The 560,470-nt window shown below is 37.5% G+C and overlaps 6 protein-coding genes and 1 pseudogene across 9 annotated transcripts in view; 5 read left to right on the top strand and 2 right to left on the bottom strand.

Annotated features, from left to right (window-relative positions):
- LOC306877434 (protein mab-21-like 3) overlaps positions 1 to 3,505 on the top strand; it is a gene marked incomplete at both ends in the record, with an annotated part of 3,808 nt that extends 303 nt beyond the window's left edge. The window contains 6 exons of the mRNA XM_079429210.1: positions 1 to 105; positions 214 to 285; positions 598 to 889; positions 1,397 to 1,578; positions 2,988 to 3,182; positions 3,272 to 3,505. The exon at positions 1 to 105 is cut by the window's left edge and continues 36 nt beyond it. Coding sequence (XP_079285336.1) covers positions 1 to 105; positions 214 to 285; positions 598 to 889; positions 1,397 to 1,578; positions 2,988 to 3,182; positions 3,272 to 3,505 — 1,080 coding nt within the window. The remainder of the gene's footprint in view (positions 106 to 213; positions 286 to 597; positions 890 to 1,396; positions 1,579 to 2,987; positions 3,183 to 3,271) is intronic.
- Positions 3,506 to 10,705: 7,200 nt separating this feature from the next.
- LOC306876972 (sodium/potassium-transporting ATPase subunit alpha-1-like) lies at positions 10,706 to 21,009 on the top strand (annotated as a pseudogene). Its single transcript has 22 exons — positions 10,706 to 10,814; positions 12,590 to 12,715; positions 12,801 to 12,860; positions 12,957 to 13,160; positions 13,251 to 13,364; positions 13,468 to 13,602; positions 13,717 to 13,834; positions 15,246 to 15,514; positions 15,597 to 15,905; positions 16,845 to 16,979; positions 17,128 to 17,363; positions 17,418 to 17,586; positions 17,667 to 17,803; positions 17,894 to 18,044; positions 18,855 to 19,018; positions 19,102 to 19,256; positions 19,359 to 19,482; positions 19,757 to 19,902; positions 20,334 to 20,464; positions 20,556 to 20,657; positions 20,730 to 20,821; positions 20,981 to 21,009. The product of its transcript is annotated as a sodium/potassium-transporting ATPase subunit alpha-1-like (transcript).
- Positions 21,010 to 125,631: 104,622 nt separating this feature from the next.
- LOC306876901 (low-density lipoprotein receptor-related protein 1B-like) lies at positions 125,632 to 423,581 on the top strand (the record flags this gene model as incomplete). Its single annotated transcript, XM_079428350.1, has 91 exons — positions 125,632 to 125,725; positions 214,420 to 214,557; positions 245,282 to 245,401; positions 249,943 to 250,071; positions 254,221 to 254,478; positions 255,965 to 256,127; positions 262,302 to 262,524; positions 266,398 to 266,584; positions 266,798 to 266,941; positions 270,017 to 270,253; positions 270,416 to 270,596; positions 277,147 to 277,366; positions 278,183 to 278,372; positions 280,284 to 280,406; positions 281,651 to 281,791; positions 282,970 to 283,095; positions 284,771 to 284,887; positions 289,191 to 289,271; positions 290,569 to 290,739; positions 295,297 to 295,476; positions 297,707 to 297,907; positions 304,956 to 305,201; positions 307,231 to 307,428; positions 309,680 to 309,884; positions 313,023 to 313,187; positions 313,586 to 313,830; positions 321,319 to 321,450; positions 321,575 to 321,802; positions 326,823 to 326,997; positions 327,283 to 327,377; positions 328,582 to 328,731; positions 342,619 to 342,759; positions 345,630 to 345,755; positions 345,947 to 346,078; positions 348,684 to 348,818; positions 349,155 to 349,284; positions 350,846 to 350,972; positions 351,091 to 351,242; positions 351,544 to 351,668; positions 351,802 to 352,173; positions 359,490 to 359,679; positions 360,750 to 360,954; positions 364,484 to 364,676; positions 366,904 to 367,029; positions 367,582 to 367,710; positions 367,964 to 368,083; positions 368,440 to 368,553; positions 370,615 to 370,764; positions 371,351 to 371,473; positions 373,261 to 373,380; positions 373,813 to 373,941; positions 374,281 to 374,403; positions 375,489 to 375,629; positions 376,052 to 376,239; positions 378,520 to 378,703; positions 378,826 to 378,911; positions 383,146 to 383,268; positions 387,090 to 387,271; positions 387,461 to 387,660; positions 387,974 to 388,162; positions 388,508 to 388,656; positions 388,771 to 388,864; positions 390,946 to 391,062; positions 391,577 to 391,696; positions 394,106 to 394,225; positions 396,419 to 396,535; positions 398,053 to 398,159; positions 398,473 to 398,605; positions 399,569 to 399,675; positions 400,607 to 400,739; positions 400,966 to 401,088; positions 405,441 to 405,563; positions 405,866 to 406,006; positions 406,323 to 406,457; positions 406,905 to 407,030; positions 407,395 to 407,636; positions 408,143 to 408,366; positions 408,595 to 408,701; positions 409,590 to 409,706; positions 409,847 to 410,020; positions 411,180 to 411,305; positions 411,429 to 411,593; positions 413,089 to 413,250; positions 413,945 to 414,119; positions 414,730 to 414,834; positions 419,143 to 419,256; positions 420,130 to 420,206; positions 420,508 to 420,598; positions 420,911 to 421,061; positions 421,605 to 421,679; positions 422,217 to 423,581. 91 exons carry the CDS (start codon positions 125,632 to 125,634, stop codon positions 422,355 to 422,357), a joined length of 13,809 nt encoding a protein of 4,602 aa, XP_079284476.1. The 3' UTR covers positions 422,358 to 423,581.
- Positions 423,582 to 438,492: 14,911 nt separating this feature from the next.
- On the bottom strand, positions 438,493 to 444,685 carry LOC306876689 (uncharacterized protein). The gene is made up of 9 exons (XM_079428034.1): positions 444,629 to 444,685; positions 443,361 to 443,867; positions 443,092 to 443,228; positions 442,801 to 442,937; positions 442,623 to 442,716; positions 442,205 to 442,540; positions 441,950 to 442,130; positions 441,550 to 441,674; positions 438,493 to 441,370 (listed from the first exon to the last, which is right to left on the bottom strand). Exons 2-9 carry the CDS (start codon positions 443,650 to 443,652, stop codon positions 441,038 to 441,040), a joined length of 1,635 nt encoding a protein of 544 aa, XP_079284160.1. The 5' UTR covers positions 443,653 to 443,867; positions 444,629 to 444,685; the 3' UTR covers positions 438,493 to 441,037.
- A 58,217-nt stretch (positions 444,686 to 502,902) lies between these two features.
- LOC306876753 (ras-related protein Ral-B-like) lies at positions 502,903 to 520,339 on the bottom strand. Its single transcript, XM_079428149.1, has 5 exons — positions 520,189 to 520,339; positions 505,937 to 506,106; positions 505,558 to 505,766; positions 505,245 to 505,422; positions 502,903 to 504,625 (listed from the first exon to the last, which is right to left on the bottom strand). The coding sequence occupies exons 2-5, from the start codon at positions 506,048 to 506,050 to the stop codon at positions 504,503 to 504,505; spliced, it is 624 nt and encodes a 207-aa protein (XP_079284275.1). The 5' UTR covers positions 506,051 to 506,106; positions 520,189 to 520,339; the 3' UTR covers positions 502,903 to 504,502.
- Positions 520,340 to 523,249: 2,910 nt separating this feature from the next.
- LOC306876605 (uncharacterized protein) lies at positions 523,250 to 529,467 on the top strand. Of its 2 annotated transcripts, none has more exons than XM_079427904.1 (8): positions 523,250 to 523,352; positions 525,070 to 525,264; positions 525,379 to 525,461; positions 526,537 to 526,615; positions 526,901 to 526,947; positions 527,020 to 527,140; positions 527,319 to 527,499; positions 528,584 to 529,461. In XM_079427904.1, exons 2-8 carry the CDS (start codon positions 525,102 to 525,104, stop codon positions 529,176 to 529,178), a joined length of 1,269 nt encoding a protein of 422 aa, XP_079284030.1. In that variant the 5' UTR covers positions 523,250 to 523,352; positions 525,070 to 525,101; the 3' UTR covers positions 529,179 to 529,461. The 2 variants fall into 2 exon arrangements, with proteins under 2 accessions (XP_079284030.1, XP_079284031.1); XM_079427905.1 differs by lacking the exon at positions 523,250 to 523,352 and adding an exon at positions 523,447 to 523,577 and having other exon boundaries at positions 528,584 to 529,467.
- A 10,383-nt stretch (positions 529,468 to 539,850) lies between these two features.
- On the top strand, positions 539,851 to 547,377 carry LOC306876769 (inhibin beta B chain-like; the record flags this gene model as incomplete). Of its 2 annotated transcripts, XM_079428172.1 has the most annotated exons (4): positions 539,851 to 540,068; positions 540,193 to 540,314; positions 540,419 to 540,742; positions 545,105 to 547,377. In XM_079428172.1, the coding sequence occupies 3 exons, from the start codon at positions 540,254 to 540,256 to the stop codon at positions 545,884 to 545,886; spliced, it is 1,167 nt and encodes a 388-aa protein (XP_079284298.1). In that variant the 3' UTR covers positions 545,887 to 547,377. The 2 variants fall into 2 exon arrangements, with proteins under 2 accessions (XP_079284298.1, XP_079284297.1); XM_079428171.1 differs by lacking the exons at positions 539,851 to 540,068; positions 540,193 to 540,314 and having other exon boundaries at positions 540,346 to 540,742.
- Positions 547,378 to 560,470: the final 13,093 nt, after the last annotated feature.

The following is a 560,470-nucleotide window of genomic DNA, read 5'->3' on the forward strand; positions in this document are numbered from 1 at the left end:
GAAGTTGTGCAGAAAATCATAAAAGATCTTACAGCTGAAGTCAGCTCAAAGGATGCTTGTTTCCAGTCCATTGCAAACTCTGGAGTTCATAATGCCAGTCTCAAAGTAATACTTCATGTAGGCCTCTTGTCTATTAAACAATGAATAACTGCATTTTAATTATGGCTACTTTTGTAACATCATAATTCCTTTGGTGTCCACAATCCAATTTAGGACCAGCCAGCTTTAGTGTCAAAATGGTCTGCATTACTCAGAGGAAGATGTGCATACAACCCTGCCATCCAAGTAAGCAACAGAACTGTCAGCTGTATCGCTTACAAAGCAAAATTATTTTTCAGTGTACTGCAATATATATGCATGGACCATGTATGGCTATATATGGATGCATATTAAAAAATACATAAAGCTAAATGCATAGTTAAACTTATATCTTCATTGTTTGCATAATCAAAATTTAAAATATGAAATTTAGTCTTGTTGGCAATTCATGACATATAATTTATTTATCATATAAATGTGAATGTATATGGTAAAACTGTACAGCAGTTTTTTTGTGTATTAACTGATCGTTTTTTTTTTTTTTGTTCATTTCGGCAGGTGCTCACTCCAACTCTGTTCCTGATTTCGGTGCCCCTACAGGGTCTGATGGGCTATAAGGAGAGGGGTACGCGTCAGTGGCGTTACTACACGCTGAGCGGGTCTCATCTCCTCTCACCGGTCCGTGAGCCAGAGAAGCTCCACCAGTGGCTGGAGCTGGATAGTTTCGTCAATCCGAGTCAGGAGTGGCATGATACCCGCATGAACATTGAGGGTGATATTGTGCCTGCCAAGGTGGTGAACGTCTTCAAAGAGCACATGGAGGCATCCATTAAGACCTGCGGACTAACAAGTTAGAGTTTTTATAGTGTCCACTTGTTTGCTCAAACAGAATGAGAGAAAAGATGTTTCTAAATTAGATTTCTATCTGTTTTCTATTTTAGTTTTTACATTGTCTGGTGAATAATCAAAAATCTCCAACAATCGAACTCTACTGATATGCAACTACAGATTGATTGATTGATTGATTGATTGATTGATTGATTGATTGATTGATTGATTGATTGATTTCTTTCTTTCTTTCTTTCTTTCTTTCTTTCTTTCTTTCTTTCTTTCTTTCTTTCTTTCTTTCTTTCTTTCCATAACTAGTAAGACGCACCTATAATAACAAAAGACAATACTTTATTTAACCTTTTCTGATAAGAAGTGTATGCCTTAAAATTTCAAATTGAAGCCTCTACAACATCGATTCGAGCACTCAACATCACAACAAGATGATATTTTAAGCTCCTTATGTAGCAGAATCTGCACTGGTTTGAATGGTTTAACGTTTTTTTTTTTTTTTGCCTTTCTTTGACAGGTAAGGTGAGTATGCTGGAATCAGTTGGGTCAGTGGTGCGTGTTGCTGTGGAAACATCAGAGGCGCAAATTGAGGTGGAATTGGTTCCTACACTGGAGCTTATGAACTACTGGCCAAAGAGAGCTAGGTGGCCTCGGCTTTTTCGAAGATGGCCCTCCACAGAGCGTGCTCGCTGTATTAAGGTCAGTGGGTATGTATACAAAGGAATTTGCACATATAATTTATAAAATCATTTTTAAATATATATTTTTTATTATTTCTATAATTATTATTTTTTTAAATACAGTAATATTTTGAAATTTTATTTAAAAGAACTGTTGTCTGTTTTATTTTAAAATGTAATTTATTCATGTGATGGGAAAGCTGAATATTCATTCTGAATACTTTATTCTTCAGTGTCACATGATCCTTCAGAAATCATTCTAATTTGCTGATATGGTGCTCAAGAAACATTTCTTAACTATTATCAAAGTAAAAAAGGTGTGCTGCTTAATATTTTTGTGGAAACCATAATACATACCATTCAAAAGTTTGGAGTAACGTAAAAAAAAGAAAGAAGGAAAAGAAAAGAAAAGAACAAAAAATACTTTTATTCAGCAAGAACACATTAATATTATCAAAAGTAACGATAAAGACATTTATAATGATGCAAAAGATTTCTATTTCAAATAAATACATTTCTATTTCAAATACATGTTCTTTTGAGATTTCTAGTCATCAAATAATACTGAAGAAATTACGTTATTCACATAAATATTAAGCAGCAAAGAAATGTTCAACATTGATAATAATAAGAACCATTATTAATAATAATTGTGCACCAATAATAATTGATAACAACTGAGCTCCAGATAAGCATATTAGAATGATTTCTGAAGGATCATGTGACACTGAAGACTGGAGTGACGGCTTCTGAAGATTCAGCTTTGCTATCACAGGAACAATTTCATTTTACAATACACTAAACTAGAAAATAGCTATTTTAAATTGCAATCATATTTCACAGTATTACGGTTTTTAACTGTAATTTTCATTAAATAAATGCATTAAATAATTATTATATAAAGGTTTTAATATGTGACCCTAGACCACAAAACCAGTCATAAGGGTCATTTATACATCATCTGAAAGCTGAATACATAAGCTTTCCTTAGATGTATGGTTTGTTAGGATAGGTCAATATCTGGCTGAGATGCAACTATTTGAAAAACTGGAACCTGAGGGCGCAAAAAAATCTAAATATTGAGAAAATTGCCTTAAAAAGTCCTTAGCAGTGCATATTATCAAAAATTAAGTTTTAATATATTTACGGTAGAAATTTACAAAATATCTTCACGGAACATGATCTTTACTTATATCCTAATGATTTTTGGCATAAAAGAAAAATCAATAATTTTGACCCATACAATGCATTGTTGGCTATTGCTACAAATATACCCCAGCGACTTGAGACTGGTTTTGTGGTCCAGGGTCACATATTATTATTATTATTATTATTAGCTATATTTCAATTATTAACTTAAAAAAGGAAATGCCCTGAGTACTGTTTACATACAATACAATGATGATTAATCTAATAAATCCCCTATAGTCGTTTGGATTCAATCTAATGGCCACATCAAACTACCACTGGCTGCTGTCATTCTCACGGGCAGAGCAGGTGCTCTTGAGCAATATAGATGACGACGGCGGCTACCGCAGCAAGTGTTATCGGGTGGTCAGACAGCTCATGGAGGACGTCTGGTGTCCTGGAAGCAAACCCGTCATCACTGCCTACCACCTACAGGTACCAGTTTTCTTTTTTTGTTTTAGAGACATTATGCTTATACAAAAATTCAGGTTTACACACTTCCCCACTGTCTTTATATCATCTAGACACTGCTTTTCTGGACATGTGAGAAGTACCCCTGCACCAGGGACTGGAGAGACTTCAGAGGATGTGTATTACGGCTGGTGCAAAAGCTACATAAGTGTGTTAGCCAGCATTATCTCCGGCATTACTTTGTACGATCCCACAATCTCCTGAAATACAGCAATACTAATGAGCTTGATGACGTGGCAAAGATGATCAACAATTTCCTGGACAACCCCAGAACATACATTCATTAGAAGCTTCCTCTGTGGGTTAGATGGCATAGATCTATATTAGCTGTGCTCTGTTCTGACTGCATCATATTGATGAGATGATCATGGTAATAGGCTGTGGTTGGCTGAAGTAAGTATGCATGTATTTCCTTCTTATGTCTGTCTGATCCTGAAATTTTCACCAGAATTATGATGTCCATTTTTATTTTATTTTTTACAGTAGGTCAACTTTGTTGAATTATTGACATGAACAATGATGACTTAATTAAATATTTTCTCATCAGAAATGCACCATTTTTATTTTATATGATGTTTTTGTTTTGTTTATTTTCAAATGATCAATGCCTTTTTGGACAAGGATGGTCTTTTCAGATAAGATGTACTTTACATGCAGAACTCTCATACAGTACTACAGGAATGTTATTCTATTCCAGCAGAGGGCACTGTGATTACAGCAACACTTGTTACAAGAGTTCTAATATCCATAGTAAACATGACTAAGTAATAGCACAGGTCAGTAACAAAGAACTATTATTACTATTTTTACCTAGTGATATGTTTTGCTACAAAACAAGAACAAGCTAGTTTCACTGAGTAGTAGTAAGTGAATCAGGAGACATCCAGGGAGTAGTTTACCCAAAGGTGAATTCAGAAATGTTTTACTCACCCTTATATCGTTCCAAACCCATATTGACTTTCATCCATTAAACAGAAAAGGAGTTATGTTCACACTGCTTTTTTGTTTTTTTCTGGACAAAAATAGCATATAGTTCCCAGAAGTTCTTACACATTGTGACACTGCCAGTTTGAATACGTAGAAGTTTAAATGAGACATAATTTTAAATTTTGGGTGAATTATTCCTTTAATGCTCATAAAAATGTTAACCATCAATGTCACTGGAATCAGATTTATTAGTGTCTTGTACTCTTTAGCGCAGCGTTCGGGATCCCCTGGTTTGAGAGCCACACTAGCTCTTTGACAGAAATGATGTGGTCTCTCACCTTTTGCCAAGAAATGATCGATGATTAAAAACAGACACTTTATTAGAGTTCAGCTTTCTGCAGACTAAAAAACAGCCAATTAATACCCATTTGCTGTTCAGCCGTCCGAAGTTAATGAAAAGCTTAGAATAATAATATAATATAATTTAACGTTGTGCCAGCCAAGTGCACAGTGCTGTTGGTGACAGCAATCAACTGCAAACCACTTAGGCTTATGATAACCTAGAGCCCCTGCGCTCAGATTCAAGCAGTTTGTTTGTGGCAATGACGAAAAGAAAGATCTTCAGAACCGAAGACAAATTGTAAAGTATACAAAAGTGACTGGACTGAAATACTGTACATTTAATTGCATTAACATTTCACCTCGTACTTTCGCTTTTACCACACAGACCGTTTATGTCCTACAAATGTGTTGTATTTAATCCACACAGCTTTCAGTGGGCGGGACAGTTTGAAATTATTAACAAAGAAACATGGATGAATAAGAAAGTAAAGAGTTTTATGTGCTTGATATTAAAATGTATGATTAAAAGTGCAATAAGCTGTGAAAGAGAACTGAATCTGCTGCTGAGAGAATGCTTTCTGTGCGCACACTCCGAGCAGAAGATGGACAAGGACAGTAGCCTTTGTCTTCTGACCGCCTAAATGGTCAAATCATACAGCCAGTCTCAGTGACGTTACGCGTTCTAAAGATATGCGCCTTAACCAAATTCTTTCTCGAGCTCAGTGAGTCAGTAACTGCAGGACAGAAAGGTAAGTTCAATACCGACTGTCGAGTAAAGCTTAGGACTTGGAGGGTTAAGTACACTAAACACAATTCCAGCGAAAGACTTGACGTGTCTGCTGATTCAGTTGTGCCGTGAAGCAGCATCAGGTTACTGGCACCCAGATTACATGCACACCCTGGGATGAGGCGCTAGCGCACGCTTAGACAGGGTGTAAGGCTGGCGCTGAGGACCCCCAGGCAAACACGTGAAGCCCCCTTCACAACATATAGAATTTGGTGGAGGGAGGGAGTATTTAGTTTTTGTAGTGGGCCATACTTTTTATAATCTGAGACTGAGAAACAGACATTCACCAAAACAATAACAACTCGCATAACCGAAATAGACCAAGTTCTGTTTTAAAACAGGTCACCAATGCAAGATAGTTCAACATAGAACAATTTAGATAAATATACTAACTACACAGAAACCTATTTGCATTATGCCTGCACACTGATAACTTTAGCTTAATGTTGAAAAATGAGGTATACATAGACACTGGAAAGTTTTTTTTTTTTTTTGATTTTGGGGATTTTTAATTAATAATAAATGTTGCATGTTCATGACAAGCTTTCTTGAGTTTGTTCATTTCACATTGTCTACACAAGTTTGTATTTACAGTTTGAAGAGACAAACCACTTTAGGAGCTACTACTCAACCTGACAATAACAGTCCAACATATCCATCAATATATCCAACAGCCACCCAGAACATTTCATGAAGTATTGAGTAATATCCAACATCCAGCTTGAAGCATTGTTTTCTGTGTCTCTTCAGTACAGAAATCCATCATTGGAGTGGAAATGCAGGGTAAGTATGCGGAAGACTGAGGCTGGGAGCCTTTATAACTATAGTCTAGCTTTTCTCAGCACAAAATGAATATGCTTTATCTCCCTGAGGTGACAGAATTATAAGGTGTCAGATTTGTGAGTTTTGCATCTTCTAAACATGAAGTTTTTCCTATCATATTCCTACATCAAACAGCTTTATCATATGTCTGTTAGTTCATATTTTTCATATGTCTCCATCTGTGCTGTTTTATTTCATTGAAGGACATTTTTGTTATAGAGGTGTTCAAGCTGTGACTGAGTGAGTAGCAAATTGACACCGTCTTGTTTTAGCTACTGACTAAAACCAAAATAGCTAGCAGCATTTTACATGGTCAGTGTTTAGCTTGTTATCTTCAGCCGTTAGCTCGTGCTGTTAGATGCCATAATTATAGAATTATGCCGGCTAAAAACATGTTTTTGTTCTTTATTAGGCTTCGTAAGCAGAACTGAGCACCAGTAAGTCCCTCACTAGCTGTAAGATATCTACCATAATTAAAAAACAAAACAAACAAAAGAATAGTTCACCCAAAAATAAATATTCTGTCATTATTTAATCACTATTATTAATATTTCAAACTAGTATGCTGTCATTTTCTTCTTCATATAGATCCATTCAATAACCATTTATAATGACTGTTCTAAAAAGCAATACAGAAAGATCATAAAATTAGTCTATACACCTTATAGCTGGCTATATTGCATGTCTCTTGAATGTCTTATAATGTCTTTGTTTTATGAATTTAAGTCATTGTTCACAGATGTAAATACATATATTAAATGTATATGCTACATAAATGTTGTAAACAGCATTGCTAAAGGAATGTGTTTTTTATTTAAAATTTTCTCTTGTAATTTGCATAAGGTAAAAAACGAAGGACTTTAAAATAACACATTTATTATATATAGTGAATATATATATATATAACTGATCAAAAAAATAAAAAATTAATTAAACTTCTTTTTAGAATCTCTACAACTAAAGAAAAATATGTATATAAACATAATAATATTGTCAGACCTCTGTTGTGTGTGTCTTGTGTTTCCACGTGCTCCCTGTGTGTTCATGCCCATATTTGGTTTCTTTCCTGTCCTTGTCTGATGTAATTAGTAGTTTATTCTGTTCCAGGTGTGTTTCGTTAATTATCCCTGGTATTTAAGTCCTGTCTGTGTTGTGAGATGTGGTCTGGTCTACTCGTTACTCCCCGGTGTTCCTGGCTGTGCCGTGCCCATTAAAGACATATTATTTGAGTTGCATCCTCGTCTCTGTGTTCTTTGTTCCTCCCTGCTGTGTGCACCGTGACAAATATTTGGTTAATGTATTAAACCCCTCTAGTCTTAAAAAATGGGTAAATACTTTTTTTTTTTTTTTTTTTTGGACATTAAACATTAATATGTTTATATTTAACATATTGGGCAAAAATATATGAGTGGATATGTATGTTTATAAGTTTAATTAGAAGTAAATTAAATAATATATCCAAAGTTTTTGTCATATGGAGAGGATTTGAAATATAGTGCGCTATTCACATGGACTGCTTTTAATAAAAAAGTGAGACATATTACAATACTATTAAAAGCACAGTAAAAGTATTACATACTGTAAGTAATCCATTAGTGATTCCTACTACACATATATGACTTTTTAAAGCTTGACAGCTTGTGGTTGCAATAATCTGTCATTATATGAAAAATATCTATGTGAATATTCTTGAATCTTGAGATTTCTTTGGGGGAAAAAAGCAAAGGGGTTTGGAAAGATGTACGAGTAAATAAATCAGACAGAATTCTCAGTTTTGCGGGAACTATTAATTTCATGTGAAAAATGTGGACCATCTGTTACATTCAGTGTTTGAGATACTTCCGCATCTATTGCATTTTTCAGAGCTGGAGACAGAGCTAACATCAGAGGGCTTTGATCGAAGATGTTCAGCATCAAGACAAGATTGAGTGGCACAGTCTGAGAGACAGACAGACAGCTGTGACAGGTGCACTGATAGAGAGAAACGCATGCAGTTTGGTTGTGGGCAGAGGAAAGGATAGAGAAGGGCTGGCGTGACACCGGGACTGACGTGAAGATGAAGTGTCTCCCATTGATACAGATATAGACTGACAATTACAAATACGCAAAGACAGACAGAAACTAAGGGAGTAAGGACAGAGTATGATAATGACAGTAAAGTTAGTGCTTTGGGAAACCCAGCCAATGTTGAAAGAGACAAAGAGACTTTTTTGTTTATGTCTTATTTTTGAGCAGAAGAACTCTTTTCATGAATTTTAGATGCCAATATGTCAAAGTCTGAATTAAAAAGTCTGAGCTTTCCATATACATAATTTCTAATCAGATTCTTCCAAGACCAAATTATGAGAGCAATTGTAATAATTGTGTAGCAACTGTGTCAACGACAGTCTTAAGTGGTCAAACATCTAAAGTTAATACTGTACTTAATAGTTAATAATAAGGTGTAATTTACCCAAAAATGTATATTCTGTCATCATAAAATTCTAAATTAAATGTAACATCTCATAATGTAAAATATTGTTGTTTTACCGAAAAGCATAAATTACTATATAATTTACAGTTGTAAAATATACATGTATCCTGCAATACCTAAAACATTGTCACCATATTTGTTTATTTCTTACAGTGTATTTTCATTTATTTATTGGCAACTACAACTGCTGGTTATCTACAGTAAATTTAACAGGATATTTTCACAATGAACCTATGAGCAATGAAATTCATTTTGTATCCAGCCATTAAACATATTTATACCTTCGATGCAACTTTGTCTATTTCCCATTGTATATTAAATGCAAAACCAATAGCTGTTCCACTATATGCACAAACAAGCATCTGATCTAAAGATGTGTTATGTCAAACCTGCTGTTTGATATGCCATGTTAATATGAAGTATCATTCTGTTTGCTGTCATGGCTCAGGTCATATCCCCAATAATTCATTTTCTCATTGTCTGACAGGTTTCGATACTTCATTACAAACAGGCATCAGTAAAGTGAGGTCATACGATCTCAGACAGAATACCCAGCAGCACCGGTGCTCTTCTTGGAAACAAGAAATGGCTTGTCCATCACCCGACAGAACCGTGGCCATTGTATCTCAGTGCAGGTATAGCTGGTGTTATCTGAAGCCTCTTCTATAGTGTGACACGTTTGTGTTTATTTACAATAGGATCCATTATAAGAAAGAGTACCTGAGCTGTTTAAAACGGTGCATGTGGTCTATATTTGGACTTCTATGGACATCTGAAATGCGGAGAGGGTGAATGCAATCTGGACGGAGATCAAGAGAAAACAGAGTGGGTCTTTGATATGGTCCACCGAGAGAAATACCTTTAATGGATTTGTATCAGATCAAAGGGATTGAAAGGGGAGAATTACAATGTATTTGTCTAAGGTAGCATCTGTGTCCTTATGGCATAAACAGATAAAACACCAACAATGAAATTTACTGTAATATAACCATTTGTAATCACAGGCTTACACACAAAATAAAAGCAATGTATCATATTGGAAATTGGAAAACCCATTGAAATGGCCTGGCTTCACACCATCCGCAGCTCTTTCTCTTGTGTGTGACTAATATTTCTCATCAGGCGTTTAAGAATGTTTGGTGTCAGAAAAGCTCGGCTTAGCTATATACACAGATTACCGCCAAAGCTCTTGCATAATAGGTTCTAAGACCCCATGTTAAGCGTTTAGATTTACAGAGCAACGGCTTTAAAATGCTATAGTATTTAGACATAAGCTAACAATTCTGATATTGCATAATATAATGTTATAGGACAAGTCGAGACTACGCAGCAACCCCTCTTTGGCTCCACATTAAAGCTCAACAACTGGATTGTATTATCTTTTAGCCACTTGAGGTTTCCTGGGGCTGTTCTTGGTTTCCCACATTGTCATGGTTTCCTCATAAGCAGTGTAAAACATGCAAGGGAGGAAAAAGCAAAAGATGATGAAAAAATATATTTGATTTTCTTCACTCTTTTTTAAAATTAATGATTCATTTTTTCCATGTGTTTGTGGTTTTGCTTTTGTTTTTTCTGTAATATTTGTTCATCACAGTATTTTTGTTTTTATTATTGTTTTATTTTATTTTTTATCAGATTTTTCCAGATTTGTTAATAGGCTATTCATTAAAGTGAAAAAGTGAAGTGACATTCAGCCAATGTTTTAGACATTCAGCTAATATTTTAATTCAACAATTCCTTAAAATCGTAATAATACTTCACAATGCTACTGTGTTTACTATATTTTTGATCAAATAAATGCAGCCTTTGTAAGCAGAAGATATTTCTTTCAAAAATAAAGATGAATTATTTCAAACTTTTAACTGGCACTGTATAGATATATGGCTATACAGTAATATAAAAAAGATGAAATACACAGTTTCTTATATAGACTATATTGTGTATCTTATACTAAGCAAACTATTGCTGTGAATTTTGCCACATTGTTAATTATTAAGAGTAATATAAGTGCATAGGCAAAAAGAACGCTCAGTCTCAGGAGATTGACACTTTTCTTGTGCACACACAGGCTACACAAAGCGCTTGCTCTCTTCCTATTGGTTGTTCAGTTTCTACACAAACGTGTGATTGAGACTCATATAAATTGAGCTTCAGCAGCCGCTGATGATCTGATCCTCTGAAAAAGCCTTTGAAAGTGAACGTAAAGTAGCACAGCCGCCGTCCAAAAGCGAAAATGGGAGTTGGGGTAAGTCAAATATGTTTCAATAACTAGGCTTGTTTAATTTGAAGCATATTAATATTAATGGAGATGCGCTTAGTTATGACGATTTTGAGAAAGATAAAGAGTGTGAAAATCGCTGGTGAAAAATACCAGCTGTGAACTAAATAACTAGACGTTACCACATTAGTATTTTGTATAACATAAACGAAAATATTAATAAACTTAATATCTACATAATATATTATATCTAAAATGTATCAGTTATATAAATTTCATTTAAATGTATATAGGCTATGTATTCAATTTTGTGTAATCATGTTGTTGGGCATATGGATTAGTTTATTGTTTCTTATTCTATGATTGCACTTTATATTCAGTTTGACTGAGAAATGGGAGTGTAGTGGGCTGTAGTATGACCTGTGCACTACAGTATTCATTACTATTCATCACTATTTACGGCCTTATTTGCATACTTAGTGTGGAATCAGGATTTATAATTGTGCTTATACTGTTTTGCTAATAACGTTCTACTTTATTACACTTGTTTTTACTTTATTGTTGCTCATAGTCCTTACTTTCTAACGCTAGTTCTAGAGCCACAGGTTGTTGTTTCAGAGTGGAGTTTTCTCTCCTCCCCTTAAGAACATGGTGTGCTTTATCTAGGTCAGTTCACCTGAATTACCACAAAACTTTCCGAATCCTTTGCAATAAGAATGGAGGAAAGATGTCAACATGCAGTTACTTTTTGCCTCCTAATGTACTGCAGCTATTTTCACAATGTAGACTCAAAGGTTCTTTCACTGTAAAACCAAACAACTGTGTTAACCTGGACTGTTTACAACTGCTGTGAATTTGTTTGAGGTAGTACAATGAAAGTAGATGTAATTTGGAAAAAAACATCCTCAAATCCATTTTTCATTCTCATAAACAGTTGCTCTGTCACACTCCTGTGTCGCCACAAAGGTGGCATAACATGTTTGCCTGAGGCAACAATTGCACTGAACTCAGGTTGACTGGACAGTTGAATAAAACATGAACTCTAGTGTTTGTGTGGGAGTGTTGCAAGTTTGCGGATGTGTGACCCTCATAGAAATTCTGAGATAAATAATACTCCCACCTCTGCCTACTCGTGTTCTCTTTGGAAAATTAAATGTTCTGAGGGAAAAGTCTTTGTTGCTTCTGCTTATTTTTTTTTTTTTCACTGGATAGAGGCCAAGATGACTTGGTTGCTTCCATGTCCCTATAGTTGAGACTGGCCCTTTGCCACAGAACATTATTATTCTTGTTTGTTCCATGTAGCAGATTGTGTCAAGAGAAAGCTGATCCCTTGGAAATACATCAAAGACCCTTAACAACTCAGGAGGTTGGCAGTAATTTGAATATGTTTTGGTAATTAGATAGTTGGGCTTGCCCTCATCTTCACCACATGAGGTAATAAGTGACTGGAAACATGGGAAAAAAAACATTTAATGCATATGTTGCATTTTATACAGCTTTCTTTCTTTTTAAAAAAGAGGAACTTTACAGACTTTAAGGTATCATAAAAGTGATAACTTGAAAAGTGTAGTGCACAAACCACATGGACAACATAGGCTATATAGTTTTTTTAGAAGCTTGAAAACTTAGTAATTGTATGAGAAAAAGTGAGCAGCATAGTCTTTATAATTTCTTGTTTTATGTTCTGTAGAAGAAAAAGTCATATGGGTTTGAAACAACAACTTTTTCCACAAAATGACTCAATTGTCACAGCTTTGTTATTTGACAGAGATGTTATTTGATGTTTCAAACATCTATTTCAGGATGGACGGGACCAATATGAGCTGGCGGCAACGTCAGAGCAAGGAGGAAAGAAAAAGAACAAGAACAAGAACAAGAACAAGAAGAAGGAAAAAGATATGGATGAGCTGAAAAAGGAAGTGGATTTGGTGAGACTTTACTTAGCTTTGTTCAATAAAGTATACTCTGATAAGTTTTCCAAGACTGAAGCATTCTGTACAAAATCTATTTCAGGATGATCACAAACTGACATTGGAAGAGCTCCACCGTAAATATGGTACAGACTTGAGCAGAGTAAGCTCATGAAGTAAAGAGTCTCTTTTATAAAATGACTCTTAATAAATCTCTAGTGATCAATAATTAACATAGTCCTCTCTTTGACTTCATCAGGGTCTCACAAGCGCTTGTGCAGCAGAGATTCTGGCCCGTGATGGACCTAATGCCCTCACTCCACCTCCAACCACCCCAGAGTGGGTGAAGTTCTGTAGGCAGATGTTTGGAGGTTTCTCCATGCTGTTGTGGACTGGTGCCGTTCTCTGCTTTCTTGTGTATGGCATTCAGGCGGCAATGGAAGATGAGCCAGCTAATGACAATGTGAGAGGGAATGCTGAAAAATATGTAAATGTGTGTTCTGCTTCTTAGATGTTTTATATCTAGTCTTGTTTATTGCTTTGTGCAATGCAGCTGTATTTGGGAGTTGTGCTATCAGCTGTGGTGATCATCACTGGATGTTTCTCATACTATCAAGAGGCTAAGAGCTCAAAAATTATGGACTCTTTCAAGAATTTGGTTCCCCAGGTAGATTATTATTTTTTTGCCATTCAATTTGTCTAATAAACTAATCTATAAGCTTAAATGTTTTTTTGTTTTGTTCAGATTATAAACGTTTTTTCCTTTCTAGAAAGCATTGGTTGTCCGTGATGGGGAGAAGAAACATATCAATGCTGAAGATGCGGTGGTTGGTGATCTGGTGGAGGTAAAAGGTGGTGACAGGATCCCTGCTGAGCTGAGAATCATAGCCTCACATGGCTGTAAGGTTATTATGAGCCGCTATTTATTATCTGAGCTGATCAGTGTAGTGTGAACATCACATTTCCTTTCTGTGGCAGTGACATTATGTAAAAATAGCTTTTAAATTGTGTGTTTTAAGGTGGATAACTCCTCTCTGACTGGAGAATCAGAGCCTCAGACACGGTCCCCGGATTTCTCAAATGATAATCCTCTAGAGACCAGGAATATTGCTTTCTTGTCCACCAACTGTGTAGAAGGTATTTTATATTCTCATTCACTACAGATTTTCAGTAAAGTGTTTCACTTATATTCTCATAATTCTCAAGATTACATTATAATTAAATTAATCTCATTTTATTTTTATATTTACATTTTTACTTTTAATATTACTCATAATGCCGTTAGGTGGCGACAAATGTTTGTCTTTATGAGCGAATCATTGAGTCATCGACTTAACCGATTCATTAAAAAAACACTGATTTGTTCAGAAATTAAACAAATGATAGACTTAATGTGGCTCCATTGAATCATTTTCAGCATCTGTGATGTATTCTGCTGTGTTAGTAATTCTAATTTAATTGCAACTACTTTTGTTGTCAAAGCAAAAATATCACATTACCAGATTTTTTTTTTATGTTTTTGAAATAAGTCTCTTATGCTCACCAAGGCTGCATTTATTTGATCGAAAATACAGCAAGACATTTACAATTTAAAATAACTGTTTTCTATTTTATTTATTATATTTTAAAATGTAATGTATTCCTGTGAAGAAAAAGCTGAATATTCAGCAGCCATTATTTCAGTCTTCAGTACCACACTCATGATCCTTCAGAAATCATTCTAATATGATATTTTGGCGGTCGAAAAACATTTATTTTTATCAATATTGAAAACAGTTGTGCTACTTAATATTTGTTGTGGAAACTGAAACAGTTTTTTTAGGATTCGTTGACAGGGGAAGTCGTGGCCTAATGGTTAGAGAGTCGGACTCGTAATCCAAAGGTTGCGGGTTCGAGTCTCAGGCCAGCAGGGATTGTAGGTGGGGGGCGTGAATGTCCAGCGCTCTCTCCACCCTCAATACCACGACTGAGGTGCCCTTGAGCAAGGCACCGAACCCCCAACTGCTCCCCGGGCGAAGGCACCGAACCCCCAACTGCTCCCCGGGCGCCGCAGCATAAATGGCTGCCCACTGCTCCGGGTGTGTGTTCACGGTGTGTGTGTGTGTGTGTTCACTGCTGTGTGTGTGCACGTTGGATGGGTTAAATGTGGGTGGTGATGGCGCAGTGGATAAGACACATGCCTTTGGTGTGAGAGACCCGGGTTCGAATCCACTGTGTGACACCAATGTGTCCCTGAGCAAGACACTTAACTCCCTAGTTGCTCCAGAGGCGTGCGACCTCTGACATGTATAGCAATTGTAAGTCGCTTTGGATAAAAGCGTCAGCTAAATGAATAAATGTAAATGTAATGCAGAGCACGAATTCCGAGTATGGGTCACCATACTTGGCAGTATGTATGTCACTCAAGTCACTCACTCAATAATACACAGTTCAACAGCTGTTTTAAATATAAATCGTTTGTAATATTATAATTGATCAATAACTTCAGTCAAATTAAATTTAAATGTAATTTACATTTAAATGTTTCTCATGCAATATTTGCACATAGGTACTGCACGTGGCATCGTCATCAGCACCGGAGACCATACAGTCATGGGCCGAATCGCAACACTTGCATCTGGACTAGAGGTTGGGCGCACCCCCATCTCCATTGAGATTGAGCACTTCATCCACATCATCACAGGCGTGGCTGTCTTCCTGGGCGTCTCTTTCTTTATTCTGTCTCTCGTTCTTGGTTACTCCTGGTTGGAAGCTGTTATCTTTCTTATTGGCAACATTGTGGCCAACGTGCCTGAAGGTCTTCTTGCTACAGTCACGGTTAGTTAGTTTAAACTTCCTTTGTCTGAAGATTAGGCCCTAATATGTGCTTGAAACCTGCTCTCTGCTTCTCATTCTTTAGATTTGTCTCACCCTCACAGCGAAACGCATGGCTAAGAAAAACTGTTTGGTTAAGAACCTTGAGGCTGTTGAAACGCTGGGTTCAACCTCAACCATCTGTTCTGATAAAACTGGCACATTAACACAGAATCACATGACCGTAGCCCACATGTGGTTTGATAACCAGATCCATGAGGCTGACACCACAGAGAATCAGAGCGGGACCTCCTTTGACCACAGCTCGGCCACCTGGGCATCGTTGGCTCGTATTGCAGGGCGCTGCAACAGGGCTGTTTTCCTGGCAGAACAGACATATGTGCCAATTCTAAAGGTTAGTTTTTGATTTGATGTACAGCAATTATACTTACAGGGTGTGACACTGTAGGTAAGTGCTCAAGTTATACAATGACTTTTGGTGGAGGTCTGCTTTTTTTTAAAAAAAAGCAGGGGAGTTTGTGTTATATGTTTGTAAAAAAATAAAAGTAAAATAAAGTATTGATTTCTTTCTGTAAGAAATAAATTTTGTTCAGCAAGGATACAATGCTTAAATTGCTTTAGTCAGAGGTGACAAATAGATTTAAAATGTTACATAAGATTTATAATAAAAATAATTGTTTTGAACTTGCTTTGAAAATGTTTGAAAATGGTTTTGAACTTTCCATTCAGCAAAGAATCCCCCCAAAACGTTTGCAACATTGATAATAATATGAAATGTTTCCTTAGCATTAAATCAGACAATGTTATTATAAATAATATTAGAATGATTCCTGAAGGATCATGTGATACTGGAGACTGGAGAATTGGCTGCTGAAAATTCAGCTTTGCATCACAGAAATAAATTAGATTTTAAAATAAATCAAAATAGAAATTAATGCTTTTAATTTGTTGTAATATTTCACAATGTAAGTTTTTTTTGCTGTATTGTTGATCAAATGTATGCAGCATTTGTAAACATAGGAGGCTTCTTTCAAAAATTAATAATCTTACTAACACAAACATTTGTTAAATACATCTAAAATATGTATAAATACATGTATACACATGAATAAATACAAACATCTGTATAAATACACACACAAACATATATACTGTATATATATATATATATATATATATATATATATATATATATATATAAATTTGTCAGTGCACCATCTAAGAATGCTTCTAATGGAAATTTAAAAGCAAAAACATGCTGTCACATCTTCATTGTGGATATCATTTGTAAGATTTTCTAATAAATATCTCATTTGTGTGTTTAAATATTTAGAGAGATGTTGCTGGGGATGCGTCTGAATCTGCTCTGTTGAAATGCATTGAGCTTTGCTGTGGATCAATGAAAGAAATAAGAGACAACTACCCCAAAGTGGCAGAAATCCCTTTCAACTCGACAAACAAATATCAGGTATTTGGGATCTTGGGTCTCTACTTACTAGTAGATTTCCAAGAATGTAAAATATTGCACAAATTAATGTGTTACTTTGACAGCCCTTACACTAATAATAAAATACATCTCAACATTATCTGAAATTATCTGATGCTTGCATTGGTAGCTGTCAGTGCACAAGAACCCAAATGGTGGCACAGAGTCTAAACACCTGCTGGTGATGAAAGGAGCTCCAGAGAGAATCCTGGACTGCTGTGCTACTATATTGATCCAAGGCAAGGAGCAACCTTTGGATGATGAATTGAAAGAAGCCTTTCAGAATGCTTATCTGGAGCTCAGGGGGCTTGGAGAAAGAGTTTTAGATAAAATAGAAAAAGCTGCTTCTTCAAATAAATGTTGTGAGTTCACCTGAGCAGACTGTGGACTGGTCATTAACAGTTTTTTCATTTGATTTAGTCATTTCTACCTCCCTGATGAACAGTTTCCAGAAGGCTTCCAGTTTGATACTGAGGATGTAAATTTCCCTACTGAGAATCTGTGCTTTGTGGGTCTGATGTCAATGATCGACCCTCCACGTGCTGCTGTACCTGATGCTGTGGGCAAATGCAGAAGTGCAGGAATCAAGGTAAAGCAGAGATGCAATTCCTTTACAATGTGCAGAAATGATTATGTAATTATAGTTTACACATATTTCTCAACTATTAGGTTATCATGGTAACCAGTGACCATCCAATCACTGCCAAAGCCATAGCAAAGGGTGTTGGGATTATTTCTGAGGGTAATGAGACTGTGGAAGACATTGCTGCTCGCTTTAATATCCCTGTCAATGAGGTCAATCCCAGGTATTGTACTTTTACTAAATACTTTTACTAAAACGTCACTCTAAATTTCCTTGACATGAATCTAATAAGTCAATAAATATCTCTTTTCAGAGATGCAAAGGCATGTGTGGTTCACGGTGGAGACCTGAAGGATCTCACAGCTGAACAGCTAGATGACATTCTGAAGTACCACACAGAAATTGTGTTCGCCAGAACATCACCACAGCAGAAACTGATTATTGTTGAGGGGTGTCAGCGACAGGTAATCATTCAACTTCTGAATATATCCAAGTATTTTTTATGCACATTACAGAAGTTTTTGAAATAAATTTATAATTTTATTCAATCTTTAATAAAATGATCAGTTTTCACAAAAATATTAAGCAGCACAACTGTTTCCAACATTGAAAAAAATAAGAAATGTTTCTTTAATTCTGAGGGATCATGTGACATTGAAGACTGTAATGGCTGTAACGGTGGCTGAAAATTCAGCTTTGCAATCATAAAATATTTTAAAATAGAAAAAAGTTATTTTAAATTGTTGAAATTATCTGCATTTAAGATGATTGTTTAACTTGTTTTATATTGTTCATGTACTGAAGCCAAAGCAAATTTGTATTAATTAAAAATAATAACATTTACTTAAAATAAAAATTGTGTATACGCCTGAACAAAATGTAACAATTTATTTGTATACAAACTGTATATCATTTATATATGAAAGCTTTTATAAAGGCTGTTAAATAATAAAAGCTGTTGAATAAAATGAATTTATTTTAGGATTTCTAACCATTTCATGTTTTGTGATTATTCTTTAGACAACTGAATGAAAAATTAATAATAATTCTGTAAAAAATTAAATGGGCATTAAACATATTTAATCGATGCATTAATATACAATTTTTTTTTTTTCTCATTTAGCTTAATGTATAAATAAAAGTTTTCCACAGACCACCTAGGACCCTTTGCAGCCTCTGGTCCCCATTTGGAAAACCTCCGGTTTAGAGAGCATTTAGAAATTGCAATATTTAATTTAATGTTTACAAAAAAAAATAAAAAATCCGTTCCAAAGGGAGCCATAGTGGCTGTAATATGGTGTGAATGATTCTCCAGCGCTGAAGAAGGCTGATATTGGTGTTGCTATGGGCATTGCTGGCTCAGATGTGTCCAAACAGGCTGCTGACATGATCCTCCTGGATGACAACTTTGCCTCAATTGTCACAGGAGTAGAGGAAGGTACGGGAGACCTTTTTTCATATCATTTTTAACATATTTCATATGTTTTGGGGTCCTTTGTTAGCGTTTTCTCTCCACTCTAGGCCGTCTGATCTTTGACAACTTGAAGAAGTCAATTGCTTACACCCTGACCAGTAACATCCCTGAGATCACACCCTTCCTGTTCTTCATTATCGCCAACATCCCCTTGCCTCTAGGAACTGTTACCATTCTGTGTATTGACCTGGGAACAGACATGGTCAGTGCACAACACACTGGCTTATTTCCTTTTTCACACTTTCATATTTGACATTTTATCTCTACAAGAGATGACAGTTAATAATTTTGTTTTGTTTTCAAGGCCCCTGTTATTTCTCTGGCATACGAGGCTGCTGAGAGTGATATCATGAAGAGACAGCCCAGAAACCCTAAAACAGACAAGCTGGTGAATGAAATACTTATTAGCATTGCATATGGACAGATAGGTAGGTGGACATTTAGTTGCTTTGTTCCAGTAGCTTAAATGGTTGAGCATGGCACTAGAAATGCTAAAATTGTCCAGATTTCCTGGAGAACACAGAAGATTCTAAGACGACTGTCATTTTTAATAGTGTTTGTCGATCAGGTGCTAAATTATGTGAATGTGAATCACATTTCAAGTTTTTTTCTGACTAACATGCTATCATATAAAAGCTTCTCCTGTCAAAATGTGACACAATTTAAAAGAGTTCAAATAGAAGATTTTGTCTCGTTCTGCAGGTATGATTCAGGCTCTGGCTGGATTTTTCACATACTTTGTCATTCTTGCTGAAAATGGCTTTTTACCATCAACACTACTAGGAATTTGTGTATATTGGGATTACAAGCATATTAATGATCTGGAGGACAGTTATGGGCAACAGTGGGTAGGTATTAAGGATTACGTCACAGCTGTGAACCATAAATTTGCTACATGCTAGTCAGGTGGAGGGACATTCTCATTCTTGAGAGCATAGTTTTGGATAAAATTATTTTTAGCAACATAAGTCAACAGTATTACTGTATTTTCCCAAAAGAGAAAGTCCTTTTAAAATGCACACAAAACAGTAATATTGTTTACATTTTATTACAATTTAAAATAGCTGTTTTCAATTTTACTATATTTAAAAATGTAATTTATTCCAATGATGAAAAAGCTGAAATTTGTGTATATCGGCTAAAATTTAATTTAGGTGTGCTTCAGCATTTAGACTTGCCTCAAAGCTAACAGGCATCTACTAAAAGCTTCAAAACCCTAATTTTAATGAAGTCTTCATAAGTGATATTATTGTACCAAAGCAATGTTTCGTTTTCTCAGACATACGAACAGAGAAAGATTGTGGAGTTCACGTGCCACACAGCGTTCTTCGCCAGCGTTGTGGTCGTGCAGTGGGCCGATCTGATTATCTGCAAGACCAGGCGTAATTCTGTCTTCCAGCAGGGAATGAAGTGAGTCTGGGAGAACAAATGAGCTTAAGCCATGCTCTTGAGGAGATTTTCTTATATTCATTGTCTGTTTACTACATTTTTGTCCTACAAGGAACAAAATGCAGATTTTTGGATTGTTTGAGGAAACAGCACTGGCGGCTTTCTTGTCTTATTGCCCTGGCATGGATGTGGCTCTCAGAATGTACCCACTCAAGTAGGCTAAAATTGATTTGTATAAAATAAATATGCAGTTTTTTTTGGTAAATATTCTGTGCTCTATCTACAGGCCCACCTGGTGGTTCTGTGCCTTCCCATACTCCCTTCTCATCTTTATTTATGATGAAATCAGAAAGCTCATCCTTAGACAGAACCCCGGAGGTAATCAGGAAACTGCAACCTTGTTCTAACCAATTGTACGGTATTGTAGGATTTAAATGAATAGTATAGAAATGTATGTCTAAGTAGTGTATGAGTGCATCATTCTTTATTTTTCAACTGTAAAAGTAAAAATAACTTTTATTTTTTCTTCCTTTGCAGGTTGGGTGGAAAGAGAGACGTACTACTAGACGTCTATAGTGTTAGCACTAATTCAGTGTGTTATCTTTGTGGCGTTACAGTAGTTTTGCCATTCTGAATTTAACCTGTAAATTTTTAAATATTTTTATATAGAATAATTGTTGTACTAAAATCCTGCTGCCATGCTTAAGATAGACTTGAAAAAAAGGGAATTGTGTAACTTGAAATAACGGTCAACTTGACTAAAATGTGGTCTCATTCAATAACTTGATGTTGCTGATCTGTACTATAAATGTATCCTTAGTATTTCTAAATTTGAATGTTTTAAGAAACACAGAGAATATACTTGACAGAAGCTGTGTAAAAGATAATGGAGGGGGGGCTGGATGTTCACACTTTATGGGGACACAATCCCTACAAAGATAGTAATACCAGTAAATTTCGTCCTTGTGGGGACATTTGTGTTGGTCCCCATGAGTAAACAAGTTTCTAAATAATACAGAATAATCTTTTTTGAAAATCTAAAAATGCATAAAGCCTTGTGTGATCGGTAGGGATAGGGTTAGGGATTAGTAAATGCAGTTTGTACAGGTTAAAAGGCATTATTTTATGGAATGTCCCCAAAAAACATGGAAACTCAAAGTGTGTGTGTGTGCGCGTGTTTTTGTGACATACGAGGACACAAATTTGGGTAACACTTTAGAATAAGGTTCCATTTATTAACATTAGTTAACAACATTAGTAAACATGAACTAAGAATGAACAATACTTCTACAGCATTTATTAATCTTAGTTAATGTTAATTTCAGCATTTACTGATGCATTATTAAATTCACAAGTTGTGTTTGTTAACATTAGTTAATGCACTGTGAACTAACATGACTAAACAACAACTGTATTTTCATTAACATTAACCAAGATTAATAAATAGTGTAATAAATGCATTGCTAATTGTTTGTTCATGTTAGTTAATACATTAACTAATGTTAATAAATGGAAACTTATTCTAAATTGTTACCCAAATTTGTATAATGACATAAGTATTACAAGAAGAAGGTGATTTATGAGGACATTTCCCCATGTCCCCATTTTCAAAAGGCTTATAAATCATACAGAATGAGTTTTTTTGAGAAAGTAAAAATGCACAAAGTTTCCTGTAAGGGGTAGGTTTAGGTGTAGGGCGGTTTGTGCGGTTATGTACAGTATAAAAACCATTACGCCTATGGAATGTCCCCACAATTCACGAAAACAAACGTGTGTGTGTCTGAGAGAGAGACACTATATGGCACAATTTCTCTTTATTTAATTAAAACTCCTCACGTGTTTATGCCAAACCCAACACCTGACCCTAATCCAACTGATCCTGATCCAGATCCTGACAGATGTGTCCACAGTCAATATTACTCTCATTCATGTCAATTCTGCCTTGTTTAATTGTCTTTTTTTTTTTACTTGCATTTATCCCCTTGTCAACCTTCTTGTTCCACACCTTTGCCTATAGTTAACCTATTGAGTGTTTTTATAAACCCACGGCTAATCCCTTTTCAGGTCAATGTGAGTGGGAAACCGCAAATGTCTCAAATGCTACATGTACCCCCCGTTTCACAAACAAATCTGAAGCCTAGTCCTAGTCTGAGCTATTTCAACTGAAAGAAACTTGCACTGACTGATCTTAAAATATATCAGTGTGTTTGTTTTGTCTTTAGATGCACACCAGTAATGTTTTTTTCTAAGGCATGTTTATAAAAATTACTTGTCCTAATTGAACAATGGCCTAATCCTGGCTTAGTCTAAGACCTGTCTGTGAAACTGGGCCTTGGGGTTAAAGTTTTATGTTGCATTCTCAAAGTGTTAGAGGCCTGCAGAGATATTGAGGCATGTGAGTGTCAAGCATGGATGCAATACAAATAGCATTTGTTCGTTCTTTCTTTTGAGAAACATATTGTGAGATGTACATGAAATGATCTGGTCAAAAACAGAAAAGATGTATCATCATATAGATACAAACAAGCAGCAATTTTTAAATTGATGTGGGAAAATACGGTGGCTGAGAGAGCTCAACTCTGCAAATAGAAAAAAAAACACAAACAAATAAAGAAATGCACTGCAAATACTCACAACACAAACAAAACAAAGAAATGCGCTGCAAATAAAATTCTTTATTTGGTTGCATTGTGAGCATTTGCAGTGCGTTTCTTTATTTGTTTGTGTTGTGAGCATTTTCAGCACCTGCTGTCAAATTGATGAAGAGGTTTTTCTTGATTTGCTGGTGCTTTTTCTATTTGCATGCATTTTCTGAAGTTGCAGCGCATTGAGCTCTCTCGGCCACCGTAGGAAAACAATCTTCACTACAGTAGTTGTAGTGGAATATGTAAATATACAAAATAAAGAACAATTTAATAGTATTGGTTTCAGTAGGCCTATTAAAAATATATATATTTCAATAAATGTGATGCCTAGAAAGCATGGAGGGGAGCCGAAACTCCTGTATGCCTGACCCAAGTCACTTTTTAAAATTAATTTTCTTTCTTTCAATATAAAATGTTTGATACGTACAAACCTTCCACAGAACTTTTTTTTTTGTTTTGGCTTTAAAGCTTACAAGTTTATATTGATTGTATCCACCATATTTACAATTAAGTAAAACCAATAATTCTTAAAGATATTTTTGAGATCCATGTTCTCAGATCTTTCTCATTTTCATACACTTATATCTACCGCGATGAGATATACACCAAAGCCAATTCTGCTCCGCCTTCTGCTCCTTATATGAGGTTGAGCGCATTTACAGAGAAGCACGTGTCAACAAACAAACGCTTTCGAGCTGGCCAGATTCAAATGGAAGAAGGGCAATGTTTTGAGTAAATAACGACTTAATTATCAGCCTGTGTTTGATACAAAGCTATATAATACCTCCAGACTTCATGCTTTTGGGACAATCATCTTCATCTCATCCGCAAAAATATGGTAGGCCTAATGGCAGAGAGGTCATCTGATGAAAACTGTAGTAGCAAATATGACTGATATGAGGCTATGCATAGTGTATGACTATGCCTGTCAAAATTATTCTGCTTTTTCTTGAAAAAAAAAATGCAAATAATGTTAACTGAATATTATTACTAACTATACAGCACATGATTCATATGTACTGCTGTTATGGTATTTTTCATCCCTTTTTGGCGCTTGACAGCTGTGGTCACTCTGAAGTGTTGTTGTATGGAAAAGAGCTACATGGACATTCTTTAAACATTCTTCTTTTGTGTTCCCTTAAATTTGAGAAGGACAGTGCAGTTAAAACCTAAAAGGCCTCAAGAGCTTTTTTCCATTGTGCAGGTCAATACCTTTATTAACCTGAAGTACTGAGTCTAAGTCCTAGCTTTTGTCTTAATCAGAATATCGTATATTGTTTTCCACTAAATGTGACTTGGCAGTAACAGCATCACTCCGCTAGCCTAGAGAGAATAGAGCTTTTGTTGGATTGAAAATGGGACTTGACTCAGGGGCCCATCGCTCCGTGACAAGAATGAAGTGCAGCTCTGAACAAAAAGCTCAGTGGTGAAATTGTAATATATTTCTCTGCTCTGAGACAACCACATAATCATGGGGCAGGAAAGCACAGTTTTGAAGTTCATGTAATCAGTAGCTGACTTATTGACAATACTATTATAATAATGCTGTTTATTCTTTGAAGGATTGCCACTGGAGAGATCAATTCAAATGTTGTGCTTCTGTAGCAAGAGTTCTTGGCAGTATGTTTGGTTGTTTCATTATTTATATGGCTTTTTGTGTTATAAATGTTAAAATATGATCTACTGAATAGTTCGCAGTGAAGGATGAGGCAATGATCTAAGCTACATGTAACAGGTTTCGTGGTCAGGTTCAGGTCAGGATATATTTAGAACTTGAGCAGTTTTTCTGTCTCATGCTGGGTTGTGCAAGAGAAAGATGAACTATTCTGGATACCGAGAGAAGAGTTTCTAATTAAACCTGAGGGAAAATGCTAGTCTGACAGAGATTTGAAGAGACCTGACCCTCTCCTGTCATGGTAAGAATTCACAGGTTAACTGGTGCGTCAGGATTGTCTTTAGAGTCCACCTGCATTTGGTCTGACAGCTACATCGCTGACTGACGTATGAGCTTTTAACTAATCATTTTCTGCTAACCTATAATGTGTTTGAGTAAAATAGTTGGGTCAAGATGTAAGCAGAGGGTCAAATATACATTTGTTAGCTTTCAGCCCCTGCTGGTAGATAATGGTACAAAGCATTTTTAGTATTCTTGAATAAAGTAACACTAAAATAGTATTAAATAATATTCAGATTGTAAATATCTGTTTTCTATTTTTGTTATCTTTTAAATGTAATTTATTCTTGGGATGTCAAATTAGATTTTTTTTTTTAGCAGCCATTACTTCAGTCTTCAGTGTCACGTGATGTGATCCTTCAGAAATCATTCCAATGTTTTCTTAGCATTATGAATAAAAATTGTTTTTTTTGTGTGTGTAAACTGTGATACTTTTTTTTCAGGATTCTCTGATGAATAGAAAGTTCAAAAGAACAATAAATAAATATATATACAATGTAAAGATAGTAAATTTAAAGCATCCTTGCTGAATTTAGGCCTATTTTCCAAAAATAAAAAATACCGGCCCCAAATTTAGCCATAGTGTAGATTAGAATTCTTTTAGGTCACTTTATTTACTGCAATTATTAATACTGAAAGTACATAATGGAAATTGAACTTTAATTGAAACAGGAATTATGGAATTATGGCTAATTCACTGGTTGCATTATTTTTATATGAAGGGTGTAAGAATAATGAAATTTTGCCCCTTTTTCAATGATGGATTCATTGTGTCCATGGAATTTGTACTGTTTATTCAACAGAGTTCAAACTGTACTATTACAGACTGTCCTATTATTTTAATATAGTTTGACTGGGTACATTAAACTTTCACTAAGTTACGTAACGGATGAGAGATAGAAGCAGAATGTGGTTTCCATTCTTTCTTTGCTTTGGACCTGTTGCTTTGAGAAATAAATCCTGCTGTTAAAGCAATAGTTCACACAAAAGAGTATATTTTGAAGTGTTTGGACAGCTATTTTTGCCCAAAAATGAAAGTCAATGGGATCCAAAACTATCCCTTTTAGTTGTGTGGTTGAAGCTAAATGTTTTCTTGTTGTACAGTGGCAGTGTGGCACTATATGTGAAAATGTTGGTTTGAATTCTTCATAAAATATTTTCAAATATTTCAAATTATATTAAATCATGGTGACATCTTCATAATTGTCTGCTGGTAGTTTTGAAAAAATCCCTACCCTATTCAGCATTTCTTTACACTCTATTGCCCTCTGCTGGCAATGGTATATTATTTATTCCCTGTTCATAAAATAAAAATAAGATAATGTCCAGATGAAATCTAATACATTTACATTCATACATTCACCGTCCAGTCTAACATACACTTGCTTTCTCATAGCTTTCAGTTTCACAGATATTTGAATGATTTGCAGTTCACAAATAGACATTTTATTGTGTCCGCAGATGCTATGAATCATTGACAACCTCCTTGAATAAACTCTCAGGAACAGAATGAGGTATCCGAACCCTTCAGATCCCAATTACTTTGAATTCCACACCCCTGGCTGAACTGAAGAGCCTGACACATCTGCAATGCAGTTATCTTCTGACATGATACTTCCAGAGAAGTCATTTTGTGTTTGTTAGAGAACAGACGCTAAGGAATTGCTGGTGGATGTCACACTGTAAACAAACACTTATCACCTAAACACACAGTCATTAACCTGTCATGCATTAACATGTGCTTGTTAGCAGAGAGAATTATCATAAACTCAGAGAACAGCTGAGGCACAGAGATATTACAGTATACATTACAGCTTAAAATCATGACTAATAGAGTTGCTTATAGTAAATACAACCCAAATGCTTAATCTAACTGCTAAAAATTCTTTATTCAAATGAAGGTGATGTATGTTTTTCAGAGTAGGGAAGTTTTTCAAACATGACTAGCCTGTATAATAACATGCCCAAGCTGCACCCTCAAAACAAAGCATTTTTGTATGTAAAATACACATTTTCTGGCTGTGACACTTTGATATTATATATATTTTATATTTACATATTTGACCTAATGTAATGCACACAACTGCTCAACTGTAATCAACACGATAACTAGTTAAATATTATATCCTAACAGTCTGAATGAACATTGCTTGCACATTACTGTTCATTTATTCAATTTCATTTATCTGTGGAAGTAGCTCAAGGGAAATTCACAATTTAACAAAAAGACTGAGAAATGTTTGGTGATGATATCAGTTTACAGTATATTAGTTGGATAAAAGGATTTTAAATTGTGATACTTGGCTGTCCTACATTTATACAAAGATATGTTGTACAGGGATATACTTGATAAACATTATTTGAAAACTATGAAATCATCCAAGTGGATGCTGCACACTGGCGGTGGTTGAGGAGAGACCCCCCCACATGATTGTAAAGCGCTTTGGGTGTACAGCAATACACAATAAAGCGCTATATAAATGCATCATTCATTCATTCATTATTTGATAATCTTTTATCAGAGGAGACTATTTTCTTTCTACCAGAAAAAGGTCTTTATGCTTTTCTGAAAAAAATGACAAGGGTTTTCATTGAATTTATTAATATAAGCTGTAAAGCTCACAGATTTTACAACACTTTCATAATGAATTTACATTTAACATTATAACACAATAAAAATTCTAACAGATTTATTGATATTGTATATTATCCAGATCCCTTGGACTGGGGAAGTGGACAAATTCAGCGGGAAGCCATTAGTGTTGTGATTGCCTACCAGGAGCTGGATAAAATTATCCATAGTTTAATTAAGTTATGTCTCTTCATTCTTGTAGTGTCCATTATGCATATGGAAAACTCAGCAGATGTGAAGAAGGTTATTACGACCACCTGAGGCTACTAACCATTACTGCTTTATTGTAATTTTAATTTTATGATATTGCCTAGGCTTTCCTGACATTAAAAAATGAAACGGAAATTTGAATGAAATAAAATGTATACAGCCCTGTTGTAGAAAAAAAAAAAAAAAAAAAAAAGTTTCTAATTTTTTGTACCCTCTACTGGTGATATTTAGTGACAGCTCTGACAATTTGACTGCTTTATAAAACCCATTTATCATACAGACAAATGGGTGAGGTAGGCTACAATTCTCATCTTCCTGGAACATAATTTAAAATAATTGAAAAGTTCACACCAACATATTCAAGATCGTGGGGTATGGAAATACAAGAGTGATGCTGATGATAATACTTGCTGCAATCTATCAATATCAGACATTAGTTAGTAGATGAAATTATTTCTGAGATGAAGGAGAGCTAGTTTGTTAGGGTTGAGTGTAATGAGAGAAGAGGCAGAGAGTTCGGCAGTAAAATGTAGAGGACACATTATGTGTAATAAGATGCATTTGGATGAGCAAAATGAGCCAAAGGCAGTTCACCACCCTCACAACAAGCTTTGATTGATCTCCTTTACGCTGCCAGGAGACAGAGCGACTGAAGCATAGAGAATGTATACAATAAAACATGGCAAGTGTGAACCCACCAAAAATCCTCTCCACTGTAGAGAGAGGAGAGCCAGTAAACCAGTCTCAAAAAGTGTACTTTAGCATTTAAGGTCTAATCCATTAGCACATATTCAGAAAGCACAAAGCTGTATCAGGGATCGTGAAGAACGCAAAAAGAAAGCTGTCAGGTGAACAACAATATTCTTTTTAGCTCTGAGCCCTTCAATGGGGACAGAGAAAAGAATTGTGTCAAAATCAGAACCCCCTTGATTACATGGAGCAGGCTTTCAGAAAAAGTGTCATGCCAAATAAAGAGGGTAGACCGTGACTATGGCCTTGCTGTGAATTAGAGGTCTTTCATGGATTTGCGTAATGCCTTTGATTATGTTTAAGTGGTGGAATGGGAATAGGGCTCATCTGGAAAGCTGGAGGTCGTGTGGGATGAATGTGATTGAAAGGGAGAACTGAACAGCACACCAGAGGAAAAGCACACATAAAAGCAGAGGAACATGTGCCATTGTGGATTTCGGTAATTTCTGTGAGACAATGAGGAGGCCTATTCTTTAGAAACACACTGCTTTTCAAAGCATGAAAACTATGAAATGCATGACGTGTATTGGTGATTAGCGAGGCAGGCCTGCAAGTGAATATTCGGACACTGATCGTTTGAACGGAGGTCAAAGCTCTAATGGCAGACTGTTTACTCAGATTTATTGACGATTTTGTAATGCATGCTAGATTCTGGTCTACATTTCGCAGTGGATGCATATGCATTTTAGTGTATAATGTGTACACATATACAAGGTTTTTCAGAGGCATACAGTAAGCTTAAAGGAAGAGTTCAAAAATGAGTTTGATGAGTTTGTTTCTTCATCAGAACAGATTTGTAGAAATAGTATTACAACACTTGCTTACCAGTGGATTGTCTGCAGTGAATGAGTCCAAACAGCTGATAAAAGCATCACAATAATCCACACAGCTTCAGCCCATTAATTAATGTTTTGTGAAGCTGTATGTTTGTTGTAAACAAATCCATCATTAAGGTGTATTCACTTTAAACCATTGCTTTTATCCAAAATTTGAATTCATAATAACATTTTCTCCAAAATATCTCCAAATCTGTTTTGATGAAGAAACAAAGTAATCTACATCTTGGTGATGTACATCTTGGCCGAGGGTGAGTTAATTTTCAATTTTCAGCTCTGAGCAAAACACTGCACAAGAAATATATAGATGGACAATTTCTGGTTTCTTTTATGCCTTAATGTTTTGAAATGCATAAAATATCTATTATAAAATAGACACAATTTTTGGTCAGAACTAGCATTCTGTCATATAAGAACAAGAGTTAATATATTTTATGAAATTTCCATTAATATAATATAAAAGTATTATAAATAACTTTTCTTTTAAACATCTATCTTGTTTTAATGGTATCTTGTTTTATCATAGGGAACTAGGGTGATTGCTTGTTACTAATAATATATTTACAGTGGAAGAAAAACTGTGAAATATTTTCCGATATTTTCAGCACTAGCAATAATTCATAGTCTTGCAGCGCACAGTGTACCAGAGAAATGGCATTTTATAATGTCAAATAGAAGATTTTGCATTATCTCTCCAGTCAGGTAAGTAGCTAGTCTTACAAGCTTCATTGTTCATCTGCCAAGGTTGAAAGATTATGTGTGTATGCATGAGTGTGCTTTCTCTTAAAACTCCATTGAGTCATAACGAGAGTTACGAATGTAACTGCAGTTCTATGAGTTCTGGATGACCGCCAGAGGCAGTGCTTCACACTGAATGTTATCTCATCGCAGATGCACAGGTCGAGTCTAATACAAACAAAGTCCCTCATGACCAGGATGACAAGGGTCCTCCCCTATTTAACCCCGTGACTTCCTGCAGACTGTCCCTACGGAATCTTCTCACCTTGACCCTGAGTGACAGAAATCTCTGACGGTCATCCAGAACTCAGAGAACCGCAGTTACATTCGTAACTCTTGTTCTATTTCGTTCTTACTGACCGCCAGAGGCAGTGCTTCACACTGGATGACTTATAACCACAAGGTCACGAGGAGGTCCTGTTTACCTCTAAAAAGTTGAGGGTCCCAACAGGACAGCTGTTTCAAAAGTATCCGATGCAGCCACATTAATCCTGTAGTATTGGGAAAATGTGTTTGTAGATGACCATGTAGCTGCCGCACAGATGTCGCTTAAAGGGACACCTTTTAATGCCACCCAAGACGTTGAGATGCTTCTTGTTGAATGACATCTCACTCCCGATGGCAATGGACATCCACTAGACTTGTAAGCATGGGTGATAGCCTCTACTACCCAATGCGACAATCTTTGCTTTGAGAGGGGTGACCTCTTTTCACCCCCCCAAATCTGGGTCTGATTGCCAAAAATCTTTTGTGGCCCTGATGTAGCCACGGAGAGCCCTTACTGGGCACAAAAGTCTGCATTCACTTCCTCCTTGTGTATCCAACCCTGGAGGATTAAATACTGCCAGCTCAATAGCCTGATTTCTAAACAGGGCAGAGAGACTCTTGGGGAGAAATGCTGGTTTGGCCACAACGTCACTACTGAATCATCAGCATTCCAACGCATGCAAGTTGTGTTAACTGATAACGCATGTAACTCACTCACTCGTTTAGCCAAAGTAATGGCCAAGAGAAAAGCTGTCTTAAATGAGAGCCACTTCAAGTCACTGTGCTCCAGAGGTTCGAACGTAGGTAATGTAAGAGAGTTCAGGACAAGGCTCAGGTCCCATGAGGGTACCCGAATGGACTGAGGGGGGCGCAGTCGATGTGCACCTCTAAGGAATTGAGTAACCAAGGCATGAGATCCCAATGGCTGACATGTACATGATGTGCTGAAATTGCTGCCACATAGACCCTTAAGGTAGAAGCTGCTCGATTCTCTTCCAGCAAAGATTGCAAAAAACGTAACACCAAGGGGACAGGACATACCTCAGGGGACACTCTTTGCTCCCTACACCAATTAGAGAAGAACTTCCACCTATATGCATAAGCACTCCTGGTGGAAGACGCTCTAGAGTTCATTATGGTGTTCTGTACATCTTGATCACAGATTCTCAAAAGTGGTTCTGGCCCTTCAGAGGCCAAACACAGAGCTGTAGGCGTTCTGGATTTGGGTGCCAAATCTGACCTCCCAACTGGTGGAGGAGATCACTCCTCCTGGGAAGGCTCCAGCGCTCCCCTTCTAAGAGCCTGTACATCACTGGAAACCAGGGTCTCCCTGGCCAGTTTGGCGCTACTAGCAGTAACCTGTGGTGTCCCTGAAGGACTCTGTGAACAGTTGCCAAGATCAATGGTATAGGGGGAAAGGCATACAGTAACTGACCTGGCCAGTTGTGGGCTAGAGCATCCTGCCCCAGAGGACTGGATTCCTCTGCTAGTGAAAACCAGAGGGGGCACTGAGTTGATTCTGCCGAGGCAAAGAAGTCCACTTTTGCTCTGCCAAAGCGCTGCCATATCATCTCCCCCACCTCTGGGCTGAGTCTCGACTCCCCCGACGGAGGTCTGTGGCGTGACAAGAAGTCCGCCACCACATTTGTCACTCCTGGGATGTGCATTGCTCTGATACTCGCCAACCGAGGGAAGGCCCAGGTCAACAGCTCCTGTGATACTTGAAGAGACTGGCTGAATCTTGTTCCCCCTTGATGGTTGATGAAATAAATTACTGATGTATTGTCTGACCTGACAAGAACATGCCTGCCTTCCAAATTCAGCGCAAAGTGCTTCAGTGCCAGTAGCACTGCTCATAGTTCCAGGGTATTTATATTCTCCCCTTTTTGTCAGGAATCCCATTGCCCTCTGACAGCTCTGTGTTGCCAGACTGCTCCCCAGCCTCCCGACTAGAGGGAATCCTGCCCAGAGCAACCCCTTTGGTCAGATATGACCTCCTCCTCCATGGTTTCAGTGTGAGAAGGCCTTGCTGTGTAATTCTGATCAACTTGTTCCTGTGCCCACTGGGATTCAGATGAAAACTGTTCACCCATCTCTGGAAAAGACGAAGCGAAAGGAGGCCCAACGGTATGACCACAGCTGCTGCTGCCAGCATACCATGAGTCTGAGGAAATACCTGAATGGTAACCTGGCCTGCGTTTGAAACCGCTGGAGGAGCAGCAGAATACTGTCCACCCGCTGTTCTGATGGCGAAGCTATCATCAATTGTGAGTCCAGGATAACACCTATGAACTTCACTGACTGAGTTGGGGTTAACTGGCTCTTTCTGAAATTCACAGCCAGGCCCAGCCGGGCAATATGGGAGAGCAGCTGTGTGATTTCCACCACTGCTTGCTCCTGAGAGTGAGAGCAAAGAAGCCAGTCGTCCAGGTATGGAAGTACCTGAAGCCCCTTGGCCTGTATTGGAGCCAACGCCACTGCAATACACCTGGTGAAGACTCGTGGGGATAGAGAAAGACTGAACGGAAGCACTCGGAACTGATAGACTTGATCCTGAAACGCAAAGCGGAGGAATTGCCTGTGCTGTGGAGTAATTGGAACATGGAAGTAAGCATCCTTTAAGTCTATTGTGGTAAACCAGTGCTGTTGCCTGACCGTCTGGAGAACATCGGTCATGCACAACATGCGAAATGGTAATCTCTTCAGAAACTTGTTGAGGGAGCAAAGGTCCAGTATAGGCCTTACCCCTCCGTCTTTTTTTGGAATTATGAAGTATATTGAGTAGAACCCACCGAGACGTTCTGACCTCTTTATTGGTTCGATAGCCCCCTGCTCTAGGAGAACTGTTATTTCTTGCCTTAAGGAATTTGCGTTGTTGGAATCTGAAACTGTGGTCATCTTGACCCCATTGAAAGTGGGAGGCCACCGTCGGAACTGCAGCTTGTACCCTTGAGTTAAAGTTGCTATAACCCATGGGTCTGAGGTTGTTGTTTCCCAGTAACTTAGCTGCTGATGAGAAAAACATACGACGGCTGGCCGCAGACCTTCAGGTCCTGCATCCCTGGCCTTTTGCATTCCTTGGGGCCTGAAATGATTGCTGGCCCCCGTCCTCATGGCCACTGAACAGATCGTTCTACTCTATGAGACTGCTCCATATGCTGAGGCTGGCTCCTACAAATATCAGCTGGGCCTGTTGAAAACTGAGAGTGCGGCATTTCACGGCCCATAGGGGGCTGTCTACACTATAAGCGAGATTGTATTAGCCGCTAGATACACACGGACACCGCAAGTAACAGCGCGCACCCACTCTTAATGCGGTCTTGTACAGCTGTGAGATACTACAATACCCTCCGGCAGCGCCACAGAGCGAAAACACTCTATCTAGCTACCAAACAATGGCAGGAAAAACGAAAACGAACCCCGAGCATAAATGTAACAACTCACCACACTGTATCCTCAAGGAAATCGGCTGAATCCGATGCAGCCTCTGGAGGACGCGCAGTCGCGAATCACCAACAGCTGATCTGTTGCGAAGCTGAAAAACGGATTCCAAGTGTCTTCCTTTAATATTCTCCGACCTGTAATACATGCACGCGAGAAGATTATAGGGACAGTCTGCAGGAAGTCACGGGGTTAAATAGGGGAGGACCCTTGTCATCCTGGTCACGAGGGACTTTGTTTGTATTAGACTCGACCTGTGCATCTGCGATGAGATAACATTCAGTGTGAAGCACTGCCTCTGGTGGTCAGTAAGAACGAAATAGAACAAGTGGATAGGAGTTTTTGTTCTCTTCGTGTATAGTGTCTGTTCTTTTTCTCTGCTCTGACACATTGTGCACGGTAATCACTCATCATGCAATCCAGTAATTCATGCTTTTATGACAGATGAAACTCTTTGGAGACACCAACTCATCAGCAATCAAGCATGGTCTGCAGACCACGCTCATGCTGATCAGATAGCTGATCATTATTTTCGGCATGGGACATGTTAGGGAGTAATCTGTCAATTTAATGAGTACCTCATTTAAATGGGCACGCCCTATTAATCACACAATATTCATAACTCTGTTCTTGTCTTGCTTTATGTTGTCTTGAATGAGGTGCATGTTGGATGTCCTGATCAATGCTCACTGCTAGTAATATGTTTACATGGATTGCAGCACTACTGACACAATTATGATTATTAAGACCAGTTAATGCATTGAAGATGACGGAGATACACTTAAAAATGATGCCACTGCTGCTAATTGCTAGGTGATTTTAATTAAACTACAGGCACTTTAAATGACTAATCAAACCACTTTACAGGCCCATTCCTACAAGGGACGAGGCTTGCAAGCTTGCTCGCTCATGCAAGGATGCTTAAATGGGCACAGCTTAATTAGAAAAGGACCAATGGTGAGTAGAGGAGAAAGAAGTGCGTTGACTTGTGCTCCTGCTAGAGGAGTGCTAGGTCAGCATTTCCCCAGCCAGCAAGGGACAAAATGCAAAATGCACATTTAATATGTGGGAAATAGACATTTTAGCCTCCCTTACGACATTAGCAAACCCCTGAACACTCTTCAGTGGGATGTTCATCCATATGAAATGTTTCCGGCTCTGAAAAAAAGTATTGTAAAAGTATTCTGTTTGATTTTTATATATATATTTAAATCAGTTTAGTTCAAATTGGAATATTAATTTTTTTAGACTGATCAGAACAGAATGAGATTATTGTGAATATTTTATTCTATTGACATTAACTAAACTGTACGCACAACTGTTCAAAAGGTTTTTTTATGACCAATATTATTGCAATTTACATAACATTACTATTTTAATATGCTTTAAAATGTCATTTAATTATGTGATGACAAAGCCGAATTTTCAGCAGCCATTCAAATGTATTATTTATTCAATTCTTTTAAAAAAATCTTACTGACTCTAAACATGAATGTACAGTATGAATGGATGTAAAATATTGTATAATATAACAAAAAGCTGTATTAGAATAATAATACTATCTAATAAAATGCTGCATAAATCAGAATCTTAGGGCATCTACTGTAAAAGCAACAGTTCATGTTTCACAGTGTATATATTCCCTGCTTTGAGCTATGTGCCTGCTCGGACTCCATCCTTTGTTTTTTCTTTGCTTTTTTTTCCGCCTGCATTGCTCGTGGCTGTGAATTAATGGAGGAATAGAACTGCATTCAGAGGCAGGTTGAATAGTAAATGAACTGAAAAGGTGTCATATGCAGAGTGCAGTCTGGCCACCTGGTGGCAGACACGGCATTCTCAAATGCAGCATCGTTACTCATTACAGGTGTTTTTTAAATTTTATTTTTAAGGCTGACAAGAATTCATGTGTCAAAAACAATACAAACCCCTTTCTACTCAAACTGGTGGTAATTGGGATACATTTTGGTACTTTCATGCAGATTTTATATTCCTTTTCTTCAAAGAGAAATTATTTTGTGTGATGCTCATGTTGTCATATATAACTCTACAGGTCTACAGGTACCATTAAACATGTTATGAGTAGAGCTACGCTAATTAAATTGTAATTAAATGTGCACACGAGAGTGTGTGTCATGCCTGAATATCACATGTGTTTATATTTAGCCTAGTCTATCCTGCTAAGAATGACTACTGTCATTGGCACTCTTCTTTTGTAGAGAACATTTATGTAAGAAGTAGGGCTGCTTTCATTTCCTTGTTCCTTTGAGCACTCAAGAAAACTCTTTGAATTGAATGCCAGGTGTGTGAATTGAATGCTCTTGCAGTGAATCCATAGGATTTTCCTGAAGTCAAGCGTGAAAGAGTGAGCGTGGTGCTCTGGAGAACAAAGAGACACAACAGGATGAACGCTGAGCCAAATGTACCTAACACCTATTTATTCTTTTCTAATGAATCCCATGAAAATACCTATCGACTTGAATTATTGGTGTTTTTTTTGTGCTTTACACCCTTTCTCACCACCCACAGTGAGCACAAAAATGACAAACTTGCAAGCTCTAATTTGATTGGCAGGCTGCTATGAAATTTGGCGCCCAAGTCTTATGTCATCTATCTATCCATCTGTCTGTCGCTCTCTCTCTCTATATACTGTATATATATATATATATATATATATATATGTCAAAATATAATAGATATATATGCATCCTTGTCATGAAAAAAAAAAATATCTGAAACTCAAAAGTCATTAAGATGTTTTTAAAATGCTTTTGAAAGAAATTCTTATGCTCACCAAGGCTGCATTATAAATAAAGAAAATACAGTAAAACAATAACATTGTGAAATATTATTCACATTTTATATAATGGTTTTCTGTTTTAATTTATTTTAAATTGTAATTTATTCAAAGACAGATTTTCAGAACCACTTATCAGCTGATCTTTCAGAAATCATATTACTTATGACTGGATTGACCACATTTTAAGAAAATTGTAAATTAATCTAAATTAACGTGTATTATGTGTTGGCTTGCTTTTTTTATTTATTTTTTTTACTCATCAGAACAGCTCCATTTCAATTGCCTTCTTTGGAGAAATCTAACACATAATGGTACAGTATAGTATAAAATAGTTTATTAAAAAAGCTCCTGCATTTATCAGCAGGGGCAAACAGCTGCAGATAAACATCTGAACTATTGCCTTGTTAATTGGCGAAAAAATAAGTAAAATAAAAACTGACTTTGTTTGGTCAGATTACATGTCAGTCAGATGGTCTCTTTGGTGGTTCTTGGCCAGAGGCTGCAAATGGGGACTAAAAAGTTTGTGAAATGCAGTCAAAAGCCTGAAAGAAAGAAAAATGACATGATGAAACTGGAATGCCCCTGTTCTAATTCACAAGCCAATCAGACTGTCAAGACTGTAGTCTTTTGCGGTGTAGGTGTTTAATCTGATTCAAGTTCATTTTGACATTCACAAAGAATAAGATTCCCGTAAAGTACCAAGAGGACTGTAAACTTTGAAAACAAAAAGACGAAATGAATTTCCTTCAAGGCCATGCTTTTCTCCCCCACAATGTCAGTCACTAGGTGCTAAGAATGCATAAATTATTCATGATACTGCGGTATCCTTACACATGTTGTAGGGACAAATGGAGTGTTAAAAAATAGCCTTAAACCCAGTTAGAGAGTTTCCGTGCTTGTGGAGAACAGCCCTCTGTTCTGAGCAGCCGTCCATCAAGCTCCTGACGGACGGCGTGGGTTATTGATTTTACAGGAAATGCTCGACAGGGATTCTAGGACTGGCATGGAGGAGATCGAAAAAGGGTCCGATTGCTCCACACCTACATGCAGCATCATGCTTCACTTTCCTGTCAGGTTGAGATATACTTGAGTGCGGTGGAGGATGCCAGAATAGAGCCAAAGGTTTTTCACATAATTTCACGTGGTTTGAAAGCTCATTCCGAGTCAGAGCATGCCAGCGCAAGCCAAATCATTCTTGATAGAATATACATGTTACAGTAGGCTGTATAAAATTACCTCATGATATTACTTGCATTCAATGCATCTAATCCCTCATATATTTCCTGTCACTGAATCAAAAAAATTACATATAGCAGCATGTTATTGCCAGGGTCACTTAGTGTATGACGTCAGTCTCTGTTTCTCTTCTTGCTCTTGTTCTTGCTGTTTAACAGATTAATTAAATGCACTTTGTATTCCCCAGGGCCTCATCTCCAGATTTCGCTCTTTAAAATATATGTGTTTAATCATTCTATTGTCCTGATTATGGCCTTAATGCAGCCATTTGCACTAACTGAGCAGGGCAAAGCTCCCCAGGAGAGAATAACTGTAGTATCAATTGTGGGCAGCACTGTTGCAAAATTTTAACTCAGAAGCTTACTATGCATGCGCTCTGCATTTGTTCCATTTACTCTTCTATTTTGCAACTTTTAGTTCAGATAAACTTTAATATGACTTTAATCTTATAGTCCTGAGCAAGCATCTTGCTGGTTGCTTTGTTCATATTTCTGTTATTTGCAGTCAAATGTCATTTTGATTTGTCAAGGAATTTGTTTTCTTGTATGTAAAAATTTACATTTTAGAGGAATATCAAAAGGAATTGATTATAGATTATATCATGTCATTAGTAATCAGCAACTTTTAATGCTAGAATGATTTTTAAAATATTTTCATTAAGCAGATGCTTTCATCTAGGGCTGTATGATTAATCAAAATAAAACTGAATTTACGATATGGCTTAGAGTGATAATCAAATCTGCATTTTTAATGTATATGCATATACGCTGTTTGTTTCAAAGTGAATAATCGCACATTTTTAGCACAGATAAATGTGAAGCTTTTTTAAATCGCATTTTAAAACATAATTTTTTATCAGAAAAATCACAATTATACTTTGCCCCCAAATCACGCACCTCTGCTTTCATTCAGTGTTACTGACAAATTAGGAAAATAAAGGCGCATTAACATCAACAATATTGTTAACTGTATTATTGAATCTTATGTCATTGTTGTTAAAGTTATCTTGTGAATTGGCCTTTAGATTACAAAGTTGATTCATCCTAAAGAGACAGTAATAAAAATGCTGATAAGTGGATACAAGTTTGAGACAGTAAAGCAATAGTATAAGAACAATTTATCATTCTTTGAGATAATCATTTAAGATTTTTTTTAGAAATAGTTGTGTGTTTTGAAAATGCATTAACCTGAAATTGCAACAACTTTCTTTCTTGCACATTTGCCGGAACTTTCCCTTAATTTCAGTGCAGTTTCAGCCATTTCAGATGATCAAAACAAGCAATCCAACTACTGATAAGCACATCACTTAAATGCCCACTCCACTTTTTTGTCTCTGTCTTTTTAATGGTGTTGTGTCTGAACTCATCAAAGTCAAGTGCAATAGCAACGTAATCCCCACTCTGAGGCACGGAACAGCAATGGAATGTCAGTACCATTTGTGTCATTAAAACAAAGAAGAGGATGTTCTTAAACCTGTATTAGCATGTGGGCAGAAATTTAAAACCACTGTGCAGATAACAGGCTGCTTTACATGGCTTAGGAGAGTTGCATTTACCTGAGGGAAGATTAGAGGGCAGAAGGACAAGGTTTGGACAACCTCCTGAAAGCCACACTAAGCCATATGAGGAGATGCCTTCATCTTTATGTAAACACACGGGGAGACGGGATTAAGAGTGGTTTAAGCCACGCTACTCTAATACCAAGGTTAAACGAGAATCTGGTGTGACCCCAAGTATTGCTCTACAAATAGAAGTGGCTTGTATATTGAAGGTGGTGAGAATCTCTTGAGTGGCACTGTAGTGCAGTTTTAGTAGCCAGCCTGAACTTGTTAGTATTCATATTATTCAATTTGTTTATTTTTAATAAAAAAAATGCAATATGGATGCACTGACGGCATCTAAAATGTGCATTTTTGTGTACAAAAAATAAAATAGAGAAAATAGAGCTGTTAAGATGTCTTGGGTTATTGCTAGGTGATACTGAAAGTCATGTTTCATACATCATGCTCACACATCACTTCCATTTACTAACCTTTTAATCGTTTCAGGATATTTGTTAGACACTCTCATTTATTTCCAAGCCAAGATATTCATCTTCTGATAAACCTTTTACACAACATGATACAAGATGTTCACACATAGTAAACAAGCTTCTCAAAGACATGCCATGAAATAGCCAGTGATATTCGTGGTTTACACCAAGCACTCAAAAGGCTTCATTCATCCCTTAAAGCAAAAAACCAAAACCTCAGCACTGTGGCATTTGAAGCTGCGAATGTGATAGGGCTCTGAGCCCAGCTAGACGGCCAAACCTTTGACAAGAGCAGTTAATCTGTGGGGGAGAGTGAGCTGGAGTAAAACAGGTCCATCTTATTCAGCAGAGATCGTGGATTTGCTCTCGAAGTCATGACGTGTGGTTATGCTCTCTCTAGCTATGCATTAACCAGCTGCCCGTGAATAACCAGCGTGCGTTGGACTCGGCCCACTCCAGCGCACATTCACACACATCAGGCACATTCACCCTGGCTTTCCACATCCTGTTTTTCAAATGCACCATAACCTGAGCCATCTAAATGGAAATTACTTTTAACACCGCTCCAATCAGAATGCAGGACAGGCAAAATCATTTGAGGTGGGAATTTAGTCAATGTTTTGAGGTGATTGTGAGTGAACTCATGTTACTCTCCCTTAAACTTTCTCCTCCGTGTCCATAATAGTTGATAACCTGTGTCATTAATAATGGCCAGCTTTGTCTGAAAGCTGGTTTGGGCGACATGGGTGCACTGGGGTCTGAAAGGCTGGTTCTACTGGAGTGTGTTTGAATGTTTGACGGAAGAGACTGGAGGCTAAGAGTCAATCATTGTCTGAGCACAGATGGTGTTGTGCCCTGTGATGTTAATTAAATATGGCTTCTCTTTCCTGTCTTCCATTGAGAGGAAAAAGCTACGCTACCAGTTGTAGAAGTGATAAATGGTGCAGTAGTGTTTTCTTAGCATTTTCTCCAACTGGAAGATTATGTAACTACACTATCTAGCTGCAAATAGCTTTCTGCTTTGACATACATACATAAAGTAATTGAGAATTCTCTATGAATAATTAAAATAATTGTCTACTAAACCGTATTTATATGCTTAGTTAGGAACAATTGTGGAGAATTTTGAATTGTTTATGGGCCTATGGCGTATATGTATAATTGGCGGTTTTGCTCTATATGTCAAAAGAAGCATTGTGCAATAACTTCTAGGCAGTCTGAAGTCACCAGTATGCTGAGAATTATTGTATTTTCTGTAGCTTTACTGAATGACAATAAAACTGCTCAATAGCAGAACTAAATCCAGCCTCATGATCCGTGACAAACATATAGCATCTGTCCCCTCAGTATGGCCCAATAGTCTACAGCTATTTACAAGAACTATGGGCAAATGAAGCTCCACTGGATTTGAGTCTATGATCTCAATGAAAGTGATTTAGCAATTTGATTAAATATAAGGAAAGCTTGCATGTGTAAAATGTTTTACAGCCTGCATTGTCTCTTCTCCTACAAGGTAGAAAATGTAGGTGTTCTATCTTGCAAGTAATCCTTGAGAATATACAAAACACTGCTATATAATCAATATGAAAGTATAAATTAAAGGCAAATGATATTGTATATATAAAAGCAATATGAAAGTATATATTTCATTATAGTGTTTACTTTTCCATTCATTATCCTGGCTCGGAAAGAATGTACAGTATAGTCCGAGGGCATGGTTGAATAATGCAGTCTATGGAGGTATAGTCATTCCATTTTTAATTGAATTGACACTACACAAAGCTTTTTCCGCTGGTATAATAGTATAAAACCAATTGGGCCCATCTTGTGACGTTTTATACTGTAATCCACTTGAAATGTCAAGAATCCTCAAATGTTTTCAACAGAGCATTTGGACACACAGGGGTCCAATATTTTGTCCAGAAGATCTTCATAATGAGCAAAAAGGACATTTTCTGCAATTGGGAAGTTTTACATAAATATAAGGCAGGGAAGCCATTCATTGATGTGGTCTCTCTGGTATTTCTATGCCTTTTTGAATTTGATTTTACTGGACAGTTTGGAAATTACTGTGGGTTTTCAGTGCTGCATTTTATTAAGATTGGAGCCAATCACAGGAGCTCTGTCTGGCATCTACTCAGCACTGAGTAGCCTGTGCAGCATGCAATTTGTCTGTTTCACATTTTCATAAATTCAGTCAACCTGCTGTTTACAAAGAAGTGTAAACAAATGTTGGCAGTGGACACATGCATAATTAAAAGGGCAGTCTCTAGTGAGTGCTATAGAGATGATGTTTCCCAGGATCTAGGATGTAAATGCACATTATGACTTTAAGCACTTCCACAGGCATGTACAGATGGCTCTACATGCACGCACTCCAAATTTTCTGATGCCTTGCGTTGGTAGATATAGGGACGCATATGCCACTGTTGCACTGTAGTATTTGCAGTCCTTTTTTTCCAGTTTCTCTTTTCAGAATGAGGCCAAATAAATCATGTTATTCTTTATATGTAAATGGTATAAAAATAAAACAACTTTTTTCATTTAAGCGTATTCGTCAAAACAGTGTTATAATGTACATATTGTATATATGTATGTATAATTTGATTTGATTTAGTCTGTAAATTAGTGGTCTGGGTTTTTATAGTGATTCTTTCTGCACATTACATCATAAAGGGACCAATTGATTGAATAAATCATTAACTCAATCGATTTGTTCCAAACACTGATACATTCAGGAACTTTAAAGGATAGGTTACTCCAAAATGAAAATTGTATTATCATTTAGTCTGCCCATGCCATCCCAATTCCATAAGACTTTTGAGCATCTTGGAAACACAAATGAAGATATTTTTAACAAAATTGGAAAGGGTGCCCCTCCATTTCAGTGACGGGATGAAAATCTTAAACAAGAGTCTGGGTGCTTCTCAAATGGAAGGCTGCATCCTAGTGATGACACATTCTTCCTAGACTAGTTCTTCTGAGGCTTAAAGGCTAGACTAAACCTGTACCCAGCATTAAACTCTATAATGAGATGGTCTAGTGAGTGCGCTATGTCATAAATGTTTTCTTAAATCATCTTAAAATGATAATTTCAAGGATACTTTTTATTGGAAATCTTTATACTAAGTGATTTTCTATTTTCCCAGTGGTTTACATTATGCACAGATTAGCATTATGTGATTCATTTACATCTAAACAAAGAAAAACACAATGCCTACACCTCAAAAATCATTTTATTTATTTATTTTTTGCATTATTTAATTAAATTGAAATCGAACAAGCTTGGTGCTTATTCTTTTTCAACCTTTTTTTGTAAATTGAAATGAGTGCAAAGATTGTAGGCAACTGAAGGATGTGAATGGAACACCTGATGCATCCTTCAAAACAGGCTGAAGAAGGACACAAAATGAAGACTGCCTTCCAAGTATCCTTCAAATTGAGATGTCCTTCAACAGATTTTGATGACATGGAGATATGCAGCACTGCTAGGACACAGCCTTCGGTTTGAGAAGCACCAGTGAGTCTTTTTTGAACAAGTCATTAATTCAACCAATTCATTCAAGACCAAAAAAAAAAAAAAACGCTCCATATATGATACACTATATTGCCAAAAGTATTGGCACCCCCCTTCTAATGAACACGTTTGACTACTTTAGTAATTTCCATGAGTACAAATCTTAATGTTTAAGCATATAATGATATTTTAGGGAATTGTGTGCTTCTAATTTTATAGCAACAGTTTGAACAGAACCCTTTTCTAGTCTAACATGCCTCTGTGTATAAGGCAAGGTTAAAAAAGAAATGATTGATTCAGTCAACGTGGAAGAACTTGACTTGTCTGCATAAAGCAAAGTCCTAATCCCAGCTGAGCACCTCTGGTGTGACTTTAAATGCAGACCTTGAGCCAAAAACTCATCACCAAACACCAATGACTTGTATATGGGTACAGTAATTTTAGACACTTTCAAAACTGTTGCAACAGAGATGGAAATACAGTTTTTAAATATGTGAATTATGCTTCAATCTTTGTTGCCACAGTTTTGGAAGTACCTTCTTCTGTTCTAAAGAGGGGGGTGTCCCAATACTTTTGTCCATATAGTGTATGTACAAATCATTGGTGTTTGGTGATGAGTTTTCGGCTCAAGGTCTGCATTTAAAGTCACACCAGAGGTGTTCAGCTGAGATAAGGACTTTGCTTTATGCAGACCAGTCAAGTTATTCCACACTGACTGAATCAATTTCTTTTTAAACCTTGCCTTATACACAGAGGCACTGTCATGTTAGAATAGAAAAGGGCCCTGTCCAAACTGTTGCTATAAAAATAAAAGCACACAATTCCCTAGAATATCATTATATGCTTAAACATTAAGATTTGTACTCATGGAAATTACTGAAGTAGTCAAACCTGTTCATTAGAAGGGGGTGACCCAATACTTTTGGCAATATAGTGTATATGATGTATGCTTTCATTCAAAAACAGTCAATAAATAATTGGACATTTCAATCATGGATTATCATGATTATTAGAAGCACATGTCATCACAATCCTACAGCACTGATCTTTTAGAAAATATAATTTCTGAGAATTTGTTTGGGTTGAGATTTGAAATGCTACACTATGTATAATCTTTTTATGCAGAAGTGGAAAGCATGACATCCCATTAAATCATGCACCGCTACACATTTTTGACATGGAGTGGTGATATTAAAAATGCATGTTCTCTTTTTCATTTTAATAACAGATGTTATATTAAGTGAACATTTTTGCAAGCAGTTGTTTTGAATGTGACCCTGTATCGGGGTCCATCACCAAGTGTTTATAAAACAGCTGACTAGTCAAAGATAACCAGTGTTCTTCTCATCACAAGCGTTAATGATGGAGCAAGTCCTGAAGGCATGGAGAGCACGAAACCAAGGTAGCCATGACAAGAAGAGGAAAGGTTTTTCCCCCTGCAGACCACTCTCACCTGCAGCTCATCACAATTATACAAGGTCTGACAGGGTCTGGGAAAGAACTTTTTTATTTTTAGCCCTCCAGCACTCATTTTTCCTCTCTTTCCTCCATTCCAATAAGGTTGAGGGGAAATAAAATCTGGAACCTTTTGACCTGTATCTTTGCTAAGGTGAGAAAACTGGTCAAGACTGGGGTCGCTGATTGTCCCAAAGGCCTGTGGGTTGTATTGTGCTACGATTTAAAGAGAACAGTTGACTTTGGTGTCACTTGGTGGCGTGTCAGAATGTTCATTTGAAACAGATACACTCAGAGAACACATTTTTACTTGCAGAGGTTAGTTTAGTTTTACATGCAAAAAATAAATTCTAGGTTGTATTTGTCACTGTTGGGTAGTCATTTAATTTAAATGCCAACATCCAAAAATATCAACATATTGAAATTAATAAACTGTTAATATTTTAAACATTTAAAACAATGTTTAAAATGCCCAACCGGACATTTATATAAAAAAAAAATACCCTCAGCTCCAGTCTCCTCTAAATTGAGAATATATTGTAATGTTTAATGTTTATGTAATATTTATTTATGATCAAGACATTTCAAATTCTAACATCTCATCCCGGCATTCACAGGTCTAATTGTAACTGTGAAGCAAGACTTGTGTTCTGCGGAAAAGGAACCAAGAATAAGCGAGAATGAAAGCTGCTGAGAGAAAGTGTAAAGACTTCTGAAGTACATACTACAAACTGTACCTGCAAGATAGAAGAGATTTTCTTTTCTTTTTTTTAAATCTACCACACAAAGTTAAGAGTGCTCAACACAGAAATAATGAGTAGAACTCCCATTTCCATCCACCCTGGAATGAAATGAGAGATGTTAAAAATGTCATGAATATGAAGATCACAGAAAATTCCCTCTCCCACAGCCGTGAGGTTTCACATTTTCTAGTTTCAGAGCTGAAGAGGATGCAAAAAAAATACAGGACATTCCAATACTTTGCAAATGGAAGCCTGTTTGCCATCTGAAAAGGCCACAAAAAAAAAAAAAAAAATGTATTGACATAATCTACTTGAACAGGCACGATGCCTGCGCTACGATTTATCTTTCTAGAATAACATCTCTACATTTCTAGCACTTCTACTCCTACTCCTCTTCTAACTCTCCCACTTCTCTTTTCTCTTTCTATCTCACTTGCTCTCCCTTTCTCTGTAAAATGCAATCTGCAATCAGAACTACATGGTTCACCTCAGGATAGCACCTCTGCCAATCTCATTTATACGCTGCTTGATTGAAATGAATATTTAAGTGGCTACATATAAATGCATAAAGCTTCAGCTCTCTCCTACGGAATGTGACCTCTTGCATGAGGAACTTCCTAGTCTCTCTCAAACAGTCTATTAAATATGTAAAATAATGTAAATGTAGGTCTCTAGATGCCAAATATTTGTTTAAACAATAGCGCAGAGTTCCTCAAACATAATATCCTGAAAGGAACATATTCAAAAGGACTTAATGTATTCTGAATTATTGAAGGAATCTGACCGACTAAACCTTTGCTGTTGCTCAACATTTCAGGCATAGCAAGTACAGCTGTATTAATTGCGAGCAAGATAACCTAGCCGTGTAAGTGAACACATTGCCCAGGGACAGCAGATTAAATTTAGCTCTGTAGCTAGTACTGGGGCAGGTTTCTGACTGTCTATTGTCCCTGTCAAATAATGAATTAAATAAATAAAAAATAAACTGAGCAAAAATGTTTAATGAAAATTATGAATAAAAGATCATCCTGTCTATATTCATGCTGTTCTAGCATAGTAGCATAATAAAGAGATACATAACCAATTGCTTCTATCATATTATTCAGATATTGTGGTGCTTTGACATGCTGATGTTTTAATTTGAACCCTTCATAGTGGCAAATGTGGTGTTAAATGTTTATTCATCCAAATGAACTGAAAGCATTGAAACTATTAGCTTCACTACATTTCTCAGTAGCATGAATATAGTATTGCTATTAAATTGCATAGCTTTTTAGGAGCAAAGCTGTTTAGTGATTATGTAGCTGGGTAGTGTACAACATTCCATTTTCTCTGACAGTATATCAGAATCAAGTTGTGTGTTTGCTATTTACTGGCTGTTTAGAATCAGAACTATGTCTGATTTGTAGCCTTTTAATAATAAAGTCATTCATTTAACTACATTTCTCAGTAGTGAGGTGGTAGCTTGGTGGTAGCTATTTTCTTGCAATTGATTAAGTACAATGGTATTTTTTTTATTTCTGAAAAATAATTATCTAAGTCATGCATTCAGAATTTCCCATCAACTGTTTAAAATGCAAAACTAACTTTATATTTATAAAATTTATGAATCAAATTAAATATTGAAAGCTTCTTTAAAACCAGTATCAACCTTTTTGACTCTAAGGAGCACACCATAACTTATAACTTTTTCATTTGTTTGTGAGATAAGGATTATGATTTTTTTTTTTTTTACCTCACAAATATGATATAAAACATTTTAGAGTTTGGCATAACTACAAAAATATATAATAAGAAAAAATGTATAATAGAAAAGTCAATAAAATGAATCACACTTTTATCATTCTTAATAAAGGGGGAAAAAACAGGTGTTGCTGTTGCAGTTTTGTGCTTTATTCAATACAGATTGTGTCAAAGCAGCTTTGCTAGATTAAACAGGAAAATAGTGCGTCGATAATGCAGGAAGACGACAGTAAACACTCAATTTTCCAATTAATGCTTGTTTTGTCTTTATTTGAAATCATTTTAAGTCATTCTGAGGCGCTTTAGAAGTTTTCTGAGGCCCGGCTTCCTGTTGAGGACTGCTTCTCTAAATGGTGGGTTTAATTTAGTTTATTTGTAGATTAGTTGTTAGCTGAACTAGCTATATATTTTATCTTGCCCAACACTGCTGGATTGTCTTTTTCTCATTAGCATATGTTTCATCCTGAACCCACAAAAAAGTAAGAAAAAAGCCAAAACCAACACTGAAACATATTACTTTCTTTACAGAACTTTGTTCTTCAAGGCAGTGGGAATTAGCTGAAATTCAGACTGCTTGGAGAGATACCATCAAAGTTTTTCATATGTTTAATAAAGCAGTCAATTCACAAGCGAATTGTTTTTTCAGTTCCAGTAAATCCTTTTTGTTGCAGATGATTGCGCGCTGAACATAATGCTGTGCTTGATGAGTGACATTATTTGATACAGGGCTGATCTTGGCTGATTTCTGCTCTACCGGTGATTTTGTATTCAGCACTACATAAAAATTCCATTCTGAAGTTTATTACTCATTTAGGTTGGATGAGGGGACTTAGGACTTTGCTTGTGAGATGCTTAGTGCGCATTAAGAGATTAACAGAACAGAAGGGAGAATTTGTGTGGAGGAAGCTTGGTGCTTCACTTATACAGTGGAATTAAGTTGAATTTTACTGCAGAATTTACTTCCATATCCTTAACCATTACAGGCACACCCACAGTCCTGTGGGATTTGATCTGGCATTTACATTTGGTGAACGCACAAAAGCATTTTGTGTGTTTGAAGTGTAATGACTCCGGTTTCGCACAATTCATTTTTTGCTCTGTGAGTATGGAAGGTCTCTGTGGAGTTGCATAGGCTATGTGAAGCAGGATATAAACTAGGCGCTCTGTCTTCACTTAAAAAAGGTTTTGCTTTCCCTAATACTTGACTTAAATCGAGAAACCTTGAAAGACATATATTTGAATGAGAAACAGGCTTAATTTGCATTAGGCGGTGACATAGCTCCCCGTCTCTGGCCTGATTGCTTCAACAGCTTTTCCCCGGGACAGAATAACTGTCGGCATTTTATAGCATCATGTCATCACGTCCAGCACCAATTAATGGTCTGCAGACTGTTCATAAGGAAATGCAAATCTCATCATTTGCAACTGACAAGTGGGGCATCTTATTAAAATCAAAGCATTCCAAAGCCATTTCCTGCAACTCAATAGCACTGAGTTTCTGAAAGAGTTTCCTCTTCATAATGGGCCTCAAGAATCGTGGAGAGAAGTGAAAAGGAAGCATATCTAAAGAGTTTCTCATTGATGCTAGTCGTCCAACATGCCTTGTAGACATAGATCTCACTCCGTCGGTCAAAGTTTGATAACAGCCCTTAATACTATTAGGAAACCTCTTTTAAATAAATGCAAAGTCATTTAGCTCCTGAATTTACATGGTTGGAAAAGAGTTAGCATTTGTTCAGTGTTTCAAATAATTTAAATGATATTTATATGATATCACACCACTGTTAGGAATACTTTACAAACTGTTTATGTGTGTATGAACACTTTTGTTTATGCACATGGTGTTTAGGGAAGATGAGATGTCTACAAATACATAATTTTGAGCATTACTGATTTTTTCCTCACTCCCAGGTGATGATGAAATCTTTCTGACACAAGATTAATTATCGCATCTAGAAATGAAGAAAATAATTACTGTTCCTTCGATTGCCTCAGTATCCGTCAAATAAACTGGAGAGGAAACAAGTGGACAAAGTAAAGAGTCAAAAATGAGTTTCTCTGAAAATTAGTTTTGACTCACTGTCCCATGTTTAAAAATCTCATGAAAATGGAAGAAATTATTTACTCTGCATTCATGTCAAGAAAAGGGACATCACTAAATTGCCTCAAGGATATTACACCATATCTGCTCTGGTCTACTTTAAGGTAATATGCCAAAGTAAAATTTGACTGCAAAAGTTATGCTTGTTGATGTAATAAGTTGGGCAAGAATTAACTTTGTCTCCTCAATGATTTAGATACTAAATGCATTTCCCAGGCTTACATTTTTCATCATAATATTGAAAAGGGGTGGTGGGGTGGTGATGGCGCAGTGGATAAGACACATGCCGTTGGTGTGAGAGACCCGGGTTCGAATCCACTGTGAGACACCAATGTGTCCCTGAGCAAGACACTTAACCCCTAGTTGCTCCAGAGGCGTGCGACCTCTGACATATATAGCAATTGTAAGTCGCTTTGGATAAAAGTGTCAGCTAAATGAATAAATGTAAATGTGTAAATGTAAATGTAAAAGACAAATTTTATTATTTTATTTTTAAACTATAAAACTCTTTTTATGTTTTCATTTCTCCAACAAAATGTTGGTTTCTTCAACTACAGATACAAGGGGTTTATTCTTATTACAACTTATTTTATTTTACTGGTGTAACAATGAGACAACAGTGTCAGTGAAGACTGAAAAGAAAATCAAGATAAATATTACATGATATCAGAATATTTACTTTTTTTAATCAAGCAACATATTGCAAAAGTGTGATATGCGTATTATAAATTACCTAAAAAACATAAAATGCTAAAACTCGTTTTATTTGTTTCAAATAGTTTAGCTCTTTATTAAATTATTTGCCGCCTTCTCTTTTTAGACATTTTACAAACTTATTGTCTGTCAGATGTATTTCTCCTCTGTCGGTGACCTAATGGATCAGCGATTATGCCAAGCTGTGTGAGTTTTTTCCCCATCATTAGGTGTGCTCCATGCCCTTTTAGCTCAAGGTCATCGATATTGAGGCAATCAGGAAGCTGACACATTGTTTTCATAGGTGACTGAGTTCTCAATGAAGACTGTAATGTGAATTTGGGACACTACAACAACACGGGTCACTAAACAATCACACATTTAGGTGATAAATGTTACATGTAACTCAAAAGTACACAAAAAGTACAATATTTGCTTTATTTGATTTTAGCTTTTTCTTCAGAGATTAGCTTGATCGAAGCTGTGTTGTCAAAATGAGACAAGCCTCACTGAATTACTCCATTTCCTTGACCTGTTAAATGTCTGGTGACACAAAAACACCTTTCAAACCTTGTTAAAAAGAGTTCATACAGCATGAGCTTTTTAAATGACCTCACTATGATGTAAATCAAGATGAGCTGTTCATATTCATGTCATTGTTATTACATTTAATTTATATTTGACATTTTTCACTCTCCAATTTTCTTTCACAGATGATATTTTAATGAAGTTCCTAAACGTAAGTTAGGGAGGAGCGAGCCCATCTAATCTTTCAATCAACAGCCAGAGTATATAAGCAGCTGCTTTCCTCTCTCCAGTCTCAACTCGTTCCCTAATTTTATCAGGTGCAGATCATTGATCTTCCTTCTCTGCTAACTTCTGTTCCCACCAATGAATCCCACTGCTCTTTTAACTGTGGCCCTTTAACCATCAATCTAAAAAATGTCAGACCTCAAACCAAACGTGTTCTCACACTAGCAGAATTCTGCATAGCTTTTGGTAGATACACAGAAGTTATTTGCACCTCATTTCCTAACAGACGCAGAGAACTTAATGACTACCTCTCCATCATAGCAGAGCTCAGTCTCTCGTTTGGAGGCAGTCATTTCTATGCCTACCATAAGCTTTTTGCAGCCAAATGCTCAGCCCGTGTCACCCACTGGAACCAATGTCCTTATTGGAGAGCTCTAGACCTCGAATTGTACAACCGAGTTTTTCTAGGAGTGAGAAGCCTCTCTTGCACCATCTGCAGGTCCATTGTTCATTCAACCTCAGAATGTCCCCTAACCAACCCCGATCCTTCAACCAATCTAGTGACTTCTCAAGCTCCAAAATCCACTTCATACACCCCTCGCTCTAGAAGTGATCGTGACCAGATTTTCACTTCAGTGTCAGGCAGACAAGTGTGTAAAAGTTTTAACACATCAGGCTGCATCAGACAACGATCTCGCTTCCTCCACGTCTGTAATTTCTGTGGTGGAGCTCATGCACGATCTATTTGCCCTGTTCGCTGCTCGTCTGCTAACCTTAATAAAAAGTTACAAAAGTATCTTTCTTCTCCTATCATTATTTCTTCACTAGCTAGTGAACTGAGAAATCATCCAGACAAAAAAAAAATCACTCAATTCCTTCTTTCTGGTTTGAAAGAAGGTTTTGACCCCGGTTTGGAAAGCATACCCAATTCTAGCATGATCTGCAATAACTTGCAATCTGCAACAGCCGAACCCAACATAGTCGAAGCCCTCATAAAAAAAGAATTAGATTCAGGATTCATGATTGGCCCTTTCAATTCTCCTCCCTTTGAATTATTTCGCATAAGTCCTATCGGAGTAGGCACCAGAAAATTTTCAGGCAAAAAACGACTCATCATTGACTTCTCCTCTCCTCACGGAAATTCCCATCCCAGTACCAACAGTCTAATTCCTCTAGACAAATTCTCCCTACACTATCACGACATTGACCAAGCAATCATTCTCATTAAAAATGCCAGTCACATAGCGTGGCTAGCAAAGTTCAACATATCATCTGCTTTTAAAGTCAAGCCCATCCACCCAAATTTCTGGCATCTGTTTGGCATTCGTTGGAATTAGAAATTCTACTTCACAGTTCATCTTACCTTCGGCTGTAAAAGCAGTCCAAAGATATTTGATATGCTTTCCGAGGCACTCTGCTGGATTTTACAAAACAATCATGCCATCCCATACCTCATCCATCTCCTTGACGATTTCCTTGTCATTTTCCCACAGCCAAACACCTAACTGTCATCCAATCAATGTTTTCAAAACTAGGAGTTCTCCTCTCTCCCGAAAAAACCGAGGGCACCTTCTACATCCTTGGAATTTCTCTGTATCCTCCTCGACTGTCAAATTCCAGGCCTCTCTCCCCAAAGAAAAAATCGATTGAATAATCACAATAGCATCAAACTTGTTAGATTCTAACCATTGCAGCAAGCGTGATTTGCTTTAGCTTCTAGGCCATCTAAATTACGCCATGCGCATAATCCCCCAATTCCGGCCTTTCATTTCCAGCTAACTCTTGCTACATCAGCCTCCGGTCTAGAACAAATAATTTCTCTAAATCAATCATGTTGGGCAGACTTGAAATTGTGGATAACGTTTTTAAGGAATTCGAATGGGATAACCTTCTTTTATGATGATTTTTTGTCCCAACCTTGTGACATCTCCTTAGTCACTGGCGCTGCCCCCTCCACAGGTTTTGGAGGTTTCTACAGAGGACGTTGTTTCGCCTCAACCTGGCCACCTGAGCTCTAACTCTAGTCAAACTGTTGAATCAACTGCCCTTTTCGAGCTATACCCCATAGTAGTAGCAGCCTATCTTTGGGGCTCCGAATGGTCAACCAAGAACATCCTCTTTCACTGTGATAATTCTGCCATCGTCCACTGTATCAACAAAGGCCATTCTAACGCTCCAAAAATCATGCCCTTTCTAAAACGTCTAATTTGGATCTTCGCCTGTCACCAATTTGGCATTAAAGCTGAACATATTCCTGGTCATCAAAATGAAATCACTGACGCTTTATCTTGTTTTCTTCTTCAGAAATTCAGAATATTGGCCCTGGATGCAGACTCCAACCCAACTCCAGTTTCTCCTTATTCAGAACTCTTATTTCTCTAGATCAGGGCTGTCCAAACTCGGTCCTGGAGGGCCGGTGTCCTGCAGAGTTTAGCTCCAACCCTAATTAAACACACCTGAAGCAGCTAATCAAGCTCTTACTAGGCATACTAGACACTTCCATGCAGGTGTGTTGAGGCAAGACACTGGCCCTCCAGGACCGAGTTTGGACAGCCCTGCTCTAGACCACCCCCTCAGTCACCTCCGACCTTCAACCATGACATCATTAATTTCAACATCAAAACAAGCAAAACCAATCAGCTGAAACGCGACCATTCAATCTTCATTTTCAATTTGCCAACCTCCATCTAACCTTATCAGTCCATAGCCCTTTTTCTTCACCAGAGGAAATCACAAATTACCTCTCTTCTCAACCCTCTGTTTATCGATGATAAAAACCTTCCTGCCTCCAGATATTGGTTCCAAAAAAATCTCAAAATCATCCTCAACAGATCCGGCATCCCAACCAAACATTTTTCTTCCCATTTCTTCCGCATAGGGGCAGCCACCACAGCGGCCCACAGAGGTCTTTCCGAACACCAAATTAAAATGCTGGGACGATGGACATCACATCATATGTTCGAGCTGATCTTCATCACATTAGACAAGCTCACCAATCACTAGCATCCTTCTGAGTCTGGACCGCTTCCCCCTAATATTCCGCATTTTCCCGCTTACCTAGCCCTAGTCTCAGCCTCAGACGTCACGCCCACGGAACGTTGGCTAAACGTCTGATGCATATGGCACACTTTTCTGGAAACACTTCAAGAATGTCAAAGTCGTCATCTGACTGGTTGAATTAAACCGGATTTCCGGGTGATGCGAGTGTTAGATTTATTTTCGGTCCACCGGGAAACAAAGATGCCGTGGCGCCAAATCCCCTCACGAAAGAAGAAAGGCGTCTTGTTTACAAATGTGACGACGAATGCTTATCAGGGTAAACTAAAAGCTAGATTTTCAAACGTATGTGAAATATTCTTCTTTCGTGATGGGATTTGGCGCCGCGGCATCTTTGTTTGCTGGTTTCCCAGGCTCCTATTTCATCTGGATGCAGTGAGAGCTCTCCCTTTTCGGATTGGTGGGAGCTACCACCCCTGGAGTGGGCTCTCCTATTCGAATCGCTGTGTGGGCTCCCCAGTCCAGATACTGTCCAGGCTCTCTCGTTTAAGTTGCAGTGTGGGCTCTCGCGTTTTGATGGCAGAATGAGATCTCCCTTGATTCTTATAAGGAGCTCTCTCCTTCAAAACACGTGGGAGCTCTCCCGGTCGAATCGCAGTGTGAGCCCTCCCATCCGAACAAGCAGACTGGAGGTACCAGGTTCATCTGTCCCTCGGGCACAGTGGGCCCTCATGTCCTTAAGTGATCTAAAACCCTCGCTTCGTAAGGATGGCAACCCTACGTTTATCTGTACACCGTGGGCTCCCTCTTTCTGCGGCGGGGAGGGTGGTTTGCTTTGGACGTCAGTGGCCCGTTTTCCCTTCCGGACCGAGGACACACTGCCCTATCCGTGACATCTGGGGGTCCCTTGTGGCGCAGATGTGCGTCAAGGCGTTCTCCAGCCCCACACACAATCCTCCAGTCCTGAGATACTCCCGCAGGAGTAACTCCAGAAAGTCACTGCAGTGCAGTGCAGCGGCAAGATGCACCCTAATCAAACTTCCAAGCGCAGCTCTCTAACCGCCATCTTTTTTTATGGCTTAATTTCACATCTTTTGGGGGGTATCACCATTAGTCTTCAAATATTTGGGTATCCCAAATACTTAAATCTTCAAATATCTCGTTCACCCTATGTCTAACTTGCTGTCCCAAATTTATTCTGCTCTTTTGGGGGGTATATCAGAGCTCGAGTTGAAGCTGCTTCATCGAGCCCCTCATCAGTGGACAGCAAGCCAAATAAGTTTACTCTATTTCCTAATGATTATATGGGCAAATGAACTCATTAAATGAGAATAAATTCAGCAGTCCGTCACCGCTCATTACATTTCCAGCAAGCACGCAAAACCACATTTAACTTTTTGAACTTTTGTAAAATGTTATAATAATGCAATTTTTAAGCAATAATAATATGAAACAAATTGTGTAATTTTCAAAAGCAGTGAAACCTGCTCATGTTGATTCTAAGGTCACAGCTGCCATGTGAATGTCATAAAATATTTGACAGTGTCTCTCAAAAGTCAGGAAATTTGGTAGGTTCGACAGCTCCTGTCCTCAGAGATTTACTTTTTTGTCATCTCAGCTCATTGGAAAAATATTTCAAAGTACGTTTTTCACTTGCTGCTCTAGGTGTATTGAGAGCGAATTGTGAATTCTCAATGCATATACCTGCTCCTCAGCTCTTTAAATTACAGCAACTGTTGAAATGCCATTTGTGCTCAAATGTTTTCTCTTTGCTTTAAAAATGGCCTCTTGGCAGCTATCTTAATAGTCTTGCTGGAAGAGACACCTCTAAATAATAAGCATTCCATTAAAGATGGACTATAGAGCAAAGATCACTGATCTCGTCTAAGTGCGATACTTCTACGTGAAGTGACATGACATGTCCCTCTGTAATTATGCAAGATATCACACACGCACTGTGGGCTAATTAGGAGCTTACTTAGAAAGAGTAGACACTGCCAGTCTGAGCTGGGAATATTGTAGCAATTAATTCAGTGTTATTCGACTTCATAATTTGGAGATAACAGCTCTTGCTCATTTGAGTTTCAATGTCACCTTCACAGGTACTGAATCTTAAAGTGGAGATTCAAAGAAATGCAAGGAGAAAAGCGGCGATGCAGGAAATCACATCTCATTCGCATCAGGTTTGAATACGCAACATTTGCTAATATACCAACGTGTCCCTCCGGCCACAAAATGTTATTCTGCAGCATAACTACATCAACCCTGAGATGATTTGAGGTAATTTATAATTGGTGGAATGTTCTAGCTGAGTCCCACGCTCTAGTTGAAAACATGAAGCACTGGTGGAGGTCCATGGGAGAATTGTCACATTTGATTTGTTGTTGCGGAGCTGATAATGGCCTGCCCAATCCAATTAAAGTATAGACATTTACTACGGCGGTTTTAATATGACAAAATTCTCCGCCTCGTGACTCACTTTCCTATTCTGTAGTGCTCTGTCTCAAATGTCTCTTTGAATTATCACAGGAGCACTTTAAAGTTTTCATATGTCATTTATGAAAGTGGAAACTTGCCTGTCCCAATCAGCCCTGGCCGTTGGAATTCAGTATCTGTTTGGCAGGTGTACCAGCTGCTGACTTCATAGGGCCTTGTTTTACTTCCTAATTTCGCCGCCATTGACACGACTCATTTTCTGCATCGGTTGCAGACACAGACTTTGACAAATGAGGCCATAGGGATGAGTTACAGCCCGGCCACTGTCGTGTTCCCAAAGCCCTGTACTCGGCAGGATGTCCAGCAGATTCTCTGCTTCACATCGTAATCCCATTACCTCACCACCTGTACTAGCACACCAAGGCTGCGGTGCCATGGATATATTGCAAAGTGAGTGAATGACATCAGTCAGAGTAGCTGATTCCAGTGAAAAGCATTACTTTGTGTTTCTCTGGCGCTCTGTGGAGAATCCTGACCAGTCTAAATGATAGGTTGAGGTTTGTCAGTGAACCTGTTTGTTGAAAATACTTTTACCATTTGAATCATTCACTGAACGAACTAATTAAATTAGCCAGAATGGTAACTGAATCAACATCAGTATTATTAGTGATATATTTTAATTTATACAACAATTAGTTGTGGTCCTCGAATGTTATTGTCTGATTAGTTGGTAGGTTTTTTTTTTTTTTTTTAGTTTGTTTGTATAATACAAGTTGTGCTGGAAACAGTTGTGCTTCTTTTTTTTGTTGTTGTGAAAATAGTGATCCATTCTCCCAAAATCATTGGTGCTATCAAAGATGTGCTGCAGCAGTTAGCAAATTGTTTGTGGCCATATAGGAGATAGAGGTTTGAATTCAACCTGTGTCATCTCCTCCCTTACCAAAAGGTAGTATACTTCAAGTTTATTTTATTAAGTATGCTTAAGTAAAGTTCAAGTTTATTTTTAAGTATATTTTATGTAGTAAGTATACAAATATCAGTGTACTAGTAGTATACTTGTAAGTGTACTAATTCAATACTCATTGAGACTAAATATGCCCACTTTCTAGTATATAAAAGTATACTTTTAAGTTTACTTTAAGTACAACGGTAGTAAACTTTGAGTACACAACTAGTTTACATCAGTGTTGTTTTTTAGCTTGTACTGCAACTATACTAAAAGTGAACTTATAGCTATACTGATAGTTAACTAATTAAATACTTAAAGTAGCATTTTTAGTACACTTTGAAGTATAGTCTCAGTAAACTACTAGTTAAGTAGTTTTATACTGCAATACTCGGAAGTTTTCTTCAAGTGAACTTTACATCAGTGGTTTTCAAACTTGTTACTGGGGACCCACAGCTCTGCACATTTTGCATGTCTCCCTAATTTACACACCTGTTTCAGATCGTCAGCTCATTAGGAAAGAGCTCCATGAACTCAAAGGAGTGTGTCAGATAAGGGAGACATGCAAAATGTGCAGAGCAGTGGGTCCCGAGGAACAGGATTGAAAACCACTGCTTTAAATCATACTTTAAGGATACTACTATGTCCCTGTAGAATATCAGAAACTGAATCAGACTAATTTAAGATGCATCAGAATATTGAAACCTGAGGAGCTGGAATTCAGAGAGGCCCCAAGGAAACAGGACAATGTCATAAATTAGATTCTGGCACCACTAGTCTGAAGCAAGCAAACTAACCAACTTTTTCACAGAACAGCTTACAACAAAAGAACACCTATTGATAATTCCAATTCACGAAGGAGAGCGTCAAATTTGGGGCAAGTAATCAGGACTTATGGTCAAAGAGATGGCTATCACATGGGTTCCATGCTGAATTCACGAGCTTCCTTAGACTGACTACCCCCACACATAGAAGACAAAGAACCTGACTGAAATTCCTTGGTTCACAAAGACTGTCTGCTTCCATATGCACCTAAAATCATCTTAAAAGACTTTCATTTTAAATTTTTAATGAAACTAATAATTTATATGCATAACTGCATATTATGTATGTAACCCACACATTTGACTATCCTTGTTTTAATAACTCATTGTGTATGTCTTGCTTTTAATAAGTATTGAATAGCTTAAGCCTTAAAGGGTAATATTCATGTTTGGTATGTATGAGTCTGAAAATTCATGCTTTAAATGTTTCTTCCAATCAATTCTTTGCCAACTGCATCATAGTCTTGTTATAGAAATCATGTTCACAAGTATACTTTGCAAGAGCCTGTAAAGTTCGGACCTCTGACTGAACAGATAACATGTTGATTTATTAGTGGGGTGGAGAAACAAAGCAATACCCCGAGCAAGGACAGTATCTAATTGGTCAAGACGTCCAGATGGGACAGTCTGAAAGCCGAGTTTAAAAACTCAGGACACCACCAAACTCCCTCTTCTTCTTAAAAATGCTCTTTTACAACCTCTTGGTCCTCTCCCTTCTCCTCTTCTTCTCTTTTGCCACCGCGTTTGATGCTGCTCTTTGAGCGTGCTCTGGCCCACGTGCCAGCTGCTACCACAATGAGAAGAAAACCACCTAGTCTCGTTACATCCTTTATTCTTATTCTTTTACTTTAGTTTCTTTTCTTTCCGTGGAGTTTCGTGTTCTAATGTAAGTTTGCTGCAAAGTCCAGCTCCGACTGCACTCGCGTCAAACTTCAACCAGACCAACTCCGCATCCTCAGCCAACGCCCAAGACGTCACTTCAAAGACTACTGAACTCTCAACCAATCAGACACTTCGGGGAACCCCCCTGTCTGCAACGACAACGAGACACAAAGGAAACCCCTTAACACAGGCAAAGCAAGCAAGTAACACCTCCAGGTTCTAACTGAACCGGTGTATTTAATATAAATTTTATCCTCATTGAGAAACTCAAAGCGAGGGTTAAATAAGTGATTGATGGTTGTTAAGGTCTATGCAATTGAACATATTGCTGTACACTTGGGATTTCACATTTTCATTCTCTTAAACTCATCCTTTCCTTACTTTCTCTCTTTCTGCAACCTGTGAATGCTTGTGTTTATGTCTTAGGTTTATATAAATAAAATCTTATTTATATTGAAAAGAGTAGTATCTTGTGTTTTGTGCTCACAAGTTAATGTCTTAAACTGCTGATCTTGTTACTGTGCTATTAAATAGTGTTTTCACTAGGGCTGTGTATTGGCAAAAATCTGGCGATACGATACGTATCACGATACATGGGTTGCGATACGATATATTGCGATACTGTAAGCAAGGCGATATATTGGGATATTTCTTATTTTAGGAATAGGATATATATTTTTTAGGAACGCTGTCATTAAGAACACACCACCATATGCAAACCTTAGCAAAAAATAAATAAATAAAAATAGTTTAACCAGAACACACTGGGATCTGCATTTGCAATAATCAGTCCCTATAACATTCAACATTATTGAACCACTTTTTGTGCAGTACTCAAATATTCAAGTGCTTGCATGATTCTTTAGTTAAATGTATGTATAAAATGTATTTTATAAAAAGATACAAATATATATTTATAGACTCTACTTTAAAGTTTCACAGTTCAAGTTTACAATTGTGACATACAATGTCGTAACATTTTATCTGAACAAAAAATGGCATCTGCTTAATATCAATGAAAAATAAAGTGCTTGCAGGATTCCTAAAGAAAACAAAACAATTGTAAAACAATCAAATAAATACAAATGTTAAACATTCTCAGAACTTTTCAACTTGGATTTCACAGGTTTTTCAGTTTGTATTTATGTTCAGCGTGGAATCTCCGAGACCGCGACGCGAGCACCGCCCCAACTTGGATGCTTTTGACATTACCACAAAAGCATCCTCCATTACTGGCAGCGAACTATATTAACGCTAACATTAGTGGAGTGCCCTGATGCTAGTATTTCCTGTCACTGTTTAAGTTAAGAGATGAAGACTAGCGGTCGGGATATGAACTCAAAACGAAACAACCGCCATGAATCTTGTATGATTTTTTTTTTTTTTTCGTTTTGGAGAATCGATACAGTATCGCCAAACAAAATATCACAATACTCACGTGTATCAATATTTTCTTACACCCCTAGTTTTCACTTTATTTTGGATTTTAATATCCAGTGCAGAGTTGATGTTATATGGCTAGGTCAATTAATCGCTGCCGCCTCAGTGATCAGCTGTAAAACTGATTCTGTTCAAATTCCTTATAAAATCATAAATGATTCCCTTTGAGCTAAATGAAACTATTTCTTTAAATTACATATTAATATTATGTTTTTATTACGTTACATCCCTGTTTAGGTATTAATTTGTATATATTTTGTTATATGAATATCTGAACATACAAAACATCGAAAGGAAGAACAGTTTATCTGCTTGTAAACAAAAACATTTTATTCTAGCTTCATGCATTCTTTTTTAAACACTTGAATGTGGGTACATTTCATAAAAAAAATAAAGTATTAAACAACATTTTGAACAAAAAGCTGAAAAAAGACTATGAATTGGATTCAGAATGATAATCAAAACATAGATGGAGTCGATCAGCACTCCAAGCTTAACAGTCATTATTACGTCTTCAACGGTTGACATTTTATTCCATAACGTTACACAGTTTTGATGCTATTTTATGTCTGATGATCATGTTAGATTACATGGAAGCATCTGTTGTAGTGATGGGTCGTTCTTGAACGATTCGTTCATTTTGAACAAATCTTTAATGTGACTCGGGAAGAACGAGTCGTCTCCGGGAGTGATTCGTTCAGTCGCGCATGCGCATTGCACAGCATTCTCGGGTTTGAGTTGTTCGTTCATCACGTGACAGCCCCATACGCTTAACCAATGCAACCTGAGCCGGAAAGAGAATTGATTAGTTCTTGATCGAGTCTCGGGTTTGAGTTGTTCGTTCATCACGTGACAGCCCCATACGCTTAACCAATGCAACCTGAGCCGGAAAGAGAATTGATTAGTTCGTCTATTCGAGTCTCGGGTTTGAGTTGTTCGTTCATCACGTGACAGCCCCATACGCTTAACCAATGCAACCTGAGCCGGAAAGAGAATTGATTAGTTCTTGATCGAGTCTCGGGTTTGAGTTGTTCGTTCATCACGTGACAGCCCCATACGCTTAACCAATGCAACCTGAGCCGGAAAGAGAATTGATTAGTTCGTCTATTCGTGTCTCGGGTTTGAGTTGTTCGTTCATCACGTGACAGCCCCATACGCTTAACCAATGCAACCTGAGCCGGAAAGAGAATTGATTAGTTCTTGATCGAGTCTCGGGTTTGAGTCGTTCATTCATCACGTGACAGCCCCATACGCTTAACCAATGCAGCCTGAGCCGGAAAGAGAATTGATTAGTTCTTGATCGAGTCTCGGGTTTGAGTCGTTCATTCATCACGTGACAGCCCCATACGCTTAACCAATGCAGCCTGAGCCGGAAAGAGAATTGATTAGTTCTTGATCGAGTCTCGGGTTTGAGTCGTTCGTTCATCACGTGACAGTCCCATACGCTTAACCAATGCAGCCTGAGCCGGAAAGAGAATGGATTAGTTGTTCAATTGAGTCTCGGGTTTGAGTCGTTCGTTCTTTTGTCACGTGACGTGACAGTTTTGGACAGAGAAATTAGTTAATTTACAACCTTACTTACAAACGGGTGCATAGTCATTATTATTATTAGAATTATTAGTATTATTATTTACTCTTACAGTTATGTGATGCTTTTCTGGTCTCAAATTATTGCTTTTAATTTCTGTCACATGGTTCTTTTCCATAACACCATGTGGTAAAAAAAGATAATAATGAGTTGGTTAACCTCTTCTTGCACTACACATATATCTGCACAGTTTTGTTTTATTTAACTGGTTTGCGCATCTATTCTGCCATGTGACTTACGCCACTTTATCTCTTTTTTTATTTTTCTACAAATGTCCTCATTTGTATATCTGTATAGTTGTATGTACATATGTTTAAACTGTATTTATCTGTATTTGAACGTCTACTGTCAGTGTTTAACGTTAACTGTATGCACCAAGGGTCTGAGAGTAACGCAATTTCAGTTCTCTGTATGTATGTACTGTACATGTGGAAGAATTGACAATAAAGCAGACTTGACTTGTTATGCTTTGTTTTTATTTATTTATTTATTTTTTGTCTAATCTTCATAAAATACAATACCTTGTTGTATTTATGTCTTTTGAGTGAACCCTTTAGATTGGACTATAGTGTTACTTACTATACTTTTGTAACATATGACACTTTAGACATTAACACTCTGTACACACTCCTGAATTGTTTTTTATTGTTTATTTTTGTGCCAGAAAAAGCTATAGCAAAGAAGATAACTATTCTAAAATGAATTTAAACTATTTAAATAAAAAATACAAGAAAATTAAAATATACTAAAGCCACAGAGCCATAAAAAACTCAAACAAAATACTGCACAACAAGCTAGGCTTTTTTTAAAATAATAAACAAAATAAATAAACTTTAAAATAAATAACACTTTTGTGCCAAAAAAAAGCTTTCTAGCTAAGAGAATAACTAATCCCAAATGAATTTAAACAATGAAAAAAAAATAAAAAAAAAATTGATTTATATATATATATATATATATATATATATATATATATATATATTAGCACAACAAGCTAGGCCTTTTTTAAATAAATAAAAAATAAATAAGCTTTAAAATAACACTGTGGCTATATTTTAGAACATGCTTTAAGGCATGTTTGCATGCATGTTGCATGTTTGCATTATTTCTAGAAAAATGCTTATTACACATTTTGATAATTTTATGATAATTCTTAAATATGATCCAACATACAAAAAATACAGTTTTACTTTATGGTAGCCTATTTGATATGTACTGATCCGGCAAGTGGTCACGTGACAAAAGAACGAATGACTCAAACGACTCAAACCCGAGACTCGATCAAGAACTAATCAATTCTCTTTCCGGCTCATGCTGCATTGGTTAAGCGTATGGGGCTGTCACGTGATGAATGAACGACTCAAACCCGAGACTCGAATAGACGAACTAATCAATTCTCTTTCCGGCTCAGGCTGCATTGGTTAAGTGTATGGGGCTGTCACGTGATGAACGAACAACTCAAACCCGAGACTCGATCAAGAACTAATCAATTCTCTTTCCGGCTCACGCTGCATTGGTTAAGCGTATGGGGCTGTCACGTGATGAACGAAAGACTCAAACCCGAGACTCGAATAGACGAACTAATCAATTCTCTTTCCGGCTCAGGCTGCATTGGTTAAGTGTATGGGGCTGTCACGTGATGAACGAACGACTCAAACCCGAGACTCGAATAGACGAACTAATCAATTCTCTTTCCGGCTCAGGCTGCATTGGTTAAGCGTATGGGGCTGTCACGTGATGAACGAAAGACTCAAACCCGAGACTCGAATAGACGAACTAATCAATTCTCTTTCCGGCTCAGGCTGCATTGGTTAAGTGTATGGGGCTGTCACGTGATGAACGAACGACTCAAACCCGAGACTCGAATAGACGAACTAATCAATTCTCTTTCCGGCTCAGGCTGCATTGGTTAAGTGTATGGGGCTGTCACGTGATGAACGAACGACTCAAACCCGAGACTCGAATAGACGAACTAATCAATTCTCTTTCCGGCTCAGGCTGCATTGGTTAAGTGTATGGGAATGTCACGTGATGAACGAACGACTCAAACCCGAACACTTGTCAGATAAGAGGTGGTGTGCTAATCATAGACTAAAGACCCAGGTAAACAATTAAGTAATATTTTCTGTTTCTTATAGCATAGTTTTGTATTGTTTGTAGTGTGATAAACGTTTGCATAAGTAGTAGATGTGTTTGGAAAGTAACAGATAACATTTGAATTATATTTTGCTAAAATTAACGAAATGAACGAAATGACTCGAAAAAAGATTTGTTCATTTTGCTGAACGAGACTCAAAGGTCCGAGTCGGTAAAATGATCCGAACTTCCCATCACTAATCTGTTGTTTCGGTTTCTTCTTCACTTGTGTTTTTTGTGGAAATTCTGTACAGAAGATGTGTACTAGCACCCCCTACCATATAACATCGAAAACACGGATTCTAGGAGCACAAGTATTGCTCAAATATATTTAGACTTTTTCTAAGTATAAGTCAAGTATTCTTAAATGCCAATTTAGATATATTTCTGAGAAGTACATAAAGCCCATTTCTGAGAAGTACATAAAAAGTAAACTAAAGTATACTTTACCATTTTAGTTTAAAAGAAGTATAGCACACTTGAATAAACTTCTTTTTGTAAGGGCCTATTGCCTATTATTTCCTGTCTACTGTATCTATATAAAAAAATAAAAATAAATTCTGTCTGATAGTTACTTAAGTGTGGAAAAACATAATTTCATACATTTCTTTACCTCAGTAGGCGAGCATTCTTTGCATGTACAAATCAGCACTATTATTCTGTACAATGTGCATTTGATGAATATGAATGAGCGGTGAAGTAGTGCTTCAGTAATACAATTTGACTGGATAAGATTCTGGTTTCCAGGCATTTTCTAAAGCAGATATAGGTATTCTTTGTGCCATTTCATTATCATCAACATCACTGACCCTCTCAGAGCTCTTTTTCCAGACTTTTGACTGCAACTTTCCTTCCTTTTTTTCCATCTTCAACAAGAAGAAAAGCAGAGACAGCTTGGTTTCCGTGCATGATATTTTTGATTTATGAATATGCAAATTAGCTTTAAATACCATCTTGCCCATGACAGTCTCACAATGAATAATGGTTATGCAAGTGTGGCATTCATAAACAAAAGACTTCAACTGCACATTGTTGAGTGTGCAAATGAACAAAACTCACTTTGAACAATGACAACAAATGGAAGCTGAAAAAACTAAGCTTTTGAAAGCATTTTTCATCAGTATTTGTCTTTAAAGCAACATTCTTTTGTCTTGTGCCATGTTGTACAACTCATTTACAGAGAGATTCTCTGACGATCATAGAAAACTCTTTACAGTACATAAAATACATTTATTTCCTCAATTTCTTAATCCAATACCTCAAATTGTCTCTAAATTATAACCAATTAAACCATTTGTTACCTCTTTTTAAAAATCCATAACTTTGTATGAAGAGTTTATGCACTTAATTTAGGTGATTTGTATTTTTTTGGATAAATAGAGAGTAAAGATGTGGAGCCATTGTACCTGCAGGAGGTAGATGTTGTTGATTAGTTCAAGCCAGTTTTCAAGATAAATGACAAAATATTCCAATGGACATTATCTGCTAAAAATGTTTGTGCTTCAGTTTTTAAACGAGGTTCAGGAAAAGAAAGAAAAAGAAATGTGAGCATATTATCTGCAATGGTATCTGGTCTGGTTGATTTGCACAAATCGATCTGACAGTTTGTAGATCCCTAATATGTTGTTTAAAAGTTTATTCTGGCCCCAAAAGCATATTTTGTTTTTAACCTTCTTTTTTGTTTGAGTTGAGCTATAGCTTTACTTAGAAAGTTTTAACACATACAAAACAACCCCACAAAATCAACTGCTCTTGTCATATTCCCTATCGGCTTCTCACAAAGAGTACTCTCGTGTTTATGTTGTCAACCCCTGTGGTGATGCGTTCCTATAATAAACTACAGAAATACATAGATGTGCTTTTGTGAGACAAATGTAGGCACGCTTCTCTTCGGGCATTGCATCTTTTCTTCTCTCCCATGATTCCTCCACATAGTGAGGGAGCACAAAGCGCTGCTGCTCATGGGGCTTCTTTGAAAGTGTATGTTTGTTTGGGGGGGGGGATCAGCAATCGATTTCTCAACTCGCTCAGTGAATGCACTAATCAGGTTCGCTGGAGCTCCCTTGAGCAGTGGAGCTCTGCATGTGTCTTTGTCTTAGTCATCTCAGCCTGGAGTTTAGCTGCATGGGAGACTTCATACAAGATAAAGACATTTTTATGGAATTGTATACTATGTTTAGGAAAGCTATGAAAGCTCAGCCCAGCTCACACTGGGCCGTATTCATTAACCATGCATACACATGTTCAAAACCTATTTGTTTAGATGGAATAGTGAAGTGAGAAATAAAGGTGAGAGTGGGAGAAGGTTTTATTGGATTTTAAAATATAATTTTTAAAGAAAAAAAAAAAAGATTTTTGAAAATGTTATTTTAATCTCTTCTGATTAACAATAATCGTGCATTATAGCTTGATCTGAAATTTTCTTTTCTAAGGATATAATTTACATCTATCTATTGAGCTATCTATCATTAATTATTATGGTTGTTAAAATGAATAAAATGAATAATAAAATGCACACACACACACATAATTTTATATCTATATATATCTATGTATATATCTATGAATATATTGTATATATATATATATATATACACATATATTGTATATATTTATATATTATTTTTATATTATTATAATTTGTATATATTAATGATTGATATACTTTTTAACAATAATAAATCTAAACATATTTATAAGAATAAAAATATCTAAATTACAATAATAGAATGTGGATAAAAGCCATATGTGTTTGAATTGCAGCTGAAATTTGATGAGAACTTTTCTCTACTCTTAAATGTAATTTATTAGTGAATGAGACCCACTTAGATTCACGAGTAGCACTGTGTGAGAGCCCAAGTATAATTAATGCAAATTTAAAAGTAACTCAGTTATGGTTGTTTCATAATGATCAAATGTTTCCCATTTAAAGTAGTATGTTAAAAATTTGACACGTTATATGAACTGACACGAGCGCATCCGGGATTAAAAACTTAACTTGTCCCGATGGGATCATGGCAGTCATCAACCGTCCATCACATGATGGCTGAATACATTGGGGATGTGACCAGAGCAAGACAGTATTTTAATGACTATTGTTGGGCCGATCAGAATGAAAATGATACTGACTTCCAATAATTCTGAAAGCCTGCTTCCATTGTTCCTGTTCTTTCTTCCTGTCAGGGAAAACTGATGGAGTGCACTGCGGTCTAGAAACGGGAGGAAGAACTGCAGATAAGGGAATAATGCCATAGCACTGAAGTGAGGAGGATCCACTCTCTAGGGAACACATCTCAAAAGACTCAGACACATGGGAGAAATTGCAGCTTGGTCTTTGACCACAAAATTACATTTGAGGTCTGCTGGGACATCAGCCGATGGGTGGTAGGAACAATCAATTGTTTTTTGTTTTCCGGTCACATGGCTGCAAATGAAAACCGGGGTTTATTATCACAGAAGGCAAAAGATCCAACAGTTATCATCACTAAAGTTAATTTATGCCTTATTTTTTCAATGTCTCTGAAATGCTAATGTACTATGAACAATACCTGATGTTTCCAGCTCGGCGGGACGCAATGAATTCTGAGAATTTGTTGCTGCTAATTAGTATGGCCTAATTTACATTGAAGCAGGAAGTGAACTCCACTTCTATTTTTAGGTGTTGTGCAGGTATGCATCATCATCAGCATGACTGCGTCCTGCATTTCTGTAATTTGCTTCTAATTAGATGAGGAAATCAGAAGGAAAGTAGGTTGAAATTCATTTTTAACAAGATAGCATGTTGGTTCAGGCAGTTTAATAGGTTGCACAGAGGTTGCAGTGCGGCGCTCCCTGAGGCATACCCAAGTGTTTCTTGCCCACAGCGTACAGGTGGTACGGGCAAACAGAAATAGGGAACTTTTTCAAATTATGGTGAGCTGTGGCGAGGCAGGTCATGTCGACAGAACACCAGGCTTGTCTCATTACGCCCACTCAATCCCTCATTAGAAAAGCCCAGTCACTCTGAGTGGGGCGAGACAGAGACCAAATGCATCTCGGCATTTTTTCATTACCTGCCAAGGCCGTCAGGACCACATAAACACTGACGGCTCATAATGAGATAGTGATGGAGAGAAATGACCAAACAGTGGAGTGATTGCCATGACAGGCAGGCCAATGTGGAGGATGAGACCCACGGATGGCAGGTGGTGCTCTGAAAAACATGGTGAGGAATTCTGATTGAAGGCAAGTGGTTGAAATTCTTTTTCTTTTTCGTCTGTCTCAACAAAACTGTCAGGGCTGCCTCTGTCTTTCTAAACGTGTCTCCCATATCCGGTTGACTGCTCCATCCTAAATATTTACACCTATGAATCTGGTCTGCTGGTAAAGGTTTGGAAATGCTCATGTAATCTCATTTGGTATTAATGCAAACAAAAATGGGATTGCAGGAGCTTCGGTTCAACAGCTGTCTGGACGCCTCCTCCATTGCTCAGCCGTCAGGTAAAAAAAATAGGAACGGTCAGAAAGTTTTAAGTACCAGCAAAAAGGACCCTCAAGCCTGTAAAGCGTTACCCAGCAAATTGCTTTGAGCGGTGTCCGAGTATAATCTAGTTATTTCTGGCTGTGTTGAAAAAGAGGTCACGTCACATAGTGGTGTAGGGCTACTTTACTAGACAGGCAGTTCTGAGTTCCTGTTTTATAAAAGAACTGAAATTCGATCAGAGGCTCTACCCGTGAGCTAATCATCAAGGTAACATAAGCGACTGTACCTGGAATTTCTACAAGTGGATTGCGCTCAAGGCTGATGATTGAATCTCTGTCCGTGGTGCTGAAGATCCCTGCACAGTCATCCAGATTGATTCTGCAGTGCTCCAAAGGTGCAGAACCACAGTCTGGGCCTAATTAACTGATAGTGGCTGATATAGAAATATCAGCGGGGAAAAAGTGAATCAGAAAGAGAGCTTAGACGGGGACTGTCTCACAGGGGCTGGCAGGGTGCTGACAGGATCTCAACAAGAATGCAGAAGTTAAACTTTCTTTGGAAGTTTGCTCTATTTTTTTGCAATCTGAATGTGAAAACTACCACAATATAAAAATAATTAGCCTACTGTTCAGGGTGTTTGATATTTTATTTACAGTGGGAGGTTTAAAATGACACAATGAAGTAAAAGAAATAGAAATAAAATAATTGAATTGTTGACAGCTTCATGGTGTTATCTGTTATGTATTTTGAATTTAGTTCGAGATTGAGTTAAACGTGTGATGTGTAATTTTTTTTTTTTAAACAGGTTTACTAAACGTTTCACCTGTCTACCTTTCGTCAAACAAATAGTCCCATGCCCAAATTCATACCTTTTGATAAGCCATGCATATTAATCAGCGGTGTTGAAAGATATTAAACTAAAAATTGCACACATCATCTTTAAAGCTGGCTTGGTGGCAGTAGCTTTACAAATGTTTAACATTTGGCTTGATGAATTGGAATTGTGCTGGGAATCCCAAACTTTTTTTGAGCTAAAATAATTGATATAATATAATATAAAATAATAATATAATACGATACAATAAATAGTTCCCATGATATTTTTAGCTACAATTTTAGTAATTTAACACATTTGCATGTTCACTTTAATACAATGTTCTGATATTGTATTTATTATTATTATTTTTTTAACGTTTTTAGTATATTTTATTTCGATTTATTTTTAAATTATTTATTAAAATTTTACATTCCTATTCTTATTTAATAAGAATTTTGGAAACCCCTGGAATAGTGCATAAAAAAATTATGTTGTTGAATTACAGTGATTACATTTTTTTCTTTAAACTATGTAATAACTATATATGTAACAGACATAGGCAAGTAAGTGCTGGTGCGTATAAAACCTCACTCCTCCTTGTTAGAGCGCCCGCCTCCCGCGCCGGAGACCGCGGTTCAAATCCCACTCGGAGCAGGTGGAGTAGAACCGGTTACATTTGGTGCCGTGACCCGGATGGGAGTGAGGTTTAGGGGGGTGAGTGTAACAGATGTAGGCAAGTAAGTGCTGGTGCGTATAAAACCTCACTCCCCTGATCTCAAAAAGAGGCGCTCTGGCGACTGTCGCTAGAGGCCGTGGCCTTTAGCCTCCTTGTTAGAGCGCCCGCCTCCCGCGCCGGAGACTGTGGTTTGAATCCCGCTCGGGTGGAGTAGAACCGGTTACATATAATCATAATAACTATGATATTAATAGACCAACACATTAATAGATAACAGGTTTACAACTTGCAAACCTGTTATATTAAAAAAAGGTAATGGGTATTAACCAGAAGAGCTTATAAATAAGCTGAAGACTGACAGTAATAGCAAACAGTAATAGGCTGGGAGAAATAGGCATCTAAGCCTATTATTACTAATTTGAACAACATTTAAATGAATAACAGCAATTAATAAGGACAGTGTTTCAGTATAATAATGAGGTGCTAATGGTATTGTGTAATGCTGAATATCGCTTTAATAATGCTGGTCTTGATGAAAAATAATTACTTTATGTTACTTCCATGTAATCACTCAAATCCACCTACTGAAGAAAACATCTCCAGTGTTAGTGTGTTTGATTCACTTTATTTGGTGGCAGAAAGTGAAAACAAAAGCTGTCACTTTGCCACCCACAAAACATTATGGAGTTGGCTGAGAGTTTGAAGGGTGAGTCATTACATCAATCCATCTCTGTGAAAGGAGCTATTTAACTATTAGTGCTGCTGGACTTTAATTGAGAGAATAATAACCCTCTTGTGATGACCAATTAAATCTGATGAAGTTTTTAAACTTTTTAATGGAAAAGGAAGAACTCAAGACCAAACATTCAGGAAACAAATAACAGGGATATAACATTTACATAACAGGGATATAAAATTTTTAACATTTGGCAAATTTCCTATGGTATGATATTGTTAGCATGCTAAGTTTGTCACAGTCAAATACACTCTAGGGTTTGAATGGGTTATTTGCTTTTGATTTTGACATTTGAGGTGATGTTCTCTCACATAATCAACTTATTTTAGCATGTAAAAAAATGCATTTGGTCACCATTAATTTGTTAAAACAATTTCCATGCCATATTATTGTACTGGGTAGGTATGCTACTATTTTGGATGCAGTAAGCTCTTTTAGAAAAAGATTCATGTTCATGAAGTTCATGACTCTTTTTTAAAGATTCATTAAAATGTAAATGTAAATGTAAAAGAGTTGATTTATGAGTTGTAAATCATAGTTTATGTGCAGGCTATGAGGAACACATTTTTCATACTAAATGATTATGTCTGAGGCTTAAGAGTTTAAGAATGGACTTTTTCCATTTTTCTTAATAAAAAGAATTAAAGGTATTTGTACAACTCAAATCATGAGAATTCAAATGTAAAATATTCCTGTTTTCTAATGTGATCGGGTTGGTACTTTTTGACCCACAATAAAGAACCACTCATAAGAGTCATTTGTTTAAATTGGACTACACCAGTTGCATTGTAAAGTATGTTTTTGCGTGTAGCCTGTGAGAATGTAAAGATTATGAAAACATAGTGGTATATAATAACAAAGTAAATTTCCTAAAGAAACTTGTGGTCAAATCCTGACAGCAATTACTGGTGTACCGCAATCCTTAGAAGGCATGTGGACCTTGAGTTTGAAACCAGTTCATTTATTCCTTGAGTTAACACATCTAAATGAACTAGGCAGAGAACATGAAACAACAGGGCTAAGATTAGAAGATCGTTCTTTTCACTCTCTAGCATGAGGCAGAAAACATTCGAGCAGTGAACTGAATCAAAGATAGTGCCTATCATGAATGTGAAGAAAGAATTTCAAAATCCAAGTTTCAAAACACTGGGATTTATGTTGTACCCTATTTCACCGAGCACCAAGCTCATGAGTTTGAATTCATTAAAGCTCATTAAAGTTTAAAAGATCATAGTTTGCTATATCTGACTCTTAGATTTCCGAAATGCTTTGTTCACTTGTTAGAGTAGAAAAGTGTATGAAATTCCAATTATAGAGCCTTATTGCATATGAGAGAGATGATTTTATATTCCTGTAAATGACCTGACCTCATCCCACTCATTTCAGGGCATGTGCTCTGTATTTCGTCAAAGTGTCTTCTGTCCTTTTGCCGCTACTTATCATTTTAACATGTTTAAAGCCTTATAATGTTTCTTTTTCTTTTTAAAAATATAATTATTGTTATTAATAATAACCAGAGAACTGATTATGTGCATTAATGTTTGAAAAGGTAATTTAGCCAATGTCCTCTTTAATTTTGTAAAGAAATTAAGATGTAATCGCAAATATGATAAGCTGACAGTGTAGTGTAATGTCACAGTGCTGTAATAATGTTATCCAAACGAGAAGATCGTATTAGCATAATTTAAAATATACCAGTCTGCGTAGACATCAGTGGGGGATGCCAAATAGTTGACAGGCAGACATGATTGTAATAGATTCCAATGACTTTGTTAGATTTGTTTTTAATCAAGGGAGAAGTGAACAGAGATCAGTAAGAGGGCGCTGGATTTCATCAGGAGTGACTGTAATGACTCCATGTGAGCTTGAATTAATGATCAGGTATGTGCTCCCAAGGCACAGTGAGTCACACTGAGTTTTATAAAAGCATCTCATTCATTTCTGACCTTTGAAAGCTTAAGACCAACCTCACATTTGCATTTTAAGCAAACTCTCAGATCATTATAAGTCGCTCCAGGATAAAAAGTTGAGTTGGCCTTTTTCTTCCCGAGACCTTAGCGTATGTATTTATTTATTTTATTTATTTTTTTTCTGCATGCATGCATGCTCTGAGTTTGGCAATAAGAAAAATCTGTCAGGCCAGAGGCACAACAGAAGTTGAATGAAGTTAAATATACAAATCTGTTGACGCCACTGAGAATCCCATTTTCTTATGTTACACTGTCGAGAAAGCATTCATAGATCAAGTGTTCTAAAGTTCTAGCTTTCAGGCCACTCTATGCACCTTTCCCTCTAAACTTAAGTTAAACTTAATAGCAAGTTATTTGGATTGATGCAATTCTTTTTTTTTTAATAGGCCTGAGTTTTGTGGTTCAGTCCCAGTTGCCCTTTCCCCAGCATGCACTAGGTCGTGAATAATATATGTGGTTGCACTGTTTTAATGTTTACACTGTTGTTGTTTGTGTCATGTTTTAGTATCTTTTTGACTTGTGATGTTTTGTGTTTTTTTTTTTTTGGCAGGCGGGGTGGGGGGGTCCTGTTAAAAAGAGCACTTGATTGAGTGTAACCCTTGTTGTTTTGTGGATCAAGTTTTGTGTGTGTGTGTGTGTGTGTGTGTTCCATTTTCAACTTTTTTTTTTGTCAAGTGAGTGTTCAAATGATGCATATTCATGTGAAGCTGTCAAAAGTTTAAACGAGTAGTTCACCAAACAACAATTTTGTCACTATTTACTCATCCTCATGTCATTCCAAAACACTTTCTTCTGCAGACCACAAAAGATGATATTTTGAAGAATTTCCCATATTAAGAAAGTCAGCGGGCTCAACACTGAACCCAGATGACTTTTATTTTATGGATCAATTAATCTTCAATTGTGTTGATGACAAAATTGTTAACACTTTAGTACAAGGACAAATTCACTATTAACTAGCTGCTTGTTAGCATGCTTATTATTAACATATTGGCTGTTTATTATTACTTATAAAACACATATTCTGCTTGACCATATTCTATATCCCTAATCCTACCAATACCTAAACTTAACAACTACCTTAATTACTATTAATAAGCAGTAAATTAGAAGTTTATTGAAGCAAAAGTTGTAGTTAATGGTTTGTTAATAGCGAGAATTAGACCTTAAAATAAAGTGCAACCACTAAATTTATCATCACTTTAAGACAAACACTGTGCTCATGTACATTTCCTCTAAACTACATGATATTAAATGCATAATATTTAATATTTAGCAGAATCATTAAAATATGTAATTAATGGGGAAATACATTATCTGCATACAAAGCTTAGTTACTTCATCTAAATGGACAATTGTTATAATGATGCCAGATTTTAAGTAATTGCATCTTGCTAATTTGAATTCAGTCAAAATATTTTCTTTATTTAATAAATAAATTCAACAGGAAAAGAAAAACATCCAAACTGCTGCCTTCATTTTTTATTTTTTTTGTTAAATGTTCAACAAGCATCTATTTTTTTCTGTACTGTAGGTATTGTACAGCATTGCTTCATGAGTTTTCTGAGAACCCTTGCTTTGTGATCCAGCTCTGCCTTTGGCAGCAGGGATGTCAGAAACGGTCTCTGCTAGCCATCCATTTTGAAGAGGGCTCTAATGGAACAAGATTGCACATAATGATCTCTCTCCATCTGAATCCTCCAGCCGCTGTGGTGGCATGACTGGGATTTTACACAGGCAAGGCAGCACTCTCCACAAGTCAAGTGTTTTTTTTCTGTTACACATGATAAGGTGGGTCCCTATTAAAGGCTAACAGATAGACATTATGGACAGATTTCAAAATCCCAAAGGAGGTCATTATGCGTGTCTCAGCACAACCTTTGTAGAAGGTCCACTGAGGACAACGCAAGAGACCATGCAGCCATAGCCAGAGCGAGAGAGATTCAACACAGCAGTGACAAAATGGCAGAGATGGAGTAAATCAGTCAGAAGACTTTGAGAGAGAGAAAAAAAATGATGCTGTCAGCAAGTTGGTCCTCTGTCAAATTTTGCAATATCACAGTTTAGTCTAACAATCAGCCCTGTAGCTCCATATTAAAAGAAAACGTATTCTCCATGACAGCCCAGGATGAGAGTTAGTGCACTTCCTGCCATAGTTTGTCACTCATCATCTGAGAAGACAGATCAAATTTTGAAAGTCCAGATGTCTTCCTTAGCACACTTTTAGAGATTTTGACTTGAGGCAAAATATGATGTCCAGTTCTGCAACTTAACTTAAGTGAACTTCCTGTTTCAGTGAAGGATGATACTGTCAAAACGGTTTATTAAATGTGCACTATGAACGTTTTTGGATGTAAATTAACAAAATTTAATTATTGAGCAAAAATCTGCTCTTGTTCCGTGTTTTTTTTTTTTAGAGAAAAAAAAAGAGAAGCCAAAGATCTGTAATGCAGCTTCAATTGTATTGAGACTATGAAACCAGTGCAGGTTCTCCTACCTAGTAAATTACAAAATGTTCCACCATCAGTGAATACTATCTTGTAATGTGAAATTTTATCTATTTAACCTTAAATACTCCTGACTCTGCACAAAACAAGCATATCAAAGTCTCAAAGCTGGTCTTTGTCAAATATACATAAAAGCAGTTTTTACGAGTGCACTTCTTTGCTCATTAGTTTGAGCAGTGACTATAATATAGCATTAAACAATAGCACTAAACATACACCAAAGGCTTAGTGGATGTGTTTCAGTCAAGACAGGATAGGGCTGTGGAAAGGAGAGTCTGATATTTGACAGAGATATTGGTGAGCTATGAAGAATGGTTTAGTTCGGTAGTCCTCAGCATGCTGTCCCCACCTCAGAGAGACATTTCCTCTGATATATGAAAGCTTTTCCTGGTTCTCATATGTCATATCCCCTGCCACACAAAGGTCTACTATGAGAGTAATGGTCTAATGTTGTACAGTATTTGCTACTGTGTTCTTTCATTTTGTCTCATCCATCTGCAATAGTTAGAGTTTGCTATCAAAAGCTACTCGCGATGCTGCGTATCAAACGCTAATGAAACATTCTTTGTTCAACCGGTTGCGAAGCACCTGTGTCAAACACACCAAGAATGGGCTTAAATAACCTTGGTGAGTGACGTAACCTTACGTGCACCTGCATGTTATAATTAGACGTGAAACGGACATACCTTCAGGTTTCTTTGTCTTCGAGACCGCTTTGTGTGTTGTCTCCTCTGTGTAGCAGTAGGCACTCGCCCCGCCTATTAACGCTCGGCTGGATGGTGATTTAGTGTTCGTTATGAGGACTATAAATGTGGTTGGTGTACGTTACCTGTGAGGGCATTACACGTGACGTCATGTCATTGTTGTTCCGGCGCGGTGTGCCAGAGCTAGAGAGGTAAGAGCTGCCGGTTAGCGACTCTGTTGCAAATGATTCCTGTGGCACCGGGTGATATGGACTTCTTTTGTTGTAGTGGACAGGGGAACTAATCGGCGTACACTTGGCGGCGCTCGCTGTTGCGTGAACTTCCGGAAAAGCAGATGAGTTTCATGGTTCTTTAATGACGGGCTGTTCAGGTATGTTTTCAACCTTTTATAGTTAATGCCTCAGTCCGACTCAAGTCCGCTTGGTGAGTTTTCTTTTTGTTTTAATCCAGGTGTGTTTCATATGCCTGTTTAAGGTTATGGTGGGTTGTTTCGTCATCATTGTCGTCCACTGGACGCTTTAATCAGAAGTCCGGTTCAACATAAACTGCTGAGCGACTACGAAATTACTACGCGCTGCTGTTTGGCTTGATTTCACGAATATATGGCTGTTGAGCGACCCCAATTACCACGTGCTGCGCTGCTGTGTAGCCTTACTGACTAGCGTCACTGCGACATCTCTGACTTTAACGGCACCATTAATGTTAATTCTTCTGTCATTCTATGAGAACTGGTGTGGATGTTTTCATTGCCGGGATTTGATATTGGGTACTCAGAATATAAGGAGCTGTATTTAAAGTGGCTTTTGATGCTCATTATTCTTGGTCATCACTGTTTATTGTTTTGATTTAAGTTTTCTTTTTGTTTTTGGTTTATTTATTATTATTATTATTATTATTATGTGACTGTTTGTTTTGCTTAATTCTGTCTTTTTTGGCTCAAGTGCGGTCTGTGTGGCCCGGTACGAGGTAAACAACCACCTGGTCTGTATTTTCTTGATGCTGTCTAGAATACCCGGTTATCCAATTGTTCTCATAAGAGTACCCTGGATTTAAGTGGTGAATGTGTACTATTCAACAATGTTGTGAGGTGACGATCATCTGGAATGTATCTTTCTGGGATGAGAGCGCGTATCATATTGGTTTGAGATGAACATTGTGCATTTGGGTCAAATAATTGTTTTTGTGTATTTCTTGTTTCCTCTTTTTGTTTTTTTATTTTTGTAGTGTATGAGTCTGTGTGTTCTTTATTGTAGGCCTGGGCGGCAAGGAAACTAAGGGCGGCAGCCCTCCTCATCTTGGTGGTGGTATTTTGGAGTGATTGCTGTGCCACTTGGAGGTGTTTGACGGAGTGCAGTGTGAGTGCACGTGTGTTTGTGGTTTTCTTTGTTTCTTTTCTTTTAGGAGAATAGGGAGGCCCCTTAGGTGGAGTAATACGGCTGCCGTTCCCAATTTCCGTTGCCAGGATTGTCCAATTTTGAACATCCTTTTTCTGATGACTTTTCTTGTTGGTATCATTTTAATCAATAAAGTGATTTTATTGTTTGTATTCTTCACCCATGTCTCATGCCTGACTCCAACCAATATGAGCCTGTGAGCCTTGTGTGCTCCTAATTTGCTTAGGGCGATTCCCTGGTAATAAGCCCCCAGGGTGGCGTAGTTGGTTTATTTATTTGGTGTCCCTGTTCCTGAGCCCGAACGCCACAATCTGGCGTAGTCGGCAGGGTTTGGTTGTGTGGTCAAAGGTTGAGACAAGGGTGCAAAGTTGTTGTTTTTTTCTTTTTTTTTTATTAGAACAGTGGTGACTGGTTTGTGAGTATTTTTTTTTTGGGCCCTCATGGTAAGTAAATCCTCTGTTAAATTATGGAGGATGAGTTACAAGTAATGAGGGATTTAATAGCCCAATTGAAGGCCGATAATGAGAGACTGTTGCGGGAGCGGCAACCAGTTGGGTCGCCTGATCCTGGGGCAGCCTCTTCTAGCATGGTACCACCAGTTGTACCACAGTCAGTCGGGGTTGGTGCTGCAGTGACGGAGAGATTGGTGTTTATACCACGAGACAGACGCTGTCCTAAATTTAGTGGTACCGGTGTCGTCCGTATTAATGAGTGGGTAGAAGAAGCTCAAGCATGTATGCGCGTACGTAATCTTTCTCTTGCAGATCAGGCTTTCTTTCTGTTCGACCATCTTGAAGGTGAAGCGCGTGAAGAGATAAAGTATCGGCCAGAAATTGAGAGAAATGATCCTCTTAAAATAATTTCAGCTTTGCGTGAGGTGTACGGATGTTCTGAGTCGTACGTTGCTTTACAGGAAGCTTTTTTTTCTCGGAGGCAGCAGGCGGGTGAGACTCTGTTAGAATTTTCCCTAGTCCTGATGAGCCTACTAGAGAAAGTGAAAGATCGGGCGCCACACGCTATTACAAATGCTGATGTTGTTGTACGGGATCAATTTATCGAGTATGTGTCTGATAATGCTCTTCGCAGGGAGCTCAAGCAGCTTATTCGACGACAGCCCACCATGACATTGTTGGAGGTTCGGGGGGAGGCAATTCGATGGGAACGAGAGGGAATGCCAGGCGGTGCGCGGGGTCGAAGTCATTCAGTTCCCTCATTGGGTGGAATTCAGTATGGGGTACAAGGGGGGGCTAGTTCAGGTCCGAGTTATGGGAACCAATCGGCTGAGCTGAGGGAGTTACGGGAATTGTTGCAGCATCAACAACAGCAGATAAATCAGCTCACGCAAGCCCTTGCCCATAATCAATCACCCCGTGTTCACCGTCAATACCCTCGTTCAGATCGGTTGATTTGCAGGCGTTGTCAGCAACCGGGCCATTTTGCTAGGGAGTGCAATGGGGAATGGCGTCCCCCTTGCCCTCCACAGAGGTCTTCTGCTGTCCCCTCGGCTTCTGAGTCGAGGCCGTCGCATGTACTACCACCTTCGGGAAACTAGTACCCACCGGGCTGCAGAGCCACAGCTCGGTTGGGGGTGCGTTTGGCTCTCAATTTCCAGGTGGTAACGAGTCGGTATCCCGTTTGGTTTCCGCATGTCCACATTCTGTTGTTAAGATTGGGGGAGTCCCGGTGCCCTGTTTAATTGATACTGGCTCCATGGTGTCGACAATTACAGAGCGTTGCTTTCAGCAACAGTTTGCACCACGGGGCCAGGATCACTTGCAATCGTGTCGTTGGCTGCAGCTCCGAGCGGCTAATGGGCTTGAAATTCCATATATTGGTTATATGGAATTAGATATTGAGTTTTGCGGTAAGGTACTCTCTAATTGTGGGGTGCTGGTGGTCCGGAATCCTACTAGCGGCTGGAGTGCTGATGTTCCTGGTATTTTGGGGATGAATGTACTCAGTCGCTGTTATAGGGAGCTTTTCGGGCAACATGGATCCGCCTTGTTTGAATTACCGGTTGTGACACGTGACCCTAGTATTGTACAGGCATTTCAGGACTGCCAAAGGGCAATTCGAGTTTCTAACCGGGGGGGTGACGTAAGGGTACGGGGGCGCAAGGTGTGTCGCGTTCCAGGGGGCACCATGAAGTTAGTGGCAGCAACATGTTCGGCGTTGTATATGGGTAGCACTGTGTTGTTCGAGCCCCCAGAGACTGGTCTTCCGGCGGGCCTATTAGCCTCTCCCGCACTCGTACCGGTGGTCAGAGGTACGGTTTATGTGCCTTTGGTCAATGTAGGCACTGCGGATGTGGTGCTCTACCCCACCACAGTCATAGGTGAGTTGAGAGAAGTATATCTGACAGACTTGCCTGTTGGAGTGGCTGAGGTTCCATCCGTGGTCGCACAGGTTGCTGCTGGTGGTGTTTCAGGTACTCCCGTACTCGACCAAATTGAATCAGTTGATTTAGGGGGGTTATTGGTTGAGGAACAGTCACAGGTTAAGGCCCTACTTCTAGAATATCAGAGTGTGTTTTCAATGCATGAGGGAGATCTGGGTTGTACTAGATTGTTGTCCCATGAGATCCCACTAACTGATGACGTTCCCGTCCGACAGCGCTATAGGCGAATTCCACCTTCGGAGTATGAGTTGGTAAAAACCCATATTAACCAGTTGCTGGACTCCCAAATTATCCGAGAGAGTTGTAGTCCTTACGCGTCACCTATCGTGTTAGTTAAGAAGAAGGATGGCAGCCTCCGCATGTGTGTCGATTACCGACAACTTAACTCCAAGACACGTAAGGACGCTTTTCCATTACCAAGGATCGAAGAAACGTTGGATTCATTGACAGGGGCTCGCTGGTTTTCCACATTGGACTTAGCCAGCGGGTACAATCAGGTCCCTGTCTCTGAATCCGACCGACCAAAGACCGCTTTTTGTACTCCATTCGGGCTTTTTGAGTGGAATCGCATGCCATTTGGCCTTTGTAACGCCCCGAGTACGTTTCAGCGATTGATGGAGCGACTTTTTGGGGATCAAAGACATCAAACCGTTTTATTGTACCTTGATGATATAATTGTATTTTCTTCATCAGTGCAGCAACATCTGCAGCGGTTGAGAGTAGTGCTGAGTCGCCTACGGGCTGAGAATTTGAAGGCCAAATTGGACAAGTGTGCGTTCTTTCGGGAAGAAGTTAAATATCTGGGGCATGTCATTTCTGCTCAGGGGATAGCGACGGATCCGGGTAAGATTGAGGCTGTAGCTCAATGGCCTCGTCCGTCCACTGTGTCAGAGCTACGGACCTTTTTGGGCTTCGTGAGCTATTATAGGCGCTTCGTAGAAGGGTTTGCGACGCTAGCTGCACCATTGCACAAATTGGTAGCCGAGGCGACTGGCGGGAAGTCAGGTAAGAAAAGTAAGCAAGGGATTATCGAGGTTTGGTCTGCGCAGTGTGAGGAGGCGTTCGGGACCCTTAAGCACCGGCTTACGACGGCACCCGTTCTGGCTTATGCTGATTTTGCAAGACCATTTATCGTGGAGGTAGATGCCAGCTATGTGGGATTGGGCGCTATTCTCTCGCAAGAAATCGATGGCAAAGTTCGCCCAGTTGCCTATGCGAGCCGTACTCTTAGGCCTGCGGAGCGTAATACAGCCACGTATAGCTCAATGCGATTAGAATTCTTGGCCCTTAAATGGGCTATGACTGAGAAGTTTCGCGAGTACCTTCTAGGTAATAAATGTGTCGTACGAACCGATAATAACCCGTTGAGCCACTTGGCCACTGCTAAGCTTGGTGCTACTGAGCAGCGATGGGCAGCAGAAATAGCGGTATTCGATTTTGAGGTCCAATATCGATCCGGCAGAACCAATCAGAACGCGGATGCATTGTCTCGCCAGAATGCCGCTGCCCGGGAGGAAGGAAATAGTGGGTCTCCAGGCTTGGTAGTACCGGAGCTGTTGAGGCGAGCTGCACAGTCGGAACCTATAGGGATGATCCAGTCAGGTGCTGTTCAGGCCTTGCCTAGTCGTTCCGGTGCAGATATAAGTGCACTGCAGGAGGCTGACCCCGACATCGAGCAGGTGTGGAGTCTGTGGAGACAGCAACGACGTCCGGGGCCTATGGAGCGGCGACGTTTGTCTAAGTTTGCGTTGACTTTTCTCCAGCAATGGGACCGGTTGGTGGAGGAAAGGGGTCTGTTGTATCGAAGAGTGTTCCGTCCGGATGGCGGAGAGGAGGTACTACAGCTAGCGTTGCCAAGAGTTTTGAGATCAGAGGTACTGACACAGCTCCATCAACAGCATGGGCACCAGGGCATTGAACGCACTCTGGAATTAGTGCGACAGCGATGCTACTGGCCGGGCATGGCCGCTGATGTTGCTCACTGGGTTCAGGGATGTGAGCGCTGTCAGTTGGCCAAGGCGGCTCCCCCTATTGCTCGAAGTTTCATGGGGCACCTTTTGGCGTCCAGGCCCAATGAAATCGTGGCTATGGACTTCACAGTTTTAGAGCCGTCACTTTCAGGGCAGGAGAACGTATTGGTATTAACGGATGTATTTAGTAAGTTCACGGTGGCTATTCCGACTTCCGACCAGAGGGCAGAGACTGTTGCCCGGGTCCTGGTGGAAGAGTGGTTCTTCAAGTTTGGGGTTCCTGGGCGGATTCATTCCGACCAGGGCCGCAACTTTGAAGCCGTCTTGATCCAACAATTGTGCAGTCTTTATCAAGTGACCAAGTCTCGCAGCACTCCGTACCATCCGGCAGGTAATGGCCAGTGTGAACGATTTAATCGTACTTTACACAATCTGCTACGAACTTTGCATACTGGGAGGAAGAGAGACTGGGCGTCCTGCTTATCACAGGTACTGTTTTGCTATAATACAACCCCTCATCAAGCTACTGGTGAGAGTCCTTATTTTTTAATGTTTGGGCAGGAGCCAAGGCTGCCGGTAGATTTCTTGCTGGGGCGTGTGCATGAGCCAGCTGCGGGTGGGGTGCATCATTGGGTCGAGGAGCATCAGGCTCGGTTACAGGTGGCCTTTGAGAGTGCTCGTGAACGTCTGAAGGTCGCGGCCACTCGGCGTAAAGTGACACATGATCAGCGGGTAAGGGAGTTACCGTTGCAGGAGGGGCGACGGGTGTACCTTCGTGATCATTCAGTACGGGGTCGTCATAAGATTCAGGATTTATGGAGTTCGACTATCTATCAGGTCATAAGGGCACCCCGAGAAGCTGGGGGCGCTGTGTATACAGTAGCTCCTGTGGAGGATCTGAGTAAGATCCGTCACGTCCATCGGTCATTGTTGAAGCCCCAAATCGGTGATGAGGTGGCTGAGGAAGTACTCGACATTGTGATCGAGTCGCCAGTTCAATCAGTGGCGGAGGAAGAGTTAGATGTCGATTTGGGTTATTTGGTGCCTGGAGCTCCCACAGTGGCCCGTGGAAGGACTACCGCGGGTACCCCAGGGTTGGGAGTGGTGACTGCTGGTACCCCACCCGACAACACCGCCAGTATGCCGCTGGAGGAAGATAGTGATGGCCGAGATACGAGTCGACTATCTGTGCTACCGGCTATATCCCCGAGGTCATCCGATTTGACTGTGGGTTCACGTCGAACAAGACGTCGGGGGGCTGGGGAACATTCCAATATGCACCACCTTCCACGAGCAGTTGGAAGGGTAGACCCTGGAGTGGCTAATTCTCCAGTGCAAGGGTCTCATTCTGTTGTGGCTTTGTTTAGACCGTGGCATTAAGTCACCCGAGCTTAGGAACTTCAGGTATTTGTTTCACCGTCGGGACGACGATGAGAAGTTGGGGGGGTAGACTGTAGCAGTAGGCACTCGCCCCGCCTATTAACGCTCGGCTGGATGGTGATTTAGTGTTCGTTATGAGGACTATAAATGTGGTTGGTGTACGTTACCTGTGAGGGCATTACACGTGACGTCATGTCATTGTTGTTCCGGCGCGGTGTGCCAGAGCTAGAGAGGTAAGAGCTGCCGGTTAGCGACTCTGTTGCAAATGATTCCTGTGGCACCGGGTGATATGGACTTCTTTTGTTGTAGTGGACAGGGGAACTAATCGGCGTACACTTGGCGGCGCTCGCTGTTGCGTGAACTTCCGGAAAAGCAGATGAGTTTCATGGTTCTTTAATGACGGGCTGTTCAGGTATGTTTTCAACCTTTTATAGTTAATGCCTCAGTCCGACTCAAGTCCGCTTGGTGAGTTTTCTTTTTGTTTTAATCCAGGTGTGTTTCATATGCCTGTTTAAGGTTATGGTGGGTTGTTTCGTCATCATTGTCGTCCACTGGACGCTTTAATCAGAAGTCCGGTTCAACATAAACTGCTGAGCGACTACGAAATTACTACGCGCTGCTGTTTGGCTTGATTTCACGAATATATGGCTGTTGAGCGACCCCAATTACCACGTGCTGCGCTGCTGTGTAGCCTTACTGACTAGCGTCACTGCGACATCTCTGACTTTAACGGCACCATTAATGTTAATTCTTCTGTCATTCTATGAGAACTGGTGTGGATGTTTTCATTGCCGGGATTTGATATTGGGTACTCAGAATATAAGGAGCTGTATTTAAAGTGGCTTTTGATGCTCATTATTCTTAGTCATCACTGTTTATTGTTTTGATTTAAGTTTTCTTTTTGTTTTTGGTTTATTTATTATTATTATTATTATTATTATGTGACTGTTTGTTTTGCTTAATTCTGTCTTTTTTGGCTCAAGTGCGGTCTGTGTGGCCCGGTACGAGGTAAACAACCACCTGGTCTGTATTTTCTTGATGCTGTCTAGAATACCCGGTTATCCAATTGTTCTCATAAGAGTACCCTGGATTTAAGTGGTGAATGTGTACTATTCAACAATGTTGTGAGGTGACGATCATCTGGAATGTATCTTTCTGGGATGAGAGCGCGTATCATATTGGTTTGAGATGAACATTGTGCATTTGGGTCAAATAATTGTTTTTGTGTATTTCTTGTTTCCTCTTTTTGTTTTTTTATTTTTGTAGTGTATGAGTCTGTGTGTTCTTTATTGTAGGCCTGGGCGGCAAGGAAACTAAGGGCGGCAGCCCTCCTCATCTTGGTGGTGGTATTTTGGAGTGATTGCTGTGCCACTTGGAGGTGTTTGACGGAGTGCAGTGTGAGTGCACGTGTGTTTGTGGTTTTCTTTGTTTCTTTTCTTTTAGGAGAATAGGGAGGCCCCTTAGGTGGAGTAATACGGCTGCCGTTCCCAATTTCCGTTGCCAGGATTGTCCAATTTTGAACATCCTTTTTCTGATGACTTTTCTTGTTGGTATCATTTTAATCAATAAAGTGATTTTATTGTTTGTATTCTTCACCCATGTCTCATGCCTGACTCCAACCAATATGAGCCTGTGAGCCTTGTGTGCTCCTAATTTGCTTAGGGCGATTCCCTGGTAATAAGCCCCCAGGGTGGCGTAGTTGGTTTATTTATTTGGTGTCCCTGTTCCTGAGCCCGAACGCCACATCTGTCCTGTTGTGAAAAAAAGAGAAAGAAAAAAATAATAATAATATTATATATATATATATATATATATATATATATATATATATACACATACATATATATACATACACACAAACAGGTACATCTAAAAAAAAAAAAATAGAATATCGTAAAAGTAAATTTTTTTGTCACTCATTTCAGAAAGTGAAATCCATATAATATATAGATTCATTACTCAGAGTGAAATATTTCAAGCCTTTATTTCTTGAAATTTTGATGATTATGGCTTACAGATAATGAAAACCCCAAATTCAGTGTCTCAAAATATTTTAATATTACATAAGTTCAATAAATAAAAGGATATTTTAAACAGAAATGTCAGGCGTCTGAAAAGTATGTTCATTTCAGTGCACTCTTCCCCATTATTGTGGTTTCAAAGAACAAGAGATACCCGGAATTTATACTATAGGGGTCATTAATTGAAACTCAAATGTAAATATTCTAATATTTTGAGATACAAATTTTTGACATTCATGAGCTGTAAGCGCTTTAATCATCAAAATTTAAACAAAACAACTTTTGAAATGTTTTACTGTACAGGTAATGAATCTAAAATATATGAAAGTTTCACTTTTTGAAATATTCAAATTTTTTGAGATGTACCTGTATATAAAAAATAGATCATGTCTAGTTCATCAGTTAGGAGATGCTTGCCACCGTGTGTACAAGTTATCCCTGATGATGATCCACATGATTACTGTTTGGAGTGCCTTGGGGAAGAGCATGCTATGGCTGCTCTTGAGGACGCTGAGTGTGAGCACTGCGAGTCATTCCCTATCGGAGTGCTCTGCTCGAGGCTCGCTTTCTTTCGAGAGGCGCGAGCCTCTGCGTCCTCATTAAGATCGTGGGGCTCGTGCGTCGAGCTGGCTGAGAGATGAGGAGCATGCGAGCCTCCTCTCTTTCTCGCGCTCTCCCCAGATCGCGAAGTCCCCACCCCCGCTGCAGAAGCGCGCCCCGGCGCTTCTTCAGAGCAAGACGAGGACGCGGATTATCTTGCCTCCAGCGATATGGAGACCGAGAGCGCCGCCTCTGAGCACTCCTCGCGCGACGACAAAGCATTTGGGGAGTTACTCGAGGTGGTGACTAACGCAGTGGCCAGGCTTAAGCTAGACTGGTCACAGGAGCAAGAGAACCCCAGGCACTCCAAATTAGACGACAGATTTTTGTCGGGTGGCCAGTGGGAGAGATACCAACATCGATCTCTCCCCTTTTTCCCAGATCTCTATGACGACTTGTCTCGTTAATGGAGTAAGCCTTAATCCTCACGCATCTTTGTACCCACAACGTCGATTTATTCGACTTTCGTGGGTGCTAAGGCGCAGAGGTATGTGACGATGCCTCAAGTGGAAGAGACGCTCGGGGGCTATCTCTCCCCTGGGAGTTCGTCGTCACTCAAAAAGCAAGCCCTCCCCACCAAGCCTTGCAGAGTAACATCCTCACTGGTGGGGAAGGCATTTCAAGCAGTGGGTCAGGCTGGTGCTTCCTTGCACACCATAGCGGTTCTGCAGACATACCAGGCTGACCTGCTGAAAGACCTGAGCACGGGCGGGAGTATTAGTGAGGAGGCGTTTTCAAAGCTGCGCCGAGCCACAGATTTGTCTCTTCGTGCGACCCAGCAGAAGGCCCGTGCCATTGGCCGTTCTATGGGTTCGCCGCCGCCACTGGTGTTTCGGGGAGCAGCGGTCTCCAGCTAAATATTAGGTGTTCGGTTGCCTCCTGCCACGTTTCAGGACGCCGGACATCTAACAACCCCCCCCCCCCCCCCCCCCCCATCAGAACATACGTGCCCCAGACGGGGTCTTTACACATTTCCCCCGATCGCTCTGCTCCCGGGAGTCCTGGCCAAGGTCCGTCAACAGGGGTCTCGCCTCTTATTGATAGCGTCCTGTTGGCCAACCAGAGTATGGTTTTCAGATCTAATATCCCTCCTCGACGGCTTGCCGTTGGCGATTCCGGTCAGGGACAGTATTTCATCCCCGGCCCGACATAGTAGAAACTATTCTAAGCGCTAGGGCTCCCTACACTAGAAGGAGTTATACGTTCAAATGGCACATTTTTGAAAATTGGTGTATGGCACACCATGTAGACCCAGTTCACTGCCAAGTTGTTTCAGTGCTGGAGTTCCTGCAAGATAAATTGTCCTCAGGCACATGTCCTGGTACTCTCAGAGTCTATGTGGCTGCCTTTTCGGCTTGCCATGTTCTGATTGATGGGGTTTCTGTGGGAAAGCACCCTCTAGTTGCCCGCTTCATTCGGGGAGATAAACGGTTAAGGCCACCCACCAGAGCAACAGTCCCTTCGTGGGACTTAGCTATTGTGCCTGAGGGTCTGGTCACGACCCCTTTCGAAATACTGGAGTCAGCGCCTGTCAGGTTTCTGACTCTAAAGATGTTTTTTTTTAATGGCCATTACTTCTCTTAACAGCATTGGGGATTTGCAGGCTCTGTCAGTCTTGCCATCCTGACTAGACTTTGCCCCTTGGCTCACCCGAATTATCTTCCGAAAGTTCCTTTCTCGACCATGAATCCAGTTGTTCTTGAAGCTTTCTGCCCTCCGCTGTTAACGACGCCGGAGCAGGAAAGATTTCACTTACTGTGCCCAGTACGTGCTCTTCAGATCTACGTCCACTGCACTAGCCAGTGGCGTAAGTCGGAGCAGCTTTTCATATGCTTTGGAGGCCGAAACCAGGGGGGGTCTGCCACGAAGCATACTGTATCGCATTGGGTGAGGGATGCTATTGCCCTAGCCTATGAGGCGCGTGGTCAAGCTTTGCCTCAAGGAGTTAGGGTCCATTCAAGCAGGGGAGTTGCATCTTCTACGGCTTTGGCAAGACGTGTCCCCTTGCAGCAAGTCTGGTCCTCTTCGCACACATTTTTCAGATTCTATAGTTTGGATGTCCATGCTACTCCGGGCTCGCATGTCCTTGAGTCAACATCCCATAGGCATGTCTGAGACCTTTTTCAATGTTTGTGCGCACACACTACACAAACTTGACAGGTCCAGACACTTCCAGTGCGGCGGCGTTGGTATTCTCGTTCCCATTAGCATACGCAGAGTAGCTTTAGATAGGGAATGTCTCGGGTTACTTGACTGTAACTCTGTTCCCTGAAAAAGCGGGAACGAGATGCTGCGCCTCAATGGCGCGCTGTAGACGTGCCTGGGTGTCTCTTCAGACAAAGTGTAACCTGAAGGTATGTCCATTTCATGCCTATTTATAACCTGCAGGTGCATGTAATCAGTTACGTCACTCATCGAGGTTATTTAAGCCAATTCTTGTCGTGTTTGACACATGTGCTTCTCAACCGGTCGAACAAAGAATGTTCTCATTAGCATTTGATACACAGCATTTCGTTCCCACTTTTTCAGGGAACAGGGTTACAGTGACGTAACCAGAGACGTTTTCAATCATTGTACACCATTGTTACATCCTACACTTATTTTTTACTTAGAACATTATTTGAACACTATTTGTATTGTTATGTATTGTTTATTGTTAATATTTTATGTAAACAGCCCACTTTAACACTTTAAATTGAAATTGAGTTTATGGTTACCAAATATCAATAATATTTGATCAGTTTACCCAAAATTTTTAATTCGGTCATCATTTATTTATCCTCCTGTTGTTTCCGCAGGACTCTCTTAAAGTGGCTCCCAAAAGATGTTAAGCTGGTTTAGGAATGACATGATGTGGGTGAGTAAATAATAGCAAAATGTTCAAAGGAGCAAGAGTGCCACTATTCAATCAACTGCAAGTGTGATATTGCTTTATTAAAATACAACAGTAACTAGCAAAGCAACTTAGAAGCAATTTACATTTCAGAAGAATTTCGGTCCTGAATGAGTAATTTAATAAACAAATCTGATTCAAATTATTTACTGATTAAGACAACAGCTTGTTTCATTACTTAAGTGAATCAGTGTTTTTTTAGTCAATTAATAAATAAATGAATAGTGTAGTGACTCACTCATAAAGACTTGCCACTTGTCGTTACCTACTGGTGATGTAACCTGCAGAAAGAGTCGCTGAAAAATACCACTGTGCCCCAGTTAAAAATGACTGACAAATCCTTGTCTCACGGTGGAGATTACCATATACAGACCTGAGAATCATTTCCCTTGTAACATTTCAACAATCATTTCATGTGGATTTTCTTATAACAATTTACAATCTAATTAGCAATTTGCAGATTAGTCACTCTTTTGATCTAATTGGTGAAATGGGTTTGCATAAAGGTCTGTGATTAATTTTGATTAATTGAAAAGCTCAGTTGTTTGCAGTGGTTTCTCACACAGAAATAGTAACAGGATATGATACAGAAAACAAAAAGAGCATGAATGAGATATTTACATACAACCTATTGTAAGAAACAAAATTGCTAATGTTTTTTATCATTTGTTAGTAATGAAGCAGCTCCACTCAGTACTGCAAAGCCAGTATATAAAAATATCCATATCTATTAAATATTGGGATAATTTTTGACAGAGGCCTGTGCTCCAGTTTGGATGAAAGTCTATTAATGTCCCTGTCTATCACCATTATTGCATTTTATACAAGAACTGTACCAAAGGATGCAGTTATGGAAGCCTGTTCCTCCTCCATTCTCTCTTTCTTTATTTTATCCCTCTCTTTTAATAATGACTTTTAATGATCTGGAGTTGGTGGACACAGAACTTGATGGACGAGCCCCCGAGTTTGGGCTCATCAATTTGAAGTTAAACTCATGACATGAGCATAATAAAGCATGTAGGCAGATGAATGCAGAAAGCCCTCAATCTCTTATTTTTAACAGCACAAAATCAGAGTCTTAATGTTTTAAGCATGAATACGCAGTTGTCAAACAAGTCCCAGCCCTATAATTACTACCATCACCAACTCAATTATGTCTTTAAATCTGAAAAGATCTGCCCACATAATCAAGTTTGTTAGTGATTCATTAGTCATGTTGTGTGATGCATAAGTAATTTGCCAAACTGCCGAGCAATGCTGGATGTCGAAGAGTAGTTTGCCTTTAAATGAGTAAATGTCACAGCGACATGATGAGGGATCAATGTGTGCCGTCCATGATTTTCATCAGACAGACTCAATATAATGAGATATAGATGTGCTTTCAAGGATCTGCATATTTTAAGACTGTCTGTTTGGAATGAGAGCTTCACACTAGTCCACAATTATATTGCAGTTTTTTACTACTTGTTCTTGTTAATTCATAATAATCATTTGTTCTTTCTAACAGTACATACAGATGCCTATGTTTGCTGGCTATGTAATTTAGGATGTTTTATTCCCCAGAAAATACTTTACTCATTTGGATAAATTGCTAAGTAAATTTATTTAGACATTTGGGTTGAAAGCCTCCAAACTGCAGATTATAAAACAAAAACAAAAAAACAACAACAAATAAACCGTGTGAAGGGTTATCTCTACCGAAACTTAAAACAATTACTGTGTGGCTGCAAACATAATAAACATTATATGTAAGATGAATGATATCTCTATAAAGACAGATACATACTTTTAACAACACATAAGATATTACTTTTACATTTTTGGAAAACAGTTGATTCTGTATTATGAGTCTTACAGATCAATTTTTGAAAAATGTATGTAACAAAAATCTTCAGAGTTTAAATTTTTATAAATGGTTTTAACTTAAATATTATTTTAGGACTGCAAAGTAAGACAGTTGTGTATCTTCGTTCATCAAACAGAGTATAGTTGGATAATTATATAAATATGATGAGTGTTTAGGAGATGAATTTAAAAAGTAACACATTGTGAAATTAATTTTATTTAGTTAAATAATTTAAAAAGCCTGTCAGATCTATGTAGTCATAGTAACCGAATGCATATTATATAAATCATACACTGAATTATTGTTCAATATTAGACTCTAATAAAATAAAGCGGTTGCAGGATAAATTAAAAATATATTTTAAGGATTACAAATACGTTACAAAAATGGTTCAAAACATTACCACCACAGGGAATAAACAATAGATGAAGTGCATAAACGTATAAAGAATAAGATGTGTTGAATAACACAAAAGGAAGTTATTTTTTGCTGGTATCTAACTCTAATTTTAATTTTTATCAAGCATGTCATCAAAATATTTTCACAACCTCATATGATCGGTGCATAATATTGGATGAAGAACCACATCTGGCCACCCCTAGATTCTTAATTGACTACTATTTTAATTAATTGGCTGCTCATCAGTAACTGATTGATTAAAAAGGTGTTCATAACAGTTTAGAACAAAGCTCATAAGAGTTTAGAACATCATAATATGGATACTGACATATTCTTCTGCTATTTCGACAAACTTGTGAGGGGAGGATTAAATCATCTTAGACACATTTTGATAACCTGTCAGGCAGCTCATGGCGCCTTGGAGAATGTGTCAGCTTTGAAAAGCTTTGAGCAGGTCTGCTGTCTGAATTCAGCCTTCGTTTGAAGAAGAAAACTCGACGTCATGAACCTGACTCGACGTCATGTTAGTGTCAGGAAAGGTTGATACTTACTTAAGGTCACTTTACAGAGCGAAGATGAAGGTTGAAGCAAAAGAAGGTATTGTGTCGAGGAAATGGCATGTTCGTCTGTTGAACACACTCTAGGGGGTTTAAAGCTTGTCCATACATATCTAAAAATGTGTGACTGGAATGCAATCAATGAGACTAATATCTGCTCAATGAATTATGCAGCAACTCACGAAAGTAAACAGAAAGAGTAAAAATGGATCAGTGGTTTTATGTGCCCTAAATAGATATTCCTACTTTAGCTTTTCAAAGGCAATCCTCCTGAGGTGCAGGACTTAGTGAGCAAGGCTTCACCGACAGATCGGAGAGTGTTAGCCTTTCAGAAAATACTCCTTCAAAATCTCTCAAGTATGTGATGGAACTAATCTACTCCTCTCCATGGGGTTTGAACGGTAAACATCAGTGGACTGACATGAATAATAATTTTCAATGCTGTTTTGACTCTTTTAGCTTTTTTTTTTTAGGTTTAGACTAAGTGGTCTGGCAAATTAACAATAGTTCAATCAATATGAACCAGTTATCCCTACCCGATCTCACAGGAAAACAAATGTTTTCCTGTTTTATGATGTGGCATTTCCATATGTATTTTTATGATGTGAATTACACAAGTTTTTTTTTTTTTTTTTTGTAAGCATGAAAGTGCACCCCTAACCATAACCATCACTGTGCATAAGTAACCAAAACTTAGAAAACGTTACGAACTGCCATGACATTGTGTTTGTTAACCTGACAAGACCAGTCCAGTCCAATACTCCCTTTTTTAGAATTGATCTAAATATATTTGGTTTTTAACTTTGGAATAATCCCCCAGAAATATGCACAGATCAAGCACAATTTACAAGCAAAACCAAATATGTTGGTGGATTTTGATGTGAAAGGACAACTTTTTCACTGGAGAAAGTGTTATTATGCACTGTCAGAATTTTTTTTTACCTTTAGGGTTACAACAGCTTGTCACTGGGGCCGTACCCTCAAAGGGACACCTTTGTAGTTTCTTTACCCCTAAAGGGTGCATATAGTACTTTTGAATAGTAATATTTGCTCTTAAAGGGGTCATTGGATTCCCATTTTCCACAAGTTGATATGAATCTTTAGGGTCTTAATGAAAAGTCTATAACATACTTTGGTTAAAATTTCTCAATGGTAGTGTAAAACAACATCCTTTGTACCCTGTCAACAACAGCTCTGCACATAGCAAGCCGTTTTAGTGCATGTTTCTTTAAATGCTAATGAGCTCTGCTCACCCTGCCCCTCTCTTCCATGGGGTGACGAGCCGTTCTCATGAGACTGCTTACTTTAGCTGCGGAACTTCCAAGCACATTAGAAAGGCGATTTGTAAAGATTCAAAAAATAACTTTATACTCAATTCTTCTGTAGGTGAGGCTGGATCATGAATGATTTGCGCGAACATAAATGCATTTAGGTAGATCAGGAGCACATTCCCTTCAAAAACCAAAGTAATCCACTGCGTCTTCAGCGGCTCAGATGTCAGGAGTAAATGACAACTGCTATGTTCATTATTACATCCAACAAGAAAACACCTCAGTTGCTTGGGAGACATTCTTGTCTACTCCTGCTCGGGCGTCGAAACAATAGAGGACTGATGACAGCTCACTCAGGGTGGGTCTAAGGTAAAACGCTAGTGTCAATCAACAATCGTGGGAGGGGCCTGGGTCTGTGTGACGTCACACAGCCAAGAAGCTGAGAACGGCTTTATTTGAGAAAGGGGATATTATTATTAGGGATAAAAAAAAATTAAAAATAAACACTGAGTGGATTTTTATCATTATAGGGTGGATGTGTACAAACACTGCCAACACACATTTATGTTCAAACAACACGTAAAAGTGAATTTTGCATCCGATGACCCCTTTAAAATAGTAATATGTAGTCTTATGGTAGTAATATGGTTACCTTTAGGGGTAAAGAAGGTACAAAAGTGTTCCAGTGACAATCTGTTATACTCCTAAAAGTAACATGTGTATAGATTATGGAGTGATATGTTGTCAGGAAGTGATGGTTTAAAGTCAAAACACCATATTGATGGACTTGTTTCTTGCAAACATCCAGATTTTCACCTAGCAAGATGGACTTTTGGACTGTCATTCTGACGGCACCCATTCATTGCAGAGGATCCATTAGGGGTCATTCACACAGAACGCATTTTTCCCTTCCAATGTGCTACTTTTCCATAGTTTTTCCATGTAAACATGCACTTGACGGACGTGCATAACAGTTACGTTCGCGTCTCGCGTCTTTTGCAGCACCTCGCACATGAGTGCCGTGTTTTTAAGATGCTGTGTCAAGTTAAAAGAATTTAAACTTTTACACGCAGCGCCGCTCATCAATGTCAGTTCCAAAGCAGTGGACCAATCAGAAGAACTCGGAGGCGGGGCATGCGTTGCCAGCTTCTGTTTACAATAGCAAGTTGGCATGACAACTGTTTAATTTGACGGCAACATGGCAGAGGAGGCGCTCATAGTGGCTGTGTCTGGATACCCTGAATATAACTTCAAGCGATTATCACAACTTGTTAAGTTCTGCTGTTTGCCTATTTTTTTTTATTATTTCCGTTACTGTTGTTATTGTATCACGTCTCAAAAGCACGCCTCGGGACCCTCGCGTTCTACACTGCTGCACTTTTTTAAAAACCATTCCTGAGCACTGCATCTGGCGTTTTTAGACGCAAAGACACATTCTGTGTGAATGGCCCCTTAGTCAGCAAGTGACGTAATGCTAAATTTCTACATCTTGGATTGCCTAATGGCAAGTAAATTTTAAGCAGATTTTCATTTTTAAGTGCACTATTCCTTTAAATTCTGAATAATATATTGATCTTTGGTAAGCACGTTATTAAACCAGAGCAAGGGTGGAAAACATGGGAAAATAGAAGATGCATGGGATTCTAAAAATAAGACAAGACAATTAAATGAGATTGACATACACAAACACACATTTTACACAAATGAATGACTGAAGCACTTAACTTGAGGAAAATAGATGGTGAAGAGCTTCACAGGCATGCAATTCATTAACACAAATAATTTTTCTCCAAACGGTTTTCTGAGAAATTGTTTGTGGCCATGATGCTGTTGAGGGAATAATGAACACGATGATAAATGCGTTGACTCGCCATCATGGTGGTGACTTGGGAAGCGAAGGCTGACCCACTTTAGACGCATGTGAAGTTGATGTATGTAAGGTGTTTTGAATGCAAAGAATGTAAAAAAACACGAAGAAAGGCTTGATTAAAACCTTGCGGGATTCGACAGGCACATTTAATCGCTCTACTTGAGTCTAAGTGGATGATTAACATGTGTAACATCAAAGCTTTCTCTTCTCCCCAGTTTCGAGGCCAACATTTCCTAGTTTCAGCTCCAGTTTTGAGTTGCTTAAGTTGTAATGTTATAACACTTATGTAGAACTGCAAGAAAGCTCTTCTTGTAGCATTTTGCCTTTATTTAGACAAGATCCAAAAGAACCATGTACCAAGATTCGAACTCTGTTTGCACTTTACATCAGAGCACAGCACACGCGTCAGGCCTGACTGTTCATTCAAAAGATTACATGAGAATCTGCTTGTAACATGTTATCTGTTTAAGTGCATTATAATAAGGAATAAGCTTTTATCTAGAAGTATAAATTGAAGCCAATGTAATGACAGAGTGTTTAGGAGATGTCTTTTGTTGGTTGGAATGTTGAAGGTAATTTTTGGTTAAACCACAATGGCCTGAACTTGCATTTACATTAGGCAAAAAAAGATTAATAGTATTTTTCTAATATTGTTTGAAAATGCTTTATTGAGATTCTGCAACCTGCAGGCCAATAGTTGTGAGATAACAAAGGCCAGCTTTCTGCAAACATGACCCTTCCAATCTTTCTGTTGGTTATTTCTTCATATTTGAGCTGCACGCAAGTGGGAAGAGTCACAGGGGTGAGAAAATCACTTGGAAAACCATGTTTGCTGTCCATATTTCTTCACGGTTTACAGCTACAGTCTCCTGCCATTCAAAACCCACCATTAATGGTAGCAGTAAACCAAATGCCCTCAAATGCTTACCTGCAAACATGACCTAAAGTGATGAGCAGTGTGATGCTGCTATGCTTGCAGGTTTGGTAAATGGAATTAGAAAGACCAAAGACTGAAATAATGCAATAATGCATTTAGTTTAAAAAAAACTGCTTGCTCAGTCGTGCAGATTCTGGGAGCATTTCCACAAAGAAGAGTCAGCTTTATGCCATAAGATATATATCTTGCATTACGTGATTAAATATTTAAAATGATAGGAGTGTACTACATATTAGTGCTTATTAGGAGAATACATTGTTTAAAAATATTAAAATGTCTCATTTTTGGCATATATTTTTTAACCATATTGACCAGACATATTGTTTATATTCTAGACCTGTTATAAGTCCAAATTTTAATTTGATTTTCTATGATGTTTTACTGCTCTCTGATGACTCTTACATCTGAACTGATCAAATAATGTAAGGAAACAACCTTGTGCAAAAGACTGAATCTCACACACATACAAAAGCACCTCCACACAATCAATGAAATATCTCTGCAGGTCTTTGATCTCATCATGCATATAGAATATCCAGAGTTACATTGGGATGGAGACAGGATTAGTGTCATAGTAGTTTGATCCTGCGGTAGACATAAATTTCTACCACAATCTCAGTCTCAGGTGACCTGCCATTGACTTGACTGTAATTTCAATGCATGATAGATGAGCTAGAGCTTTAAGTATTCTGTTATCTGTTTTATTCCTGCTCTACATGAGTGACGGCACTGTATCTACTAGTAGTACATTGTCTTGCAGTTTGCAGTCAGGTTTAAAATGTTGGCCAGAGTCTCGAGTGGTGACTTGCTGGCCTGGACTGAACACAAGCACAAACACACACAGTCCACACCACTAGTTATTTTTTTTAATAAAGCAAATTTCATAAAGCAAAAGAAAAATAAATAAATAAATAACCTGAAGCCTCTCACAGGAAGGAAACTGTGGCCATGTCTTTACACAAAGGTCTGTTTGTTATGGTTTGAACTGGGTAAACTGAATGATGTGATGTTTTAAGCAAAACTAATGAACCCAATGAAACCCAATAGCTCTTGGGTTTCAGCTACTTAAATTAATATTTCATCTGTCCATGTGAAATTGGCTTTGGATCTCAAAGCACACATATTTCAGAATATGAATTGTTTCCTCACATTAACAGATAATATGTAGAGATGCACCGATTGCAATTTTCTTGGCTGATTCCGATTTTTTGGAAGTGTGACCTGTCGATACCGATTTTTGCCGGTTCCGATTTTCTTTCTAATAACTATAATTGACAGCATATACAAACAACAATCTATGCAAATTTCAATTTACATAATAAAATAAATTATTAAACATTACAATTCCCCCAATCTGGACTAAGTTACAGATTTTCTCTCACTTAAACAACTCTCAAAAGAAAGTGCTCTGTGACTGGAAAGAGGAAGAAATGGCTAACGTAAAATGAGTTGCTGTATGTAACAAAAAAGATGTAATTGTTTATAAATGGTAATTTTTTCCCCCTAACCTTATTAAAGGTTATCTTTCACATCAAATTCTTACTTTGTTTCAATTAATTCAGTTAGCATAATAAGAAACTGTCGAGTTGTTACTATTCAAATTAAATTAGTATTAACAAACTTTATCTTTCCACTGCTGAGGAAACAGAAGTTGCATCTGAAGTGGCATTAGATGCATTTACACAGACAGTTTGGTGAAACTGAGGTGCCATAAATGCATTTACACTGCAACATTTCAAATGCATAAATAATTGTATGACTGTTTATAAAAAAAAAAAAAAAAAATTCAAATAAATGTTGAAAAAAATGCAATGATACTTTTAAATATGACTAAACCGCCATTATTTTCGGTGATCGGCCGGTAATGCGAAACAATCGGACGATTCCGATCACTGGCAGGTCAATTAGTGCATCTCTAATAATATGTATTAGAAAGGCTATAAGTCTGTCTGAAACAATAATACATTTCTGCCATGAATCCTTTGAAGGAATAGTTCACTCTTTTTTCAGCAAAGTTAGCCACTTTGTTCCGCCAGTAGGTTGTGACAAGTGATCATCTTTATGAGCGAGTTGTTAAAACATTAATTCGACTGATTCGTTCAAAACAAGCAAATCATTTAGGAACTAAACTTTGAATCATCCACTGAACTGATTCGTATATAAACGCTGATTCATTCAAGAATTAAAAAAAGTGATGACTGTCTTAGGGTCCTATCATATACCCAGCGCAACACGGCACTGCAAGTGTTTTTTTGCTAGTTTCAGCCTGACGCAGTTATCATTTTCACGCCCTGTGCCACGTTGTTTAAAAAGCAAATACATTTGCACCCATGTGTGCGCTCATAGGCGTGCTGGTGTGTTCTGAAGTGTGTTCTGGCGCATTGTTGGCGTGTTGCTATTTTGAGGCAAATGAAATAGACTGAGCCATTGACCAACTAAAACCTGGTCTGAAGTCAATTGCGCAGTATTTTTTTATTATTTAAAGAGTGCGTTAGTAATATGCGCCTATAGGTGGGTCCACAACATGCTAACACTCTATTACACACACAGGTGCATCAGCGCACAAACATGACAAACATTAAAAACGAAAGGATTACAATTTAAAATATTATTATTGTGTAGGCTACATAAATATCAAAATGCCTACATGTCATAATGGATAGTCATTACATTTATCAGAATTAGGCTACCTTGTGCACGAGCAGCTCCATTTCCTCTCTGGAGACACGTTCAGTGTTTGCTGTTGCAAATTTCACCATTTAAATAGCTAATCCTCCATGGTGCGAGCGCAACTTGCTCTTAAAGGGAATGGGAGATGAGACTCTGATTGGTTTAATGCTCATTATGCCCAAAACACACCCATTACTCGTTAAGAGAATAGGGACAACCCTTTTAGACCATGCGCTGGGTGCGCCGACCGTTTTTCCTGTCATTAAGCTAGCAAAAGTGGATTCGAACATGCCTTCGGACAGTGTACCTGTGCCTTGCGCTTTAGACCATACGCTTAAATCGTTAAAATAGGGCCCTTAATGAGTGAGTCATTAAACCATTCACTCAGTGGATTTGTTCAAAAATACTGATTCACTTATTTAAATATTATGTCTAAAATCTAATTTACTCAATTTTAACTTCCTGGTTATTGAACTAAAGCAATATCACATTGATTAGAATATAGTGCGTGAGTCGTAGTTATTATTATGGTAATTTCATGGTACTTTTTGTTGTTTTTGGAACTTGTCAGCCCCTGATCTCCAATCAGTATTCATTATTGCTGTGTTTTCATTGTCGTATCCCTTATTCCTTGCTTTAATAGCAAAATAGATTATATTTTGTGATCCACATGGTCGGTGTTTAAAAACAAGCACCGGTATATACCAGTTCAGGATTTACAGGTCTAAACCATGTTTCATTTCAGGCTCCAGTGAATGTTAAACAACAGCTGAAAAATTCCACACTTTTTTCCTTCCTCTTTTTCGCCACACAGAGTTTGATGAAATCCTTTGGGTGGGAGAAACAATTATTCAGGAGGATTCTGTGAAGTTGCATGCTTATAGAGGTGCTAATTACCTCTGAGAGTTCAGCAGAAGCTTTAGGTTTTCTCTAGTGTCTTTATTAGCTTATTAATTATGAAACAATGCATAGGTGGTTCACCTGGAAGCAGGAAACTTTTTTCCCCGCATTAAAAACCCACAACCCAACTCTAAATCACACTGCCCAGTAGGTTGCTTTTTATTAGATGTGAAGAAAAAAAAGTGTTTAAATTACAGAGTGCATAACATACTGGGATTGAATTTTAAACAATGTAGTTCAGTTCAAGTGTGTGGAACAAGGTACCAAAATGATTTAAATAAATAAATACCTCCTCGCAATTTGGAGGACATGCATAGATGCATCATTTCTTTGCCATAAACCCGTCCCAGAATAAATAAATGCAGTCAGCTCATGAGGGGATGCTTTTTGTCATTTTCGAGAGACGAGAAGCCTGGAAAGCATCAGTAAGATGAAAAGTCTCTGGAGACTAGCTCACCTGGGGAAGCATACATATCTTAATCATGAGGGACCCAGTTCCCTCAGTACTACCAGGCGCTCCAGCATTCCAGATAATGTATTTGCATGTTTGTAAATCTTTAAAAATGGCATCGTACCACTGCTATGGGTCAAAAGCAACCTCATTTAAATCTTTTGAATATGAAACCAGTAATATATCTTTGTACTTGCTTCCAAAATTGCTCTCTTTTATGTGCTGTCAGTAACTCCAGCACACCAATAGTGCTTCCATCCTGCACGGCTGATTTTAATCTTTTGTAATTGGGAGGTACGGATGACTCACTTTATGGGATTGATCTGCACAGTAATTTCCTTAAAAGATAATGTGCAAATTAAGTTGCCTATGCACAAGCGTACTTCAGAAGTCACTGCAAGTGTAAAGAGCCTTTAAGCCATTAAAACCTTTGCAATGTTTCATCATGTCAATCACAGCGATAACTATAGGAAGACATGTTCAGTATCATCTGTTCATTACCAATTAGCTTTCTACTAAGCTCAAAGTGTGTATCGGCCTACTTGTGTAATCTATACTGATACCTTATTTCAAGAGCAATTAAATAAAAATTGACCCTATTTACTTAAGACGGTGCTCTAAAATTAAGCCAAGAACTTTTTTTTTTTACTCGGTTGGTTGCTTCCCCTCTGGATTGACCACATGTTCCTTATCTAATGACGTCAGTTTGACGGCTAGGGTTGAACATCCTTAACCACTTTCTTTTAGCCATCAGGTGAGTAAGAGATGGCGAGTAGGACCCCTCAAATCAAGCCAGGTATATTTAGTTTCCCTTGGAAATATGTCACAATACTGAAGTTGGTTGCAACTGCTGGTTCACATGGAATTTATTATTATTATTAATTGAAAGTGGAATCAAAAACGCTCTCTGATTTGCACATCTCTATAGATCTCCAGCCATGAAGACATATTCTCTGTAATAGAGTCAATGAACCTTAAAAAAAAAAAATAAAAAAATATATATATATATATATATATATATATATATATATATATATGTATGTTCAGTTCCTCGCACATGCACATCTTCTGCTGATGTGGATGGAACACTGTACTAAAATAAGAAATCCATGACATTTTTGTGCCCTTGAAAAAACCCTTCACATTCTAAGTTCCCTTCCCAGATAGTCGTTAATGGACAATACATGTGCTCTCTCTCGTTTCGAAGGCTGCATTTTCCAGAGGTCGCATTTGACAGACAAAAACGTCATTGTGGTGGTCTCATTTTAGAAAAACAACTGTTTTAAAAAAGTAAAAAATAAATTACTGTAATTTATGCCTCGAGGAATAGCAGTCAATTATATAATGGTTGCTTTTTTTAAATAATAATGGTAGACATCTTCAATGATGTATGCAGCCGAAAATGTGACATCTGGAGGGCAAAGTCTTTGAAATGAGACACAGCTGTATGACTATCTATCTATCTATCTATCTATCTATCTATCTATCTATCTATCTATCTATCTATCTATCTATCTATCTATCCATCTAAATCTAGTTGCATTCAACAATTTCTGCTGCTAGCTGTTTCCAGTTGTACTCAACTGTGCAGTTTGGGAAAAAAACTAATTTGTAATATGTCAGTCAGGGGGCAGAGAACATCCTAGGCACTGAGAATGTGTAAAAAACAAAGGAAAGCTTCTTCCACAAAGAGGGAGGAGAATATCCCATGGTTGAGTGGTCAAATCTGCTGGTGCTGTTTTTCTCTAAAGGTTGAACGTAAATCTTACAGTAAAGCGAGATAATGGACTTCTGTGTGAGTTTATAGGAAGAACAATTGCACTCAGCGCTAATGCCCACTGGTGTGAGCATTCACAAATAGAAACATTCATTATTTAGGATCATGTGGCACATGAAACAGTGCTCTTTATTATGTGGTTTGAGCTAAAGTATAAATTCCACTTGACACAGTTCAGCCTCACTCAATCAATCATACAGGCAAATGCAAGAGGTGGCATTCTTTGACCACAAAGTGTCAGCTTTGATAAATCTTGATTATGAATTACAAACTGTGGCTTTCTGTTGACAGTGCGGTTTAGAAATGGCCTGCTGAGGCCTAATGAGAATGACTGATTTGACACATACACACATACACTGTGAAATCACTGTCCTAACAAAAGTAAAAAAAGTTTAATTGGACATTTTCCGTATATGTGTAATCTCAAAATTTTGCAAATAAATTAATTGATATTAATTAGAAACTCAGTCTGGCAGCAATTGACAACTGCTTATGTAGTTCTCACTGGAAAGCAAGGCAGAGATCAACATCCCTCACATTTACTAGGGAATATGAAGTATTTACAGTTAAAACACATTATAAACTATTCCAACCGATGTTGTTCTAACCATCCTAACTGGGACTATAGATAAAATATATTTATATTTACCAGTGGCTTTTTGAAATATGCCATACGGCTGTTACTGTTACTGCTGTATGCAGGATGTCTACAGCAAGTTTTCTCTTACATGGAATACAATACATTAATATTTTAAGATATACTAAGCATACTTATTCAGTAGAGGACATTGTTACAGAACGGAGGACACAAAACGGTTAGCAGGTTCAGGTGAGTTTATTGAATGACTGAATGGCTGAGAGGTAAGCAGTGGTGATGAACCCGGGGTTGATATCCAGGAATTGACAGCGGTTCTCTTGATCTGTTACTTGCAGGTTCTCACGGGGAATCCAGGAGTGAACGTTGGCCACACATCCACACCGCAGCCGTTGAGACAGGAACACGGAGATCTTGGAGCAGACTTGGAACAGGATCCTGGGAACAGGTAATATTCACAATGACAGGTAAGTAGTATCACAGCAATAGTGCAAAGGCTTGTGAGCGCTCTGGAAGTCGACTTCTCATGAACGAGATCGGACATCTAGTGCTGGGTGGTGTGGCTTTATGCTAGGCGGTAATGAGGGACGTGATGCGGGACAGGTGAGTGTGATTAGAACTCAGGTGAATGTGATCGTTGTGATTGGGAGGTGGCAGAGCCTGGCATGTCTGTAACATTACCCCCCTCTCCACGGCCCGCTCCCGAGGGCCGAGGACCCCGACGCCGTGGCGGTCTGCCTCTACCTCTGGGTGCGGGGCGATCAGGATGGTTGAAGTGGAACTCCTCAAGGAGGATCGGGTCCAGTACATCATCTCGGGTTACCCACGATCTCTCCTCTGGGCCATATCCCTCCCAGTCGATGAGGTATTCTAGATGACCGCCTCGGCGTCGGGAGTCCAATATCTCCTTGATCTGGTAGATGGTTCCTTCCTCTAGGATCAATGGGAGAGGGGGCTCTGCCGGAGGGCCAGGCTCTGTGGAGAGAGGAACAGAGGGGTGATAAGGCTTCAATAATGAGACGTGAAAGGTAGGGTGGATCTTGTACCGGGGAGGGAGCTGAAGTTGATAGGTGACAGGGTTAAGTTGTTTGACAATGGGGAAGGGACCAACAAATCTGGGACTTAGTTTCTTGCAGGGTAGGCGCATCCTGATGTCCCTCGTAGATAGCCAGACCTTCTGACCCGGATGGTAAACGGGGGCTTCTGATCTACGAAGGTCCGCGGTCATTCTGCGCCTACGCACTGCCCGCTGAAGGTGGTGGTGAGCGGCGTCCCAGACCCTCTCGCTCTCCCGGAACCAGAAATCCACAGAAGGCACATCCGAGGGGTCACCTGACCAGGGGAACATTGGTGGCTGATAACCGAGTATGCACTGAAATGGGGTTAAACCAGTGGTAGGCTGGCGAAGGGAGTTCTGGGCATACTCGGCCCAGCCAATGAACTGGTTCCAGGAGTTCTGGTGGCCATGGCAGAAGGTTCGGAGGAAACGGGCCACCTCCTGGATCTTCCGTTCCGTTTGCCCGTTAGTTTGGGGATGGTAGCCCGATGAGAGACTGACGGCCACACCTAGGAGTTTGAAAAAGGATCTCCACACTCGAGAAATAAACTGGGGTCCACGATCTGAGACAATGTCTTCCGGGATCCCAAAGTAACGGAAGACGTGGTTGAACAATAATTCTGCTGTAGTTAAGGCGGTGGGCAGATTTCTGAGCGGGAGTAGCCGGCAGGCCTTGGAGAATCTGTCGACAACGACTAGAATACAGGTGTTGCCGTCGGATGGAGGCAGATCCGTGACGAAGTCTACTCCTAGGTGTGACCAGGGGCGATTCGGAACGGGTAAAGGGAGGAGCTTGCCTGCTGGCAGTCGGCGAGGGTTCTTAGCCATGGCACAATCTGCACAACCTTGAACGAACCTCCGAATATCCCTGGCCATGTTGGGCCACCAGAAGCGGTCTCGAAGCAGCGAGAGGGTGTTGTTGGCCCCTGGGTGGCCAGTGCCCAGAGATGTGTGAGCAGAGTGAATTAGCTGGGTGCGTTGGGACCTGGGGATGTATTGTAGCTCTGGGGGACAGCCCGGTGGCGGATTCGTGGGAACATTGGTGGAGGGAGCTGAGTCGGTATCCCATTGGATGGGGCAAACGAACATCTGCTTAGGGAGCACGGGTTCAGGGTTTTCAAGGCTATCCTCCTGGGTGTCAAATTGGCGTGAAAGGGCGTCAGCCTTTACGTTCTTGGATCCAGGGCGGTATGAGATGGAGAAGTCGAACCGCGTGAAGAAGAGTGCCCACCGGGCCTGACGGGGGTTTAGTCGTTTTGCTTCCCTGAGATATTGAAGGTTTTTGTGGTCGGTATAGACGGTGAATGGATGTTGGGCACCCTCCAACCAATGTCTCCACTCCTCTAGGGCTAGCTTGATGGCCAGAAGCTCCCTGTTGCCGATGTCATAGTTGCGCTCCGCCGGGCTGAGCTTACGGGAGAAGAAGGCACATGGATGGAGTCTAGATGGTGTCCCCTGCCGTTGGGATAGGACGGCGCCCACTCCTGACGTGGAGGCATCGACTTCTACAACGAACGGTTCCCTGGGGTCTGGGTGAATCAGGACTGGGGCCTTGGTGAATGCATCCTTTAATTCTCGGAAGGCTTGGGTGGCTGCTGGGGTCCAGATAAGGGCTTTAGGCTTTCCTTGGAGCAGGTTGGTGAGAGGGCTGGAGATGGTGCTGTAGTTCTGAATGAACCGGCGGTAGAAGTTTGCAAACCCCAGGAAACGTTGGAGTCCCTTGATGGTATCAGGAGTGGGCCAATCCCAAATCGCCCTCACCTTCCCCTCGTCCATCTGGATACCACTGTTGCTGATGTTGTAGCCCAGAAACTGCACTGAGGGAAGATGAAAGGAGCATTTTTCTGCCTTGAGGAACAGATTATACTCCCTCAGGCGTTGGAGGACCTCCGCAACGTGGCGACGATGTTCGGCCATACTCCGGGAGTAGATAAGGATGTCGTCGATATACACCAATACAAACTTGTGGAGAAACTCCCGGAGCACCTCGTGCATAAAGTCCTGGAATACGGAGGGGGCGTTAGCTAGTCCATATGGCATGACGAGGTACTCATAGTGGCCAGTGGGTGTCACAAACGCGGTCTTCCATTCGTCCCCCTCACGTATTCGGATCAGGTTGTAGGCGCTGCGGAGGTCCAGCTTGGTAAAGACAGTGGCACCTCGGAGATGTTCTAAAGCCGCAGGAACGAGGGGAAGTGGGTACCGGAACTTAACGGTAATTTGGTTAAGGGCTCGATAGTCAATGCAGGGCCGTAGCCCGCCGTCCTTCTTGGCTACGAAGAAGAAGCTCAATGAGGCAGGGGACGTGGAAGGGCGAATATAGCCTTGCTTGAGAGCCTCTTCAATGTACTCCTCCATGGCCTTCTGCTCAGGAATTGAAAGGGGATAGATGCGGCCGCGGGGCACTGACTCACCCGGATGGAGGTCTATGGCGCAATCCCAGGGACGGTGAGGAGGTAATTGTGAGGCTTTCTTGGGGCAAAAGACATCGTGGAAACTGCGGTAACAGGCAGGTATGTCTACCGATTGCCTTTCAGGGGGACTTTCAATAGATGTGGAATTCACTGCTAATCGGCCTGGTAGTGCAGAGGTTGGTCTGGGGACTTCCGGGAAGCATTGATCAAAGCAGAGAGTTCCCCATTTGAGTACCTCCCCACTTTGCCAGGAGATGGTGGGTTCATGCTGGAGGAACCATGGCCTGCCTAGAATGATGTCTACGGTGGAGCCCTCTAGGACTAATAGGCGGATGTGTTCCGTATGCAAGGCTCCCACTTGCAGTCGTATGTGCACGGACCTTCGGTTGACATACCTGCGGCTTACGGGTGTTCCAGTGACCGATTGGATCTGGTAACTCTGCGGTGTGGCGGTGGTGGCGATGTGGAGCTGGCGGCAGAGGTTGCCCGAGATGAAGTTTCCTGCGGACCCAGTGTCGAGTAAGGCAGTGGCTGGAAGAGAGCATTTAGGGCCGGTGATGAGAACCTTTATAGTCAGGGGTTTGGCGTTTAAAATGTCTGAAGAGATCGCACTCACCCCCAGACGAGGTGGTCTTGTGGGACAGGTGGAGCGAAGATGTCCCCTTTCTCCGCAGTACAAACAAAGGCCCTGGGCGAATCGGCGGGAACGTTCTTGGGCAGAGAGGCGGTAAGTATCGACCTACATGGGTTCGTGGGTTACCTCCAGAGGGCGCTGTTCGGCCAGGCGAAAGGGAAACGAGCTGCGGCGGCAAGAGTCGGAGGATAATTCAGCCAGACAAGCGGTCATTCGAGAGGCACAGCGGATGGAATGTTGGATGAGACTCTCCAAGCCGAGAGAGTCATCGAAAGCAGCCAATTGCAGGCGAAGATGGGGTTCCAAACCTTATCGATAGGCGGCGAGGAGAGCACACTCGTTCCATCCACTGGCTGCCGCGAGAGTTCTGAACTGCAGGGCATACTCCTTGATGGGTAATGAGCTCTGGCGTAAGCTATAGAGCTGATCGCTGATCGAGGAGTCATAGACGGGCTTCCCAAAGACCTCCCGGAAATGTTGTATGAACGCCTGGGATGACTGAGTGACGTTACCGCCTTGTGCCCAGATGGTCTCCGCCCAACGAAGCGCCTGACCTCGGAGATGGGTGATAATGAAGGCGATCTTGGACTTCTCGGTAGGGTACAGGTGAGGCTGAAGTTCAAACGAAAGGGAACATTGCAAAAGGAACCCATTGCACTCCTCCGCCGAGCCTGAGTAGGGCGCTGGTTCGGCCATGGGGGTGGCAACCGTCGACGGAGCGCTGATGCCGGAAGCGATCGCTGGAGCAGATGATGCGGCGGAGGTGAGGGTTTGTTTTAATAACTCCACCAATTCCTGGAAGGGGTCTGAAGAACTCATGGTGGAGAAGTCTGTTAAGGTCCGATCTTCTGTTACAGAACGGAGGACACAAAACGGTTAGCAGGTTCAGGTGAGTTTATTGAATGACTGAATGGCTGAGAGGTAAGCAGTGGTGATGAACCCGGGGTTGATATCCAGGAATTGACAGCGGTTCTCTTGATCTGTTACTTGCAGGTTCTCACGGGGAATCCAGGAGTGAACGTTGGCCACACACCCACACCGCAGCCGTTGAGACAGGAACACGGAGATCTTGGAGCAGACTTGGAACAGGATCCTGGGAACAGGTAATATTCACAATGACAGGTAAGTAGTATCACAGCAATAGTGCAAAGGCTTGTGAGCGCTCTGGAAGTCCTCTTCTCATGAACGAGATCGGACATCTAGTGCTGGGTGGTGTGTGGCTTTATGCTAGGCGGTAATGAGGGACGTGATGCGGGACAGGTGAGTGTGATTAGAACTCAGGTGAATGTGATCGTTGTGATTGGGAGGTGGCAGAGCCTGGCATGTCTGTAACAGACATACAGTATGGGATACTGCATGCCGTAATGCAGTGTGCTTGATCTGACATACCATTTCCACTGGGGATCTATCTCTTGCCTCATTATTTGATCAGACTGCCAGAAGATAAAACAATACCAAGACAAAATGGCATTTTGTGTTGTCAATGTACTAAAAATAATTATCTTATTATGAGAAAACTTTTTCTGCATTTGTCATATAACAATGTGTTTAGTTAAAGATTAAATATATAATGGTACTGCTTTGATTACTGTTCTTGTTTAATTTATAGTTATGGCCATGTTATTAGATTGCATTTATGGCAAATTTAAAAACACTGTGAAATAAGAGGTTAAATAGTCTATCTAAACATGCCATTTGCAATGATTGTTTTGAATTCATTTATTATAGAAATTATTACAATTATTATTAAAATGGTTAAACTGAAATGATAAAAAAAATAGAATAATTTTCATTTGAACAGATTTGAACTGCCATTCCACTTGAACAAAACCCATTGTTGCATCATTGTTTGGTTATTCCCAGCATGCATGTGGCATATGAATGATACAGATAGTGTTATAGGATTATTATTTTATTGTTTACCGGCTTTATTTATGCTGCTGCTGCTGCTGTTGTTTTATCATCACTGTTGGTTATTTATTGTGTGGTGATGGTGTTCAGAGCTCATCTTTTTCCTTAATGATGTTTGTTGAGGTTTGTGTATTAAGCTCTGAAGTTTGTCTGCCGTCTATAAGAAACTATTGAAATGATAGTTGTCTGCAGAGCTGTGCTAACTTTATTGATTTAACCCATGTATACAATTTTAATTATGATAAAGTTGTATTTATAGTCACATTTATTGACTGACGATTTATTGAACAAGCAAGTTCAAATAGGATGGTTTTGGTTTCTGAATTAATTTAGCTTTAAATATTGAGTTGACTATCTTTATAATTCAAGACGTTAACTTGTATTCACAAAGTAATATAATTGTGTCCCACAACTCATTAAAAAATTGGTTAGATTTCCTGCCTTAGCTGTATAATTTCAGTTGGACAGACTTTAATTGAGTATACTCAAAAAGGGCTTGCAATATTGCCTTATTTCTTAAAGCAAGGTTCACATTTTGTAGAGGTTTTTACTGTGCAGGTGAAAAGTTAATGTTGAAAGCCCATCAGAAAGTATTGACCCACCTTCATTGACAGCCACAGTTGTCATAGATGCACACAAAATGTTAAAGCTATTCGACTTTATTGATTCACATTTTCAATTCTATCAGAAGTCTGAGAAGGTTATTTCAGTCCTTGACTCAAGATAAATGTTAATTTTCTATAGACAGTATATAGCATATATATTATCAAAAGTGGATAGTGTTTTTTAGTGAACACTAGTTTTTTAGTGTTAGTAAAATAAACAGACTCAAATGCTCTCCCATGAAAATGGTTTATTCTCTGTGTCAGTACATCAAAATATTAAGGTGAGAAAGTATGTTTTCATTGATCTGTTTTGCTCACACTAACTATACTCAGGTATGACATTCTCAACTGTGAGCTTCCAAAAAAAAAGAAAAAAAAAAGCCCACCATCAACAGTATTTGGAAGTTTAGTTCCCTTTTTTCACACAGTCTCTATCTGCTTTTCCCCCCATGCAGACACTTGCTGGCTCGCACAAATATATTTGATATCACGGAGTTTCATCATAAATTACAAATTGATTCCAGCCTGGCAACAGGCCTCTTACACAATTAATACCCCAGTTGCATATTAATAAAGCAGCCATCAAATCAATATACACTGAGGCAAATAAACATTATCACCCTTGGATATAAGCAGCAGCAAGGCAGCCTGCTCAGTTTAGTTAAAAATATACTGTGCTATGGCCAAAAAAAAAAAAAAAAAGTGCACACACACACACACAAGTTTTTTTAGTTGGAAATATATTTTTCGACTGTAAACAATTCCCTGTAATTTCATAAAATTATAAGAAATCTAATTAATTATATAAAGTATGAGTTATATGAAAACAAAAAACTAATTTTCTGAGTCTTTTGAATGGGTGGTCTTCTTTTCATTCCTATTCTTGCTCGTCCTCATACCAGATGGCACAATGCCGACCTGAGGTGAAGGGAGTATTTAGCAACAGCAAACATAATAATTCCAGTCCTGCAAATGGAATGGAATGAATTTCCTTCCCTGTCAGGCAATATTGACCAAGCCAGCAGTAAAAGAGCCTTAAATAAAATGAGTTTCTAATCCTGACCGCCAGAACCTATGAAAGGACAGAACACGTAGAGCAGAATTCACAGGCTGGTCAAATGTCAAGTTTTTGAAATGGCCATTGACTTGAATTGGCCAATCATATTCTTGTGTGGAGTCAAAGGTTAGGATAGAGGTTTATCACATGTGACTCACCGCCGCCGTCGCTCCGCACAGGCAGGATGATGCTGTTATGGAATGACACAACGTCATTGCCTGTGTGTGTATATCCAAGTAAGTGTTAGAGCAATGGCTCTCCGCCAATGCAACTTAAAAGACTCACTTTGGCACAGCCCTGTCAGTTGAAGAAAACATGGTGTGTTTCGATTTGGGGGGTTAGTGGACCATGAAAGCACTGAGTAACCATTGAGCAGTTAGAGTTCAGCATTGGTATTCTCAGACGGCACACCCACAGATCGCTCACTTACCGTCTGATGGATACTGCTCACAATGACAAGCACAATACAGAAAACAGAAGATTTTAATTTGACTTACTTCTGTGTATTTTCCACAAATGCTAAAAAATGCAGGGTAAAAACAATTATTTTTGGGTTATTTGACAACCCAGCGCTGGTTAAATATTAGACAGAACACTGGATACCTATCATTCAACTCAAAAATTACTATATTGCTGGCTTAAAATGGTTTGGAAACAGTGGCATAGCAAGTCAACCCCTCGCCCATATGCAAATAAATTTGTAAGGGGCCCCCAAACATTCCGAAGGTTAAAGTGGGCTCCAACTTGGTTAACTTGAGCTATATTGTTTTCTTTTCTGAGGTGTTTTATTGATGGTATAAATGCTTGGAAAAAATATTTAACATTTTCAAATCCATTGATTATTTGTAGTGCGCCAGCCACCCAATAATTGCTATAAGCTTTGTGCCTTGTTACTTTTAATATAAGTCTCAGCTTTCAAATTCATTTTTTAAAATGACAACTCTCAAATGTGGCGCGAGATCGCTGTACTCGCCTCAGTTCAAGCGGCATGTGAATTAATCATCTTTTCCTCTTTACTAGTTACAGCACGAAATAATCCAGTTAACCGAATTAGAGTGTTGTTATTGTTAACTAAAACAATTAATAAAATGTGTTAAATTAAAGCTGAAATAAAATATAAATATTAGATGAAAAACTTAAATGAAAATTACAATGAGCACTTTAAGGAAGAGCCACTGGAATCGCTGGATCTGTTTGCAAGGTTAGGGAAATATATTGAGTTCTGAGTTGTAATTTAACTAGATATCTACTAGCATTAAGTCTTCAGACCTGTACGTCTCTGCCGATTCCTTCTTTTTATTCACAGACTGACACTGCTGTGTAATTATTAAAAAAAAAAATAATAATTCCACACTGATGCAATATACTATATATCAACTATTTCAGATAACCTGCCTCTAAATGGCAGGAAAAAGCAAAACAAACTCTCAATGTTTGTAATACATGTAATTCAGAAAGACTTCCTGATTAAGCAGGTAGTTATTTTACATTTAAATTAGCTTGTATGCATTTGACAGTAGCTTTTATTCAAAATGACTAACAAGGTATCCATTGAAGACTGTGGTGTTGCTAGTGTCATACTCTACTATTTGAACTACCAGAATAGAATTCTTGAACAGAATAGTCAACATTGTGGGCCAGATGTTAGTCACAAGTCTGTATATGTGTGACTATTAAAGGAGTGACTTGTTGCATTTTCGTGTATTAGTAATGACTAAGTGCCATATGCTTGTATTGGCACCAGTATTAACAGGTTACAGAATTCACAGTGCTTGTATATGTGATGTGGAACTGAGCCTATTTTTGCAGTGTTCAGCAGAAAACATGTTGAAAATGCACTATGAACATATTTATCTTTTGCAATATACGTAGGCTTTTATGAGGCAGCATAAAATAGAGCAAACTACTAACATTGAAAAAATGTCTTGACTTGATTTAAGTTTCGTAGTGGCAAACACTTTTTATTCAGTAAACCTGACTAAATCTCAATATTTTAACAAATAATATTTGTTATTTATAACAAATTTTAGGTCTGGATTATGTTTACCTATTGTTTAAATGCAAATGTAATTCTCCTTCTCATTTAAATTAGACTGCAAGATTATCAGGTTTTTAATAATTAATAATGTCCCACAATAGCCAAGTTACAGGCTTTAGTAAATTATTGGGTGGATTGTCTGTACAAAAATACTGCATTTCAGTATTTATATTTTATTATTGCATTTGTTAATATTTTGAATTAGTTTTTAATTTTATATTTGCATTTTTTGTTTGTTTTGTTATGTAGTTTTTCTATTTAGCTTTAATTTATTTTTATTTCAGTTTTAGGTTTGATAAATTTAGTACTTCAAAATACTACTTTTCTAATTGGAAATTGTAGAAGTTAAGATGTTTATGAAAATGCCCCAAAATATCTGCTTTACATCCTTACATCCCACAGAAGAAAGTCAGTCATACAAGTTTGGAATGTCATGAGGGTGAGTAAATTATGACAGAATTTTCATTTTTGGCTGAACTGTCCCTTTAACATAAAAACACTTTATTTTCAGTAAGCAGCAGAAACGCTGCCAGCGTGAACTTTGGCCTGCTGTCGCAGTTAATGTGCTGATTCACTTACATACTGCTTAAGCATGCAATGCGAATCAGGCATAAGTTTCAGGATCTCGTGGTGTGTGCCTCTGGAGAGTTTAGACTGTTAAGTGATTCACTGAAAGAGAAGAGGGCCACTGGGAGAGCAAGTAAGACGATGAGATGGATGGTTGTAGAGAGGTCGTAAGAGGTAAAGGGACCTAACTCATTGCTGACCCCTGCAGGCTTGCTGTCCAGTGCCTCTTAATCTCAATCAGCGAGGAACGAGGGTTCATCAGTCATTAGCGAGGTATCTAACGGCATCATCGTCCCATGGCTCCACACTCATCTTCTGCTCCTTCCCTCTGAGGCTTCTTTCTCTCTCATATGCGCTTTTTCCATCTGTCTCTCTCTCTTTCCTTGCCCGCCAGGATGATGACCAACCGTGATTGTGCTTTGGAAACCTGTCTCAGCCACCAGCTAAACTGCTCATCCATGACCAATCGAAGGTAGTGGGGCCCATGAAGGAAGATGCGGAGTGTGTGTGAGCGCGCGCCTGGTCACCCGTGAGTGCATAAGTGCAGATCAGAGAAAATACCTTTAGGTTAAATTTCAATTCCATTGAGCATCATCTGTCCATCCCCTCAGCATCCCAGGTCCCCTCTGGAGCTCAGCCAACCTTTATTACTGAGCAAAAGAGGGAAACAGGCCTGTCACAGGCAAAGTGATAAAGCATCATTACCACACTGCAGAGGAGGAATGAGGGCAGCCTGCTCTGACACAACTCCTTTCATAAAGAGCTTCACTCCGGCAGTCAAAAGAGCTCCAGCAAAGAGTAAAATGACTAGTCCGGCCAAATCCTATGCTGGTATTGACATACCCTCTTTCATTACACCCCACTGCGCTGTAATGCACCACAGGCAGGGCTCAGGCTCAGGCTGGTGTGACTTTACGGACGTTGTCATCAAATCTTTCTAATGACAGATGGAATATTTAATTTCACAAAGCAAGTGCTTTGTACCGTAACATGATGAATCTGAAAAATCTGGGCATAAGTGAAAGTATCAACAATCATTTAAGGCGGTTGAGCCATTTAGGACGTTTGACTGGCTATATATACATTTATATATATATATATATATATATATACTCTATAAGATACTGGCACTATACATTAACATTATATTGTATTAATAGTATTATAGTATATTATTATATATCATTATTATTTGTTATGTGTAGTAATAATTACTTATTATTATATTATTACCCTGGATTTCTGGAAAACTATAGTTCTAAACTAATACTAATTTGATAAAGTGGTAAACACTGTATAAATAAAAACAGTAAACCATTAAAAAATTATAATCATATAAAAATTATAATATTAAAATTATTTAATATATAAATATAATAATATAATATAAACTATATCCATCCATCCATCTATCCTTCTGACATCTAGTAATGTTTTTTTGTACCATGAATTGAAAAAGTGTGATTTTTCCTTTAGATCATGTCTTATCTGACTTTGATGCACCTGAAAAAATATATATTATAAAAATAAAAAAAAAACATAAAAAAGCTTCTAGTCCTAAATGGTCTTGGAAAATTTCAGGAGAAAGCACTCAGGCACAATAAGCAGAGTCAAGTGCCGAAAGACTGAAATCTACCAGAAAACATTCAGCTGATTTATACAGCAATACTTCTGTCTGTGATATTAGAATGCAGCAAGTAATGTCTTACATACTGCTGCCATGGTTTGCTTCAGCCTCATAGTTTAACTACAGTGTGCAACTGAAATATAGTCTTTATTTCCTCGTCCATATTTGTCTTCTCATCGTTTCAAGGCCATGAAGTAATGCACATTACTTTCCTCATTCAGTTCCGAGTAATAAATGTGAAGAATTGTGGGGAGATTTTATGACTAAGATCCATCGTTTTCTGTAGATGGCAGTATTAAGTCAAGCATTTTTTCAGTACATTGTGCACTTCCCCGTGTCTGCCTGGAAAGAGAGTGTGACTGCATGTGAGGACAGAAAGTAACCTCAGAGACAAATTCATGCATGTCTCTGTATTTGTGTGTCCACACAGCAAGGGAATTTTTTAACTTATACTGTAAACAAACAGTTTGAATGTCATGGCTTGTTAAAGTGTTTAAACAAAATAACTATAGAATGAATCGCCCTTTTTTGGGTAATTTATTTTATCCTAATTTATTTTCATAAGAGCTTGAATTATATTCTATCTCCAAAGCCTTTGATACAGATGTTTAAAGAGATAATCACGTAGGCTATCGTGACGGGATGACAAAAAAGCTCTCCATCTATGCTTTCTGAATTTTAAGTTCAACATTTTTATGTCTCTAGAGCCAGCTTGTAAATATGACAGATAGCCCTCCTGGTGTGAAGAGGTGGCAAATGTCATATTTTAATTTCATAAAGGGCTGTTATTAAATTTGAGCTATTAAATCATCCTTAGTTTATCCCAAGTGTGAACGCGCACACATGTTGGGCAGCATTTTGCACGGACATGCTGTGTGCTGACAATCCCGGGTCCCAATCCCTGCTGTTATGGGGCTTGCAGGTTAAATCAATTGTTTATTCATTTTTTTCAACTGAAGCAATTAATTTAACAAATAGCTGTCATCGCACCCGTGATTAACAATCCCTTCAAGACCTCGGGATGCATCATTTAAACCATTTCACTTAGCGAGACAGTAAGAAATCCCACTAAAGCTCCCTATTCATTCTAATTCTGCTTTCCAGCTTCTTTCCATTTCATTATAACTCAAAACAAGTCTTAATTTAAGAAGCTCCAGCACTGTCTGTGTGCAGACTTTGAAACGCTCATGTCACAACGTTGCCTTCACCTCACAGTGATTGGCTGGCGCCAGGATGTTTTTGCCATTCATTTGCATAAAGTTGAACAGTATATTACTTCATGACTGCATCACCACTTGAATGTTTAATATATATGTACAGTATGCATGTATTTAAAATGACAAATAACAATTAAAAATTAACAAATGCAAAAATGTTAACAAAGCTGAATAATGAAAAGCTGATTTGGTGGTTTTCAAGAAATATTTCTTGTTATTATCAGTGTTGAAACAGTTATGTTGTTTAATATGCTTGTTGAAACTGTGATACATTTTCTTCAGGATTCTTTGATGAATAGAAAGTTCGACGGAACATTTATTTGAAATGCATTATTTTAAAAAAAGGTTTTTGCTCATATATATATATATATATATATATATATATTCTGCAATTTATACCAAGATAAAGGTGCAAAAACTTTAAAGGCACTTTCACCAAAGACAGTTCTCGTTCGTGGAATGTCATATATGATTTGCCCATATGATCGAAGATTACATTTCCTGGAAGTGACTTTAAGAGTCAGAAGAGAACATAGGTAAGTAGGCAGTTTATACAGTATGGCCTTAAAAAGAAAAGTATACCAGTGTTCCAGCCTGCGATTGTGCAAAGATAGCCAACCAACACTCTCGTACAGGCTACAGTGATGAGTACGAAAACTAGAATTAGTTACAAATCTTAGTGCTGCATGATATACTGAATCCAGCATTTTCAATGAAGATTGATTTGCATGCATATACAAAATATCAAATTATATATAATTTATATTATATATAAATATATTTAATATATAAACATAACATTTTTCTTAAATATATACATGCATGTGTGTGTATTTATATATACATAATAAATATACACAATACACACATATTATGTAAACAAAAACTTTTGACAGCACTAGTATTTAGTATTTTTGGCTTATTATCTATATACTTTTTGCATTATTTTTCAAACTCTAGTTTTAAAAACAACTTCAGATCATAAAAAACAAGGTGCACTCTGTATCAGCGTGTATGTTGTATTACTGCACATTGCCCCCACAAATGTGTGCGTGTGCTAAAATTCACAGAGGGTCCTGATTAAATATGGGTGTGATGTCAGCGGGGCACTGAGGTGTCATGTTCACACATGTGCCAGTGGGCTTGTGGAACTTCAGCAGGACCAGGAGGTTCGCTGTGAGCATCACAGCTATTGACAGGGCCAAAACCCTCCACGACGTCGCTAGAATAATTATTAGTACAAGGGCTTTGCATTTTTGCATTCACCATTCTCTCTGTGTTCCTGTCTTGCTAATTAAGGTTAAAGGTGAGAAGATAGACTGAGAGAGTGCATGGAATGGTGATGCAAATCCCAACATGACAGAATATTCATTGATGCTAAACAGTGGCGTCAGAACGTCATGGTATGGAGAATGCAGATGACGTAATTTAATCTTGCAATATTGTAATCAAGAAATTTTGATTTTATCATGACACACAAGAGTAGCTCTATAACTAATAGTCAAGTATACCCTTAAAGACATCAGAAAATCAAAATGAAAGTGTATGTGTGTCGGCTTTAATATTAAGTGCAAGTGTACTCCTAATTGTTGACAAAATAACTAAATAAACACTACTGTTCATTGATTTAGAGTTGCTCACCAAGGCTGCATTTATTAAGTCACTTAATATTACTTGTATAGCACTTTTAACAATGCAAATTGTGTCAAAGCAGCTTTACATCGGCTTGATATAAAGCTAGGTGGCTTTATATCAGCTTTACAGTATTTAGACGGGGAAATAGTTTGTAGAAATAGTGTCATTCTCATCTGGCCAGACAAAATCAGCAGTTTAAATCTAGGCTAAAACAGAATCAGATTGTGCAAAGGACTCATCAGGTTCCTGTGGTCTTGCGCCGATGGCCGTCTTGGAGACAGGGTCTTCACTGGGGATCAGTCTCTGGGGATCATCTAGGTGTCCTGGCTGTAGAGGTCATCTCTAGGTGCTGATCCACCATCTGATCTGGATACAGTCTTGATCTGGGTGCGCTACGGTGACTTCGGAATAAGAAAGAAACAGACTAATATTAGCGTAGATGCCATTCTTCTAACAATGTAACAAGTACATCAGGTGTTTTGGGAAGTGTTCCCGGTTCTGGTTGACCTAATTAATGCAGCCTAACAATCCTTTAATGGATTTGAATTATAGAAATGCGATAGTGTATGTGTAAGCCAGGTTAAAGTGATGGGTCTTTAATATATATTTAAACTGACAGAGTGTGTCTGCTTCCCGAACAGTGTTTGGATTGTTCCAGAGTTTGGGCGCTAAATAGGAAAACCATCTCCCGCCCGCAGTTGATTTTGATATTCTAGGTATTATCAAATGGCCAGAGTGTTGAGATCGCAGCGGACGTGAAGGACTATAATGCGATAAGAGCTCACTCAAATACTGATGTGCCAAACCATTCAGGGCTTTATAGGTAATTAGCAAGATCTTAAAATGTATACAATGTTTAATTGGGAGCCAGTGCAGTGTTGACAGAACCGGGCTAATGTGGTCGTACTTCCTGGTTCTAGTAAAAACTCTAGCTGCTGTATTTTGAACCAGCTGGAGTTTGTTTATTAAACATGCAGAGCAACCACCCAATAAAGCATTACAATAATCTAGCCTCGAGTTCATGAATGCATGAATTAATGTTTCTGCATTTGACATAGAGAGCATAGGTCGTAATTTAGATATATTTTTAAGATGGAAAAATGCAGTTTTACAAATGCTAGAAACATGTTTTTCGAAGGAAAGATTGCTATCAAAAAGTACGCCTAGGTTCCTAACCGATGACGAAGAATTTACAGAGCCGCCACCAAGTATTAGACAGTGATCTAGGTTATTACATGCAAAAGTTTTTGGTCCAATAATTAACACCTCTGTTTTTTTTCTGAATTTAGCTGTAAGAAATTGCTAGTTATCCAGTTTTTGATATCAACTATACATTCCGTTAGTTTTGCATATTGGTAAGTTTCATCAGGTTGCGAAGAAATATAGAGCTGGGTATCATCAGCATAACAGTGAAAGCTAACACCATGTTTCCTAATGATATCTCCCAAGGGTAACATATAAACTGTGATAAGTAAAGGGCCAAGTACTGAGCCTTGAGGTACTCCATACTGCACTCGTGATTGGTATGATACCTCTTCATTTACTGCCACAAATTGATGGCAGTCAGAAAAGTAAGATTTGAACATGATTTTTGACATGCCAGTGCATTTCCTCTAATGCCAACATAATTTTCTAGTCTATTTAAAAGAATGTTGTGGTCGATAATGTCAAACGCGGCACTAAGATCCAGTAGCACTAATAGTGATAAAAGCAGGACGTTTGTAACTAGTGAGAGCAGATTTAGTGATCTCTGACTGGCGATGTCGAACATTATTAGCGCCGACGTGAATAACAATCTTACTGAATTTACGTTTAGCATTAGCCAGCACTTTTAAATTTGCAAAGATATCAGGAGCTCTGGCTCCCAGTAAATATTGGACTATGGTGGCTGATGTCTCTATTTTCACGTTCCGTACAATAGAAATGCCAATAACTTGAGCATTTTCATCAGGTTTCTCAGTGGGTGCATCACTGAGTAAGGAGAACCTGTTTGATGTTTTGATCGGAATGGAAGAGTGGTGTTTTGACCTCACCGCCTCACAGTCACCCAGTTGCCCTGCTGCACGGGCTCTACCGGAACTGAACAATGTACAGGATTCCCTGAGATAGTCGCATCCAAAGCAGTATCTACAGCCCTCACATTCTTACTGTCTTCAACTAAAGTTTGTCTCTAATTCTGAAATCTTATCTGTCAGCCTAACTACACTGAACAAAATTATAAACGCAACACTTTTGTTTTTGCCCCCATTTTTCACAAGCTGAACTCAAAGATCTAATACTTTTCTCTCAAATATTGTTCACAAATCTGTCTAAATCTGTGTTAGTGAGTACTTCTCTTTTGCCGAGATAATCCATCCACCTCACAGGTGTGGCATATCAACATGCTGATTAGACAGCATGATTATTGCACAGGTGTTCCTTAGGCTGGCCACAATAAAAGGCCACTCTAAAATGTGCAGTTTTACTGTATTGGGGGGGTCCAGGGGGTCCGAAAAACAAGTCAGTATCTGGTGTGACCACCATTTTCCTCACATAGTGCAACGCATCTCCTTCGCATAGAGTTGATCGGGTTGTCCACTCCTCTTCAATGGCTGTGCGAAGTTGCTAGATATTGGCAGGAACTGGAACACGCTGTCGTATACGCCAATCCAGAGCATCCCAAACATGCTCAATGGGTGATATGTCTGGTGAGTGTGCTGGCCATGCAAGAACTGGGATGTTTTCAGCTTCCAGGAATTGTGTACAGATCCTTGCAACATGGGGCCGTGCATTATCATGTTGCAACATGAGGTGATGGTCGTGGATGAATGGCACAACAATGGGCCTCAGGATCTCATCACGGTATCTCTGTGCATTCAAAATGCCATCAATAAAATGCACCTGTGTTCGTTGTCCATAACATATGCCTGCCCATACCATAATCCCACCGCCACCACGGGCCACTTTATCCACAACGTTGACATCAGCAAACCGCTCACCCACACAACGCCATACACGATGTCTGCCATCTGCCCTGTACAGTGAAAACCGGGATTCATCCATGAAGAGAACACCTCTCCAAAGTGCCAGATGCCATCGAATGTGAGCATTTGCCTACTCAAATCGGTTACGACGAACTGCAGTCAGGTCGAGACCCCGATGAGGATGACGAGCATGCAGATGAGCTTCCCTGAGACGGTTTCTGACAGTTTGTGTAGAAATTCTTTGGTTATGCAAACCGATTGTTGCAGCAGCTGTCCGGGTGGCTGGTCTCAGACGATCTTGGAGGTGAAGATGCTGGATGTGGAGGTCCTGGGCTGGTGTGGTTACACGTGGTCTGCGGTTGTGAGGCCGGTTGGATGTACTGCTAAATTATCTGAAACGCCTTTGGAGACGGCTTATGGTAGAGAAATGAACATTCAATTAACAGGCAACAGCTCTAGTGGACATTCCTGCAGTTAGCATGCCAATTGCACGCTCCCTCAAAACTTGCGACATCTGTGCCATTGTACTGTGTGATAAAACTGCACATTTTAGAGTGGCCTTTTATTGTGGCCAGCCTAAGGCACACCTGTGCAATAATCATGCTGTCTAATCAGCATGTTGATATGCCACACCTATGAGGTGGATGGATTATCTCGGCAAAGGAGAAGTGCTCACTAACACAGATTTAGACAGATTTGTGAACAATATTTGAGAGAAATAGGCCTTTTGTGTACATAGAAAAAGTCTTAGATCTTTGAGTTCAGCTCATGAAAAATGGGGGCAAAAACAAAAGTGTTGCATTTATAATTTTGTTCAGTGTATTTCCCTGCATTTATCACATGTGAATCCCTCGTCGCCGACAGAGAGAGATAAACTCTACATGTGGCAAACAGTGCAAACAACAATAGCAGGAGAAGAAGCCATTACTCACCGTGACTGAAGAATGATTCGCTTATCACTGTTGTTTGATGAACTCGAGAAAAACACGAATGGAACCACGAGTGACAAGCTAACCGGCTAATGAATGCTAACGCGCTGCATGCGCGATTTTAAAAAGTGAACGATCAAATTAGTTTGATAGATAATACCAGAAATATGGTGGGAATTAAGTTATATGTTATCACTTTAAACAACAGAGAGTGCTACACGGAGCTACAATCGCAAACCTCTCAGCAGCATGATAGACAGGGACAGACAGAAGCGTTTATTAGATCAGAAATACAGTCAAACAGTAATATAGGTAAATATTATTACAATTTAAAATAACTGTTTCCATTTAATATATTTTAAAATGTAATTTATTCCTGTGATGACATTTTTAGAAGCCATTACTCCAGTCTTCAGTGATCATTCAGAAATCATTCTAATATACTGATTTGCTGTTCAAGAAAAAAAAAAAATCTTAATATTATCAATGTTAAACCACTTGTGTTGCTTAATGTTTAAAGAAACCATGATGCTTTTTTGTAGAATTCTTTGACAAATAGAGAGCAGGATGTATATTTAAAATAAAATATTTTGCAACATGTCTTTACTGCCACTTTTACTGTTGGTCAATTTAATGCCACCCTGCCAAATAAATGTTACATTTCTTTAAAACAAAATACAAAAAAACCTTACTAACACCAAACTATGGAATGGTACAAAATAAATATAATAAACACAAAAATATACTCTTAAATTTAGTCAACAGAGCAGAAACATTGATCAATGCACAGATTTAGGCTCCCATTGTTATGCTTAAGACCAGTTATAGCTGTCGATTTAGTTCAGTTGTAGTATGCCATACCAATTAGTGCATTTTTCAGATTTGTGTGTCAAAAGTATGCAACGTTCATAATGGAGCCAGAGCAACATTTTTAATGAGGTTTGAATCACTGACATGCAATTATTTAATTACTGATGGTAAGATTTTGATACCTTCTCTCCCTGGAGTCTTAACAATACAGCTGCTTAACACTGGGCCTTGTTTAACTTGGAGAAACTGCAATCCTTTTAATTGCTGACCTTTAAGAAAGGGCTGACCATTTTGAGAAGAAGCTCAATTACTCCACACTGGAGCTCAGCACTTTATTATGGCAACAGAAAAACAAAAGACACACAACTGAAAGCTCCACAGATAAAAACAGCAACTTATGTGAGACTCCACTATAAGAAATAATTATTAGATCCAGTAAATGATGCTGAAAAATAACCAAAGATAGACTCCATTATTGCATTTTTTGGTTTGGTTAAAGGAATAGTTCACCCAAAATGACAATTTGCAGATTTACTCAACCTTAGGTTTGTTTGGTTGCTCATTGAAACAGATGTGGAGAAATTTAGCATTACATCACTTGCTCACCAATGAATCCTCATGGGTGCCGTCAGAATGAGAGTTCAAACAGCTGATAAAAAAAACAACACAACAATCTAAAAGTCATCCACACAACTCCAGTCCATCAGTTAATGTCTTGTGAAGTGAAAAGCTGCACAAATCCATCATCTAAGACGTTTTAACTCCAAACCATTGCTTCCAGCTGAAAGAGTCCTCTATCCATAATATTGTTTTCTCCAGTGGAAGAACCACCTCATTTGAATCAAGAGAGAAATATGCAACTGTTTACAAGGGAAAACAGTCCATAAGAGTTATGCAACATATAAACAAATATGTTGGTGGATTTTGTATTTTGACCAGAAGCGATGCTTTAAAGTTAAAACATTTAAATTATGAATTTGTTTCTTATAAGCACAGCTTTTTTGAATCAACAGGTGTAGCAGGCAAGTTGGAATTATAATGAGATCAAAGAGGTATAACAGAACAAAAATTGGTTTTGTGGTTCAATCCCATTTTCTTTGCTTGTCTTCCCAGCTTGCACTGGGCCATGAATACAAAAAAAAAAAAAAAAAAAACGGTTGCATTGTTCAACAGTTTGCTTATTCTGTCTATACTGTAGTTTTTTGTTGTCACATTAGTTGTGTTTCCTCTACAAAGTGTTTTTTTTTTTGTGTGTATGTGTGTGTCTTCACATAGAAAACAAGCTCTTTGTTCTCCATGATGTGCATAAGACTCATAGAAAACAAGGTTCAGTACATAAAATTGCAAAGGGAACAATTTGCTCTGCTTAGTTTATAATATCCCTGGTCTTCAATTAAATATGAAATTGTTACAGTGATGGAATATTTTAATTAATGGTGAATTGACATATTACGTTTAATCAGCACACTTGAAGTAAATTAATTTAAAGAAAGGCCTGTTGCCTTATTTCAATACCAAAATTGTCAGTGGTGCAACAACGTCTTAACTTTTACCCATCTGGCAACAGTTTGAGAAGCAGATATTCAGAATATGACATGTTTACTTGGTATCTCAGTTATTCATCTTCACGTGGTTGCATAGGAATAAAGGTAGAGTGTAGCGGAGAAGAAACTGAATTCAGTGTAAGTGAATATGAAAGGTTTTTGCCAAACACAGCTGTGACTATGCTCAAGAAAACAAAAGAGTGCTGTGCATAAAGGAAGTTTCATCCTGAAAGCCTCCGAACTGCTTGTGCTTTGGAGGGGGTCACTGCTACGCAGGCACAAGTGCTTTCCCTGGAGTGAGCCATTGGATGTGAATGTGTGGGCAGTCTACAGCAGACCTTGCATTCTGTGTACTGAAAACACAATCTTCAATAGATATCTGCAGCATCTTCACATGTAGCCATGACCACTGGAGCACAGACAGACACACTAAACACTGATTTATCATTCAGAAAGACACAGCATGTTGGGGTGTCTTCAAAGTAAGCAATACAATTTCCTAGCAATACATGTTTGTTTTTTTCCTCTACTGTTTCTACTATAAATATAATAAAATAATTTCAATTCAATATTTAATGTTTATTTAATCAGTTGTTAAGTGAGATAACACACAGTCAGATGGATATATTTTTTTTAGTTAAACACGGACAGGTCGATCATGACCCTGCGGTCTCTTTCTTCTTACATAACAAAAAAAGAAGAAGAAGAAAAATTAAATTAAACTCAAATGATATTATTTCATATCAGTTTATTTGGTAAATTGTGTAATAGACGATCAAGTGGTCATTATCACAATACAGTATCCTGATCACCCTGTCAGGTTTTATTTTGTGTTAAAGGGAGTATAAATTTTGTCATCAGTTACTCACCCTCATGTTGTTCCAATCTTGTATACATTTCTTTCTTCCCTTGAACACACATACACAAAATATATTTTAAAGGATGTTGGTGACCAAACAGTTGGTGGTAGTCATTGACTTTCCTACTATTTTTTCCTTATGGAAGTCAGTGGTTACCACCATCTGTTTGGTTACCAACATTCTTCAAATGATCTTCTTTTATGTTTTCACACAAGACAGAAACTCATACAAGTTTGGAAAAATCTTGAGTCAATGATGACAGAATTTTCATCATTTTCAGTAATTACCTATACATTATCCCTTAAATAAATACTCTGTGACTGTTATATCCTTATTACAAACTGCAAATATTCTCCTATCATATTATCTGATTGTTGTGAATATGTATTTGATGAATATATAGCCTAAATGTATGAAGGTAATGCATGATTTAAAATGTTCCATTGACAGATATAGATTTTTATTTTATTTATTTTTTTACAGGGAATGTTTATCCTTACAACTGACCAGTTTGGCTCACTTTTTTGACTATATTTTATCTACATTGCCATCTATCAAAATAGTACAGGGATCCGGTGTAAAATCGAATTTGCCTTGGGCTGTTATTGCTTATTATAAGCCTACAAGGAAAAGCTTGTGAATATGTCAGTAGTGTTAAAGGTCAGCCTTTTAATATGCAGTTTCACTGACCTTAAACAATTTATGGGTTTCTCTGATCAGTCATGTGTTTTTTTTTTTTTTTTTTGTGGCTGGACTATTAATTTAATAACCAGGGTTATTTTTTTTTAATACTATTCAGCATTTTATGTTTCTATAGTTTCATGTCTACAAAATCTTATAAATGCAGCTTCTGAACCGCCTTTTGCAGTTTGACGAAGGCATTTAACACTCCTTATCAGCAGGGGGCGAGCAGATGCCACCCTCAAATAAAACCAATAAAACCTAGCCTAAAACAAACAGGTTTAGCCTTAGTGGGTTTACACATTATTTTAGTGGGATGTTCAAACCTGACAATAACTACAAAACTTAGAGCGCATATTTTCACCCAGATGATGCTCGAGAACGGAAATTGGTAACGCTTATCGGACGACGAAACAAACACTGCTATTATTTATCTGGCTATTTTGGATCTATATGACAGAAAACTTTGTAGCCTACTTTGTTTAAAGCATCTTTAAGATATTTAACAAATGAATGTGCTATCGGCGCCAAACCACAAATTGGCTTTGCGCGAGAGTCTCGGTAAATTGCGCAGCGAAAGTAGACTCCCTTTAAAGTTATCGAACAGCTCGCGCATTGCTCACCACTATTGTGTTCCTTGAGCTACCTCACCAAACCAGTACATCTGACACAAAAGCTAAAAAAAAAATGTATTTATTTTTTCCTTAATTAGCGCATTCCCCATGTTACGAACTCCTGCTTTCCTTGCGCTACGTCAGGTGCCTGGAAACCGATCAAAGTCAAGCTCACAGTGCGTTATTGTACCCATCTATCCCAACACCCTCCGTCTCTCTCCTTCTCTCTCTCTCTCTCTTCGCTCACACTGTCGCCTGCAAGCTCATATGTGTGCGCGCCTAGAAATCCATCTGAATGCGAGGAGTGAAGGAGGGTCGGTGCGCTCTGCAGACAAATTTCACTTGTCATTCCTGAATAACGGTTCTCTACCGGAGGGCTGGAATCGGACTTCAGCAAAAGAAGTGCGGTGGCCTTCGCCCTCACTCAGCAACGATGTCCGAATATATCCTCACCTTGCTCGTCATACTGGGATTCGGGGATATATTCTCAAATGTTCAGACACTGAGGGACACTGATTCAGAGCAAGGTAAGACAGACACAGCAGCAGCAATCAAACTTGCGCTCGCGGAGCATCCTATAATCTGTCAGCGCATCTCGCCACGCGCCTGATGTCGCTACACGTTTTGATGCGACACGAGCATTTTTTTTTCTCCCGAAATGTTGCATTGAATTGAGTAGTAGTCAGGTTGAGGTTGGAATGTTGTAGTAGTCGATGGTGTAATTCAATTCCCTGTAGGTAGTGTCTACTGGTGTGGTGTACTAGTGGTGTGCTTGGATAGAACCAAAAGAGTACGAATAGGCTCAAGCCATCACAATCATATTGTGAATTTTGAGACGGAAATATTAAGGATGATATAGAGTCATCATATATTGTGGAAATGAAACAAGAGTATAAGAATTTGTTCGATAAGAATGACTTTTTAAAAACATATTTTTTAATATTCGTCACAAGTCTTAAAACAAATTAATTGGCTTATTTACTGAGAAATGTAATCTACATTTAGCAGTGCAGTGCATATATTTAAACTGTAAAATGACGATTGAATTGTTATTAGTATGAGTCCTCTTGTAATTTAGGCTACCAAATTTCCAGAATTCCTTGCATTAAGTCAGTTTGCTCTTATTTTTGTTATCACTTATCCTCATTGGCATGAATTATGTTGCACTGTGTTATTAACATTACTTTATTGCCATATGTTACCCTAATGGTGTTTCGTGTTTGAAGGGGTGTCAGTGCTCTGTCTATTTTATCATTAGTCAATAGTTGCTGAAAAAGACAATTTTGAGCTGAACTCAAATGAAATCATCATGCGACCTACTGTTGGGCCATCTTTGTTATTTTCAGTAACAATTTTTTTTTTATTAGCCATACTGTAATGCTTGAAATATAGCCAGTGTATTGTTATATCATAAACTTCTGGCAACTTCTAACCACTAGTTGTGAATGTTACAAGTTTCTCGAATATCACAATGTATTCCTTGTATGGCTTGCATAGCGTAACCTTTTGGCTGCAAAGTAGCATAGAAAAATCTAAATCAATAAGGGCAGATATTTAATGAATCTTGATGTGGGGATCAATGAGTCTTGAGCTAGTTGCAGGGGTTTTGTTCACTTGCTGCAATTCCCTGTTCACTGTCGGATTGAGATAAAGCAAAGATTGTCAGCTTGTAGCACAGACAAATCTGTCAAGATTGTTTTCCCCTTGTGCTCTCAATTCTAGATGCGAGATGAAAAAGAGATTCTGGTTTCAAGTATCATATCTAAATGCATAGACAATATAAAGTACAACTAAGCAGTTATTGCAAGGTTGTTTTTGTAACCAAAAACAGCATTTGTAAACAAAGAAGGTCTCTGCAGAGTTTAGCATTTCTGTTGCTTTTCGCAGAACAAGATTTATGATTAAAAAAAACCCAGCAGCTAATAGTGTATCATAATTTGATTAATTATTTAAAAAGTATATATATTTTAACATCCATATTTCATGTAACTTGACCCTACGATTCATGACATTCACTATCGACAGTTCTTTAAAAGACATTTTAAACCGTTCAGGGTGTTTTGGTACATCTAAACCATCATCAATAATTTATCTTTGACCCTTAAACATTATTCAACATGACTACCCACTTTATATGTCATGGTGTGTTTTTTATTTACGACAACATAAATTCAACATGGCTGCAAGTCTTGAAGCGCCTAGTTCCCCTTGAATATCTTCGTTTAATATTATTTATTGCGTTGGACAAATGATCACCTCCCTTGTGATTTTTTTCCCCCTCGTTATTTAATGAATACTTCATGCATCAAAGGGTTAAGTCGAAAGAACTTCTTAGCACACGTGCACTGGATCTTAGTGTTTCTTCATCCAGGTGTGTTCACAGAGAAAAAGTGCCATTTTCAAAAGCTGCATATTCATCATCAGATGAATGTAAATGTCACGGTTCCCTGCAAAGAGATTATCTGAATAGTGTTACTCTGAGGCTTGTGTTCTCCTGCTAAGTGCTTGCATTCATATCTCCATCATACTGTGTCCTAATTCTCAGCACTGCTCATTCACTTATCACATATTGTAAAAAAATAAGGACAATCGCTGCAGTCATCAGTGCAGTTGTGTCATATATGCTCTCTTAGGGTGCTTGGTAAAACCTCTTTCCACAGTCTGTTTAGTGAACCTTTAATCATTGTTTGCCATCTAATCCAGTGTATCGCAGCAAAGAGTTTACAGCAGCGGTGCAGGCAGATGGAAAGGCATCATTGAAAAGTAGTTTACTCAAACCACACTTCATTATATCAAACCCTTTTTTATCTTACCCTTGACTCTCGCTTCAGATATTTATCGGCTATTATAAACAGTTCAAGGTTGCTGGAAATGTTTCCCCCTTTAAGAGAGCATGCCCCAAAAAGCAGGTTAAGCACTATCCTTTCATAATAAAATTGGGAGGTCGCCCCCAGAGCCTAATTAAATGAGATTATATCTAGGCATGCTGTGCTGGCTTATTGTCCAACTGTGATTTTTACCTGCTATTGGAGGAAAGTCAATAAAGGCACAAACAGTGATTGTTCAAATGACCTCATTCATGCAAAGGCAATGCTGATTTGTTACACTACACATTTATTCATTTAGCTGACGCTTTTATCCAAAGCGACTTACAATTGCTATATATGTCAGAGGTCGCACGCCTCTGGAGCAACTAGGGGGTTAAGTGTTTTGCTCAGGGACACATTGGTGTCTCACAGTGGATTTGAACCCGGGTCTCTCACACCAAAGGCATGTGTCTTATCCACTGCGCCATCACCACCCACTACAAGGAAAAAGACTCAAGGAAAGAGCAGATATCACTGGTCTGTTACAAAACCTAGAGAGCTTCTTACATAGGCAGTATTGTAGGGCATGATTGTAGCATTACAGATGTGGAGGCTGTTTTAAATGGTAAGCAACTTAATTATGATAGCTTATTTGACTAGTTTTCACTAAGTTTTTCATTGCTGCTTCAAATGCTAGGGTTAATTCAGTATAATTGGGACCTTTTTTCCTTTCACCTCAATGGCAAAAAGTATCCTAATTTACCTGAATTCACACAAACAAATATTGAAATTAAGTGACCCATGCAGAGCAGGATTTGTGTTGCTGCCTTTATAGAATATTCCAAATCGATAATGGATCAGTGATGGTTTGGATGCTTGGGAGTCACATTGTCACCATTTTGGAGAGTATCACATACGTAAACAAAATATGCAACGTATGAACGCGGATGCATTGTTTACTCTCCAAAATGGTGCCAGGGTGACGTGGAGGAGACGAATTGGTGAATAAAGTTGTTATTTTTGTTTTCTTTGCGCACAAAAAGTATTCTCATACCTTTGTAAAATTACGTTTGAACCTCTGATGTCACATGGATTATTTTAATGATTTTATTTTACTAAGTTTCTGGACCTTGATATTGTTAGGATCCTTGCTGTCTATGGGAGTGTCAGAAAGCTCTTGGAATTCATCAGAAATATCTTAATTTGTGTTCCGAAGATGAACGAAGGTCTTACAGATTTGGAACAACATGAGGGTAAGTAATTAATGACAAAATTTTCATTTTTGGGTGAACTATCCCTTTAAAGTTAATTCACACTGCATAGACAGACACCAACCAACACCAACAGACATATTCATCTGGTTTTGTCGGATCTGTGTGTTACGCTGTCAGCATCTGTTTCTGTTGGTCAGTGTTTGTTGGGTTGTAGAGTGTCTGAGAAATGACGTACTGTAATCTGGTGATTATTGACATTGGATGGCGTCTGTTGGTTGAGTGTGAATTACGTTTTAGAACAGGGTTGTGGTTGCACACCACTTCCATCCCACCTAAAAGACTGACTTTCTCAGGTTGGTCTGCATTTATTTTCATAGGTGGTTTGTGTCAATGTCTGGAAAGTTTTACTTCAAAAAGTGTGTTTTTTATATATACAGTATATCTGCCATATGGAACTCATTTACAGTTTTTTTTCTGGGTATAAATCCATGCCTCAGCTTCAGGTGTTTCCTCCTTCCCAACCAGGTAATTAGTCCAGTGGTCTCAGTAAAACAGCCCCTGCTTGGTGGATGACCTTACAGTTATCCATGTGATACTCTACTTATAAAACGGGAAGCGATAATGCATGCTTATTCCGAGCCAAAGCACTTGCTGAAAAGGGGTTTAAAATGACAAGGGAGATGACAAAGCAAAGCACTTGGGTTCTGGTAAGAGCAGTGTCCTTGCTTCTGGAGGTGATTCATCTAGCACCTGTGTGACAGGCTTCATTGTTTTTGTTGGCGTTCTATTGCATGCCCCATTTGGTCCGATTGAAGTTCAGTTGAAGTTGGCCACACATTCAGCTGAGTCATTAAGTGTTCTGACCTTTGACGGATTGAGTGGTTGTGGCTGAGCATTGCTGTTGGAGCTAATCCTGCAACGCACAGGTAATCTGCTGGCCTATGACATCATGTGCATCTATATTTTATGTTGACATGCTGGAACCAGTTCTGTGCAAGCTAATGGAGACGGTCAAGATGTTTTATTGTACCACAGGGTTTTCCATCTGGTTTTCCATCTGGTCTTTTTTCCTCTCTTGGCAGTTAGAATTGAGAATTTTCCAGCCTTACATATATCTTACATTAAACTGTTATGCTTTTTTAAGAAAATAAATATTTTTGTTAGCCCTGTGATGGACTGGCCATCCATTGTGTTTCCCTGCATAGTCCAAACAGTTTGGAGGATGGATGGATTGATGGGTACATAAATGGAGTTATTTTTGTCTCTATTTTAAAAGGAAAATTATGATTTCTTTCTCTTTGCAACCCGTTTTAATTGGATCTGGATGTCTTTGCACTGTTTTTTTAGAGAACAGTCTGTCAGCTGTTAGATCTGGTAAAACACATGGTGGCCTGTTATCGTAGGCAAGTGCTTGGTGAATTACTTTCGGGCTGGGGAGGAGACCCATGTTCAGACCGGTGTGTGTGTGTTTGTGCATTCTATCTGTTGAATTAATTATTGAGAAGTTCAAGATTAAGCTTTTTGTGAAATATGTAGCATAAGTAATGTTATTAATGAAGCAGTGAATCTTCTTCTCTCGCTTCTCGCTTTCGCTGTGTCTCCTTTTCCCTTTCCACATTTTGTGTTTAGTGGAGGACCAGTCATTTTAAAACAGAATACTTGGAAAGGATTAAATTCAAATATGGCAAATAAGAGACAATGAATTATGAGTAAATTATTAGTGCTTTTATACTGAAGACTGAAAGATTCGCAAATATTCTTAATGAGCAAAACAGTGTGCTTTTTGAAAAGCAGAGGAAATTAGGAGTTTATCTGTTAATAACTACAAATGCATAGACGAGTGCCTTCAGTAAGAAACAAAGTTTTCAAAAACAGATATTTGCTATTCATATGAAGAATTGTACATTTTTATGTAAAAATAAATGACACCGCAACAGGTATTGAATCAGAAATAAAATAAATTATTTGGCTCAAATGATTTGCATGAATTGTGACAAACGGTCCAAAATGTGCTTCTCAGAGGTCTGGTCTGAGTACATTTGGCTTTAGGACTGCTGTGCGGTTCATTTGTAATATTGTGAACCGTATAGAGGTAATGATGACACACAGAGAAGAAGATGAGCCGCTTATTTTATTTCTGTGGAGACAACAATAAGGATCATATTATATATAAACTACTCAGAGACTCTCAGAGGTCTTCAGTGTTCTGCACAAATGAAGGCTCGAGGGTTTAACTGGACCACCTTGTAATGCTGCGTGAAAGTCATGAAATTACATTAGAAATATAACACTTTTGTGTGAATGGATGTAGCCTGAGGCTTTCAGTAGATTAAAAATGTATTTTAATTAACCGATTTTTTTGTTTGATTAATCAAACATGATTCAATTTGCTGAAATTGACCTCTAAACATGTATATTCATATCAAATTCATATATACGGTACAGTTCAAAAGATTAGGGTAAGTTTAAAATAAATAAATGAATCCTTTTATTAAGCAAGGACACATTAAATTGATCTAAAGTAAAAAAGTAAAGGCAGTTATAATGTTACAAAAGAGGTCTATTTCAAATAAATGCTGTTCTTTGAACTTTTTGTTCAAAGAATGTTCATTTTTATTTTTTTTGACATGGTTTACACAAAAATATTAAGCGACACACAAAGGTTTTCGTCACAAAATGTTTCTTCAGAATAGTAGTATGATTTGTGAAGGATTATGTGACCTTTAAGACTGGAGTAATGGCTGATGAAAATGCAGCTTAACCATCACAGGAATAAATTACATTTTAAAATATATTAAATTAAATAATGGTTATTTTTTAAATTGTAATACTATTTTACAATATTACTGTTTCTACTGTATTTTTGATCAAATAAATGCAGCCTTGGTGAGCTTACAAAATGTATTGCAAAATCTTACTTTTGAACAGTTGTGTATATATATCAAGATATAGATTTATATTAAACTTGTGGAATGCATTAATTTTCTCAAAACTAAAAATAATGCAAAAATATGATATTTTGAGCAAAGTAAAAATAGCTAAACCAAAACCAAATGTTCTGTTGTTAGTTGCTTTTGATAAAAGCATCTGCTAAATGCATGAATGGTAATGTGAAACGAGACCTGAGACTGTGTGAATACTAAAAGAACTGGGTACTTTTTAACTCTGTTCACTTTTTGGTCCACTTAGAGGGATTTGGCTATCATTCTATTAAAGAGGACTCAACACCCTTAGAAATGGCATAAGGGTTTAGACGGGTTAAAACTAATGCTTGATTCTGAGCAATGTATGCAGACAGCAGAGATTCAACAGTCTGTGAGACAGATTTATCCTGGGGCTACAGTCTGACAGCCTGTCCAGAACAAGTAGTTGGGTACCCTCATAGGTGCCTCATAGTTAGCATGTAGCTTTGGTACACTGTTGAATCTTTAAAAAGCCGCATAATAACACTCATGACTAAAGACTGAAGACACACCATGACTCAAGCATGAAGTACGATCAAAGGTTCTTTCCGGCTATGTGACAGACTATGGTTTTCAATGTCAAACCACATAAATAAAAACTTGTTTTGGGGCAGGCTCCTGTTGGTGCCCTGTGGATATTAGTGGTTCACTCGCTTGACATATGGCAAACAAGGCCACACACCTGGGGAAAGAGAGAGAGAGAGAGAGAGAGAGAGAGACAGAACCCAACCTATGGCCAGAGGAGCGTCTGAGTGAATGTCTCTTCCAAACTCCCCTACATCATGCCTGCTGTTGTGGCAGTGATTTAGGACTGCCAAACCAGATTAAAAGGCAACTGTCCCAGCTGCCACCTGGCATGCAGCTATAGGGCTGAGAGGCTGATGCTGGAATTTTTAAAAAACCCATACAGGAGCCTAATTCATCTAATTCATCTGTGCCTCTTTCAGGAGAAATGCATTCAAAAGGATTTAACGTGGTTTGATTTCATTTGAATTGCTTTTATCTTAATGTACTTTGATAGAACAAATTATTTGATTTCAGTTAATTACCACCAACTTTGGTTTGCAACCCCATTCGGCGGGACTCATGCTGTGATCTACTCTCTATGCGTTCTCTTTGCATTTTGTAACCGAATATTGGGCATCAATTTGAATACCAGCAAACCAGGTTTCGGAAGTAAAAATCCTGTTCATTTTCTCCATGGCCTACATTATTTCAGCTTTTTATTAACTTACTTTTTTAAATAATTGTATTTGACAGTGGAATTCCTGGTTAAAACTATATTACTACATTTTTATTAATTATTAAATGTTAATTAATTATTACATTTTATTTAATTAAATAATTAGACGGGGGGGGGGGGGGGGGGGGTATATATGGGGTATTGGAAAAAAAACTACCAGAGCCAAGGCAGCTGAAAATGTGTTGCACTATTTGGTTTGGTCTAGTTAAAGGAATAGTTCTATCAAAGATGATAATTTACTCACCCTTAGGCCATCCACAATGTAGATTAATTTTTTTTATTCATCTGAACTGATTTGGAAAAATTTAGCATTACATCACTTGCTCACCAGCAGATCCTCTGAAGTGAATGGGTGCCATCAGAATTCACAAGTCGTTAATTCGTGAACTGGAGTTTGGATTATTGAGAGTTCAAACAGCTGATAAAACATCACATTCTGACGGCACCCATTCACTTAAGAGGATCTATTGTTGTGCAAGTTCTGTAATACTAAATTTCTCCAAATTTGTTCCAATGAGGAAACAAACTCATCATGGATGGCTTGAGGGTGAGTACATTTTCAGTAAATTTTCATTTTTGGGTGAACTGTTCCTCTTAAAATAATGTGTACCCATCCAGATCCCAATCTACTGAATATGTTCATGTTTAGTGCCGCACATAACCATAACACAGCTCATTAAACTATAAAAATACACGATTATCAAAAAAATCTGTATCATCTATATGACCTCACTAATCAGGCAGTCAGTTGTTACATTAGTCCTTTTAACTATTGTGACCCATCCCTTATTTTAAATGCATTATGTGTTAATCGTATGCAATTTAATGCATATTGTTTCGTTCTGAAGTTCTTTCGGTAACAGCATCTCCTATCTGATTGTTTAGGTTCACCACCTGCTCTGGTCTGTCACAGCTCACTTCTTTCTGTTTCTGACTCTTTTTGTTCTAATTAGATACATGCCTGCTTGTTTTTGTTTCTTTTCTTTCTGTGCTGGAGAAGTGCATTCACCCTTTCTGCATCTCTGATGCGCCTCAGCGCTCTGTGAAAGCACAGGAGATAAAGCACTCAGTCTCCCAATCCCTGACTGTCTTTCACTTCTAGTGCTTGCTGCTGGATAAATAACAGTCATCTGAAATGTTCTTCAGCACTCAGTCTTATAATGTATGTAGCAGAATGGAGGGGAAGATAAAAGAGAAGATGAAAAGCAACAAGCCTCTATAGTTTCTTTTTAGCAGTTTTTAGTAAGTGAACATGACAGAGTATTTTTGGGGCACAGTTTTGGATTCGGTCAAGTTTTGCTGATTTTAGAACTTGTACAGTTGTGAAAGCCGTTAGGTAAAGGTATTCAAAAGACAGGTGGCACCTTGATTTTGACCTATACGCTTTTTGGAGAGAGGTGGGGCGATTCAGCTTAGACTATAAGGGCTTCTATGAAATTATATTTTTTCTTTAATTTATTCTCTAAAAAAAATAAGTCTTTTTTAATGAGGCTTTTTTCTGAGTTATCATTTAATTGATATGGTAAAGTTATCATGTTTCTTTCTTATATCATTTGTATGTGATGTTTGGGTAAATTTACACTACAAATATACAAAGAATATTTATAGTTTTTTGAAAAAATGGTGGTTATCAGTACATTTTAAGGTAAAAGACTTGATAGTTCAAGTCGAATTGGTAAATTAACATTACATCAAATAATGAAATATACAACAGAAACAGACACTAATCCAGTAATACTTGAAATACTGTCACAGTATTTTTACAGTGAATTTCTGGCAGCCACAGCTGTTTATTTTTGTGCTGTAATTTAACATATGTTTATTTGTTTATTTCATTTTTTAACAATGTTGTGTGTATACAGTGCAAATTCTTGTATTATTTACTTTTCGACTTCACTCAAATTCTTAGGTTGATCATTTTATTTTAACAAACATATTAAATTATTAAAATTACTAGTGATAATTTACAATTTACTAGTGGTGGTGGTAATTTTAGATTACAGTTTACTAGCGGTCTTAGATTTTTCCATCTGACAGTGCTGTAATACAGTTTAGGCGCACTGACTGTAACATTAAAGCAATAGTTCACCCCAAAAATGTAAATACTGTCATCATTTACACACCCTCAAGTTGTTTTAAACCTGTATGAGTTTCTTCTTCTGCTGAACACAAAAGAAAACATTTTGAAGAATATGGGTGACCAAACTGTTCATGGACCCTACTGACTTCCATAGTATAGAAACAAAAATACTATTCATAAATAAATGCTATGCACAATACAGAATACTATATAGAATTTACATTTTTGGTTGAACAATCTATTTATGTCTGGACTCCCTATTCTCACCATATATACATATTTAAGGTAATATGTAATGTAATGTAAGGGAAACCGGTCAATTTAGCTCAAAGGGAATCATTTATAATTTTATAGGGAATTTGAACAGACTCACTATTTCACGGCTGATCGCTGAGTCGGCCAGCGATTCTTCTGAACGAGCCGTGTAACATCAACTCTGCACTGAATATTAAAATCCAAAATATAGTGAAAACACTATTAAATAGCACAGTAACTAGATCGGCAGTTTAAGACATTAACTTGTAAGCACAAAACACAAGATACTTCTCTTATCAATATAAATAAAGCTTTATTTGATAAATTTAAGACATGTAAACTAATCTAACACATGAACACACGCATTCACACATTCACACGTTGCAGAAAGAGAGAAAATGAGGAAAGGATGAGTTTAAGAGAATGAAAATGTGAAATCCCAAGTTTACAGAAATATGTGCTATTGCATAGACCTGAACAACCATCAATCACTTAATTAACCCTCGCATTGAGTTTCTTAATGAGGCTAAAATTTATATTAAATGCACCAGCTCAGTTAGAATCTGGAGTTGTTTTACTTGCGTTGCCTTTGTGCTAAGGGATTCCCTTTTGTTGTAGTCGCTGCAGGAAAGGGGGTTTCCCGAGGTTGCTGATTGGCTGACAGTTCAGTGGTCGTTCTTAGTGATGTCTTGGGCATTGGCTGAAGATGGTTTCAGAGTCAGTTGCTAGTTGAAGTTTGAAGCAGGTGCAGTCGAACTGGACTTTGCGGCAAACTTAACTTTTGAACACGAAACTCAACGGAAAGAAAAGAAACCAAAGTAAAAGAGTAAAAGGATGTAACGAGACTAGGTGGTTTTTCTTCTCATCGTGGTGTTAAGTAGCAGCTGGCATGTAGGCCAGAGCACACTCAAAGAGCTCTAAAAAGCAACGTCAAAATGCGTCTCCTCATGTTTCGATGTTCTGATCGAATCTTAAATTTCTATTTAAATGTCTGATTTGTTCTGATCCTACACACACACACACACACACACACACACATATATATATATATATATATATATATATATATATATATATATATATATGAAAATCAATGAAAAAATCCAAATGGATGTGAGCAGCGATTGCAGCCGAGTTGATTCTGGCCATTTTCTGTAGGCCTGTTGATGCATCATAAGTCACCTGTAATGTTTCCCCCACTGTAACTAGGGAACAGAAAAACAAGAGGCTAAGAGAGTTTAATACATCCAGCCCGTCGTTTCACACTGAGCCACGGTGGCTATGCCACAATGTGAAAGTGGTCTTTCTTTATGTAGCTTTTTCATTCCACTGGGATCCCTGCTTTTGGCATCAGTGCTTGTCACTTGCTATTTATCTCCCCTAAAGGCAATTAATTCTTTGAAACAAAGAAGTCAAAGCCTTCTGGCTTAACAAGCCAACACAGGTGAAGGAAACCAGCTTAGCAAAAATGCTTCAGCGGGGCATCTTGTGGTTGTACTTGGTTTCTAAGGAAACAAAAACTCTTCAGCAGGGGATTGATTATTATCAAGTAGCCCTTAAAATCAATTGTAAAGCCTGAATGTTGAGGTTGATTAGTAAATGCAGTCTATTGGAAACAACAGATTGCTCTAAAAAAAAAAAAAGCCTGGTGGGTGAGTTGTTGGCATCCCATGGCTTTGAAAAACCACTTTGTAGTGCAACTCTTTCAAAATGGGCTGTTATGGATACCGCATACAGATTATGTTACATTTTAGTGTTTTCATTTAGCAAATCGTTTTGGGAGTTTCTATGGGTTTAAAAACAACTGCTTTGTGAAATATTTGATGTATAGACCACAAATAGCCTATCAGATTTTATTCATTACAAATGATTGTCCCTTTTTTGCAACATTGTCTAAAAGCCTAGAGGGAGTAGCAGACTCAGAAATTGAGAGCTGAGAGAATCTCAAGGTAAGCAGACGTCTCAACATGGCAGTTTCAGAAATGATTTGCCTTGGATGAAGGAACGTGGATAATGCTGTCATGCTCCCCGCTGATTGACAGGACAGGAGGGACCTGAACTTCATCAAATGAAGTGTGCCGCAGCGGCTGGAGTCTGTGCGGTGTTGAAGTCATGGGTCGACTGCTGTTTTTGATTGCTCAGCTGTCATGCTGACTTGTCTGACACCGGGTGGAGAGGTCAGGCTTTGACTTTTCCTCACTACGTGATCTGGATCCAAGAGTTGAGCCCTTATTTTAGCTGGTTAACAATGAGTTTGCTGGTGTATCTGGACAGAGATGTCTGGGAGAAACAAATGAGTAACACCATGTCCTTAATGGGCCGCATGGTGCGATTCTGTGCAAATGCACAATAAGTTCTCTTTCTTTGTGCGTGCTCTGTTGCACTACTATTTTGAAACTGCTTATTGAACTCTTTATTTTTTTCTTGAAATTTTTCATTTAGGGTCATGATTGTGCATTCAAAGTTTCAAACTGCCCCCTCTCCCCCCTGTTGTTTTCCATGCAATTTGCCAAAAAGCAACACTTTGAAAAACACCAAGAGTCAGATAAAAACAAAGTTCTTTATTGTCAAATCTTGTTAAACATTGAAATTTGAAATACATGAAAACTTGTGAAACTAAAGACTCAAAGTGTACATGAATCTGAAACTTGCCTTCTGAATCACCCTAGGACAATTTGCTGTTTCTTAATTTTTTTTTTTTGAGTTTCACAGCCAAAAAATCTGTTAAGAGGTTTCTTCATCTTTTTTTGAGTTTCACAGTCAAGGTTGTTAGGTTTTTGGATCTCAATTACTAAACTACTGAAGCACTAAAAAGTGTGAGAAACCCATTTGTGACCCGTTCTGGCGAAATGAGTCGGAAGTCGCACAGGCTAATTTTGAGGTACAGGCAAAAGAAGTGAAATATGTCAGTAAATGCCAAATAGTAATTAAACATCTAAAATGATCTTTATCTGTACGTTTTCTAAGAGGAGTACCTTTTTCTCTACGCACTTCTGGACGACGGCTACTGCTTCTCACCACAAGTTGTAAGTCTATTGTTGCAAAGTGCAGCATTCCAGCTTTGTTAATATTCATATCGAATTCTCGATGACATGAGTACAAACCAGTGCAATATGATTTTCAAACCCATGCTGATGACGATCGTGCTGACTGACTGATCTTATGCACTTATGCTGACTGATCTTATGCACTTATGCAAAGCATTCCGCGAGCGCCCGATCTTCCTTATAAAGTACAATTATTGCGAAATATGTATTGGCGAGATTCACATCATAATCTGTTATGACTGACATGAACGTTTAGTTAATAGTTGGAGGAAAAATCTGATGTGTAACATTATATTTGATCCATGCATTACAGTAGGTCTTAATATAGATCTGTCTCAATGTTACATTAAAAGAAAATACGGAATCACTCGCTGCTCTTGATTAAATACTGTTTATTTGCATCTTTGTTCTTGTTTTTAATAACAAAGATAAAATAAAAATAGCTATATTGTGATTAATAATATAGTAATTATTATCAAGAAAAGAATTGGAGGAAAATATGCAATGTTGCTTGGTGATTCTGCTTTGGAATCTTTAATTCGATTCTTCTCAAAATCAGATCGGCTGATTCTATTGTATTCAAACGGCTGTAGCTCCGTCATTTTTTATCCGATTCCAACAAGTCATATATCATTTTGAAGGTATTTTTTTTAAAAATAAAAGTAACTCATTTTTGAACATTTGCGCATTCCGACTCAATTTGCCTGCACTGGTCACATTTTAACCTCACACAGGTATGTATGTGTATATAATATAAAATATATAAACTTTTTTTTTTTTTTTTAACATGACTGCAATACACACAATAGAGGGTTTCTATTTTTACATGATTTTTTTTGTATTTTTCATAGATTTATACCTATTACACAGATGTTTTATCCAGTGTTTGAACACTACAGGATGGTTAAAAGAATAGTTCAGTACTTAAAATAACCTGTATCTCTCACCAAAAAAAAAGAGTGTGTGTTGTGTTTTTTTGGACAAAATTGACTTTCATTGTTCTCTGTGTGTTTCAATCCTTTGAGTGTTTTTGTGTTTACATTAACATGAGGGTGAGTAGGCCTAAATGATAACAGGTAACAGATGAGTTTTTGGGTGAACTGTCCTTTTGAGAATTTAAACACCAAGATCTTTGAAAGTATGCACCAGAGTAATTCAGTAATTTGAAGGAAATAAGACTATTTTTACTAGAATGAGCTTACAGGGTGTTGTGCATTAATCATTTCTACCTAGTTTATTTACTTAAAAAATCTGCAGCAGAAACATGTTTGAATCGGCCATTTTGATTGCCTGTAATTAAATTCAGCATTAGTGCACCGTAATTTTTCTGAAGGTCTTCTGGTTTTGTCTCCTGCCAAGGAGTCTAATGCATCCTGCAGGGATGTTTTCTTGTTCAGAAGGCATCTTGCAGCGTAGGGAAAAAATATTTTTTCCTGTGAATATGCTGTTGTCCGTGGTAAATGTCTGTGTCTCTGGGAAGTGTACTGAAGTGGATAATTTGCAGTAACTGTCAAAGCACAGTCTCACTGTGGATACTTACAAGCTAAGGGCCAAGAAACAATCCTCTCCTTTTTAAGGATGCAGTTTGTCGAGCAGTAGCACTGTTCAAGTTAACTTTTCGAGAACAGGAACTTCTCTTATTCTGTGATGTTCCACTTAAACAATCTTTCAAGTGGCTCATGTGACATTCAAAGCCGGGCTCTCTCCTTTCCCACCGGATCGCCCTAAACAGGCCTTGTCACAATAGCTTGTCACTAGGTGCCAAAATCTGACTGAATGATTTAGCACATCCTGCCTGTCAGGTCCATTATATCAAATAGAGAAGCTGATGCATAGATTCCGTCTGACAGTGTGGCTGTAATCAAAATGCCTTTGTATGATTTGGGCACCTCTTTGCTCCTGGATACGGCAGCCAGCGGATGCCCTGGGGGACCCTTTGCAGATAGCGGCGCAAAACATTAATTTTCAGATCTGCCGAACGCAAGCGGCGGCCCCCTGCGTTGTTTCCCCCAGGAGCCCAGGCGCTTCATTATAAAAAAAAAGGTCCTCTCTCACCATCCTCCACAGTATTTTGACCTAATGACTTTTCTGAAGATTCAGTGAGGGATTAAAGCTCATCCTTATTTCTCCCTTTCAGCAGACTTTCACAGCCCACGACTATTACATTTATTTTGGCTGGCGAACAGCATCACTACCATTTGCAATGTTCCTCATTGATTAGACCTCTACGGCAGTGGCAACACTTTTCGCAGGAGCTTAAGAAAATGAAAAGAACATGTAATCCTTTCTGGTTTTAGTGTCTGAACTGGTGCGGAATAGAAATGAATGTTAAAATCAGTAGAGGCAGATTGCTAATAAACATTCGAGTAGCAGAAGCGATGTTCAACATGAGGATGCATTAATATGTATTAAGTGTGCTCCCAGTCAAATATTCTCTTATAAGAAAAATTTTGTGATAGAATGTCATGGTATCATTAGTATTATTTGAATCATTTATCAAAGTGAATAACATATTGAGGTTGCTATTTGTTCAATGCTTGTTGAGTGTGAATGCCAGAACGGGGAGCCATTAATAAAGCCCTGTCATATTGTTGCTACAAATGATTTGCAATAGCCTAGTAGAGCGGGTTGGGGCGGGTGGAGAGGTAATTTTTGAGACATTGTGGAAATAGAAGAATAATTGAAATCTGGAATGCGATATGAACAAGTTACCCTCGCTCTATATAACCATTACAACATGGTTCAGTGAATGTATTCACAACTGTAATACCCTTGCTAAGTCATGCGTGCTAACCTGCTGACAAGCCCAAAAAATGTCCTCATAGTAGCTGTGATTGATATGGCCTGAATTGAGATGCCTCTATCGCTCATTAAGAACATAGAAGAATAATCACATTAACTGACTGATAAAACAACAGCATGTGTGGTGTTTGTACTGTAGGGGCCGTGAAAGTGAGATGATATCCTCGTGGCCATTGATTGGCTGATGTCATAGGAAGGATTTCAACTGGGGACCGCTAAATCTCTCAGGCACTATGGAGAGTCAAATTTCCAAGCCGACATGCAATAGTTCCCTTGGGTTGATTTAAATGTATTGCGTTAAATGGATGTATGTTACGGCTGCACAATGATGACAAAAAGGCATTATGTTTAATTATTTCACTTGATAATGATTGTTTATTCCAAATAATACAATTTACATTATACATTATAATTTATGCTATTTTTAAGTGGCAAGTCTTACTCATTTGCTTTTATTGAAAGGTGATGTAACACCAACATGTCATTTTTGTCAGACCCCTCTGTCTATAAAACATATTGTGTTGGAATTGTCTGCTTTAAATGCCAGTAGGCAATGTTTTTACTCTTAAAGTTCTCTAATGGATGTTTTTAAAAATCTCTTACTTAAAAAAAATAATAATAATCATTGAACAATCGAATGAAATGTTTGTTGATATTAAAATGGCCATAGATTCTGGTATGGTAATAAAGATAACCGAATAAATAAATATTTTGCGTTGGTAGCTGCATGCAATATTCTTTTTTTTTTTTTTTTTTTTTTTTTTTTTGTAGGTTGTACATCAAAAACAATCTGAGAACTGTTCCTTGATTACTTCATTGCTTTTCCTCAGTATATCAAATGTAACAGTATACTTAGACCCTCTTAGAAGCTTAAAAATCAAAACTGCTATTCAAATTTTTTAATAAATTATTCACAGAAAATGAGAAACAAGACAATGATGTTATAATTAATGAAGCTGCCACTGTAACTTTACACTGTTTCATGTGACTGTTTGAGGCCGACTGTTTAAGGCCTGCTGTTCAAATGCTCCCATCATAATCAACAAAGTTGTACTGTACAATAATCTTGTTAAAAAAAGGCTAACGTGACATGCTTCAGTTTAAACCATTAAAGAGTCTGATGTAAGATACAAGTAGCTAAACTTTTAGTATATGACAAATGTGTTATGAAAGAACTTTAAGAAATTTACAGTAATATTCAGTGATTTGAATATTACTCATTTGTCATTTTGTCAAATATTAATTTTGAATTGAAAATAGTCTATATCATTTACATAATTCATGATTATGTAAATGATACTTTTTAAACAGAACTTTAACAGAGCCATTTACAGAGCCCCCTCCCCCTCAAACATCTAGTTTTTTGTTGTTGCTTTTTTCACTACTATGTTCAAGACATGGTTACGGCCTTAAGAGAACGATGCAACATCTAGAAAAGTCATTTTAAAATAACACTCTTGTGGTTCCTTGGCTGTCAGGTGTAATTTCTTCAGCATTAATTTTTTTTTGTGGATCAACACTAACAGAAGTGAAACACACTTTGCCTGTTCGGAGCAGTCACCATTACTGATGCGCATTAAAATTATTCTGTAAGCTTCTGATTGGATGCACAAAATACAGTAGCCTACATGTTGGTGATTGGTTACTACGCTTAACTTCTGCTGCAAAAAAAAGCACCCTGTAGAGAGCCTACAGGGACCTGGCAATGCTATATTATATTGATATCGGGTTCACTCTGCAATAATATTGCAATTTCTTGTTTAGAGTTATAGTTATTTAAAACTGTGATAAATTGTGATCTTTTACTTATTTATTGAACTTTCATCAGCGTTGGACTTCTGGGCTTTTCCCCCCTGAAATATTCTTGTGAAAAACTGAGTATAAATATTGACTGGGGTAAGAATATCAATACAGTATCATGATGCAATACTTGGTCATAGATATTTTTTTCAGCAGCTGTAATCATAATTTATATTATATTTTTGATTATTTGTGCAGTCCTTTTTTTAAGTAGTGAAATACACCACACCTGAATACCAAACCACTACTAGAAAATAACAAGGATACACATGGCAGAGAAAATTCATGTTTTTGGATTAGTAAAATTCTTGGATGGAGGAAAGGCGTAAAGAATCATACGTTGTTCATTTTAAAACCAGTGCGTTCATATTCATTGACATCATTTCAAAAACAGACCATGTGCCATTTTCCTCTGGCAGTTTGGTGTAGCGCCATAAAGCACTAGATGTTCCTGGGGTTTAGTATTTTCTTGTGGCATGAGATAAATGGTTTATATTTAGCTAAGGGTAGCAATGATAGACAGCCATCTGATTTATGCTGCGTCCTTCCTTTTCGACTCTTGGCAACACACAGGTTCACTCACTTCTTCTGCTGGAGGTCATTTTCTTGAGGAAATGTGAGATTTTCAATGCAAACCTGTTTTGAATATGTGCATAAGTCTGCGCAATGATATATAGGGTTCAGCTGATGTAATTGGAGACCTGGAACATGGCCAATTTATACCGAATACCAAGTATGCTTTTATTATGCATAGGCTACGATAAAGTTCAATGCTTAAGTAGAACAGTGGACCTTAAAGGACTGGTGAGGAGACTGACCGCTGTCACTGATTTTGATTATGAGGAAAAGCTGTAATACACGTAATCCATCTCTGACCACCAACACGCAGAGGAAAGCAATTTAGAAATGTATAGATGACATTAAAATCTCCTGCCAATCACAGAACTCAAACACCTTTAATTAAACGAGGAATCTGAGTTATAATAAGTCAGTGCCCTTCGGGAAATGCAGCAGCTCAGATTTCATTTTACAGACCGTTTTATTTGGCAACGGCACTTCAGCCGCCCTCTCTTTTGCTACCTGATCACAGACACTGATCATTTCTCTCGGTACGAAAATTGAATTTTCACCTTTTTATATTAGCCCAGCTTTAGTATGATTACAAAAAAAGAAGCTTCCTTTATATGCCACTCTGGATTAATTTGATTTGCCTGCTTTTCTGTAGCACACGTAACATTCAAGATCCTTTGCAGTTGTCACCTAATTGAAATTTCCCCTCCGCTCTGATCAACTGATTTATTCCATTTACATCAAATTCTGCAATAGTCATTTGATCAGAGAGGCATGAACTGAACTGCAGTTTATAAGATTTTAAATCAGAGATTTTATTTCAGTGCCTGGAATTCTTGTACATATCCTACAAGGGCTCTCAATAAGAATATTATGAGGGCCTTTTATAGATTTTTACGTGCTTTTCTACTGTAGTGCATTGAATTGAAAGTTTTGTCATTGCATGCACTGTGACAGGATTAAAAGCGCATTAAAATGGCACAATTGTGGAATTTGCAAGTCTGATGGGTTCTAGACAGCCCTCGCTTTATGAATGTATCTGCCCAGTTAATGATTTAACACCTTGACACCCCTAATGGTCTCTTAAAAATGTTACCGGCATCAGCAGGGTTCTGTGTTTTCCCGTAATATTTCAAAGGCAACTAGAATTGCACTGTTTGATAAGCACCAGCCTAATGATTTTGTTTACTTCCAAGCAGCAATTAGTCCATACTAGAAATCATAATTGTTTGTTGAGGCTGTTCATCCATCTTTGTCCATTCAGCAAAAGAACAAGATGTTACAGAGTGACTTCATAAAAGCACAGGATTCGAGACAGGAGAATTGAAATTGTGCATTTGTATGCTCTGACACAGCAAGCGAGACGATGCATAATATGTGGGCTTTGTTAATGTGATTTTGTGAGGCAGAGCATATTGTGCTTAACGTGTCTATCGTAGGGATGTGCAAAACTGCACATCTTCAAAATCAGCTAGTTGGTGGGTTGCCTGAATGACTGGTTGGCTAAATATTTTTAAGGAGGCCTGTTTCCTAGGTGGCCTTTAAGTAAGATGCAGTCTTGTGCTTTAAAACAGTCAGACATAGTGCAACGCAATGGAGCGCAGGGATTTCGAGATGCATTTTTAAAATGCATTTAAATTGCAATTTCATTATGTTACAGTAGATGATTTACTAATGCCTGATTCCTTTTTTGGCTGGAAATGTCAACTCGAATTTCCCCCAAATTGTGCGGCCCCAACGCAGACCTAGGCTGCTGGTTTCACTGGTTTACATTTGGGAAATTACTATTGGCGAGCTTAAACTAGAGGCAAAAAAATCTCCCTTAAGACAGAAGCGCTGAAGCTTAGTGGCACATTTCAATCAGAAAGAAACAGCAGGGGATACGTCTTCCACGGGTGGAATCTTTAGTTCTGCTCAATATGGCCAAAAGCGATAGAAACGAGACTGAAAACAACAAGAAGAAACATTACCATTCTGACTGTATTTTGTCTGGGCACAGGTTCAGACGTTTCATGTAACTGATGTCATTTTTTGCGTGCTGCTAGTGCTTCAAATGGATATGATGAGTCTGGATATGAGGATATTTTTCGCCTGCTCTCCATGTTTTTAACTCATTCAGCATCAGGGCTTATTTTACAGCATTCATACCTGTCCAAGACATGTTGGCTTCTCTTTGATTCTCTCTGGAACAGGCCACCTGTTGGACGTGTCGGCGGTAGATATGTCATGTATTTTAGTTGTTAAAATGCTGGAGTGAAATTACACGCACTACTTTGACTTTAAAGGCTCTTTCACAAGCCCCAGACCAGAGCAGTCATTGCCTAAAGGCAGCCCTTGGAGCAGACCCATACAACCTAGGTATAGATGTTTCCAGGGAGGGACTTTGTACCTCTTTGACCATTTAGCTTTTGGAGAAAGCCACTGGAAAATATTTAACTTGATACAATGATGTTCTCAGGCTGACATTTGATTTAGGATCTCTACTTAATGTGAACGCCCCTCGGCAAAGGTTTGAGTTATAGTAACATTGAAACCTACACAGGGCTGGTGTTTGGCCAGCAGTGTTGGGGGTAACGCATTACAAGTATGCGAGTTATGTAATAATATTACTTTTTTCATGTAACTAGTAAAGTAACACATTACTTTTTAATTTACAAGAAAATATCTGAGTTACTTTTTAAACACTAGTTACTTTTTCCCATTTATTGACTGACAGTGCTCTGTGTGAACATGCTGTTACTGTAGTTCTAGACTAAATGTGAATGTGCATTAATTCATCCCACTCGCAAAAAACAGATTTAGTATTTATCAAAATGAATTAAATCAGTGAAATGCAAACTCAGAATATGACACAAACCTGCAATAATTAAATATGTTAAATTAAACAAATGTATCTAATTCCATTTTATTAATCAATGTCTTTGCTGCTGACCTTTGATGATCCAGTTCAACCATACTAATAAGCAAAAATGACTTTAGATAAACTAACAATTGTGCTTCATTGTGTTTTATTGCTGAAGAGTGTTGAACCCTCTTCTCCTGCGTTCTACTTTACAGACGTCAATTTACTCTTCCTTCAGCCTGAGGTCTATTCATTACACTTTTTGGTGTGAAAGGGCTTTTACATTTGCTATGATTAGAACTTCTTGTATTAAAAACAATCAAGCCCTGCTCATATTTAAAAAGTAACGCAAAAGTAACGTAACGCATTACTCTCCATAAAAAGTAGCTAAGTAACGTAATTAGTTACTTTTTTAGGGAGCAACACAATATTGTATTGCATTACTTTTAAAGGTAACTTTCCCCAATACTGTTGGCCAGTGGAAAAAATGATTTGCAATGGTTACCTTAATGTACCTTTGTTTATTATGTCCTGTACACCTGTTTTATTCTAACATTTATTCGATTTTTTGGTTGATTTGTTGTTGAAAGCAAAACTTTTATTAAGAAAAGATACAGAAAATTGATAGAGAAAAAAGTGACAGTAAAGTAAAATTATTTATTCTGTAGAAAAAATATAAACAAAAATGCATATTTCAAACAATACAGTGCTTTTAAACTTTTCTATTTATCAAAGTTTCTTGAAAAAAAAAATCATCTTTGCCATCACAGGATTAAATAACTATTTTAAAAAATGTTATGCAATGTTATATTTAATTTTATATAATAATATTTCACAAAATTCTAGTTTTTACTGGTTTCTTATTTAAATAAATCCAGCCTTGGTGAGCATACAAAAGTCACTGTTTTTTAAATAAGAATTATTAGGATGTATTATATATTTAAATTTACATTTAGACATTTAGCACACTCTTTTATCCAACTTACAAATGAGGACAATAGAAGCAATAAAAACCAACAAAAGAGCAATAATATGTAGCCTAAGTGCTGTGACAAGTCTCGGTATGCGTATAAAAAATGCTGGGTTGTATTTAATCCAGCATTTTTTAGAGTGTATTTAGTTTTTTTTTTAGTAAATAAAAATAAAAAGAGTAGATAGAATAAAAAAAGAATAGGGTACACTTGTGTTAGAGGGTCTTTTTCTAATAAAAGTAAAACAAGGCAAAAGTATAGAAAAAGAATAGAGAATGCTAGTGTTAGAGGGTCATTATTTATTATAAATGAAAGGAAAATAAGTAGATATTACATACAAAGTATAGAGAATGCTAGTATTAAAGGCACTTTTTTTCTTTTTAAATAAAACAAGTAGTTAGAATAGAAAATTATAGGTAGGCATAATTTATAATATATATATATATATATATATATATATATATATATATATATATATATATATATATATATATATATATATATATGGGTACATAATTTTTTTGTATTAGTCATGAAAAAATCGTATTCACTTAATAAAGAAACAGTTCAAAACAGTCCAAAAAAAGTTGGAATCTTTAAGCAGTTGTTTTTGTTTCCATGCAATGACAGTCAAGTTGCTGTCAAGTTTCCAGAAAAGAGCCAAACAAATATCATTAGGTCATCATAACATTAGTATGTGCGCTATATTCCAAGTCTCCTGAAGCCTTACTATAGCTTAATTTGAATGAATTAATTTGTGACCAAAATGATGTAATAAGATTTAGGCAATGCTATCTCACGGCCAATTCGTACATATTTTACGAGGTGGCTAATTCGTACGACCGCACTCGTACAATTTAGTACGATTTGTCTAAACCCCAGTGATGGGTAGGTTTAGGGGCGGGGTTAGGTGTAGGTCATTTGTACAAATTCATACAAATTGGCAACTCATAAAATACGTACAATTTAGCAAAAATCATATGAATTTGTACGAGTGAGGTCGTACGAATTAGTACGAATTAGCCACCTCGTAAAATATGTACGTATTGCCGTGAGATCGGGCTGGTTTTAGGCTATATTTAGTCACTTATAATACAGCGCGCAAGTCATATACTGTTTTCATGGTTATTTTAATGTTGTTTTCAGTCCTATGGGGAGTTTTGCAATCCATGGTCACTGTGAACTGTTCAACACTATTTTGTGTTCCACAGTAAAAATAACAGCATAGTGATTTAGCATGACATTTTTGGGTGAACTATTCTTTTAACATTGTTACAAGACAACATATTGCTTCCTTTCTGTTCCTTCTCACTAATTCAATCAAATCATACTTTGGCATCAGGATGTGTTTTTCAGGATGCCGGCCACCGTGGCAGGCGTGTTTGGCTGAGGATGCTCCTTTGTGATCAGATTTCCAGATACTTGGGTAATATAGTCCAAACTCCTCTAATGAGAGAGCAGCTCTGGGCTCAACATTACATGCCAACGCACCGAGCCAAATCACAGGGTGTGAAACAGGATGTTTGCAATTGCACAATGCCAATTTACTGCTTTAGTGTGGCAGTTATCAATGGCACTACAGCAGTTGTCAAAGGCACTTTCCAGATATAAAAATCACCATGGAATTGTCCAGTCGATGTGTGCTCATGTCAGTTTGTTGCAGGTCAGGCATGTCAAATAGGTATTGTGTTGTGCAATGGCGGGTTCTAGATTATTGGCATGTGTACAGTATTTAATGTATGCTTCTCTCCTGAGCACACTTTGATCAGTGAGGTTGATATTTTTTCTCTCTTTTCTTTTTTTAGTTTTAATTGGTGTACCAACAACATGGTGTGCATTAGCTGTTAGACAGCTGGCACAGTAAAAACCTCTTTGGAGATGTTTGGTCTTTAAATTCATCCCTTTTAAAGCACCAATGCTACAGGCAAATAAAATGCAGATTTGATTTGTTTTCTGTATATTGTGTTTCAAGATCGCATTCTAGCAACTCTCTGACTAGTAGTTTTTTTTTTCTAGATATATGTCGCCTACTTTTGCATATCCCTAATTTTTAGTATTAGAATTTAGCATGACTTGGACCTCCTGGAGATAAAAGTGCTTTCAACTGTTTACAAAAATTAGCCCCTTAGCTTTGCTGTTTGTGTAAATAATAGTGATGGTATTGCTATTGACAAAGCCATTAGCCATTACAGTATTTTAATGTGCTAAAGTCAATGTTATATGTAATTACAGTCTACAGTCAGCTGTGAAAAAAGCTTATGTAAAAGCTTTTATGGAGCTCTATGTATTCACAGTAGGGTTCAAAATTCTGAGACCACTGATAATGCTTTTTTATTTTAATAATTTATTAAAAATGGTTTCATTCCACATTATGTTGTTAGTATAACAAATATTTTTTTTTTTAGTTTATCCTCTTTTTTCTCAACAAGATCAACAACATGCATTTAGAAAATATTTTGAGCTTCTGTTTCATGCTTAAAAATCATCCATTTATTTTATTTTATTTTACTTTGTTTATTTTATTTTATTTTATTTTATTTTATTTTTAAATCCCAATGTCATACCTCCCCAAAAATTCTTGATCGATTAATTAATAATGCAAATAATGCTCATTTGTCTTAATTTCTTTCTTTTAAATGTTTCATAATCCTAAAATGTACTGTTTAAGTTTGTGAATCCTAGATTTTCAGTACTCCCTGATCTCACTATGTATATATTTATTTAGAGAGAAAGCAGAGCAGGGAACAAAACAGTTGTTGAGGTTGGTGCTGTTTTAAAGGAAGTGATATATGACACAAATTCAATTTAAGTTTTTATGCTGAGCATGGTATTAAATATCTATACGCATTAAGCACCAGCGTTGTATGGGAGGAATCACAGGTGATTTTTCTAGTCTTTACTCATTTATTTATGGTGCTGTATTGCAGCATAAGCAGTATGCATCTCTGGGATCATCAGTCAGTTGGGTTTGGCTCATTGTAATCGTGGGAATCAGCAGACTGTTCCAGGCTCAACGTGAAACTCTGCCGCTCGACATTAACACAACAGCACAAACCTTACAAGCTCCCATCAATCATTGCAGGGATAAAATATTATTTTGAGCATCTGACATGTACGAGTGTCTCCAGATTTATTTTATTTTATTTTTTATTAATAAAATTAAATTTAAATTAAAGTTTTTATTAATTAATATTTAAAAATAAGTTTTTGAAAATATTATTAATATTTCACAATATTACCCAGATGTTTAATCAAATAAATGCAACATTGGTGAGCCTAAGGGACTTCTTACACAAAATTTTAATGACCCAAAACCTTTAAACAGTATATTTATTATATTTATTAGAGTTTTTAATGGTAGATTATGAAATTTAATTGATTGCAATTTATTGATTTTATTTTATATTCACTGCATTTATTTAAAAGCATTTACAGTCATTTAAATTGTGTTCTGTGTAGACATTTGGATAGAAATCATTCTATATTATTCTATTCTTTAATCCTTTTTCAATTTTTACTTCTTTTACTGTATATTTTATTTATAAAAATTCTTACTTTTTTTCTGTGAATCAATTTAAATTGCCACTGAGTATAAAATGTGCTATATAAAAAAAAACTTGCCTTAGAAAGTAATAAAGCCGAAACTTGAACACAAATCTGTACCTGTCTCTCTTACTCCGTGACCCGAGAAGGTTGTGATTGCTACGATTTATGGGCCTGAGAGATTCAGCTAATCACAGTCGTCTCTTCTTCACCACCTACTCCCCCCAAAAAAATCTCCTACACACACACACATTCTCATATGATTATATTAAAAGAAAATCCGTTCCTGCACTTTTGAAAGACAAATTCATTATGTGGAACAGACAAATAATTGAGGGCGGCTGTAATGAGCATGTTTGAGTCCATTGTTGTAGATCTTCACAGTGTCCACAAATGGAAGCTCAGTGTGGTGAGTCTAATGGCATATTGCTTTTTGATGGAACCACTAAGCATATTAATGAGGTTCAGATGCCATGCTCTACATGCAGTGTACGGTTCTGCTCAAGGTAACATATTGTCACCCTCTTGTGACCAAACTCATTCATTTAGAGCTTCGAACAATGTCTAACCATAGGGCTGAAACGCTGAAAAATGGCACAGTTACCTATTAGCACTCTGCTGTACATGCTGTGTGGTTCTGACAACCGGTAATTGAATGATTTGATTGCACAGATTTGGGTATGAACTCGTTGCTACCACTAGGCCGCTTTTGGAGCTACGATGAGCTGGAAAGCAGACTGCAGACATGGCGGTGGCCTCCCTAACGCCAGGTCTCTCAGTGCATGACCTTATTCCCTGTGACATTCTCCACCATTAATCTTTCGACATGGAGTGATGGAGTACCCTTCCAAGTCACAATGTAGCTGTGTCACACTGTTTTATGTGTTTCTGATGGGTCGCTCGACCTAGTTGCGAGTCACTTTGCTCAGCCATGAGGTGGCTGTAATTTAATCAGCTCTACCTGAAGGATCACTGCCTCAGGAGTTTGTTTTTTGTTGAAAGCCATTCATGTTGTACGTGTGACATTGTACTTTTTTTTTGATCATATCAAACCGAGAGTCAATTTGCATGCAAATTGCCTTTGGCTAAGTATGACTCATTGACTTTTCTTTCAGTGACACATGAAGCAGCCCTGATCGGTTTTAGAATTTGTAACACTTTTCATATATTGTAATTCAGTTGTGCTTGATCACTCTGTGACAAGGGATGATGAAGAACAGCTACAAAGTAAATAATTAGTAAGCAATCATTCATTGAAATGAAATCAAATGTTTATTCTTCATGGTGGAATGCTGTTAAAAGGATAGTTCTTTTTTTTCTTATTTATCTTCATGTCATACTAAACTTGAATGATTTTCTTTCTTCCATGGAACATACAAACTTGAAAGCATAATCCTGATGTTTTTTTTCCCACAAATCAGATATTACTTCTTTGCAATTAAAATATGATCAATTGAAAACAGCAATTTTAAATTGTAATTATTCACAAAATTTAGATCAAATAAATATAACCTTGGTTAATATAATAGACCCCAAACATTTGAACTGTATCGTATATATAATGGATAAGTATGGATTAAATTTATACTTTTGTTGTCCATGGAAGAAATTAAGTCATATATGTTTGAAACAACATGAGTAAATTATGATACAAAATTGTATTTTTCTGGGAGCTAATCCTTTAACAATTTATTGTGTTGTCTGTGTGCCATTTAACAAGGAGCACAAAACCCTTAAGCAGGCCTTTTATCAGCCTCTCTGTAGCATAGCCTTTCATAAGACTTTATAGATCGTAGTGATGGGCAGGTGTGTGGATGGAGTTTATGGATCCGCTGATGAACAATATCGCCCTACTCTCATCCTCTTATCACTGTGGGCCCATAAATTAATGCTTTTCTCTCTGTTCAGTAGGCATTATAGCCCGAGGCTTCTCACAAACACTGCTGTGATTCTTGGTGATATGTTTTCATGATGAATTGTAGAGCGGCCGCATCTAGGAGAACGCTGTTTGTCCCAATGTCAAAGATGTGCCTCTGCTTGGAACATTTATTTTTGTGAGGACAGCTGTTGCAGCGGGTCCCCTGCAGCACTCTGCGGTGCCAACCACCTTGGCATCCCTTAAAAAATGATGTAGATAAAAGGGCTGCATTTGAGGCCATGTCTCAGAGCACACAACATATTGTCAGCCCTGAATAAACAAAAAAGAGCTTCACGGCTCAGAATAGGTCACAACAAGCTGTGCTTTTACTGCTGCCCGTCTGCTGTCAGTTTTAGTGATGCACTCAACTAATCCTTCTGTAAACATTATTATGTTTAGTTTTAAATTCAATTGCTTTAAGACATCAAGAGAGTGAGTCGTATTTGAACTTGTGGTCACATTTGTTTTTTTCCTAGTTAAATTTCAAAGATGATGAAAGTCTATGAACTCCATGTCAATGTAAATAAGAACCATTTTGGCCAGACTTTTAACATTGGCCTAGGCATTTCCATTTATGACCAGTCATCTCCATCACATAAGAATTAGCAAATGAACCCTCTGTGTATGCAGAATTTCTTTTGACATTAGCTTCTTATTAACCTCATTTCAGATTTCTCTCTGAGCCACCAAGGTTTCTGTACCCAAAGGCATTTGCTGTCAGAGCGCAGGAAGGGCTTGCTGGTGACCCTCATCATTTGAGTGACTATATTGACAGGCAGAAGGGAGGTTAGAAAGCAAAGCTGCAGTATTTCTCCCCTTGCTCTTCAATTTCTCATCTCGGCCTTTGAAATGATACTGTGGCACCCATGAGCCAGAGACTGAATTAATAATGAACAGTCAAGAGACACCCAATGTCCAATTCAGCCAGATATCACCTTGGAGTGACTTTGCTCAGGTATTGAATCCCGATGGGGGGGAAGATATTTGCAGCAAGGTTTCCTCCTTTAACCCTGCAAAGAGATGAATATGCTTTTTCTCTCCGCCGTTGGCCTTGGCACCCAGATTTGGAGCTCTCACATCATTGTCACAGGGCATAAGCTTCAGTGCAGGGAGTGCTGTGTGATTTTCAGGGTAATTAAACCCATGTCCACCTGCAGTGTCGTTTCCTTTACTTGTGAAAAGGGAAGCGCTCGCTGTGCCTCAGAGTGGCTTGTTTTTCTTTCCTTTGTTTCACCACTGTAATCTCCACTGAGAGCAGCTCCAATTTTACTGGGCTGGCATCAAGAAATGAGATTGTTCTGCATTTCCTATTGTGCAAACTGATAAATTATGCATCAGTCAAACAGTATTTAGAGCCGTTGATCAATACATGCCACTGTTTCTATATGACAAATCTCGGGAACGACGCCTTGTCATTCTGTCAAACATCTTTAGCCTGATTCAAAGCACGATGGATTTTGACCCTGAGAGGAACGTGGAAGAAAGTTAAAGCAGGCGGACATACATTTCATTACAGGTTTCAATTGCTTTGCTCACGATTCCACAGAGCTGAGAAGCCATTTCCATTTGCGGTCTCATTTTTTATGCATGGCATAAAAAATATTTATAAAGTGTAAGTGATGACTTTTTGAGGACTTTTATTTTTTGCCATGTCACTGGTTTTAATTATGCTCCAACAGCAAAATACAGGATGGTAACTTGAACTTCAAACACGTCCAAATATTTTGGAATTGCAGCTTGGATACCTGTTTGAATTGGATACCTGTTTTAAACATCTGTGGTTTTCCTTAATATCATTTATCCACTATGTTCAGCACTTTGTTCTTTGATTCCAGCTGAGTCTATAGTGGATGAGGAATTAAATACCACAGAGAACGTCTGCGGTCTCAAGGTGGTCACTGGCAGAGAACTGAAGCGGTCCTAATCAAGGAGGTCTAATACCTGAAGAAAACTCTCCGCATTCTCATTCATCTCAGTGGCAGTGGCTTGGCTTGTAAAAGCCCCTACAGAAGTTTGAAATTTGAACCGTTTTATTTTAGTATCCTTTTACGTAATATTGTATTAGTCATTAATATTTTGAATTAGCTGTTTTTTATCTTACGTATTTTAAAGTTAATTCAAGACACATTTGTTTTCAGTTTTTAATTTTATTTTACGTTTCAGTAATTTTAGACACTTTTTATGGTTTTTTTAAATAATTTCTGTTTAACTTTTATTTTTATTTCAGTTTTAGTAATTTTACACTTTTAACCTAATAAAAATGTTAAAATATTACAAATCTTTTCAACTAGCAACTGAAATAATATAAGCTTTTCATCTAATATTATATTATCTCTTTTATTAGATTTTTCTTCTATGTAAATTCTGGATGGGAAATCCATCCATAATCAGTACCAGTGTTCATTTTTATTCTTTTTAGTCTTTTATTTCTCTTCTTTTTTTCTCTCGATACTTTGTCAAGTACTTTTCCATTTTAGTTTACGAACTATCCAAAATTAAACCAAATTTTAAAACATTGTATATTAAGTTAAACATGTTTCAACATGACATGTTTTAGTGTGCAAACCAGTGTTCATTCATCATTCAACTTTACCTCATGCAGCTCAAGTGGTTAAATCCCCATCACTGATTATAATTGGATTATTTAATCATATTTTTCTTCAAAACTTTAATGCGTGGATAATTTATTGTACAATTTTTTATACACATATTTTTTGAATAAAATTTTTTTAAATATCATAATAAGGCCCATTTTTCATCTCATAGACCTTATGATTGATAGAAAAACTTTAAAGAACATTTTTGTCAGTAATTGCATTGACAAGGTTAACATCGACTTAGACCTGACTTTTCCTTTTGTTCGTTAATTATGTCCATAACAGGTCTGACTCAATAACGTAGCCTTTCTTACTGATGTGACCTTTTCTTACTGGAGCTACAAATTGAGCATGTTGCTGACAGAGTGTGAAGACACAATGTTATTTGTCAGAGCACTTTTGAGCCCATTGCAGTCAAATAGTCCCAGCGGTGTAATAGTCATCCCCTCTCCCTTCTGTAAAAATAATCTACAATACAATCTACAATAACCTCTATACTGCATAAATTCTCAAAGAATTGCTCATCAAAGATGAAGACAGAGACTCTGAGAGGTGCCACTCCAGCCTGATGAATCTTTGTGCTTCACGCTGATATTCCACCTCCGCACTTCAGATACGGTCCTCATATGCTCGCAGTGAAAACTGTAGCCACGGCGCACAATAGCCATTTTTTGTCCCCTGTTGTGAAATGGGAATCAGCTTGTGTGTAGGGGTCAAAGATAGCAAATGGTCAGCAGGTCAGTTCAATTACACAGTGGGTGATTGTCTTCTCACTCTTGGAGGTGGGAGAAGTCTTCATGGCAACTCCCACATCATTCTATTGCTCTCCATTATCTCGCAACATAAACCTCTGTGCATGAGGTGTCGGGGCTCTGGAAACACATGGGACCAGTGAGCTAAATAAAAATCTTTACTGGAGCAAAGAGCAGTGCACTTTGGCATCACAAGACACTCTGAATTCTCTCCTCTAATGAGCTTGTTAAACAGATGATAGGATATGTGCAAAATGGATGATTGGCGAATAGAGCAAAAGTTCATGTTTACAGTTATATGGACCTTCTTGGCATTAAACATAAAGGATTCACTTTTCTCTCTGAACTGTGTGGGAAGTGCTGTCCCACCCGGCAAATCATTTGGCTTGGAGCCGAAAGGAAATGAGAGAAAGAATGAAAAAGAAGATTGTTAAAGTCCGAATTGTTCTTTATTTGAATAGTCTTTTTTGAAGACATCTTTAGCCTTGATTTGAGTACTCGGTTTTAAAAGTGGATTAAATATGGTCGCATTATTAAGTGCTTGATGAATGTCAATCATAGAAAGAATTAAATGAAGCAAGAATTTAATGAAGAAATTCTTGACATTGTTAGATCTGAGATCGCCTTTTTAAATCTGTCTAAATTGCCGGAATTCATCACCTGGGATGGAGCACTATTTAAATGAATAAATGTAGCTTTGAAGGACATACCTTTTTATGCTCGAGAAGGAAACCGAATTAGACCTTGCTAAATGTGTCAGCAGATGCATTTGCATGTCTGGAACTGAATCTGTAATGATAAGGAAGGAAGTGCTAAATGATACATTTTCAAAATCTACTTGTCAGTGGGTTACCTTGAAGGACTAGTTGATTAATCATGGCTTTCCAGAAAAAGCCGGTGGTGGGAATAGCAACATTAAACAGGGATTTTACATCCATGACAGTAGAATTGTCACTTTCCTGCTCATTAATAACTAGTAAGGTAGTTTTTAGGTGTGGGGTCAGGTTAAGGGATGCAGGATATGAATGGCTTGAGGGTAAGTAAATCATGGAGTAATTTTCATTTTTGGGTGAACTATCCCTTTAAAAAAAAACTAAATAAATATAAAAATTCTGTTGCTACTTTCATTTCATCATGGCTTTAAACATTTGATGGAATAAAGCGATTTCTTTCCTCGGTTTTACTAAGCCTAGTTTCATAACTAGAATTTTAAACATAAATACAATTTTTCCCCATTATTTGAACTTGGAAATACTGCACAAACATGTCATTTATTGATATTTCACTTGATCTTTCATTGTTTTCTTTAGCTCCTCTTGAAAGTAACCAATGCAACTTGAAGTTGAGGTTGATCAATCTGCCCCTACTTTACAAGCTGAATATCTGACCTTGAGTGTTGTTCCAGTGCTCATTTTCAAGTAGGAGATGGCAAAATTTGTTTGGAAAGTATGTCTGCAAATACACAGAATGTTGTCTTCAGCTTTTAAAAAACTGAGCTATTATCAACTTGACTTAAAATGCAGTGCACAAGGTGCTTTAAAAACAGTACGAGTAAAACCCTCAGAAAATATCTGTAACTCATCGACCTTTTCTTCCATTACATGTTGATTGTTGTGACCTATTCCTAACAATAAGGTTTGTTTTAGCTTGTGTATTATTGAGACATCTTCCTGTTTTTTGGCACCAGCATTAGCACTGGAAAAGGCGGTAGGGAGGGGAGTTGATGGTCATCGGAGATAGGTGGAATGAGGCGTGCAACAGCCAGGCACAGGGGCGGACAAGCAGACCTTTTTGATGGAGAGCACTGCCGGTTAATGATGACTTATTAAAACGGGAGACCGCGGCTGAGTGACTGCCCAGTAGAACAAGCTTTGTCCCTAGAGATCCTATCCTGGAGAGGACAAATTCCAAGCACTTAGCTTGGAATTCATCTCACTAATCGCGGTCGAAGAAACGGGAGAAAGGGGCTATATCGAGTCCCTGAGAGTGATGGAGATGAATCGGTGCTTCCATCTCTCACAGATTGGATCTGGAGCGACTACTGATGCCATTGGATAGCTCAGACATGTAGTCATGTGATTCAGATTTCCAGAGCGGGGACCTCCATCAGTAATTAGAGCTAAGTTATTATGACAAGCTTTTAAATGAGAGCAGCGTAATGTATCGACAGACGGATGTTCCATTTGCTATTTCCATGTTACAAAAAACTCATTTTTTTATATCCTAATGAAATACCCTGCCAATATAAGTTAGTGAAACTGCAGCTCTTGAGTTTTTAGACGTCTTAAGATGGGTATGACTGAAGTGCCATCTTCATACAAACGAGTAGCTGTGCTGTCAGGCACACACAATTTCAGTTAATAGATTAAATTGAATTGTAAAGCTGGCAGGAAAGTTTAGAAATTCCTGGCAGTTATTGAATTTGTTCAAGTTTGGTATTTCCACCCAGGTTTTGTAGTATTGGATATTATATTTACAGTATTCATGACTTTAAATTTGATGTATTTGGTTAATAATAATAATAATTGAATATATATTTTATCTTCTCATTTCATTCTCTCATGTGCATGGAGTTGAATGAACAAATTAATTACAATGAATATATATATTTTTTTCTTTTGTTAGCACATTTTCCTGAAAGAGCATGAACAAATATCTTAATTAAAACATATTTATTATTTTTTTAAATTAAGAAATATAATACAGTGTATTTTGCAGAATTTGACAAAATGATTTATTAGAAATGAAACTTAATGAAAATAATCTCTTCAAAACTGATGGAGCTGACATTATTTTGGCAAAAAGAAAAAAATTAATACAATAAATATAAAAATGTGTCAGTGTTTTAAACAAATACTGTCGTGGTTAAGATCTTAAGATTTAAAGAAGCACATTACACAAACGTAAAACAAAAGCATATACATTAGCAAAAATAATTGAAGGCTTGATCACAATTTTTCAAGAAATTTGAAAACTGTTAGTTATAATAATTATAACATGTAAAATAATGATAGTAAAAAAATAAAAAATAAAATAAAAACATTTTTATGTGCAGGAACGTTATGAACGATGTATGTATAATTTTTCCACTTGATTTTCTCCATCCAGAACACATTCTGGACCTCATAGCAGTATGTCATGAAAGCAGTGTTCCTGTGCGGTCAGCGTACCTTCAGCCGTGTCTTTTAATTGAAGGAACTGAGAGCCATTTCATACGGAATGAGGAGAATAGATGTTTCACCTGCCTTTAGCACGCCAAGAATAGAAACAGAATGAAAGAGAATCTCCTGGTGCTCAGTAATGTAATATTACCCCCGGCCACATATTTTAATAGTCAGGGGTAGGTTTTCTTGTGAGGTTGTATTCATTTGCAAAGCTATATCTTGTCTTTTTGCTGCACCACCACTGGGATGTAAGGATTTGCAGGACCCTGCCATTAATTGTGGGATTTTTAATTGGCTCGATCCCCAGATAAGTGTCAGGTTTTCAATTTAACATTTCTTTAAACGTAATATCCCAGTCGACCTTATTGTGCGATAGATCTCCTCTTATATTTTAAGCAATAATGAAGGAAATGAAGGATGATGTATGAACAGGAAATGTGAGAACCTGGGAAAAAAGAGCTGCCTGCTAGATGAAAATACCCACACCTGAGCGCAGATCACACTGCATTTGATTCCACTGCCAAATTACTTTTTAAATTATGCATTACTTTTTAATTTGTTGGGCTTGCAGTGGACATAGACTTGCTGTGCAGATGTTATATTGAACGTAAATTAAAAAAGAGGCATACAGCACTGCCACACATACTGGAGGATAAAACCTCACCAGAAGAGGGTGTCTAATTTTCTGCACTTTATTTTATTTTATTTTATTTTCAGTATATAACCAGGTATATCATTTAAGTGTTTTTGAGCATTACACTCAAAGATTGTATTTGTATTTTACCCACTTTTAAATGATGGTTGTTTGCAAGTTATGTATGTGAAGTTGTGTAAAACAAATATATATGTTATCTTTTTTTCCCCAGTTCTGATTATTTCATTCAAAATGATAGGGTCATTATGGCACATTACATTCTATGTTTAATTAGATCCCATTAGTATTTTCCTTGAGAATGTTAGACCTACTGGAATACTTTGTCGAACCAGGCTTTAAAATTTGTGCTCTGTAATATGCGTAAATATGTAAAAATCACCGTTTGTATGTTAAAATATTCCACCAAGAGCTCACAATTTTCCCATGCAGATAGGAAATGGAAATTTTAAGCTCAGTTACTTCAAATGCTCTCAGGGTAAAAATGTACCCTAGGTTTTATCACGTTCCTCCAAAGTGTACAGCACCCCGTGTCCTTAGCCCCCATTGACCTTGGTGACAGAAGTGATTACGACCTCCCTCTAAACCCACAGGATTAAAACTAGTAGCCTGCTTGTGTAGTAAATCACTTCACCCAGGGTCCATAAAGCTCTCCGTGTGCTTTTTTTAGTGCACCGAGTGCCTTGCTAATGCCAACTGCATCGCATAGCACTTACTATCCATACGAAAAATGACCCAGCCTCCCGCTAATGCGTCATTAACATTCCTGGATACATAAATTGCAGTGTGTGAAGAGGGACAGGATATTGATGTTGCACAGATAAAGCGATTGCGAATGTTTCACAAATATGACGGTTCGGTATGTACCTTGGTTTTAACTTCACGGTTCGGTATGATTTCGGTACAGCAGGGGGAAAAACTAAACTTTTTTTTTATAAAAGTGGCTGACTGAACAACTTGCTCTTTCTTTAAATACATTCAGTTATAGTTTAAATTTTCTTAGTGATAAAAATATACCTCAGCTTATGCTTAAAACTATAGGGAGCCCTTTTACATTATAAGGTTACCATTAGGCCTAACAAATTAACCCATACTTAAAGGGGTCATATGATGCTTTTTTAAAGATCATTATTTAGTGTATTTGGTGTAACAAAATATGTTAGGTCCTCTATGCCCCGCCTCTCTCAAAAGCTTTGTTTTCTACAAAGTTCCTCCTTCCGACAAGCACAGTCTGCTCTGATTGGCCAACTGGCTCAGTGCATTGTGATTGGCCGAACACCACAAGCCGCGTCGGAAATGACCTCCCTCTAAACCCACAGGATTAAAACTAGTAGCCTGCTTGTGTAGTAAATCACTTCACCCAGGGTCCATAAAGCTCTCCGTGTGATTTTTCAGTACACCGAGTGCCTTGCTAATGCCAACTGCATCGCATAGCACTTACTATCCATACGAAAAATGACCCAGCCTCCCGCTAATGCGTCATTAACATTCCTGGATGCATAAATTGTGAAAGGTTCACGATTTATGCGCTTGCACTGTGTGAAGAGGGACAGGATATTTGATGTTGCACAGATACAGCGATTGTGCATGTTTCACAAAGAGAATGATTATTGAATGTCCTCAAACTGTTAACATGCCATTAATGAGAGTGCTGCAGTTTTGGATGTGTTTAAAGTTGTTTTCGTTTCATTTGATTTTATCGTTTATATATTTGACCCACAGAAATTGGCTGCTGACCAACGTTTGTCAATTATGCATATGCAATATAAATTTGCATGTGCTGTGATTGATAATCAGATAGACTTCATTATGTTTTCTCTTGAATGACATTGTACATGAATAATTACTGAAAATATGAAACCATTTGCAACTGAATGTTTTGAAAATACCCTCAAATGTCAGTAACTTCTAGTGCCATTTCTTCTACATGTTGTTTTTTGTAGAATCAATCGTTTACCAGAATTGTGTCCAAGTGACTGGTTTGTACAGTAAATCGTCATGACCTCTCTGAAGACTCAACCTTTGATTATCATAATGAAACCTTGTGCGGTCTGCCCTCTTTACTAGACCAGAACGTCAATGAGTAGATGCCAGCAAGCTGGCATGGTAGCCGTCCCACCTGTATACATTGCCAGCCTCTGGCGAGGCTCAGTGAGCTGGCATCTGACAGGCCTGGCACTACCCCTCTCCCCTCTCAAACCCAGTTAAACCATGTAGCGTGTGTGTCATCACAACACAGTCCTCATAGTGTACAGCCATCTGGGCCTGTATAACCGCCTCAGGGGTGAAACATCAATTTCCATGTCTGCCTCTGAACTTGGGCATTTTCCCAACAGCTCAGTTTCCACCTTTGAATGGATGTAATCAGACAGTCCTTAATGTATTTCTGCCCTTCTTTTGAATTCAAGCACAAATGCATCTATCTATCTATCTATTAAGGGTGTAACGGTACCCAAATATGACGGTTCGGTACGTACCTCGGTACGTACACACACACGCAAACAGCGATTAAGATAACTGATGTGCTGTGATGTGACCCTGTCTCTCTCTCTCACATGCGCGCACACGCACACACACACGACGCGCAAAACTCCGCATTTGAACAGTCAATAGCAAATACTTAAACTAATAACAAAACATAGCCTACTTACAGTCGCTGATTCAGAAGCGCCAGATTGTCATCGCAAAGTCAGAATTATCTCCTCTCCTAGGTTCACAAAACTGTTGTCCATAAAATGCGTTGCTGGTCTGTTGTAAGTAATCTTAAAGATTCCTAAATGCATCTACTTTGGGAAGGTCAATGCTTTTGCTTTGACCTAGAAACACACAGCTTCTCCCTGACACGGCTGCATCAATACTACTGCAGTTACTGAAACCACGCCTTTCGCAAATATTTCCACAACGTGATGTAGACATGTGGAGGTGTGTTTGAATGAGCCGTTTTGGGGGGTGGCGGCAGTCTTAACTTTTATAAAGAATATCTCTTTGGTTTTGAGACTTTAGTCTTTGCAACTTCAGGGATCTTATCTATGCACAATCAGCTTGTAACACTCCAAAGAGAAAGGAAAACTTGAAATCTCATCATATGACCCCTTTAAATTTAATTACTATTTAAATAGATGATCAACACTCAACTTAAAAAAAAAATGTATGCAAACATGTAAATTGCACATAATGCAGTTTTTAAATTAACTTAAAACAATTTCTAGGCTATTTGTTAAAATATCACGGCTCAGACACGGGAATCGGAGTTAATCGCGACCGCTCAAGTCAATGCTTGTGTTGGGTTTATACCAGCACGTTTCTGAACCATACCAGCCACATCAAAGACTGTCAAAACGCCATTTATTATTTGAATTTCCTGGAAAAAAATAAAATTGAAATACTGTATTCGTTCGGTACGCTATTGTTCACTTCTATTTTTATTACCACAATAAAAATAATAATAATTATAATTATTGAATAATTATATATTTTTTTTTTGCCATTTTCATTTTTCTATACTCTGTTTTAATGGTTAAATAAAAATTTTATTAATCAAAAAGCCTGTCTAATTAAAACCTGTTAACTGTCACGGGCCCACCGGTGGGCCCACTTGCCATTACATGTTTTAAACAGTAATATCTTAGTCTGAACCTAAAGCAATCTTGACAAACTATATATCGTTTGAAAGCTTAAAGACTCTAGTTTTCATATTATTTTACAGAGCAACCGTAATTTATTAATTTGTAAGAAGAGTACTCATCAGACTCAGAGCGAGAACTGACCTTTACTTTGAAATAGTGATACATATATAAAATCATGAAAAATCAGCCATTCATGTTCATGTCAAGTGTTCAAAAGATAAAATTCATTCTATTTTTTGAAAAAAAAAGGTCTAAAAGTGTTTCGAATATAAAGAAAAAACTATAGGTTCTCAATTTTTGATGCAGCATGAACTATATCATACGTCCAGGGTTCTTGTTGCATGTCTTTTATGTGTTTTTTAGAGGTTGAATTGAAATCAAATACTGCCATACTACCCTTAATACTTCTGAATGTGATGTCTACGTCATAAATATTGAGAAAAGTAAGGAAAAACATGTTTCAGATCACTCGAACCATATATGGAAATGGAGCCTTGGAAAATGGAAAAGCTTGGTACTACGCCCAAACAAAATATCACTGAAAGCTCATTTTTTGAGATATCAACCTCAAATTTGGAAAACACCTTATTCGGATTTTATTTTTATTTATTAGCAGTTTTAGAGTAAAACATGTTTTGTAAAATATATATTTTATATAAAATATAAATATTAAAATTTTTACATTTTATATTTCCATAAACTAAAACTTCCAGCTGAGTGTCTTCTTTAAAAAGAGACCAACCTTAAGTATCTGCTCCAAACCATTCAAAATGTATAACAATTTAAGTTGGAAATGTCATTTTCAGGCCTGTACTCAAAAAGTGGAACCGACAGTTAACAGGTTAATTGAGTTTTACAGTTTTATCTGTACCAAATTCTGTTTTCCATTATTTTCTGGATTCCATTTTAATGGTTCCATTAAATTTTAATAATCAAAAGCATCTCCAATTAATTGATTTTATATAATATCATATATATATTATTTTTTATTATTCTTTCTTTTTTTTCAGAAATACTGCACATTTACATTTTTCACCTAAATAAATTCTGGTAAATAATATTTCTGGTAAATACTCCTTTAAAAAGTGTTTTTTTTATTATAATTTTAGTATTAGTAGACTAGAACATGTGGATATGTTGTCATTCTTACACTATAATACTGAACTTTGATTTCAGTGATTTGGACTATAAGATGGACACTTGCTTCTTGCACTCTATGTTGCACTTTACTTTTGCTTTAAAAAAAGGATTTCATAGAAATTTGGATTTCATTTGGTTTAATAAAATATTCTTAAGTAAAATTGTTGATTTTTTTGTGTGGGAAATTAATCATTTAGATTAATAGATTAATCAATAAATTAGTTGATAGATTAATCAAAATAAAAATAGTGGTTAGTGGCAGCCCTAAAATGCACTGAGCAGCACTGTCATCGGAAATCACCCTTAACAGATGAAAGGATGGTATGACAAAATTCCTCAGTGAACATTCCAACTAATATTTTATTGTGAATATGAGATTGAGCTGAAGAATGAATGCTGTATCTGATGCAGGTGATTACACTCACTCAGTCCATCTCTCTCTCATAATACTTTTAATAGAGTAATACAATAAGCTTTCAATGAAGCAATTCAATGTTGCTTCGTTACTAGCTCTAAAGTGATATGTTCACTTTTGTGCGGATAGTAATTCTGCACAAAAGAGGGATTGTAAAGACACTCTGTAGATGTTTGTTTTTATATACACACTTGTGCCATCAAAGTGTTGTATAAATGCAACATCTCAGTTGTATCCGTGTGATATACTAAATACTATCACTGTTGGAGTTATGTTATCACTACAATTTTGCATGTCTAGAAAAGGCTCTCAGCCAATCAGATTCAAGCACCAGAAAGAACTGTTATATAAATAAAACAATAAAGCAATAGATTGAACAAAATAACAATAGCTATATAGATAGAACCATAGATACGCAGAGCAAACAAGCCAGCGAACAAACGAATGAATGATATCTAGTTAGCTAGTAGCTGGTGTGCTAGCTTGTGTGGAAGAGAGAGCGGGAGAAAGACTGCATGCTTTCCGTTGATAATAAAACATAATTTTGTGGGAAAAACTTGCAAATAGATTATAATTTTTACCCTATTGTTTGTTATATTTTTTGGCTTGTTAAGTCTTTGTGGGTTTTAGTTATTTTGCTTTTGTAGGCTGTAAGGACCTTAGAAACAACTGAAATCATTTGGCAAAGTGATATGGATGAGCAATGTGATCAAGACCTGGAACTACAGTACTTTAGCCATGTGTTTCCTGAAGAATAATTGCAAACATTGGAGCTTTCGACAACCAATCAGATATAAGCATTCAACTACCCTGTAATACAAAATTATAATAATAAATAAACAAAAACCTAAACCTAAAAAATAATAAACCTACAAATAAATGCAATACCTACTTTTCACAATCCAATCAATCAGATTCTGCCATATACTTATTTAGTAATTGACATTTCATGTTTCAGTCTGAAATATGTCATTATATGGTGGTGAAATGGGTTGCAAACGGTGTTACATGCTGACTTTAAGCTGTACCAGAGCATTGTTCACCACAAAAAGCCCTTTTTAAGGCTGCGGAAAAGAGGAAAATATGACACATTAATGGCATCATTAAAGTTAATACAGGGAAAAGTCTAATCTATGATTGGTAAACACACCACTGCCAGGCTCTGTGTACTATAATTGAAATGAGAGAGAATCATTCATAACAGCAGCAATTTACTTCTATTTCTCAGCACACTGATAAGATCAGAGGAAGGGGTGGATTTCTGTCAGGGAAAAAACCTGTTTGTTTCATCCTCCTTTATCAATTTCATGTTTTACAGAACTGACATGTAGCAAACAATGTGTTTATATTAATACTTTGATGCCTTTACTACACGTTAAGCTACTTACAGATATCATGTATATGATATGATATAGCCTATATATGATTTAAGAATGCACTGTGACTGATGGTGATTGAAAAGCTATAGCTTGATTTAACCCATTTTTGACATAAAAACTGCTTTAGGATATAACGGTTAATTATGTTTTTGAAGGACATTCTGAAATATTATAGTTCGTCATGAAACTTTTGATGGAATTAAAGGTCAATGTTGATAATAATCTGAAGTTACACCTTTATATGATTTCAAAAAGAGAATTAACAAAGTTGAATGCCACGCTGTCTTTGTGTCTATATGTGTCATTGTGTAATGATGGGATCTTTCACCCAAATGGCAACACTTTTCACAGATTATTTGGTAGTATCAGAAATTTAATTGAGTTGATTTTAGACAAGATATACGTAGCTATATTTAGTTGACATTTACTGACATTATTCACAGCTTCTATATATTTTATTGCATAGCATATATTGTTTTCCCCTTGTTGAAGCTGTAACTAAATTCACAAATATTCAGAATTGCTCTTCTGCATTATTTAGTTTTTTTTTAATGGTGTCACGTTCATGAAAAGTGAAGTGTTCAGTTACTGACAAGTCAGATTTCATCCATTAGCTTTTCACATTGAGCTGATCCATTTATTCCCAGTCGTTGAAAGTCATGCAAGCCAATCTTAAAATCATTCTGTTTTATGATTATCCTACCACTGATAGCTCATATCAGATTAAACGTAGGTGTCTGCGTCTTTCAGTGGATGTCTTGTTTGGCGCCATCAGTGTGAGACTTACACTAAGAGGTCTATTAAGAGTGTCAGGAAGCTTTGAATATGTGTAGATGATTGCTACATGAAATTTTATACCGCCATTAAGATTCTTCTAAGTGCATTGATACTCTATGATGGCTTTTGAGACTTGTCAAATGACAGAAATCCTTTCAGTATTCCAGCGAGATACTTGTTTTGCATTTACTGACTCGACCTATTATGGATTTCCATTTTTTCAGATGTGTCTGTATATCACACTTTAATGTCTTATTTTTTATGTATTTATTTTATTTGAAGTAGGGGTGGGTAATAAACCAGTAGACACGATTTTAAGCTGTTGAAATGCAATCAACAGCAAAAGAAAACTTTTGCTATATGCGTGCGCTGTCTGAGAGACTTACTGTAACGGGGCGAACGAGACGTGAGATGTGCGGATCCATGTGCAAGCTTTTATTAATAAACATTGTCAAAAAACAGGCAGGGTCAAAAAAACGGCAAACAGGTATGGCACGGTCAAGACACAGAGCAATCCTAGGGCTAGCGAGATTTGACGATCAATATCCAACAGGGCAAGACAAAGGGTAAATCCAGGAAACACGGGCAAGAATCAAAACACTAAAAAAACACAAGGCAAGGCAAGACTAAGACAACAAAGAGGGTTCCGTATCGCAGCTAAAACTAGGAGAGTTATAAATGCAGAACAATACTGGAACTAAACAGAAAAACACAGAATGGCTCGGTAAGGCAGCTAACACTAGGGGAGTGCTATACGCAGAACAATACTCAGCAGTCAGGGAGAGAAAGTCCAAGGCTTATAAAGAGTGTGAGATAGTGTGTGATAATTTTCAGGTGTGAGCGTGATTAGTAGAATCAGCTGTGTGTGTCGTCAGTGCAATGGATGATGGGAAATGCAGTCCAGTGTGATGTGTGGTGTGAGAGTCAATATGATGGTGAGGCGACCTCTTTTGGCAGTCGGACGGAAGGCCACGAACCGGATTCGTGACAGTTACTGAGCTCTGCCAGAGAGGCACGTGCACGTGAAAACGGTGCTCATAGAGCACAGAAGTTATTTTTGCCACTTTATAGACCTTGAATAGTTAAATACATACACTTGCATGTCTCAGAATGCCTGTATATTTTTATTTTATCGATTGACAGCATTCGTTTTTTGTGATAATGACACTGGTGACAAGAATTGTGAAATGTCTATCGTATCACAAATTTTGATATCATAAAACCTTATTTAAAGTAAAAATAGCTACATCATGATATACATGTGAAATAAAATTACTCATATAGTGATATAAGATTTGGGTCGTATCGCCCACCCCTAATTTGAAGACAAAAGTATTTTGTAATATATTCTGTACATCCATCCATCCATCAATGATCATTATCTTCTGAAGGTTAAGAACCTATTTTCAATAAACATTTGTTGAAAAATATGGTTTAAAGAATTTCAGACCCTCTTTGTAACAATTTCATCTGCATTTGACCCACTGTTTGTGCCCTCTGCACCTCTACATGGAACCAACAGCTGCCTCAAGCTCAGCATTGGCATTTTCTTTATTGGCTCATGATGGATTTGGTAGGGATGTTGGGAATAGGCCTGGCAGACCTCAGTAAACACGCCGGGGTCAGCTGCACGATTTCGCAGTGATAAGAGCATTGGGAATGGCTGGATTATTGAACAAGGAGGACGCCAATGAGACCAAGAACACCAGTCTGCTGAGATTTCTGCCTCAACTTCACAAGTATAAATCTCTGGACTGCTCTGATATATTGCCTCCAGGCCTGTATTGTTTACAACATGCTGGCTGTCCAAATGAGTTGTTTATGCCAAGGAAAGGAGGCAACCGCTATAAATCTGATGCACAAGATGCGATGTTTGGGTTGGGCAGCACAAGGTTGCTACATGTTGCACACCTCTTGTGTTAAACCGCGCCGATAGCCTGAAGTAGAAAAACGGCGGCGTCCCACGGACATTCTATCATCTGCAGATGCTGATGAGCGCAAACAGGATCACATTAGCGAGTTGTTTTCATTATCATTAGCAGGCGTCGCCTTCACGCAAACACATTTACTTGCATTGGTCGACCGCTGTAAAGTTACTCGCAGTAGCATTTGTCACCTTCGTACAAATCGAGCCTCCGATAGTTTAATTACACTGTCGCCTCCACCTGCGTAAATACTGTCTGAACCGTCAAAGTAAAGACACTAACGATTGCTCACGGGTAGATAATTTCAGTAGGACGGCTAATAGGAAACGAGGCCTGACACATTTATTTACAATAGGGACGCACAGTCTGGGGTGCCCATTAACAATGTAAATATTTTTAGAGGACGTATTTAAATCAAAAGTAATTTCCTCAAGGAAATCTGAGCAGCATGTGCTAATTGGTTTGACTTTGAATGAGACAAAATGTTAAAGTTCCTGAGTGTGCAGTGAAGTGTGTGCGTGCATCAGAAGTTACATGCAAATGCAGCTTTCGAGTGCTTGTATAATCTCTCAGTTCTCCAGCTTTTCAGATCTAGCCTCCTGTAGTTGCTTTTTTAAAACTTCTCCCAAAGAACAAATTTTATTACCAGATCTTGAAATGGCTTGGTACACTGTACAGAGGAAGATGTTCAATTTCAAAGACTTCCTCCACCATCTATCTATCTATCTATCTATCTATCTATCTATCTATCTATCTATCTATCTATCTATCTATCTATCTATCTATCTATCTATCTATCTATCTATCTATCTATCTATCTATCTATCTATCCATCTATCTATCTATCTATAACTGTCTGTCTATCTATCTATCTATCTATCTGTCTATCGTTCTATCATTCTAGTGTTCTATCTATTGTGCTTTCATTCTGTCTGTCATTCTAGCTGTCTGTCGTTTTATTGTTCTTGTAGGTAGCAATTTTTATTTTTATTTTTTCTGAAAGGTATCTTGACTGTAGTTTAATTTCTTTTTAATTATGTGAGATTTGCCCCAAATTAGAGTTTCATATTAACTATCATGTTATACTCTGGTCATTTAGCTGTTACACAGTGAAAGCAGTAATATAACATCAGTTTTACATAATTAATCTTTACCTTGATTGCGTTGTGTATATGCATAGTGACTTTTTGTGCATATTGGTGTTGTTTTCCAGCTGAATATCCACTTGAGGGTCAATAAAGTATTTCAGTCTTTCTGTCCAAGCTTGGCAGATGGAGTTTCATTTATCCAGATGGAGAGAGAGAAGGGTGGGCCCAGCAGATGGTGGACTTAAGTGGTGGGGAACGGATGGGTCAGTGTTATAATAGTCAGGTGAAGGAGAGAGAATACTCAGAATTCACTTCACTCTTTAAGTCTGGTGCAATGGTGCAATGTACTGTGCTAATATTAATTTTGTTTTTCCAAGTGTTAAACATATTTTTCTACGGATTTTATTACAGTTAAAGGAGATGGTTAAGGAGATGGCAGTGCTGTGGAATTACATGGTTATGCCATATGCAAGTTATATGTGCATGTGTATTTATAACACTGCTGTAATTATTTATAATATCAGAGGCTAGGGTCAAGTGACATGATGGGATAATATAAAAATACCAGTCCCAGTGGAAAAAAAGATAAATCATTTAATGAGGTTTACTTTTTATTATCGTCTTATTATTATTTTATTTTCTATTTTTGGTTAATCCAGTGAATTAAATTTTTGTAATACAAAAAGTACTTTAATAAAGAAACTATTGTGTTTTGAACTAGCACCAACTGTTTATATACTATAATTCTACTATAGACTGTTACCACTGTTACCGTGGTGTAAACTTAGTCGTACCATTTTATATGAACTTATCATTTCTCCCCCTCAATTGAGACAATACAAGGTAAATCAAGTAGGCATTATTGTGATTATGATGTAGTTCAGCCAATTTAAGTTATGTTGCTGAATAAAACCAGTTTTGAAATGAGTCTCACAGACCTTAACCTTTAAGATAAATACCATTTTAATCTAATCTGAATCTCCAGAGCATTTTTAACATTAGTGATGTCCTACTTACCAGAATACGTGTCTTACACTGGCCGTCGAATCAGTTGCGAATCACTGGGCTTTCATTCGGGCCCTTGCAATTAAGGGTCGTAATTGCTAAATTAACATGTATTATTAATATTTCAACCGAGGTTTGATTAATGGACTGCAGTTTAAATATGTGCCCTTCCATCACTGAACTCAGTAATTAGTTGCCTGGAAGGAGTATGAGTGAGCGATGTTGAGTTTAAAATGTATGAGTGAACATTAGTGATATTTCTAAGGAGAGAGAAGAGTGACCAGCCAAATGCGTCATGGGCAGATTCATTTTTCAAAGTTTCTGTGAAATTGCCCCCGACGTTTGTTAAATTGATTAATATGGTCTTTATCCTCAGACACTGAAAAACAATGTGAGGCCCAGGGATGCATTAAAGAAGTGTTGTGTGCTGAAAAATCTGAAATAGGATCAATAATTTGAGATACCATAAGGTCAGTATTTCCTCAGGTCATCTTGGTAAATGATTCTAATTTTACACTGCATCGCTTCGAAATTGTTCCTTGATGTTTTTTTATACATATTATTTTAGCCAAAATTGGGATTAGTTTGGATGAATATTATAATAAGGGTGCAGCCGAATACTGTTTGTGTAATTTTTCAGACTAAAGTGTTCAAGTGCTCTTCTGAACACCAGACATTTATGATAAAGGCCTCTATTTTTTAGAGCCCTTGAAAACCAGCATTTTATATCTGCTAATTTTATTCCTTTGTTGAAATATTCAAATTAAAGCAAGGTGAACTTGAATGACATCATCCTTGTGTCCAAATATGCATTTAGTGGACAAGGCAGGAATTTAGCATTAGATCACACAGGTCTTTTACTGCCCTCACAGTAACCCATGTGGTAAAATTTTACAGCAGCCCTCAATTAAATGTGATTAAAAAGACCATTTGAAACTCACAGGAAGACAGTTGTGAGTGTTCAGTAGTAAAACTAACAAATTTGTTACGGTTATTTATTTTTCTTCCATCGTCAGTGGCAAGTGGGCACCAGTGGCAGCTTGGAAGATTTTGTATCCTCTAGGAGGTGAAAAGACAAATAAATAAATAAACTTTAAATAAAAGTAATTTAGGCACTGTGTACTTCAGTGAATAGTACGAATACTATTGTCGCGATATAGCTTTTGTTAAGCATAAAGTGTACCCATGTTCAAATCCCAATACATGATTTTTAAACTTTTTGTTTTTCTTTAACTGAACTAGGGATGCACAATACAGTATATCAGTGTCACAATGGTAACTGACCTATATTAGAACATTTTATTTATTGTTATTTGTCTAGATGCATTCCCAATTCCCCGTTTTTACACACAAATTCCCTTATCATCAATCGCTCAATTAATAGTAATCTTTACAAACAGTAATTTAATAACACTGTTGCAATCTTTTACAGATCTCTGACTGTGCACGGTAATGCTGTGATGCTTAAATTCACTAGTTGCATTTCAAATTATGATTTTGTATTTGTATATATGTGTCATGGCTTCCACAAAAAATATAAAGCAGCACAACTGTTTTTAACATTGATAATAATAAGAAATGTTTCTTGAGAACCAAATCAGCATATTAGAATAATTTCTTAAGTGTGAAAATATGGACTTGAGTAATGGCTTTGTAATTAAACGGATTACGATTTGAAAAATATTTAAAATGGGTAGCTAAAATTGTAACAGTATTTCACAATATTACTGTTTTACTGTATTTTTGATGAAGTAAATGCAGCCTTGTTGAGCATAAGAGGCTTCTTTCAAAAGCTTTTGTACATCAGTGCAGTATTACCAATAAGATTTGCTTACTGTCGTCTCTAAACAGAACTTGACAGTCAGCGATTTACCAAGGGTTTTTGTCTCATAGAAAAGAGCATGTTGTTTCTCGGGTAGTGTAATTCAAAGTTATATGACAGCTCTACTTCTCTATACAGCTCTACAATATTGACAATCTTTAGAAATTCACTTAATGTCTTGTCCATTCCTTTATGGCTTTAGCATGACATACGCTCAACACACAACAGAGCCCATGAATGAGTACCCCCACTTCATAAAGCATTCGTTATGATTTGGGCTTGTTTGTTGTGCACGATGTAATTAGTTAGGGCCATGAAGGGCACAGGCATACGGAGGGACATCACTTGATTACGCCCATTAATCATGTCTCAGCGAGACGACCGTAGGAGGATTTGGGAGCTGAAATGGACTGTGTTATTTTCTTAATGCTCCATTTCAGCTTCGGCTTTCATCTTCAAACCTCCGCTTACCAAAAACTCCTTTCTTATGTACCACAAAACCATCTGCTGAGTCATATCTGTCACAGAAGTGGCCCTTTACCTAATACTTGTCACATAAATACTATAGTGCACTTCTCCAGCACCCCATATCTTTAAAGCGTATGCCTGCAATTTGGTGTATAATTTGGAGTTGATGGGGCATTTTTGTGCAGCAAAATAATGTACCACTTCCATTGTGAGAAAAAAGGCATAAGCCCACATCCCTCAAACTTGCCCTGAGAGAATGCTGAAAGCCATTTGGCACTGTGAGGCGTGTTTCTCGTCTAAAGGGTTCAAGGCGTTTTTTCTCACTTCTTCCATCAGTCTACATTCAAATTGAATGGGAAAGCAATACCTGACCTGCATAACAGAGCTAAAGAGCTGTGATGCCAGAGGTTTCAACCAGAGTGTAGAAAACAAAAATCATTTCTTGCATGAGCAACACATTGTGTTAAAAATCAACATCTGTCTCTTTAATGGTGAAAATTGGTATCAGGTTTGGGTCTTTTCCCTCTGTCCTTTCCAGTCAATTCTACACTATGTTGTCACATTAAAGTAACATTTTTTTAAATAATTTTTTTCCATTGCAGAGACCATGATAAGAAATCAATTCGTAAAAAAGCAAGTATTTGGGAAATAATTAAATGAAAGGATTTATTTCAGTTCTCTTTCTCATTCATTAACCCTGTAAAAACCAACCTGGTCTCATGGCATAAACGTACCTGGGTGCATTTTTAACAAGACCTTACGTACCAGTTTCAAAGATAAATGTCCACTGAGTAGTGCTAAAACACGGGTTAAATATGTAAACCCTGGCACGTTTTTATTACGTTGATATAGGTACGTCTTGCTTTGTTTTTATTACGTTGCTTCAGGTACATATTGCGGCGGTTCAGAATTCAAATATCCGGAGACCGTCGCTAAAAATTCATGCTCTATCATGTTGGAAAATACCCTATACCAAACCCAACCCTAAACCTACACGATAGCGTTGACAAATGCAAAACTGATATAAAAACGGATTTGTTGATCCAACCATGCTATTTGAACTTCCTTATAATCAGATTTGAACTGTTTTGTCTAACCGTAGTTACACAGGATTCGAACCGGAGCTCCTCGCCTCTCAAGTACGTCTCTGTACTCCGTGAGCTACCAAACAAACCTATTGTCCATGAAAACCCATAGATATGAAGCTGGATATGTGTGATGCTAACGTTCAAAAGCATCAGTTTTCAAATTTCCCAGCATATTAATATTGTTTTGAAGTCATAACATAATATTCTTCAAGTAATTGTGCGAAAATTATGCTTTATTAATCAAAACTAAATGTGTGTGAAAAGGAATAAAAGGCGTCTGAGTTTTACTGCCTCTAGTGTTCATTTCTTTTGGAAACTGCAGTGATATGTACTTATTGGTATGTATTTCGTGTCTGATAGTGTGTTAAAGAAGAAGATAGAGCTCATACTCAGGGAGAAAAAAACAACAACATTGTTTTATTCAGTCTCAAACGGAGAAAATATATGCACAGTTGCTGATATTTGTCCAAAAATTTAAGATGAGATTCTGATAGCTTGTAATATTAATCAGTGAAATATTTATAACAGTATCACAGGCATAAAATGCATATAAATAATAACTGTCACTCTAAACATCCCTATAATATGTCGTAGTAGGTAATGTTTGCTTACTAAGCGTTGTAGTTTATATTATGTGGGACAAAAATAATGCAGTGCAGTGATGCTTGAAGTTGCTTCTGTCTGTAAGTCTTTTAAAATTATACTAGAAGGGCTTTTAGTATAAAAAGGCTCCAGGTGTGTGTTCACGATGTGTGTGTGTGTTCACTGCTGTGGTGTGCACTTTGGATGGGTTAAATGCAGAGCACAAATTCCGAGTATGGGTCGCCATTTTTATTATACTCATTATTTAGAGGCCTCAGAAATTTGTGTTTCAAATAGTTTAGGGTTTGTTGTCATGAACAACAGGACAGTTGGCAAAGTTGTTTGTGTTTGATTCACTCAAAAGAATCGACTCATCAGAGTCAGTTGTTTGGGAATCAGACTATATTGCACTACACGTTTTAATTGACTAAAAAAAAAACAGTTCATTTCGGTTGCGTATTATGTACAGAACTTAACATGAATTCCATTGTTTTACATTTACATTTAGTCATTTGGCAGACACTTTTATACAATTGGGGAATACAAAAAGCGATTAATCTTGAAGAGGCAATCAGACAGAGGAAGTGCTCGTAACACCAAGTCTCAGTCATTGTTCAAATAAGTACAAGCTAGTAAGCGGAGAGAAAGATAGAGGGAAAGAGGTTTTTTTTTTTTCATTATTTTTTTATATTTTGTCTTATATAGAACAGTTCCTTAGTTTCCAAGGCTACACTTCACCTTTAAAGAACTAGCTTCGACTTTAGGAACACAGTTAAGACAGTTAGAAATGTTTGACTATATGAAACTATATAGTCTATACTATACTATACCGTATATAGTATAGTATATTTGACTATGTGACTCCATGTTAAAGATATGAATTTTCTCAGACCTTTTGTAACTAAATATATGGTCACCTTGAATGTAGGTAGGCAGTCATGTGTTTTTCTTTTCTCAGCAGGCTTTTGACACGTCGGAGCCAGACCCAATGACTCAACATGGCCGTGAGCCTCACGAGTGAATTACTCCTTGTATATTAATCAGTAACACTCACACAAAACGTTTGCCAGCATACCTCTAAACATTTCTTACACGTGATATTTCAACAGAGCATGTCAGAAGTGCTGTCAGTTATCTTTTTAATTAGGCTTCTAATTGTTCAGCGTGTCTTATCTCTATGGTCCATACTATATCACGGCGCAGGTGGGGGCAGCGGTGGACACTCATCGCGTGAATCCAGCGGCAGGTCTGAGATTATTAATTGAGAGCATCAATAACGGCGAGCTTTGTTCTTCTTTGCCCCGAAGAGCACATTCATCATATGAGGTCAGTGCAGTCAGGCCGGGGAAAATGGGACAGCTTTGGCCACTAGGAGCCCAGATTCACTCCACAGTAAATCTCGCTGGCCTCACGGCACTGACAAGTGCCATAGCAGCTGAGACGCTTGGTGTGAGATTACTAAAGCATGTTCCTGCCTGTGGTCGTGTGCTGGGGATGATAAATCTAACCTGGTATTTGGCTCACTTGAATGAAGATCTGATGCTAGATACATAGAATCATAGAAAATAATAGGGTTACTGGTTGTTCATGTTTTTGAGGGACAGTTCTTGCTTCTGGTGCCTGCTCTAGGAAAGACTTTTTTTTTTTTTTGGTTCTAAACAGCCTCAATAAAATGTGTTGGTTTGAAGTAGAATGTTAGCTGTATGCATAAGAATAAATAAAAATAAACTGATCATGGAAGTGGTGAGTTGTAACTATGGGATTAGATTGAAAATATTTGTATTACAATATAGTTATCAGTTTTGGTTTCATACAAACCACTTGTGTTCAAACATTCAAAAAACTATTTTATTAAGGCTGTTAACTAAGCTTAAGATAGATAGATCTTATTTATTTATTTTAGTGTTGTCAAATGATTAATCGCAATCCAAAATTAAAAGTTTTTGTTTACATAATAAATGAGTGTGTACTGTGTATATTTATTATATATATTTAAATACAAACACATGCATGCATATATTTAAGAAAAATATGTTACGTTTAAATATTAAATATATACATGTATATACATGGATATATTTACAAAATATATACTGTATGTGTGTATTTATATACACATAATAAATAAACACAGTACACGTACATATTATATAAACAAAAACTTTTATTTTGTATATGATTAATCGTGATAAATCATTTGACAGCACTAATTTATTTATTTGTTTGTTTGTTTACTACTATTACTACTACTACTAATAATAATAATATATAAAATATATATTTGAGAGACAAGCTTTGTATGCGCCGTTAACATCATATGTAACCATATAAATTAGGTAAGCTTTTGAGTTTGAACTGGATTGTGCCAGAAGTTTATTTTTATTATTGAATAAATACATTTTATTATGATCTTACGATGATGATTTTATTATTTGGTCAAATATGTTTTATTATGATGATGATTTTATGATCTGGTCAAAGACGTTTTATGTACTCTGTGGTGAGACAAGAGTTTGGAGTTCAGGTCGTTTTGGCTAGGCTTAGATAAATTATGTAATATATTTAGTCTTAGAGTTTGATAGATAGTTCCTCTAAAGACTGGAATACACTCAAAGCATTCTGATAAACTTTAGTCAAATGGAATTGACAAGTAACCAGAACAAATATGTGAGGTTTTTTTTTGTTTTGTTTTTTAACTATAAGTACATGAAAATGCAGAATGAGCATGTATTTTGTTTGTAACTTGTTCAAATTAAGTATATTTGAAAAAGTGAAGACGTAAAGGTAATTAAAACCTGTGAATAACTCAGAAAAAAATTGGCAAGTCACCTTTAATAGATGCCTTCCTCATGCCTTCCATTCATAGAAACTTTAACCTTTTTGTGTTGATTCTAACACTCATGGACATGTTATGTATCAAGTACCCACATACCTCATACAAATCAGAAGGTCTTTCTCTTTTGCTTTGCTTTCATCTGTAGATACATCTACCTTTGCTTCTTTTTCTGTTTTATTTTTATCTGTTGTGTTTTCAGCCTTGGAAGAGGAGTTTTACTTTGAATAGCATCAACATTAAGCAAGTTTTTTTTTTTTAAGGAGGTTTAAAAAATAAATAAAACAAAGTTAGTTTGTGTACATTCACAACTTATTTCCACATTGCTTGCTTGATCTGGGTGCCTTCTAGAGCATTCTTTTAGTATCCAAAATATGGATTTTTAGAACACTTTTAGAACAGCATTTACATCGAGTGCACCTAAAAATGCCCCTGTTACTATCTACTGGATTTTGATTTTGGAACATAATATGAATGGTTATGGGATTTTTTTTCTTGAGACTTTTCTTTTCCAACTGATCCAAGCACTTAGAGGCTGTCCAGATTTATCTTGACTTTGAAAGTTATACCAAATAGCAGACAAACCAACTCTATTTCATTGAATTTCAAGGACATGAAATGTTATGTCTAGACAGTGCAGATGCACTTTATGCACTAATACTAGTAGATAGGCTGGTCATCATTAGCTAATTGAATAAACTCATTAGAAACATACAGCTAAGGAGAATTTCATTGAATGGGCTCTTTCCATGCAAAGAAAATGGATTTTAATGTTGAATGGATCTGAATGAGTTAGGGGGTATATCTGTTTCTAAGAGAGATAACATGTTTAGATACCTCTCCTGAGCATTACACAGCTTCAGGGTGAAAAAAAAGTGGAAGTGAAAAAATCTAAGTAAAATCTGACAAATAAATGTCCTAGCACTATAACGCCTGGGGTGTCAACATGAGGGAGGGGGGGACTCCACCATGTGGAACATTCGTCTCTATCTGAACTCTAATGTGATTTTAAAGAACTAAAAGGATTAAGAAGACCATTGCATAATCCAGATTTCAAGTGGGGTGATTTGTGATGTTTTGCATCTAGTTTCTGTGCTTGTGTGCAGGTTTTAATCCTTTGCAGTGAGTGATTCCCAACCAGGGGTATGTGTACACTTGGAATGATTTTGGTTTTGCTTTGATAAAGCTATAAAACAATATTATATATAAAAATGATTAAAATAGCAAAATTAGCAAGATCATTGCAGAACGTTTATAAGGGGGCCACTCATAGGCAAATAAAAGAACCAATAACCTGTTAAACAGTTTGTTTACTGAAGAGTCTAGACCATCAATGTGAAACTGAATCAGCCTAAATACAGCCCAATACAACTTCAAATGTCCGTTTTTGTTTTGTTTTGTTTTTTGTTGTTGTTGTTTTTTTACATCATTTAACAAGCAGTTGTAGATAACTAAACACATTAAACTAAAAAAATAAAAAATAAAATCATTACCTGAAATAAAATAAATGTTATCTGAAAAAAAAGGAAATATAAAAATCTTATTTTATTTCAGCTACTGTAGTTGCCAAGGCATCATTTGTCATTTTATTTTAGTTTAACTTGAAGTACTAAAATGACTGACTGAAATAAGAACAATATAGACATGTTAAAAAATGAAGAGTAATAGATATAAAATTTTAATACAGTTTAAAATGAAATTTACGTACATTTAAAATGGAATATATACAAATAAAACCTAATTTAAAATATATAAAAATTATAGTAGTTTATCATTGAAAAATAATACTAGTACAAGCCTTGCCTTTTGCACAGAGAGAAAATAGCTATCCAGGAGTATTTTAAGAATGCAGCATAGCGAGCTGACTTGCCTTAAAGGGCATTTGATTAATTTATTTTCCCCCTTTTGAGTTCATTTTTCAAGTAAAGAAAGCTAATTTATGTGAATGTTTCTATTAATATTATATGCAGATTAAAAATATATGCAGTAGGTACTGTATGTGTTTCAAGTCCTGTTACATTTACCCACAATACTGTAGGCCAGTGCATTTTTTAAAGCCTGTCCAGATAATTTCTCAAATATATAATGTGGCTGATTCATTGTTACAGTCTGAGTCATACAGAATTGTCTACATTGTAAAGAGGCCTGCCATCTATCTGTGGCTCAGTTGCCAAGCCAACAATTTCTGTTTTTCTACAGGAGTGTGTTGGGATGCATGATGTCTGTGTACAATATCTGCCTTGAAGTGAACTGGAACAGAAGCAGCCCGATTGCTGTGTCAGTTATAAAGACATTCTCTCAGGCTTCTATGAAACAGAATGCACAAGTAAGGGAGAAATCCAGTTTCTTTGTGAGGAGAAATGTCAGCTCATCAGTTTTATTGATGATCGAGCGGACATTAAAAAGGTATGAAGACATCACTGTCTAAACCACGAAATTGATCCAACCTCGACCTTCTCCTGATAGTGATATAATGATTCAGTTCATGAACACTGTCGCCTATACAGGCAATTTATTACTATTATTTTTTTAAATACTGACTTGGTTTATTGTCGATTTGTAATCATAGCTTTTTTATTTCCTTTCTTCAAATAAGACCAATATTTCTGAGTATTCCTCATACTTATTTAGATGATTTTTACAATGACTGTATGCCAGAAGTTCCTTTTAAGGCAAGTTGGTTCATTCGGTGACCGTTGGGAACGTACACAGGCAGCTGTTTTCTGTCATGCAAATATAACTTCTACCTTAATGAATGGGGAATTACCAAAATGTGTACGTAAAACTCACACTTCAGTGGCATATTTTGGTCACATTTTAGTTTGGTGTCCAATTTGCACTATTAAGTATCTATTAATTACGAATTTTGCCTCAATAAATGCCTAATTTGCTGCTTATTAATAGTTAGTAATGTACACTGAAAACATATAGCAAAGTTTTTTAAGGTAAGTGTTTGCAAACAATTCATTTTAGCTACATTTAAAGTTAGTGAACTAAATTTGTTTATTTAAATATTTCAAATCGACAATGAAATGAATGCTATCATAAATGTTGTTTCTTACTCTCAAATAACAACAACAACAACAAAAAATCAGATTGGTCCAGCTGATGCATATGTGCTGTGTAGCGCAAAGGCTGAGTTAAATTTTCATATAAAAGTGATTTTGTCAATTGGCAGTTTACTTTTTTAATCTGAAGGCACTTTGTTGTGTAGAGCCATAATATTGGCTATTCCAGTTTCTCTCATTCGTTGTAATGCCATGGTTCCATCTCAGCCTCGAATATAGTTATAGCTATTATAATTCACTTGACTTTGCAAATGAGGTCAGAAATGGCACCATTGGGTGATGTTTTTGATTTATAGTAATTGCTGTTAATCTTACTGCTCTGAATTATAGGAGTATGGTCACATGTAACAAGAAAAGACTGGGAAAGGTAGAGTTAAATGGCATCATTAGCTCTAGTACACATCTCAGCCTGACAATCAACCACCATTGTTCTTCCATTGTTCACTTTCCTTAGGCCACCATTTTAGCCGCAGCTTTGACCCCATGACATTGCTTTCTCTACAGCAAGAGTGGCCATTATTGAGCTTGCCCTCTACACAAACCCACTCAAACAGACCCTCATATCACACAGTCATTGGATGTCTGTTTCTGCTGTTCACATGGAGGGTGAGGAGGGGTATAATTCAGGTTTTACCTGTCAGGAAGGGGAAAAAAAATGAAGGCTCTCTGAGCCTTTTAGGGTGGAAAAAGTGAACGGTATTATTTGTGTCTGGTATAGCTGAAGTGACATGAGTCTTTTTTGGTGACAGGCTTCGTCACGGGTCTTTTTGGCTTCTATTTTAGATCCACTTTGGAAGCTAGAAGCATTTGTGCAGTATATTTTCTATTAAGTCTTATTTTGCTTGTAGTGGAATCCAACTTTTGCAGAAATGAGCAAGCCGAATATGAATAGACTGAAATGGTTTTATTAAATTTAGTGTTGAATTGTTTGAGGTTAGCCAGCATCTCTGATGATGTGCAGTCAAGATACTTATTAACCTTAACAGAAATGTACTAACCTTTTTAAATTATCCCATAAAACAATTACAAGGACGTGAAACACCAAATTTATGTTGTGATTTTGAGGCACAAGACATTTAATGAAGAACATTGGTGTTGGAGGGATCTAATTAGCATAAATATGTTAGCGATTAGATAATATAGAGTTGAGGAAAGTTGTTCTTAAAATACAAAGCAATTTTAATATTCCCATGACAACTTCATATCTCTTTTTTTTTCTAGAGATCCAAGACTTGTATTTTTATTCTTCAAGCATTTCATAGTTAATAATGAATGTTGGAATGGACTTTATGTCAGACAGGATACCACAAAATTAATCTTTTTCTGTAACTGTTCTTTTAAATATTATAAACGGAAGTTTGGAAGCGATCCCAAATGTCACATTCGTAAATACAGGTGCATCTCAATTTTTTTTTTAAATATAATAATATTTATTTTTTTTTAGAAAAATTAAAAGAAGTTAATTTTTTTCTGTAACTTATTTCAAAAAGTGAAACTTTCATATATTCTAGATTCATTACATGTAAAGTAAAACATTTCAAAAGTTTTTTTGTTTTAATTTTGATGTAATACATGTAAACTTAGAAAGCAAATATGCTCAGAATGAGAGGGTGGGAATCAGACAAAACTGGCACAATGGGAACAAAATGGAAAACACTGGTGAAGCAAATGTGTGCTGAATGAAAAGACAAGTTGACTACTGACACTAGTTGAAAAGGACGTATATTTCCTTTCCCGTGTACATCCTCATCCACACATCTAAGGGTTTCCCAGGAGATTTCAAAACCACTTTCCTTGGCCTTTAATGAGTACACCATCACTGTAGCACCCGGGCTGTCACCAATTCTTGCACAGTTTGAATACAGATGCATTCAAAGGCACAAAAAGGCATATTGCAGCTACTGAATAATATGAATTGGAAGTTTGGGAGGTTCAGCATTGTCTAACTAATGTCTATTAAATGCATGTATTATATATTATATATATATGCTGCAGTTTCAGTATTGGTATTCAGTTCATTACTCTCCCCATCTATCAAATAATATATAAGCCAGCAATACATCTTGTACCTCTAATTTATACACCATGATTTATTGCATTTCATAATACACTCATATTTCAAAAACAGTGATGCTTTGTGTCTGACTGTGTTTTGTTCTGTATTAATGTGATCTTCCGTGGTGTGAATGCATTGCGATTAACAGATTTATTTGCCAACACAATTAATTAATTAAATTTCAGAGCTCTTTATGTCATTCAGTTGTGATTCATTTTTCAGTGTAGCTCTACCTCTCTTACAATGGAACTAGATTTCTTCACATGTATTTGTTGTTTAAGATGCTGGAATTACATGCTATAATTATGATGAACCGGGAATGTCTGGAAAATATAAATTTTAACAATGTGCTGCTTACAAACTTGTTAACTAACTGCATGAATAAGGTCAAATGTCAAGCAATGAGGCCAGCCACTAAGATGCACGGTAATTAGATACCATTTATTGCAAATAGCCATTTTTCAATTTAAACCTCATCATTGTTTTTTTTTTTATTATTATTACTTTTCTAGTTTGACTGACTTAATCTTTGTTTGCATGCATTTGAATCTTTAAAAACTCGAGTAGCAGTTGTCCTAAAATATTTGAGTTCAGTTTTGTCTTACCTAAGGCTGTTAAAGATTGATAATTTGAAATGGGCTGTTGTGCCAATGTTCATGGTGTGTGAAAATCAAAAGCTAGCGGGATCAATACTGAGCCCTGAGGTTCAAGATTGTGTGAAATCAATTCAGCCAATTGCCATTCAGCATGACAGAGCCTTTATGACCCCTAACCTTCACATGCTCCATACGTGCACTGTTTCGACATATCACGGTTGTGCATATGGTCACCTTATCTTAATGCAACTTCCTATCTCACATTATTTCACCTATATTTGATGCCAGGTCAAACTTTACTGCTCTCCAGATGTCTTTCGCAGCAGATATTTTTATGTTCTCCACTCTTCTACCTGCAGAAGCAGATGGAGCTAATTGATTGAATCATTTGCGGCATCAGATGTGCCATACCCTCCTTCCGCACTCACGGTTTATAAAGCTTTTAAAAAGCAGCGATTGACTCGCATGATGGATTCAAATGAAGCATTCAGGCCACGTTTTGTCTAACCGAACCCATATAACAGTAAAGCTAACATTGATTTTGTTGAAAAACACTCATTGGTTTCGTTGTCACACTTAATTTTTGTGTCAAAACATTTCAGACTTCCTGATAGCATACTTTTCCTTTTGAATCAGACCTCGGGGCTCAAAAACATATCTTTTAAGAAGTCTTTAAATGGTTTTAATATTTTGTCAATGGTTCTAAGCTGTTATCATATCTAAAACGGATGATATTATATTAAAAACAGTGTCAATAAGCTTTGGAGCAATGATTTATTTTTATTTTTTTGCTGCTTTTTGTAACCTTCACACTCACATGTAGCTGTTTCTGGAGGTTGTATGGATTTTTTTTCCCCTTTCAGACTACAAAACAAACTTGGGTTTCCTTTTCACTTTGTCTTTTTCTTTTGCACAAAGCATGTCAATGAGATCCTAAAAAGCACTTTAGGTAATTACAAATAGAAGCCAAGCTTCAGGCCCATGGGAAGAAAACTTCTCACACTCAGCCCTGTTTAATGATTCTTTAGTTCGTTCATCATTTTCTTATCTCATTGAGCTTCTAGACCTGCGGCAACGACTGTACCAGCCCAGCCCTTGCTAGGAAATCAAGGGCTTCATAATTCAAAAACGATGTGCTTTTTTTTCTAGTTTAGCTAATCATTTATGGATTTAATAGTGACTGAATTTGCTCTAGTTTTCATATGGTCTTGTAAAAGGTGGGGAAAAGCCTTAGTTTAAATACATGCCGATAGACAACGCATTTATGTTAATTGTCCCCGCGGTAAGAGCGGACAGCTCTAAAGTCCCTGGAGAACGGTGGGGCCTGTTGATAATTGCGGTATCCTGGGTTTATGCAGATTAGCTAAGTGACTTTTTCTCCATTAGGACTGTGAATCCAAATAATGACATAAATATGGAAAGATGCAAATAGACAAACTGAATTGTCAGAGTTTTAACCTCCTGCATGGCCCTTGGGGATAAACCCCTTCAGTACTGTACACCTGAGAGTGCCAAAAGCAGTTTAATTCAGCATTTCGCAACCACCCACATTATACTGTAGCATTTCAAATGATCTCAGCATATGGAGCAACACTTTATAAGATTAGCCCATTCAACCGTACTTATCACCACCCACATGCATGGTAATGATTACATACATATTAACTTCACCCAAAACATCAGTTATAGCCCATTATTTTTGACCTCACATACAGGATCATTAGCAGCTGAAGGCTCTAACTTAATATTGTTATGCTAACTTTACATTTAGATCTGACGTGCGCATCCCTGATTTTAGTGGAATGAAACTAATCAGATCTTCTGGAGGAGATTTCCTGCTGCGTGAACCCGCTGATTTCATCGGCAGATAAACTGCAGAAGCTGTAATATCAGAAGAGTTTGGGCATCTTAATCACAGCCCCCCTCTGCTGCTTCCCACACAGCGGGAAACTCCTACTGGAAATAGCGGTCCAAAGTGGATAAAGTATTTGTTAAGTGCTCATTTGAGAAAAAGACTCTTATCTTTTTCTTAAAAATGGTAATATGGATTTCAAGGAACTCGAAAAAACATCTTTTAATTGTGCAAATTAAAATGAGACGCATTTAACTTGAAGTGTATTGTTCAAGTGCTCTTTTCTGTTATCAGGGCTACAGAGGCAATCTTTCTCAGCTGTAATGAAACAAGGATATTGAGAGAATAGAACCCTTCACGTCTTCCTCAGGAAGACTTGTTGTTTAGGGAACCTTGACTGGTGGTTCACCTCATGGAGTGACTGAGATACTGCCTGCTTCAGTGCCTATTATCTTCCCTGATTGATAATCATGGCATGAGGAGGGATATAAACCCATAAATGAGGCTTAGCACTGTTAAGAATGTCAGCTCTCGACGTGACCTTGAGCGGAGGAAGGAGGTTTCGCACAATTTTGATGTTTGATGAATACGGTATAGCAGAGGTCGCCAGAGATGCAAATGGGGTCTTGAGCGATTTATATGAAGTGTGACAGAATTTATGGTATATGCTAATTTATTTTTAAGCAGAATTTTTACATCTGTACAAAAACAATTGTTTAAAAAATTTATTGAAATGTTTTCTTCTTTGGATTCATCTCTGTTCACAGCTTAAAATACATTTCCTGTGAAGACGCACTATAGTTTTTGCAGTGAATGCAGAAATTCGTTGAGATTAATTTAATGGTGTACTTATGAGAGACATTATCTATATTTGAAAAAAAGATTGATTGATTGATTGATTGATTGATTAATTGATTGATTGACTGTAGGTTAAAAGTTTCCCGAAAAATACAGGAAAGACACTAATATTGTAAAATATTATGTAATGTAAAATAACTGTTTTATATTTTCATACTCTTTAAAATATAATTATTCCCATTCTTCAGAAATCATTCTAATATGCTGATTTGCTTCTCAAATAAATATATATATATATATATATATAATTTATTTATTTTTATTTAAAAAATTTTCAGTGTTGTAAAAGGTTGTGGTATGTAATGGCGTTTTGTGATTTTATTTTTATTTAAAAAAAATTCTGAATAGGAGGATTTTAATTAGGAAATTTTTTTTTACCGTGTTTTTACTGTTACTTTTGATTAATTTAATGCATACTTGCTGGATAAATTAATTAATTTCTTTCAGCTAGCGCTGACATTTTGAATGGGAATATATATATACAGTGCCCTCCATAAGTATTGGAACAGTAAAGACAAAATTGCTCTGTTGCCTGTGAGGTCAAGACATTTGCAAATATGATTAAAAGATGAATATGAGACAAAACTACAGAATGTCACATTTTATTATTAGTTGTTTCAACACATACATGTTTTACCAAATAAAAAACCCCAGCACTTTTAGAGTTCATCCCACTCATTGATGTGAGCATAAGTATTGGGACAGTTGAACATAAGGCAGATATAAAAGATTAAAAGCTATTATTTAGTTGCAGATCCCTTGCGCACAATCACAGCAGTGAGTCTGTGACCCATAGACATCACCAGACTGATATATATACAGGTGCTGGTCATAAAATTAAAATATCATGAAAAAGTTGATTTATTTCAGTAATACCATTCAAAAAGTGAAACTTGTATATTAGATTCATTCATTACACACAGACTGATATATTTCAAATGTTTATTTCCTTTAATTTTGATGATTATAACTGACAACTAATGAAAGTCCCAAATTCAGTATCTCAGAAAATTAGAATATTGTGAAAATGTTCAATATTGAAGACACCTGGTGCCACACTCTAATCAGCTAATTAACTCAAAACACCTGCAAAAGCCTTTAAATGGTCTCTCAGTCTAGTTCTGTAGGCTACACAATCATGGGGAAGACTGCTAACTTGACAGTTGTCCAAAAGATGACCATTGACACCTTGCACAAGGAGGGCAAGACACAAAAGGTCATTGCTAAAGAGGTTGGCTGTTCACAGAGCTCTGTGTCCAAGCACATTAATAGAGAGGCGAAGGGAAGGACAAGATGTGGTAGAAAAAAGTGTACAAGCAATAGGGATAACCGCACCCTGGAGAGGATTGTGAAACAAAACCCATTCAAAAATGTGGGGGAGATTCACAAAGAGTGGACTGCAGCTGGAGTCAGTTCTTCAGGAACCACCACGCACAGACGTATACAAGTTCCTTGTGTCAAGCCACTCTTGAACAAGAGACAGCGTCAGAAGCGTCTTGCCTGGGCTAAAGACAAAAAGGACTGGACTGCTGCTGAGTGGTCCAAAGTTATGTTCTCTGATGAAAGTAAATTTTGCATTTCCTTTGGAAATCAAGGTCCCAGAGTCTGGAGGAAGAGAGGAGAGGCACATAATTCACGTTGCTTGAGGTCCAGTGTAAAGTTTCCACAGTCATTGATGGTTTGGGGTGCCATATCATCTGCTGGTGTTGGTCCATTGTGTTTTCTGAGGTCCAAGGTCAACGCAGCCGTCTACCAGGAAGTTTTAGAGCACTTCATGCTGACCAACTTTATGGAGATGCAGATTTCATTTTCCAACAGGACTTGGCACCTGCACACACTGCCAAAGCTACCAGTACCTGGTTTAAGGACCATGGTATCCCTGTTCTTGATTGGCCAGCAAACTCGAAAACCTATGGGGTATTGTGAAGAGGAAGATGCAATACCCCAGACCCAACAATTCAGAAGAGCTGAAGGCCACTATCAGAGCAACATGGGCTCTCATAACATCTCATAACACACTTTTCAGTTGGCCAACATTTCTAAAAATCTTTTTTTTTTGCATTGGTCTTAATTGATATTCTAATTTTCTGAGATACTGAATTTGGGACTTTCATTTGTTGTCAGTTATAATCATCAAAATTAAAGGAAACAAACATTTGAAATATATCAGTCTGTGTGTAATGAATGAATCTAATATAAAAGTTTCACTTTTTGAATGGTATTACTGAAAGAAATAAACTTTTTCATGATATTCTAATTTTATGACCAGCACCTGTGTGTGTGTGTATATATATATATATATATATATGTATATATGGTGCTTAAAATATTATGTTAAATGTAGGTTATAATGGATACAAAGTTGACCTGGATGCAAAGATGAACTCCATGTGTCAAACCCACAGCCTCAAAAGATGAATATGCAAGTGTCACTGACTGAGAGCCCTTAAACTACTGGAACTTTCTGCATCTATTTAAACACTTATTTTAAGCGCTCTTGTTCAATCAGTAATAATGAAAAAAAACTAAATAGCAAAATGTGTTGTTTTTCTCAAAACTGCCACCACTTAGAAGTGTGAAGCTTAATTATTTTAGACAGATGCAGTGTTAAGTCAAAAAATGTTAAATGTTAAAAACCCTCGCAGTATAGCTTTTGACACATCCACTTTTACATTTGCACTGTATATATAACCCTGAAACTGCATACAATCACGTAGTCGCCTATTATGCTTTGTGAGTTCAAATCTATCTGATGTGTACAGAGATTCAGATTATGCCTTTATTTGTCTTGCATCGAGCAACATCATGAAACGAAGAATATCTTTTGAGGACTGTACATTTAAACTAACGCTCATGAATAATTCATTGTTTACCAGGTAGATTATACCAAGCAGTCGGCTTCTGACTGCGTTCCCTTTGATAATTTGTTGACATGCCCCCGCTGTTGTTTCGAAAATAAAAATGACCTCACTGGAAAAGTGAAGGTCAGGCAGAGCTTAATGAAGGCCCTGTTGTCCTTTCCCATTGATTTCTCTGCTAGCCTGGCTACACACAGTCCGACTGGCTCAGAGTTGCCATGGTAAAGGTCTTTTGGCAGAGGATGTGTTTCCTGGATGGAGTGCCTTGTGGAATTTGTAAATGCGCGCCACCTTCGAGCATCATTATTACCCCCCACCCCCCAAACTCAGCTGGCCGGCCGCACATTGGCACAAATCGGAGCCTCAAGCGTGGTCTCCACGAACCCCATTTGATGTGCTTTTTCAGTGGATACGCAGATCAATATGAATGAAAAGTGAAGCAGAACAAATAGTTTGGCTCTCGCACTGACATTCTCTGGTGTTATATGGGTGAATCTTACTGCCGAATGACATTCTCAAGACATTTATGTAATAGGTGTCAGGTGATATTAATGTTAATCACGGTTTTCTGATCAAAACTGAGGCAGCTGACATTTAGATCAAAATACCATGTAGTATATGTCAAGGTGAGAATTAAACAGTTCACTGGCCGACTTGGGTTGGAAAGCTCAAAAACAGGAGCTCACAACGGTTGCATGTGTTTGTGTTAGACGCAAGGTTTAGCATGCGTGAGTTTTTATCCTTTCACAAGTGTCAGAGAAGCATTATATGGATCATATCTAATCTCAAAGGATTTTCACAGCCTTAGAGTGACTTATAACAAGATTTCCTATGAAATCCAACTAGGAGAATGTCACATTACTGCGCACATTGACCTCAACATAAAAATGTCACTTTACTTACGTGGCCTAATAACTTTTTGGTGCAAATTAGGTGGATCATTCTATGCTGTTGACGTAGTTCTTTTCTCTTAGCTCGGTTTTAATTGACAGTAATGATCTCGGTGGAAATTGTAGTTTGGAAATTGTTAGGTTGTCTTTTCTATTATGCCATGGTAGGGTTGTCAAGGTAAAGAAACAGTCTTGGGTGCATTGTGTGACAGCGAACAGTTGGAAAGATAATGAGACTGAAGCGGCTTGAACAGCTGTTGAGCATCCGGTTAAAGCTTAAATTAAATGCAAGGTGATTCATTTTTGAGGGTTATACTGGAGCATCATTGATTCAGGCTCATTAATGGGGCTCACAATTGTAGATGAGTAAATTCAAACAGTAGTTTTGTTCTCTTTAGTATTTTAGGAATGTTTATATATTAGGGATGCAACAATATGGTTAGGCCAGGTTTGTTTTTTTGTTTTTTTTAATTTCTTGGTTGTTTTTGTTTTTGTTTTACCACAGTTTTCAGTTCTGTTCAGTTTGACTTGGCACATCACAGTTTTTATTTTTTATTTTTATTTTTTTGCAATTTGCGCAAAAAAAGTGATTTAAAATATGATTGAAAAATAAATTAATAACTCTTGTACACTGAAAAAAATATGGATTATCATATGTGTACTTCAAATGTCTTTTGCGAGAAGTATAATTCTCCTTATTTTTGAATGGCTTGTGCTTGAATATTTGCACTGAACAACATCATGTAGAGGAATTGAGCTTACTCAGTGGCGTAGGCCCCTAACGTCAAACAACCATTCTCCTTGACAGATTGATCAAACAAGATTGGCAGAGCCTCCATCTAGAGTTCTGTAGACCATCGCTTCTATTCACCAGCTCACTGTCATAGTTTTACGCATCGAAACTGGCAGAATCACAAAGGCTGAGGAGCTTTAATGAGCCAAAGTTCTCTGCTCATCGAGGTGGCAGCTTGTGTCAGAAATGAAGCTCATAATAGCATGCCAGTCCAAGCTCCACTGAACATTTCCTACTGTTATGGTAATGGGTTACCGCTACCTCATCAAAGAGTTGGGGCCATTTTGCTCCATTGTTATTTTTATCTTCCTTCCCTGTGCCTGTTTGAAATTATCTCTGAATGACCACAGCATTTAGCAGTTCAGTGTAGCATTCCCTCCTTTCAGATGTAAATTCCGTTTTTGCCTCAGAAAACAAATGATGCAAGATTTTATTCCTTGACAGGCTTGAAGTGTTTTGTACGTTTTTGTTTTTTTTTCTTAGCATTTAGAACTTTCTGTGGAGAATCTATTGAAACACAGAGCTGGGGAAGCATCAAACACTCGAGTCAAGAAGTGAAGGCCTCTTGAGGTAAGAGGGAAGATAAAGTGGCATCACTGGTCATTCCAATAATTCAAATTGGGCTATGCTTTAAAGGGCATCCCGACATGAAAGCAGGTACACATCAGTGGACAGATGCCGCTCCTGGGTTCTGAAGTTGTCTCTTTTATGGGTTCTGCAGCTTGCGAAAGAAACCATCCTCAGGTAAAAATAATGTTTTTTAAATGGTAACCAATTCAGCTGCAAAGATAAAGATGCCTTCAGACTGGACTCTGGAGATCTTCTATCAAGAGACCTGACCATACCTTTCCTCTCCTTGGCTATTTTTCCTCCAGTTGAATTTGATTCAGGTGAACTTTTTTTGTTTTAACTGTCAGTCAGCATTTTCCTGCAAAACATGAGGCCAGTCTCACTCTGTTACGGAGCCGACGAGACGAGAGGCGAGCGGATCCATTTGCAGGCTTTTATTCAGGGACGTGGTCACAAAACAAGGGGGAAGGGGAAGTTGTGTGTGGCCAGGTATGATGACCCATACTCAGAATTTGTGCTCTGCATTTAACCCATCCAAGTGTACACACAGTAGTGAACATACACCCGGAGCAGTGGGCAGCCAATGCTGAAGCACCCGGGAGGCAGTTGGGGGTTCGATGCCTTGCTCAGGGGTCTCATCTCAGTCGTGGTATTGAGGGTGGAGAGAGTGTTGGTTATTCACTCCCCCACCTACAATCCCTGCTGAACCCGAGACTCGAACCCAGGACCTTCGGGTTACAAGTCCAACTCTCTATCCATTAGGCCACGACTGCCCCATTAGGCAGTCCTCCATTAGGCCACGACTGCCAAGCAAGGTTCATGCAATGGCAAACAGGTACAACACAGGCAAGACAAAGAGTAATACTAGGGCAAGTGTGGGTCTACGATCGGCGAACAATATCCAACAGGGCAAGGCAGAGAGATAATCCAGGTACACGAGCAATAGTCCAAGCAAGGTGCAAACAGAGTCCGAACGGTAAGGCAAAGGGTTAATCCAGGAAACACAGGCAAGAATCAAAACACTAGAAAACAGGCAAAGCAAGACTATGACAACTAAGTGGGCTCCGTAGTGTAGCTATTGCTAGGAAAGTGATATATGCTATACAATACTCGGCGATCTGACTGAGGGAGTCCATGGTTTAAGTAAGGCTTGTGATGGGAATCAGCTGTGTGTGTGTGTCTTCAGTGCAATGGATTATGGGAATTGTAGTCTGGGGGTGACGTGCAACAGTTAGTGTAGTGCAAGAGTCAATGTGGTGAGCGAGTGACCTCTGTTGGTGAGTGAACGGAAGTTCATAGACTGGATTCGTGACACAATAAGTAAAAAAGTTTGGCTTGAAATCCGTTTCAATAACCACTCATCCAAAAATATAGATACGTCTTTTTAAAGTCACTACAACAATCAAATCACCGTCACTATTCATTCAGGGCAGCAGAATTGCTGTTGTTTTTGTTAGTAAGAATGAAGGACAGAGGGCAGCCATCATCATATTCCGTGTAATTGCTTTTTGACTGATGTGCTGCTGCCATTGAATTGAATCAGGCCAGATTACCAGCCGAGTTTCAGAGCCACTGTGGCTCTAAAGAAAGTGAATCAATTGTAGAAGAACCCAGCCCTCGAACAATTTGCTAGATCCATTCTTTCCCATAGAACTAATCTTCAGTCATGCTGGAGAGAAATGCAGCGGTTCCTCTTGTAAGATGTGCAATAATATTTTTGGATCTTCAAATTAATGTAGGATGAACTTGTGAAATCAGTAGTCTTGTGCTGAATTCCCATGTTGCTGCATCTGAAGATGTGTATCTGTGTATTTCTAACCTAACAAAACACCAGTTTAAAACCTCACAACATGTTCAATAGTACAAACGCTTTGTTCAGTTCCTATTTGTAAGTGAGATATTAAAGGGGGGAAATTTATGTGATTTACTCGTGCTTATGCCATTTCAAACCTGTATGACTTTATTTCTTCTGTGGAAGACAAAGATATTTTGAAGAACGCCTTTTGCGTTCCACCATAGAAAGAAAGTCATACAGGTTTGGAATGAAACTGAAGGTGAGTAAGTGATACATTTTTCAAATTTACTTCATCCAAAAATTTGTCAGCTTCTTTAAAAGCAAAGCATTGCAATACAGTTTATAGATTTCATGTGATCAGAACCAGAACAAAGAGGTATTCCTTGGCATGTAGCTGCGAGCTTCAGTCGTTGTATGTGAAATTGGGAATTGTTCTATATACAAGTTCCAAAGTAGATCACTATCAAAGCATTAAACGTATAGGTGTAGTGAGAAACGCTGTTTATATACAGTTTGTTGTGGCCTAATTTTGAGGCCTGTAGCTTGAAAGAGATTGAGAAAGACCGAGAGGGAGAGACCGGGAGCAAGATGAAACCATTTGACATTTATAATTCTGTCCCTTGATAGTGAATTTGCTTGGTGGGGATTGTGTGTGTATTTATCGTGTGTGTGTGTGTGTGGTGAGTGTGTAGTAATGTGGTGGTGGGGCATAGCAAGGACAGAGACCAGTGGTGCATAGTGTTGTGGCAGGAATGCAAGTGATAATTCTATGGAATTGGAGCATTTTGGATCATAATCATTTTAATATGTTCATAAATCATGTAGCTTCAGGAATTTAGCAGGAAAATGTGTGGCCAATTCCTTAGTAATACCTGAAGGATTCTCACAGCTGCTTGATATTCTGATAGTCTTGTAGTTGTGTTTTTCTTGTAAATATCATTGGACGTCACTGCAGGGCTATTGTACTAACAAAAGAGAATGGAAAAATTATCTTGTGATGTTTCTGAAACTGAATTTGCCCTAAATACTGATTATTCTTGCCTGGCTGTTCAGTAAAATTAATTGTCATCATATTCATGTCACTATAATGAATCATTGTGAGTTCACGCATTTCACGTATACTTACTAATCATTATATTTATTAGACAATCATGTAATTTAGACATTTAGTAACTGAACTGCACCTCATTCCATACTCCATCTCTGTCTCCACCCCCCCCTTTCTCATTAGAGCCCATTTTGTGTGACGTTGGAGAGTTTCTGTGCGGTGACCAGCTGACCTGTGTGTCCGAGAGCTGGCTTTGTGATGGGGAACCAGACTGTCCAGATGGTTCTGATGAGGTTCTAGACAAATGTGAGTAACCATTACACCAACCCACAATGCCACAAAACAGATCATTATGTCAACATCTCTGCATTCCCATATCTCTATGCGCCAAATAATCAGCATCAACCTGCACATGATTGTTCCTCGCTTTATTTAATTCCAGGTTGCACTCCACATGCAAAGTGTGGGGACTGATAGTTGGGAATTTTAAGGAGATAAAAGTGTCCTGTTTTTAATATTCCATCGTATTCATGAAAAGATCGATCAGTTTATGCTAAAACCTGGTACCCAATTGCTTCATGTAGATGCAGGGCATTTCTAGAAGAGCTTAATTTATTACAGATTCTAGGCACAGTGGGTCAACTATTCTCACCACTGGTATTCTATTATCATTTAGATTAATCATGTTCCCTCTGTTTTATTTATAATGCCTTAGAATGGATTCCAGGCGTATTTATCATGGGAATTTTGAGGAGCTCATTACCATAGATTATGTATCGATAGGAAATGCATTTCAATCAGCTTTTCGCAACAAAATGTGCAGTGCAATTTAATGTGTTTGTAAGCCAACACAGACTGCTATCGCATGAGTGTACTAACAGCACTCCACTGGCATGAGTAATTTTATTCATGTGTTTGTGCATATTGGGCACCTTGAGGTTACCGTGTTGCTTACGATAGTGGAGCAAAATCAGTGAGTAAGCTTTGCTGCTCCTTTAATCTAGAAAGCTGTGTGTGTGTGTGTGTGTGCATATATATATATTTTCATGTAATGCATTTATCTATGTATTTAGACAGTCCTAATCATAAAGAGCTGCCAAGGACTGAAGGATGCACATAAAAAAAAAAAAAAAACAATGTCAATGTACATTTTCTACATAGCAAGTAAAATCTAAATGATCCAGATCCTGAAATATATTTTTGCCAATCTTAAAACCATGTAAATTGTTTGGCTAAATATTATCCATTAAATTATTAAACAAAACATTTTCCAAAAATGGTAGCTGTGGGGTAAAGTGTGCCATCTGCTTCAGGGTAAGCAGTGCCAATAATTCAACTGATGTTGATAATAAGCTTTGCATTTAAATGCAGAAAATACTTTGGAAATACATTGCTCTTGTTAAAGTGGTAGCCAATTTCTTTTCCAAAACTCTGAGGAGTGCTGGCAAAGAAAAATCCACCTTTCAAAGAAAACAATCAAGAGTTTGGTTCCCACATTGAAGAAGCTACCTCAGCCACAAAAAGTCTGGACAACTGGATGTATTTCATATTTCCCTGCGGCTTTGGTGGTTGGAATGTGATGTAAGAAAATATATGTTTATTCAGTCTAATAATAGATCTTTTATATACTTTTTTGTCAATTCTTTTTTTCCCCTGTGAATTAAATAAAAACTTTATGAAGTATTTATTTTATATCTCATTATGGTCTCATTTGATTCAATTTAACCCCCTCAATCCCCCCTATTTAATTATTATTAAGTCCTTTTTCTATGGTTCTGCGTTCTGGACACTTTCTTCTAATTTCACTTGATAGCAGACATTGAGATTTAATTAGATGCATTAATTTCACCTCTATCTTCTTTCTCCTTGACTAGAGGTTAACTTAAGTAAAAAGTGGCACAGCTTACCCCACTCTGTGCTCTAACTGCTTTAATTTATCTTCACCTTTTTTAGGCTCAGACACTTCATTAATTTTGACTCTTCATAGAAAGGACTACATTTATTTAAAGTCATCGTTCTGAGACAATGAGCTGGCATTCTTATTTATTAGTTAATACTCAGACCAATCTTCAAAGTAATTGAAATTGTGAAGCATCTTATTGCTTCAAAGTTGATGAAAACTGTTGTAATTGGCAAGTACATCCCTAACTAATGTATCAATCACAGTGGGACTGTTTATATTATAATATGTCGCTTCTGATATTCCTCAAGTAAGACTTGCTAGAAAACACAATAAACGACTGTCTACTTGTTCTCATGTAACTGAATCTAATAATAAAGTGAAACTGTAGAAGCTCTCGGCTCGTATACATGTCTCCAGTAACTTCATATTATGATGTTCAACTCTTAATCCTCTTAGTTTTATAATACGATTCACCTGGAGTGTTTTTAATTTCTGAGCCTAGCTGTTACTTGATATTAAGTCCTTGGTTTTCATCGTATAGTTATTGTTTTTGCTGTTCTAGTTTCTGGACTGTGCATTGGTGTGCCCAAGTTCTGCCACCACAGAGAAATGTAATCACCGCATTCCCAGGGTCTCCAGGGATGGGCAGCTGCACATTTTCAGTGCCACATGGCCAGCGGGGACCTGGATAGGCTGCCCATCCAGCTTCCCTATGGGACCAGCCTGACAACTTGGGTTATCAGGGGAGCTGGGAGACAGCCCACTTTCCAGTAATGAAGAAAAACTTCTTGGAGCTTTCCAAGCACATCGTGCTGTTTCTTATATTGGTCAGTAGAGTATGAACCCTGTGAATGTTTTGACATGAGTTATGAGTAGAATGACCATATAGCCAAAATAATCCCTGTAACGCTGAAGAGGTTTGCGGGGCTCACTGTGGAACAGCTTCTTAGGGCCTTCTTCTGCCTCTTGTCTTGAGCGCAGTGTTCTTTATCAGGAAATACAAAGACATGCTTCAGTGACAAATTGCTCGACTCTTTTTCTTTTTTTTTCCCCTCCCTTGAAGTTTGAATTGAACAGAGAGGGTGAGAGAGATTGATTTTTGTTTTGTTCTCATTTTTGTTCTGGGCAAAGCATTAACTCACAACACTCAGAAGGCGATGCAGGCGGTGAGCCACAAGGCGAGCACATGATGTTCTTGTTTTTGAAGAGATGACAGCTGTTTTATTTTGACATCTGTCAAGTTAATTGTACATTACTGGCCCTTAAACCCTTCTTTGATCAACTATATGATATAATACCTGGATTAAACTTTTACAAGAAGCTCTACATGGAATTTATTATATTTTTGTTTTCATTTTGCATTTTTAGAGAGCCTCATGAAATTCAGACAAATATATTATGGCCACAAATTTAAAGGTTGTTTCTTCATTTTATTAATTCCTTAACTTGTTTTAGTTAAATCATGACATGTGTAGGGCTCTGTACATTTTTTTCATATTTATTTTTACATTCCGATTACTGGTTCTCTCTTTTTATATACAAAATTAGGTATGCAGTATGCAATTTATATTTAAAGAAGTTAAAGTTCAGCTAAATGCACTGTAAAAAAAAAAAGAAAAGTTGAGCCAATTTAAATTGTAAGGCAACCAGCTTCAGCAGATTTCTGAGTTCTCTCAATTTATTTTTGTAGGATATTCTCAACATTTTGTTGTATAAACTTAAAACAAGTTGAGAAAACTCAAAAAATATATTTTTTTTAATAGTGTGCTACATTAATGTACTGTAAACCTATTCTGTAAAATTGCGTGATAAAGTACAGGTACGTAAATTTTTATAGTCATTATAAGCATCATAAAAAATATATGCATAATATTGTACAATATGCATGTTATTTTATGGTTTGATTAAACTGTAATGTTTAATTTTGTAAAATATAATGCCATCTGCTCCGTCTTTCTGTCCACTGAGGGTCCTTGGCTTAAAAACTGTTGACCCCAAAACAACAGAGCATATCACAGTATAATAACATTGGACTTAGGTTGTGTAGAATTAAGGGATGTTCTCGCAAAAATAGCTTGGTTGTCGCTTTCCATCTAAGATGCATAGAAATGTGTATGATTTTATGAGCACTCCTCTCAGGGCAGTTTCCTATGGCCCCTCTCATACTGAAATAAATGGAGAGTAAATGTGCCTATTTCCCAAGAGAACTGACACCAGCAGAAAGGAGGTTTGAGAGGTAATGTAGCATAGCATCTTGTTATTGAGCCGAAGGCATTCTGCATTCTGCAATATTTACCTCAATGGCCGCCTCTGAGCGCAGAATGAAATGCTAACAAAACAGACTGTGCGGGGGACATTTATGAGATCATCAGGTGACATTTAACTTCATTAACATATTTTGAGCTCTGTGTTTCACACGTACAGTACAGCACATGTTGGAGGTGAAACTACACTGGGTAGCTTTGTATTGAAATATGAATTTGTAGATCTATACTCTTTCTAACAAACACTGCACTCTCAAAAAAAAATAAGGTGCAAAACTATGATGGTACTTTTTCAAAAGGTAGTAATACCTTTTAAGGTACCTTAGGTTACTGTCCCAGTTACAGCTTTGTACCCTTTTTGTCTGAGAGCGATGGGCTTTGTTTTTAGAAAAGAGTGTTGTACAATTATTTGAGGAAAATTTGTCATCTGGAAATGAGCAGAATGCTAAGTTCAGAGCACAAGCTGCTGTCTTTTTTTTTTTTCTTATGATTTCTGTATTGTCTCACAACATCAAGACGAACCAAATCAAAGCAGCTTATTAGAATGACAGTTTTTTTAAAATGGGAATTTCATTATGCTGGTAGGCTACTTTCTCATTTCTTTCGTTTCTTTCTCAGTTGTTAGATACAGTTGCAGCCCACATATATAGACATCAAATGGTGAAATTTCTGTTTATTTGCACTTATACATCTGTACAGTTTGGCTGATTAAAAAGAAATCCCTACCAATTAAAAAAAAAAAAAAACCGAGTCTGTGCCTTAAAAATCATAACAAATTGCCCATAGGGAACAGAATTCTAAAAGGAGGAAGTGGTGTGTTCCTTACTAGGATTTAAATATAGTTAAAATGGCAAGTACTTAATCAGATTAAATGTGATTAAATAGTAAAATGTGTTTTCTTTACCTTATTGTGGCCGTCAACATATATTAAATAAATGCATGTGAGTGTGTATAGCATATACAGTGGTGTGAAAAAGTGTTGGCCTTCCTGATTTTTGATTTTTTTGCATGCTTGTCACACTTTAAAGTTTCAGATCATCAAACAAATTTAAATATTAATCAAAGATAACACAAGTAAACACAACGTGCAGTTTTTAAAGTAAGGGTTTTTATGAAGGGAAAACAAAATCCAAACCCACATGGCCCTGTGTGAAAGGGTGTCCCCCCATCCAACAAGCTAATACTCATCCAAGAGGTCACAAAAGACCCCACAACAATATCTAAAGAACTGCAGGCCTCACTTGCCTCAGTTAAGGTCAGTGTTCATGACTCCACCATAAGAAAGAGACTGGGCAAAAAGGGCCTGCATGGCAGAGTTCCAAGACGAAAACCGCTGCTGAGCAAAAAGAACATAAAGGCTCATCTCAGTTTTGCCAGAAAACATCTTGATGATCCCCAAGACTTTTGGGAAAATACTCTGTGGACTGACAAGACAAAAGTTGAACTTTTTGGAAGGTGTGTTTCCCATTACATCTAAAAGTAAAAGTAACACACCATTTCAGAAAAAGAACATCATACCAACAGTAAAATATGGTGGTGGTTGTGTGATGGTCTGGGGCTGTTTTGCTGCTTCAGGACCTGGACGACTTGCTGTGATAAATGGAACCATGAATTCAGCTGTCTACCAAAAAATCCTGAAGGACAATGTCCGGCTATCTGTTCGTGACCTCAAGCTGAAGCGAACTTGGGTTCTGCAGCAGCACAATGATCCAAAACACACCAGCAAATTGAAAAACAAAATGAAGACTTTGGAGTGGCCTAGTCAAAGTCCTGACCTGAATGCTATTGAGATGCTGTGGTATGACCTTAAAAAGGTGGTTCATGCTCAAACCCTCCAATGGGGCTGAATTACATCAATTCTGCCAAGATGAGTGGGCCAAAATTCCTCCACAGCGCTGTAACACACTCATTGCAAGTTATCGCAAATGCTTGATTGCAGTTGTTGCTGCTAAGGGTGGCCCAACCAGTTATTAGGTTTAGGGGGCAAGCACTTTTTCACACAGGGCCATGTGGGTTTGTATTTTGTTTTCCCTTCATAATAAAAAACTTTATTCAAAAACTGCATGTTGTGTTTACTTGTGTTATCTTTGATTTAATATTTAAATTAGTTTAATGATCTGAAATATTAAAGTGTGACAAACATGCAAAAAAAAAAAAAAAAAAACATCAGGAAGGGGGCCAACACTTTTTCACACCACTGTATATCATAACTCCAGACATCCAGGGGGTTTGACATATAAGCAGGGAGCTTTGGAGATGAACCTTTTAATTTAGTGGGAGCCTCTGTGAACCAAGCTGATTCACTTGCTGTGGATGATGCCATCTGCTTGGGGGCAGCAAACAAACAGACAGACCAAACAAAGGCAAAGCTTTCTTCACTGTCTGTGTGTGAAGCATGCAGAGTTGGGTGCAGCTTAAATAAGATTGAGACTTGATTTTATTTTCTAAATTAAGAGGTAGTCAGATGTGAAGGTTTTACCCAGTGCGTATGATATTTTAGCTCAAAAATCATAGCTGGGTCATACTATACAGTATTTCATTATATGTTTTTGATGTAAATTAATTAATGTAAAAAATATGAGTTGTCTTTCACCAGTATGCAACTATTTTTATTTGATTTTTTTCAAAGGGGGCTAAATTGAAAAATGAATTAATTGCAATTAATTAAGATGTATACCAGGTTTTTCTTATTTCTGTCGCTGTAGTATTTTCTTGAGACTATTATTTTACTTGGCAATTCATTTATAGTTTTACTTTCCATCTTGTTATTCATTTGTAATTAACAAAAGCCAATTCTTGAATGACCTCATCCTATAGGAAGTAAAATATTTTTTATAGCACACAGTAGCACATACAGAAGTGTTTTTTTTAAATAATGCCTGAAATTATATAAATACTATTTAAGTTAGTTTGTTTGTTCATTTGTTTGATCAATTGATCAAAAGTTGCTGCTTAACCTTATATGTAATGATGATGCTAACTGTTCATTGTGTTTATTCACTCGTCTCGATAGTATTAATGCTACATCAGGTGTGGTTACTTTCAGTTTGTAAAGATTTTGTCATACTATATTTTGGAATGCACAATGTTTCTTGGCAGATATGGTGCCTCTATAGTTAGAGATTATTTTTCTTTTCTTGACAGATCTTTGAGTTTCACTGCCATCTTCTCTCTTTTACTCCTCCGCTCCTTTTGTTAGGGACAAAATCACTAGCTTGTCACCAGCAGCCCTGTGAAAAGAGCATATTTCAACACCTTGACAGCTTCGCCGTCACGATACCTCTGGATGACATCAAGCTACTAAAGCCTACATTAGCCCCCTGCTGTTGTCGAAGAGAGCTCTGTTGGTATACGCTAAGCTTAGAGGCAGGAGAGCAAACAGATGGTTTTCATTCAGTGGGGAAATTGTCTACTGTGAGGCATAATATCACAGGGACCTTCACCTTTTGCAATAATGATGAAACTAATACCTCGTCTTTGTGAATAATTTGTGCCTGTATGTTATGTGGCAGCGTAATCCCTTTCAAACAGGGATCCTCAGTTAAACAAACAGAAAAGTCTAGATGTATTATAAGATCATTCTAGACATGTTTTAACCAATCATCTGTTATGACTAGAGTATTTCCTACAAAATGTTGCCTTTGCCAGAACTACTTTATGCATATTTCAGATAGATCTCCAGTTCAGTATGTTAATTAAGCTGCCTTTGTCATCATAGGACGATCTGATCTCATTAATATTTGTAGGTATTCATACGTAATGTTTACTTGTGCATTTTCTCTTCATTTGGATACAGTATACAATGCTTAATTTAGTATGTTCATAATGCATTCAAGGAATACCTTACTAATAAAATCACATTGCAAATAGTCATATGAGATAGAGGAAATGTCATCATTTACTTATCAGACCTACAGTATATGAATTTATTTCTTCTGCAGAACGCAAATTTGATGCTTTGAAGAATGTTGTGGTCATGACAACATTGGACCCCATTGACTTTCATTGTATGGGCATTTTAACTTTGAAATAAGTACAAACAGCATCTTTAGATGGCAGGAAATGGTAGACGGTTCAATTGGACAACAGTCATATTGTATTCAGTGACAGTCACCAAAGAACATGCATTTCATCATTCATTCAGTGGTTTGGGTGACCAACATCCCTTGAAGGCAAGTCAGCATATCAGCGTGCTGGAAAGTACAAACAGTAGTCTATTTTCTCTGAAGGACAGGATGTGAATCTTTACAATTATTAATATCACAGAATCATTTTATCTATGTGGATCCTGTATTCTATGTCTGTGGATCTCTTTCCCCCGAAATTGCATTCTCCTGTGATTTATTTTTTATTTTTTTTTTTTTTTATAGAGTTGGGACCAAGCCAAGGGTTATTCTGTCTTCATGAGTACAGTACATTTATTCCCATAGTAATGGACTGGCAGACTCGAAAACAATGCAGTAAAATATGTCCTTTGCAAATAATTGTTTGCAGAGAAGTTGTTTTTTGGCTCTGTTTCTCCAAAGAAGCTATGCATTATTTATATGAATGACATTAATACTAAGGTGTTTTCCCTGGAATGGAGCCCGTACGGCGATCTACATAACAACAGACATCAAAAGATCGGGGTATATAAATTCTATCGGCTATGGATCCAAACACAAAGCCTTCTGAATGCATCGGGTCTTTGAAAGGGACTGAATAGCAGTGTTTAAAAATGCATGGAAGTGTGAATGTGCCGATTCTCCTGCAGGGGCTTGGGTGTGATGTATGGACACTTTATTGAGCAATGAGTGGTTTTGAATGTGATGTATTAACAGACGGTGCATTGGAAGGCATAGCCCGGTGGAGGAAGTGATGGCTCCATTTCATAGGATGTTGATTACATTACTCGGTCATGATGAATTAGTTTAATTAAATCCAACCAATGATTTACAGAGGATACATGCCAATATTCGGCGGGAAACAATGGGCTCTATGCATGTTACTGCCCCGTGGACTTTCTTATTGAAGTTTCTGTTCCTTTTAGGGAGGGGAGGGAAGCTGTGGTGTAGTGGTTAAGGTCCAGGTGCTGGTAACTGGAAGGTTGCAAGTTTGATCTCCCACATGCAGCCATTATCTTGTTTGTGGTGCCATTCTATGTCATTCATTATACAATTGTTACTATTAGTTGAAATCATGTGTAAGTACAAGTTATATATACATATATAATTTATACACAAATTATATATACAGTATATATAATTTGCTTTTGCTCAAGACAAAATGTACTCTGTTTAAAAGATTAGGATCAATTAAAAAAGAAAGCAAATTTATCAGTAAAGACTTCTACATTGTTACATTTAAAATAAATATTGTTCTTTTTAACTTTTTATTCAGAAAATATTCCTTGAAAAAACATTTTAATAATTTGTATAACAAATAATATTTTTTATTTATTTATTTTTAATTGGAGTTTACGAATGAATATATTTGGAATTGATGATTTAAGGAATTAAGATAAGTGACAATCAATTAAAAAACATTGTACATTGTAGTCACAAGTAAACAGAAAATTATACCTGGGCAAAAATCTGAACTGTGAGCATTTTACTAGGCAAATGCCTCAAAATAATCATCATCATCCATAAGCCTTAATTAGTCTGTCAAATGTGCCATTAAAAATCAAACACGTCCTCATCTGAAATTACCGCCGAGTCTTTAAAATCCAATTAATCAAAGTGTTTTCTTCTGAGCCCCACATAGTATATGGACATGGGAGGGGGCATGTGAAATTGTCCTTGCGTTGAGATAACAGATGTGGACAGTGTGCCTGAAGCTAATCTCTTTGACATTTGAAGATGATGAACCCAGGTGGACATTGGAACGAATGCCACTGCCTCTCAGAACCAACTTTAAGAACACAAACGTACAACTCTGCACCCCATGTAAATGGCAGATATAGCTGAGAGTAAAGGAAGGAGGGAAATTGAAATGCTTCTCTCTTAGGATAGTGAAAAATACACAATGCCACAACACCTACGCCACCTTGACAGATTGCTGTACTGTTGCCAAGAGCATCAACAAGAGGCCGATAGCTAAAAGAGCTAATAAACAGCACGAAACAAGGAATTCAAGTGACATGTTTGTACATAACCACAAGGGTTGTGGCTGCGCAGTCAAAGGTGTTACATTTTCAGAGTAATTCAATCCTTGTTTATATGAGTGAATTTAAACTAGTTTTGTGTATCCTGAAGGAAATAACCACTGTTTACAAAGCAAAAAAATAATATTGTTACGGTTTTCAGAAAGTTGTAGATTTTCAGCTTTGCTTCTGTGTAAATGAAAGCCAAAGGTTATGACACTAAGCACACGTCATGTTTTCTTATTCTGAGAAATGCCTTTGAGACTCAATGGAAACAAGCTGCAACACAATGGAAAGCAGGCACAACACAACGGAAACAAGCCGCAACACAATGGAAACAAGCTGCAACACAACGAAATTAGCACAACACAATGAAATTAGTCCTATACGTTGTGTTGTGGAGTTCCCTGTCGATACTTCACTCGTACTGCGTCGCTAGACGCTATGGGGAAAACTCCTTTTTCTCCGAGGACTGAAGACTTTTTCAACCACGCAGTGTGACTGCACAGCCATTGGTTCGTGCAGTAATAAAAAAACGAACCAATGGCTCGTCAGTGGTACTGCACGAGCCTATGGCGGCAAAGCCCTCCAGAGCCCGCCAAAAGGGGCGGGCTCATCTGGCTATATAAGCGGGCGCTTCACCATAGGAAAACAATTCTCCTTCAGCGACGACTTCTTCGCTGATCCAGGACTCCAGACACTCGCCGTTGAAACGCCTTGCTTGGAAGGTTGCCTTTTTTCCTGCTCTTCGCTGATCCAGCCCGCTTCATTGAACCGCTCCAGCGATCAAAGCAGACGCCAGCTCGTCCCCTTCTGCCATCCAGCGAGCCTTCAAGAAGAGCAAATTTCTTCTAAAAGAGCAATCGCGGCGTTGTTGCAAATGCCGCGCCGTCAGTGCGTCTCGTGCAGACTTTCTCTGCACGATGCCGACGGCCACTCAGAGTATGTTTCTTGCTTGGGTAAATCCCACGCAGAAGCCGCTCTGAGCGAGATGGAATGTTCATATTGCATGAACATGAGTCTCGTGACTCTGCGCGCTTGGATCGCTTTCTTTTCAGAGAGCGACTCCGCCCCTCGCGCCCTCCCGTTTTCTTCCCCCCAGGGACCTGTGAGGAAAAACGGCGGCAGCGTCCCTCGGTTGGTGCGAGTTACGTGATCTTGTTCGGTGCTGTTGAGGACAAGCTATTAGATGATAGCATGTCTCTAATAGCGTCAGACGCGGAGGATATATTGGGCTCGTCTGCCGAACCCAGCGAAGCAAAGCCAGGGATGGATGCCGAGCTCTTCCGCATCATCTCTAAGGCCGTTGACGATCTGAGTTTGGAGTGGTCTATGCCGGAGGAGCCCACTCGTAGTCGTCTGGACGAATGGACGTCAGCGAACTTCTCTGTTTTTTTCCGGAGGTCCACAACGAGCTTACGAAGTCGTGGCATGCTCCGTATTCGGCCCGACTCCTCTCTAACTCTTCTTCTGCTCTCTCCTCAGTGGACGGCGCTGAAGAGAAGGACTACGAGAGGTTACCCCCTCTTGACGAAGCTGTGGCTGCGCACCTTTGCCCACCCTCCGTCATCGGATGGAAAGCAAAGGCTGCTCATCCCTCCAAGCCTTGCAGGATGACTTCCGCCCTCGCCGGACAAGCATACTCCGCAGGCCGCCTCAGCGCTTCACTCCATGGCTGTGCTCCAGGTCTTTCAAGCCAAACTCCTCCGGACCATGGACGAGTTCGGGCCTGATCCCGCAGTTTTCAAGGAACTGCGCAGCGCCACCGGCCTGGCTTTAAGAGCTACCAAAGCTACAGCGCAGTCCATTGTGAGGTCAATGGCCAACTTAGTGGTGTTGGAACGCCACTTCTGGCTAAACCTCACTGAAATTAAGGAGGCTGACAAGGTCCCCTTCCTCGACACACCGGTCTCCCCTGCGGGGTTCTTTGGACCTGCCATCGAGGGCTTTGCGGAGAGATTGACCGCGGCTCAGAAGTCGTCCCAGGCTATGCGACACTTCCTGCCTAAGCGGTCCAGCTCTGCAACGGCCGCCAGTCGCCCCAAGCCTGCTCCAGCGCAACAGCCAGCTAAACCTGCGCCGTCGCCTGCTCAGCCTACAAAGAAGCCTGAGCCTCGGCAGCACTCCCGCTCGGCCAAACGCTACCCCTATCCAAAACATCAGGTACCCCGGCCCAAGCTGACCTTGGACCCTGCGCCTCTGGCGTCGTCCTGATCCGATAGGAAAGAAGAGGAGGGGGCAAGGTCTCGCAGAGGCTGGACCAACCCCAAAACGCCCTCTGTTATGCCTTCAAGCACCCCGTTCTGTTCTGGGTGCCAAGTCAAAACTGTTTGTTTCAAAACCTGTTGTGAATCACAGGTCCTTTCCAAAAGTGCCTCCACATACAGCCGCTGTTATAGCGAGAAAAATAAAAAACAAACATTTTCAAAAAGAGAGCAAAATGCGTGGCGTCATGGACGCATTCGCGTCAGGGTGAACCGGGCCTGTGTGTCAGCCCTGGCCCCCTGGAAGAACCTGCGATGGTTCGAACAAGGCGTGACAATGGGTTTGGTTTACAGAAGGAAGGTTGTTACAACAGACGCCTCCAACACAGGTTGGTGGGCTCTGTGCAATGGCAAACCGAACTTCGGCACCTGGACGAACCCAGAAGGACAGATGCACATCAACTGCCTCGAAATGACGGCAGTATGTCGAGCTCTTCAGTTCTTCCTGCCAGTCCTGAAGGGACACCACGTACTAGTCCGCTCGGACAACATGACGGTGGTGTCATACATAAATCGCCAGGGCGGGCTCACCTCGAAACGCCTTTTCGAGATGGCAGAGCGCCTCTTAGTATGGGCACATCTCAACCTGCGTTCACTGAGAGCAGCTCATGTGCCCGGCGTGCTGAACCAAGGAGCAGACATGCCCCTGAAGGGCCCTCCTTTTGAGCCACTACAATCTGCAAGCTTAAAAACACTGTCGCTCAAGACCGCTCTGCTACTAGCGCTAGCATCGGTGAAGCGAGTAGGTGACTTGCAGGCTCTCTCTGTGAACCCTGCCTGTCTTGAGTTTGGGCCTAACGACTCTAAAGTCGTCCTAAAACCAAAACACGGCTATATCCCTAAGGCGCTCTACACTCTGTTTAGAGCCCAGGTTATTATGCTCTCTGCGCTCCCCTCTTCTGAGGAGGACCGAGAGTTCAACCTTCTCTGCCCGGTCAGGGCATTGAGAATGTACATCGAGCGTTCCGCGCCCCTTAGGCAGACAGAACAACTCTTTGTCTGCTTTGGCGGCCGCACCAAGGGGTCTCCGGTCACAAAGCACAGAATATCTCGATGGTTAGTTGACGCTATCACACTAGCATACTCCTCCCTGGGCCTCCAGAGCCCCATTGGAGTGAGAGCTCATTCCACTAGAGGCGTGGCCTCTTCTTGGGCATGGTCTAGTGGTGTGTCCAAGGCAGACATTTGTGCGGCGGCCGGCTGGGCCTCGCCGTCCACATTTGCCAGGTTTTATAACTTCTATAACAAAATAGCTTGTTTGCAATCAGGGTTAGATGCTTAGCCTGTATCCACCTCGATGGAAGGAAAGTATTTCAGTTTAGTTGAAAAATTGCTTCTCTTCATAACATAAGGATCATGTCCAACATATATTGTAATTTTTTTTGTTTATACCTTTCTCTTGTAATAATGTCTAAAGCAGTACAGTACGGACTTTCCTCCATCTCATCCATTCTGCTTTTCACTTCCTGCCCTCCATCTGAATTTTGTGCATCATCAGAATCACGTGATCGCAAACAAGCTGTTTGCTCAACAGTCATTGCTCACCACCTACATGAGTACTACATGAAGTGTGTCTAAAATAAACAGTGAAAAAGAGTTGAGGGTCAGAGTGTGTAATAAAGCCAGCTAAATACAGTATATATTATGTGACATATACAATATATTCATCTACGATTTCTTGCCAGGCAAGAAAAGGCTTTTATTGTGCTCTGTTTCTTTTCATAGCTGTTAAGGTGACCAGCAAGTTTGTGTTTGATTTTCTCATTTTCATTCAAGCTTTGAGGAGATATATGTTCTTTTAAATCACTTTAAAGTGTTGCAACAAAAATATTAGCCTTATTTGCATATATATGAACAATGCATCTAGGGTCTTGTGCTCTTGTGCTGTATTATGATTAAATAACCATACTGAGGCCTCCAACTCTGAGAACCCCATATGGAGGCCCATATGATCTCTCTCTTGTGAAAAATAGACAGCACATAAACCGCGGATGGAGCCATAGGGTTGTCTTTGAGGAATAACCATTGTGGAGTTGTCTTTTGGCTTGTGTTTTTATTGGACCTGAGGCTTTTCTTTGGTTCTGAGAGATATTGGTGAAAGTGGAGCTCAAAAGGCATGCCCAGGGACCTCATGTACTGCGAACAGTTAGCTTTCCTGTCCAAGCTCAGTTTTAAACGGGCTTTTCTTTCTCGAATGCCAGTGCACTGAACATTTCAAATGTCACTGACCTAAAGCAAGGGAGGGAAAATAAATACCGTGTCTGAGTGATTCTGTGTGTTGGAGAGAAAAAAAATGTGTTTGCAGAAATGATGATAGAGGAAAACACTCTTACCGTAAACAAGAAATTACTTTAGGAGCGTTTAATGTGGGAGTTTAATATGCAATGTTATGCAATGTTATAGAAATATATATACATTGGTGGAGCCATACACATAATCATGAAAGGATAACTGGTTTACATAGGGGATTCAGAATCAGGGAGAGTCAGTATTTTCGGTAAGAGGTAAGATGTAGCACTCTTAATCTATTAATTTGTGCATCATTTAAATTGACTGCCCATTTTCCATCCACTGTTGCCATATAGAAATGCATGGGTTAAAATAAGGTTATTTCAATGTGTTCAGATATTCCGATTTTTTTTTTTTAATTTTTAATTTTTTTTTTTTTTTTTTTTTTTTCTTTGGACATAAATTACTATTATTTTCAGGTGTACTAATCACATTATTTTTTTTGTTGTGATTTCAAAATTGCCATTGAGAATGACATTTTACAGATTTTGGTATTGACTACTGAAATATTGGCATTGTCAACCCTTGAGCTTGCCATGACATTTTTTTTTAATCATTTTCCTCAAAGAATTCATTATTTTAGATTCCTTGATTAAAGAGGCAGAATGGATGATTTCATATGAAATCCTTTCGTTACACATTAAGTAGATGGATTAGCAACTCCCAGCTGATCTCTCTTCTTTCACATTGAGAAAAGTGGGTAAATATCACCATGGTTTTTTTAATTAAAAGCAATATGTGAAGGAAAGGGGAATGGTTTATTTTGACGGGACTATCTTTAAAGTGACACTACAGCCATTCCAGCAAGTTAATGAAAAGGACAAAATGCTGGTCACTTGTGGAGGCCCTACTTTGTATGGAGCAGGAGTGCAGTCTCCATCTGTATGCTTATTGTTCAGCCCAAATCATTTGATATCCTGAGACTCCTGGTTTCTTTGGGCAACTAATTGAGGCTCGTATTTACATTTCATCCCGAAGGCCTTTTACCACCAGAGCTAGACAGCTGGCATAGCAGAAGACCTTGAACTGTAATGAATTCTAGTGAGATAATGTGTGCATTTGTAAGAGAAATTAAAATGCTTTTTAGATATAGGAAAAAGGTATCAGTGCAATTACGCCAACTTTAGACTAGCTCTTCTTTACCACCAGAGGTTGAATAGCAGTTTAGAACTTCAGCCTTCTTCAGCCTTACTTTATAATGCATTATTCAGTATGCACAGTCCTGAAATGGAGTTGTCTATTTGTTTTATTTGTTTCGTAGAGTGAAACCATTAACAAATCTCTTGCCAATTAAACAAATAGCTGGGAAAAAGTGCACATTTTTGTCTGTTTGAATTAGACATACAGAACATTGGGTTATGTACACTTTTAAAGTAATAGTTCACCCAAACATGACAATTTGCATACTCACCTTCAAACCATCAAGATGTAGATGAGTTTGTTTCCTCATAAGAACAGATTTGGAGAAATTTAGCATTACATTATTTGCTCTTCAATGGATCCTCTGCAGTGAATGGGTGCCGTCAAAATGGGAGTTCAAACAGCTGATAAAAACATCACCGTAATCCACAAGTTCATTAGTTCATCAGTTGACATTGTGTAAAGTGAAACGTCTTCTATCCATAATATTGATTTCTCCGTCTTGAGTGAATGAGGTGAGAAATGTGCACAGATCCAACACTCTTCTAAAAACAGCTCTAAACAGTGAAAACTGTTCTAAACAAATATGTTGGTGGATTTTGATGTGAGAGGACAACAGGAGATGACGTTTTCACTGGAGGATGAGTTATTATGAATTATAGACTGGTGTTTTGGCTTAAAGCGATGGTTTAAAGTTAATGCTGGATTTGTTTCTTAAAAACACAAAGCTTTTCACTTTACAAGACATGCAAGTTAAAATGCCAAAGGCATAAATGTACACAACATATTCACTATAGACTGTTATCCAAACTCTAATGCTTTTTTTTTTCTTTTTCTTTTTTTGACAGTTCTCCTACATGCTAGTACGATAAGCATGTGTTTTCCGCCTCCACTTTCATGAGTTTTCTCATGATGGAGGATGTTTCACCACGAGTGCTATCTGGCTTCTAATTCGGTACAGGGTGAAGATAAATTATTTCCTATCATCTCTCAACTGCACAGACGCCATCTGTGTTATCCAGCATGGTGTATCTGAAACTCCTGAATATTCATCTCTCCCTCTCATCTGATTAGATTAGTCCCCAATCAGTTTGTGAGTGGAATGATTCTGTATTTGACAATGCAGTTTTATTAGGATAATCACAGTTTGTCACAGCCCCTCACTCCACTGCGTTAACAGAGCAATGCATGTGACATGATTGTTTTGCTGCTGTATTTACTCATGAATAATGGAAAAGTGCTTCATGAATGCATAATTAGAGAGATGTTTGCCAGTATATCTGTACAGTTTTAATTGAAAATTAGCATGGCTATTAATCAACATATTTGGGCCCCAAACTCCCTCTGATACTGTTAAATCTGTTGAGTTGTGTGTGTGTATGAATGGCCAAGGATTGAAACAAATGACGTTTTAATTGAAAAGCCCGTCTTGAATTTTCTCCTCCAGCTCTCTGAAGAAAAGCCACGAGGTTGATTAGCCTGCCTTTTGTACTCACGTTTGAAATATGAGTATGCAAAGTTGAGGTCACTTACATTTGACTTTCCCTAATTTAGAATATCCTTGGGGTTCGGAAAGAGGTGGTCTAGAAAGAAGAAAAAAAAGTTTCAGCACATTTCCATGACCGAGAAAGAGGAAAACGTCTGTGAGACAAAGAGATTCTTTCGTGAAATGTGAAAAGCGTAAATGTGCATCGGCGGATAAATCAAATGTTTGTTATACGTTAAGGGATGACAATCCCTCATTAAACGACCCCCTTAATTACAGCGTCATTTTATCTTATGAAGTCTAAATGAAAGCTGATGAATAACCTCGACTCTTCCGGAGGATGTTTTCAGTGGTGTAGGATCAGAGCTCAGAGGAAACTGGGACTCCGGAGATTTGTAAGAGGTCCTGTCACACGAGCTATAAATCTCACGCTAAGTGGCTGTGTTGCAGTTATGGTAATTGATACCAGTGTAGTTAAGGTGCAATGTGACATATTCACAGTGTGCGAGATGGAAGTCGATGTTTCACTTAGACGTGTTTTATGTGTTCTTGTGGCTGCTCAAGCAGATGAGGGTCACCTACGTGCCTCATGAATCTTTAAACAGCTGCTTGGTGCAGCCGTGTCAATAGATATCTCTGAGGCTTTGGCTCCATCTCTCTCTTTCGTTCTCTCTTTCTCGTGCTCTCTTTCTCTCACGCACAGAGTGATCCAGAATAGCTTAGCAGCATAGCCTACATGTGAGCGTCTATTTACTGTACAGAGTAATGCCTTCAAGTAAACACATTTGCATTTGTGGCTGCGATTACAGACTGTTGATGTATTCTTTAAAATTATTTTATGAAGAAAAGGGCTATTTACAGCAATGCTATTATTTATTGTATGCAACCTGTTTTAGTGAACTTCATTATTTATCTGGAGTGCTATCTTTGTAAATGTAAATGTCTGAATCATGTTGTTTCTGGAGGGTTTTTACATGCTTATTGCTACATATTGATTGTAATTATTGTGTAATATTTACTTATATAATTTAATTTTAAATTTTTTGGTTTTATATTCAGAAACTAGTTTATAGAAAGTATGTGGAAACTGCATTGCATTGTGTGTGTGTGTGTGTGTGTGTGTGTGCACTGCATATAGTAAATAACAGTAGTATTGAGAAACATTATATTTACAATATCTAACTGTTTTCTACTTTCATTTATTTTACATTGTAATTTACTTCTGTGATGGCTTTACTTCAGTCTTCAGTATCACATTGATCCTTCAGAAGTCATTCTAATATGCTTATTTGGTGCTCAAGAAACATTTATTATTTTTATCATCAAAGTTGTGAACGTTTTTGCTGCGGGATTCTTTGTGAATAGAAAGTTCAAGAGACATTCAAGAGAAATGTCAACATTTATTTGAAATATAAATCTTTTGTAACAGTGCATATTTACTGTTACTTTTGATCAATTTAATCCGTCCTTGCAGATTCGTAATAAATCGGTAATAATTAGTCATTTCTACTTTGTTAGTATTTCTACTTCTACTTAGTATTTCTGCAACCTCATTGCATTGCAGAACTTTACTTTTACAGTAAGAGAGTTATTGGCTTTAAGTTGTTAATTAAATTAGCATGCATTAGGATAGGAAAGAGGAAGGTTGAATTGTAAATGAGAAACCTGTAACCATTCTATTAGCTTTTCTCTAAAGAACCACCGACAGGAAATGCTGCTGAAGGAAAGTTTTTGCCACAAAACGAAATCACTCTGAGGCTGGCAGTACATTTTAAGCTGAATTCAATCAACTGGATTGTTTCCCATTTTCATTTGCATCCCCCAAAGCTTAGCAAATTAAAGCAATCGACATTTGTCTGAACCACGTAGATTTGCATAAAACTGTCTTAGTAGTTATTAAAGTAATTACTGACAATACAGTCAAACTGTGTGGATGATATGTTTTAGCTATAATCACACCAGACGTGTAGGCAAACCATCATTCTTTTCTGTTCTTTAGGTAAGGTGGAGGTGATAGTCAGATGTCCTCTAAATCACATACAGTGTATCGGGACGAGAAAATGCATTCACTTCAACAAGCTCTGCAATGGGGCGAAAGACTGTGAGGACGGTTTTGATGAAGGAGTCCACTGTCGAGGTGAGTACACTAGATTATAATGTCTTTGCTAGACAGATATTTATTTTGATCTGTCAATATCAGTAAGCTCGCTGTTTGGACACAAACAGCCTTTCTATTGACAGCCTAATGCTGCATATCTTTACATAAATTGGTTTTATGCTAATGGAAGGCGAACAGGTGAATGACGCCGCAGGTGCGATGTTGGACACAATCAACTCTTGTTCACAATCATCCAAGCCACAATAGCAAGCAGGTGGAGCCACCTGGACTCTGTGATTTGACAATAACGACTCAGCAGTTAGCATTGGGTGGATGCCCATTAGTAGAAGCGGCACACCTCAGGCTGGCCAAGAGTGTGACCTTTGGTGAACTGGAAGAGTGTGGCACCCAGCTGGGCAGTGCCAGGAGCAGCTGATCCTGCCCTTTGATCCAAAGCCTGGCTGAAAACTGGCCAGCGACCCATATAAACAACACCAGATTATAATGTCAGGTGGATTGCAGGGGTTTCCTGCAGGGTTGAATCAACATGTTTCTCTAGACTTGAGCGACTGGTGGAAGAATAATAATTACTTTTGTATTGCTGGAGAAATGAGACTTATGTACATGCTGTAAGATTAGATTATTGAGTTGTATCCAAAAGTTTTGTTTCTTTCTTTGTTTGTTCTTGTTCTTTTTCTTTCTTTCTTTCTTTCTTTCTTTCTTTCTTTCTTTCTTTCTTTCTTTCTTTCTTTCTTTCTTTCTTTCTTTCTTTCTTTCTGTTGGAAGCGTGTTTCCACCATAGAAAAGATAATTGTGACTTTTTTTATCTCACGGTATGTGACTTTTTTCTCGCAATTCTGTTACCTCACAATTCTGAAATTATATTATATTGTATTATAATTTCAAGAAAAAAGTCAGAATTGTGAAAAAAAGTCACCATTTCCTTTATTTTTTTTATCCCATAGAAACCAGCTTTTGTCATTTATTTATAGCAAAGTAATTAAAAAATGTACACTAGGCCCAAAAGTCAGGTTATTTTTCATTTATTTTTTTTACATTGTATTTCTCATTTTATTTTATTGTAGAATCATGTTGTTTCTGGAGGGTTTTTACATGCTTATTGCTACACAGCTACACAGATACAAGGTTCCATCAATTTTTAAGTAATTTTTTAAATTTTATTTAATTTTATTTTTAACAATGTATTTCTCTTTTTATTTTATTTTATTTGCAGAAACTTCCATAATTTATTTATAATAAATATTAACAAATTTAAAATGACCATACTCTCAAAAGACCAGTAATTTTCTTTTCTTTTCTTTTCTTTTCTTTTCTTTTCTTTTCTTTTCTTTTTTTCTTTTCTTTTCTTTTCCCTTCTTTTCTTTTTCTGTCTTTTTTCTTTTGAAATAAATGAGAAATATGCCAAGTTACTGCAACTAACAACTGAGCTAACTGTAAAATATGCACATATTTAAGATGAATTATTTCTGGGTTTTGGAAATTTTGTTAAAAAATTCGAAATATAATTATTTTCACTAGGGATCTCTTACTTTTGGGTCCCACTTTAAATTGACTTCAAATGATATTTCCTCACAAGCAGTGGAAAGCTGCCTGTCATTTAGTATTTTCTACATTGATCTATAAACATGACATTATTAGTTGTGTTACCCTTCACCACCATATAGTATTAGCTCATTCCTTGTGAGCCAAACCTCAGTTTTCAGGTTTATCTGCCCTAAAGGAATGGCTGACCTCAAAATATCTTTCTCTGGCAGAAGAACCAATCGCCTTGCAGCGCAAGGAAAGAGACGGGTCTAGTTCAGTGGGCAGAAAGATTAAGGTTTTGACTTGATGTATTGCAGATAAAGAGAGAGGTGCTCAGAGCCTGAAGTGATGTATCACAGAAAGTTTTCCTTGGGTGTTAGGAAGCATTAAGAGACATTATGTTCATTGTTCTCCTCCTCCATTTATTTGTTTTTAGATACAGCTAATTAAGCAACGAGTGCCTGGGGCAATAAATCCTTTTTTCATTCCACTCTTGCTCAGTTTGCAGACTTCTGGGTTGCCGTTTACTTCACTGCAGTCCTAGCGCAAATGTTCCCTTACTCAAGCATCTTCGTTCTGTTTCGTTTTTTCACCTCTAAACTGATGTTTTTGCAGCTTATGTGCAAGGAAAATTACATTAGCTTTTAAACCGCATGCAGATGTTAGTAATGATACATAAGACAGATTTAGAGGTGGCACAGAAGTGGAAAGTCTGGACGTGTTTTTGTTGGTGATTTAACCGTCTGCTGAACTAAGCAACATAGTATACTTCATCAAAGGGGCTAATTTAATGAGTAAGCACTGGCCACTGAGGAGTTCGGGCCAGGACATTTGACATGTGTTTCCAGCCATACACCTGCAGATGGGAGGAAATGAGGTCACCGCGGAGAAGTTGGAGCATGGCAGCTGGGTCTCCGATGAAACTTTCCCTCCCCCTCTCGTAATGAATATACATAATGAATCCCAGGAGGGCATTAAACAAAAATTGTGCCCATATGGAAGACAGCATTCCATTTCACCTTCACACACTTCTGCAATTCTTTATTTTAATGATTGTCCTTCAGTGGAGTGGAGATTTTCAGAGATGGCTTGAAAAACTTTTTTTCTCCTTTCTTGTTTTTCTTTTCCACCACCTGGCTGCTTCTTTTTCACTGTTCAAAATCTCGCTCCTCTCAGCCAGCACTGGTGCTTGACAGGTGGAGATGAGAAGAGGGCACATTTGAATTTATGAGCTCTTTAGGTGGAATTTTCAGAAGTTCCTCACAAGCTGTGAGCATACAAGTGGCAAGACAATGTCTGTGGTGACAGCATTTGGTCATAGTTACAGGTGGTTATGTACATAAGGTCTTTCAAAGGGGCTTTCAGAGACTTTTTTGACTGTTTATGCTGCAACTCAACATCAAATTATTATTATTATATATCTCTATGGACTAGTTAAGAGCTATGATTTTTAACTTATTTGTAATTTGTTGCATTTGATTGACCCTTGTGCTGTTCTGAAAATACTTCACCAAATTTGGTAAAAAAAAAAAATCAAATTAAATTAAATCTCTCATTATGCTGTGTTATCATCACCAAATCTTGGATTCATTGGTTTTATATTTCTTTTTGGAACTGAGTGGTCCTAGGCTTTCTTGAGTAGATTTACATGCACGTTCTTAAACCAGCTATGCCTAATAATCCGCATGCTCATGTAAACATGTTAAACTGCTTTTCCTTATTGATGTAAGGTCACAAATGGCTTAAGAATAAACTGATCGATGGATTTTTGTGCATTATCACGTTTTTTCCTGTATATAAACACCTTCAGCTACGTTCTGTCGGCTTATTGAAGTGTGCATATGTGATATGTGACAGGAAAATGTCCTTACTTACCTTAATGTCCTTAAGGTGCAACCAACCACAGCGAGTGATTTGCAGAGGAAGAAGAAATATATCTAATATATAGAACTTTTTTTGACCCAAGAAATTATTTTTAATTACATTTAAAGTAATTACAAAAGTAGAAAATAAAAAAGAAGAAAGCTTAAAGTCTCTTTCAGTACAAAGGAAGTCTCTTCACAGCCCTGAAATGTGATTACAGAAATAATTCTCCATATGTGATGCACATTAAAACTCCCTGCTTACTGTTGTATTGTTTTGATCCATTGAGATGCTTCTCTCCCGTTTAAAGCAGGAACAAATCTATCTATCAATGCTTAAAGACACGCAAAGCAATTAAGCAAAATTCAAAGTTTGTTTTAATGATGTCTAGTTTAATTTGATAAAACGTTTGGGGTCAGCAACATTTTAAAATGGTTTTTGAAAGTCTTATGCTCCACAAACTGTGCCTTTATTTAATCAAGAATACAGTAAGATTATGAATTGTTAGTACAATTTGAAATAACTGTACTATATATACAACATATGTGTGTGTGTGTGCGTGTGTGACCCTGGATTACAAAATCAGTCTTAAAGGGGACCTATTATGCCCCTTTTTACAAGATGTAAAATTAGTCTCTTATGTCCCCAGTGTGTATATGTGAAGTTTTAGCTCAATATACCCCACAGATCAATTTTTACAGCTTGTTAAAATTGCCACTTTTAGGGTACGAGCCAAAACTCGCTGTTTTGAGTATGTTGCTTAAATGCGACTGAGCTGTTGCTCCCGGAGAAGAGGGCGGAGCTTCAAGAGCTCAAGCTCCGCATTAGCAGTGCTAGCCTTTGCAAATAAACATTCCACTATTACTATAAGCCTGTTATCTACTTGGTTTCAAAGTCAGTCATCTGATTATACTGTGCATAATAAATTTGCGTTTATGAATTACAAAGACGGGGAGCACGGCAGGATAAAAATAACAACATAGCTGGTCTCATGCTATCACAAACTTTATAAGTCCCACTTCTGATTATGAGCTCGACAACTTCAAGTGATTGGCTCACATTGCTTTCATACGCAGCTTTTAACTACCACATTCCTATTCACGATCATTCTGGCAGCACTTGAAGGCAGCATCAGTGAAAACACACAAGAGACAATGATAGCTTTAGCAATTAGCCTTACAGAGTGACAAGAAGCTCTTTCAGAAAGGCCATTTGGAAAACAAACGCATGATACTTACTTTGTCTGGAGCTAATGTTCATGCACAAAGCGTTGGTATTAATTCCTAAACATATAGGGGACGTTACCAATTTTTTCTGGGATATTTCCTTTGGAAATGAAATTTAATCACAGTGTCCTTGGCTCAGATGAGGGGAGATTATAGCGACTCCTATGTTCATTAGTGCATCCCAAAACACAACACTTGTAAAGCCTCTTTGGCACTGACATTATATATATCTCCAGTAATGGCGGACCGCAGCTTCTCACTCAGGGCTGTGTTTTATGCTAATACAGCAGAGGGTGTCAAAAATGGGCGGGACTTTTTCCCCTCGGTGACGTGCACAGAGGGAGAATCTGAAACAGCTCGTTTGGAGAGACTGTTCATGATTTATTGGTTTTATAAAAAAAATAGTTGGTGGATTTTTAACATTATAGGCTTGTTGTTTTCACACACTGTGACCACACAACTGTGTTCAAACATCTTATAAAAGTGATTTTTGCATAATAGGTCTCCTTTAAGTCCCTGGGGTATATTTGTAGCAATAGCCAACCATGCATTGTATATAGGTAAAAATTATCGATTTTTATTTTATGCCAAAAATCATTTGGATATTAAGTAAAGATCGTGTTCTGTGAAGATATTTTGTAAATTTCCTACCGTAAATATATGAAAACTTCATTTTTGATTAGTAATATGCATTGCTAAAGACTTAATTTGGACAACTTTAAAGCTAATTTACTCAATATTTAGATTTTTTTGCACCCTCAGATTCCAGATTTTCAAATAGTTGTAACTCGGCCAAATATTTTCCTATCCTAACAACCCATACATCAATGGAAAACTTATTTATTCTGCTTTCAGATGATGTAGATATATATTCCTGTGAAGATTAAGGTGGAAACAAGTGATAATTTTTTTTGTAAGTTTATTTGATGAATAGAACATCATTCATTTGAAGTTAAATAAATTATTTGATTAATTATTTGATTTGATTAAATTATGATTGATTAAATTAAAAATTATTTGATAAATACTATGTATTTAGTTATGTAATAATTATTGTTATTATTAATCTTACTGACTTCAAAATTTAGAACAGTAGTGTATGTATGGTATAAATTCTATTCATCACCATGCGTATGCTACCCTACAAAGACAACTTTGTTAATTAATTCTATTATTCAACAAAAACCTGGCTGAAAGTAAATGAATCAATGTGCACATCAGCAGGCATTAACTTGTCGTAAGTGAAACAAGCATTTGCATAGTTGTATAAATGGGGGATGCCATTGTTAATAGAGAATGGTGCTTTTGCGAAATAATGAAAAACCATGTCACAGATGTACCTTCCCTCCCTCGCTTTGCTTCTCAACAGCATTCAATTATTTCACTTGATTAACTTTTAATTTCCAACAATTCATACAAACAAACAAAGAGTATCCCCTAGGGTCAGGACGGCAGGGGTAACAACGGTGCAAATGTAAATATCCACAAATGCAGTGCAAGCCATTTCCTGTTTTCTCTTCAGTTTAAAGAGAAGTGGAGTGCACTCACCTACACATTAGCTATTAGCATATTTATTGAATTTGTTTTGTGCAATGATATGGAATATCATCCAGAACGTATTAAGCGTTCCCCTCGCTAGCTGCTGGTCATTTTCAGATGAAACCGATGATTTTCAGTGCACTGTTGTTTGAAGATGGCTCATATTGTTAGTCTCAGTGGGTCACGCACCTTTCATTATCAGACTACCATAAATGTGAAAGTCAAGTACCTCATTTAAATAGTATAATGACAGGGTTGCGCTTAATGTGCAGTTGACTATGCCTCCTTTGGGGATAGTCCTAAACTGTAATGTGGGGTCAAATTTGTGCAATAACAAGCAATCACCATTGACATTTTGACCCGTTTGAGTTCATAAAGGCATAGGCTAACTCTAGAGGATTAACCCGGGAACCAATGCTTCTTAATCCAGGATCCTACGGTCGTTTTTAGTCTCATTGTCTGATTATATTCACTAATAGGATTATCTTGAGGAGGAGGAGCAGTCGTGTTGGTAATGATTGCGGCATAGCTGTCTTATGGTTTTTATGCATGACTTTTGTGGTGTTTTAAACTGAAGGTTGTGTGATATCCCATGATGCAACTGAAATCCAGTACACACCAGTACACATGCCAACACTGAAGAAAATAAAAGAAGTAGAAACAATTTTCACTCAGAAATTGGTAATTGCTAATTTCAAGGAAATTATACGTATACATTAAAATAGACATGAAATATTGAAGTACGAAAACTAACATAGTATTTTCTTGAAAAAAGAATATACTCCAACAATCTTTGTTTTATTTACAACTTTTTAAAAGTAAACGCTTGAGCATTTAACAAGTTAAACTCATCTGTGATTGACTTAAAGCTTGGCTTCTTCACTGCTATTTTTGACTTCTTAAAATGCCAGTCTTCTTGCATCAGTGTTTGATGTGCTTCTCTGTTTATACTGTATCGTCTGAATCATCTGTCAAATCATTACCTTTTGTAATGTTTTGAAATAACCCAATACAATCTGGTGATATCAAATCCAATTACAGCGTCATTCTTTCTTTGCAGGAAGGGAGGTTTAAAAATGTATTGAGATGCTAAATGATTTACACTGATGCTTTTGTCTTGCATATGGGAATTTCCATCACATGATTGAATACAGAAGATAATTCGTAATGCTTATTGTATCAGGGATTGACATTTAAGTATCAGTGCGAGAATATTCACAGCTTGGACATTATTCAAAATAATAATAATAATAAAATAACAAACAAACAAACAAACAAATAAATAAATAAATAAATAAAAGCAGTTATTTTAAATTGTAACAATTTTCCACAGTAATACTGTTTTTGACTGTATTTTTCATCAAATAATTGCAGCCTTGGTGAACATAGTGTTCTTTCCAAACATTGTATTGCATGTTATATCAAATTTATTGCAATGTAATTATGGAAATGTTTTGTGTATTTTCCATACACAAACAGCTCTTGATAAATATGACATTTCGTTTTCATCAGGAATGCATGATTTGGATACATACTGTGTGAACTTTAATTTGTCGAGAGTGCCATTTTTAACAAATCGAATTCCTCTCAGAGAGGCGGGCCTATGGCATGCTTATTAAACACTATTGCTTCTCCAATGACCACGGCTTGTGCAAAGATCAGCATCTTAATTTGGTCCCAGATTAATTAGGGGGCCCTGAAAACCAGGCAAATGATTGGATTAAGACAGACCTTGGAGAAACAAAGGCCATGAAGGTCTCCAGAGCTGGCCTGTAATTAATCCATATGGGGAAGTAAAATTACAGACTTCTGCTGCTCTTTCTTTTCACTCATGTTGTGTGGGTGGGGTACTAAGTAGTTTTCAGGCCATATGTGTATCTTCAATAGAAGAAAGAATCTTCTCTAAGTTATTGATAAGAATAACAACTTTATATGTTTTGTGCCCACACATAGTTTTAATTCTATTATTCATTTGCCACAGGTTTACTTCGTTGTTCTCTGAGTTCTGTTGAGCCGCTCACTGAAATGAGTAATAGTTGGAGATGCGATCTGGTGGGCAATGCATGAACATGTATAAAAATTCAATGAAAATGCTGATATTAATGATTCACCCCCCTGTCATTCCAAACCCGTAAGACCTTTGTTCATCTTCAGAACACAAATAAAGATATTTAATTGATCTCATGAACACGCGCCGAAGACTGACACGGAAAAAAAAGTTGTATAAAGTCATTATTTTTATTTTCTTTGTGCACAAAAAGTATGCTCGTAGCTTCATAAAATAATGGTTGAACCACTGATGTCACATTTGACTATTTTAACGAAGTCCTAACTACCTTTTTGGGCCTTGAACGTGTAAGTTGCGTTGCTGTCTATGGAGGGTCAGAAAGCTCTCGGATTTCTTAAAAAAAAATCTTAACTTGTGTTCCGAAGATAAACAAAGGTCTTACAGGGTTGGAACAACATGAGGGTGAGCAATTAATGACAGAATCTAAATTTTTGGGTGAACTATCCCCTGAAAATTATATACTTTTTATGATTAATTTATGGATAGAAATAGTTGTATAAATACAGTATAATTGCTGTCACTTTTGATCTATTTAACTTCAAAAAATCTGATTGGTTGTGTTCTTGTGGCTTATAATATACACAGATGCCTCTTTAGAATGGCTAGAAACATAGAGGTGCAGAAAAATATATCGGCTTTCTTGAGAGTGAGTAAATAAAGCAAGTCACTATTATTTGTATAGCGCTTTTAACAATACAAATTGTGTCAAAGCAACTTTACATCAGCTTGATATAAAGCTGGGTGGTTTTATATCAGCTTTACGGTATTTAGACGGGGAAATAGTGTGTCGAAATAGTGTCATTCTCCTCTGGCCAGACAAAATCAGCAGTTTAAATCTAGGCTAAAGCAGAGTCAGATTGTGCAAAGGACTCATCTAGTTCCTGTGGTCTTGTCCCGATGGCCGTCTAGGAGACAGGGTCTTCACTGGGGATCAGTCTCTGGGGCTCATCTAGTTGTCCTGGTCTCCGCTGACATTCAAGGCTGTAGAGGTCATCTCTAGGTGCTCATTGACCATCTGATCTGGATACGGACTGGATCTGGGTGGCTGCAGTGACCATCTGATCTGGATACACTCTGGATCTGGGTGGCTACGGTGACCTAGGAATAAGAAAGAAACAGACTAATATTAGCATAGATGCCATTCTTCTAACGATGTAACAAATACATTGGGTGTTTTGGGAAGTGTTCCCGGTTCCGGTTGACTTAATTAATGCAGCCTAACAATCCTTTTATGGATTGGAATTATAGGAATGTGATAGTGTATTATGTGTAAGCCAGGTTAAAGAGATGGGTCTTTAATCTAGATTTAAACTGACAGAGTGTGTCTGCTTCCCGAAAAGTGTTAGGTAGATTGTTCCAGAGTTTGGGGCGCTAAATAGGAAAACGATCTCCCGCCCGCAGTTGATTTTGATATTCTAGGTATTATCAAATGGCCAGAGTTTTGAGATTGCAGCAGACATGAAGGACTACAGTGTGATAAGAGCTCACTCAAATACTGAGGTAGAGCCCTGCATTTTGGCCCGGGCCCGACGGGCCCCGACTTTTTTACGCCTCTAGGGCCGGGCTTCGGGCCAATTTCCACGTCATAGTTCAGAGGCAGGCCGGGCATCGGGCCTGTTTTGGGTTTCTCCTTATTTTATATTGTAGACGTCTATTGATTAGTGATGAAAAAAATTGCCGCACTGGTGGAAACAACAGGAGACCGTTCCGTGACTGAGAGCAGCTCGATGGTGTTTAGTGTCCCGCAGCAGCAGCAAGTGACTTCAGCGCAGCGGAATAGTTCTGTACTATAACTGTACTGTACTGTTATATACTTGAACTGTTTTAGTATAGCTATAGATTTTATTTTAGGCAAGTCGTGATTATATGAGAAGGCTAAATTTATCAAACATTGGCTATGATCAGCTAATGCAGCTGACCGCTTGGTCGTTACTTTAAAAAATAAAAACTTAATGAACAAAAATGCTCCAAACGTTTTTCTAAATTAACTTAATAAAAACCAAAATGAAATATAATAATTTTCCCATTACACACTAAACTGAACTATTTTAATAGCCTAAACAGTAGTATAAACTCTTTTAGGAGAAGGGGGGAAAAAAAAGACGGGCTCGGGTCGGACTCGGGCCGGTAATTCTGATAAGATGTCGGACGTGGGCCGGGTTAGGGCCTGAGCGTCTCGGGCCAGGGCCGGGCTAGGGCCTAAATTTGAGGCCCGTGCAGGGCTCTATACTGAGGTGCCTAACCACTCAGGGCCTTATAGGTAATTAGCAAGATCTTAAAATGTATACGATAATGTCAAATGCGGCGCTAAGATCCAGTAGCACTAATAGAGAGATACAACCACGATCAGATGATATGAGCAGGTCATTTGTAATTCTAATGAGAGCAGTCTAAGTACTATGACTGGAAATCCTTGCATATATAATTTTTCTCTAAGAAGGAACATAGTTGTGATGATACTACCTTTTGTAATATATTTTACAGAAAAGGGAAATTCGAGATCGGTCTGTAATTAATTAATTATTTGGGGTCAAGTTGTGATTTTTTTAATGAGAGGCTTAATAACAGCCAGTTTGAAGGTTTTTGTGACATATCCTAATGACAATAATGAGCTAATAATATTCAGAAGAGGATCTATTACTTCTGGAAGCACCTCTTTTAGGATCTTAGATGGAACAGGGTCTAACATACAGGTTGTTCATTTAGATGATTTAACAAGTTTATACAATTCTTAATTTACAATAGAAGAGAATGGGTGGAATTGTCTCTCAGGGGATCTATAGCATACTATCTGATGCGATACTGTAGCTGACGGCTGCATGGTTACAATTTTATCTCTAATAGTTTCAATCTTGGAAGTAAAGTAGTTCATAAAGTCATTACTACTGTGCTGCTGGGTAATGTCTGCACCTGCTGATGTTATATTTTGTTAATTTAGCCACTGTTGAATAAATATTTGGGGTTGTGTTTGTTTTCTTCTAAAAGAGACGTAAAGTAAGCAGATCTAGCAGTTTTTAAGGCTTTCCTGTAGGTGAGTGTATTTTCCCACCAAGCAATACAAAATACCTCTAATTTTGTTTTTCTCCAGCTGCGCTCCATTTTCCGGGCTGCTCTCTTTAGGGCCCGAGTGTGCTCATTATACCACGGTGTTGGACTCTTTTCCTTAATCTTCCTTAAGCGTAAAGGAGCAACCGTATCTAAAGTGCTAGAAAAGAGAGAGTCCATAGTTTCTGTTACATCGTCAAGTTGTTCTGAACTATTGGATATGCTGAGGAACTGAGATAAGTCAGGAATATTATTTATAATGCAGTCCTTTGTGGTAGAAGTGATGGTTCTACCATATTTGTAACAAGGAGTTGGCTTTACAGCTTTAGCTATATGGAATAAACACGAAACTAGACAATGATCTGAGATATCATCGCTCTGCTGCAAAATTTCAACACCACTGACATCAATTCCATGTGACAGTATTAAATCTAGAGTATGATTTCGATAATGAATAGGTCCTGACACGTGTTGTTTAACACCAATAGAGTTTAGAATGTCTATAAATGCTGATCCCAATGAATCTTTATCAATATGGATATTAAAATCACCAGCAATTAGGATTTTATCTGCAGCCAGCACTAACTCAGATAGAAAATCAGCAAATTATTTAATAAAGTCTGTATGGTGCCCTGATGGCCTGTATACAATAGCCAGTACAAACATCACAGGGGATTTATCATTAACACTTGTTTCTTTGGATAAGGTTATATGAAGCATCATTACTTTGAACGAATTATACTTGAAACCCAACCGCTGAGAAATACTGAAAAAATTGCTATAAATTGTAGCAACACCTCCCCCTTTACCTTTTGTACGCGGCTCGTGTTTGCAACAGTAATCTTGGGGGGTAGACTTGTTCAAAGTAATGTATTCATCTGGTTTTAGCCAGGTTTCTGTCAAACAAAGCACACCTAGTTTATGGTCAGCGATCATATCATTTACAAAAAGTGCTTTTGTAGAAAGGGATCTAATATTCAATAAGCCAAGCTTTATCATTTGTTTATCTGTATTATATCTGTTTTTTATTTGTTGAGCATCAATTAAATTGTTACTCTTACTTTGGTTTGGATGTTTTCTGTATTTTCTAGTTCGGGGAACAGACACAGTCGCTATAGATATCTAGGTGAAAGAGTCTCTATGTGCTGAGAAGTAACTGACTTCTGTGACGTGAGGCGGCTAGCAGACGGTCGGTTTAGCCGGTCTGTCTGCTTCCTGACCTGATCCCCAGTTAGTCAAGTACAAACTCTAAGACTATGTGCCATATTTCTAGAGAGAAGAGCGGCACCACCCCAGGAGGGATGAAGACAATCTATTTTCAACAGGTCAGGTCTGTCCCAAAAATTCTTCTAATAGTCTATGAAACCTATGTTATTCTGCGGGCACCACTTAGACATCCAGCCATTGAGTGACGACAGTTTGCTATGAATCTCATCACCGTGGTAAGCAGGGAGTGGACCAGAGCATATTACAGTGTCTGACATCGTACTTGCAAGTTCACACACCTCTTTAACATTATTTTTAGTGATCTCCGACTAGCGAAGCTGAACATCATTAGCGCCGACGTGAATAACAATCTAACTGAATTTACGTTTAGCATTAGCCAGCACTTTTAAATTAACCAAGATGTCAGGCGCTCTGGCTCCCGGTAAACATTGGACTATGGTGGCTGGTGTCTCTATTTTCACGTTCCGTACAATAGAATCGCCAATAACTAGAGCACTTTCATCAGGTTTCTCAGTGGGTACGTCACAGAGTGGGGAGAACCTGTTTGATGTTTTGATCGGAACGGAAGAGCGGTGACGACTATGCCGCCTCACTGTCACCCAGTTGCCCTGTTGCACGGGCTCTAATACTGGAGCCGAACAATGTACAGTACTCCCTGACTTAGTCGCATCCAAAGCAGTATCTACAGCCCTCACATTCTTACTGTCCTCAACTAAAGTTTGGATGCGTGTCTCTAATTCTGAAATCTTCTCTGTCAGCCTAACTATTTCCCTGCATTTATCTCATGTGAATCCCTCGCTGCTGACAGTGACAGATAAACTGTACATATGGCAAGCGGTGCAAGTGACGATACAAGAAGAAGCCATTACTCACTGTGATTGAAGAATGATTCACTTACCACTGTTGTTTGATGAACTCGTGAAAAATGGAGCGAGAGAGAAATGAAACGGAGCGAGAAAAAATAAAATAATAATAGGCGCGAATAGAAACGGGAATGGAACCTCGAGTGGCAAGCTAACCGGCTAATGAATGCTAACGTGCTGCATGCACGGTTTTAAAAAGCGAACAATCAAATTAGTTAGATTAGTTTGATAGATAATACCAGAAATATGGTGGGAATTAAGTTATATATTATCACTTTAAACAACAGAGATGAAAGTACGATAGAGATTCAACAGAAATTCAAGCTACATGGAGCTACAATCGCAAACCTCTCAGCAGCACGACAGACAGGAACAGACAGAAGCAATCAATAAAGACAGAAATTTCCCTTTAAAGGGGTCCTATTATGCTTTTTCACTTTTTGAATTTTAGTCAGTGTGTAGTGTGTATGTTTGGGCATAAAAAGATCTACAAAGTTACAAATCTCAAAGTCCACTCCAAAGTGAGATATTTCGATTTTAAAAAAATCCCTTTTCAAGAACTACAACGAACGGCTCTTATGGATGTCATTTTCATTTCATCTTGCATGTAATGTCTGATAAAGCAAGCATTTGTGAGAGGAGTGCTGCTTTGTGTACAGCATTACCGGGGAAACCTTGATCTCTCCCACTCCAACAGCACCTTCTGCTGGCAGATAATTAATTTGCATATACTGTATATGCCGCCACAAATAGCGTAAGTCTGTGGGACTATGGTATAAATAATTGACTGTATAACAGTTTCACTGCAATTCATGTTATAATGTTAGAATTAAAGAACAATAAACATAATACATATTACCGTTGCACTTATCTGTACATAGTAATGGGGGAAGTCGTGGCCTAATGGTTAGAGAGTCGGACTCGTAATCGAAAGGTTGCGAGTTCGAGCCCCCGGCCGGCAGGAATTGTAGGTGGGGGGAGGGAATGTCCAGCGCTCTCTCCACCCTCAATACCACGACTGAGGTGCCCTTGAGCAAGGCACCGAACCCCCAATTGCTCCCCGGGCGCTGCAGCATGGCTGCCCACTGCTCCGGGTGTGTGTTCACTGTGTGTGTGTGTGTGTGGATTTGTTCACTACTCACTGCTGTGTGTGTGCACTTGGATGGGTTAAACGCAGAGCACCAATTTCGAGTATGGGTCACCATACTTGACAATACGTCACGACTTTACTTTTTACTTTACTAAATACAGTTATTTTCAAACTGTTGTTGACATCCTATCTAAAACGTGATATAGCCAAAAAAACTACAGTAACGTTACCACTTTTATATGTCTTGCAATATCCATCCGTGCAAAGGTTCTGCGCGATCCTCTTGTTCAATATTCTCGGGGTCTGAATTGATATGGCTATATTGACGAACTTGCTGCTTTGGCAAAGTATTGTATTATTTGTTGTATTTTTGAAAGTCACAGGATGTTGTTACCTAGGGCAGCAAGTGAGCCAGGACTCCCACTGATCTCTTGCTATTATTTTCAAGGCTTCTAAAGTTAGTATCTGTCCTTGACATTTTTCTGTAGGAATTTTAAAGAAAGGGTCCCTTAAAAGGGGCTGGGCCAGGCAGTCAACTGCTTACTGGTGGCCCCTCATGTGGCAGTGTACCTTGACCTCGAGGACGGTTTGTGATGCACAAGGGGAGGCTGGTTCAGCACAGGAGAGATGTGATGCTGGATTTATTGCAGCGGTGACAGGGCACAATAAGCGTCAAGTGAGGCTCGTCACGCGCTGCCAGCAGCATTCCGTTATCACGCCCCTCCTGTGGTGAGGCTTCACGTGGGCCGGGGCGACAGTGATCGGAGGGGAGGCAGACTCTCTGTCACAAGAAACATAAGTGCTTTGCCATGAAGAAAAAAAAAAAAGGTTTACTGCTTCTGGCCACAAATTCATGAAACATTTTAAATTAAAATTCTTAAAGTAAAACTGCTATTTTCATCTAATTTTTCTAACTTGAGAATAAGTTAAGAGTATTTTGCATTAAAAACAAAACTTTTGAATAATTCTTGGAAAGAATGTGTCTCATTCCCTAATAATTCTGTGTATTATTTGTATTTATAAGCGGAAGAGAACTTAGTTTCTGCCAAATTCCTAAAGTGCATACACACATGAATTGTCCTTAACTTAATTTCAATTATAATGAATTTGGAAATTTTAACTAAGCAACTGCGTTCCAGTGGTTAGTCATTTGCATAAAAAGCACCCAAACTAGCGGCATATAAGGGCTTTCCATAAAACTCTCCATTATGGACTTTCTTAATTCTCAGCAAGCATATTACACTTTCTAAAAAGACAAATTTTCACCTGAGAGGTGCATTGAAAAATCTTTGAGCAATGCTGCTGTTCTCAAAACCAGCTCGAACTCAATAAACACCTTTAAAAACAGACCATGATTACAGGCCTCTTTTTAGTCAGCTGCAAATATGCATATTTGCATGTATTTTTTAAATATTTTGAATTAATTTTAGTATTAATGTAATTGGTGCATCATGTTTTGCCCCTGAAAACATTTGTAGGTACAGTATATACATTTGTGTGTAGGCACCGTTACTGAATTAGATCATAAATAACTTCTTAAAGTTAGGATAACTTGACTTAAATACCTAAAGTTAAGATGTTTACTGAAAGTTTTAGTTTATTTACTGTATTTAAGCATGCAATATAAAACTAGTGTAAGGGAAACAGGCCAATTTAGCTCAAATGGAATTATTTCTTTATTTGATTGGGAATTTGGACAGAATCACTATTTTACGGCTGATCACTGAGTCGGCCAGCGATTCGTTGAATTAGCCGAACAACATCAACTCTGCAGTGGATATTAAAATCAAAAATATAGTGAAAATACATTAATTGACACAGTAACAAGATTGGCAGTTTAAGACATTAACTTGTAAGCACAAAACACAAGATACTTTTCAATATAAATAAGACTTTATTTGGATAAATCTAAGACAAATAAACTAATCTAACAAAAACACATGCACTCACACATTCACCCAAGTTGCAGGAAGAGAGAAAGTGAGGAAAGAATGAGTTTAAGAGAACGAAAATGTGAAATCCCAAGTTTATAGAAATATGTGCAATTGCATAGACCTGAACAAGTCACTGAGTTCCTCAGTGAGGTTAAAATTTATATTAAATGCACCAGTTCAGCTAGGATATGGAGGTACTTGCGTTGCTTGTTTAGGGTGTTCCCTTGTTGTCATTGTTACAGAAAGGGGTTTCCAAAGTTTGTTGGTTTGATTGGTTAAAAGTCCAGTTGCCCGAAGTGACATCTTGGGAAGCTAATGGTTGGGCATTGGCTGAAGATGCGGAGTTTTGGGCTGGTCGAAGTTTTGATGCCAGCACAGTCGGAGTTGGACTCAGAGACACGGCTTTGTGGCAAAACTTAACTCAAAAAGCGAAATTCTCAACGGAAAGAAAATAAACCAAAGTAAAAGAATAAAAGGATGTAACGAGACTAGATGGGTTTTCTTCTCATTGTGGTTAAGTAGCAGCGGGCGTGCAAGCTGAAGCATGCTGGAACAGCTCTCGAAGAACGCAAAAGTGATGGCAAAAAGCATGGCTAAGAGCAAAAAGAGGCGGCTAAAAGCATAAAGCTAAAAGCCTAATTTGATGGTGTCCTGAGTTTTTAAACCGGGCTGTTGGACACATCCCAAATGGTGTCTTGACCAATTAGACATTGTCTTAGCTCTGGGTTTTGCTATGTTTCTCCTCCCAATACATAAATCAACATGTTATCTTATCAGTCACATGGCCAGAATTTTCCCGCTCTTGCGGAATATAGTGTTGGACATGATTTCTATAACAAGAATAAAATACATTTTACAAAGTATTGATACATTCCCTCATGCACTCATACATACCCAACATGAATATAAACCTACAAACTATTCAATAGTTATTCAAAAGACATACACAATGAGAGATTAGGATGTGGTGTCAAATGTGTGGGTTACATAATATGGAGTTATGCATATAAATGATTAGTTGCTCATAAGTCATTGTAGCATCAATTAGGTGCATATATACTCGTAAAGACAGTTTATGTGCCATTCTGTGAATGTGACGACATGTTCTGCGAAGACCAAAGGTCAAAATGGTTTAAAAGGAATCTCAGTCTGGTCTTTGTCTGCTAGTTGGAGGAAGTCAATCTGAGGAAGTCTTTAGCTCATGATTTCTATCATGGATTTACATGTGATGGTCATGCTGTGCATCTCTTTGACCATTAATATTGGTTACTTGCGCCAAATCTGACAAACTCATTCCTGAGTTGGAATTATAAATAAGTGTTCTTTTGTTTTAATGCTGTGAGAATGCTCAAAGCTGCTAGTTGGTGGCGCCAGGGTATCATGGACAGATTTATGACGTTGTCTGGTTATCCTGGGCCTCTTTGTGGAATTTGGCTCTTTGGGTGGTTCCAACCATGTTCTGATCGAATCTTAAATTGTCTGATTCGCTCTGATAGCTTACACTAGCTACATAAAATACACATTACTAGGGATATGCAAACAAATGTACAAAAAAAAACTCCAATAGGGACCTCATTTTTAATTTAAGAAATAATTTTCAGCAGCATCCAGGGCATATGAGCACACCCATAAGCAGAACACATTCTCTCTAGCAACACAAACTGTGATACAGGACACATTCAATCTAAAGCACAAGACAGACAAAGAATAAATGAAACAGAATGCAACATTTGCAGAATGCAAATGAATGCAACAGACTGCTCTACCTTAAGATGTCTCTTTAAAAATAACTATTTATAATAAATGCTGCATTAAAAAAACACAACAACAAGTGCTGAACTCACAGCAAGCCAGTCATAACAAAAATAGTATGCATTCTTATGATGATTATTACGGTATTCAGGCAGTGAAACAGACAAACTTTCAGGTGATTTCATTAAATTAATACCAAAAAACTGGCCTACAATCAGATAATACCAAAGCCTTTATTGTTCTTCTTAAGAAAAAAAGAAAGATGTTTTTAAGAAAATATTCTCACAAACCTTTCAAAAATAGATTTTTGGGTGGACTGTCCCTTTGAAGATGTGTTGTACTTGTGTCACATGATTCTGTTTTAAAGTTTATCATTCTCTGATTTGACTTCTGTAAACTTTTCTGTAACTTTTCCTAGTAAAGCATTTTAAGCATCTGTAGAAGACATTGTTGTGAATATCCATCTGTCTGGCTACGTGTTGGGTCATGAGAGCGTGCCGATGTTTGAAAGCAGATATAAGGATTACTTCTGGGTATCTGTCAGCCTACATCTCATTCCTTTGCTTGGCCTTTTGTCTCCGCAAAGCAGGTTGCATCTAATAAAAAGTTCATGAATGCAGCTGTTCAGATTTATGGCGTAAGAATAGCAAGATCAGAGCTTAAACTAGTGTTCCTTTTTTCTCAATATCAAAACACAACAGTTCCTAATGTGCTATAGGTGATTTTAGTTCAACCAAATGCTCTTTCTACAAAACCCCAACCTCCAATCAGTCCGCCAACCCCATGTCAGTAACCTGAATGTCCAAAATTACAGACAGAGAGCATTTCTGATTGGCTAAAAATGCATCTGCCTCTGTCCTGACAATTTTGTTGTTTACAGAGCTGAGGACTCTCACATTTCAGTGATATCTGTCAGGTACAGGAACATTTTATAAAAAAAAAAAAATTTTTTTTAAAAGTTTACAGCACTTTTGCAATCTATGCTTTGCATTCTAAGAATTGTTAACTTGTTACGTGCTAGCATTTGCTGTGAATGGTGTTGCTAATCATTTCTCTTGATGCTGAGAAACGGTCCTCAGTTTGGGTTGTTGGAATGTTACTTGTAATGTTTTCTATATAAAAATTATATTTATCCTTTTATGTTTTTATACTACCATTATGTTCCTGTATTTGTAATATCTGTAGGATACGCCTGCAGGATTTCTTCCGAGGGTACGCAAAGAGTTGTTGTTGTTTTAAAAAAAATAGTTTTTATTGTTTTTTTGTTGTTGTTTTTTTGCGTTTTATAAAAACATTTGGAGCACTTTTTGTTCGTTAAATGTACGTTTTTTTTTTGTTTTTTTTTAAGTAACGACCAAGCGGCCAGCGGCAAACAGTGAGCTGATCAGCTGATCATAGCCTATGTTTGATCAATTTAGCCTTCTGAAATCATCACAACTTGCCTAAAATAAAATCTATAGATATAAAAAGTTCAAACATATCACAATGTTAGTTTAAATGTTTGAACTATATAAATGTGCGCTAGGCGCATATCTAATCGTTTGTGTGAAGTGGAAGCTGAAGTGCACTTTGCAGGGCATGGAGGTGCCAGAGTGGATTTGTTTTCTTGATAGTGGGAACAACTTAAAATACGCCATAATTTTTGCTCATAAAGGTAAGAGTACTACATAATTCGGAACTGTAAAGGGTCTACTTTTATTTGTTTGCATTCACAATATCAACAAAACGTTGTAGTTTTATAAAATAAATAGGAAAACAGAGGATGCGCTTGCCGTTTCGTCTTGAACAGGAGCGCTTCACAATGATGAACGAACTGAGTCACAAATATGATAAATCTATCTATAGAAAGCTTTAAATTACTACTTTAAAATGAAATAATTCAAATCGAAAACAAAAACTCTTTCATTATGTAATCCGTAAAGATGCATTTCTCTCTAAAGGCACGTCCAATGAGGGGATGGCAAGTCATCACCGTCTAAAATATAAAAATAAAGAAAAGCTGATTATATTTTTTCAGATTTTTATGTTGCTCTGCTCTGAATACCTTACAATTCAAAGGATTTTCTGCAACGCAATTTTGTATGATATGTGAATTATTTATTAACCTATTTTTTAATCCATGCAGCAAATGCTTTAAAAACAGCAACTTATGTCTAAGAACATCTTGAGGCATCATTAATACTTTCACTGTCAATAGCTAAACAGTATGAACTATTAGCTTTAACTCTTTCTGTGTCTAAGACCCTTCAGCTCACTTTAGCTGGTTGTTATAGACCTCCTTCAGCTTCTAGCTGTTTTACATTCTATAATGGATTCATTGGCCTCTTTGAATTACAAGGAACTGATCGTAATGGGTGATTTTAATTTGAATTGAACTCATTCAATATCTGATTATTTTAAATTGCTTTGTGATAGTCGTAATCTTTTTCAATTGGTAGATACACCCACTAGGCCTAATTTGAAATTCCCAGAAAAAAATCTACATTAAAAGATCTTTTCTTTACAAACGTTCTGTATAAATATTCTTCAGTTTCTGTATTCGCAAACAATGTCACTGATTTCTGTGTTGTGGCAGTAGCCAGAGATACCCAAGCAGAACTTGAGAATCATAACTAGGCGTTTTATGAAATATTTTAATGAGCAAGCTTTCTTATATGATCTCGCTCAGATCGATTGGGATACAGTTACTTTAATTCCAGATGTGGATTGTGCTTGGGACTATTTTTATAATAGTTTTATATCAATTATTGATTAATAAGCATGCACCTTTGAGAAAACATATAATTAAACACCGGGACAATCCTTGGTTTTCAAATGCCCTATATGACCTTATCCAAGAGTGTGATGTAGCATGGGCTAAGGCCAGACAAACACATTTAAATTATGACTGGCTACATTTTAGGCAGCTTTGTAACAAGTGTACAGTAGCGATTAGAAAGTCTAAATGCAATTACTTTCTTGATACAACTAAAGTAAATCTGACAAATCCTAGGAAGTTGTGGAAGAATATTAAATTCCTAACCGGTACCAAAACATTTACAGAGCTTCCCCCTTGTATATTGACAGACTCTACTAAAATTACAGATAAAAAGCAAATGCTTAATAGTTTTAACAGTCACTTTCTTGCATCAGGATCTTTATTTGAAATAAGTAATGATGTGATTTCTGATTTAGAATTTCTTGAAGCTGAACGTCTCGGTTACGTACGCAACCCTCATTCCCTGATGGAGGGAACGGAGACGTTATGTCGTGATGACATAAGGGGATTCTCTTGGGAGCCCCAATCCCCTCTGATATTAAGAGAAAACGCCAATGAATATGGGCTAGTGGATTTTGCATACCTGAGCCACTTCCCATGCATACGGGTATAATTAGGCGACAAGTGCATCCACTCATCAAGTTTTCCGCTGAGGAGCCGAGAACATGTCCCTGGGAACCAGTGATGGTTCAAGTTGTGGCATGGGGACATAATGTCTCCGTTCCCTCCATCAGGGAACGAGGGTTACGTACGTAACCGAGACTCCCGTGAGTGGACCCAAAATCAGGCCGTTTAAATGGTCACAGAAGCTTTGCTTGTTGCTGCTTGCTCACGCGCTGACCTGCTTGAAACTTCGGCTCCTCATCTGATCACGTTGTTAAGTGCTCTCAGCCATATACCATCTGGCAAGGATCCGCACATGCCTTCAAAGTTCTGACCAAATAAACTTTAACACCTGAAGCCGAAAGAACTCTAAACCAGTGTTAATTTCGTCGACGAAGACGACGACGAAAAATATTCGTCAACGAACCTTTTTTCTGTGACTAAGATGAGACGGTGACGAGCTAAAACTAATATCTGATGATAAAAACTATGACAAAATGTATGCGCGTCTTCATTAACAAGACGAGACGGGACTAAAATGTGCGTCTCTGTCATTGGAAAAGGGGCATTTGCATGGCAGCCGCAGTGGACGGATAGGCTACCAAAACGCGAACTAGCGATCTGAAACAATGGCCTCAGCACCCGAAGGGTTAGTGATAGGGTGACTAGACGTCCCGTTTTTCCCAGGAGTCACAATTCATTGTCGGTTAACTTAAAGTTAGTGAAGGTGTGATAGGTGGAAACGCGCTGATAGAAGTGCTCTCACTCATGCACACTCCACTTCTTCAGTTCTCATACAGCGCGCGATCAGTTCTCAGTGCTCAAATACACACAGCAGTCCAAATGTCTCTCATGTAGAGTATCTCACGGAAATACAGTCCGTTATGGTTTAAGTGAGCTTAAACAGGTGGGTGAAAACTGAATGTATGTCAGTAGGCTATTACATACATACCTTCAGTCTTAAATGGACAGCATTCCTTATTATCTGTCATAAATGTTAACCAACAAAAGATGTTAAATAAATGTATACTTGTTAAGTAAGCCTACTGTATCTGAAAAATGAGTTTAATTTATATCTCTAAAAATGAAAATTTATTCCAGTTTTTCCAAATTCAGTCCTTGATTCAAATTTCTCATAACTAAGCTTAATTGATTTGGTCTAAAGAGAGAAGAATTAATGACTATTTTTTTTTAATACTACATATAAAATAGCTACCAAAATAAATGTTGGTAACTGCAGTTTGACTAGAAGTAATGGCTAAAAGTTGACAAAAATGCAATGACTTTTCGTCGACTAAAACTAGACTAAAACTATGAAAGACTCAAATGACTAAAATGTGACTAAGACTATTAAGCATTTTCGTCTCAAGATAAAGACTAAGACTAAATCAAAAATGCCTGCCAAAATTAACACTGCTCTAAACAGACTTCCTAAGAGCGTCATCACGTCACAGAGAAACCAACCAATTCCAAGAGGGCATCCCCATTGACATCACGCAACGACGACTTCAGCAGCCAATCCGCACCCGGGATTCCCTCAACCAGGAAAGGAACGAAACAACTCAGAGCAAGTAATCAAATAATTCTCCATAATTCTGCTGGAAACTGGTTCCATTCATCTTTAAGAGTAAAGATAGTAAAGTTCCTTGCTTTTGACTCCCTCGGGTTGAAGTTACAGCATTCTTGAAAACGAGCATTAGAACCTTAAACTCTCTTCAAATAAAAACAATTCATTGCCTGCAGCGTGTATGTGTGTTTGTGTGTGTACGTATTCTGTTTTGTGTTACTTAGCTTAGTAGTTTTGTAGAGTAGCAAATAAACTTTGACTTATAAAGAAATCTTTTGTCTGGTGCTATGTGATTTTCAAGTCTGAAACTATTTGCCAAAGATTTGCGTTTCCTATGCTCAAAATTACCTAATCAATTCTCTATTACTGTGGCCACGGAATAAACTGAATTGTTAAGAAATACTGGTTTTAATGCTTGCTGGACAAGTCATTAATGAGGTATCGTTAATAAGGTATAAGTTGGATGTTTTGATTAATATCAATTAATCATACAAATATCAAATCCATACTCGATTTCCAAAAGATAAAATTAAAATAATAGCTCTAAAATTATTACACAGGTATACAAAATCCACTAGCCAATATTCATTGGCATTTTCTCTTAATATCAGAGGTGATTGGGGCTTTTCCAAGAAATTACTCTCTCTGATGTTTGTTCTGCTTTAAAATAATTAAATGGGAATAAATCGCCAGGTCCTGATCATACTGCCCCTCTGTTTTTAAAACTAGCGGCTGATTTTATTTCTCCTCCGTTGACATATCTTTTTAATCTCTCATTAATAACTAATACAATTCCTAAGATTTGGAAATCAGCATTTGTTGTTCCTCTGTCAAAAGGTGGTGATCTTTCTTCAATGGATAAATACAGACCTATATCGAAGCTCTGTATTCTTTCAAAACTTTTGGAAAATGTAGTTAGTAAACAGTTGACACAGTATTTAAATGATCATAACATCTTGTCTAGTAATCAGTCTGGTTTTCGTAAAGGACACAGTACTACTACAGCCACCTTAAAAGTTTCAAATTATATTGTGGAGTCCTTAGATAATAAACAACATTGTGCATGTCTTTTTATTGACTTATCAAAAGCCTTCGATACTGTGGATCACAACATATTATTAGATAGGTTTAGATGGGTAGGACTATCAGAACATGTTATTTTATGGTTCACTGCTTACTTAAAGGGTAGAACCCAATGTGTCCAGGTGGAAGGTGTTCAGTTAGATCTTTTGGAGGTTGTCAAGTGAGTTCCACAAGGATCTGTGTTGGGACCATTATTATTCAGTATATATATATATATATATATATATATATATATATATATATATATATATATATATATATATAAATTGCCTTGATTTTAATATTGATAAAGCAAGGTTCTATTTCTAAGCAGATGATACTATTGTATACTGTTCAGCTCCCTCTAAGCAACAATCAGTGACTGCATTACAGTCTGTGATATTATCCAAAATGATATTATCCAAAACAGGTTTCGTGCTTTGAAGTTGGTTTTAAATGTTGAAAAAACTAAATGTATACTATTTTCAAATTCTAGAACTTCTTTAGAGAATTCTACTGTCCTTCAGTCTTCTCAGGGGAGCCAAGTTACCTCAGTGTCAGAGTACAAATATCTGGGTATTATCATTGATAACAAATTACGTTTTGGTTCACATATTAAGTACCTGAGTAAAAAAAATAAAGAAGAAGTTAGGCTTTTACTTCAGAAATAATTCATGTTTCCCATTTAAGGTGAGGAAAAAATGAGTGTCTGCTACATTTCTACCGATTCTCGATTATGGGGATGTGGTTTATCTTCTTTCTTCCTTGGATGCATTGTACCACGGTGCTCTGAGATTTATAACTGATTGTAAATTTTTAACCCATCACTGTGAATTATATGAAAGAGGTGTATGGCCTTCTTTGAGAATTCGGAGAAAAATGCAGTGGCACTTGTTGATTTACAGTATAAGGCAATTTTGGGTCATTTGTCAAATTATATCTGTTGTTTTATACAAAGGACTTTGTTTGGAAATCATTCATTACGTTCTCAAGCAAATTATAATCTCTATATGCCCTTTGTCAGAACTGAGCTTGGTAAAACCTCTTTTAAATATGTTGCCGCCTCAGATTGGAAGGAACCTTCTCCAAAAGGAGATGAAGTTACAAAACGTGGTGTCTTATAATTATTTTAAGTCCTTATTATGTAATCTATAGAGCAACTTAATAGTGTGTAATTGTTTTTAACTGGTTATATGTTGGTTTGTAATGTTTGCCGTAACTATGTTGTTTATTTGTATATGCAAACTCGGCTGCCTATCTTGGCCAGGACACTCCTGGAAAAGAGATTTTAATCTCAGTGAGTATTTTCCTTATATATATATATATATATATATATATATATATATAGAGCTGATAAAATGTAAAAACTGTAACTTGAATGCAATGTAATTCGCTTTGGATAAAAGTGCCTGCTAAATGCATAAATGTAAATGTAAATATTTATTTGACAGTGTTGCTGTTGTAAAGTTATACAGGTACAGTTGTGTTGCTGGGTTTTAAAGCAGGTTTTATTTTTTTTCTTACTTATCACTCTGTGTTTACAGCAATTTCACTGTCCACTCTGTTCAAATGGGGATGAATGGTTACACATATGTGTGCACACACTGTCAAAGCTGTGTGAGATCACTACCATCCTGCTGTAACAATTTGTGAAGTGAAGTGACATACTGCCAAGTATGGTGACCCATACTCGGAATTCGTGCTCTGCATTTAACCCATCCAATGTGTACACACACAGCAGTGAACACACACACACCGTGAACACACACCCGGAGCAGTGGGCAGCCATTTATGCTGCGGCGCCCGGGGAGCAGTTGGGGGTTCGGTGCCTTGCTCAAGGGCACCTCAGTCGTGGTATTGAGGGTGGAGAGAGCGCTGGACATTCACTCCCCCCACCTACAATCCCTGCCGGCCCGAGACGCGAACCCGCAACCTTTGGATTACGAGTCTGACTCTCTAACCATTAGGCCACGACTTCCCGTTTATAAGCTCAAAAGGGAATTGTATATAAATAATTATATTTAATTATGATTAATTACAATTATTTATATTGGCTGACATTAATAACTGTAGCAGAATTAAATTGCCATCAACTGATATGTCCGTCCAGTGAACATTCAGTGCAAGTTCGTATCAACCCTAAGAAAGGATATTTCCTTGGCCACAGGAAATACTTTCCTATTAATGCATTAGAGCATGTAGCGAGGGTCAAAATCGTAAAGAGACATTTAATTTGCAAGGTAGAATCAGAAACTCATGTAATTTGTGCACACAACTTTTATTAACTAAACACTAACGCAAACTAGTCTAACAAACAAACATGCATACAATCACTCATACATGGGGAAAGGGCTAATGAGAGTTGATGGATGAAACTATCAGGAAAACCAGAGAATGCAGTTATGGAAAAAGTAATTTAACCACCTGAGTAAAACCATCAAAGCGCCGTTTATAACGGGGTCTATAACTTGTACTAATAACCTCTGTTTTGTTTAATTAAATGTACAATACTTGCAATGCATTTGGTCGTGATGAGTGTCCGGAATGCAGTCTCAGATGAAAGTCTTAATGGTTTCAAAGCTTTGGATTCCCAATCACATTCTTCCGGGTTGAAGAGTGATGAATTCCAAAGATGTTCTGAGGTAGAAATGTTCTTTCCAGGTAGAAAGTGGAAAAGAGCGAAGAAAGAGATCTGCTGAGGTCCGAGGATCCTTTGCTGAATGGAAAGTCAAGGCTGCAAGGCCTGGCACAAAACTTAGACTGTTCAGAAGAGTTCTAGCTCACATCCTCATCTTCTCAGAATCTAACAGAGGCACAGACTGCAGGGGCGTCACTTACGTGAGAGCTTTATCTGCTATAGAGGTCACACCTCTGGGGAGTCAAAGAGCCTATGGTGACTTGAGCTTTTGGAGGGAAAGTTTACGACACTGTCTCCATGCATGACAATTTGCATATGAATCGGATTGGAAGTTGATATACAAACTATTAAAGATTCTTAGAACACTTATATGTTGCATAGGTATCGACATATACATTCTAAATTAGATCATCCGAAGACGAACTGATAGAGACCAAACATAGTATAAGTGAGTTAATATTAACTAGTGTTCTATCATAATCATGCATAAAACAGGATACAATACACAAGAACATATACAAGAACAGTAATAATATACACAATGACCTAAATATATGTGTGTTCATTCAAAGAAAGGCTTTTCTATGAATTAATTAGAGAAGAGTCCATTTTTATGGCATAATGTCTCTTTTTCCTAAGGGGACATGAAGTGAGTGTTGCTCTGCCCGCATTCCTTTGTGCAATAAAACAAGTGTTGTCAGATCGGTTCCCATGGAACCGGGGGCCTGAATTCATTGACAGACAGACTTGCACCTAGTATGTGTATTGGGTTGGGTCTCTGTGACTATTTGTTAATCTAATAACTATTTGATTTGTTAAATCAAATGCAAAATTGTGTGTCTGATCGGTCCAAATGCTACACTGCTTTTGTGGGGGTGGGTAGGGGTGCTAAATAATTAATTTTTGTTTTGTTTTGTTTTTTTTCCCACATAGGTTTTTAACATTCTAAAAGCTCTTTATTCCAAAGATAATACAAGCTAGTCAGTGTATTCAGTGGGTGTAATGTATTTTAAGTTGGTTCAGAGGTATTGCAAGTATTAAGGTACATACAACAATAATAGACATAAAAAAGGAAATTTACTTTTGGTACTTAAGTACTTTTAAAAGCAAGTACTTCTGTTCTTGTACTTAAGTAAAAATATGTCTTTACAACTTTTACTTGTAATGGAGTAATATTTGATTAGCAAGTATCTGTACTTTCACTCAAGTATTGGAGTTGTGTACTTTATCCGCCTCTACGCAGGTGCCACTGTCTGTAGCAAAAGTAGTTCCATCTAAGCATGGCACTGGTGTTGCTGCTAAGACATGTCATGGAACATATGAATCCATAAATCCTTCATACCTGCTTTAGCATGCCAGCTACGAGTCTCAGCTTTAGATGGCATTCACACAGACCATCTGCAGTTTGTTCAGAGTGCCAGATTTATATTGCTCACATAACGGGAAAGCACTATGGCTATTTTATTTTATTTTATTTTTTAAAATGAAGAATTGTATTTTATAAATATTGTATTAGTATTATTATTAGTAGTAGTCGTATTTTTACTGATTAATAATACCTTTTATTTTTTATTTTGTTTTGTAATGAACTCAAGAGTCAATTGTGTCAATGTATGTTAATTTTATACATATTTTGTTACTAGTAGTAATAGTAATAATAGTAGTAGTATCTTAATGTATGCAGATTATATGTATAAAATCAGTATTAGGTTGCACATGCTGGGCAGAAAAAGAAAATGTACAGAAATGGATTTGGTTTGATGCAATGAATAATATATAACCAGATATATGGCGTGATTCTATGAATTAATGCTCTAATAATGATGGTAATCAGATACGAGATGTAAGAAATCAAAGAACAGATTTACACACATTCCTTTGACAGTAATGAATGTTTAGCAGTTGCATGTCTTGAAATAGCTCAAGGAAAGCTCCTCTTTGTGAGAGCTCATCATTTCAGATCGAATTAGTGTCTTATTCACATGTGGTTTTGTGAAGCTGTTAAATCAGTTGTCTTTGTAGTAATTGTAATTATGTAGCTGAATCCACACCCACAAACGTCTGAAGAGTGCAGTGAACAATAGCCGGTTGGGTCTGTTGCCTTTCTCAGGAACTGCCAGATGATTTAATATGTGACAGGCAGACAGAGGGATTCAGAGACGTGCTGATGTGGCCTTTGTTGCTTGCACTGTATGAAAATAATTTTAGGTTGTTGCACTAGTATTCCACTGAGACCTTCCAGAGAGAATGACAGGCGGCACAGCACGCAAGGCAGACAAAAAACAACTCGAAAGTGAATTTTAGGGTCGTCTTAGTAGAAAATTGTCATGTTATGTTCATTTTGTCAGATATTCCACACACAAAATACAATGCATTTTTGCTGTTTGCCTTGCGGGATATATTTTAGAGCTCAGATCAGATAAATAAAGTTTAATGTACACTTAATTAATGAATTTGGGTCTCTATTTTCAATCAAAATGATAAAAATTATGTTTTGTGATGTTTCGGTTTTTATAGCTTACAGTTTTGAAATATGACTGTATATTCAGTTGTAGATCTGTTTTCGTTACAGTTCTGTATTTTTATCTTTATGAAGACATCTGCCGCTTGGCTTTCAGAGATGCACTAATTGCATGAATGCAATTGAATGTTTAAAGCAATTAAATAATACAATGTTTCACTAATTATGGGTTAAAACTTCAGATTTATTTTCTGATTTTCACAGTTCTCTTGTTTAGTGATAGAAAAATGGAAATATTCAAAAATATGAACTTGGCTTTTTTTTTTACTGAAGCTTGCTGGAATGTTCACTGGGTCTCATTGGTCTACTAATTTTGCACAGTAGAGCCAACGCAGTAAATCATGGATAAACTATTCCAAATTATGCATTTATTTTTTTTGTTTGTTTTTACAGAATACATAATAAAACTTAATAGCGTATAAGAGTATTGTTCTGTTCTGTCTTCTAGCTTACTCGGGAGGCTTTTTTGAGATCAGTGTAGCTTCACGCAGAGGTCAGTGAGGTGTAGGAATATTTGAGGACCATGAGACTGTCCTGAGATTAATATGTCCAAATGTCTTCCTCCTAGCTTCTAGTGAAGGCTACTTAATTTCAACAAACTATTTATTTATTTATGTTATTTCCTACTTGTAAAGATTTCCCAAACTTTTCAAATTCACCCTAAAATACCAAATGCAAAAATATCATTACATTTAAGGAGAAAACAAGAAATCAATATCAGTGTTTGGGTCTTTGTGTCATTATTTAGAGACCGTGTTTTGCATTCATTTTCTGTACTTATTGCAACTAGACAATAAAATAGCCTTCAGACTATTTTTTTCTTCCCCTAAGAGATGTAGTTCGTCGGGATCATGAACCTTTCTGCATGTGGTATGTTATGCAACCATAACTGTATTTTTGTTCATCAATAGTGCTTGTGCCAATAGCAATGGGAGATCCATATTCAGTTATAAGAAAAAGGCAATGGATACCAATCAGAATGTTTCATACAGGATGCCAAACAATCAGGACACAAGCAGCCACTTCCATTTTTACGCTTGCTAAATATGGTGTTCAGCAAAGGTTCACTGTGGAAACTATTAATGAAAAACCTAATAGCAGTTGTGCACAACTCTTTTGTGGCAGGCTGATTGAATTTTGAGGACCGAAGACCAGGAAGAATTGTTAAAAGCTTTTGCAGGTCTCCAAACAAAACCTTTTTCTTTCCTCAGAATTTTCAGCAGAAAGGTTAGGTTAGAAAGGTTCTAATTTCATCTCTTTTTCCCTGTGTGGAGCACCTCTCTGACTCCACCCTCACGGAGTGCTATTGATCCCCGCCTCTGGCTCACAACTGTCAGTACTCGGTGGCACATCCTTGCGCTGATGGCAAGGAAGGGCTTTTAGAGGGAGTGAAATCAAAAAGCAATTTACATGTTTTTCCCTCCCTCTCAAACTCTTTCACGCACTCTCTCTCCTCCCACAGAACTCCTGTCAGCCTGTCACGAGCTGCATTGCCGCTACGGATGCATCATGACCAGAAACGGCACATTCTGCTTCTGTGCGGATGGATTTGAGGTGGGAGAGGATGGGCGTAGCTGCAGAGGTAGGTGCTCTCAGGGTCACACCAGGCATCTCAGACGAATGATTGGCTTTGGGGGAGAGGGGTGGCTGTCAGTCCCCAAGGTGTCTTTTCACACCTCTGTCCTGCTTTATTTGACACATGGCATTGACTCCAGAGAGGTCAAAGTGACTTCTCGGCCTGGTTTGGCCTAAATGAGACCCTCTGAGTATGATATCGAGGCTGGTTGTTGTACATGATGGTGAAATATAGCTGATCCATTGCCATGTTATGACTAATTGTCTCAGTAGCACAAATCAGGCTCAAACAGGAAGTTGGAAACAGGGGATAGATTTGTCTCTTTACAGTGATGAATCTGTTCCAGTCAGGGAATACAGTGCACAATGAGGTCTCTTGCCTTTTTAAGCATTAACAGCACAAACCCTATATTTTTGTTGTTGTTGTGAGTACATTAGATATGGTAGATGAACTACTTATCATAGCTAACATAAAACAATATCTATCATCAAATCATGAAAATACATAAAACTGATGAAATTGTGATTTTTATTTTATTTTATTTTTTAATGTTTTTAAAAAATACTTGATTTATTTAGTTAGTTCTTGTCACAGATCGGCCAGGCTCCCCATCCAGCCAATCACAATGAGCACCCTCACCGGAATACTAATCAGCACACCTGCACGTCATCTGCACCTCATCAAGACACCCCATATAACCACACACCTCACAACAGCCAAATGTCCGGTCTCGTTCGTACGTAGTGGACTACGAAGTGTTATCTCTGTGATTTACCTGTGATATACCTACCTGTGAACTTACCTCTTGTGTCTCCTCCGAGTGTTGTCTCCATCCGTGTCCTGGACCCCAGTCTGTCCTTCCTGGAAGCCTCCCCCGAAGCATTGAGGTGTTCCCATCTGTCCTCGAGGTCCTGTCGGAATACACCACGGTTCTGTGAGAAATCGCATCATACTCCATCCTTGCATCTGCCTTCAACAGTACATTCTTCTGTCTCTGCTCATCTGCCTTAAAATAAACCTTACCTGTTTTTGTATACCGTGTGTGGAGTCTGCTTCTGTAACAGAAGACCGGACCAACACCGACGGTCACGATGAGCAGCCCGGATCCGTTTCAGGAGCTTGTGGACCACCTCCGAGTTCTTGCCCCAGGATCTCTGCCAGCATCACCAAGCACCCCTGTCACCGGAACCACGACTTCTTCTCTGCCTATGATGTACAGTCCCATGGCCAGACCAGCGCCCTTCTCAGGTGTGGCGGAGGAGTGCAACGGGTTCCTATTACAATGCTCACTGAATCTGAGTATGCAACCGCATCTGTATCCATCTGAAAGTTCTAAGATCGTCTTTATTGTGTCACTTCTCTCTGGCAAGGCCTTACAGTGGGCTGAAACACTCTTCTTTCAGTCGAGTCCAGTAACCCAGTCCTATCAGAGTTTCACTACCCACATTCGAGAAGTATTTGGGAGAGTCGAAGGAGATCCATCCATTAGCGATAAACTCTATCATCTCCGCCAGGGTACCGATTCCATCCATAGTTATGCTCTGCAGTTTCGGACCCTGGCAGCCACTAGTGGATGGCATGAGAGAGCCCTTCTAACTGCCTTCCGTCAAGGTCTAGATCCCAGATTGCAGGTTGCAGCTGGCAAATGTGGATGATTCCTGTGAGATAGAGAAATTCATTCAGCAAGCCATTCATGTTTCCACCCGTATGCAGTCCTGCTTCACCGATCAACCATCGTCAGCCCGTTGTACTCCTCCCTTGGCCCAACCAGGGGTCAGTCTCTCTCCAGAACCCAACCCTGAACCAATGCAAATGGATCGTACTCGCCTTACCCACCACGAGCGGCAGAAGCGACTGCAAGAAGGGCTTTGCTTGTACTGTGGAAAAGGTGGGCATATTCGCGCAACCTGCCCCGTTCGCCCACCGCAGCTCTTGGTGAGTGCCATTCAAACTATCTCTCAGAATGAAGCCATTCACAGCTGAAGTATTGCTTACTGCCTCCGATGTATCCCTTCCAGTGCAAGCCCTTCTTGACTCCGGTTCCGCCGGTAACTTCATCTCCGATAACCTCTGCCGCCAACTCAAGCTCCCGACAGTCACCAACCAAACCGTTTACCAAGTCCATGCGATAACCGGAAAAGCCCATTGGGCGAACCACCGTCCGATTCAGTGCTGGGCCGGTTCATATCAAGATGGGTCAATTACATGAAGACATCACCCTGTTGGTTCTGGAGGGAGCGCACACTGACATCGTCCTCGGACGCCCCTGGTTTGTACAACATGAGCCCCACATCTATTGGCGCACTGGGGAGGTCATGAAGTGGGGCATCCACTGTTTCCCTAACTGCTTCCCAAACCACTCAACCAAGTCTGTTCCAAGATCCCCGTGAATTCCACCACCGTAGAAAGTCCAGTCGAGAAACAATCTGTTGAAATTCCAACCTGCTATGCCCTCTTCAGTGACGTATTTAGCCTGAAGAAAGCCTCCAATCTACCTCCTCATCGGCCATGGGACTGTGCGATCGATCGGTTGCCAGGTGAGCCAGTGCCCAAGGGTAAAATTTACCCACTCTCGCTTCCAGAGCAGAAGGTCATGGAGGAGTATATCGATGAGGCTTTAAAGCAAGGATACATCTGTCCGTCCACATCCCCTGCTGCTTCGAGCTTTTCCTTTGTGGCCAAGAAGGACGGAGGCTTGCGGCCTTGCATAGACTACCGGGCTCTTAACCAGATCACAGTCAAATTCCGTTATCCCCTTCCTCTCGTCCCAGCTGCATTAGAACATCTCCGAAGTGTCTTTTCGCTGCAGCCACCACTATTCCCCTGGTCTGGAGAACCTTCTGAAGTGCTTCTGCAGTGGATTACTGGTTCCGGGAGAGCGAGAGGGTCTGGGACGATGCTCACCATCAGCTCCAGCGAGCAGTATGCAGGCGCAAGATGTCAGCAGACCAACCAGGACAGAAGGTCTGGCTGTCAACCAGGGACATCAAGCTGCGCCTGCCCTGCAGAAAGCTAAGTCCCAGATATGTTGGCCCCTTCACCATCAGTAAGCTAGTCAACCCAGTCACATTTCAGTTGCAGTTGCCCCCACACTACCGTATTAACCCTACCTTTCAAGTATCCCTCCTGAAACCTTACCACCCACCTGTTTCTCCCGTTAATCCTGGAAGACGGAGCGTTGTATAAGGTTAAGGAGATCTTGGATTCCCAGCGCCGTGGTGGCCGCTTGGAATACCTCGTAGATTGGGAGGACTACGGCCCAGAGGAGAGATCATGGATCCCCAGAGATGACATCCTGGACCCAACGCTACTGGAGGAATTCCATGCGACCCATCCTGACTGTCCAGATCCCAGAGGAAGGGGTAGGCCACCACGACGTCGGGGCGTTCAGCCCTCTGGAGCGGGCCGTGGAGAGGGGGGTAATGTCACAGATCGGCCAGGCTCCCCATCCAGCCAATCACAACGAGCACCCTCACCGGAATACTAATCAGCACACCTGCACGTCATCTGCACCTCATCAAGACACCCCATATAACCACACACCTCACAACAGCCAAATGTCCGGTCTCGTTCATACGTAGTGGACTTCGAAGTGTTATCTCTGTGATTTACCTGTGATATACATACCTGTGAACTTACCTCTTGTGTCTCCTCCGAGTGTTGTCTCCATCCGTGTCCTGGACCCCAGTCTGTCCTTCCTGGAAGCTTCCCCCGAAGCATTGAGGTGTGTGGTTCCCATCTGTCCTCGAGCTCCTGTCGGAATACACCACGGTTCTGTGAGAAATTCCATCGCATCATACTCCATCCTTGCATCTGCCTTCAACAGTACATTCTTCTGTCTCTGCTCAGCTGCCTTAAAATAAACCTTACCTGTTTTTGTATCCCGTGTGTGGAGTCTGCTTCTGTAACAGTTCTGTTTGTTTGTTTGCTTTTTTTGTTGTAAGATATGCAATAAAGTAAAAAAAAAAAAGTACAATTCATTGAAGTATTGTTATTTAGTCTAATTTAATATTATTCTTGAGTTTTCAATGTGGCCTTACATTTGGATATGGCATACAATTTTATTTACTCACTTACTTGCTTGCTTAATTATTTTAAGGTGTTTCAACCCTGATACTGCTCCAAACTGTTAAACAATGTATTAGAATTATATTAGATATGTTTTAATAAATATTTGATATAGTGTATGCATACTTATTTTCTTATAGTTTTGTTTGAAATAGTTTTTTTTTTTTTTTTTTTTTTTTTTTTTTGAAGGTTAAGTTGTTGGAGGAAGAAAAAACCTTTTAGGCTCTATTTTGTACCCTAATCGTAGAAGGTTCCTCCGGACATTCTAAGACAAATCAGTAAATCACCAGTGGAACATTACACTTTAGTACAGCTTAAACAGGCAAAGCTCTAGAGACTGGTGCAAGGCAGGACTTGCCCGAAGATACGAGGTGGCATGGGGAAAAGCCACCGAGAGGCCACATTAAGTGGATTTTATGTATTTGGGTCATGTTTGAGCACACCTAATTTGTCATAAATGACTCTTCCTCTGTGTACAGATCATGATGAATGCGGCATGTACGGGACATGCAGCCAGACCTGCATGAACACCTATGGGTCATATCGCTGCAGCTGTACAGATGGGTACAACCTGCAGCCGAACAGACGCTCCTGCATAACCAAACACGGTAAGAGCATGATAAATTAATGACCGGGGATCTGCATAAGCCGCCTGAAATGTTGTCACGTCCTGATATTGTTCTTTTACAAGAGTGCACCGAGTTGAAACAAGGTGGATTATTCTGTGTGATATGAATTAAATTAATTTACAGCGGCTACAGCACTGCCTTAAGCCGCCTTTGGCGCTGGTAATTTTTTGACCTTGAAAAACATGTTCTGTATGCTTGAGAAATATTCAATGCTTATTAGATGTTGCATGTATCTGAAATTATTTATATCTGAAACAACTTAGTTCTGCTCTATGGTTGCCATGCAAATAGGAGAGATTGGGGCTAGTTGTCACAGAGGGCAGTCGTCACGAAAGATTTCACAAACTTATACGATTTTGAGTCAGAAATTTTCTGTTGATTTCAGACACCTGGTTCAACAACACTTTTAAATGTCAATCCTTTCTGTGATTATAATTGTATTTATTTCTTCCACAAAATTCAAATTCAAAAGCTTAATTTCAATATATAAAATATGTCAGGGAAAAGTGATAGCATTTGTTATATGTTGTCATTTTGGACAGTTTATAATTTTTTGTTTAATCTAATATTAATTTATTACTAATTTATTATATATAATATGCATATGATATAATTTTCTTATATACAGTATAATATAATTGTATTCATTTAAATAACAAATAATTGTATTTTATAATGTATATTATATTAATTATTTTTCTTCTATATACCTCACAAAGTGACAACATGCCCCTCTACTAAGTCAATGCTTGTTTAAAATTCATTTAACTTAATTTTTTCTCCTTCAAGTCATTAGTAATTCTACGTATGCATAGACATTTTTCTCAGTTGTCAGGTTTGCCTTTTCCAAGTAAGCTTTCAGGGATCACGTATGAATCCAGACTAAACCAGTTCAACCTCTCATTCCCATAAGGACCTTAAAATTGAGGCAGTTTGCTTTGGATATTCTGCTACAGTCCTTATATCAGTGTTGCTGTGCCAAGGGACAGAAATAATGGAGCTATTGGTGGAAGATAAGCCAGACATTGAGGATTAAGTGGAGGCTGAGTTTTATGAAGAGCAGGGCCTGAAGGACAGCTATTCTCTGTCTTTATCAGCCCATGCCAATGATTACTTGCCTAATGGCACCTGCCTGTGAGAGTGTCTCCCCACCAGCTACAAATCCAATCATGTTTATCATTAAATCGGCTGGTTTTGTAATAAGGGGTTTTTGTAGGGAAAACACTCACTACAATTCGAAATGGATTCTAATCCCTTTTGTAGATTGGTCATTTGTTTTGGCTCAGGTAATTGAAGTCGTTTTAATAAAAAGGTGTTATTGAGTGCCAAATGTTCAATAACTAGCTTTTCTACAGCTGTGAGAATTATTATAAAATAAGGAGAAAATGTGCTGCATATATTTGAATGGCTTACAGTGTTAGCAGTGGGAAACTATATAGATTAGAGCAAACATAGTGTGCATGTATATGAGTGGATCGTTTATAAAGCATTGCTTTTTTTCGCTGCCTGTGAACAATTTTTGGTAACACTTTAGAATACTGATCCTTTGTTAATAAATAACTACATAGGAACAAGTCACTAATGCACTATTAACATTGTAGTAACTACTATTACCTAACAAGAAACTTTGATTATTAATTTAGTAAGTAATAGCGCTCAGTTGAAACTGGTAGTTCACTATTAGCTAATCAATAACTACTATTTTTTTTTATATATATCCTGGAGAAATAACAAAGAACTACTGAATACAGGTTCATAAGTAATGTGAATTATGCATAATGTATAATTAATTCTAAAATGAAGATCATGGTAACCCACTAGTAATGACTCAAGAATTCTCAAATTCTTTTAAAGGAACTACTAGTTATTCCTTTAATTATTCCAAAATAAAAAAAAAAAGACTTTATTCAACAATTTGCCTTCTCCGCGTCACCCTAGCGCCATTTTGCAGAGTATCCGCTGGACATAAACAACATATGCTTTTCTGTGTCAGCTGCGTCATGCCGGATACGTTGTAACGTAGGAAACATATCCGGTGTTACACAGCTGGCACAGAACAGCATACATTGTTTATGTCCAGTGGATACTCTCCAAAATTAATTAATTAATTAAGATCTCGTGAAGTAAAAATCTGCCTCTTTGTAATAAACAAATCCTTCATTAAGATGTATTTTGGATAAAATATGTGTCTTCTATCCATGATATTGAGGACACTGCAGAGGATCCTTTTAAGCATCATATTTGTGTTCAAACATATGATTAATATTTTAAAAAGATTGACATCCATTTTTAATCATAAACGTTGTGGAAAATATCAGCTAAATGTTGTTAAAACTGACTGGAACTATCTGGGAAATTATACACACCAAGCAATTTGAAATTGTACAGGTTTTTTAGGTCCTATAGTGTCATTTGCAGTCCTATGAATTTTGGCGTTACAAACCATCTGTTATGAGTTGCTGAGGATGACGAGGGATGAAAAATAAACAGGTTCTTTTAATCATGCAGATGAATTAACAACAGAAATAGCAGCATAGACATAACTTTACTTTGAGACTCGACGAAGTTAGAACAAAACTGAATGCTTAGAAAGGAAGAGGAACAAAGGAGTAAACAAGATAATTAACACAAAACAGGTGATTAGGATGAATTATTAAATAAACTAGGAGAGGAACTACCAAATAAGGGCAAAACAGAACTGAAAGGAAACCAACACGTGACACCGTCCCTGCTTAAATTTATTATATTGAGTACACAATTCACGAACGTCTGTTACAGTGTGTGCTTGGTGTGATGGCCTCAAAAGATGCCTTGTGCAAAGCATTTTGTGACCTAAAAAAATGACGCGTCCTAGTATTTCTGTTGGTGTGGTGCACTGCAACCAGTTTGCATATGTGTTTTAAATTAAATGGAGATTACGCCACTGTACGCTCGGTGGGAAATAGCTAGCAGGTAGCGGCGCACCTTGCTGCTGGATGCAGAATCTGTCCCACGTTTAATCAATGTGACTGCTTTCCTATGAGGAATAAACTGAATATCATTACCCATAAACTTAACTGAACTCAGTGCTCACCCACATTAATATTAATTTAGCAGAAAGAGGTTGTTGCACTGGGATAACTATGGGGTTTCCATTAGATGTAAAAGCTCATGCATATAAATTTCAATGCATCATCTTTTCCCGGCTGGGGCCAGCGGGGGATGACATAGCCATTAGAAAGTTGAATGTTTAATAAGACTCTTAAAAATAAATACACTGCAAAATAATTTAAAGGAAAGATCGTTGTTGCTTTATTTTACTCTTTTATATTACCTGTGTTTATATTACCTTTATATATATACATATACATATATACTTTACAATAATATTCATTAGTTAACATTAGTTAACATGAACTAAGAATGAACAATACTTCTACAGCATTTATTAATCTTAGTTAAAGTTAATTTCAGCATTTACTAATTCATTATTAAAATCACAAGTTTTGTTTATTAACATTAGTTAATACACTGTGAACTAACATGAACAAACAATGAACGACTGTAGTTTTATTAACTAACATTAAGAAAGATTAATAAAGAGTGTAATAAATGTAGTACATTGTTCGTTCATGCTAATTAATAAATTAACTAATGTTAACAAATGACACCTTATTGTAAAGTGTTCCCTATATCTTTATGTATGTGTGTAGCGCATACTATATATTCATGCTATATATATATATATATATATATATATATATGTGTGTGTGTGTGTGTATGTATGTGTGTGTATATACATGTATACACACACACACAAACCTGAAAAAAGTGTTTGCAGGCAGAGAAATATACACACACACACACACACACACACATGCGCATATATATACACAAACAAATTGTATTATACAATGTGAATATAATACCCACTTTCAATTTTGAAATACATTGCAAAACGGAAGAAGAGAAATGTCCAGCTGACTGCTGTGTTCTGAAAATGGGTTTCTCTCCTAAGAGACATGCTTCTCAATTACCCATGCCCTCTGTGGAAGCCTATATTATCATATTCTACTGAAAGCATGGAATGCCCAGGAAATGCTTGGCCTCAAGCTGTCTTGTCACTATTTTCCTATCCATCTATTCCAGAGACCGGTGAAAATCCTGCAGCACTGCTGATTGGAGGCTCAGATAATATTATAATCACAGCTCTAAATGGATCCCGCCTGCAAACCCTCAAACAACTGGACTCAAATGGAACTCATGGCTTGGATTTCAACCATAAAGAGGAATCAGTATGCTGGGTCACATCCTTAGAGTCCTCCGGACAACTTCGGTGTGCCAGGATGCGGAAAGCAAGTGGTTTCACTAAAGAACAGGAAGTAAAGACAGTCCAGAATCTCCACGGTATGATTCCTGTTAAACTCTCCTGCTACATTGAAAATACAATTTGTTGAAAGAAAACTGATGCATTGATTCTGATGGGTGATGAGACAAAGGGAGATGACCAAATTTACGGTTGTGCACAATTCTGAATTGAATCTGCCTTAGACATTCCAATTCAGTTAAAACAGGATGCAGAATTTGAATTCCATGGAATTTAAATATAATAAAATTCAAAGAAATGTAGTTTTTAATGTTTTTTTATTATCTTATTGTAGTTAAAATATACACAACATATGTGATATTTCCAGTAAATATAGATGGTATTAATAGTTATTTTTTTAAATTCCACCTATAGAAATTTGGATTTAAGTTGCACATTCATCAAGAACCATGATGGAAAAACAACATTTTCCATAATTCTCTAAATAACCCCAAAATTAAAGAAATGTTTTGACCATGTTAAACTGGAGAAATATGTCTATAAAGTCAAAAGCAATTTGGTAATTAAACATATTTGTTGTTTGAATTTAATAGACATCTGATCATTTCCATTCATAACTTCCTAGTATTTAAAAACTGAGTTTCATGTAAAGTACTAATGCAAGGTAAAACAAATCTGGTTTAAAGTTGATGTTAAAAGTTCAGTACATTTTGTCCTTTGCTTGTGGGACCTTTTCTCATGCTGAACAAAACATTTAGTGTATCACTGAGTTCTGCTTGACTGCATAGTGCTTATCAATGCAAGCTGTATGGAAGCTAACAGAGCTTATAATTTATTTACCACTACATGAAATGGTTTATGCACATTTGTGTAGTTCATCCTACAGTATGTATCCATTAAGTATTCATTAAAAGATCTCAAATGGAAAATGATTTATTACTCTTTTAATAATTAGCCTATTAGTTTTCAGTGTTGAATCATAGAATAAGAACATGCTCTCATTTCAGGATATTGATCCAAACAATAGCCTCTAAACCAAAAATTTCTTTATGACTTAAGGCAAAGCATTTCAGCTATAGCATATTCAAGTCTGGTGCAGTGCATTAAGAGCCTCTAATAGACCCCAAGTTTATGATCTTCAAAAAGTAAATAAATTGTACTAATATGAGCACTTTTTGTTTTTGTTCAATTGTAGGCATTTTCTTTTTAGTTTATAAAGTCCTCTGTTTGTTTTACTTATTTGTTCTATTTTATCATGCTTGTTAATGCATTTCATTACGTAATTTTTATATTTGATCTAAAATCCAATTAAAAATGGATGAATATTCTATATGGTACATCATAAAAACTGGCACTAACAACATTGAAAAATGAAATATTAATTTAAAAAAGAAAAGTAGCAATTTGTTTTCATGAATAAGGTCTTTCATGAATATGATTAATTGATTACTACTTAATGGCAAGAATTCTCAATGACTTGTGCATGAACATATGCCAATTAATGATGTGTCACATCAATATATCATCTTGTTTTGTGTAAATTGACCATGTTTTCCTTTGTTTCAGACGTTGATCAATTAGCCTTTGACTGGCTCACGGGAAACTTTTACTTCGTGGATCAAGCAAGTGATAGGATATTTGTTTGCAACCAGTACGGAGACACCTGTGTTACAGTGATAGACCTTGACCTGTTGAACCCTAAAGCAATCGCTCTGGATCCTCTAATGGGGTGAGTTGAAAATGCATGATGCGAGATTTCATCTTTGACAAGCCTTTTGTTGATCTAAATCCTCTCACATATATTGCAATAATATTTTAGTCAAATATTTCTCTGAATGTGTCTTGCCTGTACTGTTCCCAGAGCTCAATATTTACTCTTCTTTTCGACACTGTCTGGTTGCATGATTGTGCTACGTCTCCCACAGTCAGGAGTGTCATTAGTATTCCATGATTTATCCAGCACAGTCTCGAACGCCCTTGCAGAAATCTGCTTTACACGAGTTTTGTTTTGCTTTGACACCACAAAGCCGCAATTGAAACAAGGGGGTGGCGGATCCCTCACGTCAGCATGGTGATTGTGGAAATGTTTCGGGAGAAATTAGTAAAAGAACACAAAGAGTCCTCAAAGGAGAGAAGGGCAGCATGATTATTCTAGTTATTAGCTGCTAAAAGGAGCGCTGTGGTAATATTCCCGGCGAGCTTAGAATAGGAATTCAGGAGAGAGTTTGTCCCATTTATTCATGAGAGTGCAAGGACAGGCAGAGCACTCTGTTTCGGGTTTTTTAATGAGACTCCTTGTGCCCAGTGAGCCTAAATTTTTCAGCAGACTAAAGACTGCAAGGAGAGCCCAGGCCATCAATTTCGCTTCCGTTCTTCGGTGGTTGTCATCCTTTTGTTTTCATGCTGTGACTCTGACAAAAACGAAATCCTGACTGCCCTGAATGAAGGCATATTTAAAGGAAATGACAGCCGTTTATCTCTTTGAGTCTAAATGCTGTGTTCTTTCTCCCGTGATCATCAACATCCTCGCAGATCTTTCAAAAACTTTCAAGAGATTTTGAAAGGAATGCACAGAGGACTGAATTCTCTAGTTGCATCACTTTAGTGTTTAGCATTTCAGTGCTAAAGTATGTTTTATTGCCAACTGTATAAGGCAGAGGTGGTCCATTCGTACATATGAATGACAGAAAATGTAACACTCAATATGGTGGATGTCTTTTTGCTTTAAGGTAAAAAGAGACTAAAGTATTTTTTGCAAAGGCATCTCGATGCTCAATATGGTGTATGTTGGAATAAAAGTCAATTTTACCACTGAAGAAAAAAAAAAAAAACGTCACCAGTTTTTTTCACTCTAAATCAAATTATTCACTCTAAACCAGTTTTTAATATTACCTGATTTACATGTTGTATCAGGTGATTCAGGGATACATTTTGTCATAAAAAAAAAAAAAAAATTTAAATAAATAAATAAATGTTCAAAATTATGTACATATTTGCCTATGTGTATGCATTACACATAGGCAAATTAGTGATATTAAAAATATATTTTGTTTGCTATATAATATAGCATATATATATATATATATATATATATATATATATAATATAGTATATACGTATATTTTACTTTGTTTACATTTAAGATCTTTAAATTAGTTTAATGAATTTATTTTTTATTAATTTATTAATTAATTTAAAGCAAATGTATAAAAATATTTCAATGTATCGTATGTACTAAATAATATTTAATATTATATTTATATATTTATATATTATATTATATGCATTATATGCAAAGCAAAATATATATAATAAAATTATCTACGATTTGAAAGCAGAAGTTGTACAAAGTGCACAAGTAAAGTGAAAGCAAATGCTTCAGTCTTTTTGGCCAAATAAAACGCTTGGCTAGATACAGGATTGCTTTGTTTTTCTAGCTTTCAACTCTGCAAAGCTTTTGGTGTGCAGTACATATGCTGTAGGATATGGCTTTAGAAACATATGCTTCTGGTTTTGAGCTTTTCTCTTGGGCTCCCATATGTTTTTGAAAGATCCTCTTATTCACCTCACAGAGCCGGCCTTAAGCAGAAAATCCGGTTTAGGAAAAATCTTGAAGTTGGCCCTTTTTACCCTTATCAAACAAGCTCAACACTGTTCCTGCTCCATTCACTGTGAATGTGTCTTTTTGTGTCCTTTTATGGTCCATGATGAGCATGTAATTGTACCAACTTAAACGCTTATTTATTTATTTTTTTAAACACGATGTTGGTGCGTTTACATGAGCATAACCCACGGGAATGGCTCTCTCACATTTGTACATGGCCTTCAGTGCATCCAGCCAGTTTCCTCCTGGGAATGTGGGAGAGGAGTGCAGTGGTTAAACCTCCAGGCTTCAGCAAAGTGCAGTTTACTACATTACACAGCCAGCCGTTCTGCTTTTCCTGGTCCTCCTCCTGTAATTGGCTAGATGAGGTTGGAGCTGCTTGTGTATGAGGGAGGCTGAGGGAACCCAGGAGGTCTGTCAGCCTGGAGCGCTTGAGTGAAAACAAAAGAAATTGAGGCGGTTTGTGATAGTGGCTCAGCATGAGGCGTAGTAGTTATGGAAAGAGTTAACGAAACATTAAGTGTTTCGGTTGTGGTTCTGATATATTTTTCCTTCCCTATTTTTTTGTCCAATTTCTCGCCTGCTTTCCTGAAGGAGCCTCGGTCCTCTTGTACATTTCTGGAGAGGCTTTATGTAAAATGTAGCTTTCTAATTTGAAACAAAAATCCCAGAGAGGGAATAAGACTGAACTTGGTTTAACCTCGCTTTTCAAAGTCTAATTTATATTCCCAAAATCAATTCGAAAAGCAGGGTGAGAGATTTTTTTAGTCAGTGGAGAGTGTGAAACTTGAATTTGATTTAGAGCAAAATGAAAACAGAGCTGTGCACAAATCTTTATACATCTGCTTTTCACCCCCCACCCCCCAACCTCCCACCCCCTTGTTTGGTAATCTGTGTTGGTGAAAGAAAGGGTTGGCATTTTCTGCTCTGTATTCTCTACAGTAATGAAATATCTCTGCGGTCTGGGTTTGGGTTGGACCATTGTGTCACCTTGCAGTGATTTACTTAAAGTCAGGGTCGAAAGGTCTAAAGAAGCAGATGAGATGTATGACTGGGTCAGATTGGTTCCCATTGTGTTTTGTGGTTTGTCTGGGCTTATTGAGTTTATCTAACCACCAAACAAATAAATAAAGTATTGTTGATTTATCATTCTGTGGTTATTGTTATGCGGTATTAGAATGCAGCATTCACTGCAAGAATATTGTCTGCATCCATGTCTCATCTGTTTGCATTATTAGAATCAGATGTAGAAAGTATATACACAGTACAGTGAACAATATATATATTTTTTTGCCTCAAACACACAAACTCAGTGCTAGAGCGCAGATCAATGTACGGCATATAGACAAGTTATGGATTTATTTATAATTCATTTTACTTTATTGCCTTCATTGTCCTCTTATTATGCATGTATTATGCATATTATGCATCTGTTTGTTGGCGTGTTTCACTTGTTGGAGATAGAATGCCACTGATAATAATTAACAAGTATATATTATTTATTTTAACAATTCTAATTCTAGATTCTGATTAGGATTATATATTCTCTAAATGTAGCAAGTTGCTACATTGCTTGGCAACAATGTCTACAGTCAGCCTAACGGACATGTATTACTTGGTGGGAGAATATTTTGTTTTGATTATTAATAAAAGTAGCTATTGTTTTATTAAATGATGATAATTTATTAAATTATAATTTTTTGCTGAACTTTGCCATACAAACACTGAAAAATATTATACTATTGGTAAAAATCTCATCTGTATTTGAAATAACATTATTAGTTTACCAATGAAATTAAACACTGTATATAAATATAACGGCAACATACTTTTAAAAATATACTTAACTCACTTTAACATGTGAAATGGGTTTTATGCAGATTAAACTGTTTTATCAGTCAGAATGACCCAACCATCTCAGAGATTAAATGTGGATGTGAATACTACACTGTAAAAAAAAAAAAGTTGAGCCAACTTAAAATTTTAAGGCAACCAGCTTCAGCAGATTTTTGAGTTTATACAACAAAAAGTTGAGAATCTCCTACAAAAATAAGTTGAGAACACAAAAATCTGCAAAGAGCTGGTTGCCTATAAAACTTTAAGTTGGCTTCTTTTTTTTGTTACAGTGCATCATGGATTGCTGTATGAAAGCTTTTCTTCCATATAATAGCAGGGACAAGACACTGAACTTGCAGATACCTTATCAGCTGTATCCTTCTGTATGTCATTTATTTTGGTGTTAAAAATCACATTCAGAAGCACTTGAATCTAATATATGGCAGTGACTTGCTCAGAAAGAGATGGATCCTCTTGCTGCCAATATATAATATAATCATTTATTTAAACAAAATATATATTATTACAATTTAAAACTATCTATTTCAATGTTTCAATATGTAATGTATTTGTTAGCACTTTAATTTAGGGACCAACTCTCACTATTTGCTGTTTGCTTATTAGCATGATTATTACTAGCATATTGGCTGTTTATTAGTATTTACAAAGAACATGTTGATGCCTTATTCTGCATGTCCATATTTTAGATCCCTTAACTTTTAATAAGCAGCAAATTAAGAGTTTCTTGAGCTAAAGGTTGTAGTTAATAGTTAATTTGTTATAGTTTAGAATTGTCCCCAAACTTAAAATGTGACCATTTATTTCTGTAATGGTAGCCACATTTTTCAGCATCATTACTCCAGTCTTCAGTGTCACATGATCCTTCAGAAATCACTCTAATATGCTGATTTAGTGCTCAGCAAACATCTTTTCATCTTTTTCTTTCATCTTTTGTAACATTATAAATGCCTTTGATGCATCCTTGCTGAAAAAGAGTAATAATTTCTTAAAGAACACCAAACTTTTGAACAGTAGTGTATATTATTTATATTATGTAATGTATTTATTCCTTTTAAGCGACTTGTTGAATTTTTAAGATGGTAAGTCAAGTTGAAAACAGTGAAGCTTGCCAAATCGAAAATGTGCTTTCCAGTTTTTTTGTACAATATGCATTAGACTGTGGTCGGTCTGAAGATGTGGCTGAGAGTATGTCTGATTTTTAATCCTGTTTGAACGGCTTTGAACACAACGGAACAATGCTGTTAGTGTTTTTTTTTTTCCTTCTAGTATGAATTGTTCTTTTCTTTAAGAAACAATGTAGTATCAATTTCTGTATTGAGAGCTGAACTGTTCCAAATCTGAAAAAAAAAAAAAAAAGAATCTGGCTGAGGAACACAGAGCAAGTCAAACACACCACAGTGTACTGGAACTTTGTACGTGTTACAGGAGCCAATTAGTTTTTATTGTTGGCAGGCGGGAAAAGCATCACTGATACAAGGTTCAGTTATTGCTAGTATTCAGAAAACAAAAGATTTGAAGGAGGGTCAAGAAGCAGGAGCCTTAGAGAGACATGCTTTTTACATCTTTTACTAATATTCTAATCAGCTAAAAGTCTGACTTTGAAACATTTAATGAGTTCTGCGACTTCAGTCCCCAAGGGACAAATAAAACGACTTACAAGAAAAGGTTGATACTGCGCTGCAAAGAATTCTGGATAACAACAGACTACGAGATGGATCTGCCATGATAAAAAGCTCCTTACGGTGAAGTTTTTTGAATTTTCTTTATGTTTTATGTTTGCTTCTCTGGAGCAATTAAGCACTTGGGGACCGCTGGCTGCGTATGAACTCTTTCCTTGTTAGATTCCTAATTAAATTATGTGTTTGCGGTATCAGCCACTAGGTATCTGATGTTGTTAGAGCTTGAACACTCAGTCGAACACACTTTGCATTCTCTGGTAGACGTTTTGTAGCTGTTTGTAGCCTGGTCATCTATTTGCAAACACAAAGGGCAAAAAAGGAAGCTTTTTTGTGCAGGGCTGTAATTGAAATACTTCAAAGGAGGACGGCGTCATTTTATAAATGCATTTATGCATGTCACTAATGAGGTCTTGCTTTAATTGGCAACATATTTTATGAGTGGAAATAAAAAGAAAGTCTTACAGGAACAGCCAGTGATGAAAAATTGTACTCATGAGATCTTTTTGTTTTATGTGTCATAGTAATGTGTACTTTTAAGGGGATAAAAAAGAATGTGTCATTATTTACTCAACCGAAAGTTGTTTCAAACCTGTATAGCATACAGAATGCTTTCTTGGTGACTTCTAGCTATTGTCTTATGGAAAGACTTACAGGTTTGGATTGACATGAAGATGAGTTAATAAGGATAGAAGTTTCAGTTTTGGGTGACCTCGATTTTTTTTTTTTAATAAAACATGGCACTTTCTTTCTCGATCACACGCAGGATGCTCTTCTTCACTGACTATGGGAATCAAGCCAAACTGGAGCGCTGCAACATGGATGGCACCAACAGAACTCGACTTGTGGATTATAAGGTTGAGCGGCCGACTGCCGTGTCATTGGATCTGGTAAAAAAGTTGGTGTACTGGGCAGACGCATATCTGGATTACATTGAAATGGTGGATTACAATGGCAAAAACAGACACACTATAATCCAGGGATATCAAGTGAGTTCTTGTTCTTTTTTTGGCATTGTAGTTTGTCATTTTACAGCTTTATACTTTACTGTTTAAAGATTTGGGGTTGAAGATTTTTTTTTTTTTTTTATGTTTTGGAAAGAAGTCTCGGTAACACTTTATTTCAGGGTCTCTTAACTAGTTGCTAATTAGCATGCATATTAATAGAATATTATCCATTTATTAGTAGTAATTAAGCACATATTAATGCCTTATTCTACATGACATTATTCTACATCCCTAATCCTACCCAATACCTAAACTTAACAACTACCTTACTAACTATTGATAAGCAGCAAATTAGGAATTTATTGAGGGAAAAGTCGTAGTTAATAAATGTTCCCTATTCTAAAGTGTTACCGAAATCTCTTATTTTCTCCAAGGCTTCATTTAGGCCTATTTGATCAAGAATACAGTATAAACAGTAATGTTGTGAAATGTTGTTACAATTGAAAAATACTCTTTTCTATTATATTTTAAAATTACATTTATTTATGCAATGGCAGAGGTGAATATTCAGCAGCCATTATGCCAGTCTTAAGTGTCACATGATCCTTCAGAAATCATCCTAATATGACCCTGAAGGATCATGTGAAAATTTAGTACTCAAGAAACATTAATTGATATCAATGTTAAAAACATTTGTGCTGCATAATATTTTTGTGGAAACTTCTGTCACATTTGATCAATTGAGTGTTTATATTTTTTAAACAAATAAACAATAAATAAACAAATAGATAAATATTTATTCTTATTATTAAAATTAAAATTTCTTAAAATTATAGTAATAATTATACTGACCCCAAACTTTTGAACAGAATAGTATGTGGGTGGAATAAAAAATGTAGTAGCTTAGCAGCAGATCATAAAAGAGAGTTCTTCTTAAGGTTATCCTAGCCTAAATATGCAGTCACATTTACTGATGCTTGGAAAAGTTTTGTATGCAAAAATCTCGTCATGTCATTTTGAATCCGTGTGACTGGGCAAAAAAGTTATCCATGTTGATTTCGCTCATGTTCACATTGGTCATGCGAATTTGGAGGGAAAAAAACAGCTTGAATTGAAAGTGACTTGTGTGTGAGCTGCATCACTACACTATTGACAATGGACTTTTTGGTCTGCGAAATCTTGCCGAAATGTTGCTAATGTTACTATACTTTAATATAACAAAAAAGATGATGTTTAGATAATTGAGCTCTTAATAGTAAAATTAATACAATATGCATACTTACCAATGGTGAAGGGAAGTAAAGGATTGTTTGTCTGATGCAAGATTTAAATCATTACTGATAGGGGAAGAAAGAAACCAACACAGTTGTACACAGATTGATTTCTAGTATTAATTGGTTATGGCATTTATACCCAGCAGCAACTGTACTGTGTGGCTTCATCTGCGTTTTAATTTCTCAAGCTAGTTCTTGCATTAATTAGTTTAAATGAACACGGGCTACAGAAACAGATTCACCATTTGAATATTTTACCTGAAGTGCACTTAAGAGGACGGTAATTATGGATTATATTATTCATAAGTAGACCTCAGCTAAGCAACCCAACGATCTTCTCGTTGTTAGAAAGTGTAGAAGGCCACGTACATTGAGCAATGGATGACTGTATGCAGGCAGGTGCGGGTGCGCTTGGTTTAATCGAGTTCTTAAATGTGAGCTGCAATGTGTTGGTGAGAGGTTGCTAACACATTTAATTTCCATCGCAAATTAAGGTGAGTTTCTGCGAGTCCTTAAAACGGTATCTACCCTTTTCGACTTCATTGTTTTTTTAACGGGTTTCTTATTGTGATGACACCCTTTCTAATTAGGCACCCTTAGAGGGTTTTTTTTTTTTTTTAAAGCATGCTTTGTTCTTTGCTCACTTACACTCCAATGCACTCAACTGTATATATATATATATATATATATATATATATATATATATATATATATATATATATATATATATATATATATATAATACAGTGGCCATCAGAGTGTTTGGATGCTTAAGCTTCACTTAAAAATTAATTAATGCAATTCCATTAGATGACACAATATCAAATCAAGTGCTTATTTTAAAAGAAGCGTAGCTCTAACAAAAAGTTGCAAAAATGTACTTTAAATGATTTAATTATAGGTAAAAAGTTTTCATTGTAATTTTCTCTTATTTGAGATTTTATTTTCAATTTCAATTTTATATCAGATTTATGACTGTCTATTATATGTACATACACTACGATTAAAAAGTTTGGGGTCAGTAAGATTGATTGATTTATTTAGAAAGAAATTGATCGTTTTATTTAGCATTTAGCACATTAAATTGATATTTACTTTAAATAAATACAAACTTCACATGATGGTTTCCATACAAAAAATTTGAAGGATCATGTGACACTGAAGACTGGAGTAATAGCTGCTGAAAATTCAGCTTTACCATCACAAGAATAAATTACATTTTAAAGCATATTCAGACAGAAAGAAGTTATTGTAAATTGTAATAGTATTTCACAATATTACTGTTTTCCTGTGTTTTTAGTCAAATAAATGCAGCCTTGGTGAGCATAAGATACTTCTTTCAATCACACTTTATTTTACGGTCCAATTCTCACTATTAACAAACCATTAACTATGACTTTTGCCTCAGTAAACTATTAATTTGCTTATTAATAATTAGTAGTAGTTGTTAAGTTTAGGTATTGAGTAGAATTAAGGATGTAGAATATGGTCGTGCAGCATATGTGCATTATAAGTACTAATAAACAACCAATATGTTATTAATAGGCATGTTAATAAGTAACTAGTTAATAGTGAGAATTGGCCCCTATACTAAAGTGTTAGCCTTCTTTCAGAAACTGTACCGTCCTAAAAAAGGTTCAGGTGGAAAGGTGCAAACTGGCTTTCATATAGTATGAAATGACCCTGTGTGAACTCACTTTATGCATCCACTAAAATGGATCTCAAGGCCAGTTGATTAAAAGTAATTGCTAGAATGGCAAAAATATAATTTAAATTGTGAATTAAGTGTCCAAATACTTTTTGGGGACACTGGAATAACCACTCTTGCCCTGGAAGAATGGTTGAGTATCTGACTATAAATTTAAACGAGAAAAGCATTATGAGCCATACTATTTTGCCACTATTTCTAACCTCTTGCAGTAAGGGAAAGAGAGGATGAATTATCTCCCTGTGGGTTTAGGTGAAGCACAATGCATATTTTAATGTGTGTATATTTGCAGGCAGGGTTCAGCACTCCCAGTCTGCTCGCGTCACATGTTGCTTGCAGAGATAGCATGTAGGCTAGAATCACTGCACAGAATCGAGGTGTCCCCAGAGAAACACATACATTTATACATTTATTAATTTAGCTGACGCTTTTATCCAAAGCGACTTACAATTGCTATATATGTCAGAGGTCACACGCCTCTGGAGCAACTAGGGGGTTAAGTGTCTTGCTCAGGGACACATTGGTGTCTCACAGTGGATTCGAACCCGGGTCTCTCACACCAAAGGCATGTGTCTTATCCACTGCGCCATCACCACCCCGTACACATGCACTCTGGCTGACCCTGCTGAATGTCCTGAACTGCCTGAATTTATATCAACACGATTCTGTTACCTTCAGCCTGTCTGCAAATCTGCACCTCTTTATTCAGATAGTGGGTTGTTGCCAGGTCAAATTAAGTCTAATAACAGCTTTAGCTAATGGCTAATTCGATGTTGAATGTTGTTGTTGAACCAAAGGGAAATACCAAGGACTGTATCTGTGCTTTTCTGCTTTCTGTTGAGTTTACAAGGTGATGTTTACGTAGTTGCTAGCTTCATAAGTAGCTTCTGGGTATTCTAATCAGCCTGAAGTAGTCAATGCTCCTTTTTCTAGGTGGCCCACCTGCATGGATTAGTTGTCTTTGAGGACTACTTGTATGCAACTCGTTCTGAACCCTCCAGTGGAGCAGTGGTAGACATCTTACGGATAAATCGTTTTAATGTCACAGATCCGGAGACGCTAACCAGCATAGGAAATGCAAAAACAATACGGGTTTACCACAAGCTCAGTCAACCGAAAGGTAAAGTATGTGTTTGGTTTGCATTGCTTGTTTTGAAGGAACAGCATGCATGTCTATGCATCTGTTTGTTTTTGTTTTTCTGCATCAAATGCATCACTTTTTGGCTTTTGTTTCAGGTTTTGTATTATATATTTTAAAACAACGCATTCTTCAAGATTATATGTATATATGAATATGCTAATTGCAAATGTGACACCAGTGTCCTCTCTTCAGTCAAGGGCCATGCGTGTGAAGTTGACCCTTATGGAAAACCAGGAGGATGCTCGCACATCTGCCTTCTCAGCGGGAGCTACAAATCCCGGAGCTGCCGCTGTCGTCCCGGATTCAGCCTGGGAAGTGATGGGCTGTCCTGCAAAAGTCAGTCCACCATAGTTCACAGCCTTACTTTTGTGCACTGTAGCTGTATATATGTGTAGTTCTGAAACAATATAATTGATGGTAATGATGATTATAATAATAATTATGTCTGTCAGTGTTTTAACCCTGTAAGCCTTTATTATGAAGTAATAGTATGAAAAATCTTTTTTTTTAACCTTTACTAAAAGACAAAACCTAAAAAAGGTTTATGATCAAAGCTCTTTAGTTTTTACTGTGGAGGCAAAACATATAATGCAATGTAATACAATGGTGATTGAGAAATGTACAAATAATCATTCCATAAGAGCCTGATATATCATATTTGAAAAAAAATTAACATGCTTTTTCAAAAAAATATAATATAACAAAGGATAACAAAGTAAATTTAAGTACTGTAGCTTCATTCCATTGAGTATTTGTCTTGAAATCTTAAAGGGGTAGTTCACCCAAAAATTCTGTCATTAATTGCTCACCCTCATGTTGTTCTAAACTCGTAAGATCTTTGTTCATTTTAGCAACACAAATTAAGATATTTTTGATGAAATCCGAGAGCTTTCTGACCCTCCATAGACAGCAACACAACTACCATATTCAAGGCCCAGAAAGGAAAGGACATTGTTAACATAGTCCATGTGACAACCTTTTTCTGAAGTTATGAGAATACATTCTGTGCATAAATAAACCAGAATAGTGACTTTATTCAATGCTTTTTTTTCTCTTTTGGGTCAGTCTCCACTGTGCATTCACGAGATTACCACAGCACATTCTTTGCGCACAAAAAGTATTCTCGTCGCTTCATAAAAGAACCACTGATGTCACATGGACTATTTTAACGTGGTAATTCCATTGCTGTCTATGCAGGGTAAGAAAGCTATCGGATTTCACCAAAAATATCTTAATTTGTGTTCTGAAGATGAACCAAGGTCTTATGGGTTTGGAATTACATGAGGGTGAGTAATTAATGACAGAATTTTCATTTTTGGGTGAACTATTCTTTTAATAACAACATAAAATGTATTACTTCATACAAATCAGTAAAATCACTTTTAGAATGAAAGGACTTTTACTCTCTAAAAAATGTATAAATTATCAATCAGACAACAGAAGGCATGTATCAAGTATGATACAATAGGCTTTATAGGATTAATGCAATCAGTTGTTTAAAAACATTCACAAAGTAAAAAATATAATGCGATTACATAAATTCTGTAATTCCTTTTTGGGGTTTTTTTTATCGATTGACAGCCGTAATAAAAATATATTTCTTCTCTGCCATCCAAATGAAAAAAAAAAAATTACCAAATGATTTTATGACACCTAATGTCATGTCATCCCTGCAGAAATGGTGATGGGATATGTTTGTTTTATTCAATTCTCATCAGCTATCTAGAGCTGGAAATTGAAATGTGTGTGTTGTTACACTGTTAAGCGGGAAGATTGAGCAGTTCTGCATTTCCACTAGTCTTGGCACTGACTCGGATTGACAGAGATGGAGATGAACTTTTAAGGAGATTGGCCCACGTGGTTGTGATGTTATTTTATTGACTGCATATAGCATGATTCATTACTGCCATTTCCACTCTGTTCCCCCATACGCAGATCCTTCTGATCAATGGACGTTTTACTTAGTTGAAAATGAAAGCTATGGGTCAATTAATGACGATCCTGAGTTAAGCATGAAGTGACTGCAATAATGAACCAAGCTCTGCGTCTTGAGACGTTTCTGATTTATACCGCCACCCAGATGCTTTACTTCCTGCCTTTTTCCATCAGATGTGAAGCTATGCTAAATGACTGTGGCATCTAGTAGTCCCTGTGTTGTTTGACATATAGGTCTCAAACCGTTTAATTGTCTTCAAGGTAGTGGACCTTTTCCACTCAGAATGATAAATTGAAGTGATATTTGTATGGTCTCACCCACACTAGGGTGGTCCCATGAGGGAGGAGGTGGATGTTGAGGTGAGGTACCTCTCTTTACCTAGAATCACCCTCTTTTCCCATCGGCCTGCAGCATAACAGACAGGCCAGGCTGCCCTTTGTTTTATCCCCACTGTGACTAGAGGTTCATTTATTTGAGCTTGTTGCAACACCATGGATAACCTCAGCCTCTGTTGTGCGCCTGTGTTAATCTGACATCAGGAGATTTATTGTTTAAACCGAGTCCCAATGAACAAAAATATCATTGCTGGAGCTTGTCAAGTGAATCCTCTCAATCAAGATAATTTTTGCCTGGGGATGCTAAGTGGGGCTGATTGCTCCATTCATTTCTGTAACTTAACACATCTGCCACTGCCAGTATTGGGCTTTGTAGATCTTCACACAACTGATTTGGGATCAAACTAAAAATTAAAACACACTAATATTCAAATGTTTGGAATAATTATGTTTTTTTAATAATTTAGAATAATTATTTTCTGTTGTAGCCTAATATATTTTAAAATGTAGTTTATTTCTGTGATGGCGATGTTGAATTTTCAGGAAACATTACTCCTGGCTTTAGTATCACATGATCCTTCAGAAATCATTTTAATATGCTGGTGCTCAATAAACATTTCATATTATTATCAATGTTGAAATCAGTTTTTTTTTTCAATTTAAATTAAAAATTTAAATTTAAATAAACAAAACTAAAAAAAGTAAAAGTATTTGTGTAAACCGAGATACAGTACTATTCTCTTTTTTTACATTAAGAAATATTTACTCTAATTTTTTTATTTATATTTTATTAAAATACTTTTATTCAGCAAGGACATCTAAAAATAATCAGAAATTAACAGTAAAGGCATTTATGTTAGAAAGATTGCTATTTAAAATAATTCAGTTGTTTTTTTTTACTTTGTTTTTATCAATATGCATCAATAATAAGAAGCCATGGTAATAATAAGAACCATTATAAATATTTGCAGCACTAATAATAAGTGACCAGCAAATCAGCATATTAGAATGATTTCTGAAGGATTATGTAACAAAACAAACCAACAAACAAAAAAAATCATAATTATTACAAACTTTTGACTGGTAGTGTAGATGACATTGAAGGATTTATGTTAATACTTTCTATCTGTGTCTTCACAGAACCCAAGAATGATCTATTCCTTTTCTATGGAAAGGGACGTCCTGGGATAATCCGTGGTCTGGACATGAATGTGAAGTCTAGCACTGAGCACGTGGTTCCTATTGAGGACTTGGTGAATCCAAGAGCTCTTGACTATCATGCTGAAACGGGAAACATTTACTTCGCTGATACTACAAGTTTCTTGATAGGGCGGCAGAAAGTCGATGGAAGCAGTCGGGAAACAATTCTCAAAGATGGTAATTACTGAACATTTTGCATTCTTCTTCATATTATTGGTGTTTTCAGTTTGTAAAGTTTTTTTGAAATTGCATGAATTGAAATCATATAAATGGTACAAAGGTTGTTATTTTTTTTTCGATAACAGCTTTTCAGCAGCTGAATTGTGTGTGCTCTTACAGATCTTGATAATGTGGAGGGGATTTCAGTGGATTGGATTGGAAATAATCTCTACTGGACCAACGATGGCTACAGAAAAACCATCAGCGTGGCTAGGCTGGAGCGGGCATCTGAAACCAGGAAGACTCTTTTGGAAGGAGACATGTCTCACCCTAGAGCCATAGTGGTGGATCCTCTGAATAGGTACAGTAGAGAGAACAGCTGTTACATCATCACAATCCTAAATGTAGATTATGTATTATACAGTGATTTGAAATGCCAATCAACTTTTATAGATTCATGATTTGGATAGAAGCATTTGTTATTTTTTTATTAATATATGTTATATTATTTAACTACCAGGGCTTTTCATATGTGGTCAAAGGTTTCTATTTCATGTGTTTTTGCAGCATTGAGTAATGTAGCCAATCATAGACATATGTGTTGGTTTCCTGAATGCAGTGGTCATTCAGAGGTGTTAAAGTTAGTCAGAATCCACTCACCGCTCAAATGTTTTGGTTTCAGTGCTGAGATCTGTACGTTTGCAGATCCTCTCATAAGGAGTGGATACAATGTAAATAAGAGATTAACTGTGCAGTGTAGAGCTTCATTGATTATAACATAACTTTGTGAGATCACAATGAATTACGATGAGTGACAGCCTTTTAGTGATTGTGAGGGGAGTACTTTTTGTGCACTTTCTATACTATCATCCGTTCTGCGTTTGAATAAATTCACTCAAGAATTCATTCTCGAAATTGCAATGAATGACATATAAATAACAATTAATCCAAGATTGCTACTTGCCATTGTGTAGCATTTATTACTTCAGTTAACTGAATGAAAGTGGAGCAGGTTGAGCTAGTGTGTTTGAGAGGAGGTGGAGACTAATTAGCATATTCATATTCATGTTTTGTGGATATGGCTATATACCTTGTATTAGTGCTGCATGATAAATTGAAATGAAATTGCGATTAGGCAAAAGCTGCCATTGTCATGCGCATGGCAGTAAATCTCCATCCGAAGGCAATGAAATGTATTTGCAAAGTTTATAATATATGTAGGGGCACCAACAAAATAAAGTGTTAGCCGATGTTAAGTAGGCAATCTACTAATCCTCTGATGACGGGTGGTTGATATATAGTTGCAAAGTTACTTATAGTCAACAGAATTCCTAAAGTGAGTAGTGAAATAAAGTTTTACCAATAAATCTGGTTGAAATGTGCTTGGAAAAACATGAGTAATTTTCATTTACATCAACATTTGCAATCTTTGATAAATTCTGAGCTCTACTCACTTTCCAACTGGCCTGAAGGAACAGTCCTCATTCCAGTTTATTGACTAGCATTTGTTTACACTGCATGGCTTCAGAGGCGAATGCAATTGTACATAGAGTAGTGAAGCATGCATGCGCCCATCCACGCATATCTCCATCTGCACTGGCTAATCTGTGTGTGTACCACTAAGCTGACATGGCACGACCAGTAAAAAAGGTGAGTTTGATGGCCCAGAGCCAATCTCATTATCACCCTCCCTGGGTGTGAGAGTAACTCATGGATCCTGAGGAGGTGCAGCCAGCCAGGGCTGAAGAAGCGAGTGAGGAATAAATACTGCAATGAGGAAACAACCACTCTCGGTCCTCTCAGATCCGATCAGACAACCTGCTCACTCTCTTTTTATCTGATTAAAAAGTACTCAAGTACCGAAATACTGATTGGTCGATGGTCATCTGATCTATTGGTCATCTGATCTATTGGTCATCTGATCTATTGGGGCATTCCACGTGGTATCTTAAGGGCGCTTTGAGTACTTTTTAATGAATTTATTTTTAAATCTCTGTAAATAAATGGCTAGATGATTAGAGATAGATAAATAGATTTTTACCATCTTTAGTGAACCCAAGTGGTGTTGATTACCAAATTATTTGAAGAGAGGGAAAGCAAATGCAGAATAGTTTCATTATTTCCAGACACAATGGGTTCATTAGCTCAGAGCCATAATTATATTCATCGCTCAGACCTCACGCTTGTACAATTTATGCTACTCTCTCTCTCGCATTTAATGAAGCTAATGTATCTTGAATGGCAGTGCTAACAATAAAATATGCAAGGAGCAATGACAGGAGGTTAAAAACTGTATTTTTGTGAGGTTGTCAACAGATACTTGCAAATATCGCACATTTGCGTAAAACACCAAAACGCCAACTTATCTCCCAGTCACTACAGCATGTCATTCCCGATGAGATAACTTCAGTGGTGTGGAAGCGATTAAAATCTGCATTAAAAGCATCGTCTGCTGAACTGCCAGCTCAGAGGATGTCATGCAGACTGCTTGACACTATTCTTTGGGAGTGGAAAGTTAAAGCTTTTTGGAGCTAGAGCTCAGACAGGAAATAAGAAGCACACCTCTTCTGAGGTGCCATTGATGCGTCCTGTTTTGACAGCCGGTAAAAAAAGACTCTGAGGGAAAAGTTGAAGGTGGAAGATGGAAATTTGGAGCGGATGTACATTTTTGACCCTTTCTAACAGGGCATCAGAGGATAGAATGCATGAACTTTGAACGATGACTAAAATAGAGTGATTGATGTACAGTGCTTCAAAGCAAAGCTAGCTTTGTGTGGCTGTTTTTCAAGTGAGAAACTTATCAGATGTATGATTAGTACATTTGACATTTTAACAAGTTAATCATTATTAGAATATTTTGCAATATTATTAGAATAACTTAATAATATATAATTTAGTGCTGGGTAAAGTTTTTTTTTTTTAATTGCAATTAATCGCATGATTGTCTGTGATTAATCGCAGTATGCACAAAATTCAATAATGAATTCAAAAGTAGTGTATTGCGCACTTTTTTCATTTAAAAGTACTGCAATATTAACAAAAGTGCAATATCATTTTATTTGCAAACACTTTAAACAAATAAGGTGCTTTTTTTACCTCATTATTCCTTTTACATATCCTAGTAGCAGTTAAAATATTTATTGTAAATCTCAACTTAAACATTAATGTAATCAAATTAAATATAAAACCAAAGCTATTTGTTACTGCCAGGGCATTAACGTTTTTATAGAAAATATTTTATAGTTTGTTATCGAAAAATAAATTATGCTCCGAGTCCAGAGCCTCGATCATAACATATAACAGGCATCTTCCGAGTAGAGATCTGCACTCCCACGGGACCCGCAGGACCCAACACAGCAGAGTGCGGCGTGGGACAACACTTGATGGGCAAGTGTGGGTGCGGGCGGGTAGACACTCATGTGTGTGGGATGCTGGAGAATAAGGGTGTACTCCCACTAGGCAACCTTAACGTGTCCGAGCACATTTGAGCCCCAAAGCCCGGTTCATTTGACTAGTGTTATCACTTCGGGCGTGGATCGTTTAGTCGTCCCTGGCTCGGTTGGAAGAGGTGGGCCAGAGCACGGTCAGTTGGGCTCGGGCGCAGTACGCATGTAGAGTGAGCGCTAACCGTGCTCTGATATGTGCAGCATGATTGCGTTAACATTTCTTAGTGGCAAAAGTGATAGATCTGTAAAGCAATATATTGTGAGAGGGCGTGTGTTACCGTGTCCCAAACGACTCAAAATAATAAACCACAAATGCTTAGCCTGAATAATTTCATCGGGAGCGTTCATGTGAGCGCTGCTGCAGTCTTTTTAGGCCCACACCAAATGCTCTCACAGGTTGAGACGCGTGATGACACCCATCCCAAGCCAGTGCTAATGAAGATCCCACATCTCCTGTGACCCATGGTTTGTCTGAATGTGTATTCAGAACCAGTGAGCAACGGGCTTTCAAAATAATAATAATAATAAAAACTAAGGGAGGGAAGGGGTGTGTGGCCAAGTATGGTGACCCATACTCGGAATTTGTGCTCTGCATTTAACCCATCCAAGTGCACACACACAGTAGTGAACATACACCCGGAGCAGTGGGCAGCCAATGATGCAGCGCCCGGGGAGCAGTTGGGAGTTTGGTGCCAAACTGGTTAATTTAACCAGTCTAATATGTAATCTTCAATGTAAATATATAATTCTTCAATGTATATTCTTCAATATAAATATAAAATATAGTGTTAACTACTTAAACAATATCTTAATTAAATATCATATAACTGAATGGAATCAAAATCAAAATCTATTTAATCAGTTTAGCATTTATTTGAATAATCTCTAGTTCAGTTTTCAGTCAAATGCATAAAGCCATTATAAGTATTTGATCTCTTTCAATAAAATGAACAAAATATATTAGTGACTCAAAGCTTTTTAATTGCAGAGTGAGATAGCTTATGAAATTTACAAGTTAAGAGATAACATAGTGAGATAACTTATCCAATTTGATATTTTAACAATTTAATAATTATTCAGATCTAAAAAACTTAATGCAATTAACAATAATGTAACAAATTATAATTAAATATGTTGACCCAAACATATTGTTATATGTGTAGTACATATTAACAATCTAGGAAAATATATATTGCTCAAATATCTTGCAGCCAATTTAACCTTTATTTTAATAGAATCTAGTATAATTTTGGCTGTGTTGTTTTGACCCACCTCTATGGGCTTATTTATAGAAAGGGGGTTAGGCCCCATCGTTAGGGGTTGGCCATCTATCAGGTGAGCAGGTGGCATGTTGATGTTTGCCTGGTCTGCTGGATGGGCTTCCCCCTGAAATAACACCCACCTGTCCTGATTTCTTTATCTCTTCCACCCATACAGTATACATCGCTATGTTGATGCCACAAGCAGCCTGTGATAACATGATAAGAATGAACTTGCCTGCCTCAGTAACTCTTTTCTCTCTTTTAGTATCTTGTGTTCTGTCATTTGGACTTTCAAGATTTACATCTCTGTCTCTCCATTTGTTTGATGTTTTTTTTTTTTTCTACTCTGTGCTCACTTCAGTGCTGTCCTATATTCAACCCCAGGAGCAGATTTCCTATACCGTGGGATTTTCAGCCAGTCAAACCTGATTTTGTAAACTCCCATTGTTGTCCTAGCTTGATGCTCCAGTTTAAGAAATGTCTCTCTGTCATGCTCATATCCTCACCTATATTTACTACTTATTTTGTCTTTCTTCCTCTCACTCTCTGGCCATAAACTATTTCACAAACACTACCGTTCAAAACTTTGTGTTCAGTATTTTTTTTGTGAAAGAAATTAATACCTAGAAAGGCCATTAAATTGATTAAAAGTTACAGTATATAACATTATTGATTAAAAGTTACAGTATATAACATAATTTAATATAACATAAACAACATTGTTGTTTTTACTGCATTTTTGATCAAATAAATGCCATCGTGTTGAGCATTCTTTCAAGGCAAGGCAAGGCACGTTTATTTATATAGCACATTTCATACACAGTGGTAATTCAAAGTGCTTTACATAAAAGAAAGCGAAATAGACATTAAAAATCAATAAAAACATGGAAATAAAAATTATAAAAACAAGGAATTTTAAAATGATTTCAGAAACATTAAATTTGACCAACCTCAAACATTGGAACTGTAGTGTATGTGTGACAGTTATTTATTTATTTATTGTACAGCATTTGATGCACGATTGATTGATTGATTGATTGATTGATTGATTGATTGATTGATTGATTGATTGATTGATTGATTGATTGATTGATTGATTGATTGGAGGATTATTGGAATATTATTTGATAAACTGTCTTCTGACATAAGCAATTAATCTAGCATGAAATGTAGGTGGTTTAAATCCAAATTTTAAGTAAAGCATCATGAAACAAGTTTACATTAATTTATGAGAAGTATAATTTTGTTAGCAACTAATTTATGCTAAATTTCAACCCTAGTAGTTTTTTAAACTGTATAAATAGTCTATTAATTTTTATGCTTGTTTATAAATCTATTAAAAACTTTCTTCTTTTCTTCTTTTTTTTCTTCAGTGTTCATTGCTAAACATTTATAAAATCCTCATAGAAAATGACCTGAACAAAAAAAATGGTCATATAGTTTTTTTTTTTTTGTTGTTTGACCTCCTAAAACTTGTACTGTTATATTATAAATATTATATATAACATTTTCTGAGGGTTAAACGCCTCTTTCACTGACCATTAGTTGAAAAAGTAAAAAATAATAATAAGACTTCATTTTTAAAGAGCCTCAGGCCCTGTTTTGTGCTCTACTCATGGAAAATGCCATGTAATCTTTGCTCATTTTGGTTAGACCCTGCATGTTGTCACATTCTGAACAGTGCAGGATGAGACTTGGAGCATGCTGTTTGCCTTCTGAATAATTCATGGGGTCACATAGCCAACACGCTGGGACAGAGAGCGCTTGATTCGCCCTCTATCCAATTCTGTTTTATGTGGTGCACATGAAGTACAGCTTCTATCATTGATGAGACAGAAGAGCTTTCGTTGACCGCTGAGTAGTGCTCAGAGGCAACAAATCCCTTAAGCACACTTACTAGGGAAAGGATCGTGTCAGAACGTTGACCCAATCACTTTTCAAATATCAATAACCCATTGAGAGTTACAGTTCATGTTGACAGAAGTCTATGCCTAACACAGAAAAGGAAATGTGTAAAAAAAACATAGTTTGTTTATGTTCAGTTAACCATGTACATTTTTACCTCAATGCAATTTGTTTCAATCTGCTTCAACTGTACACTTCCTGTCTTAGTGAGTAAGATGTGATTGATAATCATGCCTGCTTGAAAAGTAAAGTGCTGTTTTCATGGATTACACTGACTGGGTTCTGGTTTTGGTTGCAGTTGGATGTACTGGACAGATTGGGAAGAGGATGAGGTGAACGACAGCATCGGTAGAATAGAGAAAGCCTGGATGGATGGTTCCAACAGGGACATATTTGTCACGTCTAACATGCTTTGGCCCAATGGACTCACTCTGGACCATGGAACCAGTACCATGTACTGGTGTGATGCCTATTATGATCACATTGAGAGAATCTACCTCAATGGGACTGGCAGAATGGTAAGTGAAATTGCTCAAATGTTGCTATTTCTTAGCTCAGAAATCATAGAAATCAAATGGGATTATTTGTTACCAAATGAGACAGAGCTTCCTAAAACCTGAAGGAGGATTAATATTTAAGATGGGTTCCCTTATAATTTACTTTAAAATACTTCTCTTGTTCTTGTTCTGTGACATACAGTACAAATTATCTACAGTCCTACCTCAAATGTGAATTTTGTTTCTAATAAATTGTTAATATTGGCTACAACTCCAATGGCAATGCTGACTAATAAGGACCACAACTCAACAATTAATCAAGCATGTAAACTCATATTTTTAATCAGCCAGTGATTTAAAAATTGACATTTGAGGTCTGGCTTGCAGAATGGGAAAGAATCTTCTTGTAAATTTCACCACAAACTTTATTTTACTCCAGATCGAAAACCACTATTATAAAAAACCATTAGAAATACCTGAGGGAACCCATGGAAAATTAGCTTCCTGTATAGGCCTGTGGATTGACGGCATGACTAAATAGCTCTATTATTGAGACAAACGTTGACAGAATAAACATGTAAAGCTATAAAATGTATGTTGACTGCATAGCGCAGATAATAATTTAGCGAAAAATTTTAAAAAGTGAAAAGTGCATTTTGAGAGTTGATGGCATATATTTGAAGCATTGGAACATCGTTAACATCACTTTTTAAACATTTCATCCTATTGCTGTGTAGGAGAAAAAAAAGAGATTTTAAAGAGGAAAAAAAGGGTTTATCCTCTCGCACAGTTGTCAGAACAGTGTATGGTAATGTGTTTTTTTGCAATTCACTGTAGGTTGTGTACAGTGGCAGGGAACTCAATCACCCGTTTGGGATTGCACAGTACCAAAATTCCATCTTCTGGACGGAGTACATGAACGCCTCCATCTTCCAGCTGGATCTGGTCTCTGGTGAAGTCTCTCTGCTGAGGAGTGAACGGCCCCCTCTGTTCGGGCTCCGAGTATATGATGCACAAAGCCAGCTGGGTAAAGTCATTTTAATTCTAAAGAAAAGTTAAGATGATACGTTTTTCATCGTTTTTCAATATTTTGTTGAATAATGGTTGGAATTTATCTTTTTCCCTTTTAATGTATGCATGTAAGTTGGAATGTAAATTGAATTGGCCACAACACAGAGGATTTTGATATGCAATTGAATGAAGATGAATTTACTGAAATAAAATTCTAAGAAATTAATCTAATTTTGATTGTTAGCAGAGTAGATGACTTCTGTTTATGGTCTCAACATTTTGAAGACTTCTGAGTAAATTACACCATTCTGTAAAATTAAATGTTCTTCTACCATGGCAAAAATATTGTTGGCTTATTAATGTGCACTACCATTCCATAGCTTGGGCTTAGTAAGTTTTTTAGTTTTTTTCCCCTTCTTAAAGAGATTAATACAGCATGAATGCATTTATTAGATAAAATGTGACAGTTAATACTTTAACATTTTTACAAAATAACAAATAAATACATATAAAATAAAAGAAATAAGTAAAAGGAAAATGTAATTGTATGTTTATATATATATATATATATGTATATATGCCTTGCTGAGCGTAAGAGACTTCAGACTCAAAAACAGTAAAAAGTCTTACCAAAGCCAAACTTTTTGGATGCTTTTCAATTCATTCCTGAATGATGCTCAGCATTGGACTTTGGTACATAATGGTTAATTTTACCAAATTGTAATATGCATGAATTAAATAGACAAAAAACTAAATATGGTGGAAAAAATGTTTCACATATTACATGCAGTAGTGCATTCTTTCAGAAAATTCATAATAAACAACATTTTTACACACAGTGCAGTTATTACAAATGTTCCTGGCTTTAGCTTTGATTAGCATAGACCCGACTGCAGAGTAGGAGCCGTACTGTTGAGTGGGTGGGTTTAATCCGCTGAAGTGGGGGCTAAAGCTCTGTTTAGAATGTTTAACTCTGTGTGGATGTCTGAGGCAAGGAGGGATGATTACTGTCATCCTCCCTCATAACTGCCAGTCACAACACGCAGAGGGAGGGAGGCTGCTCAGCGGGGCCCTTGCACATGCAGACGAGCGGCACAGAGAACGCAGCCGTGTGTTCGGCTCCCACATGTTTCATCTCTTACTTACCTCAGGGCGATGAAGTTTTAGGGGAGCAGACAGTACGCTGCTTGTCAGAGAGACTCACTCTTTTGAGAATGACGATGTAGGCAGTTGGGACCAGCAGACTTGTATCATGTTTTAAATATTCTCCTCTTGACATCGAACTTACAGCGTTTGTAACACCAAGACTTCTGACAGGAGAAGGTGGGGAACTGCCGTTATGTCATGTATGAATTTCCTGGCCTGAAAATGTGGGCTTTTTGACGGTCTACGTTCTCAGCAGAAGAGGAATTTCTTCTTGTCAGGAGAAAGATTAATTGTGTTTCCGCTCCCTAGCTGGAGTACCACAGATTGGCCATTACAAAACAGTTTTTATCTTATTGGTTCAGGCAATGCCTTTCAACCCCTCTCTAAATGAAACCTTATTATTTTCCCCATGCCTCAACTTAGTAAGTGACAGTTTTCTCACAAAACTGTGTTTTTCTCCTCTCCTCCCCCATCGTAGGTGTCATTGCCCACACAACAAATTATGTCTGTGAAAGAAAAAGAGTGTCAAATGACTCTCTTCTCCATTGTTTCCCATAATTTACTTGACGTGTGATTAAAAATAATGCCCCCGTGTACAACTGGCATCCCAGAAGAGCAGGAAATTGGTTCTGAGTGGGCAGTGAAGAAGAACTTTATGTTCTGTGCTTCAAGGAGAGACGTTGCTAAAAGCCATAAAGGGATGAACACATAAACAGCCGTCGTGCTAGTGGGAAAGAAGATTTGTAGATATCTGTTGTTTAGGCCTATGTTTGTTTTTTAGGTGACAATGCCTGCCGGGTGAATTATGGTGGTTGTGGTACCCTCTGTTTGGCCGTCCCGGGAGGCCGGGTGTGTGCGTGTGCCGACAACCAGCACCTGGACAAGAATAATGTCACATGCTCTGGTAGGCTGCTTTAAATGCCATCCCCTTAGAAAAAAAAAAAAAAACATAGGACAAGAAGTCTTAAAAGGACTAGGAGAGTTATTTAAAAAATAAATAAATAAATAATTTACTAGTGTATTCATTCATGATCACATAAAATTATAAGTAAATTTCTCAAATGGACAAAATAAAGTTGTCATATTTAAAATTATGATTATTATAATTATTTAATATATTATTTATTATGTATAAATAAATACATTAATAAATAAATACATTATACACAAATAATATTTATTACATTTAATAATTATATGTATTACATTATTATATTATATAAATAACATAAATAATATATTCTTATTCTTATAATTTATATTATATATAAATGTATTTAATATATAAACATAACATATTTTTTTTTACTTTTAAGAAAAATATGTTGTTTATATATTAAATAAATGTATATATAATATAAGAATATGAATACATAAATGTATAAACGTAAATATTTTCCAAATATATGTTGTATGTGTGTGTATTTATATATAAATAATAAATATACACAGTACATATACATATATAATGTAAACAAAAACTTTTATTTTGGATGCAATTAATTGTGATTAATCGTTTGACAGCACTAGTTTAATGTAAAAAAAAAAAAAAAAAAAATAAGAATGGAAAAGCTCAATATGTTAGTACCTTTTGGGCAAAGAATCCAATTACCTGTGCCTTTGCTGGCAGCCATTGGTCATCAAAATTTACTTATAAAGTGAGTGCTCTTTTTAAAGGGAAATTTAAAAGCTACATTTTTTTATTCTGTTTTGTTATTTTATTTTATCTTTGCTTTTAAACATGAATAAAATAGTATTAACGTTTTTTTTTTATTATTATTATTTAGGATTTTTAAAACTATTTGAAATGATTTTTAAATTATACATATCTAAATTTTGTTTTGTTTTGTTTTGTTGCACTCCTTGTTTTCCATAGAAGCCATCAATTACTCAAATAAAGACATGGACAGAATAGAAGTTTATACTGCTTTAAATAGTTTTTGTCACGTTGCAATGTTATAATAAAGAGAGAAGTAACACGCTTGATTTATTTGAAAAAGTTGCTTGAGTATAATAGTATAAATTCAAAAAGCAATCTTGTTGCTTTATTAGTAGTATTAAACTCAAGCTCCACATCACCCTACACTGTGACTGACTATATATTTTTTTAAGTTCTTTTTCTACAATTCAGTTTTTCTTCTCCTGAAGACTCTGCAGGTCAAGAGGAGCCCCAGCGGTGCAAAAATGATGAGTTTCAGTGCAGGAACTGGCGCTGCATACGAGTCAATTGGATTTGTGATGGAGATGATGACTGTTTAGATGGCAGTGATGAGGAGGCCCACATATGCTGTATGTATCTTGTTTTCTTTCTTTCTGACAGCAGCGTATAATCACTGTTGTGTCTGTTTTACTGAACCATCAAACCTCTGTGGCCTCAAGCTGTGTCATTTAGCATGCACACAGTGTCATATATGTCTGTGATGTATCACTCGATATAAAATTTCCATTCTGTTCAGGTATCACAGATGTCATCCGTACCAACCTGGTAACAAGATGAACACTGCAACAATGTTACAATTTTTATTTTAAACCTTAAGGTTTTTTTTAATATGGTCTTATCTAGTATATACAGTGGTCCGGTATACAGTTTAGTGATCATTATGCAAAAAAAAAAAATTCACAATGCCCCAAATGACAAGCCAAAAGCAATAATTCCAGACAGCTGTATAATAAGTAAATATATCTGCTGATAAAATGTATACTGTAGCTTGAATTGCACTGGATAAAGACATCTACAGAAATGTAAATCTGAACAAGCAGACTGTTTGCATATCATCTAACAAGTTGCTAATTGACATCTCAGGGAAAAACGGATGCAGTATCAAATTGTTCTCCCACACACTGCATTCCACTGCACAATCATCTCATGAGCTAATCGATAAGATAAGCACCATGTTAAAACGTTGGGGGCTGAGTCGTTTTTCACTATGAGAAATACTTTAACGTGATGTTCTGCCAGAATTATCAGAATTGCAAAATCAATTTTCTGCTCTACTGGGATGTCCTATAGTTTAATACGGCTGAAACTTTACTGTCTGATCCCACTCGAATCTGGTTTTCCATTTCATCTGTTACTCATTGTCTGTTGGGGACGCGTTGAGTATCCAGGGTTATGAGTAATAGCAGGTTCTATTATTAAATAGAGCAAATAGTAGAGGAAAACACAAGGCGCTACTTTAAATAAACTCAAAAGCCTGAGGGCAAACGCATATTTTTGAGATAAATGTGAAGCTAACTCAAGAGAATAGATGAATAGCACAATGAAAACTGCTGTGTCAAAACAAAAGTAGAGTATTATGCATATTAACTAATATGTAGAGTGGGCTGTTAGCAGTATAACAAAACATGTAAGAAAAGTGGTTGAAAATGTTTTTTAACATTCTTAGATACAATATGTATTTTTTTTTTAACAAAACATTTCCTGTTTGACATGCGCTGAATTTTTTTATTTCTGTTGTTCCTTCCAGCTAACCACAGTTGCCCGGTAGACCAGTTCAAGTGTCCCAATAATCGCTGCATTCCCAAAAGGTGGCTTTGTGATGGAGCCAATGACTGTGGAGATAACGAAGATGAGTCTAATAAAACATGCTCAGGTAGAGCTCGACTCCCTCATACATATTAAACAGATCTATCCACCAATATGTGCCAGTAATACATCGGGGTCACTTATTATAAAACGTATTAATCCTCTTTGAAGGATTAAATTTTTTTTTCTTAGTCTTCCTGTCTTTGAGTCACATAACTGTAGAATCTTAAAACGTATATGATTTAATTATTCATATTTAATCATCAACATCATATAACATTATCAAGTGGCATAACTGGGCAACCTATATACATTTTTTTATTTTTTGTTAAAGAATTTTCACAAAAATGTAATGCGCAAAAATTAGTTTTTGGCCAGTGGTTATTCCTACACTGCACATCTTTTTTTTTCTCATTAAAATATACAGCTGGAAAATTGTCTTGGCAGCATTACAGAGTAATTACATGCATATTTTCACGTTTTAAGTGGCAAAATATGAATTCTAAGATCATATATACAATTAAATTAAAAAAATGTTTTAAAACATGGTTTAGAGAGTTAGAGAGTCATGCTGCCTTCTCAGGTACTGTAATAGGGCAAGGAGCATTAACTTACTTACTTATAAGAGCATGATAATCGATAAGTGTGTATGTGCAATGAAGTGAACTTTCTCGCTGCGGATTGTCAGAATCACTTTTCCCCAACCTTCTTTTTACAAACTCGAGTAACACCTGGCCTGTTTCCAGGAGTTAACACTCTTTCACTAGTTTAAGTGCTGTAAGATCAGTGGAAGGGAAGAACAGATGTGATAAATGCTGTCAACAGTCTGACATCCCTCTGATAAAGCTGACCCTCCAGCCGGAGACGGCTCAGACCTTTGTTGAATTGGCAGAAGCAGTTAGAGCAAAGCGATGTGGAACACAAGTGATTATACTGAATCAGTGAGGAGCTGAAATTGATAGCAGATGTTAAAGCGATTTAATATTTCATGATTCAAGATGATCTGAAGCAGAGAATTGCTTGAACTGGCTCTACAATAGTCTCTGGTGTATCAGTGCAATTTTGATCAGTAAGCTAGGAATGAAATGCTTGCCTTTTGGTGGAACTAATTCCTGGAGTCACACATGAGATTAAACTACCTTAAATAAATTATCCTTAGACTTAAACTGATTGGCTCTTAAAGGTGTTTTTAAAGTATGGCCAGTAAAAACTGGTGCGAGGTCATTTAATTATGTGTGTGTTTGAAAAGAACCTTTGTTGTTGTTGTTTTTCTGTTAATGGTTCTGATAATGGTTCTGGTAATTTGTTTTGTTTTGTTTTGTTTTGTCTTGAAACAGCACAAAAATGCTGATAAGACGGGTAGCCCCTCTGTCCCTTTGTTATCAGTTATTATTAACTTTGTTATTTATTTTAATTATAGAACTAAACATGTTTTAATTGGAGTTTCTTCCTGTTGATGTTTGTTTGTTTGTTTGTTTGTTTGTTTAAGTACTTTTGTTTTGTTTCTCCACGAATAGTACAAATTGCTCTATGTTCTCTAAACATTTCCTAAACATTTTTTTGTTTGTTTTTGTTGCTCATAATGGCCAAACAAGCAAACAAACAAATACTAGAATCGTTATATAGAATCAGAATAAAAATATTATTTTCTTTGTGATTAATACCTCATGTGGTCACTACTAAATCCTCTAAATGCCATGAATAATCAGATTATCTTGTTTCCTTTATCGTTTTGTCTTTAGCCCAGCCGTGTCGGGCTGGTCAGTTCACCTGTGGTAATGGCCGCTGTGTACCAGAAGCATGGCGCTGTGATCAAGATGATGACTGTGGAGACATGTCAGACGAGTCCACTTCCTGTGGTGAGTCACTGTCCTACTAGCTAATTGGCTTGGCAAATTTGACTGTGGTGTAACTGGTGAATCTGTCAGCGCTGTCATCATTAACCTGCTTTATTTAGGACAAGTCTCTCTTATCCCTTTTCCACCAACACTGTGCCTCTTCTTGTACCAAATTCGGCCCCATTACATGTGTTTCTGCAACCAAATAAACTAAAAACAAACTGAAAAAGAAGTGTAAGAATGTAGCAGATACTGTAATTTGTAATGATTGTTTGTGGACAGGTTAAAATAGTAAGTTTGTCTCTCTAAAAACACTTGCCAGTTCGAAGAAAACTTTTACTCTAAAGGTGTATTTTTGCCGCCCACTCTTACATTATTGTGCCAAAAACATCTACATGTCAATGTTCAGGACCGAGAGCAATGCTAACCAAGTACATTTCTCCAGCCCCCGAGTCTGTGCTTTTAGAAGCAGAAAGGAAAAAGGAATTAAACTTAAATACAGGAGCTTTTAAGAGTGTGGTGGTAATACAAATCATAGATTCTCTGATGTTAAAAGCTCACCATAACCACATCCCATACCCTGAAAGCAGACGAAAAGAAATGCCACAGGGCTTTGAGAGGAAATGACCCTGGAAGGTTACCACTGTGAACTCCCACAGTGAAACGACTATTCAAAGAAGCACATGAATGCTGGGAATGCTGGGTAAGATAGGTAGCACTTTGAAGAGGCTCAGCAATCTCAGAAAAATGTTGTCATCAGTTCTTATGAAAGGAAGTAAAGAGGTTTTTTTTTTTTTCTTATACAACTTAATGATAGTTATTTATAAATGAATTTTATGGAACTACTCAGTTTATTTCTCTTAATGCTGATGGGTGTTTATTTATTTATTCATTTATTCATTAATTTCTATATATAATGAGAATGGGGTAATCAAAAAAAAAAATTATAATAAAAAAAAAAAAAAAAAAAAAAAAAAAAAAAATATATATATATATAATCTTTTTTTTTTTTTTTGAATGCATGTTAGTGTCATATCATCTCTAGCTCTATGTCATGAAAATTGGTACTTGTGCTGCTTTCTGTTGACTATGCACAAAAATCACCATTCGAGCATGTGTTGCATTGTTTCCCTGGGGTCTCTGTGCATTGATATATACATTAAAAGGTCTGTGTAAATACATATTTTAATAGTGTATATATATATTACTTCTTCCTGCCATTTTTACTCCCTCAAGCACAAAATTGAAATTTTGATTCTTCTGCCATTTCTCTATCATGCTATGCGCTAACAATGTAACTTTCTGGGGTTCTGTCACCAAATGCTGCAAATTGCTCAAAGTGCCATTGTCTTGGTTACCTCCGCTGTGTCTTAGGCTGCCTCAGTATGCTCTTGCACAAACACTCCCAGTGTAAGCAGTAATTAGAGTGTACGCCTGACTTCACTTAATCGTAATCAAGCTGGGCTGAAAGACGTGGAGCTGCACTGCCTCTCACAACTGCACTGCGCACAACACACCTGAAACGCAGTGACGCTCAGCTTGCTGTATGCTAATTGGCATTTTCGAAGTATTCTCAGCTTTCAAAAAATATTTTTTTCCTACCACGAATATTGGTTTAACAGTATAGCTGTGGCAGTTTTGGTATTAACTATCACTAACATAAAAAAGTTAAAAAATAAAAAGTTTTGGTATAAACTTGACCTTAAAATAAGATGCATTGTCATTTGTAATAGCTCTTTTGAATTTCATTTCAAAATTACGAACAACGTTATGATACGCTATGGTTCTTTTTGGAATTTTTGACTGTGATGTGCCATATAATGTGTCTGGTTTGGCACAACTCATTCAAAAGAAGCAAAATGTGGAAATTTACTATCAAATTAATCAACGTGTAAAATTATTAAATTGTATAAATCAAATTGATATATTGATATTTATGTAATAAATATGTATATAAAAGAACATATAATTTGTAATAATATTCATATATATTTTAATATTTAAAAAATAATATTTGTAAGCCCTTTGTCTCAGTGTTGCTGTAGTTGCTACACTTTTCATTTGAAGGGAAGAAGAGTAACAATAACTGTTGATGGATGAATAGGATCATGTCTTATCTAGTAATTCGATGTTTTGAAAGTGGGACTATATTTAAAAAAAAAATACTGCTTCTATTTCCATTATTGGACAGCAACTCTGGTGATCTTGAAATCAATATGATTGTTTTATAATCTAAGAGATATGAACTTGAACTACCACTGTCTACTGCAAAGATTCATATAAGTGATTTTTTCCCCCCCTTCAAATCAAATTTCAGTGGGCAGAGTTATTACCCCTGCAGTCTCACTGCTTGTTGTTGAACCTGATCTATTGTGAAAACTGGATGTTGAAAGTAGTAATTGCCAAAGTCAGGGGACTGGAACACTCTGTTGTTAAATTTAGAAGTATGATTTACTCCTGTCAACAATAACCGAAACATGTTCTGGGAATAAATGTTCAAACACAATTATTTTTTCTTTTATTTGTTGACTCACCTGTAATCTTGACTTGTAACAGTCCTCTCCTAGATTAGCAACATTTTGAAAGAAGTGCTTTCCACTGACTTCTAAGAATTCTTATTTGTGCCGGAAAAGGTTTTATTTGTGAGGGGAAAAGTACATTTCTCTAAAAGTAATTTTCTCTGGGAAACCCATGGGATCTGTTATTTCTGAAATCTCACATGCTCAGTTTACAGCTGTTGGTGTTTTGGAGATGTCACCCAGTAGAGCAAAATCGCTTTTAAAAAACAGTGAATGATGCCTATGCACATATTCAAGCAATAGTTGCTAAATTTAGCATTCATTTTCACACGTTTCAAGCCAATTATTATAAATATGGCCATCTTTTGACAACTCTTTAATTGTTCTGAAATGAAGGAACATAAATATGTTTAATTTTAAAGTGTCCAAAGCGCAAATTTTCATGCATGTTGTTCTTGACGCTACACTCATAAATAAATGAATAAATAAAGAGAGAGAGAGAGGCAGGGAGGATTGTCTTGATTAAAACACATTCTTAGCACTTATATGTAAATGTATGAACCGTGATCTATTCTATAACAAGAAGCTTGTTCATTCAGTCCCTTCAAGCTATGAGTCATGAGCTATTAACATTGTGCCCATTAAAACAGCACTTAAGCCTAAGATGCTCCAAGGGAACTATCCATGTTCATGTTCAAAATATATATTGGTTGTGTAGACTGTTTGTATGATTACTGTACCCATAATAATACTTTCATGTCAGAGCATAGTCCACAATCAAGTACTGCTAGAAGACATGAGAATATTTAACATATGACTTACCGAACAGAAGCATCAAAAAACATTGACTAAAAGCAAATGCACGATCACACGCTTATAATTACCATTGATAAATTGAAAATGGTATCATCTGTGGATATACGCATACTACCTGGTAGACTGTGTGGAGGTTTCTTGACTGAGCTGAGAGACACTTTAAAGATAAACAGATGTTGTTCCTTCACTGCGTGTCATGTCACTTTTCCTGTACGCATATGAGTGCTGATGTATTCACAAAAAGGTTTAACGCGGTACAAAACAAGATACTTATGAGCTTGTGCAGATTGCATTCATCAAAGAACTTGTAAATACATCAGTGTTTTTTCCATAAACTAATCTTTATCTTAAAAAAAAGTAAATTTTCACTGAAGACATCGTGATTCACGGGTTAATAGCAAAACCTGCAGTAATTCATATTGCCGAAACAATAACCTTTTGATATCTTTACATCAACTCTGTAATAAAGCACACAAACCGTGCTATCTCATCGCTGGTGTGTTATTGCTTCCTGGCGAGCTCTTATTGCCTCTGACTGTTTTCCACTGCATCTGTGAGGTCTCGTTTTCCCTTTGTTTGTGATTTATTTTCATTAACCTTAGCAAGAAAATGGCTATAATTCACTGTGACATTTCACATGACCTTCAGTATGTTTCGTTTTCTGCAATACTGGTACGAAACCCCAGTGGTATGATTTGTGTAAAAAAATTAAATGCAGTGCACTGCAAGAGAATAGTTACCGATTTAAGCTCGCCCCCAAACTTGCAAGAAACTATGAAATTTCCTAAAGACAAAAGAGCCTCCAAATTTAATCTATTAGCATGACAGGGCAATATGTGCCAGGACAAACTTCTTTTGCAATTTTTCTAAGCTAAAAGCTAAATGAAAAATGGCTTCTCTTCTCCAGTGTATCAAAGAGACAGTGATTTATTGGACGGGGTTCAAGCATCACGGCAAACGTTTCTCACGGTTTTTCTTTCCGCTCACAGCGTTCCCTACCTGCGAAGCTCTCAGCCAGTTCAGCTGCGCTAACGGGAGGTGCATTAGCATGAAGTGGCATTGTGACTCAGGTGAGTGTATCCAGAAGTAAGAAAATACTTTACCATTTGGTTTACTTGCTCTTCCATTTAACACGATGATGTATTAGCCTATTTTCTCAGGAGCTGCTAAAAGAAAGCCCGGCACTTTAATTCAATTAGGTCCATTGATCCTACTGTCCAGTCTTTTTTGTCGCACAAGAAATTAATCACATTAATAACCATTAAATATTCACAGATTATTTTATCTGAAATATCTCCATTTCAGATCAAGGAGGGTGTAAAATAACGACCTCTACAATTTATTGCTGGCCCTCAAAGTCTGCAATACATTATTGCCTGCGTGCAGCACTCGATCATCAACAACAATAAAACTTGCTCTTTTTATATCTGTTTTTCTTATTTCTTTCAATCTCCTCTTTTTTGTCCTCAAATGAGAGCATTCAGCCAAGGTCAGCATATGAAGGCAGTTTTTCTTATCCAGGGTCAGGGCCTTCGGATACCTTGCTGATTTTTCAGCACAAAATGAGGCTTGGCGTAATTCGATGCCCTGAAGACTCTTGTTTGAAAATCTCCTGTGGTGCTGTCCTCTGTTTTATCATTTCAGTTCCTAGTATTGTGCAACAAAGCATGAGGCACAACAGGTTTAAAGACCCCCTAAAGGAAAAAGTGCCATTTTCTGGTACTAAAGTGTATGACGATCATAAAATCTATTTATTTTTTATTGTATTTTGATGGAGCAACACAATTTGTGCGACAATACATGATGAAAAACACCCTACCATATACACTGCTGTTCAGAAGTTAGTCTTTTTTTATTTTTTTTTAAGAAATTCATATTTTTATTTAATTCAAGGATGCATTAAATTGATCAAAAGTGACAAAGACCTGTATAATGTTACAAAAGATGTGTATTTCAAATAAATTATTTTCTTTTGTCATTTATATTCACCAAAGAATCCTTGGGGGGACAAAACTTACCATGTTTTTCACAAAAACATTAAGCAGCATTCATTATAGAATGGTTTCTGAAGGTTTAGCAGCCATTACTGGAGTAAAATTCAGCTTTGCCATCACAGAAATACATGACCTTTTTTAATATATTGAAATAGAAAACAGTTATTTTAAACTTTACTGTATTTTTTATCGAATAACAAAAGGCTTGGTGTGCATAAAAGACTTATTTTAGAAAACATAAAAAATACACTACCAAAATATTCAAATGGTATTGTATGTCTACATGAGCCTATCACAAGTTTTCTGTTGTAATGAATAAAGTTATTCTGCATGATACTAATTCTGTGTGACTGTACTGTGTTTGTGAGTGTAGATGATGACTGTGGAGACAACAGTGATGAGGCGGGCTGTGTCCACTCCTGTGCTAATGGGCAGTATAAGTGCACTAGTGGCCGGTGTATCCCAGACCACTGGGCCTGTGATGGGGACAATGACTGCGGGGACTTCAGTGATGAAAATGTGACTTGTGCTGGTGTTGCCCCTGGTAGGACATCACAGTTCTCTCTTTGTCTTTGCCTATATTCTTTGTTTTGTTTTTTCTTTTGGCATGGACCACGTGGCTGTTATTTTTGGTTAGTATACATATTATGTGTCAGATATTTTGCACATTATGCGTGTGTTCATATTTTTAACTTCATCTTCTGTGAGCACCGTTTTTAAATTCAAAAATGCATCCATTTTTAAAAACTTGTATGAAGGCCCCAAACAAAGATGGTTCACTCCTATACTTATGAATGGGTGAAAGTGCAATGTGCAATATGGCGGGATAGTCCCGCCTTCTAAATAAAAGAGCCAGTCGTTGATTGGTAAAGTCATTGCATCACTGGATCAGCCATTAGAAGCTCCGGTTCCCATAGAAACCGGAGCCTAGAGCAGCCAATGTGCATGCGCAGTCATAAGTGCGTTTGAGCTACGCATGCGCGTTGGCTGGTCTAGCCTGAAAAATAAGTTTTTAAACGCTATTTGAGCATAAGAAACAATAACGGGGCAGCTCATTTCAGATTTTGTTGCTGATTTGAAATATGTAATCTAATCGCAAGTTCAGTGGGCAGTTTTTGAGATTTCAGGATTCCCCATTCATTTAGATAGGACTTGGTCTTGTTTGAGCTGTCCGGAGGCGTTGCATATATGGCGGCCGAGTGAACGGACTTTCCTTAAAAGGGACTTTGGCGCAGTGTGATCTTACTAATCAGGTTCAGGTTCTAACTCAATCTGACATAATGACATCGTTATTCACATGCCGCAGCAGATTGATTTATTTTCGTATCAGCAGCCAATGAGCTTGCTACTCAACATTTATATACTCAGCTAGTGCTTGCTGTAGCAGTTGCAACATCAGAAACCCTCCCCAGCAAACATTCCCCAGCTCCACCTGTATAGATCTGCTATGGAGTGATTTCATATATGGTATATATTAGGGGAGTAACGATTCATCGATATGGATCGATACATCGAAACGATGTCTGACAATACGATGCATCGATGCCATGTGTAAAATATCGATATCTGTAGTATAAATAGGCACCATTATTTTTGCACTGTCCACATTTTCACATAATGTCCATCTATGCCACCAATGCGTGCATTCTCGTTTAAAATCACGTATCAGGACTCGATATAAGGACTGTCCGAAGGCACAAGGTGAGCATAAAAGACTCGGGATTGTTGGCAGAACAATCGAGCGCTGTGTGAAATTTTTTTTGCGCACACATCTGAAGCACACGCACACAGACAGCCGCGTGAAAATTTATTTTAGGCTGAGCTGAAAAAACTAAAAAGCATTGTTTATTGAACTTGTGTATTTGTTCTATTGTATTTATTTTCTGCTATTGCTTGTGATTTGGTTATCTGTAGAAAGGATTTTTTAGCACTGAGCCCATAGCAGACAGAATTGTTGTTTCCAACTGTTTATTTTCTTTATTATAAAAAAAAAAAAAAAAAGCGTAGGACTGTTTTTTTGTTGTGAATGTCCCAATTGAGGTACAGGATGTGAAAATGTCTGATAAATGTTCATGTTATATATTTTGGCTACATTTGTGAGTTTATAAAAATGTAGATGTTTGTTTAAAATAGGTATCGATATATCGATCGATATATTCCTGTATCGAATCGAATCATAATCGTATGGTAGAATTTTTTGAAGTATCTGCAAATATCGTATCGCTGCGTATGAGAATCATTATTGTATCATATTGTGACGAACCATCCGATTTGCACTCCTATTATATATGGGGGTTATTTCATACATGTTATGAGTGCAGCAGCAGTATTTCTCTCATGTTCACAGTGGCACGTCTTGGGATATATTGGCAGTAGCAAGTCTCTGTACTCTTAAGAGAGTTTCCATGACAGAAATTATGGTAAAATACAAACGAGGCATAAATGGCATTATAGTATATAGCAAAGGATCTGAGCAATATGCCTGCAGCAGACTGAAAATCACATCACTGTTAAACTGTAATCATACAGTGAGATATCGCCCAATATGCCATTATAACTGAATTTGAAATTGTGGAAAATAAAAAAAGTTTTGACCTTGACGATTCAGAAATATTGTCTTTACAGCATTACCGGTACTTAAAAGCATCAGAGTAATCAAAAGCGTTTAGAGAGGTCAAATTTCACTGTTACATGAACTAAAAATGCATTTGAGTTTGTTTCTGTACACAAACAACTTAACCAACTTACCGAGTGGTTCCCAGAGAATCTGTTTAACACGACTAATTAGCAGACTAATAAAGAACCGAACGATAGTGATCAAGTCAGTCTTGCTTGTAATTGCCTTGGTGCAATGTCCCTAATTTGAGGAACACAAGTTTAAAACTTTCCCTCTTTTTCTTCACTTGACAGATCTAATCTCATCTAAGCTCACTAGGGAACCACTTTACAGATTTGAATCTTTTAATCTGCTGTAATTACCTCTGAAAGCTGAGGCCGAGTCCTCCGATGATTTCAGCTCACCAGCTTGTCACAGAAATGTTGGAGCCATTCATCAAACAGGCTCCTGACGGAGGTCGTCAGCTCCTGTCCGTCTCTGAGGGTTTGTCCGACTCATATCCTCCCAGCGCAGGGCTCAGATCATTGTGTAACACATGCTCTGTAAGAGTAAAGTGGAGGAGACATTGGTAACTCTCAGCATAAGCCTTAAGCAAAGAAGGGGGCCCTTTAGTCTTTAAGGGTTCGTGATGCTACCAGCTGTCTTTGTTTTAGTAGGCCATTTGTTTGTTTGATGGCAGGCAGGGGATTGAGGTGGGTTTGGTATTTAAACACACTTTTGAAGTATGTATTTAACTCCTGTCAATTGTCAGGGTTCAGAATGAATCAGAAACTTGAGGCAAGCAACAAGAAAAAAAGGCTTTCTTTTGTGCTTGTCTTACTCTTGAAGAAAACCTTGACCCTGTCCTTTGCGTTGAAGCGCACAGACACTTAAAGTCTTTGCCAGTGTCGGAGAGAATATTTAAATATTTATTAACATGACAAGTGGAAATCTTGAAGTATGCTTGATAAAACTCTGCCAGTTTAACATTATTAATGCTGGTTGAAGTAGTTTGAAGTGAGAGCGTCTGTGAGCTTTAAAAACTTGTCTTTTCTACTTACCTTGCTATTTTTAATCCTTAGCTGTGACATTATTGATTCTTTTAGTACTTTTAAGTAATAAATATTGCTAGAAAAGTGTTCTTCCTTTGGCAGTTGATCATTTAAAAAAAAAAGAAAAAAAAAATCCCCATTAGAAGTGGCATAAATTCAGTTAATTTACACCATCTCGCAGTTGAATGTTTTATTCACTTAGAATAACTGACTTAAAATAATTTGTCCTGGAATTGGACTACACTGGTCGACTGTTTGTGTTTGATTCACTAAAAAATAGTTTTATTAGAGTCATTTGTTTGGTGATGGAACTACACTAGTCTCAGCCTCAGACGTCACGCCCACAGAACATTGGCTAAACGTCTGATGCATATGGCACACTTATCTGGAAACACTTCAGGAGTGTCAAAGTCGTCGTTGGATTGGTTGAATTATAGAGGATTTCCGGGAGACGTGTGTCTCGTTCTTTAACATTCCGCCTGGAAACAAAGATGCCATGATGCCAAAACCCCTCACGAAAGAATAAAGCCGTCGTGTTTACAAATGTGATGACAAATGCTTATCAGGATCAACTAAATGCTGGATTTTCAAAAGTATGTGAAATATTTAAAGTTCGCGGCACAGAATCTTTAAAATACGTCCGAGAGTTTTACACACCAGTCTGTTATTGTGGCGACATTTCCACGCCCCGAAACGTGACGCTGAACGAAACGAACTGTGATTGGTTGTTTGACATGTCGGTCAAACGGCCTCATAGGCGGGCATTGGCCAATGAAAGCTACCATCTATTCCAGACCTTCAGCCGTCAGTCTGAAGGTCTGGCTACGCGAGACTAGAACTACACTGGTCACGTTGTATGTGCTTTATTCATTAAAAATGAACCAATTCATTAAGATCGTTTGTTAATTAAATGGACAGAATTACTGGCTCTATATGTGTTTGAGTCACTAAAAAGAACTGATTATTATAATTTATTAGAGAATTGGACTGCACTTGCCACACTCTGTGTTCTATTCACAAATATGAAGTGACTCATTAGAGTCTTTTGTTCAGGAAGTGGTGTATGTGTTTGATTCACTAAAAATAGTCAACTAAGGAATTGGAGTTCTGATCACACTGTACATGTCTGATTCATTCATTCAAGTCTTTTGTGCCGGAATTGAAATACACTGGTCATGCTGTGCGTGTTTGATTCACTAAAAAGTTCCAACTCATTCGAGTCATTTGGCTTGGAACTGGACTACACTGGTCATGCTTAATATTTCTTCATACACTAAAAAAACTACACTGGTCGCTCTGTGTATGTTTTATTTACTAAAAAGAACCGACTCATTACAGTTCAGGACCTGGTCAAACTATTTGTGTTTGATTCACTAAAAATAACCAATTATAGTCATTTGTTTGGGAATCAGAATAGCCCAGGATCAATCTCAGTTTTTTGTGTCATGTCCAGCTTTGCCTCCTGTGGAATGCAGTGGAGAGGAGTTTCACTGCCGTGCTGATGGGACCTGCATCCCCGAGCGCTGGCGCTGTGATGGGGATAAGGACTGCGAAGATGGCAGTGATGAAACAAACTGCAAAGGCGTCAAGAGAATGTGTGATCCCCAGGCAAAGTTTACCTGCAAAAGCTCAGGTAAGCCTACCAGGTGTTCCTCAAAACCAGTTAGTCTGTTCTAACCTTACATTTATTTCATGCACTGACCTACAGCTATATTTTCTCCTTGTGTTCTGTATAACATATATCAAAACTGTTAAATTCTGTGAAGCAGCGGGTGATATTTTATACCACAATGCCATCCTTGAGCTTTCAGTTATCTTTGCCTCTTGCAAATTGAGTCGGATGATAAATCCAGCCTGTTTTTCGTTACATGGTGCAATCCTTTGCAATATCTCTATATTTTAGAATTCGTATTTATGAAGAACGGCTGAGCTGGAATGATTTGTACTTCACAGTAAGGTGTATTTTGGGAGCAGCGTCATTGTTCCATATTCAGAGTTAGCTATGACATTAAACTAAAAAGGTGAGGTAGGAAATTACTGTGCCGCTAGCATTAACAAATGCAAAATTTAGACCCCTGAAGGTTTCACAAACACTCCTCAGTTTGCTATTGGTCAGTCAAACTGACAGTCCGGTCCCTAATTTGCAGCACTGGTTAAGTCAATGTTTCTGTGTTGGACTGGATGCTGGAAAAAACAGAGTACATTTTTCCTAATGCCACAGAGAAAAAGTGTTTGCACTTATTAAGAAATAAGTGCACAAATATTGTAGCTTACTTGCAATTTTTTTCTGCATATTAAGCTGCGGTAGAAGAACGTATTGAATGTATTGGAAAAAATTACATATCTCACCTCTACACAAAAAGTGTTATGTGCAGAATTCATCTTTCTGTGTTTCTTTTGAACATATTTGGTGTAATTTGTATCTATCAGAAGTTTTTTCTCCACTCAGACCATAGTGAAATCAATCAACATGGGGCTTTTTGATGTAGCAGTTGCCCTAATTGTAAATGATTGCCTTGAAAAGACATCTACAGCCAAGCCATAAAAGAGCTCAAGAATTGTTTGTTGTTTTGTTCCTATTCCTTTTGATGTCAAAAATGTGCTAAAAAGCAGCAGCGTACACTCTTTCCAGACCACTGCACCGCACACCGCACACCGAATGCCAAATCCCATATCATTTTGACAGGCTCAGAAACAGACTAAAGTGTGTTCACCTGTTTATCTGATCATGAAGGTAGACTGAACACAAGGAAACCTGACTGCCGTGCACTGTTTTTCAATCCTGGGTTTTCAATTTTGCAAAGTATACAAGTACACTGTTCAAAAGTTTGGAGGCAGTAAGTTTTTTTTTTTTTATTTTTTTTTTTTTTATTAATACCTTTATTCAGCAAGGATGCACTTTAAATGTTCAAAAGAGACAGTAAATACATGTATAATGTTTCAAACTATTTCTGTTTCAAATGAATTATGCTCTTTTGAACTTTCTATTCATCAAACAATCCTGCAAAGACAGTAACATGATTTCCAGGAAAATATTAAGCAGTTAATAAAAATATTACAGTTTGTATGAAATTAATGAAAAGGTACAATCTGTTTAGGACAATTACAATGTGTTCAGATCACTATGTTAACTATGAGAACAGTGACCTGAGTTTGGAGAAATGTGTCAAATATATATATTAGATTTTAGGGCAACTTTGATGAAAGGTTTTGATCCACTTCAAATGTTGACTATGATCAAGTCATTTTGATTTTTGATTAAGTAAATGCAGTCTTGGTTTGCCAGAGACAAAAACATTAAAAACAAAATTCTTACAGACCCCAAACCTTTGAATGAAGCCTTCACAGGAAGCTTGGAGGCTGAAATTTGGATGTATTCATCTCAAAGCATCTCTCTAACACCCTCTGAACCCTCATGAGCCTGAGGTATTCATACTCTGTGCTGATCCCTTGTTAATATATAGGACTCTAGTGCAGTTGTGTTGACCTTTATAAAAGCTTTCCCAGTGAGCTAGAAGCCTGAAACTTCAGTATGTTCAGTATCTCGGCAGCCCTCTGTTACTTTATAAAGTGTTATTTGTCTAAATTAAAAACAATTTGAAATCTAGCATCTTTAATTTAATGAATGAGCTCCACTGTGTGAAAAATAAATGTTTAATAATAAAAAGGTTTAAAAAAAGTTGCAGTGGGTCTCTGAGGGTTACATGAGCTGAAGCTTCTGTATTCATCTGACGTCATGCCAGTTTGACGTTCTGCCACCTTTTAAAATTTACCCAGATTTATCTTCATGCTCACCTACAAACAACAAGTTAAGCCTGACAATTTGATTTATATAGCGGTCTGACTGAATGTTGTGTCCCAAGGGAAGTGTATCAGCAAGAGTTGGGTGTGTGATGGCGACAATGACTGTGAAGACCGCTCGGATGAAGAATCGTGTGAGTCCTCCGTCTGTAAGCCCCCCACTCAGCCCTGTGCTAATGACTCCAGCACCTGCCTGCCCCCCAACAAGATCTGCGACGGGAGATATGACTGTGCTGACCGTTCCGATGAGGGTCCTTTCTGTGGTGAGTGCATGCAAGGCTTTGATAAGAGGCTCATCTGCTGTATTGCTTCAAGATTTGATAAAATATGAATCATTTCAACTCTAAATTTTGATTGGATGAGCCATACCGAATAAATTTGCACCTGTGACTGCTAATTCTACATTAGTGTGCCTATGTTGCTTGGCAACTGTAAACAGACTGCAGTTAGGGTAAGGAACTGTATTACTTTGCAGAAGAATGATTAATTCCAATTATTATTACAGTGAAAAAAATGTGGTCTAGAAACCATTTTCTCTCAGAAATTGCTAGTGAATTAGAAAGAAATGGCAAGTAACACGTTAAATGTACTGAAATTTACAATCTTTGTTTTATTTACAACTTTGAAAAATATATTTTTTCAGTGTATTTGTAGTATGTGTTATGTTATTATTTATCATTGCAAATTATTTCCAATACATTGTCTTTTGTCATATTAGCAAAATAAGCTTTACAGTGGTTTTATGAGTTTAATTTAAGAACCTCCTTTATAAAAATTGCTGTAAAATAGTGTGATATTAGTGTTATTTATATATTATTATAGTATTTATTAAAAGTCCCCCAGTTTCACAGACAAGGCTTAAGCCTAGTCCTAGACTTAAATGTAAGTCTGAGCCGTTTCAACTGAAATAAACTTGCACTGACTGATCTTAAAATATATCAGTGTCTTTGTTTTGTCTCAAGATGCACACCAGTAATGTTTTTTTCTAAGCATGTTTAAAAAAAAATACTTAAAAATGTCCTAATCCTGGTTTAGTCTAAGCCGTGTCTGTGAAACCGGGCCTATGTGTTTTAAATTAAAGTTTCTGTGTCTGTAAAACCAGGCCTATATGTTTTAAATTAAAGTTTCAGTAATTTTGATATGGGCTTTTATTATTATTATTATTATTATTATTGTTGTTGTTATTGATACTTCCATATACAGGGTAGCTTTAATTTCTTTTTAATTTTAATTTAATATTTTTGCAATTTTAGTGCTTCAACTTAAACTACTTATTTTTTTTATTAACTTTGACAAGGCATTAGTTTTTCGTGTAATATTCACATTTAATTTTTATTTTAATCAAACAAAAACTATGTTTAATGGTTTCAGTTTTAGTTAACAGTAACAACACTGCTGTAAAGCATGGCTTTCCGTGGCAGAGTGCAGAAAAAGTTAGACAAAATTTGTATACATTACTGTGAATGTCTGCTAAAGGTATTTTTTGTCTTCAGAGGGAACAGACAAAATTGTGATTTTTTTAATTAATTTGGTCTTTAATCAATGCAAGTGTCAGAGTGCATGTTTATCACTGGGTTCATAATGCTTGCATCCCCAGCCTTATTCGCTACACCTTGGGCCTCATTTGTCAATCTAATGTAGAAACGAGCGCAGTTCCATACGCACAAATCAACTTACGACAGAGTTCACGTGTGATTCCTGAAACATTCATATGCCGCCAATCTTATCGTACGAATGATCGCACGTTGATAAATGTGGCGGCAGAAAACAAATCTTATTTGAATATCACGCCCCTAAAAACACCCCGGTTTAGAAGCCTCGCCCCTAGAGTTTACGATATGGAGAAACGAAAGCCGGTCAAAAGGAGGAAGTAATCTCATTAAAGAGAAATTGATCTAACTCCAAAAACACCCATTAACCTTGTAATTGCAAACAATTAGGCTACATTAATTTATGTAATTTTATAATATTATTATATTTTATAATATTAAAATACTGGTAAATGTACATTATAGCCTATTTAGTTCCCCTCACTCTACAACAAATATTTTTAATTTAACGGTATTTAGAACAGAACAAGAATGAAAAATAAGTAGCAATAAAATTATATATTAAACTAGAAAATAAAACACATAATAGACTATAGTGGCATTCATTAGACACAGCATACAAGCAAACCTGAAATGGCATTGGGCTCACAAGCTTTCATTATGTAGCCTAAATAAGGCTTTATACTTCACTCATGTTCTAATATCCGTGTAAAATCCTTCACATGAGCAAAACATTTTTTTTGGACGCTCCATGTTGATTTTACAGCGGGCCTTTTAAATTAAACAGTGTAAATAAACTTTTATGTTTGGTTGACTGCATTTTAGTTTGATGATGAATGGCTGACATGTCAGGCAACGCTAGAACTAATGTTGTTTGTGTGTGCGTGAGGTACCTGTGCGATCAGATGGATTAAATCAAATAAAGATATAAAGAAAAGAAATACAGTGCATTAAGAGTTTCACAAAAACGAGCGTAGCCTATAGGCTACTTGTTGCAGTTTTTTTCCTTTTTGTATATGTTAATTATATTAGGCATATAGCCTATTATATATTTTGTGTAGTCCTATTTATTTTATTCCTTTTATAGACTTAATTTCTGTTTTTCTCCTTTCACAGAAGCGCTGCAGGTACGTGATGCGACGATGTGTGAATCCTCATGGTCTGTGGTTTACGCTGCTATTCGCGCATATAAAGCTAAAGCCCTGAATAAAACAAAAAAACAAAAGACATTCTAATCTTACTGGTCAGTGATCGACTAATGAGCTTCGGTTGTCAGTCAGGAAAATAACCTAAATGAACAAAATGATGTAATGTTTTAAAGTTGTAATGTACAGTTCTCCGCCAGATTTATATGCTGCGTGCAAGTTCAGGCTAAAAAAGCTTGCATACATGAGCTGAGACCAGACGTGAGATTTGAGCTTAGCCACTGCTCACGTCCATATTGATAAATTCCAAGTTTTGAGTTGAAACGACCGTGCGCCCACTTTTCTAGTCATGAGGAGTAATTCTATCAATACACAGGAAGCCAAACCATGAAAAACTGTAACTAACCAATCAGAATAAAATACCTGAGCTATATAGATTTGGACTCATACAAATCAATTTGTATTGTGTTTACCTCTCCATGGGTGAAAAGATTTTGATAATACTGTGTTTATGCCCACACGGCATGTCCCTCGGGGCTACTTGAATCATCTCTTTGAGTTGCGTCCTTGAGCGAGTGTAATGGAAAGCCAATACATGCTCTGTAAGCTACCAGCACAAGAAAACACGAAGCCCGTCTGAATGAGAGCTAAACATGAGGATCTGTTTGCCTCTGAAGCCCTCACTTGGGAAAGTGTCTCCTGAGAGCCACCGATGTATAATTCTCTCAGAATGGGACTAGACAAACATTTCAGTGACTTTCAGTGCATTGCCAGCAGCCGCCCATGGGAGCCCACCGCTCATGTTCTGAGGACATTATCTGTCTGACTAGACCTGCGTTTGGCTTGGGCCTCTTATTGCCAATTAAATTGTGCTAGTGGACCTTGAGGTGACTGCCTGACTCAGACCAGCGCAGCAGGACTCAATGCCATTTGTGACCTTTGGGAAGCAGCTATTCTTCAACTCCATATAGACTTCAGGGCCCCCTGTGAAGAAAATTCAATTCTCTCTAGCGGCCGCAGAGGGGATCATCGTAATCAGTAGAGGCAAAAAGACCTTGCAAGCTGTGAGTTCCTTCCCCTTTGTCTTTCTCCCGTAAAAAGGACCAGGTGCTTCGATAAAAGGAAAAAGCTTATCCATTAGAGATGAGAGTCTAAGAGTACCGGAGTTTGTCTGTTTTGAAAAGAGATGATGTATCAGAGACCCAGTTTTAAACTTAAGAAAAATCCATTTTCCACCTTGAATGAGTTTGTTTGGCCTGTGCAGTGGCTGACGTCGGTCATAATTCAGACATGTGGTTTCTCATTGAATCTGCCTCATGAATAAAGTAATTCTTTATTATTGTGATACACTTGGCTGGTGATGTTGATTAGGTCAGAATCAGGGCTGGACTGGGACAAAAAACTACCCATCTTTGCACGCTCTTGAATATGTATAGCAGCTCCTATTCCATAATAGCACTAAAGCCATATAATAATAGGTAGGAAAGAGTGAGAGTTGACAAATTAAAAACTTCTAAAAAGTGTAATTAATTAATATAATAAAACTATAATCCACACTGATGAATCCTAAAACTATAGGCCTATATAGTTATGACATCCTGTGTGTGTGCCTGTGTGTTTGAGGGAGAAAGGGAAGAGACATGATAACTTGTTGATCAGATGATCACAGTTTCCCATAGTATAGCATTAAATAAACTGTAAACTTAGTCAAATTTGTTAACTCCTTGGATGAAACTTTAAAAGCATAAGGCATCCTGTGTGTGTATCTTACCAAAAAATGACTTTGGTAGAAGTTCTAGACTTCGTTTAGAATATTACTAAAAAGTAAAAGTCTTAAAGTATATGATATTTATTGTACTTAAGTACGAAAAGTATTTTTTAAAATCTTAAACGTACTTAAGTATTGAAAGTAAAAGTACAAATAAATGCAAAATGGAAAAGAAGCAAATATTCATACAGCTTTAGTAGCAAGATTGTGTTCAGTTTTAACTCTTTCTTCCATTTTGTATTTTTGGGTAAGAATAAGAAGCACTTCATCCAGTACTTAGTGTCTTTCATTCCAACATAAGAAAACATTTCTGGAATCTGCATCTGAAATAGCATTAAGATGTATTTATTTACACAGTTTAATGTATCTCAGAGGGGACATGGATGCATTTAAACTGCAGTTACAGATGCATAAATAGGCCTAATGTTGTGTTTTTAACATAAAACATTGAATACTGATATTTGAAATAATTTAAAACATGAAAAAAAAATAGTCAAAATGTGAAATTAAAACCGCTAGTAGGAGACAGCAAAGACTTTGGGGACAGAAAGTGACCATTAATGAGTGAGTCATTGAGATTCAACCGATTCATTCAAACGGCTGATTCATTCAGGAACAGAGCATTTGACTGTGTTAATGAGCGAATCACTGAATCATTTATTCAACCGATTCGTTCAAAAAGCGGATTCATTCAATAAGTACACCGTCTATTGCTCAGAGACGCAAAACAGTGCTGTGATCTTTGTTTGGAACTATTTTCTTTGGCAAAATTCAGCAAAAACAAGCAATACGTCTAAAATGCAAGTCACTTATTGCTTACTGGACTTGTATGAAATGATTATTAAATGTGTTCATGCTGATATCTGCAGAAAAACGGTACTTTTTGTGTGATGTAGATATAGAAGTTAACTATATTATATAAATATAAAAAACATACAGAAGCATTTTTGCCGTCTACAATTTAGAATGCCTGGAATTGTTTAATACATTAATAAATCAACGTGTGTGCACTCTGTGTGTGATTTGATGATATAGCCTACTTGATAATGTCAGAGCACACATCATTACAACAACACTTACCCTATTATTGCAGAAGATATACTGTATATCACACACCCAAACTCCACTTTGAGTGGAAAATGAATCATCCGTGATTGTGTGCGCACTTGTTTGCACAGTTTGCAGATGAGCAAAGCTGTTCTAACTTACAAACGTCCCAAGATACTTAAAAATCTAGATCAGATTCTTTATAACTTTATTTGGAGGAAAAAAACACATTATTTAAAAAAGGAGGTCATTTGTAATCCTAAAGAGCAAGGGGGACTGGAGGTCTTAGATTATAATACTCTCAATGACACTTTTAAAATTAAATTGTTGATAGAGTTTATGAAGAATAGAGAAAGTCCATGGAATGCATTTCCTAATTATATATTTAATACTCTTGGAGGCATAGACTTTTTGTTGAAATGTAATTTGTCTGTTGACAAAATTCCTGTTAAATTGGCCGGTTTTCCCAGACAAGCCCTGTTAGCATGGAAGTTGGTGTATAAGCACAATTTTTCACCCACAACTATTTCACATGGAATAACAAGGACATATTATTTAAAAACAAATCTTTATTCTGTCATACTTGGTTCAAGGAAGGTATTCTTTTAGTAAATTAGTTAATTCCCATGGGTCCTTGTTGTCGTATACTGAATTTATTCAGAAATTTAAATTACCAGTTAAACCAAGAGAATTTGCTATTGTTTTTGACGCAATTCCAAAGAGTGTGATGTTACTTTTAAAATACTGTATCTCAGAAGAAATCAACATGGTTAATGCTTGTGGAAACATTTTCATTGAAAATGTTGATGTTTTAAAACAACAGTGTAGCAATAAGAATATAAGGAATGCTCTTTGTTCTGTGTCCTTACCGGCAGCAAGATTTTTTTGGTCTTCTTTATTTGGTAATACCTCTTGTTCTTGTGGCACTGAATTAATAAAGCAATAAAAAAATTTAATAAAAAAAAACTTACAAACTTACAAACACCAGACCACTGATTCGTCAAACCTGCTTTCCTGCAGTCTGTGTTCTTCTGACTATTTTGTTGAAAGTAACAAATATGCTTCGGGGAAATGTATCGGAGTAAAAGTAAAAGTTGGCTGAAATATAAACACTCAAGTAGGCTACAGATACTCCCAAAAAATACTTAAGTACTGTAATTACTTCGTTACAATACACCACCATGTGTGTGTGTGTGTGTGTGTGTGTGTGTGTGTGTGAGAGAGAGAGAGAGAGAGAGCGAGCCTAAAAGGGGAGTTGTTTAAAGATGTGATTGGGTCAGCCCAATGTCATTTAAGAAAATAACCAATGGGCTGCTGATTAAATATCTCATGGGCCGGTATGTCTGGGGGGAAAAAATAAGTAAACCGACTTTTTTTGACAAATACATTAAACAGCCGCAAAGACCACAGCGCCGTCAACTATTTAGGCAGAAAAAACTATAGGCTGCTAAGAGTTTTATGGGCCGATCAGACAAACATGGTATGAGAAGATGTATAGGCCCGGCCCAAAAAGTACGTCGGCCCAGCGGGAAAATACCCGGTCTGTCAGTTGGCCAGTCCGCCCCTGGTCAGAATAATGGCTTAGTCGAGAAAGAGACAGCAAATCTTTTGAGGCAAAGAGTGATAAGCTTCTAGCCTTTTGCAAATGTTCAAACCAAACCGTTGGTCTTTGTTCAACTGTGGCTTTTCTGTTTCAATTCACACCTTGAATCTCATATGTTAGCAAACATGGCTCCATATCACCAGCCTTTCAATTTGATTCTGTTTTTGTCCTCACTTATGCTGTTCTTGTCTGTTCCAGAGAAATGTTTGCAAGGTAATGGGGGCTGCAGTCACAAGTGTGCAGTGATCCCCAGCAAAGGGGTGGTGTGTTCATGTCCCACCGGACTCCATCTTGGCTCTGACAACCGAACATGCGAGACAGTGGACTACTGCTCTGCTCACCTGAAATGCAGTCAGATATGCGAACAGCATAAAACCACTGTCAAGTGCTCCTGTTATTCTGGCTGGAGACTTGATCCAGATGGAGAGAGCTGCCACAGCACAGGTATTTAAATTCCTCAAACTTTTAAAATATATATTTCTCTTGGAATTGCCTCACTTTGGCGGCCTGGTTAAGCTCTTCTAACATATATATAATATATAAATATAAACCAATACATTACATCAATACATATATTTATATATTAGGGGTTTAAGGGTTGGCAAATGGCACGGTTCGGTTCGATACGATATAGTGGTATCACAGTTCGGTACGTTTTTGATCCAGCAAAAAGAAAGAAATACCAGAGAAATTTCTGTGATTTTTATAATTTTTTTATTTATTAAAACTTTTTTTTTTTTTACTTTGAACAATGATGGAGCTATACTTGACCCATCTTCTGGGGTGTCTTCTTAGCAGCATATAAAACAAATACAGCTCCGGTTTGAAGTATTCCAGCTGATGTTGCCTATTGTCATGTAGCAGATTAATCTTTTCCAAAAAGTTTAAATTGTTTTTACCTTTTATGGGCATTTTTTACCTTTATAAAGCCATTTTTTTCTAAAAGTGCGCATTACCTTTTGATTAAATTTTTTACATTTAATCAGTCAATAAGACATTTGGGCTGTTACCAAGCAAATTAAGTCAGTATTGACAAAATTCATTTGTGCAATGCAGAGGAAACGCAGAAGCTGCATCTGAATGGACTTTTAGATGCTTTCACACACTGTTTAATGCAGCTCAGTAATGCTTTAACCTGCAGTTACAAATGCATAAATAATGTTTTGATTGTTTTTAAACAAAACGTTGACAACTGATGTTTGAAATTAATAAAAAAATTAAAAGATACTTTAAACGTGAAATTAAAACCACCAGCAGGTGGCAGCAATTCACTGTTAATAAGTGAGTCATTGCGATTGAACCGAATCATTTAACTGGTGAACAAAACATCGTCATGTTGATCCGAGACGCAAAACAGTGCTGTGACTGTGTTTGGAATTATTTTTGTTGTCGAAATTGAGCAAACAGGCAATATGCTCTCTAAAACGTAAGTCTCTTAATTAACTTCTTGCTTATTGAACTGTTGTAAAAATCATTTGTAATCATGCTGATTTTTGTGATCATTCTAAATGCATTTTAAGAGCAAAAAAAAAAAAAAAAGTACAGGTCTTCTAATGCAACAGCAATTCAGTGTCCAGGAAAAAAAAAAAAAAGCACCATAAAATGTCATAAGCAGTTATGACAATAATGCTGTGTGAGGAACAGACTGAAATTTGACAGGAAAGTAGCATTATTTTTCTAGACTGGTTTATGATTCTCAGTGAAATAACTTTACTGTGCATTCCTGAATGCACAGTCCATAGTCCATCCAGTCCATGCATAGTCCATCCATCTGTACACAATACACAACAATACGGGCAACAGTAATACAATGACAGCGGGATATGCAGACAGGAGCTTCCCATTGAGAAGCTAATGTCTTTACAGCAGCATGCCTGCCAAATGCTTTTAAATTGTCTCAGGGAATCTGTATTTGGGTCATTAGTCAGAATATGACAACAAGCATCTGTGTGGTATTTTATGGATTTTGTGACGTATAAAGCTCTTGAGAGTAAGTTCTTGTTACAGCAGACAGCCACATTTATAGCTCTCAGCAGGCTTTATCCAGTAGCTATAGAATTTATAACAATAATTACTGAATTTTCTGTGATTATGTTGCCTAGTAGATATAGAGTTGGGGTGGCAAATTAATTATATTAAGGATATGTATTATTCTTAATTTTTTAATTTTTTTAATTTTATATACCTGGATGACGTGGATGGAACTTGTGAACTTGTATTTTGACATAATTAATAGGGGTTGTTTTTTCTTTCTCTTTAAAGACGACTCAAGTGTCTTTTACCATTATCCTTAGGTTTCTCTAAGATTAGTGCCCCTGTAAATCTTTTTCATTAAAAAACATCAGCAAAAAGACTAATTAGTGGTTGTGCACAGACAAATGTGCATGGCAGACACAAACACAAAGTGCGATGCTCTTATAACCTCTTATGCACAGGTGTGGGGTGCTAATAATCAATTTGTTTCTTCTCCAAGATCCCTTTGAGGCTTTTGTTATCTTCTCTATCCGGCATGAGATCAGACGAATCGACCTTCATAAACGTGACTATAGCCTACTCGTGCCCGGTCTGCGGAACACCATTGCTCTCGACTTCCACTTCAACCGCAGTTTGCTTTACTGGACCGACGTGGTGGAGGATAAGATCTATCGGGGAAAGCTCTCAGAGACCGGAGGTAATGAACACCCAATTTGATGTTCCATTCCCACTCGTCCTTTGTTTAACCTAAGCTTTAGTTTGAGTAGATATTCTCTTTCCCCATTCCTAGTACGCAGGTCACGTCCCCTGAACAGTAACGCAATACATAATGTGCACTGGCTCTTTGAATGACGCAGAAAAGCTCTGAAGGAGCTGATGAATACCCTTGTATTGTTTTGAAGACTATTTTGAAGCTGTATTAAGCACACATCTGAGTCTTTCTCTCAGAGGAACAGGCCCCCAGTGCAGCTATTGCGCTCTCCTTTGTTAGCATTTCATAAAGCCCTCCACAGCTGAGAATAATTGCAAACAGCTGGATTATATATAGCTAAAAAAATCTTGTTTACTGCTGAGGGAAAACTTCCTTTCCTTTAATACCAGCGTTTTCTTCTCCAGAGTTATTTTCAGAAGCCCCGTCTAAAGGACCATCAAATGTTGTGTTTGAATGCTGATCACCTGCTGTTGATATTCTGGTGTCCATACCAGGTTTCTTAAAGAGAAAGTTCAGCCCAAAATAATTTTTTAGAAGAATGGTTGACTTTTATTGTATGGACAGAAAAGACACTGAGACATTTTTCTAAATACCTTATTTTGTGTTCCACAGAAGAGAGAAAGTGATACAGGTTTGGGACCAGTGTTATTTTAGTATCATTTAGGTATTATTATAGTATTTATTAATAATTTTATTTAGCTATTTGTATTTTTCAATGTAATTTTAGTTTTAATTTTAGTAATTTGTCATTTTATTTATTGATTATTATTTCTTTTTTTATTATTATTTAGGTTTTTAAAGTTGTTCTAGTAATTTTAATTTAAGGTAGCTGAAATTATTTATTTATTTTAAATTTTCAAGATTTAATTCACTTTAACTTTATTTCACAAAGGATTAACAATGCAGATTAATTTTCACAGACTGCTTTGATCATATTTACCAAGGGTGCCGATATTTTTGGCCATGATTGTATATATATAATTTTAGAAATAGTTTTAGTTTTTTTTAGTGCTGTCAAAATTAGCGTGTTATTGCAGGCGAGTAATTTTTTTTTAACGCGTAAAAAATATCTGTTAATGCAGGGGCGGGGCTAGTGTTGGCCACCCTACTTACAACTGCTGCCTCTGTCTCTTTTTTTCTGGCTAAGAAGTGCATTTATTTAGTCACAGAACAGTCTTTACGAGCACATCAAATAGGAGAAGTTTCAGATGCGCAATCTACACCTTAGCGCCAGGCGCGAGTCAAACGAGCGCGGAAACGGTACTGTACTCGGCGCGCGCTCTTCAATTGCATGCACAAAGGCACCGGCGCGCGCTGTAGCCTTTATCATTTCATATCAAAGCATGAAAGAAATGACGTGCATGCAATGTCGTGGTCAGTTAAGTCATGAAGGCGAATAAAGCTGCCTTAAACTGTGCATGCATATATGAGTCACATTTAAGAACATGTCTCTGAAATGGTTTTCAAAACTGTCCTAGAGCACCCAAGCACTGTCTCCCTCATCTAAAACACCTGATTCAACTCGTCAGCTCATTAATAGAGACTTTAAGACCTGAAGTGGCTCAGAAAATGGAAAGAGAGTTGAGAGAGAATACGATGCGTGAGATCCACCTCATGTTCAGCAGCGGCAGCTCTTAAAGAAACAGCACCCAAAATAATCTGCAATCTGTAATGTTGAATGGCTATAGTCTATGGTTAAATATTAGGAAAACATTTTTTTATAGAGGCATCAGTAATATTGGTATCAGTGATACTGGCCTTCAGTCATACAAAAAGATTAAATTAAACAAATATTAAAAATATACTGTCTATATGTTGTTTCTACATTAATTTGAAGATTAAATATGAAATTATTGCAATATAAAATATATTTTAAAAGTTTAATGTCAGGTGGGATTAATTTCAGAAAAAATATGCGATTAATTAGTTAATTAGTTACTTTTTTTTTTAATCGATTGACAGCACTATTTTTTTATGTGAATTTTCCCATAAATTAGCTTAACTAGCAAGCCAGCTTTGTCCAATTTCATCATAAAGACTTGCATCATTTGCTGTTGAACAACATGACTAGCAGCGTAGAAATGCATCCTGATTCAAGCTGGTCTTTTCAGCAAGGAGTAGCATTTTAAAGAGCTTAACACTTCAAAAGAAAGTTCAAAATGACCAGAATGCTTTGCTGTGCTGAATTGGAAACCCCATCCACCCTATGAATTTGTGCGAGTGGTTTGTCTTGTAGGTGTGACCGGGATCGAGGTTGTGATTCAGCATGGTTTGGCCACCCCAGAGGGACTTGCAGTGGATTGGATTGTAGGAAACCTTTACTGGATAGACAGCAACTTGGATCAGATTGAGGTGGCCAAGCTGAATGGGGAAATGAGAACGACTTTGATTGCCGGTGGCATGGAGCACCCACGAGCGCTGGCTGTAGACCCAGGACAGGGGTGTGTATTGGTCTCATACAAAACTTACCACAGCCTAATTTTCTTTCCTCTTAGTATGCTTTTCTTTTTCATATTCCCTTCAGCAATGTTCACAACAGTAAAAACAAGCAGCGAAAAAACAAGTTTTATTTATTTTCTACCATAATTTGTCCTCATAGAGACTATCTTGGGTACATAACAGAGCAATCATATTTCAAGGGACTTGTTTGTCATCTATTACTAATGATAGTTCTAGAATAACGCGCTGCATCTTGCTGTTTATTTGTTGTGTTCTGTTTCTTTTTTGGTCACCTTACTCTCATCTGTACTCTTCTCTTGCTCAGCTCTACATTTCTTAAGGAGGCATGCTGGGAAAAGAAAGTCTCAAATATGACAGCATGAGCTCAGAAAAGTCACACGATTATCTCAGCAGCATGAATAATGCTCACCGACATTGTAAATGCACAAAAAAGAGGCATACAGATAAGACTGCAGATATTTTGATGATTAAATAATATGCCCATTATTTATTTGTTTTGTAATACATTAAATACATTTATTTGAATTCCTTAATTGCCGATTTATTAAACATTTTATTCCACATATTATTCCATTGAAGGCTATAAAAATAAAATGTGAAAGTATAACCTATTTTTATGTTTTGATGATTAATATGCCAATTATTTCTTAGATTTAGATTTTTTTATACAATCATTTTAATCATTTATTAACCCTCTGGGCCTCATCGGTCAATTTTGACTGAAAAATTTTACACTTTGAAATGTAAAATTTTTTTGCTTCATCGGAATGAGATTTGCTGATTTACGTCTTTTAGCGTGAAAATAGTACTGTCAGGATTTACTAAAGATGCACAGTGAAGATTTAGCGCTGAAAAGCATGGACACAGTTATGTTTGTGACTCACCTTATTGAATATGCATTTGTGCTCTTCAAATTAATGATTTCTGTGCTATTATTTAACACCCAAAAAAGCATGCCTTAAAAGGCAGTAATTTGCGCTGTGCTTGGTATATTGAAAGTCATTATGGACATGATCTGGCGGTGTCTGTGTTCTTTAATGTGCGCATTGTCAGTAAATCACACCCCTCCCATCGGCACTTTTATGGAACTGCAATCTAACGTTAGTTTGCCCTGTTTAGTAAATCTGGCCCTTGGTGTCTTTATCGCATTAGCTATGTGAACACACAAAAAAAAGCATTGGACATGATTCAGAAATGTTAAAGAGTTGAGGAACAAAAAGTGACACTTGGTACTTTCGCTGTCTAAAATTTATGACATAGAAAATGAATTGGAAAAAATCATAAAGCTCATAAAAATTGTATTGTTTGTTTGATGCCCCCCAAAATCATTATTCATAATAATACAGTGGTGCTTTAGATGGGAGTTTACCAAACGACAGCACACTGGCAAAAAAAAAAAAAAAAAATAGAATTCAATAGTTTTCTTTGTCAGTCCTTTTTGTTAATATGTTGTTGTAGCCCTAGTTTTGGCTTGTTTGCCTGTTTTATGCATATGAAACATTTTTGCCAAACCCTGTGAGCAACCCATTGTGGAGAAATATGGTATCTCTGCAGACCAACTAGAGCTCATATTGGTGCTCAGTTGGATGACATACTGTAAATTATTTCACTGAAAGCTGAAAAGAACAATTAGGGAAAATATTCAAAGACTGATTTCACACTCAGTGGCGTGGCACATATTAAAAAGCACCAAATTCATTACACAGTTTCTCTGAAAATGCCCCATACAGCTGTGCCATAGAGAGGTGTGTTGAAAATGAATTGTAGTTCTGATGGGATTAGTCGTCTTTGTAATTAGCAACTCTTTTATTCATTGAAAGCCTGGTTTAATAACTGTATGCCGCTGGCCAATTAATTGGCCTTCTGAAAAGGAGAAGGCTACATCCTTGAAGCTAAATTCATGTGAAGCCTTTTTGTATGCTTACCTACCATGCACCTCAAATGTTTGGCTGACAATTTGATTGTTTTTGATGCCGGATGCAGGAACATGATCACATATTTTATTAGCATATGAGCTTGATGCAAGTATTTAGCATTTTATAATCCCCGTAATACCCACATTAGAATGTGCCCTTTGTTTTCATGCCACCCCTGAGAACTGTGACATTAGTTAAAAAATTAACCCTAGTGTCTGACATTGACTTCACTGGCAGACAGTTTTCATTTAACCTTACAGTGTGCATATAAAAATAATAGTTTGAAATTAATCTACTATTTTACATTTAGATTTTTAAAGCTTTTTATGATGTAAAGCAGCACTGTTCTCTAGGGCAGCATAGGATGCAGCCCTGCACACACAGCTCTCATACACACACACCTTCACTACTCTATTGCTCCAATGCAGCAGTTTCACAGGTTTGTGCCCGTGCTTAGTTTTGCAACCATTGGCACCGCTCACTGTAAATGAATTATATTGTAGCAGGTAACTTTATTTTCAGAGGAGCTCCGTGCACTATACTTCCCTAGTCAAGCCATGTTTATTTGCATAGAGCTTGTCTCAATACGTATTGTTTCAAAGCAGCTCTCTTAATAGTTCAGTCATGAGTATACTAAAAATGATGGTAAAATAAATATTTTAAGGTGTGTTTAATATGTGTGTAGGGATGTAGAATATGAAGTGAAGTGACATACTGCCAAGTATGGTGACCCATACTCGGAATTCATGCTCTGCATTTAACCCATCCAACGTGCACACACACAGCAGTGAACACACACCCACCGTGAACACACACCCGGAGCAGTGGGCAGCCATTTATGGTGCGGCGCCCGGGGAGCAGTTGGGGGTTCGGTGCCTTGCTCAAGGGCACCTCAGTCGTGGTATTGAGGGTGGAGAGAGCACTGGACATTCACTCCTCCCACCAACAATTCCTGCCGGCCTGAAACTCGAACTCGCAACCTTTGGATTACGAGTCCGACTCTTTAACCATTAGGCCACGACTTCCCATATGTGTTTTATAAGTACACATAAACAGTCAATATATTAATAATAGTCATGTTAATAAGCAACTAGTTCATAGTGCGAATTGGTCACTATATTAAAGTGTTACCTTGAAATGTTTACACTGATGTGGTGTATGGTCAGATGAATAGTTTATAACCATTTTTTTTTCTGTATGTAGTATTCTTTTCTGGACTGACTGGGATGCCACTTTTCCTCGGATTGAGGCAACGTCAATGAGTGGAAGTGGAAGACATGTTGTGTATAAGGACATGGAGATTGGAGCCTGGCCTAATGGACTCACGCTAGACCATCAGGAAAGGAGAATAGTGTGGACAGATGCTCGGTACGGGAAATTGAAAATGCAAATGAAGAATTAAATTTTGGTGCAATGTACAAGCAGCACTGAATTTAAGCCTAGGTGCAATGCTCAAGGTTTTTTTTTGGTTAGGTATGATTCTCAGACATACTATAAAACAGCCTTAACACATTTAAACCAAAAGGAATAAATGAGATTATGATTGTAAATCTGTTTCTCTTAGATTTATTCTTATGCTATACTTTCGTGGCAAAAGCAGTTTTTCAGAAATTAGCATTTTAAGTATATTGTGTCTGTAGCCATATTTATGCCAAAAAATGTTCTTGACTCTTCAGTATTTCCCTCAGGAAGTTGTCATCATTGTAACATCTTGTTGGTATGGGCATAGAGTGCTATTCTCACCTGATGTTTCTCTTTCCCTTCAGCTCAGATGCAATATATTCAGCCCTGTATGATGGCACGGGGGTCATCGAGATCCTCAGGGGACATGAGTACCTGTCACACCCATTCGCTGTGTCTCTCTTTGGAGGTGGTGTGTACTGGACAGACTGGAGGACCAACACTTTAGCCAGAGCGAATAAATGGACTGGCCGCAATGTAACAGTGATCCAGAAGACAAGCGCCCAGCCATTTGATCTAGAGATATACCATCCTAGCAGACAACCTCAAGGTGGGCCTGTAATTATCTAAATGTTGGTAATTTACATATTTAATACAGTACCAACAAAATACAGTTGTCTATTTAAAAAAAAAAACTTAAGCATTGTACTGTGCTGTGGACAACAGGGTCACAGAAAAAAAGAATTATAAAATTACTTAAAATCAAAGAATAATTACATTGTCGTATTCACAAGTATCATGCTGAGTGTTTTGCTTGAACTAGACTAACACAACCCTGTTGCCATAGTGACAACTTCTGTTTATTATACTGTATGTCTAACAAGCATCACAGTTTTCTTGAATATAATTGCTGGAGGTGTTTGGGCATGAAATCCGGAGAGAAAATCTTTACTTGAGAATCTCACCCTTACTGATGATCCAAATGTTCTGTCAGTGTGTTTAAACCTTTTATTTGACGCTTCGGTTTCCTGTTAGTGTTTGCACCCCGTGAGCTCTTTCTGCATGCAAACCACACACAGCAAGCTTAGCAGTTTTCACATAGACCTAACGTGCTTAGCTGAACGTTATTGAAATATATATATAAGATCCGCCTATGTTCGGTTTTACAAAGAGACAGACAGAGAGAAATTTTCCTGCATGCTCTGTGGGGCGAGGATTCATTTGAGCCGAATCCCGCTGATCATTCATTTCTTCTGCCAATCTGGAAGCCCAAACGGCTCTGTTTGAGAGCAGCAGAATAATTGAAAAAGGGGGTCATGCAGAGCGTAAGCAGGCCTGACGTGGACTCAAGATGTGCTCTTTCCTCAACCCAAATTGATTTGAATTGTTTCATGGTACAGTGTCACACAGGGCTTTGTAGCCAGCAAGGGCAGTAGATTATCTTCTGTTAAACAGACAGTGGTCATTAATGGAAAATTGGAGGAAAAAAAACGTCTCAGGTTAGGCATGTAAACATGGTTCTCCTAAGGGAACGAGACGCTGTGTCAAAAATGCTGTGGGAACGCCTTCCAGCGTGACCACGCTCTGAATCACATGTGTAATCCGTCCGATGGATGGGTGAGACATCACGGGCGGGTGACGTAATCGACCAGGAAGCTTAAAAGCACGTGCGGTGGAACTGGCGTCAGCTTCTAGGAGTGAGGCAACCGCTCGCAGGGATGCTGGAAATATGGCCCCGAGACGCAGCGTCTCGTTCCCTTCGGGGAACCATGGTTACATGCGTAACCTGAGACGTTCCCCTTCAGGAACTTGACCTGTGTCGATAACGCTATGGGAGCGATATGCCCACGCCGACAGACTTTCAAATCCCTGCCTAGTGTGGAACTAAGGCGAGAGAAAAGGGGCCACGAGTGGCTAAAGTGGGCGGGGCCTGCGTACCGAAGGCCAAATCCTGAGAAGTGAGTCTTGATCCCCAGAAGAGGGGAGAGCAGAGGACTCGAGGCTATGGAATAGCGTCCTGATCCACCACATAGCATAAGCCCGCTGGCCGGAGGCCACAGCCTCTAGAGGAAATATGTAACTAGGGGATGTCACCCACTAACTGGCCACCGAGAGGGGTGTGGTAGGCCAGTAAAGCCGCCACGTAGACCTTCAGGGTGGAGTGGGTTAACCCTGCGGAGGAACAGGCCATGAACTCCAGAACTGTACCAATAGGGCAGTTGACTGGGTCGAGCTGGCAACCTCCGCACCATGAAGTGAAGAGTCTCCACTTCAGGGTGTACAGTTTCCTCATAGAGGGAGCTCTGGATTGGAGGATGGTCTCAACAAACTCTGTTGAGAGACCGGAAGCTATGAGCTGTGCCCCCTCAGGGGCCACACACACAACTTCCACAACTCCGAGCGAGGGCAAACGATAGTGCCCCCCGCCTGTTAGAGGAGATCCCTCCTGACGGGAATCTCCCATGGAGAGACATCGAGGAGAGCAATCAGGTCCGAGAACCATACTCGGCCCGGCCAGAGCGGTGCTACCAGTAGTAGACTGACCTCGTCCCAGCGCACTCTTGGGAGCAGAGTAATCGGGAGAAAGCATACAGACGAAGCCTCGGCCGAGTCTGAACCATGGCATCCAGTCCCAGAGGAGCTGGAGGAGTCGGAGAGAACCAGAGGGGACATTGCAATGTCTCCTGAGTCGCAAAGAGGTCCACCTGTGCCTGGCCAAAAACTCTCCATATCTGCTGAATGGAGAAGCATCCATTCCCCGGGCCTCGGCCCCTGTCTCGACAGGATGTCTGCTCCCATATTGAGATGCCCAGAAATGTAAACTGCTCTCAGCGAGAGGAGTTTGTCCTGGGACCACACAAGGATCTGGTGCACCAGCTTGCCTTTCTACAAGGGGCGCGAACGCAGACCTCCCTGGTGGTTGATATAAGAGACCACCGATGTGCTGTCAATGCTCGCACCAACACATGGTGATCTTTTAAGTCTGGGAGGAAATGTTTCAGTGCTTGAAACACAGCCAGCATCTCCGGCCAAATGATGTGCCACATCAGATGGCGGCTGCTCCACAGACCACGGGCAGGGTGGCCATTCATGACCGCTCCCCAACCGGTGAGGGATGCGTCCGTCGCTAGTGTTACACGGCGACAAGGAGCTCCCAGCACCGGGCCATGAGACAAAAACCAAGGTTTCCTCCACATGTCTAAGGCACATATACATCACCTCGTGACCTTGATAGTGTGGAGCGGGTTTCCCCGCGGGGAGAACCCCTTGGTCTTGAGCCACCACTGTGGGGGTCTCATGTACAGCCGGCCAAAAGGTATCACGTTGGACGCAGCTGCCATCAGACCCAGCAGTCTCTGAAACTGCTTGTCAGCGAGTGACTGGCCTTCTTTCACTCTCTTGACAGCCGTGAGGATCGACTCAATGCGAGCAGGGGACAGACGTGCCTGCATCGCAGTCGAATTCCACAGCACACCTAGATAACTGGTTCTCTGTAATGGAGAAAGCACACTTTTCTTGGCGTTTATTTTTATCCCCAGCTCTTTCATGTGGGCGAGAACGACTCTCGATGTCGAGCCTCCATCTGCTCTGATTGAGCTAAAATCAACCAATCGTCGAGGTAATTCAGTATGCGGATGCCCTGGAGCCGCAGCAGAGCCAGCGCAGCATCCACACACTTCGTGAAAGTGCGGGTTGAGAGAGCTAGGCCAAAGGGAAGAACCCAATATTGGTATGCTTCGCCCCTGAAGCCAAACCTCAGAAACTTCCTGTGAGTGGGAAGGAAGGAGATGTAGAAGTAAGCGTCTTTTAGATCTATCGTGACAAATTAGTCCTCGGACCTGATCTGAGCATCTTGAACTTCAGTCTCATGACTGAGCAGTTCCACTGACGCAGATCTAAAAAGGGACGCAACCCTCCATCCTTCCTTGGAACAATGAAGTACCGGCTGTAGAACCCGGACTCTCTTTAGCGAGTGAGAACACTTCTTGTTCCATTACCAGAGCCTGCTCGGGGCCGACCAAAGTAGGAATGACCTTGCTGAAACGCGGCGGAGAGCCGACTGAATACGATAGCCTTTTTCTGTCGTGTGCAGGACCCACTGAGACACATTTGGCAGTAGTTTCCCTGCTGCCAAGTAGTCTACTAAGGGAATCAGTCTCTCGAGACTGATCTCTGGTGTAATTAGAGCGGCTAAATCGGTGCTGTGAAGCGGTGCACGGGCCAAACTAGCCGTCCTAGAGACCTCCAAAGAGGTGGCGAGCCTCTCTGCTCCGCTACGTTTCCGGGCGGAAGAGACTGAGAGCAGCGCTCGCTGGAGACCACTGCGTCCTGGAACACCATACATGGCAGGGTTGGCAGACCGATCTCCTGAGGGCACTGAGGAGAGATGGGCACCGAGTACCGCGGTGTACACCGTTTTTCCACAGAGGGGCCGGCCCTCAGAAGTCCTGGGCCATAGGCAACAGGACGTTTTAGCCGAAGACTATCCAACGAGAATGACGGTCCGCTTCTGCTATAAGCCTTTGGCTCCCTAAAAGAGGAGCTGGAACACGGTTGGGGCTGCTCCGCCCAGCTGCCCCTGCTGAACACCTCAACCTACTCAGAGGAAGAGAGGTAAAGCATCGTGCTCTCACTCGAGAAATTTCCCAAGAGGCTCCTATACACACACACACACACACACATCTAACTTCTCCTAGTTAGATGAAATACATTAATTAATCAAAATTAAATGCAGAAAAAAAACAGACGAGTAAACATGGTCTGATATGAAAAGGATTCATAATATGAACGAGAATGATGTAATGCATGTGTCTCCTCTGCAACGCGCGCTGCAACAGTGAGCTCTCACCGCACCGCGGGCTTCCAGCCCTGAGCGAGAGCGCTAGATCTGGGGAATGCAGGTGGAGATAGGGCGAACCCGTCTCCAACCCGTCCACCAGATCCATGTGCGATCCCCGCGATCTCACTCGCCGCCGTGCCTCAGCAGCGGCGGGACCGGCGGGGAGAAGCACAATCAGCCCCTATCTCTCTAGAGCTGACAGTGCGAACTCCGATCCTGTGCAGGAACGCTGCTATAATGATATCCTCGTTCACAATATGCTTGTGCAAACAATGCTTGTGCAAACACTGCAACTTAACAAAAGCTCATCGACGTCCTTCATGTCCACCTCCTTGGAGGAAGACAGGCAGAGCGTCGAGCCCTCTCTGTGTTGGTGTTGGATCTGATGGGAAAAGAAGATAGGGGCTCGCCCGTCTTCATTCCCTCCATCGGATCCATCCGCCCTGAGAGTAAGCAGACGCAGTGACAAACACTCTCAAGCAGACCACACGTGTGTATCCCCAGCAGTGATGCTTTTTTTTTTTCGATTGCAGGGGGGAACACACAGCCTGTAATGCGTGCTAGTTTCCTGCACTTTTAGACATAGTTGAGCTTATTTCAAGTGATTGTGTAGGGACAAACAACACTAAATGAGACTCACAACACAGATCGACAGAGAGTAGCGGTTGCTGAATGACAAAAAGCTGACGTCGGTTCCACCGCACATGCTTTTAAGCTTCCTGGTCGATTATGTCACCCGCCCATGACGTCTCGTCCATCCATAGGACAGATTACACATGTGATTCAGAGCGTGGTCATGCTGGAAGATGTTCCCATAGCGTTTACGACACAGCTCGAGTTCCTGAAGGGGAACATCATACACAGTTTACTTATATAGGCATTTTCTTATAAATAGAAAGATTATGATTTTAAAATGTTATTTATCGTTGTCTTTTTTTATTATTTGACTTGTTTGGTTTTTTTATTTTGTTCGTATTTATTGAAGTTCACAGATGATTAATTGTCTGTTATGATTATTTAATGCTTATATAAGCCATTTCCCTTTACTTTTACCAATTTCTAATAAAAAAAATGCATTTTGTGATTTGTAAAGCATGTTAACAGAAGTTGTTGCAATTACAACACTATATTAATTTACATGTTCTGAGAAAAACATATACAATACAGGGTTAGTTACATTTTATTTTATTTATTTATAGAAATGTATACATTTTTTTCAGCAAGGACATATTAAATCATTTTAAATTAATGCATATTTATTTATTTTTTTAAATATTGTTATTTCAATTTCCATGGAAAAAAAATATCATGGTTTAAACAAAAACATTATATTATATCATAAGCAGAAATGTTTCTTCAATCAGCATATTAGAATGATTTCTTATGGATCATGTGACACTGAAAACTGAAGTAATGGCTGCTGAATATTCAGCTTTCACAGGAATGCATTGCATATTAAAATATATTCAAATGAATTTATTAAAATGAAAAGCACTAAAGTTTCTGTAATTATGACATAACCCTTACATGACCCATTTTTACTCTTACTCATCTCTGATTTATAAAAAATTGCATTTTGTGATTTGTAAAACAAGTTAACAGAAGTTATTGTAATTGCCAAATGTGCCAGGTGTCCAGATGTCCAGAAATGCAGCCTTCTGTGAGTGTTCATCAGCTGAAATAATCTGATTTGCATCATTTCAACCAGCCCAAAACTATAGGAAGCCCTGCCAAAACAGCTCATGTCTCCTGCCACAGCACCGGCAGGCGGGTGACTGTTTTACACCGATAAGTGATGACAAATTGTGCTGCTTTGCCAGAGAAGCCAATAAGTATGGTTAATCCAATTTTAAAGAGTCCATGGGAAGGTCTGGCTATTAAAGGTGTCCAAAATCTGGGCTCTGGCCCCTTACAGTCCATGGCTATTGTGTTTTTGTTTGGCCCCTTCAGTTCTGGCAGAAGAGTGTCAGACCTTAGAGTATCCGTAGGGAGTGAGAAGAAGCTATGCTAACTAGCCTAATGGGGCTAAGGCTACAGCCATTAGCTGGCATGTTGTAAATGCATTATGTGTGGTTAAAGGACTGAGGGTTTAGTTTCAAGAGAACGACAACAGTTTGGAGGGCTCCCATTTTTCGTGCCTGTGTAGCTAGCAGTGTTGTAAGCACTTTTCTAGCACATTGCTGACAGGCAAACCACTTCAAAATTACTATTGGAGTTTGCAGACGTGGTGGAGCCTTCCCTATTCAGACACAGCTGAAGCAGTGAAAATACAAATTATACTCCGCACCCGCTTTACATATAGCAATGTTAAGGTAAAGTCAGATTGATGTGGAGATTTATGAAATCTGTGGCTGATTTATGACTATGAAAAATCAGTACATCCAAATCAAGTGTTTCTATCATGAGTCAAGTGCACTCGCGCTGTTTATACAGTATTTATTCAAACAGCCATTTTCCCCCCGCAGACCAGCAGAATGTATAATTAATTCTATGGGATTCTAGCCTATAATTTAGTCACTTGAAATTATTTGTTATTCTCACTTGCAAAAATATGCTTGCTACAAGAGTGAAATGGGTTCAACATCGCAAAGAAATAATGGGCCTATATTCAAACTCCCACTGGATCAATTATTTACAAGATGCAACTGCTTGTGGAGTTAATTGCATGTAGTTGGTCTGGGTTCGTGGAAGGGTTAAAGCCTCTTGACAACAGGCAGTAGTCTTGTGTAATGGCAGAATAAAATGGCAGCACCATCTAAATAAACATGTTTACCATCTTTACCATCCGTGCAATCTTATCTTATAGTTAATTGACTTAAAAAGATCTTATGGTTAATTGACTATTCGCACCAGTGGCCTTTAGGCCATTATCTGTCTGCTCAACATTACCTTCTTTTGAAATATAGTAGCCCATCTACAAAGAATCGTACAAAAGGTCTAAATGTGCTGTGCTTTCAAAAGGATCACTTCAGTCAGAAGACATGAGCTGTCAGCCCTGTCCATTCATTCTGTCCATTCTTAGTGGTATTGCAATCTTTATTTAATCCTTATTTTGCACTAATTTTTATGTTGCCCTCTTTAAATGCAGACATCTAAACTCAAGAAAACTAGTCTCAGTTTCATTGTATAGTAACTGTTGTATTGTTTTGTTGTTTCACAGCTGTTGTTCATGGCTTCTTTTAAGAGCTGCTCTCCTTAAACAATTCATAGTGTGTTTTCTGTCCCTTGTTTAAATGCTTGTCACCCTGGGTTTTTCAGCCTCAAACCCATGCGAGGGAAACGATGGAAGAGGCCCTTGCTCCCATCTTTGTCTCATTGATTACAACCGTACGGCGTCTTGTTCATGTCCTCATCTCATGAAACTGTCCCTCAACAACCGCTCTTGTGTGGGTGAGTATGCAGCTCTGTAACATCCCACACAACAAACAAAACATGCTCACAGAAGTGTGGATCGGTTTGAGCTTTCTAGATGAATTATTGACTTATATATGTTTTGTTTTGGTACCCACATCAGCCCTGAAGAAGTTCTTGTTGTATGTGAGGCGATCTGAGATCCGTGGAGTGGATATCGATAATCCGTACATGAACGTCATGACTGCTTTGACTGTTCCTGACATCGATGATGTAACTGTGGTGGATTACGACTCTCTTGAGGAAAGGATATACTGGGCAGACGTTAAGACTCAAACAATAAAACGTGCCTTCATCAATGGAACAGGCCTTCAAACTGTCATATCTGGAGGTGAGTCGAGAGTCCAAGTCAAAGTGTTTTTTTCTTGTTTCTTTTCACATTCTGTGTGGTGTAAGATTTTTCTCAATAAACACCACCTAAGTGACGGTTCCCCTTTCAGTCAGTCTCGTTCGATGTAACGTCAGAGTGACTGACGAAAATGGGATCTCGCCCGAGAGCCCAATCACCTTCGACTGTTAGCAAAACAAGCCAATGACAGTTGGCAAACACACATCAGCTTTTTGCTTCGGAGCCGAGCCTTCTAGGAAGACTGAATCTCTGCGAGTGTCTATGAGACAGCCTTGAGTGTTGGTGTTACAGCGCGTCAGTGGGGGTTGCTGTCCAGTGCTGCAGCTCTCCATTCTGCGGTCTCACCGCGACCTCCCCTGGGCGCTTCAGCACTATCTAAAAGAGTGTTTTTCCTCTAAAAGAGCAATCTAAAAGAGCTCCACAAGCGACGGGTGCTTTTAAGAGATTGCTTCCTGCTCATGCGTTTCTGGATGTGGTCGTTTCCTGGCTTCATCTGACAGTCACGATCGCTGTGTCTCGTGCTTGGGCTTTCAGCACGATGAAGCAGCGCTCGTGGATTAGTTATGTTCTCATTGCGATGCTGCGCTCCAGATACCTCCTCATCAAACGGGGGGGTATCCCCCTTACCATGCCCCGTTCTAGCTCCTCCGGTTCTCAGAGGGCTACTTCGGCTAATGGTCAGGATGACTTGAGGATCACAGTGAGAGCTTCCCCGTCGAGTGCGTCTCCGCGGGCCTCTCACTCCTCCAGCACATTGCACCATCTGGTGTTCCCAGACGAGCTTGCGGGATCCTCGGACAGGGATCTCGTTCGGAGCACCAGCGGATGACAGGATGTCGACCGCTGCATTGGAGGGCGAGCTAGGCTCTGGAGATGACGATTCGGCTGCCCTGCCTCCGTCAGGAAGAGTGGCGTTGCCTGAGTCAGATCCAGAGCTGACTGCTATGCTTTCCAGGGCCGCTGAGAGCGTCGGGCTGCACTGGAGGCCTCCTCCTTCTCCCGAACACTCGAGGCTGGAAGATTGATTCCTGGGGGGCGCAGGCTGATTGCCGGCAACCACCTCCGGCTCCTTTCTTCCCGGAAGTGCATCAGTAGGTGACTAGGTCTTGGTGGGCACCTTTTTCTGCCCGAAACAGGCCTAGTGCTTCCTCCGTCCTCACCACCCTCGAAGGCGGAGTGGCCCAAGGATATGTGGACATCCCCCCAGTCGAGCGCGCTATTGCCATGCATATGCCAGGTAAGTGTCACACCGCGCACTCAGACCCCACTTCGGGACGCACTGCCTTTCCGAGTCAGGTCCCTGTGCTCCACTTCGCTGCCCCACCACGGGTACATCGGTGGCTCCCCTGGTCCCGCTTGTACAGTCTCTGGGGGCCTGGCTAGCGCTCCCCAGGCCATCTCGCTGGCTCCTGAGAACCATCAGACTCAGCTACGCGATTCAGTTTCGCTCGATGTCCTCCCAAGTTCAGGGGCGTTCGGTTCACCTGTGTTGAACAAAGTTGCTCCTGTCTTGCGGGCAGAAGTCGCGGTCCTGCTGGCGAAGGACACGATAAAGCCGGTCCCTCCAGGCGAGATGAAGTCAGGGTTCTACAGCCCCTACTTCATCGTACCCAAGAAAGGTGGTTGGTTACGATCAATCTTAGACCAGCGCGGTCTGAACCAGGCCCTTCACAAGCTCCCGATCAGAATGTTGACACAGAAACGCATCTTTCAATACATCCGTCCCTTCGATTGGTTCACAGCGATCGACCTGAAGGATGCGTACTTTCATGTCTCGATCCTCCCTCGACACAGACCGTTTCTCCGATTTGCGTTCGAAGAGCGAGCATATCAGTACAAGGTCCTCCCCTTCGGGCTATCCCTGTCGCCTCGTTTCTTCACCAAGGTCGTGGAGGCAGCCCTTGTTCCATTAAGGGAAGCAGGCTTTCTCAACTTACCTCTGCCTTCTCAACTACCTCGACGACTGGCTCATACTGGCCCAGTCTCGAGCGCAGTTGTGGGAACACAGGGACATGGTGCTCAGCCACCTCAGCCGGTTGGGGCTTTGGGTCAACTAGGAAAAGAGCAAACTCTCCCCTGTGCTGAGGATCTCTTTTCTCACAGCACGTCTATCAGTGGAGTGTGCTCAGTCGATGCTGAACTGCCTGGAATCTTTCCAGCGCAAGAGGGCGGTTCCACTGAAACAGATTCAGAGGCTCCTGGGGCATATGGCATCCGCAGCCGCTGTCACACCGCTCGGATTGCTTCATATGAGACCGCTTCAGCGTTGGCTTCACGACCAGGTCCCGAGATGGGCATGGCGACGTGATGCGTCTCAGTCACCCCGTCCTGCCATCAGACCTTCATCCCGTGGTCGGTTCTTGCTTTTCTTCGGGCAGGAGTTCCCCTAGTGCAAGTGTCCAGGCATGTTGTTGCATCAACAGATGCCTCTGCCATGGGCTGGGGTGCCATGTGCAACGGGCATGCAGCTGCGGGGCTCTGGACAGGGCCCCGACTGCAGTGACACATCAATTGCCTCGAGTTGCTAGCAGTATGGCTTGCTCTACGTCACTTCAAAACGGTGCTACACGACAAGCATGTACTGGTCCAAATGGACAACACTACGACCGTTGCGTACATCAACCACCAAGGCGGTCTATGCTTCCGTTGCATGTCACAACTCACCCGCCATCTCCTACTTTGGAGTCAGAAGCATCTTAGGTTGTTTCACGCCGTTCATGTCCCAGGCGAGCTCAATCGTGCAGCCGACGAGCTCTCACGTCAGCCCGCCCTTCCGGGAAAATGGCGACTCCACCCCAAGGTAGTTCAACTGATTTGGAGATGCTTCAGAGACGCTCAGGTAGACCTGTTTGCCTCCCCGGACACATCCCACTGCCAGCTGTTTTACTCCCTGTCTGAGGGGACCCTCGGCATGGACCCGCTGACACGCAGCTGGCCTCTGGGCCTACGCAAATATGCGTTTCCCTCAGTGAGCCTTCTCGCACAGACCCTGTGCAAGGTAAGGGAGGACAAGGAGCAGGTCCTCGTGGTGGCGTCGTACTGGCCCAATTGGACCTGGTTCCCCGAACTGATGCTCCTCGCAACAGCCCTTCCTTGGCAAATTCCTTTGAGGAGGGATCTCCTTTCTCAGAGAGGGGGCATCCTCTGGCACCTGCTCTGCTCAGACACCTGCTCAGACATTGCTCTGCTCTGCTCTGCTCTGTCCCATCCGCGCCTTGCGCATTTACGTGGACCGGACGCAGAGCTACAGGACCTCAGACCAGCTCTTCGTCTGCTTCGGAGTACAGCAGAAGGGAAAGGCTGTCTCCAAACAAAGACTTGCCCACTGGATAGTGGAGGCTAAAGTCTTGGCCTATCAGGCCCGGCACTTACCGTGCCCCCTCGGTGTGAGAGCACACTCTACGAGAGGCGTTTCTTCCTCTCGATAGCAGACATTTGTAGAGCTGCCGGCTGGGCGACACCTAACACGTTTGCAAGATTTTATAATTTCCATGTAGAGCCTGTGTCCTCCTGTGTACTTGCCTCAGATGGCCAGTAACACTGGAACCTGCACTGTGTCAATCACGCTTGCTGCGCCATTCCCCTCTATGGACTGGATATGTGCGCTTTTATTGCTTCTCAGTTCAGTTCCCAGTGGGGAACCCTGTTGAAGTTCCTCCCGCACCCTCGGCAGTCAGGCGTGGCGGAGCGCCATACGCCAGGTCCAGCACTCGTGTGTTTGCCCAAGATCAGCCCTTGTGCTGGGCTAGGTGCCCCGTGTGTAGTGATTCCCCTTCGGGTGATCCCACATGTATATTCTTCCACGGTACGGCTCCCCTCACGGTGAGCCCGTGTCTTTCCCTGGCAGAGACCTTTTGCCGTCTCTGCTGTGTAGTTATATCATCCCAGGCTGTCTGAGTCTACCTCAGAGACTTCCATATGTAGTACTGCCCCTGGCCAGTCCATATGTGTAATCTCCACATGGTACCTCCTTTACGCAGGATGTGGCTTCCGTAGCATTCCCCTACTTGGAGCACGCTTTTCCAGTGTTATCCATATCCACTGTACGGAACAGCAGTGGCTGTCATCTCTGCCTAAGCCCTGTCCTATCTTCTGTCCCAACTGGTGTGGATGGACTTGCCGGCTTCCGTAGGGCACTGGAGGGGGTCAGCAATAGAGGCGTTTTCATAGGGATCCCATTTTCGTCAGTCACTCTGACGTTACGTCGAACGTGACCGACTGAAAGGGAATGTCTCGGTTATGTATGTATCCCTCATTACCTGAAGACGGGAACGGAAAGTTGCTGTACAGTTGCAAGAACAGTGGCTGTACCACCGCTGTACGGCCAGGGCACACAGTCTTGGTTCCTCAGCGAAAAACTGATGTGCGTTTGCATGTGCTCTCCTTTTATACCCGCGCTGCGGGGCGGGGTGCGCGTGGTGAAACACGCACACCAACCATGTGATTGGTAACACTCGAAGGTGATTGGGCTCTCGGGCGAGATCCCATTTTCGTCAGTCACTGACGTTACATACGTAACCGAGACGTTATTAAATTTTTGTGCTGTTAATAAATTGTTTTTTTTTGTCTCTCTGCTGCCACATTGTTGGTTTGAGCTGAAATACTTTTTTATTTTGCTGACACTCAGTCTTAAATATAATTTTTTTCAATTACGAGAAGACTGTGTTCACAGGTGGCATGCATAAAACAATACAGTTGAAGGAGTGTGCAGCAGAACATAAATAATCTTACTTGATAGGAGAGCTTGTTTGTGAAGTTCTCCGGGGATTGCTTCTCCGAACTGCATTAAGAAAAGCAAGAGAAGTCTGAGATGAAGACTGATATAGATTTTTGTAAGTGCTGTTATCAAGCATGGTGTATTTCTTAAACCTTCTCAAACTGATCAGCATTGCCATTGCACACAAGACATTTTATTACAGCGTGCGCAGAAGTTTTTGCAGTCATATATGAGGTTTGTTGTGATGTGCACCTCTGTGCTAATGGCTATCTCTGGTATGTGCAGATATTCAAAACTGCCGTGGGCTGGCAGTAGATTGGCTCTCGAGGAATATGTATTGGCTGAGCTCTGAGAATGAGGAGACGCAGATCAATGTTGCTCGACTAGACGGATCTCTAAAAACCTCAGTTATCCATGGGATTGACAAACCAAAGTGTCTGACTGTGCACCCAGCTAAAGGGTAAGCAGCCCACATGGACAGATTGCATGCATGATTAAGATTTATGTTCTATCTATCTATCTATCTGTCTATCTGTCTATCTATCTATCTATCTATCTATCTATCTATCTATCTATCTATCTATCTATCTATCTATCTATCTATCTATCTATCTATCTATCTATCTCTCTATCTGTCTGTCTGTCTGTCTGTCTGTCTGTCTGTCTATCTATTTTGTCATGTCAATCTTAAATACAAACCTATGACTCTTCTTTCTCCTAAAATTTGCTTTGTGTCATGGTCTAGAAAAATCTACTGGACCGATGGAAATACAATAAATGTAGCCAATATGGATGGAAGCAACAGGAAGGTTCTTCATCAAAATCAGAGAGAACCAGTTGGTATGTCTAATTCTTTTGTCAATCTAACAATCACAGAAGTTTAAAGTACAAGAGGAATTGTACTTCACCGATATACTTGTCTTATTTTTAGAAAGTTGTACTTAATTGAAATAGAACACTTGTACTTGTCATAATTAGATTGCCAAGAAGAAAAACATGCTTTTTATTATACCTTAAAATTTTCGTTAGACCTTCGATGTACAAAGTAAATTTTTTATGTGCTATCACATCTTATTTCCACTTATAAAGAAAAACAATTTTACAGAACTTTTATTTAAAACAGACCGAAAAATCCATTTCAGTCTATATTGTAATTGGCTTTGGTCAAATAACTGGTCATTTGTCCTTGTGAAGAGACGTCTGATTAGCCACCCCAACAAAGTATTGACCTACAGTAGAGTAATAGCTGAAATTAATTAAATTTAAATATAACCATTGTGAACTTGAACTTGAGCCTCTACAAACTTTCAGAATATAAGTTTCATATATATAATAAGTTATATATATATTACATATCCTATCCACAGCCTTACAAAGTCAGGAACCTGAGAAAATTGCTATTTAACAGATTACTTTACAAAGTTTATGCGTAAAAGTTACTTTAATGGAAAAATCTCCCTGGCCTTTTGATTTCATCAGTCTGTTTCAAAAGCTAATAAAAAAAGTTTACTTTTTAATACACAGCAGAATAGTAGTACTTCAGACTTTTTTTTTTTTTTTTTTTTTTTTTTTTTTTGTTGAGTAAAACATGGTTCCCATCCTCAAGCCTAAATATATTTCCTTTTTATGCCCCTGTACCTGTGCGTTCAATGATAAGCAAAGCACATGCTTCTTTTGTTTTAACGGCAGTCTTGGAGAAGATGCCTGAGAGTTGAAAGTCAGTTGTTGTTGTTGGGAGTCTATCATGCACTAACCCCTCTCAGTCACAGCTGTCCTGATGCTCAGTTGAAATATCCTTCACTTGTCACAATCAGTTTTACCACTCTGTCAAACTCTCACCATTTCCACTTTTGAAACAGGTTTTGGACAGAGATGAATTCTAGTGAAGTGATTTAGAGTGTCACAAAGAGGTCGCAACTATATTTCAATCATCTCACGTTCTGATACATATATAGTTACAGGATATGTAAGGTATATGTTGAAGTAACAACTCCATACCAGCACTCCAAAGAACACTTTCTAACTGATTCTTGTTTTCCCTCAGGACTTTCGATTGACTTTCCAGCTGGGAAGATGTATTGGATGAGTTCTGCTAATGGTACTATCAACAGGTGCAATCTGGACGGTAGTGGCTTTGAGGTCATTGAAAGCATGAAGAGGGACTTAACTAAAGCCACAGCTCTAGCAGTCATGGGTAAGTGATTGAGCGTCTATTTCCCTCTTCATTAGTCAGGCTTGGGTCAAAGGTTAACCACAATTATCTGTAAGAAAATGGACACATACAGTACATGTTAATTTGATGGCATATGGCTGATATTTTATCTGCGTTTGTTTTTCTAATTAATGTTTGTGTTTGTGAATTCTTTATTAAATTACTGTACTTTGTTGCTGTGGCAACATAAACCATAAGGAGCACATTTATAAGAAAAAATAAGTGAAAATCAAAAGCGGTAAAGAAATGTGTAAATTAGTCTCACGTGGCATGCCCACATACCATCTGATTAGCTGGTTATCTGCTGGCTGCTATTTTATCAGTTTTATAAGGAAACAAACTTGTATTTAAAAGATACCAGGCTGGAACAATGAGTGTTTCTGAAAAAGATCTGGTAAATGGATTTGTAAATGTTTGCAAGGATTTTGCCTTTGGATTTCGAAAAGATAGTCTGTTAGCAATTGAATTAGATAACCACACTCAGAATTGGATATTCACCTTTTTCCTGTTTATTCTGTATCTGTACTTATTTCATATATTAAAAGAAAGTCAACACACATTTCCAGTTATTTCTGTTTTGCTCACAGAGATTGCTTAACCAATATGTGATTTTTGGCCAGTATTTCATTTTACCATTCCTAAACGTCTGGTTAATACAAAACTGATGTTAGTCACTTTACATATTGGTCCGATGTTCTCTTTATGTCAAAAAGGCCAGTGCAAAATGAGTTGTGAAATATATCAGACTTTGTCGATAGTCAAGCCTGGCGCTGCAAGTCTACAGCTATGTTGCTTCAGAAGGGAAAAGACAGACAACTCAAGATATTTTGTCAAAATAGATTTAACAATTTCCGTTTAGCCCTAGGAAACCCATCATGGTATGAGAATAAAGACCAAATTTTGGTTCCCTGAGGACTGTAAACATACATCTCAGTATTAGAGAAGTGGTGAAGTTTGATTGATTTAGCTTTATACAGACCAAGATAATAAAGGCTGTCTTAGAAGATATACATTTGATTCAATGCAATTTTTAATCACACACTTTAGGCCTGCTTTACGACTCCAATTACAGCTCTAACCATTTCCCAAAAGCTGTAATTCTAGGGATTATTGAAAATGCACTCATATTGGCAGCGTCAGAAGCGGCAAGAATTGCATAACTTTATTATTCTTTTTTGTTCACCCTAAAGCAAATGAAAGCAGTAAATGTAGCAAAGCCTGTAATTGCACGCTTTCACTTTTTTGTATTAGACTAATTCCCTTTCACTGTAACTTAGGTTTTGCCTAAATGTATTACATTCTTTTGTTTTGGATTGCATCTGACATGTTTTCTCACATTACTCACTGCCTGTCTTCGTGGGTAGAAACGTATGCCCCCAAATTATTCATTAGCATGTATTTATTTCCCTAAACCCCAGTTTTAACTGATTACACTGTCTGCATGCTGCAAAGGTATTAATCTTTGGAAAACCTCTATAGTCACGTTCTATTTTAGAGCAGCTATGATGAGCTGAAAAACAAATGCAATTTGTAAGAAGTGGTGACAGAGTCTTTTAATTAAACAAAGTTTGAGTCATTATTAAATTGGGAGCAGAATGCAGGCTGCCACAAAGACTAATGGGTTACTTTCAAAGAAGTAGCACGGTACAGCAAAACAGCAAAATGATGCATTCAGTAGGTGCAATCTATCACAATTAATAGGCCTTTGTTCCATAGAGGAAATGCTTTACATTACTTCTGCAAAAACCTATGGCTCTGTTTGGTGGACAGTTATGTTTCTTATTTATAGTATGACAAACTGCCAGGTTTTTTTTTTTTTGTGATTGCTTGTGTTGAGACTTGCTGAGCCTCTTGGAAGGCTACAATTGGATATGAGTTGAAATACTTCCAAGTTCAACAAATCATTACAGAAATCCAGTAGCTGGTTGATTATTTTATAGACCGTTTTCTATTACATGAAATTTCTGATTTTATTAACATTGTGAAGATGAATAGTGAATTGAATCATTATGGCATACATCCTTTCAGAATTACATGCAGATTTAATCCACACTGTATATAAATATAAATATAAATAGAGAAATATGTATTCATTGTATATATACAACACTGTAAAAAATTTCAAGATGTTTCAACTAATTTTTATTTAGTAACTAGTTCCACAGAAATGTTACGTTCAGTCAATTTCTGACTTCAAAGTGTTATCTGAATTGTTATTTTTTAGTTGGCTCAACCTTTAGTGAACTAGTTTTACAGTCCATTCAACTAAAATGTTTGGTCAAACATTTAGAAGACTACAGCAAGTTATGTCAATTAAAATTTAACAGTTTACTCCATATGAAGTGAAGTGAAGTGACATTCAGCCAAGTATGGTGACCCATACTCGGAATTCGTGCTCTGCATTTAACCCATCCAACGTGCACACACACAGCAGTGAACACACACACACTGTGAACACACACCCGGAGCAGTGGGCAGCCATTTTATGCTGCAGCGCCCGGGGAGCAGTTGGGGGTTCAGTGCCTTGCTCAAGGGCACCTCAGTCGTGGTATTAGTCTGTTTCATTCTTATTCCTAGGTCACCATTTTAAATAATTTTGTTAAACTGTAAAAAAAAAATGTTTATGTAGTTCCCAGTGGAGAGAGAGCGCTGGACATTCACTCCCCCCACCTACAATCCCTGCCGGCCGGGGACTCGAACCCGCAACCTTCGGATTACAAGTCCAACTCTCTAACCATTAGGCCACGACTTCCCCTCATATGTTACCTCAACTAAGATTTATTATTTGAGCATCATAAGAAATTGCTGGGGAACTACATAAACATTTTTTTTTTACAGTTTAACAAAATTATTTAAAATGGTGACCTAGGAATAAGAATGAAACAGACTAATATTAGCGTAGATGCCACTGAGAAAAATAAAACACATTATATTTGCAGTAAAAACTCATTTACACATATTACCTGGAATGAAAACAATAACGTCTTGAATGTAGTTGCAGTGGAGCAGTCTAGTCATGAACCAGTGTTGCTGACTGGGTTGCATCTGAAATCTTGCAATTGTAACAATTTATAAGTTCAAAAGGGAATTGTATATAAATAATTAAATTTAATTATGATTAATTACAATTATTTATATCGGCTGACACTAATAACTGTAGCAAAATTAAATTGCCATCAACTGATCTGTTCGTCCAGCGAACATTCAGTGCAAGTTCGTATCAACTCTAAGAAAGGATATTTCCTTGGCCACAGGAAACACTTTCCTATTAATGCATTAGAGCATGTAGCGAGGGTCAAAATCGTAAAGAGACATTTAATTTGGAAGGCAGAACCAGAAACTCATGTAATTTGTGCACATAACTTTTATTAACTAAACACTAACGCAAACTAGTCTAACAAACAAACAAACAAACATACAACAATCACTCATACATGGGGAAAGGGCTAATGAGAGAAAACCAGAGAATGCAGTTATGGAAAAGTCATTTAACCACCTGAGTAAAACCATCAAAGCACCGTTTATAACGGGGTCTATAACTTGTACTAATAACCTCTGTTATGTTTAGTTAAATGCACAATACTTGCAATGCATTTGGTCGTGATGAGTGTCCGGAATGCAGTCTCAGATGAAAGTCTTAATGGTTTCAAGGATTTGGATTCCCGATCACGTTCTTCCGGGTTGAAGAGTGATGAATTCCAAAGATGTTCTCAGGTAGAAATGTTCTTTCCAGGTAGAGAGTGTAAAAGAGCAAAGAAAGAGATCTGCTGAGGAAAGTCAAGGCCGCAAGGCCTGGCACAAAACGTAGACTGTTCAGAAGAGTTCTAGCTCACATCCTCATCTTCTCAGAATCTAACAGAACCACAGACTGCAGGGGCGTCACTTACGTGAAAGCTTTATCTGCTATAGAGGTCACACCTCTGGGGAGTCAAAGAGCCTATGGTGACTTACGACTCTTTGTCTCCATGCATGATAATTTGCATATGAACCGGATCGGACATTGATATACAAACTATTAAAGATTCTTAGAACACTTATATGTTGCATATGTATCGACATAATATACACTCTCAATTAGATCATCCGAAGACGAATTGATAGAGACCAAACATGATATACATGAGGTAATATTAACTAGTGTTCTATCATAATCATGCATAAAACAGGATACAATACGCAAAAACATATACAGGAACAGTAATAATATACACAATTACCTGAAGATATTTGTGTTCATTCAAAGAAAGGTTTTTCTATGAATTAATTACAGAAGAGTCCATGTCTCTTTCCTAAGGGGAAAAGAAGCGAGTTCCTGCATTCCTTTGAGCAATAAAACAAGTGTTTATTAGATGGTTTGCCATGGAACCAGAGGCCTATTCTGCCTTCTTAGGTGTTAGATGCATTCCGGGGGGAAGGGTCCACAGACCCTCATAGTTGGCCTTTTGGTTAGGTGAGGGGGCATAAGAGATTATTTGTTAAATATAACAAATAGTTGTGTGTCTGATTGGTCCAAATGTTACACAATGATGACAAAGCACCTATGAAACCTTTGGCCACACCCTAATGGAGAAAGAATAGTACATTTTAAGTTCAAAAAATGAAATTATGCCTTTTAAATCATTTTCAATGTATCAATATCAGTTAATTAAATTTGTGATTAAACAGAAGTTGCAACCTTTTTTTGGCACAAATCCACAATCCGTTGCACAACAGGGAGCATTGATGCTGACTGGATTTGTAATAGAACAAGTACATTTCATATTATAGGGCTAAGTTACCTTAAATAGCATACAAATAATATCAAAATGTAATGGTCCTGCCAGTGGTGACGTTTTACAAATTGATTGTACCAGTGTTTACTGAGCCAAGGTCTTCCCGAGTGCAAGGACTCTTGTGCACGATTCACTACCTAGGGAACTGACTGAGACGCTTTGAACGGCCTTGTGAAACGATTCAGTTGTTCATTCTCGTTCGGGAACGACGAACTCTTCTTCCGAAGCGCCTTTCACGAGACCAGAAACGCTGTGTAAGGTTAATCCGCCCCGTTTGAAAAAGCGTCTTTTACTTCATAGGACAATTGCAAAAGTTTACACACGTATATACCCATTCAACATGCCCATGTTAACATCAAATAAGCTTTACTGTGGTTTACATTAAGTTACGCCTTTCATAGATATCGGTTAAGAATTAGTCGTATTAAGCATAACGGCGTATAAAAGAGAGAAAGACCGCGTGATGTCTTCTTATCTTTTCACGTCACAGAAACACAAAAATATCATACAACACACCAAAATTAGCTAAAATTCATTATAGTAACAAAGCTTTTGACATTAATTGTTTTATGAATTAAACAAGGTGAAAGACCACATTCCCTTCACTTAAATTTCCCTCAGACATATCATACAACGCTTATTCAATGTTTTTATATATGTTGTACGTTTGTGTATAAACATACGTTTTAAATAAAACATTTACACCTTTTTAATGTACGTTTTGATAAATTCAGTCTAAAGTTAAGTACAAATATTTAACTATTCAGTGCCACTTGACTTAACTACCTGACACCTTAACTTGACATACACTTAAATATCCACTTTTCTTCGGATATACAACTCATAAAACACTTTCTAAATGTCCACTCAAAAAAATTGAATATGTTGCATGATTTTTCTTAAAAATTTAGTCTAAAAAATAAAATTTATTTAGTGGGACTTACCTGATGTGTGAACTTGACAAGATGGCGGTGCTGTTTCTCCTGCGAAGTCACTGCAGAATGACCCCAGTGTTGGCTGGATTTGTTTTTATTAGTTCAGTCAACATTTAGCATTCTTATTGTTAAGTGGATTTTAAAGTAACCATTCATTTTATGTTTTTAATATATATTTGTGCAGAATTAATATAATATGTCTCAACTAAGCCCAAGCAATAAAATGTGTTCAACTTAAATATTTGTGCCCTTACAACATTTTGTTAATGGATTTTTTACAGTATACCATTTCTACCATTTCTAGAACTATTTCTTATTCTTATTCTCACAAGAACAAAAATACAGTAAAAACAGTAATTTTGTGAAATATGATTTTCTATTTTAATATACAGTATTTTTTCAGCAGCCCCTACTCCAGTCTTAAATGTCACATGATCCTTCAGAAATGTTTGTAATATGCTGATTTGGTGCTGAAGAAACATTTCTTATGATCAATGTTTAAAACCGTTGTTCTGCCTATAATGTTAGAAACTTGTTCTTGTCCAGAATTCTTAGATGAAACTAGAATAGAATAGAATAGAATAGAATAGAATGGAATATAATTTAAAACAATAGTATTTATTTTTAAATAGTGTTTGTTTATAGAATAGTGTTTTTGTAAGTGTAAAGTCTTTACTGTTACTTTTTGATCAGTGCATTTCTGCTCGATAAAAGTATTAATTTCTATTAAAAATAAATAAATCTAATCTTACTGACCCCAAACTTTTAAATAGTTGATGTATACTGTGTGTTTGTTTATATGCATTAGTGTATGTACAGCCGCACACATACATATACTGTATATGCCCAACATATGCCACGTGCCGCCAGCGTTTTGGATCAGTTCTACAAATTTTTCAAGCTATATCACACCTTTATAAAGGAAAGACCATCTCAGAGCCAGAATGATCCAGGGCCGATTAGATATGCATGCAGGTGGGCGAATGATCTCGCAGACCCTTGAGTTGGTGTATACGTGGGTGGTGAGTGGAATTTCACTTAGAATTCCATGTTTCCCTCTTCCTTGCTGAATATGAACTAGTCAAGCAATAATATAAGATCATTACCTTATTTCCTTCGCAAATGCACAGCATATCTTACTTACCATGCATATCGAGTTGATTATAAGGTATAAAATGTAAAGTAATCACAACCTCAATGTGAATGTGAAAGGAAACAAGGTGAGGAGATGAAAGAGTCTCAGTGTGATTGTTATCTTTGTAATAAGCAAAGCAGACTGGGGTTTGCACGTATAGTCTTTATGATAAGACAGCTATCCCTTGCAAGCACACAAAACGCTGCTTTACTTTCAAATACTGGCAGTCTGTGTTTTTATTATGCATATGGCACAATGCCATGCAGGTCACCCACAGAGATCTAAAAGAATTGTATATATTATTATGCAGCATGAGAATGTCATCCGAGAACATAGTCCGATTCAGCATAGAGAATAATTTTGGAATATATTACTGTCCCTTCAGCCCACATGCATTACAACTCAAAAGTTTGGACACACTTCTAAATCTTTATTTTTATTATTTTGCAGAATTTAAAATAAGAAGTAATCAAAACTATGAAATGGCACAGTTAGGTATAGCGACCAAAAAATGTTTAAGGTCAAAAATTTAAGGTCACCATCCATTGTTTAGACTGCAGCTCTGCAAACTCTGGTTATTTTCTCAACCAACTTTGTGGTAGTTTCTGGGATGCTTTTTAAACAGTATCCCATGTGTGCTGGACACTTATTGGCTGTATCTAGTTTCCTGTCAGGTCTTAAACTGTTTTAAAATGGGATTTTTAAATATCTATTGTTGTTGCTGTTGCTGTTGTTATATTATTTACTTTACTAAATATATGCGTGACTTCTTTGCAATAATACTTATATAATAGTTTATAAAAGTCTAACATTATTTAATTTGATTATGCCGTGTTTAAAAATATTGATAAACTATTTTTTGCTTGTTTTTCACAAACTAACGATTTAAAATTGTATTATCTGTATATGATATGTGTACAATTTTATTTATCTGCACTTATCCAAATAATAAAAGCAGTCAAATGTCAAAAGTTTCAGATGTAAGGACAAAAATAAGTATTAAATATGTAATCTAACTTACAATCTGCAAAGGAATGGAAAATATGTGCAAATGCTCCATTTAATGTTATGGAACTTTATATGAGAACTTTAATTTCTATTTTTGGAATCAACACCACAAAATTAGTAAGAATTCAGTATTGGATTTCATTCAGCAAATATTACACCGGGTTGAGTCAAAAACCTGAAGATTTTTAAGATGTATGGGATAGCCACATACAGTACATACATTTTTTTTTAATTATAATTATTTGCTTATCTCTTATCAGGTATACTTAAATACCAAAATGACAGCTTTTCTTATCCATGTTTTGAACTTACATGAAACCAAATAATTCCATTTCCATGTGATGCATGTGGTAGCTGGCCAATGTTTGATACAAACTGCATAAGATCTTTGGTCTCTATCAGCACTATCTTCCTCCCAGCAAAAGCGACATAAATTAGGGCATTTGCCAAGGTTAACCTGTATAACACGCTATCTGTTGATGTCCCCGTAAATTTACTTTGGTCTTGCAGTAAGGGAAATGGTTTATGATTTCAGCCATCTGGCACGGTAAAATCAAGCACCCTGTAGCATTTGTTGGGGGACAGGCCTTATCGTTACAGCGAGGTGTGCAGGGGAAATAAACTCAGCAGAGACAGATGATCAGCAGATCGATAGGAGCGGCGGCTGGTTGAAAGATGCAGCATCATTATTAGGAAAAAAAAAAATCCAATGGTCGCCTTGCATCAAAGTCACATCTGTTATTAGACCGTGAAGCAGTAATTGAAGAGCATGATGACTGAAGAAATGAAAGCAATTTTTTCTGACAGGATGCAATCTTGCCACCTTCTCCTGGTACAATCTTTAATGGGATGTGACCACTCATGGAAGTGCAAGCTGCTGTTTAGAGGACTGTGTGTCACCTTAAGACCTGTGCCGGTCTGTGATCAAACAGTTTAAGTGGACATTACACCCAGAAACAATCATTGATATCTCTCACCCTGGACAGGTAAAGATTAATATTGACTGCAGTGATGACCTATGCAAGCAATCTTTGAATGTCAAATACGCTTCTGACTGCTCAGGGTAGGATGTCATTTATACACACCTGGCCTCACTACTGAAAGCAAATATCTTGTTGGAGGCTCACTGAGGCCTAAATGACACTAGTATTTGTTTCTGGTTTATGGAGGAGGAATGTCCTGGTGAAAAATATATTTGTGCTTGTACTCATCATTAAGTGTACATATGAAAGGGTTTAAGTATGCAGTAGACAACTGGTCTGTTTTAAAAACCTAGCGTGCTGTCTATGGAGACAGTATTTTAGGGTACAAGTTATAGGTGTACAAATGCATTGCTGCATAATATATAAAATTTTTTTTTTTTTTTTTATATAAATATTTGTTTGTTTATATGTTCACCAAGGCTGCATTTATTTGGTCAAAAATAAGTTAAAAACAGTAAGAGTGTGAAATATTATTAGAATTTAAAATAACTGTTTTCTGTGTTAATACATTTAAAAATGACAAAGCAGAATTTTCAGCAGCCAATTACTTTAGTTTTCATTGTCACATGATCCATCAAATCATTCTGATATTCTAATTTAGTGTTTAAGAAACATTTCTTATGTTTATTAGTGTTGAAAATAGTTGTGCTGTTTATTTACTTTTTAATTTGACTATTAAGTTTGTAGTATTTACCGTATTGACCTGAATGTTGTTTTAATTTTAGTCTTATTGATCAAAACACAGTAGAACAGATGTTGCTTTCAATTCCAGATGACAAATCTTGTGGAGTTGATCATCTAGATGGCAAATTGATAAAAACAGTAGCTGTCTATAGATTATACAGCAGCTTTTGATGTTATTGATCATGATAGTCTTATTGCTAAACTAAAATGGTATGGTTTTTCACTCACAGCTCTTGATTTGATTGGAAGTTATCTTTCTAATAGAAAACAGAGTGTTTCATAATGGCTCTTTCTCGGAGGCTAAAAACATCTATCGTGGTGTACCACAAGGTAGTTGTTTAGGTCCATTATGGTTTTCCATTTTTATAAATGATTTACCATGTGTTGTTGATAAGGCAAATATAGTTATGTATGTTGATGATTCTACAATGTTTTCCGCGCCACATACATTAACTGAGCTACATTAACTTGAATTAATACATTTATTTAAAATTTAGATAAAAACTAAATGTATTGTTTTTGGTAACAAAAATAGTATGACTAAGGCTGCTGATTTGAATGTATTTATTAATGGGGTGCCAATGGAACAAGTAACACATGTTAAGTTGCTGGGTGTGATGCTTGACAATACGTTGTCCTGGTCCAAACATATAGATTATATAGTAAGTACTATGGGAAAAGGTAAAGCGGTGGCCAGGGAATTTATCCCATCTTCACTTTTAAAAGATGAGGTACAGTTATTAGTTTTATCGCATCATACCCTATGGTATGGTCAAGTGCTTCTGAGAAACACCCAAAAAACTTCAGATGGTTCAGAACAGAGCAACCAGGCTAGTGCTTCATTATCAGTTTCGGGCCAATGTTAGTGATATGCATAGAAAGTTATCGTGGCTGCCGGTGAAGGTTAAATTACATTTACGATTGTTGGTATATTTTTATAAGGTATGCAAGTATCATACTCCTTGTTTTTTTCTTTGAAAAGCTTGTTTATGTGAGACTTAGACATGATTATAAAACACGTAAAATGAGTAAGGATAAACTTTTTTTACCGTGTCCACAAACAAATTTGATGAAAAAGACTGTACTTTATTGAGGTTCTGTTGCTTGGAATATGGTTCCCATAAATATAAGAAAAAGTAACTGTACATATGTATTTCGAAGAAAATGTGAAGATATGCGTATAAATATGTAGATGTATATTTTAAATGCTGCTTCTGCTTTTTTAATCTATTTGTACAATTGTCTGCTTTGGATTGAATTGTGGACCCCAGGAAGACTAGCTACCACTCTGTGGAAGCTAATGGGGATCCAAATAAACAATAAAACACATTTGTTCTTAAATTATTTTCATATTGCATATTTTTCCTATTTTAATTTTTGTTTTGAAAGTATCGTAAATACTGGTAAAATGTACCAACAATAACATTTAAAAATATACACTTTATATGCCATAAAAATAACAGGTAGACCATCTGAAATATATAACATTTAGGCTCTCCATCTCATAGTAGCCTAGCAAACTTTTATTAACAGTAGAAGTGGAATCTCATTGTAGTCTTCAAATCTGGGTTCTGTCTTATGTTTTAAAATCACTTACAGAGGAAGTTTATTCCCATCAGGCTAACATGACAGTCAGGACTCAGGCAAGATTTTCTTTTTCTTTTGTTTTCACTCGCGATCTTTACAACACACATTACATTACATATTTCATGGCACACTCGTTTTATGCGTGTTTAGCGCCACCTATTGTTGTGGGCAGGGGCGGACTGGGGCCAAAAAATGGCCCTGGACTTTTTGGTACAGAGCAGCCCACCAAACCCGGTCCGCAACACACCGCACCACACCATAAATGACTGGCATACTTCTTTACATTCTAATTTGTCTTTCCTGGTGAATTTTTACGATTGACAGTTTAATATCACTAAAGTTAAATACCTATATTATCAGTCCATATGACACAATGCTCTGGTATCGTCTAATGCAGGCTGTTTTTATGGGCCTTTCTATTGGTCATATACAGTATGTGTCCTTTTGCAGGAGCTTGACATCTATCATTTTAAAGAATAGAGCTCCAATTGTGGAAAAGAGTATACAAATTATTTTGATAATAAAAAATACAGTAAACAGTACTGTGAAATACAATGTTACCATTTAAAATAGCGAATATATAGTAAAATACTTTATTTCTGTGATCAAAGCTGAATTTTCAGCATCATTACTCCAGTCTTCAGTGTCACATGATCCTTCAGAAATCATTCTAATATGCTGATTTGCTGCTCAAACACATTTCTGATTATTATCAATGTTGAAAACTGTTGTGCTGCTTCATATTTTTGTTGAAAATGTGATACCATTCAGTCTTGGGTAAGATAAAAAAACAAGGTTGCATTAAATTGATTTAAGTGACAGTAAATATATTTACACTTATTACGAAGTACTTGTATTTCAAATTAAGCAGCATTAAAATTATTTCTGAATGGACACTGAAGACTGGAGTAATGATGCTGAAATTTCAGCTTTGATCATAGAAATAAATTACATTTTAAAATATCCTAAATAAACCACTATTTTAAGTGTAATATTTCATAATGTTATTATTTTTACTGTATTTTTGATAAAATAAATTCAATATTCTTTGAAATAAATAAATAAATGAATAAAAAGCCTTAATTATTTAAACATTTTAACCACCTATATAAAATAATGAATGTGAATTAATACGCTAATTATATTTTTATTAGGCCTATAATATAAATCACTTTCCAAATGCACAGCACTCGAAAGCAAAAGTCTTCTGATTTACAATGTTCTAGGGTAAGATTGAGAATGATTTTTGTAGATTTTAAAACATTTTCTTAGACACGTGAAATCACGGAAGAAAGCCTATGGATATATACATTAACTCTTATCTCGTATCTGCTGAAAACTGCTATGTTATGTAGGCTACATTGTGACGAATAACGTAAATGGAATTACAATTTAAGAAATTTAAAAAGGACAGTAGTAGTTTGCATTCCTGAAAATTGTCTTTCGTTTAACTTTTTTTTTTTTTTCGTAAACGGTTGGTAAATATTGCTGAATTGTTTCGTCATGTTTAGCTGCTCACATCAGCTTGGATTCAAGTGGCACGCAGCTCAGCGTCTGTGAACAGTAAATCCCACCTTCTACACTTTGATTGGCTGTTTCAAACATTTTGACATTGACGAGCGCTTTTGAGCTGCTGCACTGAGCCTGAACACGCTATATTAGTTAGAATTTTTGAATCAAGTGGGCCGCACGGGCCCAGATGGCCAGTCCGCCACTGGTTGTGGGACTATTATTGACATGACAAAGTCTAGACCCTGAATATAAGACGACCGTTTTTTCAGATGTATTTCCAAGAAAAAAACATTGTCTTATATTCGGGGTCAATACGGTATTTATTTAATAGTTTTTTTATCCCTGTGGAATATGTAAGGATTTTCTGATATATATATATGTATATATATATATATGTATATATATATATATATATATATATATATATATATATAATTTATGTATTTCCTCTTTGAACTATAGTTACTACAATTATTATTACATTGTAAAATCTTAATAACTTGTTGGAATATCCATCAACACTAAAAAAAGCTTTTAAAATCTTTGTAATGTTATTTTTAAGTGAGTACAAAGTGAGTACAGTTTTATTGTAGCAATCACATAGCAGTATGTGATATTTTGGCTGAAACTGTGATTTTGTTGAATAATTTCTTTCATCCAATTCATTCAAGGCCATTTGATTCATTCAATCCCTCTGTACTTTAACAAATACAAATGTGTTTCATTTTACGGTTGCATGGCTACGACTGTCTCCGGCTCTCCTGTATTCCTGCAGTAGACAGATATGGTCTAGGCTCAGAGCCAAGGACAATCTCTGAGGCCCTTTGTGGCACACTCAGCCTTACAGAGCGGAAACAACACGAGGGGCTTGCTAGCTGCAGCACCGCTGTGAGAATAGATGCACTCTGATGGCTTTGTGAATGAAGAGTCCTTGTCTTCAGCCAGGGCACGTAGCCAGGCCGCCCTGAGCTCTGCCTCATTGACTCACATTGGGAAGGGAACATGCATAATGCTCAAGTCCTATCTCTTTACTTTACTCACTCGCTCGCTCACTCTCTCCCACCACCTTTCTCGCCCACCCGTACACGGTGGCGTAGCATAGTTTTGGCACAGAAAATAGCACAGCACATCACCGGATTATATGCATGTGGTATAAAAGGGACAAACAAACGATAATGGCATGTGCCTCCATTGGCAGTCAGACCTGCTGGTTCTGTGACTTTGGGAAATGAATAATTCATCTGTTTTTCCAGGTGGCAAGCTGTGGTGGGCCGATGACGATCTGGCTCAGCTGGGAACGGTTGCCAAACGGGATGGACGTAACCCAGTGGTGCTGCGCAATAAGACCAGCGGAGTGGTACACATGAAGTTGTACGACAGAGATGGTCAGAAAGGTGTGCTGAGATACAGTTAAGGTTGTTGCAAAAATAGCTTGACCAGTCATTGTCTTTGAAATGGATAACTGAAGTTTAAAGTCTTTTTAGATCTGTGGGATTTCTTTCCGGTGTTGACATGTTTCCTAAAAGAACAGGAAGTTTGTTCAGGACATATCAAAAAGTTTGAGTTTTTATGTAGCCAGTATGCTTTAGTTAAATTAACTGAAACTAAAACCTTTTAAAAAAATGTTTCTTGAAATACAGTTAAACTGAAATAAAAATAAATAAATAAACTTCTAGTTGTACCATTTCTCATTTTCTCATTTAACCCGATGTACGAAATCAGCTGAAACTAAAATAAAAAATGAATAAGAAAAAATAAATGTAAAATTAATATCTATGTAGACATATTTGAAAAAAGACACAAGAATATTGCTCAAACTGTGTAACTTAAATTTCAATCAATGAATTAAAATAATAAACACTAATTTAAATAATTTGAAATAATATATAATCTCAATGATGCAAAAACAACACTGCCAGGTATCATGATTTAGCTACTTGATATTTCTGTAAATGTTCGTTATTGAGAGCATTTATTGGACAAACTTCTTATTTAAAATAGTTTTGTTCAGTTTTCCTTGTTTAGGACTGCGCAAGCATATAAATTAGCCTTAAAGTTAATAGACATGGACTAAAAGCCACTAATTTTGATTTTGTAGAGTCTTAAAGTAGAGTATAAAAATAAATGTGCTGAAATAAACAAGACCATAAATTTTAAGCATTATACTGTGTTGTTTAATTTACTTGTAAATAGCTTTAAGTGAGTCAACTCTTTTCTGTTTTCTACCTTTTTTTTTTTTTTACATAATATCACAAGCTTATCTTCCTTGTAAGCAGAGATATATTCAGATATTGGTTTTCCATTTTGTAAGTTATTCTGCAAATAATTCACACTAATGGCAGATCCATTAACGGCATTGCTGTGGATTCCACTAAACTGTCGACTTGAATAAGGAATGACCATTAAACGGGCACAAATGTAAATCTATCCAGCCACCAAATTTCTCCGGCAGCAATTAGACTCTCTATTCATAATGCTGAGCTGTCTTATTACTGTCATAGATGTGCAAGCTGAGCTTTCGCTGAGAGCTTGTGCTAATACACAGTGGTGCAGTTTCCCTCCCTTTCACTTTCAGTTATACAATTAAGACAAGAGTAAGACATCCAGGAACCGAATGTCAAGTCATCTTGACTTGACAGCAACACTAAAACCTTTCATCAAATGAGGAGAGGTATTCAGAATTTACGACCATTCCATTGTGGCCGAACCTGTTAATGAATTGCTTTCATATAAAAGCGTAAATGACATAACTCAGAAACTGTCTCAAATTAGTCTACTGCTTCAGCTTTGCTTGTATGGCTCATAAGCAGGCTTGCATAGAATCAGCAAACTTTTTAGAATTGTATCTGCTAATTTTTGGGGAAAAGCTGCAGAAATTTGTGAAATGGATTTAAACATAATGATATAAGTTAAACGTAACTCACAATACATTTATTGATAGCTAAAACCATAATGAAATTATCCAAAATGGCTAATAAATGCAAAAACACAAGAGGCAGGACATGGGTAGGAATTGATATAGAGGAACATATATGTACCAAAAAGAAATGGGTATATTACATAAATTAAAAATGCTGTTCAGTTTAATAAATTCCGTTGCAGGTTTTTTTTTTCTGAGTTTTGATTTAGTTATTTTTTTTAATTTAAGATTATAATTTAATATGTTAACTAGTGCTGTCATACGATTAATTATGATTAACAGCATCCAAAATAAAGGTTTTTATTTACGTAATACAGTATATGTATGTGAAGTGTGTGTATATATGTATGATGTGTATATATATAAATACACACACTTATTTATATATTTAAGAAAAATATGTTGTTTATATATTAAAATATTTATATATAATATAAACTATATGAATATAAATATAAATGTAAATACATGTAGATATTTTCTAAATATTTACTGTATGTGTGTGCATTTATATGTACATAATAAATATACACAGTACACACACATATATTATGTAAACAAAAACATTTATTTTAAATGCGATTAATGGCGATTAATCGTTTGACAGCACTAATGTTAACATATCAAATTCAATATTATTATGATTTCATTCTGCTTTTTAATGATATTGAACAGGATTTTTCCCCCTCTATTGACAGTCGTAGTTTTTATCAGTAGAAATTGGAGTTTGAATGACAACATTCTCTGTAAAACTGATTTGTAATGAAATTAGAGTAGTTATATATGAAAGAAACTCAGCTTTGATGTCACAGGAGTAAATTACATTTTATAATGCATTGAACTATATTAAACATATATTTTAGCTTTATTTTACATTATAATAATATTTCACAATATTACTATATTTACTGTATTTTTGATCAAATGAACACAGCCTGGGTTAGCATGAGAGTCTTAAAAAAAGTGTACACATTATCATTGAGTTTAAAATAAGCTGCAGAGTCAACGTCATTATTTTCCAGATATTTGAATCATTTGCTTTGGCTTTGGTATAAAGACTATATATATTTAGTTTAATTTTAGAGGCTGTCATATTTTCTCATACTGTATAAATGGGTCACTGTATACTGTATAAACAGTAAACAATGGGATATAAGAGGGGTTCAGGAAATATATGAAAACATTATTCATTATTTTTACATATTTTACTTATCGCAAATATATTTTTCAGAACTGTTTGGAATTATTATCTTGCAACAATGTATAAGTGAATCCCAAAAGCTACAGTCAGCAGTTTTCTCCACAAGAAGACATGCTTTCTCCTCTTATCGTGGTCTCTCTCAGGTAGGAATGCCTGTCAGTTGAATAACGGCGGTTGCTCGCAGCTCTGTCTGCCCACATCTGAAAACACACGCACATGTGCCTGCACCATTGGCTACAACCTGCGCAGTGACCGTCTCTCCTGTGAAGGTAGGCTGCTGTCTTGGCCCCTGTCCTTATGGTTTGTGGGGATGTCATGTATTTTTCTTCACTTCTATCAGGAATTCATGTTGTCTTTGGGTTAGCTGCTTGTTTTGTTATGTGGAAGGTGCCCAAAGAAAACTGTGTGACGTTTGTTTGACCTCCATCTAACATCTCTCGCTTGCTGTTGTCTATCACAGGCCTGAGTTCTTTTCTGATGTACTCTTTTCATGAGGGGATACGTGGAATCGCTCTGGATCCCGGCGACCACGGCGAGACCCTGATGCCCATCAGTGGCACCTTGTTTGCCGTTGGCGTGGACTTTCATGCAGGTACAAACACTGCTCTTCCCGTGATTCAGTCCTGCTATCTTCCACTCTGTTCACAAGTGTATAGAAACGCTCTTTGAATCATCTCTGTGTGCACAACAAAGATAAGGCATGTATTGCTCTCTGTGCATTACTTCTTTTTTGTTATGTTGTTTGTTGTCAGATGTACAGTCTCATATTAGCTACACAGTCTCTTACCAGATCAGAAGGGACTGAGAAACACTGCATATCACATGTAGAGATAAACCCCTCAGATGGGTTAAACAAGTAGGTGCAAAGAGATAAATGTTCTCTTTATATCTCTTATAGCTACAACTATAAAAGACAGAAAGCAGTAGAGTAGATAATCTAGCGAATGGAAGTATAGCCGACATCACCACGCTGATGGCGTTGAGGGGTTGTTGTATTACTATGCATTATTCATTCTGTGAATGAGGTTCATTTGACAGCGGTCTGATGCAAGATTGTTCAGCCTGTTTCGGGGGAGCATTTTGTGGTGACAAGTGGCATAAATGAAGTGAGCATCAAGGGGGCAGTCTACATGTGATGGTACCAAATTAGCATTCTAACAGTCAATAATATGAGACATTTCCATAAACATGCAAACACGTATGCATGCAGTAGTACAGACTACCTGCTGTAGTCATTTAAATGTGGCCTGACCTTTCCTACTCCTACTCCCATAAACAAACAACCAACAAACACTGTGCTGAAAATAGTGCATGTAGTTTAGAACTGATGCAAACATAAGTACACTATACAGATTGGGGTGTGTGTGCGTGTGTGTGTGTGTGTGTTAGGGGTGACCCCGAGTAGTCGAAGATTCGATGCTTCGATAGGAGGAGCCTGATTAGACTCCCAATCTCACATTCGAATATTCGCAGAGGTGTTAGGATCATGCCACTTTGGCTATATGGGGATGCTCAAATGTCTGATTTCACATAGAACTACCTGTTTTCTCCCAATAGGTTAATATACAGCCTATTAAGTTAATGCTGTAAATAAGAATCTGAAAAGAAAGACGCTTTAAATAAATATTTTAACGTGCGTGAATAAATCCAACCACCCCTAAAGATTTAAGTTTCACTTTCCATAATCCATGACCGACAGAGGAGCATCTTGGCGGCAGGGATTTAAATCTTTAACAAGACTCAAATTGACACAGACAGAGTGAAAGACTGGATTTTTTTTCGATCATGTAGGGTACAAGTGATTTAAAAACATTTCAGCCGGTTTATATATATTGTGTATATATTATATTATATTATTATATATATTGTGTATGTGTATTCGGGGGATTTTGTGCAGGTAGCCTGTAAGTCGTAATATTAACGTTATGTTGTATAAATAACAAATGGGGCAGTCGTGGCCTAATGGATAGAGAGTCGGACTTGTAACCCAAAGGTCGTGGGTTCGAGTCTCAGGTCTGGCAGGGATTGTAGATGGGGGGAGTGAATAACCAACACTCTCAATACCACGACTGAGGTGAGACCCTTGAGCAAGGCACCGAACCCCCAACTGCTCCCCGGGCGCCGCAGCAATGGCTACCCACTGCTCTGGGTGTATGTTTACTACTGTGTGTACACTTGGATGGGTTAAATGCAGAGCACAAATTCTGAGTATGGGTCACCATACCTGGCCACACACCACTTCCCTTTCCCTATTATTTATCTTGAATAAGATGCATTTGGTTGTGCTGCGCTGCAGTAAAGTGCTTCATTGTAGTACCACTGTGATTATCTCGTCAGCACACAGCGCGAGCAGTACAAACTGCAATAGCAAGATAGCACTACTGCTACTACTATAGTTTAAAATAGAATTAAATATTATAATGTCGTGCACCTTGTTTGTTATTAATAATAACTTATTATTATTATTATTATTATTATTGTTATTATATACTAGCATGTATGTTGTCAATAAAAAAATGAATTTAACAAGAAAATCACTACCTTGTAATACAGCCTACTTCATCCTTTGTATATGCTTAAACTGAATGGAGGTTTATGCATTCAAACTAATAAAATAATATTCAATTGGCAACTTTAAATCATTAGCTGGACAGGTCATTTTTTCACATGCTGTGAGGGTTGGGAAACATGGCAGAATTGCTGACCTCAGCAGCAGGGCAATAGAGGCAGATGGTCAGAGAGTTTCTCGCCTACCACCAGAATCTGTTCATCTCAGGTGAAGAAAACCCCAGTCGAGCTCAGCCTACGACAGCTGATTACACATGCATACCATTTGCATGTTATTAAGAGGCAGCTTGTTGGAGCATGAAACAGATGAGGGCCTTCCAGCTGGCTGCTGTCACATGTAAGAGATCCGTTAGCTGAGTGAATTCAGTAATAACAGGAGGATGCATCATTTTGAATGATATTCCCTACCAAATGCTTGTTGGTTTCTGCAGTTATTGTTTCTACTAAAAATAATTAGATATTAACATGTGGTCTCTTATAAACAGTAGACAAAGCTTCCAGAATATTCCTGCTTCATTTCTTTCTGCTCTTGTTTGTTTCTTTTTTATATAAAGGGTCTGAGATGCTTTCTCATACACTATTTATGTTGCAAGCTTTGTTCTTCATGACATATGTCCTCCTTCATACAGGCAATGATACAATTTACTGGACAGACATGGGATTAAACCGGATCTCAAGAGCCAAGAGAGATCAAACATGGAGGGAAGACATTATCACCACTGGCATCAACAGAGTGGAGGGGATCGCAGTCGATTGGATTGCTGGTAAGACACAAATATCATTTTGAAAATGGAATGCTGCCATTTTTAACCACTGTCACAAATAATCCAAATAAAACCATTGCATCTCTAGCCTTTAGATATACTACTATTAAAATGTTTGGGGCCAGTACAGTTTATTGTATTTTGTTTTGTTTTGTTTCATTTTTCATTTTATTATTTTGTTTCATTTTATTTTTCTCTTGCTCACCAAGGCTGCATATATTTGGTCAATAAACACAATATAGTATAATACAATTTAAATACTATAAAAACAGTAATATTGTGAAATTGCAATTTAAAAGAATTATCTATTATTTATTTAATTATTTATTTTACCAGGTAACCTTTACTGGACAGACCATGGCCTCAACCTCATTGAAATCGCTCGTCTGAATGGTCTCTACCGGTCAGTTGTAATATCAGAAGGGCTGGACCAGCCAAGAGCCATTGCAGTGCATCCACAGAGAGGGTACGGATCAGTTTCAGCCATGTCTGCAGTTCAGTAATATAAATCTTTAGAATCATTTTAGAAATTACTGAGTGAATTTTGGGGAACTATGCAAGTGCATTGACCGGATAATACAATGAGCTCTTGGAAGAGAAATGAAAATGCATTTTAAACCTTTGAAGGTTAAATAAATTTTGTGATCTGACTAGCACTGTTTCGCTGACAGAATTGGCTTTAAAATGTCTTGGCCTCCACTAATGAACCAAATTAAGAATTTAAAACCAGCAGATATGCATCTCCATTTGGGGACAGGCTCATTTTGTAGTCTATTATGGTATTGTTTCAGTAATTAGGGTCGAACTTTATGGTTTTCGATCTTGCCAGTTTTGTCTGTGTTTGCCTTGAATTTGATGTTTACAACCTGCAATCAGAATCACACAGCAAAAAGACAAGTTTTAGACGCTTTAACCCATCTAACTGATCTATCTATCTGCTGACAGCAGACTGCATCAGTAGTGGGATCCTCTAAATCCAAAAAACAGCCTCCTATTCAAGCCTAAGGCTGTGAAAGCTGTCTTTTCCTTTTCCAGTTGAGTCAAACTTTGAATGATGTTTCCTTGGTGGTGTAACAACAGTTATACACTTTAAAGGAGTGGTTCACCCAAAAATGAAAACTCTGACATCTTTTACTCACAATCATTTTATTCCAATGCTGTTGTGCCAACTTATTCTGTGGAGCACAAACATAGAAATTCTGTCCTATTGACTCTTTTCCTTGCAGTTTTTTAGTGAATGAGTAAAGCTTTCAACCTTAAAAAAGAATGCAAAATGTATCATAAAAGTGGTTCATGTGACTTAGTGTTAATATCTACAGCCTGATCATTGAGAACCATATAAGTCAGATTTTTTAAGTTTTAAGCATCAAATCAAATGATTAATTGAAAGATTATATTCTATCATATTATATTTATGATTCATTCTATAATTCATCTTCTCTAATGAACATGCCAAGTTGCTCCAGGGCCAATGTCAAGATATATTCAGTGATAAACTGTTTCTAACATAAATGAATTGTGAAGACTTGGGATATTGTGCATGAGTCATATTGACCACTTTTGCATCCTTTTTAAGATTAATGTCTTTAATTCTAAAGTCGTATGGGTTTGGAATGACAGAGTGAATAAAAAAATGACATAATGTTTAATTCAATTCCTTTAGGTCGCTATGAACTATAGAATTTTGCATGGTTAAGTGGTAATCCAGATTTAAAAATCAAATGAAACGATTCATTGAAACGATTCAGTTTAAAACAATGATTCATACTTCTCTATTGAACGTGCCAATGTGCTCTAGGGCTGATGTCAAAATATATTTGATGATGAGTCGTATGAACCACTTTATGCTACTTTTGCATCCTTTTTGAAGCTTGGAGTCTTCATATTTTTGTTTTCTGCATAGAGTGAATAGAATAAATGATGACAGAATTCAAATTTTTTCAGCTGAGGTCCTTTATTCCTTTAAAGTCACTATGAATGTAGAATTTGGCATGGTTAAAGTAGTATTCGATTTTTCCAATTAACAGTTATTTGTTCTGGACCGAGTGGGGGAAGAATCCTTGCATAGGTCGTGCACGACTGGACGGTTCAGACCAAGTGACCCTGGTCAGTTCTGGCATCGCCTGGCCGAATGGAATCACCATCGACTATGAGGTAGGCCGAATTGGTTCCACTTCCTGATACTCTACTCGCTCTCTTTTCTTCTGATGCTTATAAAATGGGGCTGCTCAAAGGGAGAGGTGCTGATGTGCATCTTCAAATTGCTTTCTAGGAAAATAGATTATACTGGTGCGACGCCCGGACCGACAAGATAGAAAGGATCAACCTTGAAACCGGGGAGGGCCGAGAGATTGTACTGTCAGCCGCCAATGTGGACCTGTTCTCCGTGGCTGTGTTCGGAGCTTACATCTACTGGTCTGACAGGTAATTTATTATTTTACTAAGTGCTACACTCTCCAAAGTGGCCCACGGAGCCAGCTGCTCCAGTCTCAACGGATTAACCCCTTCCGAGCAAGGTTATTATGAGACCTGCCGTATGTTTCGGTCATCTTCAAGTTGGCCTTATGTAAATAGGGTGTACCGTAAGTCACCACCAAGGTGACGTTTTCTCGGCTTTAGAGTTAAAGCAGATTTCGTGTGTGTTTTAACGAGTCTCGCTGCTTTTAATTAGATACCACCACCATAATGCTGATATCAGACTCTTTTTCTGTGCCATCCATGGCAGAGCCCATGCCAACGGATCAATCCGGCGTGGATTCAAGAGCGATGCCACCGATGCCGTCACAATAAGAAGTGGTCTTGGCGTCAACCTGAAGGACGTGAAGGTGTTTAACAAAGTCCGGGAGAAAGGTTGAGGTTTCAACTTAATTTTTGAGTTTATTTTTAATTATGCCACTTATGTTTTCTTTGAACAAAGCCCAGTCATTCTGAATATCTCCGTTTGCATCCAGTGATATCTTTCTATGCTTGCTTTTGCATGCAGGCACCAACCCGTGTGCGAGGAGCAATGGAGGTTGTCAGCAGCTGTGCTTTCACCTGGGTAGCGGAAGAAGGACTTGTTCCTGTGCTCATGGGTACTTAGCCGAAGATGGCTTTGCTTGCCAAAGATATGAGGGCTATCTTCTGTACTCTGAAAGGACCATCTTGAAAAGCATCCACCTGTCTGACGAGAGCGATCTTAACTCCCCTCTCCAACCTTTTGAGAATCCAGACTACTTCAAGAACGTCATTGCTCTTGCATTCGATTATCAGCAGCAGACCTCGCACCACAACCGCATATTCTTCAGCGACATCCATTTTGGGAATATTCAGATGATCAATGATGATTGGTCTGGAAGACAAGTCATAGTTGAAAGTAAGTCCAGTTGGTTTTATTGTAAGTGCTTTCATGGTTTTCATGGGGCGTTTGAAAAATCCTGCAAATTGCTAGGCTTTTGTTGAGCATAAAAGATGTCCAAAGATGCTTCTTCCACAAAAGCGGGCATTTGTTTTTGGTTCTGTCGTCGTCCTGATGCAGACTCATTGCAGTGACCCACATGTTGTTTAATGTTCTGCTGCTAGAACCATTCCAGCCTCTTAGCAGCCATTTGTGAAAGGCCATTTGTTGGAAACCGTAAGTGGAACTGCCTGTGATATACAGCAAGGCCTCAATGCATCCAACATCTAGTAAAAGTGGTATAATAGCTACCTCCATTTTTCTGCAACTAAATGGGACCAATTTAACTGTCAAAAAAGATGTTTAAAACACTGCATCTTTTTCTGTGTCCCCACACTTGATGGATTGAAATCGCTTGTCTCATTTCCACCGTCCTCAAACTGTAACAGAAATATGAGTGGAAGCAGGGTGATATTTTTCAAGATCCTGCCTGTCACTGTTGTTGGAAAGTTCAGAATATGGTTATTGATTTCCTCATGTTCGCTATATACGGCAGACATTTCAGCCGCAATCGATATTCACATCTGATGGTGGCCCACAATGAAAACCTAATACGCCTATTGACTGTGTATTATCCATTTACAATGTAATGAGACAATCATGACAGTTCTTAATATCAAACAACTCATGTATTATAGCTGCATATGCTGTAGTGCATGTTTACAGATGGACTTTCTTTCAGATCCTAATGTCGTTCACAACATAATTTTAGATTCAGAACGTATACTGACATAATTAGGTTCAAATGGCAAATAATAAGGCGATGCAATAACGTACATGTAAACCAGAATTTCTTAAACGAAATTGATAGCAGAACTTCAGGAGATGTTCTTAAAACAAATACTTCACTCAAAAATTAAAATTCTGTCATAATTTTTCAATGCCAATAGTGCAGACATAGAGAGACATACGGTGGCTGTTGCGCTACAGGCGTCCCGAGTTTGAATCCCGACTCGAGTCAAGAACCTTTCCCGGTCCCACCCCACTCTCTCTCCCACTTCACTTCCTGTCAGCTCTGGTCTTGTCCTATCATAATAAAGGTACAAACAACAAAAATAAATCTTAAAAAAAATAAATTATTTCATAATTTACTTTCATGGTATGATTCTTCTTTGAAGCTTAAAAGCTTCAGTCCTCAGAACGTACATCATACAGCTTTAGAACAAAACAAGAGTGAGTAAACAACTTAAGTTTTGTTTTTGAATGGACTATCCTTTAAATCGAAACACAATATCTGTGTCTTAGGTAAACGGAAAAATCCCTTAATGCATTTTTGGTACTTAGTAAGCCAGCTCATATCACTTTGCTGAGGTTAATGGGATACAAATATACTTAGAAAGCTTCTGTGCTGCATGATTAGTGCTTCTATCCACTTACAGTACTCACTGAATTCTCTTATACCTAAGGAGCAATGGGGTTAGTTAATAGACCTTTTTCAGATTTCACTTTTACTTACTTTGCCTTTTTTTTAAAGGCTTCTCTTTGTCATCATGAAAATTGTTTTGTTCATTTACATCATTTTACATGAATTAGAATCACTGTTTTTTTTTTTTTTTTTCTCGCATTTGATTTCAGCAAATCAGTTTGGGTGAATGCAAACAACGTGATTATCATGAGCACAACATCCAGCTAGGCAAGAAAACATGTAATCTACCTGAGGGATGACTTTCACTATTTCACAGGCCAGTGGTTTATGTGTGAGATTTTTTGTATGCCATTAAAATTCCTTTTAGAGTAATTGTACATAAATATGTTGAGCAAACAAATTAGATTTTTTTCTGAAAACCTTTCATACACCTTTTATATGCTTAACTGCAGACATAGAAATGATGTACAGGATGTGGTACAGTACAAATATTTTGAGCATCCCTTATTCCGTCCCTTATTTTCCTATAAAGAATCACAATTATCATCTCAGGGTTACGTATGTAACCCTAGTTCCTCGAGGGAACGAGACGCTGCGTCCGAGAACGCTAGGTGAATGCCTTCAGTGTGATCGGCTCTGAATATCGTGTGCAACCTATCCAATGGATGGGCAAGACGTCACAGACGGGGTGACGTAATGACCAGCTGGTATAAAAGGACGTGCGGTGAAACCGGCGTCAGCTTCTAGGAATGAAGCAAGCACTGGCAGGGATGCCAGAAGACGCAGCGTCTTGTTCCCTCGAGGAACTAGGGTTACATACGTAACCTGAGACGTTCCTCCTCAGGAACTCGAGCTGTGTCCGAGAATGCTAGGGGAACGAGATATCCACACTGCCAGACTTACCAGTCCCTGCCAGTGTGTATCCCCGCGGAGCACATCTAGGGTGAGAGGACGGAAGAGCCTGGAGTGGCCCGTATGTCAAGGCCATTAAACCTGACAAAGGTCAGGGGCACAGCGTTGCAGCGTTGCATATAGTGAAAAGTTTCCACTTCAAGACATACAGTTTCCTTGTTGAGGGAGCTCTGGATTGGAGGATGGTCTCAACAACCTCGGTTGAGAGACCGGAAGCTATGAGTTGCGCCCCCTCAGGGGCCACCCCCTCAACTTCCACATCTCCAGGCAGGGGTGATAGACCCCCGCTTGTGAGAGGAGATCCCTCCTGACGGGAATCCTCCATGGAGAGCTGTCGAAGTGAGAATTCAGGTCCGAGAACAATACTCGGCCGGCCAGAACAGTGCTACCAGAAGTAGACTGACCTCGTCCCGGCGCACTCTCGTCAGAACTTCCGGGAGCAGAGCGATTGTGGGAAAAACGTATAGACAAAGCCTCGGCAATGTCTGTACCGTTGAGTTAGAGAGTACCAGAGGGGACATTGCGCTGTCTCCTGAGTAGCGAAGAGGATCAGGAGATCTGGTGCGCCAGCCTGTACAGGGGGCACGACCGCAGACCTCCTTGGTGGTTGATGTAAGAGACCACCGCTGTGTTGTCGGTGCGCACCAACACATGGTGATCTCTTAGGTCCAGGAGAAAGTGTTTCAGAGCCTGAAACACAGCCAGTTGATGTGCCACGTGAGGTGGCGACCAATCCACAGACCGCGGGCAGGGTGGCCACTCATGACCGCACCCCAACCTGTGAGGGACGCGTCCGTCACTAGTGTTACGCGGCGACACAGAGCTCCCAACACCAGGCCCTGAGACATGAACCAAGGTTGTCTCCACATGTCTAAGGAACGTAGGCACTGCCGCGTGACCTTGATCATGCGAAGTGGGTTTCCCCTCGGGGAGAACGCCTTGGTCTTGAGCCACCACTGTAGGGGTCTCATGTACAGCAGGCCAATAGGTATCACGTTGGACGCAGTTGCCATCAGACCCAGCAGTCTCTGAAAGTGCTTGACAGTGAGTGACTGCAGTGAGGATCGACTCGATCCAAGCAGGGGACATTTGTGCCTGCATCTTGGTCCAATCCCACACCACACTAAGATAAGTGGTTCTCTGTAATGGAGAAAGCACACTCTTCTTGGCTTTCAGTCTTAACCCCAACACTTTCATGTGAGCGAGAACAACATCTCGATGTTGAGCCGCCACGTGCTCCGATTGAGCGAGAATCAACCAATCGGCGATGTAATTGAGTATGCGGATGCCTTGTAGCCGCAACGGAGCTAACGCTGCATCCACACACTTCGTAAAAGTGCGGGGTGAGAGTGCTAGGCCGAAGGGAAGAACCCGATACTGGTAAGCTTCGCCCCCGAAGCAAACCTCAGGAACTTCCTGTGAGTGGGAAGGATGGAGACATGGAAATGTGTGTCTTTTTAGATCGATCGTGACAAACCAGTCCTCCGACCTGATCTGTGACGCGACCTGTTTGTGAGCATCTTGAACTTCAGTCTGCTGACTGAACGGTTCAACTGACGCAGATCTAAAATGGGATGCAACCCTCCATCCTTCTCTGGAACTATGAAGTACCGGCTGTAGAACCCGGACTCTCTCGTGAGGAGGGCCACCTCGATGGCCTCCTTCCTTAAGAGAGTATCTACTTCTTGTTCCAGTACCAGAGCCTGCTCAGGACCCACCAGAGTGGGATTCATCCCGTTGAATCGAGGCAGAGGAGAACCGAACTGGATTCTGTAGCCTCCCTCTACAGTGTGCAGGACCCATGGAGACACATCTGGCAGTAGTTTCCACGCTGCCAAATAGTCTACTAAGGGAACCAGTCTCTCGAAACTGGCCTCTGGTGTAATCAGAATGGCTAGAGACCCCTAGAGCACTTGAGCATCTCAGCTCCACTACGTCTCCGGGCAGAAAAAACTGAGATGTGTGCTCACTGGAGATCTCCCTGGGCCATGGGCGTCAGGGCTTTCTAGGCCGAGGACTTCTTAGCCTGAAGTACGACCCACTCACCCGTCGCCAACAGATCCAATTGCGATCCCCATGAGCGCCGGCGCCGCTCTGCCTCGGCGGCAGCAGGACCAGCACCGCGGGGAACACTGGTGAAGGCTCCCCTCTTAACAAAGAGAGCCTTCCGGGAGTGAAGCACGTGCATTGGAAGAAGATTGCAATGCGGAAAGCCAGTGCTTTTTTTCCCGAGCGCCGACTGTGCGTGCTCCGCTCCCAAGCAAGATACGCACAAGCTGTGTGTGTCACATGCAGCCACACTGCTTGTACTGCGAGCTGCTCATCAGGGAGCTTATAGCAGTGGTTTTAGACAAACAACACTAAATAAGACTCACAACTGAGAAATATCAGACAGATACACACAGAGCGCTTTGCTGAATGACAGAAGGCTGACTCCAGTTTCACCGCACATGCTTTTATACCAGCTGGTCATTACTTCACCCGTCCGTGACGTCTCGCCCATCCATTGGATAGGTTGCACACGATATTCAGACCTGCTCACGCTGAAAGCATTCCCCTAACTTTCTCGGACGCAGCTCGAGTTTCTGAAGAGGAACCCTTATTTTCCTTTATGGCATCCCTTGTTATATTGTTAGGAAAAGTTTAAATTGTGTGCATTTTTAATTACTGTTTTAACTAGGCCTACTTGGTCTGTATTTTATTTTTTATTTTTTATAAAATGAGCAAAACACTTTGTGGTGAAAGGTGCATTGCGATAAGATGATCTTGGGACTTACTAATGAGTAATTTTAACATTCACAACATGCAAACACCAATACAACTATTAAAGTTATTAAAACAATCAACATGTTGTAAGAAACACAACAAGAAAGCTGGATGAACTAGTTTTGTATCTGATTTAGTTTGTAGATACTGCACTTTGCTATTGCAATAGTGTTTTAGTTGTGTAAGGTCATCCAGGCAGAGTGCAGTATCTACATTTTGGTGGTCAAAGGTCAAATCAGTGGTCATGGTTTTTATCTATAAAAAATTAATCCTAAGAAGGCTTTAAATGAATGCATTGCTAGTAATCTACCCACAACATGTTTGACTGGCTGATGTAAAAACTTTAAAGGCATTTTTCTCAGTTTCAATGTTTGCGTAGTTACTGCACTTTGTCTTTGTAGGGCAGCATAGTTACTTAATCGAAAATAAATCAAATGTGAGCTGTCACACAGGGACTTCTGGGAATGTCAATGTATAGTATTTTAATGTAAAATTACTCTAAATATAAGGTAAGGTTATCTCTATTACAGTTATTCACTGTATACTGTAAGGAAACATACTCTTAACCAGTTAACAGGTTTTTGCTGTTGCATTTTTAGTCTTTTATCATTAAAATCAATAAAACATTTTAGTGTTAGTGTTTGTGAAAATATCAAGATTCTTGGTAGGAATTTCAATATTATGTCTACAACTAATATGCTGTTGAATACATTACCTTTTTAAATTAAGTTAAATATTATATATATTATTAATATCAGAGATGAAGTAATTAAATTAAAACAACGGCATGCAAATTTTTCAAGTAATTACTTTATTAGCATAAAATACATGATACATTAAAACTAATTTGACTGGGAAGTACGTCTATAATTAAAATTTCAGCCTAAAGCACAGATTAGCTATTTTGATCCGTATTCAGCCTGTTAATGTTCACTTGAGACATTTTTTGAAGTAGAAGTGCATTTGACCATTCACGTGTACTTTTCATACCCCTGCCACACTGTATCTATTTGAGCATAAGTACCCCAGTCGGAGAAAGTGAGAGTGTGATGTTGACTACATGTTGAAATGAGCTGGCTCTTTTGATGGCGTCTCTACACTCGAGTTCACTCACTTTCCCAGAGATGAAAGCCAATCCCAGCCACCTTGACAACATGCACATTTGCAAGCACCCTCTCCGTTCTGTCACCAGAAGAGGGTGAGGACTTTAATAATCCGTATTTCCTTAATTATGTCATACATCCCCTGTTAATTACTCCAACAGTTTCTGCAAAGGCAAGCTGTCAGGCACTTTTTATTGTGAATGATTAATTAGTGATGGATTTCTGCAGACCGTTCATAAAGTATTCTTTAAGATTTTTCAAACAGTAGCATTTTTTGCTACAGCTTCTGTGTTTAAACAAATGCTATTTCACTGATGAATTTTTAGACATGACCGCAGACAAAGCCTAACCGTTTTATAATGCTTAGTGAGATGTCGCTTTGATTATATAGTTTTCTGAATGAACACGTTCACTGGGTGATTTCAATATCAAAAAGAATGCAAGTGAAAAAAAGTGTACCAAGGCTATATTTAGAGTTAAAAAAATAAAATTGTGAAATAATATTATTATGTTTTAAAACAACAATTTTTTTAAATATAATTTATTCCTGTGATGGCAAAGCTGAATTTTCAGCAGCGATTACTCCAGTCTTCAGTCTCACATGATCCTTTAGAAATTATTCTAATATGCTTCTTTGGTTATCATGAAACATTTCCTCTTATTATCACAGTTCAAAATAGTAGTGCCACTTAATATTTATGTGGAAACTGTCATACATGATTTTTCAGGGTTTTGTGATTTACTGGAAAGTTCAAAATGGCAGCATTTATTTGAAATCAAAATCTTCTGTAACATTCTAATATGGTAATACCACAGTGTTAAATGGTCTTTCCTCAGTTTCACATTTTCTGTGCAATTTTTGGGTGAAAACGTGGAATCCTTCAAAATGTATTTAAATATTTAAAAAAAATAATAAACTAAGCTATAAATTCAACAGTTGAAAGCATTTACACACAGTGGTGTGTTCATTTCCAAATTGTAATATCAACGAAAACATGCTATTAAATCAACTTTCCATGTGACTGGAATCAGTATGTCTTAGCCAGTGGGAATGAAGCACGGTCAAGCTATTTTATTGTTTTTTGTAGATGTGGGTTCGGTTGAGGGCTTGGCTTATCACCGTGCCTGGGACACGATTTACTGGACTAGCTCCACCACCTCAAGCATCAGCAGATACACAGTAGACCAGAGCCGACAAGGAGCTTTCACCAGGCAAGCCGTTGTCACCATGTCTGAGGATGACCATCCCCACGTCTTGTACCTAGATGAATGTCAAAAGTAAGATCTATTTTTTTTTTTTTTTGCCCTCTTAGGTATCTGACATTTTCGGTCTATAAAGACTGTCTAATCACAAAAATGACACTGAGAGTACTTTTTAGCATTGTTCAAGGACATTACTTTTATACAGGACAAAACATATATAATTTCACATGAGAGTTTGTTGTCATGTGCATTGAAATGCTTATTTGCACTTCACAACATTCAAAAAGCCCAGTCATGTGACATGCAAGAACAAATGGTGTTTGGTGTGACGCCTATAAAATGTGCCATTTTTCCGCTCCATCAGAGGGAGAGATTTCATTCGCTACAGACTAAACAAAATGGACACATTCACTTGATAGAGATCCCTTTGTGGACATGTAATGTGAAACAATTGATTTTTATGTCAGGAGGAAGCATATTGACTTTTAAAATCAAGAGCTAATTGATTCGTCACACACAGGAAAACTGACATATATGGAATGTCAATCAGTCAAGAAGGAAAACATTTTAATTAGTTTGACCTCTTCAGATGAACAGGGCACCATGTGAAATTTGTTGTGGATGGAATATTTTTATTCCTGACCCAGCAGATTAGCAACTCTCCAGACATCGTGGATGGTATATGTACTTAAATATCCTCTCCAAAAGAACCGTTTGAGACTGATGAACAGCATTGATATTCAGAAAGATGTGCCGACCCTGAGTTCACCGACTACATTAAACCCTCAACCTTGCAGAGAATATGCTTACTTGGTAAAATCTGGCACTTTTTCAAATGGACTACAGACTGCTGTTAATTAGAATCTAACCTGAAATGATTAATTGGCATAGAATGTCAGCATGTATCACTAATTTTCAATTAGTCCATGGAATTAGACTGTGAAAGGAATTTGTGAGAGGGACGTCAAATAGGCCCTGAGGCCTTTCTGTCCACTATTATTTGTGAAGTCAGTGATATTCCCTTGCGCCATAGAGCCGGTTTAAAAATACCAGCAGGCGACAGTATTGAATCATTTTGTTTCGCTAGTGCTGTCTGTAAAATTGCTTCTATTCCTCTCATTTTTTTGTCCCATGTATTTTTTTAGCCTCATGTTTTGGACCAATTGGAACGAGCAGCGCCCCAGTATCATGCGCTCCACTCTTGCAGGGAATAACATGAAAGTCATCATTAGCACAGATGTTTTCACTCCTAACGGACTCACAATTGACCATAAAGCAGAAAAGCTGTATTTCTCTGATGGCAGCCTGGGCAAAATTGAACGCTGTGAATATGACGGCTCCCAGAGACATGTGAGTATCACTCTTTCTCTCTTTCGTGATGTTTCAGAAAACATTTTTTCCAATAAAAAAACTCTTCTACAGCCGTTTTTAATCTAGGATGAGGTGATATTTTTATATTTTTAAAATAGGTAATATTTTATCAGCTTTATAATTTTACATTTTACCAAAATTATTTAATACTGTTAAAAAATAGTTCCAATGTTAGTTAATTGTTAGTCAATGCATGTCTAATTTGATCTAATGCAGCTAATTAAACAAAGAACCTTATTGTCAAGTGTTACCACAAACTTTAAGCAAATTAATTATGATATGCAGATTAATTATTGCTTTTTGAATAATGAATTATGTTATATTAGTTCGTTAGCATTATAGCATTAGCATTTTTTTTTCTCTATTTGTTTATTATTATTTAATGGAGTGCTTTTGATTAGTGGAAATAACAACCACCAGTTGAAGTAATTCCTGCTCATTTTCTAAAATATAAACCTCAATTGGGTTTTGCAGCGGGTCTCTACAGCTCGACGATAATGACTTGATGACCACCCATAGGACGGGTGACCCTCTGGAGTTATTAGTGTCCACTGATAAGCCGGGTCCATTGACCCTTCACAAGATCAGCTTAATCGTAATGAATTATCCACTTTGAAGAAACATGACAAAGAGTTAATTACAGTTCCTCAACCTCCCAAACTAAGCACACTAGTGGTAATGAAAGCTTATTTTGAGACCCCTGCCGGGCCATCCTATCAACTAGCCAGTTAAACTGTGAAGAATTAAGCAAAACTGAATCAACATGGCATTTGGCAAACTGCCTTGCAGTTGGAATCTCCCAACTGGTTTTATCAGAGGGGTTTGTGTGGTGAAACTGAGTGGAAGCTTAACGGTACGCATGGTTAGACTTTCTCTGATGAAACACACTGTGAGGTGCCATCATTTATATCACATCCACACAAAGAGGTGTATTATTATAGATGTAAATTTTTGGTAATGCTCATCAGAACAGGTGAATAGTCTACACCTGAACATCAGCAAAACTAAGGAGCTGATAGTGGACTTCAGTACGAAGCAGGAGCGGTCATACCAGCCGATCACGATCAGCGGGACTCCAGTGGAGAGAGTGGACAGCTTCAGATACCTGGGTGTTCACATCACGCAGGACTTGACTTGGTCCTGTCATACCAGCGCCCTGGTGAAGAAGGCCAGGCAGCGTCTGGACCATCTGAGACGCTTAAGGGACTTTAGACTTCCCTCTCGGGTGCTTAAGACTTTTTACACCTGCACCATCGAGAGCGTCCTGACGGGCAGCATCACTTCCTGGTTCGGGAACTGCACTATGCAGGACAGACGAGCCCTCCAGAGGGTGGTGCGTTCAGCGGAACGTACCATTCACACCGAGCTCCCTGACCTGCAGGAGATCTACAGCAAGCGGTGTCTGACCAGGGCCAGGAAGATAGTGAAGGACCTCAGCCATCCCAACAATGGACTCTTTTCTCTGCTGCGTTCAGGGAGACGCTTCCGCTCCATGAAGGCGAACACAGAGAGAATGAGGAGGAGCTTCTTCCCGCAGGCCATTCGGAGTCTTAACCACTCTCCACTCTAATCACATCACCCCACACTTCCACTTTGCACATTTTCAAATACAATCTGCACTAATTTGTAGAAGGTCACGTGAGGATAAATGAGTGGGACTTACATACCATTTGTCTTTGTCTTTAGTATTCCTTTTACTCACATATACACTTTACTGCACTGCACAGCACACGGACACTTTATCACTGACATACACTTTACTTTTTATAGAATCTATATAGAATCATATTCTATTTTTATTCTTCATATCTATTTTTATTCTCATATCTATTTGTTATTTTATTTTATTGCTAGTTTATTTCTGTATATATGTTTACTGTACTTTTTCTATTTGTATTTTTGTAAACTTGAGGTTTTTCTTAATTTTGTTGGACAATTTGTTGGACAGTCGTACAATACATTTCACTACATGTCGTACTATGTATGTATATGTATGTGACAAATAAAATTTGAATTTGAGAACAGAGCAAATGTATGCGGCTATAGTTGTTAGCCAAAAACTCTATTTGACATCTATTTGATCAGATAAACAGAGATAATTAGTGCTGGAGCAGAACGCTTGCACCCCTAAATTTAATTCTGAATCAATATGCTCCATCAAAAACCATCTGGCATGCCCCCCCCCTCTCTCGTATCTCCAGTTGTTGTTTGCTCAAGCTGGGCTCTCTTAATCAACACCTGTCCTATTTTTCCCACCATGGTGGCAGGGCTAATGTGATCACGGCTACAAGCGTGTTCCTGTTAATGATTGGGCTCCGGAGCTGTGGGACATCCTCCCGCCCCACAGCTTGGAAACTCCCAGAAGGAGTCGTGTGATGTATATCTGTGTCCGTCACATGACACCTGCATCAACACTCACAGGATCTGGGCTAAACTGACTGCTGGGGGATTATTTAAAGCACTTGTCCTCTACCTACACATTAGTTTTAGTCCCCTCAAAGAGACTTTCCAGTGGTCGTCAGAGTTGTGTTTTTGTCCCTTGTTTTTAATTGTAAGCCATTGGTTTGATCCTCATGTAAGATGCATTTCTCCATTCTATTCATTTCTCATTCTGGTGGCCAAAAATGATTGTTTTTAGCATGTTTTGCACTGATTGATAATAGGGGTGAATATTTTGACAGCTGGATGGCTGAAATTTTAGGATGCACAATATATGAGTACCATACCATATTATAAATTTTGGTCACGCTTCATTTTAATAGCAATTCTTGCTATTATCAAACCATTAACTAGGACTTATGCCTCATTAAACTCCTAATTTGCTGCTTATTAAAAGTCAGTAAGCTTGTTGTAAAGTTTAGGTATTGGGTAGGATTAGGGATGTAGAATATGGACATGAAGAATGTGATTTATAAGTACTAATAAACAGCCAATATGTTATTTAATAAGCATGGCAATATGCAGCTAGTAAATAATGAAAGTTGGTCCCTATACTAAAGTGTTACCGAAATGTATTTTAATTTTATTTTATCGGTCGATATTGGATATGTAATAGTGCATGTACATTTCTCCTGGTTTTACCTTTGTGATTATCTTTAGGACGTCTCAAAATAAATATTTATACAATTTTTCATACTGTACATTATAATAATGTGATGCCTAAATTCACTTTGATTTTGATTTTAGGTTTTCAATGTTTTATTTTGGGATCGGTTTGGTGTGTGTGTGTGTGTTTACTGAGAAAGTAAAATTTATTCAGCAAGTATCCATTAAATTAATCTAAAGTGACAATAAAGACCTTTAGATTTTTACAATTTGTTCTATTAAAAAAATATATATTTTAAATTTACTATTAAATTAGAAAGAATTGAAAATAAATGCAGCCTTGGTGAACATGAGATTTGTATACAATACATGGCAGCTACCAAATATATACTATACGTATATATCGAATAGCTATAATCTGTAAGTGAATGCTTTATATTTTACCCTCTGTATTTGTTGTCAGGTGATTGTAAGGTCAGGACCTGGCACATTTTTCGGACTTGCTATCCACGGAAACTACATTTTTTGGTCTGACTGGACTCGGCGGGCTGTGCTACGGACCAACAAGTTCACGGGAGGAGATACTAAAGTTCTCAGGGCTGATATTCCCCACCAGCCAATGGGAATTATAGCAGTTGCCAAAGACACTAATAATTGTAAGTATTCCAAAATATATGATTGGGCTCTGAGAGTGGCCTCTGAATATTTTATATATGTGTTGCGTGCATTGAATTCACAGTTGAGCTTTCGGTGGTGGTGGCTCTTTTTGATTTCCAAGGAATAGTAGGAATGATATTATTTAGTATGAATGAATGACTTATTTAGTAACCAAGCAAACTAAATTGGAGACATAATTAATATAAAAAAGTATGCTCGAGTCACAGAGGATGCTCTGAACTGTCGCAAATATGAAAAGTAGGACATTGGGAAATCGGTTTAAGAGACTCTTGACGGTTTCTGTTTGTGAGCCTGCTGTGAAGGGTTTTCTCCTCTCATTTGTTTGATCATGCCATATGATTGCAGCTGTCTGCCCCTAACCATTTTTACCTAAGGAATGTTACCAGTCAACACCATCAGACAGAAGTGAGGATAACTGCTGCTGTAATCAACGTGATCTTATTTCAGAAATCTTTCTTTCCTATTCTTTCATCTGACACTATGCCAAGTTAACACACCACCTTTGATTTTTGAGACTCGTTTCCATATTCATGCTGAGTCACAGCAAAACGAATTAGAGATGCTGGAGGCTCTTCATAGGTATGGCTGCTTCATACAGCTCCCAGAGGCACAATGTTCTGGTTTCATAACGTTTCCTGACAGTCTGGATGTTCATTTAAAAGTTCCTTGATCAGTCTGATTAAATGGACAATTCTTTCTAATTCGATTTTGTTTTTCATTATAAATATATACTGCCTGCTTAATAATTAGAGTCAAACTTGCAGAATGTCTTGGTATTTGATTTGACCTTCCCCCAAACCCCCCCCCATCACAGCAGTCAGGCAGCATAAACCAGAAACTTGTTTTCCAGTATGATTTGAGATCTATCCTAAGAACATCTTGTGCCTTAATGGATGTGAGAACATCTGACGTCTGTACAAAGCAGGGTTATTATAGTTAGCAAAAACTGAAACTAAAATGTACACCATAAAAATGTTATTTGAAATAAAAATAATAGCTTTAAGTGAAATGAAATAAAGTATAAAATCTTTTTCAGATTTTAAAACTTTTCGGCTAGTTGCCAAGCCAACATTTTTCATTTTAAATTAGTTTAACTTGGTGTACAAAAATAACTAAAATTAAAACTGAAATAAAAATAAAAACTATATACACTCTAAAATAAATAGCACACAATGTACTGTATTAATATGACAGTATTTTCTGTATTTATTTTTACAAGGGTTTTACCTGTATTCTGTCGGTATGTCTGTCGATCTATCTTTTTATTTAAAAAAAAAAAAAAAAAAAAAAAAAGTCGTGACGTATTGTCAAGTATGGTGACCCATACTCGAAATTGGTGCTCTGCGTTTAACCCATCCAAGTGCACACACACAGCAGTGAGTAGTGAACAAATCCACACACACACACACACACACACACACACACCATGAACACACACCCGGAGCAGTGGGCAGCCATGCTGCAGCGCCCGGGGAGCAATTGGGGGTTCGGTGCCTTGCTCAAGGGCACCTCAGTCGTGGTATTGAGGGTGGAGAGAGCGCTGGACATTCCCTCCCCCCACCTACAATTCCTGCCGGCCGGGGACTCGAACTCGCAACCTTTCGATTACGAGTCCGACTCTCTAACCATTAGGCCACGACTTCCCCCAAAAAGTCAAAAATTTTAGCAGTATACAACACAAAATTAATAAAATGAAAATTCAAAGCTAAAATGAAGAAGAAAGCAAAAAATATAAATATTAATACTGATTCAAAAGTATAATAAAAACTATAATAGTATCTCAATGAGACCAAACTAACATTAGTATTAGAGTCACGTTCAATATCACAAATTTGCATATTTGATTATAGTGACCTAGAAATAGAGCAGAACAGTATAGTTTTCTTCATCCGTTTAAATGAGATTACACTTGCGTTTTAAATTTGTAACAACTTTTTTGTTTTGCTTAGGAACTGCACTTTGTAGGAACTCCAGGGTATTCAGTGAATAAGCCCCCGATGTACTGCATTTGTCAGTATAGTCAGCTCTTTTTAAGAAAGCAAACCTGTTTTTAGCTCAAAGTTTTGTGGATTGCTCACTTCAAAGACTTTGGAATGACTTTCCTCTGTGTTCTTGTTTGTTGCTTAATATTGTTATTTAGGCTTTTTTACATACTCAGAGCACTGTTGTGAAGGTACATGATGCTCCCTTGTTCCTGTGTTTCAGGCGAGCTATCTCCATGCAGGGTTCTGAATGGTGGCTGTGGTGACCTGTGTCTCCTTACTCCAGATGGCACAGTCAACTGCAGCTGCCGAGGAGAGCGGATACTGCTCGATGACAACAGATGTGTGTGTAAGTTTCGCCATGCTTCCCTCAGACTCAGAGTCCCTACATCTCAGAAAGATGTGAAATTACTTTTCTTCATTTATTCCAGCGTTTGTTTTTTTATTTAACTAGTCTTCGCTATGGCTGTTGCTCAGAAGTTTGGGATTTGAATTTTTCCTGTACTGTTTTTGCTATGGGCATGAATGGTACTTCAAAAAGTGTAGCTTCTTGACAAAAGATGTGCTATTGGATCAAAGATATTATTCTAATTTTGGCTTTTATTTTATTCAGAAGTAAATTAAACATCAATTACAAATACAGTTCGAATACATCTTTTCTATGATTAACATAAAGTTTTTAATTTATGAATTAAAATTGATTTGTAGTGTGATTCAAGATTCAAAAACTTTGTCTATCAACCAGTGATAGAAATTTGTCTTGGGTAAAAGGCTCACATATACACAATACAAAAACACACACAACAATTAATAATTAGCCACATAATGAATTTCATTTATATAAAGTTAGTTTTGTTGGCTAGAATTTTTTTTTTACGTCGTTTTGTGTTCTCTTTTATAGCTAAAACATCATCTTGCAACATCCACACTGAGTTTGAGTGTGGAAATGGGGAATGTATAGACTACCAGCTAACGTGTGATGGAATTGCCCACTGCAAAGACAAGTCAGATGAGAAAATGCAGTATTGTGGTAAGTAGCCGATCACAATGCTTTGCTGTATGTACTCTCCACTCCTGCGTTATGAAAGCAGTAAGCACGCAGAATTGGTTTAAGGTGGCAGTTCCATTCCCTGAGGCTTCAACCTAATAAAATGAGCCGCTTCCCCTTACTGCTTTCAACCAGAGGAGCAAATGGGAATAAGCCCAGAGCAAGAGAAAAGTAAATAAGCTTTTTTTGCCCTGATGTGAAAGATTTGCTGTGCTGTTGCTTTCCGTATCGCTAGACAACAGGAGCTGCCGAAAGGGTCATCGTCCTTGCTACAACAGGCGTTGTGTGGCTAACAATCGCTTTTGTGATGGAATGGACGACTGTGGGGACAACTCAGATGAGGCATTTTGTAACAGTGGGTATCTTGTCTATTATTATTTTGACATTTTGCATCTAAATTTCACTTAAGGAAGATATGAATTTTTTTTGCAGTCTATAAAAGAAAATAGGCAGCAGTAAAATATATTGTGACGCTAGTAGGTTTATTTCGGACCATGTTAGCCCTCAAAAATGACACCCAATTTTCAAGCTGTGAAAGCATTTCACAAGTCATTTTCTTTGGAGCTGTTTGGAAGACCCTGTTGTCATCAGTCAATTGTGGTGCATATCATACAGTACAAATATCGTTGCACAATATTTCATTAATTTAAGCACACGTGCAGGTGCTTTAGTCTCTCTGCTCTCAGTGTAAATGAACTGTCTCTGTTCCAGATGTCACGTGTGCTGCATCTGAGTCATCCTGTCAAGATGGAACTTGCATACCAATATCCTCCTGGTGCAACCAGGTCATCGACTGCGCCGATGCCTCGGATGAAAAGAACTGCAGTAAGGCACCGCTGCCCATGTTGCAAATCAGCACACGTTCTTGTTATCCTACTGTAATAATCGCTGCCTTGACGTATCAGACTATTATAGACTACAAATGTAATGCATTCCTAGATAGAACTGAGGATAAATCAATAAACTGCCATTAAAGGGACAGTTCACCCAGAGATGAAAAAAATGTCCTTCCAAATCTTTATGACTGTCTTTCTTCAATGGAACTAAAAAGGCAAATTTTTAAAGCATATCCTGTCCACTCTTTCCCATAAAATGAAAGGGGGCAAAATGACAAAAAGCACCTTAAAAGGATAAGGATACTTGTTTTAAAAGCAAGTCTGAGGGACAGAGGGTCTATATTCCAAGTCTTTTGATGTCATATGATATTGTAGTCATTATTGTAGTCACGTGTAGTGAATTTTTAGTCTAAATTAAGTCAAAACTGCTCTGCTGTAACTTTCAAATCAAATGGCAGCATTGACATCAATGACATTAGAGCCAATGGCATTTGGTATTGAGGTTTTTGTAGAATGCATGACTTCTGAAGTCCATTTTGAGCCATATTTTTAAGCAAAACAATTTCAGTCAGTTTTTCACAAAATAGCTTTCATATGACTTATATATTGCCCTTCAAAAGTTTGGGATCAGTATGATTTTTTAAAAGAAACCTTTTATGTTTACCAAGTCTTAGTTTATTTTTTATTATAAAGCACATTTCTACTGCCTTCAGAGCATTCCAAAAAAAACAAACACAATGACACACACAACATCTTAAAAAGCAAAACATTCATTATGTCTCTCCTAAATCAGATTCAAACGCCATAAAATAAAAATGCTTCTTCAAAGCCGTTTTAAAAGCGAACACAGAGCACGAATGGCTAGAGGTAGATTATTCCATAGCCGAGGACCGGCAATTGAAAAAGCCCGATCCCCTTTTCGCTTAAGTCGGGACCACGGTACCTGGAGTAATTGCTTGTCAGCAGATCTCAAGTTCTTAAGTTTATGAAAGGTAACAAGATCTGACAAATACAAAGATGTGAGACCGTTTAAAATTTTGAAGATTATTACTAAGGCCTTAAAATCGATCCGATATCTAACAGGATGCTAAAACTGGAGTTAAAATGTATTTGGTCCAAAAAAATAATAATAATAATAATTTATGCAAAGCCAAATTTTCCAGTAGCCCCTCACTGCAGAACAAAGATCCAGGGGGTAGGGCTGGGTATCGAGTTCGATACTTTTTAGGCACCGACCGAATTGACTCAATACCATCGACTATCGAAAAACGTCTTGTCATTCAGTTAATCTCATCAACGTCAGTGAGCCCTACCAGGGGACGGGGTTGGATCCACATCTAGATGGTGGAGGGTAGAGATTGGTAGGTTTAGGGTTGGAGATGGGTTTAGGGATCAGGGGGTGGAGACGGGTAGGTTTAGGTATATGTAAGGTGGGAGGAGTTGGATCTAGATCCAACCACGCCCCCTGGATCTTGTGTTCTGCAGTGAGCACCATCTCACCATCTCAAATTTTCAGCAGCTATTACTACAGTCTTGTGACATGGTCCTTCAGGAATCATCTTATATATTGATTTGGTGCTTAAGAAACATTTCTTATTATTATCAATGTTGAAAACGTGTGCTACTTAATATTGTTGTGGAAACTGTGTGACATTTTTCTTTTTCAGGATTCATTGATAAATAAAAAAGTTCAAACGTACATCATTTATTTGAAATAGAAATCTTTTGTAACATTACATGTTTACTATCACTTTTGATCTATTTAATGTACCCTTGCTGAATAGTGTAGTTGTATTTAAATGATACTTTATTACTTTAATGGTGCATTTTAGTAATTTTGGAGACTCAGCTCTATTTACTTTAATTACATTGCAAAGAGTAGCTTGGACAATATTAAGAAAATCATCTTTTGAAAGTCATATGGACAGAAGTCATATTTGGGTGAACTATTGTCTTCATTTTGAATGATCATACAGCTTGGAATAATTTGCGTCGTCTGTTTTGTTATCTCTTGTGACCTAGATAACAAAGTCTTCCCCCCTTTTTTCAGATCACACAGATTGTGCAGACTTTTACAGGATGGGAGTGACAGAAAAGGTCTTTGTCAGTTGTAACAGCACTTCACTATGCGTTCACCATTCCTGGCTGTGCGATGGAGCCAATGACTGCGGAGATTACGCCGATGAGAGGAACTGTCAGGGTAACGCTCACTATAGCTCTCCATTTGTTAGCTTTGCAGCTTGAGGAAGCCAGGTTCCATTAAAATCGAATTAATTTTGTCGAAACACTATTTATGAAAGGGGTAATGAAGCAGAGACAAGCCCCTTTCTTTTTCTCCATGCTTGAAGAGCCTCAAAAGGTGCGGAAGGCTGATGAATAATTATTGGTGATTGTCAGACTTGCGAAGAGCAGACATTTAAACACTCGTGCAAACTGCGGTCCCTTCAAGACCGCTGATGAAAAGGTAGCATAAAAATTAGTCTTGGCAGGTTTCAGCTTATTACTCATTAGCGTGTCAGTAGTTTCAAATAGAAAGCAAATGTGGAATTTATCGGAGAAGACCTGTTTGAATGGAGATGTACTTTTAATGAGGCAAGTGCACTTTTACACCCTTATAGTTCCATAGAGAATTGCATCACATAACGATTTAATCTGCCTGGGAGCGATTTTAGGGAGGGAATAATGACCCAAACAACCGCTGGACCAAATTCCCACTACACTAAGCAAATCTTGGACTTATTTACGCTCTCCATGATCAAACATGTTTTTTTCTCTGACTGCCGCAGTCTCCCACGGGCAGAAATGTGCAGAAGGCCACTTCGCCTGCCCCAGCGGGAACTGCATCTCCAGCGTGTGGCTTTGTGATGGGCAGAAGGATTGTGAAGATGGTGCAGATGAGTTCCAGTGTGGTAAGCATGACTGGTATTAGCCTCCCATTGCTTTCACTCGGCTTGATTTCTCATGTGGAGCGAGAGATTATGGCCCACCTCTTGAGATGAGCTTTGAATGCGGAAACCAATTCAGCTGCTAATACTGAGGTCAAGAGAAGCATTTTCAGGTGATAAAAACCAATCTCCATGTGTACCTGTGCCCTTGGAGGCTTGCGTGTATGTATATAACTGGATCCCTCAAAGCATTTTCAGTTCACAAAACGGTTGTATGAAATTCAGATAGATAGACATAAGATTATATATTCTACATTTATAAATTAGTTTTAGTTATTTATTTATTATGTATGCATTTAGTTATTTATTTATTTATTTTTGAATGAATGGATGAATTAGTGAATTAATTGCTTTTTTTAAACAACCTACAGTATACACCTCATCTAATGTGGACATACTCCTTTTTTAGAATTGAAAGGGTGTTTTTTTGCTTAAGATGGCACGACATCTTTGCTCACTGTCAGCACTGTGAATGGAGATAGGATATCTGCAGATATAGCAAGAGAGCATCAGACAGTTGAGGAGAATCATTTGAGAACCAATCTTTCCTGCTGCGACCCTTAATTTCATTCTCCATGCTGTAACCCCAGGAGTGGACCACTTTAACTCCTTTGGCAGGCAGAGTCTGTCTAGAATAGAAGTGAAAGGGGAAAAAAAAAAATTGGCTTAGATATAAACTGTCGTCTCTGTCATCTGCTTTCCTGCTATCGCAATTTGCACATGTATGGGCATGTTGACGTATAATTACATTCCATCAGACCTGAGAAATGTCTTGATCATGCAAGAATTTGATTAAAAAACAAAAAAAACAAGTACTATTCAAAAGTTTAAGTTTTTGTAAATTGGTGATGTTTTTTAAAGTAGTCTATTATGCTCACCAAGGCTGCATTTATATGATCAAAAATACAGTGTAGGGTAGGCAGTAATATTGTAAAATATTATTACAATTTAAAGTGACTGTTGTAAAATTAAATTTTTCCTGTGCTGAATTTTCAGCAGCCTTTACTCCAGTTTTCACATTATCCTTCAGAAATTATTCTAATATGCTGATCTGGTATTCAAGAAACATCTATTTACTGAAAGCAGGTGAAAATAGCTGTGCTTCTTAATATATTGTGGGAATGGTGATACAATTGACTTTTTTTCAGAATTCTTTGATGAATAGAACATTTCAAAGACCAGTATTTATTTGAAATAGATTTTTTTTTTTAATAGTATACGTCAATTTATTTGTTTTACACTTTTTCCACAATATAAATTCTGTTCATTTTAAATCCATATATGATCTGAAATATTAATTTGTCAACTTTTAGAAGTGCACTAGCATGTACACATACTGTATGAGAATAAAAACAATATTTTCATAGGGTAAAGGTGTTGCTCAACACAAAGAACAGAGATAGATGTGTCTGCTAGTTCTATATATTTGAGATGAACGACAGGATGAAAGTGTGATTACACAACAAAAAATGCAGAAAATACAATTATTCTGCTTTTTTGCATCTTAATGTAAAAACCACTCCAACAAAGACTGGTGTATTTATGGCGAGGGGTTGTAGAGTGTTGTGTTGCCGCCGTTTTTAGAGAGCACAAGTAATGTAAGTGTAATCCAGAGGTCTACTGCCAAGTCTGCTGAATTTAGAAATAAAGAAGCCATCTCTAAAAGCATTCGGCTAGAGATGAGTCCTAAATTGTGGATGTCATTTTTCTAAGCACTGTTATTTGTGGCTCTCAAACTCCTTTGTTGATAGACTCCTCCTGTCTGTGGAACCAGTTTGCTTGTTCAAAAAACAAGTGCATAGCGAAGCAGTGGCTCTGTGATGGCGAAGACGACTGTGGAGACAGGGTGGATGAGAGTGTAGATCTCTGCGGTACGCATGTGACCTCTCCTTCCATTCTGTGCAACTGTAAATATTGTTTTTTGGTGCCTCAAAGGCTGCGTTTTGAATGATTTGAGTTTACAATGCAACTATTATAAATTGGGCAATTATGAAAATGCAATCATGCTTTAGTATATTAGTAAATATTTGTAGTAAACAAATGTTTGATTGGATTGTAATGAAATGTCAGTGAGATATTAATGATATTGCTATGTTCTTAATAACGCCAAATGCAATTAAACACGATAAATAGTTTTCAGAACTTGATAAGCAACAATGAAAATCCAAATGTATGCTGAGCATTTGCTAAAAAGCTTTCATAAATTACTGTGTGATTGCTCTAGATATTCAAGTCGGCTGTGATTTATAATCAATAGACCTGAGCAACATTTAATGGTGCATTACTATCAAAATATTCTCCAGGCTCGGTGACCTGCGCCCCAGGGTTATTCAGTTGTCCAGGCTCGTATGCATGTGTTCCCAAGCGCTGGTTGTGTGACGGGGAGAGAGACTGTCCCGATGGCAGCGATGAACTGGCTGTGGCTGGCTGTGGTAAATATTCTCATTGATCTGTTTAAAATGTCTTCTGCATGTCAATGTGTTATCAATGAAAGCTCCCTTCAGGTGTTGTTTTAACAGCTATGTCGGCCATTCATTATAATTGCCTATTTGATACGTGCTCAGGTCAGGATTTAAAAACTCATTTAAATGACATCCAAAGAATAAGATATATTCTTAACCATAGGCACTTCATTCGTGATGCATTTTGTAACATGTTAGACTGCAGGCTGTGGTAGAGATGGATTTGGCAGATATGACTAGTACCCCAAGGTGAAATAAGCCTTAGTGAGAATTAATTAAGCTCAAGGTCCTGATGTTTACCCCCCGCAGCTCCAAATAACACATGTGATGAGAATTCCTTCAGATGCCTCAACAAAGGCTGCATTCCAAAACACTTTGTTTGCGACCATGATGACGACTGTGGAGATGGCTCGGATGAATCGGTTGAATGTGGTAAGCATCTTTTCTTGAAATCTGCCTTAATGAGTAATATTTATTTGCTTTTCCTATATTCCAAAAGTATAGTTTCAGACTTGGGCTTTGAATAAGCAACAAACCGAGAAGCAGAGCCCTTGAGAAATGCTTTTTTTCTGTCTTTGGTCACTATAGTTACCTGCTTCTCCCTTATGGAATTTGCAAAAGCTAATTTTATTTATAACGTAAACTGAATACCACAAAAATCAACATTGAAATAGTACAAATATGCAGTGTTTTAATGGAAAAACTGTGGCATTTCTCAGTTAATTAAAGCTCTACTGTGAGCCTTAGGCTGCTCTGTGCTCGTATTATTTGTACTATACAGTCTTAATTAAGAAGAACAATTTCAAGAATAGTCAGTACTTTAATTATTGGGGTTTTCTAAAAATGTCTTAGAACTATATTTTACTTAAAGCTGAAATATCTGTGGGCTTTTTGATGGAGAACTTGGGCCCTGGTCTTCACAACATGAAAGGACAGCCTCTCCACAGGACATCACCCCAGTTCATAGAGTAGACTAGAACTGCACTAGAACTTACTGAACTGAAGTTGAAATATGAACAAAAGAGATTCAACGAGAGTTCTCATTAGTTCTTAGAAAGTCTAACCCAAGACATCTGCACATTATTTTATTGAAAAGTAACATCACATATTCATCTTCAAGTTTCACATATTTCATCCATTATGTCGTAATTTACTAACACCTTATGTCATTTAATATTATTTTGGATAATATATGTCTTCTTTCTTTCTTTCTTTGGAAAACAAAATGTATTTTATCATTATTTAGCAGAGTGTAATGTAATGGATTTCTCAAGTCAGGTGGACAGTATTTCATAGTAGTTTTGTGGTGAATTTTTATTTGTCCTTTTTGGAGCCTGACTGTAAATCGCTGAACAATTTAATTGTAAAAAGAGCAGCTTGGACATTCCACTAAAAATCTGCTTTTGTGTCCCAGATGAAAACGTAATCAAACTCGTTTTTGTGTGAGCTATCCCTTTAAGATCTCTGTTTGATAGTGAAATGTGTCACTATGCTGACAGTCTTCACTCTTTACGCAGTGTACCGCTCATGTGGGCCGGATGAGTTCCGCTGTGCTGATGGCCGATGTCTTCTCAGCGCCCAGTGGGAGTGTGATGGTTTCCCAGACTGCCTTGACCACTCTGATGAGCTGCCCCTCAACCTCAAATGCCTGGCTGCCGGTAATGGCCCAACAGAGCTGTGCCTGAAATATGTTTGACTGATGGATGTGGAGCTTACTGAACATCTGAGGGAATACAAGTGGCCAAGGAACATCATGGATAAAAGCAGGGGGCTGAAGTGGATAACTTTGACCTGCGGGGATGGCATGTTTTCAGCAGAGCGTACCAAGTATTTATTTAAAAAAGCCTTGCACTTACTGGCAGTTGCAGGAAGCTTGAAATAACATTTGGCTTTTGTTGAATTGCAACGTTATGCCCTCTAGCTTAGTAGAGTTAAAGCCATCCAACCATTCATGCTTTGTCCAAAAGCATTTTTACATTCTCAGCTTGGTTTTCAACATTGCAAGTTTGAATTATTTGTATTGCTTTGGACTTTTCCTTAATATGTTTCCTTTGTTTTCACTTTCCTCCTTTATTTCTAGAGAGTTTATGCAACAGTTCCTTTTTCATGTGCTCAAATGGCCGCTGTATATCTGAGAAGAGTTTATGTGACTTGAAAGATGACTGTGGAGATCGCTCAGATGAGAAAAACTGCAATGTCAATGAATGTCTCAACCGTCGTGTCAGTGGCTGTACGCAAGATTGCCAGGACTTACCAGTGGGATACAAGGTCGAATATATATTTATACATTGATCATTACTATAGTGTAATTAATTGTAAAGAAAATAATTATTAAAACAATTTGTATATTGTAAATACATTCAGTAACACTTTAGAATAGGGAACACTTATTCACTATTAACTATGACTTTTCCCTCAATAAATTCCTAATTTGCTGCTTATTAATAGTTAGTAAGGTAGTTGTTAAGTTTAGGTATTGGGTAGGGTTAGGGATGTAGAATAAGGTCATGTAGAATAAGGCATTAATATGTGCTTAATTAGTACTAATAAATGAATAATATTCTAGTAATATGCATGCTAGTTAAGAGACCCTAAAATAAAGTGTTATCATACATTCTTTATAAAAAGGGAAATTTTTAACATATATAAATGAATTAGATTAATTTATGTAAGTTTGGGTATTGTATTACATTTTGTCCTAAATCAGCACTTCATTGTTTTATCCTGCTTTCTTTAAGGACACGCTTAATCAACAAGTTGCTGTGGTTAGTCTCGCTACATATTTAAGGTTCTTGTGTCGCTCAAGGCCATTTTTTTTACCCGAAGTGACTTCTCCTAACACTTATGCACAAATTGACGTCTTTCATAATATAATCTTTTTTTTTTTTTTTTACAAGCTACAAGATTTTGTAACACTTAATTTTTTGGGGTCTCTTGACTAGTTGCTTATTAGCATGCATATTACTAGAATATTAGCCATTTATTAGTAATAATTAATGACTTATACATGATCTTATCCTACATCCCTAATCCTACCCAGTACCTAAACTTAACAACTACCTTACTAACTATTAATAAGCAGCAATTTAGGAATTTATTGAGGAAAACATTGTAGTTAATAGTGAATAAGTATTCCCTATTCTTAAGTGTTACCAAATATTTTTTTAGCTTGAACATTTACAGAATCAATGACTTTTTATGCAGAGCATTTAAGTTCATCAGCAATTTCATATCATAGTTGAATTGCAGTCATTCATTTGCTCACAATAACTGTGCTTGTACTGCATAATTTATTTAATTGCATTTAATTATTGCATTATTTTTGGTCATTATATTATATTCATTATATTAAAAGTATATTTATGCTAAAGTATGACAATTACAAATGTATACAGTATTATTAAGTCTTCTGCAGAAATACACATGTGATCAGATATATAAAAATGGAAAGGGCAAGAAAGATTTTTAAAATCTTAGACTATTTTTATTTGTTATGCATTTGCCACATATATTCTGTTTTAAAACAGAAAATCTTCCTTGGGAATATATAAAATCATTAATGTCTTATTTCATGTGACTTCAGTTTTTGCACAAATGTGACTGAAGAATTGCTTTGCAGAACTTACTGTGTTTTTGTTTCTGCAACATCTTGTCACTGAATTACTTTGGCAAACATATAAAGAACAAAGTAAAAAGCTATGGGAATGATTTGGGCCAGTTTTGCTTCATTGGTATTTAATTGGCATGCTCAGATCAAGTTTAAACAAAGGCTTGTGCCTTTGGGAGCTGTCTAGAGGCATGCCATAAGGAGGGAGATTTTTGAGCTAATTCTCTCGAGTTACAGACACTTCTGCAGTGTTACTGATGGGCAAACTTGGTGTCAGGAATGCCATGTTCACATGACCTGTGATCATCAAAGGTGTTAGGAGGCTGTGTCATTCCCTGGCAGATTTCTAACCAGTCACCCTAAAAATCGATAAAGACATCACAGATACTGTAGGTACTGTAGTTGAGTCAGATCCTGTAGGTAAAGAGTCTGACCTCATTCACTGTGGTATAAATGAAGGGATGTTGAGAAAAGCCCTTCAGGTTACAGCTGAGCAAAGAACATATCACAAGTAATTCAATGAGCTACAATGCAACAAATTTGGTAATTTAAAATGTTTGTGATTCATCGTTATCAGTAAAATGCCAGCACTTTTGTTCTGGTGCAACTTTTAAACCAAATTATTATTTTTTCAATGGAGCAGGTGACTCAGAAATAAGTGAACCCCATTCACTTTGATTTGTGTGGAAAAGAGCACTGTGAACGTTTTTGCCTGACATCTCTTTGTGTGTTTTAAGTGATTTGGAATTACATGCAAATGACCTCAAATCATGGCACCATTTTCATTTTTTGAGTATTATCGCTATAAGTTTGTAAAATGGTACTGAAATGAAGTGGAATTTTGCAGAGTGGTCTCAGCAAAGTGGTTTCTTTTTTTATAATTTGCAATTTCCTGGTTTTGAATTAAAACATCTCTATAATTTCTTCACCAATGTGTCTAGTGTAAGTGCTGGCTGGGATTTCACCTGAAGAACGATGGGAGAACATGTGTTGACATTGACGAATGCTCCACCACGCTACCCTGCAGCCAAAACTGCACCAACACTTATGGTTCCTTTAAGTGTTTTTGTGTAGACGGCTATGAAGCTTCAAGAAAAGACCCCAACAGCTGCAAGTCTCTTTCAGGTAAATATCACTTAGTGAATTCCCCCCAGAATGTGTTTCATCTAAACTTGATGGTTTCAGGCTTTGTTAACTTGACAATTGTCCATCTTCATCACATCAAGTAACCTTTTTATTTCTCACAGCTGAAGAACCCTTTCTTATACTTGCTGATCTTCATGAAATCAGAAAATTAAGTGTTGATGGATCCAATTACACTCTTCTGAAACAGGTAAAGCTCTACGTCAACTGTTTTCTAATTATGTTCTCTCATTTATTGTTTATTTTCATATCCCAATTTATCGAAAGGCTGCCCATGTAATCTGAACAGCTGAGACTGTTGTACTGCTTCATGAAATTGTTACTGGACTTCAGAGACCAGATCATAAGATAGAACTGCTGTGTTTGTAAAAGCCTAATAGAAGACCAATTAAGCTGTGGTGACATGACTGTGATAACAACACCATGTCTATTGTCTCCTATGCCCTTTGAAAACACTAATTGAAGTCATTAACTAGTGTCCCGGCTTGGTGGAGCTTCACATGAAAGAATTAAAAACACTCCTTCTGTTGCTGGTCTTGAAAGCGAGGACTGCTGTATACATTTTACATTAAATTCAGTTAAACCAATTAATGTCAGCAAAACCATAACAATTAACATTAATAAAATTAACCCTTTGACATGTTAACATTAAATCTTATACATATTCAGACAGACTTGTCAATGGATTATAAACTTTAAAAAAAATATATTATGTAAATTTTACATGTAAACATCAATTAACATTTTGTGAAGCAAAAAGCTCTGTTTGTAAGAAATAAATTCGTCATTAAGATATTTTTAGTGAAAACGTCATCTTGTCTGAATCAGGAGAGAAATACACACTGATCAAGCACTGTTCAAAGCCAAAACAGTCCAAAATAGTTTGAAATAACCAAAAAAGAGTTCAAATACCGGTTACAAATAATCAAAAAGTAAACAGACATAATTCTACACCGAAATGAACAATAATGCAAATTGTACAGGATAAGCCAAGATTAAATATTATGAAAAATAAGTGTTACTTTTATTTCAACAGTTATTTCGATTTATTTTGCTGTCACTAAAAATAGTAATTCCTATATAGTATATCAGCATTACACTGATCATCAGCCTGGTCTTTGGCTATTAAAATATCCATTACAAATTTTTTGTCTTTATTTTTAGGTTCTATATCACAGGTGGTTCTTTGTTTGCAATGATTAAACGTTTTGGTAACACTTTATTTTAGGGTCTCTTAACTAGCATGCATATTACTAGAATATTATCCATTTATTAGTACTAATTAAGCACATATTAATGCCTTATTCTACATGACCTTATTCTACATGCCTAATCCTACCCAATACCTAAACTTAACAACTACCTTACTAACTATTAATAAGCAGCAAATTAGGAATTTATTTAGAGAAATATCGTAGTTAATAGTGAATAAGTGTTCCCTTGTAACGGTTGCTGTCCAAGAAGGCAGAAGGACGAGGATTGCAAGCAGAATATATTTTAATAAATGAAACGGAGGAAAACACAGGATGCACAGCATTAAATCCAACATTACATTAAGACTAGACGAATACAGGAACTAAACGGAATGCTTATAAAGGAACAGGAAACAATAGAGCAAACTAGATAATTAATTAAACACAGGTGACAGGACTAAATGATGATTACGAATTAACTAATGACTGGAAATACCAAAAAAGGGCAAAACAGGAAACTAGGCAGAAACCAAATTGTGACATCCCTGTTCTAAAGTGTTACCAAAGTTTTTTTTTTTCTTCTGCATATTCAAGAGCTTGTCTGACACAAGTTTGGTGCACATCATGAATGGTTCTATGAAATGTCATTTTGACTTTATATGTGACTGCCATTTTTGATTGGCCTAGTGTGACAAGTTGAGTTTTCCTGTGCTATTATCCACATCTGGTGTCATTAGAGGCCTATAGTCATTACCATCGAAATGATGATTCTTAGTCAAATGTGAGTTTCCTCAATTCAGCGCTCATTACATTATTCATACCAATTGAGTCTGTCATCCAGGGGAATGTCTATAGGGCTCTCAGAAAACTCTCCCCTTTATGGAGAATCTCATCAGCAATCATCCAATTTCATTTATTCCATTTTGTTTAATATGAGTGAAGGAAGGAAAGCTTTTGTACTTAAATATGAGTGGCCCCTGTGGCCTCTTCTTGACAATGGAGGTCTTTGTTGACCTCACACTAGCATAGTGCATGATCTCATTTGCTGTATGGAATGCAAGTTAGCTATTTATCGAGCTGCCATACTGTATCCATAATTAAAGCATTGCCTGTCCCTTCAGTTTGAAGCATTGCCAGTGCAGTAAGTAAGCGAAAATGTGCAGTTACCTGGTCATTAGAAGCCCACTTTTATCACCCTGAATGGGTTTATTTGGCAGTAATGACTGGCTGACTGTATATTATCCAGCTCATTATTTATCATCTAACATCTAGGGAAAAATAGTTCATTACATCATAGACAACATCCCGACTAGTAACAAGATACAACTGCAACAATATTGCTATATTAATGTATAGCCTATTCTATTGCAAATGTCCAGTTCATATTACTTCTTATTGGCTAGTTAACTAACACATTTTCCTCTTACAGCTGTTTTTGTCTTGTAATGGTGCTTTTTCCTTCAAAATTATGTTTTAGTTAGTTAGTTAGTTAGTTTGTTTTGTTTTGTTTTTTAAAGTGTGCTAAATTGATCAAAAGTCCCAGTAAAGAGATTTGCATTGTTACAAAAGATGTTCATTTTATTTGTGGAGTGTTTATTTACACTAACTCCGGTTTCAGTGGTGTGGATGGTAAGGAGTGTGCTTTTTGACGCGATCGACCCAAGTTCGAACCCGCCTTCTGCCAAACTTTTTTTCTCCAATTTCAAATCTCATATCGCATCGGAAAGACACTTATTTTCAATAAAAAGGAAAGAAATAATTAAAAAGTTGAAAATAAAGTATCCGGTAGGGTTAGGGTAGGTGTAGGGAGGGCTTTATTGTCCCAATAAGGTGGCATCCATTTAATAACCTAATTTGAATTAAAACTATAATTTACACTCAATACGTTAATTTTGCATACGGTTTTATAATGTACTACAATACTGAGGTGCAGATAAATGCCACTATATGCAATAAGCAGTATAAACAGCAGAAAATCTTGCTATTTTAATATAGTGTAAATAGAATCTATAGCTATTTGCACTGTGTAAATGGCATATTGTTAAAAATACTGCTATTTTCACTTAGTGTAATTAGCATCCATCGCTAAGAAAATATGCTATTTGCACTTTATTTCTGTATTTGTTTTATTTTTTTTATCAATTGTCTATTCATCAGAATAGAAGCCTGAAAAAAAATTATATATAATTGTTTTCCCCAAAATATTAAGTAGCACAACTGATGTCAACGTTGTTTAAAAAAAAAAGATAGATAGATAGATAGATAGATAGATAGATAGATAGATAGATAGATAGATAGATAGATAGATAGATAGATAGATAGATAGATAGATAGATAGATAGATAGATCAGTTTTTCCATCACAGGAATAAATATGTAATAAAGTAATAATATTTCACATTCATTCATTCAATTATTCTGTCTTTTTTTGATGAATGCAGTTTAATTGAGGTGATTTTTTTGACAAGTAGAAACTGACCATCTTGGCAAGACACGATAGTTATAGATAGTGTTTCTGGCCTTACTATAAATGCTCATGACCTCTAATAGATCTCTCTTGTACGTTCTAACTGATGTCACATGAAACATAACTTGTTTGTGGCCTTAAGATAAGGCTGCAGGTTCTTGCCACAAGATAAGGCTAAAGGTCTTTTTGGGTCTCACAGTGCTGATGATCTGATGGTGGTATCAGAGCTTTTCTTCATCTGTCATCATGCCTGTCGCCTGATCTTAGCAGCCATGGTGAAGTGGGCAAAGGCAGGGGGGCTAGTAAGCGGTAGACTGAGTGACAGTGGCCTGACGTGAACATGACAGTAACGAATGTACCCTTAGCATTTCCTCTGAAGGCTCTCTGAACTGCTTCCCTAGATTCTGAAGCCAGCATCCACATGCATCCAATAGCACACCGCGTCCTCGTCCAAAATCAATACTATGAAGAGACATCAAAATAAATTTATTCTCTGTATGTTTCATGTCTGTAGTAAATCCTTGCTAGATCCTGTCGAGATAAGCGTACACGGAAGTTGGTAATTAAGCCCTCCAGCTAACTGAATAGCAGAACAAGGCGTAACATCTCATTCTTTTTTGTTCTGCATACTTGATCTATGTCTGCTGACTGCAGCCTTTACTCAGCTAATACATCACACTGACTGCGCTAACAGTCACATTTGTTGTGCAGTTAATTAATTCACCTCTATTACCTCTATGTTGTGTTTCCTTCTCATTTCTGTAGGGCCTTAACAACATTATCAGCTTGGATTTTGACTACAAGAAGGAGTTCATTTACTGGATTGACTCTAGCAGACCCAGCGGCCGGAGGATAAACAGAATTCGCCTTAATGGCAGTGACCTCAAGGTGTGTCTGATTTCTCATTTCTCTTAATAATTATTATGGGTCACAAAGGACCAACAACAATGGTAAAAGGTCTGAACTAACCGTAATACACCATGTTTGCAACAGGGATGCGATGAAGAGGTCTAAAGTCAATATCTGAATGTTAGACATCTGTAGCCATACAGCCATAAATATAAAAGCTCAATTTAGCATTATTTCAGGGACTCATTAAGGTCACATGGTTAGCGCTTAGATGCACATCTCTGCCATGTACCTGCTGAGCAACACTTTTCCCCATCTCATTAGCTTTATTGCAGGGGCCAAGAGCCTCATTTGGCTTCATTACACAGTGTTGCCCCCTCCTGATTTATCACCCCTGCTCAGCACAAGCTAAAGCCATTTGAAATTCATTAGCATTCGTGGGTGTAATCTTCAGGATTTTGGAAATGGAGACAATGCAAGCTTGTACAATATGTTTAGATTGGGTAGGAGACCTTTACCCATCATTAGCTGGGAATATAATGATGCAGCTCCATTGCGGAAGAACAACCTAATTGATGCTTTTATTTAAATTCATTATTTACTGACATGGAGACGCAGTACATTCTTCTCCTAGTATGGTAGAGATATATAAATAATAATAAAACTGACTTTGACTTAATATACAAGTGTCTATTCAAAACAGTGTTTCGGGAAAACTGTTTATGAAGAACCCTCCACAATAATTTTTCATGATTCCACTGAAAAGCAAATTAGGTACATCAGGTATACACACTCAGAAAAAAAGGTGCAAAAGTTGTCACTGGGGCAGTAAGTACACTTTGGTATGTACACTTTAGTTACTAATATGTACCTTTAAAGTGCTTAAACGCACCCTTTAGGGATAAATAAGGTACAGTGGTGAAAGTGTACCACTCTGGGAACAGCTTTTGTAAAAAAATGTCTGATCAAGATTCAATAATAGCTTCTACCCTAATTTCATAATTTCATGTTTAATGGAACTGCTACTTCTGACACACAAATCTAAGACTACACACTCATTTTACTTAATTAGTCATAACACATCTCAGATTGCTTACTATTAACACTTTTTTTTCAGCTGTTCTTCAGTTCTGAATGTGTTGACTTTCTAGCAGCTCTCTAGTTAAATTATTTAGATGTAGGTAGATTTATTCCATAACTTAAGTAATTTTCAACCAAAATCTTTAATAGAAGTAATTTTCAACCACAGTAAGGAATGCCATCATGTTATAGTAATTTCCCCTAAAATCAGAGATGCTGCTTATTAAAATTAAAGCCATACTATATATTTCTTAATGTTGTTGCATGATTAATTAAACTTGGATGACGTTAAACTCACATCAGACTATTTGATACTTTTCACTTAAGACAACTGATCATATCTTTATTGATTCTTTCTTAGAATTGCTTTCTCTTGCTTACAACTAAATCTAAATTCTTCAGTTATCTTACTCCACCATGAGTACGACCGTCAGACCTTTCACCTGCAGCATTGTCTAATTTTTATTTATGCATTTTTAGAATTGCTTATATTGCTTTGAACTAAACCAACCAATATATGAACAATACAACCAATATTTAAATCTGTTTATTGCCTTTGAATGCTCAGATATGTGCGCGAGTCACTGCTGCACATATACTGTATATATGTATGCATGTATAGATGTATAACTTAATGTACAGTATGTATGTATGAATGTTGCCTGCGATGATCTCCCCAAGTCAGATGTACTGCATTAAAGCATTGAATAACGATTGTTTATTGCAAATCATTTATCGCAAACTCTTTATGAATAGGGAATAGAGCTACAGATGTTTTTTTGATGCTAAAGGTGTAGCCTGCATATTTATTACCACATAATCAGCATTTTTTTTTTTTTACAGACTTCAGATGCATTATTTTGCACAATTGATAAACGGAAGCGAGGCACAATCTATAAGACAGCCTCTAGCAACAAATGTTTGGATTCTGCGAACAGTGCGCTATGGGTTTGATCACTGTAATGTATTGAGTAACTCCTGCCATGGAGCACGTTTGGCATGATGCCTCAGGCAGTGCCTTTGGTGTGGTTCAATAAGGGAATTTGTCTATTAATATATAATGGGCCAAAGTTGAAATGCTATATGGCCTCATTAGTTAGCATGCTGAACCACTCTATACGACTGTCAGTTATATATTTTGTCTCAGTGTTATGTGAATACTGAAATCTGTGTTGGTAGTAGGACACATGCCATAATTAAAACCTTTCAATAATACCATAAGATGATTTTGGATATAATTTACACATATATAAATTGCAGCTATTCTGAGAATCATTCGTCATGTGATTTTGTGATGTATTCAAATGTTGACATTTTCGATGAGTTAGCCTTCATTTCCACACAAGGCAATCCTTCAAATCAGAGCTCGACTAGATCACTAGAATACCAGAAGCTCTTTCTTTCCCACTCGGAATATTAATGTTTTCTCTCATCCTGTCATCTGGAGACACTTTCCTGAGTGGGGAAATGTTCCTCAATCATTGACATTTCAGAGAATTTTTCAAGCTCAGCTTTGCTGAAATTAATGCTGAAGGGGCGGTCTTGTCAATTGCCACAGCTACAACCGCTCTGTCAGATGATGATGATAGAGAAGATCTCAAAGCTTATCATGTCTTGAAGTGACAGCCTATGTTGGGACAGCAAAGTTTGTGTTTTATTAGCATGCGATGCCATATTAGCTTCAGGCACGATACCAAACAGATAGAATAACTAATTTAAAGGAATTATTTATTCACTCATTCTGGACCTGAATGACTTGCTTTCTTATGTTGAACTAGGGTGACCATACCGGCCATTTTTACGGGACGCGTCCTTGCCAGGATTTCTATATTGCCTAAAATATACAGGTTTTGGCTGTTTGCACTGTGCAGGTTGATCGTTGTGTGACATTCATGAGAGCTATAGAGAGCAGAGCAGATGGCTCCTTATGCTTTCGAATTGCTCTCGCGCATACCTTGGTGTCTATTTTGATCGGTGCGCAGTGACACTTCAAGTCAAACGAGCGAACAAACACGAACAAAAGCGAACAAAAACTCGCAATTGTGAGAAAAACAGTCAGAATTGTGAGATAAAAAGTCGCAATTACCTTGTTTATTTTTTTATTCATTGGCGGAAACGGGCTTCCATACGTGTCCCGTATGAACGGCACATATGGCCACCCTATGTTGAACACAAAAGGAGGATTTTGAAGAATATTCTGGTCACTCTTTTCTATGCAATTACAGTGAATGGAGACCAGATCATTCTGATCCATGAATGAATCATTTCACAAATTCAGCAAAATGAAGTCATCCATTGTGAAGGAATCATTCTTTTTATTCACATCTTTTCAGTGAATCACTATCCAGTTCATACAGGTCAGAATGATTCATAATTCATAACTGATCTGGTTCAGCTCACTGACTCTAAATTATTACATTTCAGCCTGTTCCTCAAACAAAGACTTCAGAGGGCAAAAACAGCGTGGTGCATTATATGGACTACTTTTTTTGGTGATTTTGTTTTGAAGCTTGAAAGCACAATGTCCTCTTTAATGAAATTGCATAAAAAAGCAACTAGTCGTCGATTACAGAATTTCTACTTTTGTGTTCTGCCGACAAAAGAAAACCATACTGGTTTGGAACAACATGAAATTGAGTGAATAATGACAGAATTTTCCATTTTTGGCTGAACTATTACTTTAATGACCTGTTTTTCCATTATCCTACTTGCTCATTAAAGTAATATTATGTGATAAGATTATAGTGACTGATCTAAATGCCTCTTATTTGCTTTATTAGATTGTTCACCGAACAGCTGTGCCAAGTGCGCTTGCTGTGGACTGGATTGGGAAGAACTTGTACTGGTGCGATGTGGAGAGAAAGACGCTGGAAGTATCCAAATCTAACGGTCTATACCCCACTGTCTTAGTAAGCTCTGGCCTGAAGAACCCAACGGACTTAGCTCTGGATGCTCAAACCGGGTACAAATGCTTCCTTTTCAAATTTGCACAGTAACCTTTCTACTTCAGCACCATCAATCCAGGGAAACTTTATTTTGTCACAAGAAAAAGAACGAATGCATAGACCTCCAGAACAATGAGAATAGCTAATCTCATCTTGAAACAACTGTGATGAGAGTTCATGAATGAAGGTCACACTCTGTTCCTCAGGTATGTGTTCTGGATTGACTGCTGTGAAAACCCTCACGTCGGTCGAGTTGGCATGGACGGCCAAGGCCAGAGCCTTATTGTGAACAAAGAAATCTACAGCCCCTCAGCTTTAACCATTGACTACACAAACAAGAGAATCTACTGGGCTGATGATAATCACATCTTTTTTGCCAACATGGATGGTTCTCAGAGGCACCGGGGTACAAAATGAGTCGTAATTTTGTTCTGTTTTTTTTTTTCATGTATTAGATTAGTGGACCATAACAAGGCCGCAATAAAGCCTTTCAACAGTATAATAATGCAAGGCCACAATCATCTGTGTGTATGTGTGGAATTTTGCAAAAAAAAAAAACAAGTATAACATTAAAGATCTGCCATTGTACTTACAGTACATTCTCAAAAGTTAGACTAGAGAACAGTAAATTTGAAAGTTGTTGGATAATGACTAAATCAATTATGAATGCAATAATGCAAGTTTAATGATGTTACATGGTATGATACTCTCTACCTCAGTTCCTCACGACCACATCCAGGGTGTGATGGGGCTCACGCTGTTTGAGGACTTCATTTATTGGACTGACGGGAAGTCCAAATCTCTCCGTCGAGCTCATAAGACCACCGGTGCTCATGCTGTGGAGCTCCTGAATTCATGGCAAGCCATTAAGTCTGTCATTGTATACCACCCACTGCGCCAGCCTGAAGGTAGAGATTGTTTCAAATAAATATTTTATTCATTTTACACTTGGTTTGTCCAAAAATTTTAATTATCTCGATATTTACTCATTCTTACACAGCTCTTGCCATTTATAGAGACTTAAATCTTGGATTGAAGGATTGATGTGCATGTGCTCCATACAACAATTTATAATAAAATTTAATGTATATAAATTTATAAAAAATGATTATATTATATGTTCTATGAACACTTTTGCAAGAGTTTTATGATGTGTTATTGTCCTTTTCAGGTCATATACAATATGGCAAGAGCTACATAAATATTATTTTAATATGACCTAATTACAAGCCATTTCTGTCCTCTTTTTCCAGTCCCTAAACACCAGTGTCAAGTGGCCAATGGAGGCTGTAGCCACTTGTGCTTACTCTCTCCTGGTGGAGGTCACAAGTGCGCCTGCCCAACTAACTTCTACTTGGCCGCCGATAACAAGACGTGCCTGTCCAACTGCACAGCCAGCCAGGTCTGTATGCCAAAATGATGATTCCATGTCATTAGTCGGAACTGCAATGATTGTTCCAGTTTGTGTTACCCATAACTGATTGACCTTTTCCGATGCGGTGGACTTGTTTTGCAGTTCCGCTGTGGAACGGATGAGTGCATCCCATTCTGGTGGAAATGCGATACAGTAGATGACTGCGGTGATGGGTCTGATGAGCCTGCAGATTGCCGTGAGTGCTTAACTTCCAATGTTACCCAGCCTACACTGCCTGCACTGTTGTTTTTGTTTGGAACAGTTTATAATATTCATGCGGTGTCGTGACCAGGGGTTTTAAGAACAATTCAAAAAGTGCATGGGGCACATTATAAATCTCATCAGCCTCTCTTTATAAGTATGACTCTGTTTTATAAGCCTAGTTGCTACAGTTACATGCATATGAGAACGGTTTTAAAGTGAATCTTTCAAGAAACGTCAGCAGTATCATGTTTTTATCATACAGGTTTAATAGGAAGGCCTTGTCACAACTCTGATTATAAAAATTCTGTTTTTTGCCAGACAACTTTGCTTTTCTTTTGTTGTTCATGGTAGATGGCTCTCTGTAAGCTGCTCTGCACTCTAACTTGGGTCATGAATATTAATTGCATTATGTGATGTTCTGATTTGCTGAAAGGCAAGACTAGAAGATGAGCACAAACCATGTTGGATTACAGTTTATTGTTTGCGTGTTCGTTCAAAACAACTGCTTGGCAGAAGCTTCTTTTGGTCTTAAAGTCAGCATGAAATGGAAATTCATTTTTTAAAATGCTTTTTATTGATTTTATTGTGAACAAGTCATCCATGCATATATATTAATTTATTTACTCACTTTTTTGTTTTTTACGTTTACATTTTGACTTTGAAGTCAGAATGCCATATGTCAATGTTTTGGTGAAATAACAGATTTCACTAGTGATATACAGTACTTCTCCAATCATTTTGTCCACATAAACCCTGCCTCTTTGCCAATTGACTGCAAACTAATTTGGATTTGATGCATATTTTTTCCAAGGAAAAAATTCAACTGTTTATTGATTACAAACTCCTCTAAAACTGCGAGCTTGTAGAATGTGCAAAGCGCCACATATTTACTTTGAATGTGAGGCACTTACATTTATTTAATTAAATCACAGACTTGAAGTTTTGGTAATCACATTACGCTTTATCGTTACGTCTGTTTTTCCATCCACAAATGTAAGGACTCTTAAAATGATAATTTAAGATATTTAAGAACTTTTATGACTTAAATTTCACAAAACTGAATTTTTCCCATAGGGACTTTTTTATTCACTAATTTGCTCCTAAATACATCTTACAGTTTGCATGGTAACACTTTAGGGACCAGTTCTCACTATTAACTAGTTGATTATTACCATGCCTATTATTAACATATTGGCTGTTTATTAGTACCATATTCTACATCCCTAATCATACCAAATACCTAAACCTAACAATTACCTTACTAACTATTAATAAGCAGCAAATTAGGAGTCTATTGAGGCAAAGGTGTTAGTAGTGAGAATTGGTCCTTAAAATAAAGTGTGACAGTTTGCACACATCTATTTACTAATCGCAAATGAAGCAGTTGCACTGTCATCCAATGAACAACCGATGGACAAAACCTTGAACTTTTTTTTCAATAATCTGTTTCACCTAGATATGCATCACAGTATGGAAAAAAAAAATTGTTGGTTCTTCGATTACATTGCAGCTTTAAAGTAATGACTTTTTACATTTTACACAGCCAACGACAGTATCACAATGCAGCGTAGCAAAACAAAATGCAGTGGTTACATTCCAAACAAGTAGAGAAGGGCAAATTTAGTCATTTCTAAAACTGCCATTCCCACCAGTTAAAATAGGCCCTGATATTATCACATGCCAGTGCTGTTACAAACAGTATGAAGATGAACTAGTTCACAGCTTCACGGTAGACTTACCTTTAAGTCGTGCAAAAGGAGGAACCTTCGCTCTTTCATTTTTGTTTCCCAGTGAGCTTGTTTTTAGATTAACTTTGTGGCTTGGTGATTCACTTGAGCAGTACAAACAGAAAATGACAGGCTGCCAATAGCTGCTGTTAAAAGGTGGAACCTCTGTTGTTCGCTAAAGGGCAGGGGGCATTAAATATCGTAGAAGTGCTTTTAGAGAAATAATGGAACGTGGGTTGACTCGCCCATTTCAGGCAACCTCACACAGCTCAGGTTTAAAAACACACACCTATGTGCAAATTGCTTTGAATCCTCCGGAGTTCACTGTTAATCATCATTTTTGCAGCGGAATTTAAATGCCAGCCTGGGCGTTTTCAGTGTGGCACTGGCCTTTGTGCCTTACCTCCCTTCATCTGCGATGGAGAGAATGACTGCGGGGACAACTCCGATGAGGCCAACTGTGGTGAGCAGAATAATACATATGAAAGCTGTTCTTAAATGCCATGTTCTTATCGACAGATCCATTGCTTTTTCTCTCTGTGCAAGGCTATCGGGACTCCCTTGTAGAATTCAGTTCCTGTGAAACATGTGGCGAGCACAAGCGAGAAAACTCTGCCTGGAATTTTCATCAGCAACAAATCTTCTTTAGCACAGCTGTCTCTGAATGTTCAATTATACAGACTCTTGCTGCTATCAAACGATCAATATGCACTTTAGAAGTATTAGAAAAGAGTACAGGGTGTTTTGTCATTTAACGATCGTAATTGGGATGTACTGGACCAACACCGATGTAAGATTCGAGACGTTTAGTGCTTTTAACACAAATAATATTGTTTCTGCAAATCATCACTTCTTGCATCCCGTCTCTTCTGAAGCAACCAAATTCAGTTGGAATATGGATGATCGTGCTGCATTGATCCAGCTTGATGGTGTATCTAACGGTACTTTCTCACTGTAATGTCTCCCCCCATTTGCAGATACATACATCTGTCTGTCAGGCCAGTTCAAGTGCACCCGAAAGCAGAAGTGTATACCATTAAATCTTCGATGCAATGGACAGGACGACTGCGGGGATGGCGAAGACGAGACAGACTGCCGTAAGCTACGCCATGACACTTTCTGCTCCCTTCATTAACCCCTGACAATAATGGGACTCATTCTCGTAAACTAAAGGGTGTTGTGACAGAAGTGTTCGAACTCTGCCAAATTTGGCTTTTCCCTTGTGAATTTAATGATTCAGACTGACAGATCTCAAATGTGGCTTTTATCCCACCAAACGAGTTGGCTGGTTTGGAAGCTAAACGACTAGCCAAGTGCTTATTAGGTATTCTGAGAGAAAATGCCCTTTCCTGGGAAAGGTAGCAATACTTGTCAGTGAGAAATAAAATCACCTGGAGTAGAAATGTTTATAAGCTTTGTTTCAAACTCACACTAAATGTTACCGCACAGTGTGTTACAGACAAATGTTGTCATGTTTGTTTTTTCTTTTCTTTTTTTCTGATTCATCATGGACATTTTCACCACATCTCATTTGGAAATGACTGTGGTGGAAATAAAGATTTTTTTTATTTATTTTTTTAAATGGCAGACATTTTGTCTCGCTAAGCTTCATTTTATTTTATGAATCCAAAATAAACATTTAAATATGTTATTACAATAATGAATTGAGCATAATTTCATGCAGATTTAGAGACAATGAAAATCCTGTTCTAAAAAAAGCAACTAGATTTTTCTTTTACCTTCAGTTTTCACCTTTTTCATATTTCATCTCAAGTGTGCATAACTTCACTGTGGAACTTTTGCCAGCCTGATATCCAAAAACACAAATTTGAGATTGTGGAAAACTTGTTGGTCAAGGTCACTGTCACACTTGACCAGGAAGCAAGGAACGAAGGAGCGAGGAGTAATACAAAACAAGATTTTTAATAGTACACACGTAGGAGACACAGGAACACAAGGAATGACGTTTAAGAACCGACAAACACTAACTGAAAGGACTGGGGCTTATAAACACAGGGTAATTGGGGAAGACGACAAGACACACCTGGAGCAAATTAACACAATCAGACTGGGGAGAAACTGGGTCACAGTGAACACATGAGGAGCAAAAACACAAAACAGTCCAGGATCCTGACAGTCACAAATGAGGAAACTGAGGTCATTTGTGTAAAACTCAATTTAAGCCATAAATATTTTAATACAATAAACATTAAAATTGTTTACATGTTTTTTAGACTTTGTGAGGCTAATGTAATTTTTTTATGTATGAATATATTAATATTTTTGAGTGTTTCTAGTGAAGTTTGGGCCTGAGTCAATACATGAAGTAAATTTTAAAAGTAGCAAAGGTATATGATTTAGGCCAGGGGTAGGCAACGTCGGTCCTGGAGTGCCGCTGTCCTGTAGAGTTTAGCTCCAACCCTAATCAAACACACCTGAACAAGCTAATCAAGGTCTTTAGAATTACTAGGGCTGTACCCGAAATCGTCCCCTATACCCTCAAATAGTGCACTGTTTGAGGGGACATCTATTTTAAGTGGTGTTCGAAACCATAGTGGACGTTCTCGAGTGCACTCATTCAATCCCACAATGCACCGCAAAAACGAGTTTACAACCCATGTACACTCAACGGCTAGAGAATCCCCATAATGCACTGTGAGATTCGCGCGTCGAATGAATTCCCACGTCTCGCCAGAAGATGGCGCCTGCAGCTGAATCATCCATTTTAGAAGCGCTCGTCCACAGCGTAAAACAACACAAGTACAAATTAATTGTAATTTGACTATTAGGGTTTACATAATTTCCGTGACAGAGTTAAAGATAATTCCTTTAATCTTACTATTGGAGCTGCCCGTTTCAAATTATTATTAAACAGCAAGCAAACTATGCAAAAGCGGCAGTCTTTCCGGTGCACTCAGTGTCAGAATTCACTCACTCGTTTTCATTCACTCCTTCAGGTGAACTGTATGAGTGGACTAATGTAGGGAATAGTGAATGAGGGTATAGGGGCGATTTCGGATACAGCCTCGGGCTACAGGCAGGTGAGGTTTTTTCAGAGTTGGAGCTAAACTCTGCAGGAAATCGGCACTCCAGGACCAACGTTGCCTACCCCTGATTTAGGCATTTAAAAAAAGGGTTTTAATTTGAACTTCATACAACATACAGAAAAATAATTGAAATGTTTTAGTCATAGTAAAAAAAAAGAAACCTAAATATACTTGTAGCTGAAAAAAATGCCATATATCACTCCCCATTTGACCTTATGATCAGCCTTGACTAACATTTCTAGGTTGTCATTTCCTCCATTCTTGGACGATAATTGCAGAAGATCTTGTCATATTGTAAAGAAAGTGAAGATATATATATACTTCCTTTATTGAATCATATGTATGACCTTTACAAGTACCAAAAGTTTTGAATATTTTTTTTTTTCCTCAAACTCTTACAATAGCTTTTCACTGGCCTTATAAATAACCTGCTATTTTCTGTCTGCCTTAATGTTCCAGCTGAGAGCACATGTTCTCCAGACCAGTTCCAATGCAAGGCCACCATGCATTGCATCTCAAAGCTCTGGGTGTGCGACGAAGACCCAGACTGTGCTGACGGCTCTGACGAGGCCAATTGTGGTGAGTGAGCCCCAGTTATTATTCGCAAATCAGAGCCTCGGTCAGCCACACGCGCAGACCCGTCTGAAAGTCTGATTGGGGCTAATGTCAATTCTGTATGCTCCCAGAGTCTTCTCTCTCTCTGATGGAGTGAGGCCAGCTTTAATCATGAACCACTCGACTTTTATTAGCTGTGGCTTGTAACAATTCCCCTGGGCCTGTTTTGTTGCCTGAATGCCTGATTTAGTTTGACAGTGTCACATCAGTGGTGGCCTCACATATTGCATTCTTACTCGGGTATGTGTTCCAGGCATTTAAAGTGGCGATACACTGGCAAAACAATTTCTGAGGGTTCGCTAGGCATATTTTGCTTTGAGTATTTTTCTATATTCTATATTGAACAAACAAGCTGTGTACCTCATTTTATTAGTACCAATCATTTGATCTATAGTGAAAAATTTCAATATACAGTAGAGGTTCACCTAAATGTATCTATAAGCAGCTTCCTTCTAGGACAGAATCCTAATTGAATTGTAACCTCGTAAATGACAGATTTGGAACACTCTACTTAGGCAGCAACTCCAGGCTGCATACACGCAGGAGACTTCACTCACAGTTGATTTCAGCAGACTTTCCCTTTAGCATGTAGCTAAGCTAAATACGTGATGTTCTAATAAACGCAATATGATATGCAGAGTTTTTTCTTACTTTTAAAAAATACAGAAGTTCTGAAGTTTGGGGTTGGTAAGATTTGTTGACATTTTGAAATAAGTCTACATGTATTTGATCAAAAATAAAGTAAATACAGTAATATTATTATAATTTAAAATAACCTTTTTTTCTATTTTAATATGTTTTCACATGTAATTTATTCCTGTGATGGCAAGGCTGAGTTTTCAACAGCTAATACTCCAATCTTCAGTGATCCTTCAGAAATTATTATGTTATGCATTATTATATTATGTAGAAACATTTATACATTTTTCATGATTATTTGATAAATATAGAGTTCAAAATAACAGCATTTATATGAAATAGGTTTATTATTATTTTTTTAAACAAAGAAAGTCTTTATTGTCCCTTTTTAATCAAGATATCTTAATGACCCCAAACTTTCATAGTAATGTAGTCTTCAATATAAAATTCTCTATTTTATATAAAATTTCACCTCAGTACAATAAATTAATTGCAATTAATCTCATATTTTCTGACAAGTCTTGAAGGAAATGTCAGTATTATGAAATTTATTGAATGTGTTTATTCATTCATTTAGAATGTATTGAATTCAAGAAAAGTCTCTTCCATCTACGCTTGACCCTCTGTCACTAGAACTCTATTTTATCTACTTGTTTTCTTTTTATTTATTAAATAATAATAAATGACCCTCTAACACTAGGATTCTCTTTTCTTTTTCTATTATACTTGTTTTCTTTTTAATTATTATAATAATAATAAGTACTTGACCCTCACTAGCTCTATCTATTCTATCTCTTTTCTATCTAATTTTGTATTATTATTTTTATTATGAAAATCATTACACTATAAACATACAGTATGTACTGTACACTTTCAAAAGCCTAACAGTAAGTTTTATGAAAGGGTAAAGATAAAAGTGCCTTTTGGAACATGCCTTAAATAGGCTGTCTACTGTTTGTGAGCAGCTCACAAAGTTTTGGATCAGAGCCATAGTCTTTTGAACCTCATTAATGATTCATCAGAAGATTCCCTTGACAAAGAGGTCTAACTCTCAAATTTTAGACTTAAAGGTCTATTAAAGATCTATACTGCACGCTGATGTTGTTGCTGGGGGGGGGGCATGTAACCAAAAGTAACATTAACAATTTATCTGGGTTCTAACACCTCAGAAATTTCTTCGGTTATATAACATAAACACTACTTGTACTCTGGAAAAAGAATGAGCTCCTTCAGAAATGTTCATCGTAGACGATTGTGCCGAGGTGACAAAGTGTTTGATGTTACGTGTCAAGTGTTCAGGTTATTGAGGATGGAAGCTATCGGCAGCATAGTCAGGTATCTCATCTTATGGTGCGTTAGCCTCTTGAATGTGGGCATGTTTTGAACTTAGTGTCAGATCCGGGCCCAGAACCCGGAGGAAATGATGATTACGTGTCGAAATGCAGTAGCACTGCATTAATATTCATGCACTTTTGAAGCCATTTTCATCTGTGTGTTTGTTTGTGTCTGATGAAAAAGATGAAAAGACCTGTGGACCTCATGAATTTCGCTGTGAGAATAACAACTGCATCCCGGACCACTGGAGATGTGACAGCCAGAATGACTGTGGAGACAACTCCGATGAGGAGCATTGCAGTGAGTCGCTCTCATCTCTCTGAGCACAATAAAGCCTTTTCCACACTCGTGTTTGTACTAAATTGTTTTAACTGTCAAGAAACGTTGTGTGGGCTCTCCGGAGGCCAGTTTCGCAGACTATTTGAAGATTTATTTTTGTCTGTTTGTTTACCATTTGTCTGTTCACTTCTGATCTTGCCCACATTGCTAGAAAGAAAGATCAGCTATTTATGTGTGTTTTATGCCATGTCATTTTTTACTTGTATTCCAAACCCATATGTATGTTCTTTCCATACGACTGTTTGTAGTAATCATGGTCTGTCAAACTTCAAAAAAGACAAAAAAACAAGAACAGGAGGAAAAAAAAATCTAATCTATGTGATTTGACAGCCCATGGTAATTAGAAACTGGAGGAAATTTCCAATATGTAAATGCTCTTTAAAATATTTTTTTTATAAATATATATATATATAGATTTTTATTTAATTAAGTAAAATATTATGTAATTAGTTCATTATTTTAATATAAATGTTAGTATTTTATATATTAGTTTTAGATTATTTGTTGTTAATAGCTATTTATAAATATTAATACTATAATTTGCGTTTATCCTCATTATAGTATCATCATTGTAATATTATCATTGTTTGTTTTTTATACAAGTTAATACTATATAATACAATGACATTTTTGCAGATTAAAAAAAATAAATAAACATTTGGAAGATAAAAAAATGAAATAGCATTCAAATCCTGCAGATCTCCTCCAGTTTCCATTTGCAACATTATTAAGCAGCACAACCATTTTCAACATTGATAATAATAAGAAATTATTTTTTTTAGCACTAAATCAGCATATTAGAATGATTTCTGAAGAATCTTGTGACACTGAAGTAATAACTGGTGAAATTGTAATACTACATAATGTTGCTGTTATTACTGTATTTTGTCATCAAATAAATGCAGTCTTGGTGAGCATACGAGACTTCTTTCAGAAACTCCACATTTTTGAATAAAACTATATGCTGATTTTTTTTTCCGTGCTTTTAAAATGATTGGTAAAAAATACAAGCATATGGGTTTGAAATTACAGGAGTCTGAGTAAATAATGAGCATGTATAATGTTCAAAATGCCTTTGCTTTAATGGCCCTTTCTTGTACATTATGTTGTTAAATCAACAACCAATTTCAAACAGTTTATATTAACAGTTTTTCTAACCACCCAACTTGTTTTTCCAGCCATTACAGCCTGTGGACTCTCTTCAAGAACAGTCATTTTAGATGTTCTAATTGCTGATTAGTCTGCAAATAGCTCCTTTTAAGTTCTTGGCAAACTTTCAAGAACCTTGGTAACAGATGGTACAATGCCAGTTCATGCCCAAGTGTGAGGCCACTTTAGCAGTTTTGATTTGCTCTTGTTGCCTCACTGCTGTCCTCTGCGAAGGTTTACTTTAGTGTTTTCAATGCGGACAGCTTCACAGGGCACGGTCAGGGTAGCTGTGTCGCTTTAGCTGTCTTATTCTGCTCTCATCTCTTCAGAGCCGGTGACCTGTAATCATAAGGATTTTGCCTGCGCCAGTGGGGACTGTATCTCAGCACGCTTCCGTTGTGATGGTGACTATGACTGCGCTGATAATTCAGATGAGGTCAGTGAATGCTGGATGTCATTCGAGGACAGCACAGCAGTTGTCTTATATTCTCAGACATTCCCTTCGAACCGTTTATCTCAAAGCTGTTTAATCTTAGTTTTCATACAACATTAGTCCTCATACTCTTATGGCTTCATCAGCAAGTCATGAAGACATGAAGATTTTTTAAATGGGATTTACAAAACTCGAAATTCTGTCCTGACTGTTTACCAGAGTATTAAAGTGACAAGCCCAAAAATAATAAAAATGATACAAACTGAAGTTTGAGACGACACTGTAGTAAGTTTCCCCTTGCTTTGTGCATTTTCAGAAGGATTGCGAGACTCACTGTGCAGAGGATCAGTTTCAATGTCACAACAATCTCTGTATCTCTCGTAAATGGCTATGCGATGGCCAGGAAGACTGTAAGACAGGGGAAGATGAGAGAAATTGCTTCGGAACAGGTAATTTTATCAGATGTGGGGGTCTTTAGAGCTGAAGTGTATCATTTCTGCACCACTAACATTACACAACTTTCCAATTATTTCCCTAAACATTCCCCTTCAAACTCATAGTCCAGCTCCAAACTCACGCCATTGCACCAGTGCTTGAGATTCTCAAACATTATGTCATAGCTGGTGTCATAGCACTTTTTGTCTAATAAAACCTATAAAAGACTTACTTATGGTTGTCTCTGCACATTAACCTGGGATGGGAGACACTGGGAAAATAAACTTTTCAGCTTTAAATGTTGTATGATTACATTGTCTGATAAGTTCAAATGCTGTAGCTCACTTTTTGTTTTTCAGAAAGTTTGTGCATAATAAACACAAGCGCCTTAGTCAGCTCTCTAGTGTGTTTACTTAGTTAAAGTTTAATTTAACCTAAGAACTTAGGTTCGATGCCTTAATATTTTATGTGCATTTTGCTTTTTGAACGAACACGTGTCACATTCCAATTCTGAAATCTTTTTTTTTGCACATTAATCAGATTATCTGAATTTAGTAAAACAATTTTTTAACATTTTATAATAGTATTTCTATTTTAAATACAAGTGTACTATTTTTTTGCTACAAAATCTGGTACCTTTTACCCCACAGCTACAGGTTTAGAAAAATGTTATAATTCATTACCTTACCTGACCTTACATTTAGCTACGTAATTTATATGTTTAATACATCGAGAATTCATTATCATGGTTGATACATATATTTAGACCAGGATAAAACATTTTTCCCTGCTATCCCGATAGACGTGCAAAAAAGAAAAACTGATTTTTAGCATCAATGACATAAAAACAACTTTATATAGGTCAAATGCTAAAAGTATGCATGGTATATTAGATGAAGTAGGTGACACAATTTACCTACTTAATCTGTATGTATTTGTATGTGATGTTGGATTTTTACCCGTCATCTGTTTTGCAGTGCTTCCTTCCTGCTCTCTAAATGAGTATGTGTGCGCAAGCGGAGGTTGTGTGTCTGCCAGCCTGAGGTGTGATGGACATGACAACTGTCTGGACAGTTCTGATGAGGTCAGTCCTCTAGCAAGACCCTCTCACCTTACATCAAGCTCTCCTCTCTCAGAAACTGTGCACAAGTGCAGTCATGAAACAAAAACAAAGACATGTACAAGTAGATATATTGGAAAAAGATTTAAGAGAGATACAAACAGCCACTATAAATCCTCTCTGGAAAAAAACAGATCAAAGCATTTAAAAGGAGACAAACTGGTCAGTCAATTCAAGATGAAAATCAACATGAAAATCATTAAAAACCCATTCTACTTCCATAATCTGAAATATTACTGAGTGAAACAAAATAAGAGGGGTTCAGCTAAAAGGAAAGTAGATCAGCAGCAGAGCAAATTATTATGTTTCACTCAAGAATTTTGATGATGAATTGTGCACAATAATACCAGTTACATGGATTAAGAAAGCAAATTATAATTTCAAATGTTTCCTACTTACCAGTTTTAACTATGTTGACAGTGATGGTCTCACAAACTGACCTTAGCCCCATCAGCTAATTAATCAGCTAAACTAGCTACGACTGAAACTATTTTCAGATGGATTTTTCAGCAGTGTAGAGCAGATTGATCATTTAATTGTTACAGCCTTGATGTGACAGTCCACACTGGAATTATTAATGACTTTAATCAGATACAGTAATCAAAAGATGCAAAACTGAAGACATACATAGATCACTAGTACAAGAGATCATATGTGCATTCAGAAGCTCGTATTTGATGATATGTGCATCACACAAGCAATAATATGATGGCATATTGTTTTTAATTAACTGTGAGATAAACATGCATGTATTGGAAACATTAAATTTTTTGAACATCTTGTATATTGGACTCATGTTTGACTCCATGGAAACAGAGATGTTCTTTACTTCACCAGTGCAGCGAAGTCTTCCTCTTGAAAGTATTTTGGGCTTTCGTTGTTGTTTTCACACCAGATGGACTGTGTCAAAGAGTGCAGAGAAGATGAGTTTCTGTGCAAAAACCATGCTCACTGCATCCCTAAACGATGGCGCTGCGATGACATGTTCGATTGTGTGGATCACAGCGATGAAGAGAACTGTGGTCATGGTATGAAGACTTCACCATAAATCAGCAACAGTACTTAAAAAATTTAAGAATCTTTTATGTTGATACATGACATTGATACTATATTAGTGAATTAATATATCTTTTCTTAGGCAGTTTTCATAGTTTTGACTAATGTATGTGTTCGCTCAGGTTGTCATAACCCTGTTTAATTCAGCAAAATATCCATGTGTTGCAGTTTAACACCAGTTTGATGTTGTTTATTCAGATGCTTTCTTCTGTCGCCCCGATGAGTTCATCTGCAACAACACCCTGTGTAAGCTGCACGTGTGGGTGTGCGATGGTGAGGACGACTGTGGAGACAACTCTGATGAAGTCTCCGAGATGTGCGGTAGGATTTTTTTCTCTCCCAGTGGAATTGCTTGACCTATGGTGGCGCTTCTTGCTTGCGAAACTGATTCAGAATTGAAAGTCTTGTGTTGCTGGGCAAAACTCTTTAATTTAAGTTTTCTGATGTTAAACTTTGTTTGTATGTAAGGGTCACTGACTGAATTACAAATGAAATACATCACTTATTCTAGTGGTTTCAGCTTCCAACATAAGGGTAATTGTCAAAATAGTGCTAAAATATTTATATTTTAGAATGATTTCCAAAGGAGTATGTGACACTGAAGACTGGAGTAATGATGCTGAAAATTCAGCTTTGAATAACAGGAATAAATTAGATTTTAAAATATATTCACACAGAAAATGGTTATTTCAAATTGTAATGATATTTTACAATATTATTGTTTTTACTTTTTTTATGGACGAAAACATCAAAATAGGCACACCACAGCTCCAGGGATATAGAAGTATTTAATTCTGTTCTCACCACAGGTGACGTTTTGAGCTTAAACGCTCTTCATCAGACAATGAACATACATGACAACGCCCTTATATATACACACAACACTAAATCACATGATTGCCCACATGACCACAAAAAAAAAATAGGACAATCAACAAATCATATAAGAAAAGGGCAAAAATCAAATCACATAAAACAGCAATCAATTACAAACACCAAATACATTTCACTAAATACCTGGCTGCAAAACATTCAAAATTAAACCAAAGAAAAATGAAAAAAATACATCCAAGACAAAACATTGAAAACATAATATAACATGTGGTCAATCTTACCATCGAAATCTTTATAATAATTAAAGAAAAGGGCGAATATCAAAATCTTCATTGAGACCATTAGGAGATAAAGCATTCAAAGTATATATCCAATATGCTTCACGTTTTAAGAGTAGATTGTTAATATCACCCCCTCTTCGAGGTAATTTAACTGCTTCGATGCCAATATATTGTCGAAACCGAATGTTTAAATTTGGAAAAATTGTGCTAATGGACTTCTAGGGTCATAGTGCCTAATTGCACATCTATGTTCAGCAATACGAGTTTTGAGTTGTCTACTTGTTTTCCCCACGTAGCCCAGCCCAGCAACATATAAATAACGTTGGTTGTTTTACAAGAAATCGTTCCTCGAATCTTAAAAGTTTTACCAGAAGAGGGATGATTAAAGGTTTGCGTTTGTTTAAGCCGGACTGGTCTTACGGTGACGGTGAGGAATTCCCCTCCAAGGAACCAACATCTGAGGGCTCTTCCTTCTACTGGCACTTCGCAGCCTGTGGAGCTGCCGAGGGAACAGGCTGGACCCTCTCTTGGGGTACCAGTTGTATCCTTTGGTGCTCCCCCCGATGATTGGATGTCGATCGCTGCATCAGAGGGTGAGTCAGACCTTTCTGGAGGTGATGATTCGGCACCGCTACCACTTTCTGGGTGGCCCGGCGATGCCAGATTCGTATCCAGAAATGGTGGCCATGCTTGCCCGGGCCGCCGAGAGTGTCGGGCTCGAGTGGAAACCTCCACCACGTCCCAAACCCTCGAGGTTGGACGATTGGTTTCTTGGGGTGGCTCGCGCTGGTTCTCAGGGCCCCACCCCAGTACCTTTCTTCCCAGAAGTGCATGATGAGCTCACTGGATCACGGACGGCACCTTTCACTGCCTGAATCCGATCCGGTGGCTCGTCCTCCCTCACCACCCTCGACGGTGGGGCAGCGCGGGGGTATACGGGGATCCCACCGGTTGAGCGGTCGGTTGCGATGCAATTGTGTCCAAATACCGCTGCCACCTGGCGTGGAAATCCGTCGCTCCCCTCCCGGGTCTGTAGGTACTTGTCGGCCCTGACCGGCAGTGCTTATACGGCCTGTGGTGAAGCTGCTTCCGCCCTACACGCTATGGCGTTGTTGCAGGTTCATCAGGCCAAGGCACTGAAGGACGTGCACGAGGGTGGGCATGACCCGGAAGTTCTCAGAGAGCTTCGTAACGCTACTGACCTCGCGCTACGAGCGACGAAGGTCACTGCGTGGTCTCTGGGCCGTGCGATGTCCACTATGGTGGTCCAGGAACGCCACCTCTGGCTGTGCCTGGCCGACACGAGGGAGTCGGACAAGATGCGGTTCTTGAATGCCCCTGTGTCCCAGACCGACCTTTTCGGCGACGCAATGGAGAACTTTGCCCAGCAGTTCTCCGCTGCACAGAAGCAGACTGAGGCCATCAGGCACATCCTGCCCTGGTGTGCAGCTGCTGCCTCCACCCGGCCGCCGGCGGCAGCGCCTCAGTCTACTCGTCGCTGAGGGCGGCCCCCTGCCACCACCCCCGCTCCCGCGCAGCAGCCTCCAGCAAAGCAGCGCTGTGGAGCCGGTCGCAGGGCAGCCGCCCCACCTCTCCAAGCAGAGGATGGCCCACTGGATAGTGGACGCAATCACCCTGGCTTATCAGGCACAGGGTGTGCCCTGCCTGTTCAGGTTGAGAGCCCACTCTACTAGAAGTGTTGCATCTTTCTGGGTGTTGGCTTGTGGCGCCTCGCTGGTAGATATTTGTAGAGTTGCGGGCTGGGCGACCCCTAACACCTTCACTAGGTTCTATAGCCTTCGTGTGGAACCGGTTTCCTCCTGTGTTCTCACCTCAAACGGGTAGAAGCACTGAGAGGCTCCGGTTTCGGGTCGGCTTGCTAAAACTGCTCCAGAGAGTCCGTACTGTATACCCTGTCGAGCTCCTCCATTCCCTTGGCAGTCAGACGTGGTGGATCGTCTGATGCCAGGCCCTCACTCCGTGAGAACCGGTAGAGGGCTGGGTTCCATATGTGAGACCTAATTGGATCCCATATGTGTGAAGTCCACGGTATAGCCTTAGAGCACGTGTTTCCCCGGCAGATGTTCTGCCATTGTCCAAAAGGCTACAATCTCCTCTAATCTTCCATATGCACCTAAACGGTTCATATGCGTAAGTGCTTCTGAACCTCCTTCGGGAAGGGTGGGTTTCCTCAGCTTCCGGTTCCAAGTGGAATGGGTTCATTTTCCCAGTGTTATCCAGTCTTACTGAGTGGGTAGTGCCATAGCAACAGTAATTGGCCTTCTGTGCTAAGCCCTGACCTGCGCCAAAAAATAGGGGTGCAGGAGGATTCCACAGGACACTGGAAGGGGCAGTATCCGTGGCCCTTTGGTAGGGATCCCAATTCGTTGGTCACCGACATGACTCGGAGTGACCGACTGATAGGGAACGTCTCGGTTACGTATGTAACCCTCGTTTCCTGAAGGAGGGAACGGAGACATCACGTCCCGTCGCCACGGCTGCTGTACCACCGCTGAGCGACCGGGTCACCGGCTCAGCTCCTCAGCGAAAACCTGAATATGCGCTGCACCTGCTACCTACTTATACTCACGCTGTGATCAGCAGCAGCTGGATGCAATAATCGCATGCCAATGTGCATTGGCTCGTTTAGATACACTCGTAGTGGATTGGTCTCTCTAAGCGAGATCCCAATTTGTCAGTCACCGACGTGATGTCTCCGTTCCCTCCTTCAGGGAACGAGGGTTACATACGTAACCGAGACGTTATATTGAGTCACATTTATTAAAAAAAATACTGATAAAAGCAAATATACCCCCACTTTATTGGTATTTAAATAGTATATGTTTATGTTGAACTTTATTCTTGAACAGATGGCCAGTATCAATAACAGTAACAGATATTAAGCAGTATATAAAAAGTGTTTCTGTTGCTCATGAAAATATTTCTGAAACGTCTGTGCATTTGACAAATATTGCATGTTATTCACTTCATCTATGATAAGAGTATCCAAACACCGCGAGAGCATCACTACCGGGAGCAGAAAGAGTCCGACTTCACGTCTCCGCTTTCAATTCCGCCCCGACTGCAAGCGGCTACTCTCGGCGATAGGTCTGTGCGGCGCTGCATGAAGTTGAACATACCTATTGTCTGATGAAAAGCGTTTAAGCTCAAAACGTCACCTGTGGTGAGAACATAATTAAATACTTCTATATCTCTGGAGCTGTGGTGTGCCTACTTTGATGTTTTCGTCCCTATTCCTGTGTGGTGGAGCACCCACATTGAGCCATTTTGGCCTAATTGATATGCACTCTTGGACTGTTTTTTGTTTTACTTTTTTTTATCAAATAAATGTAAAGTAGGTGAGAGACTTCATTACAAACATTTAAAAATCATGTTTCCAAACTTTTGACTATATACATATATATATATATATATATATATATATATATATATATATATATATATATATATATATATATATAAAGCAGTCAATTGCATTACAAAGAAGAAAAATCTGCACATACTGTATACTGTAACCTTTGGTTTTCATTTCTATAGCCAAACTACCTTGTCCTCCAGCAAGGCCGCATCGCTGCAGAAATGACAGAGTGTGTCTACGGCTTGATCAAATCTGTAACAATGTGGATAACTGTGGGGATAACTCAGATGAAGATGAATGTGGTAGGCTCATTCACAAGTCTCTGATGATACCTTTATCCTCACCAACACAATGGGAAATCCATCTTTTGTGCCATACGTTTATTTTAATTGACAAATAAAGGATCTAGTCTAGATTTTAGTGATTTTATTGTTTTGCTAGCAGTTCCTGAGGTCGTTCAGATATGTAGTGCCCATTAATCACTCACATGATTACAGTAAATTTGATTGAAGACTCTTTGGGTGGTGATGAATAAGATGCCAGCTAAAGTTCGGATTGAAATGGATATGTTTTTTTTTTTTCTTTCCTATGGGGCCCAAATCAGAGGCTGTTTCAGCTAGGCCCAAGCCCTGTGGGAAGGCAGAGTTTACCTGTAGTAATCGTAAATGTATACCCGCACAACTGCAGTGCGACCTGTTTGATGACTGTGGAGATGGAGGATCAGATGAACAGGACTGCAAGGCTTGTATGTGGTCTAAATTGCATGCAATACCAAATCTCTTAGAATAATCTGTCGCAAAACAAGCAATATTGTCAGATTAAAGGCATTCTTGGTGGTTTACATGGAAATGCGTAGTACGTCTGGAATTGTTATAACAAAATCATTCAGGCTTATCTTCCACATGAGTTTTTTCTTAGACGCATTTTATTTGTTGGCTATGACCAAGCATCAAAAGACAAAAAAAATTCCCATCATGCACTCTGACAGTTGGGTGCAAGTATAAAGTATGTCACTTCAAAGCTCTCTCTCTCTCTCTCTCTCTCTCTCTCTCTCATTCCAGCGTCAAATGGAGACATATGTGGAAAGAGGATGAATCCATGTGGGGAGGATGCAGTGTGCAATCATACAAACACAAATGCAATTTGCCACTGCAAACCTGGCTTTCAGAGAAATCTCAGAAGCAGAAAGTGTGAAGGTACTGTCAGACTATCTTCCCTGATTCTGTTAGCGTTCAGAAAAATGATTCACTGCTTTATCTGAGGGAGGAATGTGGATTTAGACTTTCAATTTAAAGGTGAAATGTGCCATTTTTGTCATACCTGTGGCACCAAAAAGAGCTGCAGTCTTTGTCTTTGTGCAGAACAACATTAGCTCAACAAGGTTTAGAAATTAAGCTCCTGAAACTGCTTAACCTACTGAAAATGTTTTGCATGTAAAAGAACATTTCAAAGGATTGTGCGCTCACATAGTGTTTTTTCTGGGAATGAAGATCACTGAGATGCAGTGAGCAGACCACATCAGACGTTTTATTTTCAAGCACTCAGCATGTGAAAGAAAAAAAAAGCCACATAGTGAGCATCACACAGTTTCCAGAAAACGCTATTCCTCGAAATCTGACTTTTATTCTTCTCTTTTTTTGCAGAAATCAATGAGTGTCTTAATTTTGGCACTTGCTCTCACTATTGCACAAACACGAAAGGATCATACAAATGTACATGTGACAAAAACTATAAGGATATGAATGGTAGCATGGGGTGCATAGCAAAAGGTAAGGATCTATATTTTCTATTGACTTGACCTTTAGCTTCACTGTGTGATTTTATTTTAGAATATGAATGACTTAGTAGATCTTTTCATACATTACCTCAACACACAGGGCCTAAATATACATTTTAAGCCATTTCAAACATAAGTAGTAATTATTATTTATATTTCTGAATGTTTTAAGAACTATACAGTACATTGTCTTCTAAAGTATTAACTTTGAATTAAAGATTACTGATTGATTAGAATGCATATTGCTGTTCTAGAATGATTTATCTGCATCTGTAATTGTCAAACTGTTGTCTTAAACTCTAAATGGAATTTAGCCACTTTTCATTTTTTTTGCATATTAATAACTCAACGGGCAGGACCAGAAGATCGAGTGCTCTACATAGCTAATGACACTGAAATCCGAAGTTTTGTGTATCCATTTAACCAGAGCCATGGACACAAAGTACATGCTCGCATCGAGGAAAATGCCCGCATCATTGGGATGGATGCTCTGTATCACCAACAAAAGTTTATCTGGGCTACTCAGTTTAATCCCGGTGGACTTTTTTACAAAGATATCCTAAACAGGAGTCAAACTAAAACAAATGTTGGCATCATAGTAAGTATTGTGGGTCTTGTGTGGAGTCTATCATCATATTTTCTCAGGAATATTCAGGATTTTTTTTGTTCCCTTCAAAGCTATTCATTTAATCTTCCTCCTAATTAATTTGTTAATTCTGTGCTGTATATAGTACATTTAATGGCAGCAGAATACTGAAAACATTCAATACGTTTAATGTTGGTGTATGTACACATTAATTTAAATTAGTCAATACTAACTCCATAATTGATGTATTTTACTTCTATTTTATGAACAAAGACATTTCAGACAAGAAGTATATTATATGTTGATCTTTGTTTGTTTTTATAAAATATTTAACAAAATAATATTTTTCTCCAAACTTTTAACTCCATTTTATCCCTAAATCCAAGAACGGTCTCTGAAGTTTTGACCACACTTTTTATGAATAATATTCTCCTAAACATGTTAAAATGCAATCTTAAATATTCTGTGATGTCTTGGCCCACATGGGAATCACCTTGATATCTGGGTGACTTTTGCAGTGTCCAGACTTTCGCAGACCCAGAGATGTATCAGCTGACTGGGTGACTGGAAATATCTACTGGACAGACCACTCTAGGATGCACTGGTTCAGTTATTACACAGCTCACTGGACCAAGCTTAGATACTCCATTAACGTGGGGCAACTCAAGGGACCCAACTGCACCCGTCTGATAACTGACATTGCAGGAGAGCCTTACGCCATTACTGTCAATCCAGTCAAAGGGTAGGAGCATGTTTCAATTACTATTTGGGTTATTTTTATATTCACATAGTGGGTTTCAAAAGTCTAAATGTACATTGAAAATATGAAATTGAAAATCTAATTTAATGTAAAAAAAGATATATAGGATTCTGAATTTCTGAAATAATTTTTATATACAGTACACAAAATGTGCATTCTAAATGGCCACATCTGTATGTATTTATCAAGTAAAGATTTAACCTGTTTCAGGATGATGTATTGGTCAGTGATAGGCGACCACTCACACATAGAGGAGAGTGCGATGGATGGCTCCATGCGTAGAGTGCTATTGGACAAGAACCTTAGGAGGCCCACAGGTATGTTTTTATGTTTTTCAGTGTGATGGGCATGAGCTCTTTCCTTTGAGTCCTCAGCTGTTTTTCTGTGAGTGTGATAAATGAGAGGTTGTTGTTTTGGTTCTTTCTAAAGGGATGAGGTCAAGGTCTGAATGCATTTATGTAGAAGCTTGTTGGTCTCATATCCTGTTTCGATATATCACAGCACTTTTCTCATTTCCGAGTTTGAGGAAATGTTTTAGATGCAATGCCTTTAGGTAAACCTGCAGGCGTGTTCCTCAGGGAAACACTAAGTACCACTACATTTAACCATGGCCTCCTTTATAGGGGCCAATATTACGCCTCCAGAGCAGCTTTAGGAATCCATCATCTCTAGAAAAGGAACAAAAAAGCAACATCCGAGTCTTTAATCAAGAGAAGAAATTTAATGAGTCAAGCAACGCTAACTCAGAGAAATATGGGACAAACTTTTGCTGAGTTTATTTCAGGAAGAGCAAAAGGACACAGATCTGAAGCTTTTGTGCTGAATATGTCCACATTGAAGCAAGGGTTCCTTAAAGGTTATTTAATTATATAAAAAGTTCAATTTAGCACCACACTGATCTAAACACAAAGGTTCTGTTTATACCAGTTTGATGCTATTTAAAAACATTTTCCAGTCCTACTACAGTCTCACATGACCTAGATGAATGAAACTCTTCATACATGAACACGTTACAGTTCTGGTTATTAACCTATTCTCTTTTCCTGAATAGGTTTATTGTGAGCTGTTGCTTTTGTGTAATGCTTTAGTAATGTAAACCCTGCCAACATGGATGTGTCAGTGTTTAAATATGTGATGTTTCTTAACATTCTATGCCAAGATCTTATTATTATGGAAATAACTCTCTTCCCGTCATTTATCTGTAGGGTTGGCGATTGATTACTTCAGCCAGCGTGTTTATTGGGCTGATGCCGAGCTCTCTGTCATTGGCAGTGTCCGTTTTGATGGCTCAGACCCATTGGTGGTAATCGATGGCAAGCAAGGTGAGAAGAGCATTTAAAAGGGAATCTGATAGTATTTTGCTTTGTTCCTGTATCTTATATGCCTGAAATCGTTAACCATTGAAAGTGTTTTAGAAAATTAAGTTTGTCTAATGTCTTTGCCTCACTTCATGCCTGCACAGGAATATCACAACCATACAGAATAGACATTTTTGAGGATTTCATTTATGGAACAGGACTGAAAAATGACATTTTCAGAATCCACAAATATGGCAAAAAACCAATTGAACCTCTTGACTTGGGTATTGAAAAAACAACAAATGTCCTGATCTCTCATCGTTTCAAGCAGCAGGATGGTAAGAGCACACTTTTTCTCTAAACGTTTTCTATTCAGTGCCTTTTCCTTTCTTGTACAACTCGGAGAATGAAGAAATGGTTCTTTTTAGTGGTTATTTTTGTGGATCCTAAGATAATTTTTTTATATATTTTCTACCAGGTTTTTCAAAGAAAATACTTTTGCAGTGTTTTGAAGGTCAGAGTGATATCCTTTGGCAGTTGCACAGTATTTTGAGACTGTTACAGTGTCCTGTTCTTATGGCTAAAATGAAAGCAGTAATCCAAGTTCAGTTGACTGTAAATCACTAGCATTGTTGTATTTACAGCAACATTTTTTTGTTTTGTTTTGTTTTTAACCTGAGCTGAACGTATGGTTTCTTCAATAGTCTTCTGTGCATCTCACTGAGACAAATAACACTCTTTAAAAATGTTACACCAATTTAATTTGCCTCCCCATGCATTGCATTTGCGACTCTCTAATATACTGTCTTCTCAGAAGCTGGCCTCCTCTGCTGTTGGTCTTGGTTGCTATTTGTTATCTGGTTGTGTTAATGACCTCACAAGCTCGAAAAGATCTCTCTTTTCTGGTGGGGTTGTAGTGAGGGGCAGCTGAGCCAGTCCCCACTGACTCATTAAAGTCAGAGATCTAGCCTGGCGGAGAGACTTGTGCACTGCCAGCAAAAGCTAAAAGTTTAGGTTTGATGTCCTCAGCAAAACACTGAAGATTGATACAGATGTTCCCTCATACAGCTGGCATCTTTGAGCCACGGCTTTCAAATCTGCAACTTTTGATGCGCCAGTTCGACAATTTGTTTTAAGAAGTTAAATAAGTAAACTGAAAACATTTTAGATGGCACTTTCCATGAATATGCTACAAAATAGGGACTGAAACTTGTTTTTTGTTGTTTTTTTCTGAAAATTATGAAAGATGTTCTAACATTTAGATTATGTTGACCCTCAATATTAAAGTAAATATTAAATATATTTCATTTTGTAGGGAAGGTTTTCAACAACAACAACAACAAAAAACTACCAGATTATTATTATTATTATATATTTTTAAGTATATCAAAATAATTATTGTAATTATTATTAATTCTAATGATTATAAATTGATGTTTATCTAAATGTCATTGTACATTCCAAGTTCAATTTATGCTTTATCTGTTTTGTATTCAGTGGCCAATCCCTGTGTGCGGATGACCTGCGATTTTATGTGCTTGCTCAATCCAACCGGGGCCAGCTGCACCTGTCCAGAGGGGAAGACCTTGGTCAATGGCTCTTGTATTGACCCCATTGTCTCAGGTCTGAAGCCTCACTTTACTGTAGGGCTGCTCGCTTTTTTCATGGTTTTGGGGGTACAAAAGAACATGAAGATTCAATGAAATAAAAATATATTTTCAGTTAATTTGTTTCAATATTGTAAAGGTGAGTTGTGCCGACCTGCCTGTGAGAATGGAGGACGTTGCATGGCCAATGAAAAAGGAGACTGGCGCTGTTACTGCTGGCCTAATTTCTCTGGGGAACGTTGTGAAGTCAACCACTGTATAGATTACTGCTTAAACGGAGGCACGTGTACTGGCTCACCTCTTGGTAAGAAACTCTCAAACAGCTTTGTGTAGATTTCAATACATGATTAAAATCTTTGCCTCAGTCTTGAGTAATGAAGTATTTGAAATGCTCTTATAATCAGTACTTGCGATCAAATTACATGCGTTCTACATGCAACTACTGTGAAATGTTGAGTGCCCGGCAGTTTGATTAGGAGTTCTTCTAAATTCATATTTTAAAGACATCGTTAACAAAACTGTGTGGCAGTGTGTGTGCTAGTACTAACGGTTATAATCTAAAATGATTCAAGCAGCATATGGACTCTTGGATTGTATGCTAATGTGCAATTGATCTGTTTTAATAAAGAATTCATTTGAAATTGAACACTTTGGTCCCAAATGTTGAAACTTACAAAGGCTTGCTGATGACAAAATCAGTTGAGTGTTTGTGTCTGCACCTCAATTAAAATTAGTCAAGAGTGTCATATTACAGCTTCATCTATCATATTCAATCATCTGACTGATGAGGCATGTAAGAAAGCAATTATTCTTAACATCAGAATCCTCTGAAGTTTGATACATTTCATCATTTTCTCTGGTGATTGTTAATGGTCGAGTGGGATGCAGTGTTATTAAAAAGAGTATAGTTACTGAGTAAAAGCTTTGCTTATAAGTAGAACTATATATTTTATTGAGGTCATATCATGAGGGAGGCATATTGTAAAAACTCAAAACTCAACACCATTTATTGAATCTAAACAAAAACAGCTCATTTCACCTCAGCTTTTTAATATTTAGTGATTACATTTAAACGCATGCACTATAATGCATGCGGCATGTGGCTCTGCATATCTTTTTAAAGGATCTCAATGCTGTTTATTTTTAACTGTTATATTTAACTATATCATTCTAATATAGAATAGAGCCATGTCCTACCTTGATCTGTCATTCTTAATTCAAAAGTGTTTGTAAATTATTATTTCCATTTCCCAGATTGCTATGGTCACACAGGACTGTTTGCCCATTAAACTTGTGGCCACAATAAAAGAATGTAGTTCTTGCAACAAGAAATCATGATCTTAAGAAAAAAAAAATCCTTCCCTAAGCATGGTTTCAAGAGTAATATGTTGTGGCCTTAAAATGCAATTACATTCCCACAAGTTCATGTTATGACCAAAATAATGTCCCTTCCTGTCATAATTATATGACTCCATTTGTTTACATAGTGTTTTCTGGTTTTGTTTTGTTTTTTATTCGGGCCACTTTTACACTAAACCTTTTGGTTCAAGTTTGTACGTGGTTCATTTGGTTGGTGTTAGATCTATTTTCAGACAGCTTTACATCAGGTGTCAATTTATGGTACTTGTAGACTCCAGTTTAGTTCAAAGTATAAATTGCTTCCAGTAAAATCATGGCCTGTACTGAAATTGCCAGCTTTTGCCAACAGCTCTCATTCTCTCAACTTTTGGTACTAAAACCAAAAGGACAAAACATGAATAAAACGCTCACATGGATGCATCTGTCTACTCCGATCTTAGGGAAACCTACTTGCCGCTGCGTGACAGGCTTCACTGGCCCTAACTGTGAGAGACGGGTCTGTGATAATCACTGTCTGAATGGAGGCACATGTGACGTAAGCCCTGGAAACCAGCCAGTGTGTCGCTGCTTGGCAGAGTACACGGGTGACCGCTGTCTTTATCGTAAGTATTGTAAGAGATTGCTTGTACCCAGCAGAAATGGTCAGCAACTGCATTTTAATTCAATAGGTCAGTGATTCTCTTGGCAGGTAATTACATCTACCGCTGTGCCCCTTTAATTCAGTATCATCAAAATCCATATTGCTTGTTCAAATCTTTCAAGTACCAAGTGGAACAGAAAAAAAAGAAATGTGTAGAAAATGATACGATCTCCAGAGAGGGTTTGTTGTGTTTTTTTGCATAGAAGACCAGTCACTAAATTGTGGTTAATGGAACAATTGTTGAGTTTTCTCTCCACAGCTGGCAACAGCAACAAAAAAAGGCCTAATGAAAGCAAATATTGTATTTGACTCAAAAGGGCATTTGCTAGTATTTGAACGATCTGTGCACAAATACGTTTTTTTAAATGCTGCTGTAACAACCTCAAGGTGTTTCTGTGCTTTGCTGATAAAATATTTGTGGTTATAAAGTCTTTGTTATTATAATTTGTTGCAAAACAATTTAATCTGTGCACCCGTAATGCATTTTCAGTGCTGTGCACCCAAGGGGTGACACATTTTTATCTTAGTACCAGTAGATATTTGATGCGGATAATTAAGTCTCATTAAAGCTTTATAAAATTCGAATTAAACTTGAGCATAAAATGAAAGAAATGTGCCCTCATATCTTAATTAAAGACATATCTTTGCCCTGACAGACATCTGTCATCACCACTGCGTCCATTCCCAGGCCTGCACACTGTCCAGTTCCGGACACGTTGAATGCGTGTGCCCGCCTCGCTATGAAGGCATCAAGTGTGATGTCGACAAGTGCCTGCGGTGCCATGGAGCACCATGTATCATTAATGGAGACACAGGAGATGTGGCTTGCAAGTTAGTTGTTTTTTTAATATCTATGAAAATGATGTATTTGATGGCAAACATGTTTAAATGTTTTTATTTATAGTTGTTATATTTATAGTTCAGTTTTGTGGTTGTATTTTATTTTATTATTTCACACTTCACCTTTAAAAATCATTTCCCCTTTGAAGCAAATTAAGTACAGAATTGATGTTGTGCCAAGCAAAGTATAATTCTATTCAGGATAATAATTGGTAACATTCAAGTAGCTCATAATGATACAAAGCTTAATTTATGTACTTTATTTATTTGATCAAAACTACAGTAAAAACAGCAGTAATGTGAAATATTATTTCAATTTAAAAATTGTGTTCTGTGTTTGCTGTCTTTGCTGTTTGGTGATTGTATTGATACAAAAATGATACGCTCATCTAAAGTAAATTAAGAACAGAATTGATGTTCTGCCATTATTTCTATGCATTCAGCAAAATTGTATTCTATTCAGGATATTCATCATTCTATTCATAATGATACAAAGCCTAATTTATATCATTTATTATTTATTAAGTTCACACTGAAATGACTCCTCGGTTTATACAACAATCACATTTTTAGCTTTTCCAATTTGTTGTCGTTCTGCCAGCTGTACCAGTGGTCGAATCGCCTCCAGCTGCCAGTTGTGTGACGGCTACTGCTATAACGGAGGCACCTGTCATCTGGACCCCGACACCAGCCTACCCTTCTGCCAGTAAGAATGACTAAGTGCCTCCTTTTGTCCACATTCCAATTCTCCGCTATTAGACCCACACAGCGCATAACCTTGGAAGCCTTACCATTCATTTAGAAAAGTTGTACAGATGTCAGAATCTCATAAGTTTCCCATCAACGGGGGCCAAAATTACCTCAGTGGGGGGCTCTACACTGGTACTGTTTGACAGACTTAAAAAGCACAGAGGAATAATTAGGCCAAGCTCTTGTGTGCCTAAAAGCCTACATTTTGGTTAAAAACCAAATTACATCAAGCCTCAAAGCTAGATTTAATTTGTGGATTTAATCATCAAACCTACTAAATGTACTACTATTCAAAAGTTTGGAGCCAGATTTTTTGTAATATTTCTGAAATCTTACAGACTGCATTTATATGATCAGAAATACAGTAAAACCGTAATATATTTAAAATAACTCTTTTCTATTTCAATGTCTTAAAATGTAATTTATTCCTTCTCGTTATCACTAGTTCTGGTATTGAGTTGATGCTCAAGGAACATCTCTTATTAATTACTTATCTTTGATGAATAGAAAGTTGAATAGAACTTATTTGAAATAGTAAAGACATTCATCTTTTGATAATATATAGTACTATACAATTGTGTCATTTTTTAAAATCAATGATCACTAAAGAAATACTATTCATATAGCTGAAATTACTGAATGCATAAGTCTGTTGATTGACATCACAAATCACTTAAAAGGTCTTCTATGTGTGGGAAGTTATTAATACTGTAAAATCATGAATGGGTTTTTGAGCTGTCATGTCTGGACATGAAGTTTTGTTGTCAGGTGCAGCAGTTTATTTTTTTACACACGTTAATAAAGATGAGGTTAGGCTCACACTGTGCTGGACATACTGACAGGATGTCCACTCTGTGGGCTTGTGTATATTGGGACGCCATTCTGAGAACAGCTGGAGTCCTGCTTTGTTTGGTTTGGCCGGCAGGAATGGATACATTGAGAAACCCTGACAATTTGTTTTGTCAAGAATAAATGTCCTTTTTCATTGCAAGATCAGGAACAGGTGAAGGCAGGGGCCCTTGCAGAGCACCATGTGTTTAGTGGTAGTAAGGCCACGAAGCTGTCAGATATGACCAGTAGAAAAAAACAATGGTTACGTGTCCCTCACACTCTGATTTGAGAGATTTCTCTATTTGTACTGGCTCCACATTTACATTTAAAGTGTATGTAAAAAAAAAATATATATATATATATATATATATTTTTTAAGTAATACATTAATTATGTATTAATGTTTATTTATCACAATACAATCATAAACATCTAGTATAAGGTTAGCAGTGTTGCATTTAGCATATAATATACGCTGAATAAGCTGAAGCCTAATGCAAAACTAAATCACTCCCATTATAATCAATGAGTTGTGAATTGAGTGTGGGAGGTTATGCACACCAGTGCACTCATAATTTTCCACAATAATTTTTAATTGCAAATGGCAGTGAAATGCCCATACTGTTAACCCTGCTTTCAAATCTCTGTGGGTCATAAGGTCCTGTTTTCTTGATTTGTTATTATTGTGTTGTGTGCATTTGTAAAGACCCAAATAAACGGTTCGAGAGACATAATTGTTAATAATTTCCCTTACAATTTGCACCTCCTGACCATCTTGTCCTATGCAAGATATTTACAGTTATCAATCTTTTCCTTCCCATCTGCAAACACAGATTGTGACAGAAGGCATGTATAACAGATGCTTTCTGAAACGTAGTGGTTAGCAAGCATTAAATTGTCACTAGTTTTATTTAGTCTCCAAACTTAAACAGGTTGTAAATGGTTGTTTTGAAAATCGTCAAAAGTTCTGTGCCATTTAGATGGCGTTTGTGGCAATGACCGGCATAATCGAGAGACTGGAATCAATTTCTATGCAAATTGTCTCTCAGGGATTTTTTGTTGTGAAGTTCTGATATTGTGTTTCATTCACTGACTCTGAGTCACAGGAAATGTATGGAATGATGGATCTGTATCTGGAAAGTCATGATAGTTGACCTGAAATGGATATAATGTAAATGAATTCTTTATCAAAGCCTAGAGTCGTATATTCTTGGAAAGGCAAAGTTCTTTCCTTCAAAGCATACCTTTAAAGAAGACAGGAAAGAAACAGCAAAGCATGTTTCAACACAGAATATTCTCCAGAATGCAAACAGATCACCAATTAAGTTGTCTGCCAATGATTTCTTAATTACATATAAATGACATTATTTTATGTCAAGAGTCGCAAAGTATAGGAAATCATTAACATCAGCATTTATCTCTAATGATTTATTGGGGTCTACACACTACACTGAACAAAACTACACTGCTTTATTTTGAAGACCATTTTGATATTCCTTTCTTTTACAAGGTATTGTTTCTGCAAGGATTTTTGCCAATATCTGATATGCCGATATTTTTCGACTCGTTTTGTCCAATACCGATACTGATATACCGATACTGCCTTTTGTTTGAAAACAACACCAAATCTGTCCTGTGCAGAAATTATAAGCAAAATATTTTTCATATTGGTTAGTTTTTAACAAGAACTTATTTGTTAGAATTAAATCAACAATAATAAATGTTTTTGGACATTACATTGAAGCTTTGAAAATAACTATAAATAAACTATATATAAATTGATGCCCCCCCCCCCCCCCCCCTAGAAAGATGCAGTGTTATCCCTAACATTTTATTTTAATATTTAATATTTGTAGATGGTTTAAAGCAAGAGTAAAAATTCTGAAAATCTTTTAGAGCTTATGATTTGTTTAAAAAATAAGATATTACACATTAATGAATAAATCAGTATATAATATTTAATTTACAAGTGTCATGTTTGTGATTTTTTTTTTTTTCATGTAAGCTATAGCTTCTGACCTTTAAATCAAAACATACTCATTATTTTATGACATTAATTACTGCTTTATTTAATCAGAAACACAGTCCAACAAAAATGTTATTTGTGTTGGCTATTTTACTTTTAATTTAATTAGAAGTAGGCCAACAGTGCCCCATACAGATTAAAACTCCTTACCGAGCGGGCGTTAGGACACGGGAGAGGCTGTCACTGCTGCCGCTGCACGTGCTATTACTGTTTACTCTAGGCACGTTCGACTTGAAGCAGCGCTGAACAGAATGGTCACTTTATGACATCAAAGTACCGCAAGAGTGATTCGAATGCATCCATCTGCTATCTTATCGCTCTCACGGTACTTTGATGTCGTACAGTGATCATTCTGCACAGCGCTGCTTAAATTCGAATGCACCTAAAATCACACACCGAACGCATCATTCTGTAGGTGCTTTCACAGATTAAATGCAGTGACCCAAAAGAGTGACTCTAATCATCATTCAGACAAAACTTTGCTTCAAGAACAAGCCACACTGCTGACGTGATCTAATCACTAGCACACCCTGAGCACATGCAAGTTAAGTATTCCTCATATCGGCAAGATATATCGGTAGAATGTTTCATATCGGGCCGATGCCGATATTTATATTTAAAGCTGTTATCGGCCGATTCCAATATCTGTCCGATAATATCGTGCATCCCTAGTTTCTGCCAACGCATTTCCAATTTTGTCACGGTTCTCGCTAGATATCTGCAATTAACTCATCTGTCAGCATCAACCTGAGACTGGCTCAGGCTCAGGTTCATTTCTCTATCGCTCTTCTTTGGCTCACTCTCCAGTCCAGTGAAATCATAAAATAAAATGCCACTGGATGTGTTATACATACTCTGACAGCTTGGATTGTTTTATAAAAAAAAGCAGGAGACAACAAGGTTTTAGTCTGCAGCCCCATGATTTGAAAATCATTAGGGGTTATGAAAAATCTGGAAGGATCAGGGAGTTTTCAGTCACTTTTCTTAGTGAACATGTTCTGAAATATTTAATCTGTAAGACCTTGCTCATATGTAGAGAAAAATGTGATAATATCAATCTGTCTATTAAAATCTTTCAGACATTCAAAATAAATTGAAAACCACCCTGCAATCTTTGTAAAATTATATCTTAAACAATACCTTTTACAGTAAACATGAACAGATCATTGAAAAGTCATGGAAATTCATGTGTGAAAAGTGTGGAAACCCTGAATCCTAGAACCCCTGGAGTAAATATTTTTGAAATGCGTATTGCTCGTTTAATTTCATGGTCATAAAACATGAAGGATCCTGAAACTATAAGCAAGAAATACAGACCAGACACTTGCTGATGCTCTACAGATCATGCACATTTCTTCACTCTAATTTAATTTCTTACTGTGCTCACCTGACTGTGATGTCTTGCAGCTGCATGGCAGGGTTCAAGAACCAGCGTTGCGATGAGCTGGCCAATCCCTGCGATTACTACTGTCAGAATGAAGGAATATGCACAATAACTGCCCTTAACAAACCTCGATGCAAGTAGGTCCCACTGTTCACCTGATTCAGATGCTTCACCTCCACCAGACTCCATCCATCCAGTTGAATTACCCTACCCACTTCCCCACTGTCCACTTCCCATGATCCTACAGCACCATCCTGGAGAACACGCATCCCATACTGCTCAAACTCTCCACACATTTAGGATTCTCTCATTTGTTCTGTATTTGTTTGGGATCTGTGTACTTTTAGTCAGTTTTATTTGTCTAACATCCTGTACAGTCTCAGCTTAGGGAAGAATTCATATACAGTCAAATCATTAAAAAATGTGTCCACACTGTTTGTAAAATAGTGAACGGTTTTTAATGTGAATGATCCAGTCCTCACCCTAATATCATCCGCTGATAAACAAGCATCAAACATCTGTTTAATCATAAACATGACACCCACTGGACCGCTTCCAATTACAAATAAGATGATTCATGACTTCCTTTCCGCTTTATTGCTCACCATCTAACCAGTGTTTTCAGTTTGTTTGCATGTTTGCCTACACTTAAAGTGATAGTACACCCAAAGTTGACAATTACTTTTTAACTTTTTTTTGCACATTTATTTGATTAAATAATTTACAAATTAATACAATCTTTAAATATATTTACAAAATAAATATATAGACTGCATTTATGTGCTCAAAAATACAGTAAAAACTAATATCGTGAAATAGTTTTCACGATTATATAGTTAATATAATTTCATAATTACATAATTAAGGCTTTGTGTGAGTAAATGAGGACAGAGTTGTATTATTGGGTGAACTATTCCTTTAAGTAGAATTTAGGCCTGTGAAACTGTCAGCCGTTTGTTCTCTTTTCTGACTTGCCTTCTGTTTGTTTTGACTCTGTTGTTTTAAATCAGATGCTCAGCTAATTGGTCGGGGACGCAGTGCGAGAGGCCGGCCCCCAAGAGCAGCCGCTCCGATAACACTGCTGGAGGTGAGCAATGAAGAGAGCTTTCACGCTTTATAAAGACCTCTCCTCTACTAATTCAATAAGGATTCAGTCCTTGAATTATTAAAATGAAAAGATCTGTTATTTCATCAGTCAAATGACACATCTGAATATACATCTGGGCTTCGTGTTAAATATTGGTTTAATATATTTTCAGCTGCAGTAGTGTTTATTTAATTTTGCTTTGATGGAGTATCTAATAATTTCCTTTTCCACCTGCATAGACATCTGGGGAAATAGACTTAATAGTGGCTTTTGCTTCTGGCTCTTTTCTTGTGTGGAACAGGAAGTATAGCTATCATTGTGCCATTGGTCCTGCTGGTCATTTTGATTACTACGGTAGTTACAGGTGTCTGCATCTGCAGAAGACGACAAAGGTACTTTTTGGAACTTTTTTTGTGCAATACATTTAATTATTTATTTGAAATTATGATGAAAGTATTAAATAAAATATTAAATGTTGGTTATACATGCATACAGACCAATGCATTTATTTTTCTGTTGCATTGCGCTTTGCTGTTTTTCTTAGCCTGATATGCCTTTGAGTGTTAATTTTGTGTGTATAATATTTGACAGCCTTAGTAATAAGCCACTTTGTATTTTGAATGCATGTTCAAAAATGCACAGCCCATAAAAACAAACAAAGTCTCCAGACATCTGCTGCTATTTCAAGTGCTTCTCTGTTGCAGGGGGAAACATGTACAACGGCAGCCCGTAACTAATGGAGGCATTAATGTGGAGATAGGCAATCCATCCTACAACATGTATGAGGTGGACCATGACAACCACGCAGATGCCGGAAGCCTTCTCAAACCAAATTTCACACTTGATCCCCAAAAGGTTTGTGGTTGGCATTTTTTTAACACCCTCAATACAAGAAATCTCTGAGGTTGATGATGTAGATCCATAAATATCAATGTGGTAGATCCAGAAAGAACATATTTCTGTTCTCTCCTTTAAAATATCTGTTGAATAAATGTGTAAAATATGTAATATTAACTATAGCTTTACACCAGGGCTTTTATCTTTTGCCTGCATCCTCCCACCCAGTGAAAAATATTCACTGCTCCTGCAATTACTTTTACCTTGAGAATTTGCCTCATTAAAGCTGCAAACATTATATTTTTTTTACCCTTGCACAGAAATAACTCATTTCTTGACATCTTTTTCTAAAGTCTAATGCCATCTTTTTCTAAAGTCTAATGCCTCTTAAAAGCAATGCTATATTGCCAGTAACAACACTGCTTTGTCCTGACTGTTTGTTTCATGCTATGAACATGTTTGTCTAAATTTGTCTTAATAGCAGCGTTTACGTAGATGTTGATTAGTGACAATGACATTCTAAATGTCAATTGCATGCTGGGCCAACTGTGTGTGTTCCAGGGCTGGTGTGTAAAATCCAGTGACCCTTGCACGCTGAATATTCACTCTGTCCCTAAGGAAGTAATACCTGGACAGGTGAACACCTTGGGCTCCTTTGTCTCAATTATTTGACTTGAGTATCACACAGTCAATCTAAATAACATTTTTGCATGTGCTGTGTGCAATTTGCATGTGTCACTGTGATAGTATTTGCATGGCTTTATGGCTCAACTTCTGCCGTTTTTTTTTTACGTTTCTCGTTTTTAGTGGTTGATTTATGCAGGTGGTGAGGTTGATGGGGTTGTGAGTGACAGTTATAAAATATGTATCATCCTTTGCTGACATCAGCATGTCACTATAAGCATGATTAAATATGATTTTCAAAGAACCAATCCAAATGATGCTACAGAAACCACATTTGACTCCGGCTGCAGTGGAAGCAACTCCTTGAACCAACTTTCTAAAATCCTGCACAAGTTGTTTTCAGTTTTTCATTTTTGTAGCATTATTTAATTAATTGCAATTCATAATAAAACAGTTTATTTTTATTCATGTGTGTCTTCCTTTAATCTGAATTCTGCCATTTTTAAAAGGGAGTATGAGACAATTTTCCACTATTTTCTCTCCAAACAGCCAATGAACTACTCCAATCCGATGTATGCGAAGATGTACCTCGATGGTCAGAACTGTCGCAAACCAGTCATCAACATTGACGAAAGGAGAGAGCTACTCCCAAAGAAACTTGAGGGGACGATTCGAGAAACCGCCGCATAGCCTGACTACACTTTATACTCTTTTTTTACGTAAATGTACAAAATGTATAAAACGCAAGGAAAACAAAAATTTTTCTATTTCCTATCAGGTTCCAGATATCTTGTTTATATTTGGTTTCTTGGCACCATCAGCACTGCACCTTCATATCTGTTGCGATATTTGGAGACATACTTGTCCATTTATTTCTTTTAGTGTTTTTTTTATTGTACTACACATGTGATACACAACTGCTTATTTGCACATTGTGGACAGTTAACAAAACTACAAGAGCAAAATCTTAGTTTTTTTTAATTGGTGTGTTCATTTCTTGGGGCATCATGGCAGTTTTGCGTTTTTTTCTTTCTAGTGTTTACTTCACATTACACTGTGAAAGTTTTTATTTCCTTATAGTATTAACCTCATTTATCATATTTAATTGTGCTAGAGATGCCATATTTGTGCCATTATAAGGGTTTTGTTATATTCACAACATTTTCTTCTTTATTTTCCCCCCTGCCGCTTTCTTCCACAACATAGGGCTACACAAGTCAACTGCTTGTCTTCAGTCAGTTCTCATTGAAGAGCTGAGTTTATAACTATCCAGTGTTGTTTACTTTTGCTTCATGGTGTGATTTTTCATTTCCACCACCCAGAAAAATGCTGCAATTATAAACCATGTTTATGAACCCCAACCATGTGGCATGCTGGGATAGCTGAGCACTGAATAGAAATATTGACCAAGTGCAGTCTGGTCTCCAGCTTGACGACATTCTTGCAGAGCTGATGTCAGTTTGATGGTCATTAAACTACAGTCTGGTAGTTTGAAAGAAGACTGTGGAAGAAAAAGCTACTTTTCTGCTACTTTGCCTGCTTAAAGCTACATTTGAGCACAGCAATACAACTACACCGGCTTCATCAAGAAAATTAAAGCTGACAAAATTGACTTCATCACTGTTAGACAATAGACCTAGGACAAGATATAATGTATAGGTCACAGATCGCTCTTGACATGTCATGGATACTGGAGAGAATCAAACTTACTCTTCCTTGGGAATTTTAGAGCTTATGAATTAAATCACGTTACAGGTTACTTTCAGAAGGGACGCTACTAAGATACAACAGATTTTATAATTTTGTATTTGATTTATATGTCGTTTGGCTGCTTGTATTTTGGAAAAAAATGTATTAAATGTAAGTACTTTTATATAAAAAGCAAATCAATATAAAATAAAGACATTTTATTTCCATTTCAAACAGGATTCATATTTCTCTCTTCACTTCTTCATTAAATTCTAGCTTTTGGTTTGAGAGACATTTCTTGCTTTGTACTTGGACAGGAGTGTCAGAAGCTGGACAGTTTGAGATGTGAATCAGTAAGTTGAAGTTGGGGGGGTTCAGGTCTCAATGTTGGCAGCAGTGAAGTCAGCAAGGATAATATTCACTCTTGCTATCAGTGTTAACAATTATAATTTGAAGCTATTTTAAACCTGCATGCAAAGACAGCAGTGAATGCATTTCCATGATACATGTTCGGGATGGCCATTACAAAACCTTTCCGTGTCTTAATTTATTCCAACATGCATGTGGCATTGATGCTGCACATAATTCCTAAATCTTTTTGTGCAGGATTGTGGTTAAGACAATAAGTCTTAAACTAGGGTGACATTATCAGGGTAAAATCCTTTAAATCCTTTTAATGAGGTAACAAAGCCACTTCCAAATAAAGGCACGATTCCATGCTGAGTGCAAAGCTCCTTCATTTCCTATTTCCCATGGGCACATTTCTTGAATCAGCAATGATTCTTGATCATTTCCATGGGTTTAATGTACTTCCCTTGAATCCACAGTCACATCTGCAAAATGCATGTGTGTTTTGGTGGTTAGTTTTTGTACTCAGAACAGAAGAACAGAAATAGTATATGATGTTTTAAAATCAAATACAAGACCTTGCATCTAACAGTTTTGTAATGGCAACACTAATGGCAATTACACTATGTATAGCATATTGCATAAATGACTATATGGTAAGATAAGGGAAACTGGCCACTTTAAGAATGGTGCGTCAGACAGTGTGTCGTTATAAGAAATAGAACATTTGCTATTTTAGTTGTTATAGCACAAAATGTAAAATTATTCAAAGAGGCCAAGAATATTTACATATTTAACTGACCAGATTTTAATTGAAGACGTAATAGCACCACTATAAATGCAAATTGAATGATTTCACTCAATTAGCCTGTAGGTTTTAATGAAAAGCAAAGACGTCTAAAATGCACATCTACGGTAATTCATGGAAATACTGAATAATAGCCCCATGAATTACAATAGGCATTGAATTAAAACAAAAAGAAATAAGTCTAGTAACATAAGCCACTTGGGGCCTTCTGTGACAATTCATCTAACCTCAAAAGTCAAATTTTATATTTTCACTTTAAATTAAATCTTAAATTTATTCCACAATTTTTCAAACATTACCATCCATATTCAACGTCATACAATGTCAAAGATCACTATTTTACAGAGACACACAATTTGATAAATTAACCTCAAAACTGACTAAATGTCACTAATGTCAATAATTCACAAGGAATGATCAAACCCAACCTGAAATTATATCAGTTCAACAGTTTTTCAGCCCCATTCAAAATGAACATATCTATGCTTTCAGTTTTTAGCTTTATATTGTTGCTTGTTTTACATTTAATTTCAAAATTAAGGACATAAAGTCAGTTTGTCATTTTCCATGAGATGTTAAAACATAGCTGTGGGAATTTTCTCTCATTTAACCACATCAGTGAGGTCGGTCGTCAATGTTGGCCGATAGGATCTGGCTCACATTTGCTGTTCCAATTCATCCCAAAGCTGTTCAGTGTGTGGTTTGTGAAGGCCACACCAGAAAACATCCTCCCCAAACTGTTAAAGATACTGGATGAAGATAAAAATATTGAATTAAAAAAGAAGAAAAAAACATATTTATTATATTTCTGATGTGTATGCATTATCATCTTTGTGTGGGCTGTACTGAGGATAATACAAATCTCATGGTAGTTAGATTTATGATAAAATGATTAATACTTGAATTTCTAAGAAATGCTTCTTGTGATATTGAACTTGATGAAAGAGAACTATGGTGTCATACTTTATCTCCTCGCCGTTATGATAAAAGCTCGCTAATGACGATATCAAGTGAAGCCTGCCATCGATTTCTTAATGGAGCTGGCTGGTTTTATTCATAGGACAAAATTCGGCATTGGTGTAATAAAAGTAAGCTGGAATCCAAGTATTCATTATGGCAATCAATAATGGGAGGAAGACACATGGTAACAATGAAGAGCATTCTGCACACTGGCACACAGATTTATGTTTCTCATTTAACAACTCTGCTATATTCAGGTGGACCCATCAATTGTGCTTATCTGAAATAACCGAGACACAAATCATCTGGATAGAGGTGAAGTGGAAATAGATATTTCCGTTTTCATTGTCCTAGACAATGAAAAAGGTAAATCACCTGACAAATTCATGGTTTGTTAAACAATACGTGAGACATCTAGATTGACTTTCGTTGCTTGTGTGATGAAAATGTTTTAGTAGCTCGGCTTTAGAGACTCCTGATGGCAACTGAAATATGATGTCTATTGTTTAGTGGCACTAGTTAATATCTCTGTGACATGCATGCTTTTGCACGTATTATCCAGTGTCTGCGGTATTATTCAGTTTCATCTCCTGTTCTTTATTTCATACAGATACAAATGACAGATAGAGCAGCTTTAAGGACAGTGAGACATACTTCAGAAGAAAGATTTGACTTCTACTTCCAAGCCTTACATACATTTCACTGTATAGTGCTAGTACAGGACAGGCATTTCAAAGTTTTAAGGTTTCCATGTCCCTTTCATAAGTTTTTGACAGTGGAAACCTATGTCAAAGAGAATATTTAATAAAAAGTCATGAATATGAGGGTGAATAAGTGTAAAGTTTCCAAAAACAATTCAAAATATCTACACTATTGTTCAAAAGATTGTGGTCGGTAAGATTTTAAACATTTTTTGAAAGGCTGTATTTGTTTGATTAAATATACAGTAAAAAACTGTAATATTGAGAAATATTATTATAATATAAAATAACTGTTTCTTATGGAAGCCTGTTTCTGCCACTGAATAAAAAAATAAAAAAATGATAATTGCAACTTCATTTTACAATTCAGATTTTTTTCTCACAATTCTGATATTTTTCTTGCAATTGCAATTTTATATTTCGCAATTCCAACTTTTGTCTCACAATTCTGAGAAAATTCAGAATTGTGATATAAACACTATTTTGTTACAATTGCAAGTTTATATCTTAACTTTATGACTTTATTTCTCAGAATTGCATGTTTATATCTCTCAATTTTGACAAGCAACTTCAAGTTTATGTAACACAATTGTGAGAAAAAAAGTCAGAATTATGAGTGTCTATTATAATTGTGAGAAAAAAAGTCACAATTGCCTTGTTTTATTTTTTATTCAGTGGAGGAAACGGGCTTCCATAATTTCCTATTATAAAAAAATTTGAAATGTCATTTATACCTGTGATGACAAAGCTAAATTTTCCATAACCATTACTCCAAAAGTTCTAAAGACTTTCATTTTAAATATTTTTTTAAACATAAAGTAAAAATTTGGGGTCAAGTAGACATTTAAGTTTTTTATGCTCATTATATTAAAATAAATATTCCTTCCATACAAGTCCTGCAAAGCCTGCAGACATTTGAGCAATCACGGTCCCAATACCTATATTAGTTCAAAAGCCACCTTTAATTCCTCATCAAGGTCATTTTGTGAGGTCTGAAACAGCAGATCAGGTCAAACCTTCCATCATAGAGACTAAAGGGATGACCTTCAATGTTGTCAGAACTCTTTGGCTGAAAGGAAAGACACTATGCAAACCACAACCACCTCTTCAGTGTTTCATAGATTGAGTCTCTGTAGGAGATTGGTTATAAAGTAACCCCATTTGCGAATGGAACTGAAAGGTGCAGTTTGCCGTAAGCTAAATGTAGCCCAACACCAAGTTAACATCAACCCTACAATCAAACATGCTGGTTTGAAACTGTAAAGTATAGAAATAGCACTTACTGGCCAAACCACTCCAGCATTAAAAAAAATCTCTGCCTGATAATCCACACATCACATTTAAATGTATTTAGTTTTCATTTTTTCATTTATTTGGATATGCAGATGATTCTTTTCAACAAAGCGTGTAAGAGCTATGACAGACATATAGATTATAGGCAGTAGTGGGAAGTGTTGTGATGATTCTGTGAAAGGGACTTCCTGTGAGGAGCTGTGTCATCTCCCTCACTCCAGGCAGTAAGATAAAACAGCAGGGGAGATGATAGGCAAGACACAGTCAAACGTCTCTATTCTGAAGATCAGCACTTCAAAGACTGATGTGACTTAAAATTCTGGACCTGCTTTCTATACATGAAACCTCCATTTCTTTGACATTTTTGAGCCAGAATGTCACTCTGGTGAACTCGTTTACTCGCATAAAAGTGAGAATACTGTCATCGTTTACTCACCCTTATGTCATTCAAAACCTGTGATTTTTCTCAGACATGCAATCGCTTTCTGTGAGGAACAGACTGAATTCAAGTCATTAATCCACCATAGCTCTCAAGTTAGTCACAAATGACCATGAAACACGTGAGAATCAAACCTTCACAATGCTTCTTGAAGCATCATGTTTGAAAATGCACGTGTGAATGTTGACACCTACACAGTCAGTCTGTTTGTCACATAAAGCTTTCATTCTGCTTCAGAAGACTTTAATTCTCGAACACATGCCACACAGTTTTAATGCTATACTTTTGCTAATTTGAAGCACATAAAATGGCACGTTGCCTCTCCAAAAACACACATATCCATACAATTTACTACAGTTTCCAGCTCAAATGTCTCTAGTGGCAATTCCAACAACTTTGATTCCTTTTCACACAAATTATAGTGGCAAATTATCAAGTAATGAAGAAAATATGCACTGTTCCTTGCATAATACTATATTATGACCTTTCACCATGATTTCTAAACTAATAGACTACATCTTGATGTTGGCTTTACATAACCAGCTCCAAATGGATCCTATTTGAGTAAACTAATGTAGTAAACTTGCTCGATGGGTCACCTGGTACAGTGTTGCACTTATGGACTACTTGGGTACGAGTCCCGTGAAACACCAATCACAACTCAAAGAATTGTCGAAGCAAGCTAAAATAGAAAATAGTTTGTTTTTATTAGTAAAACTGGTTACGTTGATTGTTGGTGTTATTTTCAAACATGATAGAGTGTTAACCGTTTTGCACCACTCATTGGACATTTATTTCTAAACTGCCGTGATACATATCCAACAACCAACATAAACACTGACAGGTTCACATCAATCTGTTATCAGATAAAACTGAACACACTTTTAGTACCATTATTTTAGTTCAAGAATTGCATGTTTAAATTGTATAATTGGCATGTCTTGTAATTTGTGTGTGTGTGGTTTTGGGAAGCCACTGTGGAAAAAAAAAACTACCTTTTCTCACAGTAATCTGTGTTGCCTTCAAGAACCTTTAGGAGATTTATTTCAAATACTGTAAAACTCAAATTGAGCCACACTTCACTCTAAAAACAGATCTTTGTAACACTCCCTGGAGATTGATGCACAGACTATTTTCTCCGGCAATGATGCCTGCCGACATAATAGAATGGAACATTTCACCTTCCTCTGTATCAATAAATATAACAAGACCTTTTCACAACTGACAAAAAGAGGTTTCGACTATATTCCATACATACACACGTCCAAGCAGATATCATCTTTCCATCAATAGTGTGATCAGCAAAAGGCCTGAATTAGATTTTGTTGTCTCCTTCTAAAATTGTCCTCTCTTTCTATTTAATGTCTGAATACTGTGAATTGTGGAAATGTGAATCTAACATCAAATTGATCTTGACCTTCTTTTTTTTTTTCCGAAGTGCACCATTATGTAATGAATGGTGTGCTGAAAATGTGGAAAAAAATTAATTAAAACAGATTATTCCTGCTCAGAATCGTGATTTAATTTCCGTGCCATACATACAAATTGTTTAGATAATAAATTCATAAAATCTGAAGCCTAATTGACCTGCCACTCTGTGCAATGTATTAATATCAAATTACAATTCTAAGAAAAGAAAAAGATAAAACTCACTGCTCTTAATATGTTAGTTTTTCGGTGCTGACAGCATACTGGAATAACTGCTTGAAAAACACTGCTTGCTTAGTTTAAATATTTTAACGCTTTATGCCATTGTCTTAATGTAATAATATTTACTTTAATATCAAACTTTACTCATTTAGTGAAGGATTGTGTTGAATAGCATTTAGATGCTTACGGAATATCAGTGTATTGGTGTGATGTTTTACTGGCATTGGCATACAATACTGGCAAACCTAATCTAACGTCAATTTGAGTCATCCAATATAACATTGAATGCTCAGATATAAGAATTACATTTCTCCCTTTCTGAGTCAAATTGGATTCAAAATTGAGCTTTTATTGGCCATTTAATTCTTTCACTTATACAGTAAGACATCAGTGACTTTAAGTGGAAACATCATTCATCTTAGGGAATACTGGACACACTGTATGCAAACTCATCTGTCTTTTCCCTGTCTGTGGCTTCACCTCCCACTGAATTTGATGGATCTTCCTCTTCCCCAGCAGTCCGGTGGAGCAGAATAGTCAGCGTGAAGCCCACCATGTGAGGCCCAGGTGGGAGAGGTGGAAACGATCACCTTAGACACAACGGTAGTCTTCTACAAAAGGCTTTACTTTGAACACTTGAAGTGATGGACGTTTTGACTGAAATACTCGGAAATGGAGCGAAAAATTATCTTGAAACCTCATTAACCTCATAAACCTCATTATGTGTTTATATTTGTATTGCAATGCGAAGTCGAAGCTAGCTCAGTATAATTTCTGTAATTATATTTCAAATGTGTGATTTATTTGCCAATATGACAATTAGCATATATCATTCATTTGAAATCTTAATTTGCCTCTGAAGCTTCAGAACACTTTCAAACAATCACTGTTTGCTCAAAGGACAGAAGACATATCTGAAAATGAATTATTTCCAGTGAAACATGCAGAAAATGTCATAATTTATTCATGACGGGTGACAATGAACCCAAACAGCCATATGAATAATTGTGGAGCAATTCACAAATATCTTGATTTACAAGCAAAAATCTTCACTAATGATAAATTACAGATGCTTGCTGCTGCTAGCAAACAGTAAAGACTGTCATAATCCAACTCGCAGTTTGACAACAGAAAAAGAGAAAAGGAGGGCAAAAAAACTTGAAAGGGAGGTAGATTCAAAGGAATCCTGCTGGTTTCCAAGTTCAATCTGAGGATGGGTGATTTGAGCTCCCATCAGCAGAGACCTGAGCACACTGGGGGAAAATGCTAACCGTGTAGAACAGCAGCTTTACCTACTCATCTGACTCAACTCATCTTTGTCAAGGTGAAATGGTTTGTTTGCAGGTGAAAAAAAAAAAAGGAAGTAAAGAACCGCAAAAGGAGGGGGCTCAGACTGCTATTCTCCTCTGATAAATCATCGAAAGCTCTCTGTCAAGCTAACGGGACGCCAACGTGAGTTTAGAGGAGAGCAATTAGTCTCTGTTAAAATGATCAAACAAACAGGGTGAACACCGAAGGAGGTGTTTGGGTGTTTAGATTACACCAAAGGAAAATGACATTTTTAGTATAACCCAGCCACAAAATGTATAACATATTATATTAATTCACTTCTATGGTTTATGTAAATGTTTGGTCAAATGTTTGGAATAATTGTGTGTGTGTGTGTGTGTGTGTACGTATTTGAATGTTTTTGAATAGTCAAAATACATTAAAAACAGTAATATTGGGAATTATTATTACAATTTATATATATATATATATATATATATATATATATATATATATATATATATATATATATATATATAGTCATGGCCAAAAATATCGGCACCATTGGTAAATATGATCAAAGAAGGCTGTGAAAATTAATCTGCATTGTTAATCCTTTTGATCTTTTATTTAAAACATTCACAAAAATCTAACCTTTCAATGGATGATAAGAATTAAAAAAAAAAAATCTCAAATACATGTTGGACACATTATTGGCACCCCTAGAAATTCTTGAGAGTAAAATATCTCTGAAGTATATTCCCATTCATATTCACAATTTTGAGCACTCCAGGGTGATTATGAACTTGAAATTATCCAGCCATGGCTTCCTGTTTCACAGAAATATAAATACGAGCGAAAACAAAGCCCAAATTCCCTTAGTCATCCATCACAATGAGAAAAACCAAAGAATATATTTTGGATGTGCAGCAAAAGATAATTGAGCTTCACAAATTAGTGAAGTGGCTTTAAGAAAAGAGCTAGAGCAGTGAAAATTCTCAATTCCACCATCAGGGCAATAATTAAGAATTTCCAATCAACATAAAATGTTACGAAGCTGCCCGGAAGAGGATGTGTGTCTATATCGTCCTAATGCACGGTGAGAAGGAGAGTTTGAGTGGCTAAAGACTCTCCAAGGACCACAGCTGGAGAATTGCAGAAAATGGTTGAAAACTTTAAAAAGGAATTGTCAAACAGCACCCACATCACCACATGTTGTTTGGGAGGGTTTCAAGAAAAATTATCCTAGCTCATCCAAAAACAAACTCCAGCATATTAAGTTATCAGACACAACTGGAACCTCATATGGGATTGGCTTCTATGGTCAGATGAAACAAAAAAATTAGCTCAAAACTCAAGATGGGTTCGGTGAACACAGGGATATAAAGTACCCCATGTGTAAAATGAAATATACTGCTGTATTTTTAATGTTGTGGACCTATATTTCTGCTGGAGGTCCTGGACATCTTGTTTAGACACATGGCATCATGGATTCTATCAAATACCTACAGATAAAAAATCAATAAGTGACTGACTCTGTTAGAAATCTTATAATGGGCCATGTTTGGATCTTCCAACTGCACAATAATCTCAATAAACCTCAAAAACAACACAAAAATGGGTCACTGAGCACAAAACCAAGATTCTGCTATGGCCATTCCAGTCCTCTGACCTGAACCCTGTAGAAAATGAGTGAGGTGAACTGAAGAGAAGAAGCACCAACATGGAGCTGGGAATCTCAAGGGTCTGGAGTGATTCTGGATGAAGGAATGGTCTCTGATCTCTTGTCAGGTGTTCTCTAACCTCATCAGGCATTTTAGGAGAAAATTTAGAGCTGTTAAACTGGCAAGAGCTGATAAAAAAAAAATTAAAAAACTGTAACTTGAATGCAATGTAAGTCGCTTTGGATAAAAGCGTCTGCTAAATGCATAAATGTAAATGTAAATGTAAATGGAGGTTTCAAAAAGTATTGAATAAAAGGGTGCCGTTAATTGTGGTCAATGTGTAAAAACATTTGTTTCATAATGATATTTCCCCCGATTTTAAATTCTTATTATCCAATGAAAGGTTAAATTTTTGTGATTTTTTAATATAAAAGATCAAAAGGATTAACAATGCAGATTAATTTTCACAGTCTTCTTTGATCATATTTACCAAGGGTGCTGATATTTTTGGCCATGACTGTATATAGTGACAGTAAAGATGTTTAGAAAAGTAGATGTTTGTTACAAAAGTTGTCTGTCAAATAAATGCTGTTTTTTATTTATTTATTTACTTACTTTCTATTCTAACTTTCTATTCATCAAGGAATCCTTAAAAATGTATCATGGTTTTCAAATAAAATTACAAAGCATCAAAAACTGTTTCAACATTAATAAGATGAACCATTATTAACAACTGAGCAAATCAACAAATAAAACTGATTTCTGAAGGATCAAGTGACAATTAAGAGTGGCATAATGGAGTAAAATTTTGTCATCAAAGGAATAAATTGCATTTTAAAAAATATTAAAATAGAAAACAGTTATTTAAAATTGTAATAATAGCTGTCCCCTGTATAATAGCTAGCGTTTATCCAGCCATGTCAATTGCGTTGTTATTTTGTGTTTTGCGGTTTCTTGTTTGTTTTACTTTAGCTGTATTGTACAGCACTTTGGATCAACCGGTAGCTGTGTGAAAGTGAGAAAGAATGAAAGAAAAAAGAAAGAAAGTAAAATTGTAATAATATTTCACAATATTGCGGTTTTACTGTATATGCAGCCTTGGTGGGCATAAGAGACTTCTTTAAAAAAACAAAAAAAAAACAAATGTGTTGTTGACCTTTTTTGTTTTGTATTGTTTCTGATATTGGATGACAACCTTAACATGTCCAGTATGAATGTAAAAGCCAAGCAGGTTTATACCGTTTACACAAGTGACCAGTTGTGTCTGGGGTGATAGCATGTTTATTCAGCAGCTAGAATGGGATTCACACTCAAGTTAACAGATCACTTCCATCTGACAGTCTGCAGCTGGAGGGGCATCATCTCTTCACACTCCAGCAGCCTGACTCACAACAACATGCAAATAATATGCTTGTGTAATCAGCGCTTCATGTCATTTGTCTCCTCACCTGTAACAAATTATACCGAGCTGTGAGCTCTGCGCTACAATCTGAGAGATGCTAAGGACTCAGACCAGCTGTCGCTGATCGCATCGTTTCCAAGAGGATTTTTTTCACAGGTTCATGAAGGTGCCATAAACAGCTACACACATTTTGAATGGTGATGATAGCTGTGTGTAAACATGCCGTTTCATTAAATGTCTGATGTACACTGTACTGTCCAATTTCATCAGCCTTTGACAATTTTTAACCCTGTTCAGTACAAACCAGTCACAGAAGAATAGCTGTAGGCCTACAAACATGGATAAATTAACAGGATTTAATGACCAGTGTTGCCAACTAATTTTCAGAGAAAGTCGCTAAAGAAAGGTCGACTTGTTACTAAATGACATTGTGATGTCATTGCACGATGACGTCATTGCGTAATTGTGACAGACAGACAGACAGACAGACAGACAGACAGGTAGGTAGGTAGGTAGGTAGGTAGATAGATAGATAGATAGATAGATAGATAGATAGATAGATAGATAGATAGATAGATAGATAGATAGATAGATAGATAGATAGATAGATAGATAGATAGATAGATAGATAGATAGATAGATAGATAGATAGATAGATAGATAGATAGATAGATTTGTCAAGGCAACATAATAAAAGTTCACAAATGTGGACTGAATAGGCTATATTGCTAAATGAACGGCACATTGCAATTGCAATTTAAAAAAATAAAAAAGTTATGTCATTCTAAATGTAAAAAATATATCAAGAATTGTATCTTTTTAAGGACAATTTTTTACTTTAGCTGCAATATATTTTTCCTGACTACTCAGAATTATCTGACATGATCCACATTGGAAGGGAAACACTTCAGTTCATCTGTTTCCTAATAGAGTGATCAAAGCCATTCAATTTAATACGGATTTTAGAGAGCCAATTTCATCTTTGGACAGTATAAGTGTATTTAAATCATTCAAATAAATGTTTTGTGGTTTTACTGCAAATAGAACAAGCTGGTTCAATGTAATTATGGCAAGATGTACATTAACTATAGTTGCTAATGCCACTGCATGTTAATGTAGATCATGTTCTATATTCTAGATATTTACTCTGATTATTAAATTTTCACCAAGATATGACATTTGGCTCAGATGTATAAAGGAATACAATTACATGAGTAAAATACAGCAAGTATTTCAATAAGCAAGGCTGCACATCTGAGCGCTGCAGTACTCAGTGCATTCATCTATTTTATACATGCAGTGAAATTCTAGTCTGAGCTCCCAGCACATTACCTATTATCTGTGTCACAATCAGGCCTGGTGCTCTGGGAGAAACACTTCTGTCAAGAGCAAGAGCGAGAAAATCAGCTAACATCCATAATTACCTTGCCCATTTGGCTGTTGACAATTGAACTTCTTTAATCAAAACACAGCAGGCTCAGACTCTGCTCATCAGCAATAACAAACTGGCCGAATACCGAGGTTTCCCCAGTGGACACGCTGTATCCATCTTGCTGTGTGTGTACTATTCAGCGGTGAAGTGTTGCAGCCTTTGATTTACTGTCACTGCCAAAGGTGTTGGTTGTAAGTGATAGCAAGATTGCACACATGGATTAATAGCCCATATCTGCTGTCTTTTACAGCCAGCACTTTAGTTGGCAAGTAGAACGTTCCCACAAGAAAAATGTGAGGAAAATTCAATATTGCTTTAGAAGTAATACAGGGGACGTAGGGGCTAGTTGTCACACAGGGAAATTGTCGTAAAGACTGTAAGAAACTATTTTAAGGCAAAAGTTCAATTGCACAAACGCTTGTTCTCTCTATGGGTTTTGTATGTTGGTTTCAGACACTTAGTTGGTAAAAAATGGTCTTTAATTCTCTTTGCCAAATTAAAATTAAAATATCTCCATTTTTCTTTTTTTTGCTATAGTATAGCTATTGGTAAACAAGTGTATGAAAGCCACCAAGGAATAAAAAAGTGAACCTTCCACACAAGTGAACACAATAATACAGACCGTATAATGAATATAGACTAACTAATACGTGATTATGTTTCATAATGTCAGGTCAGGGTACGTTTTTAAGTAATAAAACAAAGAGTAATTAAAAAAAAAAGATTAAAATAATTAACCATGAGCATTAACTGTCTCCTCATCACCCCATAAATAAATTAATAAAAGTTGCTCATTGTATCTTGAACTAACCCTTAGAACTGTCTTTAAGATTGTGTGCATGTTAAGCAACATCCACTAATGTTAGTCATGGGGATAAAATATAAATCCATTTACAAACTATTACCCACCATCTTTCAAAGCACTTAATCAATATCAAACACAAACTTGTGTCCTCCATGTTTTAAGTTTAAATGCCAGTACATTATTTATGTATTTCATATTGGGGTTCTATTATAAACAGTGAAGTGGTCTTCTAACCTTCCAAAGCTAGCCTTATGTGCTTTTTTATCCTTCATTTGTCTGTTTTTGAGGCAATGTTTTACTTCCTAGACCCTCTCATGTTCACTGTCATCAAGGAGCTGATATTTATGCATAGCTGAGAGTACGACTTGAAATGCAGGGTGAAAGCACAGTAATTATTTTCCAGGGCAATCAGACACTCTTATCTCCAACGATATGTGGGCTGTTATCTCTTGCTTTGTTATCTATAGGACATTTTAGTGGTCTTTAGTGTATATTTTCAGACAAAATCAACAATCCCCATTAGAGCAAATGACCTACAATCAGAGTGTTTGTCCTTGGAACAGTTTGTTTGTGCCACTTAGAAATATAACATATGTTTGTTGATGATAACTAAATAAGTACACAATGTTTGGAAGAAAAGAAGGAAAATACAAAGAGCAACCATCAGAGAAGTAATGTTCTCAAATGTACTCTAGTTTTGTTTTTTCAATCCCAAGGGGTTATGCTTTCTCAAAGGCCTATATAATATGCTAGTTGGCCATGGAATAATGTCATTTTAATTTACTTAACTCAAAAACTTTAAATCGGAAAAGCAGCAGACACATAATTCTGTTGTAAATCAAGTTTATGTGAGTTTGTAAACATGCAAATGTATGAGGATTTATAAGAAAGCACTAATATGAATTTCTCGTAGTTCTTCTAGACTGCTTTCCTTTGGGAAAAAGGTTCTGTATATGAAATTGTATATGAAGAGTTCATTTGCAAAAACCGATAACTATATTTTGATTTGATTTTTTTCAGAAATACATTTTTTTTTATTGCGCAAGTAATATCAATCAAACTGCAGTTGGGTTGTTTTGATTAAGTAATAATAACAAACAAATACAGGTAATTTACAAAATTTAAGTTAATTGAAAGTGTGTTTTTTTCATATTAAAAGTTTGTTTTATAGCAAAAGCAGATATCTCCAATAATCATTTTTGTGTAGCATATAACTCCACATTTCATGTTTTAGAGTTTAAAATCGCGATTCGTAAATCTTCAACATGTTGAATATTTACGATCAGAAATCCTGATGTGTGGGGGGAACCCCGAGGACAAACGCACGATCTGTAGATTATCACGTGAAACGAAACAATATCCAATCAGAAAGCGAGCTGACAGAAGAAGGAAGCATAACAAACGCAGTCATGGCACAGCATAAAAGGATTTGGACACTATCATCGCAATTTCTTCCTGCCATTACCAAGGACTGGGACTTTGCCATTACTTTAAATCCTTAAAACTATTCTTTGAATAATTTGTAATTATTTATACTTAAGGAAATGTAATTGTCTTATTGCTTTTCCTTTCCTTTTTTTTATTTTATTTTATTTATAGATTTTTTATTGTTTTTTGTTTATTATTGTATTTGATGCAATTTATATGTTATTATCCTTGTATGTTCTTTGTTCTAAAATTGCAATAAAAAAAAAAAAATCTTGTTTATTCACAAGTCTCCAGAGATTTTGCAAGATTTCCCGTGTTCACAGTCGGGATTCTGGTTGAAAATCTGTTGGTGTGTTGTGTGCTGTCTTTGTCACATCGCGGCACACCAGCAAAATGGTTAAATTTAGGATTTCTTTGTCCTCATGTTTGTGGTCTCTCACATTTTGAAAATCTTATAAGATTTTAAAAATCTTTTAGTGTGTACCCAGCATAATTTATGTAATCTCCTCAGGTGACAATGTAGATGCCTGACAAACGTTGTTGTTGTGATCATAGACCAGGGTTCCTCAACTCTTTCCCTGGAGGGCCAATCTGCTGCAGAGTTTAGCTCCAACCCTGATCAAACTCACCTACCTGTGATTTTCTAATGATCTTCACAGCAAAAAGTCCAGTGTTAAATTAACTCTCACAGAGTTGATTTCAACACTTTTTCAGAGTTTATATAGCTCCACACTCTCTGGAGTGAAATTAACACTTTCGGAATAGTTAAATATTTAACACTATGCCAGAGTTCCTAATTTGACTCCAAAAAAGTGTTAAAATAACACTAAAAGGGATACAGAAAAACAACACTGTTCATAGTTGCATGTTTTAGGTGGTTAGAATTAGTCTCAAAAGATCTACAAAATAATGTTAAATAAACTACAGCACACAAAATAATTTCCATTAACTTGTTTATTTTTAATTCTCACTTGCAGTGCAATTTGAATTCAAATTAAAACATTACAAAAGAAGGTATGATATACAAACTTTCATCTGCTACACTGTATGAGCTTTGAATATCAAATGGCTTATAAAATTGAATCTCTGACATTTTTATAATATACCTTTCCTCACTTCGTAGTACTCTGAATGCATGAAGATGCTCATCAAAATTCTCTGTGAATAGTTTGTTTACCAACAGATAAATGTGACTGTCAACCAAAAGTACATCGCTTATTTGACAGAACACTGGCATTTCCTTTTCTATTGCACTGCACACCACAAGTCCAGCTCTATATTCTACACCATCAACTTTAACCCAGCTGGTTGAGAAAACATCTTTTGATAGGACCATTTCAAGCATTTGACTGCTGACCACATTCTCATCCCCTATGGAAAATGATTTAATTGGCCCAAACTCATTATGTTTGAGGGTGAATTTTTCCCAATGGTATGCAATGGCCATCTGATGCTTTTTAGCTAAAGATTTTGTTATGTTTTTGAAATTTTTAAAAAAGCCTTTGAACATCTTATGTTTGGCTTCAAACCTCATTGACCACATATATAATAAGGGGCCAATTTTCCTTATAGAAGAGGGGTAATGTATCATGTAATGATGTTTGGGAATCAAATTTTTATGTGGATACAAATACTTAAATAGTTTGTGGTGGTCAGCAATCAAGTGCTTCAAATACACTGTCAAGCCTGAAGTGAGACAAGGTGAAAACACAATGTTCATTATTTGCAGTAACATAAGCAACAAACTCCAGTGCTTGTGTCCTGGAGGAACAATGTCTCCTAACAAAAGTGGGAGATTTTTTACAAGACATAATGTCTGAATGGAATTTAAACCAATGCTATTACCAGCACTATCCAAAATAACCTTTGTGGGACGATTTTTACTTTCTAAAAATCCATAATCAAAAGAATAAATCCTTGAAAGTAAATCTTCTTCAGATATAAAATTTTGTGTGAGATGTCCAAAAAGCAATTTGATTTCATATTGAGCCACGCCCTCAAGAAGGTCATGCATTATATCGAATGAGTAGTTATTGCTAACATGAAAGTACTTCAGTGTGTTAATTGTGGAATTTTTTTTCAAACCATACAGTGACCTCAATTGTGGGTTTTCCTGGAGAGACTTGCAATGTATTTCAAAGATTTCTTTTCCACGAAGGACCACCTTAGGATCATCTTCACTGTATACGGTTTGAGAATCATTCTTTTCAATTAAACAAAGGCGACAGAAATGACGGCTACTAAATGACTCATTAAAACCAAGAATTGAGTGCATCCCTAGATTATCACCAGTGATTTGTGCGATGGTGCCATATATGTGCTCATCTGAGAATGGAAGACTTAATCCTTGGCTTTCAAGTATCTTTATATCGTTTATCAATGGTTCCAGTATAACATCAAAACTGTACTTGCTTACATCTTGTGTGTGAAAAAGTGCCAATAAATGAATGTTCATCAGAACAGAGTTAAATTTTGGGGGCAAGTTTCTTACAATAAAATAAAGACAGCCAATTTTGTGGATACTACGTTTGGAGCCAAGGGGGTTAGCCGTTTCAAAGTCATCGTAGTATATTTGGATTTGTAATGCATGTCTCTTTGTTGTAAATAAAGGGTGGGATTTAAAATAACTTCCATCGCTAAAATCTGTAAAAGTGTCAGGCTCTGATCTACAATCTTTCCTTAGGAGTTCACAAATGTCTGGACTTCTGCACATGAATTTCAATGTTTCTAAAATTGGCACATATATAAATGTATCATTCACTGGTACTTGGTCATAAGTACCAGATTTCTGATTTAATCTGTTGTCATACCGCACACCTAGTGTTATCTCAACGGGCTCTACAACTCCCCATTTTTCTTTAAAGTATTTATTCCTTTTCCATTCTGTATTAAGATTTGTGAATGGGTTTTCTAATTTTTCAAAAGATTCATTTATTACAGTTTTGTAGGGGTCATTTGTAGGCAAAGCAGAAAGTACGTTTTGCTTTGCTTGCGAGTGAAGCTCATCTGTTAGCTCCTCTAAATCTCCCACAATTGAGGACACCAAACTGTTTGGAATCCCACTTGCTTGTATTTTGGCCACAATGGATTCACACAATTCTTTAGTTGAATTTTTAGTAAGCCCTGAATCATGGTTATTAGATGAAGCACTGGAACAAGGAGATTGATGCTGGGGATTCATAAGTTCCTCCAAAGCATCTACTTGAGATGAGCTTGCAACTGGCTCACTTGAGGAACATCCAACAGTTGAAGTTTGAGCAATCAGCTGAACATTGCTATGAACACTGTTAAGGTGCTTACGAAAACCTGCATATGTTTGGAACTGATGCCTACAACCTTGCTGAGAACAAATTAATTTGAACTTAGATCCAGGATAGTAACTATGTTCACCTCTTAAATGTGAAATCAACTGTTGACTGTCTGGGTGCTGTTTTTGACAAATAAAACAGATCAGCATTCTGTCAACATCATACTGCCCGACATTAAGTTAAGGTTACTGTCTGGTTGAGCACTCTGGCTCTCAAATCTCTAACCCTGGGAGATTCCTTCATTTTCCCTACATCAATGTTATACACTGTTGTCTGCAGGAATGTGTAAAAGTTCACAAGTGCACTATCATAGCACAAATTGAACACAAAATGTGCCTTGAAAAGTTCATCAAATGCTCCAAGGGAGCGGTTTGCCTGGCATGGGATGAGATGCTTATCCAAGGTGATGTAGAAGTGGTCAATCTTGCTTTTCTGGCGTCCAACAGCAAGGAGGTACGGATGCTGACGCTGGTTGTTCTTGAGGTGTTCCTCCAAACTGCAGCATGACTAAAGTTGAAATTAACATTGAATATTAGACAAACATGATGTCCAGTCACAGAGAAAACAACATTATAAAAGTGATTGTACAAACAGCTCAATGGCTAGCAAAATATGTCAATGCATATGAAGACTTGATTTTAATCCCCATGTTTGAGCAACCCAAAACAATATTAAAATGTCAATACCTTATGAAAGACTACAAGTCTTTCAGCAGCATCACATGCACTGATTTTTGGAGACTTCAGTCCTCCTGGTGGTGGTGGAAGGAGATGTATCAGTAGAAGAAGGGATGCCATTTCCTGGTCGTAGACTGGAGACGAAATTCATATGAAAAATTTGCATTAATGTAAAACTTCAAATGAAATACTTTAAGTTTAAGAATAGAGAGCATTTTAAACATTCACCTGATGTGTTTATATAGTCTTAAGACTTTTGTGTGGTCTAATTTTTTTTTATTAATACGGAAAGCATCCAATCTCAATAGGTTAAGTTTGCTCATTTTAATGTTTCTGTCATCAAAACAAAACATACAGTAACTGCAAACATAGCAAATGCGTAAAAACAAGTCAATGAAATACAACATACTTGTTTCATGAAGGTCACTTCCTTCAGGACATTCTGCTGAGAGCAACAACTGACTCAGCTCTGCTGTTGAAGTAAGTTGCTTGGCCTCTTTAATGACATTTGGCCTGAAGAACGTGTCCCACTTCTGAAGCAGCCTGGAGGATGTCTCAGCGTCAAACAGGAGAGTGAAGTCTTGATCCACCTTTAAGAAGATATTAAACTATAAACAATATTCTCAAATTGCATGCCTTTGAAAACATGTTATTCCAAACTTACCAGCCCTTTTGTATCTAGGAATCTTGGGAAGGTGGAGAGGATATCAGCACTAGATCCTGGATCTTTAACAAGCTTCTGGCGATGCTGAAAGGTCTCTCTCATCTTTTGGAATATTAGGGACTTGTCTGTGGTGTGGCTGAGCAAAGACATGGCCTCTCTGCAAGCATCCCCATCAAGTTGCCCTTCAAAATTAGTAGCCCTTTGGCATTTTGGGCCTCCTTGAGAAATATCATGAGGGCTGTCTAGTAGCAAAGATCCTCGTCGTATCTTCCTGTGGACAGTTTTCATACGCCAAGCAATGTATCCTGTGTTGCTTGCAGCATCATAAAAGTGTTCCTTAAAAGAATCAAATTTCTATGTCACAGATATTATAACATTGCAAGTATAACATGAAAGGGTCATGCAGACAATGACTTACATAGCCTTTCTTGGAATATGGATCTCTGAGGGAAGGGAACAGCATCACTATGCCAAGAGCATACTGTTCTCTGATAGCTTTAGTAGGGAGTTGCCTAAGGGAAGATATAAAATTGGTCATCTTAATTTACACAGTGGTCATGCAGTTATTCGTAAAAATAACAAACAAAAAAAACTACCCATGTGTATCAATCATGTGAGCCACTAGTGTGTTAATCATTTGCCTTCTTGTGGCATCTGTAAGGGTTTCTGTTTCTTGATACTCCTGTAGTACTGCTTCACTGCCAGACTTCAATTTCAGAACATCTTCGACCAACTAATAAAAAAAAAAAATTACCTTGGTGATTCACAAATTACTACAGACTCAGAGGGGTAAAAAAAGAAAAAAATAGTGTGTCAGCATTTGCATCATTTTCATTTCTGGGTGAACAGAACCTTAAGGAGACTCAAGTAAAAAGCTTTGTTGTAACCTGTTTTGCAGACAGTGCAGATGTGTCCTCTTTTCTTTGTCTCTTGTTAGGGACCTCATCTAAGATTACAGTTGATGCACTTGAGCTGTTGCTAGCGTCAGACTTCTCAGAAATGTAAGACAAAGAGTCTGAAAATTCTAAAGAATGACAAAGTATTACAATATTACAAATATTGTGATGACCAGCACAAGAATCAGAAATAAGAAATAGCTAATTTATCCTGAGTTGCTAGATAACACTAGACTTCTTTCAAATTCAATAAAACTGACCATTATCTGAGAAAACAGTCAGCACCACATTGCCTTGTCCAATGAGGTCGCTGAATATTTCTGCATCGACTTCTGTCCCTGTTGCATCCTTGTATGTAACTTTTGCATCTGGTGGCAAGCAAAATCTCTCAATGACTGAAAAAATAAAAAGATAAAAAACGATTTTTTTATTTAAGTTGACACCCTTTCTTGCTTCACAACAAATGATTGATTTAAATACATATATCTTTATGATGCAAGCAGAATGTAAATATGGATTTTTTTTCCCAATGTATCCCCTTCTATAAAACATTCTATGATAAAGTCATGTACAGAAATGAGTCAACAACATGAGAGCTAGGACAATACACAGAATTTATCAGATGGTAATCAAATTCTTAGTTATTTTAACCGAGTGGGGGAAACAACCTTTTAGGTGAAATTGCATAAAGTCAAACCTCCCTTCAATGCAATCCAGTTTCACATACTTCTGCTGCTCGTTGTATTTGATCTGGACCAACATTTTACCTGGAACAAGCAAAAGCGTTTGGCATTGTAAATCGGGGTAAATGCAGAATACTGTATGGATGGATGCACGTCACATCGTTTCCGTTGCAGACGTGACAGTAAACTGCACCGTACGTTTTCTCCAGTGCCGATTACATATATATATATATATATATATATATATATATATATATATATATATATATATATATATATATATATATATATATATATATATATACACGTTTTGTTTTTATTTAAAAAAAAGTGTGTGGTTAAATAATCGGCACTGGAGAAAACGTACGGTGCAGTTTACTGTCACGTCTGCAACGTGACTATTGCACATACATAAGCATATATATATATATATATAAATCGCGTTAAGCTTGTAACGTAAATCCATTCCTTTATAAAGTTTTGCACAGTTTTCGTAGCTAACATAACCTTAGCTAGCTAATCACGTCGTCGACAATGCCAGTCCTGGCAAACAAGGCTTTAAAAAAAAAAAAATTATCATTCATTTTATTAATTCGGTCTATCATTTTAATTAAACAGTGGCCACGCTGTAATAATTTGATTTCTTGTTTGAATTTAATCGAAACGAGTGAGCGTAGTAAAACGTGGCCACGATGTAACTTAACACATAACTTAGGCTGTGTGTGTGCGTGTTCGCTTCCACATTTTAATATAGGCTTATGTTCAGTGCTCCACAGCACGTAATATTGTACATTCTGCTATTACCACCAATCATAAATGTTTAAGTATGATTTAATTTAACTTACCTTTCAAGCACACACGAGGATAATGGCGGCGTCCTCATGGATTTCACCAGCGACGATTGGAAATGCGTGGGCGGAGTCTAATTACATCTCTATGGAGTTGGTTTAACACTGATAATCAACTCTGTGAAATAACTCCAACACCAAACACCATTTTACTCTGAATGTGTTAAAATTACTCTTTGGGTGTTGAAATCAACTCGGAAATGTTTAACACCTAAACTTCAACTCTCCAATTTTTGCTGTGAAGACTCTGATTAGCATGCTCAGGTGTGTTTGATTAGGGTGTAACATTTGGACCAATCAGACACACAACTATTTGTTATATTTAACAAATAATCTCTTATGCCCCTCACCTAACCAAAAGGCCAACTATGAGGGTCTGTGGACCCTTCCCCCAAAATGCATCTAACACCTAAGAAGGCAGAACAGGCCTCTGGTTCCATGGCAAACCATCTAATAACACTTGTTTTATTGCTCAAAGGAATGCAGGAACTCACTTATTTTCCCCTTAGGAAAGAGACATGGACTCTTCTCTAATTAATTCATAGAAAAACCTTTCTTTGAATGAACACACATATTTTCAGGTCATTGTGTATATTATTACTGTTCTTGTATATGTTTTTGTGTATTGTATACTGTTTTATGCATGCTTATGATAGAACACTAGTTAATATTACCTCATGTATATCATGTTTGGTCTCTATCAATTCGTCTTTGGATGATCTAATTGAGAGTGTATATTACATGTCGATACATATGCAACATATAAGTGTTCTAAGAATCTTTATAGTTTGTATATCAATGTCCATTCTGGTTCATATGCAAATTACCATGCATGGAGACAAAGAGTCGTAAACTTTCCCTTCAAAAGTTCGTCACCATAGGCTCTTTGACTCCCCAGAGGTGTGACCTCTATAGCAGATAAAGCTCTCACGTAAGTGACGCCCCTGCAGTCTGTGGTTCTGTTAGATTCTGAGAAGATGAGGATGTGAGCTAGAACTCTTCTGCACCTTTTAAGTTTTTGTGCCAGGCCTTGCGGCCTTGACTTTCCATTCAACCAAAGCTCCTCGGATCTTAGCAGATCTCTTTCTTAGCTCTTTTTCCCTTTCTACCTGGGAAGAACATTTCTACCTCAGAACATCTTTGGAATTCATCACTCTTCAACCCAGAAGAACGTGATCGGGAATCCAAAACCTTGAAACCATTAAGACTTTCATCTGAAACTGCATTCCAGACACTCGTCACAACCAAGCAATGCAAGTATAACTTTAACTAAACGAAACAGAGGTTTAGTATAAGCTATAGACCCCGTTCTAAATGGCGCTGATGGTTTTACTCAGGTGATTAAATGACTCTTTCCATAATTGCATTCTCTGGTTTTCCTGATGGTTTCATCCATTAACTCTCGTTTGCCCTTTCCCATGTATGAGTGATTGTTTGTTTGTTTGTTAGACTAGTTTGCGTTAGTGTTTAGTTAATAAAAGTTGTGTGCACAAATTACATGAGTTTCTGCTTCTGCCTTGCAAATTAAATGTCTCTTTACGATTTTGACCCTCGCTACATGCTCTAATGCATTAATAGGAAAGTGTTTCCTGTGGCCAAGGAAATATCCTTTCTTAGAGTTGATACGAACTTGCACTGAATGCTCGCTGGACGGACAGATCAGTTGATGGCAATTTAATTCTGCTACAGTTATTACTGTCAGCCTATATAAATAATTGTAATTAATCATAATTAATTGTAATTATTTATATACAATTCACTTTGAGCTAATTTGCTACAAGGGTTAGAGCTAAACTCTGCAGGAGTGGGCCAGATTTGAAGATGCCTGTCATAGACTGTATGGATGTGACACAGAGCTTTTCCCTCACCATTGTAACACGCTGCTTTTGCAAGGCACCATGAAAACGTTTCAGCTTTAATTTTCCTTTTTCGCCCTGAAGATATCACAGGTTCATCAAGTTCGTCGGAATTATCCATCCTCGATCACTTTTAGTCAGCTTTGACGAAACTACTCTCAGCTAGCACGTCTTTTCAAAGTGAAAGTAGCCTTGTCACCTGACCTGAATACAGCGTGCTGATTCGCTAAAATGGGCTTAACGGCTTCTGTTCAAAAACAACAAATGCGCTTGTCGGCTTCTGCAGTAAAACGTGAACTCGCGATGCCTTGAAAGTGGACAAATTGTGTTTAGGGTTCAGATCACGGCACGCTATATGTGGAGAATAATGCACGGCAATCAGCTCATTTTTTGTGGCGTTTATCGGTTTTTGCAAATTAACTCCTTTTGTAGCCTATTATTTTATGAAATTCTATATCACCTAGGTTTATATCAGTGTTGTCTTTTTACAGTGTCTTAATATCATTCTTCAAGCCAAAAAAAAAACATAAAATAGACAAATAGACAATAAAATATCTCCAACAAGAACTTGTCCAGCTGTTGAACAATATAACTTTCTGTTTTTGTTTTGTATATTTTATGTTTCGTTACATATTACATACAAATTAAATATATACAATATATAAAATGAAGATTTGTATACTTGGACATGTCGCAATTTATGACCATAAAAGAGTAAGAGAAACACAGAGGTCAGAATTTGCAAATTATACATTCAAAGTTCTAAAGTGTGTTAATGGCAGGGAAAGTGTTTATGTTTTCATGATGATACAGGTGTTTTTGCGTAAAACACCCCCCCCCCCCCCAAATAACACAGAGATTCTGATTCAGTTTTATAGGGTAAAATTATCAGCACATAGCGGGGTTGGTTGTGTACTCGTATTCTACAATTACTTACAGTAGGTCAGTTGCTGCTCTCACAGTATAATTGTCTGCATTTTCCTGGGTCATAATTGCAGTAATACATAATTCTGTACTTTATGCTGAAACGCAGCAGTATTTCTGTCTATAATCATATACATAATTAAGCCACATAGCAAGCATCAATTTTCCTGTTCTTTCTTTTGAACAGTGAATAGAAGCAGACACAACTCATGTACACATCATGTACTGTATGAATAAACATACAGTTCAAATTGAATTTAAATCTGTAATGTGGCACATGCTTCAGTTGCTTATTAGCATGCTCATTATTAACATATTTTCTGTTTATTAGTACTTCTAAAGCACATATTTTGCATGACCATATTCTATCCAATACCTAAGCTTAACAATAACTACCTTACTAACTATTAATAAGCAGCAAATAAGTAGCTCATTGAGGCAAAGTTGTATTTAATGGTTTCTTAATAGTGAGAATTGGACCTTAAAAGTAAAGTGTGACCAAAGTGGAAACAGATTACAATGCATTCAGATGTTTACAGCAAATCTGATATGTAAGAAATCAGTAAATTAAACTAAGATACCCTTTTTATCTTAGATATAGAAATCACTTTTTCAAAAGTAAAATAACAGCTCTAACACTGCAGTGAAACAGTGTTACACTTATTGAAATTAATCCCACAATCAATAGCGGTGTCTTTTGAGTGAATTAAAGTAATTAGATTGAAGAATTAGTGCATCAGCACAAAGCTCTGGTTGTCTCCTCCACGTTAGGGGCAGGACCTACTTTTTCATGTCTAATACTCATTAGATTACAAAGAAAAAGAACAACACAAGTCAAACCCTTTTTTAGTGGGATTGGTTGAGTGTGTTTTATGAGTGAGTGAGAGAGAAAGGCTAAAGAAGCTATCTGAACGGAGATGGATTATTTTTTAGTACTTAATTGTACTACACCATCAGAATAAAAGTCTTGAAAACGAAGAAATGCATTAAAATAACCGTTTCTGTGCATGATTTCCTTAAAAGCAACTATTAATCATGTCTTGGGAAATGTATGCCTGATGATGTGCATTGTATAAGGTATAGACTCTGGATAGTACATTTTAGATGAGCCTGAATTCTTCAAAGCTTAAATTTCCATTCCGCTCACTGCATTCCATACCCACCCCCCCGTTACTGTCAGCATTGCAATTATGCCTTCTGCCAATTCACACCTCCGTCTTTTCACACAGGAAAAAGGATATAATAAAAATCCATCAAAAATTGAATATTCCTTATGCATAATGTATATTATATAACCCAAACTATTTTACATAGTCCTTCAATTATGAATCATTCCTCTATGAGGATAAAATGCAATAAAAATGCACAAGAGCGTTTTGGCACAAGTGTCAGATTGTGAATGCTGGCACCCCTCAGAGACACCGTTTCCTCCCGAGGCTTTTTCTTCGTGTTCAGCACTAACAGTACTATAACATCCAGCTGTAAAAACATCATTAAATTTGCTCACAGAGAGTGTTGTGTGCATTCAGAAAGGTGCTTTGTGCTCTAGTACAAGAGGTACCTGTAATAGCCTTCAGTCATTACAATACAAACTTCTTCAAATCTTTTTGTAAATTAAATCAATTTATTCAAAACATTTTGACAGTCTTTTTAATGAATCACTGAATCATTGACTCAATTTGTTGAAACTTGATTTGTCTGTCGTTATTAAAAAAAAAAAAAAACACTAATTAATTTAGCAGCAAAACACAACCAGGTCCAATTCTCGCTATTAGCAAACCATTAACATTAACATTTTGCCTCAATAATCTCCTAATTTGCTGATTTTGAATAGTTAGTAAGGTAGTTGTAAGATTTAGGTATTGGGTAGGATTAGGGATGTAGAATATGGTCATGCAGAATATGTGATTTATAAGTATTAATAAACAGCCAATATTCTAATAATAGGCATGTTAATAAATAGTGATAATTGGTCCGTATACTAAAGTGTTACTGTAGTTTCAATTGTTAGAACATTTATTAATCTTTGTTAATTTTAGTAAATAAAAGTACAGCTATTCATTGTTCATGTTACTTCAAATCTAATTAATAATATTAAGAGACAGAATTTTTTTATTTTATGAATGTATTGGTGCATGTTTTAAAAAATTGCATTAAGGTTAATAAATGTGTTAACGAATACAGGGAACTAATTTTAATAAGCAGACCATATTGTAAAACATTATGACTGTAATATTTTGTTGGACTGCTGGCAAGAAATTACGTGCTCAATTCCTTCTCTCTCTCTCCAAATTTATTTTAAGTCTGTATGTTTTGTAATTTTTTCTTTCAGGGTAATAAATCCTTTTTAAGACTCTCTATAAATAAGATTTATCTTTACTAACAAATAGTTTTGAAATACAGTTTCTCAGGGTTCACAAACAGTTTCTCAGAACTGAAAGTCTACATTTTGACTGATTGTACTTCAATATGTTTCAAACAGCTGTGGGCAGTGGGCTTTACAGAACAGTGTTTATTATAATTATTGTTTTGTTCTGAAATTCTTATTGACAGTTTTATTACTCGTAATGGCAAATAGAGGAATGTATTCAATTCACTTCAAAGAAGCCCATCAACAAAAGAACTGTGTCTCATAGTCTCTCATGGTCTGTCATTACAGCGTTACATGTAAAGCCTGCATCTAACTCAGATTGTGCTTTGAATCATAACTATTCCTGCAGGATTTATTGTCTTGTATCACGCCTTATCCTGGTACTGGGGCAATCCATATTCCTTTCGTACTGAGAATTATAATTACACCAGTGAGAACAGCCATTCAGAGCCATTCAGAGGGAAAGAAGATGCATTTTAAAGTAATGAGCATCTTTTAAGTAGCTCCATCATGTTAATCTATCAAATTAATGTATACTTGCCCAGAATAGCCAATGATACACACTCACACACACACTCATGCCGCAGGTAAAACACAGATAGCACATCTGTTCATCGGAGTATTTCCTCCAGCAACAGTGAGATCAGAACATCATCACATGTACCTCATCTCACTGTAACAAAGTTTGGCAAATAAACGTCTCTCCAGGGCATCTCTCTCAGCAGGTCTTCATTCCTGCTACAGAAGGAAGATCATATAAGGAGTAGAAAGACGTACAGAAAACATATTGCTGGGCTCTCGGCTCTCATCTCTGTGGTTCACTTTAACCCTCACATGTTTCTAAACAAAATTATGCTGACTAAAATAATATTAAAAAATGCTAAGAAGTATAAACATATATTATCATATCAAGCCACCTTTATTTTATAACGCTTTATAACAGCAATTGTTTCAAAAGCACCTTAACAGTATTAACAAGGAAAGAAACAAATAAATGATGCAAACTTCAAAAATAAGCCAAAAACAATATTCTGCTATAAAGCAGCTCTAAGACAATAGTGTCATTATTCAGTTTAGTTCAAAAACTTTGTGAAGGTTATTCATTATGAAACAAGTTCAGTTCTGAAGGCAGTAGTGTTGTTATTCAGCTCAAGTCAGTTCAATGTGAATTCAATTCAGTTCAATAACAGCGTCAATGTTGCAAAAATCAATTATGAACAAATTTGATTCAACATAAAGCTGAAGACGATGGTTTCATTATTCAGCTCAATTCACTTCAAGTTTTGTCCTCCTCTGATAGTGTCAGTTCTGTCAAATTTATGATATTGTTGAATATTAAGTGCATGAATATTATATGGTCATATTTGATAAATTATGATTATGCATTTGAAGCTATATTAAAGGTGTTTTTTTTTTTTGGTTTTTTTTGCTCTATTATAATTTTAATGTAAATGCAAAAGGCTCTATACTTTTCAATAGTGGTAAAACTTTAAGGGAAAAAAAACGTAGTTGATACTTTAATTTGGGGACCAAATTTCAATATCAACTTACAAACTATTTACTACAAAATCTGCCTCAGTAAACTCCTGATCTGCTGGTAGTTGTTAAATTTGGGTATGAAGTGGGATTAAAGAATCTAAATTATGGTTAACAGAATAGGGAATTAATATGTGCTTCATATGTACATTATAAGTGTACATTACATTATACATTATAAGTGTATAATAAACAGTGAATATGCAAGTAATATGCATTCTAAGGAACAAGTTAATAGTGAGAATTGGTCCTTAAAATACACAAATGTTACCGAAAGTTATTCTATAGTATTGTAGAGACAAAGGTATTGACATCTAAAATGCAATTTCTCTGTCCAGACACTATTGCAACAAGTAATAATGTTGAACAAGACACTGAAATGTATTGCCCTGTTGCCCTGCTTGACATAATGGTGACTTCCATTCCTGAAGAGCTCCTGCACAATAAAGCATTTGATTTATTGCTCTCTCATTACAGTGACATTACAGTCATGGGTAGCATTGTGAGAGCCCTCAATCTGTAATAATGGCAGCAATAGCTACGGTTTAGAGGTAATACTGGAGTTAAATCTAGGCTGTGGATTGGTGACATCACCTCAGTTTCATGGTTGCTCAGTTTCATTTATTAAATTATTTTTAATATGTTGCTTAGCTACTCACTGAGCACGTATACAGTAGCACATTGTATGTAAAGAATCACATTTTATGTTTGATATTTGTGTACAAACATCTGATGTGTGTGCATTCTAATTATAAATGTCACAAACATGCTTAAGTCGCTGTAATATTTGACAGGAACATTTTCAGGGAAATGTATAGTCTGTAATACATCCATGTGTGTCATCTGCAGTGATTGGTACTGAAGCTTATAAAGCTACAGCTTCAAAGTAGATTACCAAGTTACTAATAATTTAAAGAATTTAAAATACAGTGAAGCTTCTGAAGTACTGTAGTTACTCTATAATACAGTGGTCAGGAAAGGGGGGGGAGTGGTGTGTGGCCAAGTATGGTGACCCATACTCAGAATTTGTGCTCTGCATTTAACCCATCCAAGTGTACACACACAGTAGTGAACATACACCCGGAGCAGTGGGTAGCCAATGCTGCGGCACCCGGGGAGCAGTTGGGGGTTCGGTGCCTTGCTCAAGGGTCTAACCTCAGTCGTGGTGTTGAGGGTGGAGAGAGTGTTGGTTATTCACTCCCCCCACCTACAATCCCTGCCGGACCTGAGACTCGAACCCACGACCTTCAGGTTACAAGTCCAACATCTCTATCCAAAATTATTAGAACACTAGTATTTTCATCTGGCAAAAACAAAATTAATAAATAAATCAATCAGTTATTTCTATCTTTTGCTGTAGTATGTCAGTAGGAAATATCAGTTTACATTTCCAAACATTCATTTGGGCATTAATTGCAATAATCTAGTGAGATTTTTGTTTGCACAAGGAATCTAACAACAGCCAGTGCTCCACACAGAGATCTGATCTCATCATCAGGTAGGTCTCTTGAAGCATTTTGGAGATGTTGCCACAGTTCTTCTGGATTTAGTCTGTCTCAGTTTGTTCTGTTTCTTGATGTCATTCCAAACAGACTGGATGATAATGAGATCAGATCTCTGTGTGGAGCACTGGCTGTTGTTAGACTCCTTTTGCAAATATTGCTGTATTATTAAAATTAATGGCAAAACGAATGTTTGGAAATGTAAACTATAAACTATAATGTAAATTAAAAAGGAAAACAGGACTATGTGACCACTTTTTTAGATCATGATAATTAAATTTTATTTAATTTTTTGTCTCCTCAGCTTAATGCAAATTATTAAAAATGAAATGACTGTGACTAAATGTGACATGATCTTACTAAAATACAATATTCTTGTTTATTGAACTGTTGCATGTATGTGGATAATATGGAGAGAACATGCTGGAAGGAAAGACAAACCTTTTTGTTGGGCCACACTGAGATAATAAGTAAGAGTTGACAATAATTGTAAAGCCTCAGTCTTAGAAACGTCTGAAGCACTGCCTGAGCCAGTGCGATAAAAACCTGTGTTTTCTGAAAACCAATCACTAATACTCAGAGGAGCAGAGATCCAATTAATCTTTGGTGACATGATCTTCAGAGGAATGGCTCTTCTAACTCCTTGTGACATGCTGGGTGCTTGGATCGAATCTCTGCATGTCCCTCGTAACTGACTGTCTTTGAGTTACAGCTTGCTTTAACATTCACTGCACTAAAACAATGAAAAGGAAATCAAATCAACCCGGTTTTCTAATGCGTGCTCACAGTGGTCACTACTGGCTACATCTGTTTAATTGCTCTTTAATTAAATAAAATAGAGAGAACGTGATTGAATTGACTTGTGCGGTGTTATTGTTTGGTCGTTGATTATCCATTATGACAAAACATTTATTAACAAAAAATTAAGGTCATTGGACAAGCTCCCCGGTCCCTAATATATCTAAATAACAAAACAATTTAGTATTCTCATTATCAGCCTCCCTCAATGGTATTACAGCATGAGATGGCACCTTTTGGGCAACATTCTTCATTTTCGAACTGCATTTCTAAACCAAAGTCGAAACAACAAACAAAATGTCATCCTCGTTCAATGCAAGTTCACTTTACCAAATTACTTCCAGGAACAAATTATACCTGTGAATCTTAGCATCTGTGAGTAATTTGTGATTAAGTTGCTTGGATATAAAGCACCATTGTGAACTAATCCACGTGTGCATGTTCATCTGCGTCAATGTCATTTTAGACCATTTGCTTATCTACGGTTTGTGGTATATAAATCACCACTTTTTACAATAATTTAATATAATGTTTTCTAGATGACCTGCTCTTTAACAGACATTGCGTAGTACATAGTAAATGGTTTCCTCAAGATATAAAACAATTGTAATATTAGCAGTGAAATGTGTTATTTTTGTACCAGTAAAATTAACAAATTGAATGTTATACCAAGTTACATCTTAACTATATTTGACTCATTCACTCAAACGATTAGGCTACATTGGAATATGTACTTCCCTACTGTATAGTAGATGAAAAATGTCATGTGAAGAGAATAGTATGTCACAGTATTTACAGTAAACAACAGGAGGTGAAAATTACCCGGATTATCTACTACTTCTGGCGAGATTCTAAATTAAGCATGTAATAGACACTTTACTATCCCACGAGGCCGGTGGATGCAATGGCAGTGAAGCAACAGCAACATCTGGGCTGCGTTCAGCCCCGACAAAACGGTGCAAAACATTTATTAAACGGAAACGGTGGTGCGTTGAACACCCTGTTCTGATGACGCAAGAAGCCCATTCTTTGTGTTCTTTTAGAAGAATTTTCAGAGCCTGATGAAATCAGTATATAAAACATGATATTGTAATATTTACCATTATATCAGAGGAGCATAGAACAGTTTATGAAAGTGTCACTCCACAATACAATAGCAAAATATATAAATATGTATAGTATTGTTATGTTACATTAATCAGTGTCTAGCACACCTTCCTAAGGAAAGGATATGGACCAGAAGACATTGCAATTACCACATGATATTTAGACAGACTTGACGTTCCAGATCTATACTTGTGCTCTTATTATTTCAGTTATTTTGCCTTTAATGTAAATAAAAATGTGCAATTATATACTTGCTCTTGTGAATTTATTTTGATGTTAATTACATTTACTTACAAATTCATCATCATGTTGATATGCTATGTTACTATAAAACTTACGACAATGTAAGGAGTGGTCTGAACGCACACATATAACAACAGACATTCTGACGCCATATGGAATGGACATCTTTTTCTCCTGGGCCATAAAACCATGATCTAACGAAGAAAATTCCCGTTTGGTCATTTTCAAAGAAAACAGAACGTCAGTGCTGAAAAAAAACTCCTCTCGATACCCCCTGACTTCATGCAGTAAATTCAAGGACATATCGCAAAGGATGACGTGTTTACGATCGACTCGAACTAAAGACAATTTCCAGACTTTTCGAACCAAAGAAAAGTGACCCGGCTTATGACCCGGCTATCACGCACATTCCTGAAAACGCGCGCCTTTTCTCTGTTGCGCTCCCTAAAACAGACAAAGGAATTCAACTGGTCCATGTTGCTATTGAAACAAAGAAAAAGAACCACACCTTGGAATTAGAAACGAGTCTTAAAAGAGGAACAAAAGTTATACTCGTTTCTGCTACTGAAACAAATTATACTCGAATACAAAAGCAATATAGACAATATAGTTACAACCTGTGTGAAGAATGTTTTTCTATGTTTATAAGCTTGTTGCGTTAGTTTAAACCTATGGGTGTCGTAATCTTCCAGAACGTATAAGTTACCTGATCACTAGATGTTTAGTTGACCTGCTATTTGTGTCGTTTAGAATTTGGGGATGGTTTAATCAATGTATTTAACCCAGTAATATCCTCTGTGGTCACGTGTATTTTTGTGCATATCAAAATATAAGTGTTTGGTTTCTTTAGAAAGCTAATTTTATGAATAGTATTATGGTGAATGGAAATGATTTGTTTACATATATTATGATTACAATAACGGATAGAAACTTGCTTTCAATAAGTTGTTATGTGATGAATAACTGAACCAGATAATGTATGCGAAACACGCAGCTACGCAGGGCGGGGCTCCGCCCACACAAACACTTGCGATTGGACCACGCGCCCAAAAGGCGGACCCCAAATCGGCCCGTTAAAACGGATGTACAACCTGAAAGTTCGGTTGGAGTTGAAACAACAGGAGGCCACACACGCCTCGCGAGTCTCTCGTTCTGCTCACGCTGCAAGCGCTTCTGGCCTCTGACATCACGGCGAAGGCATTGCACAGCGATCAAAGTTAAACTTCTAAGACCTGAATAGACTTCCTGAAACTTCTTCACGTCAGAACGAAGCCCGCCAACCACTGAAGAGGGCTCTAGTCACACGACCTCCTGAGCAGCCAATCCGCACGCTATCCGTCTCAAGCTGAACAAAAGGGACGGACTTCACCTGAGAAAAAGCCTGACTTTGAACCTAAAGAAACGAACAGTAAGGCAAAACAACTTTCTCTTAAACCAGTCGAACTGGTGTTTATCTTTTAAGAAGTAAAGATAAGGGTTCTTGCGTGTGAGTTTCCTCAGGTTGAAAAGCTAGCATTAAAACCTAAGTCTTTCTCTCTTCAGATATAAACAACTCGCTCCCATTTGTGTGTATGTTAAATTGTCTGTTTATGTTGTCTAGTTAATGTTGTGTTAGAATAGTGAATAAAACTTTGACTTTATTAAGAAATCTTTTGTCTGTGTTATGTGATTTAACATGTCGTAACTATTTGCCAAAAAGATCGCGTTTTACCTACGCTCAGCTAGGAGCTAACTAAGTTAACTCAATTTAACTATTTGATTTATTTTAATCGTTGGCCACGAATGAAATAAACGTGTTAAAAGATAACTTGCTGTTATTAATGCTTGCTGGACAAGTCGTTAACAAGGCATAAGTTGTACATTCTGATTAATAACAATTAATCATATGAAGATCAACTCTTAAGAGTGATTCCCTAAAAGCTAAATAATAAAATAAATATTTTTGTAGGATTAATTTTCTACAACAAACATGTCTTCTAATATCTTCAATTGTTGTGTATACCGAGCTGCAGCGGACACATTTGTAAACGACTTCACTTGGACCCATTGTGTGAGCTGCCTCTTTAATACCGCATGGTTTATATAGACATGTTGCTGCTGATTGGGCTGACATTTTTGACACAACCACCAAACAAGAGAAAACGTATCTCAAACCCTGTTGCACACCATTTCCAGGAAATGTCATTCAACCCGGAAACCGTAGCAAAACGTTGTGGGAGCATGAATGTGGCCCTGATGTTGGTGGGTCACATGACAATGACAATGTGACGAATGTAGTAGTCCAGATGACAGTCATACTACACACATATAATTTTTTAACGATTGCAAAATAATTGCTTATTCAAAAGAAATTTCTATCCAGAGAGTTATGCAATTTCAAATACAGTTGATTTGTTAAAAAAAAAGTCATTTCACTCAGAAACTAAACAAGTGACCGTCTTTGTGAAGTCATTGAATCATAACTCCACTAACCAAAGTTACGAATTAAACTTATACGCAAAATTGGAATATCGCATAAAACATTTGCGAATAAAGCAACGTTTCCATCCAGTGAGTTGAAGAGAACAAAATCGTCACTTCCTGATTAACTTGCGCTAAATATCATGAAGAAAAAATTTATTTACTGCGGTAGGTATACAAATATTTTTGCATACAATAAATTACGAGCTTCAGAGCGCACAGATGAAACACGTCATGTTATCTTATTTTTGGAGCCTGCTGTTTGGGAACGCAGTTCTGGGAGTTAATTAAAACGAAGTACTTTGACGAGACTTTGCTAGTTTAGAATGACAAAAGTAGCATTTCAGATGCTGTGAAATGGGATTGGTCTGTTGGTTGGTCCGGTTTTATGCTGTCCCATTGCAAAGCCACATGTCTCTTTTGATGCACATTAAGGAATTTATTCTGTAAAAGTGTTTCCATTGTAGTTTATGTGCATGTTTTCTTAGAGGATATGAAATTTATCCTACTTAGTTGAGCGCATACGTTTTTATGTACATTGTTTTAATTTATGCACACTTTGGTGTTTCCATCCAGCATTTTTTTATGCAATATCCCAAAATGTGCATAAAAATAGGTGGATGGAAATATAGCTAGTCTGAGCTGTAGTTGTTTGTTCAAATGTGATGCAAGTTGTTTGCAATTGACAGAGTCTGGAAGAGAAGCTAAAATAGAAGCTAAAAAACACAGAAACAAGAACTTCCGAGATGTTTAACATTCTTTCTCATGCATGCGTTTTTGTTACAGTAAAAATAGTGTTTCACTGTTTACCATTAAATTGCTTTGAGGAGTGCTGTTTTATTAGAGCCTGTAGAATCATTCTTGCAAGTACATGATCTCGTGGTCAGTGTGTTGTTAGATTTTCTTCTCAGTATGTATACATACACGATTCACTTTGCAGAATGTTATTCCTATCGAGACTAGGTTAATTCGAGATGCCCTGTGACAAAACATGTTTGTGCTTAGCAATATAAAATAATATTATTTAATTTGTACAACAATTCCAACCATCTGAATACCAGGGTGAAATGAGACAATTGTATGCATATTTGTGCACTGGCTCTGACTGCAGGCTTAAACAAATAAAACCTTTTTCCTCCCTCTCGCTCTTGATAAACCATGAACAGGGAGAAAAAAGGAAATGCATTTTGGCTGAGCTGTTGTTTGTATTAATGGAAAAAGTTGAAAAGGACCTTGAAGTGAAATTTACTCGTGCACTGCCTCCCCATATGTTTGGATGATCCATCACTTGAAACTAACCACATAGATATTAATATGCAGTCCCATCGGTGGAACAGAGAGGTGTGTTTCCAGCAGAGCTTCTGTGGTGGGCACTAATTCCCTCACCCTCCTCCTCATTCCCACAGGAACAGGGAGGACTGGAGGGGTGACATATCAGCTTCCTGCCACCCCACCACTCAGGAGATTCAGTAGCTGTGGCTCCACAGCTGCCACACTTCAATTTATCATCCTCAAAGGAGAAGCCTCTGGCCCTCAGACAATCCTGATAGGATGTCCCATCACCAGAATGCTGTTTATGCTGGCACTCATTATGACATCGCAAGGGATTCTGGAGATGTCAAAAAATAGTACAGGTCCATTTTTGAGAAGGGTGCTGCATATTAAATGTTGAGCACCCTAACTACAGAAGCTTACTTTTCATACATAATTAGACAAATGCTTCATGATTACATCATCTCTATTGCAATGAACTGCATACGGTTTAACATAAAATACAGATTTAGATAAATACCAGCAGTTTTCTGGTAATGAGTAAGCAAGGCACTAAAGAGAAATATCATATTACAGAGATCTAGAAGGTATAATAAACACAGCCAATACCACAAACCGCCCCAATTTCTTTTGTTTTCACTCCATTGCTCCAGGCTGACAGACCTCCTGTGCTCCCTCACACTAGCTGCTCCAACTTCATCTTGCCAATTAGACAAAGAGGACCAGAGACAATTGCCCTTGTCTGATAACTCACTAACTAACTAGATTTGGTGTTAGGTTCTGCTACTTCTTATAGCCTACAGGAAGACTCGAAGAGAAAATGCAACCAGACTTCTAAATGAAAATACACAAATCTAAGCTGTATTAGTGCTGAGCCCAAAGGTTCAGGGTTCAGCTGGTTACCCCCTGCTGGTGCATGCTGGAAATTATACAGAAAAATGTCTGTAATTCATTCAAATAATGTGGAGGGAAAAAAAAGCCTTTTAATTATTATTATATATATATTTTTGTATCTGTTCATTGTCTATATTCTCTATGTTGTAAATAGCATTGGTATCGTTATTGTTATCGTCTGACAAATGTTGATTGCTTTAGTAGCAATAGTTTCTGCAACAGCATGAGATATATATATATTTTTTTCATTTGCTATGTTATGGCTAAGGTTTACATGTTATAATTAGGCACATTGAAAAATATATCAAAACCCTGAGATGTTTTTGCCATGATTATTAACTGAGGGTAAACCAAAAAGTTTAATGGATAAACATTGAATAGAGTCTTTTAGATGTTATGCAGTGATTAGATAAACAGCTGGTGCTGTGAAGAATTAATATACCCCCACATACAGTATATAAGGTGAGCATTTTAATTTCTCAGTTCTATCTACATCCAACATTTGCTTCAAAAGGAAATGCCAGTTAGAACCAGAACTTCAAAGTCATGTTAACATCTGTTAAATAAAGCAGTTTAAGTTACAAAGTGAGGTGATCTAGTATATGCTGAAGAATATTCTGCATATACTGTGAATATTCTGTGAGTATCTGTGATGGAGCAACATAAGGATACACAGCTTGAATTGCATCAAACTAAAGTCCATCTCAACATAGAGCAAAGTTCATTCGGCCCTCATGCCAACAAACCCTCGGCCAGCTGAGGACCAGAGTGATTTAGTAGCGTGAAGACCAAGGCTTGCATTTGTGACTTTTGAGACCAAATGGACTGTTATATTTCAGGTGTGGTGTGATTTATACTCCACTCTGCTACAGTTTAACTCAAGGGGCTGCATTCTAAAGCCAACAATAAATCAACATGTCTCTTTAGAAAAACCTTTTGTTTCTCACTAGTCTCCCTCTTACCCTTAATTTATTGTGGATGTTAGTTTATTCCATATGTTTCCTTTTTTCTGTGGGAAATGTTTAATGTGTATGATGTAAGAGAGTAGTAAACATCCCATAGCTGTTCAACATGCAGATGAAGTTACAGACATTACAGTTCATCTGTTAGAAGGTGATTTGCGGATGCATAAATGACAGCAGCACAATTGCATTTTGCATAGCAAGTTGATTAGTTCTCCGAAATAACAGCCTAATGCTTTATTCTTCACAATAAACATGCTTAATCAGTCATTAATTTTTCACAGCACAGCACTGTTAAAGTAAAGAACAAAGTTAAACATTGAGATCTTTAAACCTAATGATACTTGCTCTTACTGACTAGGTTCACATGAAGTTAATAATACCTTGTCATTGCTGTCATAAAGACAATAGGTGTCCTGTAGGCCTCTCCAGGTCCAGAAAGAGCATGACATATTCAGGTATCACCTAAATGATTGTCAGTGATTCTGCAGAATTTAAAATGAAGTTCTCAAGGATATGAGTGAATGGGTGCTGTCAGAATGAGAATCCAAACAGCTGATGAAAAGATCACAATATTCCACAAGTAATCCAGTCCACCAATTAAAGTCCTGTAAAGCAAAAAGTTTCTAGATTTTAATAAACTTTATCTACTGTAATATAAATATCAATTTTATCATTAAGATGTTTTTAACTTCAAATGATCACTTCTGGCCAAAAGTGCGTAATCCAAAATAATGCTTTCGCTAGTAAAAAAAAAAGAAAAAAAAAGAAAAGGAAGAGTCCATCCTCTGTTGTCCTCTCACATCCAAATCCACTGGCTTATTTGTTTAGAGCTGTTTTGGACTGTTTTCATGTACAAACTGTGCTTCATCTGTGCATATTTCTCTACTGATTCAGACAAGATGATTTTTTCACTGGAGAAAGCAATATTATGGATGGAAGACTCACATTTTAGCTGGAAGAAATGGTTTGAAGTTAAAAGGTCTTAATGATGGGGTTGTTTATCACAAACATGCAGCTGTTCACTTCACAAGATGCTAATTAATGGATTGGAGTGGTTTGGATTACTTTTGATCTTTTTATCAGCTGTTTGACCTCTCATTTTGACAGAACCCATTCACTGCAAGTGATGCAATGCTAATTTTTTCCAAATCTGTTCTGATGAAGAAACAAACTCATCTACATCTTGGATAGCCTGAGAGTGAGCACATTTTCATTTCTGGTGTGAACTATTCCTTTAACTATTTAGGTCATTAGTATGTAAAACTACAAACTGAAAGAAAAAACACAAATAAAAAAAAAAACATTGATTTGCTGATTACTGATTGTCTGAATTTGTTTTAGAAAACAACTAAAATTGAGGAGGTTAAAGACTCCCCTCTAGCAATAAAGAGGAAAAAAAATCTAAATGCCACACCAGGGTTGCTACTGAATGGCAAACATGATCATTCCATTGGGGACACATTTAAACGTGTAATTGCATACAACCAAATTAGTTTCCAAGGGGATGAGAATCCATTGAGAGCTGCAGCCATTGTCATTACTGCCTCCTCCTCCCTAAGAACTCTGTTGTTGCTCCTAAAAATTTAACCACATTCCTGATGGGATTTCTCACTATCACAGTCTTGTCAGTTTTTTGAAGTAGTGCCATTAGGGATGTAATCATTTCATTCTGCCTTTGGAGGACATCCATTCGACAGGTCACTTGTCAAGCTTGTCACCCCCTCTCAACACGGATGATGTTAAACACCTGTCTGATATGAATTTGTCATTGATTGATGCATAAAAGCACTACAATATAAGGTTCATGGTTTGTTGATAATCCTTTTTTTCTCTCTCTTTTCTTCATTTATCAGACACTTTGTAATAAAAGCAACAAACAATTTAAAAATAAATAAATAATGGGGCATAGAGATATCATTGTTGATGTCATTATCAATGAGCCCCTATTCAGGAGTTAAGCAGCCCAAGGGCACAATGGTAGCAATTCCAGCTCTAAGATTTAAACGTCTATCTTGCCAGTACTAAATTTTAACCACTAAGCCACACCAAAAAACTGAGCTGTTACAACAAGCATTTTGTTAATGGTCAAATACCACTCTAGCATGCCTTTATCCCTGAAGGTAAACACCGCAGAGGGCATTTATCATGTGATCTAGTGAGAGAGTCATAGTAATTTATTAGGAATTAGGGGAACTCAAACATGACCCAAATACATAAAACCAACTTAATGTCGCCTCATGGTACCGCTCGAGGAACATTATGTCAACACTGTAAATGCACAAGTCCACCACATTAATGCCAGTGCCTTATTGGTCAGTGTTTTCATTGCCCTGCATTACAGCGGAGTATTACGAGGAAGACTGAATTGCTTTTATTTTTAGCACAGTAAAATAAGTAAAATAAGTGTAGAAAAACTGGTTTTCAGGTAGTGACTGACCTAAGGGACTGACCACAAAGCCATGGAAGAAGCATCTCATCGTAAGACCTACACTGTGTTTCAGCTAAAAATGGGATCAAGCCCATTTTCTGGTGTGGTATTCTGCTCAGGACTTTAGTTGGCGCCAAGGGCACAAGAAATAGCATTTCCATTATCGAAGAGCATCAGCAGCTGATTATTCAGCAGCCCTATTGAATAGGGTCATCTGTGATCTCACTCATTACCCCTTGCTCCTCCAAAATTTCCACTACCATACTGATCACATACTGTACAAGAGCTTTTATTCTTATTGGGATCTGTTACAGGAAGTTTGCATAACACCATCCGTAACAGAGCAAATGTATATATATATATATATATATATATATATATATATATATATATGTACAAATTCTTTAAAATCTGCTTTTGTGTATGATACAATTGTAATGTTCTTCTATTTGTTTATTAAATTCAAGTGAATAATGAATGAATAGTCAGGTGAGGCTTTCTCTGTAGCAATGTTTTCCACTCTTTCCCTGCTTTTTCACCCCACTGTGCCTAATTGATGTGGAATATGAGAACTTCAAACCTTGGCAGTGGTAAATGGCAGTTCATTCATTCATCTTGGTTATGGGGTCTAACTCGTACCCACAGTTCCTTATTTTCCTTATTTTCCTGTGCTATTAAAGGGCAAATGGAGAGAGACTCAACTGGGGTGGATTTAAAGGCAGACACACTTTATCATGGTGAAGTTTCAGGCCATTTGGGGTGCTATTCCTGTCGTCATATTCCATTTCACATAAGAAATCAGGTCAGACAGTTTCATAAACCATTCATGTTTGCTAGGGAAAAAGCTATAAATAAAGGCCCATTTGTGTATGAATTTAACAAATGAGAATTACAACCAATATCATAAGACATTTTGTAGTTATTAGATATTATTATGCATTAGTAGTCTTGTAGGCTAGTATTTTATGAAGTGAAAGTTCACTTATCAAATAAATAAATATGAGGGCACACTCCACTACAATATGCAATTCCCAGCAACAAGATAAACACAGCAACAATACATAAATATTAAAATGCTTAAAGAGGTAATAATTAATAATATCGATAGCTGAAATAGTGCCATTGCGTTTGTCATTTGCAGTGAAGTCTATGGTGATTTGAGAGAAATAAAGCTAGCTCTGCTTTCAATCTCAGGTATTGCCATGTACGACGATAATAATCCCACAACTGACCAATCAAAAGAATTCCAGAAAGCTGCCTGATATCATAAAAAATTACTTTAACAATCTGTTGTTTTCTGAATGGTTTTGTGTATATGGTGATAATGCAGTATAATATTTGAATTCTCAAATGACCATGGAGAATTTACTAAATGTGTACTTCCCAGGAACAGGATTTATAGAAAAACATCTTGGCCTCAACTCTGAAGAGCTGAAATATTACCACTAAATACAGATGGCATCTGCTCTGCTGAGGGGTTAGGAGAAATCACTCCTTATTGAACTGCAATAAATTATAATCCAGGTCTTACTATTGTGCTCAGATTTAAACCAATAGAGAGCCCGAGGCTTCACATGGAGAGTGGACCCCATAATTGGGTTAATGCTGTAAAATAAGGGGAAAAAGGAGAAAGAAAGTGTAACTTAAGTACCAACAGGTGACCATTTAAGTGCGTGTAATTGTAAAAGTGTCTTAAAAGCTAAGAAAAAAATGTCTCTCAGTCTTACAAATTTATGACAAAATAATGTTTTGAGTAGAAGCATGATTTCAAATGTGTTTTAATAGGGTTGAGGGACTTGTGAATCAGCCTCACACAGCCAGACATTAGTACTTATATGGACATTTCCATTAACCCTAAAGCACAATGCACTGAAGTGCAAAATACAGGTAAAACACCTGTAAAAATAAATACAGAAAATTCCTTAATATTAATACACTGTGGCCTATTTTATGTTTTTTTTTTACAGTGTAGTTAAGTAGTTACCAAGTGGTGGGCCAAACACATCCAGCTCAAAACTGAAAAAAAGAGTTGAATCTTGTATACCTTAAATGAAGTTGAAACTGGTTAAATTATTTTGATGAGTTAAAGTAATGGAAAACATGTATAGAATTCCTGATATTTACTATTAATACATTGGTGCTGGATTGCATGTAGTAGAAAATTATATCAAAAAATTTAACTGAACTGAAACAGAACCCTTTGTGCCATTACTCTTGAAAGTTGTGTAATTAATATTTAAATATGTAAAATCAATATGCATTAGATGCTCAGTGAACAGGCTCTGGGTGGTCTGTGGGTGGGCCATCTGAGACTTTGTTTTATATGAGCTTTAATTTTTATTTCAAGAACTTAAACTTCAAATAATTATACAAATAAAGTGCTAAAGGTTCTAAAACGATCTCATTCACGGTGTTCACGGATGTGTTCTGATTCTGTGAAAGGAGAGGTTTGTACTCTAATCAATTCAAATGAAATCAGTGTACTTGGTTGAAATCCATCTCATTAAAACTGCTCCACCACTTTCTACCTGAGGTCATGCAAAGTCAATTTTATGATGTGAAGGTAGGTTGGTCTCATCTTGATGCAGCATCTTAATAATAGTAACAATCTAGTTAACTAGATTTGATCGACTGGCAATTTTTCTCGCTCCTTCATTCTTTCCAACACCAGGCTGTTTGTTCATAGACCCCTGCAAAGTGGCTCCTTTGAAATTCTTTATTGGTTTTCCCACGTGCCTTTTAGATGCTGTGATGAACATCTGTTCTGTGTGCACACTGCTGCAGTGTAGTCACAAAGTGCAACCTTAGCTCTGGTGAATAATATCCATTGACAGCTAAGTCTTACTCTGGTGAACTGCGCCTTCATGTTTCCAGAAATATCCATGAAAAATCCAAAGGAAAGCCTCCAACCCCACCGCACTCCAGGAGACAGACCCCATACTGTGAGGCCTGCACTGTTAAATTAGAGGGAAGACATTTTGCTCTTAATCATTTATTATACTCTCACATTAAGCATAATGTGTGAGGGTTTTTTAGCTGCAAGCGGTTCAGAAAAAACAAGCAGTAAGCAAACAAACAGTAAGTGCGTGTGTGTGTGTGTGTGTGTGTGTATATATATATGTGTGACCCTAGACCGCAAAACCAGTCATAAGGGTCAATTTTTAAAAAAATTCAGATTTATACATCATCTGAAAGCTGAAAAAATTATAGCTTTCCATTGATGTATGGTTTGTTAAGATACATTATTTGGTTAAGGTACAATATTTGGCTGAGATACAACTATTTGAAAATCTGGAATCTGAGGGTGCAAAAAAATCTAAATACTGAGAAAATCGCCTTTTAAGTTGTCCAAATGAAGTTCTTAGCAATGCATATTACTATTCGAAAATTAAGTTTTGATATATTTACAGTAAGAAATTTACTAAATATCTTCTTGAAACATGATCTTTACTTAATGTCCTAATGATTGTTGGCATAAAAGAAAAATCTATAATTTTGACCCATACAATGTTACTGTATTTACAAAATGTATTCTATTGTGGGCTCCACAGAAGAAAGAAATGCATACAGCCTTGAAATTAAATTAAAGAGGTGAGTAAATAATGATAGAATTGTAATGTTTGTTTAACCTGTTCCACCTTGTATAATTTTAAAAACATAAATACAACAATTCTACTGGACTCTTGCTTTATAATTGAGAAAAAGTAGTGCTGAGAAACTGCAAGGAGACTTTTTGTGGCTTTGCCTGTATGTCTGATTTTTCCTTCTTACAGTAGCAGCCTAAGACATGACAACTGGGCACGGAAATCATGCTCTGATGTGGAAAATTGCCCCATTATTTGATCATCAAGGGAGAAGTGAGGTATATAAAGCCAGGGACAACAGATGCTGAGAGGGGAAAGGCAAACAACATTGTCATCAAGATTGTCATTTGGATGATGTGGTCATCTACATCTCATAAAAACGTCCTGATGTGAAACATAAGTTCACTTACATTTTCCAAAGTGCACAGTATGAAGTCCACACCATACTGGGAGCTGCCTGTATGTAACTGATAGAGCCACTTTGGACTGGTAAGTAAAAGACTGAAAGAAGGATATAAAATTACAGCCCTCACAAATTCACTTTCTCCCCTTGAAAATGTGTTTCAGAACAGATGGCTTCACAATCAGGGGGTAGCGCTATTAACAAATTCCTCTCGGACTGGGCATAAGTTGAGAGCTGTGTAGGAATGCCAGGACATGGCGCATGTTTCTCAGCTCAATGAGTCTTGCAGAGAAAGAAACTTGGTGCCTGACACATTGACATCAAATCTCTCAGGTTTACCATATCAAACTGTTTCGCTCTCAGACACATAACTATCAAACTAGCGAGCCATGAAGTTGAGAATTGTCCAGACAAATCACAGTTATCAAGATGTCGTAATAGTGAAGATGCCACCTCCGGTCGGCAAATGCTGGGTGACAACAAATATGTTCTCCTTGCAAAGATAATACAAAGCGCACAGAACTAAACTGCAGATCTCATGGGTCACCCTGCTAAGTCAGCAGAGAGGAAGAGCATATGTTCACTAATTTCCCCTGTAAAGCTGAAATATTTTCAAGAAAAGAGAGTGGCTATGCAAAGATCTTGTAAGCTGCTTCTTACTGGGCTAATGTTTTTGTACATTGAGCCGGTTATTATCGTATATCATTACAGGTCATTATCGCCATAGTACCACTCTGAAGGGGTTTATTTTGTGATAACAATTTGCTAACTATAAATTATCCTACTAATTTCATGACAAATAACATAATATGTGGACATGAAAAAAATTGATTGAGCTTAAATGCTACAAATAAGAAGAAAATATTGTAACAATATTGCATAAGTAATTTGTGCATTACTGTTTATCTGCAATCCAAGTTGTTGTTTTTTTTCTATGGGCTATTTAGCTCACATAATTAGCTACAATGATACATCGCCCTCTATTTTAAGTTTGCTCTCATGCAGCTTTTAGCAATGAGTCTCTTATTGGTGTCTTGTTTTTCCCAAGATATCGGATTCATTTTCACAGATGGTGTTGTGACCCAGTAAAAAAATAAAAATAATAATAATTGTCAGGTTACCTATAAATGTGCCTCACTGTAACATCTAATAGGACTATTCATTCATTCACATTTATTCAAGTCAAAAATATTATTTAATACCATTAACTTTAGGTTAATAAAAAAGGTATTTTGCTATCTTTAAGGATCAAACAGGAAAAATAGCTCAACCTAATTGCCTTTTACCACTTTTTTTAGTTTTACATTATTTTGTCATGGACAGTGGTCAAATATACAGTTTAGCAGACATTATAGAAAATATTATTTAGCATTAAATGCTGCAACTGATCAATCACAATAAGAGATGCATAATAATATAATTTATTAAATGAATAGTACTAGTAAAAAAAATTTTATGTACTGAAATTGTACTCACGCTGAGACCAACCAAGATGTAGATGAGGACATTTGGAGAATTTGGCATTTGATCAGTTGCTTACCAATGGATCCTTCTGCACTGAATGAGTGTCAACAAAATAAGATTTCTGATAAAAAGCTGTGTGTTTATAAGAAACAAATGCATCATTAAGCCATTTTAACTTTAAACCATTGATTCTGGACTATCCATAATCTATAATATCAGTTTCTCCCGTGATAAATCCTCCCCGTTGTCATCTCACATCAAAATCCAGAGATATTTGTTTAGAACTGCAATATTACTGATAGTTTGAACTATCAACGTTTAAAAACATCTTGATGGATTTGTTTCTTACAAATATGCAGCTTTTCACTTCACAAAACATTAAAGGGGTCATATGGCGTTGCTAAAAAGAACAATATTTTGTGTATTTGGTGTAATGCAATGAGTTTATGTGGTTTAAAGTTAAAAAAACACAATATTTTCCACATACATTACTGTTGCTCCTCTATGCCCTGCCTTTCTGAAACGTGTCGATTTTTACAAAGCTCATCGTTCTGAGAAGCGAGGCGTGCTCTGATTGACCAGCTATCCAGTGTGTTGTGATTGGCCGAATACCTCAAGCGTCAGACAGAAATGTCATTCCCCTCACCGTATAGTGATGCCGTTTCCCGGCACGATGAGACTAAAACAATAAAAACCCATTACAAATGAGGCACGTTGTATCCAGTGTTGCAAGACTGTCTTTTCACGCGTCGCGTTGCATCGCGCCGCAAAAACATTGCCATGTCTGCATTTGTGATCGGAGAAACAACAAACAACAAGCACTACTCTACACAGCTCAAAACTCGTGTTTGAATTGTCAGTAGCAGAAACTTACTTACAGGCTGTGAGTCAGAAGAGCCAAACTGTCCTTGCAAAGTTGGAATTGCCCCACAATAGAAACAGCCTTTGAGCAAGCCAGCATTGTAGGCTACTCTCCTGCCACGTTCAGAAAACAGTCCTCTGTAAAATGCGCCGCACACACTCGAATATTTGCATTGTACTGCTCTGGAACAGCGTTGTAAATACAACTTAACCACTGATTTGTAGTTGTGTCCTCTTTTGGAAGCCCAAACAAAGTAGTTTCGCTTTCACAGTGTCTCCAGGACACAGCGCCGGCGGCAGCAACAATACTAAAGCGAGAATAAAAATAACGCCCCCTTTCTTTGCTTATAAATTTAGGCGGTGTTATGAAAATCTCCCCACATCGTGACATGTGGGGGCATGTTTGAATGAGCCGTTTTAGGGGGGCATGGACAAGTCTTAACTTTTATAAAGAATATCTCTTTGGTTTTGATACTTAAGTTTTTGCGACTTCAGGGATCTTATCTATGCATGAACAACTTGTAACACTCCAAAGAGAAAGGAAAATTTGAAATCGCATCATATGACCCCTTTAATTAATGCACTGTAGTAGTGTGAATTTGTGGAGTAATGTGATGCTTTTATCAGCAGTTTGGGCTCTCATTCTGACAGCACCCATTCGCTGCAGAGGATCCACTGGTGAGCAAGTGATTTCATTTTCATTTGCATTTTCTTGAATTAATTTCAAGAAAATGCATAGATAACTCTGCGTCAACAAAGCCTGAAGTTACTTTTTAAAGCACAATTGTTTGTTGCTTACATTACACGGGTGGTAAAACACTCACCCCAACAGTCAAACGTCACTCTCTGTGGGACAGCCTGGCATAGAATTGAGGATTAGTTAATCCGCCCACTTAATTCTGTGCTTACAGCTTCAGATGAGGTCGGAATTGTATGTCTTTGATCTCTCAAGGGTTGCTCTCTTGCTCCCGTAACCTCAGCATCTGGTCACACAGATCAGTGATCAAAGAGATGAATTCACTCAATGAAGTCAGCGGGTCCAGTCAACAACAACAGACACCAATCCTGTTGTGGTTACTGAATTTGAAATGGTATCATCCTCTCAAATAAATGTAATATTTCAAAATAGTTGTTCAGCTTGTTCAGAAGAGAATTGGCATTTTCTTGCAATTGGTTCCTTCTGGAATTTCATATTTTTTAGCATATATTATAGATTTTTTTATGTTTTGTAAGGTCTCGTATGCTCCCTAAGGCTGCATTTATTTATTTACAATTACAGGAAAAACAGTAAAATTGCAAAATATTATTATAATTTCAAATGTTTTCTATGTTAAAATGTTTTTAAATGTAATTTATTCCTGTGCTGGTAAAGCTGAATTCTAAGTAGCCACTATAGTTCAGTATTCAGTGTCACATGATCCTTCAAAAATCATATCTATAATCTAATATGCTGGTTTGGTGCTCAAGAAACAGTTCTTATTATCATCACACTGAAAACTATGACGCTTATAATATTTTTTGATGAATACAACAGCATAGCAGTGTCTACAGCATATGTGTACTGTATAATTTGAAAAACTCTATTCTAAAAACACTATATTCTAGAAATTTGAACTCACTGCAAATTAAACGTCAAGGTTCCAGGTTCAAAAATTACGGTTTCAGTGCCTTCAGAGCTTCCAAATCCGGAAACATCTGTTCAGCTAGCACTCTCTGCATCTTGAATTGCTCTCGAATCAAAATATAACAAATTACTCCGTTGAATGTACACCAATGATTAAAAGCATTAAGAAATCGGGATGATGTCAAAGTTAAACGCTGCATGAATATTTAAGACACCATTGTCTAATTACACATGATTACTGTAATTAAGAAGTTCAGGACAAAGGGTCGAGCAGTTACTTTATTTCCTAAATGGTAGCTGTCAGTTCGGCAGCAAAGCTCTCAAAAATTCCACTTTCTTTCCCCTTCAGTCCAACATATTGATTTTTTAAGGCTGGCCAATTTTGCAATCGAGAAGCATAGCAAGGTTAATGAGGCGGATGGCACGTAAGGAGACTTGTTAAAAGTCTTTGTTGATGACTATCCTGTGTTTTAACATTCTGCATTGTCCCAAAAATACCCTCTGAAAATATATACTCCCCATGGATTTTGTTTTTTAATATACAACAATATTTTCTTTCAGAGGGCTTAAGAATTTTTCTAATTTCTTCTAGAAAACTCTTGGCACGACTTAATATTACCCTTTCTCAAACCATTTTCCCAAAGAGGCTCAATCTGTTAAGTGCCAAAGAGATTTTTGACGTCTGGATAGTTTCCATTTCATTGTTGTATAGCTGGACTCTTGGACCCTTTTCTGACAATTTCCCTCCTTGTCATGTTGCTCAATTTGGCTAGAAAGTCTGATCTTAACAGTGACTGGGTTGTGCCACGATTTTTTCTATTTTGTTTCAATGGACTTGCTAGGAAGGTTCATAGCTTCGCCAATCTTTTTATAACCCTTCGTAGCCTTTCTCCCCTCAACAACTTCAACTTGACAGCTTCACAGCTCCTTGGACTTCATAACTTCAGGATTGATTTGAGCAGTTATTTTAGGGTGAAAACTTCACAAAGTCAGTTATATTTGTTGTGCAATCAAGCAATGAAACACTGGTCGATTCAAAGCAATCTATTAGTTGACATTACATATTTGGATATGTATCACTGTTTCCACAAAAACATTATTTTTAACATTGATAATAATAAAGAATGTTTCTTGAACATAAAATCACTATATTAGAATATTTTTTGAATGTTCATGTGACACTGAAGACTGTAGTGGATGCTGAAAATTTAATTGCATTTTAGAATATTTAACATAGAAAATAGTTTTAAATTATAACAATATTTCACAATGATACTGTATACTGTTTTAGGAACCTCACACAGCAAGAAACTACCTGGAATAACACTGGATTCTCATGAGACATCCAATGAAATACAACTGACAAACTCTTCTTCCATTACATTCTATCTTTCCTGAAGTCTGTCCTCCATCGGGTCACAGAACCACTTACTTTTACCCATGTGAGATTCAAACATAACCTTTTAGAATGAGAGTAAACATAGCGCTGCCCTCACTTGACTGGTGAAGAGTTCTCAAGAACATGTGACCAAACTGACAACCCATCATTCTCCTGATACACTGACATTTTTAAAGGCAAGTTTATTTGTACGTTTCAGATTTAAAATGTATTTTTAATAACCATTTCTAGATAAGCTGAATAATGTTAGACTTTCCGATAACCTACAAGCACCTATATAACTTAGCACCTTACATTTTCTAGTGTGTCCTTGCCCCTAGAGATTGAAATGCTAAATCTCTGTCTACCTGCCAGCAGCTTTTACAAAGCAGGTCCATTCCACAAAAAGCTTGGCTTTGTTAAACCATCCTGAACTACCAATGGTTTAAATCAGAGAAACCATGTGTCCAATCCACATTCTCTGCTTCAGTCATCATTCTGCAAATCTTTATCCCTGAATTTATGAATTTAAAGAGCAAAAAGTTAAGTCTCACATTTCACATTTAGGTGAAATAACACTTTATAGTATCCTTTGTGCTATTTACTTAAACCCAATTTATAAAAATATCAAAGACAGTAGAAGTGTGCAATTAGAAGCTGAAAAAAAGAAAATTATGTTGTTTATTAACTTTTATATAGTGCTTATGCGATTATGTACACTGTAATTAAAACTAACCTAATTCAATTGATCATTACCCCTTATTCTCTGCTTCAGTCACCATTCTACACTGAACAAAATTATAAACGCAACACTTTTGTCTTTGTACACAAAAGGCCTATTTCTCTCAAATATTGTTCACAAATCTGCTGTTGCCCGTGAATTGAATGTTCATTTCTCTACAATAAGATGTCTCCAAAGGCGTTTCAGAGAATTTGGCAGTACATCCAACCGGCCTCACAACCGCAGACCACATGTAACCACACCAGCCCAGGACCTCCACATCCAGCATCTTCACCTCCAAGATCGCCTGAGACCAGCCACCCGGACAGCTGCTGCAACAATCGGTTTGCATAACCAAAGAATTTCTGCACAAACTGTCAGAAACCGTCTCAGGGAAGCTCATCTGCATGCTCATCGTCCTCATCGGGGTCTCGACCTGACTGCAATTCGTCATCGTAACCGACTTGAGTGGGCAAATGCTCACATTTGATGGCCTCTGGAACTTTGGAGAGGTGTTCACTGTACAGGGCAGATAGCAGACAGCGTGTATGACGTCGTGTGGGTGAGCGGTTTGCTGATGTCAACGTTGTGGATCGAGTGGCCCATGGTGGCGATGGGGTTATGGTATGGGCAGGCGTATGTTATGGACAACGAACACAGTGCATTTTATTAATGGCCGTGACGAGATCCTGAGGCCCATTGTTGTGTCATTCATCCACAACCATCACCTCATGTTGCAGCATGATAATGCACGGCCCCATGTTGCAAGGATCTGTACACAATTCCTGGAAGCTGAAAACATCCCAGTTCTCACTGGACATGTCACCCATTGAGCATGTTTGGGATGCTCTGGATCGGCGTATACGACAGCGTGTTCCAGTTCCTGCCAATATCCAGCAACTTGAAGAGGAGTGGATCAATATTCCACAGACCACAATAAACAACCTGATCAACTCTATGCGAAGGAGATGTGTTGCACTGCGTGAAGCAAATGGTGGTCACACCAGACTGGTTTTCGGACCCCCCCAATACAGTAAAACTGCACATTTTAGAGTGGACTTTTATTGTGGCCAGCCTAAGGCACACCTGTGCAATAATCCTGCTGTCTAATCAGCATCTTGATATGCCACACCTGTGAGGTGGATGGATTATCTCGGCAAAGGAGAAGTGCTCACTAACACAGATTTAGACAGATTTGTGAACAATATTTGAGAGAAATAGGCCTTTTGTGTACATAGAAAAAGTCTTAGATTTTTGAGTTCAGCTCATGAAAAATGGGGGCAAAAACAAAAGTGTTGCGTTTATAGTTTTGTTCAGTGTATAAATCTTTATCCCTGAGAAAAATAATTTACAGGATAAAAAGTTCATAATTAGGTGAAATGAGACTTCATAGTGTCTGTTTTGCTATTTATTTATGAATCTAATTTATAAAATAGCAGTGCCAGAAGAAGTGTGCAATTAGAAAATTTAAAAAAAGTAAACTAAGTCCATGTTGTTTATTAACTTCTATATTGTACTTATGCAATTCTGCATACTGCAATTAAAAATTAACTAAAACTAAATTGATTACTAATTTAAAAAGTAAATTCAAAATGAACGGTCAGTAGAGAAAGGTCTAATGGAATATAACTTAATTAAATTGTTCAATTTAAAATGAAAGGATTTTTAACATTTTACTCAAATTGCTATTGTAACAATTTTGTCAAATAGTACATGTATGTGTCATAAAGTTCTTAGACATCTGCACAGGGCACTTACAGTAATTCATCACTGCTTTTTATATTTTACTGATCTTCAAAAGCTTGTACGTTCAAAGGGACATTGTCACTTTGACACTGATTTTGAGAAAAAAGAGCCAAACGCCTTCTACGATGGTGACAGTTGCCTAGTGATTAAAGCTCTGGGTCCCAGAAAGGCCGATTCATGAACTGTCACCATTGTTCCCTTGAGCAAACTACTTAACCACAGGCTGCCCCTGGAGGACCAGCCCTTTACTAGGTGAACTGTGAGGCACTTTGCATAAAAAGCATCTGCTAAATGTCAAAAACCGTATAAAAGCCTGATAACATATTTACAGTCAAAGTGAGAAAAGGTCAGTAATATATGAAAAGAGAAATAAGATATTCTCTAATGGATGTCAGTAAAAGCTCAAGTGGCTCAGACAGTGCAAGAGAACTAAACTCCTGATTACGAAACAGGAGATTTGTTAATTATTTGTTTAAAAGGATTAGTTCACGCAAAAACTGCATTGCGACCAGTCAGTTGAACCCAAGAACCACATTATTCAGACCAGATTTGTGATCAACATCAAACGATTCATTTAAAAGATCCTATTCAAAAGAATGTTTCTTTCATACTAATGAACTCTCTTGAATATGCAAAGAGAGTAAGATTATCACTGACTTCAGAAAACTTGAAATATGGTGCATGAGTCATATGAACCACTTTAATAATGTTATTTTTTTTTTGTCATTTTGGAGCTTGACAGTCTCATTCACTTTGATTATATTGAAAAGAGAAGAAAGTCAAGCCGATTTGCAACGTCACAGGTAAATGATAAGATATTTTTTTTTGGCAAACTATTCCTTTAAGGTCTGCAAAGCAAAAGAAAACCCAGATGTAAACTTACTAAGAACACAGGTTAGACAGTGAATTACTTGAGGCATACATAAGTCCTTTGGGTTCTCTTTGTCCCTGGAAATATATTATTTACAAGAATTATCTTCTAAGTATATTTATAAAAAGGATGAGTTTGAGCTGAGTTGAATGTCATGTCACTCTATACGCTGAAATAAAATCTCAAGATCTTAGACATGAAAGGGATATTGGGATATTTCCATCTGATCAATGTTATCCACACTTTCATATTGTTTTTATACTGTTTATATTGATTTTACAAGCAGAGCTGAGAGACAGGGCAACAGGCCAATACCCATGTGTCCAGTCAGATAGAAAGTAGTAATTTTCTGCTCTTTTAAATGGAACATATGGTTGTATTGCTAACAAATATCCTAAAAGGTTTATTAAATAAATAGGTCAGCGCTTATTAAATAAAGTGTTGTAAGCAGTATTGTGCGTTCACTATTCAAATAAATGTCATTTTGACAGACCAAGGCAGAAAGTCGATAACATCAAAAGGTCAGATGAGCAATATAAATAAACTTGCCTAAGCAATTCAAGCGTATTAGAACAATGACTTCAGTATCATGTGACCAGATAGTAATATTTGCTTCCCGTCCATCACCAGTCCCATAAAAATCCATCAAATGAGACCTCACAGGATTTAATCAATGACATGGATTTGGGTCACTACAGTAAACGTCCATCGTTCTTCACTGGGGTGAATCAGTGTCATTCCTGTAATAGGATGTTGGCAGTTTACACAGGCTGGTGTTTTATGATGATAAGTTGCAAGTTTCCAACTAAATTTTACAACAGACTTTAATAGGAATACAGTAGCCCTCTTCCATAAATGATTTGCTGATGACTCAGTTTTAGTCATTTTACACTGTCTGGCATGATGCCCAGCTCAGAGAGGCATTGTTTCTTCATAGTGTACTTGGCATATCCATCATCCTGACTAGGCTTCAGCCATATTGATTATTAAGCAGATTATACATACTGTTAGAGAATATTATGAATAATAGCATTTCTAAATATTAGATTAGAATAAAGTCACAAAACTTGGCTTTCATGTTTACAGTACGTTTACAGTATATATAACTAATATGCACTATATATGCACTAATATGTATATATTAGTGCTGTCAAACGATTAATCGCATCCAAAATAAACGTTTTTGTTTGCATAATATGTGTGTTCTGTGTATATTTATTTATGTATACATAAATACACACACATACAGTATATATTTAGAAAATATTAAAATGTATTTACATGTCTATATGTATATTCATATAATTTATATTATAAATAAATATATTTAATATACTATATAAACATAACATATTTTTCTGAAATATATACATGCATGTGTGTGTATTTATATATTTACATAATAAATATAGACACATATATTATGTAAACAAAAACTTTTATTTTGGATGTGATTAATCGCGATTAATCGTTTGACAGCACTACTATACACACACACTCATATTGTTGGTGCCCCATTTATAACTGCATCTAAATATAGCAGTTTCACATTTTCCATCGCTTCCCAATGCTGCTCCAACTGGCTTCATTTCAGGACCCATTTGGCATCAACATCAGTTCCAATATCACACTACATAAACAAAAACATCTTTGAAAACAAACGCTAAAACTAATTAATATTAGGCCCATCAATACACATATGAAAAGTTATTACCATGCATTTAAAAAAACTGTAAAAATTAGATTTACTTAGCCCGTTCACACTAAGGTAACTGTAGCAACACATTATAAAGTTTTAATAATTATTCTAAGTATGTGAGAATAGGGAAGTCCACACCAAAACTCAATCCATTTTATTAACTGCATTTTGTATTGTATTGTATTTCCTTGTCTTATGCAATGGCATTCAATCACAAACAGTAACTATTCAGTCAAAAAAAATAATAATTCTGTAGCCATAGATGACCTGACAGAAGTTATTGCCAAAGTATCTCAAAGCTACTGAGCTTTTCATGCCACATATATTTTTCAGTCACATGAGACTATAATCAGTTCTGGTGATGGACCAGTGTTGTTTAGCCATACATTTTCACTTTTGGCTTCAGAGCAAATCTGCCTTGAGCCATTTGTTATTTCTATGTGTAAAACTATCAAGCCATTGTCTTGAGAGCTCACCCCTCTTGGAATTCAATTAAACTGACTTGTGGATAAAAATAAAAATAAAAGATGTTTAAGACTTTGAACAAGGGACATCTAGCTAATGGACAATTAGCACATTGCCATTTATGTATTTGTGTGTGCCTGAAACCACTGTAACTACAAGGCAAAGTAACATCTGCTTATGATCCTTGATGGTCGTTGGAACTTTATGTCTTAAGAGACCCCTTTTAGCCTTTTGACATTTGCATATAATTCACAGACCTGGCCCCACATTCGACCTTTATATGGGTGCTAAATTGCCAATGGTTGCCCCACACTGTCAAAAAGACGTTAGACAGAATACAATCTGTTCTCTCCATCAAACTTCAAACACATTCCAGAGAACTAAATGACCCACGATACCAGACACTAACGGCCTGGCTGACCAGTGGACTACCTCCACGATTATAACACACATAACACACATGCATAGAGACATTTCCTTTATTTAGACCATAATTAATCAGTTACAAAGGTAACTGTATAGGCATGTGTTGTTTGTATGTCTCCTTATTATATTAGCCTAGTGACCACTCGTTATCTGTATTAGGCTCTAAACACTCATATTCAGGTGTATGAATGTATCTCTAGTTTAATATCTTTTAGATGTCTCTTTCTCGATATCAAAATGATCTGCTCTTTATTTCTCAAACAATGATGTAAACTGTGACATCGTGATATGCATCATACTATTCTTACGGTACTGTGGGAAGAATTACACCGATTGAGCAGAATAGTCATAAAACATGCAAATGAGGTGTCAAGTGAGACAAAGAAACACTTTCCCGCTGAAACAATGTGCCTTGTTATTGGTCAAACTGACCAAAATGGGTGTTACAGGGAACCCAGATAAAACTTCTCCCACACCCAAAAGGTGAGTTCTTCTCTTTACTTTCGGTGCCCTGGAGACACACATCAGCGTGAAAACCTCGCGACTCCCGTTTCGGGGGGAGTCCGAGCTTCTTGCAGTTTTGAGTTCAGTAACTTTGGCGACTCACTCACTCACTCACTCACTCACTCACTCACTCACTCACTCTCTCTCTCTCTCTCTCGCTTTGGAATCCATGTTTAATATGTGTATGTCTAGTTCAATGTTACATGTTCCCCTGTAGTGTAGTTTAATAAACATCCATATGTATTCACGCTTGGTTGTCTGTGTATGCGGCTCACAGAAGGTCACTTTAACGTTCCGGTTTCGTTACATGCTCTATGAGCAATGTATTAGGGACTAAATTATTTTTCGTGACCAGAGGAATAATTTTCCTTAGAGTCAATAGGCGATTAAAACTGTCCGTACTGCGGACGAACAAATCATTTTATTGTACTATTAATGCTACAGTTAATTCCTGAAGATGAATATATCATTGATAACAACCCGTTATGATTATGTTCATCTCACTTTGAGCTAATTTGCTACAGCAAGAACAAATATTATGGAGGCAAAATACTAGAGAAACTAAGTCTATTTTATGTAATGGGTGAGAATATGTTGTGTTTGAATCGCATAATACCAAATTTTGAATATTAAATAAGAGTGGAACTTGCCAACTTGAAACTGGCTCCTATGGAAACTCAGGTAAAGTCACTTCTGACACAGATAAAGTATCCTTTTTAGTTAAAATGTATGTTAATAGTGTATACAAATTTTTAAATGTTTATTTTAAATATTTATATCACATGAAACTACATATTTGACAAGACACTAGACAAGAGTGAAATTCATGTGGGAAAAAATGATACTCTGAACTTGATATGATTTACACCCTTATATCCTTACAACATCTTACTTTTTTCTGGGGCTTGAAAGTAAACTAACATGTGTGGTAAAAACTTAAGTTTAGCTTACCGATCGAGAAGTCAGACTTGACTGAGACACAAAAATTCCATCACATTCCTCCATCTTGTAAAAGCACCAGCAATGTTTACCCTTATTTTACCCTGTTGTCTGTCTGAATTTTGGCTTGCACTTCTGTAATTGAAACTGAATTTATTTTTCCATGTAACCCATCAGCTATGGTCCCACATTGGTTAAACACCCTCTGGCTCAGCCTGCTACAGTAGCAACGCCCCCAAACTCTCACTATTGGTGAATAGCATGTTTATAGTAGTCAATGAACAATAATCTGGGTTAAGACAATGTATTTTGACATAAAAACGTCACATCTAAGTTGTTAAAAATGTTTATATTTCCCTGCTGAAAAAAAGGAATGGAAACCTTCATAGAATTTGTAATGATTTTACTGGGTATAATGGGAATTGTATTGGTCTCTACTGGTAATTTGTTGTCTTCTGTTGTTGGCATGTTGCACTAAATTCTAATGGAATGTGGACCAAAATACCACTGGACAGGTTACCAGGTCTGTGTAACAAAACCAGCTCAAAGGCCAATTAAAGGCCCCAAACAAGTTCAATGATCCAATCCAAATATCAAAGCTCAACATATGCCATTCCCATACATATTTTACAGTCACTGTAATGAGTTATACACATTTTCAATTTGAAAATCACTAGTAGGGATTATCTGCTGTTATGCAAATAAACAGTCTGTTTACAATAAGCAACTTTAAGGCCTTCACAATCTCATTGCACAGTTTTGTCATTGGAAGAACGTAAAATATTTCAATACATGCATTTCAATAAATTACAATTTATGCAATATGTTAATCCTTTAAAAACATGGAGGGGGGGGGGGGGGGGGGGTCTATCTATAGCAATAGTTTACAAGTAGCCTGATTCCGTGGGAAAACTGTGAACTTGAACACTGGTACTGGATGGCTTGGATGGTTAACAGTGGATGGTTTGTAGAGATTGTAATGGTATTTGTAGTAGAAATTTGAACTTATGTGATTGTTTCTTTTTCTTCCTCAGCAGGGTTGCCTCTGTTCTAATTGGTACATTAGTGAAAGTTCAGACACAGATTTCATATTCATGATCATGAATATTCCTTCGAGTCGGTTTTTTTTTTTTTTTTTCCATTGAATCAGTTGATCCAGTTCATAAAACCTGTTTAAATGATTTATTCACAAAGTATAACTTACTAAATGATTCAATCACAGCAAATAGTGACTTAAATTTCAGTCTGTTCCTTATGAAGCTATTACATGACTTTAAAAGATTTTAAATACAGCACATACTGTAGTTGTATTGACCATAGTGCTTTTACAATATTGAGGGACATGGTAGGGGCATGAGGGATGAGGTACATGCGTCGTCAAAGTACAACTGCCCACCCATGTCCACGATCTGAGATCTGCCTGTCAGCAAGTTAAGGATCCGCAGACAGAGTGAGGAATTCAGACCCATGTTCCTGAGCTTGATGACAAGCTTGAGGCAAACTATGGTATTCAATGCTGACCTGAAGTCAATCAACATCACATTCAGACCTCTCCTTCCTGTGGGAAAGGCTTTTGTGCCATACACAGAGAATGGCATCAGCCGTGAGGTTGCATAGCCCCTGTGAAGGGCTGCATGTTCAAGTCCTGAGGTCTGTCACTTAAACCGTGTGGAAAAGAATGACACAGTTGCCATGACAACACCAGGAAATCATCTTGAATTTTTTTTTTCATTATATGTGCGAGTATGCATGTGTGTGTGTGTGTTTCTGTGTGTCTATGAGCGATAGAAAGAGTGTAAGGAAGACAAAGAAACAAACAAATTACCTACCTAATTAGCTAATTAATGAGAAACTGTATGTTTGCCATCTGTGAAGAATATGAAGACATTTCAATGATGCAAGATTTAGCAAAATCAAACATGTTGTGCTAACCAATTTCAAGCTACATTAGACACAAGAACGTAACCACATAGAATGATTGAGATGACCAAATTTAAGAATCAACCATTGAAAAGGGCTTCCGAATGTTGGAGGGGGTGTGTTCTTCTAATGTCTGTGCTAGTTACGGCTTGGTCAGATATTGTATAATGAGCTGTGGCGAGAGTTGATGTGTCTCATCTTAGATAAAATTCAGGCTTTCTTGATTGATGTCTATGCTCTAAGTAATAATTCATTGCCATTCGCGTTAAAACTATATAATATGATACACATTCAGACACATGGGATAGTGCAATTATGTTTCTTTTATTGAGCTCTTACAAAATAGTGGCAAGATATAATCATGTATCAGATGCATGTGAATTTTGGGCCTGTTTACACCTGGTCACTGCACGTGTTTTCTCTGATCGGACAGCTATTTGATTTGTTAAAACGATTCCATACACTTGGCCACATAAATGTGTCCGCAAAACGGATATAAACCTGATCTTCAGTTTCTGCGCTATACACAAATTTAACGGAGTTCGGTTTCATCTGGAATGCGTCACAGACAACCTCCTGAAGTAGTTTTAGCAATCGGATTTAAATCCGTCTTGAAAGCATTTCGGAGGGAATTTACAAATGGTCTTTTCACGATCGGATAGCTATTCGATCAGAGAAAACGCATGAAGTGACCAGGTGTAAACAGGCCCTTTGTTAAAATTAGTGCATTAGGTATAGTATATACTAGCCATGATAAATTGTCTAATTAAAGTTATTCATTTATTTATTTTACACATGATAATAATTGCATTTTAAATTAATGTACTGTGAATTATGTATATACTGTATATATGGGCAGTCGTGGCCAATTGGATAGAGAGTCGGACTTGTAACCCAAAGGTCGTGGGTTCGAGTCTCAGGTCCGGCAAGGATTGTAGGTGGGTGGAGTGAATAACCAACACTCTCTCCACCCTCAATACCACGACTGAGGTGAGACCCTTGAGCAAGGCACCAAACCCCCAACTCCTCCCCGGGCGCTGCAGCATTGGCTGCCCACTGCTCCGGGTATATGTTTGCTACTGTGTATACACTTGGATGGGTTAAATGCAGAGCACAAATTCTGAGTATGGGTCACCATACTTGGCCACACATCACTTCCCTTTCATTAACAATGATTATGTAAAAGCCTAATGCATTAACTAATGTTAACAAATTAAAACTTATTGCAAAGTGGTACCAGTATTTCGCTATAAAACCTACAACAAACAGAGCCTTCTGCATAGGGGTTTGTTACCAGACAAACTGAATTATAATAGGAACCCATCTACGGTCTCATTACTGAAAAATATAGCGGTGATACTTACAGGTGCATCTCAGGAAATTAGAATAAAGTAAATTTTTTCTTGTAACTTATTTCAAAAAGTTAAACTTTCATATATTTTAGATTCATTACATGTAAAGTAAAACACTTCAAAAGTTTTTTTGTTTTAATTTTGATGATTAGAGCTTACAAGCTAATGAAAGTCAAAAATCAGTATCTCAAAATATTAGAATATTTCCTAAGATCAATCAAAAAAAGGATTTGCAAAACAGAAAAGTGCAAGTTCTTTAAAGTATGTTCATTTATGCACTCAATACTTGGTCGGGGCTCCTTTAGCACAAATTGCAGGATCAGTGAGTTGTGGCATGGAAGCGATCAGCCTGTGGCACTGCTGAGGCACTATTGAGCCTTCAGCTCGTCTGGATTGTTGGATTGACTGTTTCTCATCTTTCTCTTGAATATATATCCCATAGATTCCATATGGGGTTCAAGTCAGGCATGTTGGTTGGCCAATCAAGCAGTAATATGATGGTCAGCAAAGCACTTGGTAGTGGTTTTGGCACTGTGGGCAGGTGCTAAAGTCCTGCTGGAAAAGGAAATCAGCATCTCCATAAAGCTTGTCAGCAGATGGAACCATAAAGTGTTCTAAAATCTCCTGGTAGACGGCTGCATTGACTTTGGACTGATAAAACATAATGGACCAACACCAGCAGACGTCACGGCACCCCAAATCATCACTGACTTCGGAAACTTCACACTGAACCTCAAGCAGTTTGGATTCTGTGCCTCTCCAGTCTTCCTCCAGACTCCAGACCTTGATTTCCAAATGAAAAGCAAAATTTACTTTTATCTGAAAAGAGGACTTTGGACCACTGAGCAACAGTCCAGATCTTTTTCTCTTTAGCCCAGGTAAGATGCTTTTGACGATGTTTCTGTTTCAGAAGTGGCTTGGTAGCCCTTTTCCTGAAGCCGTCTGAGCGTGGTGACTCTTGATGCACTGACTCCAGCTTCAGTCCACTCCTTGTGAAGCTCTCCCAAGTGTTTGAATCAGCTTTGCTTGACAGTATTCTCAAGCTTGCGGTCATCCCTGTTACTTGTGCACATTTTCCTACCAAATTTCTTCCTTCCAGTCAACTTTGCATTTAATATGCTTTGATACAGCACTCCTTCAAGATTCAAGATTCAAGATTTTTATTTGTCACATACACAATTATACAGAGTATAACCAGCAGTGAAATGTAGGTCAGGTCCGCTCCAAGGACAGTGCAATTATAAAGTATGCAAATATTGAGAAAAAGAAAAGTAGAAAAAATAAAAGAATAAAATGAAAAGATAAAAAATATAAATACAAATGTGCAGGTCAGTATGTTGTTGACTTAAATAGTAATAAGAGGAATGTGCAAAAAGAATGTGCAAAAAGTTGTATAGGGTATTTAAATAGCAGCAATATGAGGTAGAGAAAAATTATGAATAGCTTGTTGATATAGTGATATTTACATGGAGTCAAGTGATGTTATGACACAGAGTTAGAGTTTAGGAGCCTGATGGCCTGGGGGAAGAAGCTCCTTCTAAGTCTCTCAATTTTTGCCATCAGGCTAAGGAAGCGCTTACCAGATGGCAGCAAAGTGAATAGACGGTTACCAGGGTGATTTGAGTCCTTGATTATTTTGACAGCTCTACTTTTGCAGCGTTTAAGGTAGATGTCCTGCAGAGAGGGGAGAGCAGACCCTGAGATGCGCTCAGCTAAGCGCACAACTCTCTGTAGTGCTTTGCAGTCCTGATTGGAGCTGTTTCCATACCACACTAAGATGCACTGAGTCAATACACTTTCTATGGTCCCTGAATAGAAAGTTTTCAGGATTGCTGGTGAGACCCTGAATTTCCTCAGCTGTCGCAGATGGTACAGTCTTTGCCTGGCTTTCTTAACCTGTGTTTGGATGTGCCTCCAAGTCAGGTTCTCGGAGATGTTTACACCGAGGTACTTGAAGTTACTCACCCTCTCCACAGGGGTCCCACTGATCATAAGAGGAGTGTAGGGCTGCTGCTGTCTCTTCCTAAAGTCCATGATCAGCTCTTTAGTTTTCCTCACATTCAGAGAGAGACAGATGTCCTGGCACCATGATGTGAGTCTCTCTACCTCATCCAAGTATGCGGTCTCATCGTTGTTGGAGATGAGGCCCAGAACCACAGTATCATCAGCGAATTTGACAATAGATGTGGAGCTGTGAGAGGATACGCAGTCATGCGTGTAGAGAGAGTAGAGCAGGGGACTCAGGACACAGCCCTGTGGGGCTCCTATGTTCAGGGTGATGGAGTTTGAGGTAAACTGGCCAACTTTCACCACTTGAGGTCTGCCGGTGAGGAAGTCTTGAATCCAGTCACAGAGTGAGGAGTTCAGGCTGAGGTCTGTGAGTTTAGATGCCAGCTTGATGGGGACTATAGTGTTGAAAGCTGAGCTATAGTCAATGATCTATGATCAAAGTACTTGAACAGCCACCCCTTTCAGTAATGACCCTCTGTGACTTACCCTCTTTGTCGAGGGTGTCAATGATCGTCTTCTGGATCATTGCCAAGTCAGCAGTGTTACCCATTATTGTGGTTTCAAAGAACAAGAGATACCCATAATTTATACTGTATGGATGGTCATTTATTTAAACTCAAATGTAAATATTCTAATATTTTGAGATACTGATTTTTGACTTTCATTAGCTTGTAAGCTCTAATCATCAAAATTTAAAAAAAAAAAACTTTTGAAGCGTTTTACTTTTTCACCATATTCTAATTTTCTGAGATGCACCTGTAATTAGTGAGCACTGCGGTTCATCAAATATTTTGAAGACACAACATATCAAGGAGGTAATCTATTGGTACATTTCGGTAATTTTTATGACTTAGTAATTGACAATATTACTTGGATGTTGGATGCTGGTAAATTCATTACCATCAAATTACCAATTCACAATGTCATCAGTATGAACTTGCAGACTGCCTCCTAAGTTATAAGAGAACCAAGAAAGTTCTAGTTACAGACTATATTAGTAATAATTTTAAAAAAAGTAACTTCAGCCTCATTGGTCTGAATTTCATTATGGTCAAATTACAATTTACAAGTTCTTTATATATGTTCTGATGGCCAGAATAATAATAAAATGTGTAATTAAATGTCAGTCACAAAATTTTCATTTCCCTTAAGATAAAATGTTTCTTTTCACAAAGTCTGAAGATATGGACTATAGTTTAGTCATGCTACAAAAAACGCAATTGAACATCTTTTAATTAGTGAACAGAGGCTCTGCAAGTGTGTTTTTTTTACCTTGATTGCCATTTTCAGCCAAATCAACAGTGCAATTACTAAATCTTAGTAATGTCAGATAAATTAACAGCTAGTGTAGCATTCAGTAGGCATCTGCGCTCATCAGTGATGTGAAAGGATAGACACCCAGAGTGAAGCTATTTGATGTAGACGGTCCTCTATTGTGGAATCAAAGAATCGGCAGGTTCCTGATGAGAGAGGAGCAAGTAGTTTGTCACACAAATTGATGTCAACTGGGTGCCTGGTGAACAATTATGCTGAACCCTGGGATATTTCATAAGCCTGGCTATTTACATAGACTGCTAAGACAATTTCCAGTGCTTGTTGTGATGAGGCGTTGTTGCTGTTATGCAAAATATCCCCCCCAAGTTCACCAAACATCATTTTGCTATAGATAATAGAAAAACCATGTAACTCATAATTAAGTGAGCAACCACACTGACTTAAATGACATTTTGTAATGTTGTTAATAAACAGACAATGTTCTTTTTGCTAAATGAGACTATAATCTATAAAGTGTAACATCATTTTGAGGAAAAAGAATTGAGCATCAGCAAAAATTCAGGACAATTTTGCAGCTTGCTACTAGAAGAAAACTTTTTTTGGTGGGGGGGGGGGGGGGACACTACAATAAGGCCTCATTAGTGAACTTATTGGTTAACATTAGTTAACACATTAACAATGAGAGCAATACATTTGTTTGCAGTATTTATTATTCTCATCAAAAAACCTTGCAGATTCTTAACCTGATTAATACAAACTTGCACTCCTTGACCCCAGAAATTGTTTACCAGCCAGGCATTCTGATTGCCACTTGCAAAAGTGCTCTATTGTTGAATGTGCAATGAGATGGTCAGTGAATAGACTATCTGCAGAGGCTTTTTATCCAATGAGACTAACAGTATATCAGTCATGACAGTATATAGGTGAAATGTTGAAATGCCTAGGGCATCTGATTTATAGCATGGAGGGACAGGGTTGATCTCTTCTGTATTGTGGACAGCGGTCACAGTTGTATGCAGTTGTTTATGGGTTTTTTGCTTTACAAAAAACATAAATCATCATCCAAGTCAAATAATTTGATTTCAATCTTCTCTTGCTTGTTAAGGTTTGGTATTTTGATTTAAAGAGCTATTGACAATCAAAAGAAGTATGCTGGGTTTGTAACAAATAATGAATGCAGTGGTCTTACATGGTAGGTGGATGATTTTCTGAGTGCATGTGAGTTTGTCAAAGCTTGCTCACATTCCTGTTTTATTAAGGATTTATACGGCCCACCATGTATGTAAACTCTTTAGGCTGCTGCAGTGGCTCTGTAGTGAGAGCACTTTAAGAGATGTGCTTGAAAACATGTCTTTTTTTAATGGGCCTGGACAGTTCTTTGTGTCCCAATTGGGCTGCAGGGCTTTTCACCGGCTGCTCCTTAGCAAATTCATGTCTCTCCACCTTTACTGTGCATCAGCCAAGTGTTCGGTGCATAAACCAGAATGTGATAGCCTAAAGCGCGGATTCGAAGATCAAAGATCTGCTCATTGTTTGGCACAGGTAGGCGACTTGTTTCATGAAAGGAGTACCATTTTAATGCAGTGAACACAAAAGTCTGTTGTTGAGTTTTTTAGTAAGCTTTTTATTATATTAAATAGATGAATTCAGAATAATTACATTAAAAAAGATTGTTTTGTTTCATAATAATTACAGTGTATACTTTTTTCTTTATTTACCCCAAAGGAATAGAAGTGAAATGTGACAACGTTAACATGACCATATGACAAAAAATAAATAAAAGACAAGCTAAAATACTGAGTCAATAAAACAAAATCATTAACTTTTTCAAATAAAATAATGTCATTTTTTAAGAATTAAAAATAAACTCATTTTGGAGTTTGACAATAAAATAAACACGAGACTAATTTCGGAACATTGACTCTCAGTCTTTATTCACCTGTTTCGCATGGTTTCTCATTTAAATTCATCAAAGTAAATAGTGTAAATTACATCACTAATGTCATAGAATAGCATAGTTTAATAATAGCAGGGCACATTGTAATGACGTGTTATAACGTTCCGCATCTGTTCAATTGGAATTTAAAACAGGTTAGTGCCTTCTGCTAGTTACCGAAGCATTAAAGCACTATCTAAACCACTAAAGAACAGATTGGAGATTAAAATATTAGCAGACTTGTCTCATTTTAAATTTAAACCATGCGTGTTACAACTAACCCTGTGTTAGTTTGTGCCCAGCGCACCCCTACTCCATCAGTCTCGCCCACAGAAAACTATTTGACGGCTGCAGAAGTCTTTGTAATATAACAAACAAGTCATAAGGACAATTTTATGATGGCTTTGTGGTACTTTTGAGTGTTTTTTGTTTAAAATTGAAAGCCTTACTACCCATTCATTGTAACTGCATTTAACAGAAAAACCTGTATTTTTTTTTACAAGTGCTTTTTGGTCCACAGAAGAAGTCATACCAGTTTGGAACAACATAAGGGTGAGTATGATGAGAGAATATTATTTTTGTCTGACCTAATCCTTTGAACAAATCAAACTGTTTTTTGCAACCACAGCCTTGTAGATGACCCAAGTTTGAGGTCCATTCCCATTCTCCTCTCTTCTTCCACTGTGTCATCTAGGCAAAAATGCAAAAAATAACTTGCATTACCTTCTGATTTTACCACTACTTTTAGCAGTATGAGATAAAGATTAACCTTGTTTGAAATCAGTGTTGTTTAATTAACACTGGCTGAATGTTTCACAAGGAGTGTTCTTCCTAGCTTGGAAGACATCTGCCATGTGGGCTAGGACAAAAACTATAAAAAGAGAATTATTAAAGCTGCCCAGACAATGGTCTCTTATTGCTACCATAGCAGGGAAAACACTACACCACAGCTTGAGGGCCAGCTTGGAGAGGCTCAGGAGGAATTACTAGCCTCAAGCCATCCGGATCTTAAATAATGATGCATACTGCTCACTGACCTCAGCAGAGCAACACTGGATACACTTTTTTTATTTTGCTGTTTATTACTATTTCTACTATTCTTCACAATAACCTTTAGGCGCCTCAGTAAAGCTTCACTGCTGTTGCATTTCTGTACGTGACACATTAAACCTTGAACTTGTCCTTCAGCATTTTACACATTTATAACAACACTGGTGTGCAGCAAAATCAGTCAACAAGTATGTGAGTCAATACTAAACATTCTACTACAAAAAAGAATATTAATAAAGCAATAAGCCACTAAAGGCTGTGCATTACAATTACAATTTAATGATAGGTATAGTCTGATTTATTATATAAAACGGTTGAATTTATTCATTATAATTTAACAACTATTTTACCAAGTGATACAGCAGCCTGATTGTAAACTGATTATGGATGACAGGCAATGTAGCAACACTGGCATAGAATAAGCGCTCAAAAACTAGCATTGATCTGCCTTTTTACAATAATTTATCCAATCAGAAAGCAGATTACCCCAAAAGCTAATGAGTTCCCTTGGGTTTTCATACTAGCAATTTTTGATTCGAGTAAAATGTGTTAAATAAAAAAAAAAAAAAAAAAAAGTTGGCATAAGGAGATTTTGCTATTTTAAGAATATATATGAAACTCCTTTTTTATTATTATTATCATCATTTTTTGTTATTAATTCAACACAAGTGATATAAATACAATTTTTTATTTAATGTTCTGGGACCTGCTTATTTCACTTAGGGCCTAAAGCAACAAAAAAGTAAACTACTACTAATTTTACCAGAGCTACTTTATGATTTATGTATTAGGTCAAGCTGATTTATTGCCGTGGCTTTTTGGTATAGATTCCTATTGGTCAATGACACCATGCAGCAGCCAAATATTTCTGAATAATGACCATTGCCCAGGGAAACGCTATTTAACTGACCACTCATCTGTATAACTGACCACTTCCTATTTATTTTGCGATAATGATCACCCGACTGTACATTATCCCACATATTTCATACTACAACAATACAGTTTGTCTAGTTTTCCTACTGTGTTGAATGCACATCTTGAACTGAGCTGTCTCCATTGTTTGAAGTACACGGGTGCACCCTATTGGAAATCTCAGGAATAAAACAGAGAGAAAGAGAGAGAGAGAAAGAGAGAGAGAGAGAGGTGCCATGTTGCAAGTGAGCAAATCAGGCAGTTATTCTTCATGCAAATACTTCCAGCACAAATTCAATGTGCTCTGAATGTGTCAGTAAAGCCAGTTTGAAGCCCCTAATTACATTTGAACGCATGTACAGATAGCTCCCAAGACACATTCATAAACCCACTTTCAGATATCAAGAAATCATATTATTGGATAGATAAAAAAAAAGGGGGACAAGGGTGGATGTTGAAGAACTTGAGTGCAGTGATACATTTTTTAAATTTCTACAGGGAAAAGATCATGTCGGAGAGAAATATTCCCGCCAGGGTCAAATCTCACAACTGCTCGCTTTGGTATTAGTCATTGGTATGGAAATCACGATTTGCAAATATGCAAATGACTCTGCCTTCTATGAAATTGTGAAGGGCATGGCGACACTGAGAGAAATGCCAGATAACTGGGTCCCTCATGATTAAGATCCGCATCCTTCCCCAGGTGAGTTAGTCTCCAGAGACTTTTCATCTTACTGATGCTTTCCTGGATGCTCATCGCCGGCAAATGACAAAAAGCATCCTGGAGTGGCTCTATGAGCAGACCGCATTTATTTATTTCAGGGACGTGTTTATTACCACAGCCTTGGCTACTGCAGGTGTTTAAATTTCCTCTTTGTCCTCTAATGGATCTCCTCTCAATGATTTACTGACAAACAATTCCTTCCAATGGACATCCATGATTTATTCTAAGATACTCCCTTGCAGATCACAAAGACAGAAGAAGAACCGGCCATTCATTGTGTGTTTTCCAAGACAGGAAAGCAATGAGCATGTCCAACGAATCACTGGTTAGTTTGCCAATTAGTTTGTTAATTCGGACCTTAAGCAGAAACCACTCACACTACGTGCCGGCATAATTAGTATCGTGCTCTCTCAGAGAATAATTGTTTCCTAGCACCCCAGAGGATTTCTTTATCCCAATACTGAGTGACCTTTACGCAAATGCAAGTCATGTGTGAGACAAGGGCCAACTCAGAGCAGTGCATTAGAAGACTCACAAAGCCTTTGTTTTATTTGCTGTATGGGTGAATTCACACAATGTCTGGTTTTTCCTTATAGCGCACTGTCAGAAGAGCCGTGCCAGTGTCAACCACACGCATGGTGAGCTTTCTGTGATCACAGACGCTAGGAATGTCTAATTAGCACCAAAGAGAATAATTCAAGCAGAGCACATGACAGCTGATGAGTCCATTATGGATTCTTGGCTTTTATACACACAAATATGAAAAATTCCTGGTGAGAGTTTGAAGAAAAGTGTTCATGGACTGGCTGCCTCTATTGGAAACAGGTTTGTCAACTCAGAAATGATTTGAATTTTAACAGATAACATACAGGATGTAGATTTTAATTTGAATTTAAGAAAATAATTGGTAACGCTTAATTTTGATAATCCACTTTAGACATTCTACTAACAGTAAGTAACTTGCAACTACATGTCAACTAGCAGTCATAAGAGTATTAGTAGGCTGTCTGCTTAATATCTTGTAACACTTTATTTTGATGGATCCACAACATACTATGAGAAATTTTGCAAGTATATGTCAACTTATTCTACTAACCCTAAACCTAACCCAACAGTACTCGGAGAGTTGATCGGCGTGTTTAACAGAGAAGGGACAAAGCGGTTTGGAATAAAGGTAAATTATGTGAAAAATAATGTTGTTTTTTTTTTTTAAACGAAGCATTAACATGTTAGACTGCACCCCATAAACACAATCAAGCCTAAAAAAAACAGTCAACCACCCCTTTAAGTTACTTATAGTCAACAGAATATCTAAAGAGGACCATCAAAATAAAATGTTAGCCTAATTTCAATTCAACTTTCTGTGGTACAGGGCCAATAGCACTGAAATTACAACCCAGGGATTATAATTGAGGAATACATTTTGAATTTTGTCCAAGAAATTAAAAGCAGGATGTGTGTATATGCAATACATTAAATAGAAATGCACCCATTTTATGACAAATATTGAAGGTCAAAGCAAAAGCAGACCAAGCAAACACCCAAACAGACCTCTTTATTTAAGTTAACTTACTGATTGACAGCTCTAGTGTATGAATTATTATCAGTATACAGCACATTACCTGGAGCTCTACCTTTTCCGATTAAGTTAAAGCTGGCGGTAAAATATCAATCACTTTCAAACAAACACTATTAGTAAGCAGCGTAATGGAAAGCTAACACAACGATGTGTGTGTGTGTGTGTGTATCTGTCTGTCTGTGTATGTTATTACTGGTCATAATTTCTGTGTGATAACTCCCTCATCCCTGAGACCGTCGATTTTAGATTGCTTGCCGTTGTTTGCTCCCCTCTAGTGATCTGCTTTTAAATGGACTTAGTTTGCCACGTGACCTCGGCCAACCTTTTTTCTTTCCTAAGTAGGAAATTCATGAAAAACATCAAATTATCTGTAGCATTCACTGCTGTTTCTTGAACCTGCGAGAAAATATACAAACCGCGTGACTTATCGACACAGGGGGCTGATTTGTTTGCGAAAACATCCCTGCGTTTCATCACGATTGATTAATGTAGCGGTTTATGCCAACGATTATGAAGCCAACACCCCTAGGACATTCAATTACATGTTTATGTGTGTAATATTGATTTTAATACTAAATCAATTACTCATTTTCCATGACTGACATCTAGTGTGCCTCTATGTGCAGCTGGCGCTGACGATCATTCGTAATCTGAGAGTACAGATAAAATATAGCATGTTGCACCATGCTTTATGATTATTTTTATTTTATTTTATTTCATGCGACAGAGGTGGTGTAGTCTAGGCTATCTTCCCTCGGAACAACCGTCACCACCTCTATTACCTTGTCCTGTCAGGGTCAACAGTCAAAGGCACCTCTGTTCATTCCTCTGCGCCACCGTAGCCCCCCATTATGTGTTGCTGGGACCCAGTTTCAGTCCAGGCCATTTGTCACGTCCAACGAATAACCCACAATCACTTAAAGTCAAAAGAGGCATTGTGCATGGTTGGTTAGCAGTGACCGTCAATACTTTCTTGAATGTGGTTCAGAGGAACAGGGTCTTCCATATCTATTCGACTTCCTCCTCAAACTTGTTCTCATTTTAAGAAGAAATGAGTATTTTCAAGCATGTATCAATGTGCTTTGTCAATGCATAGACAGAGCTCTAAGTAATCAATGCAATGTTGACCTTGGGCTCATTATTTAATTTTCCAGGTAAACATGACATACAGTATAAGTGCAATCTAGAAGTGCAAAAAGATTTGTTTTTCAGTTCATTTTCAAAAGCATCAGTGTTATACCAAGAAAAATATCAGGAATAAATGCACTATGATGCATCAATAAACCAATAAAATACCCTCAGACCAACAGAAATTAAATTTAAAGATGCACCAATGTTAACATTCTAGCCAATGCTGATAATTATTTATTTAATTATCATTATATGGCCAATAACTGAAATCATCAACACTGCAATTTTATTAGACTAATGAATGAAGAATGAATAAAAATATCAATGTCATTCTAAATGCTACAACTGATTTTGGGCATCACAACATTAAAATGTACAGCATGAAAATTGGATATTCATTTTGCTAAATATTAAACTATTAGTGGAAATATTTGACTTTACAAATAATTTAAGTGAATGTTAGATGGACAGCAAAGCGAACAAGACAAAAAAATCCAAATATTCTAATGTGTATTCAGTAAACACTATTATATACCATCACACATTTTCTTTGAGATTTATGAATATGCGTTCAGCTTTGTCAACCCATGAGTTAACTCAAAAGAGAAATGAATTGAGTGTTTCTATTAGCATAGCTATAAGTACAATTGTAGTGCAGTATATTAAGAAATATATGCAAAATGTTTTTTAATAAATATATATTGCATTACACGTTCCAGTATATTCCCATATATTTTCGCTTTGTAAAGGATGACACCAATATATAGTACATCCCTAATTTTAATTTGATCCACAAGTTATTTTCTCTTCAAATCATATATTATAATAACCGAAATATTGACATCTGAATGTCATCATATCTAAAGGTATGACACTGGCATTACAAATAAAATAAATATTTGATATGCAAGCACGCAAGGCGAGAGCCAGATTAAGATGCTGGAGACATCAACGTCTGCATGAAAGGCTACCTAGTTCTTTATCATCACCTTACAACAAGGGGAAGACAGATGCATGCAGAGCTGTTCTATCAGTCAGGTGATTACCTCTCCCTGAGGAATACACAGCTGTCATGCACAACCACTGGATGACAATTAAGACCACCACAGGGTTCTCCGACTGTCATGCAATGAAAACTACACCACATAAATGTATATTTTTATACACACAATGAAACGTCTGAAGTCAGTTTGATTTTGATGAGTAATCACAAATGTATATTTGGACAAATTTTACAACCAGTAAAATATAAATTAGAACACAAGAAAAAAAAGTGATGTAAATGGTAAAATATATTTATGTTTAACAATACCAAATTGAGATGGAAGCAACTATGGAGGGATTTGTAGCTGTATGTTTTGTTTAAGGATACAGCAAAAATTGACACGCTGTCAGTTTCCACACTGTTAAAGGGCTTCAGCAGTCAGTGAAGTGACAGCAAAGAACAGACTGCATTTGTATTCAGCCAAAGTTTAAGCTACATAATTGGTTGGCTCTGTAGTGAACTTCTGTATCCCATGGGACATGATCTTTCTCCCAGACTCACAAACTACCACTTTACCACAGTGGACACGGGAGAATAAAGACAAATTTGGATTCTTGTTTAGACATACGGACATATTACCTCTTTCTTTAAGGCCATATTTAAAGATCGCTTAAAAGGGAATATTTAAATGCAGTTTAAATAATTTTTTTTTAAATATATTATTAAATATCATTTTAGACTGGTTAATTCTGCAAGCTGATCCAGTCATTTAATTTCAAGCCATGTTTATCTGAATCTAAAAAAGTGTTGTCATTAATTAGTTACAAGTGCTGTAAGTGATTTAAAACGCTTTGCAAAATTAAATATATAATAGGCAAAGTCGAGAGCTTGTTTCGTCATTGTAACAGATTTGAAGAACTTCAGCATTACATCGAATGGATCCTGTGAATGGGTGCCATGAGAATGAGAGTTCAAACAGCTGATTAAAGAATTGCAATAATCCACAAGTCGTCAACACAACTCCAGCCCATCAAATAACTACTTCTGAAGTGAAACGCCGCATGTTTGTAAGAAAGTCATTAAATCATTAAGGTGTTTTAACTTCATCCATTGTATAAACGGTGCTTAATCTGTGCATACTTCTCATATGATTCAGACAAGACTGGAAAAAAGCAATAATATTTTAACAGGACATTATTGTTTGAAGTTAAAATATCTTAATGATGAATTTGTTAAAAACAGGTTTTTTCAATTGATAGACTGGAGTTATGTGGATTACTGTGATGCTTTTATCAGCTGTTTGGACTCTCATTCTGACAGCACCCATTCACTGCAGAGTATCCATTGGTTAGCAAGTGATGGTGATGACTGCCATATTCAAATGTTCATCCTCATTTTTCATAAGCTACACAGAGGACGTCTTCATCTTTAGTACGTTAAACTATTAGCACTCCTGTAGTCCTAAAATGATTATCATTGCAGAAAACAGTCATTGAAATGTTCGGAAATGCGATGTGCTTAGACTGGGAAAGAGCTGAATTATGCTGCAGGTGCTTCAAGTCCCACAATATTCCACTGTGGTCTGTCAAATTTCACCATTAGTTGCTGTCATATTCAAATGCCTTAAGGTCAGGACTACTCTGTCAGCTGGATTTATCACATTTCAAACCCATCTCGATATATCATCCGACATTCCTCCAGGAAATTTAACATCATGGTAATCCATTATTTTTGTGCTCAATCTACATGACTCCAGTTTTTCGTCAGCCACTCGTCTGCCTTTGGAGGAGTGCCGTACAAGAAACTTCCTCCACTCAGTAAGTCTAGCTTAGCCAGCCCGTAATGACCTCCTCTGGGAGCAGGGCATCTGTCCGTAATGCCTGGCTGTTTGCTCTAATAGGAGTTTGTCATTCTGTGTGTCAACACTAACAGCTCTGACTCCCTATAATGTGCAGTCCACCTCTTCTTCAAACCTTATGATTGGTCTACGGGATTCAGATGAAGAGATGTCATTACATGCAATCTTGCTCCATCAGAGGCTCTCTTTCAGCACGTGACTAAGAGGGCAGTGTTTCCAGATTGGAAGGTGGATGGAAATGCCGTGGATGGTGGATGCCGTATTCATTTATCTGAACAGAAAACATCACATCTATTGAAAGCTTTCATGGAAGACTTCCAATTAATTTAGTCCACTGTCTTATATATATATCAGCCATTGCAAAGACTGATGACTAAAACTTTGACATGATGATCAAACACATCTTGGCTGATTAAAGACGAATCCAACAAAGTAAAAAGCATCATTAGTCTCAATGCTCTTCTGAAAGTTGCTGTCAGATATCCTTTAAAAGTTTCTGTTTTGAAATACTAAAATGAATAAAGATCCATTCGGATCAACTAATGTGTCTACACTGACCCTTGATAGAGAATCAAGAAAGCATCACATTTGCTTTTTTTTTTTTTTTTGTACGAAAATGTAAACTTTACTCGTTAATAGTTCACGCTTTAATTATATCTTATCGTAAGAGGTTTTCAGCTCGGACGACTTGTGCTTGACCTGATTCTGTGGGTAATTAGCAGTTTCTCTGAACGCTGTTTATGGGGTTGTTGAACAGGGCTGTACTCCCAGTGCTGTATGCTGCAGCTCATCTCTCAAGTCCTCACAACAATAGTGAACAGTGTTATGAATATGCAAAGGAGCGGGTCCCCTCCAGGCTTAATAAACGGAAGCAGCGAGCTCCTATGATTAGATTTCCTCCTATTGTGGGGGAGTCAGCGGAGGCATGATCTGAGTCTTAAGAACAACAATTAAATGAATAGATGAAATAGTCAATTTGAACTGAAGGACAATATTTTTATCATTTTAACATTGAGATAATGCTCAGACAGAATTATCTAGAGACACTACAAATAGCGCTGTGCATATTTGCTGATGCATCATGGTTTAAGGTCATCCATTTAGTGTTTGTCCAATCTGCAATTTAAAAATCAACTCCAATTACTGATTCGCAAACAAGTTTACATGGGACAAAAGTGAAACAGGATATTCATAGTGAGAGTTGATCAAATGAGTTTGCTAAAACAACACCTAAATAACTGTTTGGCTATTGGTTAACCAGTAACCCATGTGACATTGGTGGAAAAGGAACACCATTTTAGAGAAAAGGTTATGGCATTTCAATTAAAGATTACAGCCTTTTTTAAGGATGAATTGATTAATAAAAAGACCAGAAATGTGATTGATTGAAATAAAATACCCCAAAATGACACGTCTGTCATCCTTGATTCAACCTCATGTTGTTCCAAACCTGTATGATTTTCTATTTTGTGAAAAACTAAATTATTTAAAAAAATATATATGTATATATCTCAGGGTACATTGCATACAATGACACATTTGTCTCTAATGGCCTTCAAAATATTTTATTTTGTGTTCCACAAATAAAACAAAATGTCAAGGTTTGGAATGACATGTTAGTCATTTATATTATATGCAGTATATTAAGAATAATATAACAACAATTAAAACAATAGTTTATGTCTGGAAATACTGCAATGAATGAAGATCAATTACTAATAACTCTAATTGACCCTTGATAGTATATAAAAAATACATCACATTAACCTTTTTTCCATTAAAAACTTTACTGTGTTCATAGTTCAACCAGTAATAACATATTACAAATAAAACCATCGTTTACAACAAAACCCAAAATGTGATTTATTGAAAGGATAATTCAACCAGACAATTCTGATATCCTTTGCACCTTGGTGTTGCCGTTGCTTTCTTGAAAAGAAACAATGAGCTAAAGAAGGTACATTTATTAGACTAGTAATAAAAAACATGCAGTGCTTTGAGTTAGCTCTGCATCTGACCTAATATCAGAAATCTCATCTAGCAGAAACTCTGAGGTGTTTCATTGTACTTCTGTGAAACTTTTAAAGTGTCAAAGTCTTATCGGCTTTACTGTCCTACTTTGCTATTTCATCCTCCGGAAAGAAGAAGTGGTCAGTAACCGTAACAACTTGCACTATGTCCCAGCAAGACCATGCAGGCCTTCACATCTAACATCGGCAGGGCTCGAGGCTCTGTGTGAAAGTCTCCAGGCTGAGTACTGATTCACTTTTACCCTGCTGATATTTCCATCTCAGCAGCTATCAGTTAATGAGGCTCAGACTGTGGTTCTGCACCTGCGGAGAACTGCAGAATCAATCTGGAGGACTGCTGGACTACAAAGAGATCTTCAGCACCATGGACAGAGATTCAATCATCAGCCTAGAGCAGGGTTCCTAAAATCTTGCCCTGGGGGGCCAATGCGCTGCAACCCTGATCAAACTCACCTACTTGTGATTTTCTAATTAACCTGAAGACATTGATTAGCTGGTTCAGGTGTGTTTGATTAGGGTTTGAGCTAAACTCTGCAGGAAAGTGGATCTTGTGGGCCAGATTTGAGGATCCCTGGCCTAAAGCCTTATCTGTGCTGTCTGAGGAGCTCAAAGGAGCATTTTGATAAAAACCAACTCATTTAAATAATGAAATGCCATTGTACAAAGGCAACATAAATACAACTATTATAATGAATAAAATGCTGGTCAAATTACAAGCTAAGCAAGTTGCATTACTTTTTAGTGGCAGTAAACATTTTACATTTTTAAATGTGGGTTCATAGCATCATTTAATCATCAAATGATGACAAACTATACATTATTAGATAGATACTCCAAAATATAGGCCGACAGATAGATCAATAAACAGAATGATGTACAGATAGACAGAGAGACTGACAGACAGATAGAAAATGTATAGAATGATAGATAGAACGACAGATAGACAGACAGAACGATAGATAAAACAAAACAACAGACAGATATAGTTACAAAATGTATAGAATGATAGATATAAAAATGCATAGATGGAGCGATAGATAGACAGATAGACAGACAGAACGATAGATAGATAGATAGATAGATAGATAGATAGATAGATAGATAGATAGATAGATAGATAGATAGATAGATAGATAGATAGATAGATAGATAGATAGATAGATAGATAGATAGATAGATAGACAGACAGACTGACTAAATACTTTTTTGCACAACTGTAAATAGAATAGATAGACAGAACGATAGATAGACAGAACGACAGATAGAATAATAGACAGATAGATACAAAAATGATAGAACAATAGACAGACAGACAGAATGACAGACAGACAGATAGTAGGGGTGGAATGGTACACAGATGTCACAGTTCGATACGTACCTCGGTTCGGGGGTCACGGTTCGATACGATGACAGTACAACAGGAAAAAAATAAATAAATCTACTATGCTCGGTTTCTTTTAATTTATTTTGAACAGACAGTAATGCAAATTTAAAAAATTTCCACCTAGATGTGAAAATACTAAATATTACATTATGCTAAATTTTAAATCTGTTTTGTTTTCATTGTGAGTGTACACAAATAAAAGCAGACCTATAAGCATTATTAATAAGACAATAAGAGTTTAAAGTTGATTCTGCTGGTATAAAGAAACAGTTGAAGTGATCGCGCCGGCACACACACACATACACAAAAAATGCATCAGTTCCAGCATTGCTAACTTGACAGCGCAGTTGGTACTATATCAAAATAAAATACAATGAACCAAATATCAGCGCGCCCGCCTCTGTGTCACCATTGGAACGCAACTAAAGTACAAAGCCTATAATTTACATAGTAAATAATAGTTTAGCATTCAGATACGTTACATCGCAAATATGGAAATATAATGGAATATTTGGATTTGTGACGAATGAGCGAGGTAGGATACACGAGCACAAAGCTCAATTTAGCAAACAGTTGAGTGTGCAAGCCTTTAAAGTATACTCCTTCGTCAGTCTATGTGAGAGACACGTTCAGAATCAGCACATGGTCACTGTCTGACTCTGGGGGCTATGTTTTCAAGCATGGAACTCACTGCTGGCGGTTAGCAAACAGTGTTGCATTACTGCGGCGCCCCCTTTTGGATTGGGGGTGAACTGACTATTCGTTGTAAGGCCTCGTGCACCGAACCGAGATGTCTGTATACTGTTCCAGCCCTAGTAGATAGACAGAACGATAGATAGATAGATAGAACGACAGACAAGACAAGACAACACAAGACAGACAGACAGACAGATAATATTTTCATCATATTTTTAGGGTCCTTCACCAATGACTGCTTTGCACAATTTGCATAATTTTTCAAACAATGCAGACATCATGTGCAAACAAATGACACAATCAGTGAGTGCAATTCATTCTTAGTGATTTCCCCCCTTAGACCTCAGAGTATAGCATTTATCAGTTCTGTTTTAAGATGAGCAATTTGCAGCTTGCGAAATAATGGCTATAAGATTTATTCGAAGTATCATTCGGTGAAGAAACCAGAGATGGAATATTCAGTCTAGAGATATTAGGATATTAGAGAAGGATATTGCTTTCTTTTATACAAAAATATGGCTGCAATAATGCTCAACACAAACAGCTGAAGTTTTTTAATAAGAGTCTAATACGAACACTCAAGTGAGTGAATATTAAGAGCAGCGCTACAGATCCGCACAGCGATGGTGTGATCGTGTGTGATAGTATCAGGGAAAATGTCATGTGCCTTATTAGAGTCTACCTGCAGATAGATGAGAATCGGCGGCTGACCTCTTTGCTTTCCTGCAACTCAAATTTAGTCAGAAATCATTACAGAAAAAGGCATGATCAATCACAGAGATATACTTTCGGAAGATAGAAGCAAGGGGGGAAAAGCAGGATGCTTTTGTGCTGAATATGACGAGGAGGAGGAAAATATCATCTATTATCTTATTTTTAAAGGTTCACTGGCTTTGGAAGTCATAATAATGATATGAGTGCATAAACTCACAAAAAGCTATATAAAAAAAATAATAATAATGCCCAGAGGGAGACTTCTTGAGACATTTGGTTGAAATGGGAGGAGGTCATGAAAAACAAAATTCTTCTGCCGCTGAACTATAACCACAAACACAAATGTTCCCCAAGATTGTCTTAAAGTGAAACTAATAATAGTACAGTTTTCAGATCTTACTTTTGTTGTAATGGTTGCTTTAACAGAAAGCTCTTATAAAAATGAAGACATCTCCTGTTGATTAAGGAAGTTTGATGACCTCAATCATGTACCACTGCGAGGTTTATGAATACTCAGTGCAAACGGTGAATGCAAAGGACATCTGAAAGAAGCCGTTTAAATCAATATGAAATATGTTCAAACTCACTCACTATGTCTTCCATTATTTATAACTTTCTCACATATTTTGTAGTTCTGTACGGGTTTATACTCATTAATAATTCCACAGTCCAAATAATAGGAAGCAGAGACCTTGTCTAAAGCATCATAGATGATCTTTCATCACACTGATAGATAAATAAATACATGCAACCAATTAAATTGTTTACAATGTGAATTTAGCAGATGACAGTCCATAACCCTTTATTATTTTGCAACTTCTTATTCTGCCTCATCTTTGAGAATGGATAATGTTAATACCAAATATTGTGTCGCTGATGCCACTCTAATGGCTTTAGAGGATGTATAAACAAATTCAACACATGGAAAGGCATGGAAGGTTTCTTACTGCTAATGGCAAGAGGTTGATTTCATTGCAAAATGCTTGGTCTCAATTTTTAATGTTTCTTAGTTACAGAAGAAAACTCGAACAGTGTGTAATCATGCATAACCTTGCCTAATTGTAGTCACCATTAAGGTACTTATTGGCCAGTGTTACTAAATGCCATGTACTCGTAACAAATGGCATGCATTAGAAACCACTGATCCTGATCAATAAATCCAGAAACGGCTGCATGTTGCAGCAAGCAGCACAATCTGAATCGGTGTATGTGGAAACACCATGACTGCCATCCAGTGGTACACTGAGGTTTACCAGCACTACTGATTTAACAGAGGGGTCTTTGTTCATCTGCTGCTGTCAGTAGAACAGAATATTCAGGATGCAGCAGAGACAAAAATAAACGGTACTAACCTGATCATTACTTTGTAATGAAATGTTTATATTCTCTCCCTCTCTGATTTTTATATACATCTGAAAGGAAGACCGAAACTACCTACTGATGAATTTGAGACACAACACTAATAGAAACAAATAAAGACTAGTACATTTACTTATTAAAATGAAACATTATTTTAGTTATACATCTAATTTAATGTTATTGTTAATAAGAATAATAAAGCAGTGATAAAAAAAGCTACAAACTACAGTATATTTAGATATATACCAAAACAATAGACTAATAATAATAATAATATGAAAACAATAATGATAATAAAAAATACATTAAATTACAAGTTTAAAATATTTTTTAATAATACTAAAAATAAAGTATTACAATTGTTGTTCATCATTGCAAACGATAAATAAAACAATATACCGTTTTTATTAATGATAATAATACAACAATAACAATATTGATAACAGAATTACATATCGTAAAAAAAGTATTATTTATAAACAAAAATACTATATTATGCTTATTGTTAATTCCATATTAAAACAACAATGATGAAAATGTTAAGCAAAAACTTAATAATAAAAACAAATAACTATTATTAAAGTTACATAATTTATTATGATTTAATATATTTATACAACAATTTATACGTTGTTATTAATACCAACAATAATAACATTGTTAAAGTTAACTGTAAATAACTGTAAAACTGTTATAAAAGCAGTACCACAGTCTATTACCGTAAGAAAACACTATAGTTATTAACCTAATACAGGGTATGGCAAATTCTTATAACCTTTCCTTTTTGCTTCATAAGGATCTTATGAAAAACATTTTAAAGAAATTGCTAGAATTCTAGCTATTGATTTCCATGTTAGGTACCAATTGTTCAAATTCAATGAATCCTAGAAGTGAAAAACAAGTATACAAAGGAGGAAAAAAAAAAAGTTTATTTGGCAACATACTTTTGAATTTTTTTCTTCTAAAAGCCAGTGGAAAACTACAATACAAATTGCAGTCTAGGTTAGGTGATATTTGTATAAAAGAGCAGTTTTAAATGACTGGTGAAACCACAGCTCCGAGCTCAGAGTGCTAAACAAACACTAAAGAAAATGTATGTAGTATGTTCAGTCTGAAAATGCTGCGAAGTGCTTTTAGTCATGTGCTTATTGGCACATTTTCACACAGAATGCATTCTTCTCATAAGACAGTGGTGGAAATGTAACAAGTCCTACAAAAATATTTCAATAAAACACGAAAGCATAAAGGCAGATCAGTTCACAGAGGTTAGGAACTTGCATTTAGGCATGAGGACTTCCTGAAAAGATATATTTATGAACCACCAGGTGGCACTATTAGTCCATGCTTCGGCACTCTGTCCTCAACACCACGTGTGCTTTTCAATGGCGTCATACATAGTCTAAAAACCACAGTACTACCACATAACATCTTGATCTGCAAAAACATTTCTTGCTCTCTATGCATTGGTGTCAATAAAATGATTCGATTTTTTAAAAAACTAACAAAAATACTCAAAAGGTGTGCAATCAAAACAAATTAAGAGATCACTTTGCCTACTGTGCTAAAGACTATTTCTACTTAAAACTGCCAGGGAGAGATAAATTACAGAGCAAAAAAATTAGTGTTGGGCGCATGTTGGCCAACTACATTTCACGAAGTCCTAAAGTGCCACAGTCATCAACCAGTAGCCATACAGTGGTCATCTTCTGTTAAAAAGTATGCATACCATTCAGTCTTGGCCTAGTCTAGTTATCTGAAATGAACTAAGGGAATGAATGATTGTGGTAAAGGCTTACCTTGACCAGTACAAAACCGTACTAATCAAGTTTTGATTTTAATAAAGAAAAAGAGCTATGATGGAGTTTCCCACAGAGTTGCAAGTAGATTTGGTGGGGAAAAGTCCAAGTGTAGTTCAAAGTAAACAGCATCGCTCTTTGAAGCTCTTCTTATTCTTCTTATTTTTTCCCTTCCCGTTTTTGTCCTTATTTTCTGACATCTTTTTAGCACGGACTTCCCTCATTAGATCAAAAAATACCTTTGGAAACACAAAGTGTAGTTGTTAAAATTAATGAATAAAAACAAATTAGCAGTGCAAAAAACATTTTCATTAAAATAAATAAAATAATAAAATAAATTAAGCAAAATTAAAGAGAAACACTTTCTTTTTGTTGTTTCCCTTCCCAGTTCAAATTGCCATTAATATAAATAAATAAATAAAGTTAAATGAATACTAGCGGCAAAAAATGTATACTAGCAGTGAGTTTGCAATTGAACAAAACAGGAAAGCACAACTCCATTGTGATATAAAAACAAAGACAAACAGGTAGAGTTAAAAGAAAAAAATATGCACATTTTTCTATTGTTTGCTGAACAGCTTCTCTATTCCTGTAACTGTGGCACTAGAGTACCTACATATTGATAAAATACTTCCATCAGAAACTGCATTACATCCGTTATATTTAATAAACTGTAGCCACTATCATGGCTGTTGTCAAGGCATCCATAATTCCACAATACAGACGAGATGCTAAGAAGATAATAAAAAAAAAAAAAAAAAAAAAAAAAAACTTTATACACCAGAAAAAATGAACCCGAGATAGAATCTTGATGGAGTCAGTCTATCTATCTAAAATTAAAAAAGGCACAAATATTACCTTGTCCACATTGGCCCGTGTCTTGGCAGAAGTCTCTACATACTGCACACCCCACTCTTCTGCTTTTCCTCTGGCCTCGTCCACTGAAACCTGCCTCCGATCCTCAAGGTCTGACTTATTTCCAACCAAAAGCAGGGGAATCTTATCCTCCTCAGCTTTAACCCGCAGGATCTGCTCCCTGTAACACATACACTTAATGTTGAGTGATCTAGTTTTCCAACTATACTATGTCACTATGTCACGACGGGAGATCCAATTTTCCGATTGTACTAGCCTATGCTTCAAGTAGCTAAAATGGTGCAATACCACTGACCTGAATTCTGCTGCGGCCGTGAAAGACTCGTGCTCTGTTATGGAGAACACCAACAGGAAACCCTCTCCGCTACGGAAATAGTTGTCTCGGATAGCTGCATAGTCTTCCTGCCCAGCTGTGTCCAAAATATCAATCTGCACCTCTTCTCCATCCAACACCACTTTCTTCCTGTAGCTGTCGGCCTTTGTGGGCTCATAATCTTCAACAAACTGAGGGAAAGAAAATAGCAATAATCACTACTGTTAAATAAACCAAGGCAATGCATCTTGAAGACTTTTTTTTTTTTACACTTATGGAATAAGTTAAGCCTCTATAAAAAATAAAAAAATAAAATAAAAAAAACTTTTTGTATCTGCCAGATTTTGGTCTGTTGACTTACCTCATCATACATAAACTGAAGAGTAAGAGCAGACTTTCCTACGCCTCCACTGCCCACCATAATGACCTTGTGCAGGGTGAGGGAGCTCTGACCCTTACCCTTATTGGCTGCCATATCTAATAGCCTTCCTCAGGTACACCACAAGACACCCACAGACAATCTGGCACCACCTATGGAGAAACAAAACCATTATGGAGAGGCTGAACCTTTAACACAAGCACAGGTGTGCAGTTGAACTTTCATTTGGATTCATGGTTCTTAAATCACACAGTAAAATAAATTGTATCGTGCTGGATCCAAACATTTTACTTTAAGAATTAACAATTTAAATATTTTAACAAAAACATTCATTTATAATGGTAATCCATATAGCACGTTTCTTAATAAATTCACCCTAATGTCACCATAAATAGATGCACAAAGAGAACACAAAAAACCTGTTAGATAAAAAATGGTTTATTGCTTAGCACTAAGAGGAAACTAATTATTTAGGAGGCTTCCTCTTGCCACTCATTAACCACATTTACATGCACACCCAAAAAAGAAAAGCACTATTTCTCTCTCTTTTTTTTTTGCCATTTACTATTGTGATCCATACCACACTAACCTAAAAAGGAAGTCAAAAAAAAAAATTCCAAGTATTATTTAAATACAATACCATGAAGCACTTGGCAAATACATTGGAGTACAATGTACATCATGTCATGTAAGCGCATTTCAATTTGCATTATTTGCATCCTCTTCTGGGAAAACACTTATCTATGAAAGTATAATGTTGTTGGTAAAAAGCCCTGGAATTATTTTTATAAGCAGAACTGGTCCTTTCCCCATCTACAACATCTAAAGCTGAATGCACCTTAAAAAAAAAAAAAAAAAAAAAAAAAAAAACAATACAACCCACCATACCACATTGTGGTTTCACCCAATGTGGGTGAACAGTACACTAAAATAGCATTTTATAATGATGCAAAATGTGTAATAACGAAGCTTGCTAATTATGCTGAATTTATACGTTTCAAATAAATATGATTGTACCATCTCCTTTGGAGAAACATAGCTGATTAATGAGGATAATACATAATTAAGCTTAATTAAGTCTGAAATCCAAACAGCTGGGCTAATTCTGCATCTTGCTATGACTCATAAGACCATCCATATGAGAATAAGGAGAAGACCACTGAAGAATGTTTATACTGGTGGTGGCTGAGGAGAGACCCCACCCACATGATTGTAAAGCACTTTGGGTGTACAGCAATACACAATAAAGCGCTATATAAATGCATAATTCATTCATTCATTATACTAGCCTTTTTAAACGGAGGAAAAGAGAACATGACCCACTGCTTCCAGCTATTGTTCCTGGTGGTCCCTCAAAAAATGCCTAAATAGGAAACTGGGGCACTGTGCAGGAAGACGCAAGAATCTGCTAACGAAGGCTTATTTAAAGATGTCAATTTAAGATGCTTAATGTCTCTTAACTATATAGTCATGTTGGGGGTAGACAGTGTATATGTATATATACAATTAATAATAAAGTAGCCTAATTGGTAAAACTTTTTTTTTTACCATGCTAAAAGCCAGAGTATTATAATAGCATGTTGATTATTTTCTGAAAGAAATCACCGCTGCTGAACTTATTTGATCACAAATATTACAATTTAAAATAACTGTTTTGAATATATTTTAAAATATAATTTATTCCTCTGATAGCAAAGGTGAATTTTCAGCAGGCACTACTTTAGTTTTAAGTGTCACATCATCATTCAGAAATCATTCTAATATGCTGATTTATTGTTCAAGTAACATTTCTTCTTATTATTATTAATGATGGTAAAAACAGTTCTGATGATTATTACTTTTGTGGAGACCATTTCTCCCCAGTGGGTTTAAAGCAGTGACATTTATTTGATATAGAAATCTTCTGTAACAGTGCAAGTCTGCCATTTTTGATTGACTGAATGCATCCTTGCTAAAATATTAATTTCTTTCTTCAAATAAATAACTACATAAATTAAAATGGCTGACCCCAAACTTTTGAATATAAATAATTGATACAACTACAAAAAAAAAAAAATTGATAGATACCAACACTTTCTAAAGAATATATGGAAAAATGGCCCAAGTGGTAAAAGATTTAACTGGTAAAATCCAAATGACAAGGCAGTGCAACACAGTGGAATATATGCGCAATGTCGTCGCCGTTACAGAAAATGCCAGTTAAACAGGGGCTGGGCATGCTAAAATGATGGCAGATATGACATACATATGCACACTTCTCGAGTACGACCGGATGGCGACCAGCTTCTGAAATATTAATGACGGCCCTCCTCCTCCCCCGGCTGGTGGGATTCATTAGGATTCCCTCAGTACTGTCCACATTCTGCTACACTCGCTCGTGAGCAGGGTCTGTGGAGCTCTCTGTGTGAGCCTCTCTACACCTGAGAGAGAAGCGCAGAGATCAGTGATGACTATTCCCATGCAGCACAGATTCTCTCATTTTTAGCGGTTTAAATGGATGCCAGTTTAGAAGAGGGTCACTGATTTCATGCACAAGAGAGGGTGATGTCCTCTGCTTGAGTGGAGTGGCGAGATAGATGACCTATTCGGCCTCACCCTCTCTGATTGCAGGCCTGCTGGGGACAATCATGGCACACGTCAGGAGCACAGGCATTGATAAAGAAGAGGCCAGAGAAAAGCAGAGTAGGTGACAGTGCAAGCATTAGTTCATATGGCACACTTCATCCACCGATAAAGCTTTCAGAGAATAACCATAAGACAGAATGTACAAGCTAAATTATCACCATTATCGGGCTTGAACTATTAAGATGATCTGGTATGAGTTGCACAAGAATAAAAACTAAAAAGTAGTGTGTAATACCTACTGAACTAATAGTTCACAGATAGGCATACAGAAATACTAATGATTTTATCTCACATTTATTCCCTTCTGTGTAGTTCCTTTTTTTTTTTAGATTGTACAATCTTCTCTAAAAGGAAGTGATTGTCCCACTTAATTGTGTTTGCCACTTTAACAGTGGTTCCGTAACTCAACTGTTGTTAGTGATAGCAACGCCATTATTTTTGGTTAATTATCCAGGTAACACACTTACTGCTTAATACACAGCTTTGTTGCATTACATATTAAACCCATATGGGCTTAACTTGTATTGAACTTGGTGCGCTTGCAAGTAAACATTTACAAAACTGAGCCAGAACCCGAGGTTTATATAAATATTAGGGCTGTACAAATTTATGCTAAAATTAAATGCCTTAATGTTTTTGAAAGAAGTCTCTTATGCGCATCGTGACTGTATTTATTTGATCAAAAACACAGTAAAACAGACAGTAAATATTGAGAATTCAAAATAATGTAAAATATAATTGAATCCTGTTATAAAGATGAATTTTCAACAGCCATTACGCCAATCTTCATTGTCACATGATCCTTTAGAAATGTTTATTTGGTGCTCAAGTATAAATTTTAAAAACAGTTGTGCTGCTTAACGGTTTTGTGGAAACCGTGAGATTTATTTTCGGAATTATTTATTTTTATGAATATAACATTCAAAACAGAATTTATTTGAAATAGATTTTTGTAACAGTTTAATTCAATGCATCCTTGCTGAATGAAATGTTCCTTCGATTTTTTTTGAAAGGTAGTGTACGTTTTAATTTTTTAATTCTAATAAAATTATCATGCTCAAAACTAAAAAACTCATCTCAAACTTTGTAGTACTAAACCCAAACTGTCTTGCAGAAGAAATATTGGAGAGTAAGCTTTAAAATGGAAAACCTAAATGTTTAGGATGAAGCTGTAAATCTGAAATGGATTCGACAAACAAACACACACACACACAAATCCATATACATCGTTTGACACGCTGTGCGAGAGGAAAAACCTGACCTACAGGAAACCAGATGACTTTTCGCTAAGCTTGCCTTCTTTGGAACTTCCTGCCAGATTGATGGGAAAAACAGGAAAAACTAGGCCAAAGCCTGATACGGCTACAAACATCCCCTCTCTCCCCTTCCAAATCGTACTCTTACTTCCCTGCATACTTTCCCTGTACGCTCTCATACCCTTGAGACAGCAGAGATAAGCTCTCATCTGCAACAGAGACCTAAGCCTAAAGTACTGCAAAAGGAATGTACAGCGGGGGAACAAATACAGTACAAATAAATAACATGAGCCAGTACAGGCAGGTTATAAGCATTGATTCTGCAGGAATGCACTGGTGAAGAATGGGTAAACAAGCAATGTGTTTTATTTATTCTACATACACATGAGAGAGGCAGAAAGCACTCTCTTTAGATTCTTCTGGTGAGTGTGAGTAGAAGCATACCTCGAAATAAATCAGCTACACCAAAAGGTATGATACATTTCAGGAAGTGCAATAGCAGCAAACTGCCAATAAGAGGTTTGAATAAAAGATAATACACTAGTAACAGAGCAATGACAAACCGGTCAGAAAAAACCTCTGACATAACTATTTACTGATATGAGCCACTCCTCTGATATATTCATGGGACTTTCTTGCCAAACTGCATCAAAGGCCTATTTTCCAAACTTCGAGGAACACACATGCCCCTACAGAAGGGTGCAATTAGGCTGGTAGGCCAACTTAAGGAAAATGTGATTCATCCTCTGGTCCTAAAATATATGATTTTTTTTTATTTATTTTTTTTACTTTGATTAATCAACACTTATAGACGTGTATGTCTGCCTTTTAAACAAACGCCTGCATTTCAGGAAATGCATTTTTTTTTAAGCTCTGCTTGTTTTGTTTTAAACTATGAGTTAGTTTTAGGACTGAATTTAATGTAGAGCTCTGATTGGCAGCATGCGGTTCAAAGTATAGATGTGAGGAGAGAGAGAAGCTTGGCTTTGAAGTCACGTAGTGATGTCTGGGTTAGCTACATACATATCTGATTAATCTAATATAGGATGCGTTGGGATATTAACATTTCTTAACATGCTGAATGCGCTGCATATTACCAGTGTTTAGTTTCATTCTCAAATGCAATGCCCGGAATTCAAATGCAATTTTAGGAATCACTTGACAATGTAGATGAAAATATAGCACAAATATGCCATAAACATTAAATGACATAAGCATTATAATGAGAACTTTATAGGATGTGAAATCTATAGTAAATTCCGTCCTTACCAGTGTTTCAGCGCGTTGTTGAAAGCGCATCACGGCGGGAGCACTCTCTCTCGCTCTCTCGCTATAGCGTGTAACAAAGTTCACTGGCAACAAAGTTCATATATGCATTTTCTCCATTACAGACATTGCCAGATTCACATTCATTTTTTCAGATAGAACTGAATGCACTTTTAGCACCACTCACGGGACATTTCAAGTTTAAATGTGCAAAAAGCGATCATTTTGAAGAAATTTTGCCCAGCTTTTTACAATGATCCCAGGTTGGTATATGGACAGATATGGGCGGTGTGTTATAGAAAGTTTTAATTTCATAGCACCATTGCGCTAAACATGCCTGCCCAGACCTGCATACTAAGGATGAGAGAGAGAAAGAGAAAAAAAAAAAAAAAAAAGTTACTCCTCAACGCCTAAGAACCATGTGTTGAAAGCTGTATTAACACATTGCATTAACAGCTTCCACTCTTGCCTTTCATAACTTTTATTTCAGAATCGAACCTACATCTCCTGAATGAGAACCATATTTAAGAATATTTAGGGAAAACCCTCTGTTTTTAATCAGTAACCAATAAAAGCAAGCCAGAAAAGAGAATATTTTTACGAGTCTCGGTTTCCATCAATACCTGGACTTTCGGGTCTTCTTTTATGGTTTCTTCTTTGATTCTAAAAACAAAATTATAGAAAATCATTGCCATATTTCTTGCCATGAAAGAGCATTTTAGGAACTACAGTGGCTCCAAAAGCTTGTGTGGACAGTTATACTCTCCTTCAAGCATTCATCATGTCTAAATTAATGTTTCTTTTCGGAGCTACAGACATAAAGAAATTTCTCATACAAGATTGGTGATATGAAATGCCAGATTTGATCAGTTATGAATAAACTACATAAACGTGCTTAGTCTGTACAAGAGAGCAAAGGATCTATCATCTGAGGAGCTGGTTTCTCCCTCACACTCAAGGTGAGCATCTCTGCTGAATACTAACAATCTAGAGCTGGGACACAGAGGCTTCATTCAGATATATAAAGGCAGTGGTGATGAACATGGACCCCAGCCATGCTGTTATCCAAACCGGGCATGGAGAGACATAAAAGTTCTTCCAGTGGACAATCTCTTCACACACAGCTACTGAAGAGTATTTTGAATAAACAAGTGAAAGTAGCCATGATATTCTGAAAAGCAGCAGAAATTAACATTTTATGTCTTATATTTTCCTGCATATATCAAATCATTTCCAACAAGCTGCTACTCCCTGCTCTGTGGGAAAGGTGGAATTGATTTCAACAGCACTGCAAAAACATTCTCCAGAGCAAGTGAAATAAAACGTCTCAAGTATCTCTTCATTTCATTTACAAGGAGGGAAAATAATATTTGTTAGGCAGACAAAGAATTTTCCATTCAAATCAATTACATATAAAAACTTATGCAACCCATCTGCGAAAAGGAATTTTTAGAAAACAGTGACAATTAAATGAATGTTATACTAGGCATTGTTAATGATAATAATGCGTAATTTTTTATTCTCGCTGTAGTATTGTTTCCAGCTGTTTCTATAAAGTGGGGCAATTCCAACTTTGCAAGGACAGTCTGGCTCTTCTGACTCACAGCCTGTAAGTATGTTTTCATATTTAAAGAATAGTTTTGAGCTGTGTAGAGTAGTGCTTGTAGTTTGTCCTCTCCGATCACAAAAGCAGCCATGGTAATGTTTACCTGGCACGATGCAACACGACGCGTAAAAAGACAGTATAAGTCATTATAATCAGTAATTATGTCCCCACTGGATGTAACAAATGCCTCGTTTATAATGGGTTTATTTGTTTTTGTCTCGTCGCACCGGGACACGGCATCACAATACGGTAAAGGGGCATAACATTTCCGTCACACGCTTGAGGTATTCGGCCAATCACAACGCACTGGATAGCTGGTCAATCAGGGCACACCTCACTTCTCAGAACGATGAGTTTTGTAAAAATCGACACGTTTCAGAAAGGCGGGGCATAGAGGACCAACAATAATGTACAGTATGTGGAAAATAATGTGTTTTTTGAAACTTAAACCACCTAAACACACTGCATTACACCAAATACACAAAATAATGTTCTTTTTACCAACATCATATGACCCCTTTAAGCTTTTTTCTAATTATGAGCAAAATACATACTGGTCGACCTCTTATAAGCAATAATATATAAAGTTTAAAGAAGAACTCAGCAAAGAGTTTTAAAAGAAACCACTGGCAATTACCTTCATATAGAGCTGATATACGAAATATTCTACCCCGATCACACATTCCAAAAAAGATGGATTCAACCTCACTGTTTATCTCAAACCCTTTTAAATCACATACCCAGAGACAGAGACTCCACTGGGCTCTCAAGGGGTATGCAGGGCAAGAGAAACATCCCAAGTGGGAGCGTTTAGGAGCACAAAGTCAAAACCAAGAAACAAATTATTGAACTGACTTCTGGCTCCACATTCCCACTGGTATGACTAGTCCATGACCTTCTGTAATCCAGATTACATAAAAGTAATGAATTACAAAGTGAATGATGACAGAAACATTAAGAAAATCAGAGCATTATGCCAGAATAAAAAAAAGAGTTTCATTATGAACAAAAGTGTTGTTGAATCTCCAAAATTGCACATTTTGCTGATCTGAATTCGCTGTTGTGTTGGAACATGTAGAACATACGTAGCCTAATGACACTGTATGAGACGGCCTTTAATAAAAAGCAGAACTTGCCCTTTACTCAAGGGTTGGGTTTTTTCAGTCAGATCACAAGGCCTGGCTAAAGAGAAACCAATCTAAGGGAAACTGTTGACATTCATAAATTGGGTAGGTTGATACGTGCGTTTCTTAAAAAAGTACCCTTATTCACCTAAGAGTGCAATGACTAGCAGCAATGAGATTTTTCAGGGGAAAAGCACAGCTCTAAAACATTAAAGTGTGAGCTTTACACACGAATCATGCAGAAATGAATAGTTCTATTGACAAATATACACTGAAATATACCAATACACAGTTCAAAAGTTTGGAGTCAGTATTTTGTTTTTTTTTGTTTACAAAATTTCTCTTTTTAAAATAAATGCTCTTCTTTTGAATTCTGAAAAAAAGTAACCCTGTCTCCAAAAAATTATATATTAATCAGTATGTTTTCAAAACTCATTTCACAATATTAATGTGAAAGTGAAAAAGTATAAGTGAATTCATGTTCTGCATTTAACCCATCCAAAGTGCACACACGCAGCAATGAACACACACACACACCGTGAACACACACCCGGAGCAGTGGGCAGCCATTTATGCTGCGGTGCCCGGGGATCAGTTGGGGGTTCGGTGCCTTGCTCGTGGTATTGAGGGTGGAGAGAGCGCTGGACATTCACTCCCCCCACCTACAATCCCTGAAGGCCCGAGACTCGAACCATTAGGCCACGACTTCCCCAAAAATTTTTTTTGATTAAATAAATGTAGGCTTGATAAGCATAACTTTTAAAAATATAAAAAAATAAAATAAAATCTTGCCAACCCCAAACTCTTGAATGGTACTGAGAGTTATTTGGCAACACAGCCCTATACACTCTTAAAAATAAAGGTGCTTCACGATGCCAAAGAAGAACCTTTTTGTCTAAATGGTTCCATTAAGAACCTTTAACATCTGAAGAACCTTTCTGTTTCACAAAAGGTTCTTAGTGGCAAAAGAAGGTTCTCCAGATTATAAAAAGGTAAGAAAGAGATGGTTCTTTGAACCTTTGACTGAATGGTTCTTTGTGGAACCAAAAATGGTTCTTCTATGGCATCGCTGTGAAGAACATTTTGAAGCACCTTTATTTTTAAGAGTGTACAGCAAACAGGGTATTTCAATACAATGACGATGAAACAATGTATGGCTCATATAATTATAAAATAAAAATAATTAAAATGAATAATTCAACATTTCTGCCCATATTTTCCCAGTAATTTGATGAAACTCTATGCCAACAGGGTCAGCATAGCTACATCTGGAGCATTTTATTACTAAGATATTGGGAATGTTTGCTCATTCTTCTAGAATTAGGTTTAATCCTATTAAGTTTAAAACTTAATTCTATAATAAAGTGAGTGGAGACAAGACTTCACTGTTATAGCTGGATATTTTGTTGAAGAACACCGAAAAAGTATCTGACCAGCAGATTACTGACAAAAAAATTAATATTCAGCATGTAGGCCTATGCTTATTCTACAGCCACTCTCAAACTCTAATCTAGTCTTGTTAAGAGAGCTTAACAAGTATGAAATGTCACCCAACACACAGTCATGTGTATAGATGTTAATGATAAAATATGACTACAGGGAACATAGACTCCAAAATATTTGCAAAAATCATATGAAACCAGGGGCCTGTACCATGAAGCTGGTTTAGCTGGCTAGCCAGGTAAGTTTCAGTTTAGTTTGCACCAATCCTGGGTTTTAGGCACCATGAAAGTGGCTTGGCTTTTAGCTGCGTTCATTGCCATAGTATCTTACACTGAGCAGCTAACCTGCTTCGGGGTAGGTTATGTTCTGGATTAGAGATCTCAAACTGAAATTGGACCAATCAGATGTGAGCAAAGTGAAACATGTCTGACACAAAAAAAAGTCACTCCTCCAGTTTCTCTTCCTACAAATTAAAGCTCACTATGAAATGCCTTTTATAAAAAAAAAAATTAAAAAAAAAGTGGGAAGAATCAACAGATAACACTAAAAACGGATGTGACCTTACATGTTTGAGTCTCTATCACTATATATTATCAACTATATAAACTAACTTCACAAGTGAACTGCACTGATAGAGCAAGATAATTTCCTTTATTTGTCCTCTTTCATGGACAAGTACTTCAGTGGAACTGCGTTTAAATTCCTCATATTCTTTAAGTCCGTGTAAATTGATATTAAAATATGTGTTCTGAGTTTGTCACACAACAGAAACATATGTTATTAACCACCCAGCCAAATTTGAATGATAAAATAACGCCAAGTAACTAAAATAAGATATCAAAATCTTTGAAAAATAAGCAGGACTCTCTGCTTTCAAATGCTGGGGGTGTGTCCGCTGTCGGCTCTGAAACCACCCCCACTCGCTGGAAAGCGGCCGTCTCTCTCAACTGTCAACTACCACTACAACCTGAATGAATGCTTCTGATACTACCTCTAGTAGCTTCATTGGATTTATACAGCCATACATGTTTGAACGTGCAAGTTCGTAATTTATTTGTAGACGCACGTCAGCGCTGCAGTGAGATGAAACCTTCTCTTCGTCAAGGCGAGCGCAGCTCATGGTTGCTTTCAAAGAAGAGAAAGCGGTACAGCTCGCGTTTCTAGATGTGAATTGTGAACGCTCCATGTTTTCAAATTGTATGTATTCTGCCACATATTGATGTCTCTGGGCTTAGACCCGGGTATGCATTCACCCTAGAACCGTCCCTGCCTAGAATCTGTATACCTAATAGGGCTGGGTATTGTGACCAATTCTGCGATTCGATTCGATTCTTATTTTTATGGTTTCGATTCGATTTAATATCGATTAGCTATCAATATTTCATTTAAAATGTTAGTTTTGCAGACATGGGATCCATATTTTGATATAAATGCTGGTAACTGAAACTCTCCTACTTAAGTTTATTACTGAAATACACATCTACATTAATAATAGGGTGCACACAGTTGTATTTTTTTAGTGGAGCAATTCGAAAGATAAGTGAAGTGACATTCAGCCAAGTATGGTGACCCATACTCGGAATTCGTGCTCTGCATTTAACCTATCCAACGTGCACACACACAGCAGTGAACACACACACACACACACACGGAGCAGTGGGCAGCCATTTTATGCTGCAGCGCCCGGGGAGCAGTTGGGGGTTCGGTGGCTTGCTCAAGGGCACCTCAGTCGTGGTATTGAGGGTGGAGAGAGCGCTGGACATTCACTTCCCCCACCTACAATTACTGCCGGCCGGAGACTCGAACCCACAACCTTTGGATTACAAGTCCGACTCTCTAACCATTAGGCCACGACTCCCCCTGAAAAAATCAGGGGAGAGCGCGAACGCAGTCCCCCACTACCATAAATTATGCAGTCGAGATTCCCACATTATGTGGCCCAACCGGAGTGCAATGGCCAAGCCTCGCTCTGGGTGAATGGTGTCTCCCCTGCCAGGTAAGTATATCTATAGATGGTGACACCTTCAGGACGAGAGGTGAATATTCATATCCTCTTACTTGAAGCACGTGCATTAAGAATCGATTCGGGGATTTCCCGAATCGATATCGTTGCGTTAAACTGAAGATCGATTAAAATCGGAGAATCGATATTTTTTACCCAGCCCTAATACCTAACATCACAGACATTCAAAAAGACAAACTAAGAACTTGACCTCTCAACAGTTATTATAGTGTTAGGGGCGGGGCCATGTTCGGTGGCTCCATTGCGTCATCGAGCCACCGTTTTAGCCCCGCCCCAAAAAATCTTGAACACAGAATTGGTGAAAAACTGTTTAATGGTTTAACTCCACAATTCAGTACTACATAGTTCAGAGTCTTTGTAATGCGTTTCAGCAATACATTTCTAACATTTGTAATGTGTTTAGAAACAATTCTCAGAATTCTCTTTACACAGACTTTAACCTTTAACAAAAGCGTTTTGAATCTCGTTGGCTCTCAATACCACGACTGAGGTGAGACTCTTGAGCAACTGCCCAACCTCAACTGCTTGGGGTTGCAATTGGCTGCCCACTGCTCCCCGGTGTATGTTCACTACTGTGTGTACACTTGGATGGGTTAAATGCAGAGGTCACCATACTTGGCCACACACCACTTCCCTTCCCTCTGTGTTGTGATTGGATGTCACACATTCATGTGCACGTGCTCCATTAGCCTGAGTTGACAGAGAAAGTTGATGATCACCTTCATGGTACCAACAAAGCCAGATTAGAGTGGTTTGGTTTTGTCAAACCACCCTATCCTATTACTCTGAATTTGTTCATCTACCATCATGGTACAGGCCCCCGCTCAAGTACCCACTAGAATACACACACACCTGGTGGTGAAACCCACTGATCAAATACTGAAAAGCTTCTAAACAGAGAAATATAGAGCTGGCTAACTTGAACCAACATCAGTTCAAATGTCCAAGTCACACTTGTCTTAAACAGAGTACAGAAGACAAATTAAATGGGACAAGCTTCGGACAGGTCATTATTATTTTGAACCCAGTGGCCTGCTTGTTTCCACGATAAACTAGACAATTCAAGTCCAAGTCACCTAAAAGATAAACAAAAACCTGCTGCACAGGGACATTGCTATTTCAATGTATTACAGTGCACAAGGATTTTTACATAATCTTTTGAAAATATGATACTGTATATAATGTGTAGGCTACATTGTAGCTTTCCAGCAAAAAATCTAAGTACTGTTAATCAAGGTATTCAAATGTAAAAATAAATAAAATATTAAAAAAATATGAATAGATACCATAAGGAGTTTATCATTTATGCATATTTCTGCAATTTTTTTTTTTTTATGCGATAACTGTGCCTTGACTTCACAACTCCCATTCTGAAGGTGATAAGGGCACAGCCACTACTGGCAGTGAGGTTACACCCAAACACCCTAGACACAAAGTGGGGAAAAAAGTGACCACTCAGAATACGAAAAAAACAAAGCAAAGTACTGACATAACAGATTCTGCTCAAGATAGCCTACATGCAGGATTGCTCTCAAGGTTAATATGTATGCTGGATACAAGGACATCTGAATCCATATTTCAAACTAATAGAGAGATAGAAAAGTGCATCTTTACAAACTTGGTCAAAAACAAGATGGATTACTAAATATAAACTGAAATGGGCTGTAAAAGTAAAGAGATTTCAAAGCTGGATTGCATTGTGTAAATATAATGGGAAACAGTTGAGATGTATGGTATAAAAGGAGAAGCGTACATAGTGCCTTAATGTGCTCCATTTTTACCCATATGTAATTTACGATTATGTGTTATTAGGTGAATATAGGAATTAAGGCTCAGAAGTTCCTGAAGGATGAGTATAAAAGTAAAATGAACAATTCTTCACAAATAGAAAAGTGACACATACCAGGAATACAGTACACTTTGGTATCCCAAAAAATAAATAAATAAATAAATAAATAAATAAATATAAATATAAATATAAATATATATATATATATATATATATATATATATATATATATATATATATATATATATATATATTGTCCCACGTCCGACAGGAAGTAAAAAAAACAAGGTAAATGTTGATTTGGTTTTGTTTTTTACTTCCTGTCGGACGTGGGACAATATATATATATTGTCCCACGTCCGACAGGAAGTAAAAAACAAAACCAAATCAACATTTACCAAGTTCAACTAAGCAATCATGCTGCATATAGTTCTCTTTATTTTATACGAAATACAAGTTTATCAATAATTACAAACTAACAATCGATCCCTAACATCAAGCCCCTACTGAATCACAGCATCATTTAGCATAAGTTTATTTAGAATAAATAAAGTTTTCACAGTTTTATGTCCATTGTGTGTGTGATTAGTGTTTAAATGGCAGTTAGGCATGTCCCAATTCTTGTAACAGGGTCTCTACAGAAACTGAACAGAAAATAAGGTCACAGGCTAATATTTAATTGACCCAGTGAGGTTAATAAGCAATATTTCCTGAAGTATTAACACCTAAATTTTACCTTATTTGATGAAAAGCGAAACAATTCAAGGGAAACATGCTACAAGTTAGTCTGATCATTAAAAGTACCTAATATCTCTGATTCATACACACACACACACACACACATCCACATCAACCAAGCACGCGCAACATCCGCAGAAACGCCCGTCTCTCGTGATCAGCCGTCTGCTGGGTCAAACTAACCCATACAGCGAATTAATTATAACAGTTGTAAGTTTCATTCACTTGACATTATTCACAGTGTAAAATACGCCCACAGGGACTTGAAATATCTGCCTGTCGACCAGTAACAAAAGCTCGAGCTGGAAGGAATCATTTATAAAATTCATAAACAAACAGGGATATATATATAAAGAGACGTTACCTCTCGGTGACTTTGTCCTCCACAGTCTCTTATGCTATCTTGTGGAACGCATTAATCGCCTGTTCCGACTCACTATACACCCTGTAATATCTCTGAAGCTCTCGCTGCTGCCATAAACCCCACCCTCGCGACATGCAAATGAACAGGATATGACGTCGCCACGCGTAGACTCCGCCCTCTGGGTGAGGGACGAACGGATATGATGTCATGAAACGATCATATGGTATGCTGATGGAGATTCCGGCCATAAATGTTTATTATGATCTCTAAAGAAAAAATATGGTATTCGTGAGAGTAAATTCTAATCACACGTTTGCAATCTTCATGCATGATTTACATCAGTGTTAACATTTAAGACTAGGCTACAGAAACAACTGTTAAACTGTATGTAGCCTACTGTATGATGAGATCTTAAGTGCCTTATATTATTGTTATTATTTAATAATAGGCTAGTTTGTTAAACCTTTACACCAAAGGCACCCTGATATGAAGGCCCTCCTTCCAAAAAAACAGAAGGCAGATATTGTCATTTATAAAGACCAACTTGACCAATATAGTGTGTAAGGAAAAAAAAGAAAAACGTGTTGTATCCTAAATTAGTATATAGGCTGATGCCCCCTACTATTGAACATCAAATAAATAAATATTTAAATAAATAAACGACAAACAAAGCTGATAATAGTATCATATAAAGAAAGACAAATAATAATATCAAAGTTTGACACTTTATATATAAGTAAGCTTAAAGATAAGCAGCACATGCCTGTCTTTTCCCCTCTGAAGTAATGAAGTACTTGCCTAGGAGGTGTTCTGGTTACAGGAGAAGTCTTCTGAGGAAACTGAAGCAGAGGGAGTGGGTTACATACAACTTCCTAAAGTCAACGACCATTTCTTTTGTTTTACATTATGAAATTGTTGGCTCTGCAGCATGGCCTAAGGTCTCTCACAACCTCTCACATGTTGACATTAAAGGCTAAAAACACAGTTTTGAGGAGTTCTGCTGTTCTATGATGAGGTTTGCTCATGGAGACTAACTGCTTGGAATCTGTTAGTCAGGGAGTCATGGATCCAGTTACAGACTGTGGTATTAAGTCCAAGTATGGAGCATTTTCTAGTGAGTGTCTGAAGTATGATGGTGTTGAATGAAGAACTGAAATCAGTGAACAGCATAATGACATAAGTGTCTTTATTATTCAAGAGTGAGAGGGTTGAGGTGAGACCCTTGAGCAAACCCCCCGGGCGCCACAGCATAAATGGTGTGTGTGTGTGTGTTCACTGCTGTGTGTGTGCATGTTGGATGGGTTAAATACAGAGCACAAATTACAAGTATGGGTTACCATACTTGGCCACATGTCACGTCACTTTCACTTTCACCATCTTCTAAATGAAATCACATGTGACAGATGCACTGTAAAAAATAAGTGTAATTTTAACTGTAAACTTTTGTAAAAACGCTAAAAACTGTTAATATTTTAACAATAAGTTCCCGTACTATATACAGGGAAAAACTGTAAAAGATTTAACCAGACATTTCATGTAATTTTACAGTAAAATGCTGTTATTTGTACAGTTTTTTTTAGAAGTAAAAAATAACAAATCAATGTATAATTTACAGTCAAAAACTGTAAACTGATATTCCCAGAATTCCCTGCATGACACTCCACATTTGAAAGTATTTTGTTTAAATGATCATGTTTTTTAATCGTTTTTGTTATCAGTTATGTTCATTTGGGCTTTATGTTACATCTTCGGCTGTTCAATAAAAGTGTATTGCATTATTTAAGTATCAGGTGTGTTACCATGATGATGTTTTGGGTTTGCTTTTACCACCTGCATTATTATGATGGTTGTCAGTTTGTTAAAGGTACACAACAGATTTTAATAGCAGTGTGTGTTGTTGAATTTACTGGTTAACAATCAAATTTTCTTGTTTGTAAATTATAGTTTTATACTGTAAATATAAAAGTATCAGTTTTGTTCAGTAAATGTATTTACAGTTTTTCTGTATTTGTTACAAAATTATTCTGGCAAAATTATTCTGTAAAAACTACAGAATTTTTATTTAACGTGTGAAACATACAGTACTCCTCCCGCATGGCAGGTTTCAACATGTTTGTATTCCCTTTTCAGCATGTTCTCTCATTTCTGGAGTAACTGCTGAGCAAGGAAACAGAAACTCAGTAGGAACGGACTCAGTATTCTGCTTTGGTGTAGACATAACCTAAAACATATATATCTAACATAAACATAACCTAAAACATTGTTTTCTCTTGTAGGGCCAAAGACATGTGATAGAAGTTTAGTAGTACTTTCTTCACGCTGGTGGTTAAAGTAACTATTTTGAAAAATCCCTCAGGCTGAAAATGGACATAATGAAGTTCACCGACTACAATGTCAGACTTAATACTTCTAGTCAACACTTACAAACATCAGTGAATTCTCTCATTAGGAATGTATCCTGTTTAAAAGTCATGCCGTTGTACATTCAGTCTTATGAAGTACTGTATAGCAGTATTAAATACCTCTAAGTGCTGATAACACACCATATATTTGATCGTTTTCAGCAATTTTAAAAGTTCTCATTTTACGCAGCTTCAGATAAAAGCTTCTGCTAAATGAATAAATTATATGCAAAATATTAATAATATAATAATAGGCCTATAATATCAACAGAGCTGGTAAACTAATTATTATTATTTTTTTGTAAATATTTAATTTTGATTAATGTTTTTTAGATAAATTTTAATTTTACATTTTTACGATTATGATTTTTCATTAAACACACAAATACCCTGCAGGTCCTTCACAAACCCAAGTTTGGGAAACCTTGAATAAGCCTAGTGTAATTCTTTATTCACTTTGTTGTTAATAACATAATAATAAAAATATTATTATATAATATATATAATATTAATAACATAATTATAATATATTTTCTAACTTTGAATGATTTAAACGTGCTTAGTGTTCCGTGGCGAGTTTTGTTTTAAAAGTAGGAGTGCGTTGTTCAGTTACAGTCAGAGACCCTCTTGAGAGAGAAGAAGCAAAGCCACAGAGGATCCTTCTTCGCCCCTCCTTCTCGTGTAACTTACTGGCATTGGCAGCTATACTTCTCATCATCGCTTATCTATTCAATGAAGATCGAGGGTCGACGATTTTGAGCGGTAAGGAGTTTTAACACTACATTTACTAACAACGCAATCTAAACGGTTACATCACAGTCAGCAAAAATAACTTCTGTTTTGAGGACCTCTATCCACCGCTAGTTGCTTTCAAGATCTGAAGCAGTTCTTCCTCGCGGTCATGTGACACTCTCGGGACTTTCTTCAACATGAAAGTCACATTAACTTCATATGATGCAAGTAAACTCACTCGACCGCCGTAAAGAGGTTAGGTAACAGTGTTTCTTAGTTACATTAATATAACCATTATTCATGCGAATGACTGTATAACAGGCTACGATAAGACCAGCTCTTAAAAATCATACTGTGGTGAGCAACATAAAACTAAAGTAAAAAAAAAGGCCGACAAAAGTAGCATATTCTATTCTTGCATTAGCCTACTGTATACTCTGTAAAATAACGTTTACTATATTATTAAATGTTGACTATACATACATTAAATGTCACCTAATATGTCAAATTTTGGTTTTGTATGAGATGTGACGAGTTGGGAGGGATTTATTTTCATAACAGTTCACATTTGTTAAAAATTAATACTTTGTGTAATTATGCTGAAAATGAAATGTCCTATCAAACATAACCAACCACATTCAGATTTCAACAGTAACACGTTGTACAGGTATACCACACACTTTTTTGGTGTCTGTAAACAACAGGAAATAACATTTGAGTCCCAGTCAGTTGGTAAACACATATATGATTTGTTGAGTACACCCCCTCTGAATACAAAAGATGTATTTGTTTATGTATAAGTAAATTAGCCAATTTTGTTTAAATTAAGGATTGCAGAAATGAGTATCAACAAATGTATAATATCCTCCATAATTTCAAATACATGTATACTGCTCTGTCTACACATCTGTCCTGTGTACCTCCTGGAGGATGACCTTCTTAAATGTCTTTAATGGAGAGTATTGCTACTCGTCTACAGAATCCCCCACAGCGACAAAGAGTGTTAAGATTGGATGAAATACGTTTACTGAAAGATTTTCACCATGGGAGAATGCATATTGAATTATTATTATTATGAAAAAAAGCCCAGCAACTCAGGGAATGAGGAGAAGGTCTTCTGTTTCAAGTTTTTGTATTACATTGAATTTCCAGTGATACATGTCACTTCTCCAGGCTGCACCTTACTCTGTGAGATAAACAGTCAGACTCTGAAACACTTATTTGGTATTTCTTCTGCTCTTTCTCTAGAAAAAAAAATCACTCATCACTAAATGAAAGCTTAATTATTTCAGGGGCCTTGTCGCAAGTCCATTGTTTTTTCATTTCCGTGTCGCTTTTGCTATATTCAACGGCGGCACATAATATCCGTGTTCTGATTGGTCAGGTCACCTGTCAATCAAGCTCCCTGTGAACGGTCTGTTGCTGAATTTGTTTTTGTTTGTTTAGAATTTTGGGGAAATAGACAAAATAGCAATATTGTGTCTAAATGTAGGATTTTATTTAATAACTTGTGTATTTAACCATATAAAAGCAATTTTAATTATATGGTCCAAAATTTGCAGTGTTGTTTACTAGAAATACTTGCTTTCTAGTCAAATATTTGCACAGCTCTTATCTAATGTATTACTTAACTCCATAATAAAAATTTATTTCACTGCAATATTCTTGTTCTGCCGTTTCTGTACTATTCTAGGAAGTAGACTTCATTAGCTGTCCCTGTGTATTTCATGCTTGCTTTTCTTCACAGAGATTAACCCATGAGACTCTCAGAGGCCGAGCATGAACCAGGGGAGCGGAGCTTGTTTGTGGACCTCAGTGCCTCAGCACTGCCCCGCACCATGTGATCGTTACAAGCATGCGTCTTGTGCCCACAGAGGCCATGTTTACATACTAGGTGGCAGAGAAAGATGCTCACTGAGAGATTTCTGGAAATATAATGTGGGTAAGTCATTATTATTTATCTGTGGCTGCCTGCTTCTTTGTACAGTTGTGCTCATTATTGCATATGGTTCCTGCTGCACTGATGATAATTTATGGAAAATGTATTTATTTTTAGTCTGTGACAAGTGGGTTGAGCTTCCCTGTGATAGTGAAGAAGCACCTGAAGAACTGGAGGAGCACACAATGGTAGCATATCAGGTAATTGCAATAAACTCAAAATTCAATCATTCAGTGAATGAATGAAAAACAATTGAGCATAAGGGGTTCACAAGTTATGAGAAACAATATGACATAGACTGTCAATTTATCATATTTTAACTTTTTATTAAAGGGATAGTTCACCCAAAAATTAAAATTCTGTCATTAATTACTCGTACCAAACCCGTAAGACCTCCGTTCATCTTCGGAACACAAATTAAGATATTTATGAAATCTGAGAGCTCTCAGACCCTCCATAGACAGCAAGGGTCCTTACACGATCAGAAACGTAGCAAGGAGATCGGTAAAATAATCCATGTGACATCAGGGGTTCAACCGTAATTTTACAAAACTACGAGAATACTTTTTGTGTGCAAAAGAAAAAAACAACTTTATTCAAATTCGTCTCTGCACCATATTGGAGAATATCCGCTGGACGGAAACTGCGTAAGCTCTTCTGTGTTAGCCGCATACCGGATGCGCTGTTTTCGTTCAAATCAAAGCGTAAATATACGTAGAATTCGTATCCACGCGGTGCAGCTGACTCAGAAGAGCTTACGCAGTTTCCGTCCAGCAGATATTCTCCAAAATGGCGCTACGCTGACGTAAAGGAGACGAACTGTTGAATAAAGTCGTTATTTTTGTTTCTTTGCATACAAAAAGTATTCTCGTAGCTTCGTAAAATTACGGTTGAACCCCTGATGTCACATGGTTTATTTTACCGATCTCCTACGTTTCTGGACCTTGATCGTGTAAGGACCCTTGCTGTCTATGGAGGGTCTGATGGCTCTCAGATTCTATCAAAAATATCTTAATTTGTGTTCCGAAGAGGAACGGAGGTCTTACGGGTTTGAAACGACATGAGGGTGAGTAATTAATGACAGAATTTTCATTTTTGGGTGAACTAACCCTTTAAAGGCAGTCCGTGTAAATCTTACACTGCATTCTGTATAAAAATTCCTATTATACTCATTAAAAGGGTCATATCATGCAGTATACTTGATTATTTCCACATATTACTTTAGTAAAAATATTTGCTCCAAAAAGAGTAAATGAATTTACCTTTTTTTCTTAGGGATTTCTGTATGTCTTCGGAGGAATGCAAGATTCATCATATATTAACTCAAAAATACCTCTTTGGGAGTTTGACACAGGTATTTGTTTTATTCAGTGCATGATCAGTGGGGTTCCAAAATGTCTGAGTCAACTAGAATATTTTTATTTTTTTATTTTTGTGTGTGTGTATTTTATATGAAAAAGTACTTTAATATTTATTGGAATTTAAGTTAAAAACTTGAATGGGAAAAAATGAATATAGCTTTCGGAATTTTTGTATTATTTGTTTTGTCTTGCTTTAATGACACTAACACTTGTGCTGCGTGAATGCAGATTGTGTTTTACCACACGGCAATATACTCATACTTTTATATTCTTTGCAGTAAAAGAATGCTGGATTAACTGGAAAACAGAGAGTGAAACTTTACAGGTAAACATCTTTTTTTATAAGAACTACAGCTGAAACATGTGATCCTTTTATTATAGTGAACTGTTTTTGTAGGGAGTGACACCAGCAAACAGAAAAGGGCACAGTGCTGTCATTTTTGGGTCATCTATGTATGTCTACGGTGGATACATTGATATAAGAGGATCAACAAAGGAATTCTGGAAATTAGATTTTGGTGAGTGTTATCACATAGCACTGGATTTATAAGACATATTTTTTTATATTTATGGCATCTTCTAAGACTAAATATTTATTTGAAAAGTATGACTGTTATCCACCTCAGGAATGATTTTTGTATGATTTACATCTTGTTAAATGACCTAACAAAATGAATGATATTTTCTCCATGTTAGATTCCAGGGTGTGGTCACTTCTAAGCAGTGTACAAGGTGGGCCTGGTCCCAGACATGGTCACTCAGCTATGACATACCAGGACTCTATGTACCTTTACGGTGGCCTGCAGGGCCTGAGGGAACAGAAGGACCTGTGGAGCTGGAGTCCTGCCAGCCAAACCTGGAGCTGCATCAATTTCCAGTGAGCTTCTTTATTAACATCTATCTATCCATCCCATCAACCCCGATTGCCATATAAGTAATCAATAGATTTGGCGCAACTTTGGAAAGTTTATAGCTACAAACATTTGAAAGATATTCAGAGTTTTGTTTGACATAATTAGTAGGAAGTAAACTACATGTTCCCAAGCAGAACAGAATATTCACACAGCTGTTTCCTGTGACAATCTATTATTGTCGTATCATATATTTCTGATGAACTCATCCCTAAATGGCACATAAAAACAAAACAAACAGTGGTCGGTTGCTTTACAGCGATATGCAGTGTCTTCTGGTTTAACAGAATTTGTTTCTTCATTTGAAAAGATTTTAAGAAATGTAGTATTACATCACTTGCTCACCAGAGGATCATCTGCAGTGAATGGGTGCCGTCAGAATGAGAGTGCAAACAGCTGATAAAAACATCACAATAATCCACAGCACTCCAGTCTATCCTTTAATGTTTTGTGAAGCGAAAAGCTTCATGTTTGTAAGAAACAAATCTTTCAATGCACTTCTGGCCAAAATACCAGTTCATAATCCATAATGGCACTTCCTCCAGTTGTCCTCTCACATCAAAATCCACCAGTATATTTGTTTAGAACTGTTTTGGACTGTAAATGGTGCTTGATTTGTGTATATTTCTCTCCTGATTCACATAAGATGACTTTTCACTGTAGAAAGCAGTATTGTGGATAGAGGACTCATAATTTTGTCAGCAGCAGGTTTGAAGTTAAAAGCATCGTAATGATGGATTTGTTTCTTACAAATACAGTTTGTGGATTGCATACAATATCTGTGGATTGTGATGTTTTTTTATCAGATGAACGGTCATTGTGACAGCAGCACCCATTCATTTGTGAGCAAGTGCTATAATGCTAAATTTCTCCAAATCTGTTCCGATTAACAAACAAACTCATCTGCATTATAGATGGGCTGAGGGTGGGTACATTTTCAGCAAATTTTAGTTTTTGAGTGAACTATTCCTTTAATTTTGATATATTGCTTTTTTCCCACCTCAGGCAGGAACTTAAACACTAACACTTCTATGATCTCTTACTCTGCAGTTCAGGTCCTTCCAGGCTTGTTGGTCACTCTGCTGTATTGTTTAAGGACAGCATGCTCATCTTTGGTGGCGGGGAAACCCAGAGCGCTCCTCAGAGCAGCTTGTGGAGGTTCAGCCTGACAACAAAAACCTGGAAGAAGCTAGCATTGTTGCCTGGATCCCCCTCTCTGTGCCGGATCCATCACTGCAGCATTGGCATAGGCCAGAGTTTCCAGCCAACATCACCAAACGGCATTTATTTAAGGAAAATACCCAACTCTCACAACATCAATTTCAAGCTAAGACCATTTAAGAACAAGTGCCAACCAACCCGCCCCACTTTACAAGAGCCCTGTATTGAGCTCCAGACTTTCCACATGGACAAAAAGAAGTTTTTACCAGATTTAAGTATTGCAGTGAAAGACACTAAGCTGAAAGGAAGCTGTCTCACCTTTGAGAACCAGGAGGCTATTAGCGAGAAGCGGAATAGTGGTGACCTGGCAGAGGAAACCAAGGACGCCATGTTTCTCCATATGCCTGACTTGCTGTTAGTCCTGGGTGGTAAACCTCTACAAGGACAGCATGTGATTTCAGTGTGGCATATGACAATAGCATAAATCTGTTGTTTTTAGTGCATTCTACTTTCTCTGTGAGAAATTAATGGGCCTTAGCAACACTACCTACAGTATACAAACTTTTTACAGAATCCGTAATTATTACCTTGGAGAAACCACGATTACTCTGAAAAGCACTAACTAGGGCTTTTATCTTCCACAGAATATGTCATACTATTTTACTATGTATCAATTTTATATGAAACAATCTCCACTAAATGTGAAAATTGTCAATTTTAAAATTGCAATTTTATTACATGCTAGGAATAAATCTAAACATTGTCACATTTTGTAATTTTTTTTTAGATCCATGTATATTGCTGTCAGAACATTAATTTCCCTGCCTTCACATTGTTTCAGGATAACTGCACTCAAATGATTTAATAAGTAATGCATTACAGGAGTAATGTGTAATCCATTTGCAACAATCAAAAATGTGTTGCAGCGCTATTGTTAAAACCAACACTAGTCTGTATTTATTTTTGGATTGCTAAAAAAAGTCATCTAACGGAGTTTAAAAACAGATATTGCTAGAAAACTACATTTGTAGCATATTTGTATTAAATTTACATTACACTTACATTTAGTAGACACTTTTATCCAAAATGGTTAACAAATAAGGAAAAAAGAAGCAATCAAAACCAACCAAATAATATGTAAGAGCTGTGATAAGTCTTGGTTAGGCTAACACATAAACCTTGCTACATTTACTAATATATATATATATATATATATACACACACACACACACACTCGCATGCACACACACACGTTGGTTTATGTGGTTTATGGGCACTCTCCATAGGTGTAATGGTTTTTATACTGAACAAACTGTGTGCTATTGCCCTACACCAACCCTACACCTAAACTTAGCCCTCACAGGAGACTTTGTGCATTTTTAGATTTTCAAAAAAACACCATTTAGTATGTTTTTTAAGCCTTTTGAATTATGGGGACATAGGCAGTGTCCTCATAAACCACCTTCATATTGTAATACCTCTGTCATACCCATGTAATTATACAAATTTGTGTCCTCATAAACCACATAAACATGCACACACACACACACACACACACGCACGCTCATATATTTAGAGAACAAGTAGATAGAATAGAAAAAAATAGAGAACGCTAGTGCTAGCTGGAGGGTCATGTTTGTTAATAAATAAAAATAAAACAAGTCATTCGAATAGAAATAGAATAGAGAGTGCAAGTGTTAAAGGGCAAAAATTCTCAATTAATAAAAGGAATAAATAATTGTAAAAAAAAAAAAAAAACCTTTTGCCTTCAGAACTGCCTTAATTCTTCGTGGCATAGATTCAACAAGGTGTTGGAAATTCCTCAGAGATTTTGGTCCATATTGACATGATAGCATCACGCAGTTGCTGCAGATTTGTCGGCGGGACATCCATGATGCGAATCTCCCGTCCCACCACATCCCAAAGGTGCGCTATTGGATTGAGATCTGGTGACTGTGGAGGCCATTTGAGTAAAGTGAACTCATTGTCATGTTCAAGTAACCAGTCTGAGATGATTTGAGCTTTGTGACATGGCATTATCCTGCTGGAAGTAGCCATCAGAAGATGGTACACTGTGGTCATAAAGGGATGGACATGGTCAGCAACAATACTCAGGTAGGCTGTGGCGTTTAAACGATGCTCAATTGGTACCAAGGGGCCCAAAGTGTGCCTAGAAAATATCCCCCACACCATGACACCACAAGCACCAGCCTGAACCGTTGAGACAAGGCAGGTTGGATCCATGCTTTCATGTTCTTGATGCCAAATTCTGACCCTATCATCTGAATGTCGCAGGAGAAATCGAGACTCATCAGACCAGGCAACGTTTTTCCAATCTTCTATTGTCCAATTTTGGTGAGCCTGTTTGAATTGTAGCCTCCGTTTCCTGTTCTTTGTTGACAGGAGCGGCACCCGGTGTGGTCTTCTGCTGCTGTAGCCCATCTGCTTCAGGGTTCGACGTGTTGTGTGTTCAGAGATGTTATTCTGCATACCTTGGTTTTAACGAGTGGTTATTTGAGTCACTGTTGCCTTTCTATCATCTCTAACCAGTCTGCCCATTCTCCTCTGTCCTCTGACATCAACAAGGCATTTTCGTCCACACAACTGCCGCTCACTGGATATTTTCTCTTTTTCAAACCATTCTCTGTAAACCCTAGAGATGGTTGTGCGTGAAAATCCCAGATTAGCAGTTTTTGAAATACTCAGGCCAGCCCGTCTGGCACCAACAACCATTCCACGTTCAAAGTCACTTAAATCCCCTTTCTTCCTCATTCTGATGCTCGGTTTGAACTTCAGCAAGTCGTCTTCACCACATCTAGATGCCTAAATGCACTGAGTTGCTGCCATGTGATTGGCTGAATAGCAATTTGTGTTACCAAGCAATTGAACAGGTGTACCTAATAAAGTGGCCGGTGAGTGTAGATACATAGCATAATCCAATCTCATTGACACATTTGGGTTATTCTACACATTATTTATATATTTTTATATTGAAACAAAAGACAGAAAACACAATTCACATCTGTAGGCTAAACAGATACACACACAGTAAAAACAGAAGTGTTAATTTAACTCCTAAAGAGTTGAATTTGACTCTGTTTCAGATAACATTTGGTCCCACTCGAAATCAGTGTAAAATTTACTCTTTGGTCAGTGTCAAGTTTTTAGAGTTAATTCTACTCAATATTGAGTAAAAAATAACAATGAATTGTGTAAAAGTATTTAACACTGTAGTTTAATCACACTGTTAAGAGTAATATGATTACACAGTATAGAGTTAATTTATCTACAATTTTACTTAAATGACACTTTAAGTGTAATGTTTACTTTATTTCTCTACAGTGTTTTAAAATATATATAAATCATAAGATGCATTGTTACTGAATTATATAGAACCATCAATACTATCCAAATAAAAACAAGCACAATAACACTCACAGAACTCACAATTTATTGTGAAAAAGCATTTCAATGTTGAATTGAGTTGAACATTGAATTTACAATGCCTTGTATCTGACAGAGACATGTATAACAATTTTTTTTACAAACATTTTTCTCTTACCAGAGAAAGCAATATGGCACGACAAGGAGAGTTGTGTCAGTCCCTCCATATGACATTTGTATGTCAAAAGGCCTAGGGTAATGCAGGTTGTCGACATGAAAAAAAACCAAATCCTGCTTTGATCTGATCACCTCATATGCGTGGAAATGTTCTTGAAAAGTTTCTGTAACTAAAGGCACTGTGAGTAGCAACAGTTTTTCACACATTATCAGAACTGACTCAATTTGAAAAAACACGGGCACTTCAGATTCAACTTTGCCACAGATAACCAAGTTTGGCCGATAAATAAACCCATTATGTTTCGCCCATTTAACCTTCATAACCTGAATGCTACTGGCCACTTGCATTGCCATAGCAATTTCAGAACCTCCTTTTACCATATTTAAAGACACCATTTTTCCTGGACCAATATCTAACCGACTAAAAGTTGTTGAACTTCGCCAACTGTGTGCCATATGAATCTGATGCTTTTTTGCAAGCGTTTTAGTAATATTTTTAAATGATTTAAGCTGTTTTTTGAAAAAATTATGCTTGCCTTCATACCTCATACACCAACTATGAAGGACAGGCCCAATTTTCTGAATGCAGCGGGGATAGTGGATAAGAAAATGGTGCTTTGGTAAAAGGTTTTTCTGAGGGTACAACTTCTTAAACAGTGTGTGGTGATCCACAATTAAATGTTTTAAATATACACATAAACCTTGAGATAACATGGGCGAGAATATAATGTTTATTATTTGAAGTAGTAAAAGAAGCAGGCCCCAGTGTTGGTCAGTAGAAGTTACTAAATCTCCAAAGATAAGAGGAACATTCCGAAGTAAGCACCAGGACTGAACTGCATTCAGTCCCAGATCATTAGATCCTTCAGCTAAATTAACATATACAGGCCTGTTGTTTCTCTCCATGAAACCATAATCAAAACTTTGTATTCTTGAATGTATTTCTGCTGATGTAACATGTTTTTCCTTCAAATACAGAAATAACAACTTCAATTCGTACTGGCCCACCCCTTCTAACACATCATGCATCACATCAACTGAGAAGTTCTCTGTTGTGTGAAAATACTCCAATGAATTTAATATGCATGACCTTTTCACACCAAAAACGTATGGAAGGGATGGATTACAAGCCATTTCTTGACAGTGAGCAGTGTGTATGTCTTTGGTGCGCAAAACTACTTTGGAAGAATCTTCAGAGAATTCTGTCTGAAAGTCCTCCTTTTCTGCTAAACAGAACCTGCAACAGTACCTTGCACTGAAAGACTCCACCAGTCCAAACAAACTATGCAAACCCAAATTATCACCAGTAACCTGTACTACAGTGCCACGAACATAACCATTGTATAATGGAATCTCAATACCATCACTCTCTAACACTTTAATGTCTCGAACAATGGGAGCAAAAATTTCACTAAAACCATACCGTTTAACATCTTGAGTATGAAATAAGGCGCACAGGTGTATGTTAGCCAAGAAAGAATTCCATTTTGGTGAGAAGTTTCTTAAAGTAAAATATACTCCACCCAATTTATGAATACCTCGCTTAGGACCCAGAGGGTTGGCGACCTCAAAATCATCATAGAACATCTGGATCTGTATTGTCTGCTTCTCAGTTGAGAACAGGGGGTGACTTTTAAAAAAAGATCCATCACAAATATCTCTCAGTCTAGAGTCGCTAGTAGCTGAGCTTTGCAACATTTCTGCAACATACTGACTTTTAAATATTGACTGCAGTGTAGATAAAATTGGAATATACATGAATTTATCTTGAACTACTACCTGATCATATGTTCCAGTCTTTTTATTTCGTCTTGTGTCAAATCTTGAACCAATCACACATTCAACTGGTTCTACTATTTCCCACTTGTCAGTCATAAATTTGGATCTCTTGTATTCCGAATTTAGAATTGTGAAAGGATTCTCTAACCCCTCAAAACATGCCTCAACTTTCTTGCACATTTCCGTTTCTCTTTCATTACTAAATACATCTTTTATCACTGTCTCTTTAGCATGCTGATGGATATCTTGAACGATCTCTTCCATGGAAATCACTACAGAATTCAGTGTACTTTGACCAACACCTGCTGCCTTTAGATCAGAAATTACAGCTGAACAACTATTTACAATGTATGGCGAAGATAACTGTGACTCGGCCTCTAAATATTCAGTCGACTCTTCAACATGAGAAACATTACCTGTATTGACGGTACTTTGAGGATATGAACGATCATAATCTACAGAATCAACTAAACTGCTTCCATGGCACTTATTAAGATGCTTTCTTAAACCAGAAAAACTACCAAAAGAACGTGAGCATCCTTCTTGACCACACTTCAGAAAAAGAGTCCTGCCTGTAAATAGCCCATGAATTACCTTAAAGTGTTTAACAAGGTTGTTTGGACTTCCATGGTCACTTTTGCAAAGAAAACACTTCATCGTTTATCTCAACTAACGCACCATTCTTGCTCGCAACTCTGCAACTCTAGGAGTCTCCTTTGTTTCCCCCATGTCGATGTTATAAATGGTTGTTTGCACAAAAGTGAAAAAGCTGCTCAGGGAAAAACTGTATGACGTACCAAAGACGTAATGGGCTTTAAAGAGTTCGTCAAAAACTCCAACTGAACCTGTTGCCTTGCATGGAAGTGCATGCTTGTCAACCACAATGAAGTATGAGTGAATGGTGCTCTGTGTGGATCCCTGGGCGAGAAGATAGGGCTGACTGCTTTGGGTGATGTTATCTAGATGTTGCTGCACACTGGTTCCAACCTACATCAAAGCACATTCAACAGAATTTTTAGGTGACTAACTTCTGACAATAGATCAGATCACATTAAACTGTGCACAAGATTAAGGTTCCAGGACTAAAACATTCCAGGATTTGTCTCCATATAATGGACTTCCATGGTGACCAACGGTTTGAGGGTTCAAATGAGGGGTCAAATGTCCAAAAGTATATAATTTTTTTTATTTATTTTGAAAACGACAGATTGTTTTGCTAGATAAGAACCTTATTTCTCTGATGGGATTGTGTCAAGTCTTTGAAGCAGTATTGAGACAGACTTTGAACCCTCATTTGAACCCTCAAACCGTTGGTCACCATGGAAGTCCATTATATGGAGACAAATCCTGGAATGTTTTCCGCAAAAACCTTAATTTCTTTTCGACCGAAGAAAGAAAGACATGGACCTCTTGGATGACATGGGGGTTAGTAAATAATCAGCAAAACAATTTTTATAAGTGAACTAATCCTTTAAGCATACCTTTTGAAATCTGATGAGCTGATCTACAGCTTGATATGCAGACAGCTTTCCCGGCCTCTTTCTACCTTGTGCAGATGGTGGTAGCAAATGTAGCAGCAGCAAGATGGCGGACATGTCACTGTCCCAGCCTACAAATAAGTACATTAAAACCTGGTTAACATTATGCCATGGCATAGTATTCAAATTGACAACTTGCACCATTACGAAAATGTACACTACACACCTACATTAAAAAGTAAAACAGTTCCATTCATACCATTCTCAACTTCAGCAGCTGACTCAGCATTGTGCATCAAATCCAAGAGCTCTGAGGTGGGTACAAGTCCGTGACTTTCCTTTATTACTTTTGCTTTGAAAGTGGTTGGCCACTTCTCCAAGAATTTGTTGGCCGTGGCCTCACCAAACATAAGTCTGAAATCTTGTTCTATCTGCAATGTAACACACATAGACAGAAGTGATGAGTGATGCCTAATGCTACATTGGATATTTTGGTGATGCAGTGAATTAAGATGTCATACCAGTCCTGGTGTGTCCAGAAATCGTGGGAAGACCAAGAAGACATCTGATGATTTGGCTTCATCGTTGACCATTGCTTGCCGATATATGAAGGTCATTTCCATCTTCTCGCGGACAGTCTTTTCATCAGCAGAGTGTCTCAAAACAGAAATAGCTGCTTCCACATCCTCATCAGATGGCGGAAGGGCTGAAGGGCTGACGGGCTGACGACCACGGCCTGGCCCACCAACTTAAGAAAAAATACAATGTTAAGAACTGATTTCTGTACAATTCACAGGTCACCACTATAATCACATCACTGATCAGTAAACATACCTTTAGGAGATTTGCTGACTGAGGCACCTCTCTCCTCTGCTGTTTTTCTTTGTATGGTCTTCAATCGCCATGCAAGGTATCCCGAACCACTCTCCGGATCGTAGTAATGTTCCTATGTGATTATAAATAAATTATAAATGAGTACTATTAACATTTCAAAGAGTGAATATGTGCATAATGTTGCAATAACCCATTTACTTACATATCCATGCTGTGAGTATGGGTCTTCTAGATAGGGAAACAAAGCTACTATCCCCTGTGCATACATCACTCTGACACTTTTGGGGGGGGATGTCCTAGCATATGAATTCAAATTTAACATCACACTCAACTGACATTGCACAACACAATTTACATAATTAATAACTGTACAACAATAACAATGTTTCTTTACAGCCCATCTATATGCTTAATGCTTACCCATGTGTTTCTGTCATCTCAGCAGCAAGTATGTTAATCATCTGTCTTCTGGTGGCATCTGTCAGAGATTTGGTTTTTCCATACTCTTGCATAATGCGTTCACCACCAGGCTTTGATGTTAGGATTTTTTCAATCAACTATAGGTGGAATAAAATGTGCTTTCCGTTATTGTAAAACCATATGTAATGCTGAAAAAAAAAAAGCTATCTAAAGAACACTTCCCATGGTGAAACAACATTCAGATTGGACTTAACAGCAATTTCCACCACTTACCACTTTTGCCTCATAGTTTATGTGACATGGCCTTTTAGGCTGGCTTCCTTCGGCAGCAGCTACTTCTTCAACAGGGTCACACATCGTGAAATTCAGGATGACGGTGTCATCAGATGTACCCGAGCATGATGATGATTGAGAGGCACCTGTTCATTATGAAATTTGTACAAAACATAGAAACATATTACAAGAAACAGTTATTTTTAAAACAATAAATGTTCTCATTCCGGCCTTTGAACTAAACAAACTAATTTGTGAATTGTCTGAATGAATACCAAGTCCTCCATTGCCCAGCATGATTCTGAAAGTTCCAGGTGACTCCTTCACTATTTCTTCAAAAACCTCTGTGTCAACTTCTGTGTCTGACTGGTCATACACCTTAATGTCTGGCTGCCTGCTTTCTGGTATGTTGAATTTTAGACACGCTGTTTAAAAAAAATAAAATAAAAAAACATGCATTCCCTCACAAGAATCAAAGGTCATATTTAAGTTTGCCTCATGTATTCACAAAATGATGAAAGACAAGTATCTGCACCCGATTTTATGTAACTGAAAATATAAAGCACAGCAGAAATGATTATTGACCTAGCTAGATATCATAACATAATAGGTGCTGTATCATTGGGTGATATTGCTTTAACCTAATGACCCACCTTCTTTCAAGAAAGCATCGAATGTCAGCTCAGACAGCTTGACATATTTCTGCTCTTCCCCGAATTGAACACGCAACAGCATTTTGCCCCTGTTAACAAAAAAATATATATATTCAAAATCATAATTTAGGGCTGGTTCAACTAAGAATTATCTATCCATTTCTCTCAGTAGTGGCAATGCACTATGCATTACTTAGATGTTACACTGCAATTACAAAGAGTGGCTGAAGACAAAGTTATGCTGGTTGAATATAACGTTAGGCTATTTTCTGCAGCAAATGGGTTAACGTTAACTTAGGCTAGTTAAAGTTTAGAGGCACCGCGTCCCACTAGCTACCAAATAACTGTGCCAAAGTTAGCTAGCTCATTAGCTATTTTAGTTCAAACAGTAACCCGTTAAAATGGTTAAGCCATGTTAAACAAACACGTCATGCAATCAGTGATATAGAGCTAGACCAACATCAGAATCATGCTAACATTACCAGTATAAAAAAACCCAGATTAACGTTGAATGGGAAGCTAAAAAAATAGATATTAAATATTTTGTTTTTATATCGACCGAGCTAACGTTATTTTACGCATAAATCATTCTGACCAAATTCATTCGTGAAAATATTGCAAGTAAGAAACACAGTTACCGATACGGATTAGCTGGTTAGTTGTATTATGACCTCAACTAATATCAGCACAACTCTAAAATTATGTAAAGTTAAAAAATACCGTTTGTGTGTTGACAACACAGGGATTATTACTTACCTAGCAATATCAGTGGCCTAACCTTACTCCAGAGCGATCTTTCTCCACCGACAAACGTGCCAATCTTCAGCACAACAGAGTGGCGGGTATTCATCACTGCTGTAGAGTTGAAATTGTCATGCGTTTCTGCAGATTTTTACACTCACTTTTAACTCCACTGATAGAGCAACTTTACTCTCCCAAATGTTGAAAATACTCTATTTGGGTTAAAATAACTTTACTCTGAAATATTAACACCCCATTTTTTACTGTGCACCATCATCAGTATCCTTTATCCTCAATATTAATGGATAATACCAATTAAAATGTTCCATTCTGAAAAATGTGACATAAGTCCAAGTGATTTTCCCATGGCAAATGACATCCAAGTCGCAGAAGTGACACATGACAAGGGTCATAATACAAAGTGTCCTTTTAAATTGTATTGAACTGCATTCTGTAGCTAATTAATTGTTACATTTGGACAAACCACACATATCTAGCTAAAAAGTGTTTATATATACTGATATGAAGCCGCGGTTTGTTCACTTCAGACTGCAAAGCTGGTATAAAGCTGGTATCTTCAGAAAAGTGGCACATACAGTATTCTCCACAAAAGGTGCTTTCTTACCCCGTCTGTTTAATGCTGCAGAGAGGTGGCATAAATACACAATAACTACAATTGCAAAAAATAAATATTATTAAATTAACGTTTTAAATATTTTATGAATACAGAAACCAAACCCATTAAAATATTAAGTTGTATATTATAATTAAAGATAGTCTCAAATAATATTCATGATTATATCAATGAATAGGCTACTCCAGATATTATAAGACAAAATTATTAAACATTTTCCATGAGAAAGAAAGAATCCCAAAATTAAAATGTGCCCCTCAAGATAGAAGATAGAAGTCCAGAAAATGTCACGTGTATTTATTTTGTTGAAGCGATAGAGAGCGCCATATCACTTCAGAAAAAGTTGGCAATGCAATCCTCGATTATAGCCGACTGAAATAAACTGGCAAACAAAGCGACACTTGAGGGCATTTCTTAAAAGCGTTGTAAAGGCGCCTGCATTATTTAACCAATTATTACAGAAACTGATCTGAAATGAGTGACTATATAGTTTTCATGAACCCATACATGTTTTGCTTTGTTAATTAAATAATAATAATAATAACTCGATGTGTAAACTGACGTGAAAACAAGTACTGGCAATTTATATTATGATTCAGTGTTTTATAATGCGGGGATTTTATGAAAGCCCTGCAGTCTTGTATTTTCACAATGTGAAGTTGATGTGAATGACTCTTACGTGTCACACAAAGATCCAGCGGTCGCTCTTTTTGGACTGATGCTGCTCTGGGAGCGGAACCTGTTTTAGGCATAATCTCTCGCTCGCAGTTGGTCGAGCGTCCCACGTGGTTTGAAGTATAAAAAAGTTTCAGCGCGAGGTGCTTTAGTGTCGTGATTACACGAGAGAAAAGACCAAAGGACAACATCCCTCCCGAGGCTGAAGAAATACGCAAGAACTAAGACTGAGAGAAGAGGAGCGCGAGCTATTGATATCCAGTGGAAAGACAAAGAGTGAAATCTGGACTACACAGACCTTTAAAGGAATACAAGATTAGTAACCGGTTTGTTTTGATTCTTTACGCACGTCAATTTGTCAAGATGAGGAGACATTTTCGCCTTTTAACTAGCCTCAATTAAGACTGACGTTTTCGCGACTAGCCCTCATTATTCTCGATGTGCTTACAGGGCGATAAAACACACACGTTCTGTGAACGTCTCGCAAAAGTGACCGCGAGCATGATGATGAATGGACATCTGTCAAAGGAGGTTGTTGGAAGTACAACTCTGTCCTGTTTATAGGTCATATGGTACGAATTCATGAACTGATTTGTTTGTTGTATGGACACGTTATTTAAGAAAATGAGTATTTCCATCCTCTCTGTAACCTGTTTAACGGCTTGCATACTCTCAGTTCAGTGTAGTCTGGGAGCTGAGACTGTGTCTCAGGAGTCTCAGTGTGCCTCATGTGGACTCGGGCATCCGGATGATTCGGGGCGAATGGACACAGACTTTCTGGAGGCGGTTAAAAGGCACATATTGAATCGACTGCAGATGAGAGAGAGACCAAATATCACTCATCCCATTCCCAAAGCTGCCATGGTAACGGCGCTGCGCAAACTTCACGCGGGTAAAGTTCGGGAGGACGGGAGGGTTGAAATTCCCAACTTGGATGGACATGCTGCCCACAACGAGGTGCAAGAAGAAACGTCGGAAATAATCAGTTTCGCCGAGTCAGGTGTGTGCAAGATCTAGAATATTCCAGAAATGCTGACATTATGCATTCTATTAGTTAAAAAATAATGATATTCAAGCATATTTTATATTTTGGAACATCTCAAACCTGCATAATGTCACTACAGTTTTAAGTGTACAAGTACAAATTATTTACATTTCTTGGCTCCAACTTAAATTTAGGGAATACGTCTATTTTTGTGGCGTGTATTTATCACAAAACATGTTTAGAATTTACAGAATGTACAATATTACAAGTCAAATATTACAGGTCAAATAGTTGCAAATACTTTGTTTCCAAAGTATTAACAATGGTGTCAGAAAACAATCACTACCTGTGTGACTTTAGTAAGCTGCCACATACAGTTGGTCTGTTCCAAAGCCTATTGAGATGCTTCGCTTCCTCCTGCCTTCATAGGCAGCATCCAAACAGAGAGAGACCTTCATAAATGACTGGTTTGAAAAGCTTTACATATTATCCAGTAGATCTGATGTATGTGTGTGTGTGTGTGTGTGTGTGTGTGTGTGTATGTATATATATATATATATATATATATATAACCAAAGTTGCGTATGTGATGGTTAATTACAGTACAGAATATTACTGAATTTCTTTCTACAAGTGTTGCAGTTTTGCTACAGTGTGTCTTTGAGGCTTAATGAGACATACATCCTTGATCTGATATTTGTATTATGTAACTGGAGCAATTAGAACACATGACCCTCTCTTAACATATAATTAGATATGCTGACAGAAAATATTAAGAAATTTGTCAAATTATGACCTTTGCTAGGTGGGTGTTGAGGCAATTAAAATCCCAGAACTTCCCCGGGAACGCCTAGAGAGCATCAAAAACATGGCAATCAAAGTATTACAGATAATTCATTAATAAGAGGGCAAGAACATCATCACACCTTTTAACAGACAATACAGCCATTAAATCTTTTGTTAAAAACAATAAAAACGAATGCTTTTTATTGAAGTATACATATCTTTGAAGTGACTACAGGTTTCCCATGGTCACGAACAAACTGGAAATATGAGGTCTGAAAAAAGTAATAGAAATATAACGAATGTAAATTAAAAAATTATTATTTTTTTTACAATACAACCCTGAATGCTGGAGTAAGTCATGAACATGCATTGGTCAAAAAGGGTCTAAAGTGATGAAGCTCTGGGTTTCATTTTAGTAACCAGTTCATCAATTATAAATCTATGGTATAGTTCAATTTGCAGGAGAACGTATGGAAATAAACATGGATAACATTCTGCACGTTTTTAATGATGTCGTTAAGCAATCAATGCTAGTTTGAATTAGCAACATTAATAGAAGAAATACATCTAGAACATGGATCTAGAATATGGTCATGCAGAATAAGATATGAATATGTGCTAATAAGCAACTAGTTATCAGTGAAAAGTGTTCCTTAATCCAGATTTTTTTATATAGACAATCATAATCTATCAGAATTATCAGGAAGGATAGTTGATATGCAAACATTTTAATTACTTTTTTATAGAATTTTCCAATATCTCAGTTTGACACACATTTAAGCTTGTAAAACTGGCTTCTTTATCTTCTAGTCTCACACACTGTGCAGCACAATTAGCTTGGACATTATCCGAACTTCTTGCTCCAATAAGAATGATCTGAATGCACTCATGACAGAGCAACAAAAGAAGGCAATTATTGAGAGAGTACTGTGCGTTCTTGCTAAACCCAATATGTCAACATTGGGAACAAAAATAACAATAGAAAACAAAAGAAATCACTCAGAATAATGCATGAGACATTTGAGTCGTTGTGGGTGACAGAGTGACTGGGGTGGGGGGATGGCCTTCTCATATCCTACTCTGAAAATGCATTTCAAATATCAAAGCTCGATCAGGCCTCTTTGCAGTGTCCCCTATTATTCACGACACCTTTGAACCAGTGAGCAGCAATGCATCATGAAACTGGCTCTCCGAACCCCCATCTGCCTCAAGGCCAGCTGGCGCTAACCCCTCAAGTGAAGGCTGCCAGCCAGGGCATAGCATTAGGACAACCCTAGATCCATTCTGCTCAGAGGTACAAAAAGAGGAATTTGTGAGGTATGCAATGTGCAAATCACTGCAGCTGCAGGCAACTGGGTTGCCTCACATGTTGCATGCTCTTCCCTGCTGTTATGTGGTATGACCACAAGCCTCCTATCTCGCTCCATGCTTTAGGAGAGCAATGAGAAGAGGGCTGCCAAGGTACAGGAGAGGACGGCTGCCAATTTCAGGTCTCTATTGACACTGTCCTATGGGCCATTTCAGAAGTATTTGGTGTCCCGTAGCCACAGGAGCGGAGCGGTAGATGCTCGCTTCTCATTTGTCAACATAACCATTCGGACTCGCTGAACTCTTCAGGACCAGTTCAGCACAGGGTATTAAAACTTAATTATTAGACATTATTCAGCGTGGCACAGTGTCCATAAGGTCAAAGAGCCAAATTGATCTCTTTAGAAAATCTTTGTTTTTTGACATTCGATCCAAGCAAGGAAATTAGAGCCTGTAGTGCTAACTGATTGGCAGACTGTCAAAATCTAATCAGGCAGCATGCCATGGTCTTGATCATATTGATCTTCGACAAGCAGTTCACATTAAGCATTTAAAGCATGAGAGCAATCTACAGAAACTAATCTAATGACCATTTTGTCAAAAGTGCATTTGCCCATGCTCTGTTTGACAGGATAACAAAATAAAAAATTCAGCAAACTAAAAATACCTAGACTGTATGCATGGATGAAATGAATTTGTCAGGTTGCATACCTTTGCACAGAGAAGAAGATAAAAGTAAAACAGCCACAGGGAACCACAGGATGCAGGAGAAACAAGCAAGCTAAACAAACTCAAACTAGTCAGATATAAAATTTTATAAGATTTTAAAGTGTTCCACAAATCATTTATTATTATGCTAATATGTTGAAGGAATTCTGATGCAAGTAAGTGTTGATATTTATGGGGATAAAGTATGCCACCGCACTGACAACGTCTCCTCTACCTGTTCACACAGCCTTGGAATATGCAGAGTGGACAAAGCCTTGTTTTACTAGATTCACTTTAAGCAGGAGCTGTTGAGACAGGTTCTGAAACACTTGTGCACATGGCCAGCATATGGCCATACAAGTATATTTGTATCCAGGGGGGCATATAAAGGCAGGTAACGAGGTAAAATGGTGGAGTAATCAGTTCAGTGAACGTGTTCCCTATCATCAGGACATGATGATTGTTCACACCTGACACCTCTCCAGGGCTTGATTCTCTGTCACTGATGAACTTTGACTGTGTCTGCACTGTGTGATATAAAGGGCTGGGTTCCCAGCAAAACGAGTCTTGACAGCCTTGTTTAAAAAAAACACACTGCTTGTCACCAGCATATGTGTGTGTGTGTGTGTGTGTGTGTGAATACTGGTCTCAACTAGGTATCTTAACTAGCATAACCAGATTTTTTTGTCAAACACCTTCACCAGAAAAGTCATGTAGATGGATTCACTAGCTAATAATATTATACAGCTATAATAACATTTGAAAAGTTGACTGCATACTGTATGATGCAGATTTTTACTGATTGATTTGTAACTTTGAACATGCTTTCAAGTCTAGAGAGAGTGCACATGTGACTATTACTGTATGTGAGGTCAGGCTGTCAACTGAAGAAGTCACCCTTTGTGCCAAGATGTTGACATTAAACCAAACTAATCTGTTGGCAAACATGGTTTTACTATTTCAAAACCTGCCAATATTAAACAGCTCTGGATTCCAATCAGGATTACGGTGAATATGATTCATGTGCAACTTTCAGCATCACAAGTAAATTTCTCTCATTTTCTGGGTGGTCAAAAAAATCTTTACAATCAAATTACAACAGCAAAAAAGCTTTGTATCTTGGACTTTCTAAATACAATTCGCTACACAGTTGTATTTAGAAAGTGGCCAGTGTGATGTAAATGCCTCATCATGCGTTTCATTTGAAGGGCACACGCTCAATGCTAGGCTGTGCCACAGCAGTCTTCTAATACCTCTTGCAATGCATTGTGTTGTCAGTCTTTCGGCTCCAGAAGCTCTGGGTTTTCACAGTACTCCCTGTGAACTCAATGAACCCCCTGGGGCAAGCCCCAGCATCTTCAGCCCAAACCATGAGTCCAACTGGACTTGGGCCCAGAACTGCGGCATCTAGTCTATCTGGAAAAGTTAAGTGGTTTATGTCAACGAATGTGGCCAAGGGGAGGTAGCCGTCAGCAGAATCACAACCTGTTTGTACTGAGAAAAGACATAAACAAGCTTATTTTGTAAGAAAGAGTTACTACTTGAGAATTAACAAACGTGTTTGGTCTCTTACAGACGATGTGACACCATCAAAGTCCAGCCTCTACTTCCTGATTTCCAATGAGGGGAAACAAAACCTCTACGTGTTGCAGGCAAACCTGTGGCTGTACTTCAAGCTGTTGCCAGGTACTCAGGAGAAAGGACTGCGGCGGAAGGTGACGGTGAGGGTGCACTCCTATGAGCCCGGTGGGCAGAACGTGCACTGGCCCATGATGGAAAAGCGTGTGGAGTTGAAACGCAGTGGCTGGCACACCTTCCCCGTGTCCGAGGCAGTGCGGGAAATGCTTGCAAAAGGGGGTCGCCGACAAGACCTCGACATTCACTGCGAGGGCTGCGAGGCCGCCAACGTTCTGCCCATCCTGGTGGACCCAAGCGATCCCTCACACCGTCCATTCCTGGTGGTCCGCGCCCAGCAAGCAGACAGCAAGCACCGCATCCGAAAGCGAGGCCTGGAGTGCGATGGCACCAATGGCGGTTTGTGCTGCCGACAGCAGTTTTACATTGACTTCCGGCTCATTGGCTGGAACGACTGGATCATCGCGCCAGCAGGGTACTACGGGAACTACTGTGAAGGCAGCTGCCCAGCTTACATGGCAGGTGTTCCGGGCTCTGCTTCTTCATTTCACACGGCAGTAGTTAACCAGTACCGCATGAGAGGCATGAGTCCTGGTTCGGTCAACTCCTGCTGCATACCCACCAAACTCAGCACCATGTCCATGCTCTATTTCGATGACGAGTACAACATCGTCAAGCGTGACGTGCCTAACATGATCGTGGAGGAGTGTGGCTGTGCCTGAGAAAAGTCCATAATACAAAAGCAGTGACAGTCATATTTATGGTCTTTCTGAACCACATGCATATAGATTGTGTTAATATTTGTGCACTCACAAAGTACAATCACACACACGTTTGTGTGTGTGTGTGTGTGTGTGCATCTGATTTATGACAGGTGGGTCCTTCTAATGAACAAAAAGGCTTTGGGATGATAAGGGAAAGGGAACACCAAATGGTTTATCTCTAGTTTGCCATTTCTAGACTTTAAAAAAAATGGCCCAATACTTTCCTCTACAACAGCAAAAAGGAGACAAACTGGTGTCACCCTTTGACATAAGTACTTAGAGATTGTTGTACAAGCACTGACATATCTCCTACTTCTGAACACCAGCACTTCAACAACTTGTTTAAGACAATATGACAAATCATTCCAGCTGATGTGGAGATTTCGAAATCAGTGTGTGTCATCTTCCCAGTCATTCCCAGAGGCATTCCCACAGCAATGACTCCAGTTGTCTGCGGCATTGTTAAATCCATTGTGAGGCTTCTACTCAAACTGTAAGCACCTCTGGACAAGAACATCTTGAAACTAAAACCACTTCTGCCATTCTACTAATTTGTGCACGTCTTGAATGCAGCAGACTGCATAACTAGATCTTGAGGTCTAACCGGTACAGCGCAAACTTCAACGCTTCCTTCATCTGCACACTTCAGTGGCTGACAAACGCTCGCAGCGGTGTGCATTCCGCGGAGTCGCTTCTATTCTGTCCAGCTGGTTTACAGGGAGTACAGCAATTGCGAAAACTCTCGAAATGCACAATTTAAAGCACTTGCATATTGCAACGCCTTCAAAAGGGTACATAAAGGTGGACCTACCCTTGCCCATAGTCCTTTTAATATAAAGTGCCGCACGAACTATGCAATGTATAATAATTCTGAACTATGTCAAACAAACTGAATTCTTCTTTCTGCTTGTCTTTAACTCTTTATCAATACTTGAAATGTGATCTTTCGCTTGCTTTCCAAAGCGGATGATTGTTACGATGTTTGCACTGAAAAGTTGCGGGATTAGTTAAAAGAAAAAAAAATTGAAATTGCCATTGAAAATGTTATTTTTGTAGTAAAACTGAATTTTGTGAAAAAATGTATTGTACCTAATTAATTGTACCAAAGAGGCCAATATTTTAGTTATTATAATAAGGTGGCAAGGCCATTCCAATATTTGTAAAATAATTATTGATACTTTTCAAGAGGCCTAATAATCAGGGTACAACATTATGGATTCCATTTGTAGCTCTGTCTAATTTTTTTATACTATGTACAGCAAACGGATGAAACACAATCTCTTCCTGTCTTTAATTTTCCAGTCTTCTATTTAATAAGAGTTATTTCTTAGCTTGTTACAAAGTCATTTAGTTAAACAGATGTCATCTCTGTACAGATTATGTAAAATAAAAATATTCTTTCTTAAATATTTTGTAACTTTAAAATAAATTCTTACTTTGCATCCTTGTAACAAGTTGCTTTTAAAAGTGTCAAAACTATAACACAGATTGTTCACCGACAGTCCCACTCCTGCATACATTTAAAAGAATATACAATTCATGGTCACACTTTATTTTAAGGTCCAATTCTAGCTATAGCTATGACTTTTACCTCAATAAATCCTAATTTGCTGCTTATTAATAGTTAGTTATGCAGTTCTTAAATTTAAGTATTGTGTAGGATTAGGTATGTAGAATATGGGCACGCAGAATATGTGCTTTATAAGTACTAATAAATAGCCATTATGTTAATAACAGGCATGCTAATAAGCAACTAGTTAATAGTCAGAATTGGTCCCTATACTAAATTGTTATCCAAGTTAGTCTGAATATGATTACAAGACAGAGGAATCAGTCCTGTAACTGCTGCAGTTCTATGCAGTGTTCTGCAAAGCCTGCAAAAGTGCTTGGTTAAGACAATACCTGCAACCTCACACAAACTGAGAATATCAGAATATATTTATATATACACCAGGTAACACGTCGCACATAAATGTAATGACTGTGCTCCATGGTTTCAATATTTGTCATTCTTAGTACATTCTTGGCTCGGAGGCAAGAGGGCTCTCTGCACAACATGTAGGCAAAGAGACTGATTACATCAGAGTGGATCCCCTAGAAGCACTATCAACATATACTGCCTTTTCTGAGCATTAGAGGTATGGATGCAAAACAATAAGATCCCTCAGGCAAACAGTGAGAGCCAGGCCAGCACACCTACCAAGGGTCAGGGCGTTTCAGCCGAATCCTAGTACAACACTGCAAAACAAGCGCTTTCCAAAACATACCACATAACACAGATAATTACCTGAAGTGTTCCTGTCTTGCATCTGTCAAGAAAGGCAGATAAAGTGGTGTGAAATGTGACATGTTTGTAGAAGTCTTCTTTAAATGACAGCACAAGAATGATACGAGTCAGAAGTGACACCACGTGTAACACAAATAAATATTCTGGTTTTAGTTTCTTAGTTATTGAGGATGTTATGTGTATATATGTATTTGTTTGTGTAGGTGGGTGTTTATGTCTGAGAACGAGAGACGTTCGGAAATAAAGTGCAGCAGGTAGAGAGGTACAGGCAGAGCTGTCTCGTCATGTAGCAGAGTGTTAACGGTGCCGCTATGACTGCTGGAATGTTAATGACACCATAGCTATGCTGCAGGCAAACTCGTGAAGCCACACACAAGTTAAGAAAACACCTCAAACCATCTTACATGACAAAACACATACAATACAATCTGTACACACCATCTGAGGTTAACAGGTGTCAAAAGATTTATGGTGACTAAATCGAATGTAAAGCAATTTATAGACACATACCTGGCATAATTTGTCATTAAAACGACCATTATTATAGGCACATGAGCCAGTATTTTATCCACAATAGAACATAGATAACATAACAAATGTTTGAACTGAGAAATTTTACAATTTTATGCACAAAATGAGCTCCTTTCAAATTTGATGCCTGCTATAGATCTCAAAATAGTTGGGACGGGTGCATGTTTACCATGGTGTAGTATATCCTCTTCTTTTCAAAACAGTTTGAAGATGTCTGGCCATCAAGGTTATGAGTTTCTGGAGTTTTGGTGTTGGAATTTGGTCCCATTCTTGCCTGATATAGTTTTCAAGCTGCTGAAGAGTTTGTGGTCGTCTTTGACGTATTTTTCGTTTAATGATGCGCCAAATGTTCTCTATAGGTGAAATGTCTGGACTGCAGGCAGGCCAGTTCAGCATCTGGACTCTTCTACTATGAAGCCATGCTGTTGTAATAGCTGCAGTATGTGGTTTTGCATTGTCCTGCAGAAATACATGTCATCTGGAGGGGAGCATATGTTGCTCTAAAACCTTGGTATACCTTTCAGCAATCATAGTGCCTTCCAAAACTTGCAAGCTGCCCATACCGAATGCACTTATGCACCCACATACCATCAGAGATGCTGGCTTTTGAACTGAAGGCTGAAAACACGCTGGAAGGTCTCCTTCCTCTTTAGCCCGGAGGACACAGCGTCCGTAATTTCCAACAAGAATGTCATATTTGGACTCGTCTGACCATAGAACTCTTTTCCACTTTGAAACAGTCCAGTTTAAATGAGCCTTGGCCTTCTGTACCATGTTCACATAAGGCTTCCTTTTTGCATGATAAAGCTTTAGTTGGCATCTGCAGATGGTACGGCGGATTGTGTTTACCAACAGTGGTTTCTGGAAGTATTCCTGGGCCCATTTAGTAATGTCAATGACAGAATCATGCCGATGAGTGATGCAGTGTCGTATGAGGGCCCGAAGACCACAGGCATCCAACAAAGGTCTTCGGCTTTGTCCCTTACGCACAGAGATTTCTCCAGTTTTTCTGAAACTTTTCATGTTATGCACTGTAGATTATGAGATTTGCAAAGCCTTTGCAATTTGACATTGAGGAACATTGTTTTTAAAGTATTCCACAATCTTTTTACGCACTCTTTCACAGATTGGAGAGTCTCTGCCTATCTTTACTTCTGAGCGACTCTGCCTCTCTAAGACATCCATTTTATGTTACAGACCTGATGTCAATTAACTTAATTAGTTGCTAGATGTTCTTCCAGCTGAATCTTTTCAAAATGTCTTGCTTTTTCAGCCCTTTGTTGCCCGGGTGCCAACTTTTTTGAGACAAACTTTTAAACTCATTTAGTGGATAAAAGTGTAAAATCTCTATGTTTAAACATTTGTTATGTTATCTAAGTTCTATTGTGAATAAAATATTGGCTCATGTGATTTGAAAGTCTTTTAGTTTTCATTTTATTAAAATTTTAAAAACGTCCCAACATTTCCAGAATTCGGGTTGTAATAAGAAATGTTTCTTGAGCATGAAATCAGCATACAGTTTTAGAATGATTTTTGTTTCTGAAGGATCATGTGACACTGAAGACTGGAGTAATAGCTGCTGAAAATTCATCTTTGCTATCACAGGAATAAATTAAATTTTAAATTATATTTAAACAGAAAACAGTTATTTTAAATAGCAATAATATTTCACAATATTGCCGCCTTTATGGTGTTTTTGATCAAATAAATGCAGTCTTGGTAATCATAAGATATTTCTATCAAAAATAATAAAAACTATCAAAACCAAACTTATTCTGAAAATGTGAAAAACATGTAATTTATTATCACAGAAACTGCACTTACAGAGGAACAGCATTCAGACTTTGAATGCATGTGAGACAAAAAGTATGCAGGCTTGAGAGAATCTAAACAAAACTGATTGTTCTTCCCCCTTTTTACATCAAGTTTAAATGCTAGTTGAAATTTTGACCCTAGAATTGATCTGCATGAGGCTTGTGAACTCTCAGAGGGGGGTTACAGGCCTGGGTAAAAAAAACTTGGGAACATGAAACATGCTTGAGTGGCCCAATGAGCAGAAAGTTCATTAATCTGACAATCCTCCAACGTCTGCACACCTATGCTATTACAGACTTAAATAAAAAACAAAAAAAACTAAACAAATTTTGATTTGGCCTTTAAAGCTCAAATCTGATTCTAAACTGGATAATTTAAAAAAAAGATCATTCCCAACCGTCACGGTCAAAGGAAACACATTTTACTCCAAAGGGAAACAACCTAAGGTTTGTCACTCTCCACCTCCCTCCTCCCCTCCACATTGACCCCTTGACTCCTTGAGCACTAGCGTACATTCAAGCTCACAAAGCTTCCATTTGTGCCGTGGTTCTACCTAGTACTGGCTAGGGGATCAGGGATCAACGAGGGTCACCTCTATAGGGAACGTAGGAGAGAGTCGCCACTATGAAAGAGCTGATATTACAGTGTAAGGCATGAAAAGGGCACAGAGTCAATCACCCCTTACCCTCTGTCTGGCAACCAAAACTCATTTCATATCCATCACAGCCGAGCACGATGTTGACGTTGGCTTTGCTCTGGCCATTGGCTGAGCTAAACGAGGCTGCTTTGTGGCAGCATTCTGAAGGATGGGATTATTTTAACCTTTGGAAAACGGAAGAAAGACAGAAAGACGACTTGTACTTGGGGAGTAATTCCCCATGCGTACGCCGCAGTTAAAGGTGGAGCCAAGAGCAAACAGCTGGCCTTTTGTTCAGCCAGGCAGAGTTTCTCCTCGCATTCATGTGACGTGGTGCATGCAAGGACTGAAACCGCTGACGGTAATAGTGACAATGATGAGCACAAGTGAAACTGCAGCACGGCTCTGCCTTCAAGTTCACAGACAAAGGCCTGCGACTCTCTGATCTCACAACACAAGGAAAATATGGGGGAAAATAAGGTCATATTTGGATCGCTGAGCACACTGTGTGTGTTTGTGAGAGGGGGAATTCCATTGGAGGGGATTTCAGGTGTGGTTGTACATTCATCGTAGGCCACTTTAAAGCGAGCCATCATGCCTGCGTGGCTCATCACGGCTGACTGATGGCTCATTATTTAGCAGGTGCCTCATTGTTTTCCATTGTTCGGCTTTGGGGGAATTTTATGATTCGACCAAAAAAGCGATGCTGAGTGTGGGCGTCTCAAGATGCTGCCGTCTCCATCACGTATTGAAGAAAGAAGACCTTTGTGAGGAGAAACTGATGTCGGAAGAGACGTGTAAGAGAGAAGGGCAATGGAAAGAGTAGCGGAATGTCGCTCTTGGGTGACACGCCTATTGGTTAAAAGGAAGCTAGAAACAAAGACACAAAGAGAAGGCAACCTGATCAGATGAAAAGATACACACACAGGCTTGACATGCTCTTCTATGCTAATGGTTGTGGACCGAATCAATATACATACTGATGAAATGTTCCATATGGAAGGGAATATTAGGCACTGTGTCATCATCAAAATGTGTTCTGAGACATATATAAGCCTGCATATTTGACAGGTCACCTACACACTTTCTTTCCCATGGATAAAGCCTCATTAATAAAGGCCTGAGCTGTGAATTATAAATGATGCGTTGACTGACCTAAACTGAATGAATCCCTGAATCTTTGGCTGAACCTCTCACATAGGACAGGTTACAGTGTCTCCAAGATTATCCTTCAGTATGTTGCATTGCACACAGGACTGCATGAATTTCACTATTAAATGCGTCAGGTCTGTACGCCATTATAAAACGCAATTCTATTGATACAGCTAGCAACAAGGGAGATAATTAACCGTGGCTCCCATAATTACACATCATAATTATATATCTGAGACAATCATGACTTCAAATGCACCAAAAAATATATATATATATTTTTAATATTTTAAATCAGTTTAGTTTTTTTATATATATCTTTCTTTGAAGTGTGAGAAATTGCAACAGGTTTTCAGGCTGCTTATCGTTGTAAAAAGTTAAATTAATTAGATATTTCATTACTTCATAGGACATAGGATGGTAACAGACCTGCATTTTAAACCTTGCTAATAGATGATGCATTGCAAATTGTATCAATGAACCGAACCCATCTGAAAATAGCGGAAAAGTACAAGTCTTAAGTAGCCAAACATAAATATGCTTTGCAGTAAGCGCGTCCAACAAACTTGCAGTTAAACTTTCCTGCACTTTGACAGATTTGCTATTTTAATGCGTTTGAAACATGTTTTCCACAGCATCAAACTTACATTCTGTGACTATCTGTAAATGTTGAAATCCATGTATATTTACTTTTTACGTCTGTTGTTCAGGCAACAGCCAACAAACGAAAAACCGACAAACTTCACTGACTTCACTGCATGAGCGTGAGGGTGAATACGAACGCACATCTTCGGTAAGCAATAATCTGACTGCGATATTGATTTAGCTAAGGTATTAGCTGTTAGACTCTACATTTGCAATGTAATGACAACAGGATATGAAATAACAGGCTTTTCCTTGGTTGCTGCTTTAAATAATTAAATAATCATTAGTTGCATCCCTAATAGCAAGGCATCGGCAAAGCCGTATCATGACTGTTGGCACGTAGGAAGCACGAGGAACATTTACTGCCAGTAGGAGATATGAACAATGTTAAAAGAATGTTTATTTTCTGCCATTATCGGATTCAACACACAAAACGATAAAACCAAAAAGATGTTTATTGGACAGGAGTGAACGACCAAAGGACAGCACGGCATCAAAGAACGGAGAGCTAGACCTCTGCGGGACTAGATATCCGTCAGACTTTCGGCATCTCCCTCGGGGTACAACATAAGTCAAAGGCTACAGTTATCACCCGATTTAAATAAATTTCAGAGTGCTGAGTCAAAGAGAGAATGAGAACCACACACAGTGTGCGGTTCCCTGATGCCTCTGATGATGATGCCTTGGCTCAAGATACAATCTTAAGTTTTTCCACTCTCAAAGGCTGCTTTATGTGAGATTGGAAGCTTGCCCGTAATCTACCACCAGGCAAGTCAACCCAAAAAAAGCCTCTGTTTTAATATGGATCCCATTGTGTGATTTAATGTAAATACTTTGATTGATGGCATTTTCAGGTGCATACTGAACATTCCAGAGGCCCGTGCCAGAACCACACCACAGGTAACTATTTAATGGGGAGAAAACAGAAACAGGAATGTTGTGAAGAGGGCATATATGCAACTAAACAAGAGAACAGTTTATATTTAGGAAATGTTTACCTTTGAATGTTATATTCTTGTTCGTTGTGCGGCCTGTCCCGGTTTATTCATTAATAAGGTGAGGCATAATAACACAGTGATTCAGATTATTTTCTTCTCACTCTACAGCAACCAAAGCTCAACAACTGCCAGAGCTCAAAACCACCTTACAAAGCACATGTCTATGTTTAATGCTGTTTTTTCCAATTCCACAATGATGACATGATCCATTTGCCCAAAAAAGGTGGCATTGGGCGTGGATTGCTCAAGTGCGCCTGACTGAGGTAATGACCATGGATTCCACACATCTTACCTAATGCACTTAAGCACTGAATAATCCCTCAGTTATCTCAGTCACTTCCTCATGTTGACCACAGTTATCAGCTGATGTGAGGGCCAGCAGTCAGGCGGCCGAGTACCACGCCAGAGTCAAGATTAGATTGGGAAGTTGGACAGCTGTTTGCATCCTGAGAGCCAGTGAGAAAGATTTGTAGTGTGTGCTTCGAGAGCAGCAGGCATTTTCCTGTACTATCGGTACTGACACATAGACACTCCAAAAGCTAAGTTCGTGCTGCTGTAATGTGTGTGAGTGTGAGAGGAGACATACATGGTATCTATACTGATGCAATTTTATGTTAAGGGTGGAGTGAACCTTTGGGATATGTGGATTGCAGGTAGGGAAACCACTAGAATGTTAAAGGCATGTCTCCTTTTAAAAATAGCAACTGTAATAACGCCGTACACTCATGCTTTTGCATGTTAATTAGTGATGAACAACATTTAAGGTATTTTCTTATAAAGAGTACAGTGACCAGATGTCCCAGGACTGAATCAGAACTGAATTAAGAATGTCTTTTAAATTATAATTCAGTTATGGAATTACTAAATTTAAATGTAAGGGGAAAAAGCCATTAAAATCAACTGAAATGCAAAGAAATTCATATTCAATTGCAATTTGAAACTAGAAATGCAAAACTGAAGACAGATGGATGGATGGATGAATGGACGGACGGACTGACGGATGGATAGATGGGTGAATGGATGGATGGATGGAGAGAGAGAGGGAGGGATGAATGGATGGAAAAAGAAAGAAATTCAAACTCATGGACCGTAAAAGAGCCAGTTCTTCAAAGTGGAATTTAGCGCAACCTTGTGTATTATAATATGGCATAGGGCTAAATAATGTTATTGACTGACTTTACAAATGACATTAAAGTGCATAATCAGGATTTTTTTATTCTTATCATTATTTTAGTGAATGGTCACCCTCTGTGTCCCAGTGTGAGACTATAAAAATCTGGTCACCCTAATCCAGAGCAATTTACTAAACAAATATTAACCTCTGAAATCTATGCTTTAGCTTCTAGCCAAATCATCACATCATCAATAAAATCAAGTAAAAAAAAAACAAAAACAAAAGAAAACATGAAAAAGTGTTTGTATCCACTAATACAAAACACATCAATACATCTCTGTTTTGCTTTCTGAAGCCAGTCACTCAGACTGTGATAGGAAACCTCTGAGTGAGTGAGTCAGTCTCACAAAGAAGGGTGGAGGACTTGTCACAACAGATGTTCAGTTGTCCAGTTGTAAACATGAAGACTCTGGCAACAACAACGGAGATAAGGGAAGGAATGGAGCTTTCCGCAAAGTCCCATGACTCACCAACAGGATTTACTCATGCCTGTGCCAGCAGACCATAGACAGTGCCTGTGAAGAACTCTAACCACTAACTGACCATAGCGACCAAGGCTTCCACATTGGATGTATGCCTTCATTACTGTTTACTTGGAAGATTATATCATGGTATCCCTGAATATGGAACATTGTGGCTTCTTTTTACTTTCAGTAAACAAACAGGAAGATGTACAGAACAAATGCAGACACTCTGCTCTAGGACGGAATGTCAGGTTTACAGCAGGGATAAATCACACTTATGACTAATGACATTTTAAAGGCAGGAACATTAAGACACAAGTAAACAAATCACCATTTTTTTAAAAATTAATCTTGCAGAAATCTTTATGAAAATATGGACAAGCTCACAAGACGTAAAAACAAGATTCCAGACAAAAATAATGACGAAAGAGGCACTGGCTCCTAAAATAAAATATTTAGGAGCAAAAAAAAATTTTAAGTAGAAAAAAATGACATAATTGCTCAAGTGGTGATGAAGGAATGAATTGGTAGTGTATGTGTGTGTGTGTGTGTGTGTGTATATATATATATATATATATATATATATATATATATATATATATATATATATATATATATATATATATATATATACAGTGCCCTCCAAAAGTATTGGAACAGTAAGGCCACTTCCTTTGTTTTTGCTGTAGACCGAAAACATTTGGGTTGGACATCAAAAGATGAATATGAGATGAGAGATTAACATTTCAGCTTTTATTTACAGGTATTTTCATCTGGATCCGATACACAAATTAGAAGATAGCACCTTTTGTTTGAACCCACCCATATATATGGGTCATTGACGTATAAGGATTTTTGACAGGCAAATTTTAAAATTAAAAAAATATATTTTGTAGTTGTTCAAAGATTAAGAGGGGTGTGTACACATAAATTCATATTAAAATTTTAAACACAGAGATGATTTTGGATGAAATTTAAATATTTATTACCAATATATCAATATATCTTCAAAGAGGATACCTAAACACTCCACTGTCTGGTTGATCATTTTACAAAATTGTCCTACACTGTTAGACATTCCTGTAATTTCTGCAGTTATTTACTGTATATCACTCAGTATAATACTGCAAATTCCCTTTACAGTAAATAACTCTAATACCCTTTGCATCATGGGAATTTTCTGTGATGTCAGACCCCACATACAGAGACTTACTGTATTTTTTAAAATTACTGTATACTACTGTATTTGCTGTAATGGCCTCTATGGCGCCATTCTATTGAGGTTGTTTTATTTTCCTCATTTCTTACATTTGGATTGACACGATTTGCCCTACACTCTGTCCACTGAGTATGTCAGAAATATACCCGGGCTTCACTTTACTGTCCGCATTCACTGTAGATAGTATATATATAATGGGTTCTATATTGTTTTTTATCGAGTCACATCGCGCCACTCACGTCCGAGGAAGACACGGAAGCAGCGGGGCAGCGGCGCAGGTTTTGACCGGGGATGAACCCGCAAGAGTGGAAGAGTTCCGGAGAACATCTGCGCTGTGTGTCGATGTACCTTACGAGAGAATAAGACCTGCAAGCAAGTTAAAAATATATGTACGTTTGTCTGAGTGTTTGTGTCAAATTTTTGCACACCAGTTTACCTAACGTTAGAAACTTTTACCCATCAACATGGCGGTAACAAACTTTACTATTTCGAAAAAAAAGTCACACACGACTTTTGTCAGCTTATTGAATTAAGTTACCGAATTAAAATTATTTTAACGAGCAACGCTTATCTTATATTAACATTAGGTTAACTAATGTGATTTTTTTTCCAGGTGTTAGTAGTTAATGTTGGCCAGTAGCCAATTGAGAAAACAAAATCGTATGTCAGCTAAGTTAAACAAGTTTTATGGCTAGCTGCCTTTTCTAGTTTTGGAAAAAGTTTGTTAAAGTTTTTAATGGAATTTAATATTTACTGCATTTTTTTGTATTTTTTTTTTTTTTTGTATTTGTGTTTTAAAGGCAACTGCAATGAAGCATCAAGAAAGACATGAGCATGCCAGCCACCTTGAGACTGATATTTCATGGTTACTATGGTTTTGAGAGATTTGTGTATTCTATATGAGGTTTGCCTTTTAAAAGTGTGCCATTTCTACTTCTTGTTTTTCAGAGAAGACATTTCTGTCACTAACAAGGTAAATGGTGAGCAAAGGTGGTGGCCACGTTTTGGAGCAGCATCTGGGTTTTGCATTTGGCTATGTATTCTTTGGCTGCTTGTCTTTTTTCCCCATTATGTTTCTGTTGCCTAAGGATTCTTTGTGAGGATAAATCCAGAGGACACAACATAATGCACTGCAAAACGTCCTAAGACAGGAGAAATGGTGAAGATGCACTGTTCCAGCATTGGAAGACTGTATTTTGAAGCGTTATTCATGCAATGTTTTAAATAATTTGATATTTAGTAATTATTGTGTCTGTTTTAATTGAATGCCAGTAATACCTATGTAGAGTAAAAAATAAAATGAATTCTATATAAAAATAATCAAATCTAATGAAATCTATATTGAAATGAATGAATTACAGTAGTATACTGATGAATTTGATTTTTTACAGTAATTTACTGTAAAACAGTACAGTTTCCAACTGTAAATCAAATGCAGTTTGCTACTGTAAATCTTAATTATAGTAACTTACTGGCAACAGTGTTGCCAGTAAGTTACTGTAAAAACCCTTTAAAATGTCTAACAGTGTACCTAAAACTCATGTCATGGTTCAGTCAATATTGGGCCACTCAAACTAATAACATTTTAACATCAAAACGGTTCCATAATTATTTTGACTTTTTATTTTATTTTGATGACCATATTCTAGCACAACTGCACATTATATCTCCAGTCATCTTGGTACACAGTGCTCATCAAACCCCTAGAACTTACTAAAAGTTGCTTATATGGTGAGGGCCTGTAAAGAAGAAAGTGAAGGCTGGAATTTGCTCCAGCACCTGAAGATTAGCTCAGCATTCCTGACTGTGGCTGATGCCGGAATGGTGCAGCCATTCTGCCCTGATCCATAAAAAAAAAAAAGGCTCAGACAGGACCTTGTGCCTGCTGTTGCATGTTCACTTCAGGTATGGTGAAGGGCTGAGCGTACGGCACTTCTCTGGGTCAAGGCCCCTGTGTGCATTTGACTAATCTCTTGGTATGAGTGATTCCATCAGTCAAGAAGGCAGCCGTCCGGGCCCACTGCACGGTGCATTTCATTAAAGGGCTTATACAAGCTTGTGGTGGGAATGTCAAATACTTTCACCCGCTTATGAAGATTTTCCTCGCAACTTTAAATACGTTTGTTTGATATCTCAGAGGTCACATTCCTTTGAAATTCTTCAGTAAGTCCATTTCGTAGCTGAGAATGTTGGCTGTGAAAGGATGCCGTTTTCTGGCTCTAAACAATGGCATGAATGAAAAGATTAAACCAGCAGCTGTAGATCTTGTTTATTTCCAATGAACTGAGTAAATATTACCTACTGTGAAATGCCATTGATGCACCACAAAGTAATCCATACTTCAAGAACTATCTGACGTTTTTGTACAACTTTGTAAACCAAATCAACAGCTCTCAGATCCTCCACATAGTTTCACAGATATAGATTGTCCCGTTTTATAAAACATGCAGTTTGAGAACTTTTTTTTTGTTGAAATTCAAAAAAGTTTCAAATCCTTACAATACTGAGACAAACACAAGGTGATGACATCACTTTTCATGTTTTTGAAAAGTAACCAATTATTTTAAAGATAGAGAGAGCAAGAGAGATAGATAGAGAGACATAGACAGAGACAGACGGACGGATGGGCGGACAGACAGCATGATTGATATAGACCAATAAAACTTTGTTTTTGAAAGTCTGTTATGCTCACCAAAAGCTGCATTTATTTGATCAAAATTATTGATCGTAAAAATATTAATATTGTAAAATATTATTAAAGTTCAGAATAACAGATTTCTAGATTTATACATTTTAAAATGACATGTATTCCTGATGACAACGCTGCATTTTCAGCAGCCATTACTCCAGTCTCCAGAAATCATTTTAATAATCTGATTTGTGCTCAAGACTAATTTATTATTTTATTTATTTAGTCATTTAGCAGACGCTTTTATCCAAAGCGACTTACAAATGAGGACATAAGAAGCAATCAAAACCAACAAAAGAGCGACAACGTGCAAGTGCTATTACAAGTCTCAGTTAGCCTAACGCAGTACAGATAAATATTATTATTATTATACATTTTTATTTATTTATTTTTTAATCAAAAGACATAGATAAAATAAAATTAGAATAGAGAGTGCTAGAGTTAGAGGGTCAAGTAAAGATGGAACAGATGAGTTTTTGAGCCGTTTCTTGAAGATGGGTAAGGATTCGGCTGCTCTGATTGAGTTGGGCAGGTCATTCCACCAGATGGGAACAGTTAATGAAAAAGTCCGTGAAAGTGTTTTTGTGTGTCTTTGGGATGGTACAATAATGCGTCGTTCACTTGAAGAACGCAAGCTTCTAGAGGGCATATAAGTCTGAATTAATGAATTTAGGTAAAGGGGTGCAGAGCCAGTGGTGGTTCTGTAGGCAAACATTAATGCCTTGAATTTAATGCGAGCAGCTATTGGTAGCCAGTGCAAATTGATGAACAGAGGCGTGACGTGCATTCTTTTCGGCTCAGATTAATCTTGCAGCGGCATTTTGGATTAATTGTAGAGGTTTAATAGAATTGGCTGGAAGACCTGCCAAGAGAGCATTGCCATAGTCAAGTCTGGACAGAACAAGAGCCTGAACAAGGAGTTGTGTTGCAT

The sequence above is a fragment of the Barbus barbus genome, assembly GCF_936440315.1.
Source record: "Barbus barbus genome assembly, chromosome: 11".
In the NCBI taxonomy this organism is placed as follows: domain Eukaryota; kingdom Metazoa; phylum Chordata; class Actinopteri; order Cypriniformes; family Cyprinidae; genus Barbus; species Barbus barbus.

Excerpts from the sequence above, each read along its gene's own strand:
- LOC306876689 (XM_079428034.1), bottom strand. The coding sequence starts at position 443,652 with ATGTTTTATAGAAGGGGATACATTGGGAAAAAAAATCCATATTTACAT. Across the intron at positions 442,717-442,800 it reads CACATGATTGATACACATGG|GCAACTCCCTACTAAAGCTA; the intron begins GTAGTTTTTTTT and ends ATCTTCCCTTAG. Across the intron at positions 441,675-441,949 it reads AAGTGACCTTCATGAAACAA|TCTACGACCAGGAAATGGCA; the intron begins GTATGTTGTATT and ends TTTCGTCTCCAG.
- LOC306876753 (XM_079428149.1), bottom strand. The coding sequence starts at position 506,050 with ATGGCAGCCAATAAGGGTAAGGGTCAGAGCTCCCTCACCCTGCACAAG. Across the intron at positions 505,423-505,557 it reads ACGGCCGCAGCAGAATTCAG|GGAGCAGATCCTGCGGGTTA; the intron begins GTCAGTGGTATT and ends TATGTGTTACAG. Across the intron at positions 504,626-505,244 it reads CACGGGCCAATGTGGACAAG|GTATTTTTTGATCTAATGAG; the intron begins GTAATATTTGTG and ends GTGTTTCCAAAG.
- LOC306876605 (XM_079427904.1), top strand. The coding sequence starts at position 525,102 with ATGAACCAGGGGAGCGGAGCTTGTTTGTGGACCTCAGTGCCTCAGCAC. Across the intron at positions 525,462-526,536 it reads ACACAATGGTAGCATATCAG|GGATTTCTGTATGTCTTCGG; the intron begins GTAATTGCAATA and ends TTTTTTTCTTAG. Across the intron at positions 527,141-527,318 it reads ATTCTGGAAATTAGATTTTG|ATTCCAGGGTGTGGTCACTT; the intron begins GTGAGTGTTATC and ends TCTCCATGTTAG.